The sequence below is a fragment of the Bos indicus genome, chromosome 10 (genome assembly GCF_029378745.1).
Source record: "Bos indicus isolate NIAB-ARS_2022 breed Sahiwal x Tharparkar chromosome 10, NIAB-ARS_B.indTharparkar_mat_pri_1.0, whole genome shotgun sequence".
NCBI classification, from domain to species: Eukaryota; Metazoa; Chordata; class Mammalia; order Artiodactyla; family Bovidae; genus Bos; species Bos indicus.
In genome coordinates this window covers 12,739,412-13,278,112 of record NC_091769.1, presented here as the reverse complement: position 1 = coordinate 13,278,112, position 538,701 = coordinate 12,739,412, and the positions used below count along the sequence as shown (strand labels likewise).

General features: G+C 46.9%; 4 protein-coding genes and 3 non-coding genes across 20 annotated transcripts; 4 read left to right on the top strand and 3 right to left on the bottom strand.

The window, feature by feature from the left end:
- The first annotated feature begins 19,357 nt into the window (after positions 1–19,357).
- TIPIN (TIMELESS interacting protein) lies at positions 19,358–36,295 on the top strand. Of its 3 annotated transcripts, XM_070796935.1 has the most exons (9): positions 19,403–19,443; positions 28,150–28,274; positions 28,625–28,765; positions 28,881–28,959; positions 29,169–29,244; positions 31,384–31,506; positions 31,735–31,798; positions 33,950–34,156; positions 35,468–36,295. In XM_070796935.1, exons 3-9 carry the CDS (start codon positions 28,633–28,635, stop codon positions 35,656–35,658), a joined length of 873 nt encoding a protein of 290 aa, XP_070653036.1. In that variant the 5' UTR covers positions 19,403–19,443; positions 28,150–28,274; positions 28,625–28,632; the 3' UTR covers positions 35,659–36,295. The 3 variants fall into 3 exon arrangements, with proteins under 3 accessions (XP_070653035.1, XP_070653037.1, XP_070653036.1); XM_070796934.1 differs by lacking the exon at positions 28,150–28,274 and having other exon boundaries at positions 19,358–19,443; XM_070796936.1 differs by lacking the exons at positions 28,150–28,274; positions 31,384–31,506 and having other exon boundaries at positions 19,358–19,443.
- LOC139185511 (small Cajal body-specific RNA 14) lies at positions 32,213–32,346 on the top strand. Its single transcript, XR_011569091.1, has one exon. It is a non-coding gene; the product is annotated as a small Cajal body-specific RNA 14 (non-coding RNA).
- A 1,156-nt stretch (positions 36,296–37,451) lies between the features above and the next one.
- On the bottom strand, positions 37,452–69,781 carry DIS3L (DIS3 like exosome 3'-5' exoribonuclease). Of its 3 annotated transcripts, XM_019968149.2 has the most exons (17): positions 69,542–69,781; positions 68,008–68,161; positions 59,144–59,272; positions 57,277–57,412; positions 54,789–54,965; positions 53,324–53,402; positions 52,036–52,215; positions 49,826–49,995; positions 48,620–48,781; positions 46,475–46,722; positions 45,285–45,377; positions 41,953–42,486; positions 41,044–41,198; positions 40,758–40,936; positions 39,028–39,173; positions 38,126–38,300; positions 37,452–38,038 (listed from the first exon to the last, which is right to left on the bottom strand). In XM_019968149.2, exons 1-17 carry the CDS (start codon positions 69,678–69,680, stop codon positions 37,733–37,735), a joined length of 3,162 nt encoding a protein of 1,053 aa, XP_019823708.2. In that variant the 5' UTR covers positions 69,681–69,781; the 3' UTR covers positions 37,452–37,732. The 3 variants fall into 3 exon arrangements, with proteins under 3 accessions (XP_019823708.2, XP_019823709.2, XP_019823711.2); XM_019968150.2 differs by lacking the exons at positions 59,144–59,272; positions 68,008–68,161; positions 69,542–69,781 and adding an exon at positions 56,337–56,425 and having other exon boundaries at positions 57,277–57,407; XM_019968152.2 differs by lacking the exons at positions 49,826–49,995; positions 53,324–53,402; positions 54,789–54,965; ... (2 more) ...; positions 68,008–68,161; positions 69,542–69,781 and having other exon boundaries at positions 52,036–52,089.
- A 38,240-nt stretch (positions 69,782–108,021) lies between these two features.
- Positions 108,022–500,778, top strand: MEGF11 (multiple EGF like domains 11). 10 transcript variants are annotated; one of them, XM_070796933.1, is made up of 26 exons: positions 108,022–108,213; positions 241,539–241,644; positions 245,899–246,000; positions 250,601–250,701; positions 294,284–294,376; positions 411,166–411,412; positions 412,595–412,715; positions 419,195–419,331; positions 423,137–423,349; positions 430,988–431,162; positions 464,351–464,471; positions 465,413–465,576; positions 466,648–466,750; positions 472,533–472,679; positions 473,030–473,164; positions 478,359–478,487; positions 479,488–479,616; positions 480,104–480,232; positions 481,125–481,253; positions 482,591–482,827; positions 484,337–484,455; positions 486,687–486,753; positions 487,408–487,509; positions 489,993–490,049; positions 497,538–497,744; positions 498,424–500,778. In XM_070796933.1, the coding sequence occupies exons 2-26, from the start codon at positions 241,547–241,549 to the stop codon at positions 498,582–498,584; spliced, it is 3,423 nt and encodes a 1,140-aa protein (XP_070653034.1). In that variant the 5' UTR covers positions 108,022–108,213; positions 241,539–241,546; the 3' UTR covers positions 498,585–500,778. The 10 variants fall into 10 exon arrangements, 9 of the variants coding, with proteins under 9 accessions (XP_070653034.1, XP_070653025.1, XP_070653028.1 ...); XR_011568729.1 differs by lacking the exons at positions 497,538–497,744; positions 498,424–500,778 and adding an exon at positions 490,261–490,288 and having other exon boundaries at positions 487,422–487,509; XM_070796924.1 differs by having other exon boundaries at positions 497,538–498,561.
- LOC139185481 (U6 spliceosomal RNA) lies at positions 449,942–450,048 on the bottom strand. The gene has a single exon (XR_011569066.1). It is a non-coding gene; the product is annotated as a U6 spliceosomal RNA (small nuclear RNA).
- A 6,603-nt stretch (positions 500,779–507,381) lies between the features above and the next one.
- On the bottom strand, positions 507,382–528,102 carry RAB11A (RAB11A, member RAS oncogene family). The gene is made up of 5 exons (XM_019968148.2): positions 527,923–528,102; positions 521,387–521,582; positions 520,733–520,926; positions 519,719–519,799; positions 507,382–509,134 (listed from the first exon to the last, which is right to left on the bottom strand). The coding sequence occupies exons 1-5, from the start codon at positions 527,960–527,962 to the stop codon at positions 508,995–508,997; spliced, it is 651 nt and encodes a 216-aa protein (XP_019823707.1). The 5' UTR covers positions 527,963–528,102; the 3' UTR covers positions 507,382–508,994.
- Positions 528,103–528,433: 331 nt separating this feature from the next.
- Positions 528,434–528,505, top strand: TRNAQ-CUG (transfer RNA glutamine (anticodon CUG)). The gene has a single exon. It is a non-coding gene; the product is annotated as a tRNA-Gln (tRNA).
- The last annotated feature ends 10,196 nt before the right edge of the window (positions 528,506–538,701 follow it).

Below are 538,701 nucleotides of genomic sequence, written 5' to 3'. Positions count from 1 at the left end.
GAGGCAGTACATCCACTTCCTCAGTTCTAGATGTCAGACATTCCAAATGCAATGAAACCACTGGGTTATTTTGGGAGCCACATTTAATGGTCACTTGCCCTTCGTTTAAAGGAAAAGGTGCCCCAGCAAGGTGAAGGCTGATGCAATTTCAATTGCTGTCTAAGGATGTGGCTTCAACCAGACAGGATGTCAGATCTGGCACCTTTTTTTGGAGGGGAGTGGGGGTAGGGACCTCACCCTGGTTTGGCATCCGTGAGAGATGTGCTACTTTGCTTTTCTCCCTTGGGGAGCACAATGAAAGAAGATATACTTGGGACATACTAGCTTCCTCAAGGGCAGCTGTGGGGAAGGAAGTCTTGACTTCCTTTGCAATCACAGTCCAGGGTCCCGGATATTCTTAATCTCTAATCTGGTCTGAGATGAAACAAATCTTTCCCAGAACATTTATTTGAATGCTTGTCATCACTGGTCAGTTTTTTTTTTTTTTTCCCCATTCTTGCTTCTACTCAATGGAAAACCCCAGCATCATCCTTTTCCTGTCAAGTGCTTTGCAAAGATTACAGGCAGGAAATTTAAAATGAGAGTGACCATTTAATCTACAGATTTGAGAGCTATGATAAAAGAATACAGGGCCTACACAGGTAGAGTCATTGTAACATCTATCAATCTTTTTATAATTCATACTCCTGCTCAGAGGCCAGGTCATCTTGTAGAGAGCTTAGAATTTGTCTAAAGAGAGTTTCGTCCCCACAAATGAGCAGTGCATGACACATAGTCTCGGGTTTATGTGTATTTTAAGATATTTTAAATTATATTGATTGGTACATCAATGTGTTTTAGCTCAGTTGGGAAAGAATCCACCTGCAATGCACGAGACCCCAGTTCGATTCCTGGATCGGGAAGATTGTCTGGAGAAGATGGATAGGCTACCCACTCCAGTTTTCTTGGGTTTCCCTTGTGGTTCAGCTGGTAGAGAATCTGCCTGTAATGTGGGAGACCTGGGTTCAATCCCTGGGCTGGGAGGATCCCCTGGAGAAGGGAAAGGCTACCCAGTCCAGTATTCTGGCCTAGAGAATTCTGTGGACGGTATAGTCCACCGGGTCGCAAAGAGTCAGACACAACTGAGTGACTTTCAGTTTCACTTTTCACTTCATACTCCCAGGGAGCAAGGAATCTCTTCTCTGTGATGTTCCAGATTGTTTTCATGGTACTGTCTCATAAAATATAAAATATTGTTATTGTCATTATACTGATAGCAATTTGGTGTCGTTATAATTACTACTGAGCCATACTGCTATTTATTCTTACTCCTGTGTGTGCTTTCTCTGAATAGATAGACCTTTATAACTAAATCCTTGTCTGGTACCTGATATGGGGTTTCTGTGTAAAGAGAGTGGGAGACAGTTCCTTTTAGAATTTTAGAACTTGAATTAAATAGTACAACTGAGCCTTGGAGGGTTTAGTGGTGCCCTTTGTGGTCACACAGCTAGTTAGGGGTAGAACAGGAACACATCTAATTCCCAGGTTAATGATCTTCTAGAACCTCTTGGTACCTTGCCAAGTAATAGATAGGTACAATTGGTTTTATTTGATAGTCATCAGGTAAGTTTGGCTGTGACATTTTCAAGTATCTCCAATTATAATGACACTAAAGATCTTGATCATGCCATAAATAATGATGATTGTTCCTTTATCTACCACCTCTTTCTGTAATTTTCATACTTACCTTCAATTTCAAGTGGCTTCAAACCACTCGAAATATGCCACATATTTGGCATAAGTTGAATGGTTTGAGTAGATCATAATCCACGCTTTTGAGTTCTAAGAATCTGGGGCCAAACTTAGAAACTGACAAAACTCAATGTCATTCATACTTAGTTTAAAAACTGTTGGGAAAAAAACAATTTCATATAATGTCCATAATGCATACAGTTCAAATTTATTTTAGGGAAATCATCAGAGATGTGCACAAAGATTTATATATAACAGAGATGTGTGTTTCAGCATTACTCATAATTACAAGCTGTAAACACAAATTAATTTTTCTTTTATACTAACTTTGTTTGCTCTCTTTCAATGAATTCAGTGTTTTTTTCCCCCATTCCCCATCTTAGAAGAAAAAAAATCAAGAATTAGTTAACAGTAATTACCTTTAGAAAGAAAGACTTACTGAGTGGGAAGAAAAGCTTTCATTTTTCATTTTGTACTTTTTTTTATTTTGTTAGATTTTTCTGTCCATATAAATGAACTGCTTTATTTTTAAAAAATTTTCTTTGAAAATGTCAACAGGTATTTCCTAGGCAGGAAGATAATGGCAATTTTTGTTTCCCTTCTTTGAATTTCTCTGTGCTAAAAAAGTAATAAATTATGTTATCTTAAGAAACTAATGGCCCAAAATAGAGGATTTTATGATCCATCTACATGATGAAACTTAGTGCATCAGTTTAAAAATCTCTCTTTAAAATAATAATATAACAGCAGGGGAAAATGCTGCAAAAGTAGTGACAGAAGCACTTATAAAAATTATATACATATGAGCGCCATTTTATTATCAAAATACAGTGTAAATATATATGATGGATAGAGAGAGGGAGAGATTGAGAGAGAGAGAAGAAAAAGGAAATATTTCAAGATGCTAACAGTGTTTATTTCTAGGGGGTAAAATTATAGAGAAGGAAATGGCAACCAACTCCAGTATTCTTGCCTGGAAAATTCCATGGACAGAGGAGCCTGGCAGGCTACAGGGGCTACAGTTCATGGGGTTGCAAAGAGTCAGGCATAACTGAGTGACTGAGTACACAAAAGTGTGGGTGAGATTATTTTATTTTTTATTTTGTGCTTTTCAGTGTTTTCCAGATTTTGTTGGTGAGTATTTGTTAGTTGATAGTGCCTCAGAGGGCTTCTCTGGTAGCTCAGATGGTAGAGATTCTGCCTGCAATGCAGGAGACCCCAGTTTGATTCCTGGGTCAGGAAGATCCCCTGGAGAAGGGATAGGCTACCCAGTCTAGTACTCACGGTCTTCCCTGGTGGCTCAGACAGTAAAGAATCTGCCTGCAATGCAGGAGACCTGGCATCAATCCCTGGATTGGGAAGATCCCCTGGAGAAGGGAAAGGATACCCACTCCAGTATTCTGGCCTGGAGAATCCCCATGGACAAAGGAGCCTGGTGGGCTACAGTCCAATGGGCCACAAAGAGTTGGACATGACTAAGCACAGGGACAGTGCCTCAGACTGTGTCCCTTTTTTGTCTATGTTCTCTGCTATGTGCTCCAACATCTTTATGCTGATGAGTTCCCAATTTTATTACTGCTGGTCTAGACCTCTCCTCCTGGGTTTCAGACGTGAATGCGTGCTAAGTCACTTTAATTGTGTCCGACTCTTTGTGAGCCCATGAACTGTAGCCCACAAGACTCCTCTGTCCGTGGGATTCTCCAGGCAAGAATACTGGAATGGGTCACCATGCCCTCCTCCAGGGGATCTTCTGGACCCAGGAATTGAACCCACATCTCTTATGCCTCCTGCACTGGCAAGCAGGTTCTTTACCACTAGTGACACCTGGGAAGCCCCCTGAGTTTCGGACATATACAGCCAACTGCCTCCGTGGAATTTCTAATACTTAAATGTCTCAGTGGGCATCACAAACTGAAAACATTTCAACTGGAGCACTTGATTCCACTCCCTCACCCCTCCCTAACCATCCTGTTTCCTCTCTTTGAAGCACCACCCACATCCAAACTGTCAAAAACACTGAGGAGTCCTTCCTGGCCTTGGGCTCCAGAGCCTCCACTATGGCCCCTATCTGACCATACTGCCCACCACACTGGGAGGAGTCCTCAGGACCAAAGGGTCATGCCTGCACAGAGTCTATGTCCCCTACTTCTAGACTATTCTCTGGTTCCCCAAGACTCCAGAATGTCCTGCCCAAACAGTGCAGGGCCTCTTTCCCTGGTCCACCCTCCTGAGAACAGAGTGACATACTGCACCCAGGTGTAGACTCCCCCAGGCCCAAGAGGGGCCAAGGAACTATTTGAGGAGGTGTGGACAGAGCTTGGCTCATGGTCTGGATGTCCACGCACCTGGGGTGAAGGCCCTTGCAGCGTATGATGGAGTTGGAGGGGAGAAGAGAAGGGGCAGCAGTGAGAAGAAAGCTAGGGGCCAGCTCTTCCCATGGTGCATTCTAGCACTCTAGGGAATCTGAGAAGTCTCAATTCCAACCTGGACTTCTATATTGTTGTGAAAGTATATTTCTCAAGATAGGAGGACAGAACATATTTCATTTGATGACCTGAAGCTTGGGTGTCCACGTGGCCTCTTGCCCTGGGTCCTGCAAACATCAGGGGTGAGGCTGCCTATAAGTTCTGTCTCCCAAACATAAGGATCCTAACTGGCCCTCTGCTTTTCCTCCAGCCTCCTGAAAGTCCATTCTCCATAGAGCAGCTCGCGGATCTTTACAAACACACATTAGTCTGTTCAAGGCCCACCGGTGGCTCCAGTTCAAAACCCTCAGCAGACTTTTCAGCTCTGCCTCCATCAGACCTCACCTCATTCTACTTTCCCACTTAGTCACCAAACTCTGGCCACCGTGACCTTCTTTCCTCCTTCTGAACACAGATGTTGTTCCTGTTTACCCCGTGTGGAGACCCTATGCTTGGCCGCCCACTTCTTGCTACATACGCTGTGCCCAAGTGTCACTTCCTCATCCTCACTACATTGTCCCTGTGGGCACTCTTTGTCACAATACCACTTTGTTTTCTCCTTTCATTATCTTCTTTGTTTATTTACTGGCTTATTTTTTGGTTCCCTGTTGGTTTACCTCATCTGTTGTATTGGCCATTTTGTCACTGGCTCTGAGAACCATACCTGGCATATAGACAGACAATCAGTAAATATTTGTTAAATGGATAAATTTGTCCCTTCTCTTTCTTAACAGATCCAGTAAACAATGTCTCAGTTCAGTTCAGTTCAGTTGCTCAGTCGTGTGCGACTCTTTTCGACCCCATGAATCGCAGCACACCAGGCCTCCCTGTCCATCACCAATTTCCAGAGTTCACCCAGACTCACGTCCATCGAGTCAGTGATGCCATCCAGCCATCTCATCCTCTGTCGTCCCCTTCTCCTCCTGCCCCCAATCCCTCCCAGCATCAGGGTCTTTTCCAATGAGTCAACTCTTCACATGAGGTGGCCAAAGTACTGGAGTTTCAGCTTTAGCATCAGTCCTTCCAAAGAACACCCAGGACTGATCTCCTTTAGAATGGACTGGTTGGATCTCCTCGCAGTCCAAGGGACTCTCAAGAGTCTTCTCTAACACCACAGTTCAAAAGCATCAATTATTCAGCGCTCAGATTTCTTCACAGTCCAACTATCACATCCATACATGACCTCTGGAAAAACCATAGCCTTGACTAGATGGACCTTTGTTGGCAAAGTAATGTCTGTGCTTTTTAATATGCTATCTAGGTTGGTCATAACCTTTCTTCCAAGGAGTAAGCGTCTTTTAATTTCATGGCTGCAATCACTATCTGCAGTGATTTTGGAGCCCAAAAAATAAAGTCTGACACTGTTTCCACTGTTTCCCCATCTATTTGCCATGAAGTGATGGGACCAGATATCATGATCTTAGTTTTCTGAATGTTGAGCTTTAAGCCAACTTTTTCACTGTCCTCTTTCACTTTCATCAAGAGGCTTTTTAGTTCCTCTTCACTTTCTGCCATAAGGGTGGTGTCATCTGCATATCTGAGGTTATTGATCTTTCTCCCGGCAATCTTGATTCCAGCTTGTGCTTCTTCCAGCCCAGCGTTTCTCATGATGTACTCTGCATAGAAGTTAAATAAGCAGGGTGACAATATACAGCCTTGATGTACTCCTTTTCCTATTTGGAACCAGTGTGTTGTTCCATGTCCAGTTCTAACTGTTGCTTCCTGACCTGTGAGGCAGGTCAGGTGATCTGGTATTCCCATCTCTTTCAGAATTTTCCACAGTTTATTGTGATCCACACACGCCGAATGGGGGTGTGTGGACATGGGGGAGGAGCTACCCCATGTCCAAGGAGTGGTGGCTGCACGGGTGCAGGAGGGCCAAGAGGAGCTACTCCACGTTCAAGGTCAGGAGGGGAGGCTGTGAGGAGATACCCCTCGTCCAAGGTAAGGAGCAGCAGCTGCGCTTTGCTGGAGCAGCCGTGAAGAGATACCCCACGTCCAAGGTAAGAGAAACCCAAGTAAGACGGTAGGTGTTGCCAAAGGGCATCAGAGGGCAGACACACTGAAACCATAATCACAGAAAACTAGTCAATCTAATCACACGGACCACAGCCTTGTCTAACTCAATAAAACTAAGCCATGCTGTGTGGGGCCACCCAAAACAGATGGGTCATGGTGGAGAGGTCTGACAGAATGTGGTCCACTGAAGAAGGGAATGGCAAGCCACTTCAGTATTCTTGCCTCGAGAACCCCATGAACAGTATGAACAGTATGAAAACAATGTCTAAGGGCATATAGATTAAGTACCACGATCCAGTGTGATCTCTGCTTTATAGAAAAGCTTGGGTTACAGTACAGATCAATGGTGAATATTACACCATAGCCAGGTCTAGTGTCTCACCTGCCCAGGCTCTTTCCATAGCAATGGGTTACCTGCCTGAGGGTTCACTGAAACCCAAGAATCTGTCCTCCTTATGTATTTTTCTATAGTCTTTGTAAAACTATCTACTGAATCGCCCTGTTATAGAGAAGGAAAAATCTTTATCAAGTTTCTGAAAAGCTCCATCTGTAATATACTACAATGCCCTCTTTTTTTACCCTTTTCTTTTTTGCTACACCTCATGGCATGCAGAACTTCCCCAACCAGGAATTGAACCCAGGCCCCCTGTGTTGGAAGCACAGAGTATTAATCACTGGACCACCAGGAAAGTCCCCAGGCAAAACCTTCTTAAAAAAAGAACCACTTATTGGCTTTCACTCAAAACTTCCTTTCATAACTTTTCTGTCCTCATAGGCAATAAAAAAATATGTACTTTTTTTCACATGAAATCATTTTGTTTTACTTCAAGCCTTTTAGCCATTTGCAATGTAAACATAAAAAGAAGCATTCTTATTTTGAAGGATTAAGACTACTGATTATAAAATGAAATAATCAGTTAATTCACATGGTCCTTCTTATTCCTCTTCTTCTAACAATTGTGGTACTTCCTTTTTTTGTTTGGTTTTATTTGTGTTAAAATACAAAAAAAAAAAAAAAATGAAGAAAAATACTGATTACCCCTTCACTCTCTGTAAGGTGCTGGGCTGTGCTTAGTTGCTCGTTGTGTCCGACTCTTCATGACTCCATGGACTGTAGCCCACCACGCTTCACTGTCCACGGGGATTCTTCAGGCAAGAATGTTGGAGTGGGTTGCCATGCCCTCCTCCAGGGGATCTTCCCTGCCCAGGGACTGAACCCAGGTCTCCCGCATTGCAAGACATTCTTTACCATCTGAGCCACCAGGGAAGCCCTTCTATAAGGTAACAGGTCCCAAATTCAGTGCTGTATACCCTTTAGAACTGGGAACTCAATAAATACATTCAAATTAGTTTAAATTCTATTGAGGGAATTTTCTTCTATATGTTTAAAACATTTTTTATACTTTAAGATTTTTTTTTTTACAGATCTATTGAGACATAATCATATGATAGGTGGCATACACAGAAAGGATAACATTTGAACGATTTTGACATATGTGGACAAACCATCACCACAATCAAGATAATAAACACACCCGCCACCTCCCAGCAGTTTCCTTGTGCCCCTTCAGAATCCTGCCCCTCTGCACCTGCCCATTGCCCTTACTATAATTTTCATTTTTTTTAATTTATTTATTTTCATTTTATCGAAGGGGCTTCCCTGGTGGCTCAGACAGTAAAGAATCTGCTTGCAGTGCAGGAGACCCAGGTTTGATCCCTGGATCAAGAAGATCCACTGGAGAAGGAAATGGCTACCCATTCTAGTAGTCTTGCCTGGAGAATCCCATGGACAGAGGAGCCCGGCAGGCTATGGTCCCTGGGGTCGCAAAGAGTCAGACACCACTGAGCAACTAACACTCTTCACTTTTGTAGTTGAATTACTAGGTTGTGTTTAATTTCTACTGTTCAACAGTGACTCAATTATGCATATTTTTTTCATTATGGTTTATCCCAGGATATTGAATATAATTCCCTGGGCTATACCTTTTTTTTATCTATCCTGTATATAACTAGAATTTTATATTAATGGGATTGTATGGTATGTACTCCTTGATATGCTTTTTATTGAGGAGGGATTGTCTGGCTTCTTTCACTGAGCATACTTGCTGAGGTTTACCCCTGTAGTTGTGTGTGTCAGTAGTTCATTGATTGCTAAGTAGTAAGTCATTTAATTGACACATCACAATTAATTCATTCACCTTTCGATGGATATTACAAATAAAGCTTCTATAAACATCTATGTACAAGTCGTTATGTGCATATGTTTTCATTTCTCTCTAGATACCCAAGAGTATAATGGCTGGGTCACATGGTGGGTGTATGTTGAACTTTTAAAGAAATTTCAAAACTATTTTCCAAAGTGTTTAAACTATTTTAGGGAATTCCCTAGTGGTCCAGTGGATGGAAATCTGTGCTTTCACTGCTGAGGGCCCTAGTTCAATTTCTGGTCAGGGAACTAAGATCCCACAAGCTGTATGGCACAGATTAAAAAATTTTTTTAATAAACAAAAATACAATACAGTGATTTTTTTTTAAAAAGCTATTTTACATCCCATCAGCAACATAGGGGAGTTCCAGGTATTCTACATCTTTGCCAGTATCTGGTATGATTAGTCTTTTAAAATATGTGTCATTCTAGTGAATGCATACTGGTACTTCATTGTGGTTTTAATTGACACGTTTCAACTGACTAATGTGGGCTTCCCAGATGGCTCAGTAGTAAAGAATCCACCTGCCAATGCAGTGAGATACAGGGGATGCGGGTTTGATTCCTAGGTTGGGAAGATCTCCTGGAGAAGGAAATGTCAACCCACTAGCAGAGTCGACTGAGCGACTGGGCATACACACACTGACTAATGATTTTGAGCATTTTTTATATGTTTATTTGATATCCATATATATCAAATGTTGTTGGTGATGTGAATATTTAAATCTTTTGCCCATTTTGAAATGGGTTGTTTGTCTTATTATTGAGGTTTGCTTTTTAAAAAGTTCTTTATGTACTTTAGATAAAAATCCTTTGTCAAATATGTGATTTGTAGCTTCCCTGGTGGCTCAGGTGGTAAAGAATCTGCCTTCAATGCAGGAGATGCAGGTATGATCCCTGAATAGGGAAGATCCCCTGGAGAAGAGAATGGCAACCCACTCCAGTATTCTTGCTTGGAGAATTCCATGGACAGAGGAGCCTAGTGGCCTACATTCCATGGGGTTGCAAAGAGTCGTACACGACCGAACAACTAACATTTTTACACTTTCACATTCTCCTTGCCTGAGGTTTGTCTTTTCATTTTTTTTTTTAAGAGTGAAAGTTTTTCATTTTGATGAAGTTGGGGTTTTTTTGGTATTCTATCTTGGAAACTTTTGCCATTCAAATGCCCTCAGGAAAATTTTCTTTCATATTTTGAATAACATCTCTTAAGCCTTGAGTCTTCAAAATATACTCCTGGGCCATGAAAACACTTAAGAAAGAGCTCCCCAGCTCCCTCACCTGGTGAAAATGCTTTTTAAAGCATTTGAACCTAAAACATTTTAAAATTATGAAAGTGTCAAAAGTAATCTAAAACATTTTTCTTTTTTTCAAATATTTTTCAGAAGTGTAAAATACCTTACTATTGAGAACACAGAAGAAATAATTTTAAAAATATGAGATGTGAAAGTCAAATATTGCTGGTCTCAGTCTGTAAGATGACTTGCTTCTAGCCCACCACACCTGGAGTACATTTTCTTATCACTCTTCTTTTCCATGAAATTCTGTTTGAATGGAGGTGACGAACATTTTACTACCTTAATCGATAGCACTAAAGTCCTCTTAGGGAAAGAAGCATTCTTGCTGGGAAGCATACTGTATTTTAATAAGTGCTTGAAGTTGATGAACACCCATAGACACTGCCTCCTATCCCTATCCTGAGGGTGTCGATTGGTGCCAAGCTTAAGAAAATTGCAAGCATGTTCTCCATAACAGAGGAGATGGGAAGGAGAGAGAAAAGTGGAGAGAGGGGCATGGAGATAAAAGCTTTGCCAGATACGATGTAACCCTTTTCTAAGAATCCCACAAAGTGGGGCACATCTATCGAATGAGTGACTTTTACTGTTATAACTGTAGAAAGGGCCTAAACTGAAACAATTCAGAACAGAAATAATATGTGAGATTCAGGAGTTCAGAGTCCCAGATGACCCTGGGGACCTTGTTCTCACTGGGATTTACAAAAATTTTGGGAAGGGCCTTAACTTCCACAGAAAGTGAAGTGATGGGTATTTGAGTTTGTTGAACTTGACCTTTGAGGAGTAAGGTGACCTCAATTGATATCCTGGACCTTTGCATGGTACAACCTCCAATATTACAAATTTAAAACACTCTATCCTTTGACCAAAATGGACTTGATCTGATCAGTGACATGAAGAGATCTTAAATCCCTGCCCAGGAATTGAATCTGGGTAGTCTGGATGAAAGCTGGGAATCCTAGCCATCAGATCAGCAAAGGAGAGAGACAAGGAGCTATTTTTTCCTGGGATCTTTGTCCCCAGTGAAACATGCATTTCTCAAGGAGGCAAAAACTGAAAATGCAGGTGCAAAGTTTATCGTTAGAGACATACCACAACAAGTGGGAAAGCACCCAAAGAAACAATTTATCTAGTTAAGACAGAAGCAAGGCAGACATGTACACCCAGAGAGAAAGGCTGTGGCATCCTCCCAAGTGAGGAGGAGTGCAGTAAAGAGGCAATTAAGTCATTTATATAAGGCAGTTCTTCTGGGTCTTTATCTTCCCTTTGGCCAATTGTCTGATTTCTTTTTCCACACCTGACCTGTCCTAGGACCCTCCCTGACATGTGTGGGCAACATTTTCTCAAGGTAGATTTCAGCCCAGAGGCCTATGGGATCGCATATTAGCATCAAATATTATGGGGCAGTGCCCTCCCCTTTTGACCCTCAGGGAGCCTTTCTGTACATGTGAAATGTCTCCCTTGCTCCCAGGATGGAAAATATATGACCTCCTGATCCTTTACTCAAACAAGGTTTAGCCTCTCTCTGTTACTACCATGACTGTTATCTTGAGTCCACAGGAGACAAAGCCTGGCTATTTACCCTGTTTCAGTTGTTAATTCCATTTCAGAGAGCAAACAGGAGGCTGGTTGTAAATATCTAATCTGGAACCCACCTATTACCCGTTTCAATAAATGCATACAGGAGGCCAGTTGTAAGTGTCCAGCCTGAAGGCCCTCTTTTACTTATCCCAAGAAATGTAAACAGAAACCCAGTTGTAGATGCCTAGCCTGGGGCCTCTCTGTCTGCTGTCTCAGGCTTACTTGCTCGAGTGCCCTCCTGGAAGCAAACCATAGGCCCCACCCAGAGCGCTACTTCATTCAAGTCCCCACCTCCACTCAGTCTCCTTCGGTCATTACTCCATCCAGTTCAGACCTTAAGGTTCATCACTTCCTGCAAATACTTCAAATCTCTTGTCCCCTTTTCCTTCCATTGCACTTACCTAGGAAAACTTCAGCCATGGAGTGACTTAATCATCTTCTCTGATCCATAACTTCCTATCAAAAACCTAATAACACACCTATATCAAAATGCTTCATCCTGCATATCAGAGTAGAGAGAAGTGTTGCCTCAAAGGCTATCTCCTTCTGAGACTCTCCTGGTGGTTCAGTGATTAAGAGTCCATGCTTCCAATGCAGGGGGCATGGGTTCAGTCCTGGTGGGGGAACTAAGATCCTGCATGCTGTGCAGTGGGGCAAAAAAAAAAAAATTAAAATCTCAAAGGCTAGCCCTTCCACATGTCTGCTCAAGGTCTTTGTTCATTTGATACATATAAAAATACATATGTAACAATACATATCTAAGAATGCATATATAAAATACATATATAAGAATCTAAATAGCACTGTTCTGTTCAGAGTTGCAAAAAACCTCACACCATTTCAAATGTTTACCAATAAGAGAATAGTTAAATAAATTGTTATACACTCAGTAAAGAATCATATAGAGCAGTAAAAATTTTCTAAACTACAGCTGTGTGAAACAACCCAGAAGAATCACTGGACAAAATACGAAATTAGGATAGTAAGCCCGAGCAGACTGCCTACAGTTTGATATAATTTTTTATAAAACTCAAAACAGGCAATATTGAACAACATATTGCTTATATTGTTCAGGCCTATAACTATATACAAAAACTATTTTTAAAAGGAATGATAGATGCAAAATTCAAGATAATGGTGATCTCAGGAGGAAGGAGGGTCAGAGAAGGGATAAAAAGATATAAGATGTTGATATGCATGGCAAATAGAAGGAGAAAAATGGAAGTAGTGACAGATTTCTTCTTCTTGGGCTCCAAAATCCCTGTGGACGGTGACTAACAGCCATGAACTCAGAAGATGACTGCTTCTTGGCAGGAAAGTGACGGCAAACCTAGACAGTGTGTTGAAAAGCAGAGACATTACTCTGGCAAAAAAGATCCGGATGGTCCAGGCTATGGTGGCCCCAGTGGTCTCGATGGTTGTGAGAGGTGGACAGTAAAGAAGGCAGACTGCCAAAGAATTGATGCCTTCGAACTGTGGTGCTGGAGAAGACTCCTGAAAGGCCCTTGGACAGCAAGATCAAACCAGTCAATCTTAGGGGAGATCAGCCCTGAATATTCACTGGAGGGACTGATGCTGAAACTTAAGCTCCAGTATTTTGGTCATCTGATGTGAAAAGATGACTCATTGGAAAAGTCCTTGATGCTGGGAAAGACGGAGGGGAGAAGGAGACGAGGGCATCAGAGGCTGAGGTGGCTGGACGGCATCACTAATGCAATGAATGTGAACTTGGGCAAACTCTGGGAGAAGGTGAGGGACAGGAAGGCCTCGTGTGCTGCAGTCCGTGGGGTCACAGAGAATCAGACATGACTAGATGACTGAATAACAACAACAATAAGATGTTGGCTAGTTCTTAGATTGGAAGGTATGGTCACAGATTTGTATATTCTATTATTGTACTTTGTAATATACATAAACATTATATATTATTCTGTCAAGTGTCAAGTGAAGTCACTCAGTTGTGTCTGACTCTTTGCTTACCCGTGGACTGTAGCCTGCCAGGCTCCTCTGTCCATGGGATTTTCCAGGCAAGAATACAAGAGTGGGTTGCCATTTCCTTCTCCAGGGGATCTTCCCAACCCAGGGATCGAACCTGGGTCTCCTGTATTGTAGTTATTCTGTAGGTATCAAATATTATGTAAAAATAATATTTAAAACCTTTTAGGAGCTATGAAAAAAAATTATGATGAGATCTCTCCATTAAATATAGCTATCCCGCCTTTATTTCCCCAACATTTTTTTTTTTTTTTTTTTTGCGGGAGTGGGGGCGAGGGCGGGGGCTTCCCTTATGGCTCAGATGGTAAAGAATCTGCCTGCAATGTGGAAGACCATGGGTTCAATCCCTGGGTCGGGAAGGTCCCCCGGAGAAGGGAATGGCAATCCACTCCAGTATTCTTGCCTGGAGAATTCCATGGACAGTGGAGCCTGGGGGGCTACAGTCCATGGTGTTACAAAGAGACAGACAACACTGAGTGACTAACACTTTCTTTTCAACATTTTTTATGCTTCTGTTATTTCTCTTATTTTAGGGCACCTTCCCATACATCTATCCAAATCCTACCTAATTCCAAGACTCTGGTCAAGTTCCAGATCTTTCCAGAAGTCTTCATCAACTTCTCCAGCTCTTGTTCATCTTTATTTAGCACTTAACTTTTGGATTAAGCAAATCAGCATTTAACCACATTTTGTCTTCTGTCATTTATAATCGGTCCATGTATATTAAGATTCTTCACTGCAAATAACAGAACCTGGTCTCAGTTCAGTTCAGTAGCTCAGTTGTGTCCGACTCTTTGCGACCCCATGGACTGCAGGACACCAGGCTTCCCTGTCCATCACCAATTCCTGGAGCTTACTTAAACTCATTTCCATCGAGTTGGTGATGCCATTCAACCATCTCATCCTCTGTTGTCCCCTTCTCCTCCCACCTCCAATCTTTCCCAGCATCAGGGTCTTTTCCAATGAGAGTTCTTCTCATCAGGTGGCCAAAGTATTGGAGTTTCAGCTTCAGTATAAGTCCTTCCAGTAAATATTCAGGACTGATTTCCTTTAGGATGGACTGATTTCCTTTAGGATGGACTGGTTGGATCTTATTGCTGTCCAAGAGACTCTCAAGAGTCTTCTCCAACACCACAGTTCAAAAGCATCAATTCTTTGGCACTCAGCTTTCTTTATGGTCCAACTCTCACATCCATACATGACTACTGGGAAAACCAAAGCTTTGACTAGATGGACTTTGTTGGCAAAGTAATGTCTCTGCTTTTGAATAAGCTGTCTATTAAGTTGGTCATAACTTTTCTTCCAAGGAGCAAGTGTCTTTTAATTTCATGGCTGCAGTCACCATCTGCAGTGATTTTGGAGCCCAGAAAAATAAAGTCTGACACTGTTTCCACTGTTTCCCCATCTATTTCCCATGAAGTGGTGGGACTGGATGCCATGATCTTAGTTTTCTGAATGTTGAGTTTTAAGCCAGCTTTTTCACTCTCCTCTTTCACTTTCATCAAGAAGCTCTTCAGTTCTTCTTCACTTTCTGTCATAAGGGTGGTATTATTTGCATATCTGAGGTTATTGATATTTCTCCTGGCAATCTTGATTCCAGCTTGTGCCTCATCCAGCCCAGCGTTTCACATGATGTACTCTGCATAGAAGTTAAATAAGCAGGGTGACAATACACAGCCATGACATACTCCTTTCCCAGATTTGGAACCAGTCCGTTGTTTCATGTCCAGTTCTAACTGTTGCTTCCTGACCTGCATACAGATTCCTAAGGAGGCAGGTCAGGTGGTTTGGTATTCCCATCTCTTGAAGAATTTTCCACAGTTTGTTGTGATCTATACAGTCAAAGGCTTTGGCATAGTCAACAAAGCAGAAGTAGATGTTTTTCTAGATGTTTTCTCTTGCTTTTTCGATGATCCAACAGATGTTGGCAACTTGATCTCTGGTTCTTCTGGCTTTTCTAAATCCAAGTTGAACATCTGGAAGTTTATGGTTTATATACTGTTGAAGTCTGACTCATTATTAGTAAACAGAAAAGAAATGTATTAAAGGATACGGATGGCTCCTAGCATCTGAGTGGTCAGGAAATGAGGTTTGGCAGCTGACAGGCTGATGTCAAAACTGTGCTGGTCTCCTGCTCTAGTGCAGACTCTACTGGTGCCACCACTGGGCAAAAGTGGACTTGCCCTCTCGCCCCTGACACTGGACATGTGACTACTGGCACCTCTAGCCTCGCTGCCCTTGGAAGCTGGTTTCTTTTTTTTTTCCAGAATGGACTGCAAGCAGTGCCTCCACCTTCACTTCACCCTATTCTGACCTGAAGCCTATTTAGTTGCAGAGCTGGGGTATACAAGATATATCTAATTGTGTGGGACCCTGAGAAGATGAGTTTTTTGCTGCCAAATATAGAAAGTATGTTTTGAAGGTTATCTTACCAATTTGGCTTATTACCTAAAACACATAAGACTCAATAAATACCTGTTGATTTATTACTCTTCAGTATCTTGCATTAAAACAATACCTTTGGAATCAGTTAATCTACACCTTTTGTCTTACAAAGGAGCAAACAAAGCAATGAAGTGATTTGACGGTGGTCAGACTTTTAGCTCTTGGTGGAGCTGATGTTATGCTTTGAGGATGATGTGAATGAATATGTTAGTCGTTCCTCTGTCCATGGAATTCTCCAGGCAAGAATACTGGAGTAGGTAGCCATTCCCTTCTCCAGGGAGTGTTCCCAACCCAGGGATAAAATACAAGTCTCCCACGTTGCAGGCAGATTCTTTGCCATCTGAGCTACCAGGGAAGCCATAAAGTCCAGGCAGGAAAAATTCCCAAAGGTCTAATACAGTGGTGTAATAGGTTTCTCGTGCTGAAATTGCTTACATGACTTATTGTGAAAGTACTAGCTATTTATATTCTTAATATTTTTGGGAACACTCTAATTTTCCAGATTTGAAAAATAAAAGCACTAGCTTATTTTTTTCTATTTTATTATTTGTGGCAGTCTACTAATTTCCCCCCAACATCTTTTCACCCCTTCTTCCACAGTAATGGAAACCCTGAGTTTTTACTGGGCCATGGTCACCAAGAATAAAGACTATATCCCCAGTTTCTTTTGCAGCTGTGTGTGGCCATGGGTTTACGTTCTGGATGTAACCACAGTTGTTGTATGCAACTTCTGGGAAATGTTCTTAGAAATGTTGAGTCATGCCCTTTTCTCTTTCCTCCTCCCCGCTGATTGGAATGCAGTGCAGCTGTAGAAGACATTTCAGAAGAGGAGGTGAACTTGAGAATGGAATTCTTTTGTGGTAAAGCAAGAAGATAGGATCTTACCAACAACGAACTTACTACCTCCCAACTTCTTGTACATGAGAGACAAACTTTCTACCTTGTTTATTGTTATTTTAGTTTATTTCATTTACGTTAGCTTTTTTCCCCTGTTATTTGTAGCTGGCCAAATCCTAATTAATAATCCCTGGGCTGGGGAAACAGTGGAAACAGTGGCTGACTTTATTTTTCTGGGCTCCAAAATCACTGCAGATGGTGACTGCAGCCATGAAATTAAAAGACGCTTGCTCCTTGGAAGGAAAGTTATGACCAACCTAGATAGCATATTCAAAAGCAGAGACATTACTTTGCCAACAAAGGTCCATCTGGTCAAGGCTATGGTTTTTCCAGTGGTCATGTATGGATGTGAGAGTTGGACTGTGAAGAAAGCTGAGCATCGAAGAATTGATGCTTTTGAACTGTGGTGTTGGAGAAGACTCTTGAGAGTCCCTTGGACTGCAAGGAGATCCAACCAGTCCATTCTAAAGGAGATCAGTCCTGGGTGTTCATTGGAAGGACTGATGCTGAGGCTGAAACTCCAATACTTTGGCCACCTGATGCGGAGAGCTGACTCATTTGAAAAGACCCTGATGCTGGGAAAGATTGAAGGTGGGAGGCGAAGCGGATGACAGAGGATGAGATGGTTGGATGGCATCACTGACTCAATGGACATGAGTTTGGGTGAACTCCGGGAGTTGGTGATGGACAGGGAGGTCTGGTGTGCTGCGGTTCATGGGGTTGCAGAGTCGGACACGACTGAGCGACTGAAATGGAACTGGGCTGGTCACCTTGATTATTCATGCTGATGCAGACCTGACTGGGTGATATGATCCCAACTTGGGCATGTTATGTACATGACAGGGGCAATTCGATGCCGCAGTCTTGAACTGGAGTCCTCAAGTACATAGCAGATCACTACTACCAACCACTCTAGTACATACCTAAGTGATAAGCCCAAATAACTCCAGCCAACTGATAAGACACAGAGACTTGGCTTTTTAAATGTGATTTAGAAATAGTTCATGGTCTTTGTTTTAAAATATTTTTGTCATTTCTCTTCTTTCAAACCTCACCTCTGGACTGGGTTCCCAGCTTTCCAGAAAAGCTTTTACGCCCTATACTCAATCTTTGTTCTTTAATAGTCTACTTTTTCTTTAACACTCCATTTTCCCCCTAGCTCTTTCAAAGCATTTTAATAACGTGGGAATGATTCAAAGTATGAAAAGAAGATTCAAACATCTTCCCTTTAAAGGGGAGCAAGGGTCATAGAAAGGCCTCAGGGCTCACAGATTGGAGAGTCTGGTTTCAGAAAGTCTCTTGAAGGCTAGCAGGCAGCTGAAGAGACATAAAATTTTAATAGATCCTCAGAGGATGGGACATGGTTGCTGGGTCCTGAGCACCTTGAAGCATTTCTTTTCTATGTATTTATTTGGCTGCACTGGGTCTTAGTTGCGGCATGTGGGATCTTTTGTTGTGGAGCAAAGACTCTCTAGTTGTGATGCTCGGCTTCATTAGTTGCGGCACTCAGGCTTACTTGCATGTGGGATCTTAGTTTCCCTACCAGGGATCAAATCCAAGTCCCCTGCATTGCAAGGCAGATTCTTAACACTGAACCACCAGTGAAGTCCAATGAATGTTTCTTTCCTTATCTGTTTTTTTTTTTTTTTTTTAAATATTTATTTATTTATTTGACTGCACCAAGTCTTAGTTGCAGCATGTGGGATCTAGTTCCGCAACCAGGGATCGAACCCCGGGCCCTCTGCCATGGGACCATGGAGTCCTAGACACTGGACCACCAGGGAAGTCCCGAAGGGTTCCTTGATCGTGATGTGGTGTCAAAGTATTTGTTTGGGGAGAACCGAGCAGGATGGGCTGAGCAGGTCTGTTGTTCCACAGGGTCAAGCTTCTTCAGCATGTAGACAAGGTCTCCCTGCTCATTGAGGTAATACTGGAGAAAACCGAGCACACTGAAGCCAGAGTTTCCAATTCCATGTGCAGCTGCCTCTAACTGATGGCCTCATGTGTTTTCAACACTATTCACTTTTAAAAACACCAAACAATTCTAAAAGTTTTAAATGACATGGCCTATGTGAAAGCTATATATTTTTTTACATGTCTGGTGCAATTGCTAAGGAAAATGTATTTCTAGTATTTCTCCCACGTGAAATAGGACAGTCAGACATTAATATGTCAGTGCCTTACAACTGTGGTAGTTACATTCACATGGTGCATGCTCAGTGGCTCAGTGGTGTTCTACTCTTTGCCACCATATAGACTGTAGTCAGCCAGGCTCCTGTGTCCATGGGATTTTCCAGGCAAGAATAGGGGAGTGGGTTGTCATTTCCTCCTCCAAGGGATCCCGTGGTAGGCGGCTTCCTTCCCACTGAGCCACCTGAGAATTCATGTTGAAGGATTTCTGTTAGTAAATCTGAAGAATCGGTAGTTTCTTAGAAAATTCTGTTTGCCTCTATCCTTAATATTCCATCCACAATCCAGTTTTCTAAAAAACCTGAGATCTATTTCCAAAGTCTAAAGTGCATAGAGCATAAGCAACACGAACATCACACGAGCAAGGGGGTAAACTTCTCGGAGGAATTCAGGAAGGCGGATGCGGTGCGGAGGGCAGTAGTGCGAAGGGCTGGACCTGGGAAAGGTTGGCTAGACATGGGTGGGCGGGACCTGGGGGAGGTGGGTCTGGTAGGCACCGCCCAGGGTGTCCGCAGATTTGGCGCCGAACGCCAAGGAATCTTCTCGCGAGAGTTCGAGAGAAACGTGGTTTTTCTGCCGCGCGGAACTCTGCGCTGTTGGCGGCAGCGTCCGGAGCGAGGTGAGAGCGGGCTGAGGGGCGAGTGAAATTACGGAGGGGAGAGATGGTCCAGGTAGTCAGGCGGGGGAGCGGGCATGCTGGGCAGTCGTAAGGAGGGAGAGAGGAAGCAGGCGGACATGACTTAGACGGACGTGGGCTGATTTAGGACTGCAGGGAAGGGAGGCCTGACCGGCCACGACCTGTGCAGAGAGGAGGTCGGTGGGGATCAGAGCTGCCGCTTTTACTTCGTTTACGTTCGGGTCTGCCACTCACTAAACCAAACCTTTTAGTGGAAGGGAACGTGTGTCAGATACATCTTTTACATCTCTGGCTTCTGTATCGCGATTTCTAAACTCAGGAGTCGCCCTGTGAATGTTGAATGAATACGGTTGAAAGAGAGGATAGACAAGGAAGCACGGAAGAGGGGAGATTGGAGAAGAGGGATAGGATGGGAAGTTTTGTGGTTTTAAGCCTGGGTAGCAAAGAAGATCATGGGGTCAGTTTGGTAGGATTTCTGGCAAGGTCTTCTGTTTTGATAACTTAAAAGTTGGACGTTGGACACCTAAGACTGTGGGAATGAATTTATATATTAAATTTCTTTGTTGCCTTCACTCCTCTGCGATTCTGAGGCCTAGAGGAGGAAGTCCTCTAGGTCGCTCTGTGCGACCCCAGAGACGGCAGCCCACCAGGCTCCCCCGTCCCTGGGATTCTCCAGTCAAGAACACCGGAGTGGGTTGTCATTTCCTTCTCCAATTATACTTAATATAGTTTGTGGCCTTGTTACCTCATTCATAGCTCCATTTTGGCTTCAAAGATGTGAACCACATTTCTTTCCAGGAGGCTTAAGCAGAATGGGGCTAAGTATACTTTTTGATGATATAAAACTAGATTATTTTAGGTTCGCCAAAAAGTTTTTTGTTGTTGTTGTTGTATAATGGCTCTAATAGCACTTAGTTGTCTTTAACTTCATTGAAAACAAATTTGTTAGATTGTATTGTGACAGCTGTCATATCAGCATGCATTTAAAAAAAAACTTATCAAAATTGGTGAATTTTTGTGTAGCCATTTTAATATTGAAGATGGAAGAAAAAAGCATTTTTGGCATATTATGCTTTATTAAGAAAGGTAAAAATGCAACTGAAACAAAAAAAGATTTGTACAGTGTATGGAGAAGGTGCTGTGGCTGAGCAAAAGTGTTAAAAGTGGTTTACACAGTTTCATGCTGGAGATTTCTCGCTGGATGATGCTCCATGGTCTGGTAGACCAGTGAATAAATTGAGACATTGAGAACAATCAACGTTATACTACATGGGAGATAGCTGACATACTCAAGATATCCAAATCAGGCATGGAAAGTCATTTGCACCAGCTTGGTTCTGTTCATCGCTTTGATATTTGGGTTCCACATAAGTGATAAAAACCTTCTTGACCTTAGTTTTGCATGCAGTTCCTAACTTAAATGTAACAAAAAACTTCCATTTTTAAAACAATTTGTTATGGGTGATTAAAAATGGATACACTACAATAATGTGGAATGGAAGAGATCCTGGGGCAAGGGAAGTGAACCATGAACCGCACCAAAGGCCTGTCTTCATCCCAAGAAGGTGATGTTGTATATATGGTGGGATTGGAAGGAAGTCGTCTCTTATAAGCTCTTTCTGGAAAACCAAAGGATTGATTCCAACAAATACTGGTCCCAATTTGTTGTTCACTCACTAAGTGTTATCCTACTCTTTGTGACATGATGGACTGCGGCACAACTGGCTTCCCTGTCCTTCAGTATCTCCCCGAGTTTGCTCAGACTTAAGTCTATTAAGTCAGTGACGCCATCCAACCATCTCATCCTTTGTTGCCCCTTCTCCTCTTGCCCTCAATCTTTCCCAGCATCAGGGTCTTTTCCAATGAGTTGGCTCTTTGCATCAGATGGCCAAATTATTAGTTTCAGCATCAGTCCATCCAATGAATATTCAGGGTACATTCCTTTAGGATTGACTGGTTTGACCTCCTTGCAGTCCAAGGGACTCTCAAGAATCTTCTCCAGCACCGCCGTTCAAAAGCATCAATTCTTCAGTGCTCAGCCTTCTTTAAGGTCCAACTCTCAGGTCCGTATCTGACGGCTGGAAAAACCATAGCTTTGACTATATGGACCTTTGTTGGCAAAGTGATGTCTCTGCTTTTTAATACTCTGTCTAGGTTTGTCATAGTTTTTCTACCAGGGAGCAAGCGTCTTTCAGTTTCATGCCTGCAGTCACCATCCACAGTGATTCTGGAGCTCAAGAAAATGAAATCTGCCAGTGTCCATATTAGACCAGCTGAAAGCACTTAACAGAAAGCATCTGGAATTAGTTAACAGAAAACAAATAGAATGCAAGACCATATGTTTCTTTTCTTTCTTTTAAAAATATTTATTTGTTTAAAATTCACTTATTTTTAATTGAAGGGTAATTGTTCACAATATTGTGTTGGCCTCTGCCATACATCAACATGATCAGCCATAGATATACGTAAGTCCCCTCCCTCTTGAGCCTCGCTCTCACCTCCCACCCCTTTAGGATGTTGCAGAGCCCCAGTTTGAGTTCTCTGAGTCATGAAACAAAGTCCTATTGGTTATCTATTTTACATATGGTAGTATATATGCCTCCATGTTTCTCTCTCAATTCATCCCACCCTCTCCTTCTTGCTCCCCTCCTTGTCCATAAGTTTTTTCTCTATGTCTGCATCTCCACTGCTGCCCTGCAGATAGGTACATTACTACCATCTTTCTAGATTCTATATATATATGCATTATATACTATATTTGTTTTCCTGTTTCTGACTTCATTATGTATAATAGGCTCTAGATTGGTCCACTTCATTAGAACTGACTCAGATGTGTCCCTTTTAATGGCTGAGTAATATTCCATCGTATATATGTATCACTGTTTCTTTTATCCATTCATTAGTCGATGGACATCTAAGTTGCTTCCGTGTCCCAATTCTTGGAAGTAGTGCTGCAGAGGACATTGGGGTACGTGTGCCTTTTTCAGTTTTGATTTCCTCAGAGTATATGCCAAGTAGTGGGGTTGCTGGGTCCTATGTCAGTTCTACTCCCAGTTTTTTGAGGAATCATATTTTCCGTAGTGGCTGTATCAGTTTACTTTCCCACCAGTAGAGCAAGAGGGTTCCCTTTTCTCCACACCCTCTCCAGCGTTTATCATTTGTGGATTTTTGATGATGGCCATTCTGACCGGTGTGAGGTGATACCTCATTGTAGTTTTGATTTTCATTTCTCTAATAATGAGCAATGTTGAGCATTTTTTCATGTTTTTATTAGCTATCTGTATGTCTTCTTTGGAGAAATGTCTGTTTAGGTCTTTGCCCACTTTTTGATTGGGTTGTTTTGTTTTTCTGGTATCATATATTTCTTTGATAATCAGGCAAAAACTGTTACAGCTTGGCTGGGAAGTTCTGATTCATCCACCAGACATTGCACCTTGGGATTTCCGTTTATTTTGGTCTGTACAAAATTCTCTTAATGGAAAAAACATCTCCATTCTCTGGAAGACTATAAAAGGCACCTAGAACTGTTCTTTTCTAAAAAAGATAAATAGTTTTGAGAAGATGGAATTACAAACTTGCCTTAAAAATGGCAGAAGGTAGTGGAGCAACAGTGAATACGTTCTTCAATAATGTTCTTGGTGAAAATGAAAAATATATCTTCTATTTTTACTTAAAAACCAAAGAAACTTCAGTATGACCTTTAACTGCTTTCCAGTTTTGAAGATCTGTGATTGATAACTTTGTTTTGTTTTTATGTACTTGTTGTCTTGGAAACTTAGAATTGGCGAGACTTCGGAAATCGTCTGGCTCTAGTAGTTGTATAGTTTTGGGGAAATTTTGAAATTCTTCATTCCTCCATTCAACAATTATTTTTTATTATTTTTGTTTTTTTTAGTGGTCCATTGCAGTTATTAATCCTGCTAGATGGAAATTACAATTGTCAAGTATCATTGCCATCAGAACTCTCCCTGTCCAAATTCAGGAACTGAACAGATTCAGATAACTTTTTGAGATATCTTTCTTTCATGAACTCTCATGTTTGTTATCCACAACTCAGGAATCTGATAGATTGGGATAAAGCATTATACCACCCATGACCTGAACTCACTAAAAGTGACTCTCGGTATCTGAATTCTGGAAACATGGATTTGGATAGTGAGGATTCTTGGGCTACTTGTTCTGGCAGTGAAATGAGAAAGATCAGTTTGGTCACTTCAGTTCTCCTCTCTGGGACCAGCACTTTGTTCTCTCCTCCAGGGTTCCAGCCTTGCCCTCCAAGAGTCCGTTTCCTGTCCATTTCCCTCTTGGCCATATTTGAAGTAGGCATTGGGAGGTGTGATCTCCTTTGGGGCTGTAGAGCTGCCCAGGTTTTCTGCTAGTTCAAGTTGGGAGGGCCAAGATCAGGAACTATTTCTCCAACACCAGCTTTGGGGATACAGTAGAGGAGAACAGAGACCCACCTTATCATTGCCCTTTTAGAGCTACAGTCTCCAAGGGGAGACAAACATTTATCAAATAATGACACAAATAGAACCTCATATTGGGGTCTGGGTAAGTGCTATGAAACTACTACTTGACATTTTGAATGCTTATAGAGGATTTAATTTAGGAAAATTGGGGGAGATTTTTCTGATTTGACAGTTGAGATCTGAAAGGGATGAGCAGTCAGAGAAGAGGCTTTGTAAAGGTCTAGTGGCCTGAGGGTTAGACAAAGCATAGAGAATGGTGTGAAGTCTGTAGAGAAGTAGGAAGGTGCTAAATCCTGCAGGGCCTTAGAGTCTTATCATTATGTTAAGAGCAGCAGAAAGTTATTGACGTGTTTAAGCCTGGTAGTGATGTGATTAGCTTGACATTTCCAAGGTACAGTTCAGTTCAGTTCAGTCGCTCAGTCGTGTCCAACTCTTTGTGACCCCATGAATCGCAGCATGCCAGGCCTCCCTGTCCATCACCAACTCCCAGAGTTCACTCAAACTCATGTCCATCGAGTCGGTGATGCCATCCAACCATCTCATCCTCTGTCGTCCCCTTCTCCTCCTGCCCCCAATCCTTCCCAGCATCAGAGTCTTTTCCAGTGAGTCAGCTCTTCTCATGAGGTGGCCAAAGTACTGGAGTTTCAGCTTCAGCATCAGTCCTTCCAAAGAACACCCAGGACTGATCTCCTTTAGAATGGACTGGTTGGATCTCCTTGCAGTCCAAGGACTCTCAAGAGTCTTCTCCAACACCACAGTTCAAGCATCAATTCTTCAGCGCTCAGCTTTCTTCACAGTCCAACTATCACATCCATACATGACCACTGGAAAAACCAAAGCCTTGACTAGATGGACCTTTGTTGGCAAAGTAATATCTCTGCTTTTTAATATGCTACCTAGGTTGGTCGTAACTTTCCTTCCAAGGAGTGTCTTTTAATTTCATGGCTGCAGTCACCATCTGTAGTGATTTTGGAGCCCCCCAAAATAAAGTCTGACACTGTTTCCACTGTTTCCCCATCTATTTCCCATGAAGTGATGGAACCAGATGCTATGATCTTAGTTTTCTGAATGTTGAGTTTTAAGCCAACTTTTTCACTCTCCTCTTTCACTTTCATCAAGAGGCTTTTTAGTTCCTCTTCACTTTCTGCCATAAGGGTGGTGTCATCTGCATATCTGAGGTTCTTGATATTTCTCCTGGCATTCTTGATTCCAGCTTGTGCTTCCTTCAGCATAGTGTTTCTCATGATGTACTCTGCATAGAAGTTAAATAAGCAGGGTGACAATATACAGCCTTGATGTACTTCTTTTCCTATTTGGAACCAGTCTGTTGTTCCATGTCCAGTTCTAACTGTTGCTTCCTGACCTGCATACAGATTTCTCAAGAGGCAGGTCAGGTGGTCTGGTATTCCCATCTCTTTCAGAATTTTCCAGTTTATTGTGATCCACACAGTCAAAGGTTGATTTGGTTGATTTGGCATAATCAGTAAAGCAGAAATAGATGTTTTTCTGGAACTCTCTTGCTCTTTCGATGATCCAGCGGATGTTGGCAATTTGATCTCTGCTTCCTCTGCCTTTTCTAAAACCAGCTTGAACATCTGGAAGTTCATGGTTCATGTATTGCTGAAGCCTGGCTTGGAGAATTTTGAGCATTACCTTACTAGCGTGTGAGATGAGTACAATTGTGCGGTAGTTTGAGCATTCTTTGGCATTGCCTTTCTTTGGGATTGGAATGAGAACTGACCTTTTCCAGTCCTGTGGCCACTGCTGGGTTTTCCAAATTTGCTGGCATATTGAGTGCAGCGCTTTCACAGCATCATCTTTCAGGATTTGGAATAGCCCAACTGGAATTCCATCACCTCCACTAGCTTTGTTCGTAGTGATGCTTTCTAAGGCCCACTTGACTTCACATTCCAGGATGTCTGGCTCTAGGTCAGTGATCACACCTTCGTGATTATCTTGGTCATGAAGATCTTTTTTGTACAGTTCTTCTGTGTATTCTTGCCACCTCTTTTTAATATCTTCTGCTTCTGTTAGGTCCATACCATTGCTATCCTTTATCGAACCCATCTTTGCATGAAATGTTCCCTTGGTATCTCTAATTTTCTCGAAGAGATCTCTAGTCTTTCCCATTATGTTGTTTTCCTCTATTTCTTTGCTTTGATCACTGAGGAAGGCTTTCTTATCTCTCCTTGCTATTCTTTGGAACTCTGCATTCAGATGCTTATATCTTTCCTTTTCTCCTTTGCTTTTCGCTTGTCTTCTTTTCACAGCTATTTGTAAGGCCTCCTCAGACAGCCATTTTGCTTTTTTGCATTTCTTTTCCATGGAGATGACTTTTCCAGGATCCCTGTCTCCTGTACAATGTCATGAACCTCCGTCCATAGTTCATCAGGCACTCTGTCTATCAGATCTACTCCCTTAGATCTATTTCTCACTTCCACTGTATAATCATAAGGGATTTGATTTAGGTCATACCTGAATGGTCTAGTGGTTTTCCCTACTTTCTTCAATTTAAGTCTGAACTTGGCAATAAGGAGTTCATGATCTGAGCCACAGTCAGCTCCCGGTCTTATTTTTGCTGACTGTATAGAGCTTCTCCATCTTTAGCTGCAAAGAATATAATCAGTCTGATTTCAGTGTTGACCATCTGGTGATGTCCATGTGTAGAGTCTTCTCTTGTGTTGGTGGAAGAGGGTGTTTGGTATGACCAGTACGTTCTCTTGGCAAAACTCTATTAGCCTTTGCCCTGTTTCATTCCGTACTCCAAGGCCAATTTGCCTGTTACTCCAGGTGTTTCTTGACTTCCTACTTTTGCATTCCAGTCCCCTATAATGAAAAGGACATCTTTTTGGGTGTTAGTCTAAAAGGTCTTGTGCATCTTCATAGAACCGTTCAACTTCAGCTTCTTCAGCATTACTGATTTGGGGCATAGGCTTGGATTACCGTGATATTGAATGGTTTGCCTTGGAAACGAACAGATCATTCTGTCGTTTTTGAGATTGCATCCAAGTACTGCATTTCGGACTCTTGTTGACCGTGATGGCTACTCCATTTCTTCTAAGGGATTCCCGCCCACAGTAGTAGATATAATGGTCATCTGAGTTAAATTCACCCATTCCAGTCCATTTTAGTTTGCTGATTCCTAGAATGTTGATGTTCACTCTTGCCATCTCCTGTTTGACCACTTCAATTTGCCTTGATTCATGGACCTAACATTCCAGGTTCCTATGCAATATTGCTCTTTACAGCATCGGACCTTGCTTCTATCACCAGTCACATGCACAACTGGCTATTGTTTTTGTTTTGGCTCCCTCCCTTCATTCTTTCTGGAGTTATTTCTCCACTGATCTCCAGTAGCATATTGGGCACCTACTGATCTGGGGAGTTCCTCTTTCAGTATCCTATCATTTTGCCTTTTCATACTGTTCGTGGGATTCTCAAGGCAAGAATATGGAAGTGGTTTGCCATTCCCTTCTCCAGTGGACCACATTCTGTCACATTCCAAAGGTTAGTTAAGCTGTAATACGAAGAATGGAGTGAAAGAGCAAAATGGATAGGAGTAATGGAATAATCCAATATATGTTAGGAAGTAGTTGTGGAAATAGAAATGGCAGACTCAAGGAATAATTTGGAAGTAAATGGACAGGGTAAGTAGGATAGGGGAATGAAGTATTAAGGGGACTTGCAGGTTTCTGAGTTGTATAGCTGGATTGGTGTCATTTACTGAATGGGGAAATTTTTGAAGATTGGTTTTATACATGGTAAGTTATAGATGCCTTTGAAAAATTTTAGAGCTGTAGAATGAGAAGTAGGGATTTAGAGCTCAGATTTGATGCTTGTGTAGAAATAAAAAATTAGCGAGTCATCTATAAATTAGAGTCATGTGCATAACTGAGTGAAGTGGGCCAAGGATGAAATCTTGTAAACTTATTAACCAGGTTAGAGGAACATGAATCTGCAGAAGTTTAGGAAGGGAGGAATGGAGGAAGGGAGGAAAACCAGATAAGTACTGTGTTTCAGAAGTCAACAAAACTACTTTTCCAGCAAAAGGAACTGATCAAAAGTGTCAGATGTTTCTGAGAGGTCAAGTGAGATGGTATGAAAAGCATTCTTTCAAGTTACCAATCAAGACATTATTTCCATTTCAAAGGAAACTTTACTAGAAAGCCAATATGTAAACAGTATTTTTATTTTTTCCTTTTCTGGCCCCACTGCACAGCTTATGGGATCTTAGTTCCCAGGGCAGGGATTGAACCCAGGCCTCGGGCAGAGCACAGAGCCCTAACCACTGGACCACCCGGGCATTCCCAGTAATAATTTTTAAAACCTCTGGTTGGAGTGGAGGTGAGATTCTTGTACCCTGCCTGTTTCACCCCATTTGGACCACAGTTTGAAACCCTCTGAAAAGTTGAAATCATTTTATAATGGGGAAACTCAACAGTTAAGGTAAAATGTTTTGCTCAAACCCATACTGTTATTTAGTGGTAGGCTGTCCATTAGAACTCAGTTCTTTGAGTTTCTAACTTAGGTTCTTTTTTCTGTAATTGTTATATTCTCCACTTTGTTTCACAATGTGTGAGTTTGAAATATGGTTTAACTGACTGAAAAACATGCATTTTGCTGCAAGTGGAACTTAACTGTGTCATAGAAAAACCGCTTGGATGAATAAACATTTTACTTTTTTTTTTCCCTAGAGGAAAAGATGCTAGAACCACAGGAGAATGGCTTGACTGACCTACCAGATTATGAGCATATAGAAGATGAAACTTTTCCTCCGTTCCCACCTCCAGCCTCTCCAGGGAGAGAAGATGGTGAAGGCGCTGAACCTGAAGAAGGTCCATGACACCAGAGTGGTGTCCATGTCCAGCTATCCCTCTGTCAGCTTTCAAAATGACACATTTAAAAATGAGGCTTAAATAAGTAATATTAAATCTTGGTATATTTCACCAGAGTCAGGGAGAGGAGCGCCTGTTCCTGTACCTCCGAAGAGAACAGTTAAAAGGAATATACCCAAGCTGAATGCTGAGAGGTACATTTACTATTTCCTTAAACATTTCTACTTTTCTTTCCATCATCTTTTCCCTCTTATGTTACAAGCTTTTGGTTGGGATGATTTTGGGATCAGATATTTCTAAAGGCATTTTTTTCAGTTTAACAGATAACATTTTTTTCTTATGGTCTTGTTTTGGCCTTGATGGCTTTAGAAAACTTAAAATTTAAAAATACTTCTATTCACAGATTAATTTCAGAGAGAGGGCTGCCAGCATTAAGGCACGTGTTTGAGAAGGCAAAATTCAAAGGTAAAGGTCATGAGGTAAGAAGTGTCTGATTTGTATTTTAGACCTTTGTTTCTTAAAGTATTGGTAAGACTGTGTGCCCATTCGCGTGCTCTCAGGAATCTTAGAATGTTTCACAGATGCTGTCATTCAGCATCATCTCTCTTTAGAAACTGTGATATGTGGAAAGGACATTGAAGACATTTAGGAACTATCAATCTCTGCATAAGTGAACATTTAAAAATTTCCTTTGCATCATGTAGAATGTAGATATAATTTTTTTGCAGATGATATCTTAGTAGAGCTTTGTAATAATTTATGAAGGATTTTCAAATATGTTCTTAAATTATCAACCTCTGGGGTAGGTGTTGGTCCCATTATATAGTAAAGGAAACTGAGTTTTAGTTTTAAGCTTCCACTGCCAGTGGTTAAGAGCAGACCCTTGACTTTTGTTTCATGGACCAGCTAGAGGAACATTAATACAACATGAGCATGATTTTGGTGTGGTGTTCAGGAGAGTTGGAAAGAGGGAAGGGAACTGAAGCAGACAGTAATTCAGAGGCTATTTCACTCCCAGGGGAACTAAGTGAAATAGCCTAGATAGGATATTAATAATAGCAAGGGGATGAACAACATATAATACTTGGAGGTGATTGGGAGGTACAAAAGTAAAAATTAATCCCCAAATTTTAAACCTAGGAAGCTGAAAAACCTGTATTACATTTTCTTGGTTTCAGTGGATAATAAGGAAGAATATAAGCCTGTGTTCTATTTTGCCACAAAACTAAACCTAAGTCAAGATATTTTAAAACCATGCCCAGCTCAGTTAATTCATTGCTCTTATCGAAATTTTCAGGTAGTAATGATAAACTGGTGCTTTGAATTTGGGACATCTTCATCATTTTCATAAGTTCTTTGTTAAGATAAATAAACTTATATGAAGAATAAATATTTTTGTATTCCTTCACTGAGTGCGGGTGGGCTCTGAGTTTGTCTAGTCTTCTATACTTTGCCTTTGAAAAGTCTTACTATTTTCTCACAGAGTTGCATCACTGATGCCTTTTTTCCAGGTGTGATTTGGGACTTTACACTATTTAGGTATGTCTCTTCTCTGTCCCTTGGGTCTAACATGACATTGTGAGGTGGCTGGTCAACAACTGGAAGATGGTCATAGGTGGTTGAGCCTTTAAAAGAACTTTTATCTTCATCAGAATGAGAACGATAAGACATTATGTTCTCAGTATTACATATTGAGTTATTGGTAGAGTTTATTGTTTTAACCATGAGCTTCTTATGGTTCAAATACCACCAAGATCAAATACCTCCATCACAATAATAGTGGACATTTGTGGGCTTGCTTTGTGTCAGGCACTTTACTTGTATTACTTAATCCTCCTAACAACCCTATGGGGTATGTATAATCTCATTTTATTCATGAAGAAAAATTACACAGGTAAAGTGATTTGTTCAAAGTCACACAGCTATTAAGTGGTAGAATTTAGATTTGAATCTATGCAGTCTGATCCAGAGCTTTTAACCACTCTTTTAAAATTCTGTAAGAAAAAAAATTTTTTTTAGTAAAATCAGGAATTTGGAACTTTTTTCATTTATTACTGTGGTTTATTAAATTTTGTTTTTCATTAAAATTTTTTTTAGTGTTAAATTGAAATTTCAAATGTAGAGGGGTACTGTGGTCTGAAAATGTTTGCACTTTTCTTGCTGGTCTTCAGTACTTTGCCCTTGGAATTTCTGAGTATATTTTCTCAGAGCTGATTCTCAGTGCTTTCTTCTCCGTATATGATTTTTAGGGGCCTGTCAGTGTGTATAGTTATTTCTAAAAGATAAGCTTGTCATATTTTATTAAATTTACTTTCAAGTATTACTTTATAGTCCTGAAAAGACACATGTGATTATCTTTTAACTTTTATTAAGTTTTCATACTAGGTTTCTTTTTTCCTCTGATTTTTAAAGCCTACTGCAGGTAGAGGATTGCACTGCAATCCTCTAAGCCCTTAATACATACTTTTCTTCTTAAAGTTTCTTCTAAAAGTTTATTAACCTTATAGTTATAGAAGGACACCAGTGACTTTGATACTACTGTTCAATTCTGAAATCTGCTGACAAGGTCACTTGTGAGAATGAATCTTCTATTTAGCATTTTTATTTTTATGTGCCAGGCTGAGGACTTGAAGACACTAATCAGACACATGGAGCACTGGGCACATAGGCTATTCCCTAAACTGCAATTTGAAGATTTTATTGATAGAGTTGAATGTCTGGGAAATAAAAAGGAAGTTCAGGTAGGTGTTGAGATTATTATGAATATCATTCACAATGCTAAATTGTATAAGGATATATTTAGTTGAGGCTAAGTAGCTCTTTGGGGTCTTCATTTTGCAGTCTTAGTAGAGAAGGGGAGAGTTAATAGTGGTTACTTGGGCACAACTTTTTTTGAAACTTAAGAATAAAATCAGTGACTACTTTCTTCCAAATCTAAGTGAAAATATAAAAATGTCTTTTATTTTCAGACCTGTTTAAAACGAATTCGACTTGATCTCCCTATTTTACATGAAGATTTTGTTAGCAATAATGGTAAGAATATAGGTTTATCTACTTGATAATAAGTTTGCTTTTACAAATGGATCTAGGGGTTGGCAGTGTTACAGGACTGAGTTCTTAGTTTATTTTGAATATATAATTACAGTATAGTAAATAGGAATGAATTAAGATGCCTTGGTACATCTAGAATACACCGTGGTATGCTATTAAGAGATGTAAAAATATCTTTACATGTTCACAAAGAGCATGAGTTTTTGTGAACTGTTGGTCATGACCCATTGGTCTTTTGTAGTGCTTCTTAATAAAAATACATGAAAAGATGCAGTGTTCATATACATGCCCATTATAAAAAAGTGGTTCTGGGAAATTAGAATAATTTGATGTTGAAATACTTCACATTTCACATAAGAGTACAGATCTTGTATCTATGACGTTAATTAGACCTGTGTGACTGTTCCTGGTATTGATTGCATTTGTTGGTCGTACAATGCAACCATAGGCAGTCACATACATCAAAACATGGTTCCTGCCGACAGGGTCTGTATAGTTATCAGATTTTCTGTGCGATGGCTCCATACATGTTTGCTTTTTGTTTTTAAAATTTTTAGTAGATGCAGTAGAAAATACAGGCTCCATATAGAATCCCCGAAAGTTATTTATAAGTTGCTTTTAAAGGTGTAAAAGATTGTGATTTAAATAATCCAAGGTTTAATTATTTGGTAAGGTATGGTATGAAGTGTTGGCATGGGATTTGATATGTGAAAGGAATTAGTTATTAGACTGAATCCCACAGCATATCCTACTGGGTCAGTTAGCTTATTCACTGAACTTTTTGAGCTTCGTACTATGTGCTAATGGGCTTCCTTGGTGGCTCAGTGGTAAAGAATCTGCCTGCCAATGCAGGAGACATGGGTTGGGAAGATCCCCTGGAGAAGGAAATGGCAACCCACACCACTATTCTTGCCTGGGAAATCCCATGGGCAGAGGAACCTGGTGAGCTGTGGTCCATGGGGTCACAAAAGAGTTGGACACAGTGACTAAATAACAACAACACTGTACTATGTATATGTGTGTGTATATATATATATATATATACACACACACACACACATACACACACACACCCCCATAGGAAAGGAGAGTAAATGTAAATTCATATTTCAAATGGTTGTCTTGGTGATATGAATTTTTTTCCCCCACTTGTCAGATCTGATGAATTATCTTTTTTTTTTTTTAAACTGCATAATGTGAATGATACAAAGAGAGGTTGAAGTGTCAGCTTTGCCATCTTCTTAGTTCTTGCTTATACTTCTGTTATCTTCTACCTCAAGATGTTCTGTTATTTTGCAAAAATCTTTTAAAGTTACCACTTGTGCATTTTGTTAGGGTTGTTTTGGTTAAAAAAGATAGTATGTCAGTTTGCTTAACTGGGTCATCAGAATATCAGCTATATGTCATAATATGCTGAATTTAAAAAAATGAGGACTCAACTCGACCCTGCCTTGAAGGTAGCTTAGGATAAGTGATAGGTTGTCACTGCCAGTTCTTCTAAATGTAAGTTAGAAGAGGAAATATAAATTTTCCTTAATTCTTAAATGAAGTATAAAGGGAAAATTTAGTATTTACTTTTCATACCCCTGTGAATCATTTTAGGAACATCCTACTTTGAGATAACTGGTGTACAGGGTTTTAAGAATTTATTAAGACTAATAATGTAGAGAGCACTGGATTAAAAAAAAAAATTAGCTTGGAAATATGTCCACAGATCTCTAAATTTCTTTTGCCTTTTTCACTTTGTGTCTGGGTTTTACCGTATATAAAAATAGCCTATATACAATAGTTACTGTGTATCATACAAACAACGTAGCAAGCTAGTAAAATGTTTTTAATGTAAAACAAGGATATGAGTTGGATTCTTTAAGTTCTTTTTTAGCAACTACGAACTTTTGCTCTCTGTTAATGCATATTTTTAAACTAGTATCCCGTTTGACTTAAAAATAACTCTTTAAATATTCCTTCTACTTGTTTGAGTCAAGCATGTCAAGCATCTGTTCTCATACCTCACAAATTGTTTCTTCACGTCTGGTACCTTGTTGCTTTAAACTGGTTTTCAGTCAATAGCTGCAGAAACTCTTTTTCTAACTAGTTTAACACTACAGACACACTTTTTCTTGTCTACTGCAGATGAAGTAGAGGAAAATAATGGCCATGATGTAACTGCTACCGAATTAGATCACTTTCTGACAAACTCATACGGAAGTGTAGAGTTTGCTTCTGAGTCAAGTAGAAGCCTAACAGAAGAAGAACAACAAAGAATTGAGAGAAATAAACAACTGGCCTTGGAAAGAAGACAGGCAAAGCTACTGAGTAACAGTCAGTCCCTAGGAAATGGTAAATTTTATGCTGCATTTTATGTGCTACCATTAATATATCAAGGGCACGTTAGAAATTTTAACTTCTTTACTATTCCTACAAATAAAATACCTCGAAGAATAGAAAAGTATGGTACAGTATATTAAATTTATGTATATTCAAGAGAGAGAGTGAGCGAGAGACCTAGTTGGAACCCACAAAGAATACAAGTTCAAGATCGTTTTCTGGGTAGCTGAGCATCTGTTAAAAAATTATTCTAATAATCATTTAAAATTGATTCTGGGTCTTTCAAAAACAGATTCTTCCCTGACTCCTTAAAGCATGTGACATATAATTTTATCTTAATGATCATAATTAAAACATTAATTGCTTTGTTATTTCCTAAACATATAAAATACTCTGCACCCATTGACTACTTTAGAGCCATTTGCTGTGACATGAATAGGTCCCAAATGCTTTTTAATTGCATTGTGTCACTTCTGTTGTGAGCTGTCATATTTGCTTTCTTGTTGATTCCCTTATCTCTTTTAAAACTGCCTTAAACTTTGCTGATTTAAAACAGACTGTGGGTTTGGGAACTGGATAATCAAATTTGGAAAGCTGTATTTAAAAAGTAATTGCAAATTGCTTTTGAATGAAGCACACATAATCACATTTATCTTTGTCAGTTTCCAATCCAGTTTTTCCTTTTGAAGTGGGAAAATAAGAATTATTTTCTTATTATAGTGAAGATACCATGTTATAAAACAAGTTTCATGCCAAATAATGAAATTCTCAAGTGAAAATTATTCTGTGGTATTGTCAGTTTTTTTCCAGTTAGAATGAATTTAATTTTTAACCTAACAAATGGATGGTTTATACTACTTTGTGAAAAATTACATGAAGATAGAACTGTTGTTGGTGGCAGTTCTTCCTTGCTGTCATTATCAAAGTTTACTTGGCGATAAGTATTTTAAGGCCCATCTTCTATTTATAATATATGACTTTAAAATTTTCTGAGTAGAAATGAGTATCTTATTTTTTTTTACTATAGATCACTTATATATCTCATAAGAACATCTGACTTTAAAAAACCTATCTAGTAATTGTGATTTTTGAATGGGAACAGTTGCATTTGGCTATGATTCAGAAGTTTGAGTTCAACTTGCATTTTTAATGGCTTTTATAATAATACATGTATTGACATGGTTTTATTTGGAAGAAAGGGATCATAATTAACATTAAAGTGATCATAGATTTCATTTTTATTGATCTAGACTTGTGAAGAAGTTTGTACTATGTAAGATCGGATCCGGTGCTTGTAATCAGTAATAACGGTTTCTCTTGCAGACTTGTCAGTGAACACACCCAGCACACAGACCTCTGAGGCGGGCAGTACAGGTGAGGAGCAAAAGGAGGAAGAATCAAATGGATTTAACAAAGACCTTCTAGACAGTCCACATAATGCTGGTGCTGCCAGTACTATAAACGAAGAGGAGCAGTTAAAAGTCGAGGAAACACAACTGGACCAATCCTTTTAAAATGTACAGTAGTAACTTAAGGCTTCATCTAGAAATGTTCCTCAAGTTGGATAGGCCTCAAGTGAGAACATCTATTAACTTGCTGTCTTCCAAATTTGAGATGACGGTGCAGTGCATTTTATTTGCTTTGAGTGAAAATCTTTATATAGTGAAACTTTTTGATTCCTGTTTAAAATCTGGCATTATTTTAATTATGTTATGTGCTCAATTGCTCAGTTGTGTCTGACTGTGACCCTCATGGATTGTAGCCCGCCAGGCTCTTCTGTCCATAGGATTTTCCAGGCAGGAATCACTGGAGTGGGTTTGCCATTTCCTCCTCCGGGGGATCTCGACCCAGGGATCAAGCCTGAGTCTCCAGTGTCTCCTGTATTGCAGGCGGATTCTTCAGTGCTGAGCCACTGGGGAGGCCTTATTTATAATTGTTTCTTATTAACTTTCATTGTATATTTTTCTCCTTAGTGTTTATTTGTATTTAAGTATGACATTGTAAAAACGATTGGTAGTTAATAAGTAGCTTTTGCTGCTTGTGTTCCATTGAATGCCCTGTTTTTATTAAATTGGGTGGTATTTTAAGATGTAAATACGTATAATAAATACTAATGTTTTTTTTTTTTAAATAAAAATCTCATGAACTATCCCTACAGGCTTTATAAAAGTTTCTTACTGCTCTTTAATGCTACACTATATACTTAGGGTAAAATGTTTACAGTTGTTATATATGTGTTTACATGTCTTTTGAGAAGTCACTTTAATACTTCCAAGGGTCAGTGAAAAGCTGATGTATTGCCTGGCCTGCATAGGTCCTAGGGAAATTCATATGCTCCTTGGTACCTTTTGTTGTTCAATCACTAAGTTGTATCCCACTCTTTGTGACCCCATGGACTGTGGCACACCAGGCTCTTCTGTCCATGGGGTTCTCCAGGCAATACTGGAGTGGCTTACCATTTCCTTCTCCAGAGATCTTCTCAGACCAGGGATCAAACCCATATCTTCTGTATTGGCAGGCAGATTCTTTATCACTGAACCATCAGGGAAGGTTGGTACCTTACTGGCTAGTTAGTTGGAGAGAAATTTGCAAAGTATCATGGACACCTCGGGAGGATTCACAGGAGAGCTTGCATTGGTGGAGATGCTAAGGATTGGGAAGAACATGTACAATAATATAGAAATGAAAATCTAGGAAAGAAGAGATTTGGGAATGGTGGATATGAGGCTGAAGTGTTAGAAGCACGTGGTGGGAAGACCTAATTGGAGTCTTTCCAGCCTCAGTTTATCAACTTGGTGGAGGGGTAATTATAGACAGTACTATGTTGAGAATCAAGTTTAAATGTTTGTCTGGTTCTTAGGAGATTCCTACGGGGGAGAGGGCAAGGCAAAGCTAATCTTTACGAACTAGGACATGGGAAAGTTGCTTTTTGGGAGAGGGTGTAGACTGGCAAAGTGATGGTGCTAAGTAATAAGTCTCCAGCAAGAGCAAGGCCTGGGCAGCTTATCTGAGGAGTACTCAGCTCAATGAGAGGATGGAAGGGAGGTGTGAGAGAACAGACCTTACCCTGTGCATCCCATCCCACTCCCTAGGCCCCAACCCCAACTGGTGCTGGGGACAGCAGGGGAGACTGAGTCAAATATCAAGTCAAGAGTTTTAAAGTGGACACATGTACAGGACTGAGTCTTACTATCTGAAGGAGACTGAAAAATTAATCTGGCAGATGTCAGAGGGACCTGTGACCCAAATGGCCCAGTGTAGAAATTACTGGAAAATTAATGCAAAAAAGAACTGATTTGAGACAAGCTGGCCAAAAGTCAGTTCTAGGTTTATTAACAAGACTGGCAACCTGTTTTGCAGAGCCAGGATTCAGTGATCCAGTATCTGAAAAACCACTTTCCATACTGACCTAATTGCACATAAATGCAACTTAGTGATAAAACATTTCACAAATATGTGAAATATCTACCCAATCTCCTCCCCCAATCAGGGATTGGTGGCACTCAATGGCACAGAAACTTTTATCTTGATGTTGAAGGTAAAACACTCACGGAAGACAAAGTTCTCTTTTAATGAAGTCAGAAGAGTTCATATGCCGTAACTGTTGGAAACGTCCAGGAGAGCTAGATCTCTTATTTCCTCTAGAAGTGTGTACAGGCTTCTTCCCTTCGTTTGGCAGTATTTTTGATAATCTTCAGTGATGTTTACTGCGACTTCTTGAGCAAGCTGAGCCTCCTCCACGGATCTAGTTACTTCTTTCACTAAATCACTCTTTAGCAAGAGGGAACTCTGCTGCAAAAGTTCTGTATCTGGTGTCATGTGTGGTTTATTGCTTATTATTTCAAGCCGTATTGTATCAGAATGGCAACGTGAGGTCTGTACAGATATTCTCACCTATCATAGAGGAGAAAATGCATATTACTAAGTCACATTCTTTGCTGGTTGCACTGAAAGCAATGCTTAATGTAAATACAGACTTACTGTTACATGGTCAAACAAATGGAATGTAACAGATTCCCCTCCTGTCGTGGTGGAGGTGATCTTGTTTTGAAAGCGTTGAAGGGATCCTGGTTTCCATTCAGAATGGCCATCTGGGCCACATGAGACCACTAAACCATCTTTATTTCTTAAATAAGCAGCACCTTTAATCCCAAACCTGAAGTATTGTTAGAATAAAAATTCAGAGATAGTATATTCTTAGTATGCAGATCTTGTATACTTATCGGGAATGCTAGTTTTTCTTACAGCTTAAAAACAACAACAAAAAACTTCCCAAAACAAGAAAAAGAACTTTACATCTGATTAACCTCCAAATATCTACTTCATTGAGCAGATGAAAACAAAATGTTTTGCTAAAGAAAAAAGTAAAACTATCCGATGACTTATACAGAAGTGAGTGAATGCGTTAGTCGCTCAGTTGTGTCCAACTTTTTGTGACCCCGGATGGACTAGTCCGCCAGGCTCCTCTGTTCATGGAATTTTCCAGGCAAGAATACTGGAGTGGGTTGCCCATTCCCTTCTCCAGGGGATCTTCCCGACTCAGAAATTGAACCCAGCCAGGTCTCCTGCATTGCAGGCAGATTCTTTACCATCTGAGCTACCAGGGATCTCTTTTTTTTATACTTATATAATGAATTATATATTACATTATGTACATATGGTAACTTCAAAACAGTTGCTAAAGTAAGTGCTTTAAAGAATGATATCTAATGTACTGACTATACAGTCCATGGAACTCTCCAGGCCAGAATACTGGAGTGGGTAGCCTTTCCCTTCGCCAGGGGATCTTCCCAACCCAGGGATCAAACCCACCATTTCTATACTGTGTCCATATTGAGGTTAACTATGACTTAGTAACAACTTTTGTGTTAGAAATAACATACCTTGGTATAAACACAAGCACACCATTTGTCCTAATTGAATAAATGACCCCATCAGATATGCAACGCTCCTCAGTTTCTGGGTCTTTGTCTTTAAAATACATGCATTGGAAGAGCTCAGTAGACTGCTTCTGAGAATGCTGTGCTGCCTGTAAGAAGAAGCACAACCCCCAAACATGATGATGGGCCTCTTGACACCCCAGAAGAAACATGTGATTCATATTCCCAAAGAAACAAATGTCTTTTAAAAAGGCTAGGTTCTAGAAAACCATTAATACAAATATTCTCTATTATTAATTAAATCAATTTTGTAGGACCCTTTATCAATCCCTCAAAAATGTCTTAGAAAATTAACTCTTTAAAGAGAACTGCTGCTAAGTCACTTCAGTCGTGTCCGACTCTGTGTGACCCCATAGACGGCAGCCCACCAGGCTCCCCCGTCCCTGGGATTCTCCAGGCAAGAACACTGGAGTGGGTTGCCATTTCCTTCTCCGATGCATGAAAGTGAAAAGTGAAAGTGAAGTCGCTCAGTCTTGTCCGACCCTCAGCGATTCCATGGATTGCAGCCTACCAGGCTCCTCCGTCCATGGGATTTTCCAGGCAGGAGTACTACTTGTTTGTTATTTAAAAGCTGTTTATAGTTCACTGAAGAAGATGAAAAGTACCCAGGTCTATGTCTTACCTGTATTTTTCAAGTCTGTCCTACCAAAATCCTGCTGATGGAAGTGCAAATTAGAACTATATTCTGGAGGGCAATTTAGTAATAGGTATGAAAGTTTTAATTATGCCTGATTTGTGTTAATGTATGGCAGATTTATTTATCTGATTTATTTCACTGTAAATTATAAAGCAATTATCTTCCAATTAAAAACAAAAGCTGAAAGTTTTGTGTACCCCTTTTGATTCAGTAATTCATTATTGCCAGGAATTTATCCAGGCAAAATGTGAGAAGTCTGTAAAAATGTATACACAAGGATGGTTGTAAACTAGATTGCCAGGAACACTGCTGCCTAACCAAACTTTGTGAAATGATGGCAACGTTCTGTAACTGTGTTGTCCCATAGGTAGCCACTAGCCACACGTGTCTATTAAGCATGTGAAATGTGGCTAGTGCAACTGAGGAGCTGAATTTTTAATTTAAACCAACATGAGTAGTGGCTACAAGATTGTTTAGTATCAAACTAGTGTTCTAACTGGATACAGATAATATTAAACATTTAGGCAGTTTACAATCTGATGTTTAACCAAATGGTCTAGTTCTATCTAAGTTGTATAACATGGTCAATAGCAACAATATGAAATAAAATACAAAGTAGTTTCTGAAATAATGATGTAACTATATTGATATGGTGTGCTATCAATAACATGTTAAGTGAAAAAAGGCCTACTTCAAACAGCAGGTATGACGATATTTTTATAAATAAAAAGCATTGTCTAGAATTGTTATTATCTTTGGGTAGTGAGATGATAGACATTCTTTCACATTTCTACATTTTGCAGGGAAAGAATCTGACTTGTTGAATCTCATAAATCCACATTAAGTATTTCAGAACATTTGTAAATGTATTGAGAGCTACTCAACAAACTTTATGATTTTTCATCTTTCTCATTGATTGGAATAATTCTAGAGTTTAACTTGCTGGAATATATGGTACTTCATTCCACTACACAATAGAGTTGATATTCTGTTAGCAAAAGAGATGATGGGTAAGAGAATTAAAAATCCCTCTTACTCGGTTTCTGTTGTTGATATGTCTGCATAACTCCTCAAGATCTTTGTTGCTGAATAAATTTTCCTGAATTTCCATTTTCTTATCTTTTGAAATGGCTGCCATTAGTAATCGATGTACTATAATATCTGAGTATCTTCTTATCGGAGAGGTAAAGTGAGTATATTTATCTAATGCAAGACCTTAAAAAATAAACCAAAAAATCAAAATAAACAACAACAACAAAAAACTTTTTTAAACAGTTGGCTCAAGGCTTCGGCCACAAGAGAAGAAAATTGTAATCATTCACCATAGTGATGGAACTCCTCCTCGGCACATGATCCGGTGGAAAAATACAGAGCGTTAGACATGGCCTGTGTAGCCATTGATCGAAGTAACTTGTTGACGATGGGATCGTTGGGGTCATTTGCATTATCCAGAGAATCAGCCAGTGCTTTATTGGACCTGACAAAAAATGGAAAAATTCTTATTTGGTCCCCAGCAATAATTTACAAGTCAACACTCGAGGGGAATGCTTTACTCGCCCATAGTTAAATTTATTTGGGACACATTTCAGAGAAGCAACTTTTTTTCAACTACAGAAATCTAACTTGCTTTTGAGATTTAAACACAGAAAATTTCAGAATTCAAATAACATTGTTTTCTGTTTTTGCCACACTGCACGGCTTACAGGATCTTAGTTCCCCAACCAGAAATGGAACCCGGGCCACCACAGTCAAAGCGCTAAGTCCTAACCACTGGCTCACCAGGGAATTCCCTCCACTACCTTTCTTAAGTAGTGAAGAATAATGTGCTGAACCTATGAGGTGAAGTTAACGCTCAGTACACAGTGGGTGGCCAGGTACCTTTCGAGTTAAATTCCTAACACCCTTAACCTTAAACATCCTGTATAGGTCAATAAATGAAATTTTTCTTTTTTTAAATCAAGAATTATTGAGCCAAGGACTCCCCTGGGTGGTCCAGTGGTTAAAACTACATCATGCTTCAATTCCTGGTTGGGGAACTAAAATCCCCCAAACCATGTGGGGCAGCCAAAAAGAAAAAAGGAAGCCTCTTTACCTACATTATAGTAAACGAAGAAAAGCTAAGTTTTCTCTTTTTGGTCAAAGATCTGGCTGTCACATTTTATAACCACTGTAAAATACATAAGTGTACAGTAACCCCTTCCATTTTCCTGCCCCTTCAAAAGAGAAATTACCGTGTATCTATGAAGAAGCCCTTTGCTTTAGCACACTCTCGGAGTTCGGAGAAAAACTCCTGATGTGGAGGAGGGTGTCGGCGCAGCAAGGCTTGATGAGGGAAGCTCTCCCAGATCTTCTTGGCTACCCAGTGGTTGGCCAGGATCATGCATTCAGCCACGGTCTCGTGGACTTCCAGGGGCTGCTTGGGGATGAGGTCGTGAATGTTCTTTTTCTCATCGAGCTGGATGCGAACCTCCACTCCTTCCAGCTCCAGGGCACCGCAGCTGTCTCGCTTGGCTCGGATGTGGCGGGCTATGTCAGTTAGCTTTCTGATCGCCCACACTAACTCCTCCAGCTTGGCTTGTCGGCTCTTCTCATCCAGGTCCTTGAATTCCGGAATATCCTTCACAACACTGAAGTTTCCATCCAGCAAGTCTTGGGCTGCTTCATAAAACAGTTTGTATGCCGATCGAATAATGGTTCTGCCATACCATACTTTCTTAATTTCATAGGAGGTCTTATCTAATTCCCACATCACGCTTACAGCATACCTGCAAAACCAGTCACATTCATCATTGTTAATTCTACCATTTTTTGAAATGAACAGAACTAGAGCCTAAATGTAACGAAAGAAATGACATTGCTATGGGTTTCCGGTCTGATGTTTCAATCCAACACTGCTGCTAAAGTGAAAGATATTTAAAATTAAAATGAGGTTAGACAAGGTTCTGTGGATCTCTGAGCAAATCTGAAATGAGTTCACATGAACTGTTGCAAGCCCAACTTGATGGTTCTCCATGTTCCTTAGAACAGCACAGCACTGATAGAGTTAAGTCTACTGGGCTCTCTAGCAAAGAGGAGTCAAGCCTTTTGAATGCTACTAGGTAACACTGAACTAGGATATCAGTCTTGATGGCAGGTTCATGAGCAAAAAGTTCACTTAGTAAAGAACGACTTTAGCACCATCACTCTAACATCTGCAACTGACATCAAAAACAGAGCTAATTTCTTAACATGTGAAGAGCTCTTACATACCAACTACTACTAGATCAAGAAAGCAAAAGAGAAAGGGGCAAAAACCATGAAAGAGTTCATAGAACAGGATACACAAACGGCTTAGGCATACAAACAATGACTGTACGCACAGAAGTAAAAATGCAAATCAAAAGCACTTTTAAGATACCATGCTCATTTATCAAATTGGCCAAGATAAAAAAACACAATCTATTGTGTTGACAAGGCTGTGGGGAAACTAGCACTCTCATACAGTGATGGAGAATGTAACTGGTATAACCTCTATGGAAGGCGCTTTGCTTTTTAAACACAAATGCATATACCCTTTGACACAGAAATTTCACTTCTAGGACTTTATCTTCCAGAGATGCTGTACTTTTAAAAATGTGAAATGAGCTATAGTCCAAGTAATTCAGTACAGTTTTGTTTATAATAGCAAAAGCTTGGAAGCAATCCAAATTTCCATAGATACAGAACTGTTATTAATATGGAATGATCTCCAAGATACATTGTTAAGTTAAAAAAGAAGCAAGGTCTGAAGAGTATATATATGGTTACCATTTGTATGACAAAGAAAGACCACATGTCCAAATATGTGCATCAGTGTGTGAAATAACAGAAAACTTATGTTGGTCTTTGTCCCTATCTCCTGACACAGGGCTCCTGACACCCTTGTAATTTCCTGGGAGATAGGCATGTCTGGTTCTAATGAGGTGGGCTCCTGGAGGAGGCTGGTCACTAGAAAGACCAAGCCATGATTAGAAGCTTTCAATTCTGCCCCTCATTCTCTCGAGGAGAAGGGCTGAAAATGGAGTTACTAATGGATCACGCCAATGTGATGAAGCTTCCATAAAATCCCCAGTGAGCGAGGTTTGGAGAGCCTCTGGGTTGGTGAACACACGGAGGTGCTGGGAGAGTGGCACCCCGGGCCTAGAAGCTCCGTGTTCCTTCCACATACCTTGCCCTACACAACTCTTTCATCTGGATGTTCACCTGTATCCCTTATCATATACTTTTATACAGTGAACATAAGTAAATTGTTTTGCTGAGTTCTGAGAGCTGCTCTAACAATTAATTGAACCTGAGGAGGAGGTCTGGGTATCTCTGATTTATAGCCAGTAGGTCAGAAGTACAGGTAACAATGTTGACTTTCAAGTGGCATCTGAAGTGCAAGGAAGGGGTAGTGGAAAGCTCTAATCCAGCGTCCCCAATCTTCTGGCACCGGGGACCAGTTTCATGGAAGACAGTTTTTCCACAGACCAGGGGTGGACTGCGATGGTTTCAGGATGAGTCAAGAGCAGCAGGGTCCGTGCTATGAGAATCTAATGCCAACACTGGTCCAACAGGAGGCGGCGCTCAGGCGGTAACGCGAGCCATGGGGAGTGGCTGTAAATACAGATGAAGTTTCACTCACTTGCCTGCCCACTGCTCACCTGATGTGTGACGGTCTGGTTCCTAACTGGTATCAGTCCATGACCTGGGGGCTGGGGACCCCTGCTCTAATCTACAGCGGGTCAGTCAGAAGCACGGTGACAATCTGGGCCTGTGACAGTGTCTGAAGTTGGGGAGAGGGGGACAGCTGTGTGAGACTGAGCCCTTACCCTGTGGAACCTGATGCCGTCTCTGCGGAAGACAGCATCAGAATTGATTAAATTGTAGGACACCCAGCTGCGGTTGCAGAGAATAGCTTGGTGTGGAGAAAGACATCTGGTGGCGAGCAGTGTCAGATGTAATGTGCCCTCTGTAAAGACAAAGGAGACTTATGGGAAAGAAAGACATAGCAGGGAAGAGCTGGGTGTTTCCCATACAGGAAGGTGGAAAACTGAGAATGCTTTTTCGTTACAGTATTGTATCTAAAAAATACTTAAGAAATTGGTAACTGATGCAAAGTGGCAGGTGGGAGCCTTTCACTAAACATCTTTTGGAAGGTGTGAATTTTCAGCTTCAAGGACAGATATAAACTTTAATTACAACAAATAACCACAAAACTCCCTAAGTTCATGATCCTTGTGAAAAACAGCCTCAACCAGGGAACATATATGTACAAAGGGACATACATTTGTTCTTAGACTTTGACTTTAAAAAGTCAACAAGAGGAAGAAGCAGCCTCCCAGCTAGGCAGAAGGAAAGGAGACAAAAAGAAAAGAGGAGTGGAAGGGAAGGGAAGGTGCGAGCAATAAAGCTGCCCCCAAACAGAGGACTGGGGGGGAAAGAAGGGGTGGGAAGGGCGGTGGGAAAGTAGCTTAGAAAAAGGAAGTGGCCACAAGCAAGAGCTACCAGGCATCACAGAAGGACCAGGACGAGTTCTGACGATAGAAATAATGAACCAACTCACCTATCAACACCTCCCAGGAGGGAGCACACGTCAGCGCTGAGGATGGCGGGCAGCATGTCATAGCGACGGTCCGCTAAGTAGTAAGTGGTGGCCCTGTGAACGACACATGTGCAGGTCCATGACCTTCAGCAGCAAAAGGCAGAACTGCTGACGGCACAGGCTGCGGTGAGGAAATGGCTGAGGGCTCAGCGCCAATTCCCCAAGGCTGCTGCTTTTCATAAAGTGCAGCAGGCTGGGCAACAAAGCTATGCCTGTGTTCCCACTTTTCTAAGTGATGCCGCTTTGGGCTCAATATTCTTCCACTGATATAAAAGAGAAAGACAGAGTGGCACAAATCTTAGTTGTGTAGGAAAAATTAAAGTGTAACGATCCAGTATTTATAGAAAATAGGATATTACTACATGAAAAATTTAACCCATTTCACTGTAGCATACAACATGTGAAAAGATTTTGTTAAAAAAGGAAAGGCAGGGGCTTCCCTGGTGTCCAGGGGTTAAGAATCACCTGCCAATGCGTGGGACTCAGGTTCAGTCCTTGATCTGGGAAGATCCCACATGCCATGGGGCAACTAAGCCCTTGCAACCTCCCTCAAGAGAAGCCACTGCAAAGAGAAGCCCGCACACTGCAACTAGGGAGTAGCCCCCACTCATCCCAACTGGAGAATGCAGCCAAAAAACAAAGGAAACGTAATTGATCAAGATACTACTTTTCTCAAGGAAAAGGGGAAGTGAAAGTGAAGTCGCTCAGTCACGCCCGATTCTTTGTGACCCCATGGACAGGAGCCTGCACCAAGCTCCTCCGTCCATGAGATTTTCTAGGCAAGAGTACTGGAGTGGGTTGCCGTTTCTGGAAGGATCTTCAGGACTGTTCCCAATTGTGAAATCTTTGTTTTAAAAATCTGAAACTAGCATGGGCTTCCCAGGTGGTACGAGTGGTAAAGAACCCACCTGCCAGTGCAGGAGACGTAAGAGACTTGGGTTCGATCCCTGGGTAGGGAAGATCCCCTGGAGGAGGAAATGGCAACCCTCTCCAGTATTCTTGCCTGGAGAATCCCATGGACAGAGGAGCCTGGTGGGCTATAGTCCATACGGTTGCAAAAAGTCAGACACGACTGAAGTGACTTAGCACAGTTGCAGAACACATTATAGTCACACCCACACAATCCCAGTGCTGATTTCTAAAAGCATTACCTTGTCCTAGCTTCAATGTCAATATAGGAGTGTGGTGCTACAAAGTGCGTCACATCTGCAATGTGGACTCCAAGCTCCAGGTTGCCATTATCCAAGGCTCGGACTGAAAGGGTGTCATCCACATCTTCACAGCCGCTGGGGTCGATGCTGAACACCAGGTGGGTTTTCCTCAGGTCTTCACGTTCTCGTTCCTCTTGCGAACTTACCTTCCAGGGATTTTCCGGTGTGTTGACTGGCATCTCACACATCTGTACAGGGAGAGGCCCAAGATTCAGCAATTCATGCACCAGAAGTTTCCATAAAAACTCTCTAACATTCTCCATGTGACCGCATAGAAACCCCATTCATTACTCATTGTGTGCGTGTGCTAACTCATTCAGTCATGTCCAACTCTTTGCGACCCTACGGACTGTAGCCCACCAGGCTCCTCTGCCCATGGGATTCTTCAGGCAAAAATACTGGAGTAGGTTGCCATTTCCTCCTCCAGGGGATCTTCCCGACCCAAGGATTGAACCCGAGTCTCTTACGTCGCCGGCATTGGCAGGCGGATTCTTCCCACTAGTGCCACCTGGGAAGCCCCTCATTACTCACTACCTTCTACCTATTTGTTTCTTTTGAGCAATAATTATTTATTAGGTGCCTAATATGTGTCAGGAGCCGTGTGAGGTTCTGGAAAGTCGGGACTCAATAGGAAAGACACAATCTGCATGCCCTTGAGGATTCTACAGTCTGACAGGAAATGTTCCAGAGCATTTACAGTTCCTTTAGTTGTGAGGGTGCGGGCAAGAATGAATGGGTGGCTTATAAAAAGTACAATATCTACCGCATTTTCAAATGATCCATTTGTTTAAATATATTTGAGCTTTTAATTCAAGTCAAGCCCTGAAAAAAATCAACATGTCCCAGATATTAAAAACATATTCCCTTTTTAAAGCAGGATCAATCTTGGGCATTTTTTTTCTGCATTATTACCTATTCAAGCCATCAATTTGCAGTTAAGTAGGCTAAAAAGGAAGAATTCTAGTCCTGTGAAGTCTAATTCATGTTTTATTTTGTTCCAACATTTTCACTAAGCTGTCAAAACAAGCCAACAAATGATTTCAAGATACTAATGTTAAACATAAAATTTTAATAATGTAAGATATTCTAAAGTATTTTTACTATTATAGTTACTATTCTGTCAAAAATTATAATGAAAATAAGAACACCCATATGCTCTTGATGACAATGCAAACTGGCCCAATTTTTCTGGAGGACAACCTGCCTATTCACAGCAAAAGCTATTTAAATTTTTTATGCCCTTTGACTTGGTAATCTCACTTTAAGTATTACATTCCAAAGAAAATGATCAAAAGATTAAAAAAAAGTGATGTTTATGAAACATTTGAAGTAGCACCTTTTATAATACTGAAACATTAAAAATCCCAAATGCTCAACAACTGAGGAAAGCTTAAGTAAACTAGAATACATCAATATAGAGTAATTTGCCATCATTATTAACAGTAAGTAGGCTATGTCAACACATAGAAATAATTTTAAGTGCAAGAAGCAAAAAATAGCCTGTGTGCACTATGAATATAGCTATGCAAGAATAATAAACACAATTTATGAGGATTTTTAACAGATCATAACGTGACAGAAATAGCTGATGCTTTATGTTCACACAATTTTTGTTTTCTGTAAAGGTTACAAAAATGGTTTCATAATGAGCATGATTTTTTTGATACATGGGTCAGAGATGTATACCCAAGAAGCTGCTTCCCACAGCTTTCTGCAGGCCTCTGGTTGAATGATCCAGACAGGGAGCAGAGCCCAGTGGGTCTGTAACAACCAGGTACCCATGTAGTTACGGGGAATGGATGCATACTGATGATAAGATGCTGACATACCATTTGTAAGCACAGTTGGAAACATGTAAAAATCTGAGAGCTATGAGGCTGTAAGAAACTGCACTTGAAGTTGACTCCAGTCTCGTTCAAACACAGAGTTAAAGAGGAATGAACTTCTCCCATTAGCTGTGGTTTAGATAGCAGTTTGTTACACAGTACAAAAATTTTTCTTTCTTACTGACAGAACAACAACGGCAGACGAACGAAAAAGCAGAGAATGTCTTTTATCAGACCACAGGACTGGGGCGAGTCTGACCTGAGCTTCGGAGAAGGGGACAACTGAGATGCTGTTCTCCACCAGGATGGTTGCAATTTCCCCTTCCAGATCTCCGATTCTTCCTAGGACACGCACGAAATGTCCATTTGGGTACATAGATGTCGACTCCCAGGAATCGATGCGCACGACCACCCTGAAGTCCTGCACAGAGAGGGGGAAACACGAACCCAGTATCAGGAGTAAGTGGGTCAATTAGCAACACCAAACAAGGGATAAACAGCATTGAGCTCCATAGACAGTGGCCAATTTATTAATACAAATAACCATCTTCTTCTCTTTTTTTCCTTTTATTGGGTTCTTCCTGTTTTACTAAATGGTCAGATGGCAGGTAAATGCTTAACCCAGTGCTTTGAAGGGAGGCATTACCTCTCTGCACCAAGATGAAAACCTGAGAAAGAGAGAACCAACTGCGACACGTTCTAGTTAACATATGCAGCCCAAGGGAAAAACCCAACTATGCACAGTCCAATTTGTGTGTGTGTTTGGAGTTACTTTCTAATTTCTTAAGACATCTTTTGGCGGGGAGAAGGTAATCAGCGTGAACTGAACCTCACTGCCCCATATTCCAGCAAGCCACAGATACGGAAAGCAGCTATTGCACCTGGCCTCTGAGAGCCTGAGTGAGGCTTCAGGATGGAAAGGTACAGGATGAACAGGTTACTGGCTGGGGACAGCCTGCTTCAGTGTCTCATTTACAAACTACAGAACATCGGGCAAATCAGACTGGGTGATGCCTGCACCCTTTGCCACAGTAAAGGTTAATTTCTAACTTTCTTGTTTATGTCTTCTCTCCGGGACTCTGTTCCTTTATGGATAATCGATTCTGTGAAGTACCACTATATCATCCCCACAGGGCAGAGCAATCGTATTTCTATATCACTTGCTGGAAGAAAGCTTGTTAGCGTTGGCAAAGTGTATCTATTGGAAGTTTCTGTGTTGGACAGCTGGATAATGAATGTTCTCTCCAGCTGTCCTGACAGCTCTTTCTAGGACGGTTTCTCTCTGGCCTTCATTTATTAACCAAGGACTACTTAATAGATGATTCTATATATTTAGAATTTTTAGAAAACAGGATCTCGGAATGCCACGTGCCATCAATAATTTACCCCTTCTTATGCAAAGAAGTTAACGTTTCCTGGTACTGCTCAAAAGCTGGCAGAGACAAGAGGCGAAGAGAGGGGGTACCTGGAGGGCTTCTGCTTGTTGAGTGCTGATTCGGATTTTGGGAATTCTGTAATCCCAAGGTGTAACTAGGATTTTCTGAGCATTTTTGCCCTGTGACTGGACCTCTTCTATGGATGGAAATGTCACCACATAGTCCCGCCAGTTCTTCTGAAGGATGCCTACCACTCTGCCTTTGGGAAAACAAAACAAAAGAAACCTTCGCTGGTAAGGTGTCACCTAACTGGACTCTGACCAGCTCAGCAGTGAGGAAGAAAACAGGAAATGCAACATCCAATTTTTTCAAGCACATCCACACAACTTGAGAGATGCAAACATTTGCCTTTCTTTTAAGAAGGATGGATCATTTTTTTTTTAAGATAGGTAATTTTTAAAATAAACACTGTTAGTATGCGCCCCCCTCCTTTTTTTTTTTTTTTTTTGTGGGGTGACTTTTAGAAGCCATTAGTCCCACTTTCTCTTCGGCCCTTACTTCACCAAACTCAGGTTTAGGTATGTTGGGAAAAGTCAATGATTTTCACCTTTTTTTTTTTGACCACAGGGATCTTAGTTTCCTGATCAGGGATTGAATCCATGCCCCCTGCAGGGGAAGCATGAGGTCTTAACCACTGGGCTGCCAGCGAAGTCCCTGATCTTCACTTTTTTAAACCTATGCCTTCTGTTGGGCGTTTTCACTGTCTTGCATTTTCCTACCAGCCAAAATCATTTGGTTCAACATTATTCACAGAAAAAGTATACAAATCATAAGTCTGATACGTAAAACTTTTAATCATCACAGACTGAAGTCAAGAAAAGGCAAAGTATAACATTTAAAAGTGCTATCTTTGCTTTTCCCAAGTATTTATGGAGGCCCTGTTCTAGGTTCTAGCAGGGAACACAGCTGTATCAGAACAAAGTCCCTGACTGCTTGGGGTCTACACTCCAGTCTGGGTGTCTGTGGGGGCGGGAGACAAATATGTGAGGCAGGGAGGACTGCTAGGAGATGCAGAGTAGCGTAAGGTGACCAGGAGCATGAAGGGTCAGAATAGCAGCTATTTCAAATGAAGTGACTTCTGAGCAGAGACCTGAAGTGAGGAGAGGAGGTGTGAGGTTTGGGGAAAGCTTGTTTCTCAGGTGGTAAAGGACAAGTTGGTAACCGTGGCAGAAGCAGAGACCTGACAGGACCTGAAGATTTTAAAAGGATCACTGTGGCTCCCTTGCCGAGAAGACTCTCTGGGAGCAAGGACAGGCACAGGGAGGCGAGCGAGGCGGCTGTCGGGAAAATCTCTCCCGGAGGTCTTCGTGCACTGACTTAGGAGCCAAGTGGCAGAGGGCAGGGGCGGCTGGACCCAGACCACGCCTTAAAGCTAGAGTGGACAGCACACGCCGATGTGTGAACGAAGGTGCGGATAGCTCCAAGGTCTTGGGTTGACCAACTGTAAGAACAGCCTTGCCATTTACTGAGATGGGGAACAGTTGGAGAGAAACAGGTTGGGGGGCAGAAATCAGGATTTTGTTATTAGGTGTGCTAAGTTTGAGGTGCCTGTTAAGACATCCAGGGGAGGAAGCCAAACAGATGACTGAGTAGACAAAACTGGCTGTGGAAGGGCTCTGGGCTGGAGGGACAGTCAGAGGACTGGAGGCAGCTCCTGGGGAGAGTGTGCGGAGAGGGAGAGATCCAGAGAGGAGGCCGGGTGCATCCGAGAGGACAGTAAGACAGGCAAGAACCAGCAAAGGAATAAGGAGGAATCCACCAGTGGAGGAGAAGAGCCCAGAAGCCGAAGACGAGGCGGTGGTCTGCCAGCCAAATGCTGCTGGCAGGTTATAGGTGCCAAGGACTGTGGGCGGTGAGGTCACTGGTGACTCTGACAAAGGACAAGAGGTAGGAGGGGGTGGGGCCTGGATGTTGCGGTTTTGGGAGAGACCAGGGAGAGAGGAACTGGAGAGGAGAGAGAGAATTCCCTTTTCAATGAGTTTCTCCAGAAACTGAAGCAGGGAAAACGGCGATAGCTGGAGAGGATGTGGGACCTAAGAGGGTTTTTATTTTGTTTTAAGGTGAGACATATTATAGCCTATTTGGGTGCTGATGAGAACTAAATAAACTTGCAGACGGGAAACTGATAATGTAGGAAAAGAGACGATATCATATATTAATAATTGCAGTACTTCTGGACTAAGGAGAGGAAAAATAAACAGTCTGCTTGGACGAGCAGGCAGCTTTCGGGCTGGCTCACCTGTGGGCATGGGCTCACTCGGGGACTCGCCCAGGGCCTTGTCATCACCGTCATTCTCACCCAGGGCGGTGGTTCTCCCCTTCCATTCACTTTTAGGGAGCAGTTCGACAACCACCACGTCTCCATGAATTGAGCGGTTTCGAGCCTTCATCCCGTGGATTAGGACGTCACTGACGAGATCTGCTTTGGGAGCAGCACAGAGAAACCCCATAAAGCCAAGGGGGAGACCTCACCAGTGAGGCCTTTCAAACATAATCCGTTCAAGATCTAATCAGCATTATTGTAAATAAAAGCTCCCTCCTTTCAAAGATGGAAGTCAAACTGAAGGCAAACTTTTGCCCCACAGGTTAGGAAGGAAGGAAGGCTGCTGCCAGGCCGTGCTGCAAAATGTGCTTTCATAAAGCCACCCCCAACCATCTTTTTTTTTGGCCCCACCGCTTGACATATGGGATCTTAAGTTTCCCAACCAGGGATCAAATCTGCATTCCCTGCCCTGGAAGTGTAGAGTCTTAACGGCTGCACTGCCAGGGAAGTCCCTCAACTGCCTTCTAAGGTAGCTTCCCTGCATGAGACAGTGTCAGCCCACACTGGGACTCTGTCTCATACCTTCGGGGGCCACGCGTCCAGGGAGCGGTCAGCAGACTGCTGAACTGCAGATACTGCAGAACTAGAAGCCTGACGAGCAGAAGCCCGGAGAAAGCCATTGCTTCTCACCCTCCTCCAGCCTCACCCTGTCATTGCAGATCTAACAGTACACTCTATTATGATACAATTTAGTCACACTTTTTTTTCATCTATGTTACTTTTTAAAAGACTCCAATGAGGCAATATATTAGCTCAGTGATGCAGCACAGGACTATGTCTTAAAACCTCACAGGTTCAGCCCCACTGCTTACCGCGTGCACCATCCTGGGACAGTTACTTTGCTTCTCTGTCGTTAAATTTCTTCATGTGTAGAAGGCAGTAAACAATAACAATACCTACTTTATTTATTTATTTATTTATTTTACAATACCTACTTTAAGTGCTTAGAATAGTATCTGATACATAATAAGCACCCAATAAAATGGTAGCTATTACCATTTTTTAGAGTTATTACCAAAAAATCAGAAATTATAGACAAAAAGGATAGGGAAGAAAAAAAAAAGCCCATGATTCCACACAACCAGTGTATGTGAGGATATCTGACACGGCACGTATGAAGTGACAATTTCAACTTTGCTTTCTTCAGTCTGTAATATCAGAATAAAAAAGCAGTATGGAAATTTATGTAAGGTTTATACTGAACCTGAATCTTTACTGCTGGCTCCTTGAAGTCGAACAAAAGCTTCTATTTGTGCTCTGTGTTTGTTGACATTCAGAGTTCCCTAAAATCAAAATCAATATGAAAAGCTTCTTTTCTGTCTGTTTTAACCTCCAAAAGGTATAGCTCAAAAATTTTATGAAAATATCCCCATTATATTCTTATAAGGTTTATGATCCCTTTCTTTAGGAATAATAATAATAATTCATCACCAATGTTTATTTTCTCTGGAGAATGTACCTTCATTTTGACCTACTCTTAGCTGTACCAAGCGTTGCAAGTGTGACGATTTATCTTACCTAAGTGATGAGCAGTCTTTAAAATATCTTCTTCCCCAAAATATCCTCAGGAATGCTGTAAACTTCATTACCAATTGGAAGCATTAGCCTCTCCAACAGATATAGTGTTTAAACCCCCACATTCAGGGACTTCCCTGATGGTCCAGTGACGAAGACTCCTTGCTCCCAGTGCAGGGGGGCCTGGGTTCAAATCCTGGTCAGGGAGCTAGATCCCACATACAACTGAGAGTTCACATGTCACAACTAACAATCTCACGTGTCACAACAAGGATCAAAGATCCCACAAATAAATAAATAATAAAAAAACCCCTACACTTTAGGGAGGGAGTTTAGTGTGCTGGTTCAACCTAAATCTATGTAAAAATCTATATGTAAAATCGACGGTAGAATAGTTCTGTATCTTGACTGTGGTGGTAAATACACAATTTACACATGTGATTAAACTGCATGTGTGCACACATGCACACACAGAGTAAAGCACACAGAGCTGTTGAAATCTGAATAATAATTTTGATTTCCTCTCAAGACCCTGATAGTATCTGGGTCCTGGGTCCTGAGATAACACACAGACACACTTGAAAGGGGCAGGAAAATGGGAAAGGCATGAGGAAGTCCAATTTCAACAACTTTACAATTCTGCCAAACCTCCACACCTTAATGCAAAAATACATTCTCTTTCCCAGTGACATGCGTGCTAAGTCGTGTCTGTTTCTGTGCACGCTATGACCTGTAGCCCACCAGGCTCCTCTGTCCATGGGATCCTCCAGGCAAGAATAGTGGAGTGGGTTGCCATGTCCTTCTCCAGGGATCTTCCCGATCCAGGGATCAAACCAGCATCTCTTACATCTCTTACATTTGCAGGTGGTTCCTTGACCTCTAGTGCCACCTGGGAAGCCCACGGGAGGCATTGAAAGGCTACCTGTGTGATGCTTAGTGTGTAACCTAACTAAGAACACTAGAGAGCGGCTCCAAACCCAAGGCTGATGCCTACGGAGGGGACTCCCACGTCACCTGGAACACTGGCAACTCTGACTTACTGAGACCATCTCGCTGACAGCCTTTGAAATCAGAGGCCTGGGACAGGAGCCAAATAAAGAAGAGCAGGAAACACACTGGTTGGTCCCGTGCCGATTCTCCATCACCACCCTCACCTGGATGTAGCGCCCAGACTTGATGCCAGCTTCTAGCACTTCCAGGGGTACGTGTTCTGGGTACTCCTTCCCATGGCTCTCCTGACTCTCATTCTCTCTTTCTCGTCGAGACTGAAGGATAGACTCACAGAGCTCATGGGCGGCCTTTAAATCAGGCCAAAAATTGTCCAGGTAGTTCTGCATTTAACCAAGAGAAACATGATCAGAAGATAAAGATTCTGTTATAGCAGCATTACGAAAACTCCCGAACAGGAACTGCTGGCATGCGGTTTTGAAGAGGGGTTAAATGGGCAGTACCCTCCCAAACCTCATGCTACCGGTTCATTTTCTACCATCTCATTAATCCTGGCAGCCTTGCCCAAGGAACCGCAGGGAGGCTGTTCCTACCATGGAATGCTTCTACCCCCGATCACTCTGCATTTTCAGATCTCCCTCACTCTCCACAAACAAGCAAGTATGTGCACACGTCCGGGCTGCCTGTCTTTACAGGGATCTCATTGCTGCAGGTAACAGCCCCCAGTGAATGGAGAGGAAAAGCTCCTACATGTGCACTGTTTAAAAAATCTTGAAATATTTGAGATTAATAAGAAATCTAAATAACCTGGCAAAAAATGGTGAGGAGTAGAGTATAATAAGGCAGAGTCTCCCCTCCTTCAACCTATAGGCAATCTCAGATGAGCAGAGAGGAGGGAAGGAAAGAGGTTTCTGTTCTTTGGTGTTAGGCTTTCCAGCCTCATAAGCTCCCTGAGGACCACATCTTCTTTTGTGACTATACAGATATAGTCACAATTTTCATGTGGAGACACTTGTGGGGACGCTCTATCAATGTGACGACCTGGTATGAAACATAATTCCCAAACAAGTGTCAGGGTCGCCTCCAAGTAGAATATTACTGAATATTATTGTATTTCTTGGTGTAACTTGCAGAGAGGCCCTAGAAAAGACACCAAGGTCACCACCCAGAGGAGACTGGTGTGGTGAGGTTGCCTGCGCTTCATCTACTTCCCGTGTCCAGGCTACATGCCTTCACTTCTTCAAGAGGAATTTATTGTCCTCACTCCTTCCAATCTACCTTCAAGTCTCCACAGAAAATTCTGGGCTTCCTGCTCATCTGAACTTCATAGTATCTCCTTTTCTCTGCTATCATACACTGCTGTAAAGCCCTCGGTCACACAGTTTGCTTAGGAAATGCTATACAAAATCAAACTGTACTATGCTACTGGGCTACAGAGAAAAGTAATTTTCACAAAAAGTAGAAAAACGTAATTTTAGTCAACTGTCCTCTGCAGGAACAAGACATGATGTATTGCAACAAAAAAAATAAGTGACACTGCCATTAATATCCAGCGCCCCTGGATTTTTCTGGCATGTTGGAACACTTTTTCTTTATAGCAGGGCCAAGAAAATTCTATTGGCAAATCTTTAGCAATACATGCACATGGGAACCTTTATAGGATCTACAATTCAAAATCCAACTAGACGTTCTGTAAACTGACACAGGTAATGGGGGGCCTCATTCTAGTTTCTGAATCAAAAAACAATATTCACCATTGAAACCTGATCGACCAACTGGGCAGGCAGAAGTGACCAGTAATCTCTTGAGAGATTAACAGGCATCCTATTCTCCAAAAAGGTACCTAAGAAATAGGAGAACTGTGTTGGTCAGAAAGCTCAAAAAACAGTCACTGATAATGCTGCTCCTGCCTGTTACATGGACACCAAGCTGGTCCAACAGCCTTCACAGAAGTAATATCACAGGTCACCCCTTCCTTTACTCTTACTGACCTGCGCCCAAGGTCACAAGTGAAGAAGTGTGAATAGTAGAAAAAGAAGATTGGCCTTTAAAACTATGTTTTGTGTATATTTAGCAAAACGGTTTTGGAGTCAACAGAGCTTAGTGATTAAGAGCTTTGGAGTCTGACTGCCTGGGTTCTCACCCCAGTTCTATCACTCTCTCTCTGTGACCTTGGGCAAGCTGCTTTAGCCTTTCTGTTTCCTCACCAATAAAATGGGGATACTAACACCTGTCTCAAAGGGTTGTTGTTAGAACTAAATGAAATAATACACTCAGAACAGTGCCTGCCATAGATAAATGCTGGCTATTAGTTTTAGGTAGAACCATGTAAAACTGCCTTTTTGTAAGTCAAAAACAACAGAATGTTGGCAGTTTTATAAGATTCAACCTATCGTCATTACTACTAGTATTACTGTTATGACTCTAAACATGTGTTCACTGTCAATAGGGATTTACTAGTCTGCAGTCTTAGAAACTGTAGGCCTTACAGTCACAGGGAGTTTGCCCAAATTTGCCAAAGATAAGATTAATTAGGTGGAGAGTGATAAAGACGCGGAACTTCTTAAAGTCTTCATTCTTTATTTTCCCTTTTCTGTACTGCCAAAGAGATCCAGAGCCTTAGGGGTACCACTGTGGAAGTGAACACACACACATACACACACACACACACACACACACCCCAGCTGGAAATACCTTGAAGGAAATCACAAACACTCCTCCCGTTTCACTTCCATACTGCTGAATTGCCTCTTCATCTTCTGTCACCATAACGATGGGCATCCTATCCTGGCAGTGGTGGTAGTACCAAGCGGCGGCATTGTAGATGCTCCTAGGAAGCAAGGGGCACGTGAGCCCTCCCAAGGCAGACACACTCAAGCTCCTGATCAGAACGTCATACGTGGCTTTCAGTCTGCTCCCCTTTGGTTTATACAGACAACCATTCATTCATTCACCACATACTTCCTGAGCACCCATTATAAACATATCCTGGATTGGGTACTCTGGGGGAGAAAAAGAAGAATCAGAAAGTGCTTGAGATCTCTTGTTCTCTAAGAAATCCAAGTACCACAGAAACCTCATCCATTTCTTGATATGGCCTAGAAGCCATGAGGCTCTGCCACCACTAACACCTTTTAATTGGACAGATGAACCATACAGCACCACAAACAAGACTTTGGCTAAGAGAAAAAGTAGGCTGGATGCAAGAAGCTGAAGATCATAACCCAGTAAAGACAGAATCCAACATGGTACCACGTGAAACGTCTGAAAATCCTCGTGAGGAGAATCTGAATTGAAAATGGAGTCTAGGTCTGGAGATGTATTCAAGAAAGGATCATGTTTCCGATGAAGTGGATGGACTTGAAAAGTCAGTTTCTGTAGGCATCTGTCTCCCTTTCTGCAAATGAAGATGCTATGCAAGGTTCCTTTAGTTCTAGAATTAAAAAATATTCACTAAGTACTGACTGCGTGCAAGGTTGTGTAGTTAGTAAGTGTGAGTCCTCACACGTGACCCAATCTAGGAAGAGATTTGCTTTTCCCTTTCTGCTGTGGAGCCCTGTGGGAACTCAGTCCATTAAAGACTCAGTATATATCAGTGCTTATTTTGCTTTAGAGAATTTAAATATTTAATGGCTACACAGACAAAGAATTATAAGGAAAAATGATGTAAATATTTTGTATGGCAAAGCTATTTTAAAACTACAGTCTCTTTTGCCTTCTACAGAAGAGTGTGGCAGAAGCTATGTGTGCCCAGCACCTGCGCCCTAAGGCTGCCTCTGGCTTCAGCTGAGGCGGGGGTGACGGTTCCATCCCTTCTCAAGGGCCCGCTGACTGGAGTTAACACCCTCAGGGGATGACCCTCAGCTAGAGTGGTACCTAAGTGCCTTCGCCTCCGCCCTTGGAGGTGACTTCTGGGGCATGCTCTGCATGCTTTTTTAAAGGTTCCCAGCAGACGGAGCCTCAGTTTCCCTCAGCAGCAACACATCCTTTACTGCTTTCCCTCCTTCTCTGCATCACTCTCCCCAGTTCCTCACTCCTGCTTCTGGGAATTGCTTCTCACACAAACAACTCATCTCCCAAATCCTTGCTTCAGGGCTCTGCATTTAGGTGGACTCAACTATGACCCCCCACTTCCTAAAACAGCTTGACTAGAATTAAACTATGAGTTTCAGTTTAGTAAGGCTGATGGGGATATTAAAGCAACTTAAACCAGAGAAAGTGAGATGATCTTAGCTTAAAAGTAGGACCTCTCCCTGCCACACACACACACGCACACACACACACTTGCATTAAAGCTGTGACTTCTGGATCCTATTAGCCTTTAGGGGCCTGGGGCAAACTTACTCTAGGCACCTGTATCTCCTTAATTACAATTTCTAAAATTGTATTCAAATGACATCTCTAGAATATAGACACATTAAGCATTTCAGTATTAATCACAGTTCCAGAATAACTGTTGGTTTGTTCTGGCGTTATATTTAGATCAACTCCCAAATAACCAATGATAGAGAAATGAAAGAAGCTGATAGGGTGGACACCTAGCTGTTATTCAGGGCCATACCTGCTCTGCCACTTCTCCATGGACTCCCCTCTCTCCCGAGGGAGATAGCAGGACTGCTGGAATTCATTAGCGAAGAGGACACAATCATGACGCGCATCCTTTAGGAGATTTCGCAATTTGTTATACTGTCTGTGACACAGAGAAGAAGAATAAATCTCACGTAGCATGTACTCATCTCCTGCCAGCTCTTGCTAAGGTTCAGAAAAGATGAGGTATTTTAGAGTGAAAGACTGATTATTTAAAACCCAAGACACACTTATTTATAGGCCTTAGTGTGTGCAGTGCGCTTGCGCTGGTTTCTCCAACCTGCCGGAATGGGCGTGGGCAGAGCCTCAGTAGTTAGTTCATGGATCAGTTAAGTTCCTCTACATCCCTTTCCCTTTCTGAGACCTCTGGCTGTTTATTATGTAATTATACGACCTTGCCTCATGTAGCCCCTTAGTCAAAGGCTCACAGAGGCAAGTAGAGTTTAGGGCTGTATTTTTATACTTCACTTTATTCCATAAGTGGCATTGGGTTTTAATACATTTTATTTTTTGCTGGCAGACCTGGAAAAGGCATGTAAGGTAAGTCTGGGGATTTATCTGTGAATTTTATTGATGCAGCCACACCATTTACATGAATGAAGGCTAGCTTCATCTGTCAGACAACTAACTGAAAGTTTTAAGGCTTTTCCCCATCAGGAGATCTTCCTGTTAATCTCAAATAAATGTAAAGCAAATAAAATGTAAAGTCTCAATTAAGTCAGTTTCTAAGAAGGTGCTTTTCAATTGTCTTGGTAATATGAAATACATAATATTCACAATTATTTTAAAGGAAATCAATTATTTATTTAAAAATGGATTAATATTAAATCAGATGTTAAATTAACATATAAATTATCCAAGGTAGATGACTGGCATGTAATATAATAAAATTTGTGTGCTTGCATTCCTAGCACCAGCCTGCCACCATGGATGTTTAAAAATGAGTCTTTTCAATAAAGCAAAGGCAGAACTTTAACTTTTTTCCTCTAAATAAATGCTATCAAATCTGTATCATCTCAACACTTCATTGGAAAACAAGAAACACATTTTACTTTCTTAGTAATTCTAATTTTGAGCCACTTTAAAAGGAATCAACAGCAAAAAGGATCATTAGGTAACTACAACTTATAAAACTGTCCTAATGAACAAAAGGATTCAGCTTCATTTATGTGAATGGTAGCTTTCCTTCATAGAATTCCACTTGTGTAAACAAAAGCTGCCCCTTTTCCCTGAAAATGCCTACAACATATAAAATTTATAACTTTCCCACTTTCACAAAGATACACTTAAAATCATTTTTCACAACCTCTGAGAATATGCACAGAAGAGTCTCCATCACTGTGCTAGCAAGACCCAGACCCTCCTTACCAGGTGGTTAGGCAAGGACTTTCACTTTCTGCTTCACACATTTCTGTCATGCATGAATTTTTTAAATGAGTACTTTTCTTGTTAAGCAATAAAAAATTCTAGAAGAGGTTTTATAAACATCTGAAATTTATTAATTCAGAGAAAATACTGAAAACTATTGCCTGTTTTTCCTGATCTCTTCCAGTTTTTTGCTCCCTTTGGCCACATCCCTAATAAAGCACCTGAGTTCAGTACAGGTACTGGCTGCACTGTACCAGACTAAACAGCTTGCAGTTGGCAAACTCCTTCTCTGTGCTCTGCTGAGGGCCCTCAGGGAACCATCTAGATGTCCCTGATGCTGCCCTTCACCTGCAAAATGGTCCTGCTCATGGTGAACGCAACATAACCATCCATTCCTCAAAAAAAAAAAAGAAAAAAAAAGTCAAAACTAGAACTACCACATGTCCCAGCAATTCACTTCTGGGTACAGACCTCGAAGAACTGAAAGCAGCGTCTCAAAGAGATATTTGCACACCCCTGTTCATAACAACATTATTCATATTAGCTAAAAGGTAGAACCAGCCCAAGTGTCTACAGAGGAATGGGTGGATGAACAAAACGTGGTATATACATACCACGGACTGTTACTCAGCCTTAGAAGGGAAGCTCTGACATATTCTTCAGCACAGATGACCCTTGAAGACACTATGCTGAGTGAAACAAGCCGGTCACAAAAGGACAAGTATTGGATGATTACACTTATATGTATTTCCCTGAGGAGCCAAATACACAGAGACAGAAAGTGGGACCGTGGTTGTGTGTTGTGTTGGGGGGTGCGGGTCTTGGGGGAGGGAGATGGGGAATTAACATTTAGTGGGTTTCAGTTTGGGGAGATGAAAAAGTTCTGAAGGCAGGTTGTTACAACAGTGTCAATGTATTCAATGCTACCAAACAGTATACTTAGATAGGGGTACATTTTATGTTATATATATTTTACTGTGATTAAAAAAAAATAGCTACACTAATTGTCAAAACAAAATAAAACCACAAAAAAAGATAGAACAACCCATTTTAGTGGGATCAGATCAGATCAGATCAGTCGCTCAGTCGTGTCCGACTCTTTGCGACCCCATGAATCGCAGCACGCCAGGCCTCCCTGTCCATCACCAACTCCCAGAGTTCACTCAGACTCACGTCCATCGAGTCAGTGATGCCATCCAGCCATCTCATCCTCTGTCGTCCCCTTCTCCTCCTGCCCCCAATCCTTCCCAGCATCAGAGTCTTTTCCAATGAGTCAACTCTTACGCATGAGGTGGCCAAAGTACTGGAGTTTCAGCTTTAGCATCATTCAGGCAATGTGCAGGGTGTGATGGGAACCCAGGAGGGAAGAGGAAGGCATCCAGGAGGGAGGGGACAGACCTGAAGGATGGGTGAGCAGTAAGTAGACAAAGGGCCCCAGGGAGGAAAGAGAGGGGACAGAAGGCTCGAGGGAGCAGACAGCACGCTTTCTCCTTATATCTCTAGCACTTAACCCACAGCAGGTGCTCAAAAAATGTCTGCAAATGAGTCAATGAACTCACAACCCGTTGCAACAGTGAACCAAATACAAGACACAAATGCCCTGGGACAAACTCTGACATTTCAGAACCCAGTTGCTCTTTCGCTAGGCTTCGCACACATCACTGCATTGGTCAGCACACCCGTACCCTAAACGTGGGGCTTCTCGAATCCAGTCCTCTCCAAACACCTGATGTTCCACAAGCCAGACCCAGGGGGGTTTACCACCAAATAAGCGTAATGACAATCCTTGCCAATGTTTAGCAAAACCTATCACTTAGAAAAAAGAATTTTCTCAATTTGAAGTTCTACTCCCAAATATTTCCCGTAGACTTTTCGAGTGTGCGTCAGCTACCTATCAGCCAGATAAAACAAATGAAAAAATGGCACGAGAATATTAATGGAGAAAGCAGGAGACAAACAGCGAATCACTCTGAGTGTGACAGTCCAGTGCTCTTGTAGGCATGTGGGCTTATGCTTATAATTTCATAGCATATCCATCGAATACAGTCGTATTTTTTGCTAGTCAGGGCTGGTGGCGCACATGATGGAATGAGATATATGAGCATCCTGCAGGGAGCCAGCAGAGATCATCATAGTGCCTTAAACAAATCTGGCCTGAATGACAGGACAAGAGTTTCATATAGTCAAGTACAAAAAAATTAAAAAACTTCCAGTCTTACAGAAAAACCCTAGTTTCCTGGTCTGGCTCAAGTGTTTTCTAAAAATCTCCATTATCTACAGACAGTTTCTCAGGGGACAGCAAAACTTACCTTTTCTAGATTGATTTTTTTTTCTATTTTTATTCAATAGTGATCTTATCTGCAGATGCAACATGCCTTCCCCTGCTGACTCCTCTCTCTGGGGATTAGAAGTGGGTGTCATACAATCAATGGGAGATGTACAAGGAAGTGGGCTCCGTACTCAAGGCTGCATTTCTTCAGTTTTTGCAGAACTGGGGTGAGGTCTCCTAGACTTGCTTTCAGAGGTCCCTAAGCTTTCTACAAGAATTTCAAAAATTTCTATTTCCATTTATATTAGGTTGTATTCTTTCTTTTTTATTTTATTTTTTTACTGTGGTAAAAGTCATATAATATAAAACATAGTATCTTAACCAGACTTAACTTATAGTTTAGTGACACAAAGTACATTCAACCTGTGCAACTCTCATCCATCATCCATCTCCCAAATTATTCACCTTCCTAAACTGAAACTCTGTCCCCATTATACACTAACTGCCCATTCTCCTCTCCCCGCCCCTGGTATCTATCAATGTACTTTCTGATTGTGAATTTGACTATACTAGGTACCTCGTATAAGTGGAATCAAGCAGTATTTGCCTGCATTAGGTGATATTCTTAAAACATTTTAAATGGAGCATAATTTGGACCAGGCTTCTAGCTGCAATGCCATTTGGTGTCAGGGCCTGCCCTGTTGGAAGCCTCAAAGACACCTCAAACTCAAGACCTCTACCTTCCCACACCTGACCTCCTCTAGTGTTCCCCCTCTGTATCGGGTTACATAAGCCAGAAACCTTAGTGTCATTCTTGACACTACCTTCTCCCTTATCTCACTTACATAAATCCATTACTAAACCCTATAGATCTTTTTTAAAAACAGTTGCTTTATTGAGATATGATGCATAAAATTCACCCTTTTAAGATGTACAATTCAATGGTTTTTAGTATAGTCCCAGAGTTATGTAACCATTACCATTATCTAATTCCATTTTTATCAGCCCCCAAAGAAACTTATACCCATCAAGCAGTCACTTCCCATTCCCTTTGACTCAGCCCCTGGCAACTACTAACCTACTTTTCATCTCTTGGATTTACCTATTCTAAGCATTTTATAGGCATTTTATTCTAGGCATTTTATATAAATGGAATCATACAATATAGGATTTCCATGTGTGTGGCTTGATTCTTTCACTTTGCATAATATTTTCAAGTCCGTGTTGTAGCATTTATCACTAATTCATTCCTTGTTATGGCTGAATAATATTTCATTGTATGGTTAAAACACCTTTCGTGGAATCATTATCACTAGCTGGACATTTGGGCTGTTCCCATAGTTTGGCTATTATGAATACAGCTCTTATGAACATCTGTCTCCAAGTTTTTGTGTGGACATGTTTTCAATCTGTTATATATTTACAAAGTTCTATGGATCTTAACTACTAAACAGCTCTTAGAAAAGTCTATTTCTCTCCCTGTCTCTAAGTTAGCCACATCTCTCATGTGAACTAAAGCAAGTGCCTCCTCTTCTTTTCGCCAAGCCTCTTTTCCACTGGCCCAGTAATCTTTTCAAAATTGGAATCCGATCATGTTATCCCCCTTGCTCAAAACCCTTCGCCACATCCCTGAGGCCCATGGGCCCTATCTTAGTCCAGCCCAGGGCCTCTCCTCCCTCCTTCTCCACGTACTCCGTCCCCCAGCCTTGCACGGCACAGTTTCCTTGCCCGGAAAGCTTTTCTCCTTTCTTTGCCTGGGACTCACACACCCCTCAGAGCTCAACACAGGCCTCTCACTCAGGAAAGCTTTTCCTCCGGCGCCTAGTCTGGGCTCTCCTGAGCCAAGTCCCATGCCTCAGCATGCCTGTCACAGCCGCATTCCCCCATCTGTTTCTGAGCATCCATTACTGCCTGTCTCCCCATCAAGAGCACGTCTGCTTTTGTTCTCCACCGTATCCTCAGTGCTAGCACAGCTCTGACACATAGAATCTCTCAAATGAACACCTTAACACATGAATAAATGTCAGCCTTACAGGGCTATCACATGAGCCCTCATTAAATAAACATTTGAGGATTGTTAGATGGCAGAGCGTGTGATTATTCCAATCAAAAACTTGACATTCCTCATACTGTTTTGTACAACATACTTATGAGAACAGGCATTTTCTGCATTGATATTATTGAAATCAAACTACAAAATCATATTAAATATAGAATCTATGTCTATAGACACAGAGGCAGTGTGTGATTGCTTAGTCGCTCAGTCATGTCTGACTCCTTGAAATCCCATGAACTGTAGCCTGCCAGGCTCCTCAGTCCATGGAATTTTCCAGGCAAGAATATTGGAGTGGGTTGCCATTGCCTATTCCAATAGAGGCCGTGTCTTTCCATTATTAAACCCAATTCGGGTGATTTCATTTCAGTAAAACAGTGTCATTGGTCCCCTTAAATTAATGTTCATTTGCAGTTTTCTGATTTTGTAGCTTTGTTTAATTTGAAGGTCTGATTTGGGTTTAGGGTTGCATTAAGTAGTTAGGTATGAGGATTTATACCTAAATTTATGTTGAAACATATTTAAGTAACTTAATTTAAATTAACACTGAGTATCCACGAGACTTTCTTTTCTTTTAGAAACAAAGTTGACTACATTACTCATGTTGAGTAACATTGATATAGGATGGGGAGTTTGATCCCCATCAAACTGTAACACTTTCCAACTGTAACACTTTGATCTCAGTCTTACATTATGTACTAAGAGACTGAGACTCATTTTATACAGATGGCATTTAGGAAGGAGTCAAAAAGAGAAAGCAAGGCATCCTTTTTCCAGACACTAGAGCAGACCAGGTATTTTCACTTGACAAAACTTTCCTAAGCAATAATGTTCCTAAAAGCATGCCAAATACAATGAATTGTTTACCAGCATCTCAAAAATCTCTAAGGAAGAACTGAAAAACAAAACTTTCCCCAACATTAAATGAAGCAAAGCACCAGAGAGCCTCTGCTAGGCCGCAAGCATGCCAAGTCACTTCAGTCGTGTCCCACTCTGTGTGACCCTATCAACTGTAGCCTGCCAGGCTCCTGGGTCCATGGGGATTCTCCAGGCAAGAGTACTGCAGTGGGTTGCCATGCCCTCCTCCTGGGGATCTTCCCAACCCAGGGATCAAACCTGCATCTCTTATGTCTCTTGCATTGGCAGGCGGGTTCTTTACCACTTCTGCTAGGCCACCTTTGGTTAAATACAAATACTCAAGTGATTTACACGTAACACTTACAAAGGCCAAATTAATCAAGCATATCTCCTGAATCTTACACATTCAATGGCTGTCATCAACTATAAAGCTAGCTTTTAATATATGACACTTTCCAGGGCTTAGGTCAGAGAAGGCAATGGCAACCCACTCCAGTACTCTTGCCTGGAAAATCCATGGACGGAGGAGCCTGGTAGGCTGCAGTCCATGGGGTCGTGAAGAGTCGGACACGACTGAAGCGACTTAGCAGCAGCAGCAGCAGGGCTTAGGTAACTTCCTTTAGCTGTTTCAACCTGAATACACCTGCTGGTCGCCTAACAGGTAAATAAAACACCAAGTCCCAAACCTGCTGATTCCTTTTGCTGCTTTTCATTCCTCGTCATCAGTCAGGTTCATTTCCCCGAATTGAGACCAGTCTCAAAACTATTTCCTTCAGAAGGCATTTTCAACTCCCACACCCCATGTTCACTTCTTCACTTTGCACAGTCCACATTAAATCATCCTACATGTGTCCATGTAAGGTATGCCACAATTACCTTCTTGCTTCTTGCATCTAACTCCAACAAGACAAGTTTGTTGAGAGAGGGACCAAGACTTCTTTTTGTACTTCAGAAGGCCTGGAACTAGGAGCTCAAAAATGGCAAAACCAGGGTGTTACCCTGTGAGTCTGTTCCATGACTCTTTAGCTTTTGTTTTCACATTTAGTACATTCAGAGACACAGTGAAGTAATGGAAAACCAGTAATTTTTCAAGTTAACTACTTTTGAAATGTTCAGGAAAAAAGACTATTTAAATTCCAATTCTTTGCTTTCAAATGTCCCAGGAATTGGTTTTTAAAACAATCCTTAATATTAAAAATATTTTAGAAAACAGAAGTTGAAAGGGCTCAGCAGTGTGTTAGCAACTCACACTATAACAGCAAATTGATTTTAGTAGCAGAAATTGAAATACGACACCTACAGCAGCATTTAAACCTGGATGCGTATAAACATTTATATCTTTGTGTCTGAACAAAATCAACTTCAAGCTCATATAAAAATATTCTATCTGAAAAACCTGCACACAATCTAGTAAATGCATATTTTTTGAATTGAGCATATAATAAGGACAACTTATCATTTTCATATACAAATAAACACACTTCATCTTTTACTACCAATGTCTGAAGAAACCACAACATTTAAAAAAGAATAAACATAATTTCTGCTTAACTTGGGGTGTTAAGAGGTTCGGTGTATAATTCTAATATGCTGTTTCCACACAGCCATCAAGTTCAAATCATAAATCTTTTCCCAACATAAAAGAAGCAAAACCATTTATAGTGTATTTGTTTAAAAGGTGAAAAACTGTTCTTCCTTTACGCACAAGGCAAGCATTTTAGACTGAGTTCAACCAGAAATTCTTTGTTTAGCAAATACAATTACTATGGTTCGTGGTTATACCAGTAGTCTAAAAATAAAACAAGTTAATTCTGGTTTCACTGAATAAATCACAAGTGATTAAATGAATTTATAAAGAAATTTGCCTCCCCAATAAAGGAGCCTCAAATTTTAAAACACTTCCTTTTTCCCAGGGGGAAAATAATGTACGTTTCTGAAACAATATATCTATAAATAAAAAGATTAAATAATATGCAGTTTTCACCCAGAAGTAAGCAATAGGTCTGCTACTATAAAACTGCAAACCAAAAGCCAAGAATCTTAAGTACCCACATCCTGGGGACACTGCAGTTTATTGATTTACAGTCAGATCTCTGGGCCAGGTGTTGAAGAAGAAATATAAAAGAATGTTACTGCATTCCTCACTGGCAAAGAAAATGCCAAATTAGTTCAAAAAGTCCTTTCTGATGAAAATAATGAATTCCTCCCCTCTCTCTCCAACAAGGGACCTTTTGTAAAGGGGAGAAAAAAACCCTGCACCATAAATAAATAAATAATGCAAAACAGATACCTTCGGCCTCTTTGATGCTGCACAGCTTGACAAGCCGTTTGCATGAAAACAATTCCCTTCAACTCAGGAAACTCAAGGATCTCAAGGTAATCTTGAACGACTTTCCAATCTGGAACCATGTAATGAGTCACGTCACTAGACAAGAGTTTCCCATCTGAAGCATAATTCAAAACGGAAGAGATCAGACAGCGTTTGCAAACCTGGCTTATTATGATTTCAATGTCAGGGTGTCCCCATGTGCGGAACAACTTCTAATCTTAACAACACTGTGAAGTTTTTAAAAGACAAATCCACTTTGGTAGAGTTAAATTCAGCACCTTCATTTTTCTGAAGTTATGATAAATAAAAGCTCAGTGTGGTCTATGGTGTTGCCAGTCGGACAGAAGATGACAGATTAAAATACAAAAAACAAAACAAGCAAATCCTAAGCATAATTTAACTTTTTTTGTGTTAACTCATTGACCTGCACTCACTTTCCAGTGGGGCACCACAAACATGTTAACCACTTGTTTATGCCCAGGCATTTCAAGTCGGTTCTGTTTCAAGCTTGCGAACGTGCTCAGAAGTCTCCTTGGGCCAGGAAGGCTGAATTGACTAGAAAAGATGCTCAGTGCAAGCAAGGGCAGAGGTGGGACTTCCACCCAGCCTGTGTCTCGGAGCTGGTTAGCCGAGCTGTAACTGAAATGTTCGCCTTAATAATAAGCTGAGGATCCCAGATATTCGCTGAAAAGGACTACCATGCTCCTCTCCCACCACGGGGAAGAACCTGCAACCTCCATCGTTAAATCGGCCACCCCAGCAGCCTAGAAATCAAGCGGAGGAAGGTGTAGTGGGCAGCCGACCCAAATCCAGTTTCCCCATGACCTTCCTAGACAACGACGCCCCAGATGATTCACAAATCCTACAGTCAAGTGCGCTCTCCACTGGGTAAATGTCTGAGGCCTCGGTGCTGGTAGGTCAGAAAAGTGGTGGGGAGCAGAGCAAAGTACAACGAGAAGCAGCAGCAACGTTTGCTCCCGCGCCCCGACTCGCACTGCGGGGCCCACGGCTCGGGACCTCCTCGTTTCACCACCGCGAGCCTGGGGGCCGGACGCTCCAGCGCCCACAGGCCCCTCGGAGAGCCCCCAAACCAGGCCTCTGCGCGGTGGGGGCGCCTGCCCCTCGGCCCTTCCTCTTCCCCGGGCAGAGCAATCGGGAGTCGGGGTTGAGAGACCGCGGAGCCATGGACCGGCCCAGCTCTCGGAGGTCTGGAAGCCGCCTGCCCCTTGCGTGCGAGCGGCAGCCGGGTCGGAGGTGATGCCTGGAGGCGGGCGGAGGCCCGGGGGCCTCGGACTCTGCGCCACTGCGGCCTCGCTCTCCGCCTCTGGGCCGCACCCTTCCACCTTAAGGCCGACGCTCTACCCCGACCCCGACCCCGCCGCCCCAGCTCCAGCTCCTGCCCGGCCTCGGCTCCCCGCGCTCCAGCCCCGGCCACCCAGCTCCCGCCGGACCTCGGCTCCCGGTGCCCCCAGCCCTCTGCACCCCGGGCCCTGACCGTTGTGGCAGGTGGCGGGCTGCGGGCAGAGCGGGCTGTTGCAGGGCACACTGGGCCGCAGGTAATGCTCCCGCACAATCCGCAGCGTCCGGCCGTGGAAGGTCCTCAGAAGCAGCACCTTCTCCCGTTTCTGCAGCATGCTGGTCGCGCCCGGACAGAGTTCCGGGCCCGGGGAGGCGCCCGCTCCGCGAGCGGCCGGGAAGCGGCAGCCGCAGCGCCGCGCGGGCGGAGGCGAGGCCGAGGCTTCGGGCCCGCCCCCTCGGCCTGGTCTCCGCGGAGCTCCAGGCGGGCAGGCCCTCCTAGGCGGCCTGAGCGCTCCGGGCTCCGCAAGGAAAACCGCCCTAACGGCCCGAACCCCGGTGTTGAGAGCAGCAAGAGGCCCGCGGTGTGGGTGTTCTAGCCAGACTCACAGTCTCCCCCCAACCCTGCCTCAGTTTCTCCCCTCTTTAACGGTTGCCTGGGGGTGGAATTGCCTGGGAGGGGTGGAAACCAAGCAAAAGACTTCAGGGGGCCGAAGATAATACAGATCGTCTTCCACAGACGATGGGGTCAGGTCCCGATAAACCCATCTAAATTGAAAATCCATTTAACACACCTAACCCACCCAACATCACAGCTTAACCCAGCCTATCTTAGACCTGGTCAGAAAACTTACTTTGGCCAAGAGTTGGGCGGGATCATCTAACACAAAGCCTGTTTATGACAGTGTTGAATATCTCATGTAATTTATTGAATGCTGTACTGTAAGTGAAAAGCAGAATGGTTGCCTGCGTTTCGGTTGTTTACTCTGCTGATCACCGTGTTGTCTCGGAGCTTAGACTTGTTCCCCTGCTCACAGGAGAGCATCACAGCATCACAGGAGAGTGTCTTGTGCCATTAGCTCAAAAAAGATAAAAATTCCAAGTGGGTATTACTTTCACACCATGGTAAAATCCAAAAATTATAAGTGGAATCATGGGAAGTGGAAACTGTCAGTACAAGGAAACGAAAGTCTTGCAAAGATTTGGTGCAACTGTGAAGGATTATTGTACTTTGTTTCTACCTTCAGGTCCATATAGGATTGGGACTCCCTTATTAATATGGATACTTATCTTTTTGTTGTTGCAACTAAATGTTGCTAAGTCCTGTCCGACTCATTGCAACTCCATAGACAGCAGGCTTCTCTCGGTTCCTCTGTCCATGGGATTTTCCAGGCAAGAATAACTAGAGTGGGTCGCCATTTCCTTCCCCAGGGGATCTTTCTGACCCTGCTTTCGCATCTCCTGCTTTGGTAGATGAATTCTCTACAGCTGAGCCACCAGGGAAGCCCAATTATTAGTGTTTTGTATTAATATAGATAAATATTAGTATGTTCTGTTTGTTGCTCTTGCTGTCCCTTGAAAGAGCTAAAAGATTCAGCAAATAAGCCAGCAACCCTGCTAACTCAACATTTTTTTCCCTTTAAAAAAACTGTATTTATTTTTAATGTCATGTATTTTTAATTCATATAAAAATTCAAACAATGCAGATAAAATGGAAACCAATCCTTTCCCTTGAGGTAAACATTATCTATTCAACCTCAGCATGATAGCATTTGCAGCCTCTGGCAAAGGAATTCTCCTTGAAATTTGATGGAGACTAAAACAGTTCAAAATGACTGCAGATGGTGACTGCAGCCATGAAATTAAAAGACACTTGCTTCTTGGAAGAAAAGCTATGACTAACCTAGATAGAATATTAAAAAGCAGAGGCATTACTTTGCCAGTAAAGGTCCATCTAGTCAAAGCTATGTTTTTTCTAGTAGTCATGTATGGATGTGAGAGTTGGAGTATAAAGAAAGTTGAGCACCAAAGAATCAAAGCTTTTGAACTGTGGTGTTGGAGACTTTTGAGAGTCCCTTGGACTACAAGGAGATCCAACCAGTCAATCGTAAAGGAAATAAATCAGTCCTGAATATTTATTGGAAGGACTGATGCTAAAGCTGAAACTTCAGTGCTTTGGCCACCTGATGCAAAGAACTGACTCATTGGAAAAGACCCTGATGCTGGGAAAGAATGAAGGTGGGAGGAGAAGGGGATGACAGAGGATGAGATGGTTGGATGGCATCACCAACTTGATGTACATGAGTTTGAGCAAGCTCCAGGAGTTGGTGATGGACAGGGAAGCTTGGTGTGCTGCAGTCCATGGGGTCACAAAGAGTCGGATACAACTGAGTGACTGAAATAAAATACAGTCTCTTCTGAGATCACACTCTCTTGGTTGTATGGAAGCCACTGTTTCTCCAAGCTCTCAACAAAGACCTTTGAGCTGCATCAGGAGCTTTACAAAGAAGTGTCACATTTAATTTCCACAACAAGTCAATGGAGTCAGGCATTATTATCCCCATTTTACAGATGATGAAACAAGATTAGAGAGGTTAAGCTTATCAAGGCCAAGATTATCCAGTTATTAAGTGATGGAATCAATATCCTAGCTGGAATCTGGCTGAATCCAAAGCAGGCTCCTCACTAATTACCGTGCTCTTCACAGATGAATAAAATACAACTCATATCTAAGGAGTTTATAGTCAACTTGTTCAGTGCTAGTTAAGGCACCTCAACCAGCTGGTGGAAGAGCATTGGCACTTCCTTTTACGCTAAAGTGAGCGGAACTAGAGTATCCAGTTTGATCACTTTCTCTAGGGCACTTGTCTGAACCTTCTTGGTACCAGGGACAGTTTTCTTGGAAGACAGTTTTCCACTGACTAGGGCTGGAGGTGTGGCTGGATGGGGTGGCTGGGTAGGGGAATGGTTTCAGGATGATTCAACCTCATTACCTTTCGGGTTTGCATCCTATGAGAATCTAGTCTCACTGCTGGTCTGACAGGAGGTGGAGCTCAGAGGGTAATAACAGCTTTGGGGAACAGCTGTAAGCACAGGTGAAGCTTTGTTCACTCTTCCACCCCTCACCTCCTGCTGTGTGGCCTGGGGCAGGGGCAGTGGTTTTGGGGCCCTCTGCTCTAGGAGAACATATGTTTTGTTGTTGTCATTTTTAATATTTTTTTATCTTTTGGCTGTGCTGCAAGGCATTCGGGATCTTAGTTCCCTGACTAGGGATGAGCCCTCATCCCCTGCATTGGAAATGCGGAGTCTTAACCCTGGGCCACCAGGGAAGTCCCTCTGGGGGAATATATTAAAAAGAGTCATGATCCCTCACTCATTGCATTTTTATGTAAAGTTATCTGCATGTGGGATGATGTGAGTGAGATCTGAGACAGAATAACACAAGTTAGGAGAACATCACAGTGCTGGTCCCCAGGTCAAAGCACTAGGCGGGCCCGTATGGCAACCAGCAGTGCAGGAGGACAGGCCTAGAGACCCCCGGTACGCAACAGGATTTGACCTTTACGTAAAAACGCTCCTGACAGCTGCTCATGATTCCCTCCAAAGTGCTCCCATTTTCTTTCTTTCTTTTTTTTTTTAACTTCTTATATGTCCTTAACATCTCTCTTTAGCATTTTGTAACTTTAAACTATTTAAAACAATAGTGAAGGACAGGGAAACCTAGCATACTGCAGTCCATGGGGTCGCAAAGAATTGGACACGACTGAGCGGCTGAACAACAACTTTAAACTTCCTCTAAATTGGGACTAGTGATTTTTTAAGGTAGAGAATATGTCTGGGGCTCTATTGAAAGTTGATAATCCAAGGCTTGCCAAACACTTCTTTGGCTTGCATGGCAATGATAAGGTACAAATTATGTTCTCAAAAGCATACTCCCTTAGTTCTTGGAACTGATGATCTAAAATGGACAAGAATGCCTTTTTGTTGATTTGTTTGTCTCACAGACCATCTGATGCTTCTTGGATGAAAATATGTTTCTCTCTCAGTCAGAATAAACTAGGTTATGCTGCGGTAATATACAACTTCAAAAATCCCAATGACTTAAAACAGCAAGATGTTGCATGGGTGCCTGTGAGATCCATTCTGTATTTTCTCCAGGGCCCAGGCTGGATGGAGTCTGTCCTCTCTGAAACACTATTTGCTGTTCATTTTTGTTGTTTAGTCGCTAAGTTGTATCCGACTCTTGCAACCCCATGGACTGTAACCCACCAGGCTCCTCTGTTCATCTGATTTTCCAGGCAAGAATACTGGAGTGGGTTGCCATTTCCTTCTCCAGAGGATCTTCCCAACCCAGGGATAGAACCCAAAACTCCTGCATTGGCAGGAGAATTTTTTACCACTGAGCTACGAGGGAAGCCCTCTTGCTCTTCACTGGCAGAGGGAAAAAAGGCCTCTAGACAGCCTTAGGTCAGAAATTAAAAGCTCAGTCTGGAAGTGACACATGTTTCTTCTGCCTAGTGGCCAGAACTAATCACATGACCACACATCCCAGGTCAGAAAATGGGTGGAGGTGGGATGTTTGGGTGGCAGTGCAGCTCCTCCCTCTTGGCTTGAAGGTGGTGCGCTGAAACCCCCTGGTGAGCAGTGTTGGTGACCGCTTGAGTGTCCTTAACTCAAACCCCTTACACGAAGTTGGCTCTACCATCATCTGAACTCTTGTACCTATGACTACTCCAGGTCTAGTTTCACCTCCTCTTACAGTGCTGGTCTACATGTGATTTCTTGTGGCAGAGACTGTCTGTCTGTTAACCAAATCCATATCCTTTTTTCCCTCTGGGCACACAGGTGACAGCCTTCCTTGCATATAGATAGGTGTGGCCACAAAAGTAATGGCATCATTTCTAGGCCTGACCCTTGAACACCTCACGTGGATATTCCTCTTTCCTGTTCCTGAACGGATGCCAGAGGCCAGGGGATCTTGAAAGTCAGCACTGAAGACAGCATACCCACCAACCCTTCGAATGAATGTGGGTCCCTGAAGAACTATGCAGAGCAGAGTTCTGTCTTCCCTCCCCAGGAGCATCCCCAGGAGTCTCTTGCAGGAGTGAAATAAACTTCTTATGGCAGCTGGTGTTATCCTAAGTAACATAGCCCCACTTTACAAAGGAGATTGAGGAACTTGCCGAAGCCTTGCCTATTTATTTCAGAACTCCTCACTAGATACTAAAAGTCCTGATGAAGCTGCTCCAGGATTCTCCAGCAGTTCTAAATGTCATTGCCACACTGGGAAGGATGCTTGATAGCGTGCTTCTCTTTGCAGTTTTTCCTTTCCTTGTCAGTCTGAGCGCAGATGGACAGCCTGGTGCCCAGATAGCAGAATGCTGTGACAGCTTGCAGTGCTCTGTGGCTGATAGAAATCTCTGACTGTGGTTGACTGCAGACTTCTTCAGGCTGAGCACCAGCATGCTTACGCTGCAAGAGTTCATAGCATTTGCCTGCCGTTTTTGCAGATGCGCCCCGGGAGTGCAGACATCAGCAACCACTGGATTATAATCAAAAGGTTTCATCCAAGGGTTAGCCTAGAGAGGACGGGGTGTCTTTACAAAGGGCTTAGAGGACAAGGAGGTTAGATGTATAAAAGGAATTCTGGATGATGAGATCCCGGGGCTAGAGGGGATTATTGAAGCAGGCTTTGAAATATTCTTTCTTTACTTATTTAAAATCACAACAGTACATGCTTGTTGCAACACATGTCAACAATACTGAAGGATGCCAAGTGAAAAGGTTGAAGTTCTGCTTGCATGCAAAGTCTACCTCTTCCATGTAACTTAGCATTGTCGATACCTGATACACATCCTAGAAGTCTTCCTTCTTTTCTTTCTTTCTTTCATTTTATTTTTTTGGCTGTGCCGTGTCCTTGTTGCTCTGCGTGGGCTTTCTCTAGTTGTGGTGAGCAGGGACTCATCGTGATGGCTTCTCTTTGTGGTGGAATGCAGGCTCTAGGGTGCAAGAGCTTCAGCAGTTGTGGCACATGGGCTTAGCTGCCCCGTGGCATCTTGCCAGATCAGGGATTGAACCCGTGTCTCCTGCTTTGGCAGTTGGATTCTTAACCACTGGACCACTGGGAAAGTCCTAGAAGTCTTTAGATATAACCCCAAATGTTGGCAGCTTTTTGAAGTGCTTCTCAACCTATGAAGCATCAGCTATTGTACTTACAGCTAACGTTTCCCAAACTTTTACTAGCTGCCAGGCCCCGTTCCTGTGTTTCTCATTTAATCCTCAAAATAATGCCTTGACTGTAATACTGTTACCAATTGCATTCTGCAAGTGAGGAAACCAAAGTACAGGAGGATTGACTAATTGCCCAGGGCCACAGACTTGAGCCAGCTTTGGAACCTGAGCAGTTTGGACACAGAGCCCTGGCAGCAATGACTCAGCCATGCCGCCTTTCACAGAATGGTGTACCTTCTCTACAGTGGACCATGGGATAAACCTAGTTATTTTAGGTTTAGAGAATTGGAAACATTGGGTTTCAAATGTGACCCCACTACTTTCCTAACTTCCCTGGGCCTTCATGATTTCAAATACAAAATGCAGCTAAGCAGGACAGATGTTGTTGGGTATTGGTATCAACGAGTCAATGACTCTAAAGGGTCATGTAAATGTCTAACATGATCCCATTTATCTGAAGAATCGGCTAACTTCCATTTGTGCTCCATCTTAGTGGAAGAGTCATTGGAGGACAAACTGCTGCTGACATTGCTTTGCCGTTTGTACTAGGGATGATTTAATTTCCTATATGTTAAAGGCCGTTAATCCTTGATTTTCACTTTTCCCAGAAGATACAATGGCTCCCTTTTGGCTCTCTAAACACCCCGTGAATCCCTATAATCCAGTTTGCAATGATTACTCTAAAATATTCTACTTAACTCTTTCTAATTTTTTTAAAGAGAAATCTATTTTGTGCTTGCCCATTGTATCTCAGCAAGGTTAGCGTATGGATACTTTTGCCCCTCTACCACAAAGGGGCGCTGTTTCATTGATTTTGTTGTGGGGGCGGGTGCTTCAGATAAAGTACCTTCTGTGCTGGTATCTGAGCGTTGAGCCTTGCCTTTCATACACTGCCATTAAAATGCAACCAATTATTTGAGACAAGAACCAAACCAGCAAATAACCTTAGCGTTAAACAATACCTTTATCCAAGGAGCTCAAAGATCCAGATGCTCCAAAATTAATTAGAAACTAAGCTTCATTGATAATACAGGAAAGAAAAAGAAAATCCTTTAAGTCTTGAAGCCAACTACAAGAAAATTCATTCAGTTATGTGGATAGCTATTTATCGGGCAAATATAGGAACATTGCTATTTGTCATTTTAATTCTTTTGTATTGAGGTTATTTGATTAAATTGCTTTCACCCGTCTTGTAGGATTATTATTACCAATGAAGTATCAGTCATGGTATACAGTTATTTCACTGGATTAAAGTTAAAATTAAGTTGTACTTTCAAGGCCTATGTCTGTTTGTATTGGGTTTCTATTGCTGTATAATGAATTCCCACCAAAATTTAGCAGCTTCACTCATTTATTTATTTATTTAATTTATTATTTTTTAAAGTTGCGGCTGTTTATTTGGCCGTGTTGGGTCCCAGTTTCGGCACGTGGGGACTTTGCTGTGGCGTGTGGTCTCATTAGTCACCTTGTGCAGCTTAGTTACCCTGAAGCACGTGGGATCTTAGTTCCCCCACCAGGGATTGAACCCATGTCTCCTACATTAAGGCAGACTCTTAACCACTGGACCACCAGGGAAGTCCCCAGACACTTGTTTATTACCTTCCAGTTTCTGGAGTCAGAAGCCTGGGCATGGCCTAATGAGGTTCTTGGCTCAGGATCTCACAAGACTGAACTCAAAATGTCAGCCGCGCTGATTCCTTTCGGGAGCTTGGGGTCTTCTTTCAAGCTCACATGGTTGTTGGCAGAATTCAGTTCCTTGCAGCTGTAGGACTGTAGCCCCTCTTCTCTTGCTGGGTGTTAGGACACTAAGCATAGGAGGATGTTAGGAGACCACCCATGTACCCTCTCCATAGGCCCCTTTACACTTCTTATCTCTCTCACCAGGAGAACCCAGTTCCTTTGAGGACCACTGAGAATAATCTTCTATTTTAAGGTCAACTGATTGGAGAATTTAATTGCATTTGCAGGATCCCTTCACAGTAGCACTTAGATTCGTGTTTGACTGAGTAGCCTGTGGAAGGTGTGTGTACGCTGGAGACAAGAATCCTGGGACCATCTTAGAATCCTGCCTATCTGTCTTAGTCTGTTCAGGCTGCTATAACAAAATACTACAGACTGGGTAGTCTGTAACAACAGAAGTTTATTTCTTATAGTTTTGGAGGCTGGAACTTGGAGATCAGGGTGGTAGCATTATTGGGTGGGGACCCTCTTCTGGATTTCAGACTTCTCTTTGAATCCTCATATGGCAGAAGGGGCTACAGATCTCTCCAGAGCCCCCTTTTTAAAAAAATGTATTTTTATTTTTAATTAATTAATTCTAATTGGAGGCTAATTACCTTACAATATTGTGGTGGTTTTTGCCATACATCGATGTGGATCAGCCACAGGTGCACATGTGTCCCCCATCCTGAAGCCCCCTCCCACCTCCCTCCCTACCGCATCCCTCTGGGTTGTCCCAGAGCACTGGCTTTGAGTGCCCTGCTTCATGCATCGAACTTGCACTGTTCATCTATTTTACATATGCTAATATACATGTTTCACTGCTATTCTCTCCAGTCATCCCACCCTCGCCTTCTCCCACATAGTTCAAAAGTCTGTTCTTTACATCCATGTCTCTTTTGCTGTTTTGCATATAGGGTCGTCGTTACCATCTTTCTAAATTCCATATATATGTGTCGATATACTGTATAGGTGTTTCTCTTTCTAACTTACTTCACTCTGTATAATAGGCTCCAGTTTCATCCACCTCATTAGAACTGACTCAAATGTGTTCTTTTTTATAGCTGAGTAATATTCCATTGTGAATATGTACCACAACTTCCTTATCCATTTGTTTGTGGCATCTAGGTTGCTTCTGTGTCCTGGCTATTGTAAACAGTGCTGCAATGAACATTGGGGTACACGTGTCTCTTTCAATTCTGGTTTCCTCGGTGTGAATGCCCAGCAGTGGGATTGCTGGGTTGTATGGCAGTTCTATTTCCAGTTTTTAAAGGAATCTCCACCCTGTTCTCCATGGTGGCTGTGCTAGTTTACATTCCCACCAGCAGTGTAAGAGGGTTCCTTTTTCTCCAAACCCTCTCTAACATAGACCTTCTTTTTTTTTCCAGAGCCTCTTTTTTAAGGCACTAATTCCAGTCATGAAGGTTCCACCTCATGACTTAAGCAACTCCCAAAGGTCCCACCTATTAATACCATCATCTGTGGGGGTTAGGATTGCAGCATATGAATTTGCCGGGGGGACACAAACATTCAGACCATAGCACTACCATAACATTCTATAACAAACATTTGAACTCAGTAAGTTATACTTAAAACCATAGTATTTATTAAGTTTCTGAGAGCAGCATAAATGACTTTCTTAAAAAAAGAAATGGGAGAACCAAGCTAGTAATCCAGAGGCTAAATGAAAGTAAGTGAATGATAAATAATGCTGCTTTGGTTAATTCAAGCTAAGGAGGATAAAACTCCACCAATACAAACCCACTTTCTATTAATCTTTTTTAAAAAAGTATTTATTTATTTGGCTGCACTGGGTCCTAGTGTGGCATGTGGGATCTTTAGCTGCATCATGTGGGATCTAGTTCCTGAACCAAGGCTCGAACCCAGGCCCCCTGCATTCACGCACAGAGTCCCAGCCACTGGACCACCTGGGATGTCCCTGTATTGATCTTAAGCAGCACTGATTTACACGGGACCCAGAACATACTAAGGAATCATTGCATAGCGCCCAGCCCCCTTTGCCAACACAGGATCGTCTTGGAGAGGGCATCTTGGAGGGCGATCTGGTGGGTAGAACCATCTCCTTTTGTTTGACCCCTTTTAGTTGCTACTAAACTATTCCTGACTTAGAGGAATGATGCGATATCCACCCCTCCCCTACCCCCGCTCCCAGATTAGAATCCTCTCTTAAAATCCCATTGTGACAGGTGATAGGAGGCCTTAGCGTTTTTGAATATTTGAATTTTAAATTTAAAACATCGTCATGATGACAGGCGTCTTTCATTGTGTGGCTGGCTACCGTCATCACAACCCAGGAGAGTGGGAGGCTACTGGTATGTGCTGCCCATCTTCCGTGTAGATTGTGAAGGCGGTCAGAGCCACGATTAAGGAAGCTTCTTTGATTGCAGTGTTTTGGTGGGGGAGAGCAGGAGGGTTTTCTTTTCATTTTTTTTTTCTATTAAATCTGACATTTTAAGAGAGATCATTAAAAAATATTCTTCTACCCAGGAGAGAAAAGGCTTGGATCTTGGATATCTTTCATTGAAACCATAAGGCTCTTGTTATGTTTATCGTTTTAGCCTTCAAGGCCTTGTCTTTTCTGACTTAGAGAACTAAAGGCATTTTGATCCCCTTCCAGTTCTACAAACAATGTTCTTTAATCAGCTGGAGGCATCACTGTTGATCAGAGAACAGCACTTCCTCCCTCCCTAATGCGAACAGCACCTGCCAATCCCCCATCCAGAAGCAAGAGAGAAGGGCTCTTCTTTGAGCCTACAGAGCACTGTTATCTCAAATGTACATTAAACCATAGAAAAGAGCCTGAAACCTCATTAATAGATGCAGAGCACAATGGTGCATAGAGACAGAAACCAAGCTCACAGACCCACATATACAAACAACATATTTGTTTATTTATGGCCATTGTCATATGCCTGATATTGACAGCATGGGGTTTTATTTCCACTAGCATTAAGCTCATCATCTTAGTGAAAATGTTAAAAGGGTAAGTAAGTAAACAAAGTACAGTGTATCGTTAATTGTATTGTTGATTAATACAGAGCAGGCTGTAATAAACCACACATTTTTCTTTCAAACCATTTGTTTTAAGCTTTCTCCAATTTTAGAAGGGTACGATACCTATATAAAAACATATAAATGTATATAGATATAAAAATATAAATGTATATATATCGATCACATCCATATTGTATATGTGAAATCAGTTATGATTAGCTGGGTTGTGCTGCAGTAATAAACAACCCTCAAATCTCAGTGATTTAAAACTGCAAAGCTTTATTTTTTGCTCACACTATTTGTCTGTCCACTCTGGGGTGTCAAAAGTTGTTTTTTGAAAGATGAGCACACCGGGTGGCTTGTGAGATCTTAGTTCCCTGACCAGGTATTGAGCCCATGCCCTCAGCAGTGCAAGCATGAAGCTGTAACCACTGGACTGCCAGGGGAGTCCCTGTCCCTGCACTCTATGTCATCCCTACCAAGAGCCCTGGACTAACGGGGCTCTTTTTAGCACTTCTGCAATTACTTTGCAGGGGAAAAAGAATGAGACAGCTGTGGACCTGCTGTTAAAGATTCCAGTTGGAAATGACAACAGTGGCTTCTGCTTTACATGCATGTGTGTGTGCTTAGCCGTGTCTGATTCCTTTGCAACCCCATGGACTGTAGTCTGCCAGGCTCCTCTGTCCATGGGATTATTCTGGCAAGCATACTGAAGTGGGTGACCATTTCCTTCTCCAAGGGATCTTCCTACCCAGGGACTGGACCTACGTCTACCCCAGTCTTCTACATTGCAGGCAGATTCCTCACCGCTGAGCCACTAGATCACTAGCTAAAGCAAGTTATTTGGTCACTCGCAATCCCAAGGGCAGAAGATATCCAGAAGTATTTGGTGAAGAGTACTAATTCTCTCTCTCTCACACACATATACATGCTATATATATTTAATATGTAGATTGAAAAGGGGGGAAGTAACTTCACTTGTAGCCAAATGAAGAGAGTCAACTTTGATTTATCATTGTAATATTGTTACTAAGTTTAGAATCGTTGAAAACAATGGCATAGGCTATGTTCATAGAATATACTGTAATCATTGAGAAGCATCAGGCAGATCTTTATGTACAGACATGCAAATATCCCTCAGAAATACTGAATTTTAAAAAGAACAAATAGCAGAATATCATACCTTTATTTATTAAAAAAACACAGACATATAAATATATTTATGTGCATATGTCTCTGTGTGTGTGTGTGTGTGTGTGTGTGGCATGCATAGGAAAAGACCTAGAAGGATTATTACCAACAGTTACTACTAACTGGGAGCACAGAGGGGTTTGTGTTGCAGGTAAGAGATCATCACTCTTTTTCACTTTACTTAATCCTGTATTGTTTGAATTAATTACATCCATTTGCTCATGTATTGTTGTGTTATTTTCCTAGGGCTGCCTCAACAAATTACCACGAAATTAGCAAAACAGAAATTTACTTTCAGAGTTCTTGAGGCCAGAAGTGCGAAGTCTGGCAGGACCATGCTCGCTCCCAAGGCTCCAGGGGAGCATCTGTCCATTTCCTCTTCCAGTGTTGGTGGCTGTTGGCTTTCCTTGACTTGTGGCCTCATCACTCTGCCTCCACAGTCACGCTGCTTCCTCCTCTTCTGTGTATCTTCTCTGTGTATCTCCTCTAAGGATACTTGTCACTGGATTTAGGAGCTACCTGGATAATCTATCATGGAGGGATGACTCTAGGTTTGGCGCTGGGAACTGGGACATCGGTGGTGCCACAGGCTAAATTCTCATCTCAAGAGCCTTAAGACTCCTTTTCCAAGTAAGGCCACATTTATAGGTTTCAGAGATTAGAACGTGCACATAACTTTTTTAGGGGAAAGCGGAGTGACAGGCACCACTGTTTAACCCACTACACCTATGTAATGTGAAGAAAATTAGACAGGAAGAGATTAAAAAGAAAAAGGAAATCATTATTAACAGTGATTACTTCTAGGAGGGAAAAATTTCCAAGTTTTCTATAGTGAACTCATATAGCATTTATAATCAGTAAAAGCAAACAAACAGACAAAATAAGAGAGCAGTAATAACCACCACCACCATAACATAAAGCAAAACACAGGCAGGTCCTAGCTCACACATATATACCCTGTTAACAAATGGCCCTGACACATTGGAAGGGAATGGAAAGGTCCTGTCCTCACACACAGTGAAGGGGCCAGGTGTGGGGCTTAGATTTAGGCCACCGGGCCCTATCGCAACCTTGGGTTCTAAGAACCCCAGAGACATTAGCCTTCAATTATGCAAGGTAGAGCCTTAACCTAGGACTATACCCAGGAAGAGCCACCCATGTTAGCGGAAGAGAGAAAATAGTTGCCTGTTGGCTTGTAGAAATTAAGATGAGTGTCTTTTTCTCAAAGAAGCAACATTATTATGATTTTTGGCTGTGCGGTGCAGCATGTGGGCTCTCAGTTTCCCCACCTGGGATTGAACTCACACCCTCTCCAGTGAAAGTGCAGTTTAACCACTGGACCACCAGGGAAGTCCAAGAAGCAACATTATTAAGTGGAGGTTGTAAGCAGGAGCCCAGTTTCAGCAGGACAATGTGTCTTATTTCATCTCTACTGTGTATAAATATTTTTCTAATTACTTGCCAACTATTTTCAGCTTAAGATTTTGGTTTCTCCTGATCTGCTGCACTGGGCCTGTGGGCAGCCACATGGCAGCCACTGCTGGAGCTGGGGAGGGGCTCCAGCATGCGCAGATGGGGAGCCCATTTAGATGGGGCATGAGCAGAGGTCTCCCTCATTCCCTGGTCTCCTGACCTGACTCTCCTCATTTAGATTGTCCACCCCCACCCCCCTGGCCACTGCAGGCATTTGAGTTTGCAAACCTCTGATGAATAGAATGAAAACCTTTGTGGTATTAAAGCACAGTACGTTATGGGTTAAATGTGCTTGGGCACACTCTTGCTTCCAAGGAAAAATGCCTTCTGAGTTTCAAATAGCCAACAAATGAACTTGAAGCAGGCAACCTGTTAATAAATTGGCGACTCCTCTACGGTGATGTTTTATAGTCTGCGTAAACAAGTAATGGAAAATGCATATCCATATATGCACTCAGATATCAGAAATTCAATTCCACGGGCTATTTGGGAACAAAGTTTTAAAATTCTGCTGAGGATGATTATGTATGTCTGAATCTGCATGCAGGCAAGCACGTGTGCACCCTCAGGGTCCCAGAAGTGCTATTGCTCAGCTCTGGCCAGAGCCTGTTCTCATAACCCCACCTGTGTGGCTTGTTGGGTCATGGGCCAAAATTAGTCTCATCGTGATTGGGTTAGATCTGGGGACCTTTACAGAATTTCCTCTCTTCTATCTGTGTTGCCTCCTGGTGGGTGTTTCCAGTAAAGCTCTTGAATTTTTAATCTGAGTTGAGCCGTGGAGGTGAGATGAAGTGGGTCATGTGGAGGGTTGCCTCAACGGGGGCTGAAGCTTTTTGGGAAGGCAGTCCTTTTCTGTAATTTTCCAGAGCAGACTGCTGACTTTCAAGACCTTTGTGAAGAAGAATTCTCTTAAGGTTTTCCTCTCCTAAGTTAAGTGTTTAATGAGCACTTACTCTGTTCATAGCAATTGATTAGGGCACACACGCAAATTAAGACATGGGCAGTGCTTGCAGACCAAGAAGCTTTCAAACTGATCAGGCAGTGGAGACACAAAGAGGCAAAACCGTGTCATGTGAAACAGATGAGATGCCACAGGTAATGAGCCATGAATTGCCAAATGGACATGTATTTGAAAGAGCACTGCTAAATGTACTTAGAGATTCTAAGTGTATCAACTCAGGCCAGGGGATGGCCAAGCAGCGGAGGCGGTGGCTGAACTGAGTGTAAGCAGAGAAGAAGGTAAAACATCACGCAGACGCATGACAATGAGAGAATGGAAGGTGGCTTTCGCTGAATGACTGGTTACCAGATCCTGGGCTTTGTTGTATAAGTAATGGAGACCCCTGGAAAGCTTTCAAGCAGAGAAATGGTACGATCCAAGTCACACATCGAGAGATCAATCTGGAGATGATGTCAGGATGGTTTATTAGAAGAAGGAGGAGGAGATGAGAGCAGGAAGGAGACTGGAGGGAAGCTCCTACAGAGGAGAAATGGTTTCAACTTGGGTAGATCAGAAAGTGAATTGGTAGAGAGGGGGTGGTAAAGAAGGGATAGATGAGGGAGGGTCTTGAAGGACTTGAGAGCAGACAGATTGCAATGAATGGGGAGGAGGAGGAACAGCAACGGCATCATGGAGGGATGGCTGTAGGTTTGGAGCTGGAATCTAGGACAACAGTAGTGCCGTGGGCTAAAAGATTAGCCAAGTGTGGCAGGAGGTCCCCGGAGAGATGACAAGAAGAGCAGACTGACTTGAGTCCTGCCCTGAGGCCCGCATGGGGCACCCAGATGGCAGTGACCCAGCTCTGATGCCATATTCTCAGCTACCCTATGGTGTTTGTCATCTGCACGTGCCCGTCTCTTTACTCACGCTCTCTGGGCTCAACGCCAGTAAGTGGATGGAACTTATTGTAGGTGCTGAAACTCACTTGGGAGATCTCCATGTGCCCATTGCTTCCTCCAGACAGTGGTCAGTAGTCTCAGACCCAGCGGACCAAACTCCACACATCACTGCCTGGTTGGGTAAGGATTTGTTCCTGAATGACGTGAGAGATGTGCGGTGCTTATTCTAGTCTGTATCTCCACCTTCAGGAAGACCCACTTCTCTGAAATTCAACAAGCTCTTTCATTATGCTTCCAGGGTGCAACATTCCTCACTGTCAGAAAGCCCTTCCTGATACTCACTTTACATTGTTCACACCAAGCTTTGACCTTTGCAAGGAAATTTCTTTCTTTCTTTTTTCATTTTGGCTTGCCTTGAGGCCTGAGTGATTCTAATTCCCCTACCAGGGATCAAACCCTTGAGTCCCAACCATTGGACTGCCAGGGAATCCCCCACAATGCATTCTCAATATGGGCCTCCTCCCCCTCCCCACTTTTCAACTAGGCCCCCTTGACATCTGTGAACTCACGGCGGGGTGGGGGGGAGTAACTCCAGAAGAAGAAATTCCAGCAAGGACATTATTATGTTCCTGTTGAATACTCATTACTGCAACACCATCATCCGAATGGGGAGAGCAAAGAAACCAACACCTTGACTGTTTGGGGTTGAGGCTAAATGCAGGGACAAAATCACCAACTGAAGCCTGTTCTTTGCTCAGATTGAGGATGCATTATTTAACGGGACTCTGAGTAAACCCATTCTCGTTCCTTTTTATCCTCCGCTTCCCTTTGTCCTCTTCAATTTCCTCCTGTTGGGCATCAAGTCATTCCTCTCTGCCCTTTGTGCTCCCACCACTTCGATCCTAGTCTCCCTTCTTTGCCCCTTTGATATTTATTCCAAAAAAATCACCCAGCCCATTCTGCAGTGGAAAGCCGAGCCCAGGGGCGGGTGCAACTGTTGGAATATATAACCATGACTCTTTTTCAGGTAGCATCTAAGATGCCAGTCTTAGCGGCCTCATTTAAAAAACTATTTATATTCACAAAAGTCTATAATAGCGTTTTTATTGTGTACGCCTGCGATTTGGGCGCATTTTTTTCCCCATGCCAGTTTCTTATTATCATTCAACACTGACTACAGCCTTAAATGATAATGAAAACAGAAACATTCTTTTTAAAAGGCGATGACTGCTTTCCATGTCCTTTAGTATACGGGTGCTCTGCTGCCTGAAGGGGCCGGTTTAGTGTTTAGAGCCATCCGCACCGACTCCCTCAGAACCCAAGTTCACATCCTTGCAGCATTGACTCAGCCTTTCATTCCTCTGCAGAGAATAAATTGCATACCAGGTTATTGAGTGTGCGGGTGTCTTTCAGATGAGCCCTGAAAACCCAAAGGCTCTCTTTGGCTGCTGGGAATGTTGGAATCCTTCCTGTCTCGCTGTCCTTGCCCTGGGTTCCAGAACCTGGCCTGGTCCCAGATGTCACACACTCGCCTTTGAAGAGAGACCTTTCTTTGGGCCTTTTTCCCCCCTCAGTTCCTGCTGTTTCTTTGCTTCTATATCACGACCTGCTGCTTTCACCCCTTCGTTTCCCCCTGCATTTAAAATTAAAAAAAAAAAAAAAATCAAATAACAAAAGAGTTTTCCCTCAGAGTGAAAGCACTACAAACACAAGCTTGTTATCTATATTCCATTCTTATGAATAACTCACCAACTTTTATGCCATGTGTATGATTGACTTGCAATTATGGGTTGTATTTTTTTACAGCGACTCTGAATGGTATTCTTCCTTAGCTGTTCCTTAAGCCAAGCCTGGAATTCCTGGGTCACAAGAGAAAGGGTGGATTATATAGACTCCACCCTGTCGTCGTTGTTTTTTTTACCCAAAGCCTAGATATTGGATCTGTAATTAGTAATTAGTGATGCAGTAATAATACCTTCCATTTGCCGTTTTGTGCCTTTTCAAAAGTTCTTTATGAGTTCTTGTGATTGATTCTCACAAAAATGCTTTTGGCACAGGCAGTGCTGATATTATGGCCTGATTTTATAAGGAAACATACAAAGCGAGGTTAAGTGACTTGTCCAAGTTCTTCAGTTCAGTTCACTCAGTTGTGTCTGACTCTGCGACCCCACAGACTGCAGCACACCAGGCTTCCCTGTTCATCACCAACTCCCAGAGCTTGCTCAAACTCACGTCCATCAAGTTGATGATACCATCCAACCATTTCATCCTCTGTCGTCCCCTTCTCCTCCTGCCTTCAATCTTTTCCAGCATCAGGGTCTTTTCCAATGAGTCAGTTCTTTGCATCAGGTAGCCAAAGTACTGGAGTTTCAGCTTCAGCATCGGTATTTCCAATGAATATTCAGGACTGATTTCCTGTAGGATTGACTGGTTTGATCTCCTTGCAGTCCAAGGGACTCTCAAGAGTCTTCTCCAACACCTCAGTTCAAAAGTATCAATTCTTCAGTGCTCAGCTTTCTTTTAATTTCATGGCTGCAGTCACCACCCGCAGTGATTTTGGAGCCCCCCAGAATAGTTTCTGACTGTTTCCATTGTTCTTATAGGAAGTTCTTACAGCAAGCCTAAGAGGGGCCCAGGATGGAACCAGATTTCATGATTTCAAGATGTGTGGCTTTCCTATGACCACTGTGTTTGTGATGAACTCAAGACAGTTGTTTTACATACAAGATTTCATTTGATCCTGGGATGAACTTAAGAGTGAGCACCTACTATAACGCTCATCTTCCGGAACAGGAAGTAGAAGCTCAGAGAGGCCGAGTTACCAAGGTGATATGGTGATAAACAATGGGCTGGATTTGCCCCCAAGGCTTCTTAACCATTTCAAAGTATGCAGTTCAGTAGTTGTACATCACATTGTTGGGCAACCCACCTCCAGAAATCTTCATGTTGCAAAACTGAACCTCTGTACCCATTAAACAACTCCTTAACCCCTTCCTTCCCCTTATCTAGTCCTTAGCAACCAATATTCTACTTTCTGTTTCTATGAATTTGACGCTTCTAGTACTTCATATAAGTGGGATCGTACAGTATTTGCCTTTTGGTGACCAGCTTGTTTTGCTTAGCATGACGTCCTCAAGGTTCATCCATGTTGCAACCTGGGTCAGAATGTCCTTCCTTTGGTGGTTTCTGCCTTTGGGCTATTGTGAATGATATTGCTGTGAACAAAGGTGTACAAGTAGCTCTTAAGGCCCTACTGCCAATTCTTTTGGGTATACACCCAGAAGTGAAATTGTGGAATCATGTGGTAATTCTATTTTAACTTTTTTGTGGCACCATCATACAAAGAAGATTTTAAAACATAAATTTTGTCACTCTCTTGCTCAGAACCCTCTATTGACTTCCCATTACTCTTAGAATAACATCCAAGACCCCTGCTCTGCCCTACAAGGCCTGATGTAACCACTTCATGGTCAGCTCATGGCCTCGCTTCTCCCTTTCTCTGCTCCAGGCATCCTCGGCATCTTGCTGCTCCTGGTGATCCCAGGCATAATCCTACCACGGGAATTTTCCCCCTGCCATTCTCTCTGCCTGTAATGCTCTTGTCTAGTTACCAGCATGGCTCTCACCCTTACCTTATTCAGGTCTCAGTTCAAATGTCTCTTCCTTCAGGGAGACCTTCTCTGACCACCCCCATCATCTCTGTGTCTTTTTTTTCAAACTTTTAAAATTTATTTTTATTTATCTATTAGGCTGTGCCAGGAATTTGTTGCAGCACCCCAGATCTTTTCATTGCCGTATGTGAACTCTTACTTGTGACGTGCATGCTAAGTCACTTCAGTCGTGTGCAATTCTTTGCAATCCCATTGACTGTAGCCTGCCAGGCTCCCCTATCCATGGGATTCTCTAGGCAAGAATACAGGAGTGGGTTGCCATGCTCTCCTCTGGGAAATCTTCCTGACCCAGGAACTGAATCCATGTCTCTTGTGTCTCCTGCAGTGGCAGGCTAGTTCTCTACCACTGTGTGGAATCTATCCCTGGCCCCTTGCATTGGGAATGCAGGGTCCTTAGCCACTGGACGACCAGGGAAGTCTCTCTACATCTTTATTTTTAATTCATCACTTTATCCCTAGCAGGTAAGTAGGGAATTTATACTAATGGCACACACATATAACACTAACCATGTGCCTAGCTCTGTTCTAGACACTTTACATAGATTAAATGTAAATATGCTAAATAATTTCCCTAAGGCTCTACACCTAGTAATTGACAGGTGGGATTGAACTAAGGCAGCAGTGATCCCGAATCCACTATATTATACTTCACTTCAGTTCAGTTCAGTTCAGTCGCTCAGTCGTGTCCAACTCTCTGCGACCCCATGAATCGCAGCACGCCAGGCCTCCCTGTCCATCAGCAACTCCTGGAGTTCACTCAGACTCATGTCCATCAAGTCGGTGATGCCATCCAACCATCTCATCCTCTGTCGTCCCCTTCTCCTCCTGCCCCCAATCCCTCCCAGCATCAGAGTCTTTTCCAATGAGTCAACTCTTCGCATGAGGTGGCCAAAGTACTGGAGTTTCAGCTTTAGCATCATTCCTTCCAAAGAAATTCCAGGGCTGATCTCTTTCAGAATGGACTGGTTGGATCTCTTTGCAGTCCAAGGGATCTCAAGAGTCTTCTCCAATACCACGGTTCAAAAGCATCAATTCTTCGGCGCTCAGCCTTCTTCACAGTCCAACTCTCACATCCATACATGACCACTGGAAAAACCATAGCCTTGACTAGACGGATCTTTGTTGGCAAAGTAATGTCTCTGCTTTTGAATATGCTATCTAGGTTGGTCATAACTTTTCTTCCAAGGAGTAAGCGTCTTTTAATTTCATGGCTGCAGTCACTTACCTCAATATAAATGTCTATGTGTAAAATCTGTTTATATCATGTATGTGCTTTTTATTGTCTGTCTCTCCCATTGGGTGTAAGCTCCAAGAGGACAGGGACTTTGCTTTGTTCACTGTCCCCAGGGCTTAGGACAGCATCTGGTATGTATCAGGTTTTCAATAAAAATGCACTGAATGAATGAGTGAATGAATGAGTGGGCTATTTGTGTATTATAAAAAGACTCTCCATAGTTTTTTCTGATAGTTTAAAAAAATATTTATTTGGCTGCACTGGGTCTTAGAGGCATGTGGGATGTAGTTCCCTGACCAGGGATTGAACCCAGGCCTCTGCATTGGGAGTGCTGAGTCTTAACTACAGAACTACCAGGGAAGTTTAAGCTCTCAGTAGTTTTTCCTCTTGAAGTTGAAGCAGTGCACCCCCAAAGCACTGCTGGCCAAGAGCAGTCACACAGAGTAGGTGTTCAATACTTACTTATTCAGTGAATGATTCGTGAGCTGCTTGAGGACACAGACCTGTGTCTGTTTTATCTCTGTCTCCCCCACAGCCCCAGTCCCACTGCTGGGCTGCCCAGCCTTTGTTGCTGTTGTGGGAGAGAAGAACTTATTGAGGGAATCTCATCTCCTGTGTTGTGGTAGTGAATGGGGGCAGTTGCTTTGGCAGAAGTAGCAACAAGGAAACTGAGGGTGTGAAATACAGGCCAAAGACTATGTGCAAGAAATACCATTTTTGGAATCTTTTATCCTTCTCAATCCTACACCCCTAAAACATCATTTTCCATTGGATTTAGAGTTAGCTTATTTTAGACACTAAAAAAAGTTTGTCAAGTGGTTTCCAAAAAGAGTGTTTCAGAAAATATCCATCATCTTCTTTGTCATTTTCCTCCTCTTAAAGAACTTCCATGATGCAAAACATATCTCCTCTTATTAGCTGTGGGAGAGCTGGAACTTCAGAGGTCTGCCTGGTGCCTTGCACAGAGAAACTGCTCTAGAATCGAATGCCAAAATAATTAATTTTTTAATAAATTGTTCTCTTTAGAAATTTCTGAGGGATTCTGCTTTTTTGTCAACAAAGGTCTGTCTAGTCAAGGCTATGGATTTTCCAGTGGTCATGTATGGATGTGAGAGTTGGACTATAAAGAAAGCTGAGCACAGAAGAATTGATGCTTTTGAACTGTGGTGTTGGAGAAGACTCTTGCGAGTTCCTTGGACTGCAAGGAGACCCAACCAGTCAATCCTAAAGGAGATCAGTCTTGGGTGTTCATTGGAAGGACTGATGTTGAAGCTGAAACTCCAGTACTTTGGCCACCTGATGCAAAAAGCTGACTCATTGGAAAAGACCCTGATGCTGGGAAAGATTGAGGGCAGGAGGAGAAGGGGAGGACAGAGGATGAGATGGTTGGATGGCATCACCGACTCGATGGACATGGGTTTGGGTGGACTCTGGGAGTTGGTGATGGACAGGGAGGCCTGGCGTGCTGCGGTTCATGGGGTCGCAAAGAGTCGGACACAACTGAGTGACTGAATTGAACTGAACTGATGAGGGATTCAGTTCCACAACTGGGTAGTTTTTAGTTGAGGATCCGGTTGTGGTTAAACATTTTTTTCTCTCTCTCTAATTTCTAATATACTTAGGAGAGTCCTTCCAGCTACATTTTTTTCACCAGATTGTCATCAAAATGGAGGTCAGAATTAAAGGAGACAGGTATCTATTGAAGAGTGGCATCAATGCATTAAAAGATACCCTGGTGGCCTTAAAGACTTAATGCAGCTTTTTAAAATAGCTAATTTATACACCAGGCTACTCTAGCTCACCCTGGCACACTAGATCACATTATACAGAAAAGTAGATAGAACACACATATAATAGGCAATGGCCAGGCTCCGTTATGACCTTATTTTCACTGATAAAGACAAATCTCATAATTCACTCGTAGCAATGTCAGTCTTTTATCTTTCCCTGGACTCATGAGGATACAAGTCACATCCACTGAGCCTGCTCTCTGTGTGACAAGGAAACTCAGGCAGCCAATCATCGCAAAGGTGATTCATTCATCTGCATTCAGAAATCCTGTTGGTTAAAAAGCAATAAAAGTGTTAGGGACTTTTTTTTTTCCCCCTTTCACTCTATAAAAAGTGGCTCACTGTTAAAATATATGTCTTCACTCATCTCTCAGAGCTGCTGTAAAAATAACATTTGGCAGTGGGAAGTGGAACTTTTGCTCAAAGAACTGACGTGTGTATATAGTATTTGTATATTTCTTAGATGTCCACGGACGCTTGTCAGTGCTTTCGTGTTCTAGAGACTTGCATGGATAAAATTTACTATGGCATGGGTTCTTGATTTTTAAAGTGTTTGTGCGGCTTTGTAGAGTGTGGGGTTGCAGAGTGAAGTGATAAGAGAAACAAGGGGACCGGAGCAGTAGGATGGGCGACATGAAGTGAAATATCTAATTTGACTCACACGAACCAGTTGGTTGTGAGAAAACTCTCTGCTCTCTTCCCCTGTGCCCCCTGCCTGCTCTTGCTCCATCTCAGAGCCCTGGTTGCCCACATCTGCTTCACCCTCTGTCCTGTTCTCTGAGCCCTGATTTGGCCACAGAGGCCAGTTGAGGGCCAAGCAACCCAGACATGGCCTCAGAACACACAGCAGATTCCAGAAGACCCCAAGTTGCTCAAGGGAAACAAGAAAGAGCATCAGAGGGGTGGAGGGTTGGGTGTTTCCCTGTTGCTGAAGGGGGGTTTCCACCCTGCTCCCCCCTGCTGGAGCATTAATCCAATAGGGGAGCCTAGATGTTTATTTTCAAAGCAGGAGTCGCATCTTCCTTTGTGCTCTGAACTGCGCTCGCTAAGTGCAGTGTTGGTGCTGGATAAATGTTAATAACAGCAGCCATAAGGATGATGAGAATCATAACGTGATAACCCCACTTCCTTCCTGCCAAGGGAGTTTAAGAGACTTAACCATGTATTGCGATTGATGCTAATATATCCAAGGGCAGTGTTCCTTGTCTGGCAAACTCCGACCCACTGGTATTTTCCTGTTCTCCCATCTGATTGGGGAAAGCAGGTAGGTGGCAGGAAAGAGACCCCAGAGCCCAGGGTTTCATGGGCATTCATCTTCAGAACTGTCACTCTGAAAATGAGCAAATGCCTCTCTTGTGTCTTGTCTGCCAGTCAGACCCCTCTGTCCGCTGAGACCCTTTAAAAAACAATAATGATACCTTCATTTTAATTATTCTCTCTTTAGTTCCACTTCAGGATTGTGCCTTTAAAATAAACTACACCAGAGCATCTTCTCTCTTATCTTGCTCCTAATTAAGGACAGTAGGGGGTTTTCTTTGTTTTTCTTTTTTTTTTAAGCAGTTTTAATTACACTGATCTTAGCTTAAAAGAGGACCCATTTAAGTGCTGAGAAGATATGTATTTTCTGGCTCAGTGAGGGTTTCCCCCTCCCATTCCTCTTAGAAGAGGACAGAGTTGAGGACCCTTCTCTGAACGCCAAACCTTAACTAAGCTTGCCTGGCCCTGGATGAAGGACAAGAAGCCTGGGTGGGGACCCGGGCTGCTGCAGGAGAGAGGCTTACAGCTTCAGGAGAACTGCCATTTTGCCAGAAAGAGCAGCCATCGTGTTGGGAAGCCAGAGTTGGGGTGTTAACTCTGGGAAACACTGAAGCTGCAGTGGTGGCCATCTCAAAAAATGAATGATTCTCTGGATGCCCTTCCCTGCACTCCATGGCACTTGCCAAGTCATGCATAGGAAGGTAGTCACCAAGCCACTTCCTTTCCTTCTCTTCTTTCTTCTGGATCCTGGTCTAGCATGGCCTTGGAATACTGCTGCCTTCTGCTTCCTAGAGTCCATATGATTCAGTGGTAAAAGACTATGAGCACTGAAGATAGACCAAGGTTTGAAGCCCAGCCTGGGCAACACTGGTGATGTAGTCTTCCGCAAATGATTTTCTCGTTGAGTTTTGGGATCCTTTTCCATAAAAGGGGATCATGATGCCTTCTTGGGAGGGTAGTCGGGAAGGATGCATACGGTAATAAACGCTAAGTGAAGAATGCCTCTTGGCACAAGGTTAGGGCTCCCTAAATGTTTGCAGCCCCTCTCCTTTGTCTGGTAGGTATAGGGAAGTAGAAGGGTAGGCAGGTATTTGAAGGCCTGAATAATAAAGACAGCAGTTCCCAAACACACACACAATGTCTATCGCTGCCTCTCTGCCTGTTCACATCCCATTCTTTTCTCAAGCCCTGTTTCACTGCCTCCTCCTTCATAAGATTTATTCTGATTATTTTGCCTACATGGATCCTGCTCAACTCTTATGTACTTATCGTCTCAACCACGCAACTTAACATTTCATTATAAAAAGTCATGGTTTATATATTAAGATCTCTTTCTAATAAGGTATGGAGAAGGAAATGGCAATCTACTCCAGTATTCTTGCCTGGAGAATCCCATGGACAGAGGAGCCTGGCCGGCCATGGTCCATGAGGTTGTAGAGAGTGAGATATGACTGAAGCGACTAAGAACTAATAAGGCAAGCTCCTTGGGAAGGGACTAAGCATGCTTCTTTTTCCTGTGTCTTTGCAGCATCCAGCCCAGTGCCAGGCATGCAGTAAACGTTTAATAATTGATAACTAAGTACAGTGCCATTCCTAGTTCTACCTGAGGGTAGAGGCTGTATTTTATAGATATTTCTTGCATCTCCACAGTGGTTTGCCCAGTGCTAAGCATCTAGGCACTCATAGGTACTCAGTAAACATTTGTCAGGCTGAAATTACCTTTTGCTGTTGAGGGAAGGTGGGTTTGAGGGGTAGTTAAGCCACTGATATGAAAAGCATAGTAAGAGACCCAGGCAGTAAAAACTGAATCTACAAAAGGTTGTGAAATGCCTGGGATCTGGGGAAGACATAGCTTCCTTTATAACAGTTTGTAAATCATGTCCTGGTAGGGCAGAAAAGTGAAGGGAGTTTGGAGCCTTGGAATTGGGTTTCAGCTGGGACATTTTATTGAATATTTGATATGCACACGGGGGCCAGGTCTGGAACCAGGTGGCCTTTGGCTTATAGTAAAAAATATGTTTTCTCCTGACTCGGGGGTCCCCTGGAAACTTGTCACCTCTTGGTGACCCTGGTGACAGCTCCCTGATTCTTCTGATAGCTTTGATCTTGGCCTGTAATCCTTAAATAGACAAAACTTCCAAAGAAGCCAGTTTGCAATGAACTGAAAGTCAATTGCGCCACCTCAAGAATGTGAAATTAGGCCTCTGGGGATGGAACGGTAGCTATTTTTCAATTATCCACAGGTCGGAGGCAGCAGTGGGGCTGTCCATCTGGAGTCACACTGAGAAGGTGACCTTCTGCCTCCCCTAAGTGTGAAGGGAAACTCAGCGGGACTGCTGGACTATCTGTCCCCCAGCCCATCATGAGGCTCATTGTCCTGAGTGTGTGCATAGCCTTGGCCCCATCCCCTTCCTGGACCCTGACTGAGGGTCCCCCTGGACTGGTGGCCAGTGTGTTCCCTGAACACGGGAGCTCTGTTCTGTAGGGCTTTGTGCCTCTAAGTGTCCACTTAACACAGCAGACACTGCAGGAACCTTGAAATGCAGTCTTGTAAGCTGCAAAACCCAGTAAAGGCACAGCCCACAGTTCTGCCCCAGTGCTGGCTTCATGCTGTTCCAGTGGCGACAGGCAGGGGTGGCCTTAAACGCACAGAACCAGGGGTCAGGGTAAGTTCCACATTACTGTTGGTGTTCCACACAGCCTGGTTTCTCTTTCCCCCAGCCCAGTTTCTTCCAGCCGTCCTTCCCACCATCCCCACAGTGAAGGGCAGCCAAGCTCGATGGAAATTCCAGGGCAGCCACGGAGCCATCCTCAAGTTCACAGCCTGCACGCTTCCATTAATTCACAAAGCGCTCTCCACCAGGGAGCCAGACAAGCTGCATTACTATCATCATCAATCATCCCGCGCTGAAGAAACTGAGGCAGCTGAGGACAGGAGGGCTGCCTGAGTTGGCTCATCCAACGGGAGGAGAAGGAGGAGAGAGAGAAAGTGCAGGCAGCCTGGGCTTCGCTCCCTCTGGGGAGCTTGGAGGTAGGTTAAGCGGTGGCCACTGGAGCCGCATTTCAGATCAGGCACCTACCAGGGCCATCTTCGTTTCGGGTCTCTACATTGAATACGTTTTGATTCAATTTGGATGTTCTGGATTAGTGGAAGGGAATGAGGTTTAAAAGAGGTCAGTTCCATTACTCAGCGTTATTAATGATGTTGTCGGCCGTTAAAATCTCAAAAAAAACTAGGAAACTAATAAATTTTACATATTGAAAAATCACAGATGGATCAGGCAAATGGATAAATTCTTAAAAGTATTTAATATCTGTTAAGAGGACAGAATGATAAATTCAATATTGAAAACCAATATCAGATTCACAATTACAGGCCATTTATCATAACCAACTTGCATGGACAGCATCTTACTGCAGGGAGCATGGTGTGATTCATAAGCAGAGACCCGGAACAAGTCCATATGAAACGAGAAATAAATCTGCTTTCCATATTGGAAACTTATTTCCACTTCCTATCTTTATTGCCAACAATAATGTTAGCTTTCAAGAACAAATTGTTACACATTAAATCCATGCATAATGAGCCCAATTGAGTCAGAAACTTCCCTAAAAAGAGCTTTAAATTATTCCAAATTGGGTTATTAGCTTTAATTCTAATTCCTCTGAGAGAGCCCACCAATCTTATAGTTAAGTTTCATCGTTTCAACAGTTTGTTTCCCAGGGTTGGGCCCCATTCTGGATTGTTTTTCCTCCTTGCCCCCCCACCCTCCCCTGAAGAATTAACACAGTCAGTCAAAAGAACAAAACATGATAACATTTAACAGAAGTGTTCAACAAGCTATAAGAACATCACAATTTATATTTTTGATTTTAAGATGAATGATTCTGCTTTCTTTGAATCTTTTTTTGTTTTAATTGTTATTTATTTGGTTGCTCTGGGTTGTTGCTGCTGCACGCAGGCCTTCCCTACTTGCAGTGAGTAGGGTCTACTCTTCAGATGCGGCGTGCAGGCTTCTCACCGCGACGGCTTCTCTTGTTGCCGAGCGCGGGCTCTAGGGCTCAGCAGTTGTGGTGCACTGGCTTAGCTGCCCGTTGGAATGTGGGAGCTTCCCAGACCAGGGATTGAACCTGTGTTGCCTGCATTGGCAGGTGGATTCTTAACCACTGGACCACCGGGGAAGTCCTCTTTGAATCTGTGAGTGACTGGAATGATTTGGATTCAGACCCTTGCATGTCACAGCCAAGATATCAGCTCCATCAATGTTTTGACATCTACATGCCCTGGCATCAAGTGGTGGGGAGGGGATTTGGCCATGAATTCTTGCATTTTACCTACTGCTCAGGCTGACCCAGCTGACAGGACTCCAGTCAAGATACAGGATGGGTTTATTTAATTTTTTCTTGATTTCAAGAATGAGGTGCTCAAATGTATTAATAGAAAATCTGGATGTGTAGGGGAAAAAAGTTCCTAACTTCCTTATAGAGGCCACTGCTTAATTACATTTTAGGGGGGCTGTGCTGGGTCTTCTTTGCTCGGGCTTTCTCTAGTTGTGGCGATCGGGGGATTCTCTTTGTTGCAGAGCACACACTTCTCGCTGTGGTGGCTTCTCCTGTTGCAGAGCACAGGCCCCAGAGCACTTGGGCTTCAGTAGCTGCAGGCACAGGCTTAGTTGCTCCTCAGCATCTGGATTCCTCCCAGACCGGGGATCAAACACGTGTCCCCTGCATTGGTAGGTATGCTTTTATCCACTGTACCAGCAGGGAAGTCTTCGATTACATTTGACATGTGTTTTCCATTGTGTTTGTGTGTCTGTATTTTTTTTTTCTGTGCATTTTTTCTTTACACAGTTCAGATTATATACACACAATTTTCTATCCTATGCCAGCATACTTTTTCTGGTTATATAATACTCCATTTTATTAAAACACCCTTTCCCTAATGCTGGTCACTTAGTTTGCTTCCAACTTTTCTCTATTATAAATAACATTGCAATAATCATCTTTGTGCATACATATGTGGGTGAATTTCTGATTTCTTTAAGATTTGTTCCCAGAAATCTCATTCCCGATTAAGGAGTGTGAACATTTTATGGTTTTTGATATATACTAAGGCTAAAAAGAGGATTTTATGTAAACTCCTCATTCCCCAATTTTTTAATTGTTTGTACAAGCTGAAGCCATAGCCTATAGGTTAAAATCATGGAGTTTGAAGTCAGATCCATTTGCATTGAAGTTCCAGGTCTGTTATGGATTAACTGGACGTCTTAACCACTCAGAGTCTTTATTGCCACACCTATAAAATGGGCATCATGATACCTAAGTCTCGGGGTTGTTGTGAAGAGAAAATGTGACAATGGTTTTCACCTGCTTAGCATAGCACCTCTTGACACACGGTAAATATTCATAAAAGGCAGATGGTATCGGGCTTTACTTTTTTGTGTGTGACAGAATATTATATGCATTTTTAAAACAATATTGTATAATAATTAAAAAGTTGACGTACAGTTGATTCACAATGTTGTGTTAGTTTTAGGTGTACAGCAAAGTGATTCAGTTTTAGGGACTTCCCTGGTGGTTAAGAATCTGCCTTCCAATATACAGGGGATGCGGGTTTGATTCCCTGGTTGGGGAACTAAGATCCTACATGCTGTGGGGCAACAAAGCCTTTGTGCCGCAGCTGGAGAGCCAGTGCACCGGAGCTAGACGAGAAGCCCATGTGCCGCAGCTGGAAAGCCGGTGCGCTGGAGCCAGAGGCGAAGCCCGTGTGCCTGAGCTAGAGAAGCCCGCGTGCCACAGCTGGAGAGCCGGTGCGCCTGAGCTAGAGGAGAAGCCCGTGTGCTGCAGTGGAGTCCATATGCTCCAACTAAGATCTGACACAGCCAAATACATAAATATTTCTAGAAGTGATTCGGCTATACATATATATGTATATGTAATACATGCATTTATACCATGTATAATATATACATAAAGGCGTCATATAATTTTAAAACATTTAAGCTTTAATAACAGTAATCTCCATTATCTCCAGATTAAAATTCTAGCTTCTTGTTCAACATCAGAGCCCAGCTCATCGCCTGCACCTTTTCCTCCCCTTTCCTCTTCAGTCACATTTGCTCCAGCTGCCTATGGCAAGCATCCTTCGTGGCTGCACCATCTGTCTCTGGTAGCTGTGCTCTGGCCACTTCTCTCTCTAGCCTGTCTTTCCATTTTCTTTGCTGTTTGTCAAACTCTACTCCTGGACTTCAGCTTGGCTTGGGCATCCCCACTTCCGTCATGCCTTCCCAGTGCCTCTCCAGACAAGAAGCAGATGTTCGTCCTCTGTCCTCCTGTAGCACCTTGTGCGCACCTGGAGTGCAGAATCTCTCCATCTCACATGTTATAGGAGGTAAGGTATGTTTCAGTCTTTCCCACTACACTGAGAGCTCTCTAAAGGTCAAGATCATGTCTTATTAATCTTGGTTTTCTTTAATGCCTTCTACAGTGCCTGACACAATAGAAGGACTCAATAAAAGTTTGTTAAATGTAACATAGGTAGTGGGTTTGATCAAAGAAAGCCATGAATGGCATTTAAAGGCAAATTGAATTGCAACTGAATTGAAAGTTGATTGGACCTTAATTTTTTATTTACCATGGGATTTTAAATACAAATGAATTTTGCACAATTGTGAAGTGTTTTCTAAGCCTTGAAATACTTAATGCTATTTGCAAAGCATTTCTATGCAAATTCTGGAGATTTTAAAATGTGCAAGGAATTTCAGAGGACCCCATATAAACATTTATCAAAATATCTCATGAGAGAATACAGAATGTGTTCAGTATGTGGGTGGGGACTCTGAAGCCCAGGGAGGAGAGACTGTGGAGTTATTAGGACCTGGATTTCCTGCCTTAACTTAAATAATATGGTTAAAGCTGAAGTATAAAACAGGCTTCATATTGACTCTGCTGCTGCTGCTGCTGCTAAGTCACTTCAGTCGTGTCCGACTCTGTGCAACCCCATAGACGGGAGCCCACCGGGCTCCCCCGTCCCTGGGATTCTCCAGGCAAGAACACTGGAGTGGGTTGCCATTTCCTTCTCCAATGCATGAAAGTAAAAAGTGAAACTGAAGTCCCTCAGTCGTGTCTGACTCTTAGCAACCCCATGGACTGCAGCCTACCAGGCTCCTCTACACACCACTTAACTAGCCTGGTGAAATATCTGGGTCGTGTCTAATTGACAAGCACTATCATTATCATTCTTTTTGTTTGCTTGACTCAGTGCTGGCTCTCCAATACCTAGATAGTGCTTGGCACATCATAGGCCCTCAATCAATACTTGCCAAGTGGCCAAATGAATCAGCAATCACATTTGGTATGACCCAATCTGCATTCACTTTAAGTTGTTTAGTTCAACCTGACAAATCTTTATAGAGTGCTCTCTACATTCTGGACACTTTGCCAAGGAGCAGAGGGTATGAAGATGAATAGCATATGATTCCTGTCTTCACAATCTCAAAGTCTAGTGTAGAAGCAGACACACAACAGATAAGTACAGTGTGCTGAGGTTGGTGATGAGAAAGGCCTATATAGATGGTGCCAGGTAACCCAGAGGAAGGGTGTTCTATCCAGCTCAGGGGCTTCAAGGAAAACATCCTAGGGAAGGCCATACCTGAGTTGCCTTGCTGGATGAGCAAGGGTTAGGCTAAAGAAGAGGGAAGGACATCCCAAACAGAGGAGACATCACTAATAGAGACAAAGGTATGGCATCTTGTCCATGAGTTCATCTCATCCCATTCATGTTGATGGAATGAATGGCCTACTGTGTTTCAGATATCATTCTAGGTGCTGGATATATGGTAGCAAACAGAACAAAGTCCCTTTCCTGGGGGACCTTGTGCTCTGCTGGATTCAGAGCCCACAGGCCTCTCAGTATTGCTGGAGGACCCACCAGAAAGCGGGGAGTGATGGTAGAGGAAACCAAGGAGGAGAAGGACGGCAGTTTGTTTTCTGTGGAAGAATTGAATTGATACCTTACCTACTTCCACAAAGAGTTTGAAGCACTTACAAAAAGCTAAGGATTTGCCAAATCCAACTATCACTGGGCAGGAATCCCAAAGCCCTTCCCAAGGAGGAGATTCTTCTGTCTCCCCCGAAGTCTCTTGATTGCTGCACGGAGATTGTCAATAGTGTTGGAGAAAAGAGGCTGCTCCTGGACCCTGTGCACTAACTAAGGGGTTAGGGTTGATTCAGTAATTGGATTGTGACCCAAGGCTGTGAGAGGAGAACCTAGAACATAGTGAGAAGTTCATAAATGTGTGTTGAATGAAAATATGAGGGTGAGGACTTTGTCTGTAAAGTAAAGGAGTGGTTAATTCCTTTGCGCTCTGACTTCAGCCTAAGACTGAATGGCATTATGAACTTCCTGGAAAGTCAGATGGTTCCTATACCAACACTCTGCTCAACTCAAGTCAAAGGATAAAAAAAAGTCAAAAGTAAAATGGATGTGCCTTTATTTCCAAGTTCAACCACCCATCCACCCATCCATGCATCCTTCCAACATGGCAAGGCACTGTGCAAGACAGGGGGGATACTGAAATGACTTCATGGAATTCACTATCCGATTCACCATCGTCAAACGACAGTGAGAAAAGGGCCAATTGAAGCAGGTGAACAGGTAGGGCGAGCAGGCCAAGGAAGGCCTTGCCCATGAGCAGACTTTTGAAGAATGAGACTGGAATTTGCCAAGCTTGAGAAAAGTTAGGAAAGGCATTCAGATTCTGAGAATAGAAAAAGTAAAATTAGGGGGCCCAGAACACTGTGTTGAATTCAGGACATGCAGGTAAACTGGTATGGATATCCAGTAAGATGTAAGGGTTGGTAGGTTATCGAAGATGGGGAGAAGGGGGAGTGTTTAGAGATATAGGGTTTTTTTTTTTCATTATTATCTATTGCAAAGAAAATTAAAATACTGTAGTATTGAAGAAATATGGCAACGTTGACTTGAGTCAGAGGTTTACTCTCTATCAAATGGTTTTATTGTTGCTATTATTCTTTTGGCAACATTTGTTTACATTTGCTTTGGACCCCAAATCAAAGCAAATCAGAATGTGACAAGGGTGTGTGGGTGAGATGAGTTATTGAGCAGTTTATATCCTGCTGACTGCAGACTGCTGTGGTACAGGGGCTATTTCCTTTGATTTAACTTTGGCCCCTAATAAACCACATTTTATAATGACTTTTTGTCTAGAGAGCATCAATGATATAACGGTAACTTACTTAAAATCTGTGGGCTTCCCAGGTGGCGCTAGTAGTAAAGAACCTGCCTGCCAATGCAGGAGACATGAGACAAGGGTTCAATCCTTGGTTCAGGAAAATCCCCTGGAGAAGGAAATGGCAACCCACTCCAGTATTCTTGCCTGGGAAATCCCCGTGGTCAGAGGAGCCTGGGAGGCTACAGTCCATAGGGTTACAAAGAGTCAGACACAACTGAAGCTATTCAGCACACACACAGAAATGTAAAGTCTGCACATATGGATATGCTAAATTCATTCATTGATTTTCAGAATCTCAAATCCTCCAAGGATTTTCCTGAATCTCCACGATACCTCAGAAAGCTTGTTTTGCATCCAATTCTCTTAGTTCAGTAAAAATGGTTCAGAAATTCACCTCGCTAGCCTCCAGTGTACAAAATTGAGCTCTTTCTCTTGGACAAATTGGTCTTGGGCAAAGTATGCCACATAAATTGCTTCCAGATCATCTTGAGCCTGTGGGATGACTAAGGGCTTAAGACAAGATGCATTTCACAGCATCATTTTGTACTCTTCCTAGTAAACATGGAGGAAAGAGAACAAGAGATACAATCTGAGTTTGCCTGGATGCAAGGAAATCTGGCATCTGAATGCCACACTTCTTGGGACTGTATAATACTCTATAATAGCGGAGCATCAAAACAAGTAATAGTGTAATACTTTCATGATGATAACCTATAATTTAAAGAAGCCCATAAAATGTAGAATTCTGAGATCTCCAGCACTAGCCTCTGAGAGTGAGTCACAAACTCAATTCTCAATTCAAAGCAATTGGCACTTCTGACGTTTATGTGTAAATAGATCTCAACCAATCTCATTAAATATTCAATCTGTATTCAAAGTTATTAAATATTGAACATGATTTAATAAATACAACCACGTTAATCAATTCTTCGATTGGTGGTTGTGGGTTCATAAAAAGCCTGTGGAAAGAGTCATTTCATGAGAATTTTTCCTGAGTCTCCACCTCTCTCCCCTGTTTTTTTTTAAGATGTATTTACTTATTATGGCTGCTCTGGGTTTTTGTACAGTGCACGGGCTTCTCACTGCAATGGCTTTGCACAGGCTCTAGGGCGCATGGGCTCAGTTGTTGCGGATTGCGGGCTGTAGAGCTCAGGCTCAGTAGTTTGGTGCATGGGCTTAGTGGGTCCAGGTTATGTGGGATCTTCCCAGACTAGGAATCGAACCTGTATCCCCTGCATTGGCAGGCAGAGTCTTAACCACTGGACCATGAAGGAAGTCCTCTCCCCTGTTTTTAAGTGAGTGCAGGAGTTGTACCATCTGCCCATATGGGCATTTTGTGTTGTGTTGGGATGCACGTGGGTATGTTGAGTTGTTAGCTCTTGGAAAGTTGTGTCCCGGGCAGGATCATTGTGTGTAGGTCTTTTTGAGGATGGGCTAGGTGGGCTGTTATCGTGTGTCACGTGAGCAGACGTAACCCTGGTGAGTTGCCTTACATCCTGCCTGCTCCACAGTTTCTTCTTTGCACCTTGTCAGTGGCTAGGATGCAGGGGCCCTACAGTCCCCTCTAATTCTTTGGAAGTATCCAAAGGTTGATTTTTCTCGGGTTGTGCCCTGTAGAGTTGGCCCTTTGCTTGCCTTACTCCAGCCCCAGCCCTGCAGTGAGAGACACTGTAGCATGGAGGATAGAGCTTTGAAAAGGCTGGAGTTCACTTTTGGGTTTTGTCACTTTCTAGCTACGTGAACTTGGGCAAGTTACCTCTTGTAAGGCCTTTATCGCATGCTTAGTTGCTCAGTTTTGTCTGACTCTTTGTGACCCATGGACTGTAGCCTGCCAGCCTCCTCTGTCCGTGGGATTTCCCAGGCAAGAAAACTGGCATAGGTTGCCACTTCCTTCTCCAGGGCATCTTTCTGACCCAGGAATTGAACGTGCATCTCCTGCATTGCAGTGGATTATTTACCCTTTGAGCTACCAGGGAAGTCCCAGTCTTTAGTTTCTACTTATTGTTTTTTACAAGGCAAGGCCTGATGTGAGGCTTTGTGATAGACATGTAATAGACATGAAAATACCTTAGAGTCTCCTGGGAAGATAAACATTTTTTTCAAGTGCTTTAATATGGCAGATGTCACTTGAGGGCTTAAAAGATCTTGAAAGTGAAAGTGAAGTCGCTCAGTTGTGTCTGACTCTTTGAGACCCCATAGACTGTAGCCTACTAGGCTCCTCTGTCCATGGGATTTTCCAGGCAATAGTACTGGAGTGGATTGCCATTTCCTTCTCCAGGGGATCTTCCCAACCCAGGGCTCGAACCTGGGTCTCCCGCATTGTAGACAGACGCTTTACCGTCTGAGCCACCAGGGAAGTCCTAAAAGATCTTAGACGTTCCAAAATTTTTCCACCATTCACAGATTCCAGCCATCCCTGGTGTGTGTTGGATGTTCTTCCCTGGGACTTAGAACTGGAACTCTCTAGGAAGATGGGGTGCGGGGAAAGGGATCCCTCAACAAGGAAAGGAGGGAGAAGGAAGGAAAATGAAGGGAATTTCCCACAAAGCTTGAGCAAAGGGAGGGTGTGGACCATTATGGTCTGAGCTTGAACATTCTGCCCAGCATCCTATCCTTCTACCTACTTCTGAGGAGGAGGAGAACCTATCTTGGTCATCAGAATTTTGACCTCCTTACCTCCCACCACTGTCCAGGCTAAAGGGTATAGAGGTGGAAATGGAACTGGGCTTCAGATGCCACCTCCCTGGGGAAGAGATACTCTAGAACCCTGTAGAAAGAAGGCTTAGAGAGGTTGGGGGAAGAAGGTGGAGGGTGGGAGCAAGGACTATGACATTAATTCTGCTTGAGCTCCATTTACTTTCCGTGTGACTCTCAGCTGGGGAATTCTTCTCTCTGAACCTTGGTTTCCTCTTCTGTGAGATGGGGGTGATAGCAGTGCTTACCTCATTATCATTCCCATTTTGCAGACGAGAACACTGAGGCATGGAGAGATTAAGTAACCAGCTCAAGATTACATAGCTGGCAAGTGAAGGGGCTAGGCTCTGAACTCAAGCAGATGCTTCCAGTGTTCCTGCTCTCAGTCATCTCAGTCAACTCTTCTGTCTTATGTCTTCTTGCCCCAGTTAGAGTGGAAGCTTTTAGAGAACAAGGCTTATAGCTTTGAATAGTGGACTTTTGTCTTCCATTATGCCTTCAGATGGATAGACTGGTCCTGGATGTTGCCATAACTTCCCAAATAAACATGTTGCAGTTAGATTGAAACTTATACAGCAAAAGGAGGTGCACAGCAGTCCTTCCCATAAGCAGGCTCTCAGGGATTGAGAAATGAATGATGCGATGGCGGGCTCCAACGTGACCCGGAGCCGACCCTCAGAGATGTTTGCTAAAAGTGTTCCTGGCTCTGTTGGGACATGTGTCCTTGGAAGCCTGCCAGCTGGGTGGAGAAGGTGCAGCTTTATAGATCCGTGTGGGTTTTTAGAGTATAGCAGAATACCAGGCAATCCTCTGCCCAGTGTGGAGGGCCCAGCAACCCTCAGCCAGGCAGTTCACACCAGGCAGTGTGGGAGTGTGTGTGAGAGAGACAGGGAAGTGGGTTGCTTCCCATGCATTTGTTCGTTGAGTGGGGTGTAGGAAGACCTGCCCATCTCCCCAAACCTGTTAGAATTGAAGTTTGAGAAGGTGGGAGTTGCAACTCATAATCCAAAAGGGAATATGAGGATGAAGAAAAAATATGTGAAAACCAACCTTACATAATATATTAGTTGCTAGTAGTCTTAGCAGTTATCATGTGCTGCTACATGTAGCATTTAGCTTATTCCTCACAGGGCTCGCAGGATTATCATCATTCCCATTTTACTGATAGGGAAACTGAGGTTGGGGGGGGGATAAGTGGCTGTCCAATGCCACAGTTAGTAAGTAGTGGAGCAGGAATAGAAACCCAGAAAGTTAGAACCCATTCTTTTAACCTTTGGCATTTCTGATACCCACAAGCTGCAGTCACTCAGAGCTGGAGAAACCCTTAGAGAACGTCTATTTCAGCCTCTTCAGAATCAGGTGGTGAAATGGAGGGCCAGAGAGGGGTGGTGATGGACCCAGGTGACACAGCTGGTTGGTGGCAGCCCTAGGATTTGACTGCAGGACCCAGAGACTGAATGCATCCTTGACTTTTGTGCCGTAGGTGTGTCTCACTGGCTTCAACATCATCCCAGCCTCGACCAGACGCTTCTTCTGGTTGTGTGATGTGAACAACAGAGGCCCCGGCAGGGGTTTATTTGATTTGATGTCCCAAGGCAGGGAACTCAAGGTGGTATTCATGTGGGGTTTTGCCTGGATGGAGGGTCTGCTTCTGGCTGGTACCATGGAAGGGACAGTACTGAAGGGGGACAAATTGTGGCCCCAGCATGTGGGGGTGAAATTAGGAGAAATGTGATCCTGTCTTGACAAACCCGAGCTGCCGAAGGGGTTCCATGGGAACCGAGATGCTGCATCTCCTCTCCGGACCTCACTGGGCTGAAATGAGGGTAAGTGCCTGGAAAAGCTTCTAGGGGTGGGACTTGCCCCACCAGACCCAGAATTAAGTCCATTATCAATAGTTGACCTAAGAGGGCTAGGTGCTCAGACACATGTATAGACATGCATTTCCCAAAGCCTCAGACAATATGTCTGCTTTATGCACACACACACACACACACACACACACACACTCTTATTCTCCTGGGGCTTCCTTGGTGGTCCAGTGGTTAAGACTCTCTGCCTCCACTTCATGGGGTGTGTGGGTTTGCTCTCTGGTCAGGGAAGCTCCACATGCCGCAAAATAAATAAATAAATAATAATAAAGCAATCTCCTGAGGGGTGTACAGCACCTTTCCCTCGTCTGGGCCTTCCTGGTCTGTTGTAGTTCAAGGACAGAAAGAGACAAACCGCACCAGGAAAGCACCTTGCGGCTACTCTCTCCCTGATAAGCAGGAGTGGTTGGTTAAGTTCCCCATTGCTTGAAGACGAGGTGGGTGGGAAGAAGGGGCTTTGTCACTTGCAAACCAGGACCTCCCCTTCTGCCTGGCTTAGACCCCCTAAGAATGCTGGGGGCAGTGAAGTGGCCAAAGGTGCTCTTGGAGGAAGAAGGCTTTGTCCTCGTGGCCCTGGGAGCTTGGACCAGGCAGAGAGGCTGGAAGGAGTGCATGGCCTCTGGCGGCCCGTCCCCTCCCCGCTCCCCCCTTTCTGGGGGTCAGTAGAGGAGACCTTCCCAGACCCCGGAGCAGTGACGATCTAGGCCTTGCCTCTGGAGTAGACCTCAGCAAGGCGAGTCCCTGCCCTCTTCTCTCTGGGTCTGTTTCCTTACCCAGCACTGCTCAGCGCGGCTAAGAGTCCTGACCGTCTTGAGTTCTTGGCCTTCTAGCCTTCCCCCCGGCCCAGCTGTTTCTTAAGCCCCCGACTCTGGCCCTGGCTCGTCCCTCTCTCTCCTTCCTCAGCTGGTTAACAGCACGACCCGCGGGGGCTTCCCCGCGGGGGCTTCCCCGCGGGGGCTTCCCCGCTCCAGGGGGTGGGGTTCCCCGACCTGAGCTCAAAGACTGAGGCGCCTGGCAGGCCACTCTGAGTAGGAATGAGAGAGGAGGCTAAAGATGGGAAAAGGTTAAAAGGAGGGAAAAAACAGTGAAAAGAGATAGAAAGGGGTTAGAGAGAAGAGGAAACGGAGAGAAAAGGTGAAAGAAGGGAAAGCTGTGTATGTAGGGGGGTTGTTGGCGGGAGTGAGAAGAGAGGTCAGGAAAGGTTGAGTCAGAGAAAAGGGAAACCAAAGGAAAGCTGGAGAGAGAGAGACGGAAAGAGGAAAAAGAACAAGCGAGCGAGATCGAGAGCGCAGGGTCGGAAAGGAACGAAGAGGGAGAAGGAAAAAAAAACGAGGCAGGAGGTGGGGGTGGGGGGAGGGAGGGAGCCGCGAACAGGGAGGAGGGAGCCTGGGAGGGAAGGAGGGAGGGAGGGGCCGAGGGACGGAGCGGGTGGGGGCTGGCTCGGTGGCGGCAGCAGCAGCCGCGGCTCCAGCCGCCCGCCGGTTCGCTCTCTCGCTCGCCGTTCCCGCCGCTCGCCCGCCGGCTCTGGACTGCCAGCAGCTCCGGCTCCTAGCCCGGCGCTCCGGCGCGGCTCGGGCTCCGGAGGACAGGACCGCAACTGGCCGGCTGAGCCCCGGGCTGGCCGCGAAGCAGGTAGATGGCTGGGCGGGGACGGCGAGGACGCGGAGCCGTGGAGCGCTGGGGGCACACGGGGCCGGGGGTTGGGGGGTCCTGATCCCGGGGAGGGGGCTTTGCATCCCCTCGACTAACTTTCCACTGGCCCCGTGGATCCCCGGTGCTCAGCCGGGGTCCGGGCTGCGGAAGCTGAGTTCGGTGCGGGAGAAGGTGAGTGTGGATAGAATGCCAGGGGTCCGGGCAGGACGTGGGGCGCCCCGGCGCGGGCAGGCGCGGGCTCTCTGTCCGCAGTCGGGACGCAGCACAGGCGGCCGGGGAAGACCCGAGCGCAGCGGCACGGCGCGGTAGTCCCGGGGAGGGCGCCTGCCCGTCTCTAAGTCTGGGGACTCCCACCTCCGAGCGGCCCCGGGCGCGCCGAGCTCCGCGCGCAGAGCCTGCGAGGCGCTGCCAGATCCCCCGCGGTGGCTAGCCTTGCGCCTAGCTACATGTAGCCGAGCCCAGGCTGGTGCCATGCGCACTTTTGCTTTTTGGAGGCGCGAAACCGAACGTCTATTTCCTTCCTTTCTCGTCCTGGAGTCCCGACTCTCTTCGGGGAGCTCGCGGACGCCCGACCCCGGAGGTCTCTACTGCCCGCGGCTGTGACCCCACATCCCGAAGTTGAGAAGCGAATCACTACCAGTGCGCGCCTGGAGCGCGGTGCGGAAGTTCCCAACTTGTCGTCTAGCCTTGGAGGGTGGTGTTGGAGATGGGGATGGTTGGTGGTTGTGGCCCCTTGGAGCAGCAGACGCAGACGCTTCCCCCCTGCACTTCGTTTATTTTCCTGATTTGCTTAAAAAAAAATACGACGAAAAATATGCAAAACCGTTCCTCTCTGGAGTCAAACATTCATGTGTGGGACGGAGCCGCCCCCTCGACTGGAACCTGGGAGCGCGGAGCCTTGGCTTGACCGTTCTTCGAGCCCCGGTTCTTTCTCCCGACCTGGACATCCGAGTTCCATCCTAGGGTAGCCGCTTCTCGGGATCCGTCCCCGCTAGCACGCGCTGCGAGGCTGGTCTGACTCCCTCTCATGTGGTCGTGTTCTTTAGAAAAATATTTAGAACTGTCTCCGCTTTAGGATCTCCCGCTCCATCCCCCCGGCACTGCAAAGAACGAGGCCTAGGGCAGGTTGGAGGAGGCCTTTGGGTGGTTTGGGCTCCGGGCCATCTCAGCTCGCTCTGGCCAGGGTACTCGTGCCCGAACATCAGCGCCCCTTCTGCGCTCTGCCGGGAAAGCAGGGGTTAATGCTCCGGCCAGGTGGCGGCGAGCACAGGCTTTCGCGAGTCGGCTTTCGGAGCTGCCCGGGGCGCGAGGCGTCTGGTTCCCGGAGTCCAGGAGGCTGGACTCAACCCAGTTCGGCTTCCGCGGAGCTAGCGGGACCCGGGCTTCGCAGCCCTCTTTGTTGGAGTGCTTGCTGTTGGAGAGGTTCTTTTGAAGGGTTTAGAGCCTGTTTAGTGGGACTGAGAGCTGGGGTTTTTTTGGCGAGGGTCCCTCGGCCCTTGTCCCCTGCCAGTTGGGCGGGGTCCCCGAGGGCGTCGAATCCACCGTCTAAGAGCACCCCATCCTCAGCTCCTTCGGCGGGTTTCCCCTAGTGCGCATACCGCTCTCTGCGTTGCTCACACGTTTTTTAAGCCTCTAGAAATTCAAGATCCACGCCTGCAGTCTCCACCTCTTCCTCCCAATTCACAGATCTGCAAACGAGGGCCCAGAGAAGTTGAAAATATTCGCTTATAGCTAGCTAAGGGTGTAAGGGCACGGTAAACCGGGTCTCTGGACTTCTCATTCAGGAATTCCCCGCCCCCATCACTCTGTGCTGTCCTTACCACTTTGTCAGCACGGGGCAAGTGTAAGCCCTTTGCAGGCTGCGGGACTGTGTGTGTGTGATGTTAGAGGCAGAGGGCTGGTCTCTTGTTAGGTGCTATGCTTCAATCATCCCTCAGGACAAATCACTTAGGTGACAGTTGGTCCAATATCTATCCTATGCCTGCACTGAAGTTTGGGGGGTAAAGGGAGCTCTTAAGACTCTGCCCAGTCCCCAAATGTGCAGTCTACAGGGAAAGAGTAGTCACTATCTCGTAGCCAAGGGAGGGAGTACAGGCTTCCCAGGTGAAGTCACTGTTTGGAGGGGGAGGGCTAGGGTGCTCCCTGGAGAAAGAAGGGTTTGGAATTGAGCCTTGGGTAGATTTCTAATTGAGGGAGTAGGATCACCCTGGCATGGGCACGAGGCTGGAGTCCTGAGAGGGTAAAAAAGCTCTTATTAAGCGTTTGGTCAAAAGACAGCAGAGTCAGGACCCGTGAGAACTGGCCTTTGAGTGAGAGACAGGAAGGCAGTTAGAAGACCCACTGCTTAGAACTCATGCCCAGAACCTGTGGTCAATGTCTTATCATCCTTCAGCTCCCGCCTCTCCCGCCGAAGGATTCTAATATGCAAAACAAAAGACATCCCCCTCTGCCCGGGGAAAAAACCCTGGCCCAGAGGTCTTCTAGTTCCAGATCCAAGGTGAGCAATTGGCTGAGTGCCCATAGAGCCAAGGGTTCTGGCTTCAGCTGGGAAATATTCAGGCCCTTGCTTCTCCTTTTCCCTTTTCTCCTTGTTCTCTGGGGTTTGATATAGTTTCTTTGCCCCTTTCCAAACATAAGTTTTGGGTACTTGAAGGTTTGGGGCTTATGATTGGACTTACTATGGGCAGGGCATTTACTGTGCTAGGAAAGTTTAGTCAATAAACAGTTCTTGAGCTCTTACTTTGTGCCAGGCACTGGGCAGACAGCCATGAACCAGCCAGGCAGAGTCCCATACCTCACGAGGCTGGCATTCTAGGTGTCATTCTCAGGCTTAAAGTCTAGATGTAGAGTGGGGGCAAATATAAGCGATGTCTGAAGAATTGCTGAAACGGGACAATAGAACAGAATAATCCTGAGCCTCCTCTCTGGTGGTTCAAGGCTCTGAGGTAAGAAGGCTTGAGGCTACTGGCTATGGCATTTCAAAATTCTGTGGGCGACCATGACTCTGGCTCCTGGTTGCCAAGGGTAACCCAGAGGCAGCTGCAGTGATGACCTTAGATGTGGCATTGGAGGACTGCTCTGCAGAGCTTCTGCCAGTCAGAGTATGGTGGGAGGGAGCTGTTGAGTATTGGCAACCATGATCTTGCTAGGTATCCATAGAGACTGGTGCCAGGTAACCACATACTTCTTAAATTCTAGCACCCACAGCTTCTTGGTGAACACTGTAGCCCCATTGTACAGATGGGTAAATGGAGCCCTACTCTGCAGTTTGAGACAGTTATTCAGAAAGGAGCCCAGGCTCTGAAAAGTCCAGGTATCCCTTATCCCTGATTCAATAATAATATATAATAATAATGCTCTTTCCTTCCTGTTTTGTAGACCAGTGCTTCTCAGACTTCAATGCAGCATGCTTGCTTGAACACAGATTGCTGTGCTCCACCCCCAGAATTTTTGATTCGGCAGGTCCAGAGTGGGCCCAGTAATTTGAATTTTTAACAAGTTCCCAGGTGATGTTGATGCTCTTGGCCCCAGGACCACAATGAAAGAACTACTGTGTGAGAACAAGGGAAAGTGAGTGATTTTCCTGAGATGATGCAGTGAGGGAGCCTGGAACAAAGACTGTGATTTAGCTCTAGGAACTCCATGAATTTGCCTAGGGATGATTCCCTCCCCCTTACCCACCAGGAGACCATAGAATTAAAAGAATATTTTCATCAGTTCATATACAGAGAGAATATATCCAATTTAATTAGGGAATAAATAGGTGTCCTGTGTTGGGATGTAGACTCGATGCCCTGTGGCTCTGTGGGGGTTTATTTTAGCACTGATATAATTGAAAAGATATCATCCACTCCAAGAGCCCTTCATGAAACTTTCATGGCCCCAGTGGTCATTGTCCAAAGAGGCATGTCTTCTTCATTTAAAAGAAAGTCAGGGAGATTGCTTCTCCTGCTAATGGGAGTATCTGTGTTTCATTTGACAGTATCTATGTAATGTGTTCATAGGGGACAAAGAAAAAGTTGAATAGTTGAACAGAGAGGCATTGGAGGAAGTCCACCTCACAGGTTTACAGATGTTTGTGGAACATTTCATAATGTTTTGAAACTGTCTGTTTCACCTGTGTCTCTGATGTGAAGCTGTATCTCAGCAGAGTTTGTTTCACCTTAGCTGGTTGGGCAAGTGTATCAACACATTTTATCCCCAATGTGTTAATTAGACCCAAAAGAAAAGAATCATAAAAGAGTTGTTCTCCTAAATGCTGGCATTTTTCATCTGGATTCTATTTATTGATTATTTTACAGTTGAGAAGGAGCAAAAAAAAAAAAAATCCATGTTTTTATAGCAAATAAAGCTGGCTGCAGTAATTATGCAGGCTCAACATGTCTGTTCTGGAGCAGAAAGTTGGAATTCAGCCTGACTCTCAAACATTTGGGTGAGATCTAATTGAGAAAGACATTTCAAAGAACAAATATTTAGGAACGCGGACTTTCGGTGATGGTCTCTGTGGGCGAAGCGTGAGTCCGTTGCTCTTGGCTTGATCCTTGGAGGTGGGGGGAGGTGATGGGGAAGGATCTGGTAGAAATGTTGAGACCACAGTGCAAATGGAAGCTGAAACTTAAAGACAATCAGTGAAGCTGAGTAAAGGGAAGAAAGATAACTGATGAGCAAAGGGAGAATCAATTAATCAAATATAGATTGAACACATATTGAAGGTGCAATCTTGGGACAGGCACAGTAAGGGCAAGGCACAGGATTTTACTTGTTATGTATCTCCAGTGATGCTTAGCTCAGGTAGTAGTGACTAAAGCCCTTGATTGGTGTGGGTATCAGTCAGGGGTGCACAGAGCAAAAAACCTGAATTCAACTGGCTGAAACAGTTCTGCCTTAGCATCTCCTACTACAACAGATGCGGGCTGTCCGCCCCAAGCTTAGTTCTTTCAGTGGTTCAATACATCATCAAAGATACAAATTCTTTTCATCATTTCTTGGTCTCAAGGTCACAAGTTGGCTGTAACAAATCCAGGTATTACACCCTTACGATTATGTGCAGAGGCAGAAAAGGCAGGAGGGGAACCTTTACCAGAAGGCTCAGTAGACTTTCCCTCAAGTCTCACTGGCTCAATTGTGAGTCACATGTCCATGCATAAGCCAACCACAGGCAAGGGAAGGAGACCACCATAACTGGTTTAGAATAATCTTGATTTGTTGAGTCTCCGAGATGAAAAAAATTAGAATGCTTTTGGAAAAAAGAAAGGAGCAACCAACAATGCCTGCTATAGCATTTAAGACTTGGGTTTTAATTTTCTGTACTCCTTCTTAGCCCTGTGACTCTGAGCAAAGTATTTTACTTCTTTGAGTCTCAGTTCATTCATCTGTGTAATGGGAATGTATTGGGAAACTAGATATGATTTAACTCAATAACTGCACTTGATTAGTATGTAAGAAGTAGAAAGTTATTTGAAGATTTGATCTCTGATGTCCAAGAATTATAATCTAGTGTGGCAGACTTGTAAGGTCTAGACCATGTAGACTATCAAATAATCAGAGAACAGAACAAGAGAGTAAATCAATAATTGGGACTTGCAGGCCAACCATGGTATGAGGAGTATAACATCAGTGGGAGCCACAGAAGTTAGAAAGACCTCCTAGAGGAGGTGGTTCATAGTGCACACTGGAACTCCAGCATCTTGGTATGGATGGGTCATGAGCTTCTGCCCAGCTTACTGTACTGCCTCTTGCTTTGCTTTTCTCGGTGGCGAAATGGGACCTTAAGCCAAGCTGGGTTCTGATCTCTTTTCTGTCTTTGACAATCCGAATATAGTCAGCAGCTCTGGGAGGCAGTCACAGTGAGTTCCTTGCCAGTCGACAGTTCCTGGTTTCCACTCCTTTGAACGGCCCATCAGTCTCCAACTCTTCATACATTCTAGTTGCTGATTAGATACTATTATTATTAGGATATCTGGCTGCTATCATAAAGGCTACATGCCTAAAGTGGAATCTAATGTCTTCCCATCTCTCAAGCCATCTGCCCTTCTGGATTCTTCATTCTTGTTGTTGGCAGCACCGTCTTCCCAGAGGCTTGGGCTTAAAACCTTAGCAACACTTCTGATGCCTGCCTCCCTCTATTTCAACTATTAAAGCATGGACTTTCTTTTCTCTTCATTATGTTTCTTGAATATAAGTCCTCCTTTCTGGCATGAGATGCTCCCTTTGTGCAGGTTCTTTCTATCTCATGCTGGGTGATGGCAGTAGCCTCCTGCTCTGATCTCCCAGCCCCAAGCCATAGTGCCTTGGGGTCATGGGGACAAATGACCAGAGAATAAAGCAACAACTGGGACTCGCAGGCCAACCATGGTAGGAGGAGCATCAAATCTCCTACAGGAGCATTCTATGGTGTTCGGCAAATAGAATGGTCACTAATTCGAGTACAGAGGTGGTGATGAGCCTAGAATCCGTGCTGCAGACACATATTGCTTGAGGTACTATTTTGCAGCTTCTCATATCTCCCTCTTTCAGGTCATCCCCAAATGTAATTTTTATCCACTCATTACCTTACATTTTTCCCCATAGTACTCGCTGGATGAAGCCCAAACTCCTCAACAGACCCCTGTAAATCTCCACAACTTGCCTGCGTCCTTTCTCCTGGTGGCGTGGCTCACTGTCACGTCCGACTCTGCTTCAAGTTCTGCCTTTCTCTGAGTTTAAGTCAAACCACCCTTTCCTTCAAGGCCAGGGTTAGAGCTGCATCCTCATTAGACCATCCCGGACCACCAGAGCCCATAGTGATCGCGAAGCATCCGTCTCTCCTTCCCCTGAATTTCTGTAGCAGTTATTGCTGACAGCACAAATTTGATACTTAACAATACACTCTGGGGTCATTGTTCAGCATTTTATTGCAATGTTCCTCATCTTCCCAATTGGATGTAAGGCCATCAAGGTCTGAGATGGGGTGAAAGCGAAACCTTCTTTGTATCCAGTTGTAATACATAGGGCACTTCAGTGAATATTTATTGAATTAATAAATCAGAAATAAGGGGAATAAGATTATTTACCTGAAAAGTCAGTTCATCCTCACCCTTTTTTCCTTAACCTCAGTTTGGAGAAGAGACTCACTTTGATGAATGCCTGCCTGCTGTATGCCAGGCACTAGTTTAGGTGATTTTTAGGAGCTGTTGGAACTCAGCCTTGTAAACACCCTTGAGGTTGGGATTATGGTCATCATTTTACAGATGAGGAAGTGGAGGCTGGGAGAGGTTAAGTGGCTTCCAGGCTCACTCAGCAGCGGGAGGCAAAGGGAGGGCGAAGTCAAGGTCTCTCTTCTACGCTCCATTTCATACATCTTCTGGATGTTCTCCTGACCTGTGGGTGCCCTGTTATCCCAGCCTCTTTTTCCCATTTGCTCTGTCTCCCTGCCTCCTTCCATCTCTCATCTCTGATGAGACTCAGGCCCTCTCTTGTGTGCTGGGGGACTTTTAAAACTGTGACATTTACCATGACTCTTTCCTGAAGACCTTCCACCCCCTGTTATGTTGTGTCTTGTTTCGATCTCTCACTTTTTTGAAAAGAGATATTTTATTTATTTATTTGGCTGCATAGAGTCTTAGTTTCAGCACACGGGCTCTCTAGTTGTGGCTTGCGGGCTTAGTTGCCGCATGGTGTATGGGATCTTAGTTCTGCAACCAGGGATCAAACCCATGTCCCCTGCATTGGAAGGTGGATCCTTAACCATTGGACCACCAAGGAAGGCCTGATCCCTCATCTTATTAATACCTTGACTATCTTTCCCGGCACCCTCAAGCCTGATCCTGAGATTCCTTTAAGAGCAAAAAAAAATGTTCTGCCAGTGGGATCAAGCTGGATCTGAGCCAGCTCTTCTGAACCCCTAAGCCCTCCCTTTACCCTCATCTGACTCTTTGTACCCATCCACCCTCACCTGGTACCACTCCTGTTCCGTGTCTCCTGCGTCTTACCTGTGGAAGGAAAACACTGCTGACTTACCAATAGGAAGGAGGTCTCTGCTACCTCCAGGAGCTCTGAGTGGCATTCTTCCACTCTTTATAGCATTCTTCTTTCCTTTCATTCATTCATTCTGAAGACACTGATCATTGATCACATACTCAATATAGCAGGGAACAAACCAAAGCCCTTGCCTTCATGAGTTTGTGCTGAAGTGGGGGAAACAGGTGGTAAAAAAGTGAACATACTTTATACTTTGTGCCGGTTGCAATGAAGAAAAATAGCAAGGTAAAGGGCATAGATGGTGATGGGATGCATTGTGGTCAGGGAAGACCTCTCTAATGGTGACATTTGAGCAGAGACTGAGAGGAAGGAAGCCATGTGGATATCTGGGGGTAAGGGGCACCTGTAATGCAGAGGGAATAGTAAGTGCAAAGGCCCTGAGGTGAGAACTCCCTTGGTAAGTCCAAGGATAAGCAGGACGGTGGCAGTGCAGAGAAGGAGAGGAACTTGGGAGGAGGTGAGGGCCGCCCATCTCTAGCCTCTTCAGTGCCTCAGAAACCCTGTCACCTTCTCACAGCTGTGACCACTGGCTGAAATGAGCACATCCCTCCACTCAGCCAGGTCCCACTCGATCTTCACATCTCAGCTGTGGCACCCCGCCTTCTAGGGACATCCATCTCTGCTCTCTCTCATCAATCTACCTCTTTCCTGAATTGCTGTAACTCCCACCTCTCTCCTGCACAACGTAGCTTTTAATTACCTGCTGCTTGGCCCACCTTCACCTGGGCTCTGTGTAGGTCTCACCTTTCTAACAAACTACCTCCTCAAAACTGGTTTAGTCCTTCTCCCAAGGAGCCACCCCCAAGCTGGCCTCGGTGTCTACCTATGGGAGATGCTGGTGTCAGCAGTGGGAAAGGGCAGGCTCTGCAGAGATCTGTGGGTGGAACCTTCTTCATACCACATTCATTGTCCCTTCACAATAGACAGGAAAACTTTTATTTTGAACCTCCTTGGGTCACTTTGAGCTTGGACCCTCTGCTTGGAGCTGGGATAGGAATCTACCTTTCTTCAGGACTTAGATAAAAGTTTGGCTCTGCTCGGGGGTGAGGGAAAGAGGAACCGGGATGCAGAGAAAGTCACTTATTAGCTTTCCTTGTTCAGTCAAAGTAGAATAATATGCTTCAGGAATGAAGGAGGAAGGAAATTACCTAAGATTCCTGAGACTTCCCTGACATCCAAGGTTGATGAGTGACCTTGGGCAAATCACTTAACCTTCACCTACTGCAGTTTCTTCTCAGCCAAACTCACCTCTTCCCATCCACTGTAGAAGAAAATGAACAATAACCCTGATTTTTAGGGACTCTATCTACTCCCCAGGTTGTTCTCTGCATTAATTTTTAGGCCAATGGTTTTAAAACTTGAGAAATGTACAGATGGTTCCATTTTAAAGGGAGAAAATGCTTCCCACAGACCTCTAATATTGTCTTAAATTATTAATATAATATTTAAAAATCTATATAAACAAAAAATTAGACATAAACAGCTTTGGCTTATAACTCATACATAATCTTAGTGCTCAAACAAGTTTATAAATTAAAATGCAAACTACAAAGCCATTAACAATCAGATTAACAATATTAATTTAACATGATAGATGCTGTTATAGTGCTAAGACTAAATCAGCCCTTGTGACATGATCATGGTTTTGATGGCTTGCTCCACCACATGCCCTGTGGTGACTCAGCTCTCCCAGTACTTTTCTTAGCTAGGATGTTTGTTCTTACAACATGCTGAGGGATCATCTGGCCAGACTTTGGCACAAAAGCATTTGTGTATTAGGTGGCCACTTTTTTTTTTTTTTTTTTCCTCATTGCTGCTGCTACTGCTAAGTCACTTCAGTCGTGTCCGACTCTGTGCGACCCCATAGACGGCAGCCTATCAGGCTCCCCCATCCCTGGGATTCTCCAGGCAAGAACACTGGAGTGGGTTGCCATTTCTTTCTCCAATGCATGAAAGTGAAAAATGAAAGTGAAGTCGCTCAGTCGTGTCCGACTCTTCGCGACCCCATGGACTGCAGCCTACCGGCCTCCTCTGTCCACGGGATTTTCCAGGCAAGAGTACTGGAGTGGGGTGCCATCGCCTTAGCCCATGACAATTAAAGGAACTTTAATTCTAGTGCAACAACAAACACTGATGCAAAGCTGGGTCTTCCGACTGAGTATGACTACTTGAGCACTGAAATGAAATCACAACACTAGAATGGTGCTTTGGTGCCTAAGGAACTCCGGCTTGAGAACAAATGTTGAGCGCTCCGAAACAGCGCCCCCAGTGGTTTGAAAGAGTTAATGCTAGAAGTGAGGCTGATGGCTCTGCAATCCTCTAATAGAAATGTTTGGTACTTTTGTTATGCAATACTGGCTCAAGGGGTAGGTAGAATAGTGTTAGCCCCATCGCACAGGTGAAACTTGAGCTCAGAGAGATTGAGCAGTTAAGGTCCCATTGGACATTGGGGTCATCTGGACTCCATGCAGGTCTGTGGACTCAGAGTCCCTGACTTGCTAACAGGCTTCACTGCCCCCTCCCTACAGACCCTCACCAGGTTTCAAGGTGCTTTGAGTGATCAGAATACAAGGACTCTGGAGTTACTTGAGAAACACTAGACTCTCCCAGTGGACTCACAGCTTTCTGGTGGAGTCGTCAGGGTGTTATTTGGTGCAGAAAAGAGGAGTGAAGCCAATAAAGACGGGATAATGGTTCTCAGATCCTCCAGTGGATGGCAGTAGCAGGAGATGGTGCCTTCCCTGAAGGCACTTGGGAGGAGTGGATACCAGTGACCTCAGGAGAGAAGATATCTTAGCAACTGCTACCTTGATTAGGGCTTCACACTTTAACAAGCACTTTTTGGGTGCATTTATTTTCAAGTTTGTCCTATTTTAAAATTTTTATTTTTATTGTGATAAAACACACATAACATAAAATTTGCTACCTTAACCATTTTGAAGTGTACATTTCACTGGTATTAAATACTACATAATGTTATGCGACCATCACCACCATTCATTTCTATTACTCTCTAGTGTGTATTTTACAACAACTTGGCAAACCAGGTCACCATCCTCAGAAACAGGGGCTCAAGTGACTTGTCCAAAGTCACACCTCAAACCTGTGCCTGCCTCTCAACTGTGACCTTAAGTGATAATGGTGGGGTTGGTTTCCCAAGGACCTGTGGGGGCCATGTGGGATGGCCAAGCTTTCTGAAGTAGGGGCTGAATGGGATGACCTTGAAAGAGCCGTCCTGGAATTGATTCTGCTCATTGGTCAGGGTCGGTATGATTCACTCCTGTGTATCTGGGATATGCCTTTCCTCGGATCAAAAATTCTTTAAAACCTACTCCTGCCCTTGGAAGCTGCCCTTCCCCTGCCTGAAATTGATTGGTTTATCATCCAAGCTTAAAATAACTACAATAAACAAAAACACCCCAAAACTTTTTTATCCTGCAGTGAATGAGCAACAATCTACATATGCAAATAAATGGCATGCCTGTCCCTATGAATATTAATTTGGGAAGAGAGCTCAAGGCCCTAAAATACACTCAAAACCATCAATGTGGCATTTTGCAACTGTTCTAGCTTGCTCTGAAATCACAGCCTTATTATATCTTAAGGTATTATAAAATATAATAAGCTACAAGCTGACATCCCCTTTGAACCTCTGAGGCTACCAAGGGGACATAGATATCTCAGGTAGGCAAGCCAGAGGCCGGGGTTGGTGGCTGAATCCTGACTCTGAGACTGTGGCTGACCTTGTCCTACCCTGGCAGGGCCCAGGCCTTAGCTCTTCTCATATCCCAGCATTAGCAGTGAGTCCCCAAGGTCAGGGGACAGTTCTGGGGAACACTGAGGAGGCAACTACTAGCCTCAGGGAGATGGAAGGTGGGAGAGGGAGGGTCCTTGAGGATTAGCTTGTCTTACCTCTCAAACGAGGCAAATGTGGGAATTGAGACCCTGGGACGGTGGGTGACTTGCCCAAAGTGACATGGTGACTTAATAGAGAGTGAGAAATCTTATTCATTTTTTGCTCTGAAAAGCACATTTCCTTTTCTGTGTGTGTGTGTGTGTGTGTGTGTGTGTGTGTGTGTGTGTGTGTGTAGGAAGTGGTGAGCAGAGTGGCATTTAAAGTTTGTATACTTTGGGGGAAAGCATCATTTTTCTAATGTGAACGTTCACCCTGAGACAGGCAGAGACTGAAAATCTAGTCTTGTATTCCATTTGGATGGAAAGAAATGATTGCCTTCCTCCCCTAGGAAACCTCCAAATTAGATTATACAAAGGCCAGAATTAATGTAAGCTTGCATGGTAGGGCACACCCCGGGCAGAGTGATGAAAGGGCCGAGTGGAGAAGGGCAGGAGTGCCTCAGAGGAAGCCAGAGGTTAACCATTGGCTAGGGAGGACCACAGGGTGGAGGAGGAAGAGCTGGTAGTGACGGCTGTGTTCTCGTCCAGGGGAGGCTCTGCTGGGGGAGGGGAACGGGTGGCTCCATGGTACCCTCCCTCGCCGGGTCTCTTGTGCTACTTAACTGTAAGCTCGAGCCTATAGGCTCACCTTTGGGCCTATACACGCCCACCACTCCGTAACTTTGCTTTGTGAAGATCAAATGAGGATTTCAGGTTCCTGCACCTTGCCTGGTACAAAGTAGGTATTCAGGTGTTCTTGTTGTTTAGTTGCTCAGCTGTGTCTGACTCTTTTGTGACCATGGACTGAAGCCCGCCAGGTCCTCTGTCCACGGGATTTCTCAGGCAAGAATACTGGGGTGGGTTGCTATTTCCTTCCCCAGGGGATCTTCCCAAGCCCGGGATCGAACCCACGTGTCCTGCTTGGTAGGCGGTTTATTTACCACCAAGCTACCAGGGGGCACCTGGGCATTCAGTGCCTCTAGATTTCTTCTCCTGGCAGATTTATAGACTGGCTGTGCTGGGTCAGCATGGAGATGTGTGCTCTGTGTTTGTGTCTGTGTTGGTATGTGTCTACTAGTGTGTGTCTGCTGTGTCTGCTTCCATCCACGTTTGTCTTCAAGGGCGTGGTGGCGTGCGTAGCTGTGTGAGTCTGCGTCTTCGTGAGTGACTGGTGTCTGTGTGTCAGAGTTTCATGGCAGCGTGTCTGTTTATGTGTGTTTCTGTGAGTGTTGTGAGTACTTTAATGGTGTGTTGGTGTGGTGACAACAGTGATGTGTGTGTGTGTGTGTGTGTGTGTGTGTGTATGTAGGTGCAACGGGAAGATTGAGTGGGGTTTGGAAGGTTCACTGTGCCATGGACCTGGGTCCCCTCTAAGATGCTCCCACCCAAAGCCCTCACCTGCTTCTGACTCCAGGTCCTAACTGCCCAGGTCCACTCACCCCTACCTCCCTCTAGAGGCCACTGGGTGCCTTTGCCCTGGCCTGGCCCTGGATTATTTGTATTTGAGTTTGCATATTACATGCATATCATTTGCATTGTCTAAATAGACTCTGCTTTCAGTTCTGCACTTTTCAAGGTAAAATGGAGTTGCTCCTCTTCAAGGTCATTATATTAACAATTGCTGCGTTTGCTTTTACTCTTTCTGGTCCAGGACTCCCTCTCAAAACTGGGTGACTAGGGGAGGATGAAAGCTCAGAAACCTCTGCTTGTCCCTCCTTTGAGCAGAGGGATTGGTTGGTGGGTAGAGGTGCTGGGACCCTGGGAGGAGCAGCTAGGGAGGACACTTTCTTATTCCATGGTAGTTGCTTCTGACCAGAGCCAACTGTGTCATATCAGACCTGGAGACAAATACACTCCGACTTGTGCCCTGTTGCCTGCTTCTCAAGCACCCCCCAACATCCCCCTGGGGGGTGTAAAGGAAGGGTCGCTTTGGGTGTTTCAGCCCCTTTGTATCCATATTTGGCTGGGGAGGACCTTATGGGAAACAAAGGAGCCAAAAATGTTTTTTCTATTCAAACACCTAATACATTATGTACACACACACACATTCACGTATTTCCTTCCAGTTTTATTGAGCTGTAATTGACATGTAGCACTGGGTAAGTGTTAGGTGTGCAGCATAATGATTTGACTTACATACATCATGAAGTGATTATCACAGTAAGTTTAGTGAACATCCATCATCTCATATAGATACAAAACTGAAGAAATAGAAAAAATATTTTTCTCTTGTGGTGAGAACTCAGGATTTATTCTCTTAACAGCTTTTGTATGTATCATAAAGCAATGTTAATTACATTTATCCGGTTGTACATTACATCCATACCTAGTACAGAATTAATAATATTTCTAACACCACAGGAAATACCAACCCGAAAAGCTTCCTTAGGAAGGCTATAGTCCCAGTGTATCTTCCTTATGGGCCATCACTGTGCTCTACATTAGCCATTTAGATATAAGCGTTGAGTCCTGGCTGCGTGGTTTCTGGCATGTTACCTAACGTGTCTGAGCACCTATTTTCTCCTCTGTGAAAGGGACAATAATAATAGTGCTTAATTCTTATAGCAGTACGTAGGGCTGTTGTGAAAATTAAATGAACAGTGGAGTAAGGGGCTTAGCTTAGTGCATGGGACATAATAAAGACTTAGTAAGTAGATGTTAGCGTCACCAGTTCTCACGGGCTCCATTTGAAAGCAGAGGTTCTGTAGTATGTCTTTTGTGCCCTAGTAGGAATTGTTTATCAGATGCTCCTCAGACTAGCAACAAGCCTGAGTCCCTTCAGTGTCTTTCAGGAAGTCAAGTTCCCTTGGCTGTGTTTACTTTTCCATGGGTGGAAGGATTTCCAGAAACAGCATAGGAAGCAGGAGATTCTTGGCCTGTGTCTCCAAGGATTTGGATCACTTCCCCCATCAAAGGGGTAGCTGTGTCTGGTTTCCTTTTCAAAGTCATGATTCATCTTCTCTTTGGATCTTTGAGTAAAGCCCTACTGGCACCAACGGCCGTCCACGATTGAGTAGATTTTGGCTTCCCAGAAAACAGAGATTAAGGCAAAACTTGGTGCTATTGCTTCCCCTGGGGTAGGGGTGCAGTTCCAGGGAAAGGAGAGGGAGAAGAAAAGGGAAGGTGTGCAACAAAGGAGGAAAAACAAATGCCAACCAGCCACAGCTTCACAAGAAAGTGAGGAAAGAAAGCCAGTTGCTTCCTCACAAGGGATGTTTGTGGTTAAGCCCAATGGAACCAGTGTGACTCAGAACAGTTTGCTCAGGGTGGAAGAGAGAGACTCTATCTGCCAGTATCTTCGTCTCTTGTTGCTCCAAGTTTTCCCCATGGGGAAACTCCCTTGCACTGCTAGGTCACATCACCTGGTCCCTCTGGGCAGCCACTGGGGAAGCCGAATCCCAGACCCTGTAGTATGGTGTCTCAGCGAGTCCAGAAGTGAGAAGCCAGCCCCTCCTCTTCCAGTGGACAGAGGATGGAACCTGGGCACTGCTAGGGGAGGCTGTGCCAGAGTCTCACCCCAGGGGAGAGGTGGTAGGATAGAGGTGGTGTTAGATGAGATGCTGGGGTGGCAGCCTGGTTCTCCTGTGAGAAAGTAGCTGATGGATATTATGGGAGGCAGCTGCAGCAGAGCAAATCTGGGGAGGCACCAAATGGGCTCTGATTCAGCCACCATTACTCAGTTAATTAATGCACATTTGGGACCAGGTGCTGGAGTCTGGACCTTCCCCTGCAGGCACTGGGGAGCCATCAGCTTTCCTGAGCAGGTGAGAGTCCCACTCAGTGCTCAGCGATGACAGAGTATGTGAGTCTGCTCAGACCACTGTAACACAGTACCATAGACTGGGTGGCTTAAACAACAGAAATCCATCTCCTCGCAGTGCTGGAGGCTGGAAGTCCAGGATCACGATTCTAGCCAATCTGAGTTCTGGTGAGAGCTCTCCTCCTGGCTTGCAGACAGCTGTCTTCTTGCTATGTGCTAGCATGGCTTTTCCTGGGTGTGTGCTCACTCACAGGAGGTAGCAGGGGGAGAGAGGTAGAGAGAGTGCTTTCTGGTGACCTTCTTAGAAAGATACTAATCCTATTGGGTCAGGGCCCTACCCTCATAACCCCGTACATACATGTGTGCTTGCTAAGTCGCTTCAGTTGTGTCTGACTCTGTGTGACCCTGTAGACTGTAGCCCACCAGGCTCCTTGTCCATTGGATTCTCCAGGCAAGAACACTGGAATTGGTTGCCATGCCCTCCTCCAGGGGATCTTCCTGACCTAGGGATTGAACCTGTATCTTTTATGTCTCCTGCATTGGCTGGTGTGTTCTTTACCACTAGCATCACCTGGGAAGCTCTCTTATGACCTCATTTGACCATAATTACTTCCTTACTCCAAATACAAGACTCTTGAGAGTCCCTTGGACTGCAAGGAGATCAAACCAGTCCATTCTGAAGGAAATCAGTCCTGAATATTCACTGAAAGGACTGATGCTGAAGCTGAAGCTTCAATACTTTGGCCACCTGATGCAAAGAACTGACTCATTAGAAAAGACCCTGATGCTGGGAAAGATTGAAGGTAGGAGGAGAAGGGGATGACAGAGGATGAGATGGTTGGATGGCATCACTGACTCAATGGACATGAGTTTGAGCAAGATGGTGATGGACAGGGAAGCCTGATGTGCTGCAGTCCATGGGGTCACAAAGAGTCGGACACGACTGAGTGACTGAACTGAACTGGACTGGACTGAACCGAACGGAACTAAACTGAACTCCGAATACAACTGCACTGGGGTTAGGGCTGCAACATAAGAATCTTGAACGAGGAGGAGCACAAACATTCAGTCCATCACACAAGGGTTATTTGGAGAAGGTCTGTTTTCAAGTCTGCTTATCTTTGCCCACAAAAAGTCAGATGAGGACTGCTGCCAGAAGCCCTGGTATTCCCATCTCAGATCAGAGTAACGGAGGCTGAGAGATCACGGTTGCCCATGGAGTTTCATTCAGCAGTGGGAGAAGGTCCTTTCTGGGTCAGAGACCAGAGTGCCTGGGTTTGAATGTCAGCTCTGGCATTTGAAAGCTGAGTGACTTTGGACAGGTAACTCAACTTCTAGTTATTCAACATAAGTTCACAGAACACTTAGGTGCTGAACCCTGTTCTAGCTGCTGGGGATACAGCAGTGAATGATACAAGATGAACAGATCGAAACCTGTGCCCTTGTGGGGCTTACATTCTAGTGGAGGCAGCCAGCCTATGAACAAAATAAGTTAGTCGATGATAGAGCATGTCTGAAGGTGACAAGGGAGTGATGGAGTGGCGATGGGAATACAGTTTTAAATAGTGGTTAGGGAAGGTCTTAATTAAAAGGTGACATTTAGGGCTTCCCTGGTGGCTCAGTGGTAAAAAAAAATTCTGCTTGCCAATACAGGAGACATGAGTTCAATCCCTGATCTGGGGTGATCCCACATGCCACAGAGCAACCAAACTCATGTGCCACAACTATTGAGCCTGTATTCTAGAGCCTGGGAGCTGCAGCTACCGAGCCCACGTGCCCTAGAGCCTCTGCTCCACAACGAGAGAAACCACTGCAGTGGGAGGCCCGTGCACCGCAGCTAGAGGGTAGCCCGCACTCACTGCAACCAGAGAAAAGCCCATGCAGTAACAGCGCGGCCAAAAGTAAATAACATTATGAAGAAGGTGACAGTTCAGTAAAAGCACCAAGGAGGTGAGAGAGGGGGCAGTGCTGATATCTCGGGGAGATCTTTCTGCGCCTCAGTTTCCTCACCTATACAATGGGGTTATGATAGCACCTGCTGCCTAATCCATGCAGGGCCTTAGCCCGGGCCTGGCATACCATAGACACTCATAATGTTGCCTGGTATTTTTGTCATTGCCCCTCATGTAGGATCCTGTCCCTGCCACTTCCGGGCAGCATGCTACAGGGGTTTCAGACTACAGGGGTTTCGGTGGCCTTCATCTCTCCAGGAGTCAGAGCAGCTGTCCTCCAACCCTCCCCATCTCCTCATTAAAAGGGGACACGCACCCTTGCAGCTTGAGAAGCAACACATGCATTTTCTTTTTACTCGAACGTCTAACTCCCAGAGGGAATTGCAGAAGAGCCTTTAGCAGTATCCAGGCTTAGGAAGCAGCTTCCAGCCTTTCTCTGGAGTATCTGCAGACTGAGTTGAGCAGGCGTTTATGGCCAGCTCAGGTCTGGGCTGCGGGGAGGAGTCACCCACCATGAAAATCAGACCCCCAGCAGGGGGGACGTGGGGCCCTGTCCTGTTTTCCCCACCCCAAGTGACTGAGGGGCTGCCCACTTCTCATCAGCAGGCACCGGGAGTTCCTTTGGCAATTGGGACGCCATTATTTACTGTCGCAGAGATTTTTGTGGCTGTAATTTACCATCACTGTGAAGCCGGGGACCTGAATCCCAGTGGCCCTCAGTACAGACATTGCATCTAATCAATCCTCTATTACTATGCAAATACATCCTATAGGTTACTGATGTCTTTTCCTTTCAAACACTTAATACATAATTAATGGTATTTCTAATGCCATGGAAGACACCAACCCAAAAAGCTTCCTGCTATAATTTATACCCACTCAGACAAAAAGATTGGTTTATTGGTTCACTTATCATGCAGGAGGGTACCTCTCCTTGCCCTCCAAGAAGGGCCCGAAGTGTGGATGGACCCAGGAAGCACTGGGAGGGCAGTGTACCCTCCAAATGGCAATGAGCGGAGCAGGAGGATGGCTACGTGCGGGAGGGTACCATGTGCCAGCTTCTTTATGGATCATCTCATTCAGTTCTCTCACACCGACCTCTGGGGGAGGTCTTCCTGTTATCCCACTCTGCAGATGAGGAAACTGAGGCCAGAGAGGTAATATGACCCAAGGTTAAACGTGGGCCTCTCTGCAGGCAGTGGAATGCACAGGAGAGCTTGGAGGTCCAGGCTCAGACTGTAACCTGTGTGACTTGGGCAAATGGCTTGACTTCTCTGAATCTTAGTTTCTTAACCTGTAAAATGGTGGCCAGAGTTGCTTCTCTACAGGATTACTGGAGAATTAGAGACAATGGCATGTGTTAGGAATCAAAAATATGCTTGCAGTTTTCCTTTTCTCCAAGTGAATAGTAGAACGTTCAAGTTTTTTTGGCCCTGCCATGCAGCATGTGGGATCTTAGTTCCCTGACCAGGGACTGAACCTGTGCCCCCTGCAGTGGAAGCGTGGAGTCCTAACCACTGGACCACCAGGGAAGCCCTGAGAACATCACTTCTGAGTGTATTATTTTGGCAGCATAGTGGTTGTTTTTGGCAGAGAAAGTGATTCGGACAGAGACAGGTGTTGGACAACCTGTCTTCAGGGAACACACCTTCTCTGGGCAGATTGGGCTCCATGAGAAAGAAACCCCATCACCAGTCCACATGGGGAGGCTCTTCCCCAGGCTCTGAGTGGCACCAGCCTTAAGAATGAAGGCAACGTGGCTCCCGTTGTTGAGGCAGTGCAGCTGGTGGAAATGAACAGGCTCAGTACCCAGTGTGATGAGGCGTAACGGGGGTCAGCTCACAGGCGTGGGCCCTGATGGTGGGGACAGCCGGGTGGGGGCGTCAGTGCACGGAAGAAGGGGGTGCCGAGTGGCGGGTGGGGTGTGGCCCAGGCCCAGCACGAGGAGGGGCCTGAGAATAAGGAAGGAGATGAATTTTGAATGTGAGATGGTAGGTACCGCAGTCCAGTCTTTCCCAGGCAGGGGGTTGGGGTGTTGCCCATCTTGGCTCTGTCTCTCTTCCCCTCTGCTCTCACAGGGAGGAAATGGACCTGGGTGGGCAGGGCCTCTTCCCCAACCTAGGGCAGGAAGAGAGATGGAGGCTGAGCAGAGGCAGGAGGGACTGGGGTGCTTGGGGATGATGAGGAAACTGCCTGTGAACTCTGGCCCGCTGGGTGCAGGGGCTTCCAGGGGACCCCTTGCAGCTCAAAGAACTGAGACTCAAGTTGCTTTCCTTCTCACCATGCCCTTCCTCTCCCCAGCCTCAGAGCCCCCAGGCTGCCCCCTACTCTTCCTTGTTCGACCAGACTAGACCCTAGCAGACGTGGCTTATGCCTCAGAACAAAGAGCTGCTCTTCATTCAGGGGCCCTCGACTTTGCCTTGACGCTTCCCCATCTTTTGCTGGGGGGGTCTCCCTCACTGCTTCCTGTCCCCCTAGTCCACACTCCTAATGGCAGGCAGAGGGATTGTTCTAAACTGCAGACTGGACCGTGTTCCTGTCTTGTCGGAAACTTTTTAATGGTTCCCTGTTGCCCTTGGGATAAAGTCAAAACTTATTAGCACAGCAGTCAAGGCCCGGTTGCCTCTCTCCATCCCCTCTCTATAATCTACCCTGTGCTTTATGCTTGGTGATAACGACCTGCTTCCACTTCCCCTCTCCCAGAGCATGCAGTGCTGCGTCACACCTCTGAGCCTCGCTCGGGCAGTTTGCTGACTTCAGTGCCCTTCCCTGTTGCCTTTGTCTGGCTGCCTCTTACTGTCTTTCAAAATTCAGCCCGGATACCGCCTCCTCCAGGAAGGCTTCCCTGAACTCCTCTCCCTCCACTGGGTTAAGTGGCCTATATTCCTGCTCCCTTGGCACTCTTCTTATGACAGCCTTGTAACTGCTAAACCACAGTGAGGGGCTTAGGAGCAGGGATCTGGTCAAAAAGGGACTCAGGATCTAGTGCCATCCTTGGCACCTAGGGCTAAAGATGTGCTGTTAGACTGAACTAGGACAGTCCTCATCCTTGATATGAGGCCCTGATGTCTCCTTGTGGCTCTCCCTGACTACTGGAGAAGAGGTGGGATTTGGCTGCTGGATTTTAGAGTCTGTCGGTGTTCTGAGCACCCAGAGGGTCTTGGGGATTGATGGGGTGGAATGATATTGAGGAACCCTCAGAGGCTGGTGAAATGAAGAGGATGATCCAGGCAGTTGAGACACCTGGGTGGGTGAAGTCATTTAATACACTGTTTCCATTTTCCCTCCTGTTCATGTCTTTGGATGTGTGATGTATCATATTTGGGATTTGAATTGTTTTAATCAGCTTCCTACTTTTGATCCCCAACTTGATCTCCCCTCCCCATCATGGACAGCAAAAGGGACATATGAAGAGGAAATCTTCAGAAAGTAGGAGCCCCTGCAGTGGTCTTCAGGGAGACAGCGGCACCCCTTTTCCCACTTTGGGCAGAGTAGGGGTCACGAGGTGGCTGCGGGGGAAGACAGGGCAGTGTGACATCACCGGCTTCTGAGCTCCAACGTGGGGAGGGCAGAGAGGGCCTGGTTCTAGGCCAGGAACTGCTCCGGGGCTCCCCGGCAGAGGCTCTGTGTCCTTCTGGGTATTTTCCACCTTTAATTTCTCAGCATTTTATGAACAGGGAGTAAATCAGGATCCCACACCGACTGCTTCATGTAAAGGATTAATAAACTGGAGATTTATGGGGCAGCGGCTGAGGAGGCAGTGAGAGGGAGAATGAAACGAGGAGGCTTGGTTCCCAGGGGGCAGGGCCCGGCTCCAGGAGCTCCCTCCACGGTGCGGGGCCTGCTGAGGGCCCCTGCCGGGAGCCTTGTCCTTCAGGGCTTGATGGCCAGGCTGCGCTTTGGCCTGTGTTTTCTACCTAGGTTTGACTCTGGCAAGCCCAGACTCGAAGGGATGGAACCGTCCGGGGTCTGTGGAGCTTGACAGACCAGCTTGGTATCTAATCTTGAGAGGGGCGTAGAGATATAAGGTCTGGTCCTGGACTCTATCTAGAGTTCACATTCTCTTTGTTACATTGCAAATAACAGAAAAGCAGGACCCCATCAAGGTAACACAGCAAGAACCTAGATCCTTTCCGTTTCTTTGGCTGCCCTCCTCAGCATGTTGGCTCATCCTCATGCTAGCGCCTCATGGTGATGAAACGGCTGATGTAGTTCTAGTCATCACCTTCATAAATGACAGTCTTCCTTGGAAGAAGGGGTTGCCCATCTCTTACTGGGCCTCTCCTTTTATAAGCAAGGAAACTCCCCCGAAGCCCTCCCGCAGGCCAGAATTAGTCATGTGCTCCTTCCTAGACCAGTCACCAGCGTAATGTAAGGAATTACTGTGATTGGCTTAAAGTAATGAAATTCCACTTGGGTTATGCTTCCCTGAGTCATGGTGGAGAGGAGGGGGCACCTGGACAAGAGTCAGGCACTCTGGGGATGAGGAAGTTGGCATGGCCACTGGGTAGGCACTTAGCGCAGTGACTTTGGGTAATTTGTTTTAGCTTGTTGAACCTTAGTAAAGTGATAATAATAGTATTTGTCTTATAGTGTTGTGAGGATTAAATGTGATAATGCATGCTGAGTGCAGACCCAGGTGCCTGGCATACAGTATGTTAAGTTAGGTGTTCATTATAGAAGCAGCCGAGTGAAGTCAAGCCCACTGATTTCCCTGTTTGTGTCGGCGCTGTGTCAAATGAAGCTGGTGGTATCTCTGGCAGGCTCACACTTACCTGGTTTATTATGGCCCTAACCCCATGGCATCCTTGATGGCAGCATGGACTAGGATCCTCCACTCACTTGTGGCTTTGGTGAAGTCAGTTCGCTTCTATGAGCCTCAGTTTCCTCCTCTGTAAAATGGGGACACTATCACCCCATAAGGTAGTTGGGCATGTTAAGGAAAGGAGGCGGGAAGTACGGTCCCTTGCAGGTGTCGGCCCTGCATGCTATGACCTCAGTGAAACTCCCTGGCCTTCCTCTCCTGCTCTCCTCTTCCTCTGAGTGCTCATTTCAGAGACTGGAGGTCTAAGGTCATGGTCCATTCCCTTGGGGGTGATAAGGTGAAGCAGGCTGTGTTAGTCAGTGTTCAGGTCCCTAAGGGATTGGGATGCCAGGCAGGAAACAAGGCCAAAGCCCAGAATTTTAGAGGGGCCTGCAGACCAGGGGCAAAGGGAAAGCCAGAGCTCAGATGCTGTGCAGCTGCCCGGAGCTCCCGGAGGACTTCACTTATTAATTGGCTTTGCTGGTCTGGGCTTTGCAGGTAGGATCCTTGGTTATTTTTTAGCTGTGACACGTGAACTCTTAGTTGCATCAAGTGGGATCTAGTTCCCTGACCAGGGATCGAACCTGGGCCTCCTGCTTTGGGCGCATGGAGTTTTAGCCCCTAGACCACCAGGGAGGTCCTTCTCTGGGGGTTAGATGATGAGCGTCTGATTGCACAGCTAATTCTAGCCCCTGCCATCTGCTTTGACTGAGGCTGGTCCAGCTGAAGGGAAAGGCCTTCCTCACTGCGGGTGACCAGGACTGGGTGGGGAAGGGGACAAAGAAGCCAATGGGCTGGGAAATTGCTGGGCTTGATGGAGTGGTCTCCACAGCCTGGGGTCTTGGTGCCCCGGGCCATCCTTGACCCCTAAGACCTGCACTTGGGGCGAGTTCAGCTCTGCAGGCTCCGGACCAGACGCCATCAGCTGGGGCATTTAGTGGACTGGCTCTGAACAAGGCCTCCACGTGCACCCTCTCCCCGGATTCAAAGCTCAGCTCTGTCACTCATCACCTGGTGATGTGGACAGAATCCCTTCACCTCTGTGTTCCTCAGTTTGCCCAACTGTAAAATGGGATGTAAAACAGAACCCACTCCAAGGGTTACTGTGGGGAGTGGATTTGGGTAGACAGCCAGCGTGGGGCCTGGCACACAGCACGTGCTCAACGAGGATTAGCTGTAGTTGTTTGAGGATGATAAGCAGATGCATTTGCAGCTTTCATAGAGCAAATCATGTTTTCTCTTCCATGGCCCATGGCTTTGCTACCGAGGAGAAGGGTGGAGAGGACGAATGGAAAAACCCTGCTTCATTAGTGATTGTCAATACAACTGTCCAAAGGGCCAGAAAAGCTGGTGTGAGCACAAAAGGGTCCAGAATTGGAGGATTAGCAAAGATGGGAGCGGGGGCAGCTTGAATCAGCAGCTCAACTCCTGGCTCAGGAGAGGTTTGGAGCATCGCTTCTGTAGAGAGCTCCGGGGCAGCCTGTGCAGGAAAAGCACCCCCAGCCCCCTCCTCCTAAAGGAAGCCTTGTGGGGCCCTGACGTTATTTGGGAGCCTGGAGAGCCAGCCCCTGTCTGGGCCCCACGTACCCTCTCAGCGTTGCTGACAATGCCTGTTCTGACTCAGCCATTAGCTAGAGACCGTCCCGCATCCTGTAGTAGTCCCTCACTTCCCTGGCAGATGATGTTTGTCCACGTTTTGTCACCCAGGGCTCTGCACACACCCAGCAGGGCTCAGCTGTGGTGCAGGTTTTCCTGTGGGTTTCGCTTGCTTTGGGTTCTGATGTCTGGAAAGGCCTGCTCTGGGGGCTGGCAGGGGTCTGGGTGCACTGCAGGGCTCTTCTGTGCCATGGGTCTGACGTAGCTCAACGTTTCCCACCTGTGTCCTGGGGAACACTAGCGCTACAGAGTGCTCTATAGAGGTTCTGACGGGTCCTGCAGGAAATGGACGGGATTGCTTTGTTTAGCCCCTTTGTTGAACTTGTTTAATCACACATCTTATTTTCTGGAGAACCCTTTTAACATTCTAAGGAAACGGTGTAGTGGGACCCACTTTAAGTAACAGTGGTGTAGAAAAGAGAACAATTGACAAAAAGCAGGGACGCCACCTCCTCGTTCTCGGTCACGGGGATGCACGCAGGCTGAGTGATGCGGCCAGCCGATCCCTGTCTTTGGGTTTCAGTATCTTCAGCTTTAAAATAAGACTGGTGATGACCATGCCTTTTACTTGGCTTACATAGTATGGTGGTGGTTTTTTTTTAAAAAACTCTTTCCAATGGAAAATTTCAAGTAGATCCCCAAGGAGAGAGAGCAGTGCAGTACACACTCCATCCACGTCACCCTACTTCAGTGGTAATTTACATTTTGCCTATCTTGTTTCATCTATGCCACCCCACAAACTTTTTATGAAGATGATTTTGAAGCTGATATAAAATTAAGTCCATGAAAGCACTTTGCCGTCTTCAAAGTGCTATACAAAGGTAAGACATCTATCATTACTCTTATTAGGTTTATTATTTCTTATTTCTAAAGTTCAAAGTGCTGCATAAATGTAAAGCATCTGTCATTGTCATTATTATTCTGCTTATAATTTCCACCCAGTCATATCACCAAAAATGCCCAATTGTGTGGATACTTATGGAACTCCATTTATAAGAAGGTAGGGTGAGCTTAGATGGGGTGTAAAGCCTAAATTCCAGCCCTGCGGCAGGTGGGCCTTACAATCTAGTGGAGGGATGAGACAGACTGAGGATCCAGAAGGCAGCCTGGCAATACCTGGTGGGGCCTGGGCAGTGCCAGACGAGGGATTCAACAATTCTGAAGCAATTCAGGAAAGGAAACGAGTAGAAGGCCCAGGGATGTCTAAGTGTTCAAGAGTTAGTCACTCGTGTGTCCAGCTGTTTCTGACCCCGTGGACTGTAGCCAGCTTCCTGTGTCTATGGAATCCTCCAAGCAGGAACACTGGAGTGGGTTGCCATTTCTTCCTCCAGGGGATCTTCCTCACCCAGGGATCAAATCCATGCTTCCTGCATTGCAGGCAGATTCTTTACCAACTGAGCCACCAGGGATGTCTAGTTGGAGCCTTTTCCTCCTTGGAGAGATTTTCCTCTCCCAGAGAGCCTAGAAGTTTGGCTGAGCCTGGAGGCAGCTGGAGGGATAAGATGCTGTTTCCGGAACACAGGCATCTAAGCACCCAGTGATTGGATGGTTCTGAAGCAGGATAGGCTACATCAGCCTTTGTGAATGATGCTAATTTGCCTGTGTCCCAGGAGATAAAGATGCTATCATCACCTTTCCCATCAGGATGGGGACTGTACCTCTGCAACTTTCAGATAGAACTTGATGCATTCTCAAAACAGAGGTTGGTACTAAATAAATGAATGAAAGAACAAACAAGCCCCAAGTAACCCAACCCTTTCTGAGGCTGATTCATGGTCCAGTGGGTCACCCCTTCTAATCACTGCAATCCAGTTCCTCATCTTGCCCGACTCCCTGTTCCTGACCTGGCTATTGGCATCACTGCTGATGCTGCCCATCTTTCCCTGTGGTCTGAGCTTTGCCAAGGGACCTTTGCCTCAAGGACCCTTGCTGGCCCTCTTCCTTCCCCAAGGCAGAGACTCAGAGATTCAGAGTTTGCAGCCTTGGCAGGGCCACTGAAGCTATCATTGCTCCGAATCGTCTGCACGGAAGATGGAATCTCAGTATCAGAGTGTAACTTGTCAGGGAACAAACAACTCTCTGTTGGCTGCAGATGCATTTGGCTTGAGTTTTGCTTTTAAAAGAGAGCCAAGAGAGGATTTCACATAAAAATATGTATTTCCAATTTCCTTTGAATAATTAGAAGATCTGCAACTCCAGGCCTGCATTCCTGCCTGGCCACAGTGGAGGGAGCTGAGTGGTGGCTTCCTATCCAGCGAGGGTACATGCTGTCTGGGTAACCATGATCCCTTGGGAGTCTTGGACTCACTGACATCTCTGGCTGGGTCCTAGTGGGCATTCAGAGTGAGGATCCCATCACAGAGAGCTCCATTATATGCAAAGCCATAATGCCAGGTAACCCCAGAGTTATTTCTGCCTGACTTCTTTCTGGTCATGATGACCTTGCCATGATTCGATCAAGAACATTCTCCCTGAGTGATATATTAGGATCCTGACAGGAAACGGGTGGCACACTTAACCTGGGTAATTTGATGAGAACTTAATAAAAGGGCTGTTTACAAAGGTTTGGGAAATTAGCAAAGGACAGTGCAGTATCCTGAGACCAACAATCGTAGGAGCAGTCAGCACCCCGACCCCTGGGCCCATGAGGACTTGGAGAGGATACTGCATACCGAGGGATGTCTGAGAAAAGCACGGCTCTCCAGAGGGCGTGCAGCCGCATCTTAGTGATCCTGCTCACTCTCCTCTGACTTCCTGCTGGCTGCCCCGTTGGCAGAACCCAATTGATCACGGGTGAACCCAGAGATCAAGGGAGCCCCTGATGCAACCCATACCTGTCAGCCTCCTGGAACCCAAAGCAGAGGGAGAAATATGCAGAGAAGATCCACAGGAATTCATGGAAAACATCCAACACAGTGTTACACTAAGTTGACAAATCCAAATCCATCCAGCTGTCATAGGAGATGGGTCAGTCTGTGTGGCCCTGTCTCGGGGAGCAGTCCCCTCTGTTGGTGGGGGGCTGTTATTCCTGGGGGCCGAGGAGCTCCTCCCCTGCAGGCCCTGGCCTGGTTTCCAGCCTGTCCTCTCCAGTGTGAGACTGTGTGCATGTACACATGGGCGCTCACCCCCTCCACCAGCCACACCCTTCTCTGGGACTCTGTGGGTGTCCGCAAGTGGCCCTAAAGCAGCAGTCCCCAACATTTTTGTCTCCAGAGACCTGTTTCATGGACCAAGGGTTGAGGGGGATGTTTGCAGCGTGATTCAAACATATTAAATTTATTGTGCACTTTATTTCTATTATTATTAATGTATCAGCTCCACCTCAGATCATCAGGCACTAGATCCCGGAGGGCGGGGATGCCTGCTGTAAAGGGCAGCCCAGAGGAGGAGGAGCAGGCCTGGCTGTACGTGAGGGCTCCATGGTTGGGGGCAAGGCTAGGGCAGGGCAGCATCTCTTATTGACTCTCTTACCTGAACACTCTCTGTGTGCAGCATTTTCTGAAGAGCCTTCCTGCTGTGTTGTGATTTAAAAAGCTCCCTCGTCCCAAATTACCTTACTCACGAGCCTGCCTTGGATTTTGAGATTCTGGTAGCTTCCCAGCCTCCGAGAGTGTTATAGTGTGATGACCTTCTTGTCCCCTCATTGGGCAGAGGGCAGATGGAGACCCAGAGAAGGGAGGTGACTGGTCCAAGGTCACAGGGTGGTGTTGGGCTAAAGCAAGAACAGGAACCTGGACTAGTTCTTAGGGTCTTGTGCCTCCACCCCTAGTTACTCTGGTGGGTGTTTGAGGGGGCCGGGGCAGTCGCAGAGGCTGGGTGGTTAAGCCCCGGCGGCCTTAGGAGGAGGAATCTGAAGCATAAATGGATCTGCTGCCTCGCTGGGCTAGGGCGATCCTTCCCTGGGAGGCTCAGGCAAGAAGGGGGATGAAGAAATGGAAGCTAAGGGCCATTTCAGAGCACGTCCCAGATAGCAGAGCATGGACCATGTCCATGGAATGAACTGGAAGGAAAGAGATCGTCTGCTTTTTCCCTTCTCCTCTACCCCTCTTCCTGTTCTTCAGGAAGATGTTGAGAGGCAGGGAGAAGCTCAAAACATGGGGCCAGGCAGGAGATGCAGCCCCCTGGGGGGCAGTGGGCATGGAGAAGAGGAAGGAGTTCCCTGAGGTAGGGGGCCCGGACCCAGTTCTCCCATTCAGCCATGTGATCTTGGGCACAAATCATCTGAAGTGCCAGGCTTTTGTTTTCACTTATACAGAATGAGGAAAATAATGCCTCATGGGATTGCTGTAGGATTTATTTTTATTAATAGCCAGTATCCATAATAATGTCAAGAATAAAAGCTATCATTTACTGAGGCTTACTATTGCGGCAGGCACTGGGTGCAGCAATTTCCAGGTATGGTCTTGTTTAAGCTTCATGCATCTCCATGGGGAAACTGAGGCTCGAGATGATTCTCGGGTTAGCAGTAGAGCAGGGGTTTGAGAGGTAATATCAGAAGACATTCTCCATAAATGGAACCTCTGGCATGTTTTCTATGGACCTAAGAAATCTATCCCATCCGTATCAGTATTAGCTCCCCGCGGGCTGTGGGCATCCTGAGTCTTCTTTCACCGTGGGCTTTGTTCAGAGGTCTTTATGGGCCTGTGTGTGTTTCCTGCTTCTTGCCACCTCCCTGGGAATCTTGTCCAGGTAACAATTTTCTGAAGGAGGAAAAGGGCCTGGCAAATGGGAAAACAATCCTCTGACTTAACCACTGGCCCCCTGCTGCCGGTGTGCTCAGCAGAGCCTGGGGCCTGAAGGGCTGAAGGGCTGCCGCTGGGTAAGTGTGTAAGTGTGTGAGAATATAGGTGTGATTGTGGACCTGCATGAGTATCCCCTTGCATGTTTATGTGAGTATGTAATATATGCATGTGTGTTTGTATGAGTCTGAGGCAAGCTGTAGGTATGAAAGTGTCAGGAAGTAGACGTGTGGTACGAGCACGTTTGCATGTATGAATGTGTGTGTGTATGTCTGACTGTATGTGTTTTCAGACTGTGTGTACTTCAGTGTATGTGCCCGTATGTGAGTCTGTGTCGCAGGGTGTACAGCTGGGGTCCCCAACCTCTGGGCTGAGGACTGGTACCTCCTGTCACATCAGTGGCAGCATTAGATTAGAAATAAAGTAGACAATAGATGTAATAAGCTTGAATCATTCTGAAACAAACTCCTCCCTGCGGGGTTCATAGAAAAATTGTAATTGTCTTCCAGGAAACCAGTCTCTGGTGCCAACAAGTTGGGGACTGCTGGTGTACAGGATAGCGTATTGTGTGAATGCATGTGCATGTATATGTGGTGTGTGTGTCTGTGATCATGTATGTGTGTGAACTATTCCCTGGTGGCTCAGACGGTAGAGCGTCTGCCTGCAATGCACGAGACCCGGGTTCGATCCCTGGGTTGGGAAGATCCCCTGGAGGAGGAAATGGAAACCCACTCCAGTACTCTTGCCTGGAAAATTTCCAAGGACTGAGGAGCCTGGTAGGCTACAGTCCATGGGGATTGCAAAGAGTCGGACACGACTGAGCGACTTCACTTCACTTTATGTGAGTGTGTGCTTGCAGATGTGTGTCTGTGTGTGAGTGGGTGTGACCCTGATGTGACTCTCCAAAGGGTAGTTATTAGGGAAGCGTTTTAATGACCCACACCTGGTGGATGAAGCTGGTGGGGTGTAGGGTGCTGAATGCTAGTCCCCTGCTGCCTCACTGGGGCTGCTAAAGCCACGTTGCCCTCTGCACAGTTCCTCAGACATCACCTTTCCGGGGCGAGTGCTGGGTTTCGATGCTGTTCTGAAGCCGTGCGGCGTGTGGACAGAGGGCAAGCACACCGCAGAGGCCTCTCTTTGGGGTGGGGCAGGGCGGGGCTGCTCGAGTTTCTCCCCAGGAGGAGAAATGGCTCCTAGACTGGGCCTTGGCGCTGCTCCCTAACAGGCGCTGGTGGAGGTGCTGGGCTGTGCCCTAGTGCGAATCCGTGCCAGGCCACTCACTTCCGCAGGGAGTGCAGATGGCAGGGCCAGGCTTCTCCGGCCAGCTGCTCCACTGGCCAGGGCCTCTCCCTGCCACACACTTGCCTCCTTGTCTCAGGGTCTCTGAGATGCCCAGGGTACGCTGCTGCATTTTTTCTTTCCTTTTAAAATTTTTTAAAACTTATTTATTTACTTTTGGCTGCACCGGGTCTTTGTTGCTACATGTGGGCTTTCTCGAGTTGCAGTGAGCAGGGGCTACTCTCTGGTGGCACTCCGGCTTCTCACTGCGGTGGCTTCTCTTGTTTCAGAGCACAGGCTCTGGTGTGCTTGGGCATTAGGAGTTGTGGCTTATGGGCTTAGTTGCCCGGCAGCATGTGAGATCTTCCCGGACCTGGGATCGAACCCATTTTCCCTGCATTGACAGGTGGACTCTTAACCACTGGATTACCAGGAAAGTCCTGCCACATTCTTTCTTGCACTCATATCCTCTATGACCAGGACCCTTCCCTGTGGGGGAACAACTAGGGGTCTAGTTCTCGGGCTAGGGGAAGAACTGTATACCTCCAGGAGAAATGGGTGCTTCGAAGTGAGATGAATATGAGTTTTTTTTTTTAAGACTTGCCCATCACTAAACCTGGAGAAGGCAATGGCACCCCACTCCAATACTCTTGCCTGGAAAATCCCATGGATGGAGGAGCCTGGTAGGCTGCAGTCCATGGGGTTGCTAAGAGTCGGATCTGACTGGTGACTTCACTTTCACTTCTCACTTTCACGCATTGGAGAAGGAAATGGCAACCCACTCCAGTGTTCTTGCCTGGAGAATCCCAGGGACGGGGGAGCCTGGTGGGCTGCCGTCTATGAGGTCACACAGAGTCGGACACGACTGAAGCGACTTAGCAGCCATCACTAAACCAAGCAGTGAGATTCACTTCTGTATCTTGGGAAATATTCTAGCTAATCCTTGTATAGCTGCTGCTGCTGCTGCTAAGTCGCTTCAGTCGTGTCCGACTCTGTGCGACCCCATAGATGGCAGCCCACCAGGCTCCCCCGTCCCTGGGATTCTCCAGGCAAGAACACTGGAGTGGGTTACCATTGCCTTCTCCAATGTAGGAAAGTGAAAAGTGAAAGTGAAGTCGCTGAGTCATGTCCGACTCTTAGTGACCCCATGGACTGCAGCCCACCAGGCTCCTCCATCCATGGGATTTTCCAGGCAAGAGTACTGGAGTGGGATGCCATTGCCTTCTCCACCTTGTATAGCTGGATAGTGTAAAGTAAAGTCTGATGCTATAAAAAGCAATATTGCATAGGAACCTGGAATGTTAGGTCCATGAATCAAGGCAAATTGGAAGTGGTCAAACAGGAGATGGTAAGAATGAACATCGACATTTTAGGAATCAGTGAACTAAAATGGACTGGAATGACTGAATTTTAATTCAGATGACATTATATCTACTACTGTGGGCAAGAATCCCTTAGAAGAAATGGAGTAGCCATCACAGTCAATGAATGAGTCCAAAATGCAGTACTTGGGTGCAATCTCAGAAACTACAGAATGATCTCTGTTCATTTCCAAGGCAAACCATTGAATATCACAGTAATCCAAGTCTATGCCCCAACCAGTAATGCTGAAGAAACTAAGTTGAACGGTTCTATGAAGACCTACAAACCTTCTAGAACTAACACCCCCAAAAGATGTCCTTTCCATCATAGGGGACTGGAATGCAAAAGTAGGAAGTCAAGAGTAGGAAGTCAAGAGATAACAGGCAAATTTGGCCTTGGAGTACAAAATGAATCAGGTCAATGGCTAACAAAGTTTTGCCAAGAGAATGCACTGGTCATAGCAAACACCCTCTTCCAACAACACAAGAGAAGACTCTACATATGGACATCACCAGATGGTCAATACTGAAATCAGATTGATTATATTCTTTGCCGCCAAAGATGGAGAAGCTCTATACAGTCAGGAAAAACAAGACCAGAAGATGACTGTGGCTCAGATCATGAACTCCTTATTGCCAAATTCAGACTTAAATTGAAGAAAGTAGGGAAAACCACTAGACCATTCAGGTATGACCTAAATCAAATCCCTTATGATTATACAGTGGAAGTGACAAATAGATTCAAGGAATTAGATCTGACAGAGTGCATGAAGAACTATGGATGTAGGTTTGTGACATTGTACAGGAGGCAGAGATCAAGACCATCCCCAAGAAAAAGAAACGCAAAAAGGCAAAATGGTTGTCTGAAGAGGCCTTACAAATAGCTGAGAAAAGAAGAGAAGCTAAAGGCAAAGGAGAAAAGGAAAGATACACCCATATGAAGGCAGAGTTCTAAAGAATAACAGAAATAAGAAAGCCTTCCTCAGTGATCAGTGCAAAGAAATAGAGGAAAACAATAGAATGGGAAAGACTAGAGATCTCTTCAAGAAAATTAGAGATACTAAGGGAACATTTCATGCAAAGATGGGCACAATAAAGAACAGAAATAGTATGGACCTAACAGAAGCAAAAGATACTAAGAAGTGGCAAGAAAACACATAAGAACTATACAAGAAAGATCTTCATGACCCAGATAATTGCAATGGCGTGATCACTCATCTAGAACCAGACATCCTGGAATGTGAAGTCAAGTGGGTCTCAGGAAGCGTCACTGTGAACAAGGCTAGTGGAGGTAATGGAATTCCAGTTGAGCTATTTCAAATCCTAAAAGATGATGCTGTGAAAGTGCTGCACTCAATATGCCAGCAAATTTGGAAAGCTCAGCAGTGGCCACAGGACTGGAAAAGGTGAGTTTTCATTCCAATCCCAAAGAAAGGCAATACCAAACTACCACACAGTTACACTCATCTCACATGCTAGCAAAGTAATGTTCAAAATTCTCCAAGCCAGGCTTCAACAGTTTGTGAACCATGAACCTTCAAATGTTCAAGGTGGATTGAGAAAAGGCAGAGGAACCAGAGATCAAATTGGCAACACCTATTGGATCATTGAAAAACCAGGAGCATTCCAGAAAACATCTTCTTCTGCTTTATTAACTGAGCCAAAGCCTTTGACTGTGTGGATCATAACAAACTGTGGAAAATTCTGAAAGAGATGGGAATACCAGACCACCTGACCTGCCTCCTGAGAAATCTGTATGCAGGTCAAGAAGGTACACTTAGAACTGGACAAGAAACAACAGACTGATTCCAAATCGGGAAAGGAGTACGACAAGGCTGTATATTGTCTCCCTGCTTATTTAACTTACATGCACAGTACATCATGCAAAATGCCAGGCTGGATGAAGCACAGGCTGGAATCAAGATTGCAGGGGGAAATATCAATAACCTCAGATATGAAGATGACACCACCCTTGTGGCAGAAAGTGAAGAAGAACTAAAGAGCCTCTTGATGAAAGTGATAGAGGAGAGTGAAAAAGTTGGCTTAAAGCTCAGCATTCAGAAAACTAAGATCATGGCATCTGGTCCCATCACTTCATGGCAAATAGATGAGGAAACAATGGAAACAGTGAGAGACTATTTTTTGGGGCTCAAAAATCACTCAGATGGTGACTGCAGCCATGAAATTAAAAGATGCTTGCTTCTTGGAAGAAAAGCTATGACCAATCTAGACAGCATATTAAAAAGCAGAGACATTAGTTTGCCAACAAGGGTCCATCTAGTCAAAGCTGTGGTTTTTCCAGTAATCATGTATGGATGTGAGAGGTGGGTTACAAAGAAAGCTGAGTGCTGAAGAAATGATGCTGTGGTGTGGGAGAAGACTCTTGAGAGTCCCTTGGCCTGCAAGGAGATCCAACCAGTCCATCATAAAGGAAATCAGTCTAAATATTCTTTGGAAGGACTGATGCTGAAGCTGAAGCTCCAATACTTTGGCCACCTCATGTGAAGAACTGAGTCACTGTAAAAGACCCTGATGCTGGGAAAGATTGAGGGCAGGAGGAGAAGGGGATGACAGAGGATGAGATGGTTGGATGGCTTCACCGACTCGATAGACATGAGTTTGAGCAAGCTATGGGAGTTGGTGATGGACAGGGATGCCTGGCATGCTGCAGTGCATGGGGTTGCAAAGAGTTGGACACGACTGAGCGACTGAGCTGAACAGAACTGAATCGTTATATAGCATTTATATTATGACCAGTCCTTTATGTGTATCAATTCACTTTATCTACACAATGGCCTTGCGAGGTGGATTATGTTATTGTCCTTTCATTTTATGGATGACAAAAACCAAGGCTCAGAGACACAAAGTAACTTGTGCAAGGTCACACAGCTGGTAACAGGCAGAGTTGGGATTTGACACTAAGTGATCTCATTTTAGAAACTTCTCTTCACTTCTATAGTATTTTATGTCTCAAAGTAGCAAGGGGTCCTGTTGTTGATTGAAAGACATCAGCCACTGTCTTGTTAGGCCAAACAGACATCTTGAGGGAGGTTATAATAGTGGACGAAAGAGGCTCCATACTTACCCACCCTGAATAGAGTTGTGTCCAGGGGCTCCAGCCATGAGGGCTTTGTCCTTGCATTGCCCCCTGCCCCCACGTAGTAAGTGCCCAACAAATGATTTTAAAAATTTGGCAATAGCTTTATTGAAAAATAATCCACATACCATACAACTCATCATTTAAAAGCATACAATTCAATGGTTTTAGTATATTATTTATATTTACACTTACTTATTTGGCTGCGCTGGGTCTTAATTTTGGTGTGCAGGACCTTTACTTGCAGCGTGTGGGCGCTTAGTTGAGGCATGTGGCGTCTAGTTTCCTGTCTAGGAATCAAACCCAAGCCGCCTGCACTGGGCTCATGGAAGATAATGCTGCAACGAAGTTTGTATACACCTCTTTGCACAGATGCGTTTTCATTTTTGTTGGGTATATATGTAGGAGTGAAATTGCTGGGTCATATGGTGACTTTGTGTTTAACATTTTAGGAAGAGCCAGACTGTTTTCCAAAGTGGCTGCCCCATTGTACATCCCCACCAGCAGTGTGAGGGTTCTGGTTTCTCCACATCCTCATTAACACCTGTTATTGTCTGTTCTTTTTTTTAAATTTTAAATTTACCTATTTTTTAATCTAAGGACAATTACTTTATAGAATTGTGTTGGTTTCTGCCAACCATCAATATGAATCAGCCATGGGCGTACATATGTCCCTTTCCTCTTGAATTCTGTTCTTTTGATAGTTGCTATCTTGCTGGGGGTGAGACAATATCTTGCTGAGGCTTTGATTTGCATTTTCCTAATAATTACTGATGTTGAGCATCTTTTGTGTGCACATTGGCCATTTGTATATCTTCTTTGGAGAAATGTCTGTTCAGATTCTTCGCCCATGTTTTGATTGGGTTCCAACAAGTTTGTTAAAGGAAAGAAAGGAGTGAGTGAGTGATGGAGGTCCTGGGATGTCAAGATGAGTTAGACTCAGTCCTTGCCCTCAAGGAGCTCACAGCCCAGAGCTAGAGACACACACACAACTGAGGAGTCACATGGGTGTGGTGAGTGCTTGAGCAGCAGTGGGTGTGAGAGGCTGGGTCAGGGAAGGAAGGCTTCCTGAGGAACTGCCTTCTCCAGGGAGATGGGGGTGAGTGGGAATGAGGAAAGGCTGTTGAGTTGGAAGAACTTGCTCTGGGAGCAGAAGGCATGGGTGTAGGTGGGGAGCAGCTGGGAAATAAAGAGCAGGGGGACGGTGAGGCAGGGGGGGCCAGGTATCTAGAAGGTTGTATTGAATCCAAGGAGAAACCAGGAGAGGTGCCAGCATGGTTGATGGTGTAGAGTGGCAGAAGCTTAACATAGCTTTAAATTTGCCATCCAAACCCTGCTTGTCTTCGAGCCCTCTTCACAGAATTGCTGAAGCTGCTGCTGTGGTACCGAGTGGGTCCTTTTATGCTTTAGTAATTATTCTGTCACCCACCAAAAATAATTTCGTCCTGGGAAGAAGGAAGGTTGGGTGGTATTGAAAACTGCTGCCGCATAAGTGCAAGTGGCCTAATTGGGATTCATAAATCCACTTTTTAACAAGCACAATTAGGAATACTTATTGCAGGCCAGCTTGAGGAAATCAGGAAAGTGCTGTTAGCAGGAGCAGCTTTTATGTGGCTTTATATAATGGGGTGGGAGACTTGGTTTGATCCTGGCATCCCAATTAGTCAAAAGGGGAGCAAGCCTCAATAGTGGAATTTTACCCCAAAGTTTAGTTCTGAGTAGGTTATTAGACAATGCTCTCCTGGGATGAGGTATGTTCTAGATTGTCCTTTGGGGGGATGGAATGGCAAATCCCATAAGTTTGGGGAAAGATAAGAGAGATCCCCCATCAGGGGTATAATATGGACAAGCAGTCTGTGTTCTATCCGCCCTGCCACACTTTGTTGATTTTCTGTTCACTCACGTAGGTCAAGTGCATTGGAGAGGGTGGTGGTCTGGCAGTGGAGGGAAGATTAAACTAAGGGTCATGATGATTGTGAAATCATATGAGACTTGGAGGTATCAGGGGAATGGAGGGCAGAAGCAGCAGTGATTGATGGAAGGAGAGACCCTTGTGGGCTAGAATAACCTGGAACACTTTCAGGGGAAAAGCAGGATTGAGCTGGAGCTGGGAGGACAGGCAGGATTTAGGAGTGTGGAAGGGAGTCCTGTAACCACTGTGAGCCCCTGACCCAGGCAGCCAGGAGAGATGCCAGGAGGGAGATAGGCAGATATGTTGGTGGTGATGGAGCGATGCTGTGTGGGGGCCCGTGTGGGGCTGGACACGAGCTAGGAGGTCTGAGGGCTAGTCCTGGTCCTGCCACATGTCACTGTAGAGCTGGAGGCAAGTGCCTTGCTCTCTGGATCTCACAGTCATCTTGAATGCTCTCTGAGGGTCCTTCCAGCCTTGACACTCAACACAGCCAAGCCTCTGGCTGTCTACAAAGTTGGAGAGCTGTAGGAGAAACCTGGAGGGTGAGACTGAGAAGCGATGGTGGGGTCATTGCCTAGGGAAGGCAAAGGAGGCTCCAGGGAGATCCCAGCATGGAAACACAACACAATAAGGATGGGTTGAGCCTTTGGGGAAATAGAGTGAAGAGGGGCAGCTGACGATCCTCACGTGTGTGCTGCCAGAGCACTCACGGGTCTGGCCGACTCAGGAAATCCCCACAGAGAGAACAGATTTCCAATTGCTTCTTGATAAAAGGGAGTGTAATGAATGGATGGATGAGAGCATGATGGACTTGGTGCCTGGCGTAAAGGAAAAATCCCTGCTTTGGAGTCAGGCAGGCTTGGGTCTGATCCCCCTCTGCCTTTATGGGCTGTGTGTTGTTGGACATGTTACTTAACCTTTTGGAACTGAGGTGTTTGATCTGCAAAATGGAGATTTAATAATACTTATGTCGTTGTTGTTTAGTCTCTAAGTGGTGTCTGACTCTTTGCGACCTAATGACCTGCAGCATGCCAGGCTCCTTTGTCCTCCATGAACTTAAGGAGTTTGCTCAAATCTAACCATCTCATCCTCTGCTGCCCCCTTCTCCTTTTGTCTTCAATCTTTCCTAGCATCACGGTCCTTTCTAATAAGCCGGCTCTTTGCATCAGGTGGCCAAAGAATTGGAGCTTCAGCATCAATCCTTCTGATGTATATTTAGGATTGACTGGTTTGATCTCCTTGCTGTCCAAGGGACTCTCAAGAGTGTTCTCCAACACCATAATTTGAAAGCATCAATTCTTCAGCACTCAGCCTTCCTGATGGTCCAACTCTAACATCCCTACATGACTACTGGAAAAACCATAGTTCTGACTATATGGACCTTTGTTGGCAAAGTGATATATCTCTGCTTTTTAATATGCTGTCTAGGTTTGTCATAGCTTTCCTTCCAAGAAGCAAGCATCTTTTAATTTCATGGCTGCAGTCACCATCCGCAGTAATTTTGGAGCCAAATAAAATCTGTCACTGTCATAATCTTGTAATAATCACGTGGAAGAAAATAAAGTGCCTGGAATCCAGTATGTGGTTAATTGTGCTGGTTCTCTCCTTCCTAGTCCTCACCCACCTCCCCGATGTGTACCTCTTTGATTTGGAAAAGTGGGATTCTTACATTTGCTCTGCCTCCAGCTAGGATCTTGCTGGGACCCTAAGAAGGCATAACACATGTGTAAGAAGTACTGTGTAAACTGTATTTTGCAACCATAAAGGAACAACTCTTGTTTTGGCAAGACCATTGGAGTGATAGCTAGGGTCAAGATGGAGGGGAAGAAAGGGAAGGGATGGTAGTTGGGGTCTCTGAGCAGGGAAGGTTATCAGCAGTACCCTATTAACACTGACGGTCAAATGGCAGGGAGCTTTGCAAAGCTTGGCCTGCGTTACCAGAAGGGGTGTTGTTTCTATGGAGGTCTGAGCTTCAGGTGCAGCCCTGCCCTTAGGTGGACCAGCTGAGGGATCTGGAAGACCTGGGCATTAGAGGGACCTGGCTTTTCGGGAGAAGCTTGTCTGATCTTGAAGAGTGGAATCAAATACCACAGTAGGACCAGAAGACAATTGGAGTTGCGTTGGTTGAGATAAAGATGGAGACTAAGTGACTCCGTTATGGTTGCAAAGTACAGATGCTTTTATATGCAGCATCTCATGGATAATATGTGTGCTGCATGTCATTATTCCTGTAGAGGGACTTACATGTGAAGAGCTAGAGGCTCAGAGAAGTGAAAGGACTTGCCCAAGACTACAGAGTTTGTAAGTGGTGAAGTTGAAATGCTAGCTTGGGTTTGTCTGCCTTCAGAGCTTTTTAGGAGTCAACTTTAAATAGTAACGACATCTTTTTCTTTATACTTGTAAAACATATTGAATCCTCCCAACACTCCTTTTAAAATATTTTTAATTTGAAATAATTTTAGGCTCATGTAGAATTTGCAAAAATAGTACAATTCTCAGGTACTCCTCATGGCTTCCCTCAATGGTAGCATTTTACATAATCACAGTATAAGTAAGAACACTAGGAATTGACATTGCCACCATTCGAGTAACTAAACTGTAGATCTTATTTGGATTTCAGCAGTATTTACAAGGACGTACTTTGTGCCTGTGTGTGTGTGTGTATCAGAATTTTGTCATATTCATAGATTTATGGAACCACTACCACAATCAGGATACAGAACTATTCAATCACCCCCAAAACTCCCTCGTGCTCCCCTTTTATAGTCCTGCCCTTCCTTACCTGCTCCCCTGGTGACCACTGATCTGGTTTCCATCACTCTAATTTTGTCATTTTGAGAATGTCATATAAATGGAGACACACAGTATGTAACCTTTTGAGATGGGCTTTTTTTCACTCTGGATAATTCTCTGGAGATTCATCCAGGTTGTTGTGTGGCTCAATTTGTTCCTTTTTATTGCTGAGTAACATCCCTTGGTGTGTTAGTTCCGAGGGCTGCTGTAAAAAAGTGCCACAGACAGGGTGGCTTAAAACAACGGAAATGTATTTTCTCACAGTTTTGGAGGCCAGAAGTCTGAAATCAAGGTGTCAGCAGGGCCATGCTCCCTCAGAAAGCCCTAGGGAAGAATCTTTCCTTGTTTCTTCCTAGATTCTGCTGTTAGCAACACTTGGTGTTCCTGGTTTGTAGGTACGCTCACTACTCCCTCATCACATGGTCTTCTCATGAGGACACTGGTCACTGGATTTCAGGATTCCCTTTATCCAGGATGACCTGATCTTTTTTAAACAAATGACTTATTTTGGGCTGCTCTGGGCCTTTGTTTCTGCACTTGGGTTTTTCCAGTTGTGACAAAGTGGGGCTGCTCTCTAGTTGCGGTGTGTGGGTTTCTCGTTGCCATGGCATCTCTTATTGTGGAGCACAGGCTCCAGGGTGCACGGGCTCAGTAGTTGTGGTACTCAGGCTTGGTTGCTCTGTGGCATGTGGGATCTTCCAGGACCAGGGATCGAACCAGTGTTTCCTGAATTGGCAGATTCTTTCCTGAATTGGAGATTCTTAACCACTGGACTACAAGCAGAGTCCCTGACCTCATCTTAACTAATCGTATTTGTTAAGACCATATTTTCAAATAAAGTCGTATTTTGAGGATCTGGGTGAACATGAATTTTGGGGTCCTCTCAGCCTGATCCATGTAGTATTGGTGCACTATGGGGAGCCCAGTGGGCTGCCATCTGTGGGGTCACACAGAGTCGGACACAACTGAAGTGACGCAGCAGCAGCAGCAGCAGCAGTGTGTTTAACCAGTCACACACTGAAGGACATCTGGGTTGTTTCCCAGTTTTGACTGTTACTCATAGAACTGCTATAAACTTTCTTGTGAGGGATTTTGTTTGAATGTAAGTTTTCATTCCTCTTGGATAGGTACCCCAAAGTGTAATTGCTGGGTAATATGATGGTTGCATGTTTAGCTTTTTAAGAAACTGCCAAGTTCTTTTCCAGAGTGGCTGTATTATTTTCAATGCTTCCAGCAATGCATGAGTGATTCAGTTTTTCTACATCCTTCCTAGCATTTGTTCTTATCACTAACTTTTATCTTAGCAATTCTGACATGAGATCCTGGGTGATATCTCACTGTGGTTTTAATTTTCATTCCCCTAATGACTGATGATGTCAAACATCTTTTTACGTGCTTATTTGCCATCTGTATATCCTCTTTGGTGAAGTAGTTCAAGTATTTTACCCATTTTTTCAGTTGGATTGTGGACTTCCTACTGTTGTGATGAGAGAGTTATTTATAGTTTCCAGATACCAGTCCTTTGTTTTGTGATGTGCAAATATTTTCTCCCACTCTGCCACGTCTTTTCATTTTCTTAATGCTGTCTTTTGCAGAGTGAAAGATTTGATTTTTAAAAAACTTATTTTGGCTGTGCTGGGTCTTCGTTGCTGTGCACAAGCTTTTTGCTGTGGCACATGGGCCTCTCTAGTGGTGGCTCATGGGCCCTGGACCATATGGGCTCAGTAGCTGTGGTACAAGGGCTTAGTTGTGGTATAAGGAATCTTAGTTCCCCAACCAGAGATTGAACCTGCATCCCCTGCACTGGAAGGCAGATTCTTGACCACTGGACCACCAGGGAAGTCTTGTTTTCACCAGCATCAGTTTATCTAAATAAGATTTAGGCCACGGTTCACGTTTTGCCCATGAATGTCGCATGGATCTGGGATCGTGTGTGGAAAAGGCTATCTATCCTTCCTGCCCCAGCACTTTTAAGCTTCAAGTTGGTGGGATAAGCAGGCCCTTTAGAATGATTATGCTGATCAGGAAGTTATGCTGCAAATTATGTGGGAGCTAACATCTAGGTTTCCATGGTCTAAGGACATCCCCATTTTAAAGATGAGAAAACTGAGGCCAGGTAGTGGCAAAACAGACCCTGAATTCCCACCAGGGACTATCTTTTGTAAAGCACACAATAAAAAATGAGAAGTTGGACACTTTGACGATAGAACCTATGACTCCCACCTTAGATTCCAGGATACCTATTGAGCCCCAGCCAGCAGGGTGGGGTGACAGGCTGTCAGCAGTGATCTGAGAAGTTGGTCCTAAATGGGAATGAGGTTCAGGTGCAGATTCCAGGGATTCCCTCCTCCTTGGCTTTGAGGAATCTTAACTCCTGCTGGAGAGCTGGTGTGCTGGCAGTGTTTGGGAACTATTGCCATGGCCCTGAGAGCAGGCTTTTAGCTTAATTGAACTGAGTGTCTTAAAATGGCAACTCACCAGCCAGCTTTCATTTTGTTCCTTTCGTTTAATTGTATTTTCCCCTAGAGATTAACCAAAGCAATGTGAATGCTTGGTGATTCTGTTTTTTTCTGCCATCTTCAAATTTTGGGGACACATAGACAGGTGATTGTCAACTGTAACTAACCCAGCTGAGAGCGAACAGAGTATCTCTTTCCTTAGTTGGTCATGGTGCATGCTTAATCACTCAGTTGTGTCTGATTCTTTGCGACCCTATGGACTGTAGCCCACCAGGCTCCTCTGTCCATGGGATTTCCCGGGCAAGGATATTGGAGTTGGTTGCCATTCCCTATTCCAGGGGATCTTCCCAACCCAGGGATCAAACCTGAGTCTCCTGCATCTTCTGCCTTGGCAGGCGGATTCTTTACCACTGAGCCACCTGGAAAGCCCTTTAGTTGAGAAAGGTACCTAATAAGTCTCATAATAAAATGGTGGCACCAATGTCTCGTTCTGAGAAGGATGCTGGTGAGATGTGCCAAGAGATACTGAGAGATATGGAGAGTGTTTTGGCTGTAAGGGCCCACAGGATGGTGGAGTGAAAGCTGGAGTGAGTAGGGACTGAAAAGTGAACTCTCTTAATTACTCTTCTGGGGCTGAGCCTCCTTCTGGGGAGGCCTTACCTTTGTGGGGGGTTCCTGGGGAAATGTGGAATCAGAAGGCCTGAGTTCCAGGGTAGCTCTGCCGTGGACTGGCTGTGTAGACAAAGGCAAATCTCTTCCCTTCTTTGGGTCCCCTTGGCTCTGATGTGAGGGACTAGACTGGACAGGGGACCTCATGTCACCTCAACTTCAGTGGCACCTGCCACATCAGGGCTTGTCTGCTTCATGCCCCCAATATTAGCATCTATGGAGGGCAAAGGCAGCAAAGTGGGGCAGAGGGAGATGTTGGGTTGTGATGCAGTCATAACAAAGGCTTCAGCCACCTGGGCTTCTCTGGTGGCTCAGCTGCAACCTGCAATGCAGGAGACCTGGATTTGATTCCTGGATAGGGAATGGCAACCGGCTCCAGTATTCTTGCCTGGGAAATCCCATGGACAGAGGAGCCTGGTGGGCTATAGTCCACGGGGTTGCAAAAAGCTGGACATAAGTTAATGACTATACCATCATCACCAGCCTGCGGGGCAACCTTGCAGCAGTGATGGCCTATAGGATCATCCCACCCTGTGGTTAGAGGCCCACACTTTTATGACCGTCCTCTATTTGGCCAACTAACCAGCTGCCTTCTGGTTTGGGATGTGACCTTGAGAGCTCTCTCTGGCTGGGAACAGTTCCCAGAGAGGAACTTGGGAATGAATATCTCACTCCTGGAGACGGCATCTGGATCAACAATCCCCTCTCTAGCGTCCCCTCTTTAGCTACCCTAGCCTGAGATGCATCAGTCTCTGGGGGTGGAAAACCTAGATTTCTGCACTCCTGACTGTCTGCTGCCTCTCACCTGGCCCAGGGCCTGAGCAGAACTGAGTTCTAGGGCTTGCCTGTCTGTGGCCTCTCCTCTGTGGCTTGCCTGGGACCTGAGCTGAGACATAGAAGAATAAGTTTGGTGTGAGTTTGTGCAGCAGGGCCCTGAGAAGACAGGCAACATCTTGTTGCTTAGGACCAGCTGGCTGCCAGGAACTGGGCATGATGTTACTATGGGAGGTAAAGGAGGTCCTGAGTGTGACCTGACTGCTCTGTGCCCCAGTGTCTCCTTGGAGTGATGGGGTATCTTTTACAACCAAAGCCTCAAATATGGATCCCTTACACTGGGGGGATTTTAAGTGTATAGATCTTAAGGGGGATCTGGTATCCTTCCCCAAAGACCCCACCAGACCGACTGCCACTGAGCGGCCACCCATCTCTGCCTTAGCATCGATGGAAATTCCAATTTACAGACTGTGGTTCTGGAAACACTTTGTGACATAAGCCATCAATCTCTGCATTCCAAATTTATTTTATTCTTCCAGCCTGGTTGCCTGTTCTGCTGTGAACTCTATCTGTCTAATCAGCTTGCAGGCAGTTGAAGGAGAGTGGGTGTCCCCTTGATCTAGGGGCTTTCTGTGCATAATTTCCTTTAATTCATCTCAGGCAGAGCTTGGAAAGCCAGGGTGGAGAGTGATTTTCAAAGTCTCTCGCTGGAGTTCAAAGATGCATCTCTCCAGCCGGACCAGTAAATTACAGGAGTAATTGGCCATGAATTTCCAGTGTGGAACGATTCCCAGGTCCTCCCAGGGGCCCTGACTCTCTTTTTCCCTCCCTCAGTGGAGGTGGTGGCTGTGGCTTTGTGCATCTGGAGAGCATTTCCTTCCGATGCTGACCAGACCCCAGGTACCACAACCTGTTGGCCTTTCTGGCCCCTGGTCCCCTAGACCCTCCTGCTCCCCATTCCATTTGGTGTTGAGCCTGTGCTGATGTCTCATTTGTGGGAGGACTCCAGGTCAGTTGTGCACTCCGGTGCCGACAGAACCTTTATCCTGAAGGCATGTCTTCCTACTTTATTTGTCTGTATGACAAATGCAATTTCTGCATCAAGACTATCAGTCATTTTCTGATGTGATCTGTGCAGCTTTGCTTGAATTGAATCAGTTCCTGTATTATTGTGACAGCTTATTTGGTAAGGAAATAAGATGTGTAAACTAAAGTGGAGGTGTGCATGGTGCCATGTGGAAGTTCCAGGGGCTCAGTCGCCCCTGCTGGGCCCTTCCATTTCCCCTCTTCCCTGCCCTGGCCTCCCCACCCTTCTGCCCTTGAAGCTCAGGAAAACGATCAATGCAAGGACACGAAGGTGTCCTTGTCAGGAGAGGTAAATATGCCGGGATGTGTCCAAAGACAGACAGATAGAAAGATGCATTGAGACTGGAACTCAGGTTTAGCATTTTGGTCTTAATGCAAAGGATGGGGGAGGCATTGTAGCTTTCAGTGTGAGTGAGAGTTTGTGTGTGCTCAGTCGTGTCCAACTCTGTGACCCCATGGACTGTAGCCTACCAGGTTCCTCTGTCCATGGAATTTTCCAGGCAAGAATACTGGAGTGGGTTCCCATTTCCTACTCCAGGGGATCTTCCCGATCCAGGAATCGAGCCCGCATCTCTGTGTCTCCCGCACTGGCAGGATTCTTTACCACTGCACCGCCTGGGAAGCCATTGCAGCTCCAACTGGAGGTTAGTGGTGGACAGACTTTCCCTGGATTCCCTGTGTGTCTGCTCTTCAGCCCTTGGAACCATGGTGACTGGGGGTAGCAATCCTGTTCTTATTCCTTCTCTCCTCCCCCCACTCCGCCACCATCCTTCCACACATATTCACTTTGCACCAGCTCTGAGCTGGGTCTTGGTCATGGTGTTATGTGGGAGGGAAGTGTCTGCTTTCCACGTGGGAAGGACGTCCACAGCTCCCTGAGCTCCTCTGGGGAGATGCAAGACTTGGGGGTTGAGCTGGTGAGTAAGCGGACACCACACAATGCGGTGAGAAGGAAGATGTGTGGGAGGCTGGAGGAGAGAGGAGGTCACTCTGCCCGAGGAGTCCTTGACATCACTGGATTCTACCTGGCCGGCTTTACACAAGAAATCTCAATTAACCATACCACCAATTTCCTTCTCCCTGAGGCCTGCCCCGTTTCCCTCTGCTACGTAGAACAGGCCTGGGCCAACCCAGGAGAACAAGGGATTGGTGTCCCCTCCCACCGCCCCTGCCTCCCCTGCCGCCCCTGCCTGCCCAAGACCCTCCCCTGGCCAGAACGCACGATGAGAATGCTTGCTCCCTGCAGTGAGAGGACCAGGGCTGGGAGAACCCCGGCCTCCTGGCTGGGAGGGAGAACCTGCAGGAAGCAGGGGCGAAGTTTCGCCTTCAGAAGTAGCTAGCTCATCCTCCGTCTCTTCTACTCCCTGGATGTATCCATTTGTTTTTGAGTCCCAGATAGAAGGGTGGGTCAAGAGTCGTTTTCTCCATCTTGGACAGTAGTAGGGGACTACCCTGGGCCTCTGAGAGTTCCGGGGGGCAGTTGCTGGCAACGTTTCCCCAATGGATGGGGAAGCTGGTCTGCTCAGCTACTGGCAAAATAGAAACAGAACTTACCAGGCTGAGTTCTCTAAAATGGCATGGTCCAAAATTATAGCTACTAGCTACATGCGGTTGTTAAATTAAAATTAATTAAAAATAAATAAAATTTAAAATTCAGCTCTTGGATGGAAAGAGATATACCATGTGAATGTTAATTAGCAGAAAGCAGGAATGGCTGTATTAATATCAAAGTCCACTTCAGAGCCAAGAAAATTACCATGGATGGAGAGGGATGTTACCTAATGATAAAAGGGTCAGTTCGCCATGAAAGTATAGCAGTCCTAAACATTATACACCAAACAGCAGAGCTGTAAAACATATGAAGCAAAAATCTCAATGTTCGGTCACAGTAATTAAATTTCAAGTGCTCAAAAGCCACATGTGGCTAGTGGCTACTGTACTGGACAGCGAGATGGGAACATTTCCATCACTCTAGAGCATTCTATTGGGCAGCATTGCTCTAGATTGTTAACCCCATGGGGAGAGAAATTTTACCATTTTGTTCACTGCTATATCCCCACTACCATCTCTAAAAGTCTCCAACATATACTGCTGTTGTTCAGTCACTAAATCATGTCTGACCCTTTATGGCCTCATGGACTGCAGCACTCCAGGCTTCCCTGTCCTTCTCTATCTCCTGGAGTTTGCTCAAACTCATGTCCAAAATCACTGCAGATGGTGACTGCAGCCATGAAATTAAAAGATGCTTGCTTCTTGGAAGAAAAGCTATGACCAACCTAGACAGCATATTCAAAAGCAGAGATATTACTTTGCCAACAAAAGTCCACCTAGTCAAAGCTGTGGTTTTTCCAGTGGTCATGTATGGATGTGGACCATAAAGAAAGCTGAGTGCTGAAGAATTGATGCTTTTGAACTGTGGTATTGGAAAGGCTCTTGAGAGTCCCTTGGAATGCAAGGAGATCAAATCAGTCAATTGTAAAGGAAATCAGTCCTGAATATTCTTTGGAAGGACTGATGCTGAAGCTGAAGCTCCAATACTTTGGCCACCTGATGCGAAGAACTGAGTCACAGTAAAAGACCCTGATTCTGGGAAAGATTGAAGGCAGGAGGAGAAGGGGACGACAGAGGATGAGATGGTTGGATGGCATCACCGACTCAATGGACATGAGTTTGAATAAGCTCTGGGAGTTGGTGATGGACAGGGAAGCCTGGCGTGCTGCAGTGCATGGGGTTGCAAAGAGTTGGACATGACTGAGCGACTGAAGTGAATTGAACATGTCCATTGATTTGACAGTGCCATCCAACCATCCTAGGTGCTCAGTATTTGGAGACTTGAGGACTTTTGGCTGTGGTGCTGCTACTGTCCTGCTTTTGTGACTTTGCTTTTAAGATTTATTATTTTTTTTTTTTTTTGATGTGGACTATTTTTAAAGACTTTATTGAATTTGTTACCATGTTCCTTCTCTTTTACATTTTGCTCCTGGTGACCGTGAGGCATGCTCCCTGTCCAGGAATTGGGCCCTCACCCCCTGCATTGGCAGTCCAACCACTGGACTGCTAGGGAAGTCCCTTGCTGTGTGACTATATATATTGCTCCTCCTCCCAGTTTCTCTTCGCCCATAAATTGGAGGATTGTTCTTATCGCTGAGATCTTGTTCAATTTTAATGAGCTATGATCTTAAGTAACTAGTTGGTTGATTTTCCTTATTCACTAGCAAGGGGTCAGAGAGAGCAGGAGAGGCTGAGGGCGTTTTTTGAGTTTTAATTTCAGGTCCGAATTAGCTATTGATGGAAGTGTTAGTCACTCAGTTGTGTCTGACTCTTTGCGACTCCATGGAGTGTCGCCTGTCAGGCTCCTCTGCCCATGGGGTTTTCCAGGCAAGAATACTGAAGTGGGTAGCCATCCCCTTCCGGGGATCTTCCTAACCCAGGGATTGAATCTGGGTCTCTTGCATTGCAGGCAGATTCTTTACCATCTGAGACACCAGGGGCCAGTTCTCCTCTAATGTAGGGTTTGCAAGCTTTGCTTCCCATCACTTTTCCTTCTTGCCCTTTTCCCTGATCGTGCAAAACAGCTTCTTGGCCCTCTCTAGCTTTGCCTTATGCCCCAAGATATGCATGGCTGGGAAGTGGGACTCACCCCGCTCACAGAGTCTGGCCTGCCCTCCCTTCAGCTGTCTGGAGAATGCAGCTCTTGTTCCCTCTGGACACCTCTTGCATCCTGTGGTTTGAGGTAACCTGCCTGAGCCTCTACTTGAGTCCTGATTCTTCCCCTGTGGGCTGAGGGGAGTCCCTGGCAGTGGGGACTCTGATCTGGTGGCTGCCTCAGTCCATCTGCTAGCAAGCCTCTGGGAACAGTCCCTGCCATGGGGACACTGTTTTTGTGGGTTGAGACCAGGCAGAGAGCTGGCAGTCAGGGGTGGGGGCGGGAAATGCTGTGTTGTTGGGGGGCAGTGTGCCAAGAGGAGGAAAAGGTCTGTAATTACCTTGATTACTGGGCTTCTGGCAGAGTGCAGGGCCAGCCCAACCTGGCTGCAGGGCTCTGTGGGCTGAGGATTTGACAGTGTTAGAAGATACCCTCCTTCACCGTCTCCCTTTCCTGGGGGCCTGGGACAGGGAGGGCATCCTATGGCTTCCCCTTTGCAGGCAGTTCCCCTGGACACACCAAAGCTGTGCCACTGAGGACAGGAGAATGTGGAAGACAGCTGTGAGCTGGTGAGCAGGGTGAATCTGGCAGTTGTACACCAAGCCTGTGGTTCTGGGTCTTGGTGTGGAAGTGCCATGTGTGATGAGTATCCTCTGACCCAGGGGTCCCCAACTCCGGGATCTAATGCCTGATGGTCTGAGGTGGAGCTGATGTAATAATAATTGAAATAAAGTGAATCATCATGAAACCACCCCCACCCCCTCGTTTGTGAAAAAATTTTCTTCCGTGAAGCCCGTCTGTGGTGCCAAAAGGGTTGGAGACTGCTGCTCTGCTCCGCTGGGTCTCTGTCTGCCTCTCTGCCTTCTGCATTGCCCCTTGTATCCCCCACACACATCTCTGCCCTTCTGTGCCCCACTCTGTGCGTGGAGTAGCTCCGTTTGGCCTGGGCCCTTGGATTTCTGCTTTCTGGTTGGGTTTGGCCAAAGCAGGCTCCTGTGGAAGATTGGGGAGTGGAAAGAGAGAGAGATGGGGGGTGGGTTCTTCCTGACTCCCTTCCTGCCCCGGGCTTCTGCCAGGGGCCGTGTCCCTTCACAACTGCAGTCCCTTCCTCTCTAGCTCCTATCACTCATTCTTCACTTTGTTCCTTCAAAGTGACCAGTTATCAGGGTGGTAATGTCTTCCTACCATGGCGAATCTCTGAGTGTTTTATCTAACATTCCATGTGGATTCCTATATCCTACCCTCACCTGTGTAAATAGTCCCTTTCAGTAACCTCTGCTCAGTTAAACACTTCTGGGTGGAACACAATGGTCTTTTTGAGTCGATGTATATTTGGGGAATATCTGTGTTTTTATTTAACCATGCTGCATGTGAAGATCTTTGTTCCCCAACCAGGGATCGAACCTGCCCCTATGCAGTAAATGCGAAAAGCCTTTACCACTAGACGGCCCGGGAAGTCCTGGGGATATGTGATTTTGTTTTGCTAGGCCTGTGCCCTGGGTCTGTAAAGTGATCAGGGTCCTTAGGGCAGTGAATCAGCATGTTTTTTCTCTAACTCTGCTGGCAGGAGGAGTTATATAAGGAAGGGAATATATCCTGGCATTTTGAGTATTCCCAGAGGAAGGGAGGAACTACTTCCATATGGCTCCCTTATGGACCATGTGGGTCAGGAGAGTGTCTTACCAGCATTGTGGTCAAAATATTTGACAGTTAGTACATCATAGCATCAACCAATCAGAATGAGGCATTGACCAATGGGAACAGGTTCCTGATCGAAAGTGAAAGTCGCTCAGTCGTGTCCGGATCTTTGCGACCCCAAGGGGTCCATGAAATTCTCTAGGCCAGAATACTGGAGTGGGTAGCCTTTCCCTTCTCCAGGGGATCTTCCCAACCCAGGGATTGAACCCAGGTCTCCCGCTCTGTGGGCGGATTCTTTACCAGCTGAGCCACAAGGGAAGCTGTTCTTGAGAGTCCAGTACAAATGTTGGCCTGAACACAGCTGCTTAGGCTAGTTTAGTCAAGGTACGGAACATTCCAAGGCCACAAGGATCCCTCATGCTGCTGTTTTATAGTTACACCTACTTCCTTCCTACCCCCAGCCCCTCACTGCATGCGCGCTAAGTCACTTCAGTTGTGTCTAACTCTTTGCAACGCTATGGACTATAGCCTGCCAGGCTCCTCCATCCATGGGATTTTCTAGGGAAGAATACTGGAGTGGGTTTCCATGCCCTGCTCCAGGGGATCTTCCTGACCCACGGATCGAACCAACATCTCTTAAGTCTCCTGCTTTGGCAGGATTCTTTACCACTGCGCCACCTGGGAAGCCCATTGTATGTACATAGTTTATCATTTTTCCAGTTTGAGTGAAATATAGACATCTTATTTCCCTTTCAGTTCAGTTCAGTTCAGTCGCTCAGTCATGTCCGACTCTTTGCGACCCCATGAATCGAAGCACGCCAGGCCTCCCTGTCCATCACCAACTCCCAGAGTTCACCCAGACTCACGTCCATCGAGTCAGTGATGCCATCCAGCCATCTCATCCTCTGTCAGCCCCTTCTCCTCCTGCCCCCAATCCCTCCCAGCATCAGAGTCTTTTCCAATGAGTCAACTGTAACTCCTCATTGATAATAATAAATATTTCCTCTACACATATTTAATGCCAACTTAACTTAAAGAGTATACAAAACCTTTGCTTCTATGTAGATCCATTCCCCTTCTCCTTTGGGCTGTTATTTGTTATATAAATTACATCTTTATACATTGTGTGCTCATCAACATGGGTTTATGATTATTGCTTTAAACAGTTGTCTTTTAAATCATAGGAGAAAAAAGTTGCAAACAAAAATAGATTTAAACTGTTTTTTTGATTTTATTTTTTAATTACATTCCCATTACTTATTTTGTAACTGGAAGTTTGTACTTCTCGACCCCTTTAAAACTGTCTTTTATCTTACCTATGTACTTACATTTAGTGATGTTCTTTATGTCTTTATGTGAACTCAAGCAACTGTATACTCTTCTTCCATTTCAGCTCAGAAGACTCCTTTTAGTATCTCTTATAGGGCAGATTTGCAAATGATGAGTTCTCTCTGTTGTTATCCGAGAATGTCTTAGTCTCTTCATTTTTCAAGGGAAGTTTTGTTAGGTATATAATTCTTTGTTGATAGTCTTTTTCCTTCAGCATTCTGAATATATTATCCCACTGCCTTCTGCCCTCTGTGGTTTCTTATGAGAAAATAGCTGTTCTTATTGAGGACCCCAAGTAATGAGTTGCTTTTCTCTTGCTGTTTTCAAGAGTGTCTCTAAACATTTTCTGATGTGTCTAAGTGTAAATTTCTTTGATGTCATCCTACTTAGAGTTTTTTGAGCTTCTCAGAAGTGTAATATTTTTCATTAAATTGGGGAAGTTTTCAGCCATTATTTCTCTCTATATTTTCCTGCCCTTTTCTCTCCTATCATTTTTGGAGTTCCATTATACATATATTGATATGTTTAACAGCGTACCACAGGTCTCTGGGTTCTTGACATTTTTCCCCATTTTTTTTTTCCCATGCAGACTGGATGGTCTCAATTGAATTATCTTCAAGTTCTCTTATTTTCTTCTGCCTTCTCAAATCTGATGTTTTTTCATTCCAGTTATTTCACTTTTTAACTCTTGAAGTTCTATTTGATTCATTTTTATGATTTCTGGCTGCTTTCAAAGTTGTTTTTTTTAAATTTTTAGTTTTCAGAAGCTGAATTATTATGCACCTTGAAGTGGATTTCTTTAGGTTTATCTTGTTTGGGGTTCGATCTTGAATGTATGGGTTTCCCAGGTGGCTCAGTGGTAAAGAATCCGCCTGCCAAGCAGGAGACATGGATTTGATCCTTGGGTCAGGAAGATCCTCTGGAGAAAAAAATGGCAACCCACTCCAGTATTCCTGCCTGGGAAATCCTATAGACAGAGGAGCCTGGAGGACTACCGTCCATGGAGTCACAAAGAGTCAGACATGACTTAGAGATTAAACAGCAGCAACAACAGTGTGAATTTATAGATTGTGTCACTTGGTGAATTTGGGATGTTTAGTCTATTTTCTATCTGTTGTTCATATTGGGTAATTTTTATTGTTCTATCTTCCAGTTTACTGATTTTTTTTTTCCTTTGCCTTGTCCATTCTGCTGTTAAGTCCATCTGCTGGGATTTTTATTTTACTTATTGTTTTTCAATTTTAAAATTTCCATTTCATTCTTTAAATAGCTTCTATTTTTTGAGGCTTTTTATATTTTCATTTGCCTCAAGTATGTTCATAATTCCTCAAGAAAACATTTTGATTTTCTTTGTTTTATTTTATAACAAAACATAATGATTGTTTTAAACTGTTTGTCATATAATTCTAATACCACTGTCATTTTGGAATTGGCATCTGTTGATTATTCTTTTTCATTGTTTGGGATCTTCCTGGTTCTTGCTATGGTGAGTGATTTTTTTTTTTTTTAATTGAAACCTGGTCATTTTCATGTTATGTCATGAGATCCTGGGCCTTATTTATACCTCTGTTTTAATTAGCTTTCTCTGACAACTCTCTGGCAGGGAAAGTAGGGATTCCTGCCTTGTAAATATCACGTAGGGCTAGAAGTCTAGATTTGGCCCCTATTGACACCTAAGGGTAGGGGTGGGTTTTTGTTCCTGCTGGGCAGCAGTGGGACTTCTGGCTCCCAACATGATGTTCACTTGTTCTACAAGGGGCAATTTGTTACCAGCTGGTAGGGATAAACATCCTGGCTGCCTACTTAGCCTTTTTGACATTATCCCTATGGTGGAGGTGGCACATTGGAGTGCTTTATTATAATCTTGCAAGGATGGAAGTTTAGGCTCCCCACTTAGCTTCTGCTGATGGGGCCCACCAGTTGGTGTTTGGCTGGCGTACAGTGGGTATGGTTTAAAAGTTTTCTGCTTGCTCGACTGCCTTCTTCCTGGTCCTTTGGCTGAGAGAGCAGGCTTTTGTTAGTGCTTGCTGTGTATGCACCCAGTGGCAATTCTGGGCTCCTGGTGTCTTCAGTTCCAAGTCTGGGACATATAAGGCCAAAAAAACCCCCAAGGAACTCATGATAGTGTGTGCTTGTGAACTCACTATCATGTGAGGTCTTGAAGTTTCTAGTTGTTCTGGCATTTTCTTTTTATTTTTCACAATCTTCTTTGTTTTGCATATAGTGTCTGGGGTTTTCAGTTGTACTTAGCAGGAGGAATAGGGGGAAATACACTTACTTTATCTTCCTGTAAGAGAAAAATTCTTAAATTTTGCATCTCATTGCCACACACTAGGCCAACCCTCTTAACCAAGCAGGGGAGATGCAAAGAAAGGACAAGAATGAATGTTTATTGAGGACCCACAGGGTGTTATGTGTTTCTACGTGTAGAAGTTGATTGAGTTCTCACAACTTAGTCTTGATGGTTTTATTATTCCTTCTTTATAGATAAGAACAATTTGAGGCTCAAAGAAAGTAAGTTTAGGGAGAGAGGAGGGGCTGAGCTGACCTTGAACTCAGTCTCTCCAACTTTGGTGCAGGTGCCCTTGCTACCAGAAGTCACTCAGCAGCTAACATCTGGGTTTGCCACTGGCAGCATGAGGCCCAGAAGCATCCTTTGGGACTTTTTATTCCTGCCTTTTAAATGGTACCGATGAACCTATTTGCAGGGCAGAAGAGTGGTGCAGATGCGGAGAATGGACTTGTGGACCTGGTGGGGGAAGGAGAGGGGGACAAATTGAGAGAGTGGCATTGATGTATGTGCACCACCACGCGTGAGACTAGACGGCTAGTGGAAAGCTGCCGCACAGCACAGGGAGCTCAGCTCGGCGCTCTGTGATGACCTAGAGGGGTGAGATGGGGTCGGCGGCAGGGAGGCTCCAGCGGGAGGGGGCATCTGCATATGCATAGCTGACTCATGATGCTGTACGGCAGAAACTAACACCACATTGTAAAGCAATTTTATGCCAAGAAAAATTAACAATAAAAATGAAATAATTACTAAATTCTACCCCTACCTTATAAACTTAAAAAAAGCATTTTTTAAAAACTTTTTATTATGAAAATCTGCAAAGGTACAGAAAATTGGAGATAGTAGTACAATAAAAATCCATGGACTACAATCAACATTCAACAATTGTTAACATTTTTCTATGTTTGCCTGATCTATTATCTTTTTCATGGAATCATTTTAAAGTAAATGACAAAATCATGATATTTACTTCTAATCATGTCAGCACAATTTCCAAAAAGGCCCCCATATTTTTTATATATTATAAGAATAATATCACAACTAACAAAATTAATAATATCTAATGTCTTCTAATGCCCAGTTCATATTAAAGTTTCTCTGTTGTCCCTCAAATGTCTCTTATAGTTGTCTTTTTTTCCCAAACTAAGCTCCAGTTAAGAATTGTGCGTATTTGTGGTGACCTTATTGGGAAAGAAATAAACAAGGAGAGGATATATGTACGTGTATAGCTGTACAGTTGAAACTGACACAACATTGCATAGCAACTATACTCCAATAAAAATTAATAAATTTCAAAAAAGAACTGTGCACAGTTGCAGTGCTTGTTTGCTCTCTTTCTCCTGTTTCATCTGGGCGACTGTTCCTAACCTTGAAGAGTCTTGTTTTGGTAAATTTGGATAGAGTGAGAGGAAAGAGCAGAGGTGATTGGGGTCAGAACCGGGACTGCTTGACTCGTTTCCCCCTGGAGTCAGAATTCTCCTTGGGATCATATCCTTCTTGTAAGCAGGTAAGTTGTGGCGCAGGAGAGGGTCCAAGAAGTAACCCTTCGTGTATTCACAGGACATTCAGGACAGCGTAGATCTTGTGCTCGAGTTCTTGCATTGGGACCCCAGGGTTTCCCTAGAGCCCCTAAGAGCCCCACCTCTTCCTTCATCACCAGTTTCAACTAGAAGACCATAAGCTGAATCCTGCTGCCTCTTGAGAAACCAGATGGAGTGGTGGATGCAATGCAAAGTGATTTTCCCCTCTTGCTGCAAAAGATTCATGCTCCACAAGCACTGCACAGAGGCCCGTGTGTAAGGCAGACCCTCAGAATCAGTGGATCCGTGTTCAGATCTCCACCAAGGTCTCGGTGGTGCTGCCCCACTGGGCATTGCAGGAGGTGCTTTGGGAGTGCTGGGGGTGGGCAGAGGGGCAGGGGGTCGAGATGCGTGGGAAAGGGGGCTGGTGTTTGCAAGTCAAGGCTCTCAGAGCCCCTCTCCCTGTGGCATGAACTGAGGGTGGGGGTTTTTTCCCAGTCATGAGTGGGTTTGGGCTGGGCTAGGGGTGGAGTCTGTCTTGCAGCTGTCTTGCATGGCCAGATGCTTCTGGTCAGTTCTTTCAGGCCCTTGAGGGTAGAAGGACCAGGTCATCAGGGCTGGAGGAGAACGGCGTCTTCCTCTGTCACTGTTCACGTGTGCCCTTCAGGCGTATGCTCCGGCTCTAGCTGTGCCAGGCAGCCTGCCTCTGGTGGGACACTCGCCTCCCCTTGGGGACCAGAGCTCCCGGGGAGAGAACACAGTCTGGCAGCCAGTCCTGAAGGAAAGCCGACCACAGTTACCAAGGGAAGCTTCCAGAAAGGGAAGGGCTCCTCAGAATCCTGTACTGGTTGAACCATTGGGGATGGGGCAGGGGGTGTTGCTGCCCAGACACTGAGGAGAGAGAGAGGGCAGTTGGGGAGGGCCAGAGGCAGACGCTGTGAGGCCAGGGATGCCCTGGGGAGGTTGGGAGGCTTTAGGGGGCTGTCTGCCAGGCAGCTGCAGTTTGCTCTCTTCCTTGAGGGGCAGGAGCACACCCTCCTTTTCACTCTGGCTGCGGGGCTGTTATGAGGAGAATAGGACTTGACCTTAGTGTGGAAGGACACAGCACCCACTCACCGCAGGCATGATTGCTCTCCATTGCCAGGAAATATTTTATTGTAAAAGTGCAGAGGTCCATTTGGGCTGCCAGGAAGCTGGCACTGGGCTTTGATTGCTGTAATGGCTGATGGCTGTGCTGAAGACATGTGTGTGTGTGCCTGTGGTGTGTGTGTGTGTGTGGCGTGTGTGCACATATTAGTGCACGTGCGTGTGGTGAGTGTGTGAGTGTGCATGCTTGTGTCGTGTGTGTCTGGTGTGTGTGTGCATGTGTGCACACTTGTGTGGTGTTGTCCATCATGTGTGTGGTGTGTGCCCATGTACACGAGAGCCTCAGCACTTACAGTGACTTTGGCCCCCATCTGCCATGACACTTTGCACCCCACTGGCATCAGTGTTAAGGTCTGGATGCAGGTTTTTAACCATAGGAAACATTACAGGGTGTTAAGGGCATCCTTCAGAAAAACAGTGTTCGGGCAGGGAGTGTTTGCCTTCACTGCAGAATAACATAAGTTCTTTTGTACAGGCTTCCCTGCTCCTTAAGCATCAATGGTTTGTTTTTTCTTTTTTAATTGGAGTTTGGTTGCTTTACAATGTTGTGTTAGTTTCTTGCTGAACAGCAAAGTGAAACACTTATATGAATACACATATCCGCTCTTTTTTAGATTTCCTTCCTCCCCATCAGTTCACAGATCCTTGAGTAGAGTTCTCTGTGCTCTACAGTAGGTTCTCATTAGTTATTCATTTTATACACAGTTGGCTTTACGTGTCAATCCCAACCTCCTAGTTCATCCCACCCTCCCTTCCCCACTTGGTAACCATAAATTTGTGCATCAGTGGTTTTCACAACCCTTCACAGCCCCCCATCATCCATAAACCCCCTCAGACAGCTCTGCTTGGCCTCAGCACCCCTGGGCTCTGTGGGATTGCTCTGATCTTTTTCTTTCTGGTGTCTCCTACCCTGAAGAGGTCTATCCTCCCCGCCCCGTTCTGAGGGCAGCTACAGGGTGGGGGCTCCTTCCTAAGTCTTGAAACAGCCTCTCCAGGCCCCACTTTTAGTCTGGAGGAAGAAAGGGAAGCAGGGAAAGATAAGAATGGGGGAAGGGGAGCTGTGTCCCTGAGGTTAAGGCCAGGAGGAGGAACGGGCGAAAGTGAAGAAGGACGGATGTGCTGGGGTCAAAGGCAGGTGAGTGAGGAAGCGTGGGTTTTATTGGGGCCCCAGGAGTTGCCAGTGTGGGTTACCCAAGGTGTGAGGGCTTCTGTTTGGGCTTGTAATGGGACACCAGGTGCTGCCCCTTCAGAGACTCTTTTTTAAAAATACTTATCTACGTATTTTTTTGGCTGTGTCAAGTCTTAGTTGCAGCCTGTAGGGTCTGTATCATGAGGGATCTTTTGTTGCCATGGGCAGGCTCCAGAGTGCATGGGCTCAGTAGTCATGGCGCACAGGCTTAGTTGCCCCGTGGTATGTGGGATCTTAGTTCCCCAACCAGGGATCAAACCCACAACCCCTGCATTGCAAGGCAGATTCTTTAACCACTGGACCATCAGGGAAGTCCCCAGAGACTCTTCTGACCCCAGGTGGCATGAAGGCCATTTGGTCTTGACCACAGCCCCCTCTCCGATGAGGTGTGCACCCAGGGCAGCCCAGCCCGCTGGTCTCGGGTTTGTGCCTAAATACTTCTTTGGCAGAGGGGAGGCTGAGGGATGTGTTGGCTCTCAGCGTAGGGATAAGACCCCAGCCAGGACTCTGTAGAGGCAAACTGGGACCTTAGGGCTGGAAGGAGGCTCCATGCAGGAGTCCAGACTTATCACTAGAACTTTGAACCTTTTGGCCACCTTCACCCATTTCACCCACCCTACTGCCCCCGCCTCTGGGCAACCATCAGTCTGTTCTCTGTACCTATGAGTTTGGTGATTTTTCTTTTTAAAGTCTCACATATAAGTGAGATTGTGAAGTATTTGTCTTTCTTTTTCTGACTTATTTCACTTAGAATAATGCCCCAAGGCCCATCCATGTTGTCACAAATGGCAGGATTTCCTTCTTTTTTTTTTTAATGACTGAATAATACTCCACTGAATATACATGTGGCATTTTCTTTATCTGCTCATTTAGTGATGGACACTTAGGTTGTTTTTCCATTTTTCAGCTATTGGGAATTATCTGCAGTGAACAGAAGCGTGTAGATGTCTTTTCAAGACAGTGCTTTCATTTCCTCTGGATAAATACCCTGAAGTCTACTTTTTGGATTGTGCGGTGGTTCTATTTTTAGTATTTTGAGGAACCTCCATTCTGTTTTCCATAATAGCTGTACCAGTACACACTTCCCACCAACAGTGCACAGGGTTCTCTTTTCTCCACTTCCTTGCCAACAATTGTTATTTCTTGTCTTTGTGATAATAGCCGTTCTAACAGGTGTTAGACCTCAGTGAGGTGTTATCTCATTGTAGCTTTGATTTGCATTTCCCTGATGGTTAGTTATGTTGAATATCTTGTCTTGTACCTGTTGGCCATTTGTGTGTCTTCTTTGGAGAAATAACACTTCACATAGATTTTGAGTCCTGCTTTTGTACTTGATCTTATAGCTTGAGGATTTCTTCAAGTTATTAGAAATTTCTGGGAAAATGGCTGCAAAACAGACTTATCTTGTACATATACTGTAATTTTTCCTCCCAAACTCTACTGATAGGTATTTATTTATTTATTTCCTGTTTATTTATTTTACTTTATAATATTGTATTGGTTTTGCCATACATTGACTTGAATCCACCATGGGTGTACATGCGTTCCCCATCCTGAACCCCTCTCCCACCTGCCTCCCCATCCCATCCGTCTGGGTCATCCCAGTGCACTAGCCCTGAGCACCCTGTATCATGCATTGAACCTGGACTGGCAATTAGTTTCACATATGATAATTTACATGTTTCAATGCCATTCTCCCATATCAGCCTGCCCTTGCCCTCTCCCACAGAGTCCAAAAGACTGTTCAATACATCTGTGTCTCTTTTGCTATCTCGCATACACGGTTATTGTTACCATACTGATAGGTATTTAGATCGTTTCTAGTTTGGACTACATTATACAACATTTTAAGGGACATTTTTATACTGTTGGTATGTTTTGACTATTCAATTACCCACTTAAGTACCAGTCTGGGGCTTTGAGCTGGGCTGTGGTCCCAGGGACAGGGACTGGGTGTGGGAGCTTCTAGGACTGGCCTGGGAAGAGAGGGCCCAGGCCCTGCTGATGGGCAGTGAGTATACAGGGGCTTCTGAAACACCATGTCTAGGAGACTGGGTAGGGAGCAAGTCAGAGGTCTGAAGGAGACAGGAATAGAGTGGAGATTTGAGACAGGTAGCAGCCAGAAAAACACCCAGGCAGTAGGGCTGGGGGTGGGAAGCAAGGAGGGATAGAAAAGAGGGTAAGGGATGGGAGGCTATTTCCAGCAATGGAATCCATGGTGTTTGAATCCCTCCAGGGGATCTTCCCAATGCAGGGATTGAAACTACATCTCTTGTGGATTCTTTACCACTAAACATTCTGAAGGAGATCAGCCCTGGGATTTCTTTGGAGGGAATGATGCTAAAGCTGAAACTCTAGTACTTTGGCCACCTCATTCGAAGAGTTGACTCATTGGAAAAGACTCTGATGCTGGGAGGGATTGGGGGCAGGAGGAGACGGGGACGACAGAGGATGAGATGGCTGGATGGCATCACTGACTCGATGGATGTGAGTCTGAGTGAACTCCGGAAGTTGGTGATGGACAGGGAGGCCTGGCGTGCTGCGATTCATGGGGTCGAGAAGAGTCGGACATGACTGAGCGTCTGAACTGAACTGAAACCCACCTGGGAATTCCCAGATGGTAAAGAATCTGCCTGCAGTGCAGGAGACCTGGGTTCAATCCCTGGGTTGGGAAGATCCCCTGGAAAAGGTAATGGCTACCCACTCCAGTATTCTTGCTGGAGAATTCCATGGACAGAGGAGCCAGGCAGAGCCGTACAGTCCATGGGATCTCAAAGCATCAGACATGACTGAGAAACTAGCACTTTCCTAAGAAAAGTGTTGAGCTCCACTCTGACATATATAAATTTATTAATAAAGTATATATATGTGCTGCTTGTCAATGTATATACTAAGTATTAAATAAAAATTATTTTTCACCTTTTAGGTAAATAATATAAATAGATTTAATTTTTTTTCCCTTGAAAACAATGGGTCACTCTGTTCACTCCTCTTTGGAGAACACCCACCATGGAGGGGCAGGAAGCTGGGCCAGGGCCATGCAGAGGGTTGCTGGGACTCAAAACCATGAGGAGGACATCTAGATGGAGAGGAAAGGGCCCTTGGGTGGGTTCAGAGTCACACTCAGTGGGTTACTCCTGAGATGGTTATTTAACATTTTTACATGGGATTTGAAAGTCAGTATTCATGGTGAGCTTCAGGCTTGCTGATGACATTAAGATCATGTGGGTGAGGGGCTCCCCTGGTGCTTCAGTGGTGGGGGGGTGGCTGGGTTTGATCCCTGGTCAGGGAACTAGATCCCACATGTCACAACTAAACATCCTGTGTGCCTCAACTAAGACCTGGCACAGCCAAATTAAAAAAATAATAATAAATATTTAAAAAATGATGTGGGTGGTAAAATACTAAGATGGGAGCAAATAAACTGTAGGGAAAATTGAAGAACTTTATGAGAGATCAGAGAAATGGTAGATGAGGAACAAAGTGAGCGAGAATAAAGGAATATATTTAGCAGTGGTTTCCAACCTGGGGTCTCTTTAAAAAGTATTTCCAAAATTTCAAAAAGAGCTCCCTCCTACCCTGCATTGAACATCCGTGCATGTTAAGAGACCATTTTCTCTGCTTTTATCTGAAACACTGTTAAGTTCACATGGCAGGTAGTTTCATGCTGATCAGAAGCTCTGGACTTATGAATGTCTTTGATTAATTTAAAGTTGGAAAAACTATTTTAATTATTTCTTGGCAAGATTTCTTGAAATCCAGAGGACTTGTTGAAGAGAGGGGCTCAGATGGAATTGATAAAAGGGGTTCTTATGGGAGGAAATGTTGAATTCTTGAAGGCTGATAAGATGTGAGACTCTGAGCTACCCATTGGGTCACAGTCAAGGACAAAGGCATTTTGAAGACTTGATAGGTGTAATTAGAACCTAAAAACACCAGCTCAATGAGAGACAATGGCCCAAAAGACAGAGAAAATTTACATTTAATGAATCTGGAGATGAGACTGCATATACTGTCCTACTGAGAAGACACAATGCATTGAGTTGTCAGACCAGACTCTCATGAAGCAGAGGTTTACCCAGTATCAAAATGTATGAATAATTTCAAGAATACAGGAGGCATGAGTGAAACAAGGAGAGCTGTGGGACCATTAAAGCAACCCACTAAGTCCTCTTTCATCACCTTGGGACATGATCTGCCCTGATTTATATATGAGGTCTCTAAGAGCTGTATGTCAGAGAAGGCCATGGCACCCCACTCCAGTACTCTTGCCTGGAGAATCCCAGGGACGGGGGAGCCTGGTGGGCTGCCGTCTGTGGGATCGCACAGAGTCGGACACGACTGAAGGACGTAGCAGCAGCAGCAGCAAGAGCTGTATGTAACTACTTTGCTCCCACAGAAGGCAACTATTTTGGCTTTGAAATATCTCCACTTTATCCTCAGTTACATAGCTTAGGTGACAAAAGGGATCCATGCTCCATAAGTTCATAGATTTCTGTATTTATTTACCATAAGCAGTACTACCTTGTGTGTGTGCTAAGTCGCTTCAGTTGAGTCCTACTCTTTTCGACCCTATGGACTATAACCCACCAGGCTCCTCTCCCCATGGACAGGAGAGTCCATGGGGATTCTCCAAGCAAGAATACTGGAGTGCCATGCCCTCCTCCAGGGGATCTTCCTCGCCCAGGGATTGAACCTGCGTCTTTATGTTTGGCTGGCTGGTTCTTCATCCCTAGTGCCACCTGGGAAGCCAAGCCGTACTAGACACCCAGGTAAACCAGGTACATATGTTAAAAAACATTCTGTAGGTAAGGACTCACTCCTAGTAAACACCATCAGTTTATTGCCAAAGATGTGTCATTAGCCTATCTCCTATGACCTTTGACCAGTTGTCTTCTTTCTTTCCCAGGAGGTACCGCCCCTTCTCCTGCCTACCGTTTCCTTCCCAGCAAACCATTTCAAACCACGGTACGTTTACAGTTGCCGCAGGCAATAGTTCAATTGTTTCTGGTTTTCGACCCCTTAGTTCCTGGTTGAAAGCAGTTGGGATGAAGGCTACACTTTAGGAAAGTCACAAAATAGCCATTCTTTCTATTCCAGACCCTATCTTCATCAAGAAGGTAAACATTTTATTTTTACTATGTATTTATTTATTTATTTTTGGCCATACTGTGTGGTTTGCAGGATAAACCTGGCCCTCAGCTTTGAGAGCTGGAGTCCTAACCACTGGACCCACCAGGAAATTCTCCTAGTAAACTTTTTAAACACGAATTTGTTACGGGTGTCTCCTTAATAGTAGAAGCAGTGTTAGCTGCCCAGTCATGTCTGACTCTTCGCAACCCATGGACTGTAGCTTGCCAGGCTCCTCTGTCTATGGAATTCTCCAGGCAAGAATTCTGGAGTGGGTTTCCATTCCCTTCTCCAGGAGATCTTCTTGACCCAGGGATCAAACTCAGGTCTCCTGCATTGCAAGTAGATTCGTTACCATCTGAGCCACCAGCAGAGCCCCTATGGGTCTCTCCTTACCACTGCTTAAAACCCTTCAATAGCTCCCATCCCTCTTTAGATCATATTCCAAATCCTTAAGATGGGCTTGTATTGTCTGGTATCTGCCTGCCTTTCCAGCTTCATCTCCCACCGCTGACACTTCCCCTGAGCTTCATCTATACTGACCTTATTTTAGTGTTCTGAATAGTGTTCCCTCTTGTCCCAGGCCTTTGTCCATACTATTTCCTCTGCTTGGAAAGCTCTTTCTGCTACCTACTCTTCTCTGGTTAATTCCTGCTCATCCTGCCTCTCACAGCTTGTACTGATGTCTCTTGGGACTCACTTCACATCGCACATCGTTTCAACCCCACATCTTACTCTAGCCCCAGTTATTCCAGACAGGCTTTAACCAGCTTTGCCCAGATGTGATCTGACAGGTCTCACCTTGGCCCATTCTGCATGCCTCTCACTTCCTGTCCCAGGACTTTCCTGACACTGAGGCGAGAGACTCCCAAAGCAACTTGTTCACTGCTGATTCTTGACCACTAGCGCCACCTGGGAAGCCAAGCAGTACTAGACACCCAGGTAAACCAGGTACCAGGTAAACTGAGGCATGTCAGGCTGGGAGCTCTTTCAGGGCAACATGGGGTCTCCCAGTCTGGCAGAGTGTTCCCTGAGGGCAGGAGGTTCTTCACACAGGGAGCTCCCTGTAACAGGGCCTGTGTCTCCCCCATCACACAGGGAGCTCCCTGTTGCAGGGACTGTGTCTCCTCTATCAGACTGGCATCTCTGCAGGCAGGTCCCTTGGCTCCCCTGTGACATGGACCCAGTTGGTGGTAGTGGCAACTGATTTGCACCACTGTCCCTTCACTGGGATGTGAGAAGCAGGGATGATCCTGACCCCAGGCTGCAGGGTCAGGGGTTGCGCACTGAGCCCAGGGGTTCTGAGAGCCTGGTGGGATGAGGGATGTCACAGTTCAGGCTTGCCCTTACCCCTTCCTGCTTAAGCTGAACTTGTTTCTCTCCTGTGATCTCAGGGCTCTGCTTTGTGCTTCAGAATCCTTTACACTCATCATCCTCTGAGGTCAGTGGACAGGAAGTATCCTTCATTTTGTTTATGAGAAACTGAGAATCAGGGAGATTAAATAACGTCTTGTGGTATATACAGCCAGGAAGGGGCAGAACAGGGATCAGAGCACTGAGGCTCATGCATTTCCTCCATCCTGTCATCCCCAAATACCAATAGCAAGGATGAAATCGTAGACTCAGTTGATGTTTGTAGTATCTGAAGAGGCAGGCAGGTACAGTGGAAAGGCCCCCATGCTGAGAATCAAAATGTTTTTACCTACGAGTCAGTGGTCTTAGGTGAGTCATTTAGGATCACTAAACTCAGCTTCCTTGTCTCAAAAATGATCGCCTTCCATGCTTTAAAGGACAGCTGAGGGGCTTGCCTGATATGATGTGGTGGTTAACAGCCCTAAGGCTGGAAGCAAATCCTAGCTCTTTTACCTTCTAGCCAAGTGACCTCGGGCAAATCATGTAGCCTTTTTAATGTCCGTTTTCTTTTCTGTGCGTGACGCATGCTCATTCGCTTCAGTCGTGTCTGACTCTGTGATTTCATGGACTGTAGCCCACCAGGATCCTCTGTCCATGGGATTCTCCAGACCAGAACACTGGAGTGGGTTGCCATTACCTTCTCCAGGGTATCTTCCCAACCCAGGGATTGAACCCACGTCTTTTATGTCTCCTGCATTGGCATGCAGGTTCTTTACCACTAGCGCCACCTGGGAAGCCCATTCTCTTCTGTAAACTGGGATAATGATAAAACCTATATTCTAGGATTGTTATGAAGATTTTAGTATAATGCCTTTTCCAGAGGAAGCCCTAAACATTTGTTCAACTGCTGTTCAGTAGATCTTTTTTTAAAAAAATTTTTATTAGAATATAGTTACTTTACAGTATTGTGTTGTTTTCTACTGTAGAGCAAGGTGAATCAGCCATATCAGTACATATATCCCCTCTTTGTTTGGATTTCCTTCCCATTTAGGTCACCACAGAGCACTGAGTAGAGTTCCCTGTGTTATATAGTCGATTCTCATTCATTATTTATTTTATACATAGTCATGTATATATGGAGAAGGCAATGGCACCCCACTCCAGTACTCTTGCCTGGAAAATCCCATGGATGGAGGAGCCTGGTGGGCTGCAGTCCATGGGGTCACTAAGAGTCGGATACGACTGAGCGCCTTCACTTTCACTTTTCACTTTCATGCATCGGAGAAGGCAATGGAAACCCACTCCAGTGTTCTTGCCTGGAGAATCTCAGGGATGGGGGAGCCTGGTGGGCTGCTGTCTATGGGGTCGCACAGAGTCGGACATGACTGATGCGACTTAGCAGCAGCAGCAGCAGCATGTATATATACGTCAGTCACAATCTCCCAATTCATCCCACCCTCCCAATAGATTTTATTAAGAGTGTAACCCAGGCACCAGCTGGAGTCTCCCAGGTCCTTGTGATCTAGATAAGAGATGCTCTAATGCTCCTCCCATGCTCTCCGCAAGATGTGTTGGAGATGACAATGGTATACAGGTCACCTGACCTGGGTGGATGACTCAGTCTGAACCCATTTAGAAGTGAGAGATTCTTACCCCTCATGACTCCTAGGCCTCATCTCATCTTGCCTTTCTTGTAAAGCAGGCAATAGTCCTCCTTTGGTGCCCTCTCCATGGCATCTTCTCATGGTGCCCCTCTGGGCTACCGCCTCTGTGGTTGCCTGGCTTCAGTGTCCTCGGACCCTTAGGGACCAGGTCTCACAAGCAGTATATCAAAGGCTTTTCTTCCCCTAGAGACAGTTCCCTCCCTAAGAGGGATTCTGGTGCCAGTTGTTAAGATAATGGATTTTTCCATTCAACTATGTGATGCAAAGCATCAATTCAAACCCTAGTGTAGGAGCTTAGAGTCAGGAGGGACCTTAAACATCAGCTGAATGCTTTGTGCTTAGGCCTTGACGGAGTGTCTATAATAAATTAAATGACCACTCCAAAGATCAGGACTTCCTCCAGCCTGGGCTTAGATAGGGCTGTGGTCCCGCTGCAGGACAGAACAGCACAATAGGATTTTATGTTTTGGGGGTACAGTTAAAACAGTGAAACTGCTCTGGTTCTCTATCCAAGGCAGCCCTCCATCTCACCCCTGGCCTGGTTTGGGGGGCAGAAACTACTTTTCCTGCATCCCTGGAAGCCCCACAGGCCAGTGGTAAAATCTCCCCTGTGAATGCTCAGTATGTTAGATTGGAATACAATTGCACCAGGAAAGACAATAAATAAGCCGATTTATTTTATCTCACCTGCTTGGAGTTGGGGGTCCTTCTCGCACTGAAACAAGCAAATTTATGCAAATGATATGCAAATAAGACCCTTCCTGGATTAACAGAAAGGAAATTGATGCTCTGGGTAGAGCCCAGGGCCTGGCACTGCATAGGGTGTAATGTGAATCGAAATGTGCCACGCAGGGTGGGTGAATGGAGTCCCCTGGGGATGGAGTGAATGTCCTCAGCTCCAGAATCGGGTGGGAGCTGACCAATCATCTGGAGTGGTGTCCCTCTAGGAGGCGGGTCCAGGAGGGGAAAGGGCCTCGCAGGGCTTTGCGGGAGCACCGGGCTCCAGGCCTGGGTTTTCTGCTCACCAGCTTTGTAAGCCCGCACCTAAACCCTGAGCCCGGTCCTTAGCCTCTCCCGTGTGTACAATACTGGGCCCTTGGGTGGGTGTGAGGATTAGACAAAAATGAGAAAGCGCTTTGTCAACCGTGAAATGTGACACCCACATTAATTATGTTTCCTGTGCTTCCCTTGCTCACTGTCATTTGTGCCCCTGCCCAGCGCTCCTCCACTGTTCTGCGCCCCCTCCAAGACCAGATGTTTTGCAACTTTGATTCTCTTGGCTTCTCTAGTGCCGGAGGATTCTGCTTAATCCTTCCCGCTTGACAGAACACAGGCGACCTATCTCCCTGGGAGAGTTGGGTGGTAATTAGGTTAAATAATTTAAAGTAACTTTTAATTTTTAAATAATTCTAATTTGCATTCGCGCAACTTACTTTTCCTCTCTCCCCATTCCTCTCCCCACCCCCACCGCCTTCCTTGTCTTACTTGGTCGTTTATTTATTTAAAAGTTTGGGGTATTTTGATTGGTTATCAATTTGCTCCTAATGGCAGCTGGCCAGTTTGACTTGAATAATCACAGATTGTAAAGCAAAGGCAGGAGGCAAAATCTGCTGACTTGGAAGCATCTGAAAGGCAGCTCTGCCCAGTCCAACAGTCCGTCTCGGGAAAGGGAAATAAAGGGGAAAAGTACAGGCGCTTAACTTGCAGCGTTCTGCCAGGGAGTTCTCCGTGGAGGCTGTGAGAAGCCGGGTGCGTGCCTGCGCAGCCCGCAGGGGAGCAGGGGTCCTGGAGTCCACGGACTGCGCTCAGGTCCCTGCAGGGCCTCGGGCAAGTCGGCCGCTCCCTCCTGGCCTTGGGCTCCGCATATGTCTAATGGGTGTACCCGCACCTTGCCCTCGGTGGGCCGGTGTGAGGCTTCAGCGGGCACCTGTGTTTGGAAGGTCTCGCAGGCTCTGATCACCCAGTGGATGTTGGCAGCTGTGGGAACAAAGTGATTTGGGATCTTTGGGACGGACTGGAGAGAGCTGAGAACTTGGCAAGGTCTTTTTCTTTCTTCCTTTCTTTTTAAAAATTGTAAGTGCTCATAGAACTTTATTTTTTTTAATTTTTATTTGGGAATTATTTCAGATTGATAGGAAAGTTACAAGGATCAAGGTTAACATTTTACCACTTCTGCTTTCTCCAACTCACACTGGCTCACACTCTCTCCCGCCCGCCTCCCTCCCAGCTCTGGTTCTAAACTGTAAGCGCTTTTACCCCCATTTGTTAATGCCTGGAGACAGTTTTGTTGTCACACATAGGCCGGAGATGGGTACCATTGGCATCTAGTTGGAAGAGGGCAGGGACGTGTCACACATCCCAGGATGCACAGGACAGGGGTCCCCTCACCCCTCTGCACAGAATAATCCAACCCAGAATGCCAATAGGGCCGAGGCTGAGAAGCCCTGTCCTGTGTGTGTGTATCGGAACTGTTTGATAGTTGCTGCTATACCCCTTAATATTTCTTGTTTTAAACAGTATTTTTTAAAAGTTTTTATGGGAGTATATTTGCTTTACAATGTTGCGTTAGCTTCTGCTGTATGTCAAAGTGAGTCAGTTATACATATACACATATCCTCTCTCTTTTAGATTTCCTTCCCATTTGGGTCACCACCCCTTAATATTTCAATGTATATTTCCCCAAAGCAAGGGCACTCTCTTAACATAACCATAGCTCAGTTATCAAAATGTCACAGAAGTGACATTGATATAGGGAGGCTTAGGTTTGACGCTGGCTGGAGTCTTCAGGGAGCTTGTGGGACTTGGTGTAAAGGGCAGAGAACATGGAAGTGAACAGAAGCTTGGGCTCTGGTCTGTTGAGATCAAGTCCCATGACCCTGGAAAACATTTTTTTGTGTGATTTTCCTTCCTGTAAACTTGGATTGACAGTGGTGCTGTCGCCCTGCCAGGGCTGTAAGTGAGGTGCAATGACCGGAGAGGAAGTGCTTTGTGTGTGAGTACACAGGACTACTTGGGACTTCCAAGAGGGTGCAGTGGTAAAGAGTCCACCTGCCAATGCAGGAGATTCGAGAGATGCGGTTTCCATCCCTGGGTCAGAAAGATCCCCTGGAGAAGGAAATGGCTACCCACTTCAGTATTCTTGCCTGGGAAATCCCATGGATGGAGGAGCCAGGCGGGCTAGAGTCTATGGGCCTACAAAAGAGTTGGACAGGATAGAGCGACTGAGTGTGAGCACACACGCACACGCACACGCACACACACACACACACACAAGACTACTGTAACATCACCAGCTCCACCCGGAGCCTTCTTGCCGGCATCATCAGAGGCTGGGTGTGAGGAGCAGCCTCCCTCGCCCTGGTCCCTGATCGTGAGACTCCAGTTGACAGACTTCCACCTTCAGGGGCAGAACAGTGGATGTGCCCCAGTGGCCAGTGGACCGGGCTTCCGTGTGTGTGGAGGAAGGGGACACACACCTGGGAGGGCCTGCTCTCTCTGCCCTGCCAGAGGAGAGGAAGGGAAAAGAAGGGGCTGTACCACCCAGGCTCTGAACATAGAGAAATGCTTGGCCAGACATGTTCCTAGATTCCACTGTCTCTCCAGAACATGCTTCCTTTTTCACTAAAAACGTCCTTTGTAACCTCTCTGCTGGAATTGTCCCAAAACAATATATTTTAGGATTTGGAATTGGAAAGAAGAAACAAACATTTATTAACTGCTTTCTATGGGCCATCAATTTCTTATATTACAGCTTATTTTTCATTCTCCCATGTACCTTGTGAGAAAGATAGTAATTAAAACATTTGTTTGGAGAGGAAAATGGGGCTCAGAGAGGTTAAGGAACTCATCCAAGGTCACACAGCTGGTAGGTGGCAGAACTGGGGTTAAAATGTTGGTGGGATTTACATCAAAGCTGGTGTTGCCTCCAGTTTAAGCCCTGGCTCAATCATCACTAGCTCTGTGACCTTGGACAAGTTTCTTAACCTCTCTGAGCCCCAGTTTCCTCTTTTGTAGAAAGGTGATAATTATGTCTGTCCTGGCTGCCAAGAGAGAAAGTGCTTTGTTCATAAGTTAGCATTTTGTTATTAGCTTGAGGGGAATTCACCTTTGGGTTTGTTTCATTCCCTAATACTTGGTGAGTGGGAGGAGGCTCAGCAGGTAATTGACTTAACAGAGTCAGCACCACTCGGTGATAGACAGCCTGGTCGCTCAGTGATGGAGCCAACAGCACATCCATAACCAGATACACGCAAGGGAGCCCATGCCTTTCCTTAAGATTGATCTCCCACTATGTGTAGAGACCTGGTCTGCTCCCTGACCTCCGGCCCTCTTTCTGGCAGCTACTTTCAGTGACCTGTAAACCTTCAGAAAATAATGCCAGCTACTTTATCACAGAGGCCAGTTCTGATGGCTTGTGGCAGAGAAGGGATGCCTCAGGATTGCCGTCCTCTGTGACTTTGGGCAGCTGCTCAGGGGAGAGAGGGCTGTTCGGCAAGCCAGGGGCAGACTGGATGGAACCATTGCTGACTGCCCAGGGGGGTCAGCTGCTGCTCCTCCAAAAACTCTGGGCTCCCGGCCCTCAGGGGCAGCTCACCATGGATCACTCTCCTTGCCTCCTAGAGGGTCTGTGCTGGGAAATTCCTTCCCTTCCCTCTGTGACATCTCAAGCGGTGGGGCAAGTCTGAGAACTATGGAGCCGTGTCAGGAGTGCCCTCTCAGGCTTGGGTCTGCGCGCATATGCATCTCATTCATGACCGAGTCTCCCTTGAGCCGGGCAGAGTGGAACCTTCTGAAGAAAGGTCAGAAGATTAGCCCCTCAGACGCCCCTCTCTCCCGCAGCTGCTGAAGTGGTCCTGACACCTGGAGAGGATTTGGGTAGGACCAGACCGGCAATGGCACCCCACTCCAGTACTCTTGCCTGGAAAATCCCATGGATGGAGGAGCCTGGTGGGCTGCAGTCCATGGGGTCACTAAGAGTTGGACATGACTGAACGACTTCACTTTCACTTTTCACTTTCATGCGTTGGAGAAGGAAATGGCAACCCACTCCAGTGTTCTTGCCTGGAGAATCCCAGGGACGGGGAAGCCTGGTGGGCTGCCATCTATGGGGTCGCACAGAGTCGGACACGACTCAAGCGACCTAGCAGCAGCAGCAGACTGTAGGTGCTAATGGGAGGGGGTCCCACGGTGGAGAGAAGCTCAGGGGTGGGAGTGGGGGCTGCTTGGGTTAGTCTCACCACTTGGGGTCTCACGATGCCTGGCTGTTTGACCAACCCTGGGAGCTCTGTGTGTGGCCCCCCACCTCTTTAATTCCTAGGGCTCTTCAAGAGTCTCTGCAACCTGGCTCTGCTTCCAATGAGCCAGTTTACCTGGTGCCTGGTTGCTGACCCACTGCCCCCTGCCCTTTGTTCCCTATGAGGTACCCATTTCTCTCCTCGTGTCTCTGCTCCTGTCCCCTCTCTGACCATCACCCCCTCTTTGGGGGGCCCCCTCTGATCCTCTGAGTCTTTGCTCTCGATGGGGAGCAAGTCCCAAGGCTTGGCTGCCTCATCTCCACGGCAGTGAGCCTGCCTGGCCCGAGGGGACATTTGTAGAAGTCCAGATCGTCCTCTGCAACTTATCTTCTTTCTCTCACTGACCCTGCCAGAGTTTGGGATACAAGCCCAGAAAGAAAATGATTATATCCAAACACAGTGATGTTGAAATTGTGAAAAGAAAAAAAGCCCCCCAAAGTGAATATGCTGTTTGCTTTATGCAAAGCATGCTTTGAAAGGAAGATTAAAGATTGGCTTGGACATGAGGGAGACCTTTCAGATCTCTCCGGTCTCCACTGGGCACATCATTGGATCACCTCCGCAGAACTTGAGATAGCAGGGGCCCACAAGGGGCCATGCCCCAATACTAGACATGTCTTTGCCCAGGGATGGCACAGGCCCTTTAGGAGCATTCACTAAACATTCAGCAACTGAGTATTTATGGTTCACCTCCTGTGTGTCAGATGCTGTGTTAGGTGCTGGGCAGAGAGGTGAGCAAAATAGACGTGGTGCCCCCTCCCTGGGCTCACAGTGCAGAGAAGGGACGGACCTCGGTCACGCTCTCACACTAGGGATGGTGTGGTGGCACACTGGACCGTGTGCTTGGAAGGAAAGGAACATGGTTCTAGGAAAGTGTAGAGCCGAGAAACTGGTCTGGATGGTGGCGGCAATGTAGGGGAGGCCAGGGGAGAGGCTGAGGAAGACACACCTGAACTGGGACTAGAGGATGTGTGGAAATTCACTGGGCAAGAGGGATCGGGGTGGGGCGAAGAGTGTTATGGACAGAGATCCACAGTGGGGGCAAAGATATGATATAGCTTATATATGGAATCTAAAAAGAAATGATACGAATGAACTTATTTACAAAACAGAAATAGACCCACAGATATAGAAAACAAACTTACGGTGAGGAAAGGTGTAGGGGAGGGATAAATTTAGGGATAAAATTAGCAGTTTTGGATTAACATATATGCACTGCTGCTGCTGCTGCCAAGTCACTTCAGTCGTGTCCGACTCTGTGGGACCCCATAGACGGCAGCCCACCAGGCTCCCCCGTCCCTGGGATTCCCCAGGCAAGAACACTGGAGTAGGTTGCCATTTCCTTCTCCAATGCATGAAAGTGAAAAGTGAAAGTGAAGTTGCTCAGTTGTGTTCGACTTCTAGCGACCCCATGGACTGCAGCCTACCAGGCTCCTCCATCCATGGGATTTTCCAGGCAAGAGTATTGGAGTGGGGTGCCATTGCCTTAACCAACAAGGACCACTGTATAGCACAGGGAACTCTACTTAATATTTTGTAACAACCTGTAATTATTTTTAGGGAAAAAAAGTGTGAAAATCTGAGACTTCCCTGGAAGTCCAGTGGTTAAGGCTCTACGCTTCCAATGCAGAGGGCATGGGCTTAATCCCTGATTGGGGAGCTAAGATCTCACATGCTATGTGGTATGGCCCAAATTCTTTTTTAATTAAAAAAATGTGAGAATCTGAGAAGTTTTATATATATATATAAATCCCAGATAGCGCTAGTGGTAAAGAGCCCACCTGCAAGAGATGTATGAGATACAAGTTTGAGGCCTGGGTTGGGGAGACCCCCTGGAGAAGGGCATGGCAAACCACTCCAGTACTCTTCCCTAGGGAATCCCATGGAGAGAGGAGCCCGGTGGGTTACAGTCCAGTTCAGTTCAATTCAGTCACTCAGTCATGTCCGAGTCTTTGTGACCCCATGGACTGCAGCAATGCCAGGCCTCCCTGTCCATTACCAATTCCCGGAGTTTACTCAAACTCATGTCCTTTGAGTCAGTGATGCCATCCAGTCCGTAGGGTTGCAGAGAGTTGGACATGACTGAGCAGGATGGAATCAGAGCATGATTCCTAAGCAGACTTGGGGGTAGATGTGGCCCTGGAGCTCAGGTGGGAGCCTGGGAGGAGACAAAGGGACGGGTTCCAGCCATGAGAGCCTTGGCTAGCTAAAAACTGTCCCACTCAGCTTGAAATGCAAACACAGCATTTTCAGTGTGGTGGGTGGAGAGGAGGGCACAGATCCTTTTTGTTTGCTTTCAGTTTTGCTGAAGTACAATTGATACAGAGTAAACTGCATATATTTGGAGTGTACAGTTTGATGTTTTGACATGTGTATACATCTGAAAAACCCATCGCCGCAATCAAGATAGTCAATATATTCATTATCCCAAAATGTTTCCTTTGTGACTCATCCATCCCCCAGGCCCATGTCCCAGCTCTGTGGTTACAGAGCTGCCTTTTTTCATTATAGATGAGTATGCATGTTCTAGAAGTTTATATAAATGGAAGCATACATTATGATAATGTACTCTTTTTTGCCTGTCTTCTTTCATGAGCATAATTACCTTGAAATGTATCCATATTGGGCATGTAGGTTCTTCCTTGGACTTTGCTGCTCATTTTTTATCTTAAGTGAATCTCCTAAGCCCTGGCAGCTCAAATTGGGGTCCAAGGACCTGCAACATATTCATCGGGAGCTTGTTAGCAATGCAGAACCCCAGGCCCCACCACAACCCTACTTGCTCAGAACCTGAATTTTAACAAGATCCTCAGGACTCTGGTGAAGAATCCACCTGCTAATTCAGGAGACATGGTTTCCATCCCTCGGTCACAAAGATCCCCTGGAGGAGGGCATGGCAACCCACTCCAGGATTCTTGCCTGGAAAATCCCGTGGACAGAGGAGCCTGGCGGGCTACAGTGCATGGGGTTGCAAGAGGTGGACCTGACTGAGCGGCTGAGCGTGCACGCACACAGGGCACTGGTCTGCATGTTAAAGTTTGAGAAGCGCTGTCTCATGCTCTCTGGCCCTCAGTTTCTTTCTTTTCTTTGTGGACTGCAGGTGTGAGAAGTTGAGTTGCGTTAATTGCACTCAGTTAATATAATAGCTCACTGTCAACATCCTGCTTTGTGTGGCCTTTGCGTATTCCGCCCCCCATCTCCCCTCTCATTCTCTCCTGTAGCCACCCACTCTACTGTGGTTGTAATATGTTATAAAATCTGCGTGTGTCCTTGTGAAATATGTAGCGTCATTCTGTGTGAGTATGTGACTTAAAATTACATACATTTATTGTGCTACAAGCCTCCTTCCATTCCCAGCGTTTCTCACTCAGCACCGTGTTTTGGGACCCACGGGGCAGCTCTAGGTGCGTTCAGTCCGTGGTTTCTTACTGATGCGGAGTTCTCTGTGTGTGTTTTACACCTGTTACTTATCCATTCTCCCAGTGGTGGATGAGGGGCCCATAAAATGTCTCCAGCTTCCCTCTACCACAAATAGCTTCCCTTTTGTAGCTTCAACCTGAGTCTCCATCTTTGAAAAAGGAGTGTCTTTGACTGAATGACCCCAGTTGCCTGCAGCTCTGATTCCAGTCGCTTGTTTTGCTGGTGGAAAGACAGCCAGTTGTGGGTCTCCAAACTGTCAGGCAGAAGATCTGAATAGTTGTTCTCCTTTGAGTTAAGTTTCTGGCTGACACCGATGATAGTCTGAAATCCTTTGATAGTCAGAGTCCCTAAGACCTTCTCTTTTCCCCTGAGCTCATGAAGTGCCTTAACTTCTGGGTTTTTTTTTTTTTTCCCTGTGAATAATACACCACCTACTCCAGGGAGCTGAGTGTTGTACCAGTTTGCAGCTCTGTTTAAAATCCCGATTCTGCAAACTCCTCAGAAGGGAGTGACAGTTCCTACTCCTGTGTAATCATTTATAGATCAGGTAATGATTTCCCTCTTGGCTTAATGACAGTTCTGTCCTCAGGGGAGCTGGTCAGCTTGTCAAATACTGCTGATGTTCCTTCTGGTGGGGCCTGGTGGATCAAGCACGGTGGCTCTGTCTGCCACTCATTCTTACCCTGGTGCCAACAATAGGCAGGAAAAGTCACTTCTTTCAAAGGAATTGCAGGGCCAGTGAGTCTGTGGAGTAAGCACGTGATGGAGGGAGGTGAGGGGAGAAGTCTATTTACCTTTGGCTCTGGGGTCATTGGAAGACTTTACTTCCCTCCCTCTTCTACATGCTGGTATCCTGAGAGAGACATCCTTGCAGAAGAGGAGGCTGGGAGCATCTGGGAGCAGGGTTCTTCTGTGGATAAGGGGACCACTCAGTGACTTTTCAATGACATTCAGTAACTGTTATGTAGGATTCTGTAACATGCCAGGCTGCCTGCCGGTTTTGTGAGGCTTAAGGTAGAAGGCCTGGCTGGTTACCCAAGAGAACTTTGGGGGAACTCTGCCTCATTTGTGGGCAAATAGGTCAGTGCTGGTGGCTAGGATAGTAAAGAGTTCACCCGTAATGCAGGAGACACGGGTTCAGTCTTGGATTGGGAAGATCCCCTGGAGAAGGGACTGGCAACTCACTCCAGTATTCTTGCCTGGAGAATTCCACAGACAGAGGAGCCTGGTGGGCTACAGTCCATGGGGTCGCAAGGAGTCAGGACACTGAGCGACTAACAATACACAGGTCAGTGCTGAAGGAACCTAAAGACCATGAGGTTTGTTCCTCTGGACTGCTATGAAAGTGAGCTCCGCTCTCAGTTACCTGGGCTGATGGGAAGCAAGCAGAGATCACACCTGTTTCCCAGCATCATCTCTAAACAAAAAATTACTTAAGAAAAATCAGTCTAAAAAAAGAAATAATGCCAATCTGGGAAAAAAAAAAAGAAAAATCAGTCTATGCTAGTGTTCCCAAGGGTGGCGTGTGGATATGTGCTGGGCTGTGACCAAGTTTTCACAGATAAGAGTAAGAAAATGAAAACAGTGTAGTGATTATCAACAGTGTAAGACTATCATCTTGCATCCCCAGTGTTCATGAAACCGGGATGATGGGAGAAGATAATAGAAACTACCGAAAAGTCCTTTAAGTCAGTGGTCCCCAAACTTTTTGGCACCAGGGACCAGTTTCGTGGAAGATATTTCATGGACTGAGGGAGGGGGATAATTTCAGGATGCTTCAAGTGCATCACATCTATTGTGCACTTTATTTCTATTATTATTATGTCAATCCCACCTCAGATCATAAGGCAGTAGATCCAGGAGTGTGGGGACCCCTGCTTTAAGTGACTAAACAAAGAATTGGTGAATGTCTGCCAGGCCCTCTAATGTACATGGGTTTCATTGTGTGTGTGTGTGTGTGAGTGTGCAAGCAGTTGTGTAGCCATTTCACTTGTCTGTGAACCTCCAGAGCCTGAGAACTGCAGGCAACTCTGGAATTAGACTTTGATTCCTTGCTTCCAGTTAGTGTGTAATATACATTACTTTGTTTCTAATGAAACAGTGTTTGTTAAGATCAAAATCTTACTTTGGAGAAAGGCATAAACGCCACAGATGAGACTGATTTAGCAAATGTTTATATTTTAATGAAGATATCCGGTTAAAAAATCGCCTAGGTTAAAATGTAAGTAAGCAATAGCCTGAATGTGCTGAGATGTGGTCGACTGAGGGTAATTGAGATTCTCCGGCTCTTCTGCTGCAGATGGGTGGGCGTGGGGCCACATTCAAGGGCCCCCAAACTGGGCTGGGACCTGGGCGCCTCCGTGGTGTCCTGGCCCTCTACTGTATTTAAGTGGTCAGTCAGAGCAAGATCGTAATTAAATTGTGGCCGTAGAGCTAGACAACTTAACTAGAGTCCCCTCATGCTACATGCTCCAGAATTTAATTTTCCAAATAAACTCAGTGTGGCTTTGATGCCCGGGGAGGATCAATAGAATGGAAATTGCTTGCAGTTTCCCCTAAAGTGTTACAATGGATTACTGCTCTCACATTTCCCCTCTGTGCTCCTTTTTTTTTTTTCCCCTGCCAGAGAGAGCCTGGGATTCATTCTAGGCACATACTGTTTGAAGAAACAGACAAAAATAAATAAATACAAAGGGAAACTACAAGTCAAGTTGAAGAGGAGGATGAGACCATGACCTCCTCCCTGTGGGGTGAGTGAGGGCTCCTGGGCCACCGTGAAGGAGAAAGGCACCCCTACCCCACTGCTTGGGCTTTATGGAGGGGGCTGTGTGTGGGGTTCCCCTCAGTCACCTCCCCAGGAAGGTGAGCCAAATCTCAGGGGTCAACCCAGGGTGCTTCCGGGCACTTCCCCACCTACTGATCTGCTCTGGAATCTTGGGGAATGTTCTAGGTCTTTCACTAGACGAGGTTTTATTTTTGTTTTTTGTTTGTTTGTTTGTTTGTTTTTGGCTGCGTGGCATGTGATATCTTAGTTCCTTGACCAAGGATCAAACCTGTGCCCCTTGCACTGGGAACATAGAGTCTTAGCCGCAGGACCACCAGATAAGTCCCCTATCTGAGGTTTTAATCTGGAGTTTTCAACTATGGAGCTAACTTTACAGGATCAGGTCTCATGTTCTTTTTTGCTCCTTTGGGGGAGATGTCAATGAGCTTGTACGATTGGCAGGAAGAAGGGACTGTCAAAAGCAAGGTTTCTAGGTCATAGGCCCCTCTAGTGAGGCCTCCGGGGGCTGTTCCCTGATTTGGTGATGGGAAACAGGCTGGGGCCCTGAGAGGAGGAGGCTGCAGGACAATCCTCCAGAATTTCACTGGGTGTGTTTGTGTGAAGACAGAGGCACTGGCAAGGGCAGCCCGGGAAGTGGGCAGAAACAGATTAGTCGAGAGCACATGGCCTGAGTGCCCATCAGGGTAACATGAATTCAGGTTGAATATAATCGAAACCAACTGCATGCAATCTCTTTATTTTGCTTTTGGGGACAATGAGGCAGGGAGGCTTGTGCTGTGGCATGCACTGTCCTACCTTCTTGCACACTGCTCCTCTTAGTGGAGCAGGTGCTGCAAGGATGTCACAGATGAGGGCAGAATGAGGGAGCCTGAGCTTGCTCTGGGCACCTCTGTGCCCCACCTCCTCATGTGGCACAGGTTCCAAAACCACCAGCTCCCCCTGAAGCAGGTGCTGGCAGTGCCTCCTGGGGCTGACAGATTAACCATGTTTTGTGGTATCTGGAGAGTGAAAGTTCTAGAAAATTAATTAGTGGCAGTAGACACTGGCTACCCAAAGGCTGAGAAATTGATGGGGTTTTTGTTTCTTTTTTGTCATGGAACAAGTTATCAGCGTGTGTGTTGATTGATTTCTTGCTAAATTCCTCTCTTTAAAAAAAACATTCTTGCAGTTTGGAGTCCCTTGAAGCATTTTAATGAACTCCCTTCCTGAGTCACTTGTTCTTCATGGTGTTGAATCTCCCCTACTTCCTGTCTCTCTCTCTCTCCTGATTCTGATTCTCAGATCTGTAAGGCTTCTGAAGAGCCAGGAGGCCAGGTGAGGCAATCACGGCACCTAGGGCTGAAAAATTTAAGGAGATCCTGGCTCTCACGGTTGGTGAGTGTAGGGTTGGCACCTGAGAGGCAGAGCCTCCTTAAATTTGTATGTTCTCAGTGCCTGGTTTCCTCACCCAGGTCTTGCTATCCTGGCTGCTGTCCACTCTTGTACATCTGAGGGGAAGCAGAGTCAACATCTGGGAATTCAGACAAAAGGGCTCATGGATATGAACAGAGTCAGAGTCCACAGTAAACTAAATAGACCGTGGTGGAACCCGCCCCACACAAGAGCCCACTTTCATGTGGCGGCCAGGTGTCCTCCACTGACTGGGATGGACCTTCACAGTTGCTCAACACTCCCTTTTGTGGTCTCTTAGGTTCCTGAGAGGAGAAGGCAATGGCACCCCACTCCAGTACTCTTGCCTGGAAAATCCCATGGACTGAGGAGCCTGGTAGGCTGCAGTCCATGGGGTCGCTAAGAGTCGGACACAACTGAGCGACTTCACTTTCACTTTTCACTTTCATGCATTGGAGAAGGAAATGGCAACCCACTCCAGTGTTCTTGCCTGGAGAATCCCAGGGATGGCGGAGCCTGGTGGGCTGCCATCTATGGGGTTGCACAGAGTCGGACACGACTGAAGCGACTTAGCAGCAGCAGCAGCAGGTTCCTGAGGCACATCTCGTGCTCAGAGAAGAGGCCTCAAAAAGGCTGCTGAGTTGGGGATCAAGACAAACTGAGCCCCCAACCGCCCATGTTGCTTTTTTGGAGCTCGAGCTATTTACAAGGCATTGGTCCAGGTGAAATTGAAAAAACAAAAACACAGCTGTTACCAATTTAAAAAGTGACATTCCTATCATCTCACCACCCCTGGAACCAAAGGAGAGGAATTATTGAATATGTGACATAGGAGGAGAAAGATGACTGTGCATATTAAGCAAGGGGAAGAGTGATTGCTGAATACATGATGTAAAGGAGATCGTCACCACAAAATTAAACACAAAAATATTCAGTCAAAAATAATTACTGTCTATACATTATAGGCTTGACATATGATATGTTTTCTACTTTTAAAAGGCTCTTGTAATTTCTGGATAACCCATTTAGCTCTCTGGATCCTGCTACCCAACCCTGAATCCTCCCAGACTTCTATGCTATCAGAGAAGGTATTTTCTCGGCTTTTAACCCCTTGTGGGGATTTTTCCAGCCATGTATATGAAAAGTTTCTGGGAAGAGGAGAACCCTAAAATGATCTCTGGGGTTTTCTTTTTTTTTTTTTGCTGTACCACATGGCATACAGGATCTTAGATCCCAGATCAGAGATTGAACCTGTGCCCCCTGGACTGGAAACATGGAGACAACACCAGGGACATTCTTTCTCTGGCGTTGTCTAAGCTTCTTTACTCACATCAGCAGAAATCTCTCAAATCATGGGACTCTGAAAATACTCTCTGGCTCCTTCTCCTCTGCCCCTTTTCAAGGTTTAGCATCTTTGAACAAGGGGAATTAGCAAGGGACATATCAAGTGGGGAAGAAGGAGGTGACTGGCTAAGGAATGCTCATGAATATTGAGTAACTTCTCTCAGGTACTGGATGATTGTTGAACTGACTGTCCTCCTCTCAAATGTTTCCGTGGGTGACCCAAGTATCTAGGGCTACCTCTCAGGCAGATAGGAACCACCACTCCTTGGTCACTTGTGGCCAAGGTCCATTCTAAAACCACCTAGGATCCTCCCCAGAGCAGAAGGCTAGAGAACATGGGCTGACTCTGAAGCAGGAAGAAATTAGGGAAGCCAGAGGAAGCCCTTTGTGAAAACAAAGGCTAATTTTTAGACTAGTGTTGTCCAAAAGAACTTTCCACAGTAATGGAAATGTTTTATATCTACACTTTCCAATATGGTAGCCGCTAGTCTGTGTAGCAGCTGAGCACGTGAAATGTGGCTTGTGTGACTGAGGATCTGAGTTTTACTCAGATTAATGAAAATTAGCTTAAATAGACACAGGTGGCTGCTCAGCTGACTAGTGCAGTTCTAGATATTCAGGCTTGAAGGAGGGTGGCCTGGGGAATGGAGGTGGGGCTAGGAAAGGAAGCGCCTGCCGGGAAGGGGGGCTCTGAGTCCTTTTGAGAGGAGTGGGGCAGCTCCTAGGAGCAGCATCTTCTAATAGCAGAGACAGGTCCAGGGGTGGGGCTGGGCTGGGTTTCAGGAAGGATATAACTCTGGTTTTCCAGATTATATAGTATCAGGGTTTAGGCCACTGGTCTTCCCTTTCTCTGGAAAATTGCACAGAATCATATCACTTACAGCACTAGGGTTCATCTGATCCAACCCGCCCTTCTACAGAAGAGGCCAGGTCCGGGAAGGCTTGGGCGAAGATCCAGCTCTCTTGATCCCTAGCCCAGAGGTTTTCCCAGGGACCATGCCTCAGTTCACCAGGGCCAGTTTTTTCTGCATCCATGCTTCATTCTCCTCTTGGAAGGGGTGGGATGGGGCTGTTCCCAGAGGTCTGTAATAGAACAACCCTAGTCCTCTCTCCCCCGCCCATTTCCAATCTTTGGCCTCACTTTGACTTTTGGGTGAGACTTTTTGGGTGACTGCCTATTCCACCTCCAGGTGGCAATGGACACAGGATCTGCTGATGACTTTTGGATTTGGCCCAGGTAAATGTGGACTTGGCAGTCTCCTTGGGTTCCCAATCCCTCTGGAATAGAATGAGTTGCCAAGAATAGAGCAAAAAGCCCTGAGCAGGCGACCCATCACCAAATGTCCTGAAGCCTGGAGGGAGGATCCTTTCTCGGGGAGACAGCACACGTGAGTGCATGTGTCTCAGGCAAAGGGATGGGGTGTGGCCAGCCCCTTTGAGGACAACAGCTTTGGAGGAGAGACCTCTGGTAATTGAAGGGAATATTGCCTTCATCTGCTGGGATGGGCTGCTGCTGCTGCTGCTGCTGCTAAGTCGCTTCAGTTGTGTCCGACTCTGTGTGACCCCATAGATGGCAGCCCACCAGGCTCTGCCATCCTTGGGATTCTCCAGGCAAGAACACTGGAGAGTGTTGCCATTTCCTTCTCCAATGCATAAAAGTGAAAAGTGAAAGTGAAGTCGCTCAGTCATGTCCGACTCTTATCGACCCCATGGACTGCAGCCTACCAGGCTCCTCCATCCATGGGATTTTCCAGGCAAGAGTACTGGAGTGGGCTGCCATTGCCTCCTCCGGGGTGGGCTGTTGACTTGTGGCAAATGGTCCAAGGGTGATCTCTGCAGGTAGGTGGGCAGGGGGCTTTCCTGTGGGTCTCGGTGAGAAGGAGGGTTGGACCCTTCCTGAACAGCTCACAAGGTTTGGTGTGGTCTCTCTGGACCCCACTGCCTCTTTCCTGGGGGGTTAAGCAGGGGAGAGAATCAGGCGTTGGTCCTCAGCTTAGTAGACCTTATTTTATTCCACTGTTAGTTACAGTTGGCTGTTGACATCCTTCACTAGTCTAACTCCAGGGCCTAGATTAGTCCCTGGCCCACTGGAGAAGCTGGAATAGAAATTTACTAACTAATCATTTTTTGTAAAGAAGGGCTTTTGTAAAAAGAGAGTCCTTTGGTGAAATTTTGGACCCCTAATCTATTTGGGGTTTGATTGTGGTAGACATGGCCAGAAGTTTGGCATTTTGGGGAGATGCACTGTTTCCTGAGTGGGTGAGCATAAAGACTGGAGGAAACAGTGTCCCAGGCCACAGAGCACCTCTGAGGGGGGCTGCCTCAGCATTTGGAAGGTGCTGAGAAGGGGGAACATTTGAGCTGATATTACCTTCTGTGACAGGAGCCCTGACAGCACCCTGAACTTGTTCCTCCCAAGCCCCCTGGCCACCTACCTACAGAGATCACCCTTGGACCGTTCCCACCCCTCCTCTCCCCAGATGTGTGCTGTGGTTAGGCGGCACACCTAACCTAGGGATCGAAAGGGAGTAGACAGAATGGGCAGGTGGGCAAATCTTGTTAGACATGGCCAGAAGACATGAGTTCTGCAGCCAGCCCTGCCATACATTCGTTGTGTGACTAACAGCAAGCCCGGATCCTCTCTGAGCCTCAGTCTCTTCGTTGGCAAAATGAGGTATATTGGTCAGGGTCCAGCAGGAAAGAGATCTTGCAAAGGTGGAGGCAGAGTATAGGGACCCTGCATGAGAGATGTGCAGTGTCCCCGCCCCCCAGAGAGTGAGGGTAGGGCCTGGAGCTGAAGGATACAGGAAGGCAGTACTAGGAGAGAGAAAAGGAGGGTCAAGTAATCACCGACCTCAATCTCTTCCTTCCCATTTGCTGCTGGGACTCCCCATCGGTGCAAGCGAGGGCAAGGTGGCTTGTGGACGCCATCCCAGCAAGTCCGCCTCTCAGACCACAGAGTAGCCTGGGGAGGGAATGGGCCACATCCAGCCCATGAGGGATTGTACAGTGCGGCCACTGGGAGAGGCTGTCCGAGGGAGGCAGGGTGAGGGGCAGGCGTCTGTTGATTTCTGCTGGCGTCCTGGGTCTCTGCTCCTGGGGACAGGGCCTCCCCTGCCCGGCTCCATAGAGGTACCAGTCATCCTCCCGCGGCAGAGCAAACTTCCACTGCAGCCCGGTCCTGGAAGGGGGCGGAGGGCCCTCTGCCTCCCCCGCCGTGCCCCGGCCATCCGTCACTCTGCCAGCCGCGTGAAGTAATGATAGATTAGTGCACATTAGGCCTCCCATCCCGCGGGCCTAAAAGCCGGGGCTTTACCAATCAGCGAGGGGCGAAGCGGCGCGGGGTGAGCGGGCTCCGCGCGGGGAGCTGGAGGCGCCGGGAATTAATAAGCACTTGGAGACGGCAGGGATATTGAACTCATTCCTTAAATCAATCCTTAACCAAGAAGGATGAGGGAATGAAATTTTGGACAATTAGTGGGTAATGATGACCTTGTGAAAGGAGCTATTGACGAGAGTGTGACGAGAATGGCCGGGGCGCAGGGAAAGGGTAGTGAGGAAAGGGTAGTGAACGCATAGGTCCCGACCCTCTCAGAGAGCAGGTGGGTTGGCTGGGGGTGCCCCCAGTCGGGTCTGGGGAGCCCAGTGGGTGGAGGAAGTCAGCGTGGGTTAGGAAAAGGGCCTCACTAGAGAGAATTTCATGACCGAGACTTGGTGACCCAGAACCCAACCCAGCGCCGCCCCTCCCCCTCCTTCCTCTCCATCCCCTTCTCCCGGGACCCCCACCCTGTGCGAAGTACTGGGCAGTGTAGGGTTGGGGTCTCTGTATCTTGGACAGACCCGCAATCGAATAATGGATTTCGAATAAGGGACCCACAGTCCTCTTCATCCCTTTGTCACCATCTTACATTAGCCCCAGCCTTATGGGAGCAGGACCAGGGTCCCAGAGGCAAGGCCATGCCCTCCACCTTGGTGGGAGCCCGGCCCCGGCTCCCAGCCCCGGCTTTTCTGCTCCTCTTCTCTTTTCTGGCCTTCTCTCTGGCATAGTGGGTCCGGCAGAAACGCCGGCTCCCCGGGGCCCCCTCCCCCCGTCCTTCACAGCGGACCCCTCAGCGCCCTGGTCACTGTGACTCCCACAGCAGCCACAGGCGCCCAAGAGGCCCTTTCTTTGAAGGAGGCATCTTCAGTGGCTTCCTCAGGAAGCAGAGGCTGTGGCAGGGATTCAGAACACTGGAAGGGGTGGGGAGGGACGGAGGGAGGGGAAGGGAAAGGAGACGAGTAAGGACATGGCCTCCAGTACAGAAGAAGGTTCTGGAACCTGAACCAGAACTCAGAGTGATCCCCTGGTCAGAGTGGGTCTTCTGTATCTGTCAGTTGCTGACTGTCAGCAGTCAGGAAAGTGAAAGTTTAGTCGGTCAGTTGTGTCCGACTCTTTGCCACCCCGTGGACTGTAGCCTACCAGGCTCCTCCATCCATGGGATTTTCCAGGCAAGAGTACTGGAGTGGGTTGCCATTGCCTTCTCCAGAGGATCTTCCCGACCAAGGGATCAAACCCAGGTCTCCCACATTGTAGGCGGCGCTTTACTGTCTGAGCCACCAGGGAAGTCCCAGGAAGGGGAGTTTCTAACCTCCTGGACAGGTGGCAGCAGTCAGCTGAGGGCCCTTCTTGTGGTGGGAGGTGGCGATGGTAGGAGGCCACCCATAGGGCAGATGGCAGGTCAGAGTATTAGCTGCAAAGGCTGTCAGAGCCTCCCTGGCCGCCCCCTTTCATTCCATCAGGGATGAGAATCAGAATCCCTTCCTTTGCCTAACGTTTCACAAACTTCAGGATTCAGTGGTGGCTCAGATGGTAAAGAATTCGCCTGCAGTGCTGGAGACCTGGGTTCAGTCACTGGGTGGGGAAGATCCCCTAGAGAAAGGAATGGCTACGCACTTCAGTTTTCTTGCCTGAAGAATTCCATGGACAGAGGAGCCTTGTGGGCTACAGTCCATGGGGTCACAAAGAATCGGACACAACTGAGCTACTAACACTGCCACAAGCTACAGAGCACTTAAAAGAAATTCTCATGTTATCCTCACAGCTCAGCTCACTTTGCAAGGTTTGATCTGCATTTTACAGTCAGGAGCCTGAAACCCTAAGAAGCCGAACAGTGTGCCCGAAGACCACCCTTCTAGAAAGGTGAACTCACTAGTTCAGTTGGACCTGAGCCACTGAAGCCACTGTGTTGATTCAGCTCAGACTGTCCACCATCTAGGCGTTCCCTTTGAGAGACCCTGCTCTCTTAAGGGGAAGCTGCTGCTGCTGCTAAGTCGCTTCAGTTGTGTCCAATTCTGTGTGGCCCCATGGACGGCAGCCCACCAGGCTCCCCTGTCCCTGGGATTCTCCAGGCAAGAACACTGGAGTGGGTTGCCATTTCCTTCTCCAATGCGTGAACGTGAAAAGTGAAAGTGAAGTCGCTCAGTTGTGTCCGACTCTTTGCAACCCCATGGACTGCAGCCTACCAGGCTCCTCCATCCATGGGGTTTTCCAGGCAAGAGTACTGGAGTAGGGTGCCATCACCTTCTCCACTTAAGGGGAAGAGTGACCCTAAATAGAGCCTGTTGTTAGTGTCTTGCTCATGCTTCTCCCCACCCCACCCCACCCACTGCCTGTTTAGCTCATCTCCTTTGCAGAATGCAGGAATCTGAGAGCTTTCCCTTTCTGGACCGAAATCCCCCGGAGACTGAGGGGCTTCAGGAAGGAGGCATTATCTCAGAGCCCTTCCCCTCTCAGTATTTACTCCATCTTCCCCTCCGCCATTGCCTACCCCAGGTCTTGACTCAAGCCTTACTGCAGCTGTTATTATTGTGTGGTTATAGGGACACTGCATCTTTAATACAGCTTTTTAGGTAGAAAGATGACCAAAAGGAGCCACATTTAAGTTAAAATGACAACGTAGGTTTCCTTCTGGATTTTTTTTTTTTTTTTTGGCAGACAGTCTCTTAGTAAATTACATCTGATGACCCAAAGTAAATCATGCCCAGGATTTATGCTTTCTGTGGACTTGCAGAGCCCAGTTCCCAGGACAGCAGGAAAAAAGGGAACCTGGAGAAGGACTGACTAATTGCAAAAATTATCTGTGTGTGACTTATCCTTATGGTCCAAGTGCTGTCAGCCTGGCTTCTGTTCCAGCACCTGCAGGTAGCAGGTATGGGACAGCACTGTCAGAATCTCCAATAACCTGATGTTGGGGTGGACTTATTCTGGTCTGGGATGCTTTCTTCTCAAGACTTAACTACAAAAATGAAAATGAAACAAAACAGGGCAGGGAAGCTGTAGATAAGGAACCAAGGACATGGCATCTTTGAAAGTTTTCCCAAAGGAGATGTCAGTGTTCACTGAGACCGCCAAAATTTACTTTAGCTATTATTATGGATGACTAATTATGGGCAAACCAGCAAGTAATGTGGGTTCACAGCAGGCTAATTGGGAATAATGGGTTTCATTCCAAACTATGAGAAATGATATTTCAGAGAGAGAGAAAGAGAAAGAAAGAAAAGAAGGGAGAGAGGCAGGGCTGGGATGGGGAGAGAAAGAGACTTTGCAGAACGCTCAGAGTGCCAGGGCGGACCTTTCCTTGCATGTTTGGCTCTGTTGGTCCTAACCAAGTGTCTAGGGTCCAGACATCTGGGCTGGGGTCTTTGTTGGCAGAGATGGGGGAAGATGAGGAGATGGGGGCTGAAGTCGGAGAAATCAGGTGGCTTATTCGCATCACTGCCTTTTCCTGAAATCAGGATGGGCAGCCTGGCATTCAATCACCCAGCACGTGGTTTTTGAGTGCCTCAGATGGACTAAGCCCTATACAATGCTTTGGAGGCCTGGCCACCTCCAAAAGTCTGCGTGGTGGTGAGCAGGAGAGACACAGAGTGATAGAGCCAGGCGTTGACCAGATCAGCACGGGTCAATAGATTCATGATGTAAGCCGCAAATGCCAGCCCCAGATCAGCACGGGTCAATAGATTCACGATGTAAGCTGCAAATGCCAGCTGCATGTGTGATTTAAAATTTTCTAGTAGCCTTATTAAAAATGGTAAACAAAAAAAGAGAGGGAATTCCCTGGTAGTCCAGTGGTTAGGACCCTGCATTTTCACTGCTGAGGGTGTGTGTGGGTTCAATCCCTGGTTGGGGAACTAAGATCTCACAAGCTGCATAGCCAGAAAAAAGGGTAACAAGAGCAAAGTGACATGAATTTTCATAATACATCTTATGTAATCCATTGTATGCAAAATATTATCCTTTTAAAGTATAATCAACATTAAAGATTATTAATGAGGTATTTTACACCTATTGCATTTCTCAATATACACTTGTCACATTTCAAATGCTCAATAGGATGTGTGGCTAGTGGCTACTCTATTGAATGGCACAGGATCAATCATAAATAATCTTACACAGCTGTGGAGAATGCTGCAAAGGAGAGGTTCATAAGTGTCTAACGGGCAGGCCTGATGGCTGGACAGGGGCTGCAGGGGTCAGAGAAATAACCATTTGAGCTGCAGTCTGCTCTTAGCTGTAAAAATGAGGTAGGGGAACGGTGTGTGAGTGCTAAGTCGCTTCAGCCACGTCTGGCTTTGTGCAACCCTATGGACTGTAGCCCACCTGGCTTCTCTGTCCATGATTTTCCAGGCAAGAATACTGGAGTGGGTAGCTATGCCCTCCTCCAGGAGTTTTCCCAACCCAGGGATCAAACCCAAATCTCTTACGTCTCCTGCATTGGCAGGTGGGTTCTTTACCATTAGCACCACCTGGAAAACCCATGTGGACCCTTATGGACCCTTTACTATCAAGAGGGTATGAAGCCTCATGATAGTAAAATCGAGTCCCCTTCTGGGTTGTCTTGGGACACAGCCTCCTTTGTTCTGGCTGCCCCTGGACTTGGAGGGTTTCCTTTGCTACCCCCAGCTGTGGGAGGGATGGTCCATCACCTTGGGGCTGTTGGCCCCTGTCGGGATGCTCAGGTCTGCTGTGGCTCTGCTCACTGCACCTGTGGAAGGCAGGGCTGAGGCTGTACATGGGGAGAGAGGATGCTCCTCAGACTTCTGCCTTGGCTGCAACCACAGGGACCATGGCCAAGTTCAGTGTGTCCAGGGCAGGGGGCACAGGATGGCAGGGAACTGGAACTCCACCTCCTCAGGAGCCATTTTGCCTGCTCCTGCTGTGTGCTCCTCCTCGAAGCTATATGTTTCGGTAACTTCCTTCACTTACACATTCATTCAGCAGATATTCATCCAGTACTGCTCTGTGCCAGGCGGGAGGCCAGGGGCTGGAGATGCTGGGGTGAGTGTGTACAGGGTCAGGAAAAGCATCTCAGGTGAGAATGACGAGAAGGAGGCAGGCATGGGGAGATCCAGGGAAAGAACTTTCCAGGCAGAAAGGACTGGAAAGGACCTGAGGTAGGAATGAGCCTGGCTTGCTGGAGGGAGAAAAGGAAGGTGTGGCAGTCTGGGGCAGGGAGAACAAGGTGGGCATGATATGAGGTGAAACCAGAAAGATGGACAGGGGCCAAATCATGAAGGCCTCCTAGGCTAGGAAGGAATTTGGATTTCATTCAGATTATAAATGGAAGACTCTGGCGGGTTTTAAACAGCCCGAGTGGTGTGAACTGATTTGTATTTTTAAAAACTTTTTCTGGCTGCTGGGTGGAGAAGAGACTGAATGAGGGACACAGGAATCTGTCGAGGAAGCTTCTGCAAGTGAGAGATGCTGGTGCGGGGATCCGGCTGGGAGCGGTAGTGGAATTGCACGTTCACTTTGGAGAGAGCCAACAGGATTGCTGATTGAGCGGAATCAGTATAACGCTAGCATCAGTGAGAATGGTGGTGTCCTCCCCATGGTGGCAAACCCTAGGGCAGGGGGAGCAGAGGCCAAGGGAGGACCAAGTTCCATTTTGTTCATGTTGAATTTGAGAAGCCTCTCTGCCATCCAGGGAAAGATATCAAGCAGGCAGTTGGCGATGTGGATCTGGAACTCAGAGGCAAGGGCCCTGCTGTTATAAATCGGGGTGTTGTCACTGTACTGATGGTGTTTAAAAAAGGCTGTGGTGTGCCAAATCACTCAGGAAGTGATACATGGAGAGCTAGAGGGACTTTGTGGCATCCTTGTCTTGCTGTGCCAGGCAGGGCCACCCCTGGCACCTGGAGCAACTTTGCTGAGAGCATCTTGTATCCCAGTCATGTCTTCTGCGGGGTGTAGGAGTCTATGGCTGTTCCCCATCAGAGCCCAGCCTGGGCCAGGGTCTCTGGCCCAGCAGGGCATGGAGGGTGGATGGAGGGAGACCACTGCTTTGGTCTTCTTAGAGCCTCCCTACACTTTCTCAGCGTCCTGACTCAGGACCTCACAGGGAGCCGGGAGCTTTTCTTCCTGTCCTTTCCCTGTTAAGTCCCTGTAAATCCCCCAGCTGCCCTGAGTCTGGGAGATGAGGACACAGGTGAGAGGGAAAAGGAGAGGAAATGGAGAAGAAGAAAGTGAGAGAAGGGCAGAGGGTGGCCCTGGGAGAGCTTCAGGGGTCAGGAGGACCAGAGGAGAACCAGAATGAGCTGGGGGAGGACAGAGAGTTTAAAAAGTGCTCCTTTTTCTCCGGTGCTGGCTTTGGGGACTAGTTCCCTTTACCTACCTGGGAAGTAACACTGCCTCTCATCTCATAAGGAAAGCAGTCTGAAGCTTTAGGACAAGGTCAGACACCCTCTGGACCCCCACCTTATACCAGGAACTTGACCTACTCTCTGCACTCCACACTGCCCTGCGAAGGGATCGCACCACCTAATGGCACTGGCCTCAGGCCTGAAGCTCAGGAGGTTTACAGCATCTGCCTGAGACTGCAGGGGATTGGGGTGGGTGGGGGTGGGATTCAAGTCTTCATCTATCAGATGCCAAGTCTAGGTGCCTGTGCCACCCACCCCCTTTTGGTTTATTTTTCTCAACAACTAAGCCTAAATTCTTAAAAAAAGATGACTTTGGGAGAGAATATTATTTCTAAAGTGCTTGGAGGGGAAGGGCAGTGGTGTTGCCGTAGTTTGAGAGGATATGCCTGCGCATGCTCAGAGAGGGTGACTGGCACGCCTCGTGTTGCCCAGCCATTTGGAGACAGACTTCTGCCAGGAAAGCCTGGATTCTGTTTCAACTCCTGTCCCCAACCCCCCTCACCTGCCCCCGGTGGGCACAGCTGTTGGCAGCTGCAGTCACCTGCCTGGGATCAGCAAACAGATGGCCCTGGGTTTCTGGGACAGTTCCAATTTCAAATGTTCTTTCTAGTTGTCAAACAAATGTACTGCTTTTTAGTTCAGAAATTATGGAGCACCTTATGCATAGCTATAAATCCTGTCAGCTCTTGCAGGTTCTGTCTCAGAAAGGTGCAGCCCTAGAAAGGAAGGATAGTAATTTTTAAAGGCTGCTTAGCAACTGGGATTAGGGTCTGAATGGATACTGGAAGGGTCATCTATAGAAGAAGTGGCTTTCTGTCCAGAACTCCACAAAGTCCAGAGGAGACATGCTAGACCTGGTGAGAAAGATCCAGTGGGATAGGAATTATTGTTCCCATTTTTTAGGTGAGGAGGATAAGGCTCGGAGAAGTGAGCCACCAGCTCAGGGCCTTCAGTAAGTCATAGATGAAGCTTGTACTTGAAGCCAGGCCCCCTAATTCTTGGTGTAGTGTTGTCTCCATTATCTCATTCTCAAGAAGAAAGACCTCTGATGTGGGTCCAGCAGGACTGCCAGGTACAGCTGTCCAGGCTGCGCACTGCACCATTTCATTCACATTGATGTTGAATATGATGGATGCCCACAGAGTTGTGAAATTCAACTCTGGGTCCAGGGAAGTCTGGCCCTTCTCTGTCCGTCTGCTATCCTCCCACCTCAGTCCTTGCTGGTACTACAACTGAAGACGTAGGAAGGGTGTTGACTCCCAGCCTCCGGTAGCAAGTGGAGTAAGTGATCGCTTCACCTTAGTGTTTTTCGCCTGGTTCAGGCTGCAATGGGCCCCCCACCCAGTCCAATGGCCCTGCTCCCAGGCGTACTGTGCTTTTCTGTCTGCTCACCCAGCACCATTTACTTAGGGATGGAACTGGAAGAAGGTGGGTTTGGAGCCTCTGGTGGGAGATGAGGCCAGCTGACGTCCTGACATTTAGGACGGCTTCCTCCTCCCTCTCACTATCCCCCAACCCACCCACCCACATACGTACCTGGAATTAAAACTGTGGCACAAGCTCTTCTTAAATATGACACATCTGCTCCTGTTGTGCAGGGAGGGAGAATTTATAGGTGAGAAATCAGTAGACTGATCTTCACTCTGCTCCAGTGGTCAGGCTGTCGCTGATTGATATCCCGCGCACAGCGCAGCCTGGACGGCTCCTTTTTATAGGCTCCGCCCGCCTTCCCATAACTCAGGAGGGAAACTGTAAATCCTCAGAGGCGGCAGAGCAATCCTCTATTAGGACAGCCACCTGGAGTTCCTGACAGGCTCCTCTCTCCAACTCCACATCTCACTGTCAAGGCAGCTGTGAGCTGAGGGGATGTGCCCTGCACAGGGAGCCAGGAGATCTGGCCAGCTCGGAAGCTGCAGGCTGGGAAGAGCTGGTAGTGACCAGGGTCACCTGATCTGACAAATGGTCAGCCTATGCATTCCTTCTGCCAACGGGGAGCTCACTACCTACCAACCCATCCATCTTTGGAGAACTCCCCTACTTCGGGTCACAGATTTCTTCTTCTCTCAAGCTGGAATCCTGCTTCCAAGTGTTTTCATCTTATTTCTTTTCTTTGGTGCTGAACCGAAGGAACCTAACGGTAGAGTAATTGCTGTGTTTAACTTCTCCGCTAGAACCCAGCTCATTTAATTCTCCCTATAAAAAACAAGTCAGTACTGTGTAACAAAACATGTTGTAGTGGCTTAATATTAAAGCAGAATGGAACAAGCCTGGATGGGTGGGCAGAGCGCTCTCAGTTTCTCCCTCCCTTCCCTGCTCCCCAACACGATACTGTAAAGATAGACCCGTGCCTCAGTGTTCCCTTTATTTTAGCCTTTGTCAAACCTAGTGTTTCTCAATCATTAGAGTGTCTCAGTGTTAGGTTACAGGGTTGTATGCACCCATATGAATACATCTTCAGAAGTGATTTAAGTGATTTGCACAGGCAATTTTGACTATAGGCGATGTTTCCCTCACATGATAACTTTTGAACTTAACCTCCACCCAAGAAGTGATTTGATCATGTCTTTCTCCCCCCCTCCACCTTTCCTTTTAAAAAGTGTTTCCCCTTTCTTTCCTTTTCTATTGAGGTGTCACATAAACCGTAAAATGTATACATCTGAAGTGCACAGCTCAATGAACTTTTACAAATGGATGCACCTGTGTGATTCCCACCCAGCTCAAGATATAGAGCATTTTGTCGCCTGCAAGGTTGCCCAGTCCCCTTCCTGGTCGTTGCCATCTCTCTTCCCAGGGGTGACTCTCCCTTGCTGTTGCTGTTGCTCTATCTTAGCTTTACTCGTTCTTGACCTCATCTAAATGCAGTCACACTGCAAGCCCGCTGTCTGGCACCTCACGCTCAGCATAATGCCTCGTGGCCCGCCACAGTGATTCCTTCTTCATTTCTGATCCTTTTTTAGAGTATAATTGTCTTCAATGTTCTGTTAGAGTCTGCTGCCCAGTGAGGTGAATCGGCTATATGTGTACATATATCCTTTCCCTCTTGCGTCTCCCTTTCACACCCCACACACACTTCACATTTCTAAAATGTGAGCGCTGTATTCCTAAAACCAGCAATGGATGGGCATATGTCCTTCCAAGTGTCTACACCTTCAGCCCTCCAGACCCTTCCTCAGAGAGGCCATCTCAGGGCTCCTCAGCCTGGCCTCCCACCCCAAGTGCATCCCAGCTTGTCTGGTCATTTTCCCTTGGATTTCAGCCTCTAATGGTTTGTGATTTGACCCATGTGAAGAGAGTGGGGTGGCATGCTCATTGAGAAGTAGGGAAAAAGTTGGCTTAAAACTCAACATTCAGAAAACTAAGATCATGGCATCTGGTCCCATCACTTCATGGCAAATAGTTAGGGAACCAATGGAAACAATGAGAATCTTCATTTGGGGGGGGGCTCCAAAATCACTGCAGATGGTGACGACAGCCATGAAATTAAAAGATGCTTGCTCCTTGGAAGAAAAGCTATGACAAACCTAGACAGCATACTAAAAAAAAGCCAGCAGAGACATTACTTCATCTACAAAGGTCTGTCTAGTCAAAGCTATGGTTTTTCCAGTAGTCATCTATGCATGGTAGAACTGGACTATAAAGAATTTTGAGCACTGAAGAATTGTTGCTTTTGAACTGTGGTGTTAGAGAAGACTCTTGAGAGTCCCTTGCACTGCAAGGAGATCCAACCAGTCCATCCTAAAGGAAATCAGTCCTGAATATTCATTGGAAGGACTGATGCTAAAGCTGAAGCTCCAATCCTTTGGCCACCTGATGTGAAGAACTGACTCATTTGAAAAGACCCTGATGCTGGGAAAGATTGAAGACAGGAGGAGAAGGTGATGACAGAGGATGAAATGGTTGGATGGCATTACTGACTCAATGGGCGTGAGTTTGAGTAAGCTCCAGGAGTTGGTGATGGACAGGGAAGCCTGGAGTGCTGCAGTCCATGGGATGGTAAAGAATTGGACACAACTAATTTACTGAACTGAACTAAGAAGTAGGTGGAGATTTGACAGAGGAATGGGTAAAGAAGATGTGGTACATATATACAATGGAATATTACTCAGTCATTAAAAAGAATGGGCTTCCCTGGGGCTCAGATGGTAAAGAATCCACCTGCAATGTGGGAGACCTGGGTTGGAGACCTGAGTTGGATCCCTAGGTTGGGAAGATCCCCTGGAGAAGGGAATGGCTACCCACTCCAGTATTCTTGCCTGGAGAATTCCAAGGACAGAGGGGCCTGGCGGGCTACAGTCCATGGGGTTGCAAAGAGTTGGACACAACTGAGTGACTTTCTTTTTCATTAAAAAGAATGAAATAATGCCATTTTCAGCAACATGAATGGACCTAGAGAGTGTCATACTGAGTGAAGGAAGTCACACAAAGAAGGAGAAATATCGTATGGCATCCCTTATATGTGAAATCTAAAAAGAAATGACACAAATTAACTTACAAAACAGAAAGAGAATCCCAGACTTAGAAAACGAACTTATGGTTGCCGAGGGGAAGGGATAGTTAAGGAGTTTGGGAAGGTCATGTACACACTGCTATATTCAAAATGGATAACCAACAAGGACCTATGTACTGTATAGCACATGGAACTCTGCTCAATGCTATGTGCCAGCCTGAATGGCAGGGGGTTCTGGGGAGAATGAATACTTGTATATGTACGGCTGAGTTCCTTCACTGTTCAGCTGAAACTGCCACCACGTTGTTAATCAGCAATTTGTTGTTCACTTGCTAAGTAGTGTCAGAGTCTTTGCGATCACATGGACTGCATGTCGGTAGGCTTCCCTATCCTTCACTATCTCCTGGAGTTGGCTCAAATTCATGTCCATTGAGTGGGTGATGCTATCTAACCATCTCATCCTCTGTCGTCCCCTTCTCCTCCTGCCTTCAACCTTTCCCAGCATCAGGGTCTTTTCCAATGAGTCAGTTCTTCGCATCAGGTGGCCAAAGGATTGGAGCTTCAGCTTCAGCATCAGTCCTTCCAATGAATATTCAGGGTTGATCTCCTTTAGGTTTGATCTCCTTGCTGTCCAAGGGACTCTCAAGTGTCTTCTCCAGCACCACCCCAATACAAAATAAAAATTTGAAAGTTTGAAAAAAAAAAAAAAGTAGATTGTGTTGTCAGCTTCCCTGATGTGGAACACTCCTGGGCTCTCTTTGCTCATGTGATTGCCATGTCTTTCCTCATCTAGGGCTGTGCTATTGATATTTTGCATCAAGAGCATACCCCTTGAATTCATCCCTGTTATGTTTCATATTCTCCCATTCAGTCTATTGCTTCAGCCTGTCAAGATCTTTTGAGAGCCTCATCCAATTCTGTCAGACTTCATATTATTCAAGGGTCCTGTGAGCCTGTACTCCAGATGTTTGTCCAAGTCATGTGAGCTGTGTGACCTGATGCCACAAGCTGACCTCGGGATGGCTGTGTCCTTTAATTGGTGCATCCAGGCAGCTCTTCCCTCTGCCTGGAGCACGCCTCCTTTAATACCTGCACAACTGGCCCCTCATTTCCTCAAGTCTGTGCTCAAATATCACTTTTTCAGTGAGGTCTTCCACACCACTCTATGTTAGGTTTCAACCCTTTCTTCCAATTCTGACATTTTATATCTCCTTCCCTTCTCTCTTTCTGCCATAGCACTTATACCCACATAACATGTATATTATTCACTTGTTTATTTTCTTATCACCTCTAGAATATAGGTGCCTCTAGGTATAGAAGTGTGTGTGTGTGTGTGTGTGTGTGTGTGTGTGTGTGTGTGTCCTTTTTGGGCCCAGGACAGCACCTGGTATGTGGTAGGCACTCAACAAATTATCTTACTCACAGTAATTAACACAGAGTTCAGATGGAGGTTAAGGGGAAACTCCCATCAATCACAGTATTTTAAACAAATAGAGGTATTTATTTCTTGCCTAGCAAGATTTCTGGAAATTGTGTGTCTGATGCTGTCATAATGGTTCCACCTTGTCATTGAAGACCTAGGTTTTTTAACTTCTCTGACTCTACCATCCTGTGCATATTGGCATGTTGCCTTATGGTTACAAAGTGGCTGCTGTACCTCCAGGTATCACAATCATGTTCCTGGCAGGAAGTGGGAAGAGAGGAAGATTTTTTCCTCAGGAGGCTTTATCTTTTTATTTAGGGAAGAAAGTTCTTCTTAGCTGACTTTTCAATACACTTTATACCAGAGCAGTGACATGTGCCCACCCTTATACTAATCACAAGCCAAGGGGGATGAGATCACCAGTCTTAACTCATCCTTTGGGGCTGGTGCTCCTCCTAAGGTGAAAAGGTCTCCATCTATCACATAAACAAATTGGAGTTCCATTACCAAAGAAAAGGTGGGGGGTGGAGGGAATGGCTGTATCATGAGAGACAGTGAACATCTTTCAGAAGATCTGTTATGCTGTTTTCTGTCCTTTGCTAATCTGGAAGAATGGCGCTTAGTCTGCCTTGCCTTGTCTGCAGGGAGGCTGCATCCAGTTCTGGGGACCATCAGGGCCTCTTCCAGGCTCTCACTGACCCTCTGGAATCCAGCCCAGCTGTGGGGTCTCAATAATCCTTCCCACCAAAGCTCTCCCTCCATCACTCTCCTCCCATCTCCTCGCACTCTACTTCCCCAAAAGGTCCCAGAAGGTACTAGGCACCAAGACCTGCATCCCAAGGTCTGTCCCACGGTCTGGCATGTGTCATTGTGGTCCCTCGGGCATCAGTGCTCAGGCCTGAATCTCCCCCTTCTGCCCTTCCATCTGCCGAGAAGCCGCTGAGTCTGGCTGTGGTGGTGGGGAATGGTGGTGGGGTTGTGCAGAAGGTGTGCCTAGAGTGTTCACAGTTGTAGACCAAGTCAGAAGGCTGAAAAACCTGAGAGGATCTCCCCTCCAAACTCCCAAACAATGGAACCAAAGCATCTTAAATGGCCCCAACCTTAGGACTGGGGATGGGTCATTCATTCCTGGGGTTTTTGCTTTGTCCTTGGGCTGTGGGACTCCTGGACACAGCTCTGGGGTGAAGGATGGGAAGAAAAACATTGCTGGATGGGCACAATAGGTGCTACCACAAACTGGCACCAGGTATCGCGTGGAGGATGGGCCCCATGGGCATGGTGTGTGTCATTAATTCACCGGCCCATTGCCACCCTCATCACTGCCCCCTCAGAGCTGGTGCTTTCCTGGGCTCCCTGCCTTCTACCCACCCCAGAGTGGGTGGGTTGGACCCACCCCAGGAAGTAACGAGTTACCCATCACTGGAGATGGTTAAGCAGAGACTTTGCAGCCCCTGGGCTGGAGTATTATAGAGCAATTTCCTGCATCTGGGGGAGGAGTGTTTCTTGCTGTGGAAAGAGCACTAGATCACTGGTCCCACAGCCTGAATTCTGCTCCCAGTTGTACCACTTGCTGCCTGAAGGTCTTGGAGCAAATCTCTTAAACTCTCTGACCCTTGCTTTTCTCACTTAGAAAGTCGAGGTGCTAACAATTGTGAGAGGATTGTTTGAAATCAGTAAGATGGTGGCCATGAAAACATTTCATAAACTTGACAGATTTAGCATCATTATTACTCAAGTTAAGTTTAGGCGCATGGCAAGTTGGCCAGAAGACCAACTCTCAAAGGAAAATTCCATCCTCATTTAAATTGAGGTGTAAACCGCAGCTTAAAATGTTTCCACTAGGAGTCAGGGCATTTTTTCCAGCCTGTATTGAGATCTAACTGACATATAATATTGTGGAAGTTTAAGGTGCCCAATGTGATAGCTTGACTCACGTATATATTGTGAAATGACTTCTGCAATAAGTTAATACTTCCATCACCTCACATAATTACCTTTCTCTGCATGTGTTGAAAACCTTTAAGGTCTACTCTCTTAGAAACATTTAAATATACAACACAGTATTTTTAACTATAGTCACCATGCTGTACATTAGAGCTCCAGGATTTCTTTAACTTATAACTGAAAGTTTGCATTTTTTGACATGTATTTCCTGCACTCCCTAGTTCTTGGCAACCACTCTTCTACTCTGTTCCTATGAGTATGGCTTTTTTGAATTCCACTTATGAACAAGATCATATAGCATTTGTCTTTCTCTGACATTTCACTTAGCATAATGCCCTCAAGGTTTATCCATATTGTTCCAGATAACAGGTTTTCTTCTTTTTCTAGCTGAATAACATTCCATTATATATCGATGTAGACGCACGTCATAGCGTATTTATCCATTTATCTGTCATCGGACACTTAGGGTATTTCCGTTGTCTTTGCTATTGTCAACAATGCTGCAATGAACATGGGGGTCAGATATCTCTTCCAGATAGAGACTTTGTCTCCTTTGGATATATACCAAGAAGGAGAATGCTGGGCCATATGGCAATTCTATTTTTAGTTTTCTGAGGGGCCTCCACGCTGTTTCCTATAGTGGCTGCACCGGTTTCAGTTCAGTTCAGTCGCTCAGTCGTGTCCGACTCTTTGCGACCCCATGAATCGCAGCACGCCAGGCCTCCCTGTCCATCACCAACTCCCGGAGTTCACCCAAACTCATGTCCATCGAATCGGTGATGCCATCCAGCCATCTCATCCTCTGTCATCCCCCTTCTCCTCCTGCCCCCAATCCCTCCTAGCATCAGTCTTTTACAATGAGTCAACTCTTCGCATCAGGTGGCCAAAGTATTGGAGTTTCAGCTTTAGCATCATTCCTTCCAAAGAACACCCAGGACTGATCTCCTTTAGAATGGATCGGTTGGATCTCTTTGTTGTCTAAGGGACTCTTAAGAGTCTTCTCCAACACCACAGTTCAAAAGCATCAATTCTTCAGCACTCAGCTGTCTTTACAGTCCAACTCTCACATCCATACATGACCACTGGAAAAACCATAGCCTTGACCAGACAGACCTTTATTGGCAAAGTAATGTCTCTGCTTTTGAATATGCTATCCATGTTGGTCATAACTTTCCTTCCAAGGAGTAAGCGTCTTTTAATTTCATGGCTGCAGTCACCATCTGCAGTGATTTTGGAGCCCCCCAAAATAAAGTCAGCCACTGTTTCCCCATCTATTTCCCATGAAGTGATGGGACCAGATGCCATGATCTTCGTTTTCTGAATGTTGAGCTTTAAGCCAACTTTTTCACTCTCCTCTTTCACTTTCATCAAGAGGCTTTTTAGTTCCTCTTCACTTTCTGCCATAAGGGTGGTGTCATCTGCATATCTGAGGTTATTGATATTTCTCCCAGCAATCTTGATTCCAGCTTATGCTTCTTCCAGCCCAGCGTTTCTCATGATGTACTCTGCATTTGTTAAATAAGCAGGGTGACAATATACAGCCTTGATGTACTCCTTTTTCTATTTGGAACCGTCTGTTGTTCCATGTCCAGTTCTAACTTGCTTCCTGACCTTCATATAGGTTTCTCAAGAGGCAGGTCAGGTGGTCTGGTATTCCTATCTCTTTCAGAATTTTCCACAGTTTATTGTGATCCACAGAGTCAAAGGCTTCGGCATAGTCAATAAAGCAGAAATAGATGTTTTTCTGGAACTCTCTTGCTTTTTCCATGATCCAGCAGATGTTGGCAATTTGATCTCTGGTTTCTCTGCCTTTTCTAAAACCAGCTTGAACATCTGGAATTTCACAGTTAATGTATTGCTGAAGCCTGGTTTGGGGAATTTTGGTCATTACTAGCATGTGAGATGAGTGTAATTGTGTGGTAGCTTGAGCATTCTTTGGCATTGCCAAGAGAATGCACTGGTCATAGCAAACACCCTCTTCCAACATAACAAGAGAAGACTCTACACACGGGCATCACCAGATGGTCAACACCGAAATCAGATTGATTATATTCTTTGCAGCCAAAGATGGAGCTCTATACAGTCAGCAAAAACAAGACCAGGAGCTGACTGTGGCTCAGATCATGAACTCCTTATTGCCAAATTCAGACTTAAATTGAAGAAAATGGGGGAAACCACTAGACTATTCAGGTATTACCTAAATCAAATCCCTTATGATTATACAGTGGAAGTGAGAAATATCTGGGTTGTGAAGCTCGTTTTTGTACAGTTCTTCTGTGTATTCTTGCCACGTCTTCTTAATATCTTCTGCTTCTGTTAGGTCCATACCATTTCTGTCCTTTATTGAGCCCATTTTTGCATGAAATGTTCCCTTGGTATCTCTAATTTTCTTGAAGAGATCTCTAGTCTTTCCCATTCTGTTGTTTTCTTCTATTTCTTTGCATTGATCACTGAAGAAGGCTTTGCCAAAGAGTCCGAAATACAGTACTTGGATGCAGTCTCAAAAACGACAGAATAATCTCTGTTCATTTCCAAGGCAAACCATTCAATATCACAGTAATCCAAGTCTATGCCCCAACCAGTAATGCTGAAGAAGCTGAAGTTGAATGGTTCTATGAAGACCTACAAGACCTTTTAGAACTAACACCCAAAAAAGATGTCCTTTTCATTATAGGGGACTGGAATGCAAAAGTAGGAAGTCAAGAAACACCTGGGGTAATGGGCAAATTTGGCCTTGGAGTACAGAATGAAGCAGGGCAAAGGATAATCGAATTTTGCCAAGAGAACACACATGGTCATAGCAAACACCCTCTTCCAACAACTCAAGAGAAGACTCTACACATGGACATCACCAGATGGTCAACACCGAAATGAGATTGATTATATTCTTTGCACCAGTTTACATTCCCACTAACAGTGTAGACGGATCTCCTTTGCTCCACATCCTCGCCAATACTTGGTATCTCTTAGTTTTTTTGAGTAGCCATTTGAACAGGTGTGAGGTGATTGCTCATTGTGGTTTTGACTTGTCTTTCCCTGATGATTAGTGATGTTGAACATCTTTGTATATCTGTTGGCCATTTGGATATTTTCTTTGGGAAAATGTCTATTCGGGTTCTTCATCTATTTCTAAACTGAAGTATTCGGTGGTGTTTTTTTTTTTTTTTTCTCTTGAGTTGTATGAGTTCCTTATATATTTTGAATATTAACCCCTTATCAGGTGTATGAGATCAGAAATATTTCTTCCATTCTGTTAAAGAGCATTTACAAAGAGATGCCATGTAGGCTTTTCAGAAAACACAGAGTTCAAAGGTCACAGGGTAGAGGACTTAGAAATCTTTAAGTAGAAGCTGGAGCTGATTGTCTGGCCTATTTTAAGATGTTGTTTAGTCTCTAAGTCATGTCCAATTCTTTTGCAACCCCATGGACTGTAGCCCACCAGGCTCCTCTGTCCAAGGATTTCCAGGCAGGAATAAGATATAGGTACATGCTTGAGTGGGAAGTGCCATAGAAATGGGCCTCTGTCTGAAGGGGGAGTTTGAGGTGAAGGGAACGTTTGGGCAGCAGAGGCGGTTCCGCTATTTACCTTCTCGGAGTTGACTGAGGAAGCCCACACTTCCCTGCTACTCTTTAGGATCTGGGAGAAACTTTCCAACATTCAGCTTCCTGGGTTCCATCTGTAGAGACTGTATTCAGTGGAGCTGGGTGAGGGCCCAGGAACTTGCATCTTCTAAAATCTCCTTTCTCCTGAGCCACCCTTGGGTGATTCTGCTGTGCCTCCAGGTTTGGGACTCGAACCAGAGTTGGGTGCAGAGGGCCGTCTGTGCCCAAGGCCAGCAGCTGTCCCTGGATCCTGGTACCCAGGTCTGTTCTCAGCCGGAGGGCAGAGTGGGCCGGCTTTGAGGAAGCTGCTCCGAGGCGGGGTCCAGATGGCTCCTCCTGATGGGAGGAGAGGACTGTGTTTATGCAAAGCCTGCCTTTGGAGAAAGAACTTTAAACGGTTGGCTGCAGTTAAACCGAATTTCATTAGCTTTTCTACACAAAGCCTCTGACTCTTGGCTCTGCCCAGGAGAAGAGGAACACCTGGGGTGGTACCAACTCGGGATGTTCCCAGCAGGCCTCTGGTTAGGGGATGAAAATGATGCAGGGCTTTAAAGTGACCTTTTAAATATTTAGACCTCTTTCTGGCCCCGTATTTATCAAAAATAATCTTTGGAATCTGCAGCCGCATTTATTTTCAGCCCATTTGCAAGTCGTTCACGCAGCAAGCATTTCATCAACCAAGTGGGAAACGCTGTGTCTCACCCGGAGAGCCAAACATTTCAGAGGGGCAGCGGCGGGAGGGGCATCTGGGGATTAATTTAAAATAAAATCCTATTCCCGTGTTCCCATTACCACCTTGGAGGTTGGTGTGTGTGTATACAACCTCACACCCTTCTTTCATCTAAAATTAAAAAAAAAAAGTTTGCAGCAGAACTTTAACCTTCCCTTTAGAAATCAGCCCGAAAGGTCAGAGCTGTGCTCCTGTAGATTTCCGGGGCTCAGCTGGGACCTGATTAAAGCTGCCAGCCGTGGCTTGTCAGCTTTGTCAGAGACAACTCTATAAATTCTTTGTTATTCACTTTGCTGTATGTTATAAATACATTTATCTTCCTCTGTCAGGCGTCTGCAGGACAGGTGCTAGTGGGCTGGCAGTCCTGTTTAAGCACTTCCAACAATGTCCTCTTTCAGTGACATTAGTACAGGGACAGAGATGGCAGGAGATTCCGGAACCAGCGCCGCGGTAGGGCGGTGGGTGGTGACGCTGGTGGGACCTCAGGGAACACCTGACACAAAGCCCTGTGTGCAGGAGGTGCCCCTCCTCCAGCCCGGGCTGATGTCCTGTGGCCAGACTGCTGGGGTCCAGTGGTGGGATCGTGTCACCTCCCTGACACACAGGGACGGTGTGAGGTGATATTGGCAGAACACGTGCACTTCTTCACTCACTCTGATTAAAGCAGAGTTTTTGTCCTTCTTGTTTTCTTTTCCAAGGATTAATACTATGCTGCCAGCTGTGATCAGGCAGGTGGAGAGTGGATGGGATGGGTCCCTGGGGGGTTGAGGAGGGAGGGGGGCAGTGGCTGGGCGTGGAGTCATCACGGGGTGTGACATACATCCCTCATCTGGGTGTGATGTGCCAGTGCTGCACATGTTCTGATTCAGGGGCTGTCAGCTGCTAGAGCATCTTCGATCCCCTTTATTCGCCTCTAAAACCAGTAAGTGAGGTGCAGGGAGGTGAAAGGCTTTCCCACAGTCTCAGAGTCTGGGCTTCCCCTTGAAGCCTGGCATGTGTGAAGGGGAGAGTCTTGAGGGGCAGGAGCTGGTAGCAGGCGGCTCCCAAGGCCTCATGTGAAGGGATGGAGCTGGAGCTCAGGGGGGTTTGGTCTTGGCTCCATGACCTTCCCAGGGCGTCTCTGCTCGCTGAGCTCTCTTCTCTGAGTCCAGAGATGATGTAGCAGGGACCAGGTTTGGAGCAGTGGCAGTTGGGAGAAGAAACCAGATTTGGGCTATTTTGAAGGTAGAGCCAAGAGAATTTGCTGAGAGGTGGGGTGAAGTCTGTGAGAGAAAGAGAAGAATCAAGGATGACTCAGGTTTGTTGGCTCAAGTCCCTTAAATGAGGAAGGTTATAGAAGGGGCAGGTTTTGAGGGGAGATCAGGTGTGGGGTGTGTTCAGTTTGAGATGTCTGTTAGATATCTGTGTAGGCAGATTGAGAAAGAAGGTAGAAACACAAGTTGTGAGTTCACGGGCAAAGCTACGCTGAAGTGAGAAATGTGAGAGTGATCTACTAGACCTAATAGATTCTAACAGCTGTTGCTTAGGCTGTGAGACTGGAAGAAATTAGTAAGGGTGTGAAGATCTGACTCCGACTCCTTAACCTCTGTTTGCCTCCTGTCCTGAATTTGAGGTATGCTTGCTTTGCAGACTCATAGAGGCTGGTGTCTTTGGGTCTGCCCAGCCTCTTTCCTGCCCCATGCTCCCTGCCATCCTCCCGAGGTGGAGAAATTCTTTGGCCAAGGGGCTCTCCCTCCACGGTCCTTCCTCTAAGCTTCACTGTGTGCGCCAGCCACCTGGTCACTGCAGGTGTGGTGACCTGTGACCCGGGGCTTGGCTCTGGTGACACAGGCAGCACAGTGAGCATAGAGTGGGCCAGGGTCCCAACAGGTCCTGCCTGTACATCGCAGAGTGACCTGGAGCAGCCTCCATTTCCACATCTGCCAACTCAAGATTTGGACACGATCCATCTCCTTGATCCCTGCCCGCTCTAACATCCTGATTGTGGTTCTAATCTGGCCCTTGGTTTTCCCTGAAGGGAATCTTGTTGGCTGTCAGAGAACTTGGTGGTTTCCTGGGGAGAGAGGGAGTTGCCACTGGAGTAACCAGGGAGGAAGGTGTGTGTGTGTGTGTGTGTGTGTGTGTGTGAGAGAGAGAGAGAGAGAGAGAGAGACAGAGAGAGATGGTTGTTAAAATACTGAACCACTTCCATGCTGATTGGTAAATAGCTGGGTTGCTTCTCTGTCACCCCAGGCTCTCACTTGGGACCCACGACCTTCACTGAGACCATACCGAGATCCATCAACTTAAAGGGGTACCTCCAGGCCCAGCGTAAGGATGATTGGTCATTTCTTCTCCCCCACCAGTTAGAAGATTTTAAGTATCATCCCCAGCGTGTGTGTCTTTCTCTGGTAGGTCCCAACAGACAGATGGCATCTTAGAGATGCCTCTGTCTCTCACATCCCTCCAAAGCTTTGCTTCTCATTCTAGGAAAATAAATATGATCCCAGTAAATAGCTGCATCTTCATGACAGGAAGTCACAGGCAGTCTAACGGTGGGATCCCTGTTAAATCTCTGGATTATTTATAACCCAGATGTTGACAGATGCCGGATAGATTATTTGAGCCTGTTTCCTTTCTCCTCTTCTCTGAAGACCCCGTGTGCCAATTAATTCTGCAGCCTCTTGGCTCTTGGGGGCAAAGACTGTTTGCCACCAATTCTAGAAGGGCTGGCTAGTTCCTAGTGAGGCTGACTTCAGTGAAGTGAGATGGAGAGAGTGAGCCTGGCGGGGTGGGGGAGGAGTGCAGCAACAATTCAGGTGTTAAACTACTGAGGTGGAAAATTGCTCTGACAGTTATGATGATGTTGTTTCAGGTAGCGAGGGTTACACTCTCATTTACTTCAGCCACGCCTGCTGGCGCTGCCGGGCTGCCTGTCTCGTGCAAAGCTGCTCATTGCCAAATGTCAGAGCAGGGGTTTTTGCCTGTCTCTGGGGAACTGATTGGCAGTCCTGCTCCAGAGGTGGCCACGTTCCAGGATCCGGGTTGATGGGACCCGGGGCATCACTGCCCCGAGCTGCTGATACCCATTGCTGGGCACTGGATGGGCCCCAGAGCCAGCAGTGGGGAGGCTGAGGGGCCTGGCACTTAGGGAGCATCCTCGTAGGTTAGGCCCTGTGCCAGGCACTGTACATAAGTTCCCATGACCCTATCTGCCACTCTGCAAGGGGAGGCCACTGAGGCTCGAAGAGAAGCCGCAGATTTCTCTGGGAGCCCAGCAGGAATCAGAACTTGAGCCTGGGGTCCTGATTCCAAAGCCCAACCCTTTATTTCTCCATGCTCCAGGTGCCTCCTAGAGGGTGGGATAAGAAGCGGCTCCTCCCTATTCATTCAGTGGCCAAAGGCAGCAGGAAGTGCTTCCGGATCACACCATGAGTTGGGGCTGGTTTCTTCCCGGGCATTTCATCAAGCCAAGAAGAACCTGCCTTACTCTTTCCAGCAGGCCATCCACTGAAGAGCTTTCATCCATCACCTATTCAGCTCTAAGTGAGACGGCAGTGCTGTGGGAGATGTGGAAACTGTGTAAACCAGGGCCCTTTCCCCTGAAGAGTTGAGAGCCTGGGTAGGAAGCAGCAAGAAATGAGTGTAGAAGGGCAGTCTGCTGTGCTGGAGGTTTTCTATAAGAGGAGTAAGGCAGGAGTAAAGGGGACTGAGGCTTGGAGAAGTTGTCCTGGACGGGGTGGGAAGGAAGAGGGGAACGTGGAGAGGGCTCTGGGGTGGGGGATGGTTGTGGGGAGGTGTGTATAGGCATGGAGAGGGTGTGCAGAGAGCAGCTTCCTGGGAGGCCTGGATCCCCCAGGAACCCATAGTCTGGTCCTGAAGGGTTCATTCCTGGGCTCTGGGTCCCTGCAGCCAGCTAAGCAGCCCGGCCCCTGGGCTGAACACAGTCCCCATTGCCATTTGGCGTGGGGACAGGCAGGCTGGGCTGTGACTGCCTGCTGCCCAGGGACCGTGTGCATCCTCAAGGCCACAATAGCGGGGGCAGTCCTCATAATGGGGATGTGCCCCCTTGGTCTATGTTCTCCTGTCAAGGGAGGGGAGATTTCCAGAAAGTTCTCTCCATGGAGACTTCAGGCATAGGCGTGCTGCAGAGAGAAGCGCAGTCAGGCGCCCCCAGGACTGAAGACCGAGGATTTGGGGAGGATGAGGCCTGCCCCAGCCAGGGCCCCTGTCAGATGTCAGGGGTCAGCCCAGTCCTCTGGGTAACCAGGCTGCCGAGTAATTTCTGTTGTGTCCACCATGGAAAGTGATGCTGGGAGGTGACGAACACAGCAAAGCAAAATTCTGCATCCGTTTGAAGTAGGATGGGAGGAAGGGGGAGGTATGGTTTCTAGTCCTGGCTCCTTCATTGGGCTACTCCTGCTTTTTGGGTCTTTACTTTGTCTCGAGAGCACTGAAGATCCTGTGAAGGGAGAGGTGTGACTTGAAACCATAGTGGGCTTTTATTGAACAAATGGGGATACCTAAGCTCAGGAAGGAGAAGGAAATGGCAATCCACTCCAGTGTTCTTGCCTGGAGAATCCCATGGACAGAGAAGCCTGGTAGGCTGCAGTCCATGGGGTCGCACAGAGTCGGACACGACTGAAGTGACTTGGCAGCGGCAGCAGCAAGCTCAGGAATGTGCTCGCCACTCACTGCCTCACCCTCCATGGTAAGAGGTCCATGTTTCTCAGGGGTCTGGTGGCGCCCAAGCTTGGCTGGGAGCTGGAGGAGGCGGTGGGTAAGTGGTGCTGCAGAGCTGGGCCTCCTGGAGGAAAAGTCCAGGAAGCAGGCAGGGGCTGCCAAGGCCGGGTGGGTGGGTAGGTGGGTGTGGGGGCGGTGAGGGGGATCCCCAGGCACATCTGCCTGCGCTGTCCTCACCCTGCCCCCTCAGCCTGGGTATTGTCCCATTCAATGCCTGTGATTGAGTTTGGGATACAAGCCAGGCCCTAAAGAGCATCTGGGCAGCAACGGGGCAGGGAGGTGGCTCCCCCCTCCCCCCTCCTCCCAGGGCCTGCTGTGAATAGAGCCGGAAACCCTGCTCCTGGCCAACCCCACCCCCCCCCCCCCCACTCCCACCCACAACATGGGGACGATGGGACTGGGGCTCTCTGGAGCTGGGAAGACTGACTGTCCCATAGTTGCTGGGAGCCCTTCTCTGGGGATCCGCCAGACCTAATGAGCCATTCTCTCTGGGAGAAGCATTTGCTGTAGGAAGTAAGGAAATTCAGAGAGAGTAGGTGAGGAAACCGAGGACCCCCCCAGAAGACCAGGAAGCTGAAATTTCTTCCATCCTTTCAGAATCCAGGGATATCAGCCAGGGAGTTAGTGATTATCTGGGTGGTGAGCTCTCTTGATGGGTTAAGAAACTCAGACCCAGAGAGGGGGTGGTCTGCCCGTGACTGGTGGTAGAGCAGGACCTGAAGCCAGCATCTGACCTCTGGGCCAGGGCTCTCTGCCCACGTTCCCATCTTCCCACTGGGAGCGGTCTGGCTGATTAGACCTTGGTTCTCTCAGGGGGTCTGCCAAGGCTGTGAGGGAGAAGGCAGTGATGGTTTGTGGCTGCCCAGGAGGAGGAACGTCCTGGCTCCTCCCTTTTCTGTTCTCCCTTGGAGGAGTCTGAGGGGCAGGAGACCTTTTTCTGGGGACTTTGATCAGCACTCTGCAGTTTCCCAGAATGGTGTGGGGTGGGTAGTGTGTCTCAGCTGATTGGGACAGTCCATCTCCACTCAGGGAATTCCAAATAAGTCAAAGATGTAAGGCTGGACAATTCTGCAGTATTCCAACACATTGGAAGGCTAATGGGCATCTCCTCAACCCCTAAAATGTTCCTTTTTTGTTCCTTGGATTTTTCCTAACTTCTACTGAGACTAAGGGTGATGATGGGGAGAAAGAGGATGGGGCTGATGGTCTACAGCTGAGTTTTCATCCAAATTTAGTCACTGACAAGAGGTGTGGTTTTGGAAAGTCCCTCCCTCTCTCTGAGCCTCAGTTTCCCCATTTGAAAAATGGGTGGCTAGATTATGATCCAGAGTGTCCTTGCCCTCACATCTTAAGATTCTGCTAGATTCTCAGGTGAACCTCTTCATCCGTCTGTCCATTCTTTCTTTCAGCTGACAAGCCTTTATTGTGCACCTACTCTATGTAAGTCACCCTCTTTTTAAGGGGTAGGTCTGTCCACCCATGGACAAGTAGAGTTGACTTCCTCAAGTTACTAAGTCACCACAGCTCGGGGGGGAAAGCCCCCCTCAAGGCTCTGAGACTCCTCAAAGAATATTAATTATTCTCCAAGGAAGTCTTCATTCTGAGTAGCTTTCTTTCTCTGGTAATTAACATTACATGTCATTAACAGTCAGGGAACATTGTATGATCAAAGACAGCATAATTTGTAGCAAGATTCTGAGGAATAGCACAATATTTGTTAATTATGTTATTGATTCTTATGGTCTGGAATGTCCTAATTATTCCTGATCCCAACTGGACCCCATGGTGCCCGCCAGGCTGGCTTTGAACTGCTGTCCTCCCCATGGGTGGCCTGGCCCCCTGCTCTGGGGCTGGTGGGACCACAGCTTTCAAAAGGATCAGAGAAGCTTTGTCTCCCCAGAGCCACATGAAAGCGGGAGCTGCTTGGAACGTGGGGGCTGCCTCTCTGAGGCTCCCGCAGCAGCTCTGACTGAGTCAACAAGAGAAATGTAACATCATGCTTTAATTAGCCAGATGCTGTTAATTGACTTCTTGGGGGCTCCAGCAGGCCCTGCTTCAAGGGGGCAGAGGGAGGGGTGTTCTTCTAGGCCCAAGGCCACTTGCTGCTTCTGATGATGCAATACTTGGTGGTGCCCTGCAGGCCTGGTGGGCACAGGAAAGCCCCCCGGGGGTGGGGGTTGGGCATCAGCGGAAGTGTCTGGGGTAAACCTTCCTGCCTGGCTCTAAAAGTGCTAAATGAGGTGGTGTATTTCAACCAGTGGCATCATTACAAAATGATGCTTGTTTCTTAATCGGCTGTATTTATGAGTGGGCTGAGCTCCCTCCCTCTTGCTGTTGAATCCTGCAATTAACCTTTGTAATGCATGACAACAGATTTCCCACTCAAAGAGTTTTGTCTGAACCCCAGTGGGCTGCGTTCTGAGTGATACTGACAGAGGGGTGTGGTCTGACCAGCTCAGGAAGGTGCCTGGGTTATAGGGGTGGGAAGATAGACTTACCCTGAAAAGATCCAGGACACCATCACCAATAGTAATTAAAAAGCAACTCCTCCCCAAGCTGTATGGGCTCCTCTTTTCTCACAAAGACCCATGAAGTAGGTCCTGCTAGTATCCCTACTTTACGGAGGGGGAAGCTAAGGATCAGAGAGATCAAGTGACTGTCAAGTTTACATAGCCAGGCAGAATTAGGAATCAAGGCTGTCTAGACCATCTGGCGTTACTATGCCATGCCACAGAGGGTTTTTCCTAAGTGGCTCTGGGGCGTTTCTGGAGAGTCTACTGATGCCGCTAATCGGTGTTTCCCATCAGTGGCGCTCCGGGGTGCTTGTGCCTGTGGTTGTGGCTATTTGGGAAAGGGAGGTGAGGAGGTCAGAAAGGATCTGTGGAGCCGAGGGCAGAGGGCAGAGGAGAAGGCTGGAGAGCTCCTCCCATCTGGCACAGACACTTGACTCCCTCCTCTCCTGGGCCTCTGCCTTTCCTTCTCATGCCTGGTCTTTCCAGCATCTTCTTGCAGCTTTGGACACTGAAACACTCACTGAGTGGCGAGCTGACTTCACCAAGAACCTGCTGCTTCTCAATGGTGAAACCACATCCAGGAACCAGTCGTCATATTTTGAGCATGTTGGCAGGGGAAATGAAGCAATGGGAGAGAAGGTTCCTGCTTCAGGCAGCCTCTGCTCTGACGGGATGTCAGGCCAGGGGGAGGGAAGGCAACCAGAGACCTGGCCCCAGACCTGCCCACCCCATTCTCCAGTCCCTCAGCAACAGCTGCAACAGGAACAGAAGTGGGGGGACTGTCCTGGCTGTTAAGGAGGGAGGTACTGGATGGGCAGGGATGAAGTGGAGGGGGACACAGTGACCGAAGGGCTGCCAGCCCCTGGCACAGGCATGGGGTCAGCTGGTGTGGCCCAGAGATTTGACTGCAGAGGGATATTGTGTCCCAGTCCTACTGTGTGCTTGTGCCGTATGATAAGTCGATCAGTCGTGTCAGACTCTTTGTGACCGTTTGGACTGTAGCCCGCCAGGCTCCTCTGTTCATGGGATTCTCCAGGCAAGAATATTGGAGTGGGTTGCCATGCCCTTCTCCAGGGGAGTCTTCCTGACCCAGGGATCAAGCTGGTGCCTCTTATGTCTCTTGCATTTGCAGGCAGGTTCTTTACCACTAACGCCACCTGTAGCAGCCCCCTTACCATTCTGCCTGCTCCAGCCCCACTCCATCTGATCGCCTCTCTTCATATCTCAGTCAGTGGGAGATTGCTTATTTTTCTTTTTCCTCCTTTCTTTTTATATTCTGGGGCTACTGCCAAGGGACCCTGGGAAGGGGCACTGGTCAGAGGAAGGGGCAGATAAACTGAGACCTGAAGGTCTCCACAAAAGTAATTTCACGTAAGAGCAATCATAACATACTTTAAAATTTTTCATTCTTTAATTTTTTTTCTTTAACTTGCCCTCCTCTCCCTTTCCCCTGCATCATGCTCTTAGTCTCTGCCCACTCAGGGAGTCCCTCCTGTCAACATCCCTCTCTGTATCCCTCCATATCCTCTAACTCCAACAATTTACAAACATGTATGTGGTGTGTGTGTGTGTGTGTGTGTGTGTGTGTGGACTGTTTGCTTTAGGAAAGCAGGATTATGCTATCTAGCCTCTGACTTTTTCCCTCCCCAGTACCTCCTGGCAATCCTTCCAATTAGACCAGTGTTGCTCTCATGCATTCCTTTTAATAGCTGCCAGATAGTCTACAATGTGGATATCCATCTATCATGTAAAAGAAATTATTTTCCTATTAATGAGAATTCACTTTCTTTTCACCTTTTTTTTTTTTTTTTAAATCAGAAGAGAACCTTTGGAAAATATAACCCTGGCCAAGTCGATCCCTGACTTAAAATCTTCCAGCAGCTGCCTATTTATCTGGGGGCAGAGTTGTGACTCAGAGGCACATTGTATTCCAGGGTGACCCCCTCTCTAGCTCAGCAGGCACCAATGCTGCTTCAAACTCTGTTCCAGCCAGAATGAGTCAGTTTTAATTCCTCAAATACACCCGTTCTTTCTCTCTCTGCCCAAAGCACTCCTGCCCTACCTGGCTAACTCTTCTGCTTCCTTCAGGTCTCAGCATATATGCCCCTTCTTCTGGCCATTCCCCTCCCCAGATCCCTTGACAGGGGCCTTGGGGTCTGGGTCTTCTGGAAGATACTGGTCACATTGTGTTCTTCCTCCCATCAGCATCTGACTTGATATATTATGTATCCAAGTGAAAGTGTTAGTTGCTCAGTCATCCAACTATTTGCTACCCTAGAGACTGTAACTGGCTCCTCTGTGGGATTCTCCAGGCAAGAATACTGGAGTACATTGCCATTCCCTTCTCTAGGGGATCTTCCTGACCCAGGGATTGAACCTGGGTCTTCTACATTGTAGACAGACTCTTTATTGTCTGAGCCATCAGGGAAGCTCTTATGTATCCAGGGACTTGCCTAATGCCTGCGCTTACGAGGTGCTTCTGGGTGGAGTGAATGATTGAGTGAAGGGTGACGGATCAGGCCCTGTGAGGAGGCTGGCGTGAGCCTTGGGCTGGGCCACCATGTAAGGTGTCTGTGCGAGAGGGAATTGAGGATCAGGGATCAGGACAGAAGCCAGATTGTTAAGGCCTCCATGGGGAATGGGGTTGGGGAGGACAAAGTCAGGTTGAGGCTTTGGAACAGATGAGATCCCTGGGGTTCACTGTTGGGTCTCACTGGCAGCCAAAGAGACTCAGGGGGCAATCTGGGGACCTAGCAACTCTAACTCAGCTACCATCCTCCCAATTCCAGGTCAGGAAGGGTGTCCACGTTATGCCTACCTCGGAAAGAATGGCGTCAAGAGTGGGACTTTTCAGTGTGTTTTCAGGTAGGAGCATTATGGGAACCCACAGGAAGCAGTGAGCATTATGGGAACCCACAGGAAGCAGTGAGCATTATGGGAACCCACAGGAAGCAGTGAGCATTATGGGAACCCACAGGAAGCAGTGAGCATTATGGGAACCCACAGGAAGCAGTGAGAGAAAGCAAAGGCAGAGGAGATGGGTGAAGAGTGGTATTGTGCCTTCCTTAGAAGGTGTCCGTCTTCATAAAGACTGCAGCACCTGGAGCTAAGAATCCCAGCTTGCTCCTCTGTGCCCACTGCCTTCCAGTGACTCAAAGTGCGCTCCAGGGACTGGTGCCAGCCGGCAAGCCGTTGAGTCTATAATGAGAGAAGTCCAGAAATTGAGTGAAGGCACTGGAGTTTGTGTGCATGCTCAGTTGATCAGTCGTGTCTATAGTTGGCCAGGTTCCTTTGTCCATGGGATTTTTTCAGGAGAAATACTGGAGTGGGTTGCCATTTCCTCCTCCAGGGCATTGAACCCATGTCTCCTGTGTCTCCTGCATTGGCAGGTGAATTCTTTACCACTGAGCCACATGGGAAGCCCTGAAAGCACTGGAGATTTGATAGCAACTTGACATTGGTACAGTCAGTGGAGTCCTCTTATTGGATGAGGTATAGAGCAGCGTGGGAGGCGGGAGAGGGGAGTTACATGGGACATGAGCCCCATGAGATCATGCAAGTAGGATCACGTATTAGTCTCTGTCTTACTGCAAATTAAAAGCAAACCGTTCTAGACTATGAGGAACTCCCACCCAAACAATGACCAATGACTTGTCTCTCCTTCTCCCAAGGGCAGAGCAAGAAGACAGCAGCCAGTGGGAAGGGACATTGGTTAGCCATCTGTAGGAATTAAAAGTTGTAACTTGCTGTCAATGTTGTCTGGAAGAAATGTAGGCTCTTTTCCTCTGAAGTCTTGAGAGAGACTGTCCTTTGCTCCCTGGGGAAGGGAGGTCAATCATGGCATCTAGAATAACCTTCCTGCTGGAGGTTGATGAGGATAATTCCCCACTCCTGTGCCACTTATTATACATTTCAAAGCTTTCACTTGCTTTATCTTTTTGACCTTTATGACCATCCTCCACATAGATCAGAGGAGGCCTTATCATCCTCACTTTGTAGAATGGACAGTTGAGAACCAGAGAGGTTAAATCAGTTTCCCAAAGTTGCCCAGCAAATTAAAAGCAAAAAAGAGTAGGAGACAACTCCAAGATTTTTTTTTTTTAATCAGTGGCCAGTACTTTTGCCTGGAAAATCCCATGGACGGAGGAGCCTGGTAGGCTGCAGTCCATGAGGTCGCTAAGAGTCGGACACAACTGAGCGACTTCACTTTGACTTTTCACTTTCATGCATTGGAGAAGGAAATGGCAACCCACTCCACTGTTCTTGCCTGGAGAATCCCAGGGATGGGGGAGCCTTGTGGGCTCCCGTCTATGGGGTCACACAGAGTTGGACAAGGCTGAAGCGACTTAGCAGCAGCAGCAGCAGGAAAGTGGGTACAGGGGAACTGAAGGAGCCCAACATATAAACAGTAACTACTATAGTGACAGCAGCTGTATTTGCTGAATTGTGACTGTGTATCAGATACTGGTGTAATTACCTTATTTAATTTTCACAATGGATACAATTACCATCTCCATTTGCAGATGAGGAAACAGAGCCTCTGCAAGATTAAGTCATTTGTCCACAGTCACCCAGCTACTAATTAACAGAACCGGTGTTTGATTTAGACTAGCTGACTCTAGAGAAATTCTCTGCACCGCCACACACTTAGCCAGGTGATAACCCCCCCGCTGCCCCGCCCCAGCCTGGAACATGAGTTGTTATGAGTCCCACAGACAGAAGCTGAGGCTTGGTCATGTCGGGGGCAAGTAGAATTCAAGACCCTGAGGCTGGGGTTCAAGGTAGGCCTTGCTGATTCCTGACCTCAGTCTCCTGGCATTTTCTGCAGTCTCTCACAGCCACAAGCTCTGCCCCGGGGAGGCAGGTGGGCAGGCAGTGTGGATGGGTCAGCCCACGCGTAGGATCTAGTTTGCACCTTCCCTCAGTCTCCTGACAGCGAGGACCGGAAAGTCGAATGCATTCACTTCAGCACCTGGCAACTGCTAATTATTAACGCCCAAGCCGCTGGCAGCTCCTCGTTATGTCACATCATACAGAAGATTTATGGCCACTTTGAAAGTGGCTTTGAAATGAGACAAAACTCAATATTGAATTTTTTCATCCCTTTCTCCCTTGGGGTTTCAGGGCATATGATATCAGCTTCCTCCTCATTAGCATATTTCTAACGAGCACTTATTAAGGTGAATTTCACTGCCGCTCTCTGGGTTTTCATTAGAGTAGGGAGTACGTGGGGTGGGGGGGGTGCGCAGCACGGCAGATGCAAGACCTCAGGGCTCTGGGACTGGGGCCTGTGCTTAGCTCCAACCTCGTGGTGAGCTCTGTTTTCCCATCCCTGAGGGAGGGATCCCCCTGTTTTCCGCAGGGGATAGGGCAAAAGGAACATGGATGGTTATAAAGCAGGGCTCACCATACAGGTGAGTGGGTTGCAAAGGCAGCAAACACTTGGGCTGACTGAGAGGTTGGAAGGTTCAAGGTACACAGAATCCAATGTGGCCCAGGGGGACCTCACCATCTCCTTGGCCCCGGAGTGCCTTGCCCTTCAAGGAGGCTCTGCTCAACGACCTCCTTTTTCTTGCCCAGTAGATGGTAGATTGGGAGGGGCACTGAATTTGGGATCCAAAGACCTGGATTTGAGGTCAGCTCTGTCTATTACCAGCTGTGTGACCTTGGGTGAGTCTTTTTGCTCTCAATCCCATGCAAAGACAGAGACCTGTTCATTGATTCATTGATTCATTGATCCAGTCATTGGCTAGTTATCAAACAGTTCCCGACACCTGGCACTGTGCCAGGTGCCAGGTGCCCATCCCCCCTGCTTTGGAGGGAAACCCCACCTCCCTGTTTGCTCTTGCTGCAGAGAATCACTGTAGAACTTTTTAGAGCTATCAGGGACCTTAGCTAATGGCTCTGAAAGTATAAGACTGTCAGTCAACATCCTTTTATAGATAGAGAATCTGAGGCCCAGACAAGCCAGTAAGAGCCTTCCCATGGCTGGTGGATGATGCTAGAAAGCTAAATTCAGGACTTTATTCTCATGCCCTCTGCTTTGGCTGGATCATCCACTTGAGAAGTGATTCTCACTCCTCCTTATCAGAAAACAGCTCAGAGAGGTTCAGTGACTCAGTCAGGGTCACACAGCCAACTGTTGGTAGACCTGGGGGTGAGAGATCTGGTTCTGGGTTTCCCTGTACCTGGCCATTTTTCTCCACTTTTGGCTGGGCGCTTGGCTCATGCCCTCCTTGGAGCCCACGGACAGCCTCATCAGCAGATCCTGTTCTCTCAGGGCCCTCCCCGCAGGCTGGAGGTTGCACTGCTTGCTTGCTCTTTCCACCTTTATCCACCAGGACACAGAGAGCCGCAGAGCTCTACCATTTGGCTTTAGTGATTGTTCCACAGTGGGTGAAATTGGTTTGAAATAAATGTCTCCTCTGCCTTCCTCCCTGGGGGTGATTTTATCCTCCTCTCCACTTTGTGGAGTGATCCAGAGTCTGGAAAGCGCCTGTTCTGCCTAGATATGTTCTTTTAGATGTAAAGGTGTTGCCACGGCTACTGCTGAGCCCGAGGTTTCTTGAGAGCTGGGCTGTGTTGGCTGCAGAATTCCACAGCGAGCTGCCCCTTCCCCGTTGCCTCGGACGCATCCGGCATCTGAGCGCTCCAAGAGCAGAGCTGAAAGTTAGTCTAGGCTGCTCTTGCTTGTTAAAGTATTCAAATATTTTCTGGATGAGGCCCAGAATGGGGCAGGGTGCTGCTCATTCCTGGGGCACAAGCCCCACTGCTCTGCTTTGCTGGAGAACTGGCCCTTTCTGTACTAAATTTCATGTCCTTGGAGGGCAGAGGAGATGCACAGGAATCATGTACTCAATTATTGATCCTATTCAGAGCTCTTGGCAGTTATTGCTCCCCCTACCCCCAATTAGGGCTTTTCTGATAGCTCAGTTGGTAAAGAATCCACCTGCAATGCAGGAGACCCCGGTTTGATTCCTGGGTCAGGAAGATCCTCTGGAGAAGAGAATAGGCTACCCAATCCAGTATTCTTGGGTTTCCCTTGTGGCTCAGCTGGCAAAGAATCTGCCTGCAATGAGGGAGACTTGAGTTCGATCCCTAGGGTGGGAAGATCCCCTGGAGAAGGGAAAGGCTACCCACTCCAGTATTCTGGCCTGGAGAATTCCATGGACTCTATAGTCCATGGGGTCACAAAGAGTCGGATATGACTGAGTGACTTTCACTTTCACCCCCAATTAGCTAGCTAGCTTGAGGGGCAGAGAGTGAGAAGGCAGGCTCATCCCCTTGAAGGCCTGTTCCTAATTTCTCCCTTGATTCCTCAAATTAGAGTAGAGGTGAGATGGATACATTTAAAGCAGATAGGCTAAGGGATGACACAGATACACAGAGGACACTGTAAGCTGAGATAATCTCGTCCCAGGGGTCTGGCATCCTCACCTGCAACCTCAGCTTTGCTCCGGGATCATCGCCCAGTCCTGAAGCGGAGGCTCACCACCTCCCCACCCATCTCCTGATGTCAGAGCCCTACAGACCTTAAAGATCATCTTTCTCAGCTAGGTTCAAGAGCCTTAACACCCCTTGCCATCCACTGTATGTAATGGATGGACTTTTCTCCTGTGCATCTAGAATGGTACAAGTTGTGAACCATCCTTGGGAAAGCTGATAAAACAGTCTCTGAAATCATTTTCTGGATTCTTTGGTTCAGATGAGGAACCAGTTAGTTAAGAAAGCCTCCCTCTCAGCTGTAGAGGACAATGAAGTACCATGGAGGCCAAAGACTGGCCCAAGCTCACACAGCTGGCCTACGCAGCTCTTCCCACAAAAGCACAGTGTCCTCTCTTCCTCTGCTCAAACTTAATGGGCGTGGAGGAAGTTCTGACCCAGAGATGACCCCCATCCCTCCCCACATGCCACATACAGCATGTGCACACACGCCACCAAGTCAGAAGGGCGAAGCCAGACCTGGAAGCATAGTACTAGAGAAGCAGGTAGTCCTGAGTTCAAGCCTGGTTCATGAACTTCTAAACCGTGAGTCTCTGTTTGTCACCTGCCGATGGAGATCGCAATACCTACTTCTTAGGGCCACCGTGAAGACGGGGATTGGCCAGGTACCCAACTCAGGGCCCAGCACAGGACAGTCTCTCGGGAACCATTCATTTCCTGCTTTCTTCTGGGGTTCCGTAAGATGCTCCATGGTTCGTAAGTGAATGGAATGTTCATTATCTGAGTCAGTCTTCTTGCAGATCCTCATCCAACAGGGGATATTAACAGAGCATCCTTAGTGAGAGCTGTTGTGTATTGAATACAGCATTGGTGCACAGTGCTCACTTGAGCTCAAACTTCAGCCCTGGTTTACTCATCAGCTGGGTACACCCAGCCCCCAGCCCCAGCTCCTCCCTGGCACCCTATCCTTTTCTTTCTGCTCCCCATCTTGGCAACACCAAACCTCCATGTGTCAGAGGTCTGAGCCATGGCTTCACAAACTTCTGGCCTGCCTCCTGTTCTTCCCATCTCACTGAGTCCCTGAATGTGTTATGACAAATTTAGACATTTGTGGGCACACCACAAATGAGAATTAAAACCCTGGGGAAGCATGGTTAGACTTGGCATAAGCTTCCTGTTTTCTACCTATTGGTGACTCAGCACTTTGGAGGTTGGCACCTTGCCGCTCAACCTGCCTGCAGAAAGCGGAAAGCAACTTGAATTGGAGCAGCTGGAGTCAAAGTGGAACCTGCCCCGACCTCCACCTTGCCTCGAGGAATGGGCGGTTCATGTTTCTGAGTTTTCTGTTGGGTTGGAAGTGAGACAGAGAAGACCTTTCTCGGGTTCCAGCGCTTGCTACCAAAATACTTGTTTGCAACTGTGCCTGTTTCCTTTCCTGTCTTGGTGAGTGGGTTATGGTGAATGGGACCAGATCTCTGGATTTATTCAGATTCGGCATGATTTTATTCCTTATTCCTCAAGGCCTGTCCTTGTCCAGGAATGGGTTTGAAGTAAAGGAAATAAAACTGAATAGATCATCAGTATGGAAGCTCGCCTTGGAAACTGCTTTTCAGGAGAGGGGGAAAAAAAAAGAACATCTCACTGGCTCTGGGGTGGAAATGCACCTGGTAGTGTGGGCAGCGGCTTGGCACCCCACACCCCGGTTAAGTGAAGATTCGCAGGCTCCAGTTAACTGAGGTTGGGCTTCTGTACCCTGGTGCTCAGGATGGCCTGTGCCGAGCTAAGCCTAACTCGGTGGCCTGGCTCAGATGTCACCTGCCTAATGCCTCAGTCGGCATTGTTCCATGGAAACCTCAGAAGGAACCGCTCTGACACATTAAGCTTTTTAATTTAGCACACACCACGCATATATGCCCCCAGACAAAACAGAATTGATTTATAATTCTCTTAATGGAAGCAAAGGCTTTAGTTGCTCCAGAAATAGATCGTTACCTCTGCCACCTTTTATAATTTTTTTCCCCTCCCATTTTTTTAAACACCACCGTGGTCTAAAAATAAGATGTTTCATTTCAGCCCTCTGTCGTCATCCACCAATGCCAGGCATTTCTCTTTAGACTTTTAATTTATAGCATGTTTGTTCTGTTACACTTCATTAATTAATGTTCTTCCCAGGCCCCCATGCCAGAGTCTTTGTGTAATACTCTCTTACAGTAAGCAGGTGCTTTTATCCTTAATGAACAATTTCCTGGAAAATACTGAAATAAACAACGAATAATCAGGCCAGGAGCACAATGAGTCTGGGAGTTGTGTCCCATTCTGCAAATTAAACCCGGGAAGATGAGGGTCGATTCTGATCCTTCAAGGTGCTGTTTTTGATGGCCCATTCCTTTGGGAAGGAATGCAAAGTGCTGATGAAGGTGAGTGAGCATCTTGCTCCTCTAGAAAACCGGAGTTCAGAGGAACCATTTTATCACGAATGCTCTCAGCCGTGGAGATGGTGGTCAGACATGGCCTAGGCCAGAAAGGCAGCCAAATTGGCTTCTGATCCAGACTGGAAATCATCTGTTGCTGAAACTGTGGGTCAGCAGGGCCTGACTGGGCCAAATTGCAAACTTCCTGAAATTCATCTTGAGCTCCTTTCTCTGGGTCCTGGCAGACTTGTCCCTCTCCCAGAAGGCGGTCCTTATCAGAGGATCCTAATCTCAGTCTCTCTCTCTGTACACACCCCCCAGGAGTATTTGTATTGCATCCCTTCTGCCCTCGGCAAGAGGATTGACCACATTTGACTCAGTGTTTTAGTGACTATAATCACTTCCCGTCATCCTCGTCTCTTTGACTCTGCAGGACCCTCTGAGTCAGGTTTTCTTACTATTCCCACTCCACAGAGGAGGAAACTGTGACTTCCAAAGGTCAAGTGACCTGCCCAAGGTCACACAATTGGTACGAGGCAGATCTGAGGTTAGGACTCAGGAATTGAGACCAGAGCCCCAGGTGCTTGTCAGCTATGGAGGACCAGAGCCTGTGGGGTGCAGGGGACGGAGCAGGTGCTGGAGTGAGGTGGCGTTCCCTGGGCTGCTCTGGCCAGGCTGTGAGCCAGGATTCATCAGTGTCATGGACAAAGTGCTGCAATAAATTTCTTTTAAAATTGGAATACTTGGTTCATTTATTATACCAGATAGAGCTGACAAAATCCTACATTATCCATCCATTTTTTGTGTCATCAGATCATTTTGGGTCTTTGAAATGGCATAATGTTTTTAATCACAGCTTGTGTATAATCACAGCATGGACACAGACCACTCAGTTATAATGGCAATCCCCACCCTTCCCCGACCCGCCCCGGCTTGATGGCTTCCAGGGCTGCGTGGAAAGCTCTGTAAAGTGGCCTATGTCCCCAAGAGTAGTGAGCTCAGGGCTCAAAAAAACCCTGCTCTTTGGGAATATGCACCCCAAGGAGCCTTGTGGGAGAGTCTGGGCATGGGGGAGGGTAAGCTATGGGGGCACTGACGAAAGGTCCTGACTTTTTGGCAAAATGAAGATGGCTTTGTTAAACTGAGAAGCTGAGACCAGCTCATCATAGAAAATGTTGACAGCAAAGTATAGAGAAGAAAGTAAGTTACCAAAAATATTATTACCCAGGTGCCTTTGCTAATATTTTAAACATCTTTCTGGACATCTCTCTTTTTTCTTGCTTGCTCTCAGAACACACATCACACACACACATACAATTCAGTTGTAATGTCCATGCTGTTTCGTAACCTGTTTTTCACATAACGATACATCAGGGTCCTCTTTCCATGGTAGTGAATGTACGTATATTATCTTTTATTTGTTTTTTCCTAACTTTTTTAAAAATTGTAAAATTTTTTAAATTAGAAAGTTTTTTTCCTATTTTTAAAAAAATTGAAATATAATTGGTTTATAATATTGTGTTAATATCATGCATACAGCAAAGTGATTCAGTAATATATATATATATATGTGTATTTTCAGATTCTTTTCCATTATAGGTTATTACAAAATATTGAATATGGTGCCCTGAGTTATACTATAGTACTTGTTTTTATCTTTTTTATATATAGTAATGTGTATCTGTTTGTCCCAAGCTCCTAATTTAACCCTGTTGCCCTTTTTTCTTTGGTAACCATAAATTTGTCTTCTATGTCTGTGAGTCTGTTTCTGTTTTATAAGTTTATTGGTACCTTTTTTTAAAGATTCCACATATAAGTGATATCATATGACTTTTGTTTTTCTCTGTCTGACTTAATTTACTTAATATGACGACCTCTAAGTCCATCCATGTTGCTGCAAATGGCAATATTTCATTCTTTTTTTAAGGCTGAGTAATAGTCTGTCATATATATATACCACATCTTCTTTATCCATTCATGTCGATGGACATGTAGGTTGCTTCCATATGTTCAGTTCAGTTCAGTTCAGTCACTCAGTCATGTCCGACTCTTTGCGACCCCATGAATCGCAGCACCCAGGCCTCCCTGTCCATCACCAACTCCCGGAGTTCACTCAGACTCACATCCATCGAGTCAGTGATGCCATCCAGCCATCTCATCCTCTGTCGTCCCCTTCTCCTCCTGCCCCCAATCCCTCCCAGCATCAGAGTCTTTTCCAATGAGTCAACTCTTCACATGAGGTGGCCAAAGTACTGGAGTTTCAGCTTTAGCATCATTCCTTCCAAAGCTATTGCAAATAATGCTGCAGTGAACATTGGGGTGCATGCATCTTTCCCAATTAGTTTTCATCTTTTCTGGTTATGTGCCCAGAAGTGGGATTGCCTTACATATATTTTCCTAAAGTATGTTTGCTTTTATGATTATGGTGATGATAATATTCATTATAAGAAACACTAAGAAGAACAGAAGTGATTGACTTAGAAAGTAGAAGTCCTGTGATGTTTCTCCCTTCCCCTCCTCTTACCAATGACCACTATTAATGCTCCAGTGTATAGCTTCCATATTTTCCCACACATCAATATTTTAAATGTTTACATAATATTTTGTTATGTATACATGGTGGGATTTCTTTAGCAAAGACCACCTCAGTGGCGCTAGTGGTGAAGAAATCACCTGTCAGTGCAGGTAGACGTAAGATATGTAGGTTCGATCCCTGGGTCAGGAAGATCCCCTGAAGAAGGTCATGGCGACCCACTCCAGTATTTTTGCCTGTAGAGTCCCATGGACAGAGGAGCCTGGTGGGCTACAATCCATAGGGTTGCTAAGAGTTAGGCATGACTGATGCAACTTATCACACATGCACCACTGACGTAAGCATTCAGGCTGTTTCAGTGTTGTAATGCATATCTCATTATTAAGAGATGATGCAACATTCTTAAACCTACCTTTGGCTTGGTCAGTTTTTAAAATTCAATTGCAGAAGTGGAATGCTGGGTTAAAGATGTACATGAAAACATGTTGTTGTGTATTGCTCATTGCTTTCTGTGACACACCAATGCCCATTTCCGTGACCAATTCACAGATGTGGGGGCCTTCAGGCTTTGAGACAGTTGATATCTGACTTCAGATTCTCCTGGCCTAGATACATACAGAAGGTTCCAGAAGGAAACCTGGAGAGGCTACCCTAGTCTGTAGACTAACAACCAAGCCCTCCTGTTTAGCTCCTTGCTGGGAAGAAGAGGTGTCCAAGGAGTGATGGGGCAGAGACTGCCCTGGTGTGGGCCCTGGGCTAGACTAGAGCATGAGACAAGAGTCCAGTCTTCAAAGGGGTGCTGAGGATTGGACAGAAAGGTGGCAGGAACTTAGGGTCCCCACCCTCACAAGGGCACTGACGCTTGCATTTCCAGTGTTGGGCTGTGGCTTGATATTCATGAGAACTTGTTCTCTTATCCTTCCTGTGTAGTCAAAGGAAAAGGAGGCTCAGAACAGTGAAATGAGTTCTCTGTGATCCAGGACTAGAATCTAATTCTCCTATCTTCACTGCTTTATCTCCTTGCTGCTGGGAGATGGGACCAACCCAACATAGGGGGTGAAGAGAGAGAAGAACGTGAAGAGGGGAAGGGCAGCAAAGAGAGACACACTGGAGGGGAACTTGTAGAGTTCAAAGAGTCCTAGAGATGGTATGAACATGGAATGAAGCTGAACAAACATGGAATGAAGCTCAGAGATGCAAAGCAACCTGTCCCTGGTCACACAGCAAGTTAGTGACTTAGCAGGTAGAGAGGAAGAATGGGGCTGCGGGAAGCTGAGTTGCTCCTGACCTGAGCTGGACCTCAGGAGGGAAAACCCGAGGAAGAGAGGAAGTGCAGCCACTCTGAGTCCTAACAGAGTGGAGTTGGGAGACTGACCAGGCTTGGGAATCCCCCACAGCCCTGGACAAGAGTGAACTCAGAGGCAAGTGGAATGGAGATGGGCCTGATCCAACGTGTGCAGGACCTGTGGGGATGGTATGCATCAGTTGCAGCAAATGTCTCTGATATTTGCCTGGGGCTTCCTGCCAGGCAAAGGCCTCGGAAGTTTGAGTTAAGCCACATCCTGGGTCCATTGCCCTTTCGTGGCCATTTCCATACACGCTCCGGCAGGTGTCTGGGGTCTAGGGACAGGGCCTGCTTGAATTATTGTGTCTGCAGTGACTGGCAAGTGTTCAGTAAATGTTTGCTGAATGAGTAGATGAGACCATTTAATAACTATACATTTCAGACTGACCCTGGGGTCACCAAATACATATAGTGAAGCCCAGATTTTCCAGCAGAAGATATTTCAGTCAGCATTTCCCTAGATCCTTAGAAATTAGAATTCTGTTTAAATGCAGAGTTCCAAAGAATAGTAAGGAGAGAAATAAAGCCTTCCTCAGAGATCAATGTAAAGAAATAGAGGAAAACAATCGAATGGGACAGACTAGAGATCTCTTTGAGAAAATTAGAGATACCAAGGGAACATTTCATATAAAGATACAGAAATGATATGAACCTAACAGAAGCAGAAGATATTAAGAAGAGGTGGCAAGAATACGTAGAAGAACTATACAAAAAAGATCTTCATGACCCAGATAACCACGACACTGTGATCACTCATCTAGAGCCAGACATCCTGGAATGTGAAGTCAAGTGGGCCTTAAGAAGCATCACTACACGTGTATACCTGTGGTGGATTCATTTTGATATTTGGCAAAATTAATACAATTATGTGAAGTTTAAAAATAAAATAAAGTTAAAAAAAAAAAGTACAGGAAAAAAAGTAAAAAAAAAGAGGGAAGATGAACATTAACAAAATTTAAAAACCTTTATTCTTCTAATAAAATCATAAAATAATAAAAACTAAAAAAAAAAAAGAAGCATCACTACAAACAAAGCTAGTGGAGGTGATAGAATTCCAGTTGAGCTATTTCAAATCCTGAAAGATGATGCTGTGAAAGTGCTGCACTCAATATGCCAGCAAATTTGGAAAACTCAGCAGTGGCCACAGGACTGGAAAAGGTCAGTTTTCATTCTAATCCCAAAGAAAGGCAATGCCAAAGAATGTTCAAACTACCGCACAATTGCACTCATCTCACACACTAGCAAAGTAATGCTCAAAATTCTCCAAGCCAGGCTTCAACAGTACATGAACCGTGAACTTCCAGATGTACAAGCTGGATTTAGAAAAGGCAAAGGAACCAGAGATCAAATTGCCAACATCTGTTGGATCACTGAAAAAGCAAGAGAGTTCCAGAAAAACATCTACTTCTGCATTATTGACTATGCCAAAGCCTTTGACTGTGTGGATCACAACAAACTGTGGAAAATTCTTTAAGAGATGGAAATACCAGACCACATTACCTGCCTCCTGAGAAATCTGTATGCAGGTCAAGAGGCAACAGTTAGAACTAGATATGGAACAACAGACTGGTTCCAAATTGGGAAAGAAGTACATCAAGGCTGTATATTGTCACCCTGCTTATTTAACTTATAAGAGTACATCATGAGAAATGCTTGGCTGGATGTGGCACAAGCTGGAATCAAGATTGCTGGGAGAAATATCAATAACCTCAGATATGCAGATGACTCCACCCTTATGGAAGAAAGCAAAGAAGAACTAAAAAGCCTCTTGATGCAAGTGAAAAAGGAGAGTGAAAAAGCTGGCTTAAAACTCAACATTCAGAAAACTAAGATCATGGCATTTGGTCCCATCAGTTCAGTTCAGTTCAGTCACTCAGTCGTGTCCGACTCTTTGTGACCCCATGAACAGCAGCAAGCCAGGCCTCCCTGTCCCTCACCAACTTCTGGAATCTACCCAAAGCCATGTCCATTGAGTCGGTGATGCCATCCAACCATCTCATCCTCTGTCATCCCCTTCTCCTCCTGCCCTCAATCTTTCCCAGCATCAGGGTCTTTTCAAAAGAATCAGCTCTTCGCATCAGGTAGCCAAAGTATTGGAGTTTCAGCTTCAACATCAATCCTTCCAATGAACACCGAGGACCAATCTCCTTTATAATGGACTGGTTGGCTCTCCTTGCAGTCCAAGGGACTCTCAAGAGTCTTCTCCAACACCATAGTTCAAAAGCATCAATTCTTCAGTGCTCAGCTTTCTTTATAGTCCAGCTCTCACATCCATACATGACTACTGGAAAAACCATAGCCTTGACTGGACGGTCCCATCTCTTCATGGCAAATAGATGGATAAACAATGGAAACAGTGAAAGAGGGGTTTTTTTTTGCCCTTCAAGTTCATTGCAGATGGTGACTGCAGCCATGAAATTAAAGGACACTTGCTCCTTGGGAGAAAAGCTATGGCCAACCTAGACAGCATATTAAAAAGCAGAGATATTACTTTGCCAACAAAGGTCTGTTTAGTTAAAGCTATGGTTTTTCCAGTAGTCATGTATGGATGTGAGAGTTGGATTATAAAGAAAGCTGAGCACCGAAGAATTGATGCTTTTGAACTGTGGTGTTGGAGAAGACTCTTGAGAGTCCCTTGGACTGCAAGGAGATCAAACCAGTCCATCCTAAAGGAAATCCTTTAGGAAAGGAAATATTCATTGGAAAGACTGATGCTGAAGCTGAAACTCCAATTCTTTGGCCACCTGATGTGAAGAAAAGACCCTGATGCTGGGAAGGATTGAAGGTGGGAGGAGAAGGGGATGACAGAGGGTGAGATGGTTGGATGGCACCACTGACTTGGTGGACATGAGTTTGAATAAACTCTGCAAGTTGGTGATGGACAGGGAAGCCTGGCATGCTGCAGTGCATGGGGTCGCAAAGAGTCAGACAAGACTGAGCAACTGAACTGAACTGAACTTAGGAATTCTAGAATTCAGAATTAGAGAGTTGGAAGGGTCTTGAGGTAGAAGGAGGGGATATGAGTTGGCAGGAAACTAATATTTTATTGAGTGCATTCTATGTGCTCGATTCTGGACCAAGCACTTTACCTGCTGACTCATTTGATATCCTCACAGCTCTCTGAAGTTGGTCCTTTCTCATGTGATTAATGTGAAACAGCCCCCGAGTAGTTAAATGACTTTATCCAGGCTGTGTAACCAGTAAGGTGGAGTCAGAATTTGAAGCCATGTCAGTCCAACTCTGCTATTCCCTTCCATGAGCGCTGGCATCAGTGTGCTATGTGACCTGAGGACTTTAAGTCACCTGGGAGTAGTTTGCCCTTCAGTGGGATGAGGTGTTGGCACGTGAGGCTCCCAGGTCTGTCCAGGTGCCATTCTGGTCCCACGTGGCTTGCTGTCCAGCCTTCACCTTCACAGATCAGTTTAGGGGGGAGACTTGACCAGGTGATGGATCATTCTACAGGCCCCCTTCCTCAGAGCTCTTTTCCCATCTGAGCATCTGTGTTTGCATCTCGTGTTTTAGAAATGTTCTTTGCAGAGCAGGAGGGAATGGGGACCAATCCCCGTGGGGCTGTATGGCCCTGAGTGACTGGCTTGTCTGTGAAGGTTTTGGGGATGTGGCCATAACTTAATGCCAGGGCGCAAAGGACTCCCCCAGTTCAGAGAACCCCACAGCCCACAGAACAAGTGGGAGAGGGGAGCAGAGCAGGCCTGTAGTGGGTTGGGTTGGAGGGGGCTCAGGCAGCCTCTGGGTTGGCCAGGCCAGATGAGTGTGCCCTGATTTGCAAAGAAATGGAAAGATGGAGAGAATTGCTCTGTGAGAAATGGAATGGCCTCCGAACACAGTAAGTTTTCTCCCTTCATCTTTAGAGGGGCTGGAGGCTGGGGGCACAGCTGTTGCCTGCCTGGGAATGGGAAGGCTGAGGCCTCAGAGTCCAGGGCTGTGTCTGTAGGAGAGGGAGGCGGATGCTTCATGAATTTGTTGGTTTCTACCCATCTGCCTTCCCGCTCCTCCCCTGCCCCGGGGATATGCTGCTATTTCTCTCCGAGCCTGACTAATGTCAAGACTACTTGGTCTCCGCGGGGCGTGAGGGCACAGGGGCAGGCCAGCCTTCTGACCCTGATTAATGGGTACTGCAGTTCTCCGTGGTGCCGTTTTCAGGATTTGCAGCCCGAGCTTTCCCGGGCGAGGAGAAAGCAGAATTTACCGGTTTGGTGGAGCCCTAGGACGAGGACGTTTACCATGTCTCAGGAGGTGACTCTAATCCCGACTGATCCCAGTGGGCAGACTCCTGGCAGGGCCTCCATGTTGACTCTGGGAATTTCTGCTGCTCTTCTGCGGTCAGGGAATCACTCTTTTGGAGATTAAGAGCTACGGATTTTTTTTTTTTTTTAACTTTTTTTAAGTGCAGGGAGATTAGAAAGCCTTCAACATAAGCCCGGCTCCTGGAGGGATTCCTGGAGGGTAGGAGGCTTCATCAAGGCGAAGGGTGAAGCTCTTAATTATGGGCTGATCGTGGCTCCTCTTTTCATCTGCACTAATCAGACCCCAGCGAGGCCAGTAAACAGAGCGGGGCTTGGGGACTGGGGACCAGCTGAGAGCAGTGGGGAGATGAAGGGGAAGATCGGCTAGATGGGATGATAACCTTGGCATTTACCCCAGTGAATGCAAACTTGGCTTTTTTGTTTTATTAAGGAAAAAAAAAAACAGAGAAGTGTGTATGTGTGTGTGTGTATTCTATAAATAGAAGATAGAAATCTCTCTCTATACCCACATGCTGGGAAGAATGTGAGGTGTTTGCTTTATCAGTCTCACTCTGGAGTTTGCTTCTGCTGCATCCCGAGCCTGAAAGCGCCTTTTCATGAGGCTCTCGGAACTCCGGTCAGGCCCCGCCCCCCCCCCCCCCCCCCCCCCCCCCGCCGGCTGCAGCTTGAGCTATTGAGTGGGCTTCAATGCCCGCCCTGTGCTGGTTCCGGGAACAGACATCCCCTGGCGCTGGTGGGGTGGCCCAGGCAGGAGTCTGTGAATCGCTCTCAGGATGTCGTGGTGCCCTCTGTGTCCGTCGCCAACAGATTGGTGTCTCTGCGGTGCGATGTCAGTGCAGGGTGGGACGCCTCGCATGCTGAGACCTGCTGGCAGTACAGGTTTTTGGTGGTCTCTGTCAGGACGGACACAGGCAGTGTGGCTGGTCCTGGGACTCGGGATGGCTGAGAGGTCCAGGGGAGGTGGTTAGCTGTAGAATCGACAGTTTGTGGAGTCGACAAAGATGGTTTGAGCCCCCTCTCTGTACAGCAGTGCTCTGGGTGCTGGGATGGCAGTGGACACAATAGACCAAAACCCCTGCCCTCAAGCAGTATGTTTGCGTTTTAATTGTGTGCTAGGAGACCTGGGCTTGATCCCTGGGTTGGGAAGGTCCCCTGGAGAAGGGAATGGCAACCCACTCCAGTGTTCTTGCCTGGAGAATCCCATGGACAGTCGATCCTGGGGTCACAAAAAGTCGGACACAGCTGAGCAACTAACACACACACACACAAAGGGAAGGAAAGTGATGGACAGGTTCCAAGGCTCCAAGAGAAGAGCTGAGGCCATATCCAGATGGTTCATATACGAGAGGAGCACTTTCCAAAGTTAAAACGACCGTTCAGCAATGTAGGGCAGGGACAGCAAGTGCGTGGCACCCATGTGTCCCTTTCCCATCCTGTGCCTGCAACAGACATCACTAATCAACCGCAGCATGTTCCCTTCAGCCCCATTCCTCAGGAGAGCATTGCAAGTAGCTACTACCAATCGATCCCCAGCATTGTGACTGGAAACCCCCCAGGGCCCAGAGCCTGACCACTGCCACCCCTGCTGCCCGTGCAAAGTTGCTGAGAAGGAAGGGCTCCCTGGAGGAGACTGGGATGGACAGAGAGCAGGTTCCAGGTACACAGACCAGGTTCCAGTGTCCAAGATTTTGGCACATTCAGGATGACAAGGCAGGTGGTGGAAGCGAAGCAGGTGGGGGAAGATTTTTGCACAGATGGACTGTGAGGTCATCACAACTGATCCTGGGGCAGAGGCCATCTGTCTGCCTGCCCTCTGTCCTGGTTTTACGCATCTTGCCTAATGTGAACAGCTGGTGTCTGGCCAGGTGTTTGTTGCCATCAGAGAGACAAGCTGGATTCTGCAGGTGCTGGTGCTGGCAGGGGCCCAGGAGAAGATGGGATCTCCAGAGGATGCTGCCAGCTCTAAGGTCTGCTCAGCCTGCAAGGCTGACCCAGGCCAGGACAGAAAGCCCAGGGTCAGCTATGATGTCTCTTTAATACCCAGTGGTAGAGTCCCTTTAACACCAGATGCCAGGCACAGAAGGCTCTCAAGTGTTAGCATAAACAGGAGGATACGAACTCTGAGGATGCAGATGGTCAGGACTGGGACTTCCTCCAGGCTTGATGGAGAGGAGCAGAATTGACCAAACTAGCATCCCAAAGAACTCTGTTGCTACAGAGGTCACTAGAAAGTTCTATGGGAAAGACTGGGTGAAACAACCAAACAGGTGTCTTTACTTTGGGTCTTCCCAGAGCCCAAGGTCTGCTCAGATACACTGAATATTTAAGATGAGGACACAGCATGCAGCATTTCCTGAACTTGGTCACTCATGGCAACCTTCGTCTGGGAGATTTTATCAGTAGCTCATGGGGCTAGTGCTTCATAGAACCCAATTTTGGAAAATGCCTGGCAAAGTTTCCCATGCTGCCCACTTCTGCTCCGCAGTGCAAACCCTCCTAGACTCTCCAGCGGCACCTGCACCTTCCTGCCTCCACGTGCTGCCTTCTGCAGTACTTGCCCCGAAGGCCCTTTATCTGTCCTCCCTTTCCGTATTCTGTCACTCAGCCATGTCTGACTCTCTGCAACCCGATGGACTGTATGTAGCCCACCAGGCTCCTCTGTCCATGGTCTGTCTTTAGTCCCATCTGCTCCACCAAGCTTTCTATAAGCCTCCAGGGGACTCAACTGCTTGCTGCTTTAGCCTCTGAAAATGGACTGTAGTTGACTTGGGTTATTTCTTTGCATCCTGGAAGCATAGCCCAGGGCTAGGCAAGTAGTACTCCAGGAGTTTGATTAGTTAAGGCCCTGCCAGGTGTGCAGAGTAGCTATACATGTGGGCAGGTGTCAGCCTCACCTCCAGTTGAGCAGGTGTAAAGCAGCCAATCGGGAAAGAAATTTCTCCACTTCTAGAACTTCACTCCCTTCCTCTGCGGCTTACTGTGTGGGGAGCATGGACCAGAGGGGAGGGAACCGGCTGAACTGTTTACAAGTTTTCTTCCTCTGAAGGGAAACCAGGGGCATTTTCTTATTTAATTATTAATGCCCCGAATCAGATAGTGCCCGCTGTGTTAACCTCTGTCACTCTGAATGGAGTCAGCCTAACAACCACCAAGGCAGGATTGATTTTCCCTCAGCATCTCATAAGCATATGTCTTTGGGATCTGTCCTCAGAGAGAGAGCCTGGGGAAGCCCCATTAAAGTTAATGGCGATGAGTTGCCCCATGTGGGGACAGCTCCTTTGTGGCTGCTCTTCACTCCACCTCAGTGAAGTGGCTGAGACAAGTAGAAACACATTTTCTCAAATCAGATCCCAAAAGGAGCTGACTGGCAACAGCCTACGACTCGACCTGAGTTTCAAAGCATTCATGGACACGTCGGAAAGATGAAGTCAACACGCTGGCAAAGACCTCACGGCAAGATGGGAGGCGATGAGCGCTGGACCGTGTGGCCAGGCTGTAAGCTAGATGAGTGTAGTGTGCCTGGCATGCTGTAGGTGCCAAGCCATGCAGAGGGGAGGGTGCCTGGGCGTGGATGGTGTTTGGAGGTGCAGAACTGAGGAAGAAGAGCATTGAGGGCAGGGGAGCTGTGTGAGGTGTGACCTGGGGAGGAGGGAAGGGTGGCAAGGTTGAATCTTTTAGACTGGCCATGTTCAAAGAAAAAGCCTGAGGGCTGAGGGGGTCCTAGAGGGGTCAACTCTTGTACCCGCAGGCTGGCATCTTTCCCTACAACCACACCACCACAGAGGCAGACTTGGCCTCAGACAGGGAACTTTGTGAATACTGGTGACGGGCTGTTCAAGGCTTGGGTGTCAGTCCTGGGGAGCACCCTCTGCTCTGTAGCCTTGACACACTCTGATAACTGAGGAGTGCAGCGTCAGACCCCGCTGGCTGGCCGTGTCCTGTGCTCCCGCATCCGCTTCTGCCTCCTGCCTGCTTCTCCAAACACCTGTTACCCTCTCTGTGCCCTGGTGTCCAGGTATCTCAGTGGGAATCAGGCAAACTGTCCTGCCCAGGTTTGACTCAGAGGGAAAGGTTTTCACAAAGATTTAAACAGATCTCCTCAATTATAGCCACGATCCAAGTTACCTCCATTTGCCAGCCCTCTCCCGCCAGCATGGATCAAAAGCAGCCAGAGAAGTCTCCACTAGTCCAGGTGGCCTCACCCTGTGATATTCTAAGCTTCATAAATTTGAAGATGCATCTGGGGGTGGGGGTAGGGCAGGGTCAGGTTGGGGGAGGTCCTCTCAGAAAAACGCTCAAGATTACAGCATGGGCCTGGCTCAGATGGTAAAGAATCTGCCTGCAATTCAGGAAACCGAGGTTCGAGGTTGGGAAGATCCCCTGGAGAAGGGAATGTCTACTCACTCCAGGATGCTTGCTTGGAGAATTCCATGGACAGAGGAGCCTGGCAGGCTACAGTCCAATGGGTTCCAAAAACACAACTGAGCAACTAACACACAGGATCAGCCAAAGTAATGAGACAGGGACTTCTCTGGTGGTCCAGTGGCTAAGATGCTGACCTCCCAATGCAGGGGGCCCAGGTTTGATCCCCGGTCAGGGAACTAGATCCCACATGCCTACAACAAAGATCGAAGGTCCCTCGTGCTGCAGCTAAGACCTGCTGCTGCTGCTGCTGCTAAGTCGCTTCAGTCGTGTCCGGCTCTGAGCCAAATAAATAAATAAATATTTTTTTAAAAAAGCCACAACAGAGTAAGGAGACAAGGCCGTGGAGAGAATCAAGGCCAGGCATCTCCGCCTGGCGGTCAGACTTTGTGAGCCTTTCTGTGTGTCCTTTGTTTCTGTATCTGATGCCTGATTAGCCCAATCAGCACCTGGAAGAAGATGCCCATCCCCCAAACTCAATGCCCGTCTGGGCCGGTTCCTTCTCTTCCCAAAGGGGAAGGTCTCACCTTCTCTGGGAGGAGAATGCGTCGAAATGCCCGGCAGCCCTAGCACTGTGGGGCTCAGGGAGTGCGGAGTCAGTCTCTCCAGGCACTGATGGAGTTGGCAGGGTGAGCTGGTGGGGGAGTGAGGAGTGGCTGCGGCTGGTGACTGCTGGACACTGCGAATTGTGCAGAATCGCTTTTCTCTTTAGGTTAGCCGATTTTCAGAATCCATTTACCCAGATTATCTGCAGATCTCAAACAGAGAGAAAAGCCTCATTAATCATCAATTGGACCCCCATGGTTACATAGAATTTGTGACAATTTGTTTATCTTTGAAGGAGCTGCTAAGAAAGAGTTTAACAGGGAAAGTGTTGAGGCAGGGGAGGAGAGAGTTTAACCTTTCACGAAGGCAGAAGCTCCATTTGGCTTCCCTCTGAGTACAGCCTGGGGGTGCGTGCAGCATCCCTGCTACTATTCACTGCCCCCAAGAAGGCTGAGCGCTTCCTTGTCGGTAAACTCTGGGCCAACAGACTAGAAATCCTCAAGCATTTCAAGCCTGGGGACCCCTTTTCAATGTCAAAATATTTTCTATACCCTCCCTGCCCCCAGTTATTAGAAGCTGCCTTGTTTTTTTTTTTTTCCTCAGTATGGCTGATTGAGAATAAAAGCTCCTCTGAATTTGGTAAAGCTTTTAAGCAAATCACAATCACATCTATGAACACATGAAATATAGCGCTGTCTCTCTGAGTTACAGTATTCTTTCAGTCTGTAGCTGACGTTGGAGCACGAATGGATTGCAGGTCCCCTGGAGGTAGCTCTGGGGCCCCCTGCATCCCAACTAGGATGAGAACACTCGGCCAGTTCTCTAAGGCTATAGAACCATGGAGTCCTGGACAGGAGGGAGCCTTGGAGGTCATTTCAGCTATTCCTACCCATTTTAATGGTTCTCTGCCTCTATGAGGAGCCCTCTGATAGGGAATCCTCAGTTCCAGGGACCCCAGGGGGTTGGCAGCTGTGTAGGCCCACTTAACACCTGTCTTAGGCTGTCACTTCAGGGGCTGGGATCAACTCTACAAGCCGCTTCCTCAAACCTCTTACCAGGCTGTCGAAGCCCTTCACCTGCCGGTGGGTATGATGTGCAGAGACATATCACCCTGGGTGTCAGTAGGTGATAGCCCATGGGAGCAAGAGAAGCAAGGGCCAGCCTTCTGGGCAACTTGTTTGACCAGAGCTGCCAAGAAGGATTTTCTCAGCTTCGCTGTCCCCAGGGCCACACCAGATATCTTTCTTCTCTGTCTTCACTGAAGGAAAGAGTTGAGAGAGGAAGTGAATGGGCAAAGCATAACAAAGATGAGGGACTTCCCTGGCAGTCCAGTGGATAGGATTCCCCACTCCCATTGCAGGGGGTATAGGTTCCATCCCCAGTCAGGGAACTAGGTTCTTGCATGCTGCACAGGGCGGCCAAAAAAAAAAAAAAGTTGAGGGAGAAGGGACAGCGAAGGGTGCTGCTTTTAAGGCAGTATATCAGAGTTTCTTGGTCCAAGGATGGACTCAGGGGCTTCAGGACACCCTGAAATCACAGCCAAATGGTGTGCATATGGGCATATTTCAGGGGAGAAGTTCTGTAACTTTCACTAGATTCTAAAAGCAGTCCATGAACCAAAAAACTTTGAGAAGCTCTGACCAGTAATTTAACGTTTCCCTGACTCAGGCTTCCCACTACCCAGTTACTCAGAACTGGTGAAGTGTTACCGTGTTAGTCGAAGCCTGCAAGTGTGAAATATCAGATGCTCGTTACATGATGATGATGCAGAACTTTGCAGCTTAGCGAACCTCTTCCGCCACTTCATGTAAGGCGTCTTGGTGCCAAACAGATGCCTGGGAAGATGATGTGATTAATGACACCACTCTCTTTGTTCTTCCTTGCAGGGCCCAGGATGGTGCTCTCAGCAGCAGGGCTCATTGTTGGCTCCCTCCTGCAAATCGTCCTCTCCCTGAACCCCGAGGACCCCAACGTGTGCAGCCACTGGGAGAGGTAAGATGTGGCTCTTGGACGGCCAGGCACTCCCTGGGGGCTTCACCCTGGTCTTGGCACTGCTGGCAAGCCATCCACCAAGGGCCTGCAGTCCAGCTGGGGACATAGCACGATCCTGAAAGGCAGGCCAAACCCATATAGATTCTGTCCGAGAGACTATGGGGGTGGGGATGAGGGTGGGGGCGCTGAGTGACAGGCAATGTAAATGAGGCAGCCTAGTAGCTGACACTTTCTTTCCTGAATTCGCACTTCCAGCCACTTTACAGATGAGGAAAAAGAGTTCCAGAGGGGTTCAGTGACCACCCCTATAAAGATGAGGAGAAGGGACTGTGGTCCAGAGGTTCTGTTCTCCAAGGCTGCGGTGCCTTCCTGGTCTCCCAGGACTGGCAGCACTGCAGCAGCTCACCATGTGGGGCGGCCAGCAGCCTGCTTCGAGGAGCCTGGGGGTGTGGGCTGACCAGGGAAGGGCAGCTACATTCTGGCTGTGGCACTAGGTCCGGGGGAACAGGCCAGGGCCCTGCAGAGGACCTGACTTTGAAGCACAAGGTGAAAGTATTGATTTTGGTGAGCAGAAAGACAGTGACCAGAGACCCAATCAGGAAAAACCGAATTAAACCCTGGAATTGATTGGCCACGCTGACCAGGATGACTCTGCCACTTAGATGTTAATAAATCAAATGAATAAAATTAAGATGGGGACCCGATGGGGGAAGCGGGTGGTAGAGGAGGGCTGGTGAGTGGGGGAGGGGATCATGCTCCATGCCTGTGAGGGTGAATGTCCCAGCCCCACGGCAGGGAGTGTCCCCTCACCCGGGGACCTGGAGAGACTGGCTGAGGAGGCGGAGGGATGCTGTTGCCTCCGTTGACCAGGTTGAGCCTGGAGTGGAAAGGCTGGAATGGAAGTGGGCTGCTGCTTTTTGGGAAAGTGGGAAGAACAGTGATGCGATCAGTGATGAGATCTTGGTTCACGCCCATCTGGAGTTTTCCATCTGTTAGCCCTGTGATTTTCAGATGTCTCTGAACCACTCCCAGACTACCTCTGTCTCTCTGAAATCGGGGGCAGAATTACTCCTGCCTCACAGGCTTGTTGGATGATCAGGGTACCAGTTTCCTGAAAGGGCTTTGAGGACCGTGAAGCTCAATTATTGTCTTTTCTTGTTGAGGACTCAGCTCTGCAGGGACAGTTAACATAGATCCTGCTGCACATCAGGCCCCCTGAAGAGCAGGTGAAAAGCAGAGTTTCGTGGGTCCTCTCTGCCCAGACTCTGATCCCCTAGGTCTGGGGTGGAGCCTATGCAGATACAGTTTTATAAGCTTTCCACGTGACTCTGAGGGGATTCCAGGCCCTTTACCCCTCCCAGTTTGGGGGAATGTAAACCTTTTTTTTCCCCAGTGGGTGAGGGAGAAAGCAGGTGACTTCCACATTAGTCTTTGGTTTGCAGACTTCAGTCTCAGCAGCCCTGTCTCATCCACCTTTCCCAGCTGGGGTACCATTGCTTCCTGCCGATGTCTGTGCTGTATCCTAGCTTCTGGGAGGCCTCCTTCCTATCTGCTCACCTCTGCCTTCCCAGTGCCTCTGACCGCCCCTCCAGGAAGCCTTCCCTGATGGCAGGGGCCACCCTGACTTTCCTCTTCTCTGAGCGCCACGTGTACCAGTGGGTCAGTTCAAACTTAAACCAAACTCTCTAATTTTCTAAATCTGCCCAACATGAACTCCTTTGGAATGTGAAAATATTCTGATCCAAACCTGCACGGAGCAGGCATTACGGGCTGTTTGGGCAATCAGCTGAATTACTGCTTTGACAGATGAATGAGGAGAGACTCCAGCAGCTAAAAGGAGGTCAAGGGGTTCTCCAGCCCCAAGGCGGGAGACTGTGCAGTGAGGCCCATGTCACCAGACACCCCTTCCTTCTTGGTTCTCCCAGTTGAGCTCCACTGCCAGCTGTGCACGGATGAGTCTAGTCTGTGTCATTCCAGAAACACACCCTGTTCCCCAGAGACCACTTAGGGAGAATTTCCCAGATGGATTAGTGCTTCTGGCAGGCTCCTCCTTAATTATGCCCCTCCACTATAAAACCCAGCTGAAAGACCTCCTCTGGCTAGTAAAGTCCAGCTCTACAAGATTAATCTGGCCCCTCATTAGCATGTTGGCAAATGAGCATGTTAAACCACCCAGCCATGAAACCAGGGGCACACACTTCACCCGGAAACTTGGAGTTGGTTCAAGGTCTGGTTGTCTGACTTTCTTGGTGTAGGGCCCCCCTGGCAGAGCCGGATCTGTCCCCCATGACACTCTCCCCACCGCTTCTGTTGAGCTGATGCCCTTTCTCGGAGCACCCACTGTTCTTATCTGTGCTGGGAGGGACACCTGATTCCCTGGGTGGGGAGTCTGGTCAGTGTGTGGGTCTTGCTCCCCATTCCCTACTGTGGTCAGGGAGGAACTATCCCTCAGTGCCCGGCAAGGAGGTGAGTCACTGCCAGTCGTATAATGATGATGGCCAGCATCTATTAGGCACTGATGGTATACCCATTAAGCTGTGTAATATCTTTTGTTGAGCATTTTACCTGTGTCATCTTGCTTTACCTTCCCACCACCCTGAGAGATGCTATCATTGCCTCCCATAATCCTCGTGGTAACTGTATGAAGTCCCTGGTAATATTTATCATCAGTTTACAGGTGTGGAAATGGAGGCTTATGCTAGTTAGGTATTATATCTAAGGATGTAGTGCTAACAAGTGACAGAGTTGAAACTTGACCCAGAGCCCCTGTGGCCTTATCCATTTGTTCTCCTGCCCCCAAGACTCAGTAGAGATGCAGGAGCCCAGGGTCATAGACTTTCAGAGCTGGAAGGGGCTTGGGGATGTCAAGAGCAGATGACGAGCTCAGTTTCTCCAAGCTGAATTACTGCTTTGATGGATGAATGAGGAGAGACTCCTCGTGGAGGGAAACAGGTCCGGGTCATTTCCGCATAGACGTGCTTCTGACGCATATCTCTAAGGTGCTGGTATAGCAGCTCGGCAGGGGCCTCCTAACATCCTCTGTGCGGCAGAGACAGAATTTCCCACCACCCCGAGTCCGTGTGCTCGCTGACAGCTCCTGGCTTCCTCTTCCTGAGCTAGAGACCTTTGACATTTCTGGTGGCAGCGAGCCTGCTGGGGATCCACTTGGGAGGGGGCTGGCCTGCCCCAGCCCTCCTCTCTCAAGTAAACTGACAGTTTCCTCAGGCAAAGCAGATGGGCTTTTATAGCCTGGACCTGGCCATCTGGCCCAAGTCAGTGAGCCTTCTGGGGGAAAGCGCTGAATAATACCAACTGACACAAAATTAATTCCTGAACTCTCAGCTGAGGTCCTCTCCCCTCCTGCACAGAAAGTGTGATCTTCACTTTCCACCCCCGTGTGACTGCTTTCTTATAGCATTCCTGCCAGTGCAGGCAGGTAGAAAGGCTTATTTTGGTAAAGCTGAGAGCTGCTTGCGAGTGGCTTCTACCCACTGGTCCAGTTTACAGCTAATAGGCAGGTAACAAGATGCCACTTTGATCAGGAGGTCTGGGGGCGTGGCCTCGATGCATGCCCAGCTATACTAGAGCTATAATAGAGCAAAGGGTACCTGCGTGACCTTGAGGAAGTCACTTAACCACTCTGATGCTCTGTTTCGTCGTTTGTAAAGTGAGGCTAACAACGCCACTACCTACCTTACAAGATGAGGATTAAGAGGGCTTAAAACACTTAACATAGGACATTCAAATATGAGCAGTTACTGGTACCAGCTATGTGACCTGGGCAAGCCACCTCTAAGCCTTTGTTTCTTCATCTATAAAATGTGACCACTTATTTCATAATGTTGCAGCAAAGATCAGCTTCCATACATGCACTTTGAAAACCATAAAGATATGAACAAGCAGAAAGTATTTTAAAACTTGCTGGCTTTGGGCCTTCCAGAACCAAGTAGAATAAATGCAAACTTTATTCATTCTCCATTAAATGAACAAATGAATTCGAACTTCAGAAGATGAGCTGAAAAGATGAGCTTCAAAAGACAGTAAGGGGTGTGTCCTGCATCTTACCTGGGGTCAAGAAGGTTTGAAACCCGAGAGTACCCAGGGCAGGAGGAGAATGGAGTCAGGCAGGGGAGTTTGGAGCCCTTGACACTTGGCTGTGGGTCCTGGCTCCCCTGGGAAGGGAGACCCCATCCTGAATATCAGCTCCATCTCCCAAGAACTGACCACAGCTTCCATCTCCTGTCTGGTTCTCAGCTATGCCGTGACCGTCCAAGAATCATACGCACACCCCTTTGATCAAATCTACTACACGCGCTGCACAGACATCCTCAACTGGTTCAAGTGTACCAGACACAGGTGAGTACCTCTCTCAGGTAGTAGGTAGAGGGTGGGTGAAGGAAGGGAGAGGCAACCCTCAGGCTCACCTTCCTACAAGTTAGTGAAAAGCCCTCCTAGCAGATGGAGTCAGTGCCCCCCTGATACCCCTTGGTACCCCCTCCTGCTATTCACCCAAGAGGCGCTGCTGGGGGCTTCTTTGTAGTCAGAGCAGCTCATGGGCAGGGCAGGTGGAAAGTGCTCGAGAATGATTACCCTAGGGGGGCATCCCTCACCCAATAACAGATGGGGAGTTAGTGGAAGAATATCTCAGCTTCCTTACCCCTAGGGCAGAGGGGCCAACTCTGAGGCCTGTTCTTAAAAGATTCATGGTCCTCAGGGGGATGGAACCCCAGGCGCCCACAGCAGTGAGCTGCTCAAAAGCACACCCTGAATGTCTGCCTTTACTTCCCTGTCTCATTTTCCCATGCCCCTCCCAGTGCTTCCTGGGATCACCTCCTAGATAAACTGCTTGCTTTTGAATCCTTGTCTCAGGGTCTGCTCCTGGGGGAAAGCTAACCTCAGAGGGCTCCTGTTGGAGCAGATGTTGTCCCATACAGGGGACTGGGCTTGGAGAACAGAGTGAAGGCTAGAGTCCAGAACCTCTTGGCGCCTTAGCCAGGCTGCCCATGGGAAGAGCTCCATCTGAATGATTGCACATGGGAATCCTGCTCTCTTGTCTGCAGCCCTCCTGGAAATTATGCTGTGCTCTCATGGCACTGGGGAGGGAAAAGAGGAAGGAAGAGAGAACGTGTTTTGATGGATGACCCCGGGCAAGTCATTCTATTTTGGGATTCCCTGTGTACTCATCAAATACGTAATGACCCTTGCCCTACATGGCTTCCCTGGTGACTCAGATGGTAAAGAATTCACTTGCAATGCAGGAGACCTGGATTCGATCCCTGAGTCAGGAAGATCCCCTGGAGAAGGAATTGGCTACCCACTCTAGTATTCTTGCCTAGAGAATCCCATGGATGGAGGAGCCTGAGGGGTCATTACATATTTGAAGAGTACACAGGGAATCCCCAAACAGAATGACTTGCCCAGGGTCATCCAACAAAACATGTTCTCTCTTCCTTCCTCTTTTCTCTCCCTAGTTGCCATGGGGTTGCAAAGAGTTGGACGAGACTGAGTGACTAACACTTTAATACTTGCCCTACATACCTGTAGGGTCCAGTGAGGTCAGGGATGTAAAAATACTTTGAACAAAGCAGGGGAAAGTGGAGAAAACTGAGGGGTTAGTTACAGGCAAGATAGCTTTGTTACTTAAGGGAGTGATAATTCAGCAGATGAAGGGTCAGTGAGAAAGAGGATGCCTGGTAGGCCCGTTTCCTAGTTGTTGGGCATCTGTGTTGCCTCCAGATTTCTTTTGCTCCCTCCTTGTGGGCCTGGTTGCTCTTTGATGTTCTGTAGGAATCATGTTGGGAAGAAACATGGATAGGGAAACTTGCTCCATGCTGAAAAGCCAAAGTCCTCATTTTCTTTGGGGGTTTTGCTAGTAACTTGCTGTGAAACATTGAACATAGATTTAATAGCTGCTTTAAAATCCTTGTCTGCTAATTTTAACATCTGGGCCATCTGAGAGTTGGTCTTCATTGATTGCCTTTTCTTTTATAAAGGTACAATTTTCTAGTTTCTTTATGTGTCTAGTAATTTTGAATTGTATTCTGGGCATTACGAACAAAAGAGACTGAACTCTCTAATGTTCTCTTATATTGTTTCTGGTTGGTTGTTTTAGCATCTAACTAACTTGGCTAAACTCAATTTCCAAACTCTGAGAGTTCAATATTTTCAGGCTTTTCTGGACCGTTTGTAACCTGCCCTCCACACATGCAATTCAGGGCTAGAATTTTGGGCAGAATTTTTTACAAAGAATATGGGACTTCCTCTTTGTGGTTCTCTCCTTTCTAGGGTTTTCTTTGTCACTTTCTAATTACTGGGTTCACCCTCACCTTGTCCTGTGATTCTTCAAACCAGTAAGGCAGTGTGTCTTCTGTCTGAATTTTAGCCACCTGGAATGTTGTTGCCTGGGACCTGCCCCTGGGCTCATCTTGTCCCGTGTCATTCCCTTCTTCCAAGTGTCTACTTCCCTCCAATATCTGCCTTTCTTCTCTCTCTAGTGCTGTTTAGGTAGGTTGTCCCCTCCACCCCCAGACTGCACAGTTGTTTGCAGGAAGGTGGGTCTCATAGGAGCTACTCAGCCATTACTGCATCCCCTTCACCTCCCCTAATTTGCTGAGGTAGCTGCCTGTCGCCCTGGTCAAAGGCAGAGGCAGAAAGAGAAGTCCTGCTCCCTCTCTGACTCTGTCAAGCCCTGTGCCAGAGCCAGGTTTGCTCTGAGGAGTGGCTTTGTTGGGTACTTGGAGGCTGGAGCTGCCGTCCATCACCAGTGGGGAAGGGTGAGTGAACGGCTGCTTATTAAAATAGGCTGCATTTCTGGAACATGAATTATTTTGCTAAATTATTGAGTTGCTTTGCCGCTTTCCTGATGCCCTGGAGTGTGCATGCTGACAGCTGCGCCATCAGTCTCCTTCAGTGTGGGATGGCTTGTTTGAACACAGCATCCATCTGATAGCAGCCTGGCCTCTGGCCCCTTCTGTCTCCTATTTGCCACCACAGCACCAGGAGTCAGCAAAGATGGGCAAGCAAGAAGCAGGGGGGAACCTCTCTCCTGGGAGGCTTTAATGATGCTGAGACCGCCTCTCCACTGGAAGGGCTTGGGGATAACCCTGTTTGGTGGGAGGCGTGGGCTGCATGACCTCTGAGTCAACCCTGAGTCATTCTTTATCTGGGAGGCTTATACAACTCCTGAGATTGCCGGGAGCTGCCTTCCTGTGCCGGGGAAGTAGCTTTGCTTGGAGTCTGGCTTACCTTCCATTATGGGCTTTTGACAAAGTAGAATGACCTTAGTTTACGACATTCCCAAATATCACGGACTTCCCTGGAGTCCCACACTGTCATTTGTCATAAAGTGAGCGCTGTAAGGACTGGGAGGGCCGGCCTAGCCCATACTGTCGGATTCCCTGCCCAAGTTAGCCTGACCCTCCATGTTACAGAATAGGGATATCTCCAGTGATGGGGCCCTGCTACTCTGCCCCCGAGCAGGGGTCCCCAGGGCTGGCTGTCCTGGGGTGCTGGTGGAGAAGTAAAAGAGCTCTGGCTTCAAGTCCCAAGGACTTGGGTTGACTCTAACTTTGACCTTGGGAAGTTATTTCCTCTCTCTGGTCTTTAATAACCACTTCATATCTCCTCCATTTTGACCTTGTGTGTGAGGAAGGGGCTTTGCCTGTCTACCCAAATTTGACTCCCTCTTTAAGGACTCCCTGGTGGCTCAGTTAGTAAAGAATTTGCCTGTAATGCAGGAGATCCGGGTTTGATCCCCAGGTCAGGAAGGTCCCCTGGAGAAGGAAATGGCTACCCACGCCAATATTCTTGCCTGGAGAATCCCATGGACAGAGGAGCCTGAGGGGCTACAGTCCATGGGGACACGACTGAGTGACTAACACTTTCACCTGTGGACTCAGTCCTCACACCATCCCTTCCCTTGTCTTACTGCTCCACAATGGCAATCCCATAAGCTTCGCAAGCCACCCAGTAGGAACTGGCTCAGGGCTCAGTTCCCACTGGGTTAAACCCAGTGGCTCTGAAATGAGAGTGACTTCTGTTTGAATCCTGGCTCTGAAACTTTTAGCTGTGTGACCTTCAGCAAGTCATTAACTTCTCACTTTTCTCAACCATAAAACAAAGGGGGAGTTTTCATAAAACAAAATAAGAAGAAAAACTCTAAGGAAGAAAAATAAATAAATAAAGGGGGGCATAATAATGCTACTGTCTCAGAGAGAGACTGGAATGAGATTTTGCCTGCGAGTATGTCTGGCACAGGGCGAAGTCTCAACAGCCATGCCAGCGTCAGAACTGGAATCCAGGCCTCTGACTCCCCGTCCACAGCTTCTGCTCTCTGGATCTTAGCTGCTTCTTCTGCAGAGCTGGTGTTGGTTCTGAGCCTTCCCAAGATGGCATGCAAAGCTCTTCCCCAGGCGGTGTTATTTTTGGTGTGAGGGAGATTGATCTGCTCTCTGGGACCTAGTCAGACTCAGGGGGTCCTTTGGCTGATTTGGCTTCCGTTCTCCAGTTGGATGGACCAATCCCCAAGGAGCCATCAGCAGTCATGGTTGGGATGGTGGCAGTTGGCATAGAAACTCTCAGGGCCCAGCTCCTGTCCAGGTCACCCCATGGGCTGCTCCAGCCCTGAGTCTGGATGTTTTCACCAGAAGCCTCCAGTTATCATCTACAATGTAACCCCCATAGTATCTTCTACAGCCCTTCTAAACATCACTCTGAAGGGACTGGGGAAAAATCAGCAGGTGTAGCAAACACTGCTGAGTCGGTAATACATTCTGCCTCACGATGGCCCGGATCTCACCATTGATTTTTCTTTATTGTGTTCCTTCATAGTCGAAGCTGCCATGCGTTTTAAAGTCATTATTGAATGGCATCCTTGATATAGCTTAACACAAATATCATTCTAACAGGAGTGATTGATTTTCAATACTTTCAAGTGGCTTTCTCTCCTGTGCCTTAGGATCAGTTATAAGACGGCATATCGGCGTGGGCTGCGAACGATGTACCGGCGAAGATCCCAGTGCTGTCCTGGCTACTATGAGAATGGAGACTTCTGCATACGTACGTGGGGGTGGAGGTGGGGAGGGGCGGGCAGGGGGGCCAAGGAGAGGGAGGTAGGGCTGTCTTCTAGGCCCTGGGCAGTGACCTGAGGGCTCCAGAAGTCCTTTTCTGCTGCCAGCTCTGGGGGAATAATGGGTCTGGTGCAAACACCTTAGCTCAAATTTGTCTATCAGATCAGCCTCCTAAGAGGGTGGATATAAGCACATCAGTTCTAGGCTTTGACAGGGTCAGGAGAGTAGTGAACTCTTCTGGAGTGGGTGCCTGAGGAACCATGGGGAAGAAGTGCTGAGGGCTGGCACAGAGCGGGGTGCTCAAGGAGGAAAGAAGAGGTGAGTGGATCAGTGGATGGAGGGGGAGAGAGATGCGAGGATGGATGGACGGCCGGATGGAAGAGAGGAAGCAGGGAAGGTGAAATCCTTGGATGGCAAGAATAAGATTGAAAGATGCTGGTTCCAGTAATTGGGGGGATTTCCAAAAAGGCCTGGGAAACACTGAAGTTCATGAAAGATACCTGTCAATTCTTCCCTTTTTGTCTACAGAAAACTGAAGCCTCGGTATCCCCAGGGAGATGAGGGCTGGGTTTCTGGCAGCTGCAGGCCCGTGGGTAGAGGGCACTGTCATGCAGTAGGGAACACCCAGGAGCCTGCAGATCTGGGTTCTGGGTTTGGTCTCAGCCTCACACCATGTGGCTTTGGGCAAGTCACTCAACCTCTCTGGAAGAATGATTGTAGGGCCCTGTGGTCAGGCTCTCGGGGTCTCTTTCCTACTCACCTCTGAAGGAGAGTGGTCAGAAAAGCTAGGAGCTCCCTGTTTAATGGCTGAGAGAAGAATCTAGCCCCAGAGCTTCTGCCTCTTAATTTGGAGAGTGAGTTTCCTTGTTAGTATTCTCCTTGCGTTTTGAGAGGGTAAACCAGGTTAGTACCAGACAGAGAATTTGGGCAGAGTGGGCGTATTGATGTCGGGAATGAAATGACAATTTTCCCCTACTGATGTTACATCTCCCCTAATGCTGAAGAAACTCGATCCTAATTGCATTACAGGAATGAATGAAAAATACTCTCACAAATAGGTTCAATAATTATGGTTTCCCAGCAAAAGTACAAAGATACTCACCCAAAGCAAACCCCAAAATGTTGCTTTCCAGGAGCAGGCCAGAGGACTGGGCTGGAACAAGGCCTAGGTCAACACTGCACTTGCAAGACGGCCATTGAGGGGACCCGGTGTGGAGTTGAGATCAGGACCAAGGCTTTACTGCTGCTGCTCTGTCTGCTCAAAGCAGAGCAAGAGTCAGGTGTGGAGTGGGACACCGGACTCATTAAGCCTGAGCAGGATGGATGTGAGTGGCCCGCTGGTGCTCAGGGCACAGTGACATTATAAAGGAATTTTGGTCATCATCAAGGGCTCCAGGAATGGATGAGCACATCGCCTTTCTAATTTCCATTAGTGGATGTCAGTAAAGCTCTTGGAAGATGAAGATGGGGCAGAAGCAGAGTGTCCTGATTGCACAGGCTCAGCCTTGCTGACCAGGAAGGGCAGCTTATAGCTTCCCACCTTCTCCTTATGTAACTGCCAGTGGTTACCTGCTGAGTCAGTGCTACAGGCCTGACACGTCCAGGAAGCCAAGCTAGAAAAGCCGCTTTCAGGTCTGGAGGCTTTTCCTAGGAGGGCACCACAGAGTTTCAGCAGTGAGGTGGGGTATTGTGCATGCTGGGTGATGGCTCCGAGGGGCAAAAGTCACACAGCCTGAGTGTGCATCTCAGCTCTGCCACTCCCAGCATCTTCTTCTTTATCCTCCTTATCACTGTCTTCAGGCTACACACCCATGTCAGGCACCATTCCGATCACTTTGCATACATTGAGGCATCAACTCCTCACAACAGCCCTCTGGGGTCGCTACCCTTAGTTCTCCCATTTTACAGATGGAGGAACTGAGTCACAGAGCCGTTAAGTAACATGGCCAAGATCACACAGCTAGAAAGTGATAGGATTTGAATCTAGGCTGTCTGGCTCGAGGCTTCTCTGAGCCACTCCGGACGTGCTGCTTCTCTTCAGGAATTAAGATGGCCCCTCTCAGAACCTCAGTTTCCACTCACACAAAATGGGAATAGTAATACGTTCACCACCAGGCGCAGCACAGGGTGGGGCTTAATATGTGTCACCTCCCCACTTCCTGGTTTTGGGTCTTAACATTTTTGTGAGTCTTGACCTTTAATTTCTCAGAAGTCCACTGATCCTCTCACTGGGCAAAAGCATATCATAGATAAAGCTATGTGCACAAACTCTTTGCCCACAGTTTCAGTGAGTTCAGGGATTCCCTTGAGACCTTTATGGGGTCCTCTGGACCACAGTGAAGAGTTTCTTCCATATGCTTGTGTTTATCCACTCCACTTATGTTTGTTGCTTCCTATTATGAAAACGCTGGGGAATGTAGACAGCAAGGAGTGATGGTTGTTGCCTTGGGGAGCCTGCAGCCTGGTGGGAGGAGGCGGTCTGGTTCAGGAATATGTGCAACAGATGCTTTGACAGGGTGTATAAAGGAGTTAAGAGGAGAGGCTGTCTTTTTAGCCACACCCACCTGTTGAGCATTAATGAGAAATCAGCTGTAGACGAGGAAGGCATCACAGAGTGTTTCAACATAGTATTTATTAAATGCCTACATTATCCTGCCTTGCAAACATGTTAATTAATGGGGCCTGATCAAGGGAAATGGGTTTGGACTAGTGTGAAAGAGAGAGAGTTGGGGGAATTTCCTTGGTGATCCAGTGGTTAAGACGCTGTGCTCCCCATGCAGGGGGCATGGGTTCAATCCCTGGTCAGGGAACTGGATTCCATAGGCCACAATTAAGAGTTCGCATGCCTTAACTAAAGATTCCGCATGCCGCAATGAAAATCAAAGATCCCGTGTGCTGCAACTAAGACCCAGTACAGTCAAATATATAAATATAAATAAAAGTAAATATTATATGAAAAAAAAAGTGTGGAGGGTCATGGGAGTGAGGGAAGAGGTTCATGAAGCAAGTGGACCCTGAGGTGAGGTTATAAGAGTAAGTTTCTAGGGAAGAGTACAAAAATGATTGCAAACAAATATTATCTAGACAGGAAATGGGAGAATTTCGCAGCCAGAAGGAAACTCTAAGATCATGGAAGTCAATCTTATCACAATACAGATGGGACAGTAAGATCCAGAGTGAGGAAGGGACTTCTCCCAGGTTCCCAAATCACAACCGGGGCAGGGCTAGGACTTGAACCTGGGTTCACAGACTCGATCTAGATCCTTTGATGCTGCCAACTCTACCTACTTCAAGTTTATCCCTATATCTTCCTGGGGGCCAGTTTGGTGCTGGGGCACTTGTAATTTATGTGCTGATTGACAATGGTGGGATTGAGTGCAGAGAGGAATGTCCATGGAGGTGACTTTAGGATGAATGGGAAACAAGGAATGAGGAGCAGGTTACAGGGCCAAGAGTTACAAAGCACCACATTCTGGGTGGCTTAAACAGCAAGAGTGTATTGTCTGTCCATTCTGGAGTTTGTGTGTGTGTGTGTGAGCTGTGTGTGTGCCCAGTCGTGTCTGACTCTCTGCGACCACACAGACCGTAGCCCTCCAGGCTCCTCTGTCCATGGGATTTCCCAGGCAAGAATACTGGAGTGGGTTTCCATGCCCTCCTCTAGGGGATCTTCCCAACCCAGTGATCGAATCTGTGTCTCTTGCATCTCCTGCATTGGCAGGCAGATTCTTTACCACTTTGCTACCTGGGAAGCCTGTTCTGGAGGTTAGAAGTCCAAAATCAGGCCATCAGGGTGTCCCTTCTGAGGGACCATCTGTGAGCAAAGGTCTGTTCCAGGCCTGTCTCCTAGCTTCTGGGTGTTCCTTGGCTTGTGGCTCCACAACTCTATTCTTCGCATGACTTTCTTCTCCTTGTGCATGTCTCTAAATTTCCCCACTTAAAGGACATTAGTCATATTGGATTAGAGCACAGCCTGATGACCTCATTTTAACCTGATTACTTCTGTGAGATCCTGTCTCCAAATAAGGTCCCATTCTGTGTTGCCAGGAGTTAGGACTTCAACAGATGGATTTTAGCAGGACACGATTCAACCCATGACAGGCAGGTGTTAGCCACTACCGGGACTCTGCTCCTGCTTATTGTGATGGGAGAAAAGGGAAAGGGAACCAGCCAGTCCCCTACGGGCTTTGTCACCTTTCCACAAAGAGTGGAGGCCCCAAGGTCTGGGAACTTGTGAAAGGAAGAAATAGTAGTGAGAGGGTGCAGGGTGGGCCAGGATGCAGGGTGCTAGAAGAGAAGCGTGTAAAGCTGGGAGCACTCAGGAGCTAGAGCCTTGTAGCCCCTGAAACTCTGCTCCTCCCTCTCCACCCCTTGGAGGCCAGAAAACCTCCAAGCTCACCAAAGCCTGGGGGGAACCCATCGATGCCAGAGTCTTTGGGACCCTGTACAAGAACATCGCCTGTGCTCTGGGAAGGGGCAGGGGGATATTGACTTCCCTCCAAAACCATCTTCCTGGAGCCTGTTTCTTGGCAGGTGCTAGGACAACACTTACTTGGGAGTGATGGCCTTAGGTGATTCTGCCACCAACTTGCTGTGCAATCTTGGGCAAGTCCCTTTGCCTGTCTGCACCTACTGTGGCATAGGATGGATCGTGCCTGTGTGTGGATGGAGGAAAGATGAAACAATAAACGAGTGTCCTAGAAAGCACAATGCTTGGTACAAATGCAGGTTGGCCTATTTTTCTCCTTTTTGTACCATTTCCTCTGGCCCAGAACTGCCATCGTCATCCCAGAGCCCTTGGCAGTCCTTCTAGAACTACCTGCACCAGAGCTACCCACCCCGTCCCATTATCTACAGAGACAGCTGAATCCTGGCCATTCTTGGTTGTCCAGGTATCAAATATTTCCTGAAGATCATTGAGTACGAGCACATTTCCTTCTTTCTCCTTTCTTGCAAGATAGGGCAGTGGGCATTTTAGGAAGCTCTGTTCTTTGAAAATATTGGCCCATATCAGACTTGATGAGCTGGGTTATGCTGCAGTAACAAACAGCACCCAAATCCCAGTGGCTTGAAACAACGAAGTTCTATGTCTTATTCACATTACATGTCCATTGAGGGCCAGTTGGGGCCTGCTCCTTGAAAACATCACCCCAGGACCCAGGCAGATGGAGCAGTCACTCTCTGTGATGTTGCTGGTTGATTTGACAGAGAGTAGAGGGCTTTGGCTGGAGAAGGCAATGGCAACCCACTCCAGTACTCTTGCCTGGAAAATCCCATGGATGGAAGAGCCTGGTGGGCTGCAGTCCATGAGGTCGTGAAGAGTCAGACATGACTGAGCGACTTCACTTTCACTTTTCACTTTCATGCATTGGAGAAGGAAATGGCAACCCACTCCAGTGTTCTTGCCTGGAGAATCCCAGGGACAGGGGAAGGCTGCCGTCTATGGTGTCGCACAGAGTCGGATACGACTGAAATGACTTAGCAGCAGCAGCAGCAGCAGAGGGCTTTAGCATGGGCTTCCCCAGTGGCTCAGCAATAACGAATCTGCCTGCCAATGCAGGTTCAAGCCCTGGATTGGGAAGATCCCCTGGAGAAGAAAATGGCGATCCATTCCAGTGTTCTTGCCTGGAGAATCCCATGGACAGAGGAGCCTGGCGGGCTACAGTCCATAGGGTTGCAAAGAATTGGACAGGACTTAGTGACTAAACAACAGCAAAAAGGGCTCAGGCAGACCTTGGAGTCAGAGGGCCAGAGGTATTTAGTGAGTAGACTCAATGCTTATCACAGGTGCCACATAGATGCCATGGTAGTCACAATGCTTTACCGATCGCTTGATATCCTAATCTCAGAATCACCTGGAAGGTTTATTACCATGCATACCCCTGGGTCCCAGCCTCAGAGGCTCAGATTCAGAAAACTTGGAGTGAGGCTGGGGAATTTGCATTTCTAACAAGTTCCCAGGTGATGCTCATGCTGCTATAATGTGACCCACTCTTTGAAAACCACTGGTGTTAGTTATGCTAAGGCATGGTTGCTGTGCTGACCTCATCTTTTGGTAAATTGCAAAGAGCCTAGCTGGTTCTCAACAGGTGGGTCCCCTTGATATTTAGGGCTTCTCCTGATGGGAGAAGAGCATGTCTCAGAGTAGCCAGTGAGGAGGGAGTTTCTCTACACAACCCCCATGTCTCTTATCTCCCCTTGGTCAGAGTCTCCCCCAGAGGGAAGTAACCACCCCCCCAACCTTCCAGACTGTGTAGTGAAGCCCTTTCAGTGGCCACTGGGAAAGCCAAAGCCTCTCCCTCGCTGTGTGGATTTCATCCAGATCCAGAAGTGGAGGGATCAGCCAGAAGTTCCGGGTATGTAGCTGATGGGCTGAGCTCATTGAGGGGTGTTCAGCATACTTGGGTAACCTGGTTGAACTGTCCCCAAAAGACGGACCACCCAGGCCCAATGGGGTCAGTCTGTGTGTGGGTGACTGAGGGGGAGAGACCCACAGCAGAAGATCCAGGAGGTTGGCTGCCAGGAGGGAACCCGAGGGGTGCATAAGACTTACTCCAGTAAACTCACGGCATTTTTTAAAGCTTTGAATATTTATTTGTTTGTTTTTGGCTGCATTGGGTCTTATTTGCAGCACGAGGGATCCTTCGTTGCAGCACACGGGCTCAGTAGCTGCGTGGGGAGGGCTTGGTTGCCCGTGGCACCAGCAAATCTTAGTTTCCCTGACCAAGGATTGAACCCGAGTCCCGTTGCTTTGGAAGGTGGATTCTTAACCACTGCACCACCAGGGAAGTCCCTCCTCATACCATTTTGGGATTTAGTTACCTCATATTTACTACTGCAGTTGTTTTGCACAGTCAGATGTCATTTACGTTGAAATTTAACTCCGGTTGACTTCTTTGCTGCCATCTCTTCTTGCCTCTCACTTCTTCCTTCTTGGTTCAGCTTCATTGTTCTTGAAGGGTCTTTTTTAGTGTTTGGTTTTTTTTTTTCCAGAAGGGTCTATGAAGTGATTGACTTTAATGTTTTAACTTGTCTGAAGATGCCATTATTTTTGCCGTCACTCTTGTTGGGTGGTTTACTGCGGATGAAGTTCCCGGTTCTCAGTCATTTCCTTCAGTAGCCTGAGGATGTTTTTCTGTTGTGCTCTGGACTTGGTCATTGCAGTGCTCTGCGGTTTCCCTAGATTGTGTCTGGGTGTGGAGTTACTTTTATTAATACTGTTGGCTCCTCAGAGGTATGCATCTTCCTCAAGATAAAGAGGCATGTCCTTTATCAGTTCTGGAAAGTTCCCAGGCATATCTCTTCAAATATCTCCTTTCCTTCATCTTTCCGGTTCTCTCCTTTTGCAGCTCCAAAGTGCTGGACTCTATCACTGCAGCCTTTGTCTCTCCTAAGCTCTAATTTTTCATCTCTTTATCTCTCCAGGCTGTATCTTGGACATTTTCCTCCGATCCATTTGTCAAATCCTTTCATTCTGCTAATTAACCTGTTTTTTGAGGTCTTAATTCCAATGACAACATGTTTCATTTCTAGTTCCTCTTTTTTTTTTAAGATCTGCCTGTTTCCTTCCTGTAGTGTCCTATTCTTTCATTATAAATTCTAATCCTTCTTTTATTGCTTTAATTATTTTAAACATACTCCTGTAGTCTCTTCAAATAGTTCTATCTTGAGCTATTAGTCCTATTAGATCAAGTTCTTAGAATGTCAGTTCCCCTGCTTGTGGAGATAGCTGATTCTCCCTGATCATGGGTTGTTTCCTCATATAGGTTGTAATTATTTCTTTTTTTTTTTCTGTGAACCTTTTTGCCTTTTTTCCCTTCCTCATGTCCTGGGTTGTACAAGAGCCCCATACACTAGTTTTGCATTCACTTATTAGGCACACTAATGGTTTTCACTGACTCAAGACCAGTCTTTGCACTGATAATTTGGTTTGAGATTCCAGTGTGTGGTGAAGGCTTAGAGTCTTTTCCCCTTTTAAAAAAAAATTGTGAAATTCACATAACATAATAAACTATTTTGAAGTATTCAATTTAATGGTATTTAGTGCTTTCACCGTGTCATATAACCATCACTTCTATCTAGTTTCATCACTCCTGAAGAGACCCTGTACCCATTAAGCAGTCACTCCCCAGTCCCCGCTCCTGTTTTTTGTTTCTTGTGGGAGACATTTCTCCTCATCCCGAATCCCTGTTTCTTTCCTAGGCTGGTTAGGCAGCATTTTCCAGTATCCCATCCTTGGAGCTGGCAGCTCCCAAGACCCAGTCTGCCTGTGTGGGCGTTACCCACCACGCTCCCAGCCTGGGCTGAGGACTAGTGGTACAGCTAGCCAGGGCTGACGTTCCCCGGGCTACCTTAGCTTCAGCACCTGACCTTCTGCAACTCATAAACTCCCCCTACCCTTTCCTCACACTTAAGGATTTACCTTTCTCTTATTAGAGTTCAGGTATATATTTAAAAAATACTTTCATTATGTTTGGGAGGCATTTTCGTAGCAGGGGTGCCTACCTTAGCACTTTTGCCTTGTCTCTGGAACTGCCCCTGGTTTATAGTGAGTGGCAGAATCAGGGGCTTTATAATCGGACCCTGTGACATCTAATTCAGTGCTCTCTTGGACCGATTGCTAACTTCCAACAATGTAATAAAACAATAGTATAACCTCTGGTGGTTTACCCCACATTTCCCATACAGAGTGTCACTTGGTGTTCACAGGCTGGAGAGGTGAGTCTTACTGTTACTGCCCTTCTTACAGTGGGGCTTCTCTGGTGGCTAGTGGTAAAGAACCCACCTGCCAATGCAGGAGACACAGGTTTGATCCCTAGGTTGGAAAGATCTCCTGGAGGAGGAAATGGCAACCCACTCCAGTATTATTGCCTGAGAAATCCATGGACAGAGGAGCCTGGCAGGCTACAGTCCATGGAGTTGCAAGGGTCGGACATGACTTACACACTGAACAAATGCCTGCCTGCCCTGTGCAGCAGAGGAAACCACGGCTGAGTGAGGCCACGCGATGCATCCACATGGACAAGTGCAGCCCCGGATTTGAGATCAACTTCCAATCCTGTACTTTCCCTTCCTGCAGTGGGTTTTCTCTTGGCAGGAGGGACCTATGGCCAGGAGAGGAAAGTGAGTTGAGATAAGAGGGCAGGCGGAGAGGTGTATAGGGAGAGGAAGGGACTGAGGGTAAACTGGTCTGATCTTAAAATTTTGCTAAATGGTCTGATAGGTGCCAGGATCAGGGTAGTGAGTGGGGGATGGTTGTGTGTGTGTGTGTGCATGCATGTGCGCACAGAGCTGTGGGTTCTGTCTGAAACGCACAATGCCAGGCGAAATAATTCTCTGCTGATCTCTGAGAGGCTCCCTGGGGAATCCTGCCTGCCGCCATCACCAGAAACAGTGCTGATGCTGCTCCCTGGGGTCACCAGCACCTGGTGCTGAGCTTTGCTGCCTAGAACAGTGTTCATCTTTCCATTTGTCCATCTATCTGTCAACACTTACTCGATACCTGTGTCTTGAGGGCACTCAGAGTCCTGGGAATAGAGAGATGAATAAGAAGCATGGGGTCTAGTGGGGAAAAATGATTGTGTGTGTGTGTGTGTGCACATTTAACTTTTCAAAAATTCCAGCACAGTATAATCACACTGTAAAGAAGCAGGCAAAGACACACAGGGTGTCATCAGGCTGGTGGAGGGGAAAGAATGGCTTCACACTGCCCCAGCAGGTCCTCGATGAGTGGCCAAAGCCAGTGCGGCCATGAGCATCTCCTGCCTCTGTGGGCTTAGAGCACTGATTTAGGATGCCTGGAGCGGCTGATTCGCACTGACCCAACTTATACAATACTGATGCCTAACCCTGGTGGAAAACAACTCAGGTGGAGGGAGAAACAAGTACCAAAGACTTGCTATCGTTCACCTGTGATTGCTTTTCAGGCCCTCAGTAAATAACTGTTGAATGAGTAAATTCATGGTCCAGGCACCCCAAGGCCCAGCAGATTCTCTGGACACCCATCTTGTTAGCACCTGCTTTGGGTTCCTCATTTTCTGACGCCTTGTTTTCTGACCTGGTAGTTTGGGATGTCTGGAAGCCACGTGGTAGTTGGTTCCATATGCTCATTACCCACAGCTTCTGGGTCCCCTCGGTCACTCTGTTGCACTGGGTGTGACGCTGCTGCCCCGTCCATCTCTCCCACTCAAAAGTGAGTTCCCCCAGCAGAAGAATCATGTCTTCTACTCCATGGGCTACATGCAGGACCTGGCACTTAGTACTGAATAATTATTGAATGAGTGACCAACAGAGAGAATGGATGAAACAGAACTCATTATATTTCTACCCCCAATACTGAGACACCTCTTAGGAAGAAGCAAACAATTCTCTCTGGGGAATCCAAGGCCAGAGGGGGCTCAAAGAAAATTCTTTGAAGGAGGTCAGTTTCAAGCTGAGCCTGAAAGATCAGGAACTTGGGAGGAGGACAAGAGATGGGCAATGGCTAAGAGCATGAGTTTTGAAGCCTTTCGTGCCGTGCTGAGACTATTTCACCACTCTGTCTTGGTTTTCTCATCTGTAAAATGAGATAGAGCTGTGTTAAGTGCCTACCCTTTGGGCTGTCGTGGGGATTAAATGAGTTACCACAAAGAGAGCATTTAGGCCAGAGCCTGGCACACAGTAAGAGCTCAGTAAATGTTAGCTACTGCTATTTGTATTATTTTTGTGAGCGAGAGCATTCTCTGGAGAGGGGACAGCCAGAGCAGAGATGAAAGAACAAGCAGGATCAGCACACTCCCAGCAGGAGCACAGGCCAAAAAGTGGTGGGAGAAGGGGCCAGGGTGAGGCAGGTCTGGACCCCCACCTCTGCATTGAGCGGACTGGACAATTCCAGGAGATCACTGAAGCAGCCGGTGACATGCTCACTGTGGTGTCCAGGGGCAGCAGTGTGGAGAACCCTGGGAAGGGAATAAAGCCAAGTGAGGAGGTGTGTGAGGGGCGGGTGAGGCGTGGCGGTGCCCCCGGCCTTGGTCCGCAGACACAGGAGATCTGGGGTCGGGCAGGCTGTGTTCCGCTGCCTTAGGCCTAAGCTTCCCTGCCAGGGCCCCCCGTCCCTCCCCCGCCCCTACCTGTACCAAGTGCCAGCAGGGTCTTTAGTGCTGATGCAGCCGTGGAAGAATGTAGGTGCTTCTTCTTAATTACCAGCTGCAGCTGTAATTAAACCTCTGCTGTCCGGACCGGGCAGCCTCCAAAGCAAAGCCTTTATTAGTGTCAGAGTAGTTGGGCATTTATTTAAGTCCCCTTCCTGGTGTCCTGGGCCATGTGAAGCCTGTGAAATGGCAAACCTGTCCCCAGCCTAACTCCCCACTTCTCTCTGGAAACTGCTTCAAGGTTCCCACTTTCCATCTTCTGAATTCCCTCAACATCTGCAGGATCCCACCTCTGACTTCCTTCCGGTCCTTGCTGGGAGTTGGCTGCTTCTCTGAGGTTCACACCATGCACTAAACCCTGGGGCCTGGCCTCAGCTAACTCTGACCCATTGCTGCCACGTGGCCTCCTTGCTCTTTGTCCTCGTGGCCTTGCTCAGCACACAGGAAGCCCCGTGTGCCGCTCCCTCTCCCCCGGATACCACACGGCTCACTCCCCATCTCACTCAGTGTTTTCTCGCATGCCGTGTTATCAGTCTTTCTGACCCCACGTCTGAAATAGCAGTTCCTTCCCTGACATCTTTCTGTAGGCCCTTATCCTGTTTTTTTTGTTGGTGGGTTTTTTTTTTTTTTTTTTTTAATATAGGTGACTTACAATGTTGTGTTAGTTTCAGGTATACAGCTAAGTGATAGTTATCCATACATACGTATTTATATCTTTTCAGATTCTTTTTCCTTATAGTTCATTACAAAATACTGAGTACAATAATTCCCTAGAATATATAGTAGGTCCTTATTGGTTGTCTATTTTATCTATGGGCTTCCCTGATAGCTCAGTTGGTAAAGAATCTGCCTGCAATGCAGGAGACCCTGGTTCGATTTCTGGGTCAGGAAAACCCTCTGGAGAAGGGATGGGCTACCCACTCCAGTGTTCTTGGGCTTCCCTTGTGGCTCAGCTGGTAAAGAATCCGCCTGCAATGCGGAAGACCTGGGCTCAATCCCTGGGTTGGGAAGATCCCCTGGAGAAGGGAAAGGCTACCCACTCCAGTATGCTGGCCTGGAGAATTCCATGGACTCAATAGTCTGTGGGGTCTCAAAGAGTCAGTATACGTATTTTATATCTAGCAGTGTATATCTCTTAATCCCAAACTCCTAGTTTGTGTCTCCTTGCCCCTTTTGCTTTTGGTAACCATAAGTTTGTTTTCTATGTCTGTGGGTCTGTTTCTGTTTTGTGTATAAATTCATTTGTATCATTCTTTTCAGATTCCTCAAATAAACAATATCATGATATTTGCCTTTCTCTGTCTGGGTACACTTAGTCTTACAATTTCTAGGTCCATCCATGTGGCTGCAAATGGTGTTCTTTCATTTTTTTTTAACAGCTGAATAATATTTAATTTACACAGATACCACATCTTTTCCATCTCTCTGTAGATGGACATTTAGGTTGCTTCCGCATCTTGGCTATTGAAAATAGTGCTGCTATGAGCACTGGGGTGCATGTATCTTTTCTCATTAGTTTTATCCTTTAATTAGCATTGTCACTACCTGACATAGAGACATAGGATCTATCAATATATTTTTTATTTTCTGTCTCTTTAAAGAGAATATGCAGCAACGTGGATGGACTGGCCCCCAGCTCTCCCGCTCCCTTAACAATGTTGCTGCTTTCTCCAAATGCTGTATCCTAGACTCCTTGTCATTCTGTATTTCACTTCCCCAGGGTCCTGTCGGGTCTGCTGATCCTCTACGCATCACCCTGGCACCTGAATTCTCCACGCACTCACTCTCAGGGACTGTGTACAGGCTGCCCCTGTTTCCTGGAACTGCTGGTCCTGTGTCCCCAGTTCCTTCCTGGAGGCTTTTGGAGACTGAGTGCAGAGCTGCTGATCCCTGGGAAGCCCCATGGATACCTCCCTCTTCCTTTTCCCTCTAGGTCCTGATCTTAGCCCCTTTCCCCCACAACTGCCCTTACAATTGGCAACTTATTTATCTTCTGCCTGAATGGTGAGCTTGTTGAGAGCGGAGGCTCAGGACCCCTCTGTATCCCTAGCACCCAGCCTAGGGCCTAGCAGGGAACATGTTTTGTGCAGCCTTCGATTATTAGAAGGAGGACACGTAGGCTGGCTTTTCCTGGGGGCCCTCCAAGGACTCCCAAAGGAGTGGTCTCTGGGCAGGGCCTGAGACCCCAGAGTGAAGGGTGGCCTGCCCCAGTGAGGGTCCTCATTTCCACTCACTCCATCCCCTTAGGACTCCAGAGCCTAGTGTTGTGTGTGTGTGAAGAGTCTGGGGACCCTGCTCTGGGGCTCTGTGGGGATTGAGTCTGTGGTTCCAGAGCCTGGGAGACCAACAACTCTGGGTTGGACTGACCTTCTGGTCATGGGGAGGCAGCAAGTTTCTTCCTGCAGTGCTTTCTGGTTTGGGTTTATAGAGTTCCTCCTCCCCTCCTGGCTCCTTGCCTTCAGAGCAGAGAGGTTTCAGAAAATGGCCATTCTGGGGTTTGTGGTGATGGACCTGCAGTCCCGCGTCTCCTTGAATGCTGACTCTGATTAAAGACAGCTGAGTGGCTTCATTGACAGTGGAAATCGTGACTTGGTGCCTCCCCGCCATGGCCACATCGGTACACTTGACTTTGAAGGGCTTTGATCAGCTCCCTGTCAAGTGGGTGGGGTGGGAGCGGGCTGAGGGAGATGGCCAGCCTCTGCTACCACGCGGGCCAGGCATCAGCCAACTCTCAAGCCAGGCCTGAGTGTCAGGTCCCCTCGCCTTGTTGTAGGCCCCTTGTCCCTACCTTGTCTAACCCTGGGGGTGAGCATGAAAATACTTAACGACAGATATGGCACTTCCACTAATAGGTTAGAATGGAGTAGTCTTGGAGGTCTGTTGTGGGGCCGTGGTTAATCCTGTAGGTGCTGGATCCTGGGTAGATGGGTGGGGGTAGGCTGGCAGCAGGGCAGTGGTGGCAACACCTACCAACCAGAGCAGAAGCATTTCACTGCTGTAATATTTGATCCCCTTCTCCCCCGAACCAGAGCATCTGGGTCTCACTTGACCTGGAGACGTGATCCATCTGGACCCGTGAGGAAGGGGCATCTCAGCTGGAGCCTCTGGCTGGGGGGGACGCTGCTCCCAGCCCACGCGAGGAGTGTCTGTGTGGCATGTAGTGCCTGACACTGTGAGGGTCATGAGCACAGACCCTGGACTGGACTGCTGCCTCCTGCCTGTGTGACCGTGGGCCAATCACTTAGCTTCTCCAGGCCTCTGATGACTCCATGGTGTAGCAAGACTGCCTTCCTCATGGGGTTGTTGGGAGGATTAAATAAGTGAATCTGTGCTGACCAAGCCCATGGCAGGTGCTGTGGAAGAGCTCGCCTTTATCCCATGTGCACATGCATATTCATGAGTATTAGGTTTCGCTGTGTGGGAAGAGTTCCCCTCTTGTGTGTTGTGTGCACATGCCTGTTCTTTGTGTATACACTTGCTGTCTCTGTGTGTGTGTGTCACCCGTGGATGGGGCCCCCATCCCCCGTGTCAAGTGCAGATCCGCCTGCTTGTGTGTGTTGAGAGTCTGCACGCACGTCTCCTCTGCTCTCCTGAGAGTCACCTTTCCCATCATCCTTTCCCACTTCGCCTTCTCCTTCTCCTTTGCAAGCAGCAGTGGTGGAGAATTGTCACCTGGGGAGCCAGATCCGCATATTTGCTCCTGATGGGGTGGGAAGAGCGAGCTGACTGACACTACCAGTCTCATTCCTCTGGATGGAGACAGACCTGGAACCAAGGGCAAAAGCCAGGGAGGCGTCCTCCCGTCCCTGGTCAGACAAAAAAATGGCCCTCTAGCTACCCTGGGCTGAGCCTGCCCAAAGAGAAGGAAAGAGGATGCTCCAAATCTGGAAGCTGGGGGGTGGTGTCTCAGGGGGCAACTGGAAGCCGGCCCCTCTCCCTCTGGTGTGGCCAGGCGGAGGGACCAAGGCCTTAGCCTGTGTTTATCCGCAAGTTTCCATCCACCAAACAAACTGCAGAGGCTTGATAGTAAATCAGCTGCAGGCCTGATTTAGAGGACTCTGTTTGCTCAGCTCAGCTCAGCTTTTGGCAAGGTAAATGCATGAACTGCAGAAAACCTCTTTGAAACAACCGCAGGGCTCCAATGCCCTTCAGTCCTCCATAAAGGATTCTCCAAATTATATGGACTAGATGAGTATCTCTATTACATAAAGCCATTGCAGAGCCTGCTCAGGGCTCGCAGAATGAAGTCACTGTACAGACCTTGTGTGACTCTGCCCCGCCAGCGCCTGGTAATTGAAGATCTCCCTTTAAAAGTGTGTCAGGTGGAAAGAGCGGGCTAATTTACTAAGTGGAGGGCCTTTGTTAGGGAGACTGATGCTTTGTTCTGCTTGTCCCTTTTAATCTTGTTTTTGTACAATAGTCTTACAGAGAGCACTGCCACCGATTTGATTCTGGGGAGGCGGATGGGGCAGGGCCGGGCCTGGCAGGAGGCCACGCAGGGTCTCCTGGGTGTCTCTCTTCCTCCTCATCTTGCAATCCCTTTTTCTCTTCGGGGCTCCTTCTTCCATCCCGAGGGGCAGGCTTGAGCCCAGGAGAAAATTCCGTGGCTGCCTTTGTGTTTTTCTAATCAGAGCACATCCTCCTCCTTTTTAATTGCCTCTCTGCATGGAAACCCCATTGGCAAGATTGAAGTTTGGGACTCCATTCTCTGCCGGTTGCCGCATTTGAATCTCGCTGAGGTCTTCAGCCCTAAAGTCAAATGCCATCTGGTGTCTGATGGGATGGTTTGAGTTGAAGGGCCTCCAACAGTCCAGGGTACTAAGCATTTGTTGTCAGAGAGTTCTCTTCCACACTGGCTTCTGGCTCCGAGCAGAGGGGGTCACTGATCCCCGGTTCAGAGGAGTGGGACTTTGTCTCAAACGGGGGGCCACCTCCTTGGGGTTTGAGGCCACCACGGTGCTGGTGATGTGAGCCCTGACCCAGCTTTCAGACGTGTTCTAGTCACCCACCAGCTGTGATCTTGCTGTGCAATCGCGTGCAGGCACCCACCTCTCTGGGCTTCACCTCATCCATCCGTCATGTCAGAGATCTATCTGCTCTGAACATCGGTGAAATGGGAGCACCAGTTATGGTGACTGTGAGGCAGAGGCTTTTCTTGTTTTGAAGTCAATGGGCAAAGTTAAGGCTGAGGGAGTATGGAAAACAGAAGCATTCACCTGCAGTTCTTAGTGAAATGAATTGTTATTGTTTGTTGTTTAGTCGCTAAATTGTGACCCCGTGGACTGCAGCACATCAGGCTCCTCTGTTCTCCACTATCTCCTGGAATTAGCTAAGATTTGTGTTCATTGAGTTGGTGATTCTATCTAAACCATCTCATCCTCTGCTGCCCCCTTCTCTTGTTTTCAATCTTTCCCAGAATCAGGGTCTTTTCCAGTGAATCAAGGAAATGGCACCCCACTCCAGTACTCTTGCCTGGAAAATTCCATGGACGGAGGAGCCTGGTGGGCTGCAGTCCATGGGGTCGTGAAGAGTCGGACATGACTGAGCGACTTCACTTTCACTTTTCACTTTCATGCATTGGAGAAGGAAATGGCAACCCACTCCAGTACTCTTGCCTGGAGAATCCCAGGGACGGGGGAGGGATGGGGTCGCACAGAGTCGGACCCGACTGAAGCGACTTAGCAGCAGCAGCAGCCAATGAATCAACTCTTTGCATCAGGTGGCTAAAGTATTGCAGCTTCAGCACCAGTCCTTCCAATGAATATTCAGGGTTGATTTCCTTTAGGATTGACTGGTTTGATCTCCTTGCAGTTCAAGGGACTCTCAAGAGTCTTCTCCAGCATCACAATTTGAAAACACCAATTCTTTGGCACTCAGCCTTCTTTATGGTCCAACTCTCACATCCATACGTGACTACTGGAAAAATCATAGCTTTGACTAGATGGGCCTTTGTTGGTAAAGTGATGTCTCTGCTTTTAATACACTGTCTAGGTTCGTCAGAGCTTTCCTTCCAAGGAGCAAGTGTATTGTAGGAAGAACCAAATAGAGGCAGCGTGACTGGCAAAGAATCACGGACCAGTCACAGCCCTTGGAAATGCCATTTGCTTTGTTACCAGGTGGGGGCATCCATATTCCCGGGACACTCTTGACAAGTTCTGTGTGGGTGAGAGGTTCATGAGTTTCCTGGGGCCAGGACCAAAGGGCCAGTGTAGTTTCTCCTAAAGACTTCATTATTTGGTGAGGTGGGGAGGCGGGCACCAAGCAAGCTGGAGAAACTTCCTTGGGGCTTTTTGGGACATGTCCTAGTAACTTCCTTTGGGGGACATTCACCCTCACAAGAGGGACTGATGGACGGAAGCACACTTTTGGCGTCCCTTGGTATGTATGACCTCATTTTCTCCTTGAGGTGACTTTCCAGGAACGATTCCTCTTTGTGTGTTATTTTTTGTTTTGTTTTCTGGCCACACCACTCAACATGTGGGACTTTAGTTCCTGGCCCAGGGATCAAACCCACATCCCCTGCATTGGAAGGGTTCAATCCTTGGGTTGGGAAGAGCCCCTGGAGGAGGAAATGGCAACTTACTCCAGTATTCTTGCCTGGAGAATTCCCTGGACAGAGGATCCTGGTGGGTTATAGTCCATGGGGTCACAAAGAGTTGGACACGACTGAATGACTAACACTGCGTTGGAAGTGTGGAGTCTTAGCCACTGGATCACCAGGGAAATCCCCAATTCCTCTGTTTTTCAGGTGTAAAACTGAAACTCAGAGGAGTTGAAGACTTTGCCCAAGGGTACAGCTAGGAAGAGGTGGAGCCAGGTTCCCAGTGCACTGATGTGGAGGAAGCCAGGCCTGGGAAGTCCCCAGGAATGTTACCTGTAAAAGGTTGCTCCCTGCCTGTTGCCAGAGGCTCCCTGTCTTAGTGTTCAGGCTCTGCTCAGGTCAGGGGCCTGCTTTGCAGCCCAGCTTTGCCCTTTGACTCATGAGTGACATCCTTCCCCTCAGAGGTTTGCTTTGTCTACAATGTAGGGCTTCTGCCCTGTCCTGTAAGACAGTGTGATGCGGCTGTGCAATCACCAGCCCTGGCTGACCCCAGTGTGGCCCACCGGGTGGTAGAAATAACACTCTTCCCTTTCTCCCCATGTTACCATCACAGCTAACTCATCTAGGACAGACTGCATGCTGCATCTCATTTCTTTTCATTATATACGTGTCCGGCTCCTTGCGACCCCATGGACTGTAGCCTAGTATGCTCCTCCGTCCATGGGATTTTCCAGGCAAGAGTACTGGAGTGGGGTGCCATTTCCTTCTCCAATTTATTATTTTTATTGGAGTGTAATTGTTTTACAATGCTGTGTTTCTGCTGTACAACAAAGTGAATCAGCTTTGTGTATGCATATAGCCCTTCCCTCTTAAGCCTCCGACACCCCATCCCACCTCTCTAGGTCATCACAGGGCAGCGAGCTGCACTCCCCAAGCCACACAGCAGCTTCCCTCAGCTACCTATTTTACACACGGTGGTGTACATATGGCAATGCCACTCTCCCAGCTCGTTCCCATATTGACTCACTTAATCCTCACGACAACCCTATGGAGTAGGTAGGGTTAACATTCTCATTTCGTAGATGAGAAAACGAAGGCACAGAATGCTTAGAGAACTTGTCCAAGGTCAATGCTTAGAGAACTTGTCCAAGGTCACACAGCAATGAAGTGATACAGCTGGAAGTCAATCCTGGCATCTGGTGTCAGTTTCATGCTCATAACCATTCTGTAACAACCAATGGCCTGCAGGCTTAGCTACAAGGCCGCATTTGGCCTTAGCTGACATCTTTGGAGCTTGAGGGTTGGTAGGATTTAATTGATATGCTGTTGGCTGCAGCCACCTGTGTGACCCTGGCAGGTCACCCACTCCCTAGCCAGACCACCTGTCCTGCTCAGTTGCTACTCTAGTTGTTACTGCCTGATGGGGTGAAGCCTGATCTGGGGAACCTATATATTTACTTTCAGAGCCTCAGTTTCCTCATCTGTGTAATGGGAATAATAATAGTACCTTCCATTTACGCTTGTGAGAATTAGGTGAGTAAACTCATATAAAATGCTTGGAATGGTACCTGGCACACAGTAATAACTTCAACTCTTGTTTGCCACTATGGCAGGATAATGCTTAGAGAACTTCTTTGTCAGGCCAAGGGCAAAGGAATCACAATGTTCAGATATGGGAAGAAGTCAAGGGTTGGGAGGTACACAAGCCCCCTTCCCTGGCTTCTTAAAGAAAATGTCTGAAACTGTCAGAAAGAATAGCAGATACATACTGTTGAGTACCCCAGTACATGCCACAAAATGGGTAGAGATATCAAGTGTACAGGAGATGAGCTTTGTAAGTGATGAGGTCCCAGTCATGGCTCTGCTGGCTCCATGGACTACAGTATTTCCACCTAGAAAGCAAAGATAGAACGTCTACATCTGCATAGTCATATACAATGGAATACTACTCAGTCATAAAAAATGAATGAAATCATGCATTTCCTGCAACTTGGACACAACTAGAGATTATCATACCAAGTGAAGTAAGTCAGAAAAAGACAAACACCATATGGTATGAGTTATATATATAGAATCTAAAGTATGACACAAATTAGCTTATCTGTGAAAGGTTCACAGATATAAAGAACAGATTGTGGTTGTTGAGGCAAATAGGGGAAGAGAGGAATGGAATTTGGGGTTAGCAGCTGTAAACTATTATACAGAGAATGGATTAAAAAAAACAATGTCCTACCAAATGGCACAGGATACTATATTCAATATCCTATGATAAACCATAATGGAGAAGCATATAAAAAAGAATGTGTATATAATATATGTATAACTGAATCATTTTGCTATACAGGAGGAATTAACACAACACTGTAACTCAACTATACCTCAATTTAAAAAAAGAAAAAATACTACATCTGCCTAGGAGTTCAGCCTACAGCTGTCCCAGAGAGGGGTCGGAGAATCTGGGCTGCCAGTGACAGGAAACTTCTCTGCCCACTGATGCTTTTAATCCTCCATTGAGAAGGTCCATGAATTCCTAAATCACAAGCTTGTCTTAAAAGTCTTTGCTAATACCTTCACAATTCAAATGGTGGAAGGTGGACGGTTGTCTGTTTCTGTTTTGAAAGGAGCCTGTATCAAAGGCAGACAGTATGAGCCCTGAAGGTCATTTCCAGCCTGCAATTCAGAGAGTATGAGCAGAGAAGAGGTGAGCTGACTCCTGGGCAGCCTCCCTCTGAGTCTATGGTGGTAGACTTTCCCTTTGAGTAGGAGGCAAAGCCACCATGCCTTGGCCCCTGTATTTGCCTTGATTGAGCTTTGAAATGCCAGTCTGACATGTGTACAAACGACGCGTGGAGCAGTGTAGATGCCTCGGCTGGAGGTCTTAATTGCCTGCTAAGAACGAGAGAGGATCTTGATCTGGGAAGCTGCCTGGGGAAAATGGTCCATTTCCCAGAGCAGGATGCAGAGCAAGGGGAGCCATATGGCCCAGCGGTGGAACAGCTGTCTCTGGAGAAGGAACAATTTGGGAGCTTCCACCATCTGGGTGAATGATGAGGCTTGCAATTTTCATGCATACGTTAAGGCGACCCACCAACAGAGCAGTCAAGGGGACGGATGATGGAGAGAGATGTGCCCTGTGCCCTGGCCCGCAGCATAGCCATCCATCTCCAGAAACCCTGACTCGGCAGCCACCTCCTGGCCGGGCTGCCCTGGCCGGGGCTTATGTCTAAGGTCACGTGGGCTGATGCCCTGCTAGTTCCCCTGAGTTCCCTACCATGTCAATCTCCCACTTCCTCCAGAAAATATACATATCATTCCTTTAACTGTGGCCGCCGCTTGCCTCTTTGGCAGGGCTGGGAAAATCTAGTTGAAGAGTGCTTAGTGGTTTGGGGCTGTTATATTTTCTCTGCTCTATGATCCGTGTTGGGTTAAAAGGGCCAGAGCTGCTTTTCTTGCCGACAGAAGATAACTCAACCTGGACAGGCTCCCTCTGGGAGAATTAAAGGTGATGAGGGACTTCTGGTTGGCTGGAACTGCTAATATCCTTCCAGGGACTTCTGGTTGGCTGGAACTGCTAATATCCTTCCCTCAAAGAGGCCCTCACCCACCCCAGCTTCCCAGCTGGTGGGAATGAGGAACATATTCCAGTGTGTCTTCCATTCTAGAGGTTAGCTCTTTTCCTTTAAACATGCTGCATACCCAGGGGGCAGAGGACAGGGGGTGGTGGGACCCGCAGCGTGCCAGCATCATGATGGGTGGTGATCTTCTGGCAGTGCTTGGCAGGGGGTTGTGTGTTTCCCAGATCACAGACGAGGAAGCAGAAGCATGGAGAGTTCACGTCACTAGCCAGAGGTCCTTCAACCAAGAACCAGAAGATAGAATTCAAGCTTAGGTAGAACTGCAAAGCCAGGGCTCTTTCTTAGAGACTGTGCCAGACCCAAATAGCAGTGGATCTATCAGCATGGTGTTAGCTGAGGGTGTCCTTCTTAGGGAAAAGGCATCACTCAATTTGCTATGTCTCAGGGCCTCTCGGTACCCCTCCCACGGACTAGCCAGGAATTTTCATGTTAGAGAGCTTCTCCTGGGTGATTGCTTGGTCTCCGGAAGATTCCTGCTAAAATGTAGCTGTTACCTGAGGTGGTAATGTGTTAATCTGCGTGCTTGCTGGGACGGAGAGAAGATGGTACAGGGGAGTGGGAAGGGGAGACCTAGTCAGAGGATACTGGTACCTTCTCTCCTTTAAAACTTGATCTGAAGCCGGCTGTGTCCCCTTATCCTCCTGTTAGGAGGAGTCTCCAACTTAAGTCTCCATAATCGAGGCATTCCCAACCCATGTAAGTGGGTTGGCTTTAGGTTAATCAATTGCCCAAGTCCATGGCCAAGGCATCCTATCAGGGGGGAATGTGGCCGGTGGTCCCCTCCACATCCCTCACTCCCTGGCTTGTGGGGATGAGACACAGCCTTTAGGCTCCTGTGTCCCCAGCCAGAGGAATATGCCCTCCCCAGAAATCCAGGGCAGGGTCTGGGTGACCTGCTGTTTAACCTTCTGCCTCTGTGTCACTTTATATCTTCCTGTTCTTCCCCTGTGTCCTCCTGGCAGAGGTTGCCCTGAAGGCCCACAAGGCAGGGCTTGGGGATGAACGTCTCCATGTCTCTGTGGGGCTAATAGGCAGCTTGTGCTAAGTCACTTCAGTCGTGTCCGACTCTGTGTGACCCCATAGACGGTAGTCCACCAGGCTTCCCTGTCCCTGGGATTCTCCAGGCAAGAACACTGGAGTGGGTTGCCATTTCCTTCTCCAATGCATGAAAGTGAAAAGTGAAAGTAAAGTCGCTCAGTCGTGTCCAACTCCTAGCGACCCCATGGACTGCAGCCTACTAGGCTCCGCGGTCCATGGGATTTTCCAGGCAAGAGTACTGGAGTGGGGTGCCATCGCCTTCTCCGATAGACAGCTTGTAGTGTTTGGCAATTTCAGTGTCTGCCAGGAGGGAACTTTGGGGTAAGTCAAAATAGCCCCTAATCCCCAGTAGCAGAAGGGATGATGTTGGCCTTTACAGTGTAACTTCTTGGGTCCATTCCTTCTCTTCACCCCAGAGACAGTGAAGCCTAGCCCTGGGATTTAGCCAGTGGATTCAAGCCCACTGGGTCTTTTGTGCTGGTGCAGGTGTAACTGTGGCCTCTGATCAGTAAAGCTGAGGCTGGAAATGAAAACATCTTTCTGCTTGGCTTCCCCCATCTGCCATCCCCTTCATGAATTTCCCTGTTGCTTGGTGGGCCATCCCCACTTCCTTCCCCTTCATGAATTTCCCTTTTGCTTGGTGGAGGCTATTTGAAAGTTCTTCTCTTGTAGTGCCCACTGAGAGGGAAGGGTCAGAGGTGACAGCTGCATCAGATGACCTTCAGAGGTGGCGGGAGCTGGCACTCAGCCCCACCATGGCTGCCTCCCTATTCTCTTCTGTCTCAGGTCCAGCTGGGTTTCCTTCCGGCTGCACCCTTTTCTCCCCGGCTCAGGGGCTGCCACGTGCTGGCAGAGGTGGTGGCACCCAGGAGTTGGCTCTCAGGGCAATAGCCATCCAGCACCCTGGCTAGATTTCTGGGGGTTGTGTGTGGCTGAGTCTGTGTACCCAGATGATGGAGGGAGAGGAAGAGGCACCAAGGGGATAGTGGGTACCAGGGAACTCACACTTAAGGGTGGAGGTTCAGTTTTCTAACCCCAGCATGGTTATATTGGAAGAGCAAGGGCCAAAAGTAAAATGAAGTAGCTGAAGCTCAGAGACGAGCTGTGAGATCCTCTGGACCTGAACCCCAGGCCTCATGTCCTTGGGGCTGAAGTCTTTGAATTAGGAGATCAGGGTGTGGATCCTGACCCTTCTCTATACCCAGACCGCAGAACCACAGACTCTCAGGGTTGGGTGGGACCCTGCAGTCCACAGACCCTGGACACAGCTCTCTGGATACAAATCTCTGTCTGGGCGTGTTGACCATCATTCACACATTCTTCACTTGTAAATGGAAGCCCAGGAAGCTGTGTAGCCTGGAGGCCTTGTGTTGTCACAGCCAGAGATGATTATTCAGACTCAATTTGATTACGTTGGTTGACAGGGAACTCACTCTCTTCTAAGGAAGCCCAAGTGGATTTGGACTACTCTTGGTGAGAGAGTGGTATATATTTTGGTCCCAGAACAAGTTTCTCTCTTCCGTATAATAGCTTTCTAGATGTTTATGAAAACTCTTTTCTCTCTCTGCCCTCCATTTTCTTTTCCATGCAAAATATTATTTGTTGATTTAGCAGCTGATTTTCAAGCATCTCTGTGTGCCAGGCTCTGGGCCAGGTGATGGAGAAAATGGACACGATCCTTCATTCAGGGAGCTCACTGTTCAGCAAGGCATCATTCCCAGACTTCTCTACCCTCCTTTGGCATTGTAGGAAGGGCTGCAGGTCTGGCTTGATCAGGGCAGCGCCATAGCCCTGCTTTGCTCTCCATACTTCCATGAATCTCTATGTGAAGCTGGGGAAATTGCTTATTCTCCTTGGGCACCATCTGACAGCAACATTTGCCTACCTACCTCACAAGATGAATATGTGGGATCTGACGTGAATTGGATTTTTACTCTGTTACATACAAATGCAAGGTGTTATTTATATCCAGTCCCGCAGAGGCATGGGGGAAGTCAGGAAAAGAAAAATGTTTATTTTGTTAGTGTCCTTATGACAGTAATTACTGCACCTTTTCAGAAATAGGGTCATCCATTTAACAAACAGTTATTGCGTGCCTACTCAAATGGCTGAACAATGTATTCATTTACTTCTTATTCAGACAGCATGTATTGAATGCCTATTGTGCACAGTGCTGATGCCATGGGTGGATGTTCAGGGATGAAAAAGAGATGGGGGTCTCTCCCCACCATGAAGCTGATACCTAATGAGAGACAGCCTTTCAACAACTGCCCCCTCCCCAAGTAAATCGAGAATGACACCTTCAATGGGTGCCGTGAAGGAAAAGAACATGGGGTGATGAGAGCCAAGACTGGGGAGAACTTCAGATGAGAAGGTTGAGAAGTCGGGGAAAAGAGTATGGGGCTGAGAGCTGAAGGGTGAATCATGAAACCTGGGGATGGTGAGGAGCTGCAGCCAGGGGAACTTCGTGAGTGAAGACCCTGAGGTGGGACTGAGCTTTATGTATCTAAGAAACTAGAAGGTGGAGGGGCTCCTATGGGAGTAGAACCCCTGGCCTTGGCATCGTCACTGAGGTGGGGCACGCAGACGGGAGTCTGGAGCAGAGCTTGGGGGGCATGGAGGCATCACTGCAGCTGTAGACAGGGGCGCCCTGCCCCGAGACTGCCAGACCATGTGGACCGGGGAGTGGCAGCTGCTGCCCTGTGAACTCTCGCAGGTCTCACCTCTTGCCTTTGTGGGAACAGGTGCCCAGAATGAGCAGGCTTTGGTGGATTGGATTCTGGCTGTGACTCTGCTGTTAACTTGCTGTGTGGCCTTGGCCAAGTCACCTGCCTCCTCTGAGCTGCTTGGGGTTCTCATCTATTTACACTGAACAAATAACCCTCACTATGAACCACACATGGGGAGGGGAGCAGAACAGCAACAACAGAGATCCTGGGAAAGAAGGGTTTTCCAAACTGTAAATTGCTGGGCAGATAGAAGGTTGCCCTGGTAACTGAGACCTGCCCTCACTTTCCCTTCCATCCCCTCCCCTTCTCCTCCCTTTGCCAAGGTCAGGGGCTGCCTTTACCTATAATGCAGGCATGTGGGAGACAAGGCAGCCAGCAGTAAAGTGAGTACCCTAATGAATGCCTAGCTGGGAAGTGGTGGAGTTGGAATTTGAACACAGGGACCCCAGCTCTGGAGGCCATGGTCTAACCACGAGGCTGTCCTACCACACCTTGTATTTCCCCCACAGCACTTGCGATTTTGTCTGTGTACCTTGTAACAAGGAAGTCATTGCCAGCCTCATTCTTCAGATAAGAAATTGGAACTCTAAGAAGCATCCACCCAAGGTCACACAGCCCAGTCTCCTGACTGAATGGTTTGATCTTGCCTTCCAGAAGGCCTTGTTCTAGGCCTGGAGGAGGCGGAGCCCAGGCCTGGGGGCTGTGTGTTTGCACATGGGTGTGTTGGGAGCCATGGAAGCATGTGGGTTGCAGTCCTCACTGTTGCCTTCCGAGGGCTTCTCGGACTCCATGGCAACCCACTCGGGGCCTGATCTTGTGTTTTGTTTTGTTAAAATGTTTTGTTCAGTGCCTGCCATTTGTGTCCCCTGTGGGCGCTCTGGGATAAGGAATGAAAGAAATGACGTTAGGGGCTCAAAGAGCTGAATCACCTGTCACTTTTCCTGTAGTTTTCTACCCAGGGGGAAATAAGTGTCTTGCCTTTTTGGGCTTTCTGATTTCTGGAAGCCTGTGTCCTTGGGCCCTGGGGAGCCAGCTCTGCTGTGGGCTCACTCCCTGCAGTGTGAGACTCGGGCTCCCATCCCAGCAAGCGTCCACCTGGCTGCTGTGCGCTGTGGGCTCTGGGCTGCATCTGTGTACTGGAAAGACCATCAGACGGGTCTCTGCTCTCCAGCAGCTGGTAGCCCAGCCTGTGAGATGAGCCCCCTACATTCAAGGCATAATTAATCATGAGCCAGTTGCTCAAGGAGGCAAGCTGGAGGAATAATACAGGTAGCCAGGGAGGCTGTACCAAGGGCCAGGGCTCAGGAGCTGGAAGACCCAGTTCTTGGCTAGCTCAGGTGTGGGTGACCTTGGGCAAGTGCCTTCAAGTCTTTGAGCCTCAGTGTTCCAGTCTGTAAAATGGGTATAGTAACAGCCCTGTCTTGCTGACTTTTTATGGGAGTTGGGAAAGCAAATGAATGACAAACATAAATGAGCTTTAGAAATTACAAAGTGCTGGATGAATAGTAATATGGTATGCTCTGAATCGGAGAAGGCAATGGCACCCCACTCCAGTACTCTTGCCTGGAAAATCCCATGGATGGAGGAGCCTGGTAGGCTGCAGTCCATGGGATCGTGAAGAGTCGGACACGACTGAGCGACTTCACTTTCACTTTTCACTTTCATGCATTGGAGAAGGAAATGGCAACCCACTCCAGTGTTCTTGCCTGGAGAATCCCAGGGATGGGGGAGCCTGGTGGCTGCCGTCTATGGGGTCACACAGAGTTGGACATGACTGAAGTGACTTAGCAGCAGTAGCAGCATGCTCTGAATATTCAGAGACACAAATGTTTTATCTTTCTTTAATCTCTCCTTCCCTATCTTCTTTCCTTCCTTCTTTCCATCCTACTGTCCATCTGCAGATACCCACCAAATTATTTCCTGTTGTAAATATTGTGCTAGGTAACAGGACAGGACTTGGTGGGAGGAGAGCAGGGTGCAGATAAAGAACATCTGGACCATCTTTTAAGGAGTTGGAGATGGGAGCCAGGAGTCACCAGAACTGAGATAGGAAGTAGCCCCCTCCTGGCCAGCTGGGGTTTCTGGCGGGATGCTCTGAGCAGCGAGGCATGGGCAGAACCTTGAAGGAAAGGTGGGAAGGTGGACAGGCAGCAAGAGAGAGGGTAAGGATCCTCTGACATTTTCCAGTAGGCTCCACTGTCGGATACAGAAAGGAAAGGGTACAGCAACCCAAAGAGGATGCTCACGTGTCAGCATGCTCTCAGCTGGAACACAGTGCCCTCTCAAGAGCCCATGCTGAGCGATCTGGGGGTCCCATCAGCATCCTTCCCTGGGGCTCTGACCGGAAATGACACAGCCAGCTCAATACATGCTGCAGTCTCTTCCTCTCTCTCCTCCTCCCTCCTTTTGCCCCAACCCATCTTCCCAAAGGGCCAGAGGGGCTGGATCTGGATGACCAGAAGACCATCACTAAAATGGAAGGAACAGGGAGCTTTGTCACTTCTGGTACTGGGGAGATGCTTAGAGCAGGGCTGTGAATTAGTTGTCTCAGAGGTAAAGAATCCACTTACCAAGTGGAAGACGCCAGGTCAATCCCTGGATGGGGAAGATCCCCTGGATAAAGACATGGAAACATCTCCAGTATTCTTGCCTAGGAAATCCCATGGACAGAGAAGTCGGGAGGGCTACAGTCCATGGGGTCGAAAAAGAGCTGGACGTGACTGAGCAGCAGCGGCAGCAGTGAATTGATTAGTGAAAAGAGAAGGGGGGAAAGGAAATGGGGCCAAACATAAGAGGAGTGGGAGAGAGGGAAAAACCCAAAAAAGGAGGAGGGAGGTGGACAGAAGGGGATGGAGCAAGGAAAGCATCTTACAGGATTAGGTTGGTGAAAGTTGGGACAAGGGAGAACAAGGGCCTTATTTGGAAACATCAACACTCCTCAGCGTCATACAAGAGTAAACATCATCTCAGGGAATTCGGGCAAGGATGTTTTATTGGGTCACATTGTGCTGAGGTCGGCAGCTGCTGGGAAGTTGGTACAGTGCATCCCTGCCAGCCTCTCCTCTCTGCCCGCTGCTGCAAAGCCCCCAGGGACCCTGCTGTCTTCCTGGGCTGGGCCAAGGTGACAAAGACTAGGCTATTGTAAGGGAGGCAACTTCTCAGGCCCTCACTCAGCAGGAGAACTGGCCTTCAGGCAGGGGCCAAGGTTTAGCCACCTGATGAGAACAAACATTCCTCTGAGCTTTTCAGCCTGGAGTCCTGTCCCCTCAGGGCCCCGCTGTGATGACAGTTACTCTCACTCAGGACTAATAAGGTTGACACTAATGTGTTCTCTCTCCCAGAGGAGTCTCGTGTATGTTAACAGAGGCTTTTGGAGACAGTGCCTTATTTTTACAGCTTTAATGGTATTTATTTTCTGCACAGATAATACATTCACCTGGTTGAATATTTAACAGTTTACAAAAGTGGGTGTGATAGGAAGCCTTTCTCCCAGTTCGCCCTTCCTGAAGGAGGCAGTATTAGTTTGGGGGCATCTTTTCAGAGGTAGTTTATCGACATATAAGGAAATTTGTATATGCATTCTTCCCCTGTGCTTTTTCATTTTTACACCAATGGCAGCATATTCCAAACCCAGTGCTCTGCATTTATGGTTTTCACTTCACCTCTAGCTTTGTGTATGTTATCAGTCCACGGAGAGCTTTCTGATTTCTTTTTATGACTGTGTAGTATTCCACAGAATAGCTTTACTACGAATGTTTACCCTTCCCCTTGTGGATGGACGTTTGGCTGTCATAGACAGTGCTGCAGTGAATGATCTGGGGCATTTGCCATTTTCTCAAGAGCGATTATATTGAAATGGTGCTTTTCCCCAAAGATATGGGGACAGGCCCTTGGATGAGATATTTAGGAGAGAACAGAATCCCTGCCCATTTTCACCTCAGTTGTTGCTGTTCGTGGCTTAGGGCTGCTCATCCTAAAGGAGATCAGTCCTGAGTGTTCATTGGAAGGACTGATGTTGAAGCTGAAACTTTGGCCATCTGATGTGAAGAGCTGACTCATTTGAAAAGACCCTGATGCTGGAAAAGATTGAGGGTGGGAGGAGAAGGGGACGACAGAGGATGAGATGGTTGGATGGCATCACCGACTCGATGGACATGAGTTTGGATAGACTCTGGGAGTTGATGATGGACAGGGAGGCCTGGCGTGCTGCAGTTCATGGGGTCGCAAAGAGTCTGACACGACTGAGTGACTGAACTGAACTGAGGGAGGGGTAGGAGGGAGCCAGGGCCATCCTGCAGAGCAAGGCAGGGACGGTCAGAGTGGGATGTCTGCTCCTCACCCCAAGTCACCAGGGCTGGGCTTGTTCTTTGCCCCAGACAGTGAGAGGCAAGTGACTCTACCCTGACCATTGGAATCAGAGGCGAGAACTGGTCAGGATTGTCTCTGAAACCTCTGTCTGTTCAAGAGAGGTGCTTCCTGCACTCTGCCCCTCCCAACGCACTGGGACCGCTCTCTGGGAAGCCTTCCCTGCTCACCGAGCCTGTGTGCCCACATAGCTCATTTACTGGCCACCCTGAAGATTTAGGTCCGCTCAACAGGCCATACTGGGGAGTGGGGAGGACCGTCAGCCTGGGGCTTGCAAAGCCCTGGGCTTGAATTTTGGCTTTGCCACTTAGAAACTATGAGACAGGCGGTGGTGGTTTTTGTTTTTGTTTTTTAACATGAAAAGGTTATTTAAGAACTAAAGTACTCAATGTTCAAATAGAGTTATTTGAAATGGAAGGAAACAGCCTTGACCCTGGGTCCAAGGATCGTTGGGTTTCATCAGGTTGGAAATGCACTTCTCTAAACTCTATTGAGGGAAGAACTGCAGATTCCCCAATCATAGAATGTCAGGCTGTAAAGGCTCCAAGAGTCTGTCTTGTCCCCTGCCCCATCCTGAGTTGTTCAGGTGGAGGGTGTGAGTGGTCCAGGTGACAAATCTTTGGACTGGGGATGTTAAAGTGTCTTTTCAAAGAGGAGAAGTGTTAAGTTCCCAAGAAGTTAGGATATTCCTAAATATAACTCAGCAGGAAACAAATACAGCCCAGGCTACAAAGGAATGTGATTTGATAAGGACTAATTCATAAAAGGGCTTCCCTGGTTGCTCAGTGGTAAAGAATCTGCCTGCAGTGCAGGAGCCAAGGGAGATGAGGGTTCAATCCCTGGTCAAGAAGATAGATCCTCTGGAGGATGGCATGGCTTTCCACTTCAGTATTCTTGCCTGGAGAATCCCATGGACAGAGGAGCATGGCGGACTACAGTCCATAGGTTCCCAAAGAGTTGGACACGACTGAAGTGACTGAGCAGGCACGCAGTTCATAAAAGCACCAGCTCCTGTGTGTGGGCTTCCAGGGAATTTAGGGGCCCTCGTCTGGGTAGGTGCCTCTGAGGAGGCACCTCACAAGGATGGTGGTGGTGAGAACGGAGGAGCAGGTGACAGTGACCTTCACAGCTGCCTTTCCTTTCCACTTTGCATTATTTTTATTAAAGCCCTAAATCAGTGATGCTAAGTAGCTCCTGATTTAGCTCCTCATTAGGAGTGAGATTTAAAACCAGCAGGACTACAGGCTGCTCAACTACTGGGGCAGTGATGGTGCTTGTAAACCCTGGCGTGGGTTTCCTCACACCAGCTGCTAGCAACAGCCTGGCCCCAGAATCCAGCACAAAACGTTAACTTCGGAGGCAGGAGGACGCTTCTCCACACATGCACACCTTTGGTCCTGGCCACACCCTCCTTAGAAGCTGTGGCTTCCTGTCACTGTATCTGATCAGCTTCAGTCTCAATAGAGAAAAGCTCCCTGAAGGCTTGTCGTGTGGAATCAGGATGAAACATGGGCTGGGGAGCAGGAAGGGGCAGACTCAGCAGCTACACAGGCAAGTTCTGAGGAGGCAGATTTCAGTTCAGTGAAGCAAAAAAGCTTTCTAGTAATTAGAGTGGTTCAAAGACAGAAGGGGCTTCATTGACTGATTCATTCATACATTTTAACAGATGCTTATGAAGCTTCCGCTCTGTGCCAGGTCTGTTCTGGGCCCTAAGGTTTCAAGAGAGAAAGGGAGTGAGCATCTTCCTTTCAGAGGCTCCTGGTCCAGAGTTGAAGACAGTGAAACAAGCAGAACAGTAACATTTGACCTGTACTTTGATGAGGAAGGGCAAGTGCTAGGAGAGCGTGTACCAGGAGCACCTAGCCTTTTGAAATGTCCAGGGACGGCTTCCTGAAGTTGGCCATGTTTGAGGTGGACAACAAAGAAGAGGGGAAGAGTGTCTCCGGGAGGAGGGGACAGCATGTGCAAAGGCCCAGAGGTAGGAGAGAGCCTTTCTCTCTTGAGGATGTGGATGTCATTGAGTGACATTGGAGCAGAGTGACTGCATTTCCTGCTTCTAGGAGTCTCTCAGTAGGGGTTTGGCATGGGTTACAGGAGAGGGGCTCCAAGCACTGGCTGAGGTGGTGGAAGTGGGGGCTCTGATTACTTGGCCCCTTCTGCTCTGAACTGCTGTGCTTCTGAGTGCCTGCTGACTTCTCTGAGTGTATGAGAGTCATGTGTAGGCTGCCTCCCACTCTGCCAACCACCTTCCAGGCATTGTTTTATTTAGCCCCTCCTCCTGCTGCTGCTGCTGCTAAGTCACTTCAGTCATGTCCGACTCTGTGCGACCCTAGATGGCAGCCCACCAGGCTCTGCCATCCCTGGGGTTCTCCAGGCAAGAACACTGGAGTGGATTTCCATTTCCTTCTCCAGTGCATGAAAGTGAAAATTGAAAATGAAGTTGCTCAGTCGTGTCCGACTCTTAGTGACCCCATGGACTGCAGCCCATCAGGCTCCTCCATCCATGGGATTTTCCAGGCAAGAGTACTGGAGTGGGGTGCCATTGCCTTCTCCTTAGCCCCTCATAACAACCCTTTATTTAGGAGATGCTATTGCAGCAGTCTTACAGTTGGAGAACCCAAGGTGGTGTTAGGGTATTCTAGTTTGCTCAAGGCCACACGGCTAGCCAAGTGGAAGAACCAGAACGTGAACCCGGGTCTGTCCAACCTGAAGCCCACATGCTTAACCATGTCCCTCTGCCCGGGGCCTCTCTAATGAACATGTTCTCACCCCCCAGCACCTCCTGTGGGACTCTGTCACATGTGGCTGGGAGAAGCAGCTAGCTCCTTCAGGGAGGGCAAGCCACAAGGCAGAATCAGGGGACCAGTTTTTAAATCAGAGCATTAAAAACGTGCTCAACAAGCCTCATGTTTTGCTTTCCTTGTAGGCATTGAGGATCAATTTCCCAAAGAAAAAAAAATAAATCAGTTGGAATGTGTCTTTCTGGAGAAAGCCTGGCATCTGTCAAACGGTGGGGGGAAAAAAAAATAACAGAAAAAGATCTTCCTGGGTCGTGTGCTGGGGGTTGCTGACTCAAGCCGTATGTTCCAACATCATTAACAAGTTGAAAAGCTGTTCCTCCTCGAAGGAATGCCGGATTGGTGGTTTGAACAGCTCAGCTGGGAAAATCCCTTACCAAGTGAGGAAGGCTGAAGGTCCCAGGAGTGTCCACGTGCAGACCTGGGGCCTGCAGGGCTGGTCGTGGGAACTGACTGCAACGCTGGTGTTTCTGTCAGGCCCAGTGGCCACATGTGTTGCTTTACCTGCAAACCTGCTAGGAACGTTCTGACAAGTTGGCAGTTTAGTGTTAGTTGCTCAGTCGTGTCCGACTCTTTGTAATCCCATGGACTGTAGCCCACCAAGCTCCTCTGTCTATGGGGATTCTCCAGGCAAGAATACAGGAGTGGGTTGCCATGCCCTCCTCCAGGGGATCTTTTCAGCCCAGGGATCAAACCGGGGTCTCCTGCATTGCAGGCAGATTCTTTACCATCTGAGCCACCCAGCAATTTTAATTGATAAACAATTATTAACGGTTAAGCTATGTTGAGACAAGCCCTAAGAGGCAGGCTAATATCTTGGGGTGACTAGTGTAGATAAAAGACAGGACCCCAGGGGAGTTTGTGATCTGATCCTGGTGTTTGATGATAAGTGGCCCCCAGGGCTCCTGGCTGGAATGTGAGGGCCCAAACCTGACTGAAATCCTTGTTGAACTTTGCTGGAACAATCCTTGACTCTAAGCTGGAGAGTCCCTGGAGTTGTCCTAAAGGGCGTTTCATTGTCCCACCATGGGAAGACCTGGGACCTGGCGTTGTGCTGGCCTCTTAGCTGAGTTACATCTTCAACCCTAACCAGCCTGGCCCACATTAGAGACGGCAGAGCGCTGGGAGAGGGGAGAGATGTTTTACAGATTCAGATTCTCAGTCATTTCCGTGTATATTTATGGGATACTTGCTGGGTACCGGGCTGCGTGCTGGCACATAGGATGAACTGCAGAGGCCCACCCCGAACCGCTGTGGTTCCAGGGACATCTTAGTGCCCTTGCTCACTCACTCACTCACTGTCTCCCTCTCCCACTGTCACACTGAGAAAACAGGGACTGCAGCTGCTTGCTTCTGGTATTTCTAGCACGTAGCAGAGTGTCTGGCATGTAGTAGGTGCTTAATAAATGCTTTCTGGTTGAGTGAGTGCTCAGAGGCAGGGGAATGTAATAGATGATCTCGAAAGAAACAATAGCGTGGTTCTTATGTGACAGGCACCGTTCTAAGCAGTTTATATATACTGATGATTTAACTTTGCAACCAACTTCTATGGGAGAGGATCATTGTCCCAATTTTATTTTTTATTTTAAATTTTTTGAGAGTGTTTTTCCCCTTTTTTAATGTTCCTAACAACCATGGGGCAGTGATTGAGCAGGTTTTATTTATTTATTCATTTATTTATTGGCCTTGCAGCATGTGGGATCTTAGTTTCCTGACCAGGAATTGAAACTGTGCCCCCTGAAGTTGAAGCACAGAATCTTAACCACTGGATCACCCAGGAAGTTCCCATTGTTCCCATTTTGAAGATGAGAAAACTGAGGCCCAAAGAAGTGAAGGAATTGCTTAGGGGTCACACAACTAGGAAGTAGCAGACAGCCTAGCTCCTGAGTCCATTCTCCCATTGCCTCATGCTCCTGGCCTGTGGGAATCGGAGCTGAGCCCTTGTTCCCCTGTGTACAGCTCTCTGAGGGGGTGCTCCAGCCTTTTAGGGGCCAGAGGACTCTTTGTGGGGAGGGATCAAGAGCAATCTGGAGGAGTGTTGACTGCCTGGGAGTCCCAAGGGCAGGGAAGACCTGGTCAGTTCCTCATTTTGGACTCCTCTGCATAAGCCCTGCCCGGGGAGCCCAGGATACAGCAGGGGAAGGCAGGTGAGGGTGGGTACTTGCATGAATAAGCAAAGGGTGCTGCGAAGCAGGTAGGATCCCCAGGCTGCAGGTGCCGCCCCCAAGTTCACATTTCCCCCCAAAAGTACAACCACTAGTCTGCCTTGAGAGAAAGAGCCTGGCAGCCTGGGGCCTCCTTATGTTCCATGATCCTCTTTTCTGAGAAATGCAAGAGGAAAGGGGTGTGGATGGTGCTCCCCTGGATAAATTATAATTCACCAGTGAGTTGAACCTGGACTGTGTCTCCTCCCTTCCTACCCTCTGTCTCTGCAGTATTCCCAGTGCTCAGCTGCTCCCCTCCCTGCCTGGGTAAGTGAGAAACCAGGCCACTCTATCGTCTTTTGAGCCATAAATGAGCCTCAGGATACTCTGGGGCCACGCATCGCAGCTGCCCTGGCCAGACCTGGGAAGAGGAATCTTAACAATAGCATTAAAAACAAAAACAACCAACAGCAATTATAACCAACCTCCAGTTCTAGGCACTTTGCATGAATTACCTCTGAGTTCACAACCATTTTATAGATGAAGAAACTGAGGACAAGATAAGTGGCTCAAGGGCACACAGCTAATACATGACAGGACAGGAACCTGGGCTTTTAGATGATGCTAGATGCCAAAGGTGGAGAAGGCAATGGCACCCCACTCCAGTACTCTTGCCTGGAAAATCCCATGGATGGAGGAGCCTGGTAGGCTGCAGTCCATGGAGTCGCTAAGAGTTGGACACGACTGAGCGACTTCCCTTTCACTTTCCTACATTGGAGAAGGAAATGGCAACCCACTCCAGTGTTCTTGCCTGGAGAATCCCAGGGACGGGGGAGCGTGGTGGGCTGCCATCTATGGGGTTGCACAGAGTCGGACACAACTGATGCGGCTTAGCAGCAGCAGATGCCAAAGGATAAAACTCAGCTAGGGCACCACTGAATTAAAATGAGTGGCTCTGGGCCAATGTGTCTGGTTGAGTGGGGGTGACAAGCCCCTGGTTACCCACCCCAGGGTCCTGTGTAAGCCTCCCTAGGACCAACCCCCATCCCCTACCGCCGTCATTGGGAAGAAAGGGGACCTGGAGGCCGCAGACAGGAGAGCGTTTGGCCCTTCATGTCCTTCCATCCTATCAGTTCTGCAGCTGAAATGCTTCTTTTTTAAAAAGATTGAGTATTCACGTCTCAGAGCCACATGTGACCGCAGCAATTAAAAGCCAACTCTAGATGTGTTGACCAGCTGTTTTGGCTCTTTCTGGCCATGGACAGGGTGCCAGGCTGGTAATTGGAGAGGAATGAATGATACACATCTGGTGAATTGTTTTAGAACTTCTTTGGTGATTCCCTGACACAGACGCACAAGTACCCACCCCCAGCACCTTCACATGCTCTATGACCTTGGCCATGGCGGGATCACGCATGCTAAGTGTGTCGCTTTGGAACTGGCACCTAGGCCTGTTTGGATGTAGGTCATTTTACCTCCAAGCCGAATCAAATGACAGCCTGATCTGAGGCTCCAGCCAAGAATGCTGATGGAGGGCTGATCAATGTGCCTTGAAACACTGGGGAAAACGGGGTTAGTGGAAAACCCTGGAAGCTGTGTGCTATAGAATTCTGGGAGGCTACCACCTCCTTTCCTCGGCTCCCAAGCCTTCTTTTGTCCTAGCTGGGTATCAGGCTAGCTGGCCAGGGAGCATGAAAGTTTTCTTTATTTATCTTGACCTTTTCATGTAAGTAATTTTTATAGTTCCATTAACTAGAAGACCCTTTGCAAACCACCAGGCAAAATATATTACTATGAACACCTCAGGGACTTGCATGGAATGCTAATAGGATTGGGGGATTGATTCAGAGGGCTCATCACGAGTGAGAGACAGCCTTGGCCAGGGAAGGGCTAGTGTTGACTCAGGGGTTCATTTGCAGAGGAGACCCCAAGTCTGACCTAGATCCTTTGGCTCAATGCCAAGATCCCCGTGCTGGCTGCTTTATATCAACCTGGCCCAGGACTGATGCTCTGGCCTTGCCTGTGTATTTCGGAGCACACTTGTTCCCATGCCGAGCTCTGCATCTACATTTGTGGAATGGATTCTTCTCAAGCTTGGCTTGAATCAGTGAGCCAAAAATTCAAACCCTAGACTCCCAGAGCTGGAAGGAACATTCAAATCATGTCATTCAGCTCCTTCATTTCATAGATGAGGAACTGAGATCTAGAAGGAGGGAGGGGACTTGCTAAGTTGGTGACAGATTTGGCGCTGGTACTAACTTATCTCAGCCTGTGATCCAGGTGGCGGTGGAGCATGAGGTTAAGGGCAGACCTTTTAGCATCACATGGATGTGAGTTTAAACCTTGTCTTGGCAAGTGGATCAGCTAGGTCCTGGTGAGAAACAGACGGTATGTTAACGGAGGAGGATTTAATAAAACTATAAAGGCTTGAGAAGGGATAATGGAAACTGTTGGGTTGGCCAACAAGTTCATTTGGGTCCCAAACTTTTTGGCCAACCCAATACCTGCCTCAAGGATGAAGTGGAACAACAGGTAGTCAGTGTCCAGCAAAGAAGGAGGACTTACATTTGGCCTCTTTCACTTACCGCAGCCACTAGTATCCACCTAAGCAATTGCAGCATGCGTGGTTGTTATGTTGTCCGCATTCCTTGTCCCTCTAGGAGGAAAAGAGAGGACAGAAATAAAGGGTCAAGTGAGCCTTTGTGGCCCTGAAGGTTATGCTTCCCAGCCTCTTGCACCTTCAGGTGGACCCAGAGGACCACTTGAGAAAGGAGACTGGGCATCACTGGGTGTTTTCCTAAGCACACTTTGGGCTTTGTTTTACCATCTGGTTACACTAGGGAATGAGTGAATGATAGAAGCATAGAAGGGGGAAAGGGACCTTAAAAGTCCCAACATCCAATTTCCTACCAAATTGGGAAATCTAAGGAATCAGATAGCAAATAGTTTAGGCTTTGCTCACCATCGGTCTCTGTGGCGAGGACTCCGCTCTGTCCCTCTAGTTCAAAAGCAGCCTTGGTCAATATGTCAGTGAATGGGCACAGCTGTGCTCCAACAGAACATCACTTATAGAAATAGATGGCAGCAGCATGTGGCCTGAAAATCCGACCCCTGCCCTCCAGCTTCTGTAGGTCCTCTATACTCTACTGAAATGTTCCCAGGGATGGGCTGCTACCTACCTATAGACAGAGGCCTCTGAACTGCTGAACCATCCAAGTAATAGAAAATCTTGCCTTGAGTTTGGCTGAAATCTGCCCCTTTGTCACGTGTGCCCCTGAGTTCCTGTTTTGTCTGGGACCGAGTGACTCCCACTTCTCTTTGACAGCCTGTCAGCTGACTTCGACCTGCCTCCCACTCATTACTTGCTTCTGCAGGCTACACTTGCCCACCATCAACAAGCCCCAACCTTCACATGATCCTCACAGGTCATGGTTCCATACACTGCATCCTGGTCCTTCTCCCCAGTCTTATAAATTTCCCTTGCAAAGCACAGGGTCACAGCCACTCATGGAGTAACTGTGAGACATGGTAAGTTCCAGGGATGTTTATGAGTTTGGATTTAACCTCAAAGAGCTCACACACTTTTGGGGAGGCCAGATCAACCCAAGCTAATTGGGGAAGTGGCAGGGCCAGGCAGGAGGAACCTTGTGTGGGTAGGGAGGTTCTGGTGGGAAAATATTTCACCTTCCATAGCTGTGCAGACTGGGCTGGCTGTAGCCCTCTCAGCTTCTTGGTGGAGCTGAGTGATGGAGGCTGTGCCTGGCCTTGCTGACCCAGGTGACTGGGACTGGGGAGCCGAGGGGAAGCCTTTCAAGCTTTCAGGTCCTGTGACATGGTGATGTCACAGCATCCAGGGAGTGTCAGCAGTCAAAGGAGCCTTTAAGGGTGATGTGCTTTAATGCTCTTATTTTATAGATGAGAGAAGGGGAAGCCACCTGCCTAGGCTCATGCTGGACTCATATTTGGGTCTCCTGGCTCTTCATCCAGTGCCTTTTTCAAAGGAATGGAGGACAGATACCAGGGGTCCCCGTGAGATCAAAAGTAGAGGTTTACTAGACCGTAAGAAGGGCTTCCCTGGTGGCTCAGTGGTAAAGAACCTGCCTGCTGATGCAGGAGACTCGGGTTCGATCCCTGGGTCAGAAAGATCCACTGGAGAAAGAAATAGCAACCCACTCCAGCATCCTTGCCTGGGAAATCCCATGGACAGAGGAACTTTCTGGGCTATAGTCCATGAGGCCACTAAAGAGTCGGGCATAATCATCTTGATGATTAAAACATCAAGACCATAGGGAGAGGATGGGGCTTGGGGATCAGGGAGTGGGACTAGAGCACTGGCAGTAGTCCAGGCCTTTTCTGGAGGACATGGGCAGATGACGACTTCTGGCGACTCTCAGCTGAATGGGACTTCAGACCTCCTCTGGTCTAATCTGAATTTCAGGGGAAGTTACAGCCCTGGGGAGGAAAGTGAGTTGCTTGATATCACTGAGATGGATGCTGGTAGACACAAACCCGGGTCTCCTCACATCTACAGCTGGGCTTGTTCTACAGCCCCCACCATCCCTAAGACCACCCAGCACCCTGTTCCCACAGGTCCAGAAGTAGCCTGAGCCAAGAGGCAGGGTCTAGAGATGTGGCGACTTCCCTGTGATTGACCTCTGAAACCAAAGACAACCATGCCCTCTCCATGCTTGCTTTGGTGCTCTCTCCTTGGGACCCACAAACACTGAGCACCTACTGTGTACCAGGCATCATGAGAGCTTTAAAAAGCCCAACTGAAAGCGGCCTCTGTCCCCCAGGGGCTGGAGATCTGCAAAGGAGAGACAGGTACTGACAGAGCTAACTCTCTCAAGGTCTGTGTGGATGGCCTGTGATAGATGTTGAGGTAGCATGTGGGGAAGCCTGGCACATAGAGGGTGCTCAGAAACCGGTAGCACACAGGAATTGGCACTAAGTGGTGAGCACCATCAGCTATCTTAGACATGGGATCCAGACCCCACGGTATGTGTGAGAGACAGAGAATTAGTAACAGCAGGTCCTGTTTATTGGGTACTCACTGGGGGCCAGGCTGGGTCTAAACACTCATTATGTATTACTGCATTAAATCTTTGTAATAGCCCATGACATTGATACTATAATTGTCCCCATTTTACAGATGAAGAAACTGAGACACGGAAGGTTAAGCTATTTGCTTATCGTTCTGTAATTGTAACTGTAAATAGCAGATAGGGAGTTTAAATATGGGTCGTCACTTTCTCTTCCATCCTGGCCTCTCCACAAGGAGGTGGGGAAGGGGCCACCCTCCAATACTCCACCCCTATGTCCCATAGAGCTCACCCCCCGTGTTTATGACCTCAGTGAAGGATGAGAACAAGATAGACAGTCTGGGGGTGGAGGATTAAGGAAGCTCAAACATGGCCAAGACCCTGCCGTGGGGCTGAGGACACCCTACTAGTAACAATACAGGACTCACTCAGCACTGACTGGACCCCAGGGGTCTGCTCTGGGTACTTTGTCAGCTCACTGAATCCTTGCATACAGCCTGAAGCCCAGCCTGTCACTCTCCCCCACTGAACAGATGGGGACTGACACAGAGGGGGCGGTAACCCGCCTGAAGTCCGGAGCTGATGAGTGGCGCCGCCGGGCCCAGCCCCGGCTCCCTGGGTGCCATCTGTGCTCTTAGCCACTGTGCCATGCTGCTCATCACTAAATGCACCTCTAACACCTGGGAGGGTAGAGGCAGGACTGAGGCGGGATGATGGGGTGGCGGTCAGGGTGGGGGGAAGCTGAGAGGGCAGAGGTTCAGATGTCCCCGCAGAGCCCTCGGCAGAGCCAGCCTCAGGATGCCCATGACAGCACCCGGGTGTGCAGCAGAGAGAAGGGGGGTTTGACAGAATGCCCCCATTTCAAGTTACAAGAGCCTGAGAAGGAGGAGGTGGGGGTGATGGAACCATGACTCAGCCTCTCCTGGGGGGTCAGCTGGCGTGAAGGACTCGGGTCAGAGAGAACTCAGGGGACCTGTATACTCTTGGGGTGGCTGCTGTGTAAACCCCGGCCCTGTGTAGAGGGACAGCCTGCCTGGGGTTCCCGTAGAATTGGGTAGGAGCTGGCTGCCCCTGCTCCAGGTGGCAACACGGGTCTTGCCTCTGCTCCCCCTCAGGAGACTCGCCTTGCGGCACCGCTGTCCTGTCCCCTCCCCACCAGATAACGAACACGTAGTGGTCTAGTTGCCAGATATGGCTATCTGAACCTCAGAAATCTGCTCTCGATATTTCATGCTTCAGACAACACTGTCTAAACAATGCCAACGAACTATGAATGAACTGAGGTTTTTGACAAGCAGATAGCCAAGACGGAATACCAGGGTGATGAGGAGGAGAGGGGGACAGTGAGGTCCGGATGGACTGCGGGGACAGCAACCACATCCCTGGACTCAGGCCCAGGGACTCTGCTTGTAGAGTCACCGGGAGCCTGGGTGCTGGATCTAGGGCTGAGCTGGGGGAGGTCCTCAGCACACGGTCCTAGGGATCCCTGGGAGAGGCCACGGGAAGGGAGAATGGGAAGAGCTTGCTCAGAGCCCCCGGAGGTGCCTCCCTTGCAGGTAGGAGGTGGGGCAGGACAAAGGCCAGGGCTTAGGTCTCTAGGGTCAGAGGACCAGAGAGATGAGGGTTGGCGGGGCACTGGCTAGTCTCTGCCCTTTCTCCCTTGAGCTGCTCCAAGCCCCTGCTCAGCCTGCAGGGGACTTGGCACAGTGACACAGCTTCTCTGGCTTGAACATTCTGGGTGGGAGAGGTTGTCCAGCCTGGATGTGGCATGAAGGCCACATGATCGTGGTCGCCTCTTGCCTCCCTCAGCCTTCAGAGGCCTCTGTCTCTGGGAGCCTCCTCCTCCAGCTCCTTCCTTCCTGACCAGAGATCACACAGTTCATGGCATCCCAGACCCCCAGGCCTCAGTTCTTCTATGGATAAAATGAAGCAGATGGATGGATTTTCTGTGAGGTGCCTTTCAGACCTAACATGGGACAGGTTCCCTGGTCCGCTGCCTGCCCTCGCCTTCTGCAGCAGAACCCCTGAGCAGGGATCAAGGCGCTGCTGTCTGCAGGCAGAAGGTGCCTGGAGGTATCTGGGCTCACCTGACAAGCTGACGGGAGGGTCTGCTGGAAGGTGAGGGGCCCAGGAATGGAAAAAAGTGGGGCCTCAGCCTAAGGGGGTGGGATGGAGGGAAGAGGGAGCTGCTGAGGACAGGGCTGGGATGGGGAACCAGGGGACTATGCCTTGAGTCTGGTGTATGCTGGGGACATCGAATCTGAGTTTGTTTAGCAAGTGCGGTGGGAGCGGGGGAAGCCAGGCAGCAGGGATGACTGACTGGGGTCTTGTTAGCTACTGAGTGAGCAGCTCACTGTGGCTTTAAGTGGAATTGGTCACTGGGGTCAGGGTTCAGCTAAGAAGTGGGTTAGCTGGTAGGTCCCAGCCACTGCCCAGGATCTGTGAAGTGAGGGGCTCTTGAAGTCTTGAGCACAACCAGAACTCGGCCTGAAAGCCATCTGTACCAATGAGAAGGACTCAAGGGCCAGGGCTCCCCACAGTCACCACTTCCCAGACTGGCAAAGGATGGGCTGTCAGTTAACTACGAGCCAATGGGGCATCTGAAATGGTTCTTTGGGGTCTTCCTTGCCAGTAGGCCTAGGTAAAGCTAAGGCAACAGCTTCAGAGCCAAGGTTTGTATTCGGGAGGGGCCAGAGGACCCAACGGGCTTCCCCAGTGGCCCAGTAGGTAAAGAATCCACTGTCAATGCATCAGGCACAGGAGATGTGGCTTTGATCCCTGGGTTGGGAAGATCCCCTGGAGAAGGGCATGGCAACCCACTCCAGTATTCTTGCCTGGAGAATCCCCATGGACAGAGGAGCCTGGCAGGTTACAGTCCATGGGGTCACAGAGTCAGACACAACTGAGCATGCACACATGCAGAGGACCCCCCACCCACCATAAAATGAACTTTGTTGTCTAACATGACAGCAACCTCTCGCTCGCATTCGGCCAAGCAGTGGGCGTGGAAGCAGGGTGGGTGTTTGGAAGTCAGTGGCAGCTTCTCTAAGCTCACCACTGGGGGCCACCTGCTTCCCTGGCCCAGGCCAGTTCCAAGCAGCGAGAAGATGGCTAGTCGCTTGTCAGAAAAAAAGCTTCATCTAGATCCCTTCTGAAAAACAGTGTTGATGGTAGCTGCTGATTTCCCAGGCTCACAAAATTGGGGGGATGGGGTGGCCAAGGAGGTTTCTGTAATCCCTCACTGATGGATTAGATGGTGGGGCAGATCTCTCAGGAGCAATGGATGACCTTGAGAAAATGTGGATGTCAAAGGGAGAGAGAAATAATCTCCCTTCCTCAAACTGCTGCCAATAAGCCTTCTCAGCACTGGGGTAGTTGATGGAAACTATTCTGCTATTGCCTCCCAACTCAGGAGGCTGTAGCATTTGACTGAGTGATAAGAAATTGCCAGGCACTTTCTAATTACAATTATCATCATCGTGGCTGTCTCTCTTAATTACTTTCTTATAATTAGCTGTTGCTTTTTCCTCAGCATTTGTGTACTTTGCAGATTTGCTGACATTTGAGAGCCCCAAAATAGGGCCATTTGGGGAGGAGGGCAGAAAGGTGGGGAAAACGTGAGGGGAACAGATTCTTTTCAGGCAACCTGATAAATGTGGGGGCCTTTGCAATAAGGAAATTGGGGAAACCAAAAGATGGGTCATTTTCTCACCTGATGGGGAAAGAGAACAGGGGTGGGGATGTAGGGATTGGGCTTTGTGGAGGGTCTCCTAGTGTTAAACCTTGCAGGAAATACTCTTTTTTTAAAACTCATTCTGTTGCCCTCCCCATCAGCTGTTTTTTTGTTTGTTTTTAAAGCCATCTTCTAGTTTGATAGCCAAAAATTAGTGTTTCCTTTTTTGGGGAGGAAATAACTCTTGAAAAGTCACCAAGCTGCCATTTCTGAGGCTTGGGTTTCATTTTAGGAAGCAAAATTAACCCTGTTGAATCCTTTTCAGAGTTAATTAAATAACTCAGGTCAGGAGTAGCTTGTTTTCCCTGCAGCCAGAGATGTGTTCTGAGCATCTTTACAAAGTGGGTTGTGCTCCTTGACCAGATGGCTTGGTTTTCACACTGGTCCTATTCTTCCTCCCTCTCTTCTGACCTCCCGCAGCCTTGTGTACAGAGGAGTGTGTGCACGGCCGCTGCGTTTCCCCGGACACCTGCCACTGTGAGCCCGGCTGGGGAGGGCCTGACTGCTCCAGCGGTGAGTCTCGGGTCTTTGGGGTTTGGGCAGGGCCACAGCTCTGGCTGGGGAGGGGCTGTGCCGTGGTTGGATGCTGAATTCTTTGTTCTGGGCTTGGGGTGCCTAGGCAAATGTGGGCATCGGGGAGGAAGCATGCCTACATGATGGTACTTGGGGTGGAGGGCTCTAGGGGCATGGTGGAGGTCTGGAGGGGCATTGCATGTTGTGTGTGGGGGGAACTGTGTGGTCATCTATGGATCATCTTTGGCTGATCCAAAGGCTCAGTGGGTACTCACAGAGACTCTGACTTTTGATGGATGAAACACCTCTGAGTAAGGTCTTTGAGGCTTAAAGTGAAATTGAGAAGCCACCCGTGGGTGTTGACCCAGGATGTCACAGTAGTCGAGGTTTGGTCCTCAGTGTGGCTGATCCAAAGTCTCAGTGGGTGCTCACAGCAACTCCAGGGACTGATTTATGAGACTGGTGGGCCCTGGGGTGCGTCTGTGTTCCCCAAAGGTAGAAGAATGGCATGCTTGTAGGGGGCGGTTACTGTGTTCTTACATCTCTCTGGGCGGCTGTTCACACTTCCTGGGGGAGGCTCTCTAGTGAGCACGAGTGAGGCGGATGTGCTTGGACTGACCGAGTGACCCACAGCAGCACAGGCACATCTCTACTGTGGGACTGGCGGCTGAGGGCTCAGGGAATTCTCTGCTGAGAGTCCAGCTGAAGGCGAATGCTTCCCCTTTGGCTCATTTCCCCTATATCCTCACAGATAGCCTTCTTTCCAGTGGCACTGTTTGGGATCAATGGTTGGCTAATGTCATGGTCTTACTTGATTCCAAAGAGCCCTTGATTAGTGTGGAAGCCCAGTTTCCTTCCTGCTTTGAGCTGGGATAGGGTGTCTTTCTGTGTGTGACTCGGGGAGGTAACATAGCTAAGCTGGTCCAGGCGGGGTCTAACCCGTACCAGTGACCCGTCTTGGGGAGCCACCTCCCTGTTCTGCAACGATCATGACAACTTCAAGAAGGAATGTTGGGTCCACACTGGCCCAGGGTGGTACCCTGCTGTTTTCCACTCTGCTGGGGTGACATCTTGTTATGGTCCTTTTTTCCAAAGGCCTTAACTGGAGTCTCCCTGTCCGTCCAGTCTATGGGAACTTACCAGGCGAAGCAAACTATTGGATGTGGTTTTGTTTGGGCTTTGTTTGGGTGGTTCTCTAGGCTTAGGGAGCCCAGGGTCAGTTTGGGGTGCTCCAGAGACTCTCTCTAATGTGCTGGGACCTCCATTGACTGTAGTATCTTCTTCCTTCCACCCTTTTCCCTGCTTTGAGGTAAGTTGTGCTGAGAAACAGGGCAGGGACTCCCCCAGGCAATGAAAGGTACACCTGGGGGACACGGAAGATAAAGAAATGTGTTCAAGCAGCCTTTGTGTGAGCACCAGAAACATGTCGGCTGAAACGTTTGAGAGCTTTTTTCCCCTCTTAGCTTTGTTCTGCTTTGTGTAACTTTGCCTACAATGAATCTTTGATGAGGAACTATCTAACTCAGGTTCGGTTAACCCTTCTGGGACAGGTTTGCTTGCTGTTGCCAAATTATAACGTCAAGAGCGGTCTGCTGGAGGTTGAAATACAGCCTGAGTCTCCGGGTCCTGAGTGCGCACAAATCACCATCCAGCACGAGTCTGTTTGACGCTCGCTGTTTCTGGACTGTGGTGGCTGTGGGACCTGGAGGTGTTTTCAGTCAGTCACTTCGGGTTTCCTTCCAGTGCAGTGAAAGAAATGGAAGGGCAGCGGCCTTTGATCAACGGGACTAGGCAGTTTAGAGTAAATCTTGTGCCTGGAGTGTGTTTACCAAGCATGTAGCCCTGTTACTTCACAGTGTGAACCCAAGCTGCCCAATTGCCACTCCCAATTCAGTCATCAGACTTGGTGCTGAGCAACTCGCAACCTGTTTCCTCAGTAAATCCACCCTCGTGGGTTCAAGAGCCACCACCTTTGCATCTACTCAAGGCATGTACTCCTAAACTCACAGAAAGTCTTAAAAGATGAATCCAACCCTCCTTTGAGAGATGGGAGGATTGAATGAAGAGAATTCATAGATTCCCATTCTCAAAATCATTCAGAGCACTGACCATTTAGATGCCCTGCCAAGAGATTTCCAACCACTGCTTGAATCCCTCTCTTAACAAGGAGCTCACTGCTTTCCTATAGAAGCACATTCTGACTATTGAAAAGTTTTCCCCTCTTTTAAGTTGAAATCTGTCTCTAGCTTCTACGAGTTGGTTCTCACCCATGATAAAGGCCAGGGCTGGGTGCTGGATCTCCATGACCATCCTTGCCTTATCTGTACTTTCTCCCAAGGAGCTCAGTGGACAGCAAATTGTGTGTGGGCAGATAGTCATCTTAGAGCAATTGATGGTAGTCATTGAAACCGTACAGATGATATCAGAGTCTCCTTCCACAGGTGAGGCCTTCAGGTATTAGAAGACAGTGATCACCTCCTTTCCCCCAGTTTTTATTTTCAAAGCTTCTTTGTTTCTTATATGACATTGTCTAAACTTCCTTCTCTATTTAGTTTCTCTCCATTGGCTGTGGCCTTTATTCCTCTTGGCTGTTGTTCCTAGATCTGACTACAGATGCAAGCTCGTATGGAAAAATAATAATAGATATAGGTGCCCTTTATTGAATTTTACTATGCACTAGGTACTTTATTCATCTTCTCATTTACTCTTTGCAACAACCCTATGATATGAAAATTATTATTAGCCCCATTTTACAGACGAGAAAGTTGAAACACAGAGAGGTTAAAGAACTTTCAAAGGGCACACAGCCAGTAAATGATGAAACTGGGACTACTGATCAAGTAAAAACCTAAGCCTGGACATGTAATTATGCTTTCTTTCCTTCTGGATGCTCAGCCTCTGTTAATACAGCCTGAGGTTGAAACAGGTCTTTGATGAGAAAACCTAGTTGCTCACAGGGGAAGGAAGGATCTGCTTGAAAGATGTGGCCCTGAGATATTGTTGTGGAAGTAGATGAATCAGCCGTGGGACACAGATTGTGAATTTGTTTACTCCGAGCAAGCTGACCCTCCTTGCTATTGTGCCTTTGGACACCTGTCTGCCAGTGTGTGCTCTGAGGCACTTTAGGGACTTCATGGGGCCCGTGTCAATGGGGATGGGTGTCTCTGTCAACGCAGTATCTGGAGATTTCTGAATGGAGTCTCTCATTTGCATGTCTATACATGTGACATACTTGCAGGGAAGCTTGGATTTTTTATTTAGTCAAAGGCATCATTCTTGGTGTTTTTTTCTGATTCTAAAAACACCCCTGCATGCTGTGTGCTGAGTTCGCTTCAGTTGTGTCTGGCTCTTTGCAACCCTATGGACTGTAGCCCACTAGGCTCCTCTATCTATGGGATTCTCCAGGCAAGAATACTGGAATGGGTTGCCATACCCTCCTCCAGGGGGGTCTTCCCAACCTAGGGATCAAGCCTACATCTCTTATGTCTTTGCATTGGCAGGTGGGTTCTTTACCACTAGCGCTACCTGATACCTGTTCATGTTTAAAAGGAAATTCAAATGTCACTGGAAGTACAGACAAAAAGTTAAACCCATACACCCAGCGATAACCTCTTCTGGCCTCTGAGTGGTTGCCTTCCCTGTTCTTTGTCTGCATATTTGCTCTTAGAGCTAGATGAGGACACAATGTTATTAGATCAAATGTGCTATTCTGTAACTCACTTTTTAAATTCAACTTATATCATATACTCATTTCCTTATCAATAAACATGAAACTACCTTAAAATTTTTTAATGGCTTTATAGAATTTCATCCGATGGATTACTGAAAGTAACCAGTCTCTTGGTGATGGACATTTAGGCTGTTTATGATTTTTCAGTATGTTAGGCTCATTATCTTTTATCCAAGATCTTTGTTCCCTGTTGCTTTCAAAATTTAGATTTTTTTCAGAGTTCAGGAAAGTTTATGGTGACTAGATCATATATGGCATATGCCTCCAGTGGAGTTTGGGCAACACCTTGGGATGAAACATAGTAACATTTCTGAAGTGACATATAACCGATGACTTCTAGTGACATACAGATGATGTATAACCACAAATGGCTTCCACAAAGATTCTGCCTCTAAATGAATTTTGGAAAATTAAAAAAAAATTCCTTTGGATTCTTTACAGATTTGGGGGTTGTGGACCTATGGATAAGGGGCTGTGGTCCTGTGTAAAAATGCTGCAAGGATTCTTCCTGCACGTGTATCTTTGTCCACATGTTCCAATTTCTTTTTAGGATAAGTTCCTGGAAGTGGCAGGGAGGATTATAAAGATCCATCATCTGCCTGCTCCTGCCCTCTGTGGTTGCCAAGGGATTTATGACTTTGATAGACATGAAAGAGACGAATCCAGTAGTAGGATGGGGGGTACTTTTCATTCTTTTACAGACTTATAACCTCATAGCCTAATTTCTTGAAAGCCTGGATGAATTTCTTTCTGCTCCATAAAGGAAATAAGGTGATGCTGATTTTTCTGGTAGGTAGACACGTCGGCTATCATGGATAATTCCAAGATGTTAGATGAACCAATATGGGCAAATGGAGTGGCTGTATGCTTGGTCATAAACTTCCATCCTATATAATAATGAAGAGTAAAAGGATGAAATGTCAGTTTACACTGAATAAAGACGACAGAGTGACTCTTATTAAATTGCACTAATCTCACAAGTGGAGATAAAAAGAAAAAAAGTTTTGCCATATTGAATATCTAGCTTTTTAAAGTAATTAGGAATATTAAAGCACTGACAATGATTGAGATAGAAACATTATTCATAACTTTTATTTCCGCACTGGGCAATGGTCCAGTATATTTCATTTATGAGGTTTCAGCTGTAAGGAGAAGGACGTGAGCCAATTCCTAAATTAAATATGCCCTGTTAACTTTTATAAATGATACCCAAGAATCAACTTGGAAATTTCAGCCTTCATTGTATTATTTAATTATTGTATTTCTTGGGTCCTGCTTCTCTGGCTCCCTTCCCAAGGTGCTTTGCAGTTTGGATTCTGGGTTATAGAGTGGCATTTTGGTTTTGGTTTCAGGCCACCCCAGAAGGGAGGATAGCGGGGGTAGACATGGAGAGAAGCCCCACCTGCCCCCCGCTTTCTCCGTAGTTTCCCATATTTTTAGATTCTACTGAACTGGTTTTATCTATGTGCATAGAGTGCAGGAGAGTAAAAACTCATTGCACAGTCTCTCACTATTTGTGGAAACTGACTCCCCCCACCCCGCCCACCCTCCAGGCCTGATGCTCAGCATGAGACAGGACTGCAGAGCAGGCCTGAGTAATGAAGGCAGCGGGAACCACTCTGGGCCACCACCAAGAGCAGCCTCTGCCAAGTCAAATGTGTTCTTATCTTGAATGGTGTGGGGGACCCCTGGCTGACTTGGCTTTCAACTATCCTTGCAGATGAAAATATAACATTTACCAACTCAGAAATACACTCATACTCCTCAACTAGCCAGGGACTCTCTAGGTCAGTCCTTTTCAAACCACGATATCTGTGTGCTAGGGATTTGTGTGTATGAAAATATACTTAACATAAAGTTTACCATTTTAACCATTTTAAATTGTGCAGTTCTGTAGCATTAAGGACATTCACGTTACTGTGCAACCATCATTATCATCCATCTCCAGTGCTTTTTCATCTTCCCCAACTGAAAATTTCTACCCATTGAACACTAACTTCCTATTCCCCACACCCCCTAGCTACAATCAATCACCATTCTATTTTCTCTCAAAATTTGCTGACTCTAGGTACCACGTATAAAAAGGATTATATAACATCTGTCCTTTTGTGACTGGCTTATTTCACTTCGCATAACGTCTAAAAGTTGCGCCCATATTGTGACATGCATTAGAGCTTCCTTGCTTTTTAAGGCTGAATAATATTCCATTGTATGTATATACTATCTTTTGTTTGCCCCTTCACCCATCAGCGGACACTTGGGTTGCTTGTACCTTTTGGCTATTGTGAACCACGCCGCTATGGGTGTACAAATATCTCTTCACATTCCTGCTTTCACTTCTTTTGCATAGGTAGCCAGAAGCGGTTTGCTGGAGCATGTAGTAATTCTATGTTTAATTTTTTGAGGAACCACCATACTATTTTCCACAGGGTCTATACCATTTTACATTCCCATCAGCCAAGTACAAGGTTCTAATTTCTATATAGCCTTGTCAATATTTATTAGTTTCTATTTTTATTTTTTATTGGTTTGGCCAGAAAGTTCATGTAGGTTTTTCTATAGCATCTTATGGAAAAATCCAAATGAACTTTTTAGCCAACCCAATATAATGGTCATCCTAATGGGTGTAAAGGAGTATCTCATTGTGGTTTTGGTTTGCTTTTCCTTAATCATTAGTGATGTTGAGTCTCCTTTCATATACTTTAGTGCCCATTTATATATCTTTTCTGGAGAAATGTTCATTTTTTTCCAACTGGGTTGCCTTGTTGGTACTAAATTATAGGTGTTCTTTATATATCCTGGATGTTAATGCATTATATGTGATTTTAAAATATTTTCTCCCATACCATGGCTTGCCTTTTTATTGTTGTACACTTTGATGCACAAAACTTTTAAATTTTGATGAACTCCAATTTATATTTTTTGTTGCCAGTACTTTTGATGTCATATCCAAGAAAGTATTGTCAAATCCAGTGTCATGAAGCTTTCCTCCTATGTTTTTGTCTAAAAATCTTATAATAGTTTTAGCTCATGCAAGTAGGTCTTTGATCCATTTTGAGTTAATTTTTGCTTATAGTATAAAGTAGTCCAACTTCAGTTTTTCTGCATGTAGATATCACGTTTTCCCAGCATCATTTATTGGAATGACTTTGGTGGTGCTAGTAATAAAGAACCTGCCTGCCCATGCAGGAAACATAAGAGACTCGGGTTTGATCCCTGGGTCAGGAAGATCCCCTGGAGAGGGGCATGGCAACCTACTCCAGTATCCTTGCCTGGAGAATCCTATGGACAGGGGAGCCTGGCAGGCTACAGTCCATAGTATTGCAGAGTCGGACACGACGGAAGCACCTTAGCATGCACGCTTGAAGCTACAGAGTTAAAATTTTCACCATGTAATGGCATATTAGTTACCTGAGTAGTGATTACTCTGAGCCTATTTTCCCATCTATAAAATGGGAAGGTCAGCATGTATATTTCAGGTCTAAAAATCCTAGGATGCCATGTTTCTGGAAAGTGAAAATCCAGCATCATCTCGCCTGATCAAGGGCCCTTATGCCCTTCCAGCTGCTGACCTCTAGAAATTGTCTGCTCTTCCCAACACCCCTCTCCGCCATGCATAGCCCTCCTGGGATTCCAGGACCTGGAAAGGACTGAGGGTGGGGGTGGTGGGCAGCCCTGAATGGGGACAGTGACTCATAGCCTTGCCTCCCCCAGGTGGGGGCACCTGGGGAGCCTTGGCTGCCTCCTCAGGGAGGGGTGCAGAGGGGCATCCTGCCAACCCGGAGGCTGCCGCTCACTCAGTGTTTTTCTCCCTACACGAAGCCTGCTGTCAAGGTTAAAGCAACTTCAGATGAATCACCAAAAAAGCAATTACACTCGCTGTTCCCGTGCGCTGCTCTGCCCAGCCTGCGGCCCCTGGCAGAACCGCCTGGGCCGCCTTCTGCTGGCATCTGGTGCGCCCGTGGGCCTCCCCGGGCCGGTGGGCTCCGTGTCAGCGCACGCTGGGGCGCAGTCACCGTGACGGGGACAGAAGGGAGCTGCGGACGTGGCAGCAAATGCTTTTTCAAGGTCTGTGCATGAGAGGGGCTGCTCTTCACCACAGAATTCTAATTTTAAACAAAAAGGTATTCAGTAGCCGGACTAGTGCTCCGCTGGCTCTGTGTTCTCTGTCCCTTGAGTTCCATTTAATACGCATGTATTGAGTACTACTCAGAGGCCCACACCACGGGGGTCTGGGGCTGGAGTGGGTATTAGGAATGAGGAGGGCATGGCCCCCATCCTCAAGGAGCTGTGAACAGAAGCCAGACCCATCCGTACTGAGAGGAGGGAGGAGGAAGAGTTGGGAGAGAGAAAGTTCTGGCTTCCATGGGAGATGAGGGGACCGAAGGGTTCAGGAAAGCCATATTGGGAGGAAGGAACCAGGTATATGCTGTGTCCCATTTTGAAGGAAGAAACTGAGGCACAGAGAGGTTAAATGATACCCCAAGGCCCCACAGCTGGTGAGCATCCGATATGGGTCTGTCAGATTTTCCCCAGGCCACTGGGGGTGGGCGTTGGGGCTGAGAAGGTGAGGAAGAAAGTGAAAGTGAAGTCGCTCAGTCGTGTCCGACTCTTTGCGATCCCACGGTCTGTAGTCTACCAGGCTTCTCTGTCCATGGGATTTTCCAGGCAGGAGTACTGGAGTGGGTTGCCATTTCCTTCTCCAGGGGAATCTTCCTGACCCTGGGATCGACCCCAGGTCTCCTGCATTGCAGGCAGACGCTTTACCCTCTGAGCCACCAGGGAATACCACAAGGTGAGGAAAGTGAATAACTCAGTTGTGAGGAGTCTGTGATAGAGGTGAAAGAGACTTGAGCAGGGTTAAGAGGGACTTTCCTGGCAGTTCAGTGGCTAAGATGAGCTCCCACGACAGGGGGCCTGGATTCTATCCCTGGTCAGGGAACTGGATCCCACAAGGTGCAATAATGAGTTTGCATGGCTCAACTAAGGATCCTGTGTACCTCAACTAAGACCCAGTGCAGATAGATAAGCAAATACATTTAAGAGAGATCAACCCAGTCCCACCCCGAGTCCTGGGGGTGCCATGGGCTGCAGGGGAGGGCAGCAGGAAGACAGACCTGCTGGCCTCTCCATCTCTCGGTCCTCAAATGTCACCTCCCCTCCCCCTGCCTCCCTCTTTTTGAGACACCCTGGCCGTGGCTGTGCTCTGGAAGCCAGTGAAGAGGATGATTTCCTCCCCTCCAGAGCTCGTTTCTTCCAAAAGTGCCTGCCAGGAAGAATGGGAAATGATGGGGAGTAGATGCTGGGGGTGCTCTGCTCTCACGGGGGTCCAGACAAGTTTGGGGTGAGGATGAGGCTGGGAAGGGGCAGCCTGTGGAGACCCTCAACCCCAGGACTGAGGACAGCTGGTCCCCCCACCCTCCTTCCACCCTTGGACTGGGTTGCTCTCTTGTGACAATGCCCACAAGGAAAGGAGGGGAGACCTGCTGAGACAGCCCCCTTCCCGGGTCCAAGGGAGGCAGGTCATGGGGCAGAGGAGGCGTGGGACCACTGCTCTCCTGCTCGTTGGGAGAAGGCGGCATCTCAGGGCTTTGGCCCTTCTCCCTCTGACTGTCAGACCAGGGGACGTGCAGGACCAGTCAGTGCCCTCTGAGCAGGGCCAGGGGTCAGCAAAGGCTCGGCACATGTGGCCTATAGGAATGTCAGGTTTTGGTCCTGAAGCAGCTGGAAACCGGGTGGCCTAGGGTCTGTGTGTGAGCTGCCTGTTCAAGGGGCTGTCACAGCCAGGGGGAGGGAGGCACATTCTGCCCACCCCAGCTCTGGCCATCTGGCTCCCTGAGAACGAAATAAATAAGTGACATGCAGTGAGTCTCAAGGACTAGGAGAAGAAGGAGGGTGGGAAAACCCATCCTGAATGTGACAAAAGCAGAACAGAGGGACCACAGCCAAGCTGGCATCGTTGATTGGGACTGGCAGGCAGTGCCACAGCCCCTCCAGAACACAGCTCAGGCATGGAGAGGATGCTGTGCGCCCCCTACATACACACACACACATACACACACACACACACATACACACACGCACATGGTCTGTGCTTCCAGGATGGGTGCGGGGGCTGGGTCTCCATGGGAAACACAGTTCCTGGGGAAAGGGAATCATGAACTGCTCCCACCCGTGCCCACCAGCCCAGAGGACTGGCCTGGAAGCCTGACAGGGAAGACAGGAGTGCATTCCCTCTGGAGTCAGGGGCCAGCTGATGCAGCTCCCACTCTCTGAGACCTGCCCCCGCCCCCAAGGACTTTGAGTTTCGGCCCAGTCGCCCAGGCCTGCTGTGCACCAAGCACCATGCCGGACGTGGACATGATGACCTCATTTTATCTCCTCCTGCCCCGTGAGCTGGGGATTATGACTCCTGTGTTGCAATGGAGGAAGCAGAGGTCCAGAGAGGTTTAGCCATGCTCTAAGGTCACTCAGGACTTCCCTGTTGGCTCACTGGTAAAGAATCCGCCTGCCAATGCAGAAGACTGGGGTTTGATCCCTGGGTCAGGAAGATCCCCTGGAGAAGGAAATGGCAACCCACTCCAGTATTCTTGCCTGGGAAATCCCATGGACAGAGGAGCCTGGCGAGCTACAGTCCATGGGGTCGAAAACAGCTGGACATGACTGAGCGACTGAGCAACAACAGCAAGGTCAGCCAGCTGCTCCTGAGTGTGTGCGGAACTGCGGAGTAGGTGGCCTTTGAGACTGACTGGAAGAGAGATCTGGGCTGGCCTCATACTTAGATTCTCGCCTAACTCCTATCCAGCACTGACTAAACATACTGTCCTATTCATTATCGTTTGTTATTACTATTTCTATCTTTCAGCTGAGGGAATTGAGATTCGTAGAGGTTAAGTAGCTGGACCCAGGGCACACAGAGAGTCAGTCGCAGAGCCAAGGTTCAAACCCAGGCCATCAGTCTCTGGCAACCACATTCGCAGCTCTGGTTAACCCTTCTTTCCAGGGTCCTCTGCCTTCCCTCTCCAACCCCTCCCATGCTAGGAGGTGGTGAGATAGCTACAATGCAAACCTGGGTCCAGTCACTTCCCTGCTCCCTTCTGCCTGCCTGGAAGTGCCCAATTCCTTGCCCAGGCCTTCAAGGCCCCTTTGAGTCTGATGCCTGCCAGGCTTTCAGCCTTAATTCCTTCCCATGACCCCCACCACCACCCCCTCCTCTCTTCTAGCTTCCCTTTATCCACTGACCCACCGAGCTTCTGCCTTCGAAGCCCAGTTCAGGCCGTGACCGGCACAGACCTTGACTGTGTGTACATAACCAGTGCGGCCCGCGCCACCCCGAACACTCGTTGTTTGATTATGTGCTTGCTCTCCTTCCAGCCCCCAGGCCTGGAGACCTTCCCATGGCAGGGCCCAGCTCTTCCTTGTCACTGTGACCCCAGGGCCTGCATGCTGCAGGCACCGTGCACACTCAGCCCGGGGCTGATTGGGGTCCAGAGGATTTGCTGTCCCTTTTTATCATGTTTTCATTCTTCCAGATGATGCTCTAGTGGTGGTATTTGGACAAGGGAGGAGTGTGCGGTTCTGGGATGGATGTTCAGGAGTATTCAGTTCCACGTCCCTTGATCTTCCAAAGCTTCTCACGTATCCACGTTGTCCAAGGATTGAGATGGGAGGCCAGGAGTCAGACTGGTCCATTAAAGGAAGAGAGGTCACAGCCAGCTGAAAAGTGGGAAAGATGCCAAGAAGGCAGTGGAACCAGAGCTCAAAGAAGGATGAGATTTGAAGTTTTGATAGTCTGGTATGGAAAGAGAGGCCATTCCAGGCACAGACCCACAGACGCAAGAGTACCAAATGGCGAGCAGGTCCGTGTGGCTAAAGCAGAGAGTGCCTGGTGTGGAGAGTGGGAGCACCCAGAGGCTGAGCCAGGTGCTGTGGTGCTCTCACACGGCAGTCCAGGGAGCTTGGGCCTGAGTGCATGGACATGGGCTCCTTGGCTCCCTTTGCATCAGCTGAGTCTGCACTGTGGACTGGGAGCAACTTTTAAACTCCTTCTTCTCCTAACTAACCTGGACTCAAGGTCTGGTAAGGGAACAGAGCCCGTATGACCTGCCCCTCCAGTCCTGGCTAGTCCCTCCAGGCCAGCTGGGCCACACTCTCCTTCCCCTGTCCCTGACTTCTGGCAACTGAAGCAAGCTATCTAGGCATGGTATGGGAAGCAGATTGGAGGGCTTGGGGGAGGAGAGACTGCCGTGATTCAGAGTTAGAGACTGGATCTGGGCAGGAGCTGACCCACAGAGGCCAGGTTGGATGTGTTGATACCCGTCTGCCTCTCCGGCCAGAGCAGGGGAGGCAGATGTGATGGCCAGGAGAAACATCTAGAAGAGCCTAACTGGCTCCCAGGACCTCTGACTTCCAGCCGACCTCTCAGGGACAGCTTGGCTCCCCACCTCCAGGCCTCAGACACCAGTGGGGCCCCAAGGCAGGTGGCAATCACCCAAAAGAGCTGCAGCAGCAAAGGCCGTGGCAGAGCTGAGGAATCTGTCACCATCTAATAAGGAAAGTCCATTCTGGCAGCCTGGGTAATAGGCCTCAAATTGAATAATTAATAAAGTTATAAAAATATGTCTACTATACGGCCAGAATAATTCAGCCCAATTAGAAGCAATTATTTCTTGCAGTTAATGCCACTCGTTTTTCCTTGTGAACAGCTCTCTCAGCAACAGGATAGGATTCGTAGCTTTGGCTGCCTACTTGATGGGTTCTGTTGAGACCGAATCCTCCGCTTGGGCTTCTTTCAGATGAGAAGCCCGAGAATGTTCATCTTTCCATCCATCCATTTATGCATCTCTCTGTGAAAGTGTTAGTCGCTCAGTCATGTCTGACTCTCTGCGACCCCATGAACTGTAGAGGCTCCTCTGCCCATGGAATTCTCTGGGTAAGAATACTGGAGTGGATTGCCATTTCCTTCTCAAGGGGATCTTCCCGACTCAGGGATTGAACCTTGGTCTCTTGCATTGCAGGTGGATTCTTTACCCTCTGAACCACCAGGGACGCCCAGCCACCTCTGTGACTCTCTGAAGCCCAAGCATCTCTCTGACCATGTTTCAGTTTGTCCATTCGTCTATCCATTGTACCATCTATTTGTCTATTCATCCCTTCACTCATTCCTCCATCCATCTGTCTATCTACACATGCATCCATTTATTCATTCATCCATCTACCCATTCATTTAGCAGATACTTCTTGAGCCCCTTCCATGTGCCAGACACTGTTCTAGGCCCTGGGCATGTAGGGATGAGTAAGACCTTGCCTCTGCCTCAAGGAACTCCCAGCCTAGGCAGGTGAACCTTTGAATGATGTAAGTTGTTTCTCTTCAGGGGTCCTGCTAAATGATTTTTGTCCTTCATCTCTTATGTATTTCAGGAATATATATATATTCCTGAGATACATACATTCTCTCTCTCTCTCTCTCTCTCTCTCTCTCTCTCTCTATATATATATATATATATTTCATTTAAAAACACATTTAAAACACATTATATAACATTTCATTTCAAAACACATTTCTTTCTATATATAGAGATTTGGAGTTACAAGTGGCTTGAGTTAGTTAATAGGTTCTTTCCCAAGATGGTTCAGCTTATTCCCCTATGTTTGAGAGTGTAAGGATCTTGTGGCTTCAAATTATGAATACCCACTGCTCTGGGTCCCAACCTTTTATCAGGTGGAGGTCAGGGGGTACAGGCTCCAGCTCTGCCCTGGCCCCTGCATTCACTGACCTGGTTGTGACATTTACTTTTTATGGGTCCATCTGTAAAATATGAAGAATCACTGTGCTATTGTGAGCTCACAGGGATGACAGGAGTCAAGATGCTTAGGGGCACCCATTGGAGACCCGGGTTTGCTTCCTGGAACATTGGCCATAAGTTGAATTCTGAGATAAATCAACTTATACTATATAGCCATCTTGCTGGAAATCTTTCCACAAAGCCAGTGCTCTTTCTGCAGTGAAGATGCCTTCTTCCTGATTCTCTGGTGAGACACTGAGAATTTTCTCTCTTTTGTTGGCTGCACTGGATCTGTGTTACAGCGTGCAGGTTCTCAGTTGTGGCACGTGGTCTTCCCTTATTGTGGAGCATGGGTTCTAGAGCATATGGGTTCGGTATTTGTGGCACACAGGCCTCTCTAGTTGCAGTGTACAGGCTTAGTTGCCCCGTGACGTGTGGGATCTTAGTTCCCCAACCAGGGATCAAACCCACATCCTCTGCACTGGAAGGCAGATTCTCAACCATTGGACCACCAGGGAAGTCCCAAGAGACTTTTCTTATCCTGCACCATGACTCAATTCTTTAAGTCTCCATAGAGCCCTTGTTGTAAGCCCATCATTGTGCAAGACGAATCTGATAGAAGTATCTACTCAGTTATAATCATCAAACATTTATTAGGTGCCTTCTTTATTCAGGGCTCTGGAGATGCAGAAAGGCCCAAGCTTCCACCCTGTCCTAGCGCTGGCCTCTCTGATTTGGGTTCCCTTTTACCTTGCTGTGAATCAGGATATCAGAACTGACAAAGTGAGAAGGCATTCACAATATATGTAATCCACAAAGGATTAGTATCCAGAATATTTTTTGAGTTCTACAAATCAGTCAGATCAACCATTCAAACACTGGCAAAGAAACATGCACTTCATAGGAAAAAGATATTTTGATGGGCAGTAAGCGTATAGAAAGATGTTCACCTCACTGATAATCAAGGAAATACAAATTGAAACTAAGAGATGCTGCCTTGTCACACCCAACTAATTGGGGAAAATCTATTTCTGATAATACCAAGTGTTAGTAAGGATACAGGCAAATATAGACACTTATATGCTGCTAGTGTGTGTGTGAACTGGCAGTACCATTTCAGAGAGAAATTTGATAATTTTAAACAAAACTGAAAATTATACAGGGACTTCCCAGGTGGCTCAGTGGTAAAGAATGTGCCTGCAGTGCAGGAGATGCAGCTTCAATCCCTGGGTCAGGAAGATCCCCTGGAGAAGGAAATGGGAACCCACTCCAGTATTCTTGCTGGGAAATACAACAGAGAAGCCTGCGGGGCTACAGTCCCTGGGGTCACAGAGTCAGACACAACTTAGTGACTAAACAATGACAATGAAAGTAATGCTAACCCCATCAGAACATGTTTCTCAAATATTTTTTCTATCACAACCTATATTAGGAAACACATTTCATATTGTGCCCTAGAACATAGACACCCACACACTGATATTTTAAAATCTCTTCTATTTAATTTATTTAAATGGTAGTCATAACCCTTTATATTGATTTCATGACTGTCTTCTGGGTTACTCCCTGAAGTCTGAAAAACTGCTCCAGAGAACCTCTCCAACATGTGGACCCCCACATCATTTTTTGTAAAGGTAAAAAGCCACAAATAACCTCCAGGTCCCTCAGGGAGGAAATGAATACATTCTAATATATTCATACAATGGGATCTCCACAGCAGTTAAAAGGAATGAAATAGCCCTATACCTGTCTACTCAGATGAATCTCAAATATATAATATTGAGTGAGAAAGGCAAGTTGCAGAGGGCTACATGCATACCATATGATATCATTTATATAAAGTTTTAAAACATGCAAAATAATGACTATGTTATTTATGGGTACATTCAGATGTAGTAAAAGCATTGAAACAGACATGGTGATGATAAACACCAAAGTCAGACTATACTCAGGGAGGGAGGAGGAAGGGATTCGGGAGTGATACACGAGGCATTTCAGCTGTGTAATGTTTTATTCTGAAATAAAAATATCTGTAGAAAAATAGGGGAAATTAAGATTTGTTTGATGAATACACTGGTTTAATTTTCTCTGCATTTTGAAATATGCTTGAAATATTCCCCATGCAAAACAAAAAAGACTTCTCCACCTGTCCAGTACCCAAGCTCATATGAAGAAAAAAATGTGTTTGTGTTAAACTGACTTGCTCATTTCTTTCAATTTGGCTTACCAGATGTTTATGGAACACCTTCTATGGGTCTGACAATGCCAGGTGTGAGGTGTGTGGAATAAGCAGGAAAGTGGGGAAGATATTACAAGCAACAGTTTGGAGCTCAGCAAGGATACAGACTGCTCTCCCATTCTGGCCATAAAGAACAAATTAAGGGACTTCCCTAGTGGTCCGATTGTTAAGACTCTGTGCTTCCAGTGCAAGGAGCACAGGTTGGATCCCTGGTGAGGAACTAAGATCACCATATGCTATTGGCCAGAAAAAAAGAAAGAAAATGAAATCATCTTTAGGGAAAAAAAGAGCAAGTTAACACACATGTCACAAAATAGGGCCCAAGGATTATAGCCTGTGTCCTCCTGGGGAATCATGGAGGTCTTCCTGGAGGAGATAAAGACTGAAATGGGCCTTGAAGGATAGAGAGGGATTGACTGACAAGACACTCAGGAAAGGAACCTCGAGTTCCAGGAAGCTCTGGGTCTGCGTGGGAAAGGGCCGGTGACAGAGCAGCTCCAGCCTCTGAACCGGGGTGCTACAACTTGTGCGGGGACGTGCACTCCTGACGGCAGGAAATAGACACGTGGAGCGGGGAGGTGAATCTAATTTATCACAAATGCCGAGGACGGCTAGAGTCCTGGAGGCTGCAGGAGATGAGAGACAGCTTGCCTGCTGCAGAGAGGCGCTGCCTCTCAGGGCCAGCCCACTGCATCTCCCATCCTCCCATGAGGGCCCCTGCAGGGAAGAGGGGGGTTGAAACTCTGCTGAAATTCCAGACCCTTAAATTTATTTGACCAGCTCTCAATAAATTGCTCATGCCAGAGGCCTCACCATCCATCTCTGGGTGGACTACACAGGATGTATGTCTTTGATGGCTCGGGGACATGTCCACATGTCTTGCCAGGAAGCAAGCCCCTAAATCCTCCTCTGACTTGCTCCCCTCCTCCGACCTTGAGGCTGGTGCCAACTTTGTGTCATCTATCAGCCCTGGCTGGTTTCCTATTAAGGTTCTGCTGTTCCCTTGGAAGAGTCGCCACCTTAAATCAAAGAGTGCATAGGACAAGGGTGGGACAGGGGACCTGGAGCCAGTGGGGAGAGGGCAGGTCAGGAAGATGAGGTCCTGGTCCTACTGCTGGGGCAAGCGGGAAACTTTTCCCGGACCCTGGCTCTGCAGCATGCCTCGGACATGTTGTCTAGGCCATGCTGTCTAAGGACAAGTTGCCTAAGCCCTGCATGACTTGAAAAGACTTCCCCGGGAGCCGCTCAGAGGTGAAACAGCTTCCTACAGTTCTCATGAGAGCCAGCAGGGAGATAGCTTAGGGAAAGCAGACCTACAGCACTGTGGGCATTCACCCTTCATTCACTCACTCACTCATACATTTCACTGTCATAATACATTTGTACTGGATGCCTGATACGAGGCGCTGGGGAGACGGCAGTAATCACAGAGCTTACTTTCTAGAGAGGGAGATAATGAATAAGTACAGCAGTAAATGTGGTAATTCAAGATGTTGGTATGAAGGAAATACAACAGAGCAACGAGTTAGAGTGAGGGAGGCAGAGTGGTCAGGGAGGCCTCCCTGAGGAGGGGACCTTTGAGCCAAAGTCCTGAACAATAAGAAAAAGCAAAGCCCAGAAAGTTTACACGTGGGTAAGCCTTGACACATGGCCTCTTTCTGACTCAGAAGAGCAGAATTTGCTTTATGGGAGGAGAAAGAAAGAGTTAGTCGTGTCTGACTCTTTGTAACCCCGTGGACTGTAGCCTGCTGGGCTCCTACGTTCATGGGATTTCCCAGGCAAGAATACTGGAGTGGGTTGCTGTTTCTTTCTCCCAGGGATCTTCCAAAACCAGGAATTGTACCCGGGTCTCCTGCACTGCAGACAGATGCTTTACCATCTGAGCCACCAGGGAAATCCTTATGGGTGGAGGACAGTTGCTAAGCCAGGCTCTGTTGATTTACAGATGGATAGCAAGTCCCTGCCCATACAGATGCCTTCACCTGTATTCTAGTAGGCATGATGGCCCAAGCACCCAAGGAACTCCAGGGCAGGGTGCTTGGGACCACAGCACTGGGCTGAAATCTCGGAGAAGGTGCAGGTCCCTTCCAGCTGGGAAGAGCAGGGAAGGGCTTCCAGAGGCCAGAGCGAATGCAAGGCATCGTCTGGCAGGACTCAGGTGTGAGAATGGTGCTAGGCCTTGATGTGCTCATTGATTCCCTTGGGTGCTGGTTCCTGGGTGGGTGCATGTGTCCTCCTAATTACCCAATAAACCAAGTTGATTCTTGGAGCGTCAGGCATGCAGATGACACATATTACCTCATCAGCAAAAGAATTACGGGCAGGGAGGAATTTGGAGTTGGAACCAGCTTTCTGTGAATAACTGGCAGCAGGATGAGCAGCGTGGATTGTTTTTTGCCTTGCTGTTGCTGCGCCAAGGAAATCACCGAGGTTTCCCCTCGTTTCTGCCATGCGTATCTCTCAGCTCCAGGTCACAGCCCTGACTGGGAAGCAGGAACCCTGGATGGTCCAGATCGCAGGAGATGACGGGTCTCTGATGTAGCTTTGGGGCTTCTCTAAGGAGAGCATAACCCACCGAGGCCGGTCTGCTGTTGAAATGAGCAACTCTCTTTTATGAGTCAATATCATTTGCTTAGCAAATAAAGATTAGCAGGACAGACTTCTCTGTTTTTGCTTTCAGCTCTAAATGTCTCATGTACACCCGTGGCGGATTCATGTCAATGTATGGCAAAACCAGTACAGTATTGTAAAGTAATTAGCCTCCAAAAAAATAAATAAAAATAAATAAATGTCTCCCAATGTGGTCACAGTCAGAGGGTCAGGAGGACAACCAAGAAATGCAGTGACTTGCCATGCAGCTTGGAAGCTGATGGGCTGATACTTCAAAGGCCAGAATTGTATCTTGCTGTGGGAACTCATGGAGTGCAGACTCTAGGCTAGACCCTGGGGAGACCAGGTGGAAAGAGGAAGCCCTTGTCCTTAAGGAATATAGAGTCTAGGAGACAAGCAGGTGAATCAGCGTGTAACAGTGTTATGGGTGCTTTCTTATGCTGGCGTGCAGGGCACGGGGTGGGTAATGAGGTGGGGGGCAACTCCATAAGGTGGACCTTGGGTGCAGTTCCCCGCCTCCCACCCAGGGCAAGTGTGGGCAGCTGAGGTTTGCTTGCAGATGAGTTGCAGTGTAGCCGGTAACATCTACAGCAAATGTGCCTTGGAAGTTTTTGGAGCCCAGCTCTCCGACTGCTCACCACAAGCTCTGATTGAAGGGATAGCCAGGCCTGACTGAGTTCCTGCAGCTCCCACGCTTGTTTCTAAACCCAAGTCTCTAAGTTCCTTAGCCAAAGCTGGGCTTCCCAGGCCCTGACCGTCTGTGGGGGTAGCCTTGGGGTTGATCCTCTGGTGTGCTGTCCACTGCCCCAGAGATCAGATGAAGGACTTTTACCCCGGTCTTTCCCTGAATGTCGTCCCCAGATCACCAGGGACATTTCCCCAGGGCTTGAGAAAAAAGAGGGGTCTAGTACTCTTCCTTGGAGAAGGCAATGGCACCCCACTCCAGTACTCTTGCCTGGAAAATCCCATGGATGGAGGAGCCTGGTGGGCTGCAGTCCATGGGGTCGCACAGAGTCGGACACGACTGAAGCGACTTAGCAGCAGCAGCAGCAGTACTCTTCCTAATTAGGTGCATCACCCACGATGGAATAGCGATTAGGCTGACAACTGACTCCTCGACAGCAATGAAAGAAGCCAGAGGTGGTAGAATGTCTTCAACAGGCCAAGATAAAACAATTGGCAGTCTACTACCTTTAAGAAAATAATTTTCAGACAAATAAAAACTGGGAGAGTTTACCACCAAAGAGCTCACTAAAGGAATATTAAAGGAAGGACCCTCTTGAAAAAGAAATGGTAGACGAAGACATTGGTAATATGTGGGCAAAATACAGCAACATTGACTGTTAAAATTTTTTTTTTCTTTTTAAATAGGAAGTTACAGCCCACAGGCCAAGTCTGTTCCATGGCCTGCTCTTATAAATAAATTTTAATTAGAACACAGCCACGCCCATCTGCTTCTCGGTATGTGTGACTGCTTTCTCATTATAATAGCAGAGTTGAGTAGCTGTAACAGGGATTGTCTTGCCCACAAGGCAAAAAATATTTACAATCTGACCCTTTATAGAAAATCTTTGCTGACTCTTACGTTAGAACATTAGAATTTTTGGCCCCAGTGTTTTTGCCCCAAAGTAATAAATGCCTTAAAGACAGGCTGATCAAACCTTTTCACCACCTCGGAGACTATGGTAATAACAATAATAATAGTAGCAACAGTAAGGCTGGGCTAAATGCTGACCCTGTTGAATTTAAGAGCACAGGTTCTGGAAGCAGGTTGGCTCATATACTAAATTCACCATTGTCCCACTTGTGGGACCTTGTGGGACCTATATGATGCTTCTGTGCCTTGTTTTTCTCTTTTGTAAAATGATGGCTACTCTGGGGAGTTGTTGTGTGAGGTGACTAAGGTATTATATGTAAATAAGTTGTTACACGTGCCTCAACAAAGTGAAAGTGAAAGTCGCTCAGTCGTGTTCGACTCTCTTCGACCCCATACAGTCCATGGAATTCTCCAGGCCAGAAGACTGGAGTGGGTAGCCGTTCCCTTCTCCAGGGGATCTTCCCAACCCAGGGATTGAACCCAGGTCTCCCGCATTGCAGGCGGATTCTTTTCCAGCTGAGCCTCAACAAATCACTCAGTCGTGTCTTACTCTTTGCAACCCCATGAACCACAGCATGCCAGGCCTCCCTGTCCATCACCAACTCCCAGAGTTTACTCAGACTCATGTCCATTGAGTCAGTGATGCCATCCAATCATCTCATCCTCTGTCATCCCCTTCCCCTCCTGCCTTCAATCTTTCCCAGCATCAGGGTCTTTTCCAGTGAGTCAGCTCTTTGCATCAGATGACCAAAGTATTGGAGTTTCAGCTTCAGCATCAGTCCTTCCAATGAATATTCAGGACTGATTTCCTTTATGATTGTCTGCTTTGATCTCCTTGCTGTCCAAGGGACTCTCAAGAGTCTTCTCCAACACCACAGTTCAAAAGCATCAATTCTTCGGCACTCAGCTTTCTTTATAGTCCAACTCTCACATCCATACATGACTACTGGAAAAACCATAGCTTTGACTAGCCGGGCCTTTGTTGGCAAAGTGATTGTTCCGTAAATGCTGGTCGTTTAAATGCTCATGTCACCCTCATGGCAAACCTCCTATTGTTGCCAGGTACAGTACCCTGCTATCCAAACCTGCCTATGCAAACTCAGAAGCAAAAAAGAGTCATATAAATTTCTGAATTAAATACTCAGTCTGGGGACTTCCCTGGTCCAGTGATTAAGACTTCATCTTCCAAAGCAGAGAGTATGGGTTCAATCCCTGGTCAGGAGTTAAGATCCTACATGCCTTGCAGCCAAAAAGTCAAAACATAAAAATATTGTAACAAATTCGATAAAGACTTTAAAAATGGTCTACATTAAAAAAATCTTTAATAACAAAACATAAATAAACACTCGGGCTGGCAGCTTCCTCTCTGAACTCAATTAGACTTGGATAGTGAAGGACACTTGTACTTGGGATCTTTAACTTGGGGTTATTATCATTCCCGTTTTACAGATGCAGAAACTGATGTCAAGACAGGGTAAGGGGGCATGAAAAGCAGGACTGGATCCAGGCTGTCTGACCCTGGAGTACCCAGTAAGCACCTGCCACTCCCTGGTGACTCCTGGCCAACTGAGTCCCTGGCTCATTGCAGATGCCCGTGCTTGGTGGATGAATTCCTCTACTCCAGGGAGTGTCACCAGGGCAGGGGGCTTGGTACAACTGATTACCCAGTCCCACTCCTGACCAGCATCCCCTTACAGAAGGACTGAAGAACAGCCCAGCAGCATCTGGTCTCCTCTGATTTGGAGCCCATGACCACTGCCTGATGCGAGGGGCTCTGACAGTGAGACTTTGAACACAAAGGGGGAGTGGAAGGAGCACTGGGCTTAGGATAATGATGCCTTGATTTGAATCCCAGCCCTGCCACTTCCTGTGACTTCTGGAAGTCATTTTCCCTCTCTGGGCATCAGCGTCCTCATTTATCAGATGAAGACTTTATAATTTGATCAGTGGTTCTTAACAGGGAAGGTAAGTTGCCTCTTGGGACATTTTACGTCTGGAGACATTTCTGGCTGGAACACTTGGTGGGGAGGGTGCTACTGATATCTGGTGGATAGAAGCCAGGATGCTGCTTAGACTCCCTGCAGTGTACAGGGCAGCCCCCACCAACAACATTAACATGGCCCCAGTGGTGATAGCTTTACTCTCGAGAAATCCTGCCATCTACAAAGGTCCATTCAGCTCTAAAATTCCATCCTTCATTTGTTCATCAAAAATGTGTTTATCAGATAGGTGCCTTTTGTGTATGAAGCAGTAAACAGTTCAGAGTCCCTGCTCTCTGGGGGCTCACAATTTATAAGGAAATTGGTAATAAGAGTTCATATTGGTTAAGTGCTAAGTACATACCAAGTTCTTTACATAAATTGACATCTTTGAGCCACAAAAACTATTATTATGCCCATTTTACAGATGGAGAAACTGAGGCTCAACAAAGTAAAGCAGCTTGCCTAAGGTCACACAGCTCATAAGCAGTGATATCAGCAGTTTTTATTCCGGAGTGCATGCTCCTAACCGCACAGACCTTCAACTGCCCCAGAACAGTGAAAAGGAGGACAGGTCCCCATCTGCCACTGGAAGAAAGGCAGCTTGAATGCTGAGGCCCTGTGGTCTCTTTATCATGCAAACCATTTAGCAAACTGGAAAAGGGCCTCATGACTATAAACAAGCCAGTAATGACCTGACAGGCAGAGGGGCTGGAGTAGTGTTAGGACCACAGAGACATTAATCTGCTTCCAGCCACTGCTGCTAGAAAGACATTTGTTAGAGCGGTTATGGGAACCATAAAAGGCTATTTGACAGCAGCCTTCCCTACAGTGGGAACCTCAGTCATTGGGAAAAGGGCCTCTTGGGGCTCAGGTGTTACAGGCCCTGTTGGCCAGAGGCAAATCCTTCCATCTGCCACAGACAGGACGCTGTGGAGATGACAGGAAAAACTGTGAGGTTACCCCAGGAGAGCTGGATTCTGGTCCTTTTAATGACTCTCAAACAGCTGCAAGGCCTGTAAGTCCTGTAGTTGCTCTGGGCCTCAGTTTCTCCATCTATAAAATGGAAACATTGATGTTTATCTCACAGGGCTGTTCTGAGGCTCTACGGACGCAACAGATGTGGCACCGGATGTGAATGTACTTTACAGAGGTGTTAAGTATCACTGTCGCTGGTGGTGTTTGTAGGAGTAACAGCAGCTGTGGGAACGCTACACAGGGATGTGTCTCTGAGATTTAATCAAACCTTAGACCTGGGTGAAGCTTTATAGATCCATCTGGTTCAGCTTCCCCACTGAGGAAGTAATAGCTTTCATTCTTCACACACTTAGTTTGTGGCAAACACTGCTCTAAGCACTTTGTATTAACCCATTTAATCCTTACATCGAACCTGCGAGTCAGCAGTGAAAAGTGAGGGGGGAGTCTTGGTGTTTGCCAAGTGGAAAAGATGGGAAAATCAATAGAGGGAAAAAATGGGGATACTCTTCCCATTTTACAGATGAAGATGCTGAATCACAGACAGGTACCAAGGTTGCTTAGCCAGTGGTGAGCAGGCTGGCTCCACCTGGGAGCCCTGCTCCACTCTCATCCATGGGTGAGAACTGGAGCCAACTGCAGGGTAGCAGATGGATACATACATCTCATCTCCTTCCTGGGAACCTCCACTGTCTCCTGATTGCTGGGTCATGGGGCATCTCATGACTTCAGCTCCCCTGCAGGGAAATGGCGGCAAGATGGCTTGGATTAATGGGGTTTTACTTTTCTTAGGAACTGGGATGACTCTGAGCCTCAACTTAAAGTGGGATGGGCTGACTGGGAGTGATGCCTTCAGGAGACATCCCTACCTCATCAGGAGCCTGGCAGGGAGATGGAAGGACCTCACCTCCTGGGAGCCTAGAGGTCTGAGCAGTTTCTATAATTGGAGTTTGGTGTGAGGACAGTACAAAAGGCTTGTCTCAGACTGGGACCCATGGGGGATGGGGGTCTCCACTTGGGAGTAGGCTGGAAGCATGGTGGAGTGGGGCCCCTCCCCAAAGAAATGCAGGGCTGAGGCCAGGGAGGGCATTGCAATGCTCAGTTACAATGCAGTCAGCTGGGTTTTGCACAACAATCCAGGTTTTGCTGATGTTTGTTTTTTTTAAATTATTATTGAAGTAGACGCATAAAATTTTAAATTGCTGTAGATTCCTTCTGGGCCTCCAACAATACTATGCAAACATTATGTTGGATGAGTCCCAGTATCTATGTGGGAAAGATTGAAGGCAGGAGGAGAAGGGGACGGCAGAGGACGAGATGGTTGGATGGCATCGCCGACTCAATGGACATGAGTTTGAGCAAGCTCCAGGAGATGGTGAAGGACAGGGAGGCCTGGCGTGCTGCAGTCCATGGGGTCGCAAAGAGTCGGACACGACTGAGCAGCTGAACAACAACAACTATCTATGTGTGTGATGAGGAAGCCTGGAGAGGGGAAGGAGGGTCAGTGTCTAGGGAGATGGTTCTGCGGGCTCTGGTGTCAGTGCGGGGACCCTAAGAACCATGTTCTCCTGACCCTGAGTCCCCTGCTCTCAAGGAACTGTCTTCGATACACCTTTCATGACCTTGTAACTGAGCTGTCAGAAACCCTACTTTGCAGCCTTCCTTTGTTAGACAGTCTCTTCCTAGGATTTGGGAAGCTCTCAGGCAGAGGTCAATGGCAACCCACTCCAGTACTCTTGCCTGGAAAATCCCCATGGACGGAGGGGCCTGGTGGCTGCAGTCCTTGGGGTCGCTAGGAGTTGGACACGACTGAGCGACTTCACTTTATTTTTTCACTTTCATGCATTGGAGAAGGAAATGGCAACCCACTCCAGTGTTCTTGCCTGGAGAATCCCAGGGACGCGGGAGCTTGGTGGGCTGCCCTCTATGGGGTCGCACAGAGTCAGACACGACTGAAGCGACTTAGCAGCAGCAGCAGGCAGAGGTCAAATCTCATAGAGCCCTTCTCTTCAAATTTTCTGGCCTCTTGAATCCCTGTTCAGAACTGTCTGAAATGAGAGATGGGCAAAGTGGCTTTTTCCAGTCCCAAATCCAATTAGCTTGGGGTGTCTCTTCATAAAATGCAGGGGCCAACTGGTCACCCCAGCTCCAAGGTATGTTCCTGAGCCCTGGGCCCCAGCCCCTCTGCAGCAGGACATCTGGGTGGAAGTTTCCCTTGTCCCTTAGAAGATGAGGGGAAGCCCAAGAGCCCCCCACTTCATTGTGCCCTCCTCAAGTACCCCCAGCAGTGAAAAGTCAGGGGGAAATCTTGGTGTTTGCCAAGTGGAAAAGATGGGAAAATCGATAGAGGGGAAAAAAAAAATCTCATTTTCAAGCTTCTAAGCAGGGATTGCAATCAATAATGCAAAGAGCAGCAGGAGGCCATTAAGCCATACTTGGCAGTGTCCTCCCGCCAGGGTGATGTTTGCTGAGAAGCAAACTTCAAGGGCGCCTCAGCACCCACCCCAACCCGCCCCAGCTCACTGCCTCTTGGGGAGCTGGTGTGAGGGGGTGGAGGGGGGATGCCACTTAGAAGTAAGCTAATCAATCCTTTGACCCCTCTGTAGACCCCAGTAACAGGCCATCATATCCAGATGTGCAGAGTCAAGGGCAACCAAAATGCCCCGGCTGGGGTGGCAGGGGCATCCAGGTTGACTAGGGGTGAAAGATTGAGTCAAGAGAGGGCACATGCCATTCTCTCCTTTGCTTTTCGTTTCAATCTCGGAGATAAACTCGACTCTTTTTTTTAACCATCTCAGAACAGAATAGACTGGTAGTTTACAGTCTGTAATTTCCTAGCTTATTTGGCATACAGCAAATTTTCCATTTCTTTTATTGGAGTATAATTGCTTTACAATGTTGCACTGGTTTTTGCTGTACAAGGAAGTGAATCAGCTATATGTGCATATATATTTCCTCCCTCGTTGACCTCCTTCCAGTCTTCCCCTATCACGCCCCTCTAGGTAATCACAGAGCACTCAGTTCCTTGTGCTATGGAGCGGCTTCCCACTAGCTATTTCACACAAGGTGGTATACATATGTCAATCCTAAATGCCAGTGTTTACTGCAGCACTATTTACAATAGCCAGGACATGGAAGCAACCCAAATGTCCATCAAAGCTTCATTTTTATATTCTATTTCTGACTACTGCTCCAAAGTACTAGGTGCCATGGCGGGGTGTCAGGGCGTGCTCTGATGGTGGACACATCACGGCCACATTCCCTTTGTTTGCCTCTGTCTGCTGTGTTGGCGCTTTCAAAACCCGTGGGATCATTATGGACATGCAGCCCAGCCAATGAGGCCTTGTGGACGAGCATGGTAGGAGGGGCTGGAGTGTGTGGGGGTGGGGCAGGAAGGGGTCTTAGAAGGAGAAGTGCCTAGTCGTTTGGTAGTGTCTTTGCGACCCCATGGACTGTAGCCTGCCAGGCCTCTTCAAAATCTTCCAGGTTGGTGTGGGAGGCTCAGACTGAATCACAAAGCCCCCCCAGTCTGATGGGGGAGACAATGAAACAATAGCACTTAAAATAATTATTCAATATGTCATTTTACAAACCCATACCCTCCTGAGACATTGTCCCAATTCAGCCATTGTCCTGGAATGCTGTTACACTGTGTATTGCTTGGGGAAAGTGGGTTATTGGTGGGGTGTGGCGTTGTTTTTTATACAGTGTTCTATTTTCTTGCAATAGTATTCCATCAAAGCACTAGGTGCCTGGTATGCTGGTAGGTTTGAACAGGGCCTTTGGAATCAGATGGACTGGGTTCAGATCCCAAATGTGGAGTTGCTTCTGTGCAACCTTGGGTCTGTTACTTGACTTTTCTGAGCTTGTTTCCGCATTAGGAAAAAAAAAATGAAGACAGTCACACCAATCACATGCTTCATTTAAGAAATAAATGCTCCCAGCACAGTGTCTAAGTAGTAGGTTCATAAGACATATTTGTTTTATTCTCTTTATGTCTTTCCTCTGTGGACTTTAATCTGACTAATGCAAATTTAATGGGGAACTTTCAAGTGTGGAGAGCTTTCAGGATAAGGAATACTGTAAATTTGGGGGCCAATCAAGACAGGCTCCCCAAACAAAGCTCAGCATCTCCCCAAGTCCATTCTGGGATCTTCCTAACCCAAGCAGAAATATCAGAATGAGGAACTGTGGCCCAGGGCACAGGCCTTGCACACAGTAGGTGCTTATGCAATACATGGGGTTGCAGCCTGGCTTGGGGCTGGGGCTGTGACCTGTAGCTTCTGCCTAAGGACAGGACCAGGCTTTGTCATTTTCCCAGCCTTTGCAGACATCCCATGGGCCCACCATCCAGGGCCTGTTGGTGGGAAAAGACCACCATGTCCCCCATGACAAGTGCAGCCACCCCCACCTGGGCCCCGTGTCCATTCACTTTCCCCCTACAGCCTCTTTTCCACCAGCAGCCAGCATGCACGCTAAAACATGGATGAGACAAGGTCCCACTTCTGCTCAAAACCTCTAGGAGGACTCCCATTAGCTAAGATTCTGTGCTCCCAATGCAGTGGGCCCAGCTTCAGTCCCTGATCAGGGAACTTGATCTCACATGCCACAGCTGAGAGTTCACACACAGCAACTAAGATCCAGCACAGCCAAATAAATACTAAAAAAAAAAAAAAACCAAAACTCTAGGAGCCACTTGGAAATTATATTTAAATCTCCAAACATTTAAAACTCCAGGAGTCTTAGAGTGTTTCCAAATATAAGTATCAATTTATCTAGGTACAAAACCATTAGTTTGAAATTATATAACTTGTTAGTATTTGAATAAACGTGAAATTTTGACAGTAGTAAATATATACCTTTTTACCAACCTAGCTATGGTTCAGGGGACATTTAATTTCTCTGAATACATATCTGTCCTAGTTGTTTTTATAGATTGTAATTTTAAAATTCACCTCTGAAATATGCTTTTTCATTATTCAAAGAGGTATTTTGACAAAAATGTCTATCACACCAAAAACACAAAGCCTCCGTGTCACTCTGTCATGTCAATCTCGTCTTCTACAGTTGTTCCCTTGTACAGCTGCCATTCTGACTTCTGTGCGATTGCTGTCCTGCCTCAGGGCCTTTGTGCTATCTATGCCTTCAGCCTGGAACTTCCTCCCCCAATATCCGCATAGCTCACACTCAGCCTATTTTGTTTCCTATTGCTTTGTAACTAGTTACCACAAATTTAATGGCATAAATATAATTTCTTTAGGTCAGGAATTCAAACATGGCTTCGATGGGTCCTCTACTCAAGGTCTCATGAGGCTACAACCAAAGTTGCGATGGGCTGCAGTTTCATCAGAGGCTCAACTGGGGAAGACCTGCTTCCCAGCTCCCTCCAGCTCTTACAGAATCCAGCTCTTTTAGTCATCAGACTGAGGCCCATTCACCTGCTGTCAGTTAGGAGCTGCTAATGTCTAGATGCGAAGAGTTGACTCATTGGAAAAGACTCTGATGCTGGGAGGGATTGGGGGCAGGAGGAGAAGGGGCCGACAGAGGAGGAGATGGCTGGATGGCATCACTGACTCGATGGACGTGAGTCTGAGTGAACTCTGGGAGTTGGTGATGGACAGGGAGGCCTGGCATGCCGTGATTCATGGGGTCGCAAAGAGTTGGACACGACTGAGCAACTGAACTGAATGTCTAGAGGCCGCCCACAGTTCCTTGCCATGTGTCCTTCTGGTTTTAAATATTTTTGCTGTAAGAATCTTTGCTGCAAGCAGTTTCAGCATACAACTAATTGGATGTAAGACAATTTTGCCACAAAAAATAAGATAACAAAAAATAGAATAGAAGACATTAAGAAGGACTTAATGAAACATGAAAATTAATTGAAAATTTTAAAGATTTTATTGTGAAAAATTAAAACACAATATTTAAATACATTTAATGTGAGTAGATTCATGGTTATAGTTGTATTCGGGTATATCTCAGAGAAAGTGACAATACTTTCTCAAAGTTAGTCATTTAAGGACTCAGGATCTAATGTGGGATGTAAGTACTTTATGATGTAAAAATACCTGCTGTAAGTCAAACCACACTGTCAGCCAGTTATTTTACCCTTTATGGCAAAACTGCCTTAGAGCCAATTAGTTGTGCAATGAAACTGCTTGTGTCAGAGACGCTCATGGTGACACTACTGCACGTACCTTGCCATGGGCCTTCTCTGTAGGCCTTCTCACAGCATGGCAACTGACTTCTGCCAGCAAGGGAGGAAAATCTTCCTAGTACATCTAGCAAAAGGGAGCCTTCTCCATAACGTGACACATTACACATGTCGTAACGGAGTGCCAGCTAGTCACCTGTGTCCTGTTCTATTAGCTAGAAGCAAGTCACAGGTCCAGCCTACTCTCAAGATTGGAGGGGCTTTTCCAGGGCAAGAACGGGGGGCCTTCACACTCACCTCCTTCAAGTCTTTTCTCAAATGTCACATTCTCCGAGAGGTCGTCTGGATAATTGTGGTTGTGAAATTACAACCCTCCTGTCCCCAGCATTGCTGATCCCCTCTCTCCTGCTCTAATTTTCAAAGAGCACTTACCATCTTTTACCATGATGTGTAATCTACCCACGTGTTATATTCATTTTCTGTCTCCTCCTGCTAGAAAGGAAGCTTCATGGGGGCAGGGACTTGTCTCTGTCTGGCTCACGACGAGTCCTTGGTGCTTACAGCTACAGCAGTGCCTGGCATGTAGTGGGTGCTCAGTTACTATCACTGGGTAAATGAGTTAGATCTTGTTTCACCAGCTAACAGCCCTCCAGTGTCTCCCCATGGTCCTTAGAAAAAAATCCAAACTCTTGGCCTTCCTGACAAGACCTGGCACACCCCGGGCCTGGCCCGCCTCTCGCCCCCTCCACCCGTCCCAGCCTCATCCCTGCAGGCTGTGAATCTGTCATGCGGGCCTCTGGCTGTCCCAGCCTCACCCCTGCGGGCTGTGTATCTGTCATGCGGGCCTCTGGCTGTCCCACAAGCCTGGCAGGACTTTTTCTGCTGTGGGGCCTTTGCACTTGCTGAGTTCTCTGCCTGGAAGGAGCTTTCTCCAATCTGCAGAGTTGGCTCCTCTTGATCCTCGTGGATCAGATGGCCTCTTCCCAGAGAGGCCTCTCTGACCACCTGACCAAAAGGAGGCTCCAGAATCCCTGCTCCCTGCACCGGGGCCCCACTCCCCACCTTGACCAGGTTACATGGAGGCTGGCTGTCTGTCCTGCGGCCTGTAAGCCCACTGAGGGCCCTTCACCAGTGTATCCATTCCAGTGTCTGGATCAGTACCCTATACTCAAGAAATATAGAAATGAATCAGTGAATGAGTCTGAGGCTGAAATGTGGGTGAAAGCCTTCCCAGTCTGGGGTGGGAGGGGGTGGGGATGCTAAGGGAAGGGAACAGTGTGGCGGGAAATCAGCCTTGGCCTGCATGCCTGGGGATGGCCTGGGTGACTGCCTTCTCCCTCCACCACCTCAGTCTTCTCTGCGGCCAGAATAGAGCATTCTGGGCTCCCCATCTTCTGCTACTCTGGCCTTGGAAGGGTGGTGTCTCTGCTTCCTCCAGTCCCTAATCCAGGCCCTGCCTCCCGCCGGGGTCTGCCAGTACCTTTGGCCGTGGGCACCAGTGGTGCTGTGCTGTGCTTAGTTACTCAGTCATGTCCAACTCTTTCTGACCCCATGGACTGTAGCCCACTAGGCTCCTCTGTCCATGGTGTTTCTCCAGGCAAGAATACCAGAGTGGGTTGCCATGCTCTCCTTCAGGGAATCTTCCCAACCCAGGGATAGAACCCATGTCTCCCACATCGCAGGCAGATTCTTTACCATCTGAGCCACCAGGGAAGCCCAAGAATACTGGAGTGGGTAGCCTATCCCTTCTCCAGGGGATCTTCCTGACCCAGGAATTGATCCAGGATCTCCTGCATTGCAGGCAGATTCTTTACCAGCTGAGCTACCAGGGAAGCCTGGGCACCAGTGGTAGTTTTGTCCAAGCCAGAGGCAAGCCAGCTGCCAGATATCAAAGGTGCTGGCCCCAGGGGTTCTCTCTCCATCCCCCTGGGCTGTTTCTCTGTGTATTTGTCATAATTCCTAGGTGTTGGTCCACGTTCAACTCAATGCTATAAAGCTTCACTGCTCGTTCACTGCACCAGGCACCTGGGACCCTAAGGCACCCAAGTGTGGGCTCACAGTCCGGAGGTAAGGACAGACACGCTCATGCAGGAGGGGACACTTGGGAGCAGCAGGTGCTTGGGGCATGGAGATGAGTCTGCGAGGGAAGAGACTGTGGTCGACTTGGGGGCCTTGAGGGCCATGAAAACAGGTTTGGGGCAAGAGTGTTATCTCTTTCCTTGACTTCCTGCTCTCCTTCCATCTCTGTTTCATGGGCGGCCTTTGCCCTGTGTTTGTCTCTCTGTCCTCTTTCTCCCTAACTTCTGTCCCATCCCCGTCCCCTTACTCTGTCCTCATCCCAATCCCTCTGGTCTCTTGTCCTTCAGTCCCTTCCCTTATCTCGCTGACATCATCTCTTTTATCTCTAAGCATTTTAATTTATTTATTTGGCTTCGCTGAATCTTAGTTTTGGCCCATGGAATCTTTTTTAGTCGCAGCACTCAAGATCTTTAGTTGCAGCATGAGAACTCTTAGTCACAATATGTGGGATCTAGTTCCCTGAGCGGAGATCAAACCCAGCACTCCTGCATTGAGAGCTCGAAGTCTTAGCCACTGGACCTCCAGGGAAATCCTCTGTTATCATCTCTTGTCTCACCACCCCCAGTCCCTAGTTCCCTGTTCCTCTCTCCCCTGCCCCTTCTCATTTCCCTTGCCTCTCATCTTTTCACCCCCATCCTCCATCTCTCTGCCTTCCAAGCTATTTGTCCATCTCTTGTCCCCCCTGCCCCATCTCTCTGCCCCCTGCCTCTGTGCCAGTTTCCAGAATTCAAATACTTGCCAACACCCCATCTGCCTCTTCCGGGTTCCCGCTCAGATCCTTGCCTGCCGTTCCCTGCTGCCAAGCATCCCAGGAACCCGGGCAGAGAGGCGTGGCTGCTTTTTGAACAAGAGTACAAATCTGCCTTAGTCTCCAGCTTGTTTGTTTTACTATAATTAGGTAAATAAATCAGCACATTAGCTTCATGCTTGAGAGCCCAACTTCTAGAAGGAGCGGCTCTATCTTACACACAGAGTGAGCACAGAAGTCCCTGGGGGTCTGGGACATGTCCCCAGCATCTCTCAAAGGCTAGCAGTCCAGTCGATCTCCTGATCCTGACAAACGGGGGTCCTTGGATCTCTGTTTCTCCCCATCCTCTACTCCTGAGCCTGCACAGCCCATGTTTCTCTGCCTTTAAAAGCCTGGGGCTGGGGCAAGTGGTTTGCCAGTCCTGTGGGGCACTCTGGGACTGGGCAGGCAGGAGAACCAGGGGCTCCACTGAGTCAGAAGCAAGTGGGTCATGAGGGTGGCTGCTGCTGCTGCTAAGTCACTTCAGTCATGTCCGACTCTGTGCGACCCCATAGATGGCAGCCCACCAGGCTCCGCCGTCCCTGGGATTCTCCAGGCAAGAGTGGGTTGCCATTTCCTTCTCCAATGCATGAAAGTGAAAAGTCAAAGTGAAGTTGCTCAGTCGGGTCCGACCCTTAGCGACCCCATGGACTGCAGCCTACCAGGCCCCTCCGTCCATGGGATTTTCCATGAGGGTGGCAGGTATCCTTTATTAAGCCGCACTCCTGCTTTTCCAGTCTCCCCATCTGGACTGGAGCCCAACATGGCAGTCGATGAGCCCAGGACCATTAAAACCCAATTAGCAGAAAGAGGACCTGCTGAGCAGTGGGCTCTCCTCCTCTGCAGGAATGCCAGAGGCTGAGAGGGGACAGCGGGGTTCTAATGAGGCTGGCAGGATGAGCCAGAGAAAGTGGTGCCCGGGAGCAGCAAGACTCAGGATAGAGTCGGGGAGGACTTCCACGTGGTGAGGATGGCAGGGATGGGTACAACACTAGCCTGGGCTACCCTGGAGGTGCCAGCAGGCTTCTGAGTGAGCTAAGGGGCTTAAACAGATGGTTTCTAAGTGGGGCAGGTCCAGAGAAGGCTCCCTGGAGGCAATGAGTGGTGATATTGGAAGTGTGTGTGCAGGGGTACTGACCTACCCACCCCCAGGCCCCAGGCTTTAATTGCTGAGTGGATGGGCGTCCTACAGGCGGAGGTCCAGTGAAGGGGCTGGGACGGCTGGGGCAGCCAGGAGACCGACTTGAGGGCTCACGTAAATGGCTCTTTACTGACCAGTATGGAAACATTTCAGGATGTTAGTAACTGAAGCAGGGATACCAATGTGTCTCAGCTGAGTTAAGACCATTGCTTGACCATTGTGCTCAGTTATGTCTGACTCTTTGCGACCCCATGGACGGCAGCCCTAGGCTCCTCTGTCCATGGGATTTTCCAGGTGAGTGTACTGGAGTGGGTTGCCATTTCCTTCTCCAGGGAATCATCTGGACCCAGGGATCAATGTGGCATCTCTGGTATCTCCTGCATTGGCAGGTGATTCTTTACCACTAGCGCCACTTGGGAAGCCCCAGTAGAGCATTGCATGGAACTGATAAGGGTGGGGGTCGCACTGGAATGGAGCCACCCCTGGAAGGAGGAGACAGGATGCAATGACTGTTGATGTCTGCCTTCTGCAGAGAGGGGATATGGCTGGGGGCATGCAGAGGCAATTTTCATCCCTTCCTTGGGAACTCTGGAGCTGTGGAAGGGCTTGGGGATTTGGAGGGACTTGTCCCAGCCCTGCGAACTGTACTTCAAATCTGTGCCTGCCTCACCGCACTGGGGGGCCTCCAGAGCCCAGTGCAAGGCAGCCCCTCTTCCCCTCGAGGGATGTTTCCAACGGATCTCAAAACTGCTTCCTCAGCTCCTGGCTTGTCTTACCTAAATAGGCCTTTTGGATTTATTAGCTCTGGGGGTGGAAAGAAAACAGCTTCTTGAAGAAGTGTCTTTAGTGCCACATTTCAAACTTCCAGGATTGATTGAAACGGTAGTTAAAACAGTTTAAGGCTCTTAGGTAAAGTTGCACTTACCTCCCGGCCTCTGTTCTGATATTAGCCATTTATGGCGGCGGCCCTGCTATGCTGCTGAGAGGCCGTGTTTTCTGGAGAGCTGTCAGCCTCCAAGGATGTGGCCCCTGCTTCCATCTGAGACATCTGTGAGCCCGACTCATCGAAGCCACCAAGAGGAAAAGTCACGGAATAGTAGTGCATTTTAATTAAGCCTCATTGTGTACCCTCTTGTGGAAATGCTCATGTTAAAGAATTCTTTTTACTTTGCAGGAAGCTGGAATATTTGTTCCCCATGTCATTTTTATATTCCTTTTGCGTGGCAATTAATATTTAACTCCTGGGAAATAAAGCTGCCACCTGATACCGTCTTTATGGCCTGGTATTAAAATAACTGTTCCTGATAAACTATTGTAATAAAGCATGGAGAAGACCCTCTGGCTGGAAAGGGGTTTAGTTCACGTATTAATTCTACTCAAGGAGCTGGGTCCTAACAAGTCTTTTTCTCCTAGTTCATTCCATTTTTCATGATGACACGTCAATGAGCCTAAACATAATTATAATAACTGAGGAGAGAGAATATGGTGTATTTAAGAGATGGGGGACTCAGTCTGCCTCTCTTCCCTCCCATAAAGGTATTTCCAATTAGCGTGATCACTCTGTAATTATGGTGCCCATAACTTGGCCTCCATCAGCTTTCATCACCCCCAGCCAGAGCATGTCCTTGATGTAATAGAGAAGGTGAAAGCGGCCCATTTGTAGTCACTGGTGGAAGCCCAGCTGTACCTGATATCAATGGTATTTAACTGGGAGACCTAATTTGAGTTTACAAGTGATTACAAGCTGTCCTATGGGACTCTGCTTACCAACGAATTCTCAAATAAGTTGCAAAACAGTGACGAATTAACTTGTTATACTGTCAAAATCAATTACTGCGGAAGACAGCTTAACTTCCCGGCCTGTTCTCAGGGCCCTTGAGCCAACACCACTCCCCTCGGCCCTGCCAGAGTGTGTCAGGACAGTGTGGCCCACCCCAGCCTCTGTCACCACTGACTTCTCCTCCCCTCCTCCCCACCCTCACTTGGCTTCACTCAGAGTCTCCAGTTTGAATTTGGGGAGCTGAATTCCCAAGAGCAGGGAGCGGGGGGAGGGAGAGGAATATCTCCTGACATACCATCTCCGCCTTGAAATGATATTCTCTGCAGTGAAGGCTGGGGGAGATTGATTCTAGCTGGGGCTTTAAGGAAGATAAACATCTGAAGGCCCCAAGATCTTTACTCCGCAGCATTGAATGGAAGGTGCAATTTATAAATGTTCCCTTAATATTTCTGAACCAGATTGGCCAGTAATTTATAGACTGAAATATTGAGGACTGAATTAATTTTTCCAGTGCGAAAAGTCTGCATGCAGCTTTTGGCGAGAGTTGTTCCCTGCATCTCCGGGCACAATCAGAGAATGACAGGGTGAGAAGGGACTTTGGTGAGGATGAATTCTACCCTCTCCCTGGCACAAGTAGGGAAACGGAGGCCCAGGGTCACATTGAGAGTCCCTAGCAGAATCAGATCTAGAGCCCTGGTCTCCAGACGTGTTCTTCATTTCGTGCCCTGAATAAGTGAGTGATGCTCTGTATCATTGGTAACTAGAGCCTCATAACCCTGAGGGGTCCTGCTTGCTTCTCCGGCTTTTATTTCTTTTCTTCTCAGCAGATAGCAGTTTCTTTGTCTGAATTAGGAGCTATAGGCCTAAGGCTCAAGATTGGAGCAGGCTAAGATGGCAGACCACCAGAGTATGTGAGGTTCCAATAGGCAGGGAACTTGTATTTATTGAGTTGAGCACCTAGTATGTGTCAGGGCCAGGGTTGGGCACCAGATCTACATTATCTTCTTCATAATCCTCACAACAACCCTGAGTAGGGTGGGTATTTTGACATCCCATTTTACAGATGGGGAAAATGAGGCTCAGAAGGTTAAGTCCTATTCCCTCTTGCCACCCCTCCCAACTTCACCCCCTTCTCAGCTCTTTCTGCTTCTCCCCAGGCCTCAGTTCAGTTGCTCAGTCGTATCTGATTCTTTGCGACCCCATGAATAGCAGCACACCAGGCCTCCCTGTTCATCACCAACTCCTGGAGTTCATTCAAACTCTTGTCCATCGAGTCGGTGATGCCATCCAGCCATCTCATCCTCTGTCGTCCCCTTCTCCTCCTGCCCCCAATCCCTCCCAGCATCAGGGTCTTTTCCAATGAGTCAACTTTTCGTGTGAGGTGGCCAAAGTATTGGAGTTTCAGCTTCAGCATGAGTCTTTCCAATGAACACCCAGGACTGATCTCCATTAGGATGGACTGGTTGGACCTCCTTGCAGTCCAAGAGACTCTCAAGAGTCTACTCCAACACCACAGTTGAAAAGCATCAATCCTTCGGTGCTCAGCTTTCTTCACAGTCCAACTCTCACATCCATACATGACCACTGGAAAAACCATAGCCTTAACTAGACGGACCTTTGTTGGCAAAGTAATGTCTCTGCTTTTTAATATGCTATCTAGGTTGGTCATAACTTTCCGTCCAAGGAGTAAGCATCTTTTAATTTCATGGCTGTCACCATCTGCAGTGATTTTGGAGCCCCCAAAAATAAAGTCTGATGCTGTTTCCACTGTTTTCCCATCTATTTCCCATAGAACAGCAAAAAATGAAATGGGTCAGAGACTTCCCAGCAATTGAGAGAGTTCAGTGGGGCACAAACTAGACCAGAGCTGCTCACATGAACCATCTGGGGATCTTAATAAACACAGGTTCTGATTCAATAGCTGGGAAGGGGGCAGGGAATGTGGGCCCGAAACCCTGCATTTCTAGCAAACTCATATGTGATGCCAATGCTGCTGGTCTGGGACCACATACTGGGTAGGAAGGGCCTGGATCACCATGCTTTCCAGAAGTCTCTGACCCAGTGTCATGAAATCACACACTCTTGCAGCTGATACAGCCTTCTGGTCATAAAGTCCATCTGCCTCTGGAAATTTGGGGATTCCTTCTTTTCTTAGAAAAAATGTTACACATATGTAGAGGGGGTTGTGTTTTTGTTTGTTTTGGCTGCACCAGGTCTTGGTGGCGGCACGCGGGATCTTTAATTGCAGAATGTGAACTCTTAGTTGTGGCATGTGGGATCCAGTTCCCTGACTAGGGATCAAACCTGGGCTCCCTACATAGGGATTATAGTCTTAGCCACTGGACCACCACAGAAGTCCCTAGGGATTCCTTTAGAAACCCCTTCTCAGAGACCCCCAAATCAGATGGAGGCTGTTCTGTATTTAAAACCTAGGCAGTAAGACCACGTAAGGCTCCTCACCACTGTAATTTAATAACTAGCAATTGAACAGCAAATTGGTCCCCTCCAATTACCTGATCTTTGAATCACAGAGCTTGCTTTGGGGGCAAGATATTTACTATGAAAACTGAGTTGAGACAGGAATGTTACCAAACATTATAAATAGCACTGGGTTTATTTTCCACATGCTCCATACTCTGAAACGAGAAGGATATTCACAGAGCATCAGAATCTAAGAGGCTGCCTCTTTCCTCTCTGCTCACTGCAGCACAGATACACACTGCCGAATAAGACATCCTTATGCGCAATTAGGTTGTGGATCACGTCTGAATATCTCCTTGTACATGACATTTACGGAGAAAAACACTTGCAAATTAAATGTTTGATTAACATTACATCTTTTTCTGTTGAAAATGGGTAAGCATAATTGAAAGCTGCATTAGTCAAAGAATATGAACTTTATAGGGGCTTTATTCTGGGTCTGAGACTCTCAATATTTTTATTTTATCCTTAGAGCCAATGGCCCAGAGTATTTATATACCATGTTTCATGAAATAATCTGAAGGTTCAGAAGTTGGCACCCCATCAGAGGACAATTAGCAGAGTTTGAGCGTGATCTTGTCCAGGAGCCTTGGGTAATATATGTTGGAGTTTATGGTGTGTTTTATCAAGAGTGAGTGGGTGAAATGTACTTTCTGGAGTGGGAGGGATGGTTTTCCAGTTCCCAGATTCTATGTTTATATCCACTACTTATCCAGATTCTATGTCTACACCAGCAACATCTTTCATTGTCTGCCTCTTTTATAGTCACTAGATTTAGACATATTGTCTGAACTAGTCCTACTTCCCTTTTATATTAATAGCTCATTCTCTGCTCTTTGTACTTTTCCTTCCTTTCTTCTGCCTTCCCCTCAGTTCAGTTCAGTTCAGTTGCTCAGTTGTGTCCGACTCTTTGCGACCCCATGAATTGCAGCGCATCAGGCCTCCCTGTCCGTCACCAACTCCCAGAGTTCACCCACACTCATGTGCATTGAGTCGGTGATGCCATCCAGCCATCTCATTCTCTGTCATCCCCTTTTCTTGCCCCCAATCCCTCCCAGCATCAGGGTCTTTTCCAATGAGTCAACTCTTTGCATGAGGTGGCCAAAGTACTGGAGTTTCAGCCTCAGCATCAGTCCTTCCAAAGAACACCCAGGACTGGTCTCCTTTAGGATGGACTGGTTGGACCTCCTTGCAGTCCAAGAGACTCTCAGGAGTCTACTCCAACACCACAGTTCAACAGCATCAATTCTTCGGTGCTCAGCTTTCTTCACAGTCCAACTCTCACATCCATACATGACCACTGGAAAAACCATAGCCTTGACTAGATGGACCTTCGTTGGCAAAGTACTATCTCTGCTTTTTAATATGCTATCTAGGTTGGCCATAACTTTCCTTCCAAGGAGTAAGCGTCTTTTAATTTCCTGGCTGTGATCACCATCTGCAGTGATTTTTGAGCCCCCCAAAATAAAGTCTGACACTGTTTCCACTATTTCCCCATCTGTTTCCCATGGAGTGATGGGACCAGATGCCATGATCTTCGTTTTCTGAATGTTGAGCTTAAAAGCCAACTTTTTCGCTCTCCTCTTTCACTTTCATCAAGAGGCTTTTTAGTTCCTCTTCCCTTTCTGCCATAGGGGTGGTGTCATCTGCATATCTGAGATTACTGATATTTCTCCCGGCAATCTTGATTCCAGCTTGTGCTTCTTCCAGCCCAGTGTTTCTCATGATGTACTCTGCATGTAAGTTAAATAAGCAGGGTGACAATATACAGCCTTGACGCACTCCTTTTCCTATTTGGAACCAGTCTGTAGTTCCATGTCCAGTTCTAAGTGTTGCTTCCTGCATATAGGTTTCTCAAGAGGCCTGTCAGGTGGTCTGGTATTCCCATCTCTTTCAGAATTTTCCACAGTTTATTATGATCCACACAGTCAAAGGCTTTGGCATAGTCAATAAAGCAGAAATAGATGTTTTTCTGGAACTCTCTTGCTTTTTTGATGATCCAGTGGATGTTGGCAATTTGATCTCTGGTTCCTCTGCCTTTTCTAAATTCAGCTTGAACATCTGGAAGTTCACGGTTCACGTATTGCTGAAGCCTGGCTTGGAGAATTTTGAGCATTACTTTACTAGAGTGTGAGATGAGTGCAATTATGCAGTAGTTTGAGCATTCTTTGGCATTGCCTTTCTTTGTGACTGGAATGAAAACTGACATTTTCCAGTCCTGTGGCCACTGCTGAGTTTTCCAAATTTGCTGGCATATTGAAGGTAGCACTTCCATAACATCATCTTTCAGGATTTGAAATAGCTCAACTGGAATTCCATCACCTCCACTAGCTTTGTTCATAGTGATGCTTTCTAAGGCCCACTTGACTTCACATTCCAGGATGTCTGGCTCTAGGTGAGTGATCATACCATCATTATTATCTTGGTCATGAAGATCTTTTTTGTACAGTTCTTCTGTGTATTCTTACTACCTCTTCTTAATATCTTCTGCTTCTGTTAGGTCCATACCATTTCTGTCCTTTATTGAGCCCATCTTTGCATGAAATGTTCCCTTGGTGTCGCTAATTTTCTTGAAAAGATCTCTAGTCTTTCCCATTCTGTTGTTTTCCTCTATTTCTTTGCATTGATCGCTGAGGAAGGCTTTCTTGCTATTCTTTGGAACTCTGCATTCAAATGGGAATATCTTTCCTTTTCTCCTTTGCTTTTCGCTTCTCTTCTTTTCACAGCTATTTGTAAGGCCTCCTCAGACAGCCATTTTGCTTTTTTGCATTTATTTTCCATGGGGATGGTCTTGATCCCTGTCTCCTATACAATGTCATGAACCTCCATCTATAGTTCATCAGGCACTCTGTCTATCAGATCTAGTCCCTTAAATCTATTTCTCACTTCCACTGTATAATCATAAGGGATTTGCTTTAGGTCATACCTGAATGGTCTAGTGGTTTTCCCTACTTTCTTCAATTTAAGTCTGAATTTGGCAATAAGGGGTTCATGATCTGAGCCACAGTCAGCTTCCAGTCTTGTTTTTGCTGACTGGTATAGAGCTTCTCCATCTTTGGCGGCAAAGAATATAATCAATCTGATTTCAGTGTTGACCATCTGGTGATGTCCATGTGTAGAGTCTTCTCTTGTATTGTTGCAAGAGGGTGTTTGCTATGACCAGTGTGTTCTCTTGGCAAAACTCTATTAGCCTTTGCCCTGCTTCATTCTGTATTCCAAGGCCAAATTTGCCTGTTACTCCAGGTGTTTCTTGACTTCCTACTTTTGCATTCCAGTCCCCTATAATGAAAAGGACATCTTTTTTGGGTGTTAATTCTAAAAGGTCTTGTAGGTCTTCGTAGAATCGTTCAACTTCAGCTTCTTCAGCGTTACTGGTTGGGGCATAGACTTGGATTACTGTGATATTGAATGGTTTGCCTTGGAAATGAACAGAGATCATTCTGTCGTTTTTGAGATTGCATCCAAGTACTGCATTTCAGACTCTTTTGTTGACCATGATGGCTACTCCATTTCTTCTAAGGGATTCCTGCCCACAGCAGTAGATATAATGGTCATCTGAGTTAAATTCACCCATTCCAGTCCATTTTAGTTCTCTGATGCCTAGAATGTCGATGTTCACTCTTGCCATCTCCTGTTTGACCACATCCAATTGCCTTGACTCATGGACCTAACATTCCAGGTTCCTATGTAATATTGCTCTTTGCATCATCAGACCTTGCTTCTATCACCAGTCACATCCACAACTGGGTATTGCTTTTGCTTTGGCTCCATCCCTTCATTCTTTTTGGAGTTATTTCTCCACTGATCTCCAGTAGCATATTGGGCACCTACCTACCTGGGGAGTTCCTGTTTCAGCATCCTATCATTTTGCCTTTTCATACTGTTCATGGGGTTCTCAAGGCAAGAATACTGAAGTGGTTTGCCACTCCCTTCTCCAGTGGACCACATTCTGTCAGGCCTCTCCACCATGACCCGTCTGTCTTGGGTGGCCCCACACGGCATGGCTTAGTTTCACTGAGTTAGACAAGGCTGTGGTCCTAGTGTGATTAGATTGGCTAGTTTTCTGTGACTGTGGTTTCAGTGTGTCTGCTCTCTGATGCCCTCTTGCAACACCTACCGTCTCACTTGGGTTTCTCTTACCTTGGACGTGGGGTATCTCTTCACGGCTGCTCCAGCAAAGTGCAGCCTCTGCTCCTTACCTTGGCTGAGGTCACCCCTCCTGAGCTTGAACTTGGAGTAGCTCCTCTCAGCCCTCCTGCTCCCGTGCAGCCACCGCTCCTTGGACGTGGGGTTGCTCCTCTCGTCCGCCACCCCTGACCCCTGTCTTCCCCTACCACCTCCCATAAAGCTATCCAGGCCTTAAATTTGAGGCCTGCATCAAATCTCTTTAGGCAATTCCCTATCGGCATACCCTTCAATGACTGTGCTTAAAGCAGGGAGAATCCCTGATTACATTATTTGGACTTTCTTACATTGAGGCTTTTAAAAGAACACACCTGTGTGTTCATTTGTTCACATGCTCACCATTCCCTAGGTCACTTGTTGTACTCAGGCCAGTGGAGAGCATCTCCCTCCAGAGGGCCCTAAGGTGACTCCCAGAGACGGAGCTGAAGTTTGTCAGGTGAAGAGTCTGGGGTGGGGGAGGGGAGGAAATTCTGGGCGGTGGGAGCAGTGCATGCAGTGGTCTGGAGTTGGAGGAGGGCGCAGCACAGCCGGGAAATGTTCAAAAGTCTGTGCAGAATGGGCAGAGGTGGGGTGGAGGTAAGGAGCTGGAGACGGAGGGGGCCTGTTCGGATCAGGTGGTGAGGGCCCTCACAAAGAAGCCCACAGAGAATTTTAAGCCAGAAGAAGTCCTGATCAGCTTTGCATGTTCAGGATCCATTGGTGGCTGGAGTGCAGGATGGACCATGGTCCATGAGCTACTGCATTAGTCCATCAGGCAGGCACATTAGAGACAGGGCCAGGCCAGGGGGCACTGCCAGGAAGCTTGCCAAGCACTAAGAGTGGGGAGCTGAGCACCCGAGGGGAACAGGGACATTGGTGAGCAGGGGAAAGGTGAAGGCTTCATGCGGAAGGGCCAAGATGCCAGGGCGGCTGAGTCCTGGCCTCCTTTCCTGAGTCAGTGTCAGGCTTCCAGGGCTCCCAGAAGCTCTGCGCTCATACACCTATCAGTAGAAACCTGCACCCTGAGGGTGGTGGATAAAATGCCACCAAAGGCAGGATGGCTGCTGACTACCAGCGGTGTGCAAAGGAGGTTAGAAACACACTGCCGAGCTGAGGAACTGAATAACAGGGCCCATGATGGCAATAACACTGTTCTCTGTGTACACTATGCTTTTACACCCATCTCACTCACTCAACTTTGTTGGTGGGGGGAGAGTTGGGGTGGTTGTTCTAAGACCATGAGAAACCTAAGGCAGGTTGACTTGACTAAAGTCACAATGAATGAAGGATACAGTATTTAACCCCCCAGCTTTCCCCTGAGCTTCCCAGGTGGCACAGTGGAAAAGAATCTCCCTGCCAATGCAGGAGACACAGGAGGTGTGGCTTTGATTCCTGGATCGGGAAGATCCCTTGGAGTAGGCAGTGGTGACCCACTCCAGTTTTCTTACCTGAAAAATTCCATGGACAGAGGAGCCTGGCGGGCTACTGTCCATGGGGTCGCAAAGAGTTGCACATGACTGAGCACAGCTTCACACACAGTACATGTCTTACCCTAGTCCAGTGTTTTTAACATGCAAAGATATTAGGACTCCTTTAAGCATTTGTTCTATCTGGCTCTATGCTGAGAGCATTGTGGGAAAACATAACGGATATGAAAAATCCTTACCCTAAGGAAACTCAGTCTTAATGAAAAGACAAGGTCAACTCAAGGAAGGTAGCAAACAATTGCAAGAGACAGTATGCATTTATCACCCATTCAATTCATCTATCCACCCATCATCCTTCTACTCATCTACCCCTCCATGCACCGTTCATGTCCCCATCATTCCACCCACTCACCCACCTTCCCATCCATTTATCCATCTATGCAGTTGCCCACATGTCCACCCATCAACCCACTTATCTACCTTCTACCTATGCATCCGTCCATTCATTTAGCATTCATTATACTAGTTATAAATTGGATTTATCCATTTTATCCCAAGGGGGTTCTTCCAACTCTTGCTGGATATTGGAATCATGTTGCTGTGGTTCAGTCGCTCAGTCGTGTCCAACTCTGTGACCCCATGGACTGTAGCATGCCAGGCTTCCCTGTTCTTCACTATCTCCTGGAGTTTGCTCAAGCTCATGTCCATTGAATCAGTGATGCCATGCAGACATTAAAAATTACCAATGCCCAAGCCCCACTCCAGAGATTCTGATTTATTCAGTCCAGATGAAGCTGAACTTTGGTTGTTTTTTTTTTTAAAGCTCCCTGGGGATTCCAAATATAGCTAAGATGAAGATGTTCTAAAGTGTTTTAGCAGTTCAAAGGTGGATGGGCCAGTGAGGCCTGGGACACACAGTGAACTTCAGAGCTGGAAAGGTCCTAGAAGCCCTCTGCTACAGCCACCCACTTTAAAGATAAAGAAACTGAGTCCCATTGGAGAGACACCTGGTTCACGTGAAGTAGGACTTGGCCCCTCACTAGTTCATAGTACCTTCTCCTACCCCTGTGCTATCAGAGAGGGAAAGTGTCAAGAAGGAGCATACTTTTAAAAAAATTTGTATTTACTTACTTATTTTGCTGCCCTGGGTCTTGGTTGCTGTGTATGGACTTTCTCTAGTTGCTGCGAGTGGGAGCTACTCTCTAGTTATGGTACTCAGGCTTTTCATTGTGATGGCTTCTCTTGTTGCAGAACATAGGCTCCAGGCACACGGGCTGTGGTAATTGCAGCATGCGGGCTCAGTAACTGCGGCTCATGGGCACTACAGGGTGGGCTCAGTAACTGGCACACGAGCTTAGCTGCTCTACAGCACGTCTGATCTTCCTACACCAGGAGTTGAACCAACGTCCCCTACATTGGCAGGTAGATTCTTAACCACTGGACCACCAGGGAAGTCCCAAGGAAGCATGATTTAAGCTGGGCTTTGAAGAATGGGGAGGCTTGAGACAGAGGGAGGAAAAAGATTTCAAGTAGGAGTAACAGGTCCATGTAGAAGGATGTGGACCAGGAATGAGGGTGCTGTGTTTGCAGCTTTGTGTGCTTTTGAGGACTCTTTCAATGTACAAAACAAACCCAAACACCCAAGCATCCCTTCTGAGGGGCACCCCAACTTGGGCCCCACACTTTCCCCATGCACCACGCATGCTCAGTCATGTCTGACTCTTTGCCACCCCATGTACTGTAACCCACCAGGCTCCTCTGTCCATGGAATTTTCCAGGTAAGAATACTGGAGTAGGTTGCTACTTCCTGCTCCAGAGGATCTTCCCAACCCAGGGACCGAACCTGCGTCTCCTGCATGGGCAGCATCCCTTCTGAGGAGCACCCTGACTTGGGCCACACACTTTTCCCTTTGTGAAAGTACCCAGGGCCACTAGGCTGCACACCATCTGGCTACCATCTGGTCCACCATGAAGTCTGCTGTTCTCGAGCAGGCCTGTGCCCCAAACCCCTGGGCAGTGCAGCCCCACCTGAGAGCACGGGGGAGCCGAGCCTGTTATAGGCAGGACGTTTAAACAATTACTTTGCTCTGATTAAGAAGGGTAATAATGGCTCTCTTTGAGGAGCGGCATTAATGCGAAAGTGGGGATGATGGATGCTCACCTCCCCACCCCCACCCGCATAAATCTCACCTGGGTGCCTTTGTTGCTTCCTTATGATGCATGTATGAGATAAATTCTCCAAATCTATTTTTGTGCCAGCACCAGCAGCCTGCTGATGGAGTAAATAAGAATTATGGCTACCATAATGGCATCACTTATGAGGGGCGAGAAAAAAAAGCAAACATGTCCACACAGTTCTTATAAATCTATTATAAATGTGGGCTCAAGTTTCCGAGGAAGTTCCAGCAGACTGCACAGCACCCTCACTGTCCCTGGAGTCCCAGTGAGTGACTCAGCAGGCAGGTGCCTGCAATGACAAATGATCCCATCCCTGTAGCTTCCTCCCTCTGCCTGAGTTCTAAGCCCTGCCCACGAGAGCAGAGCCACAGAGCCATGGCCCAGGAGCTCCAGTCCCTAGAGGCAGAGTGACTGCCCTGATAACCTTCATTCAACATCTCTGGGACCCAGCAACCCTGCGGAGGGCAGGCCAGACTCTCACTTGCTGGGCCAGGCATGAAGAACCCTTGGAGAAAGAGCTGGCTATGGAGAAGCCAACCCATGTTATAACTCTGCCATTTTCCTCCTGGATAGAGTTAAACCCAGGCTCCTCTGTGGGATAAGGGGTCATGGACCTCCCGAAAGTCTGGGGTTCCATGGCCAGAAGGAGACCTGCCTGTCTTTTTGATTTCCACCCCAGCCCCTTTAGGTAGAAGGGGCTTCTTCAGGATGGGGAAGACAATGAGACTCAGGACCCTCCAGGGTCTGGCCCACTCCCCACCCTAGCCTCATCTCCCAGCCTCTCCTCCTGGTCCTCACTTTCTGCTGAGAAACTCAGAATCCTCTAGCTGAGACCTTTGAAGACCTATCTTCATCTGCAAAGGGTGAACAATAATAATGAAACAATAATAATCATCTGCAGGGTGATCATGAGATGTGCATGAGATGGTGCAGCTGAAGGCTCTCCGTGAGTGCAGGGAAGCATAGGTTTGCCATAGATATTGTCCCTTAGGGCTCATGCCTGTCTGGGAAAGATGCCTGAGCTCTGCTCCTTGGAACTGGAGGCCCTCAGTGATTCCTCTGGGGAGAGTGCCCAGCAAATGCTCTGGGTGGGGCCAAGTATCTCTTAAGCCAGGTATCTTCTTGCCCAAAGATAAGCTTTAAGACCCAGGGCACCAGCCTCATTTGTTTTCATTCAGTTGCTAAGTCACATCCAACTCTTCGTGACCCCATGGAAGTCAGCATACCAGGCCTCCCTGTCCCTCACTATCTCCCAGAGTTTGCCCAAGTTCATGTGCATTGAGTTGGCGATGTTATCGAACCATCTCATCCTCTGCTGCCCACTTCTCCTTTTGCTGTCAATCTCTCCCAGCATCAGGGTCTTTTCCAATGAATCAGCTGTTCTCATCAGGTGGCCACAGGATTGGAGCTTCAGCTTCAGTATCAGTCCTTCCAATTAGTATTCAGGCTTAATTTCCTTTGGGATTGATTGGCTGGATCTCCTTGCTGTCCAAGGGACTCTCAAGAGTCTTCTCCAGCACCACAATTTGAAAGCATCAATTTTTGGGCACTCAGCCTTCTTTCTGGTCCAGCTCCCACATCCACACATGTCTACTGGAAATCCCAGCTGAGCGCACAGTGGAGAACGTCTGGATGACCGTGAGTTGAGGGAGTCTGTGGGCTCACTTTCTCTGAGGAGACATAAGGACCTCTCACCTGGATTGCTGCCACAGCCTCCTAGCAGTGCTCCACCCTGTCTCTCTGACCCCCTAAAATCTACTCTCCATCTGCTGCCAGAGTGGACCTTTTAAAGCACCAGTCGGCTCATGCCATCCTCCTGGCATGAATGGCTCCCCAAGGAACTCAGAGGAAGAGCCAAAGCCCTGCTGGAGGTCTCTGTGGCCCTTCATGGTCCCTGCCTGCCTCTCCCCTCCTTGCCTGCTCATCACCGGCCTGACCCCCCTGCACATTGCAGGTCTCTCTTGGGAACCTCAGGACCTTTGCACTGGCTGTTCTTATTAGGTGGCTCCCCCCTCATTACTTCAAGTCTTTGCTGAAATATCTCTGGGAGGCTTTTCCTGACCACTGTGTTAAAAGTAAGCTCCCCACCACAATACTCCTCTCCTCCTTCCCTGCTGTGTTGTTTTGCAAAGCACATCTCACAATTGATATTCCACATGTTGCACTTATTTGTTTGACCTCTCCTTTGTCTCCTCCACTAGCGTGTAGGCTCTCTGAGGATGGGGGGACCTGTCTATTTTCTGCTGCATACTCATTGCCTAGAACAGTGGCCGGCACATAATAAGCCCCTGGTAAATGTTAGTGGCTTGAATGAGCACATGGTTGCATGGGTGGATGAATTAAAGACCCAGAGAGGTCCCTGGCTAGGCTAGAGAAAGCCAATCACCATCTAGGGGCAGGAGGCTGAACACAGTAATCACTGGAAAGCACAGTCTACCCTGGGAAGAGGGTGGGTTCTTAGCCAGAGGCAGGCAGGAAAAATGACCTTGATCTTTCAGTTCCTTGGATGGTGAGAGACTGAAGCCTCTGGCCCACCCAAGCCGGTGCCATCCTTTCTGCCTACTCCGCAAGAGCAGAGGGAAGGTGTAAGGATGCAAAACCAACTGCATCTGGGAACCACACGGGTGACAATCCCCACAGTCACGGCTGCACTCACTTTCCCAGGAAGCCAGCAAACCTGTTAAAATGCAGCTCGACCTCCACCCCGTAAAGTATGCACATAGCACAGGGCCAGAGAGCACATCCATGGGCCCTGAGTCCCCATTAAAAAACATCACCTCCCGCACCACGGCACTTGGCTTGCAGATTCTAAATGTCAATTGTTCCCCCAGTGCAGGCTGGCAGAAGGTTGAAAGGTTAGTCATCATAGGAAGCTAATTGCCATTGGTAAATTGCAACTATGAACACACCATCCCTTTTTCTTTGTCGCCTCTCGCCCCACCCTGACCCTTTCCCTGGCTTAGGGGTCCCAGGAACAACACAGTTTAAAACCCAGAGTTTGAACCTCAAATACTCTTTCTGTGATGAGGAAGATAAAGGGGAATAAATTCTCATCTTCCTCAAAACAAATGGATCCCAGCTCGGTTTGCCACCAGTCCAGAGAATAACAGCCAGTCCAGAAGTCAACACTCACCAGTTCCGAAGGCAGGGATGACTCTAGCTTAGGCCTCTGGTTTGGTGCGGCTGAGACCCACAGAAGGCGGGGCATCCTCTGTGGGTACCATGGCTGCCTCCCCCAGAAATGCCCACCCTGGGCCCTCAGCTCTCTTCTGCAACCCTCTCTCCTGTTACAAGAAAAGCCCTTGGAGTCTTTTCTGAGAGGAGAGAGAGCCTCGGTTTGCCTGTCTGTGAAATGGGGATGATGAGAACCTGCTCCTCTCAGGGCTATTTTGAACAGGGTAAGGCCTATAGGGTGCTTGGCACAGGCACTAGGAATTTTCCTATAAGTGCCCTATGTGATTGCAATTAGGATCTTGTCGGGTAGTCCTGCTGCCGCCTAAGACTTACAAAATCTCTTGTGGGGCAAGTTAGCCTCCTGTGGTCTTGCTTGCCCACCTGGGACCCTAGGATGGCCAGGTGGTCCCCTCCCTGTTTGCTGCCCACCGGGTGACAGGCTGGACAGAAGGTTCAGTCCATCAGCCAGCAGAGGCCAGGCTGGGTGTCAGTGGTCCAGTGGCAGACGGCCTCCAGGCTTCACTTCCTTTGCTCATCACAGTGAACTCTGATGCGGGTGCTATGGGATGAGAAGAGACACTGAGGCTTAGAAGCAGACTTGCCTGCCCCCCCAGTCACATGGCTGCCATGCCCAGCAGAGCCCTGGGCTGCAGACAGAATCTATCTCAGACTTGTCAAAATCCACACAGATCCACACAGTCGCTCCTTTTCTTTGAATCTCTCAGAGAAGGGCACCTTCCAGGTGTCCCCTTGGTGATGCTGTGCAAAATCTGGGATTTCAGAGCCATGAAGCTCCCCCTTGAGTCCTCTAATCCCCATTCCCCTAAGGCTGCTCCAAAGGCAGGTGGGAAAACAGACACTCCTGTGGGGATTTCTGAATGGCCCTCAAGTTCTAACCCCCCTCCTGGGACCAGCATGGCATCGTCTACTTCAGGCCATGCTGCTGCCCCTCTGGAGAGCACGTTGACTGAGGAGCCACATCAGCTTGCAGTCCTGGAGGATGCCCTGCAGGCGGGCAGCCTGGCTGGCACAGCGTGGAAGCTGTGCTGCCCGGATTCTTCCAGGCTCACTGGGTCTCCTCCTTCTTGTCAGCTCCTTTTGTTCTCACCTCTTCAAACAGCTTCACTGGCAGTTTGGGTGGAGCTTGTGGGCCAGGGGTAAAGGAATCTGAAACAGAGAGGATGTGAAAGGAACCATAGAAAGTGTCTGTTCTAGATACCAGATGGTATTCTCTGCGGAGTGAGGCAGGCCATTAGTAGGTCAGCCTAGAGACGCGAGAGCCAGCACCAATTATGCCCTAATGCTGGGTGTGGGCTCAGATCTAGTTCAAGCCTAAAAACCAACCTGTGAGGCGGCTAAAATCAGTTGCATTTTGCACATGAGGAAACCAAGGCTCAGAAAAGATAAATAACTTGCTTGGCTAGTTCTGGAAGGAACAGAGGTTCCAAGAGGTTTAGTGACTGACTCAAGGTCACACAGCTAGTAAAGTGCAAAGCTGGGATTCAAACCCAGTTTTGTCTGTTGGGAAAAAGACTCTTTTCATTATGCCGTGAGAGGTCCTAACTGAATCCTTCCTCTGTGGGTAGGGTGTTTGCCTCCCAGGTCTCTCCTTTGAAGGGCACAGGGTCAGCACCACACCCTGTGTGGCTCCCTTTGGACCCAGCATCTTGGAATCTACTGAGCTGAGTCAAATGAGCTTGGAGATGCATTGAAATCCACAGTTTTGGTTTAGCGCAGTCACTGGTGATAGGACCTCACCTGCAGCATAGCCCCTGCTCGCCACAACTAGAGGAAACCCAGGCAAAGCAATGAAGACCCAGCACAGCCCAATGAGGATATGATCACCTTATTGCACAGGACCGTGACAGGCTCGATGAGATCATGGTGGGGAAAGTGCTTTGCGAACTGTAAAGCACCGTGCCCCCACGGAGCATCGTTTGGGTTAGAGGGCAAGGGAGCCAGAATGTGTGCCAGAATCACACTACTCTTCCCTGCTTCGGTCAGCAGTGACACATGGCACTCCCCTCACAGCCCCCTAGCCAGGACTAGTCCCACAGCCCCTCCTGGCTATGAGGGGCTGGTAAATGTGGCAGCGCATGGGACTATCTGGTGGGCATGATTATCTCTGCTACAGATGGTAAAGCTGAGATGCCGTGCCAAGGGACCCTGAGTCAGAAGCAGCTTATGCAGTAGAAGGTTCAAGTCATGATCAAGTAAGGTGACCCCTGGGCAAGCACCTTGAGTGGACAAGCAAGAGGGTCCCCATCCCATCACACTCTCCTGCCAGGCCTGAGCCCTCCGGTGCAAGACCCTTTTGCAACAGCCCTGCTTCATTCTACATCCAGACGCAGACAGGAGAGGAAGGAGGTGTGGCGTGGGTGCTCTCCTCTCTGTGTAAAGGCTTTTGTGTAAAGGAAGCTTTGTGTTGAGATGGTGGAGCCTCCTGGATTGCTGTCTCACTGCATGAAGGCCAGCTGCCCTGGAAGGCTGCCTGGACCCACAGCAGAATTTGTATGAGCAAAACATGAATCTTTGTTGTGTTAATCCACTTAGATATGAGGGTTGTTTGTTATAGTAGCATGACCTATCCCAACAAATTCATTTTTGTACTATTTGGGGTTTATAATTCAGATTGCCTCCTCTGTAGGACCCTGCTGTTAAGACTTTACTCTAGTTCCACGTTCTGTGGACACATGCCTCTCAGTTAATACACCCCCCGCCCAGTCTTCTCATCCTCCAAGTTAATCCCTAAGAACAATGCAGATGCAAGAGAAATTTCCATCAGCCATTTACTCTTGTGAAGAGAATCACGGAGCACTTTCTGGGGCATAGGCCCTGTGTGTGGCATCACAGCTATGAATGTGTCCACTATCTCTGCTTTGAAGTTGATCGTGGTGTAGACTGGAGCACAGAGAGAATACAGTGTGATGATGGATGGAGGGATGACTGGATGGATGGATGATCGCTGGAAAGATGATAGGATGGGTGAAGGGGTGGCTAGAAAGATGATAGAGGGATGTGTGCATAGATGATAACTGGATGGATAGATTATAGCTGGATGGATAGATGGTAGCTGGATGGATAGATGGCTGGATGGTAGGTGAGTGGATAGATGTTGAGGAGATGAATGGTAGAGGGATGGATGGGTGATAGATGAACGGGTGGATAGATGGATGATAGCTGGATGGATGGGTGATATCTGGATGTGTGGATGGATGGTGGGTGGATGACTGGGTGATGGGTGGAAGGATGATGGATGGATGGGTAGATGGATGATGGGTGGAAGGATGCATGCATCAGTGGGTGGAGAGATGGATAAAATAATCATTGATTCAGTACCTATTGTGGGTAAGGCTCCTTCTCATCCATTACCTTCTGTAATGCTGATAACTGTTCTATAAGATAGGTACTATTTTCCCAAATGTATGGGTGGGATTTGACAGAGGTCTGTCTGATTCTGGAAACCATCTTCTTTCTATAGCAGCAATGTCTGTACACTTTGTGTAAGCTCCCCAAGGGTGGAAAATCCCTCTCCTTTCTCAGATTAGACCCGGATGACTGCCTCCTCTGGGAAGCGCTCATCATACTCTTCCTCCCCGCTACCCACTGCCTACACACCTTTTCTTTGTACCAAGTGCCCCTTGCATCTTTTCCATTTTTATTTCTCAAAACTTATGGACTCTTTCAAATATATACCAAAATAGAAGGGCAATATAATTAATCCTATGTCACCATCACCCAGCTTCAAGAAGTATCAACCTGCTGACCACTCTTATTTCACCTACCTCCCCACGACTTTCCCAGGCATCCTATCAGATAATCTGTAAATATTTCAGCGTATGATTACCTACTTCTGCAGAGCTTTCCTCCTCAGGGGCTGGTATCACGGTCTTTTTCATCCTTAAATCCCCAGTGTTTAGTTGACTATAGGCTGTTCAGGGTGTGTTTGTTGAGAGGATAAGTAACTGAGTCATCTGTGGGGCCATTAGTAGTTGCCTGGTATATGTTACTGCCCCCAAATCAGCTTCTAAAGAATCCTGCTTCTCAGCAGGGCCAGATCTGCAGCCAGCACTTTTGGATGGAATGCTTGTTTGCTTGTGTGTCTGTGAGAACATTTCCGCTGCAGTGACCTGGGAATTTTAAGTTGGCTGGTGCTGCTGCTGCTGCTGCTGCTAAGTCGCTTCAGTCGTGTCTGACTCTCTGCGACCCCATATACGGCAGCCCACCAGGCTCCCCCGTCCCTGGGATTCTCCAGGCAAGAACACTGGAGTGGGGTGCCATTTCCTTCTCCAGTGCATGAAAGTGAAAAGTGAAAATGAAGTTGCTCAGTCGTGTCCGACTCTTCGAGACCCCATGGACTACAGCCTACCAGGCTCCTCCACCCATGGGATTTCCCAGACAAGAGTACTAGAGTGGGGTGCCATTGCTTTCTCCAAAGTTGGCTGGTGGGACCTTCTCAAATATGGTTCCTTTAGTGTCAATATCCCAGGGGCGTAATTACATTGACTGTGCAAATACAGGTGAAGGGCAACTGGGCCACATGTTGTTTGGCATTAGTGTGGTCTCTGCCCAGACGTCCCTCAGACACCCTGCTAGGACCACAGATGGAGCTGGTTCGGGGCTCTCCTACATCCTGGCATCCCAGCTGGCCTGGCAATTCCCAGTTCATTTGTTTCTGGTTTCAGCCCAAGAGGTGTCCAGAGCCACTTAGCCCTGTGGCCTGGCTACTTTTCCAACAGAGGCATCGAGGGGCAGTTGACATGATCACTGGGTTGGCACCTACTACAGAACACCTACTATGTGAGACAGAGGGAGTAAGACCCAGCCTAGGCCTCAAGGAGCTCGCAATCTGTAGAGACAAGGAAAATTCTAGACGGAGACATTTTCAATGGAAATATCCATGAACTCACCTCACCTTAGTTGCCTGAAGGCCTCTGCTCTCTCTTTTTCTGTCTCTGGCTGACTTCCTGACTCAGAGGAGGGTTGGAACAGCCCCCCACCCCACCCACCATCAAGAGTTTTGAGACATTCTTTGTTATGAGCCTAATTGCGTCCCCTCAGAAAAGATGAAGCCCCAACCTTCAGAGCCTCTGAATGTGACCTTACTTGGGAATAGGGTCATTGCAGATATAATTACTTAAATTAGGATGAAGTCCTCCTGCAGTAGATTGAACCCCTGATCCAACATGATTCTGTGTCCTTATGAGAAGCTGGCTGTGTGAAGACAGACACACAGGGAAAGTGGCTCGGGACCTTGGAGGCAGAGATTAAAGTGTTGCAGCTGCAGCCAAGGGACGTGACGGACTGCCGGCCACCACAGAGGCCAGGAAAAGGCCAGAGAGGATTCACCTCTGGGTTTCCAAGGGAGTGTGCCCCTGCCAACACCTTGGTTCAGACTTCTGGCCCCCGGAACTGAGAGAGAATGTGTTTCTGGTTGGTTTTTTTTTTTAATTAATTAATTAATTTTATTTTTGGTCCAGTCTCAGTTGCAGCATGTGGGGTCTTTTGTTGAGGTGTCCAGGCTTCTCTTTAGTTGAGGCCTGGGTGCCTCTCGGCATATGGAATCCTAGTTCCTTGACCAGGGACTGAGCCTGAGCCCCCTGCATTCTTAACCACTGCACCATCTATTTCTGTTGTTTTAAGCCACCCTGTTTGTGGCTTCCAGCAGCCCTAGGAAGCTGGTATGTTCCCCCACAGTTCTGTCCCCAGGAAAGAGGTCTATTTCCTGGAAGTTTGCCCGAACCTGTCCTGGCTTCATTCCAGTCCTGACCAGCTCCCCTAAGAAGTGATACCTGTGTATGAGCAAGGACCTCCTTCTGTTTGGCTTTAGGTCATTGTTCCGAGATCCTTCTTGTCCTTGGGGTCTAGGGCTTTGTAAATTGCCTTAGGAGCAAGAGAGCAAGATGATTTTGTGTTTTAGAGTATGACTCGGGTCCCTGCCCACCCTGGTGTGAATCCCATCTCTGCCCCTTCTCTGTTGTGTGACCCTGTGCGAGCTACTTAACTGCTCTGGGTCTTAGTTTTCTCCTCTGTAAAATGGAGGTGATAATATTAGTACTTAACTCACAGGGTAATTAGAAGGCTTAAAGGCATTAACAGAGGGCTTGGCAAACTTCTTCTGTCAGGAGTCAAGTAGTAAATATTTTAGTCTTCGTAAGCCATATAAAAGGTTTCTGACCCAATTACTGTGCCATTGTAGAGCGAAAGCAGCCACAGACAGCATACAAATGAACGGCCTGGCTGTGGTTCAATAAAACTTTATTGACAAAAACAGGTGGTGGGTGACATTTGGCCAACTTTTGAATAATGTATCAGAAGCATCTAGTCCAACGTGTAGTACTTCAGCAGTTACAAAACCCTTTCTCATACATAATTTCATTTGCTCTCATAAAAACCCTGTGAGATCAGGATTGTGTGTATCCCCTCTTCACAGACAAGAAAACTGAGGTCCAAAGAAGTTATCCACCTTACTCTGTAGACACCTGAGTAGAGAGCTTGTGTCTCCTCAATAGCATATGTTTGTTCGCCCTTCCAGCTCATGGTGTGCCCTACGACACAGTTTCTTTCCCAGTGGATCAGTTTAGCAATGCCCTGTTGTGTGCTTGGAACTGTGTTTAGCCTGCTGCTGCTGCTGCTGCTAAGTCGCTTCAGTCGTGTCCGACTCTGTGCGACCCCATAGACGGCAGCCCACCAGGCTCCCCCATCCCTGGGATTCTCCAGGCAAGAACACTGGAGTGGGTTGCCATTTCCTTCTCCAATGTGTGAAAGTGAAGTTGCTCAGTCGTGTCCAACTCTTAGCGACCCCATGGACTGCAGCCTACCAGGCTCCTCCGCCCATGGGATTTTCCAGGCAAGAGTACTGGAGTGGGGTGCCATTGCCTTCTCCGTGTTTAGCTTAGACAAAGAGAATTGGGGAAGTAGGGAAATACTCAAGAAAAGTATAAGCCACACTGTCTCCTCCAGTTTTCTGAAAGCTGGCTTTTAATTTGTGAAATGGAATGACAAACCCACCCATCTCAGAGTTGCTTTCTTCCATGCAGTCATGCCTGGATTCTTGCTTTTATGTTCATGCATTTCCTGATGCAGCAAATATGTACTAAGGACATACTCTGTGCTCAGTGCTGTGCCAGGAACAGGAATTCAGCCAGAAACAAACAGGCACAGCCTCAGGCAGGGACACTACCTCCTAAATGGACCCCTTGTGGAAATTGCCGAAAGGTGGCCCATCCTCTGAGTGGACACAGCTCCAGTGGCAAGTTGAGGGCAGGCTGTATTTTAGCCCATCTGCCCTCTGGCCAGGCATTTTGAACAGTGCACAACTCATACAACTGTACATGGTGTTCCTGCTCCCTGGAGCTTCAGTCTAGCACTAGAGGTTTGAGGCATGGAAGTGGGTGATTATAGCAGTGATATGAGTGCTCCAAAAGAGACGTGAGTAAGATGCTCTAGGAGGCCTTCAACTTCCCTCCCCATCTGCCAACTTCAGCCTCCCCGTTTGGAGCTGCACTCTCTGTGCCCGCAAATTCAGACCTCAGCTAGACCTCTACTGCCACCCTCACGGGAGAGTGCCTGCCTCACCTTGCTGGGGAGGGGGTGGGTAGGGTCCTAGCTGGAGGACTGGGAGCACATTTGCTGTGAAATATACTTCCCAATGTACCTAATTTGCATTAATGTGTGCCATTAAAAGGTAATTATTGTATGAGAAAGAAGCCAGGGAAACATCAGTGAAACATCTGGAATTGTTTTAGAGGCTTGATGGAGAGGCCGGCTGAGGGGCCAGACTTTCTGCAGCCACCATGGACCCCCCTGCTGCCCCCGAGAAAGCCCCCTCAAATTGCTCCAGGTCACACTCACCTCTCCCTCCCCCTCCAAATTGTTAAGCCATCCATGTTGGTATTTAACCACACACTGGCTGGCATTAGGAACTGTTTGCAGCTGGGTTACATTATCTCTCCCAGTTGGACTGTCAGCCCTTCTAATGCCACATTTGGCTTTCTCATCCAGTAAGCCTCTGTGAACATTAAAACCCAGCAGCTCTAGCGCCTTAACTGAAACATGGGAGGGTTTGCCGACAGGTAGAGACTGGAGAGAGCTGGCTCTCACTCGCGTCCACCTGTCGCAGCTCAGAACCCTCAGCCGACGGCTCAGCCCTGCCCCCTCGGGAGGTACCAGGCTTTGGGACAGTGGCGGCTTCCTAGACATTGTGGCCTAGTGGAGAGAGCGGGGCCGGGGGCCGGTGGGGGTTGGGGTTGAAATCATCGCGACGCGGGTTTACACTGAAACCCCGGGGTGGAGGCACTTGGGCCATGTATGCAAGCTCAGTAGGGACCCCTTTCCCAGTCTGTAAAATAGAGATCGTGCCACCTGCATCCTGTTCAAGAGGGTGAACTGAAATGCTGAAAGTGAAATATCCAGCTCAGGCGGGGCTTGGCACATTCGAAAGCCACCACACACGTGCATCTCTCCCCTCCTCCCTGAGTCGGGAGACTGGGTTTGCAGATTAGAGTTACATACAGAAAATGGTGAAGTCCCCTCTCTAGCCATCATTCCCTGCTCTGAGGAAAGTATCCCCACCACCTCTCAGAGCACAGGGTCTCTGGGATCTTACTCCTGGGGTGTTTCTCCTGCTGGTCTCATCACCATGGAATGAAAGCCTCTCCTGTTCTCTCACACCTGCTCCAAGGAGACGTTTTTCAGTGGAGTAATGAATCCTGGCATTCCTAAAATTGTATCAGATAGCCACCTCATTACCTTGTATAAAATGGACCCATTTATCATTCATTTCTGATTTAATAGATCTGAGGTGGAGGCCAAAATTCTGCATTTCTAATGAGCTTGTGGGGGGATCCCCAAGCTGGTGCTGCTGTCTGAGGACCACACTTTGAGAACCAGCAGGAGGGTGTGCTGGGAGTAAGCTGTTAAACCTTGCTGGTGGTGAAGGGTTAAACCAAGCCTTCCTTGCTCCTTCCGTTTCTTTTTTTTCCTTCCTGCTTTGGCTTTAGGTGCTGTGCAGTACAGTGCCAGGGAGACCCAGGTGATGGGTTTAGCAAGTTGGCTCAGTCCCCCATCATCTGCTCTGGGAAACTGCGTCATATGGTGGAAAGAACACAGGCTTGGAGGCGGAGCCTGCATTCAGCCTGGTGTCTGTTCCATAATAGCCATGACCTTGAGCTGCTGGTAGTTTGTAATTGAAGCCGTGGTGACCTAGCTCATCTGGGCATCAGTGTTTCTCATCTGTGTAATGGAGAGAATAATGTTCTCCTGGCATATCTCCCACATTGTTATAGAATGTGCTTAAAATGGGTTGTTCAAAATGCCAAACAAAACTATAATCTTGTTGGCTTTAGTTTGGAAGAAGAAGATGGAGTGAATTTTAACAACACAAAGATACAAGGCCATAGCCACAGAAGGTCTTGTGGGGGTAGGGGAGTCAGTCCCTTAAACATCTCCCCATTTTACAGAGGAGAAAACTGAGGCTCAGACGCGAGAAAGTGACACCCCCATGGCCAAACAGCAAAACCAGAAGAGACCAGCTTTCCCCTGAATCTGGTTCTCTCCTCCATCCCAGAGTATTAACTTTCTACCTCTTCCTTTTACCCCGTCTTTGAAGAAAAACCAGGTGCATGCCTCAATCTATCATCCTTGTCCCTATTAGGAAGATGCCAGTTTTAATTGTGGTGTTTACTCCAGTCTTTTCTTTCCCTGGTTCTGGGCTTGTCTCCTTTTCTGCCTCTCTAAGCCAAGACTGAGACAATAAAAAAGTTTTATTACATATAAAATTGCTCTGGTAAGTGCTGCCATTAACTGATAATAAAAAGAAAATTTTGAGTGGTGCAACCAGTTGTTTTTACCTTTCCTGCAAATTGCTCAAAACTCCAGGTTTGGTGTGGTCACGAGGATGTCAGGTTGAGGACATCCCCCCAGGCCTCTGATGCCCACCCCTTCCAGGAAGGCCTGAACCCGGGGAGGGGCCCCTCAGTCACACACTGAAGGCAGCAGTCAGGCTGGTGAGGACTTTGTTTCTACCCTGGGGACCTTGATCAGCTAAGTGAGATAAGTTTGCTTCTTCTCCACCTTTGAGAAAATCTAGTCTCATAAGGGAATTAGGGCCCTGTCTTCAGAGAGCTCCCAGGATGGTGGGAGAGACCCGGAGGGAACTGGGGCATTTACCCACTGTTCTGGTGGGGGAGCTCTTTCCTGAGTTTGAGACCCTCCCCTCCCCCTCCCCAGTCAGTCACAGGGTGGAGAAGTTTCAGGCTATCATAGCTATCCTTCAAGGAGCGCTATATGCCAGGCACTGTTTGTGGTCCTTACACGTGAGAACTTACTTTGACTTCGCAACAACTCTATGAGATCTGGACCGTTCTTATCCTTGAGGAAAAGGAGGCATGGAGAGGTTACACCACCTGCCCCAAGGCGGCCACAAAGAAAGCAGCAAAGCCCAGATGTGAAAACTGACAGATGGCGCTTCATTCATCCCCTGACTATAGTAGATGCTTAATAAAGGCTTACTGAGCCACTGACACAGCAGGCATGAGATAGTAACACTAAACGCTATAGGATTTGGTGCCTGGCAGAGTCAAGGAAGCCTTCCTAGGGCATGTGGGTTTTGATCGGAGGGCTTGACGCCCCTGGGACTATCGCTCCGTCACCTGCCTAGTGTGACCTAGGCCTGAGGAGTAGCAAGAACTTGGAACTGCTGTTTGCAGGCTTTCTGCACACAGGTGAACAGGCAGCGTGTTGTTTTAACACCAGCTTCCATTATTGCTGGAGGTGCTCAGGGAGGGGGTCCAGGTAGCCTTGGCTTCTGTACTTCTGCAGGAAGTCCCCTTGACTCCTGGGGAGGCAAGAAAGAGGGAGAAGGATGAAATGCAGGAAGGAATTAGAGAGGAAGATGAAGGGGAAATTGATGAAAGCTTGTTAACCCATTCAATGTGCCTGGCACATGTGGATGAATGAGTGATGATTTGAAACTAGATGGTGGTAACCAAGCTGGATCCAGTTGGTACTGAAGTCCGCCCACTCCACCTTGAGTGAATCCGTTTCCCTCCCACCATTCCCTCCTCTGCCTTTTAGGGCTTTCCTTTAGGTAGGGAGACGTGGACTTCTAAGAGTTCAATGGGAATGGGAAGCGCAATGGGATCTGGGGTCAGAGAGCCTGATGGAAAGCACCAGGGTGGTCAGGAAACGGCGGGAAGGATGGCTGCAGTGCTGTTGGTCATAACGAGACACCAGAGGCCACGTAAGCATCCATCACCCGGAGAGGGGTATGTATTCAGACCTGCTCATTCCATAGAGTACTCTGTGGCAGTGAAGATGGATGAAATAGAGCCATATGTCACAACATGAGTGTTTCCCCAAAGCCGTGTTGAGAGCAGAAGCCGTACTGCCTTAGCTTGGCTTTCCCAGAGTGAAGCCTGTGTGCTGGGATTTACTTTGGGAGCTCTCCCAGGAGGAGCAGGAGGAGGGGATAGGGGAGGGGAAAACCAGCCCAGAGGGATTATGAGCAGGTCACTGCGGGGCAGCTGCAGACCCTCTGGGGAAGCCCGGAAGCACGCACGGGGGAGCCGGTCTCTGATGGAACTGGGCAGGTAGCCCCAGGGATGCTAGCTCCTGGCACCTCCTGCTGTGCCTGCACACTCTGAGCTGCCTTCTGGGACTCGGGAGAAAGCCCCAAGCAGAGATGCCACGGGCTGAAGTGGGAGGCTGGCGGAGCGCCGGGAGCGGTCCCACAGCAGTGCTGAGAGCAGATGGGCTGAGGGCGATGGCATCGAGTACACAGCGCCTGCTACAGCTTCCGTACATATATCTCAACCTTCAAAACACGCAGCGCTACAGCTAACACCGATTAGGGGTCTAGGTGTGGTAAAAACTCAAGACCCTCTTGGCAGTGATAAACATCATATGCAGGAGGCCAGTTACCTCTGGGAAGAACAAGAGAAGTGCAATCAGGGAGTAAACCAGGAGACTTCTGTTGTTTCTATGATTTTTTTTTTTTTTTCCTTTTGAGCTAAGTGGTGGGTACATGAGTGTTTGTCTCCTTACTTTTTGTATGTTTACAATATTTCATAATAATAATAAACACCACAGAAATGCATGTGGAGGGGCCCTGATGTGAGTGATTGGAGCAGGTGGTTCATGGTGAAAGTTGGATGAGAGCATTGGCTTTGAAGGAGGAATAAGGCTTGACCAGACAAAGTGGGGAGAAGGGCTTGCAGGCAGGGCGTGAGCAACAGCCCAAAGGTAGGAGACCAGTCTACTTCCTGCGAGGGAGAGAGTCATGCTGGGGAAGGTAATATGCAAGGTCATACCGTATCGCAGAGGATGTTCAGAGCCATGCTGAGGAGCTGAAACTCCAAAACAGAAAGACCAGAGTGGCAGAGTAGCAGCAGCAGCAGTAGAAATAATAATAACAGACTACTAATAAAAACAACTCGGTACTATTACTGATTAAGCTCTTGCTCTGCGTCAGACACCTTGCTACATACTCTATGCACATCAGCTCATTTAAACTGCGCAACTGGGGACTTCTCTGATGGTCCAGTGGTTAAGACTTGGCCTTCCAGTGCAGGGGGCGCAGGTTCAATCCCTGGTCTGAGAACTAAGATCCCACGTGTCTTGTGGCCAAAAAACCAAAACATAAAATGGAAGCAATATTGTAACATTCAGTAAAGACTGGTCCACATTACAGACGTCCCCCATGGTCCAGTGGCTACGAATCCGCCTGCCAGTGCAGGGGATATGGGTTCAATCCCTGGTCCAGGAAGATTCCACATGCTGCAGGGCCCAACTACTAATGCCCACACACACTGGAACCTGTGCTCTGCAGTCAGAGAAGCCCCCTTGGGATGAGAAGCTCGCACACTGCAACTAGAGCAAGATGGTGAGCAGCAACGAAGACCAAGCACAGCAAAGAATTTAAAATGGTCCACATTAAAACATAAAAATAAGCTGCACAACAAGCCCAGGAGGGATGTACTATTAGTACCCTATTTTACACACATTTGGAAGCTGAGGCCCAGAGAAGATAAGTAGCTGCCCAGGATCACGAGCTTAGTGGGTGGCAGCATGCGGATTGGAGTCCAGGCTGACTTCATGCCAAAGCTCAGTTTCTTGACCCTGCTTCCTTATTGCCTTTCCATGGTGGTTGTATCTGGATGGTCTCTCCTCCCACCCCCACCCCAATAAATTCCTGGATGCAGTGCCTCTCTTGGAATAGCCCATAGTTTTCATTCTGCCCACCACCTCTGGTCTGCTGATGGAATGGTGGGCAGAACCCCAGCTGGTGATCGGATTGCAGCATTTACCAGAAGGGTCTCATGTTTGCTAACCCAGTGCCCAGGCCCCTCCCTACAAGGCAGTAGCCGTGCGTGTTCTATGCTATGTCCCACGGAGGAAAACCAGCCTGGGCATCAGGGCTCTTTTCTGTCCCAAATCGAAGGGACCTTTACTTGGATGGAGCACAGGATGCATCGGAAGATGTTCGTAAAACATCCTAACTTTGAAAATGTGGTCCTGATGCTTCAGAAAGGTGGTCAGAAGGGAGACTCAGCTGCCCCACCACTTGGATGCCGTCCACTGTTCTCACACCAGGCTCATCAGCCCAGTGATTTGGATTTGGGAACAGGATGGGCAAATGCAAGAGGGCCCTAAATCCCACTAACCCAGCACAGAAGCCCTCTTAACTCTCCATTTATTTTTCCCTGAATGGAAATCAGGCCCCAGGTCAGATCCTCAAACCAAGCCTGGGAATTAATTAGGCATGTAATGCTCGTTAGCAGTAATGAACACTCCTTGCTGAAGCCCTTGTGCGTCTTGGTGGGGGACGTGGCCTCTGCGGCAAGAATGAAGCATCTTTCCCTGAGCAGGATCCTGACCAAAGAGAAACCCCAAAGCCTTCCTGAGGGATGTACATGCATGCGTGCATGTGTGTGTGACGTGTGAGTGGTGTGTGTAATGCATGTGTGGTCTGAGGCTTGCATGCAGTATGTGTGGGACGTGTATCATGTGTATTGATGGCATAGTATGAGTCCATAAGGGGTGAGCGTTCCAGGCTGTTTTGGATTATATATGTGCTGTGTGTGTGATGTGGCAAGGTTACATCTTTTGGACATGTCATATGCGTGCTGCATACTAAGTCACTTCAGTCGTGTCCAACTCTTTGAGACACTGTGGACTGTAGCCTGCCAGGCTCCTCTGTCGATGGGAATCACCAGGCAAGAATACTGGAGTGGATCGCCATGCCCTCCTCCAGGGCATGTAAATGGCTGCAATTTTGCGTATGGCGCTATGTAACACGTGTATCACAGGTGTGTAGTGTGGGGACATAAAAAACCCCGCCTAAATCTGTGAGCATGTGCTCAGGTATCTGAGCCTGAAAGACTCTGTCGCTGTCAGAAGCAATAGATTGCCGAGAATTCCCATGACACGGGGCAGAATTATGATCCCGCTTAGCACTGAGATAACATTGGTTGGAGAAAGGACAGATGAAAAATGTCCCCAGGAACAGAGAAAGAAATTCAACTGGCTCAGCAGAGGATGAACTGGGGCCGTGGAGTCAGGGAAGAATATCCAATTAAAACTGAAAATCTCTGTTAGCGGGAGGGAGAGGTCCAGAGAAGGGAAAGGGACAGCTCATCCTAGAAGAATTCAGGACAAAAGAGACACACAGTTACTGGAAGTACCAGGAGGGCATCAGTGTTGGTGGAGAGATGCAGAAAGAGGATGTGAGAGGGGAGGATGAAGGCATGGGTGCCCCCCATGAAGTGGAGGAGGCGGGACCACCTAAAACATTTGCTGACATCTCTGGTTCTGGACTCCCCAGAAGAAAGACACCCTTCCTGCCCCATTCATCAGTCATGGAAACAGCTTTTCCTCTCCTTTCCTTCTTGCTGTTTGTGCTTTGGGTAATGTGACCATGTCCCAGCTGGGACACTTTGGAGATAAAAAGAGCTATTAATAATTATGCCAGGACAGCAGATGAAAACTGGGACTGTCTCGAGCACATGAGGTGTGGTTTCTCAAAGCCTAGAGGAGAGAAGGGGTGGGTGTGGAGAGAAAGGTTTCTCATTCATTATCAGGCTCAGTCTGTCTCCTAAGCAGGAAGACCTCATGCACCATCAGCCCCTTGAACTTGAACATCCTCTAAACATTTCTCTGGCCCGTTCCCCATAGGTACACTGCATGGTAGCAAGGACTTCTGGACGACTCTGAGAAAAATCTAACCATCCACAAATATACCCCGAATCATTTCAGTTCAGTTCTGTTGCTCAGTCGTGTCTGACTCTTTGCGACCCCATGAATTGCAGCACGCCAGGCCTCCCTGTCCATCACCAATTCCCGGAGTTCACTCAGATTCACGTCCGTTGAGTCGGTGATGTCATCCAGCTATCTCATCCTCTGTCGTCCCCTCTCCTCCTGCCCCCAATCCCTCCCAGCATCAGAGTCTTTTCCAATGAGTCAACTCTTCACATGAGGTGGCCAAAGTACTGGAGTTTCAGCTTTAGCATCATTCCTTCCAAAGAACACCCAGGGCTGATCTCCTTCAGAATGGACTGGTTGGATCATTTAGGAATTTAGAAGTACCCAAAAGGCAGGCCACACTTCTCTAAAGCTTAGCCTCATCCAGGATGCCACTGTTCATTTGGACCACAGGAAATCTTGCCCAAGATACAGGGATAATGCTGGATCCAGAGACCACCCCCACTCCCACCCCAAAAGGTCACCACACCCCTCCATCTCTCTCCCCTCACATTCATTTGACCAACATTTACCATTTGTCTATTTAAACTTTTGTATTGTGAAATTGACATTGTAACAATCTTACAGGAAATATTTAAAATTAAACATAAATCACCTCTAGTCTTCTCACATTAACACAATAATTAATTTCATTTTGCCTGGTCCCTTCTGATCCTTGTCAGCATGCCTACATTTTTATTATTATGTAGTTATAATGCGCATAGAATTTTACATTCTGAGTTTTTACTTCACATCTTATCATAAGCACTTCTCCATTTACATAGTTTTCATAAATATTTTAAATGGCTGCATAATCGTTTGTTCAGTTTATATACCATAATTTACTTAACAATTCCTCTATTGTTGAACATTCAGGTTGTCTTCCATTTGGGACTATTATAGATAATGTTGCAATGAATATCTTCATGCATATATAACACTTGTTATTCTTTTGAGTAATTTCCTTTGGATACTGTATTAGGACTGGAATTACTGGGTCAAAGTGAATAAGCATTTTTATAACCCTTGATCTGTATTGCCATATTGCTTTCCAAAATGATCGTTCCAATTTTCAACATTATCAGTAATGTGTGTACCACTTTTAACATAACATTGTCATTGGTGCATGTTAGCATTTTTTTTCCTCTAAATTGCTAATTTAGGAAGCATAAAATAGGACCTCTGTGTTGCATGAATTTGCATTTATTGGCTTTCTAGCCAGGGTGCACATTTTCTGTGTTACAAGAGACTTTTATTGGATCCTTACTATGTGTCAGGATCCCTGCTAAGTACTGCAAGGGCTACCAAGATGCTAAGACAAGACCACTGTCCTCAGAGAGCTCATGGTCCGATAGAGGTTTACATGGTTCCAAGAAGAGGCTACACTTCCTGAGGAAGGTGCTATTCAGGAGGGCCTGCAAGGGCTGGCTGAGCTTTGAGCCTGAGAAGGGAGGAAGAGCAGCCTATGCAGACCTTACGGCTTGAGCTAAGTCATGAAAGTGAGAAAGCATAAGGTGTATACCTGGAACTGGAATGGTGGCTGGAGAAGGAGGCTGCAAAAGGGAGGCATAGTCAGCGAGAGGAGACTGCACTCTCAGGCCAGGAACCTTTGGAGGAATGGTGGGTGGATACTGGCTGGCTTGGCCTGGGTTGATGCTGAGCCAGGCACTCCAGGAGAATGCTGGTAGATGCGCTTGTACCACTGTTCTCAGAGCTCCCTGATGGGTGTGTTGCAGCCATCTTACCAGAGTGTTTCTATACTCTTGATCTCTTCTGACCCTGAATATTCCTCCAAGACAATTGGCTTCCTTATCCCCATTTTGCAGATGTGGAAACTGAGGCCCAGCTCTGTTAAGTGACTCATAACAGGTCAGAGTTTAGGGTGGAGAGCCAGAACTTGAGCTTCTGATTCTAAACCCAGTGCTCTCGAATGGGGAGTAGAGAGTATGAGGCATAGTGGTTTTCAGTCCTGACTGTGTTTCAGCACCATGGGGAACTTAGAAAGAAAAAGATAAGACTCTTGTCACCCATACCTGGTCTGAACCATGGCTCTGAGGCACTGCTGAGGCTGTGGCCCACTGAGATAAGGTATGACAGGATGGGATGGGGTAAAGTGTGAAGCCAGGGCTTTGGCATTGTGAGCAGAAAAGAATGAGTCACACCGTTGCTCAGTACATGGTTATGGTTCACTGAAATGAGAGGACTTGCAGACAGCCTTGCCTTACCACGGGTGCTGCCTGCCCTGCCTTCCTACCTGTCTGCAGGCAGGCCAGCTCGAAGAGATGCACTCATGGGCAGGCACCGCAGCCCAGAGCTGCCTCACAAGATAGTGACTTGGAGGTTGATTGCTTACCAGGACTGCGGGAGCCCAGATGTGGCCTGGCATGGGGCAAAGGCAGGATTTGAACCCAGGTTCTCTGAGTCTTTATGGGGGTCTCTAAAAGGAAGCACGCTTGTTTCTGTGAGCGTCCTGGCCTGACCAGGGCTCTGGCACTGCATGGAGAGCCCCGAGAGTATCTGCATGGTTAGCGAGTCCAGTCCATACTCAACTTCAGAGCTGCCAGAAGGCTGGGGTGAGAGGGTTGCCAAAGATAATCCACCAGATTAGAGACACCAAGAGGTCACTGAGGTTGGAATATGTGCCCTGTGTGCCCTTTGGTGGCAGGTAAAGGAGTAAAAAAGAACATTAATACTAATTTATGTTTTAAAAAACATCTATTTATTTTTAATTGGAGGAAATTAATTTACAATGGTATGCTGATTTCTGCTGAACAATATGTGAATCAGCTATAAGTATATGTAGATCCCCTCTCTTGTGAGCTTCCCACCCACCCCCCATTTAATTAATTAATTTGGCTGCATGGGGTCTCAGTTGTGGCACACTGGCTTCAGTAGTTTGCAGCTCTCGGGCTTAGTTGCCCCTCGGAATGTGCAATCTCCAGGGATCGAACCCATGTCCCCTGCGTTGGAAGGCAGATTCTTAACCACTGGACCGCCAGGAAAGTCACCAGTTTGCATTCCACAGGCATGATGCCATTTTATTTTCCCACCCATGCTACAAGGCTCTTGGGGCAGTGTAGATGCAGACACTGAGGCCCAGTCAACAAGTGCCTTGCCCTAAGCCACAGAGCTGGAACAGTAAAACTAGGAGTCAAATACAGCCCAGCAGGCTCCAGATCCATCGCTGTCTTAATTATGTGCTTAGTCATTCGGTTGTGTCTGGCTCTTTGCAACCCTTGCATTGTAGCCCACCAGGCTCCTCTGTCCATGGGATTCTCCAGGCAAGAATACTGGAGTGGATTGCCATGCTCTCCTCCAGGGGCATCTTCCCAGCCCAGGGATAGAACCCAGGTCTCCTGCATTGCAGGCAGACACTTTACCATCTGAGCCATCAGGAAAGCCCAATAAATCCCACAGGCATTTACTGAAAGCGTATGCTGGGCAGAAGAAGCCTGTTAGTGCTGACAAGGAAGAAAGACAATAAAGCCAAGGTTCCTTCACCAGGGCTGTGCCACCCAGAGTGTGTTCCCCGGAGCTGCAGCATCTGGGTCACCAGAGCTCGTTAGAGATCCAGAATCTCAGGAATCTAAATCTGAGTCTTCACAAGCCCTCCCAGGTGATTCTTGAGCACATTAAAATTCAAAAAGCCTCATCTCTAGACAGAGGTTCTGCACACTTGGCTGCACATTAGAATCCCCCGTCCTAGCCCCACCCTAGAGATCTGAATCGAGATCTGGAGCTAGAACTTGGCATTGACTTTTATGTGTTCCCCCAGGTGATTCTAAGGTGTAAGCAAGGGGAAGAAACTGATCTTGGATGTTCTAACCAATTCTGGTCAGGTCTCTCCCTCCCCACTCCCCTGCTGTTTTCTGCTTCTAAATATTCAGGGCTGTGTGCTGTGTGGGTGGGAGGCATTATTGTTAATTATCATCTCAGGGAATAGGTGGGCCAGGAATTCTCCCTTGTTGTGGGGTGTGGAAAGAATGATCATCAGATGCCTAGGAAGATGGTGCTGGAGGCTTGAGTTAGAAGTTAGAAAAAGTTTAGGCCTGCGAGCCCAGTCTGGGTCTCAGGGACAGTAGGGGAGTTCCGGGAGGCCTTCAGGTTCATCACTTAATGATTCACACAGCATGGATCTGGCAGGCAGGTTTCATTATTATTCCCACTTTGAAAATTAAGAAACTGCGGCTTGATGGGGCTTCCCTGGCGGTCCAGTGTTGAAGACTCTGTACTTCCAAGACAGAAGGCACAAGTTTGATTCCTGGTTGGGGTAATAAGATCCCACATATCTTATGGTGCAGCCAAAAAATTTAAAAAAAAAGAAATTGAGGCTTGGATATTTTTAAGTTTTTAGCTCACTTAAGCATACAAGGTCACTTAAGCATATAAGAGTTAGACTTGAACCCAGGTCTAACATTACAGTGCTACCCTGGTTCTGGGGGTAAAAATGGGAGACCTAATGGATCCCCTTGCAGCAAGCCCCTCCCAGTGGTGCTTTGTCCGTCTCAGCCCTGCTCCTCTCCCCACAGCTTCTGTGCTGACTGAGGGGGGTGGCTGCCAGCGGCCAGGGATTGAGGGGGAGCGGGGAGATGAATGTGTGCACATGTGCGGGCGTGTGTGTTCCCCCTTTCTTGGGCACCAGCCCAAGTTTTGCATCTACATGCTGGAAGAGAGAGATCAATTTGGCCCTGATACAAACTCTACAGTCACTGAACTGCCATCTTCATTTAGTTAACGTTCTTTCTGGGCAGACCTGGCTGGGATTCATCTTCATTATTCAGTGAGGGGGCTTACTCTGGGCCAGGCTTTGATCTCGGAGCTGCAGAAAATCACCTCTTACAGATGATTTCCCCTGCAGACCATTAGCATGGGGTGGGGGCTGAATTACAGGGAGGGGCCTGCCACCGTCCCTACCACAACCGCCCCCCGCAACGGCCCCACTCCACCAAGATAGGCACCCAGTTAACCTCTGGCTCACTTAGCTAAGCCGAGCGGGAGGGAAATCCTGGTTATTTCCTCTCTCTGCTCCCCAGAGGACCCCCTATCGAGTCCCAGTGCTGATAACTGACCCCACAAAGCACTTTACAAAGCCTTCTTCACGTTCGATGTTCGCAAGCTCCAAAGCCAGACCCACCCAGGGTTCAAATCCCGGCTTGGTCACTTACACACTGTGTGGACCTGAGCAAGTTACTTCACCTCTCTGAACTGCGGTTTCCATGTCTGCAACATGAAGTAATATGCTGTACCATTGTTGAAATGATTCCATGGCATAATTTGCATTAAGCACAGGGCTCGGCATGGAGTAAATGCCATGTTCGCAATCACTTCTGTGAGGCAGATGTTGCCTGTTTCACAAACAAGGAAACTGGGGTTCCTGCAGGCCCCTCTGATTAGCTTTGTGACTCTTTGTGAAAAGACACTTCTTTCCACCTATGGGCTTGCTGTGAGAGGCAGGTGAGAGAGAGTGTGTGTGTGTGTGTGTGTGTGTGTGTGTGTGTGTGTGTGTGAAGGCTAAGGAGCCCCAAGGGCTGCCTGCAGGTTCAAAATTCTCCCCAAAGTATCTAAACACTAAATGGAAGCCTGAGGCTTCTAGAGACTTCTTCGTGAAGTTGCTCAGTCGTGTCCGACTCTTTGCGACCCCATGGACTGTAGCCTACCAGGGTCCTCTGTCCGTGGGATTTTCCAGGCAATAGTACTGGAGTGGATTGCCATTTCCTTCTTCAAGGGATCTTCCCAACCCAGGGATCGAACCTGGGTCTCCCGCATCGTAGACAGACGCTTTACCGTCTAGAGACTTGTGGCTCTTAAAAATCCTTCCAGCATTTGGCTTGTGCTCCAGAAGGGCAGACAATGCTGGGTCAGCAAGATTCAGAGTCTAGTTCCCAAGTCTGCTTGCAGCCCCCCAGGAATAATCTAGCCCCACCCTGAGCCCACTCATCCTTTCTGCCGGCCCTCTGCTTGCTTTTGCTGATGACCTCCATCCCCTTGGTCCCAACCCTTTCTTGCTCTAGTCTCAGCCCCTGCCTCCTCCACCCTCAGTGGGCCAAGGGCAGCCAGGTACCCCTCCCCCAAGGCCTCCAGACTGGGCACTGCCCCCACCATCCTCAGCTCCATTCTTGACTGCTAGCCCAGTTTCAGGCCTTTCTCCCAGGGGCTGCACTCCAGGCTGGTTTTAATCCCCTGTGATTGGCACTTTCTGACAGTGCAGGGTCAGGTCACTTGGTCTGAGAAACTGGCGCTTGGCCGCTATTATCCGCCCACTGCGGCAGGGTCTGTAATCCAGCCCATTGATTCTGCCATTGTTTGTTCCTTACACACTCTCCAGCACTCCGACCTCACTTGGATTTCTGCAAACTCTGCCGCCAGCAAAGACAGAGGAGGCTTTTTGCCACTGGGGCTGCGAGTCTTTGGGAGGCTTCTGCATTCAGGAAGGCCAGCTAGGAAAGATTCATACAGTGCCTTACAGATCCAAACAGATGCCTTGTGTTCCCCAGCGTGCCGCCTTGGCTGGCTTCCTCGCACCTGACCACCCATTAGTCTGCCTTTTAACTGTGTCTGCATGTGGCCTGGGCACTTGGTTACTTTCTCCAGTCCCAGCTGGGCCTCAGACAAACTGGGTCACCCTGCAGGGCCACGTCTAATGGCTCTCATGGATACAGCCCTGCTTTTTCCAGGCAGGCTTCAGCCCCAGGCCCCGAGCTGATGGGCAGTTTACTGCAACTTGAAACACAGGGCAAGAAGCAGCTGCCCCTGGAGTCTGTCCAGAGGATGATGAAAAAATAGGATCTCCATCTGGGCTTTTCTTTGAGCCCAGGGGCCCTAGAAATTCAAACAGAAATTCTTTTCTTTCTTTCTCCGGCTGTGCCATGTGGCATGCAGGATCTTAGTTCCCTGCCCAGGGATTAAACCCATGCCCCTGCAATGGAAGCTCGGAGTCTTAGGACCACCAGGGAAGTTTCCAAATAGAAATTCTTAACCTGGAGTCTGTGATCCCCAATAAGACCATGAACTCCTTGAAAAGATATGCAAAATTGTATATCGGTGTGCATTCAGATAGGGACAGTCCACAGTTTTCATCAGATTCTTCTTTTTTATTGGAGGATAATTGCTTTACAATGTTGTGATGGTCTCTGCCGTACATCAACGTGGATCAGTCATAATTATTTATTTATATGTATGTGTATATGTAAGTATATCTCCTCCCTTATCAGATTCTTAAAAGTGTCTGCACTGACCTAACCCTGTGGTCAAAGGGCAGCTGCCTTAGGCCATTATCATGACCATCAGCATTAAGGTGAGAACTTAGGGGTCACCCAGACGGGATTCTCCCTTTACCAGGAAACCAAGTGGGCTGGAGGCCAAGTTCAGAGAACACCAGGAGGTTAGAGGCAATGACTAGTTGTCAAATTGGGGAGCCTGAACAAAAGCAAGGGGCTGCGCAAAGGGGGACATTTGGGGGAAGTAGGGTCGACAGAATTTGGTGACCCATTAGTTCCAGAGAATAGGGATGAGGAAGGTGTCTAGACTGGTCCCCAGGTTGTACCTGATTTGGGAGTCAGGGGCTCCCTTGGTGGCTCTGAGTTGGAAGAGAAAAAGGAGGGGACGAAGGAGGAGATTTTGTGAACTGGATTGTCCTTTCCTTTAAAAAAAAAATCTTGTCCCCACCACAAGCAAGCACACCTCAGAATGGTCAGTCCTGAATTTCAGTCCCAGCCCCCAGCCAAACAGAAATTCAGCTCTATGCCCTTCTCTTCGCTTAGGTAACTTTCCGCATTCCACTGGGTCTGGGCTGGGATGTATTTGCTGGGATGGTAAGAGGTTGGGGGACTAGCTCATAGTTTGCTTCTGGGAGAACAGGGTCCTCAGTTTGGACAGATAGGGAGAGGGGGCCAGAAATGTGTGCTCAGGAGAGAGAGTACTGTCGAGCCCAGCCTCCAGAAGGAAGGAGGATTTGCCCCCGGTCACGGTCTGCTCATCTCGGCCCCAGCACCCCTGTCTGTCCTCAGGATTGTCTGTTGCTCATAACTTGAGAGGGAACACAGGGTCCCGCCCCTTGGGGCACCTCTCCCTCTGGAAGAACCTAACCTTGTGCCGGGGCACACAAGCAGGCGAGTGACGTACAGGTTGGGTCCAGCCCACTCGACCCTCCACCGGGCACTCTTGCAGTAAACACCCTGCATTACCTTACTTGATGGTCCAAGAAAGCTCATGTGATGGCATAGTCAGCAGACCTGAGGTCCCCGCACCTGCCACCACATCCAGAAGCGGCCCTGAGCTCAGCTAAGTGTGACCCGGGGCTGGGCGGCCCCCTGTTTGTGTGCGTGCTAAGTTGCTTCAGTCGTGTTTGACTCTTTGAGACCCTATGGGCTGTAGCCCACCAGACTCCTCTGTCTAAGGGATTCTCCAAGCAAGAAGAGGGTTGCCTTGCCCTCCTCCAGGGGATCTTCCTGACCCAGGGATTGAACCTGGGTCTCCTGCGTCTTCTGCATTGGCAGGCGGGTTCTTCACCACTAGCGCCACCTGGGAAGCAGGGATCTTTATATCCCTGATCTAGAACCTTGAAGCAGCCGCCAGACCTGCCCGCCCACCTGCCTGGCTAGCCCTAGCCTCCTGATCTGCCCCACACCCTCCACCCCCAGCTGACCCCCTCCCATGCTTGACCCTCTCCGTGCCTTCCCGTGACTTCCCCTGGCCCCACTCCAGCTTCCAGGCACCCTTGAATCTGGAGAGGCATTTTTTCTCTCTGGGCAGAAACTACTTTGAAATTTGCAAACTCTTGCAAATGGCAGAAATAGCAAGCAGACAGGCGCTCCCACAAGTGCCTGTGCTCCCTCCCTCACTTCTCCCAATCTTCCTCCTGAGTTTTCACACCCACTTGCCTGGGTCTTGGTTCCACACTTTGCCAAGCCAACTTGAGAAGCTGGGGCATCTGGGAAACTCCTCTGATGCCCAGAATCTCCTGGAGAAAACCCATCAGGCCTGCGAAACCAGGCACTGGTTGCTATCCCACTCTTCTTGAGACACAGCCTCTTTCCTTCTCACAGATTCTCAGGCCACAGAAGAGCCTGCAGACCACCCTGGCCAGCTCTCCTCTACTTCAGATTTGCCTTGAGAACAGCATTACTGATTTTTTTTTTTTTTCTTTATTTTAATGTGTGTCCTCTACTCGCAAAGAGATTGTGTGGTTAAAGACAGAGACCTTCTTTACTTTTATTTCCCCAAGTCTAAATATAATAAAGACTCATAAATATAAATGATATTAGAGCTGGATTGGAGTTCATCTTGTTCAACCCTTCTCATCTCCCTGACAGTGAGACTGAGGCTCAGAGAGGCATCTGACCTGCCGAAGGCTTCCTGGTCCTGCGCCCATCCTTCCACGACACCTTTGTTGTTGACTGACTAATTGATTGATTGATGACACCATTGAGGAACACCAGTAGCAGACTAGAAAGGGGGGAGGTAACCCCGAGTTGTCCCTACAGGGCCCTACACCAGTTTCCTGAGGAATGATGGGAATTTCTCAGAGGAGCCAGTACCACTGCCTCTGACTGCACCTTAATTCTTAAAGATATCTCCAGGGGTAAGGGGACTGGGGCCAGCCAGCCTTTCAGCACCACCATTTCTTCTGATCTGATGTCCCACTTTCCCCAGACATTTTCCTGGGGATGTAGAAGGCTTTAATTAGTGAAATGAAAAGACACACTTCAGATCCCAGGCATCAATCAATACTTTTTCACTGTAAGTGACAGAAACCCGGCCTAAGATGGCTTAGGCAGAAAAGAGGATTTATTGCTTCTTGGAACCAGAAAGAACAGGGGTAGATGTTGCTCTAGGCACAACTGCATCATGATAGCCATAATCTGTCTCCACCTTGGCTGTTTTCCTTTGTGTTGACTTCATTCTCAAGTGTTCTCTTCCCAAAGGAATGACAGAGATGGCAACCAACAGTTCCAGGTCTGCAGTCTCCCAGCATAACATCTCCAATGGGGAGAAAGCATCCCTTTACTCAATCACTCCAGCTAAGTCCCAGAATGGAGTTGCATTGGCCTGATAGGGTCACATGCCTATCCCAGGAGCAATCACTGTGACCAGAGAATGGAGTATTCTGATTGGCCAGGCTTGGGTCATGTGCCCTCCTGCTGGGACCAGGGTGGTATCAGCCCCACTCATTCCATGTTTCCTGAGCCTGGGGAGGAAGGTACCTTTGAACTGTGAAAACAGTCGCCCACTATCCTTTTTCCAGTTTCATTCCTCCCAACCCCGCTGGATTTGCTTAGTGAAAATGTCCTGGCTTAGTTTAGGATGGGTGGATAAGGATTTAGAGGAGAGGGACAATGTGGAAGTGGCTTAAAAGCATGAATCCAGAAGGGAGTAAGTTGTTGGGGAGATAAAAGCTTCTAGATAACTCATCTCTTGGCCCTCAATCCCCAGAAAGGATAATAACTGATGAATATAAACTTATTCATATCAATTATATGTTTATTGATCCTCATTAAAATGTCATAAGATAGGGAGAAGAAACTGAGGCTCAGAGAATGAAGTAACTTGACCAAGGTCACCACCCAGCAATTCAGTGTTAATGCGAGTGTTTAAACCCGACTCTGTCTCAAGGGCTTCCCTGGTGGCTCAGATGGTAAAGAATCCACCTGCAATGCCGGAGACCTGGGTTTGCTCCCTGGGTTGGGAAGATCCCCTGGAGGAGGGCACGGCAACCCACTCCAGTATTCTTGCCTGGAGAATCCCATGGACAGAGGAGCCTGGCGGGCTACAGTCCATGGGGTCACAAAGAATCGGACACGACTGGGCAACTAAGCACTTGATCTCAATCTCTAGGCATTGCCCTGTTCTTAATACCAGGCCAGCTCCCCTGAGGAGCTGCTCTGGTGATGGCTGAAAGGCAGAGGTGGACAACTGTTTCAGCTACTCCGAGTGCTGCCCAGGGTGCTGGATTAGGGGCGTGTACTGCCCCAGGGGCGGAAGGGCAAACTTGGCTGGAGACCAGTGTAGACTGCAGGAGGGGGACAGCCTCTTGCAAATGAAATATTCATGGTGGTTATTAAATCAAGTTTTATTGGAATAAAAACACACTTGCTGAATACATTTATTTCCCCTGGTTCCTTTCAACCCCCTTCTTTCCCTGAGTGATTTGATTTGGGGGCCAGGAAAGATTTTTTTCCCCAAGTAAATTAGACTTAGGTCAGCAGAATAAGATGCCACATCAGGATTGGCGCTTGGCAAGAGAGGAACCCACTGGGGGGCCTCCTGGATGACTGAAAGGTGGGGGATGCAGGTAGAGAGAGGAAGGAGGGAGGGGATGCTCCTGGTTCACGTGCAAAACCCTCCACACGCTCACAAACACAGGGACATCCCCTTTCTCTCTCCCTGTGCTCTTCCCCAGCTAATGATGAGTGGCTGAGGCCAGTATTTGGAACCAGAGAGAGCTCCGCAGGGGCTGTGGCAACAGCTCTCTTTGTCTGGCTGACCCTCCAATTTTTCTTTGTTTGTTGTTTTTAGTTGCAAAGTTGTGTCCTACTCTCTTACCACCCCATGGACTGTAGCCTACCAGGCTCCTCTTCCATGGGATTTTCCAGGCAAGAATACTGAAGTGAATTGCCATTTCCTTCTCCAGGGGATCTTCCCAATCCAGAGATTGAATCCAAGTCTCCTACTCTGGCAGGCAGATTCTTTACCACTGAGCCACCAGGGGAACCTCCAATGCTTCTTAGGGAGATCCCAGTCTAGGGGGACATGCAGGAGTCACTGACCCAGTCCTCTCTGCTGGTTATCCTTTCAACGCTTCTCTTCTGCACCTTAACTCTCCTGTGTCTCTTCTTCCATCTCCACTGATCTCCATTCCTCTTTATTGGAGTTCTCAGCCCCTCTCCAGAGACTGTCTCTGCAAATCCTTCTCTTGATGTCAGTATCTTTTGGGCTCTGTGTGTCTGCCAAGTCGACTGTCTGTTTGCCTCCCTATCACCTCATATTTAGAACTGTTCCACGGTCACACACACAGAGTCTCACACACACCTTAACACACTCTGACACAATCACACCCTCAGTTTCACAAACACACATGCACACACAGAGGCACTGATTCTCTCGTGCCTTATCACTCACACTCACAGTGTCACTGTCGCACACATGTTCGGGCTGCTGGCTGACTCAACAGACAGAGCCAGGGTCCTCTGTCTCCACTCCATGGCCTGGGGCAGGCATCAGGGGATTCTCTGCTACTCTGCACCCACTCCACCCACACCATAGGGTGGCTCTGGGGCTGGCCCAGCCACCCGAAACCACCCTGTCCCTCTACAGGGAGGGGTCAGAGGTGAGAGTTGAGAGAACAGAGCTCAAGCAGGTATCACCTGTCCTACAGGGACACCATGGGATGAAGTGGAAGGCCCCTCCCGACTGGGCCGTGCCACCTGCATGGTCAACACCCTGCCCAGTCACTGGGATGAGATGCGGGCTTCATGTGACCCTGAGATAGACTGTTGAGCACCCAAGGGAGACAGATGTTCCTGAGAGCAGAGTCTGGCTTTGCTCACTGTCCGTCGCTGACCATCGCCTGTGAGCCCCCAGATTTGTCCTGCAGGCACCCGTGCTCCTGAGGCCTGGGGGACCTACTCGGATCTGAAAGGCCCTGCTGGGCGGGCCCCGTGTGTGGGTCTGGATCCTTGGGATGCCTTTTTCTTATCCCTGGTCTCGTCCAGGCCACATACTTCCCGGTGCACCTCGTGCCCTTCTGCTCACATTCTGGCCTCAACTGTTTCCTATTTAATCCCTCTCCTGAGATATTTGAAAGCCAGGATCTTTCCTTTTTTTCTTCTTCTTTTTTCAAAATATTTATTTATTTGGCTGCAGCGGGTTGTGGCACATGGGATCGTTCATTGCGGTGCATTCTCTGTTTGCAGCGCTCAGGCTTCGTTACCCTGTGGCATGTGAGACCTTGGTTCCCCCACCAGGGGGTGAATCTGCATTCCCTGCCTTGGAAGGCAGATTCTTAACCGCTGGACCACCAAGGAAGTCCCAGCCTCTTTTCCTGCCAGGAACTCCTCTTGGATCTTGTCTCTGAGGGCCTGTCTCACCTCTCTTTCTCCTGGGCTTTAAGTCTGGTCACACCCTGAGTCAGGCTCTGTCTTAAACTCTGCTCTGTAGACTGGCCGACAAGTTAGCTTCTTGCCCCTCTCCCCCTTTCCAAGCACATTTGCCCAACACTCTCTTTGGGACACCTTTCTGCACCAACCTGGGCCTTAGAGGGTAGTGAATCCAGCCCAGAGTCATTTCTGTGCCGGGACAAAGACTAACAAAAATGCCCTCTGGGCTACAGCTCCCTGACCCCTCCAACAGGTGGAGCTGGTGGGTACCCAGGAGAAGGGTGTGATCCTCGGGCAGCAAAGAGGAAGCCAGCACCTGGGGGTCAGGGGAGAGCAGAAGAGGCCCTCTGGGAAGAAAACATGGGTCCACCCAGCAGAGAAGCATGTTCTCTGGGCAGGATGTAGGTCTCAGTCCACCATTGTTTTATTGTTTGGGGACATGACTCACGTTTCTATTGCATGGTTTTGTTGCTGAGCAAGCTTTCTTGGTTTCCTGATTAAGCAAATCTGCTTTCTTGGGTGATAATTAACTTACAGGATCTCCCATTTTTTCTTTACTTACAAGCCCCTACAGGATTAACTATTTAATCACCTACATTGTCCCTTTACTCTGTTCTATCAAGTGGTGAGATAAGAAGAACCAGCTTTATCTGAGAGAGAAACTGGTGCCTAGACAAACCTGTCCCTATCCCAGCTTCTTCACTCTACTAGCTGTGTGACCTTGAGGAAGTCACCTAGCGTTTCTGAGTGTCAGTTTCCTCTTCTGGAAAATGGACACAGTAATACCCATTTAGGGGTTAAATGTGTTTGGCCCAGAGGAGCTCAGCTCATGGCAGGTGCTGCTGTAGCCATCATGAGCAGCAGAATCCTGAGGACCTGTGAGCACCGACAATTCCCTGAGGTGGCACCAAGGCCTCCTGCCAGGTCTACCTGGCATCCAGGTCTATCCTACCATCTCTGCCAGGCCTGAAATGCGGCTGTCTGTTGGCAGATGACAGCTCCATTGTGGTAGTGATGGGTCTGGCTTATGAGTCCTCCCCTCCTCATGCCCCTGCTGCTTATGATAATTTAATTGATCAAGCTGCACCGGCTGTGCCTCTCCAGAAGCTCTTCTTGGCTTAACTCTGAAAAGATTAAAAAAAAAAAAAAATCAACCCTGCCCAACATCTCTGTAATTAGGAGTCTGGACTCAGCCCTGAGTCCGGTGACTGTGAGTGACCCAGAGGGAGCTGCAGAGCTTCCCCTGTTGGGAGGTGTCAGAGGAGGAAAGAAACCAGCTCCAGCCCCAGCCAGGCCACCTTTGGGACAACTTCCTGTCTCCATAGGCATCCCTTTCCCCATTCACAGGAAGCGGCTAATTAAACCAGAGTAATGAAGACTCATTCATTGCTAATTCCTGCAGTGATGAAATGAATTCACTTTCCTATGCAAAGGAAAAAAAGAATTTAAAATGTGAAAATAAATAAAACCTCAAATAGTTGTATAGTGCTTACTATGTGTCAGACACTCTTTTAAGCCTTTTACAAATAATAACTCATTTAAACTTGTCATTTTGAAGGTGATATTCAGCTGTCAGCTTGGATTTGTAGCTGGAAGCTTTGTAAAGGCAGGCAGTTTGGATCAGAGACAGTTTGTCAATGTTGCAGGCTGTCAAGGGCGTTGCTAAGAGGACGCACTGTATTTAAATTTTGTTTAACTCCTTGCTTCCAGAAAAAAAGTTGGATATGGGAAAGGAGATTTTTTTTAAATTAAAGAATAGAGTGACAAATTTTTTGTTTTTATTAGAAAAGCCAGGGTTGTGATTATGATTTCAGATAAAATTAACCATGTAAATAAGACAGCCTGCTACTCTCTGGTGGCAGCATGTAAGTATTGCAGGAAAAGTGCTCAGGAGGTTACTGTGCAAGCCTGCGTGATGGGAGGTGGGGTGGGTAGCAGCAAAAACTCAACTGATCTTAATTGATCATTGAAATAAAAAGCATGGAGGGTGAGGGTGGAGAGATGATAAGTGAAACAAGATTGGCCATATTCTAATGATTACTGAAACTAAGAAAAAGGTGTGTTTTTTCAAGTAGTTTTAAATAGAAGGAAAATGTTTTATAAATACTAAATTCTTTACCCTATCCCATTCTATAATGAGGCCCAGAAATATTGAAGGGTCTGTCTCCTGTTCTCAATACAGTGATCTGCCCAGTTATCCCAAGTGGGTAGGTTCTGATGAATCTGCCAGTGGCTTTGCCTGCATCTCCACCTACCTCCACAGCAGCACAGGGAAGAAGATGACCCCTGGATGAGCAGAGATTCAGGGCCAGGGGAAAGGCGTGGCCTTCCCATCCTCCTCCTAGGCTGTAGCCCCCATGGCCGTCCTGTGGTCCCCAGGGCTTCTAGCCCGGTGCTTCGTTAGGCTAGGCAGGTGCCACCTCTTTGATGACTTCTTGCCCCATATTTGCTTTCCTGAGTTTAATAAACATTTGCTAAGCCCCTACTCTATTCCAAGTACCGTGTTGGAAACTTTATGTGTGTGTTCTCATTCCCTTTTCTGGGGTAAACCCCTTACCCCCATAGATGAGGAAATGGCTCCCTATCCCAAATTATTATCATTTTTACGACTCTCTTCTCCACCAGATTGTGAGTTTCTTGACCCAGGGGCTGTGCTGTTTTTCATCTTTATTTCTCCATCTGGTAACAGTAAAGAGTCAATAATTATTGAATGAATGATTAATTATTCAAAGAAGATTATATGATTTACCCAGGTAATCATACAGTGATAGAATCTGGGTTCAGATCTAGCCCAGAGCACCTTTTGCAGCACCACAGCTTCTCAAATGACACTCAGACGCCTCAGTTAATAAGACATTTGTAACTTCTAAACTTGTATCACATGACCACTGCAAAGTGACTAATCCAAAACGCTGCTGGCTGGTGGGAGAGGGGACAACATGTGTAGACCCCTTCCCTTGGCTTCCTGGTCCACAAATGACTGTGTGTAGTGGTGTTCTGGAGTTGGCTCACATTGGCTCACCAGAGCTGATTGTGCTGATCTCTTCCCAACTCTGTCTTCTATTACTTCATATAGGTAGCCATGGTAGGAGTACTTACTCCATGGTAATTGGCAAATACTGCATATCAAGGTTTTGGTGGGGTTTTTTTCCTCTGCAGACCTGATTGTTAAGCCTTTACAAGCACCCCCACTGACTAGGTTATAGCTAGTAAGAAGCTCTGGAGTGAGGTGTGCATCTCCATGTGCTTATTTCCTGTGGTTGGGAGGCAGGGGACTAGTACACCTCATGGTTCACAGCTGCACATGTGCAGATTGCTACACATCTGTGATGCTGTCAGGAAGTCCATGAAGTTGAAAGAAGAGAACTCTCATCTGCTTTAATTCACCTGTCTCTCACAGAATTGAGTAACACCATGATGAGGAATTGCAGGGCTCGGGGAGGAGGGGGCTCCCCAGAGCACTTGATGAGTGACAGGCAGTGCCAATTCTTGTTCTTGAGGTGCTCAGGGAATCTCAAGACAGTTTTTGGTGACTATCACTCTCCTTCCTGGATGTGTCCTTCTAGAGTCTTTTTAAAAGCTATTTATTTATGTATTTATTTTTTTTTATTTGGCTGCACCAGGTTTTAGCTGCAGCACACAGGATCTCTGATCTTTGTTAAGCATGTGGGATCTTTAGTTGCAGCATGTGTGATCTAGTACCCTGATCAGGGATTGAACCCAGGTGCCCTGCATTGGCAGTGTAGAGTCTTAGCCATTGGACCACAAGGGGAGTCCCCTCCAAGTCTTTCTAAGACTTCCTGGCTGGGGATTCTATGCCTGAAAGAAGAATAATGAAAATCAGGTAGTTGTATCACATAATTGTATCTCATTTAGCTCTAGAAAAGAGCCACACTATGAGAGAGATATTATCCCCCCATGTACTGAATTGAATCATTTCTCCCAATGGCCATGTCCACTTGGAGCCAATGAATGTCACCTTATTTGGAAATAAGATCTTTACAAATATCAAGTTAGGATGAGCTCATACTGACATACGTCCCCAAAACACAGAGTCTCGGAGTCCCATGTTCAATTAGCTGCAGGTGCCATCAACCCTACTCATCTTTGTGCCTTCCCCATCCCCACCACCACTGCCTTAATTCCGGGTCTCCTTAGCTTGTGTTTGGACAACTGTGGTGACTTTCTAATGGTCTCTGCTTCATCTGGTCTCTTCTCACTCAGATCCATCTAATCAGATCAGGGTCCCTGGACCATCATCCTGACCATGGCCCTCCTCTGTTCAAAGTCTGCAGTCACTTTCACTAGTCCCGAGGAAGTCTAGATTCTCCTTCTGGAACTTAGAAGTCCTTCATGATCTGGCCGCAACCTATTTCTCCAGCTCTGACCCCTCTTTGCCCCTTCATTGTCCCTTTGAATATCCAAATATCCAAATTGAACTGTTCTTGTTCACCATACTTTCCTGTCTTTGTGGGGTTCAACATGTCACTCTTCTATTTATTGACTGGCTTTCTCTCTGGACCCTCTCACAGCATCATTATAGGACCATGTACATCCTACACAATGTTCATTACTTTTGCTCACCCTCTGATTTCTTTCCTTTTTCTCTCCTGCAAAGGCATCCTGGTGAAGCAATGAAGTCCCAGATTCAATTCTTTGCCCCTTATTCACTGTGGGAATGTGGCAAGTTACTTGATCTCTCTGAGTGCTGGTTCTTCATACATCTGTTCTTCAGCGTGTTGTGGAGATTAAATTAGATCGTGTGTGTAAGGTTCACAGCACAGAGAAGACACTTAGGACATGAGGGCTCATCTGGATCCCCTAGGACTCAGGATTACTGGGACATGACAAGTCAAGGGCAGGGGCTCTTGATGCAGCAGACCTGGGTATGGCATAAGCCTTCTTGGAGGAGGTTGCCATTTACCCCGCCATAGAGCCACCAGAACTTAAACAGGACTAGGGAAACAGACTCTTGGAGGGCACAAACAAAAACTTGTGTGCACCAGGACTCAGGAGAAAGGAGCACTGACCCACAAGAGACTGATCCAGACTTGCCCATGAGTGTCCAGGAGTCTCTGGCAGAAGCGTGGGTCAGCAGTGGCTGCTGTGGGGTCGGGGGCACTGAGTGCAGCAATGCGTGCACGGGACCTTTCGAAGGAGGTCACCACTACCTTCGTTACCTCCACCGTAGTGTGGCCAGCCAGCAGGGAGGGAATGCAGCCCTGCCCATCAACAGAAAGTTGGATTAAAGATTTACTGAGCATGGCCTCCCCCATCAGAACAAGACCCAGTTTCGCCCTCAGTCAGTCCCTCCCATAAGGAAGCTTCCATAAGCCTCTTATCCTTATCCATCAGAGAGCAACAGAATGAAAACCACAATCACAGAAAACTAATCAAATTGATCATATGGACCACAGCCTTGTCTAACTCAATGAAACTATGAGCCATGCTGTGTAGGACCACCCAAGATAGACGGGTCATGGTGAAGAGTTCTGACAAGACGTGGTCCACCGGAGAAGGAAATGGCAAACCAGTATTCTTGGCTTGAGAACCCCATGAACAGTATGAAAAGGCAAAAATTAAAAAATGAACTCCCCAGGTGGGTAGGTGCCCAATTGCTTCTAGAGAACAGTGGAGAAATAACTCCAGAAAGAATGAAGAGACAGAGCCAAAGCAAAAACAACACCCAGTTGTGGATGTGACTGGTGATGGAAGTAAAGTCTGATGTTGTAAATAACAATATTGTATAGAAACCTGGAATGTTAGGTCCATAAATCAAGGTAAATTGGAAGTGGTCAAACAGGAGATGACAAGAGTGAACATTGACATTTTAGGAATCAGTGAACTAAAATGGACTGGAATGGGTGAATTTAACTCAGATGACCATTATATCTATTACTGTCGGCAAGAATCCCTTAGAGGAAATGGGGTAGCCCTCATAGTCAACATAAGAGCCCAAAATGCAATACTTGGATACAATCTCAAAAACAACAGAATGATCTTTCATTTCCAAGTAATCCAAGTCTATGCCCCAACCAGTAATACTGAAGAAGCTGAAGTTGAGTGGTTCTATGAAGATGTACAAGACCTTCTAGAACTAACACCCCAAAAAGGTGTTCTTTTCATTATAGGGGACTGGAATGCAAAAGTAGGAAGTCAAGAAATACCTGGAGTAACAGGCAAATTTGGCCTTGGGGTACAAAATGAAGTAGGGAAAAGGCTAACAGAGTTTTGCCAAGAGAACACACTGATCATAGCAAACACCCTCTTCCAACAACACAAGAGAAGATTCTACACATGGACATCACCAGATGGTCATTACCAAAATCAGATTGATTATATTCTTTGTAGCCAAAGATGGAGAAGCTCTATACAGTCAGCAAAAACAAGACCAGCAGCTGACTATGGCTCAGATCATGAACTCCTTATTGCCAAATTCAGACTTAAATTGAAGAAAGTAGGGAAAACCACTAGACCATTCAGGTATGACCTAAATCAAATTAGACAGTGGAAGTGACAAATAGATTCAAGGGATTAGATCTGATAGACAGAATGCCTGAAGATCTATGGACAGAGTTTCATGGCATTGTGCCAGAGGCAGGAGTGATTAAGACCATCCCCAAGAAAAATAAATGTAAAAAGGCAGAATAGTTGTCTGAGGAGGCCTTACAAACAGCTGAGAAAAGAAGAAAAGTGAAAGGCAAAGGAGAAAGATATACCCATTTGAATGCAGAGTTCCAAAGAATAGCAAGGAGAGATTAAAAAAAAACAGCCTTCCTCAGTGATCAATGCAGAGAAATAGAGGAAAACAATAGAATGGGAAAGACTAGTGATTTCTTCAAGAAAATTAGAGATACCAAGGGAACATCTCATGCAAAAATGGGCACAATAAAGGACAGAAATGGTACGGACCTAACAGAACCAGAAGATATTAAGAAGAGGTGGCAAGAATACACAGAACTATACAAAAAAGATATTAATGACTCAGATAATCACGATGGTGTGATCACTCACCTACAGCCAGACATCCTGGAATGCAAAGTCAAGTAGGCCTTCAGAAGCATCACTACAAACAAAGGTAGTGGAGGTGATGGAATTCCAGCTGAGCTATTTCAGATCCTAAAAGGTGATGCTGTGAAAGTGCTGCACTCAATATGCCAGCAAATTTGGAAAACTCAGCAGTGGCCACAGGACTGGAAAAGGTCAGTTTTCATTCTAATCCCAAAGAAAGGCAATGCCAAAGAATGCTCAAACTACCACACAATTGCACTCATCTCACACGCTAGTAAAGTCATGCTCAAAATTCTGCAAGCCAGGCTTCAGCAGTACATGAATCGTGAACTTCCAGATGTTCAAGCTGAATTTAGAAAAGGCAGAGGAACCAGATCAAATTGCCAACATCCGCTGGATCACTGAAAAAGCAAGAGAGTTCCAGAAAGACCTCTACTTCTGCTTTATTGACTATGCCAAAGCCTTTGACTGTGTGGATCACAATAAACTGTGGAAAATTCTTCAAGAGATGGGAATACCAGACCACCTTACCTGCCTCCTGAGAAATCGGTATGCAGGTCAAAGCAACAGTTAGAACAGGACGTGGAACAACAGACTGGTTCCAAATCAGGAAAGGAATACATCAAGGCTGTATATCATCACCCTGCTTATTTAACTTATATTCAGAGTACATCATGAGAAACACTGGGCTGGAAGAAGCACAGCTGGAATCAAGATTGCTGGAAGAAATATCAATAACCTCAGATATGCAAATGACACCACCCTTATGGCAGAAAGTAAAGAAGAACTGAAGAGCTTCTTGATGAAAGTGAAAGAGGAGAGTGAAAAAGTTGGCTTAAAACTCAACATTCAGAAAACGAAGATCATGGCATCTGGTCCCATCACTTCATGACAATAGATGGGGAAACAATGGAAACAGTGTCAGACTTTATTTTTTGGGCCTCCAAAATCACTGCAGATTGTGACTGCAGCCATGAAATTAAAAGACGCTAGCTCTTTGGAAGAAAAGCCATGACCAACCTAGGCAGCATACTAAAAAGCAGAGACATTACTTGGCCAGCAAAGGTCTGTCTAGTCAAAGCTATGGTTTTTCCAGTGGTCATGTATGGATGTGAGTCCAACACTCATGTTGGACTACAAAGAAAGCTGAATGCTGAAAAATTGATGCTTTTCAACTGTGGTGTTGGAGAAGACTCTTGAGAATCCCTTGGACTGCAAGGAGATCCAACCAGCCCATCCTAAAGGAAATCAGTTCTGGGTGTTCATTGGAAGGACTGATGCTGAAGCTGAAACTCCAATACTTTGGCCACCTGATGCGGAGAACTGACTTATTTGAAAAGACCCTGATGCTGGGAAAGATTGAAGGTAGGAGGAGAAAGGGACAACAGAGGATGAGGTGGTTGGATGGCATCGCTGACTCAATGGACATGAGTTTGAGCAAGCTCTGGGAGTTGGTGATGGACAGGGAAGCCTGGTGTGCTGCAGTCCATGGGTTCACAAAGAGTTGGACATGACTGAGCAACTGAACTGAATTGAACAAGTCACTGTGTTGATATCAACAGCAAGTGTGTAATCTAGAGACCTGGGGTATGGATGGGAGGCCTGATTTCTTAAGGCCCAGGAAGATGACAGGAGCCAAGACAGAACCAAGATGAAAGGGTGAGATCAAGAGCAGACAGGCCTGATTCCTCTGGGCTACACTGGATATCAGACTTCACTGCCTGAAGATATGGGCCCCATGATAGAGGACAGAGACATGAGACAAAAGCTGTCCCTGCCCTCCAGTCTCAGCTGGGCACACTTTCCACTCCACGTGAGTGGGAATGGACATGAAGACAAAGGACTTGATTTCCAGCCCCAGCTGTGCAGTGACTCAGTGGGCCATCTTGGGCAAGACCCTGCCTCTCCATGGGGCTCGGTTTCTTCATTTACAAATTGACAGGGCAGGAGAGGAGGATTTGCAAGGTTCTTTCTACAAAAGGGACAGTGAGATGGACATTAATATCTACCTACTGATACAGCAGCAGAATTCTACATGGATTCTAAAGAAAGCCCAGACCTGCTGGCTGGCAGATGCCACGTTGACTCTTTCTTACAGATCCCTCTGTGCCAGGGCAGCCCATAATCAGTCACCTTCCTTGAGGAAGCTAACAATAGTTAGGATGCCACACCCCCGGCCCAGAACCCCTCTGGAGCAGGAACTAGGATGCCACCCTGCCCAGAACTCCTCGGGGAAGCTCTGTTGCCTGGTGGCCGTGGCAGCTGAGCCTTGCAGGGGGGAGGGAGGAAAGATAATTGAGCAGCAGGTGCTTCTGGGCCTGGTTTAGGGCACAACAGAGATGACAGCGCATCTGCCCTACGTGTGTTTTCTTATTTGCTCCCAGCAGGAAATCAATGATGTCAGAAACCGAGGGATAACTCTGCAGCCCCAATCAATAGACCCTGATTAATTCAGTCATGGCCGTTGGGTAAATTTGCTGCATCATAATTAGAATTATTAATTAAAAATAGGAAATCAATTGACACAAATTAAGCAAAGTAAGAATCAGCTTGGCTTCTTTGACATTGTTTGGGCAGGAGTTGAGGACACTGCACGCTCAGCTCTAATTTGGGGGCCCACATCCTATGTGACCCCCGCCAGACAAATCCAGCCTCCAGGCCCCACAGCTCACAAGGAAGCAGAGTGAGCCTCCAAACTCCAGAGCTGGAGGTACCCCAGAAGCATCTTATTCAATAATCTCATTATTAACATTGAAAAAAAAAGAATTTGGGGAGAAAAAAGTATTTCTGCTCATTACTTTTCTTTCTCCATTCATATGCATATATCATTTTATCATAAAAATGTATTCATATGGTATGTGGTCACATGCTCTTTTTCCTCTCAACAGCATGGCACAATCACTTACTCATTTGCCACATAATTATCATTTGAATGGCTGCATAATATTCCATAGATGTACCATAATTTGCCTAACCAGTTCTCTATTGTTGGCCATTGAGTTGTTTAATAATAATAGCAGCTACATTCATGCGGCGGGGGTCGGGGGGGTCGTGGGGTGGGGGGGCGTGGTCCTTCCTTATAAGTTGTACTGCAGGGCTTCCTAGGTGGCACTAATGGTAAAGAGTTCGCTTGCCAATGCAGGAGATGTAAGAGACACAGATTCAATCCCTGGGTCTGGAAGACCCCCCCAGAGGTGAGCATGGTACCCACTCCAATATTCTTGCCTGGAGAATCCCACAGACAGAGGAGCCTGGAGGACTGCAGTCCATAGGGTCACACAGAGTCAGACATGACTCAACTGACTTAACATGCAAATGTGGGCTTTACAGGCATTGTTTTGTCTAATCCTCACAACAATCCTGTGAAGCAGGTACTATTTTTATTCCCATCTTATAAAGGGGAAGCCAAGACTCAGAAGAAGGAATCTGATCCAAGTCCTACAGCTGGGCAATGGCATACCCAGGAAGGGAGCCAGGCCCCCTGCTCCTTCCTTGGTCAGGACTCCAGCTACCCCCTCTTGGGCCCCCTTCCTCCTCTGTCCCCCCCACTCTTCATTGTTCCCTCATGATCCTCTGAAATCTCAAGGTGGCCACATCTGTTCAGAGCAGTTCCTGGGAGCATCTGTCCTCAGCTAACTACAGAGGTTGGAGTTGCTGGAGGGATGGACAGGGCAGGTCCGGCTGTACCTGGCATGTTTTCCATACCAGCTATGGGAGAGCCACCGCCTGTGACTGCTCCTGCCTGCCCTGTGAAGCACATGCCCATCCACATCAGGCCACATAGTGAGTTGCTGGGACCCCAGAGCTTTAGCTGAGGAATTCCCTCCCTCTACCTTCTGCCCCACTCCCATGGCCACACCTAAGGCTCCCCATCTGACCGCGTCCATGGGAGCAGTTTTCTAATCCTTATTCCACGGAGACACAGTGGCATACACTGTTCATATGGGCTGGGTCCAAGAGAAGTTGCCCATGGGTTACAGGCCATTTCAGTGGCTCCTGGTGATGGTGCCCCACATTCCCCCGCCTCTCCTCCCGCCCCCCGCACCATCATTTAAGAAAACATCTAGGAATGCAAGTCACACAGATGGGAGTTATCAGGCACTTACAATCTTGACACACTGTTATTTAGTATGAAAAATAAATTATTCACCAGCTTTGTACTACATTAGTAGCAAATCACTGTGACAAACCTCATAGTCTATGGTGTTAGGTTGGTTTGTCATGCACGATACCTAGTCTAAAATACACAGATTGTTCGGCACTGAACAAAATTACTTTATAAAATGTCTGCCACTTTGTGCAAAGTCTTTCAAGCCTCCTTTTTTTTTTCCTCTCCCCTTTGTTTATAAGGCCAAATATGACTCAGAATTTTCACTCACTAGATTCTGCTCAGTGGCTCAGGCCTCTGCTTCTGAAGTGCCTGCACTCTGCCCACTTCCTTCCACTCTGACACCCCTCCTCTCAGGCCAGAGTCCCTTGGTCTTGGGGAAAATAGTCTTGAGTTACAGATAAGAATCTGCCTGACAGCCTCCCAGTCCAGCACATATCTACACTCCCTTCTCTGCCCCTTTCTTCTACCCCCACAATCTGTAGTCCACCAGCCCCTTGGAAGGAGAGAGGTGCACGGTCCCTCGTGACTCCCAAGAAGCACCGTTAAGGGACCAGTCTTCCCTGTCCTGATAATTTACAGTACTTGTGTGCCATAAAAAGTTAGTTTGAAGTGTTCTCTAGCCAACTTAATTACCACAAGCCTCCTTCTGAAGATCGTTCCAGCTAGTTGAATATTAATCTGCAATTCAAAGAGTCCCCAGGCACAGATCGCAAGATCTCGTACACACAAGTAATTAAGACCACAAGTAGACGGACTCCAAAAACCTGGGAATTTTCTCCCAGAACGCAAGAGTGAAAAGCGAACTTCTGTCCTCGCCAGTGCCCCCAGCTCACCTGGCAGGCAAGGCTGGGACAGGAACTCGGGTTTTGCTATCTCATAGGCTCTAGAACATGGGATTTTGTTACATAGTGGCAGGATGATGTAGTAGAAACAGCACTGGGAGTCCATGGACCTAGTTTATAGGCCCTAGGACTCTTTTATCTTGGGCAGGTCACCGTCCCCCCCAGAGCAACAGCATCCTCATCTATAAAAGAATGGAGTTAGACCAGTATGTGTGTGCATGCCCGTGCCTTTATTTGCCTAAGGTTCTTCCAAGTATGGCCTTGGCTATTGAGGCTAAACATCACATAAGCCTCATGCTGATAATGATGAACTCTGCCATCAGCAGAAGAATGTAGTCGGAGCTGGCAGGAGTACCTGGTGACTCACCTGTGCTGACTCAAGAGCCTTTCTGAAGTTCAGTGCTGGAACCATGAACTCCTCAGCCCCAGGCAGGTCGGTGGTATATAGCCGCTGAGTCAGAACCTGAGTTAGCTTGCTTATAGCCACTGAATCAAGAGAGAAAGAATTCAAACCAGGATAGTAGAAAGCATGTGGTGAAATGCAGTCCCTGGGAAGGGTGAGGGGTTTGTGTTTGCTTGCAAGGCTGGATCACCAAGCTCAACTTCCTCCACTTCCCAGGGAAGCATGAAGGTCCCTGTCCCATTGTATGTCCATCTGGGCAGGATCCCTTTGTGTGGAGACCAGATGGGTACCCGCGAGAGCTGTTCTTGGCTCTCTCTCATCCCTGGAACCCATCTCTCTGGCTCTTAGAAAGGGCTTCTATATACAGGTTACTTAATGTCATTCAGATATCTTATTCCTGGTATATAGACTGGAACAAAAAGCAGAATGACAACAGCAATTAATTTTCCTGTCAAGGACGCCAGCAGCTTGGAGAGAGCCAGACTGGAGCCAGGGAGCTCTGCAGAATACTGAGATTTTGAATTCATAGCTCAGAGTCTCTGGGGCCCACCCTGTATAAATCACGTCCACTCTGGGGCTCAGCCACACGTGAAGGAGAGAGTCAAAGGGAACTCCGTTTACTCTCTGGACCTTGATACTTGGCCTTTCCAATCAGAGATGAAATGGAAATGAGAGTTGTTGACTTGGTCCCTTCTCACCTCCCTCCGAGAGCTCTAGCCAGTGATTCTTTAGCCCTGTGTACTTAGAGAACTCAGTAAGGGAGAAACCCAGGGCTTAGGTAAGTAGGACATTTTAGCTGGCAGGAACCAAGTCCTATCCATCATTTGAAAGATGTAGAAGTTCAGGTCTAGTTACCTGAGGTTACGAAGAGGTGGTAAGAGTACACAGAAGAACTATACAAAAAAGATCCTAATACCCCAGAAAACCACAATCACTCATTTAGATCACTTATCTAGAGCCAGACATCCTGGAATGCGAAGTCAAGTGGGCCTTAGGAAGCAACACTACAAACAAAGGTAGCGGAGGTGATGGAATTCCAGCTGAGCTATTTCAGATCCTAAAAGATGATGCTGTGAAAGTGCTGCACTCAATATGCCAGCAAATTTGGAAAACTCAGCAGTGGCCACAGGACTGGAAAAGGTCAATTTTCATTGCAATCCCCAAATAAGGCAATGCTAAAGAATGTTCAAAATACTGCATAATTGCATTCATCTCACACACTAGCAGGAGAAGGAAATGGGAACCCACTCCAGTATTCTTGCCTGGAAAACCCCATGGAGAGAAAAGCCTGGCAGGCTATAGTCCATAAGGTCACAAAGAGTCGGACATGACTGAAGTGACTTAGCACTGCACACACTAGCAAAGTAATGCTCAAAATTCTCCAAGCCAGGCTTCAAAAGTATGTGAACCGTGAACTTCCAGATGTTCAAGCTGAATTTAGAAAAGACAGAAGAACCAGAGATCAAATTGCCAACATGCGTTGGATCATCGAAAAAGCAAGAGTTCCAGAAAGACCTCTACTTCTGCTTTATTGACTATGCCAGAGCCTTTGACTGTGTGGGTCACACCAAACTGTGGAAAATTCTTCAAGAGATGGGAATACCAGACCACCTTACCTGCCTCCTGAGAAATCTGTATGCAGGTCAAGAAGCAACAGTTAGAACCAGACATGGAACAACAGACCGGTTCCAAATCAGGAAAGGAGTACGTCAAAGCTGTATATTGTCACCCTGCTTATTTAACTTATATGCAGACTACATCATGTGAAATGCCAGGATGGATGAAGCACAAGCTGGAATCAAGATTGCCGGGAGAAATATCAATAACCTCAGATATGCAGATGACACCACCCTTATGGCAGAAAGTGAAGAGGAACTGAAGAGGCTCTTGAGGAAAGTAAAAGAGGAGAGTGAAAAAGTTGGCTTGAAACTCAACATTCAGAAAACGAAGATCATGGCATCCAGTCCCATCACTTCATGACAATAGATGGGCAAACAATGAAAACAGTGAAAGACTTTATTTTGAGGGCTCCAGAATCACTGCAGATGGTGACTGCAGCCATGAAATTAAAAGATGCTTGCTCCTTGGAAGAAAAGATATGACAAACCTAGACAGCATATTAAAAAGCAGAGACATTACTTTGCTAACAAAGGTTCATCTAGTCAAAGTTATAGTTTTTCCAGTAGTCACATATGGATGTGAGAGTTGGACTACAAAGAAAGCTGAGCACTGATTAATTGATGCCTTTGAACTGTGGTGTTGGAGAAGACTCTTGAGAGTCCCCTGGACTGCAAGGAGATCCAACCAGTCCATCCTAAAGGAAATCAGTCCTGAATATTCATTGGAAGGACTTATGCTGAAGCTGTAATACTTTGGCCACCTGATATGAAGAACTGATTCATTGGAAAAGACCTTGATGTTAGGAAAGATTGAAGGTGGGAGGAGAAGGGGATGACAGAGGATGAGATGGTTGGATGGCATCACCGACTCAATGGACATGAGTTTGAGCAAGCTCTGGGAGTTGCTGATGGACAGGGAGGCCTGGCGTGCTGCAGTCTATGGGGTCGCAAAGAGTCGGACACGACTGAATGACTGAACTGAACTGAACTACCTGAGGTCATGCAGTTGAACATAACAGAGACTGAAACCCCAGTCTCTTGACTTCCAGCTCAGCATCTCTCCTGTGCCCCATCCCGCCTCCCTCATGATGATAACAAAATGTGTGTGTGTGTGTGTGTGTGTGTGTGTGTGTGTGTGTGTGTGTGTGAGAGAGAGATTCTTCCCCTCATCCTTATCCCACTTATACAGTCAAGCCTTATTGCCTCCATTTTGCAGATGATGAATACTGAGGCTTGTACAGTGCTCCAGCTTACCTAGCAAGCCCTCTGTCATCCAAGAACTCATTTTACTCTTATAACCATCCTGGTGGATAGGTTTCAGTATACTCCTTTTCACCAGAGAAAACTGAGGATTGGAGAAGTGAAGTGACTTTCCCAAGGTCACACAGCTAGTCAGTGGGTATGCAGAACTTGAGCCCAGCCACTTTCCACTATGTGAGGAGGTTAGTGACAGAGCCAAGGATAGAATGAGTGCCCTGACACTCAGCCCTCAAACCTGTTATAATGTCCCAGGAGAACCCATTTTCCTACCTGGTGAGACTGTGCCTCAGTTCAGTGGGTACCGAGTGACACCACACCATTTTTTTCCACTTAGATATGCTTCACTACTCACCTCCACACTCAAGTTCTGTGATGCTTGCAAATGTCACCAGGTGCCATCTGAAAAGGTTTTCATTTACCCACAGGGAAGCCAACTGGACAGTTTTTGTCAAAACATTCTCAAGAGTCCTCTGAGCTTAACTCACCTCTCTCACCCTACTGCCTACCACACTCACTGCCTTCTTGGCTTCCTACCCTGAGAGATTGTTCCACTTCACACATACTGGAGCAGGAATCACAATAGTATTACCAGTTAATAATTATATTGCACTTAAGTGTTTTTGCAAGCATGTTTTCAAGCATTCTGTCACCTGATGCAATTATCTCCACTTGACAGATGAAGAATCAGAGGCTCACTGTAGGGAAGGAATTTGCAATGGGTTGCACAGTCTGTAGTGGCTGAGCTAGAACTCAATCCCAAGCTTTCTGGCTCCCAGTTCTGTGCTTCTAGCATAAGGTTGGGAAAGAACAAGCAAATACTACCAGAAGCTGGAGAGTAGGAGAGAATTTTCAGGAGAGAAAATGCGAGAAACCCCTCTAAGAAGGACTTCTTCCTGTCATTTTGATCACCAAAATGTCCTGGAAATTGAAGCACTAATTTGTATCTTAGAGTGACAAGAATAGAAGGAATTATTCTGCTTTCCATGCTCTGTGTTTATAAGTTTCTTGGTGTGGAATTCAGTACCAAGGACAGTGCTTCTGGCCACCACGGCCCTGGCATTGTAAGACCTAAGAAATAGAAGAGTCCGGCCTCCATCCTCTGTACAAATCATTTCCATAATACTTAGAGCCCATCTGACCTTTGCTTGAATATCTCCTGCAATGGAGGAGTCTTAGCATTTTCAGTCCTTTGAACATGCCTATTACAAGTGGAGGAAGGCAAGGAAATGGTTACACTGAGAAGAAGATCACCAAATTCTTTTTAAAACTATTAAATACTTGTGACATATAGAAAAATAAAGAAAATACTAGGAAAAATACCCTCCAGTCACATTGAAAAAAATATAAAAAATCACTGCTTTTCCCTCAGATCCTTTTTAAAGAAAGAAAATGTTACAAAAGTACTTAATGCCCCCTTTGCTCCTTCCCCTGTTCAAATTCTCCTCCCCCTGTATCCCCAGGGGTCATCTGTATGGTTGTTAAGATCCTTCAATTCAAAAAAGTTATGTCAGAGCCAAAAGAGTTCCTGGAGACCTCCTTTTCCAACCCACTCATACAGCAAATGAGTAAGGCAAGACCTGAAGAAGGGATTTGACTTAAGATCTCAGTGGTGGTCCTAAGCCTTTTCATGGCCATTATCTTCTCTTTAATTTCATCCCAGTCTTTGATGTGGGGTGAGCCATGGATTAGTACATCCATTTTATAAGTCTTTGGGTTGTTTGCCTTTTTAGCTCTCTACCTCATCTCAAAGATATCAAGTCACCCTCTTTTGCATGTGAAAAGATCAGGAAAGTTATAGAATCTCCTGTTTCTTCATATGAAAAACGAGTTATGGCAGAGATAACTAAATAATAAGGGAAATCAAATTGACTTGCCATATGGAGTTGAGAATGGGATTGAATGGAGTGGAACTCAGGGTGATGGAGCAGGGGGAACAGTTTCAGCAAAGCATGAGGCACATGAAGGCAGAGTCTGCTGGAAACAGGGGGTGAAGGGTGTCAGAGGGATCTGGGCAGTGGGATGGCTGGGCCTGAGTGTAGAGGGCTTTAAATACCACGTCTGTGGAGGACTTTAAATACCAGATCACATGCATCTGAACTTGAGTCTTGAGTCACGGGAGACCATGGAAGAGCTTTACACAAGGCAGTGACCTCATCAGATTGGTCATTTGGAAACATCACTCTGGAAGTTAGGCACAATTCGGGTAGAGGAAGATACTATAAGTCGGGCACTGGTTTGGGGCACTTGTCAAAACAATCTATAACCACCCATAGCTGCTTGTTCTGCTGGTGCCGTTAGGTTCTTTGGCAGATAACAGAAAACTCTCAGGCCCTGATGGCTTACCCCAGGCCAGCTTCTCCTCCCCACCCTCCATTCAGCCACTCTCAGAGCCTGAAAGTTTGTCTTCATGAGACATGAAAAGAACATGGCAAGAGAAACTGCCATAACCCACTCTCACATGGCAGGAAAAATGCAAGCAAAGAGGAGACAGCAAGCAAATGCTGTCTGTTTCTGGCTTGTGACTGTGGTTCAGCTCTGATGATGCAGTAGAAGCAGCTTTGGCCCTCTGGAGACCTGTTCTAGACTCAGCACTGCCTCAGTTCATCGTGTCACCTTGAAAAATCACTTTCCTTTTCTAGACCTCCCATTCTTCACCTGCAAAGGGAGAGGATGGGACTAGCTGTTTGCTAAGGTGGCTGTCGTTCTAATACTTTGTAATTGCATCCTCTTCTTCACTACCTATGAATCATCTATGGGACTCAACTCTGAGGCCTGCAAAGAGTCTCTACTCAACCTTGGTCCTTCATAATCATAACTGCTACAAGCCACTGTCCATTTACCATGTACTTGCCACTGTGCTAAGCCCTGTGTAATTGCATTTCATCACTACAACTACCCTAGTAGGTAGGTGATATTATTATTTTCATTTTACAGATTTGGGAAACTGATGCACAGATTTAGTAACTTGCCCAGGGTCACCCTTAAGAATTCAGGTCTGTTAGCCTCCACAGCCATGCCCTCAATGCCTGTACCTTAATGCCCAGCGCCAAGCTCAGATCCATGCCTGGATCCCTTGTTGCTGTTAAATCACTTCAGTCAGGTCTGACCCTTTGTAACCCTATGGACCATAGCCCGCCAGGCTCTTCTGTCCATAGGATTCTCCAGGCAAGAATACTGGAGTGGGTTGTCATGCCCTCCTCCAGAGGATCTTCTCAACCAAGGGTTCAAACTTGCATCTCTTACATGTCTTGCATTGGCAGGCAGGTTCTTTATCACTAGCACCACCTGGGAATCCCCCTGATGCCCATAGTAGCACCTTCTAAGTTCTCTGTGGTCTGTATCAAACCGCGAGGGAAAAATTTGTCTGGGACTCTTCTCAGCTTTGTGAGTGTCCAGACCCCACCCCCACCCAGAGAGCTCTGCTGAGGATCTTGCCTTCTGTTTGCTCATTTTAATAAGATCGTTCCCTCTCTTAATCTTGAGTGATGACAGGTAGCCAACTAGAACTAACTACAATGTTAACTTTGCCTTGAAAGCCTCCACCTGCTCCCCAACTGGAGACAGCTTGAGCCATGAGCTCATTAAGCAACAGAAGCCTGTCTCCCCACCGCCTGGATACCAGCAAGAAAACCCATAATAGACCTGCTTTTACATTGAGTTGAAAGAGCATCACTCACCCAGTCCTGAACAACTTGCTTTCAGCCCCCTCCCCATCTCTTCAATTAGCTGCCAATTAGGCATCAAGGGTTCCCTAGCCTCCTGCCAGCCCCTGACCTGAAACAGGAGAGGACCTCAGAGCTCTCAGCCCAGGTTCAAAGGCATTTTGATTGTGTGCCTGAGTTTACCCCCACTCTCTTCACTTGGGCCTGGCTTCCTTTCAAAGTGAAATGCTTTAAAGGGAAAAGAAAAGAAAACCACACAAACTGGGGAGGCCCACTGGGACCCCTCTGGTTCAAACATCCAGTTCAGAGGGCCTCCCGATCACCCTCCCACACAGCTCCCAGCACATCCTGGGATTCAGCTCACCTACGCCTCCCACTCCAACCCCTTTGGCTCCCAGTCACTGGGGGAGGGGGATGGAAGGGAAAGATGGGTAGAGCAGAGGAAAGGGAGTGGGGAGGGAGGCGGTAGAGATGGCAATGGAGACAGATAGAAATGGGGGAACATCAGAGGAAGCACCTGCTAAGTCCCCCGTCCTCTCTGGGGAGGCTGAGCTACAGATGAGGGTCACCTTTGTGGTCCTTCAGCTGCCAGGGAATCTGATGCTTGGTGACGAAGAACAGCATCCTGTACTGGATTCTGGGGTAGAGTCGCAATCATTCCAGCCTGGGGAAGTGTCCCCTCTCCTTCAGTTTCTAAGCCCTTCTCCTCCCTTATACCAGCCAGGCAGGGCTGTTAGGTACAGGTGTTCAGGCTGTGCACTGCATAAAGCTGACATAGAGGGACTTTTATGGAGGGGGGAGTGCATGGATGAATGTGGGGAATCCAGCCCTCCCAGCAGCCCTGGACGAGCCTCTCGTATGCATAGTCAGAGGTACACACTGCCTGGAGGCTGCTCCAACCCTGATTCTTCCAAGCCACGCCCAAGATCCCTTCCCTAGTGAGCTGTGCTGTGCTTAGTCGCTCAGTCGTGTCCGACTCTGCAACCCCATGGACTGTAGCCTGCCAGGCTCCTCTGTCCATGGGATTCTCCAAGCAAGAATACTGGAGTGGGTTGCCATGCCCTCCTCAGGGGATCTTCCCAACCTAGGGATTGAACCCAGGTCTCTGGCATTGCAGGTGGATTCTTTACCAGCTGAGCTACAGGGAAGCCCCTCCTAGTGAGCTGCTGCTGCTGCTGTTAAGTCGCTTCACTCGTGTCCGACTCTGTGCAACCCCATAGATGGCAGCCCACGAGGCTCCCCCATCCCTGAGATTCTCCAGGCAAGAACACTGGAGTGGGTTGCCACTGCTTTCTCCAATGCAGGAAAGTGAAAAGTGAAAGCGAAGTTGCTCAGTCATGTCCAACTCTTAGCAACCCCATGGACTGCGGCCCACCAGGCTCCTCCATCCATGGGATTTTCCAGGCAAGAGTACTGGAGTGGGGTGCCATTGCCTTCTCCGCCTAGTGAGCTATCTGAGACCAAACTTCTGTCCCCACTGCCCAACTCTAAAGAAGGTAGAGATGCTCCAAAGAGACCCTCCTACCAATTGTCTCCCTACAGCCCATGATGACATTCCTGCCTCCAGGCCTTTGCTCATGCTGCTGTCTCCAGCCTCCTCCACCACTCTCCCTTATGCCTAAGTCCATTCTTCTTTGAGGCCTACGGAGTCCCATCTCCTCCCTGAAGTCTTCCCCGCCCTGGGGGCCACACCTTCTGTGTGTACCTGAAGTTCACAGAGTGCCACCACTTCTCCCTGGCCATTAGCTCCTTGACCTATAGAGAGACTTCTCTTTTGTCTTTTTTATGTGTCATTGTGACTACCGCCCCCTCCCATCCCAACCCCCGGTCATGAGGACTGAGGGCAGGAGCCATGTCATCTTTTTATCCCCAGGTCCTGAACCATTTCTTACATCGATTTGTTGGTTTGCTCACTGAATCAAATACAGTAATATGGGGCTTCCAACACGCAGCAGACAGCGGGCCAGTCATTGCATGTACAGTGGGGAACAAAGTGGACTTGGGGCCTAACAGAGATGCCCTCACTTCCCCAGGCCACGCATGGCAACACAGCAAAGACTACGGTGACAAACAGCTGCAGCTCTGCCACAGGCACGATCCATGGAGCCAGTGGGACGTGGGGCAGAGAGAATACCCACCCTGCCGTCCTCCACCAGGGCAAAGAGCAAGGGGTTAATGGAGAAATGCCCTGGCTGTCTCGCCCCTCGGTTGGGATAACTCCACTCCATGTGCTTGGTTATCTCCCAGAAGTCCAGGTGGATTAACACCTGCTGCGCTGCGTCTTCCTTCTTTTCCCCTCGCCACAGAGTCACCTTAGGGTCTGCATCCGCGGAAGCACAGACTAAATCCCTCCCTGAAGGTGGAGTTGAGGACAAGCCAGGTGACGATGATAATGACCTATTATCAATCCAACTCAGCTCCCTGTGAGTTTACCCTTGCATGATACCTGGATCAGTGACTTTGTTTATTCATTCATTCATCTCCACACTTTCCGGGAGGGTTTGTCACATAGTACTGAGCACCTTCTACTTGCAAGTCGTTAAGTGAGGTACTTTTACACCGTACACTGACCCCAACTCTCTCCGGCCTGTAAGACCTATTGTACAGGTGAGGTAAGGAAGCTAAGTCTCAAAGGACAATTCAGCTTGCCCAGGGTCACACAGGTGGTAAGAAGCAGAACTGGGATTTGCACCCAGGTCTGTGTGATTCCAAAGCTCTGAGGCCTGATGGGTAAGCACCCACTTCAAACAAGGCAAACAGCGGTAGGCACAATGACTTTAGAGTGAATGGGGAGAAGGAGGGTTCCTAAAAGCTTCCCTAAGGGAGAGGCATTTAAATCTGAGTCTTAATGGATGGGAGGGTTTCGAGAGATGGAGAAGTTTCCTGGGCAGGGTCTGCAGGGCTTTAAGAGTGAATCCCACGTGAAGGACAAGGAGAGGTTCTCCAGAGTAGGCTGAGCTGCCCTCCACCGGATAGAATGAGGGATACTGAGGCCCAGGCCACTTTTGCTAAGTTCAGCTCATTAGATTCCCTCTAAAATCCCAGGCCCCTGTGGGCTCAAAGGATGTCCCAGAAGCTTCAAGTGTAAATATCCCACTTAATGAAGCCACCTGCCACTGCCCACTGCAGGCCACACCCGTGGTCATCAGAAATTCAAGGGTCATTAACTGCGTTCCGTTTGCTTGTGAGCTGCTGTTTCTCACCAGTCGACTGACTTGGAAATCAGCTCCCAGAGAGGCCCTGGCCTTCCCTGCAGCCCCGAGACTCCTCCTCATGGCTCTCAGCTGCACGGGGGTACCCACCACCTTGTAACAGGACTCTCACCTCTCCGACTTCTGGCAAATGCAGCACTCACATTTAGGGATGGGTGAGACAGTCTTCAGGAGTCATTGCTTGATGCCCAGAGACATAAATAACAATAAGGGGACTATATTTAGTCCCCTGGAGGTGGGCACATAATCTGTGAGATCTCAGCCTGTGTGCACTGTTAGCACATTTTCTGAGTCACCCAGATGCTCAAGCATGGAGCTGCCCCAACTGGTGCTTCTCCCCATTCATGCCCATCTATCTCCTGCCTGGTGGGATGATGAGGGGAGCCTCTCAGAGGCACCAGGCAGAAGGGGGCTCGTGTTCACCCCATCCACCCACGTCCTCCTAAACCAGAAGGTCCTGGCTGACGCAGGGTTGGGCTGCATAGAGGGACCATGTCCCTCCTGGCTCAGGGTTGGAAGTCCTGCCCACAGGGAGTCCTGCTTGCCTGCTTCCACAGAGTCCTGCTGAACCCTCCAAGAGCTTCCCATTGCTCTTGAGAGAAAACCCCAGCTCCCGTCACAGGCATATCTGGCCCGTCTGCCTCACGGAGTCCCTCCCTCACTTCTCTCAGAACTTACCAGCCAGGCCACCCCCTTCAAGGTCTGCCAACCTTTCCCCACCTCAGGACATTTGCCCAGCTATTACTTCTACCCCGAAGGCTCTTACTGTCACCACGACTGCCTTCTTCTCATCCTTCAGCTCTCATCATACACGTCACCTCCCCTGAGGGGCCTTCCTTGACCTCTCAATTGAACCCCTATATTCATTTACCATCAAGCTGCTATTTGCACCTCCATACCCTTGTTGCAGCTTGTGATCCTTGTTAATGGAGTCACTTGTTGAGCAAGTGTTTATTGAGCATCTGTTGTGTGCCGGATGCTGTCCTAGGTGCTGGGGACACAGTAGTGAAGGAAATAACTCCTCGGGGAGCTGACATTCTAGCGGAGTCCCTGACAAAAAACAAAAAGGTGAAAATAAGTGTATGGTACAGTTATAATATAACATCAGATAGAATAAGTTCATGAAAGGAAAAATAAAGCCAGGGGGATGGAAGAGAGAACTTGGAAAGGATGGTCCATGAAGGCCCTCAGGAGGTGCTGTTTGAATAAAGGCCAAAATAGAGGCCTTTACTTTTTTTTTTTTTTTAATATTGGCTATAGAAGGCAATGGCACCTCACTCCAGTACTCTTGCCTGGAAAATCCCATGGATGGAGAAGTCTGGTGGGCTACAGTCCATGGGGTCGCTAAGAGTTGGACACGATTGAGAGACTTCCCTTTCACTTTTCACTTTCATGCATTGGAGAAGGCAATGGCAACCCACTCCAGTGTTCTTGCCTGGAGAGTCCCAGGGATGGGGGAGCCTGGTGGGCTACTGTCTATGGGGTCGCACAGAGTCGGACACGACTGAAGCGACTTAGCAGCAGCAGCAGCAGCATATTCACTATTGGAGAAGGCAATGGCACCCCACTCCAGTACTCTTGCCTGGAAAATCCCATGGACAGAGGAGCCTGGTAGGCTGCAGTCCTTGGGGTCCCTAAGAGTCGGACACGACTGAGCGACTTCACTTTCACTTCTCACTTTCATGCATTGGAGAAGGAAATGGCAACTCACTCCAGTGTTCTTGCCTGGAGAATCCCAGGGATGGCGGAGCCTGGTGGGCCGCCGTCTATGGGGTCGCACAGAGTCAGACACAACTGATGCGACTTAGCAGCAGCAGCAGCATATTCACTATGTTACACAATGTATTCTTTTTTAATTTTTATTTATTTACTTACTTTTGGCTGTGCTAGGTCTTCGTTGCTGACATGGCTTTCTCTCGTTGTGGCAAGCAGGGGCTACTTTAGCTGTGGTGCATGGGCCTCTCTTTGCAGCGGCTCCTCTTGCTGTGGCTCACAGGCTGTAGCACGCAGGGTCAGTAGTTGCGTGGCGCGCAGGCTCCGTAGCCGCATGGCGCGCAAGCTCCGTTGCTCTGCAACATGTGGAATGTTTCCAGGCCAGGAGTGGAACCCGCGTCCCCTGCACTGGCAGGTGGATTCCTAACCACTGGGCACCAGGGAAGTCCCTTTACTGTTTCTTGTCTGTCTCCTCTCCTGGACTATAAGCTCCTTGAAGGGACCCTGGATGTTTTATTCCCCGCTTGATCCACAGTGCCTGGCACTCAGTAGGCACTCAATAAAGCCTTATGAAGTGAGTGAACAAATGGACAGCTGACCAGACCTCCTACCACTGCAGCAGAAGCATCTTTCCTTCACTTCATCAGCAGATCCCAGGAGCAGCTGGTCCCTGTCCTTTGATAATAACTCTCAATAGACAGGAAGGCCATTTGTCACTCAGCCCTCAGGTCTCCTCTCTCCAGGGAAACTGGAGGTCCTCACCCAGCTGATGAATAGAGTGTCCTCTGACTGGCAGGCCCAGCTGGGAGCTGCTCTCAGAGTCCCTCCCTATGCAGGGACAAATGGACCATGACATGTGTGACACACGTGTGACACAAATAGCAAGGTGGAATTGAGTGGGAAACCTCAAATACCAAGGAGACATGGCTTCCTGCTGATAGGTGGGTCCTGTGTTGAGTGACCTCACTGGGGATGTGGCACCATGGAGAATGGTGGATGGGATCAGGGCCTAAAGATGTGGAATCTCAACTCTCTTAAGTAGGCCGGGGCCTTGGGCAAGCGGCTTTGTTTCTCTGGCCCTGCCCATCTGAGTAATGGGAGTACCAATGTTTGCTTTGATGACCTGGAAAGCATAGAGATGCTTTGGAAAGTCAAGGGTGTACAGATAAGCAGAGTTATTCCAAATAACAAGTAATTTGTGCAAAGCCTTTAAAGAATAGTTGCATAAAGCAAGGCAAACCTGCATGTGTTGTCTTTATTGTCAAAATTCTATTTATGCCTATAATTCAGTGGGTGCCTGTGAGCAGAAATTCAGAGCACACACATGTGCCCCAAGATTCAATGCTTTGTTTCCTCTGGGTTTGCTATTCTCTCCATCACCGAGTCTTTGTCTCTGATAGTTTCTCCAGGTGATTCAGAGATCTCAGCATGTCTGAAATGCCGGGAAGTTTAGGGCTCCTCTAGTGCTGCCCCTTCATTTTATGATGAGGAAATAGAAGGCCAAAGAAGATAGGTGATTTGCCTAAGGCCACACAGAAAGTCTGGTGTCCATAACCCCAAGATAGGACCAGAGGCCAGGAAAGGAAGGAGGGTGGAGGCTCTCCTTAGGCATGATATCACTTCGTGTTTCCTCAACTATCAATGGAGATTATGGTGTGGTTGTCATTGGTTGTTCAGTTGCTGACTTTTTGCAACCCCATGAACTTCAGCAGGCCAAGCTTCCTTGTCATTCACTATCTCCTGGAGTTTGCTCAAACTCATGTCTATTGAGTTCGTGATTCCATTTAACCATCTCATCCTCTGTCATCCCTTTCTCTTGCTCTTAATCTTTCGTGGCATCAGGGTCTTTTCCAATCAAAACGTGGTCTGCTGGAGAAGGGAATGCCAAACCACATCTGTATTCTTACCTCAAGAATCCAATGAACAGTATGAAAAGGCAAAAAGATAGGGGGTTGTTGGGAGGATTAAATGAGATACTACTTATAAAGAACTCAGACAGAGGTTCATCGATAACAGGGCTTACTCTGTGTTAGCTGCTACTGTCCTGACCATACCAGCAAGCGCCAACACCACCACACAGCCATTCTGATCAGTGGGTGCCCTGCCCTACCAGTTATTGAGTATTCTTAATGGTTACAGTCATCATTCCCAAACCCCTAGCCTTTTAAGCAGCACAGTAGTTCATAGGACTTCCCAGAAAAGACAGAGAGGACAGAAACCTTGCCCAGCCTGGTCTCCAGTAAAACCACCTATAAACCTGTCTTGGTTTGCTCACAGCCCTCCTCTGAGCTGTGTTCTAGCCTCGTGCCATTCAGGGTGCTTTTCTGTGGACCCAAAGTCCAGGACTTGTCACTGGCCAGTGATAAGTAAAAACATCGATTGTAAACGTTTAGAAACTTGCAGCCGTTTCGACAGCATTGTGAGAGCCAAGCCTACGGTTGGTGGACTCCTCTGCTGAGCAGGACATAGCTATGTGAATGTGTCAGAGGTTCATGGAGAGACCCACGTGGTGTGACCCGTGGAGTCATGCCCAGGTAGGACCATGAGTCTCAGATGGGTTGGAAAACAAAACTGTTCCTTTCCCAAGGATAGTTTGAGAAGCCATGATCTAGCCTTCCTTCAGTGAAGCAGACTCCTCAGCCTGTTCACCAGACCTTCTGCAGTCGGGCTGCGTGTACCCACCTCCCCCACTGAGGGCCGCTCTCCACTCTGAATTCTCCCTCCCTGCCTTCGCAGCCCACCACTCAGACTGTCTTCCGCTTACTTTCCCACCTATTGAAATCTTATCCCTCTTTCTAGATCCGAAGCCAAATCCTCTCTCTTCGCTAAGGCCCTCCAAGGTCCCCCATCACCCCCTCAATCTCCCTGTGCCCTTTCACCTCCAGCTAGCACTGCTCCCAGTCTGTCTCACTCGGTCCACAGCTGCTGCCCATGTGCCTGAGCTGGGTCACTCTGTGGCCCCTGAGGCCCAGCTGGGCCTCCCATCCTTTTGAAGCCCCACCGAGTCTAGACCTTACATCTAAACAGTTTTCAGCAAATGTCAGCCCAGCTGATCCAGAGCACCAAGTGTACCAGTTGGCTCCAGGTGCTACCTTTGCCAAAAGGAAAAATGGCTCGGATGTGAACCCATTACGTGGGAACAATCATGGTGTAAGCCCTGCAGGACCACCACTATGTCTGCGGGTGAGAGCAGCCTTCCGTCAGGCCTCGGGGTGTGACATCAGCTCTCAGGATGAGTGGCTGGGCAGAGGGTTCCAGGTCCACCCTGCCCCTGGCCCACAGCTGACTCTCCACATGACTCTCCAGGCTGCCCTGGCCCAACTCATCACCTCAACTTGCTCAACTGGCTCCTTGTGCTTGTAACCCCAGGAACAGCTCTACACAACCCCGCCACCCTCCTCCTTCTGCCCACCTGATGAGAAATACCCGCCTCCATCATGAACAGAGAACAAGCGAGCCTGGCTTTAGTTCAGAAACGCTCTTTGGCCTCACTAGGGAAGCCAGCCTCCACTTTCACTGCTTCTTTCTCTGCTTTCCACATATTCCCTGTGGGGACAGTGCCCGAAAGTTCCATCAGAACAGAGACCCCACGTGCCACTTTGACTGCCTCTCCTCAGTGTCCATGGCAGAGCTGGCCGGAAGTGGCTACTCACTGGGTGAGGTGAAGGAGAAGGCACTACTTTAAATTGCAGCAAGAAATTCCTCAGCTAGACCAGTGGAAGAACTTTCTGACTGTGAGAGGAATTAAACAGACATTTAAAGGCAGAAAAGATCTTAGAAGATGGGTTCCCACCCCGCCTCCATTCAGCTGCTTAACTCTTTGTCCTGTGTGAGAACCCAGAGGAAAACTCAGCAGCTCTGGAGCTGTGGAGGTGGGAGGTCCAGAGCCCCTGTCATGGCCCCAGCCCCAGGTATAGGACCCTGTGGACTCTGTGGATTGCAGCTTCACACCCACTCATCTAGGCTAATCCTATCTCTCTGCCATGGGAGACACCGAGGCCTGGGTGGGTGGTACCTTCCAAGGCGCATGACAGCCTGAGAGGGGCTCTCCCACCAGACAGACCTCACTGTGTGAAGCAAGTCAGAGTGAAAGGCACGCTGGGAAATGGCGGATGAGGCTGTGGGATGAGTTCACACCTCATGGGAGACAGGCTTGTACCCCATGACCTTCCAATGTCCTTTCCCGCTCGGCCTGTAAGTTCACCTTCCTCAGACCCCACATCTGGGGGTCCCACTCCCACCCCACAGAGCTTCACCAAATTCCCTTTGATCCCCAACCTCTCCCCCAGCTCCTCAGCCCGGGGTTTGCTCTGGAGCTTTGAAAGGGGGGTGAAGGCAGGCCCCGCTGGGGAGGGTGCCAGCCTGGGCAGCAGGACCCCTGGCTGGTCTGTGTGTCTTTGCCGCCTTTGAAAGGCCCTTCCAAAAAGGTAATTCCTTTGTGCGCAGACATGATTTATGAGACTTTCTGGGCAAATTGCAGAGATAAATGGTCTTTGGGGCTGGGAAGCTTCAAAGGCAGTGATGCAGGCAGATCAGAGGGAGCCAGGCAGCTGGGAGCTGGGGCCTCATTAAAAGCCTCTGGTACGGGGAAGGGGGCAGGAGGCTCTGAGCAGAGCCGAGGAACCTCAGGCCGGCCCCTGGCCCATTTGGGGCAGCCCCAGCTTACCGCCCTGTACCTCACTGACTCCACTGCTGAAGTGCAGGAGGCGCGAGTGCTGGGACCACCGAGGTGCATTTATCCAGAGGTGGGTGCTGCCCAGGGCAGAGGCTTTGAGGACAGAGGAGAGTGGCGCATGAATTCTAGAGTGGGTTCTGGGAGAGAAGGGGGAGATAGGGCAGGGAGTCTCAGCTCCAGGGACCTCACCAGCCTGGGGTCTCACCCCCCAGCCCATCACTGATGACCTGGACATCCCCCTTCCACTCTGGTCTCAATATCCTCTGTGTATAAGGACAGCGCAGGTGTAAATGAGTTCTGCTGTGCTTCCCTTGTGTCCAATGCTCTCTTGTTCAAGACCCTGTTTTCAAATGTCCCCATCTGAGAAACAGGCCAGAGACCACACTGGCCGCGAGGTGATGGGCAAGTCGCCTAACCACACTTGACCTTGATTCCTTCCTCTAGAGGATGTGGATAATCATAGCTATGCTGAAGAGTCATGGTTTAAACTGAACAAGTACCCACTGTGAAGTGCCTCACACCTAGTTTTGCTCCACATTACCTGACCACACGATATCGCAGTAGTCTTTGTCTGAAACAATCCCTGTGAAGTTGATAAACTTGATTTCCACACCTTCCCATCTCCTCTCCCCAAAAGCAGGTTAACACACATGCACATATGTCCTTCCTAATCTGGAGCCTGGGTCTACTCATTGCTGCTTGAATGTTCACAGATAACTGGGGTATGAATGGCTGGCAGTGCCCCATGATGTCACCCACACCCTCCCCACACAGCCTTATACAAACATGGGATGATGTGCAGTTTAACAGGGGATTGCCTCAGACGCTGAGGAATGGAGTCCTACCAGGGCAAGGCCAGGCAGCCTCGGCAGTATCTTGAAGCAGGAGTTCAGGGCTGATTTCCAGAAGCATCTATCCACAGAAAGATGCAGGGTGCTGTCTCCCCACACCTGCCTGATATTCTGAGGGTGTGATTTCTGGTTAAAATGGAGTTGGTTGCCTGGAGCTGTGGTGGAAGCTGTGGCGATGAAGATGGGGAAGGTAATGGGCCAAAGCCACTGACTTTGCTCAGGGTGTTTTGATGTACCTACTGGCTTCGTTCCCTCCTCCTGCCCTGTTACCCAAGACCCAGCCAGCACCCAAGCCCTCTGACCTGACAACGGGCAGTCTTTCTAGTTGTAGCTGCCCCAGCAACGGCCTTCCCAGCACCCCTCCATCATCCCCAGTCCTAACGGGCCAGTGTTTCTGTTTGCTTGTCTAGTTCTCAGATCAGCTATTAGAACATAGTGAGTGCTCAAATGTTGTTTGACAAGCAAATAAATGAGCCTAACTCATCGCCCTGAAGCTGGTTTGGGGGGATGGAAAGAGTTTTAGATCAACCTGGCCAGGTAGTTTCAAATCTAGTTCTCCATTGTGACCACAGGTAAATCACTTGGCCCCTCTGATCAGTTTCCTGACTTGGAAATTGTAGAGGGTGCACTAGATGCCCGCTGAAACCGGGGGCTAAGAAAACCAGTCTTGGACTCTGAACTCTGCCTTTTGGAGTTTGGGGTACCTTTCCCAAGGAGACATTTGTCAATATCTGGAGACATTCTTGGTTGTGGAAGGCGGTGGAGGGGGGGGGGGGGGGGGCGGGTTGCTACCAGCATCCAGTGGGTGAAGGCCAAGGATGCTATTAAACATCCTATAATGCACAGGACACTCCCATGACAAAGAATTTTCTGGCCCCAAATGTCAATCATGCTGAGATTGAGAAACTCTGATTTACTTATTTCATGTCTTTGAGCCTCAATTTTCTTAGTTGAAAATGGGATAATAATCCACCTCACATCAGTTCAGTCACTCAGTCGTGTCCGACTCTTTGCAACCCCATGAACTGCAGCACACCAGGCCTCCCTGTCCATCACCAACTGCCAGAGTCCACCCAAACCCATGTCCATTGAGTCAGTGATGCCATCCAACCATCTCATCCTCTGTCATCCCCTTCTCCTCCTGCCCTCAATCTTTCCCAGCATCAGGGTCTTTTCAAATGAGTCAGCTCTTCACATCAGGTGGCCAAAGTACTGGAGTTTCAGCTTCAGCATCAGTCCTTGCAGTGAACACCCAGGACTGATCTCCTTTAGGATGGACTGGTCGGATCTCCTTGCAGTCCAAGGGACTCTCAAGAGTCTTCTCCAACACCATAGTTCAAAAGCATGGTTTGTCTCAAATCCTCTTTGAAACAAGGCAAGGTATGAACTAATGGCACAGGTTTAGTAAAAGGATTAGGTGAAACAACCCCTATGAGAATATAGATGGTCCAACAGGAGGCTCACGGGGTTAGGGTTTTGCTCTGTGTGTGTTTAGTCCTTCCCCGCGGTGGCCTTTGGGGACCCATGGAAATGCAGAAGCAGCCTGCATTCCATGCAGCCATGGTGGATTCTGCCTTCCCTTAACAGGAGATGTAGACAGCATGGTTAAATAACACAGAGTAACAGATGTAATAAACAGATCACTAAGAGCTAATGGTACATCATTATAATCCTGTGCTGTAGGCATCTGCTAGGCTTAGAGACTGTGTCAGGAGATTTGGGTTTTAATCTACAGCACCTTAGTCTATTAATATTTAATTCCAGCCATTTAAGTGGTGGAGAGATAGGGAGCAGAGCCATGGCTTGGCTTGGAGCCTGGGTAACCACCTCGAATTTTCCTTTCCACACAAGGGCAAACATACCGTCTTACCCTGTCCCCTCTGGCCTGTTCTCAAATGGGGACAGTGAGCAACAGAGCATAGAATCACCCTAGAAGGGGAAGAGACCCCAGCATATACCTACTGGTGTTTTTTTTTTTTTCTTTTCCACTCTGGTTTCTCACAGGATATTGAATATAGTTCCCTGTGCTATATAATAGGACCTTGATGTTTATCTGTTCTATAGGCAATAGTTTGATTTGCTAACCCCAAACCCCAATCCAACCCTCCCCCACCCCATACTGATGTTTCTTATGCTGCAGCTAAAGTTCCAATATTTTGGCTACCTGATGCAAAAAGCTAACTCACTGGAAAAGACTTTGATGCTGGGGAAGCCTGAGGGCAGGAGGAGAAGGGGGCGACAGAGTATGAGATGGTTGGATGGCATCATTGACTCAGTAGACATCAGTTTGAGCAAACCTCAGGAGTTGGTGATAGACAGGGAACCTGGCATGCTGCAGTCCATGGGATCACAAAGAGTTGGACACGACTGAGCGACTGAAGAACAACAACAACAAATACAGAGGGCGTAGTTCTTCATTATGCAGTGATCTGATCACTTGTGACAGCCTAATCCCTCCCTCCCCCATCTCCAGGTGCCCTCTTGGGGAGGGTGACCCACTCTGAACAAGAACCACTGGTCCAAATCTGTCATTTTACGCATAGGAACCCAGAGGCCCAGAGAGGAGCAGGGTCTGCCTGAGATTGTCCAGCGCTGGCTCCAACCCACACTTAAACGCTCCCTCAAAACTGCATCTTGGGTCTGGAAAAACAGACGGGCTTGGCCTTTAAGAATTTGCCGGGGCTTTTATTGGGGCTAGTCAGTAGACAAATGGCCTTGCTCACTGGGAAGTGACTTTATTTAGCAGCTGAAATGGTTTCCAATGGCTGCTGCTCTGTTTCTGTCTTCGTGCCTGCCGCTTTGTAAACTCAGGAGTAATCCCATGAGCTGGCAGCTCGCCCATTTCTTCTCGGGGTGGGTGGAGGCATGGGGACTAAGAGGAGCAGACTCGGGCCGTGGGCCATTCCTGGGATATGCTCTGACTTTCACTGCTAAGGAGGAGGGTGCATGGGGACTTTGGTCCAGACTCTGGTACAGGCCAGGGCAGCTCAGAGCCATTGGGTTCCAAGTTCCTTTCTACCTCTTGACCTTTGCATCAGCAGCCAGTCCTCCTCCTTGCTAAGTCTCAGGATTGCCATCTCTGGAATGGGAGGAACCATCCATCTCTCCTATCCCCCACCCCTCAGACTCAGCATCCTCCTGCGCATCTCCCTGAAAGGACCCGTGAGAACGCAGATCACCCTAAAGACAGTAGTCCTCACCTGCTGAGCTTTTTAAAATGCCCTGTCCTTGGGCCCTGCCACTCCAGAATAATTATATCAGAATGTCCAGGGCTGAAACCTAGGCCGGAGATGTTTTCAAAACCTCCAGGGTAATGCTGGCAAGCAGCCAGGCAGAGGAGCACTGTCTGAGGACATGAGTGACTGGGAGGAGGCTCTAGGGTCACTGGAGCAGGGCTGGCCAAGCACCCTTGTTGGCACAACCAGATGGCCTGTGCCCAGCTCTGGGGCAGATGATGGGTGAGACTGTGTGTGCATGTGGGGGACAGGGGAGCTGCAAACAAGAACTCACCCCAGCTCCCCCGGCTGTAACCCACAGGGACCCCAAGGCTATTAGAGACACCTAAATCTGCTTATATAGAAGTGATAAAAAAGTGATGGTCAACCAAGTTATTGTTCCTAATAGAGAAAGACAATAAAGGCATAGTTCAGTTCAGTTCAGTCGCTCAGTCATGTCCGACTCTTTGTGACCCCATGAATCGCAGCATGCCAGACCTCCCTGTCCATCACTATCCCGGAGTTCACTCAGACTCATGTCCATCGAGTCAGTGATGCCATCCAGCCATCTCATCCTCTGTCGTCCCCTTCTCCTCCTGCCCCCAAACCCTCCCAGCATCAGAGTCTTTTCCAATGAGTAAACTCTTCGCGTGAGGTGGCCAAAGTACTGGAGTTTCAGCTTCAGCATCATTCCCTCCAAAGAAATCCCAGGGCTGATCTCCTTCAGAATGGACTGGTTGGATCTCCTTGCAGTCCAAGGGACTCTCAAGAGTCTTCTCCAACACCACAGTTCAAAAGCATCAATTCTTCGGCACTCAGCCTTCTTCACAGTCCAACTCTCACGTCCATACATGACCACAGGAAAAACCATAGCCTTGACTAGATGGACCTTTGTTGGCAAAGCAACGTCTCTGCTTTTGAATATGCTATCTAGGTTGGTCATAACTTTCCTTCCAAGGAGTAAGCGTCTTTTAATTCCATGGCTGCAGTCACCATCTGCAGTGATTTTGGAGCCCCCAAAAATAAATTCTGACACTGTTTCCACTGTTTCCCTATCTATTTCCCATGAAGTGATGGGACCGGGTGCCATGATCTTTGTTTTCTGAATGTTGAGCTTTATGCCAACTTTTTCACTCTCCTCTTTCACTTTCATCAAGAGGCTCTTTAGTTCCTCTTCACTTTCTGCCATAAGGGTGGTGTCATCTGCATATCTGAGGTTATTGATAGTTCTCCCGGCAATCTTGATTCCAGCTTGTGCTTCTTCCAGTCCAGCGTTTCTCATGATGTACTCTGCATATAAGTTAATAAAGTTAATAAAGGCATAAAAACATAGCAAACTGTGCCTTTAATAAGTGATCTTTCAGTTCAGTTCAGTTCAGTCGCTCAGTTGTAGGGACTTATTATCTAAGAAGGTCCTTGAGACACCCATGTTCATAGCGTCATTATTGACAATAGCCAAACAGTGAAAAGAACCCACGTGTCCCTCAATAGATGCATGGATAAACAAAACGTGGCAGATAGTAGAATAGTAGAGTACTATTCAGTCATAAAAAGGAATGAAATACAGGTGCAGGCTACACTGTGGAACAACCTTGAAAACGGTATGCTCAATGATAGACACCAGACACAAAGGACTAATTTTGTATGATTCCATTTATGTGAAATATCTAGTTGAAGCAAATTCATAGAGGCAGAAGGTAGATTAGAAGTTGCCAGATGGGAGGAGGGGATGTGGAGTTATTGCTTCATGGTTCCAGAGTTCCAGTTGAGGGTGATGGCAAAGTTTTGGAAATAGCGGTGATAGCTGCTTAACACCATGAGTGTCATTAATGCCACTGAATTGACTGTACATTTAAAAATGATTCAAATGGCTAAATGTATGTTATACATGTTATATGACAATAGAAACAGTGCAGAAGAAATAAATCATCTGAAGAGGATAAAATTACAGGAAATAGGGCCAGTCATGAGAAACCTGGGCCTTATGACCACCACTCCCACCTGAACCAGTTCCTGGATAAGACCCTTGTGGAAAATAAGCCTCTGTTCTCACATCTTCCTGTGAGTCATCCATGGTGGTCATCTAAGCCCAGGCTGGCCACCGACATCCCACGTCCCCTCTTCCATCAACACCAGGCCATGCCCAGCAGGACAGCAGGGGTTAGAGCTCAGACACCTAGTCACTCCCCAGCTTTGTGACCTTGAACAAGATTGTTCACCTTCCTGGCCTCTGTTTCCTAATCTGCAAAATGGGGCTATGAATAGCACCAGCTATAAAGGGATTGTGAGAATATTTTGAATGTTATTTTACTGATTTGTAGGCTCCTGTTCTTCTTCTATGTTTATTTATTCATTTGACTGTGTTGGGTCTTAGGTTCGACATGCGGGATCTTCACTGCAGTGCAGACTCTCTAGTTGTGGCACATGGGTTCCAGAGCGTGTGGGCTCAGTAGTTGGGGCTTAGCTGCTCCTCAGCAATGTAGGATCTTAGTTCTCCAATCAGGGATCAAACCTGCGTCCCCAGCTTTGCAAGAAAGTCTTAACCACTGGACCATCAGGGAAGTCTCCTGTTTTGAGAACTGAGAAATTTTACTTTATGCGTTTATCTTATGGCCTGGCATGTATTCGCTGCTCCTTCAAGTGTTGTTAGAAATTTGAAAGTATGTCTGTGCTGAAGGTCAGAGGTTGAGAGAGAGATGTAGCCCCTCCCCTTGTGGGGGCGGGGGAGCACCTAGACCTGGGCCCCACAGCACAGAGGGGTCAGCTGGGGAGGTGCAGGCTAAGAAGGGCAAGAGTTGGCCAGACTAAAGGAACAGAACAAGCCAGGCCACAGACTTTCGGGCGCCCCTCAGCCCTCACTCACTGTCCAGAGAAGATACACCCACTTGAAAAATTCACCCAAAGCCAAATATAATTAGGAAGGAGCATCTGTGACCGAAACAGAAAAACAGTCGGTGAGGGGGTGACATTCCAAGGCCAAATTGGAAAGAGTTTGCGATTGTCTGTGAAAGAATGCGAAGTCCTGTTGTAATTTTAATGATGATAGTTTTTATTCACCTTCAACAGGGTAGATAATTGACTTACTGCCTCATTTCTCTGTCATTGTAGGGAATGAGGTGTTTTTAAGTAGATTTTCTAAGATAACTGAAGCTTATCCCTGTGAACCTTAACTTTTTTTTTTCCACTTAATCACTCTGGAGGGAATGTCTATGGAATGGATTACACACTTCCCTGCCTCCTTAATCAGAATATTCTAAATTGAATGGAACTACTTCCTGTCAATTTGGACGTGAGGGGTTATTCGCTCTTATGTAGTGACTCCGAGTTACTTTGCTTTGTCAGTCTACAGATATTTTCTGTTTATTTCATGGGCTTCTACTGTCAATAGAGCTCTTGCTTCTTTTTTTTTTATTCTTTGGAGCCACATAAAACATACATACACACATATAAATACAGCATATATGCATGCACACACACACTCACACACCCCAATCTGTGATCTGAGAACCCAGATCAGGCTTAATGGAATTGCGTTTCCATGTTCTTCTCTAATGCCCTGAACTGCCCTTATCATGACACTTTCAATAAATGCTGCTCCCGAGACTGTGTCCCCACTCGATTGTAACTCCAAGAGGGTGGGACACTTTCTGACCCTAGTAGGTGTTTGGTGAATATTGGTTGAATGAACAAGTAAAAGAATGAAAGCACTCAAGTGCTAGTTCATGGTCTTCATGACGATACCCAGATCCCTCATCAGAGGCACAGTTTTACTTCTTACTGGGTTTTGGTTGTGACACAGTGAGTGGAGGTCTCCTCTGATAAGTGACATGTCTGATAAGTCTGCCCTGGGATGCACCAAGGACTCGCTGGCTCTGGACTCCAGCAGTCCAATACAGAGCCAAGGTATGAGGGCAGTGACCTGGCCTACCCTTGACTATAACCTCGGGCAATCACATAATTTCCCTGACCCTTTATTTCCTCATCTGTAAGATGGAGAAATAATAAAATCTAATTCACACCGTTTTAAGTGTCACAAGTGAGCATTTAAAATGTGGTTATTATTACTACAATGGAATCACATCATGTGTATGTTAAACTCATGCAAATTTAGCTATATGTGCTTGGCAACAAAAAGAGATAGAGAAATGATACACTAGGTAATTCTGCTAGTCTTTCCATTCACTGAGTAGATGTTCCAGAGAGAAGGTGACGCGGGAGACACACGACTGCTGCGTGCTCCCCAACTCTCTGTCCTGTGCGCCTCTTACAGTGTGAGTGCAGCTCGTAATGATAACTGTACTCGGTTTTTTATTGAGATATAACTGACATATACCTTTATATTAGTTTCAGGTCACAGCAGAATGATTCGACGTTTGAATATATTGTGAAATAATCACCACTGTAGGCGTAGTTAACATCGCATGTAGTTATAAATTTTTTTCTTTTGATAGGAACTTTCAAGATCTTCTCTTTTAGCAACTCTCAAATATACAATGCAAAATTATTAACTATAGTCACCATGCTGTATGCTACATCCCATGAACTTACTTATCTTACAACTGGAAGTTGGTACCTTTTGACTACCTTGCCCCTTTCACCTGCTACTTACCTTTGACAACCACCAAACTGTTCTCTGTATCTATGAGCTCTATTTTTGTTCATTGCTTTTTAGACTCCACAGATAAGTGAGAGTGTATGGTATTTGTCTTTCTCTGTCTGACTTATTTCACTTAGCATAATGCCCTCAACGTCTACACACATTGTCACAAATAGCAAGATTTCCTTCTTTTTTGTGGCTGAATAATATTGTTCCGTATGTGTGTGGGTGTACACATATGTGTGTGTGTATGTGTGTGTGTGTGTGTATACACATTTTCTTTATCCATTCATCCATTGATGAACATCTAGGTTGCTTCTGTATCTTGGCTTGTGTGAAGAACGCTGCAATGATCATGGGGGTGCAGACATCTTTTCAAGTTAGTGTTTTCATTTCTTTCAGATACATACCCAGGAGTAGAATTGCTGGATTGTATGGTAGTTCTATTTTTGAGTTTTTGGGCAACCTCCATACCGTCTTCTATAGTGGCTGTACCAGCTTACATTCCACCAGCAATGCGCAAAAGTTTCTTTTTCTCCACATCTTTGCAAACACTTGCTATTTCTTATCTTTTGGATAGTAGCTAACCTACCAGGTGTGAAGTAATATCTTAGTGTAGTTTTGATTTGCATTTCCCTGATAATTACGAGCACCTATTCAAGTACCTGTTGGTCATCTGCATGTTTTCTTTGTAAAAATGTTTATTCAGATCCTCTCTCCATTTTTTTAATCAGATTGCTTGGGGTTGAGTTTTATTTATTTTGCCACTTAGTTGTAAAAGTTCTTTATATATTTCAGATGTTAACCCCTTATCAGATATGTAATTTGCAAATGTTTTCTCCCATTGGTAGTTTGCCTTTTCACTGTGTTGGTTTCCTTTGCTGCATAGAAGCTTTATAGTTTAATGTAGTTCCACTTGTTGATTTTGCTCCAGTTGCCTTTGCTTTTAGTGTCAACTCCAAAAAATCATTGCTGAGACCAATACCAAGGAGATTATTACCTATGCTGTCTTTAGGAGTTCTCTGGTTCTGGTCCTACATTCAAGTCTCTAATCCATTTTGAGTTGATTTGTACATATGGTGTAAGATAGAGGTCCAGTTTCATTCTTTTGGGTGTGGCTGTCCAGTTTTTTCAACACCATGTATTGAGGAGACTGCCCTTTCCCCACTGTATATTCTTGGCCCCTTTGTTGTGAGTTAACTGACTATGTCTGCATGGGTTTCTTCTGGGCTCTTTTTCTGTCTTTACACCAGTGTCATACTATCTGTGTTACTATAGCTTTGCTTGAAATTAGAAAGTGTTATGCTTTCTTCTTTCTCAAGACTGCTTTGGCTATTGGACTTGGTTTTTGCCTCACTCACTGTAGTACCAAGTGGAAAATGCAGAGTGAGGCCTACTCAGAATTTGGCAGCTCAGCTTGTATGTGTATTGGGGGCAAAATGAAAAAGGGATGAGGCAAGATAGGGTGACTGGGATTCCAGGCCGAGGTGGTTCCATCTACTAAAGTGATGGACAGTTTCCATGACTCTGACCACTTGACTTTGGTTAGCAAGTGGGAGGTAATGCAGGAGGATTGGTGGGGCTGCTAAAGTGATTCTCCATCACCCTTGTGGTTCCCAAAGAGCCCGTGTACTCATTGGCTTCACTGGAACCTTGTGCTTTTGTCTGTATCCAACACTTGGGTACCACTGTCTGTTTGCTCATACTGAGCCTGCCCCTGGGACACCTTCCCCAATCCCATTTGCCTGCCCCCTTTTCTTTCTGAGTGTCTAAACCCTAGAATCACTGGAGCACAAAGGTCCATTAACCATCTCCTTATCTTTAGGCAGTAGGGACTCTAGCCATTCCAGTTTGCCCGGCACTGAGAGATTTCTCAGAATGAGGGATTTTCCATGGTAACACAGGACATTTTGGTCACTCTGATAGACAAGTGAGACATCTTTTATGGTTCACTTCAGGTGCCGTCTCTTCTAGGAAGTTGCCTGATTCCTTAGCTGGGAGCAGTGTTTTTCTCCACTGAACATCTCCTAGTACATTATTTATGCCTGTCCTTGCCTCAACTCCACATGCACCCCTACTCCAGGATTTGAGAGAATGAGGTTAGAGTTGAGGACATCTTGTTGTGTGTCTTGTATGCGTCAGGTGAGGGTCAGGCTAGGAAGTGGTAGCAGGCTTGGCAGCCTACCTGAAGACTGCCATTCAGCCCCTCTCCACAGCCACAGAGTATGAATTTCTGCAAAGCTGGCTCAGCTATCACTCTGTGAAACGTTTAATTACACATAAAGATCTTCAAGGCTGTCTGTCACCTCCCAGGGAAACATTTCTTGTTCCTGCCCCTTCTGAAGTTAGCTGCTTAGAAAATAATGAGATTGAACTGAAGATGAAGGAAACAGGGGGTGTCAGCATTACTGGTAGGGAGACGCAGTGTGCAAGGGAGATGGGAAGGGTGACGGGGAGTGGAGCCCAGGGAGGGGCAGGGAGTGTGGAGACCTGTTCACAGAAAGTGAGATGCAAGCCGTGAGACAAAGTAATGTTTCAGGAAGAGATGGAAAGAGAGAGATGGGAGCTGGGCTGGGACAGCACCAAGAAGGGGAGTAGAGTCACAGAGAAGAGCGGAGGCAGACTGGAAGAGAAAAGGCCTGGCTGAGAGGAGGAGAGAGCCAACCAAGTAGAGTTTGGCAAAGGTTAAATAGCTTATGGTTTCAGAGTTCCAGTACAGAAGAAGGGTTTGGGAGACTGGATTGACCAGTCTTGGCTGGATTGGAATGACCCTGACTAAGAGATGCATTGAGAAAAGAAGCTTCTGAGCTTGTTTGATTCTTTAGGGGATGGGGGTAGAGGTTGATGACCAGCTGATGGAGGTTATTGGTGAACGCTCCCACCAGAACCCCCTTGCTGCCTCTTGTCCAGGGAAGATTGATGCAGAGATGGGAAGGCTGGTCCCAGCCCCTATCCAGGAGAATCCACGGGGATCCTTCTGCCCTGACCCACTCCTCTCTTACAGGCTGTGATAGCGACCACTGGGGCCCCCATTGCAGCAACCGGTGCCAGTGCCAGAATGGGGCCCTGTGCAACCCCATCACAGGCGCCTGCGTGTGTGCTGCTGGCTTCCGAGGCTGGCGCTGTGAGGAGCTCTGCGCGCCAGGCACCCATGGCAAGGGCTGCCAGCTGCTGTGCCAGTGCCGCCACGGCGCCAGCTGCGACCCCCAAACGGGCGAGTGCCTCTGCGCACCCGGCTACACCGGTGTCTAGTGAGTAAAGCCCAGGCGGGACACATGCAAAGGGGTGGCTGGGAGGGTAAGACGGGGAAACACATGAAGGATCAAGAAAGCTCTGGCTGTAAAATCTGCACTCTGGCCCCAAGTCCTGCAGAGGCTGAACTCCCAGGCCTCACCCACACAGGTCTCAGATCCCTGCTGTCCAGGGCCCAGGGTGCCTGGAACTGGCTTGGAGGACTCGTGGATGGATGCTCTCATGGTGGGAACAGCTGGCTAAACCTTCTTCTAGGAGACCCTTCCTGATCTGGGCTCCAGATTTTGGCTTGGAATTCTCTTCTGATCATAATCCAAGTGCCATTACTGAACCTTCTAGGCCATTTGAGACAGAGTGGGTGAGGGCCCTGGGCAGATATCATGCTTAGATTTGGGGAGATTACTGTGCCTGGTCCTCTTCCCCTGCCTTTTCCCCTCATCCAGTTTTCAGGAGAGGGAGTCTGCATGGACAGGATAGTTGTGACCCCTCAGAGGCAAGATTGACGTTCTCCTCACCACCCTATCAAAGGCTCAGTGGCCACCTCAACAGCCTTAGATCCTGTGGGAGCACCCAAGCAATCTGGCCACAGATACATCTCTGATGGAGGGTGCCTCCTGCCCGCATGTCTGACCAGCTCCAGGGCCAAGGCATTGAGCTAAGGCCCAAGACCAAGACCACAGGCAGACCCTCCCCTGCATCTCGGCAGTGCCCAGTCCTTCTAGAGAAGCTTATGGGGGTGCTGAGAGCCTTCCAGAGCCTGGAAGGGAGTGGAAGCCTGCCCACATTCTCTCTTTCAGAATCTAGGCAGATTCTCATGGCTACATCTCATGGCCTTTGCTTGTGCTGTTCCTTCTGCCTGGCTTGGCCTTCCTCCCCTTCTCCCAGTGAAACTAACTTTACCTTTAAGACTCAAGTAAAATGCCTCCCTCTTAAGGAAGATTTCCTCTGCTTTCCCACCCCAGAAGAGCCCTCTTCTTTATACCGAAAGCCCTTAAGTCATCCCCCATACTGACCCAAGCACACAGCCTCCAAGGACACTGTCTGAGTCCCTCTTTCCCCTCCTGGCCTTGTGCCTTGTATAGTTCATCCTGACCAGGAACTCACTAACTTCTAGAGAGCCCAGGAGTCTTGGGACTGGCTTTGCATGCTGCTGCCTCTCACACCTCTGCTTCTCTATGCAGCTGCGAGGAGCTTTGCCCGCCTGGGAGCCATGGGGCTCACTGTGAGCTGCGCTGCCCCTGCCAGAACGGGGGTACCTGCCACCACATCACTGGCGAGTGTGCCTGCCCTCCAGGCTGGACGGTAGGTGGACCTGCAGAATCGGGGTGGGGCTCTGTAAGAGGTCTGAGCATCCCTCGTTCACATGCACCCTGGAGAGCTAAATTCCTCTCCCATCCTGAATAGCCTCCATCCTCTTTATGGTCATGGGGATCATTAGACACTGCCGGGGGGCCATGGACACAGCTTTGACTGCCGGGGCTCATATCTAAATGCTGTGTGATCTGAAGCAAGTTCCCTAACCTTTCTAAACCTGTGGTCCCTTGTGTGCGAAGGAGTTGAATTCTTCTGATAAGTTGTCTCTGTCTTTTAGCATGCTCATTTGAGCTGCCATGGCTCTGAGATGTGGTGAAAAGGCCCTGGTGTAAGGATGGAGGTGGTGCAGGGGAAGGGAGAGAGCAGGCATGGCCCCCCTGCCTTTATAGAACTTCAGATTCCCAGCCTCCAACCCCTATACTCACAGATGCACACAGATATTCTGATTCTGTGGGCCCCGGGATCTGTATCTTAACGTGGGCTCCAGGTGATTCTGAGGTAGCCTCCACCAGTCTAGGTCTCTTGTCTGGGGAAAGAGGGATGGGATTTATCAAATCACAGGCCTGAATCCAGACTTCACATAGTGTTAGCCCTGAAAAAAAAAGCCCTCGATCATTCTAGTCTCTGCTTCCCTAAATCAGGGATAAAATCAGGGGCTTCCCTGGTGGACCAGTGGTTAAAACTCCACACTTCCACTTCAGGGAGGGAGGGTCTGATCCCTGGTCGGGAAACTAAGATCCCATACACCATGTGGCGGGGCCAAAACGAAAACCAACTGGCATAAAAATGGTCAGCCCCGCGCTTCAGAGCGGCATGTTGGCAGAAGGCTCAGATGAGGGCAGTGCAGGCCCCAGGTGCCCTGCAAACACTGAAATGCTCTCCTGCTCATTGTCTATGTCCCTGGATGCCACAGGCAAGCACAGCCTCCCTTATGCCAGCCTGTTCCCCCTGTCAGTGTCCCCACCCTCCACAATCCCAAGCCCCTCAGAAGCAGCAAGTCACCGAGGCTGACCTTCCCGTTTCAGGGAAGCTCAGGGACACAGTCGGCTGCCTCCCCTGGGGCCGGGGCTTTGTGCAGCCAGGAAGGGACGGGGCTGTGGAGCAGGAGCAGGATATTTCGGGAGGCTGTGAACGCAAGGTCGCGGCGGGGGAGCAGCAGGAGGAACGGCCACAGGGCCTGTGACGCAGGCAGATTGGCCAGAGTTCTTTAGAGCAGGGGAAAACCTGGGGGATCATATGGTCCAGCCTTGTCCCAACCTGGCTGCGCACCAGAGTTGCAGTGGATGGGGGTGGGGTGGGGTTAATAGAGATTCCCAGACTCCACTGTAGACCGTCCTGGGCCTGGGATCTCTCTCTCTCTCTTTTTTTAATAAGCTCCCCTGATGATTCTGAAGCAGCCGACCCTGTCTTCAGGTCTGCATTTGGAAAAAATCAATCCAGACTATAGGATTTTCTTCTGTGTTTCACAGAACCCGAGAGTTTCTTGGAGGTAAAGGTGGGCGCAAGTAGCCTAATAACTGGGGCTCTGGGACCCACACACCCCCACATCTCCATTTTAATCTACTAAGAGGTCCTAGGTAAGATTTCACATAAAAACAGGACCTCCCAGCTTTAAGAGGCTTGAATACCACTGGTCTGTTAATACCTTCCTTTCTCAGATGAGGCAGCTGAGGCCCAGAGTGGCTAAGTGACCTGGCCAAGGCCACACAGCTGGAGAAGAGGGAGGTGGAGCCGCAATGCAGGTGTCTTGACTCCTGAATCCAAACTCTTGGTGCCCGTGTGTCTCTATCTCTTCTGAGGAGAACGAAGTGGCTCCGGACTCTCCCACACCTGCCCGTTTCTCCCACCCTGAACCACTCTCTGTAAAGGCCCTCTCATCTCCAGCCAACTTCCAGAATCCCATCACTCACAGGCTGGGTCCCCAGAGACCCAGCAGCAGGCAGTGAGGTCAGATCAGGATGCGGTAGGGGGAGAACAGGCCACAGGCAGACCTGTACCTGTAAAGTCCTCTCTAGAGAGACTGGAGACTGATGGAGGCTGCTGATTGAAGAGGGCGGCGGGGAGGAAACCAACACAGATAATTTTTTTCCCCTCCCAACACAGTGAGAGGTTTGTTCCTTCAGACAGAAAACTCTGTCAATAGCAGCCTTTGGATTTAGGAACTTGGTGTTTTTAATTTTATTGTAGACAATTGCATTTCTATTTTTGACAGAGCATTTAACTTGCAGATTTGTATGAATCATTAACACCCCTCATGCACACAGTCACAGTGTAAAGAAGCTGCTCCTGGGGCCTGAGGCCCCTCCTAGGGGAGGGGAGAGGGCTGGGGCCAAGGGGACGGTGCAGGGCAGAGCGGTCCTCCCTTTATTATCCTCCATTGCCTCATTTGCCTGCCAGCCCCACATGGCTTTAGCCACACTCAGAGATCTAAAGAGTACGATTGCTCACACACAGAGCAGGTCCCCAAAGAACCAAGGCTTCATGCAGACCTGGAGAGGAGCTGCCTGGAACCCTGGCCCCCGGGGCCCCTTCCTCAGGACCCCTAGCCAGTAGGGGTATGCCCACAGGTGTATGGGCAACCCGGTGTATGCCCACAGGACACGACTCTTGCCCAGTTGTGGTAAGCCCGTTCCCAGAGGGCCTCTGCAAAGAGCCTAGGGGGCTATTTCCTCTCGATTTCTGGGCTTTGAGACCTTTCAGAGGAGGAGTCCCAGGTGTGAGGAGTTCACTGTGAGTGAGAAGCGCAGATGGATCGGAGGTAGGAGATATGATCACCTGCCTTAGGCATTCCCAGTCTGATGGTGAAGGCTGGATACATGCATGTGCATGCACACACATATACACTCAGGAAACAACAGGCCCCAAGAGCTGGGAAAGAGAACCAGTCCTCATGGAGGAGCAAACAGAGGTATTTGTAAAATCCTAGAAGCTCAGGTTTGGGAAGTTTTATTCATGGAGCCCCAAGCCTGACCTGTATAGCCTGGATCATTTCCATAGCACCCAAGCCAACCACTGTTCACTTTCCCCTGAGGGCATCCATGCCACCCGGGACAGCAGTGATCATTAGATGCTGGAGAGGCTGCGTTGTGTTATTGGCTTAACCTCAAGTCCTTCACCGTCTTGGCCCCCTCCTTTCTTCTGCTCCTTTTGTCCATGGTCTTCTTTATGTGCAGCTGGTTTCCAGATTAGGACAGGACCATTTGGCCCATCCAGTCCTGAGGAATAGGACTCTTGCCTCACTGCATCTCCCCCACCTTCTAAATGCCACACAGCCCGAGGTCCCGCGGCTCTAGGAGACATACACGCAGCTGACTATAGGGCCGGTGTGTTAGGGCTGCCATGACAAAGTAGCACACACTGGGGGGCTTCGACAACAAATGTATTTTCTCACAGCTCAGGAGGCCAGAAGTCTGAGACCAAGGTGTTGACAGCATTGGTTCCTGCTAAGGCTTCAGCCCCTGGCTTGTAGCTTGTGGTCTTCTCCCTGTGTCTCCACGTGGCCTTCCCTCTGCCCTGTCTGTGTACTAATCTCTTCTCCCAATGAAGACATCAGTCATATTGGACTAGGAGCCACCCTGATGACCTCACTTTAACTTTATTGCCTCTCCAATGGCCCTGTCTCCAGCCACAGTCATATTCTAAGGTGCTGGGAGTTAGGATACGTGAACCTGGGGGACATGATTCAGTTCATAATAGCAGGAAAGAAACCGTAAGATCACAGCCCTCTTTTAGACTGATACTCTCCTGTCTGCTCTCTCCCCCATCTCTCCCCAAAAAGCTATTCTTCTAACCAGCAGTGACCGATCGATTATGTGGTTCTCCCCCACTCTTCCCTGTCCCAGGTGATATGGGCTCCTACCGCCTCCACCTCATCAGGGGTCTGCTTGGGTTGAATATTAATGAAGGGCCCACTCATCTCTAATTTAATGAAGGTTCCTTCCTATCTCTGATCCCACTGAATCTTTACAACCACGTGGAACACTGGGGGTTACCACTCTCATTTTAGAGATGAGGAAACTGCAGCTCGGAGCTATCACATGACTTGTCCTCGCTCGGCCGTCTGGAAGGAGATAGACCTGGGGTTTGAGCCCAAGTCCTGACTTTGAGCCCAGTGTTCTTCCCACCCTATCAGGCAGCAGCCCTTCCAAGGTAGCAGATTCTTCCAGCCCCAGGAGCTCGAGCCTGAGGAGGACCAAGCGGTGGGTGGGGAATACTGAGCAGGGGCTGACAGAGGTGCTCGCCGTCCCATCCAGAAAAGGCTCAAGGATGCTCGATTTCCCCAGGAATTCTTGAAAGGAAGCAACCGTTCCTATTGGTCTCTTCAGGAAACCCTGATCATGTCTCAGAAACTCTGAAGAGAAAGGGAGTCTGTGGTCTACAGGATGGATGGATGGATGGATGGGTGTGTGTGTGTGTGTGTGTGTGTGTAAATATAGGAGGGCTCCACTGTGCTCCATGATGAGGATGTAGGAGATATAAACACAGCCCCCTTAATGGTCAAAGTGTCCTCATCCAGCCCAGGATTGCAGAGAACTGGCCATAAAGACTCCTCCCTTCCCTCAAGAATCCCTAGAACTTGTGGGGCACAGTGAGAAAAGCAGGCCCAAAGTACCACCCCCACCACCTCCAGGAAGAAGAGGGACCCCTCATCTGAGTAGCTTTTCCCTGCCCCTCTCCTCACATACACACTCATCTCACCATCCTCGGCTACTGCCTCTACCACTCAGTCATCCATCTCTGCCCCTCCCAGCCCCCCTTCTCAGCCCCACACTATCTGACTTATATGTAGGGGAGAAATCTGAGTTAAAAGGCCTACTGCTTAATTCATTACAAGTAAATTGGATGATATTGATAGATGACTCTGGTCAGCAGGATTTTCCTGACTAAACTAGCTTCCTCGGGGTTGGCAATTATCGGTGCATAATAATTGTGTGTTGAACTAATTGATTAATTAATTATGGGAGAATCCTTGATCTCCATAAGAGAAATGACCATCTCTGGTGTGGGAGAGGCTAGAAGGGCAGCAGGAGACAAAAGTAAGTTTAGATTCCTGTTTGATAAAGACCAAAGAGTCATATGTATAATTTTAAAATTATATACAGTATCTCATACCACAAGGCTACTACTGGAAGGAAGGGAAAATAGTCCTCTTTCCCACCCCCTGACAGGTCCTACTCCTGAAAGATACCAGATTCAAATCTTTTAGGTGTTTCTTCTGGCGTTTCAATCCATATTTCTCCAAAACATGCTTTACCACCATCTCACAATTCATTAGAGCCTCATTTCAAGTATCTGCTGATTCCTGGTCTCCTGTTCATGTTTTACCGTAATCCCTGGAAAAAGTTGGCGGGAAGCCTGAGGGGCAGGAGAGGTGCCAGGCTTGTTGACTGATAGGAGCCTTAAATATCAGTATCTGTAGGTCTTTCCGTTTGACCTCTCAGTGTTCCCAGGAAGAAATCCTCCAGAACCCTGCAAGAGGGTGTAGAGCCTGGTCACTAGAATCCTAGGGGCCGAGCAGGGGGAGAGAGCAGAGGGTCTGACTGTTATGCAGGCAGATCCCACAAGATCCCCATTTCTGATGGTCCCCACCCCTTAGCTGTGCTTGGTGTCCTTGTGTCTGAAGCCTTCATGGGTCAGCCTCCCTAAAAGTAAACTGCTGGTCTTGGGAAGGCTGTTTGAAATGGGGGTAAAAATCTGGAATCTAATTCCCTCTTTTATAAACTTCTAAACACTCCTCCTGTTTCAGTACACCAGCACCTTGACCCTCAGAGGCCCCTGGTATCTCTGATTCCTGAGCTTTACTGAACTTTGTCTTCCGACGCTCCCTTTGCAGGCACTTGTCATTGCTGAGAAAGCAGAAACTCCAGCAGATCCTATTCCTCTATCTGCTAGTCCATCTTCCACCGCGTGACATATCTTGTCCTCTATGGCCCCCTCTCCCCTTCATTTTCTCCTTGTAGGTTTATATGTTCCTCCTGCTCCCCTTTACTCTTATGGTAGCTGGGTTTGGGAAAGAAGTAGAGATAAATGTATGTCTCCACACCACTGTGTTTAATCACATCTCTGCTTTCTTTTTTGCTCAGCACTTTCTCATGTACCAGTGTGAGGGCACCTAGTTATGTTTTCTTGTCTCTCTCTCCCCAGTAGGTTGGAAGGACAGGAATCGAATCTTACCTGTATTTTTATATCCCTAGAGTCTAGTGCAGGGTCTGGTATACAACAGGCACTCATTAGATATGTGCTGAATGATTGGATAAGCAAACTGGTCTCAGTCTGCCCCTCTCTAAAGTGTGGCTTTGGAGTCATGGTGTCCAACTTTCTGTGCTTCTGTGATTGGGGAGAAGGTCCCACTAAGGGATAGGGGTGGTCCCTTGGGCTGTAGCAACCGTGCTACTTCTAGAAGAAGGTGGCCTCAGGATTGCATCTCAGAAGAACCACCTCCGCAGGTCTTCCCTCCTGTGTTTCAGGGAGCAGTGTGTGCCCAGCCCTGCCCACCGGGGACGTTCGGCCAGAACTGCAGCCAGGACTGTCCTTGCCACCATGGAGGGCAGTGTGACCACGTGACTGGGCAGTGCCACTGCACAGCTGGCTACATGGGAGACAGGTAAGGATGCTGTTGGCTATCATCCTTACTGGTCATGCTACTCATTTTCACAGCAGCCTTGCAGACAACAGGTCAGGTTTACCAACCTTCTGCCAGCTTTCCTGTTTCTTTCTCAGAAAGCATTCTGAGTCCTCCTGCCAATCCATCCTTCCTGGCCCTCAGCCTGCTGAGGGCACCCACCTTCCCCCAGCCCAGTGACCCAAGCCTGGAATTTGCATTGACTCACCTGGGGAAAGAGGTGGGCACCTACTACCACCCTCTACTTGCTACCCTCCTGGAGGGAGGCAGCAGCACCGATAATCAAAGAAGTTGAGTGTGCACTCTCAGTTCACACATTTTGCACTATTCTTTTTAGAAGTAGATTTTTATTCCTGATATGAGTTCTGTCAAAAGGATACTGACATCAGTTTGCATCCTCTGAAGGCCTGTGGCCTAAGAGCAGACTGAACAAGGGCGCCAATGTTCTGGAATCAAACTAACCTTGCCAAGTGGATAACCCGTAAAATACATAATGGGAGGGTTACCGGAGTTGTGTGTTTCCCATGGCAAGAGGGATTTCATGATGATAGGGAAGGTGCTCTGGGAGAAGGAGAAATGACAGCCAGGGTGTCTGATGGTGAGTGAATTCAGATTTGGTGGAGGACATTTGTCCACAGAATCCAGGTGAATCTCCTCCCTCTCAGTCTGAACTATATCTGTCTCTTTGAGCAGAGAGATGGGCAGTAGAAAGGAAACTCTCACACCCCTTGTCTGCTTCTGTGGGATCCATGTTTCACCTGGATTTTGTTACTCTGCCTCCCCTGCCCAGGTAACATCAGGAAGCAGGAGTCAGGGCTGAATTAACCAATGAGTCCTTCTGGCTCTGACCAACATAGTGGGGTTCCTCCAACTCTCATTGGAGTCAGCCCCAAATCCTAGTGATACCCAGAAAAGAGATTTTCCATTTTCATCCTGAAGCTTGTTTACCCTAGCCTGGAGCCTTTTAAGCCAGATCTGAGCTCTTGGTGAGCTAGTGTTCATCTCGTGAGCATCCCTGGCGTAGAATGTGGGGTGTGGCATCAGGGGACTCATCCCTCTCTGACCTCTGCTGGAGTCTTCGTCTCTGAGGGAAGAAAGGGAGGCAGGACTGATGTGCTGCATCCACCTCCCTATCCCCTCTGTCTCTCCCAGTGAGAAAATGTGCAGGTTGAGCCACAGGGGCAGGAACTGGAAGACCCTGGAACCAAAACAGGACCCCTTGCCACTTGCACATGATGGCCAACAAAACCCATTCACCATTGGAGACAAGCAGGTTGATAGCTCCAGCTGGCTAGATTCCACACCAGGAGACCCAACCTCATCGGCGCTCTCCATTTCCACCGCCAAGATGTACCAAATGGAGAAATAACCCTAATCCCTCTGGTTGGGACCCGGCCTATGAACCTGAGACAGAGCAAAGCCCCTCAGACCTTAATGTCCTCTGGCAAGCTTTTGCCCATCAACTCCCGAAGAATTAAAAAAGAGGGCCCAGTAGCATTTGGGTTTCCCACCTAAACGGGCTGCCTGGTGTTTAATATTTTGTAAAATTGCCTCCATTTATTTTGTAAGTGACAGCTGCATGAACCCACCCCACATCGTTGCAAGCACATTAAAGTTGAGTGGGTATAATAACGCAGGCCTCCCCGGATAGGCAGAATCCAGTGCAAATTAAACATGAAACGTAACGAGGGTTTTGCAGCTCATTTTGTAATTTAATTGAGCAATGTATCTGGTTGTTAATGGTAATATCGGACACATTAGATTGATATGTTGCAAAGGAAGGATGTTTAAGTAGAAAACTAATTCCTGATGTGATTACCCTTCTGTTCCACAGGCCCCGTTATTAGTGTGCTTTGTGTAAAATTCATTAGCAGTTGTTGCTTGATCTCTAAATAAATAAGTTGTTTAAATTGTGGGTAGGAAAAAAAAGGCTGATTATGTAAATGGATTAGGTTGTCAATATTTCATTTCCAGATTCTTTTTCTGGGGCTACGGAGTGTCACTTTGTAAATATGACATGGGGTGGAGACATGCCCTTCAGAGAAGGGAGCTCACACTCCAGGACTCTCTCTGCTCAATCCTGCCAGAGGGGAGGGAGCAGGAGTGTTCCAGTGGAAGGGGAGAGCCTGGAGGTGTCTCCAGGCTGGGGTCTCTTCCCTGATGGCCTGAGACATCCAGGAGAGGCAACCTGAGTGACTCCCGGGGAAACCCACTATGAGGCAGCACGGGCTGGCAGTGTCCAATTCTTACCTGCACTGTTTCCTCTGCGCCTGCCTTGGTTTCCATCCTCACCCCTTCCACCGTATTCCCCTCTTCCTTCCTCTCTTCTACCTCCCACGTCTTCTCCACGCATCCCCTTCTCTCTTCCCTCTTCCGCTGTTCTTTCCCTCCCTGAGGCTTCAGATGGGCTAAAATGCAGCAAGACTTGCAGGAAGACAATCTGGGTGCTGTGATGAAGAACACTGCTTCCAACTCAGGACTCACCAAGATTTAATAAAGAGGCTAAGGCTGTATTTTTTTTCCCCAACATCTTTTATGGCTCCCCTCTGCCCTGATTATTGTAGAAGATAAATAGAAAACCTGAAAATGGAAAAACATACTCATTAAAGCATTTGTAATTCCGTAAGTCCACTCCATTGTTAACATTTTGGAAGTCTTCCCTTTGAGGCTTTTCATGCCAAAAGGGCTCTGTTAGGAGAACTACAGAAAACAGTATTAACAAGAGTAATAATAAGAACTAACACTGCTTATTGAGCGCTTACCATTCATGGGGCACCTTTCTAAATGTTTATACGCGTTATCTCATTTAATCCTCAAACACATGGTGAGGTTTAATTATTACCATCCCGTTCTGTGATGAGGAAGCAGATGTCAGGGCAGTAAGGCCAGTTCCCCATTCTCCACACCTTTGAAGCAGCATGGGGACACAGACAATCCAAAGTCCATAGGCCATTTCTGTTCGTTTGTCTCTAGGATGCAGGGGTGGCCCATCTCTTTTTCCTCAAATGCCCCCAGGTTTACCGCTTAATTTGTTGCTGTGACAATGAATCTATGTCCGTGCATGCTCATTACTAAGTCATGTCTGACTCTGCGATCCCGTGGACTGTAGCCTGCCAGGCTCCTCTGGCCATGGGACTTTATGTAGTTTGTTATTTAATGGGTACAGAAGTTTCAGTTTGGGAAGATGAAACGGTTCTAGAGATAGATGGTGGTGATGGTTGCACAGCAATGTGTGTTCTATGTACATGCTCGCTCAGTCGTGTCCAGCTCTTTGTGAGCACATGGACGTAGCCCCCCGGGCTCCTCTGTCATGGGATTTCCAGGGCAAGAATACTGGAGTGGGTTGCCATTTCCTCCTCCAAGGGATCTTCCCCACCCAGGGATAGAACCTGCGTCTCTTACATCTTCTACTTTGGCAGGCATATTCTTTATCACTGAGCCACCTGGGAAACCCACACAATATACATGTACTTAATACCACTGTATACTTAAAAATAATTAAAATGGCAAATTTATGTTATCCTTATTTACTGCAGTCAAAAAAAAAAATACACAAAGCCTACAATCAGTGAGATATGATAGTATGAACTCACTCCTGGGGACTGAGGGGAACTGGCCTGGAGAGGGGAACGGCCTAGGATGGTGAAAGCACAGAACACTTCCTGCAGGAGGCAAGGGAGGAGGGGAGGAGGCCATGAGGAAGGGCAGCCAGCCAGGCCCAGGCCCAGAGGATCTGGAAAGGCAGGTAAGGGGGCATGGACTCACCACATACTCTGTTGTCCTGCAGGTGCCAGGAGGAATGCCCCTTGGGGACCTTCGGCTTCCAATGCTCCCAGCGCTGTGACTGCCACAATGGAGGTCAGTGTTCACCCACGTCAGGCGCCTGCGAGTGTGAACCTGGCTACAAAGGCCCGCGCTGCCAGGAGCGGCTGTGCCCTGAGGGCCTGCACGGCCCAGGCTGCAGCTTGCCCTGCCCCTGCGATGCTGACAACACCATTAGGTATGACGTGAGCGGGGACAGGTGAGCCTGGGGACAGGGACTGGGGAGGGCCCTGGTGGAGAGGGGGCTCTCAGAGCACGAGCCACCACCTCCTCCTGGGTTATCTGGGCAGGCAGTGACAGAGCTGGGACCTCAGCAATCACCTTCACTGGCCAGTCTGATCAAAGAAGGGAAAGCCACGGTCACTCAGGCAGTCAAGATGAGGCCTGAGGTCACCTGCTCTGTCCACCACCCCCAGTTGCCAACACTAAACCTGGCTGCTGGCATTGAAAATGGGCCGCACACAGGAGCAAGAGGGTGCCTGGTGACCCCCAGGGAAGCAGGGTGGGAATGGGTGCAGCCATGCAATCCTGGGGGCGCTGAGGCTGACCTTGGGGTACCACAGGCCTCAGGGGCATTTTCCTGGAAAACATTTCCTCTCCACACAGTCCGCATCTAACCAAGTCGTCTCCCAACCCCAAGGGGCCCAGAGACCAAACTACCACGGCAGGAGCACAGGGCTTTAGCCATAGAGGGTCAGTGTTAGCAGAGACCTTAAAAACCAGGATGGCTCACCTGAGGCCTGCAGGGAGTGTCCCCTCTGGCCCTGGCTAGGGTAGAAGAGCAGGAGGGACAGAGGCCAGGCCCGCATCAGGGTCTTGGCTTGGGGCCAGCCTTGCCTTGCTCTCTGCCCTTCAGGGCTCGGGGACACCTGAACTGATGTTGGCCCCACCCCTGCTTCCTGGAAGTGGAGAAGCCAGAGCTGCCCTGGGCCACCTCCCCCAGCTCCCCTCACTTCCCGCTTCCTGCACCAGTTGGCACCGCCCTCTGGTAATAGATGAGGCTGTCAGGCCCCAGATTAAAGCTTCAGATGAGGCTGTTGGGCCCAGATAAATGCTTCCACAGCCTTTTATGTGGTCGACTCTTATTAGAATGATGCAGGGTGAGGGGACTCTCCTTCTCCCCTCGGGCCTGCAGGACAGCTCAGGGGAGGACTAGCTGCCCTGGGCCATGGGTGTTGCTGATGTTTTCAGGCCAGACAGACAGGCCTCTGCCTTATAGCCTTGTCTCTGGGACAGCTAGGACTTAGCCTCAGCTCCTCCTCACTTCCAGCTTTTGCTTCTCCACACATCGCCCAGGAGCCTCTGGTCACTGTAAGCAGAGTCATCTTCCCAAGTGTTACAGCTTAGACAGAATCTGTCCTCAGTCCTTAGTTCCTAGAGCTGAGTGGCTCAGGCAGTGCTGTCTGCAATGGCAGAAAGTTGGAAAGGAAACCATTAACAGGGGGCCTTGGAGCCAATGGAGCTGACCTATATATGACTTAAGCATTGAGTCACTTATTCATTCAACAAACACTGAGAGCCTGCAGGGCCGACCATGAGAAAAGAAGTACCCCTTAACACCTGTCCAGCCCTCAGGAACTTGAGTCTGGAACACATACCCCTCCTCCCCACCCCCACCTCCACCCCCACCCCCCCACCCCCCCCACCTCCACCCCCACCCCCCCCACCACCCCCCCCACCCCCCCCCCCCCCCCCCCCCGCCGCCACACACACGCGCGCACACACATTAAGCATCTTCTACCGTATTTCTTCAAATACAAGACACCACCAGTAGTGAGGCTCTGCTTTATCGTATGTACTGCTACAACTGAACTATGACATACCATTGACTGCATAGCACACACATCAGAGCTATGAAAATGAGGGGCAAAGAGCATCTTAGAAGCAACGAAATATATCTGGCTGGCCCTGTTGTGTCTTGTGCTCGAGTAACTGTGACCAGGGGCTCTGTACAGAAAGCATACTGGTCAGGAAAGTCTTCCTGGAGGAGGTGGCCTCTGGGCTAGGTCTGGAGGGCACAGTGAGAGCTCCCAGGCTCTAAACACAGAGTTTCCACATGGCTGGTTGGGGGCACGGGACAGCTGCCTCAGACTATTCCATGGGTGGATGGGCAGCACCAGGAACCCCAGCCGCCCCCCCCCTCACCCCCCAGCAAGCCTGCTCTGCAGGGAAGCCAAGGGAGGTCTGTGTCAGGGACAGGAAGCAAGACAGTCGCTGAGATCCAGTGCAGGAATAGTCCCTGCCTTGGAGATCCAACCAACCCCCAAATGAAAGAGCTATTGTTTTCTTCCCGTGCCTGAGCAAGCGTGCCCAGCATAATTTACCCCTCCTCTGAAGGAGTCCTCAATGCATTATTAATTTGGAAGGACTCCCTCTTCTCCGTCGCTAATCTCAGCCCATTCAATATTGATGATTATTTGCTTTACTCTCTTTAACACGTGTCACATTTCAGGGGTTGGGAGCAGTAGCACTTCTTAGGCATGGGGGCTCCGAGGGCACCTGGCAGCCAAGCCCCCAGGCCAGGTTCCTCCGGGTCTACTTGACCACCTCCTTTCGGGAGCAGTGTCAGCATGGGCTTGTCCACCTCTGCAGCCTCAGCACTGCACGATGCCTGGCACAGAGCGGACCTTCAGGAAAAAGAATCACTGAATTCATCTTCAACAGCCCATTCCTCTAGGGTGGTTCTGCCCAAGCTCTAATGTTTCACCACTTTTTCCTGGCTCACTGCCCCAGTGACTGAGCCCCCAGCACCCACCAAGTTTTTATTTGGTCTAACTCGAAATTTCTCAGCCTTGCCACTGTGGATGTTTGGGGCTGGATAATTCTTTGCCATGGACGGCTGTCCCGTGCATTGCAGGATGTTTAGCAGCATCCCTGGTCTCTGTCCACTAGATGCCAGAAGCACGCCCCCGGCCCCGAGTTCTGACAACCTGGATGGGTAGGGAGAGGTAGGATTGCCCAAGGTGGAGAACCTCCGATCTCACTCAACCTCTCTCTCGCTGCACTTGGCTTGTTCTCAGGGACACAGAGAACAGCTGTCTTCCTCTGTGTGCACACAGATCACTCCTCTCTTCTCATGAGCCTTTGTCCCATTCTAGAGCCTTCTCTTGGGAGCTAAGAAAAGCAGAGCAATGACTCTAGGACTCCTACTCCTAAGGCAGTTGAGCTGCAGGTTTTGGTGGGTCTGGGACCCCTGGATCCTGGCCTTAGAACTACCTGTGCCTGAGCCAGTGTCCTGATAAGTATAATTTCCCCCTCTCTGTCTCAGTTTCCCAGTCTGTCTATCACCTTCATCAGCCCAGTAATGGTAAAAGTTTTCTTGTGGTCTTTGCAAGCGAAGCTTCCACTCAGCTCCCCAAAAGATGCAGTGTGGGGTCCTCAGCAGCCTTGCCTTGTTGCCCCCCTGGCTTGTGCAAGAGCCCCACCAAGACAGCTTGCAAGGAAAGCCCTGAGCATCTTTCTTAGAGAAACAAAGACCTCCCAACCCTTGACCAAAGAAAACTCTCCTCAGCTTGCCCCAGCCTCTTTCTGCTCTGTGCCCCTCTGGAGAGGACGCTTCAAAGAGGTCGAGCCCCAGTGCCCTGGGAAAGAAAAAGTGGCCAGAGAAATTCCCCAATGCTTCATTCCCTTTATAAGCGCTTTGTAGCACACACAAAGCAGCCTCCCTCCTTCATCAAGGAATAACCTTGAGAAAGCGAGCGCCCGTGTGTCAGCCCTTGTCCATGTCCCCTCCACAATTGGATTGTCATAGACGAATTCCAGCGGCCATGATCGTGGATTACCTGTGAAAGATTTGATTTAGCCAACAGATGCAGCGTTGATAGAAATCTCAGAGCAGCCAGGAGAGGAAAAGGCAGAAAATTCCACCCTGAAAAGATTTCTGTATTGTTCAGCTTTCGACTCCTATTAACTTGTGATTAATCTATGGGAGAAATGGAGAAAGGGGGGTGCGGGGTACTGTGCAAGTGAACCAGCATCAGTGTTTGTGACTTTGCCTGAGCCGAACCAGCGTCGTTTGCCCACCATGTGACCCAAGGGAATGGCTCTGCCACCAGGCAGGGGTGGTGGGGGTGGCGGGGTGGGCAGGGCAGGGGACACCAGGGAGGGGGAGTTGTGACGAAGGTGCTGAGAGCATAGTGATGGCAGTTTTCTGAGTCAATGACTGAGTCAGCGGTCATTCCCCACTGTCTCTTTAAAAGGATTTTTGGAGTTTCTATAACAAGCAACAAGTAATCAAATTAAGAAAATAGAAATTATATTTTTAAAAATAGATATTTAGAGACATGAAGGGAGACAGAAAAAAAATGATTTCAGGTTTGGTTTTGAGCTTTCTGGTTTCTCAGAGTAAAAGGTAAAATTGGTATTGAGATCCAAAACGCCGGTGGGCTGAGACGGAAAGTAGAAATGCAGGAGGGCTCAGAGGCCAATGCTCGCCAGCTCACTGTTCATCTAGTACGCTTTTCAGAGAGTACTCTTTACCCCAGAGCAAGGACCTGTAACAAGGTAGTCTACTGAAGAGAAGGGCAAGAGGGCGCCTGAGGCCCTTCAGAATCTTCAGGGTGGTACAGAGCAGATCGTGGCAGTCAATGCTGCCCAGTCACATGCTTGAATACTTCCAAGCCTGTCAGTCTCCGTGACTGTGGATTGAGCCAGGCCCTCTGACCCTAAATCAAAACTTCAGAGGAGGCCCCTGAAAAGTTGGAACTGAGAGAGGCCATGCCTAAGAGCTTTGCTGGAAGCGTTGATGACGGAGAGGAGTGCTCTGCAACTGTCTATCTGAGAGTCAGGCCCACCGAGGTGGGGCTCCCTGCCCCACGGCACCTGTGCAGGCCACTATCTCCCCTTACAGTGTGGGGGCCAGGGAACCATGAAGGTTGGGAAGTCTTCAGACATCCATCCTTTGCACACATTCTTTTCTATATATTTGTAATGTCATTGCTTTTTACCTGTTTATGAATAGAATAGATGCTCAGTTTGAGAAAGGGAATACATAGAAATTTAAAGAAAATACTCAGAGTCCTTCATAATTTCTCAACCCAGAGGTGAGCACAGAAACCATTTTGTTGTAATTGCTTCATTCTTCATCCATGTCTGTTTCACACTTTTTTCATACTTTAGCTCACGACTTTGTATTGATGAACAGTTTGCTTATTTCATTTACCCTTATGTCATATCATTAAATAGGCTGGAAAACATTTGAGTACTTCTCTACCATGCCTTCATATGAATTGTCATAATTCATTTAACCAGTATCCTGGTGTCAGAGGCAGCATGAGAAGGTGAACAGAACATGGCCAGACAGACCTGGGTTTGAATTCCAGCTGCCACTGAGTTATCTTTGTGACCTTGGGCTGGTCACATAACCTCCAAGTGGCATCTGAAAAATAGAGGCTCTACTGCCTAACTCCCAGGCTTACTTGAAGATTAGAAATATAGGTGTAAAGTGCCTGGTGTTTTAATAGCCTAGTCACATTTTATTTATTATTATTTAAATTACTTCAATTTTCCACTGTTATAAATAATGCTTCGGGGAACATCTCCGTGCATAAATCTTTCTCCACAACTGTGATCATTTCCTGAGGATAGATTCTTAGAAATGGAATTACAAGACCAAAGGGTCTGAATATCTTTAGGACTCCTGATACATAACCCCAAATTGTTTTCTAGAAACCTTTACCAGCATTGAGTACTGTCCATTTAAAATAATAATAATGAAGAAAGTAACTTTACCTTTTCAATAGAGAAAACATGATATCCAGTTGTTGTTTTGACTTGAACAATTAATGAAACTAAACATTTTCCAAAATGATTTTTATCTACTTGTACTTACCATTCAGGAACTGTCTGCTCCTGTCCATCCCTCATTTTCCATGAGAAAATCAGAGCTCCCAGAGGAGAATTGGCTTGGCTGGGCTTCACGCAATTAGTTTGTTCATTAATTCATTTGCCAAATACGTATTAAGTATCTTCCCCGTGCCAGGGACACTGCTGGCCACGGGGGTACGATACAGATGTGAAAGCAACAGACACCCGCACCCCCACCACCATGGAGCTGCCACCTGGTGGGGAGACAGATGATAAACAAGTCAACAGAGAGAAAAGAATTACTTGTAGTAAAAGTGCTATTCATTCCCAAATTCTTAATAGGGCAGTGAATATGAGCCTGGCACTGGGGATCCACCAATGACCTAGGGAGACGAGGCCCATATCCTGTGTGGAACTTTGCAGAACCAAGATTTGTATGTAGGCTCCTCCTGCCAGCCCAGAGTGTGCCTTTCAACCACAGCCCTTGAACTGATCTCCATAGCAGGCAAGCAGATGACACAGGAAATCCAAAAGGCTTGTCTCTACCACCCAGCATCTTCTCCACAGTGTCGGTTTGGGTTCTCCCCGACAGAAGCAGATGCCAAATGCAAGAGGTCTTACTAGGAACACAGCTGTGAGGGAAAAGGGGGAAGGGGCTGGGGAGGCTAGAAAAGCATCAGCTGCAAGGCAGATCTGACCTGTGTGAAGGAAACAGAGGAGGAAGGAAGACTAGATGCAAAGTCTTAAAGTGAAGCACAGTTCGAAGAAAGTTTCACAAGATGGGGAGTCTTTCAGCCGAATTGCCCATCAGAGGAGTCCCAGACTTCCCAGGAATGCGTCGACCTTAATATATTCCTGCTGTGCTCTAGCTGAGAGGAGCCCAGGGGAAGTGTGACCACGGAGAAAACAAAGCCTCCTGCTTTGGTCTCTGTGGATTTGTATCGTAAAGAGCACTTGTTTGAGAGTCAGGAGACCTGTGTCCAATCCTGATTTTGCAATTCCTTGCAATGTGACTTTAGGTAGATTATCTGGATTTCAGACACAGTAGGTGAGGCCATCAGTCAATTGCACTCCCCACAGAAGCTCTAAGAAGAAGGTGGTCACCACACTCAGCATCTCCTCTAACATGAATGCATATTGGCTATTGGATCAGACTCTGCCAGCCACAGGTTGCCCACCTCTCTAGAGGTCATGCCAGGCAGCCCTTGCCTCCAGCCAAGGGTTCTAGCCAGACCAGGGATGGAGATGACCTTACTCAGTCTTAAAGAGCCCTAGCAATGCATGAATGGAGGGTGTCCTCTCCAATATAGACTTTGCCAGAGAGGGGAGGCTACATCTGCCCAGAGGTTCCACTTTAACTCAGCAAACGCTCATTAAGTACCTACGGTATACAGAGCCACTGCATCTCAGTGCAGCCCTCTGGTACCTGCCCACACACTGGGCATCTCCTTTGGGTGCAGAGTGGGTGAAGCTCCAAACCTCATAGTACACAAGGGAAGGACCTGGAAAGGCTGCCTCCTGCTTTGGTCTCTGTATTTGTATTATAAAGAGCACTTGTTTGGGAGTCAGGAGACCTACATCTAATCCTGATTTTGCATTTCCTTGCAATGTAACTTTAGGCAAATTTTCTAACAATTATGAGCCTCAGTTTCTTGGGCTCATAAGACCATGTAACCTTGCCATGTTCTGACAAATAAACAAAACATTAAGCTAAAAAACTTTTTTTAAAGAAAAAGGGACTTCCCTGGTGGTTAAGTGGCTAAGACACCACACTCCCAACGCAGGGGGCCCGGGTTTGATCCTTGGTCAGGGATCTAGATCCCACATTACTGCAACTAAGACAAAGTGAGCCAAATAAATGATAAAAAATAAAATGAAAACATTAAGCAGTTTATCATCAGAGGCTCTTCGATCCTGCACCATGGGCAGACCAAGCCTGGGGTGGGCAGAGGGTGGGACATGGCCGCATTCCTGACCAGACTGTCCTCTCATCCTTCTCTCATCTATTCAGCTGCCACCCCGTGACTGGAGCTTGCACCTGCCAGCCAGGGTGGTCTGGCTACCACTGCAATGAGTCCTGCCCTGTTGGCTACTATGGTGATGGGTGCCAGCTGCCTTGCACCTGTCAGAACGGTGCCGACTGCCACAGCATCACTGGGAGCTGCACTTGTGCCCCAGGCTTCATGGTAAGATGGGAGGGGGCTCCCATGGCCTCTCTGCCCACCCCCGCCCCCACAGAGGAGGAGAGGGGCCAGAATCAGGGAGTGCGGCCCTGTGCCCAGGGATGAAGAATGAGTGTCTGCGTGGGCCACTTGGAGTCTATGACCAGAGAGCTGCCAAGGCTGTTCTCCAAGGCCAGTCCTGCTGAGGTTTGTAACTACAAAATGTAATGGAAGGAAGGTGTCTTTCCATTGTCTCCTCACCCTGGAACACCAGTTGTCTTCTTTGTACCCAGCTCCTGTCTGTCCATATACTGTGTACGTAGTATTGTTCCATCCTAATAACCACAGAGCACGTAATAACCACCAGACTTTGTATTTTGCTTTATTTCACCCACGTTTGCTGCTGGAGCTTCTTGATTATCCATTTTTAGTGGTTGCATAACACAGCAGGAGTTGATGGACCCCCATGATCCTCAGCTATTCCTTTAGTGCTGAATACTGAGTTGTTTCCAAAGTTCACAACACATGTGCAGTGAGCATCTTCCTACAAAGGCTTTTCCCCTCCTGTTGAATTAGTTCCTTAGGGTGACTTCCCAGGGTCAGTGGGCATAATATATTTACGGCTCTTGATGGATGTTGCCATATTATTCTCTCAAGGGTTATATAAATCTACAGTGCTACCAGTCGTGTATGCATGTACCTATCAAAACAGCTCTGCTGACGTTCTTTTCTTGTTTTAATTTTTGCTAATTATATAGCTAGAAAATGGCTCCTCAATATTGCTCTAATTTGCATTTCTCTGATTACTAGGGAGAGTAAAACCTTTTCCCTGCTTGTTTGTTTACTATTTGTATTTCCTCATGAATTATGCTGCTCTTTTTGAAGTTTGATTCCAGGGAGCTTGACATTGCAAGCAGAATCCTGTTCAAAGGTGGTGCATGCCCAGTGAATGTGAGAACCCATACATTCAGGGGACCCCCGTGGTCATAATTTTATGCTATAGAAAGTGGTTTGTGTAGTCCAAAGTCAGGCCTTTGGAAAGAGCCCAGGGTCCCATCTTGGCTGTCCTACTCACCAAATGTGTGACCCAGGGCCAGCGAGTTAACCTCTCTCAGGATCGGTTTCCTGACCTGTGGAATGGGACACCTGCCTTGCAATGTTGCTGTTAGATGTAGAAATGGGCTATATGGAGTACCTTCCCTCGGTGCTTCTTAGACTTTAGTGAACTCAGAAACCAGCCGTGGACCTTGTTAAGTGTAGGTTCTGATGCAGTAGACCTGAGGCCTATGGTTCTGCATTTCTAACATGCTCCCAGGAGATGACAGTGCTGCTTTGAGTAGGAAGGGGATGGCGCTCAACTGGGGCTGCCCATTGTAATCACCTGGAGAACTTTACAAATACTAATGCCTGGCCACCCTCCTGGAGATGCTGATACACTTGGTCTGGGTGTGGTCTGGTTGGCAGTGTGCTGCCAAGGTGATCCAAAGACCTGCAAGGAAGCCCTTGTCATGATGTGAGAGTGCAGGTTTGCCTGGTGGCGATGTCTTTTGTGGGCAGGTTTCCCCTGGTCTATAGAACAAAACTCTGTTCAGCTCCCCCCTTCTTCTCCCCAAGGCAGGTAAGACTAGATGGAAATGATTCCAGTGACAGCTTCAGAAGAGAAAGGGATCTGTCCTCCTGCAGGTTTCCTCCCTTGTTTACCTTTATTGCTGTGAGCTTGGTTCACAGTTCAGTTCAGTTCATTCTCTCAGTCATGTCTGAATTCTTCGTGACCCTATGGACTGCAGCACACCAGGCTTCCCTGTCTATCACCAACTCCCCGAGTTTACTCAGACTTATGTCCACTGAGTCAATGATGCCATCCAACCATCTCATCCTCTGTCATCCTCTTCTCCTGCCTTCAATCTTTCCCAGCATCAGGGTCTTTTCAAATGAGTCAGCTCTTCACATCAGGTGGCCAAAGTATTGGAGTTTCAGCTTGGACATCAGTCCTTCCAATGAATATTCAGGACTGATTTCCTTTAGGATGGACTGGTTGGATTTCCTTGCAGTCCAAGGGACTCTCAAGAGTCTTCAACACCATAGTTCAAAAGCATCAATTCTTCGGTGCTCAGCTTTCTTTATAGTCCAACACTTACGTCCAAACATGACTACTGGAAAAACCATAGCCTTGACTAAACAGACCTTTGTTGGCAAAGTAACGTCTTTGCTTTTTAATATGCTGTCAATGTTGGTCATAACTTTCCTCCCAAGGAGTAAGCATCTTTTAATATCATGGCTGCTGTCACCAGCTGCAGTGATTTTGGAACCCAAAAAAGTAAAGTCTGCCACTGTTTCCACTGTTTCTCCACCTATTTGTTCACAACTTCCATAGAAAAATGGAGTGCTCAAGGTTTGGGGTTTGGGTAGGAGAGAATGGCTGTTTGGGATTAAAAGTCTCAGCTGGGTGAGTGATCAGGTGACTGAAGCTGAAGTGAAGTGACTGCAGCGGACTTCAGAGGACCTGCAGACCCAGTCCCAGCTCAACTACTGGGCAGTTCTAGACTTTGGACAAGTGGCTGCCCCTCCCAGGGTCTAGTTCATCATCTGTAAACAGTGAGTATGCAGGGCTGGGGGATGAATGCCCCCAGGTCAGGGCCCAGCAGTTTGGAGGCCAGGCTACTGTCTCTATTGCTTCCATCTTGGATTAAAATAACTTCCTGTCCTTGAACTTTGGGAGACTTGACACTTGTAGGAATCATCTCCACATGGAGTCCTACCTGCTTGGGGCTCAGGGCTGAGACAGACTGTAAGCCAAGCAGTCCTGCTGAGACCCCATGGATTTCCATCCATCTCCTCCTGTCCAGCCTCACTGTACCTGCAAAGGCTCTTCCAGGGCCCGGTCAGGGGATGAGCAGGAACTGCTTGAGGTGATTATAAGATAGTCAGTTGCTCTCACCCAGCATGACTCATTCCTGCACACACCAGGTTCCCAGGGTGGGGAAACCAAACTGTTGCCCTCACCTCAGCTTTGGAATGAATCCAGTTTCCTGCAATTAGTCAGCTGTGGTCAGGGTCGGGCATCGGGCAATTAGTTCAGCAGACTTGGCTGAGACCCTCCCTGAAACATCCCACAGTCAATGATAATTAGCAATGCCTTTATTTGATGTTTGGTTTGTGAATTTATGCACCTGCCTTTTTTCTTGAAAGAGTTTTCAGTTCAGTTCAGTTCAGTCGCTCAGTCGTGTCTGATTCTTTGTGACCCCATGAATCACAGCACGCCAGGCCTCCCTGTCTATCACCAACTCCCGGGGTTCACTCAAACTCATGTCCATCGAGTTGGTGATACCATCCAGCCATCTCATCCTCTGTCGTCCCCTTCTCCTCCTGCCCCCAATCCCTCCCAGCATCAGGGTCTTTTCCAATGAGTCAACTCTTCACATGAGGTGGCCAAAGTACTGGAGCTTCAGTTTTAGCATCAGTCCTTCCAATGAACACCCAGGACTGATCTCCTTTAGGATGGACTTGTTGGATCTCCTTGCAGTCCAAGGGACTCTCAAGAGTCTTCTCCAACATCACAGTTCAAAACCATCAATTATTCGGCAGTCAGCTTTCTTCACAGTCCAACTCTCACGTCCATGCATGACTACTGGAAAAACCATAACCTTGACTAGATGGACCTTTGTTGGCAAAGTAATACCTCTGCTTTTCAATATGCTATCTAGGTTGGTCATAACTTTCCTTCCAAGGAGTAAGTGTCTTTTAATTTCCTGGCTGCAATGACCATCTGCAGTGATTTTGGAGCCCCCCAAAATAAAGTCTGACACTGTTTCCACTGTTTCCCCATCTATTTCCCATGAAGTGATGGGGCCAGATGCCATGATCTTCATTTTCTGAATGTTGAGCTTTAAGCCACCTTTTTTACTCTCCTCTTTCAATGTCATGAAGGGCTTTTTAGTTCCTCTTCACTTTCTGCCATAAGGGTGATGTCATCTGCATATTTGAGGTTATTGATATTTCTCCCAGCAATCTTGATTCCAGCTTGTGCTTCTTCCAGCCCAGCGTTTCTCATTATGTACTCTGCATATACGTTAAATAAGCAGGGTGACAATATACAGCCTTGACATACTCCTTTTCCTATTTGGAACCAGTCTGTTGTTCCATGTCCAGTTCTAACTGTTGCTTCCTGATCTGCATACAAATTTCTCAAGAGGCAGGTCAGGTGGTCTGGCATTCCCATCTGTTTCAGAATTTTCCACAGCTTATTGTGATCCACATAGTCAAAGGCTTTGGTGTAGTCAATAAAGCAGAAACAGATGTTTTTCTGGAACTCTCTTGCTCTTTCAATGATCCAGCAGATGTTGGCAATTTGATCCCTGGTTCCTCTTCCTTTTCTAAAACCAGCTTGAACATCTGGAAGTTCACGGTTCACGTATTGCTGAAGCCTGGCTTGAAGAATTTTGAACATTACTTTACTAGCGTATGAGATGAGTGCAATTGTGTGGTAGTTTGAGCATTCTTTGGCATTGCCTTTCTTTGGGATTGGAATGAAAACTGACCTTTTCCAGTCCTGTGGCCACTGCTGAGTTTTCCAAATTTGCTAGCATATTGAGTATAACACTTTCACAGCATCATCTTTCAGGATTTGAAATAGCTCCACTGGAATTCCATCACCTCCACTAGCTTTGCTTGTAGTGATGCTTCCTAAGGCCCACTTGACTTCACATTCCAGGATGTCTGGGTCTAGGTGAGTGATCACACCATCGTGATTATCTGGGTTGTGAAGCTCTTGTTTGTACAGTTCTTCTGTGTATTCTTGCCACCTCTTCTTAATATATCTTCTGCTTCTGTTAGGTCCATACCATTCCTGTCCTTTATTGAGCCCATCTTTGCATGAAATGTTCCCTTGGTGTCTCTAATGTCTAATGTGAACGCTGACATTCTAGGAATCAGCGAACTAAAATGGACTGGAATGGGTGAATTTAACTCAGATGACCATTATATCTACTACTGTGGGCAGGAATCCCTTAGAAGAAATGGAGTAGCCATCATGGTCAACAAAAGAGTCTGAAATGCAGTACTTGGAGGCAATCTCAAAAATGACAGAATTTTTTCTGACATTTTTCTGTCCGTTTCCAAGGCAAACCATTCAATATCACGGTAATCCAAGCCTATGCCTCAACCAGTAACACTGAAGAAGCTGAAGTTGAACAGTTCTATGAAGACCGATAAGACCTTTTAGAACTAACACCCCAAAAAGATGTCCTTTTCACTATAGGGGACTGGAATGCAAAAGTAGGAAGTCAAGAAACACCTGGAGTAACATGCAAATTTGGCCTTGGAGTACAGAATGAAGCAGGGCAAAGGCTAATAGAGTTTTGCCAAGAGAACACACTGGTCATAACAAACACTCTCTTCCAACAACACACGAGAAGACTCTACACATGGACATCACCAGATGGTCATTACCAAAATCAGATTGATTATATTCTTTGCAGCCAAAGATGGAGAAGCTCTATACAGTCAGCAAAAATAAGACCAGGAGCTAACTGTGGCTCAGATCATGAACTCCTTATTGCTAAATTCAGACTTAAATTGAAGAAAGTGGGGGAAACCACTAGACCATTCAGGTATGACCTAAATCAAATCCCTTATGATTATACAGTATAAGTGAGAAATAGATTTAAGGGACTAGATCTGATAGGCAGAGTGCCTGATGAACTATGGACAGAGGTTCATGACATTGTACAGGATACAGGGATCAAGACCATCCCCACGGAAAAGAAATGCAAAAAAGCAAATGGCTCTTTGAGGAGGCCTTACAAATAGCTGTGAAAAGAAGAGAAGCAAAAAGCAAAGGAGAAAGGGAAAGATATAAGCATCTGAATGCAGAGTTCCAAAGAATAGCAAGGAGAGATAAGAAAGCCTTCCTCAGCGATCAGTGCAAAGAAATAGAGGAAAACAACAGAATGGGAGACTAGAGATGTCTTCAAGAAAATTAGAGATACCAAGGGAAAGAGTTTTAGGATGGGCAATTAATTTGAGACTCATTCAGTTCAGTTCAGTCACTCAGCCGTATCTGACTCTTTGCAACCCCATGGGCTGCAGCACACCAGGCTTCCCTGTCCATCACCAACTCCTGGAGCTTGCTCAAACTCATGTCCTTCTAGTCAGTGATGCCATCCAACCATCTCATCCTCTGTCAACCCCTTCTCCTTCCACTTACCAATCTTTCCCAGCATCAAGGTCTTTTCCAATGAGTCAGTTCTTTGCATCAGGTGGCCAAAGTTTTGGAGTTTCAGCCTCAGCATCAGTCCTTCCAATGAATATTCAGGACTGATTTCCTTTAGGATGGACTGGTTGGATCTCCTTGCAGTCCAAAGGACTCTCAAGAGTCTTCTCCAACACCACAGTTCAAAACCATCAATTCTTCAGCACTCAGCTTTCTTTATAGTTCAACTCTCACATCTATATGTGACTACCAGAAAAACTATAGCTTTGACTAAATGGATCGTTGTTGGCAAAGTAATATCTCTTCTTTTTGATCTGCTGTCTAGGTTGGTCATAGCTTTTCTTCCAGGGATCAAATGTCTTTTAATTTCATGGCTGCAGTCACCATCTGCAGTGATTTTGGAGCCCAAAAATATAAAGTCTGTCCCTTTTTCCATTGTTTCCTCATCTGTTTGCCATGAAGTGACAGGACCAGATGCCTTGATCTTAGTTTTCTGAATGTTGAGTTTTAAGCCAACTTTTTCACTCTCCTCTTTCACTTTCATCAAGAGGCTCTTTAGTTCTTCTTCACTTTCTGCTGTAAGGGTGGTGTCATCTGCATATTTGAGTTTATTGATATTCCTCCCAGCAATATTGATTCCAGCTTGTGCTTCATCCAGCCTGGAATTTTGTATGATGAGACTCATTAAAAAAAAAAAAAAGCCCTTTTCTGAGAGTTGGGAGACATTGAGCCTTGGCTCAGTAACCTTGGACATGTTGCTTTACCTTGCTGGGCCTCAGTTTCCTCATCTGCAAGGTGAGAGTTGCATTAGTCCTGTCTATTGGGTGTGAGTAGCCAGTGTGGCAATGGGTGTGAGGCCATATCCTCAGCTGTCCTCTCCCACCAGAGCTCTTCTTGCCAAGGGAGAATGTTGGAATATGTTTGTGAAGACAGAGTCTCTGAGGGCTGAGAATGGCCCCAGGCTTATCATAAACATGAGGGGTAAGGAGTACTGAACCACCTCTGAGAGCCCAATAACATGACTGATCCAGCCAGGTGGTCCCCACCCCTTGAGGCCATAAGAATATGGGGCAGAAACAAGCCCATCTGGCACTTGGGGTGTTCTGGTCCTCACACTCTTTCTCCTTCCTTCCCATAACACTGGATATTTTCTCTGCCGAGAACTTGAGGAGTTGGTGGGGTTATGGATGCCCATCCAGCCTTCCCAGAGCTTGTGCCCAATGATAGTTATATTCGCATTCGCAGCAAACACTTACTGAGTACCCGCCACATGCTTCACCTCTGTTCCTCACAAGCACCCTACAGAAGTGGACTTTCACCTTCTTCAGCTTTAGAATGAGCTGAAGCTCAAACAGGATGTGTGACTTGTGCAGGATCACAAACCCCGCAGTGGTGGGAGCCACCACAACTCTCCTCTATTAGATGATGGACTTTGATTGATGGGTCACCATGGAACTATGCAAATTTGGGTTCAAATCTTGGCGCTCCAATCCCTACTATGCCTATTAGTAGGTCACTTATCTTGCCTACATCTGAATTTCCTCAACTATTCAGGGGAGACTTAACCATGAGAGTGAGAATCTTCAAATGGGAAGTTCATGGCTTAGTGCCTAAAACGCAGTAGAGGCCCAGTAATTACTGGTGAACTATGAGAGTGTCGGGAAACATTGCTTCCCTCAAGCCCAGCACTCCCTTCGAAGGAGAATGTCAGGATGAGTTATGCCCAGGGATTCTCAATGCAACAGAACCATACATATGCACAGCTGCTGTCCCAAGCAGGTCCATTCAAGCACCTGTGGGTTACCCTGAATGGTCAGTCTCAGGATGCACTGCTGCATGGACATACATTTCAATGCTTAGGGAAATGAACATAGGGATAGAAGTGGGAAGAGAGTCTGGGTGTTTTACATGTTAGCTTGGCAGCAGCAATGGACTCACTTGGGCTATGAATTGCTGTACTACATTGGGGCTGCAGAGTGAAAGGAAAGAGCCCTGGGCTGAAAGACAAGAAACAAAGTTTCTAGCTCTGGTTCATATCACTTTGGAAGCTTCCATTTCTCATCTGTAAAATGGAAATGAAGTTCTCCACTGGACAAAAACAATGGTGTAGGAGCTAATCATTAAAATGCCAGTGTTTAAAATTGGGTGTGGCCTTGGTTCAGCACCTTGGACAGTTCCTGTGAGTTCTTGCCTGTTTAGAACCTGGGGTCTTTACCCAGCCAGAGCACGGGGCGGGGGGGGGTCAACGGGGGCAGGGAATGTAGAGTGAGGGTCACATGTCAGGAGCCTCAAGGTGGCAGAGTCCTGGGACTGTCCAAGTGAGGGATGATTCACAAAGTCAGGGGAGAGTCTTGGAATTGTCGTTGAGCCACTTGGAAGTTGGGGGTCCCATCACCCCTCTCCATGGCTTCTCATTACCCACCAAATAAAGGTCAAACTCCAGTCCTTGTAACTTGCCCTTAAAACTAGTTAGTTCACCCTAACCTCATCTGCTACCTGCCACAAGTCTGCACTGTGGCCACACGCATTCACTTTCCCCAAACACAATGTCTGCTTCAGGACTCCGCCTATGCCATTTTTTCAAGCTTTTCCATCTTCCTGGAACACCCTCTCCACTGTCCTTATCTCAGTCTATGAAAATCCTTCTCAGCCTCTCAGGCTAAAGTCAAAGACTGCCTTTTCCACAAGGTGTTCCCTGAATATTCCTCACTTTAGAATTAACCCTTCCATCTCCTCTGTTCCCACAGCACATGGCTCAGAGTCTGAATCCCTCTAGCCTCCTACTGTCTTCCCCCGTGCATGCCTACCGCATGAATATCTTGCTCAGTACACTTTGAAATGAAAAAAAATCTTGGAAAGAGTGATGAAATGCCCGTAGCAGAAGCTCCAGAACTGACCTTTATAGGAAGGAAATGCATGGCATTTCCAAAGGGGCTTGCCCGCAGGGTGGGAGCTTAAGTCTACCCTTGGGCTTCTCTGCACATCAGATAAACAGGTAGCTGCAGGGGGGACTGGAGCAGCTAGCCCCCAACATCAATTCCAGGTTCACTGGGCAAATGATGCAAGTTCCTACCTTAGCAATACAGTAGAGTGATGTTACTCAGAGATGCTGGAGGGAGATTCTCTGCCTTTAAATACCAGCTTTGCTGAGTATTAGTTGTGTGACCTTGGGCAACATACAACCTTTCCATGCCTCTGTTTTCTCATATGTGAAAGGGTAATAATAATAAAGTCCAGTGAGTTACTGGGCTGGTTAAATTAATTCATACATATAAAATAACTAGAATACCTGGCATATTAGTCATCCTTCAACAATATTAGCTATTTTCACCACCACTGTTGTGGATGCTGCCAATGTTATTTTTGTTGTTATTTATCCAAAGGGGTCCCCCACCTGAAGAGGTTGACTGGTCCTGGCCAGAGTCCCCTGTTGGGGGTACAGGTGGAAATGGAAGTGAGAGGAAGAGCAGAGCTGAAACTTCCTCCTGGCTGGGAGCGGCAGGGTTCCCAAGGGCTCCAGGGTTCCCAGGGACAACCGCAGAACCAAGAATAGACTTTCTCATCACAGCAGGGAGAAGACCGGCTCCTCAGCCCCTCCATGCTCCTCCGTTGACCAGCTTTCCTTAATTAAGGCCTCACCTAGGTGGCCAGCCTGATGAAGCCTTCTCTGCTGCTCTAAAACTAATTGCTGCCATGTTAGTGCCTGGAGTGAACAGCCTGTGAGGTCACTGACAGAGCTACAAAGACTTGATTTCCCAGACCTTCTCCCCCCCATCGAACCCGTGTGGCTGGGAGATAAGGGACCTTCTGGTCATTCCTCACACAGATGCTCTGTTTCAGCTCAGGCTATAATGGGGACGGGGAGTGTGGGAGGTAGGGGAGGGGGGCCTGGTGTCCCCTCCCCTGGGACTCAAGGCCTATATTTCTCCCCTGGATGACAGAATTTCTATTACCTTAAAGGGCTCATCTATTTATGCTGCAATTTTTTGAAGCCCTGTCTGCTGTTATTGAACCTTGCATGCTGGCAAGGGGAACGGGTACTCCATCACCCAAATGAACAAACTCGTTTCCCCATTTTTCTCCCCTTTCTCTGTGCTGTCGGTAGGTCATATGCAAACCTCAGCCGCTCAGGCCAGTGAAGGCAGGAGGGGGATGAGAATTACGGAAATCCAGATCAGTGGAGCATTGATTGAATTTTCCTCTGAGGTTTCCTATGTCCTTTAAAGACGTCACCATCCCCCTGTGCACACACAGCCCCCACCAGCTGGGTAAAGTGTGTGTCTGCCTCTTGTATGGCTCCTGAGCTGAAACTAGGGACCAAGGGCAGCTACAGAGCCAGAAAAGAAGGTTGACTGAAAATTAGAGCCAGGTGACATGTGTATAATGTATGTGCATTTCCTGTTGTAATTGTTTTGTTCTTCATCAAACGGAGGTCTGCAGACGATTAGCCCTATGCCTAGGAAACTAGCTTCTCATCCCCTGCCCCCCACCGTTGACTAGCTTCCTAATTATTACACTAAAAGGTTTTCCTGGATGCTGAGCTGGGGATGAAGAATTTACCCTCTAGCTGCCATGTGTCTGTGAGCAGAGGAGCACAGGGAAATAGCAGAATGATCCAAAAATATAAATATACACACACACACACATTGTCCAGTACTCAAACCCTAGCTCTGTAGTCATCTGCTGAGTGGCCTTGGCCCTGTTATTTATGCTTCTCAAGCCTTAGTTTTTTCATCTATAAAGCAAGGGAAATAATGGTATTATGTTCTAGAATTATTTTTAGGATTGGATTAGATAAAATGGGCATGATGCTTAGGAAAAAGCCTGGCGGGTACTGAATGTTCAACAAGTAGTTGCTGAGGTTCCTTCTGTTTACTGGAGGCAAAGGGCATGGACTATGGGGTCAGACAGGTCTGGATTGGAATCTTAAGTCTGCTGCTCAGTAGCTGTGTGACCTTAGGCAACGTATTCAGCCTCTCTGAGCCCCAGCTTCCTGTCTCTTAAATGGGTTAAACACACCTGCCCTTCCTGTCCGTGTGAGCACAAAACAGGAATTAGCCTTCACAGTGGCAGAGTTGAAAGAATGATCAGTGCTTCCCTAGCGCACCCTCTTATTTTATAAACCGAGGTCCAGACAGGGCAAGTGACTTATCTTAGGTCACACAGCAAATCACTGGCGGACCTGGGATGTGATGCAAGTGACATATCTCCCAATCTGATGCTTTTTCCACCTTCGCCTCTGTCTCATGAGTTTGCTGTCCCCACAGCAGACACCTACTGATGTTTCCCAGGGCAGGGAGGGATGGGGGAATCTCCAGCATGTTAAATCATGTTGGCAATTAATCCACAGAGCAAAATAGAGAAAACTGGTTTTATGTCACAAAGGCTGAGTCCAACCTTCCCCCTCTGGGACTCTATGGTTTGTGGCCTTATTAGGGAAAGCTGCTGACTCTTCTGTTCTAAAAAAAATAAACAATCCCCATGTCATACTACCTTCTCCCTGCCGTGCTCCTCATGTTTCCATCACTGCCCTCAGGACCAGGGTCTGGACCTGAGACTTGGGTCTCAGGCCTAGTGCCTGCAACTCTCTCAGTGCAGCAGAAGCTATTGGGGCAGGTCTGCTGCTGCTGCTGCTAAGTCGCTTCAGTCATGTCCGACTCTGTGCGACCCCAGAGACGGCAGCCCACCAGGCTCCCCCGTCCCTGGGACTCTCCAGGCAAGAACACTGGAGTGGGTTGCCATTTCCTTCTCCAATGCATGAAAGTGAAAGTGAAGTCGCTCAGTCGTGTCCAACCCTCAGCGACCCCATGGTCTGCAGCCTTCAAGGCTCCTCCGTCCATGGGATTTTCCAGGCAAGAGTACCGGAGTGGGGTGCCGGTATCCCTAAACAGGCCTTAAACACTCCCAGTTTTCCTTTTGTCCAAGTCTCTGGAGAAGGGAATGGCTACCCACTTCTTGCCTGGAGAATTCCATGGACAGAGGACCCCGGCAGGCTACAGTCCATAGGCTTGCAAAGAGTCAGACATGACTAAGCAACTAACACTTTCACTTCTGAAGTGATGCGGTTTCTTCCCCTGCCAGCTCCCACTCCTGGCCACCCACAGACTCCGGAGGGTGGGTGTGGCTGGGCCATGAGTCAGAGGAGCTTCCCCGAAAGGTGTGGAGGAAGTGGATGGTGGGGTGGGGTGGTAGTGGCCCACATTTGGAGCACCGAGGCAGTGTGGCAGGCCCTAGGCCAGGCTCTCTTGTTTTCTCATACATCATTTTATTTAATATTTACAGCAACCCTAAAGGTAGGGGATGTTAGGATCCCCATTTTGGAGATGGAAAAACTGAGGCTCAGAGAGCTGAAGCAACTTTTGTAGTTGGTTAGTGGCCTCCAGGAGTTGAGTCTATAGCTGTTTGAACTCAGAACCTGCACTTTGAATGGCAACCGAAAGTTATCTGGAGAGGAGAGGGCTGTGGATCTGTGGTAAAGAGTTAGCTCTGATGCTCCCTCAGGCCTTTCCCAGGATGCAGGACAACCCCAGCCGCTTTATTTCACAGTTGGAGCCTAGTGACTTCCTGCCCATTGTCGTCAAGGGCAAATGGCTGACACCTTCATACCCCTCCCTTCCTGTGGGGCGGTACTTTACCCAGCTAGCTGTCCCCCCTAAGCTTGTTAATCCTCACGGCTCTCCCGTGAGGAAAGCCAGGCCAGTATGGGGGTCTGTGTCTCACGGATGAGGAAACCCAAGTTCAGAGCAGTTATGAGACCTGACCTATGAGAACCTCAAGCTGGGCCTAGAACCCAGGCTTAGGGCTCTGAGGCCAAGCTCGCCTCAGGACAGCCGTGCAGGAAGCGGGAAGTCGGTGCTGAGCGGAGACAGACTGGGACTGAGAACTGGTCCCCCTGGCTCCACCTCCCTGCTGTTTGACTCTTCCCAAGTCCCTTAACCTCTCTGTGTCTTAACTTCGTCTTCCGCAAATTGGGGCACAAACTCTGCTCCTAGTATCTTTGGTCTGGGGTGAAGTTGAGATGAGACACATCGTCGAGAAGGCTGGAAGCAACGCCAGGGGTGTCACCCAGAGGTGTGAGGGATAGCAGTGGGCCCGGGGCCCACACCGACACCCTCACCAAGGCTTCGGGTCTGGAACAAAGGAGGAGCCACTCCCCTCCTGCTATGCGGCTCTGACGCTCCAAAGCCCCACCCAGCCTGGCTGCTCCCCAGCCATCTCCTCGCTAAGTCATTAGCACCAATAATCCATCTGCAGGAGTAATTATGGACCCCAGGAGGGGAAGGGATTCCTGCCAGAGATGTGATTATGTCTGGAAAATGAAAGATGTTGCAGAAAAAGGTCTTGAATAAATTAAGGTAGGGCTAACAGGAAGACTAACATTGGGAGTAAATGAAAACAAAACAAAACTCAAAAGTTCTCTCCAAAAACACTACTAAATAATTGTTCTCCCCTCTCCTAAAAGTTCTGAGTATGATTTCCCTGAGACAAGCCCAGGGAGTGAGGCCCAAGTGGCTCTGCCTTTGACAAAGATGGCCCAAGGGAGCAGAGGTTAGGGAGTGCAAAGGAAAGAGTGGGAGCTGAGAAGGCTGGGCCCTGCCAGGTGAGCACGGGCAGGCAAGAGGGAGTCGCAGCAGTCCTGAGCAGGGCTGTGACAGCAAGGCGCAGCGCCTGACCTTCACCCCCTGTGTGGGGAGATGGCGACATCACGGTCTAGGGACCCAGCACGCAGTAGGTGTCCGGTAGATGCTGGTTCCCATCACTCCCTATGGTCCTTCAGTGGAGGCTGCCGGCTGAGTAGAGAGAGCATGGGCTGTGAGTCAGGGAACCTGAGTCTGAATCTCAGCCTTGATGCTCGCCAACTGGGTCACCAGCTCACCAGCAGGATCACCTCTTGAGCCTCCCTCTGCTCACCTCATGCATGGAGTACCTTCTAGGCTGGTATGAGGATGAAACAGGACAATCAATACCAAAGTGGCACAGAGCAGGTAAATCTTAAATTTCTTTTTTTTAATTAACTTATTTTTAGCTGTGCTGGGTCTTGGCTGCTACACGCAGATTTTCTCTGCTTGTGGTGAGGGCTTCTCATTGTAGCGGCTTCTCTTGTTGTGGAGCAGTCTCTAGGCATGCAAGCTCAGTAGTTGTGGTACTTGAGCTTGGTGGCTCCTCGGCATGTGGGATCTTCCTGGACCAGGGATTGAACCCGTGTCCCCTGCACTGGCAGGCAAAGTCTCAACCACTGGACCATCAGGGAAGCCCAGTCTTAAGTTTCTTTCCTCCCATCTACAGCGGGCTTAGGTTCATATTCAGCTGCAAGTAACAGTCAAAATGCCTAAAGCTTTTATAGCAGTTCCTCTGGGTCAGACACTATCCTAAGAACACTATGTGTGTTAATTTACTTAATCATCACCCCTACCCTCAGAAGAAAGTACTATTATAATCCCATTTTTGCAGATAGGGAAACTGAGACACAGGCTGGTGAATGACTTGCAAAAAGTTTGTTCATTTTGCCCCCAATAATGCTGAAAAGAAGAAGTTGCCCAAGGTCCCGTAAGTGTCAGAGCCAGGACCTGAATTTAGTAGTCAAGTTCCAGAGCCCACTGGCTTGATCAGCCTTCTGCCGCTGACCTGCATCTCCTGTGGGCAAACCCAGAGTCACCTTTGCTGCCCCTCACTGGGAGGAGACCTGAACCGCGGCCTCAGGGCGCTCCAGCCACGCAAGCCGAGTTAGGAAGTGGTGTCGCACTCTAGGGCAGGGCTTCCCTGGTGGCTCCATGGTAAAGAATCCTCCTGCCAGTCCAGAAGACATGGATTTGATCCTGAAGAACCCACATGCCTCAAGGCAACTAAACCCACGAGCCACGACTATTGAGCCTGTGCTCTGGAGCCCATGCACAACTACTGAAGCCCAGGTGCCCTACCGCCTGTGCTCCGCAACAAGAAAAGTCACAATGAGGAGCCCGTGCGCGCGGCTAGAAAGTAGCGCCTGCTCACTGCAGCTAGAGAAAACATGTGTGCAGCAACAAAGACCCAGAATAGCCAAAAATAAGCAAATCGATAAACCTATTTTGAAAAAACCTCTATAGGGCAACCGGGCACCTGACAGGGAGCTGAGGGGAAGTGTTAATTTCCCAGGCAGTGGTATGGATGGAGCACCCAGTCATCACCATGACACTCATCTGTTTTAGTGCTTCCACTACAACACGCTCCCACATCCATCACCACAGGTGTTCCCACAGCCCTCTGAGATTAAATGCTACTGTTGCCGTTTTACACACGAGGACACAGTCATGGCAAGGTTACATAACTCTGAGCATCTCAGCTCTCAAACCCAAGACCCAGCCACTCCCCAGACAAATGCTGCCAGGATGAACCTCTCCTGGCCTGTCTCCCTCTGAGGCCTCACTGCCCTCTTTTCCCTCTGGCTTTTAACCCCAGACAGCCTCTGCCCAAAGCTGGAAGCCACCTTATCCCTGCCTGCAAAGAGGTCTAAACTGAGCTCCCGTCAAACCTGCCTCCGTGCGGCCTCAAGTTCTTACAGGAGGAGCACACCCAGGCCCATATTATGTGTAGTGATGATGAATTCTATGAGAACTTGTCTGAGACACCTCTGGGGCCCAGAAAAATCTGGAGGAAAGCAGCATCATAAAGACTTGAACAATTTATAGAGTTGGGGATGGAAAGGATGGACAGCTTCGACACTGCGTGTGTGTGTGCTAAGTCGCTTCAGTCCTGTCCAACTCTTTGCGACACTGTGGACTGTAGCCTGCCAGGCTCCTCTCGCCATGGGATTCTCCAGGCAAGAATACTGGAGTGGGGTTGCCGTGCCCTCCTCCAGGGGATCTTCCCAACCCAGCGAATGAGCAGTACAGGCACCCTTTCCCACCTCCATTTCTTTTTGTTCACCAGTAGAAGCCTCTCAGGCTTCAGCTTTACTTTCTCTGCATTCATTCTGTAACTTTAAAAAAAATGCTTCCACAATCAATAAGCCATGGGATTTGCCTGAGTCTGGACTCTCAACCTCTCTTAAACAGAAGGGAGTAGACCAGACTCCTGCCTTCAGGGGAGGGGTATTCCAAAAATAGGTTGGGACACTCAGGCACTTGCCTGCTCTTGGGGACCTGCCTTTGTCTATTTTTTAAATTTTTAAAAAGCCTTTATTGAAGTATAGTTGAGTTATAATGTTGTGTTAATTTCTGCTGTATAGCAAAGTGACTCAGTTGTATACATATATAGGTGTATTTTTTTTCATATTATTTTCCATTATGGTTTATACAGGATATTGAATGTAGGTTCCTGTGCTAGAGAGTAGGACCTTGCTGTTTATCCATCCTACGTATAATAGTTTGCTGTTCCCAAACTCCCAGTCCTTCCTTCCCTTACCCCTCCCCCTTGGCAAGCACCAAGAGGTTCTCTCTGTTGTCTCTCTCTGCCAGTGAGTCTGTTTCTGCTTCATAGAAATGTTCATTTGTGTCATATTTAGATTCCAAATATAAATGATATTATATGGTATTTGTCTTTCTCTTTCTGACTTGCTTCACTTAGTACGATGATGTCTAGGCCCATCCATGTTGCTGCAAATGGCATTATTTCATTCTTTTTAATAGCTGGGTTCCATTATATGTATACACAATCACATCTTATCCATTCATCTGTAGATGGACATTTATGTTATTTCCATGTCTTGGCTATTGTAAATAGTGCTGCTGTGAACATAGGGGTGCATATAACTTTTGAACTGCAGTTTTGTCTGGGTATATGCCCAGGAGTAGAAATGCTGGCTCATATGGCAACTCTATTTTTAGTTTTCTGTGAAACCTCCATGCTATTTTCCATGGCAACCGCACCAACTTACATTCCCACCAACAGTATAAAGTGGTTCCCTTTCTCCATACTCTCTCCAGTATTTATTATTTGTAGACTTTTTAATGATGGCTATTCTGACAAGTGTGAAGCAGTACCTCATTATACTTTTGATTCGCACGTCTGTAATAATTAGCAATGATGAACATCTTTTCATGTGCTCATTGGCCATTTGTATGTCTTCTTTGGAAAAATGTCTATTAGCTCTTCTGCCCATTTTTCTATTGAGTTGGATTTTGTTGTTATTGTTATCAAATTATATGAGTTGTTTGTATATTTTGGAAAGTAAACCCTTATTGGTCATATCATTGCAAATATTTTACCCCAGTTCATGACTTGTCTTTTCATTTTGTTTATGGTTTCCATTGCTGTGCAAAAGCTTATAAATTTGCTTAGGTCCCATTTGTTTGTTTTTGCTTTTATTTCTATTACCTTGAGAAACTGATCTAAGAAAACACTGGTATGACTTATGTCAGAGAATGTTTTGCCTATGCTTTTAGGAGCTTTATGGTGCTTTTTCTTATTTAAGTCTTTAAGCCTTTTAGAGTTTACTTTTGTGTATGGTGTAAAGGTGTGTTCTAACTTCATTGATTTACATGTGGTGGTTCAACTTTTCCAACTGCGCTTGAAGAGACTATCTCTCCCTTATTGTGTATTCTTGCCTCCTTTGTCAAAAATTAATTGTCCATAGGTGTGTGGTTTTATTTCTGTGCTCTCTATTCTGTTCCATTGTTCTATATGTCTGTTTTTGTGCCAAGACCACACTGTTTTGATTATTGTAGCTTTGTAGTATTGTCTGAAGTCTGGGAGAGTTATGCTTCTTGCTTTGTTCTTTTTCCTCAGGATTGCTTTGCAATTCTGCATCTTTTATGGTTCCATATAAATTTTAGGACTATTTGTTCTAGTTCTGTTTTTAAAAAAAAGTCACAAAAATTTGATGGGGATCGCATCAAATCTGCAGATTGCCTTGGGTAGTGTGGCCATTTAAACAATATTAATTCTTCCAGTCCAAGAGTGTGGGCTATCTTTCCATTTCTTTGAATCATCTTCAGTTTCTTTTATTAATGTTTTGTAGTTCTCAGCATACAAGCCTTTCACCTTGGTAAGGTTTATTTCTTGTCTTAGTTATCAAAGATTATAAGTGTATAATATGGAGAAGTATAGAACAAAATACAGTTATTAGAGGGCAGTTGCTCCACAGTATTGTGTTGGCCTCTGGCACCCATCAACACGAATCAAGCACAGATGTACATGTGTCCCCTCCCTCCTGAATCCCCCTCCCATCTCCCTGTCTGTCCCACCCCTCTAGGTTGTCACAGAACACTGGGTCAAGCTCCCCTGTTTTATACAGAAAATTCTCCCATGCTGTCTGTTTTACATATGGTAACGCATATGTCTCCATGCCATTCACTCAAGTTGCCGCACTCTCTCCTTCCCCCACCGTGACCACAAGTCTGTTGTCAATATCAGCATCTCCATTGCTGCCCAGCAATTAACGCATGCATGCGGAATCTAGAAAGATGGTACTGATGACTCTGTTTGCGGGTTTATTTCTAAGTATTTTTGATGCAGTTTTAAGAGGGATTGTTTACATTTCCTTTCCAATACTTTATTGTGAGTGTGAAGAAATGCAATTGATTTCTACATGTTAATCTTGTATCCTGCTACCTTGCTGTGTTCATTTACTGGTTCCAGTAGTTTTTGTGTGTTGTCTTTGGGTTTTCTATGTATAGAAAAATACGACCACTTCCCAGATCTGTGTGTCATCTTTGTGTGGGGGCCATGCTAATCCTCTGTGTATCATTCCAATTCCAATGCATGCGCTGCTGAAGCTAGCTCCTGCCTTTGTCTTGAGGGTAAAGTTTGAAGCCTTCCTAGCTGGGACAGTCTAACCTTCAGGCTCCTGTGCTGCTGCTACCCTTCAGGCTTGGAGCTCCGGGAAATCCAAATGGATTGCCTTACCCTAGAGCCCCGCCCACCCTCCCACGTACCGTGTCTCCTCTATGCCTCTTTTCAGCCTGGCCTTTCCCTGGAACGCCCTTGCTCTCTATCCTTCTGGCTGAATTCTGCCTGTGTCCAGCTCAGTTGCCATCCCCTCATAAAGCCTGCTTGCTTTCTTCCTGTGGGACACTACCTTCCCACAGGACACCGGCACACCCACTCTCGGGGCATACTGTGGATGAGTCTGTCCTCTCTACTAGACAGCTGCTGGGGCAGGTCTGCTGATTCCTTCCTTTCCCCATCCTGCCAGCCTCCTAACCCAGATTCACTCCCAGGCCTGCACAGAGAATGGTCAGTAAATCTCTTTGAATGATATCCCAGGTCCTTTAGAAGCACCCCATGAGTCATGAATGTGCCACATTCTGCTTGGACCCTAGTAAACACCTCCATCAGTCCCTGTAGGACCCTCTGTCCCCATAATCTGGTTCCCACTTGGGACATTATCACTGTCAATATAGTCAGCCTGTGGCTCTGTAGGCCACTGCCCCGGGCCCACACCTCCCAGCCACCACCTCAGAGGAGCTGGGTTCTGCAGTACGCATGCACACACACCCCATATACTCAAGCCTACAGTGTGAGCCCAGCGTGTCCATGCTGTGCACACCATTCTCCAGGCCACTGTGATCAAATCCCCCTTGAGGCTTTACGACCAGGATCAGCCCAAATGTCCTGCATCAGGTGCTAAGCTTACCTCACAGCTGTCATGCCGCTGACACAGGACACACTCCACCGGAGTCACACACTGCATAGACCATGCAATTGTGGAGTGGGGAGTCTATAAGCTGCCATTCAAACCAAGACGCTGGTACAATAAGCCAAATATCCCATCCGTAACCTGCTCTTCCACACAGGCAAAACATCTGTACAATTGACATGCATAGGGCCCACGAGTATTATTTACACCACATATATCAGGAGTTTATGTGTTTGCATAAACTCACTATGTGCACACACATATGCACCACTCTTATGGCAGAAAGTGAAGAGGAATTAAAGAGCCTTTTGATGAAGGTGAAAGAAGAGAGTGAAAAAGCGGGCTTAAAACTCAAAATTCAAGAAATGAAGATCATGGCATCCGGTCCCATTACTTCATGGCAAATAGATGGGGAAACAATGGAAACAGTGAGAGACTTTATTTTCTTGGGCAACAAAATCACTGTGGATGGTGACCGCAGCCTTGAAATTAAAAGACGCCTGCTCCTTGGAAGAAAAGGAATGGCAAACCTAGGTAGCATATTAAAAAGCAGAGACATCACTTTGCCTACAAAGGTCCATCTAGTCAAGGCTATGGTTTTTCCAGTGGTCATGTATGGATGTGAGAGCTGGACAGTAAAAAAGGTGGAGCACTGAAGAACTGATGCCTTTGAACTGTGGTGTTGGAAAGACTCCTAAGAGTCCCTTGGATAGAAAGGAGATCAAACCAGTCATTCCTAAAGGAAATCAACCCTGAATATTCATTGGAAGGATTGATGAAGCTGAAGCTCCAGCACTTTGGCCACCTGATGCAAAGAGCTGACTCATTGGAAAGATCCTGATGCTGGAAAAGATTGAAGGCAGGAGGAGAAGGGGATGACAGAGGATGAGATGGCTGGTTGGCATCACTGACTCAATGGACATGAGTCTGAGCAAACTCTAGGAGGTGGTGAAGAACAGGGAAGCCTGGCGTGCTGCAGTCCACGGGGTCACAATGAGTCGGACACGACTGAGCAGCTGAACAACAACAGGGCACACGTACACGCAGGCTTACCGAGAACAGCCTACAGAACACCTGAGTGTTACAGGGAGGCAGCCCGCCACACCCCTCCCCTGCCACAGTCGCATCCTGTGTCTCTGCCCCCTCCACGTTGTGTTCACACACTCTACATGCTCATGAAGACCCCTCTCCCCACCAGCATGGGATTTCCCAGCAGTTTAGAGGCAATGGTTTTTGGCACTTTTTTAAAACCACTAAGGAAATCATGAAACCTAACGCAGAGCAACTGGGGCCATATGCTGTCAGTGTTTGTCCAGGAGGTCCCGAAGATTCCGGCCGACTTTGCGGGGACTTTGCCTGGCTCCGTCCACGGAGGAAGTCAGGCCCAGAAGGCCAGTAAGAGATGACCTGATCCTGTGTGGCCAGAATCACCCCCACCCCCAGGCCCTTAGGAAGTGCCAGAGTGCTTGACAAGGCTCAGTCCTCGGAGAGCAGGAACAGGAAAGGGAGGCTGTCGTAGGAAGCTCCTTTCTCTTAACTAAGAGCTGAGGCCTGTGTGTGATGTTGTGAGCATCCCCAGGCATCAGCAGCAGCAGCATCCCTGTAACCAGCTTTCTCTCTTTCAAACAGTGTATACTATGATGGGTCTTGGCACAGTCCCCAGTCTGACTCTCACTCCCACTACCTGTTATTCCACCTTAGCTTGGTTCCATCAAGCCTTGAAGGCTTCTGATTTATTTTTTTAATATTTATTTATTAGGCTGCACTGGTCTTAGTTGTGACATGTGAACAATTAGTTGCAGAGTGTGGGATCTAGTTCCCTGACCAGGGATTGATCCCCAGAACCCCTGCTTTGGGATCATGGGCCACCAGGCAGTTCCAAGCGTTGAAAGCTTTTGGACTTCAGGAGCCTCCTAACATAAGATACAAATGCCCCCTAAGAGTTCCCACCATAAGCCCCTAGTAGCCATTCTTGCCTCTGCCATCAGCATACATTTAACAACAAATTTGTAGAGAAGCACCCAGGACAGGGCCTGGCATATGGTAGGCCCTCAGGACACTGGAGTCCCTGTCACACTGCTGCCCTGTTTGCAGGCAAGGTGGCCAGGTCTAGAGGAAAGAGACTGGGCTGTGGAGTCAGTTGGCTCCTTTCCCACAGCATGACTAAGAGCAAGTGACCTCTCTAGCCCAATTTTCCCTTTCTCTAGGATGGTTCTCTCGCTAGGAAGGTCATTCCTTCCATGCGAGCCTGTTAGTGCCTGGCACAGGCTGGCACCAAGGGGTTGGTTAAAAATCTGAGTCTCCCTCCTCCTGTCTCCGGCACTGGGGATCGGTCAGTCTGTCCTAAGCCGGTGGCTCAGTCCTGTCTGTAGGCGTGAAGGGGTGTGGACAGGGGTAAGGACCAGAGGCCCTGCTCCCCCTTCTTCAGGTCTTCCCACTATGCATATACCTTTGTGCAAGAGCTTTCCCAGGAATTTTAGATTTGAGAGCCCCCTGATAAGATACAAATACCTCTGAAGAGTGTTCAATAAGCTCTTATCAGTCTGTGATGCCTTCTTGGAGCTCACGAGAGGGAACAGTTGGAGAAGAGGAAGGGGCTGTAGATAGGACAAAGGCATCAACAGAGAGAAGAGAAACTTGGTTTTGCCAGTTGAGTCTCCAGGAGGACCCCAGATTCTGCAGCCAGCAAGTGAACATAGGCTGAACTTGACTCTAAATATCCTCTTTTGGTCACATTCACTGTGTCTCAAGTCTTCCTGAAGTGTCTTGGTATCTGTTTGGTAACTGTTAGGAGGTGTCTGTGCTCCTCTAGGGAGACCTGAGGGGTCAGTTATGTAGCATATTTATGCAAATTAGAAAATGAAACACCCCTTTATCAAGACAGTCTATTGGCATCTGCCAAAAAACTGATGTAATAAATACACAAGCTGTAGTGACTGCCATTTGAGTGGCTCCTGAGGGTTGTGCAGTGCACAGCCTGAACAACTGTACAGAGCAGCCTCCGATCACTGGTAGCCTACTCATGTTGGACAGATACAGGGTTTCCAGGCCTAACCTTCAGCCTCTCTCCAACTATCCCCTGGGGGGCCAGATAGAATAACTCAGCCATACAGGCCCTCTGCATCATCCGCTTGGCACAGGGAAACAGGAATGGGTGTGACAAGAGACCTCCATCCCCCTCCCCCTCTCATTTCTCTGACTCTCCGCTCCGCATGCCTTATGCAGAGCTTCTCTTCCCCAGCGTGCACTGGCTGTCAGTGCTGCTTTATCAGTTACACACTAATTAGGTCCAGTGAGGTTTGCTCTGCACTGGAGGGGCCTCTGTGGCTGGTGTTCAGTCCAAGCTGTTCTCTCTGCCTTTGGACCTCGTGTCACTCTTTCTCCCTGGAAAATCACGCATGAGTCTCCGCACCTGGGAGTCCCACCGCCTGAGCCTTCGAGCTGATCGAGTAAAGCTTTAGCGGCTGCTCCCCATTGCTTACATTACTGCCTGAACCATCCCCCTACCCCATCCTGCTATCCATGGAAAAATTGTCTTCCACTAAACGGGTCTCTGGTGCCAAACTTTGGGGCCAATACTGTAAACAGTGAAGTGCTTCTGGTATTGGTGTGACATTGGGCACCAAATCAGCCTGGTGGGTGACCCTGAAGCTCTAGAAAGAGCATGGGAGACAGGGAAACAGGAGAAACCAGAGGATTGGGGAGGCCACTGCAGAACTTCTGGAAGTAGGGAGGGACCTAGCCTGCAACTTCTCCTGCCACAGCCTCATCATCTGCCTCACCCTGCTCCCCCACTAAAGGATAAACTCCATGAGAGTAGTATATGCATGCATGCCAAGTCACTTCAGTCGTGTCCGACTCTTTGCGACACTATGGACCATAGCCCACCAGGCTCCTCTGTCCAAGGGATTCTCCAGGCAAGAATACTGGAGGGGGTTGCCATGCCCTCCTTCAGGGTATCTTCCTGACCCAGGGATCGAACCCACATCTCTTATATCTCCTGCATTGGCAGGTGGGTTCTTTACCACTAGCGCCACCCGGGAAGCCCCATGAGAGTAGGGACACGCTCTGCTCTGCTCTGCTCACCCAGTGTCCTCTGGCCTAGCACAGTGTCAGGCATGTTCTAGTGCTTCCAAAACATTTCCTGAATGAGTGAATGAATTTGATCCCTATGCAATGAGCGCTGGCTGTGGTCAAGGTTCCAGGCCAGGACTGGGGCCACGGGGCTGAGAAACAGACCAAGTCTTTACACTCATGGGACTTATGTGAGGATGAGAATTCTAGGAGAATGAGAGCTGATTTTAATTCATCACAACTGTGATAAGTGCCACCAAGGAGCCGGTAACAGAAGCCTACTCTTGAAGTGGGAAGACGGGAAGGTAAAGAACATGGGAGCTGAAGGCCCCCTTGCGCTGCGTGCTTAGTCACCCAGTCGTGTCCATCTCCTCATGGACTGTAGCCCCCCAGGTTTCTCTGGCCATGGGATTCTCCAGGTAAGAATCCTGGAGTTGGTAGCCATACCCTCCTCCAGGAAGGGCCCCCCCTTAGGTCGAATCTAATTTAGTGTGATGGTTAGAGAGTTCATGGCCTGTCACCACACCAGATCTATGGTAGATGCTCAACAAGTGTTTAAGAGGACTTACCTGCAAGTCCAGTGGTTAGGACTCTAGGCTTCCACTGCAGGGCGCATGGGTTCAATCCCTGGTCAGGGAACTAGATCCAGCATGCCACATGGCATGGCCACAAAGGTGGTTGAGTACTGAATGGGTAAATAAATGAGGCTGGGTCACCGTGAGCCAGTGTCTTTGCCTCACGGAAACCCACATACTCTGATGCCAGGTCCAGGGCCCTTTCTTGCCTAAACCATCCCTACTCCTTTAGCAAGAAGACCTGGGGGCCAAGCTGACTTCCCTGCCTTCCTGTCCCAGAGTCCTCTCTGCTGAGCTCCATGGACCTGTAGAGCATGCCCACCCCCTCGGCCTGGACCTAGGGAACCCAGTTCACTCCATTTACACTGCCTCCTACCAACAGAACATGTTGAAGGGACCCTGAGGTGAACTTGCACAACTGCCTACCCCTTTTGTGTGAGGGAGGGTCAACCACTTTCCATCCTTCTCCTCCTTTCATTCCAAGAAGTATTCATTAACCTCCTGCCCATTGCAAGGAGAAGAGATGATCAACACAAGGCGCCCAGCTGTTGACGAATTTTCCCAAATAGGGCGGAACTACAAAGCAGCATACTGCAGGGAAGAAAATTCAGTAAACAGTATTTGAAACAAATGTAATAGAACATATAACTCATTACCCACTGGGGTCCAGACCCCTGCTGCCACATTGCACAAGGAAGCGGGTGGAAGGCGGGGAGGAGATCTGCAACTCTGCAGTGGGACCAGCTCCGGAGCTTCCGTTCAGCCAGCCACTCTTTCAAATCAAGTTCAAGGTGTTAATAGCCTAGGCTGCATCTATAATGAACAGGCCTTTGGATTGGAGGAAGAATTCTCATCCATCCTCCATTTGCGGAGTGAAGACACTGAGCAGGACAGGCAGGCTTCCCCCTACAGGAGCTGGAACCCTGGGAGCCTGCCTCTGGGAGGTGGAGGGCTGCCCTTTCCTGGACGGGGGGAAGGGGTGTTGGGAGTGGGCTCTGCAAGTGTAATGGGGATAAGTAACAATATCAACTTCCAGGTGTTGAGAAAGAGCAAGTGTCTCAGCTTGGCAGGTGGCCTTCCCTCAAGGTCAGGGCCATGTCCTCTGGATGCTCTGTGCTTAAGTGGTGAGCGTGCCGTCAATCGGAGTGAGCAAGGGCAGCATAGGCTACCCCAGAGTTTTACCACATCTAGGCTCTTCGCATACTGTGCTGACATAAGAGCCAGGAGATTCAAGTTCCAAAGCCATCCCTCCCAGCGTTGGCTGTGTGACCTTGGGCAAGTTGCTTTCCCTCCCTTGGCCTCAGTTTCCTCACCTGTCAAAGAAGGCAGCCAAACCAAGTGATTTGCAACATCTTTTCCAGTTCTGGTACAAGGAGCTATCACCCCACTGAGAATCTAGAAGTGAATATAATGAGATCCTGGCTCCCTGAGCTTACAGCCCAGGGCAGAGGCAGGATATGTGACCAATCCCAGCCCGTGCATTAGCAGCATTGGTGGCCACCCAGCTGGTGTGATTCTCAGATTCCAGGAGGGCTCCCTACTCTGGGCCTGCATTCCCATCATTCCTCACTTCTTCGGGTTAAGACCCCCTCCTGCAGGCAAGAAGATGCTCAGAGAGGCAGAGCTACAGGGTCCTTAGAGATGATCCAGCCACTGGTTCCCAACTAGACACGTACAGAAGCTGCAGCAGGTTGCCAGGAGCGATTCTGAACATTTTACAAAGCCTACAGGCAATTTTCCATTACCTAGGATGAAGCTCACTAAAACACCAAGGTTTTTCTTCTGCTGTTAATTAGAATTAAATTAACTCTGTGATCTTCCAGGTGAGCGTAGGTTAATCAGAAGCCCTGATTGGTTGTAGGTGACATCATAGGAATTTCTAGGTCATGGTTGGTGGACAGGATGCTGCCACCAGCATCAGCCGGCATGTGGTCACTGGCCAAATTGCACCTGTTCAGTACGTGACTGGCCTTGGACACCAGCGCGTGGGGACAGCAGTGTCTCTCAAATTGAGAGAGCTTTGCAGACAGGGGACACCAACAAGACTTCTTGATGGTGAAAAGTTGGGGAGACTGATTTCAACAGCTGCCTGTAATTAATAAAGAAACCAAGACCTGTGTGTTACCTAGTGTGAACATGAGTCAATCAGAACAGAAGATTGTTTTCCAGCAGTAAATGTGCTTAGTTGCTCAGTTGTGTCCGACTCTCTGCGACTCCATGGGCTGTAGCCCACCAGGCTCCTCTGTTAATGGGATTCTCCAGGCAAGAATACTGGAGTGGGTAGCCATTCCTTTCTCCAGGGGATCTTCCTGACCAAGAGATCGAACCTGGGTCTCCTGCATTGCAGGTGGATTCTTTACCGTCCGAACCACCAGGGAAGCCCCTCCGGCAGTAAGGTGTATAGAAATTCTGGATGGAGATTTTGGTGAACAACTTGAATAAAGGCCTTAAGGTACTCCTGGCTGGGAGTGAGCAAAAGTGCTAGGCTATGTGAAGCGTGTGAGATGCCAAATGCAACCCCCCCTACTTTCTTGGGTTCTTGTCCTGTCCTTTTTTCCAGAAGGTGAAAAGATCAACAGATGTGGATTCAAGGCTGGTCTGGGCCAGGCACTGGGCTGGGGAAGATGTGGTAGATAAATCCCAGCTCTGCCTCATGGGCCGATTCTGACTTTCAGTCTCTTTCTCATGATGGCGATGAATCTGATCATCTCTAAGATCCTATTCAGCTCGGAGGGTCTAGTCTTCCTGAGTGGGTGCACTCGAGGCCAGCAGGGTAACTTTCTGACTGTATGTCTGACCCTCAGCCTGGCCGGGGAGGGTTTGGGCAGGAGGTGGCAGAGTGGGACATGAAACCACAGACCGGGATCTGGCCCGGCTTTCCATTTGCACAAGAGCCCCCAGGGAGGCCCAGAGTTGGTGTGGCAGCACGGGACTTTTCCTTAGACCAGGCAACAGTCTGCTTCCTGTGTGTGATGGGAGCCACAGAACCAGGGCCCCTCACTCATCTGTCCAACAGTATTTATAGAATACTTCCACTCCATGCCAGGGACTGAGCTCGGAATCCTGGGGCAGCCAAGGCAGATAAGATCCCTCTTATCACAAAGCTTCTTAGTCTAACTGGAGGAGCCAGTAAATAAGTGGGCAAATAAATGCATCCAGATGCAAGCATGAGTGTGCCTGTGTGGACACTGCCTGGGAGCTGCCCAAGGGCAGAGACCAGGTCACAGGCTCCTGTGTGTCCCTGGAGCCCACTCCCAGGGCTGGCTCAGAATCAGCCCCCACTCAGCAAACATTTGTTGAATTGCTTGGCATGAGAAAGAAAGCATATGGAGATTGCTCAGTCCTTCTGGTTCTGTCCAGCGTAGAAGCCAGCATGTACACACAGACATCTCATTTCAATTAAACAACAGTTATCAAGGGCCCATTACATACCAGAAGGACCCCAAGCTCTGAGAATCTAGATGCGAGTACAGTGAGGTCCTGCTCCCTGAGCTCACAACCCAGGGCAGACGCAGGCATTAAGAGCTAACCAGGAGCCACCCCAGTGTGCTAGGATGGTGGTGGCTGTGTGTTCACCCAGTTCCTACCAGGGCAGCACAGGTGGGCTGGGGAGGGAACACACAGGAGGGAAGTATGAGGAAGGACTCACAGTTTTATACCCAAATCCACACAGATGGATAAATAGACACCGCCAGAGACAAACACACACAGAAACTCACAGGTGTGTGCACTGACTGCCTAAGCATGCATGCATACTAAGTCGCTTCAGTCGTGTCCGACTCTGTGCAACCCCATGGACTGTAGCCTGTCAGGCTCCTCTGTCCATGGGATTTTCCAGGCAAGAATCCTGGAGTGGGTTGCAATTTACTTCTCCAGGGGATTTCCCAACCCAGGGATTGAACCTGTATCTCTTACATCTAACCTGCATTGGCAGGCGGGTTCTTTATCACTAGCGCCACCTGGGAAACCTGGGAAATGCCTAAGCATGTATAGACATAAATAATGACCCCTGCAGGCTCGGGTGCCACACAGGCCATCATGATTAAGGCCTGTTAGCGTGCCCCAAAATGGGGAGATGAATGTGTAAGAGAATGGCCTATTGGAGGCGGGGTGTGGCAGTGGGCACCCTGAGACTCGCCAGACCTTGGCCAGGGGATACTTTGAGGTAGGTGGGGCTATTAGTCTAAACCTGAGAAGTTAGGTTGATTATTGGCTTGCTGTGCATGTCCATCACCAGAGACAGCCAATCAATTATATGCCAGGCCTGACCCAGTAGATCAGAGGACAGAAAGTAGGGAATGTGGTAAAAAGTTTCCCTGTTAGTATTTGTGCTTATTGAGGAGTTTGAGCCTGGTTGGATCAGGGCCAAGAGGTGGAGGAGGGGGAGCTGTACCAGGCTCACATTCCTTCAGGGCAGAACCGTGTACTTTAGAAACTGCCCGCTTCCCCATTTGGGTTGTTTTGCCATTCGGAGCTAACAAATGGGAAGTTTTGGGCACTAACAGCGTGGGGCACATGGTAGCCCCTCAGTGAGTGGTCATTTCATCCCCCAGAACTGTGGTAAAAGTTCAGGCCTGTTCAACTGTGGTAAGGGGAACCAGGAAGACAGCCTGGAGGAGGTGGCAGGAAGCTGAAACTGGGGGTGTGAGGTCAAGTGCCCGCTGTGAACAGCTCTCCTCTCCTGCACAGGGCCGGCATTTGTTCGAGTGAGAGATGGAGCCCTCTACCAGAGCTGCCTTCTGCTGAAACCTTAGAGGGTTTCGTGTATTCGTTTCATAAGAGATACTATTTCTTTGTAGTAATGATAGCATTTAGTGTGCTTTCTGCCTGCCAGGCCCTCTTCGATCTGCTTCACGTGCTGTTGTTCAGTCAATAATGCCCAACTCTGCGGCCTCATGGACTGCAGCACGCCAGGCTTCCCTGTCCTTCCCCATCTCCCAGAGCTTGCTCAAACTCATGTCCATTGAGTCAGTGATGCCATCCAACCATCTCACCTTCTGTTGCCCCTTTCTCCTGTCCTCAGTCTCTCCCAGCATCAGGGTCTTTCCCAGTGAGATAGCTCTTTGCTTCAGGTAGCCAACTATTGGAGCTTCAGCTTCAGTCCTTCCAATGAACATTCAGGGTTGATATCCTTTAGGATGAACTGGTTTGATCTCCTTGAAGTCCAAGGGACTCTCAAAGAGTCTTCTCCAGCACTACAGTTCGAAAGCATCAGTACTTTGGTGCTCAGCCTTCTTTATGGTCCAACTCTCACATCTGTACATGTGGAAACTACTGGAAAAACTATAGCTTCATATGTAATAACTACTTTAATCCTCTTAACAATACTATGAAGTAGGGACATTATTATTCCAATTTGACAGATGGAAGAACTGAGTCCCCAAGAGGTTCAGTAGATTGCTCAAGGTCAGGCAGTGAGTCAGTGGTAGCAGCAGGATGGCACTAGAGTCCATTCTGTAACCCCCAGGCTCTGCCACCTTTGGGGGAAGATCTGGTTCTTCCTCCTTCACCCCTCACTGATACACCATGGGGCCCCAGATAAGCCCCTGCCCTGCTCTGTCTCCCTTTCCTTCTCTGGGAAGCAGAAAGTCTTCTTGCCTGGTGACTTCCCAGAGCCGTTGTAAAGCCAGGCTGACTGTCCATAGCCCTGTACAGGCTGCTCTGGGAGAAAATGGGACCTGGTGCAGCCTTCTGGGGACAGATATTCTGAGCTGGGTGCTCTGCATCTTGCCCCCTGGAGCAGGGCAGGGTGGGCAGTCCTCTCAGCCCCGCCAACAGATCCACAATTGGACTCACAAGCCCCTTGAAATCTCCTCAGAGAGCAGGGATTGGAGACACTAATGACGATTCCAGGAGAGAAACCCCTTCCTCTTAAAGTAAACTCATGCAGAGAAAATCATAAACTAAGCATGCAGTTTACACCCTGGCCAAGGCCCTCAGAGCTTAAACATATTCTTATGGGCTATTTATGCTGCTGCTGCTAAGTCACTCAGTCGTGTCCTACTCTGTGCGACCCCGTAGACGGCAGCCCACCAGGCTCCCTCATCCCTGGGATTCTCCAGGCAAGAACACTGGAGTGGGTTGCCATTTCCTTCTCCAATGCATGAAAGTAAAGTCGCTCAGTCGTGCCCGACTCTTAGCGACCCCATGGACTGCAGCCCACCAGGCTCCTCTGACCATGGGATTCTCCAGGCAAGAGTACTGGAGTGGGTTGCCATTGCCTTCTATTTATAGTCCTGGAGAAATTAGAATTTTTCTGGGTAATGGGAGCACTAGTAGATTACAGCTGGTCAGGATCGGCCAAAGACTGGCCTGGGAGTGGGAACCATGGAACCTTCTGGTGCCAGTCTCTCCTCCCTGACCCAGCCTGGGCAGGTGGGAGCAGAGAGAAGGGCTAGAGAGGAGCCTCTTCACCAAGGGCCAAATAAGATCTCTCTATGACCTGAATGGGGATGAGGCCAACTGCCTGGGACCCTGATAGTTGAGAAGTGAGTTCCCCTACTTCAAGGCTATCATTTCACAAATGCTGGAAGTGAGGCTCAGAGAGGGGCAGTAACTTATCGAATGTCACACAGCTAGTGGGGCCCAGGTGAGCTCTGGTGTCCTGGCCCATGCATCAGCATTCCCACAGTAAACCTCAGCACAAGACCTGAGAAGTTAGCTGGAGACACTCCTTGGGGGGAGACGGTGGGAATTCAGCATCCCAGTCTGTGCACCAGAGCAGATATCCCCAACGAGGGTTCCTGAGTAGTGAAGACATGTCCTGGGGACTCCGAGAGCCCAGATTCCCTTCCCTCACATTCAAGGCTGCCAATGTCCCACCTTTAAAAATATATTTATTTGACTGCATCGGATCTTAGTTGTGGCATGTGGGATCTAGTTCCCTGACCAGAGATCGAACCTGGGCCCCCTGCATTGGGAGCACAGAGTCTTAACTGCTGGACCACCAGGGAAGTCCCCCAACACCCTTTTGAAATATCTCCCTTACCCCTCCTTACAACAGACTCCCTCCTCCTGCTACCCCTAGAACATTCCCAGCTCCCATACTCCTCTGCACTCTTGTTCACACCCTTCCCACCTAGACTGCCGTTAACCCCACTTCCTCTGATTAACTGAATTCTTCCACCCCTCAAAGCCTCTAAAGTCCCCATTATTGGTAGCCCTGTGACTTGCCCTCACTCTTAATGCCTTACTAGAGCTAACAGCCCACCCAAGGAGGTCTGGTGCAGTGGATCCTGTAGAGTGTCACCCAGATACACCATTCAGGATAAAGGCGTGCAGTTTCCTCCCAACTTCAGGAAACTTAGTAGCTCCCAGATGAGTCTCTCTGCAGAAATTGCCTTCCATCAAAGAGCACAGATTCCCCTGAAGTCATGCCCCCTTCCCCGGGGCAGTGGGTACCAATGATTGGTCAGGGGTATGGAGCCTCTCTCTCTCTTTCCCCTGGCAGGACAATTCTAAGGGCCAACCAGCTCCAGAGCTTCCTAGCAGAACAGCTGAGGCTATTGTTGCAACTGTACCGGAGTTCAATTTCTGTCTGTCCTTCCTCCTTCCCTTTCCCCTCGTAGGGATTGTTCTCAAGAGCCCACTAGTCTCCATTTCAGAGAATGTTTTCCAAGGAAACTGGTTGCCAATGCTAAAAACAGAATGGTTAAGCAGCCAGCTTGGCTTCAAATAGAAATCAACCATAGTTAGCTCCGTGACCTGCAATGATGCTGAGGCTCTAGTTCCTATCTCTTGAGGATATTGTGAAGATTAAATGAACTGATGGTACCTGATATTGAGAAAGTGCTTAATACATATTAGCTGTTATTATTTACATTTAACTTCTTTGAGGTTTGGCTAAATGAAAATAGGCTATTGTTATCTGCTTCAGGGGGTTCCTGGTAAGAATCAAATAAGATTGAGAAGCAAAGGGTTAAATTTTGTGCTGGTGTGACCTAATAGAGGTTCAGGGGTCAAATTCCTTGAGGGCTTTGCCCACTCTAGAGCAGTGGTCTGGAGGCCTGACCCCTCCCCCAACTGGTGAGAATCATTGTATTGCTTTCCTATCACTGCGGTAGCAAATTAGCACAGTAGTGGCTTCAAACAAAACAAAAGTGCTACCTTAACATTTCTGTAGGTTGGAAGTCTGGTATGGGTCTCACAGGACTAAAGTCAAGGTGTCATCTGGCTGTATTCCGTTCTGGTGCCTCTAGGGGAGAATCCATTTTCTGCTCATTTGGATTTTTGGCAAACTTCAGTTCCTAGGATTGTGGGACTGAGATTCCCATTTTCTTGCTAGTTGTAAAATGAAGCCTCTGGCTTCCTGTGTGTGTGTGTGTGTGTGCGCGCGCGCGCGCGCGTGCGTGTGTGCAAGCGCTCAGTTGCTCAGTCACGTCTGACTCTTTGTGACCCTATAGACGATAGCTTGCCGGGTTCCTCTGTCCATGGAATTTTCCAGGCAAGAAGACTGGCTTCTAGAAACCCCTGCATTCCTTGGCTTGTGGCCCCATTCCTCTGTCTTCAAAGTCAATGCAGGCAGGTGGAGGACTTCTCAAGGCTATCTTTTTAGTTATCTTCTACCCTTAAGGACTTACATGATCAATTTGGGCCACCCTAGCTAATCAAAGACACGCTCCATCTCAAAGTCCTTAATCATGACTGCAAAGTCCCTTTTGCCATGTACGGTAACATATTCACAGGTTTCAGGAATTAGAACATGGAGAGGGGGGCAGGGGGGAGGCATTATTCTGCCTACCATAGCCACTCATCATGGGGCACCTTCTGACCCAAAATCCCCCTCCTCCCTTTCCAGGGGGAGGTCTGTGCAGCTCCCTGTGCGGCGGGGACCTATGGCTCCAACTGCTCGTCTGTCTGTAGCTGTAACAACGGTGGCACCTGCTCCCCAGTTGATGGCTCCTGCACCTGCAAGGAGGGTAATGTGCCTGCTTTCCCATCCCATCCCCTCAGATGTGCACACAGAAGTTGCCCAGGTGGGCTGCCAGCTGCCCACCCACCCACATGCAGAGTCAGGGAGCCTGTATGTCAGGTTCCAGCCAAGGAGACTCATGCCCGGGACTTCAACAGCAGGAATGTAATAAAAGCGAATTGTTACCAGGGTGTTAGAAGAGCTGCAGAGACATGCAAGGGAATGTGAGCAACCCGGAAATTCCTAGCTTCTCTCACAGTTGCTACCACTTCTAGGGTGAGAGGGACGAAGGGAGAAAGTGGAGTTCCCAGAGCCTGTGAGTGAGGGCCACCTGGTAGGGACTGAGACAGGGGCAGAGCAGCTGCAAGATGGTGCTGGAGTACTGAGACAGCCGCCCCCAGAGGCCCTGCTCACAGCAGAGAAAGAAGAGAAGATGCCTGTGCCTCTCCTGCCCCCGCCCTCCCGCCACTGGCCAGGTCTCCCGCTGGCAAGCCCACCTGAGAGCAGCCGCTGGGGTCAGCCCCCTGAGACACAGAACAGGTGAAGAGGGGAAATGGATCTGAGGGGACACAGGCCAGTAAGCAGCCTCAGAATGGGAAACCAGCCTGTTCCCAAGCACAGGGCCCTGTGATAAGCTTCCTGAGTCTGCCCTGGGCACAGAGAGGACCCCCACCTCTTGATGCCCTATTGATGCCCTGTTCAGGTGGGACTATCCACCTATAGCAAGAACAGAGAGAACCAGCAGGCAGGAGAGTCAGCTTCTAGCCCCTGTGCTCTCAACAGCCATGCTGTGGTTCCGAGTGGACTCAGCAGGTGGGATGCGTGCTCTACCCAGCTACCAGAGAAGGGGTGGTTTGGGTACATTGTCTTGTACAGAGCCGGGGGAAGTGGGCAGAAAACTGTGCTGACATGTGACAGAGAGGTGACAGCCTTGTTCCTTCCCCTCAGGGTGGCAGGGCCTCGACTGCACCCTGCCGTGTCCCAGTGGGACGTGGGGCCTGAACTGCAATGAGAGCTGCGCCTGTGCCAATGGGGCGGCCTGTAGCCCCACAGATGGCTCCTGCTCCTGCACCCCTGGCTGGCTGGGGGACACCTGTGAACTGCCCTGCCCGGTGAGCGTGGGGCGGGAAAGGATGGGGGTGACCCAGCAGCCCCTCAGACCTTTTCCCTGTGGTTTTTTTGTCCACAGAAGTACAGAGAAGAGCACTGGACCAGGTGATGGAACACCCAGATTTAGATCTCAGCCCCAGTTCTAACCTCTCGGTCCTATTTTCAGCCTCAGCCCTCTCATCTGTAAAATGGTAGATACTGGGGATATGCTGATGTGGAGTCACTTTCCCCAGGGTGCTCTTGGTAACCATTATCGACTCTGGCACAGTTAACCTGAGCCCAGATGCAACTCCAGAATCCTTCATGACACAGCTCTACAGGACAGCCCTTCCTAATCCATGAGAGTTGCCAGAGTTGATAATGGCTAAGTTTCTTTCTAACTCCAACAGCCTGTAATTTTATGATCAAGGTGTGGGAGGATTAAACCAAGCATTATCCAGCAATAACCACCTTCACTTACTCCCTGGATCTTAGTCTATGATACAAATAAATTAAACAAACTGATGGTCTATTGAATGAGTCCTACAGTCCTGGGTTCCAATCCTGGCTTTGCTTCATCCTAGCTATGTTGCCTGGAGCATGTTACTTCACCTCATCTTTAAATTTTGAATATAATGAAACCATCTCATAGACTTGTTGTGAAGATTAAGAGAGATGAGTTAAATAAGACTCTTGATAGCTAATAACGTTTGAGCACACAACAAACATCGATTGCCACCTTCTTACCCAGTAACAAAGAATAAATTATAATCCTTCTTTATATGTGATCAATGTTCTAAAACTGGCAAAGTGCATTTTCATCTCCAATGTTAGTTAATGATCATTATAGCTCTCTGAGAAGTAGGAAAGGACTATCACTTCCCTCCTTCCAAACTGCGTACTTTGCATAATGCAGCCAAGAAAATTTTGGGAATGACTTCATTGAATCCCCAATTATAAAAACGTGCCTTCACTTTGCCCCAGCCCCAGTTTCTCTGCATCCTTGCTGGGTAGCGGCTCAGTTTTGTCATCAAAATCCCACAGAAGTGTGAGAACCTCTGGGGGTCTAGATCTCACCACTTCTGTCTCCACAGGATGGCACATTTGGGCTGAACTGCAGTGAACGCTGTGACTGCAGCCACGCCAATGGCTGCGACCCCGTGACAGGCCACTGCTGCTGCCTGGCCGGATGGACAGGTAACCCCCTCAACCACACCACCTTCCAGCTCCTGGGAAACTGAGCTTCTGGTGTTCTGCTGCCTTTTCTTGACTTTTCCTTCTTTTCTCCTTCACTTTCTCTTTTTATTTCCTAGGAATGTATCTTTCCTTTATCTCCTCTGGGCTTCAGTTCTCCATTCCATTCAAATTAACAAACGTTAATTGAACACCTGTTTCGTACAGACTCTTTTTGAAGGGCTGGGGACAGACCAGTTTTTAACAAGTCAGACAAAAGTGTGGGTGCTCAGTCTGTGCTTACAGAGGATATGGTGGAGACAGACAAGAAACTCTCGCCTTTGCCCAGGCTTAGACTCCTGGTCCCTACATGTGTCCTGGCAGTCCACCCCCTAAATATACTGCAAATCCATCCGTTTTTCACCAGCCACTGTCACTCTCCTTGTACACTGAGCACCATCCCTCACCCGGCACTGCCTTGGCCTCCTTCTTGCCTCTGGGCCTCCCCTTTTGTCCAGCTGCCCCTACTCTGAACATGGTGACCAGATGCGTTCACATCACACTGAGCCTCAGAATGCCTCAATGGCATCCCATGGCATTTATCCAGGCGCCTTCCAGTGACCTGGGGTCCACGTGGTCTGGCCCTCCCTAACTCCTCCACCTCTCTTATGCCCCTCCCATCGCTCACTTTACTTCAGCCATGTGGGCCAACTGTCTCCCTGCCTCCAGGCATCGAATGTGCATTCCCTCTGCCTGGATCACTCTTTCTCCTTCTCTTTACCTGATAATATCATCTCATCCATCATATTTCAACTTAAAGATGACTTCCTCTGGGAAGGCTCTATGCTCGGATACCACCACCTCTGCAACCTGGCCAAGATTATGAAAGAACTCCTTTAATTAATCCTCAGAATACCCTACAGTATTTTAATTCTCAGAATACCCTAACAGCAGTACTTACTTCAATTGTCACTGAACTCTGATTGAGTAACTATTTGTTTATTATCTGCCTCCCACATTGACCATCAGTTCTGTGCAGGCAGGGACCGATCCGCCTTGTTCACCACAGTATCCAGTGACTGTCACACACAGAGAAATGGTTAAGGACACAGAGCTGGAGCCAGGCCACCTTGGACAAGTCCTTTAACCTCTCAGGGCCTGAATCTTCCATCCATAAGATGCAGATAATAATAATCCTTATAACTACAGGGTCCTTTGGAAGTTTAGATGAGTTAATACCTGTAAGTGCTAACAGCACCTGGCACAATAGTAGGTGTTCAGTAAGTGTAAGCCACAGATACAATGTTAATAACATGTTGCATGAATGAACCCACTGGCCATTCCCAAGGTGGTGGACAGCAAGGAGTGAAAACTACAGGCGTTTTCACAGGTAAGAATTCACACCAGGCTGCTCAACAACCTCTGTTCTCCACAGCCAGAAAGTCAAGGACTAGGGGCATTGCTTCCTCTGTAGCATCTTCAATCTGACCCCCTTGTCCTGCCCCTTAGTGCAAAGCTAGACTCCACCCTGGTTACCAACACCCTACACTCTTGGCTGGAGTCAAATGGAAATCCACTTTAATTTTTTATTGCCTTAATTTTGAGTGAACTGATAAGATTTTAATGACATCTGGTGCTTAAAAATTCTGTCTTTGATGGATAACCTTTCAGCAAGGTCTCTGCTGTTCTAAAACTAATTTCCCCAAACATGGTCCTGAAGTCATTTCAAAGGAGCAATTGATGTCCTGAAATTTGTTCAAGTAGAAGAAAACCAAGGAAAGATAGGGAGGGCTTGGGGTACAGGCCCAGCCTCCTACTCAGCGAGCCCTCCCCACCTACCCCTGACCACCTAGCCCCTGGCATACTGCTCGTCCCTTGAGTCAACACTTTTTAGAAATTATCATCATTTTGGCTGCACTGGGTCTTCATTGCTGTGTGTGGACTCTTCTTTGCAGCGTGTGAACTCTCTGTTGCAGCACAGGCTTTCTCTAGTTGAGACGCGTGGGCTTAGTTGCCCTGCAGCATGCAGGATCTTAGTTCCTGAACCAGGGGCCAAACCTCCCACGTCCCCTGCATTGCAAGCTGGGTTCCTAACCACTGGCCCACTGGGAAGTCCCTCAACACTTGTTTTTCTTTGCTTTAAGCAAGTGCGTGTCTTCTCCCCTCACCCCCAGTTAGCCACAGGCTTCTTGACTGCCATGACGTCTAATTCACCTTGCCTTGTACATAGTAGCTGCTAATTCAATGTTTATTGAAATAAGTTGAAAGAAACTGGCCTGTAACCATATATGGATTTTCGCCTTGAAGTGAGGAGACCTTAGTAATGATCTGCTCCTATCTCCTCCTGCTACACAGGAGGAAAAGGAGCTGTCCAAGTTCTCAGGACATTACTGCTAACAGGAGGCACAGGATTGCACTGTAAAGGGGAACCATTTCTTCATTCAACTAGCATTTATTGACCCAAACCATCACCAAGTCTTTATTTGGCAGCTATCATGTGGCTGGCCCTGAACTAGGCCCAGGAGTAAATGGCAGAATAATAGACCCTGGGCACCTATTGTGTGCCAGACACTGTCCTGGGTGCTAGAGATGCAGAAATGATGATGATGGTTTCCTGCCTATTGGGAGGACCTGGATAAAGAGTCAGAAGTGTCAATAAACCATGATCCCTGTCTCCCCAGGGCACATACATGAACTATTCAAATGATAGGTAGGGACAAAGCTGTATGCCACTATCAAATATATGCTTGAATCCCTGGGCAGACATCCAGGAAGGCTTCCTGGATGAGGAGGACCTAAAATATACATGAAGAATGTGGGCTGCTGAGTTGCTACTGGCCTTGTGATGTGAACTAGAGGTCACAATACATGGATTCTTAGTCTAGCTGCCCCCATCAATACAGATGTGTAGACAGCCCTGAAAAACAAAACCTTAGATTCTCTAAGGTAAAAAGGAGAGGGCCCCCAAGGGAGATTATTACCCCCAGACAGGGCCTAGAGAAGGCAGCTAACTGAAGACACCACGCCTCTTCAGAAGCTGTAGTTCTGAGAGCGCGCCTCCCTTTAGGCCAAGGCCAGCTGCTCTGACCACACCAGTGCAACTGACCTTTAGATTCTTCTTTCCACTTAGGTGCCAATGTCTGACGTTCCAAGGAGGTCTTAGGACATAAAAGAACCTCAAACAAGAGCCTCACCCACGGCACCAGACCTACACTAGAATAATTGGCAGACCCAGAACCCAGTGGGCCCTTGCAGCCATCTGCAATCTGAGCATAATCACCTTACACCTATGATTCTTAATCTCCAAAAAAAAGGGGACACATTTTTGACATGAAAACATTTTGAGGATCCCAGACAGGAGACTAGCTGTATTTCTAATGTCTACTGATTTGGGGAAAACATGAGAGTGACCGGCTGCCGTGAGTACAGGGGTACTTTTGCATGCATTGTTTTATTAATCACAGTAATATCAGCTCATAGTGCTAGGAAAGAGCTGTATCTGCGTGTGATGCACGTGCCTTGGGCAGCCTAACAAAGAGCGCTTGATGCACAGGTGGGATCGGAGGCCCCTGTCCGACAGTGGAACTCCGCCTTAATCCAGTGTGCCTCCGGAGAGCATCAGGGCCCCTCAGCCTGCAGTCCGAATCTCACATTTTCAACATCCACAGGCACAAGAATTCCTTGAGGCACATCATGGCTTTTGATTTTGGGTTTTTTCTCTTCTAATATTTATTTATTTTTAATTGATTGATGATTGCTTTACAATATTGGTTTGATTTCTGTCATACATCAACATGAATTAACCATAGGTGTACATATGTGCCCTCCCTCTTGAATCTCCCTCCCACCTCCCACCCTTTCCCACCCTCTAGGTTACTACAGAGCCCCAGTTTGAGTTCCCTGAGTCATATGGCAAATTCCCATTGGCTATCTGTTTACATATGTTCATGTATATGCATCCATGCTACTCTCTCCATTTATCTCAAACAGCTTTGTGTTTTTTCCTGCCCCAGGTTGCCCTTCAGTCCATTCATGCTATTTGCCACCTCTTGTGAACCTGAAACTCCACTGGGAGAGACCTCCATTGCGGAGTGAAATGTGACCACCGGATTCTCACTGGCATTTCCTGGGAGAATCTCCGCCCACCCCCTTCCCTCCATTGTTCAGTCGCTCAGTTGTGTCCAACTCTCTGCGACCCCACGCCAGGCTTCCCTATCCTTCACTATCTCCCGGAGTTTACACAAACTCATGTTCATTGAGTTGGTGATGCCATCCAACCATTTCATCCTCTGTTGCCCCCTTCTCCTCCTGCCCACAATCTTTCCCAGCATCAGGGTCCCTCCATACAGAGGCCAGTTTTCTGCAGAGTGGCATCAGAAGCCCCCACCCTGCTGTAGAATTGAGCTGTCACAGGAGGAAAGCCCAGGGAGGGATAGGGAGCTGGGCTGGACGGAAGCGCTGGAGGGGAATAAAGCCAGTTGATCCCCTCTCCCCCACTCTCTGCCTCTATTCTGCCCCCTCCCCTTTCCTGCCAGCCCAGGTGGGCTTGTACATTCCAGCCTGCCTCTAAATTGGTCCCACCGCTCTCCTGCTGCTGCTAGGGCCGACTCTGTTCACTGAGCCTGAATGTCTTCCTCTCACTTTCTTTCCCTTTCTCATGATCCCTGTCCTTATATCAAGCCAGACATGCTTTTTAAACTAATTCTGCTCCTCTCTGAGCCTCTGATATTCACCTTCCATGGCCAAGTTGGTCTCCGGGGCCCCATGGTCCATTCACCTTGTGCATGTCGGACTAGCAGCCTTTCTGCCTGGGAGGAAGCCCCTCCACAGAGCTGGGTATCCAGCCTCAGGCCTTTTAAAATTCCTTCTCAGCCTGCAGGCTGTAATCACCCCCAACATATATTTCCTTTCTCTCAACTCAAAAAGATTGTGTAGGCCTTGTTCTTCTTTCTGACAGATTCCATCCATCCCCCCTTAGGTCACTGTTTGTCAAACTGAAGGTCATTAAATCAGTTTGTTGGGTCACAACTAGCTTTTTTTTTTTTTTTTTTTTCCTTAATGAAATAGAATACATCATAGTGCAGAGAAAATATCAGATTGCATCATAGTCAGTGACAGTAAATGTCATTTGCAGAGCACTGGTTTCTATTATTCATATGTATGCACATTTGATATAAAATACATATTACACTGAGGACTATGGTCAAAAGAATCTGAAAAGAGCCTCCCACTCGGGGCCACTGCCCAGGGGCTGGTTGTCTGGGGCCCTGCAAGGACCAATGGCCCCTGGACTAACATGGGTGAGCATGTAACTCACTCCTAGCTCGTGTAGCACCCCCATCATGGCACTTGCTTGCTCCGCTAACCTTTGTTCAGTCACTCAGTTGTGTCTGACTCTTTATGACCCCATGGACTGCAGCACATCACTAACCTTGGATTTCAGCTAAGATGTCAAAGGCAAAGGAGGCCTTTCATGATCTGACCCCTTCTGATTCCCACAACCTCATCTCTTGCTGTATCCCATCGAGTACTTTATGCTCCAACACACTACGCTATATTATCCTTCAAGGCATGATTCTCTCTCTTGCCTCCTGCTCTTTGCACATAGGATTTCCTTTACCTGGTCAATTCTTATTTGGTCTTCAGGACTTATACTTCAGTCATTCACCTCTTCCTAGAAGCCCTCCTTGCCCATCCAGGCCTCTGTTTGTTCCTCCACATTTCCAGATGTGCTCGCCTCCCCAGCCCACCCCACACCCCTTTCTTAGTGCACCCTCACCACTGACTGAGTCTGTCCGGCCCACAGGCATCCACTGTGACAGCACGTGTCCCCCCGGACGCTGGGGCCCCAACTGCTCTGTGTCCTGCAGCTGTGAGAATGGCGGTTCCTGCTCCCCAGAGGACGGGAGCTGCGAGTGTGCCCCGGGCTTCCGAGGACCCCTGTGCCAGAGAGGTAAGGCTGGCCCCCTCCCCACAGACCTTGGACAGCTCTTCCTCCCTACTCCTTCCCAGCTGCAGAGAGGCTGGGCTTACAGAGTTGGCCCCCATCAAATCCCTCCCTCTAATCCCCTTTCTCCCAACCTTTTCTGTCCCCAAGTTCAGGGCCCAGCCTGACTCCCCTGTAGAAATAGGACCACCCCCACTCCTCTCTGTAGAAAGGAACAGGCCCTCCGAAGTGTGGGTGGATGCGACTCTCCTGGTACTGTTGAGAAGCCTCGCTTCTACACTGTGGGGGACTGGACAGGTGGCCAGGCTGGCTGGTGCCCCTTGAGCTGCTGACCACCATCTCTCCTTCACCCCCAGTCTGTGCCCCCGGGTTCTATGGCCATGGCTGCACCCAGCCGTGTCCCCTCTGCGTGCACAGCAGCGGGCCCTGCCACCACGTCAGTGGCATCTGTGAGTGCCTCCCTGGATTCTCTGGAGCCCTTTGCAATCAAGGTACTCTCTCCAGGGGTGGGGAGAGGGGTGTTCGGGGAGTGGGGGGCAGGGAGACGAGGAGTCCTGGGAGGGGAGTAGAAGGCAAGAAAGGTTCAGGATTCTCATCAGGCTCTGTGGAGGCAGTTCCTCGGCTCTTCAGGGTTTGTTGTTGTTCAGTCGCTAAGTCATGTCCGACTCTTTGTGACCCTATGGACTGCAGCACACCAGGCTTCCCTGTCCTTCACTGTCTCCTGGAGTTTGCTCAAATTCATGTCTGTTGGGTTGGTGATGCCATCCAACCATCTCATTCTCTGCCATCCTCTTCTCCTTTTGCCTGCAATCTTTCCCAGCATCAGGATATTTTTCAGTGAGTCAGCTTTGGGGGGCTTAGAGCTACCTTAATAAGAATTGGATATCACAGGCCATGAGAAAAAGCCATTATGCAATTGAAGGAACAGGCTCAGAGAAGGTAAAAGACTTCTCCATGGTCTCACAGCTAGCAAGTAGCAGAAGTGAAGTGAAGTCACTCAGTCGTGTCCGACTCTTTGTGACCCTGTGGACTATAGCCTACCAGGCTCTTCCGTCCATGGTATTTTCCAAGCAAGAGTACTGGAGTGGGTTGCCATTTCCTTCTCCAGGGGATCTTCCCAACCCAGGGATCAAACCCAGGTCTCCCCCCACTGTAGGCAGACGCTTTACCGTCTGAGCCACTAGGGAAGTCCAGCAAGTAGCAGAGGTGAGAATCAAATTCTGACTCCAAAGCCCAGTCTAAACAGATGAAAAATGAAACAAGCATAGCTGAGGTCCACATACGAAGTGGCCGCAAATGGCTAGTGCTGCATGTCAAGTGGGAAAGGCAGAGAAGGCTGTGGGAGCTCAGAGGAGATGGTTCTGGCTTCACTGGAGATGGCAACTTCCCAGCCCTTTTCTCCTCGCACTCAGGCCAACATCACTAATCCCCCACTACACGCTTTCATGTCTCAGCTGCAGAATTCACAGCACCCACTCCAGCCAACCTCTTCCACTCATTGGGAGTTGAAAGGGGAGTTAAGCTTATTGCACTGATCTGCGGTTAAAAAAAGCCCTAATTTGTGTCATATGCAAATTTCCATGATGTGGATATTCCCACCATGGCTGATTTGAAGGTACTAGTGGTTTAACCAGTTGTGAAATTCCTGAGTATTTAACAACCAAGCTGAAGGCAGAAGCTGGCTGCAGTGCCCATCATGACTTATTGCTGTCCCTGGCTTAGTTAGGCCAAGGCAGGGTGGATATGGGGGACAGCTCCATCTCGTGCTGGATTTCAACTGGGACTTAGCCTAAAAGACAGATGGAAGAAAAGCATTGTGGGTGGAGGAACCAACCTGGGCAAAGCACAGAGGGGTGGATCTGCGACTGTCCAGCTGTAGGAAGTGACAGGAGGATTCAGGGGCTGTGGGTGGCAAAGGGGACTGGGAAGGTCGTCTGGGGACTCCTGAAACGTTCTGAAGACAAGGATGCAGAATTTGTACTTTAACCTGTAAGGAGCGAAGAGATCTTTGTCTAAGGTCACCTTAGAACTAAAAGCAACTTCAAGGTCATCTATGAAAGAGTTTCATCTGGCTTCTGCTTAAATACTTCCTTTGAGAGCTCACTGCTTCCCAGGGGACCGAATCGTTTTGATGAATAATGACCACTGAGCTCGGCTATTTTTGTAAGCGTGTGGGCCGTTAATATGTATGAGTGGGAAGTTTACTCCATGATGCTTTGAGGTCATGAGAAGTTTGGAACCCCCCAGGAAATGTATGTGACAGTTTCATTTGCTTGCATCCCTCCTAGGACAGTTTAATCATAACCTGACACGTCGAGGTTTACTTATTAAACATCAGAGACCGAGCCGTCAATACAGATAGACTGGGTCTAAATTAGGACCTAAGCAGCTCGAGGAGTAACTCTCAGATCCTGCAATGTCTGATTTATCTCCCGCTGGCCTAATGAGTATTTTCCACATATAGATCTAATAGAGTTTGCTATTAATGGCAACTGCCCTGGTTAAGTCTCAAACCTTGTAAAAAATTGAACTGACAGTTTCTAATGACCGGCTTTTCAGCGAGTTACAAATTACAGACATTGCTTATGCAGAATCATTAAACATAGATTAAATATAACCAGATGTTTTCTTTTCACCAGCCCCCCCACCTGCTCCCCCCACCCCCTTCTCTCCACCTTTCCTCTCTTTGCCTCACTCTTGATTCAGCTAAGAAGTCAACCAATTAATGCATTAGACTGATCACATTAGCAGCTCTGTGGGTGAATTTGTCAGCCTTGTGTATGTGAGAAAGACTTCAAAGATAAGACTGTCTTGTTAGCGAGGATGAGTTAGTTTTAAGAACGGGGTCAGTGGAGCATCTCTGGCACCCCATTCCCCACAGAGGGCCAGGACTAGGGGATGGATTCCCCAAATCAGGTACCTCCGAGAGGCTGACCTGTTTTTCAGGAAACAAGCGAGAGGCTGAGCTGCAAACAGGTGATGTGCATGCCATCCTCCTGGCAGTGGACCTGCCCTGGAAGGAGCTAACGGTTTTGCTAGGGAAGAGCACAGGGGCCCAGAGCAACCAGGGTTCCCACAACCATTAACTACAGCCCAAGGCCCGTGGGCGAGGGTTATCAGCCCCATTTCAAAGATGAGGAAACAGACTTGCTCAAAGGTCCTGAGACAGTGAGTGGCAGAACTTCCTAGCTGTGGGCAAGTTACTTAGCCTCTCGATGCCTCAGTTTCCTCATCTGTAGACTTAATAGGGAGTAATAATGAACATGTATAATAATGAGAGTATTACAAGGTTAATTAATATTTGTGAAGCACTCTGAACAGTGGTACATGCAAGAGACACAGAAGTGCTTATTGAATACATAAATAAAACCAGCAGCCAAAGCTTTGGCTGGCGAGCCTGGTACACCATGCTGCCTTTATTGTTTGTCCCAATTGCTAACAATGTCCTGGAGAGACACAGAGTGGACACAGATCCTAGGCAGCTGCTGTCCACCATCTAGTCGGGGGAGGGCTGGCAACATGAGGCAGTGTGGCATAGGGAGTGGTGAGGGCTGCGGGCCCAGGGAAGTCGCTTTTCTTCAAAAATCACCACCTTCCCGTGATTCTCTGTGTGGCCCAGCCAAATGAGGGCCTTGGGGATGCAAGGAGTTCCTCCCCCATAACAGGGATGCAAGGAGGCCATCCTGGAGGGTATAGGGCTGGCTGGAGCCTGGCTTCGAGGGGAGCATGTCGAGTTGAGAGGAGCTCTAAGGGACAGGGGCCACTGATTCCAGTTTCAGAACCCACTGGAAGGTCACTGCTCCTGAGGCCGAGTTTGGCCACTTGGGGAATAGTTCTTGAGTGTTTGTTGTATGCCGTGCACTGTGCTGGGCACTCAGACACAACGAAGAAACAGAGAGGCAAGTTCCCTGCCCTCACAAAGCCTGCGGTCCAGAGGCGAAAATTCTGAACTCAGCCTTTTCGCAGAACTTGGTGGGAGGCAGCGGAGGAGAGCAGGGGCAGCAGTTTATTTCCGCATATTCAGCCTTGAGCACCTGTTGTTCTTCTAAGTGTGGTGGGGATACAGACATGGGTGGAACCCAGGCCTGGCCGGAAATGGTTCACAAGCCACAGTAACAGAAGGCCAGGGAAGAAACTAACAGACTAGGGTCCTAGAAGCTCAAACAGGGATGTAGCCTCCCAGAACAGAGAAGGGGGTGAATATACCAGGATTCAGTTCGGCTATAATATAAAAAACCAAAATAACTGAATTGAAAATGACAAGCTGTATTTTCCTCATGCATTAAAATAAATAAAGAGATCCAGAAGCAGGTTACTAGGAAACGGTGGGGTAGCTTTCAAAGGTGTCAGGGACCCAAGCTGCTGTCTTGCTCTGCCAGCCTCGGCATACGGCTCACCTCTAGTCTAAGGTAGCTGCTTGAGCTCCAGCCATCTTACCTATAATCTTCCTCCATAATCCACATTCTTCTTCAATAAGAGGGAGGAATGGGCAAATAAAGACATGCATTTCCACTTACCATTGGTTAGAAGGTAGTCACACCTACCCAGCTGCACAGGTGGCCAGAAGCCCAGTAAATTCTACTTCTAAGGAAGACGAGAACTGGTATTAAAGGACTTGTTGTCTACTATAGAGGGATCACCAGGTAGGTGGCACTTAAGATGAGTCTTGTAGGCAGGGTAGGATTTCCACAACTGGGCACAAGAGTCAGGGAAACTCTGGAAGGAACAGTTAAAGGCACAGACAAGGAAAGGCATGGGGTATTATTTGGAAGATGGTGTGTGGTCCAGTTTCTGGGTGAGGTATGTTTAAGGGTTGATCTCTAGGATCTAGGTTTTATTCTGGGGCAGCAGGGAGCCACTGAAGATGTTTGAGCTGGGCACAGGAGTGCAATGAAGAAGGCTGTGGCTTTAGAGAGCTCAGGCTCTAGGAAGCAGGTGGAGGATGGATTTCAAAAGAAATGAGAGGTAGGTGCTTAGTGAACTCATACCTAGTATTTAAAGGAGCTTGCAGCTTGGTTGAGGAAATCAGCCCCTCTTCCAGCAACCAAAGAGTGATTCCTCCAGGAGGGGCTGGGCCCAAAATCCTGCAAGTGACTCAAAGTGGAAATACGACCGGAGCTCCATGTTGGAGAGCCCCTTATGGACTCAGGAAGGTTCTCCTGAGGAGGCTGAGTGGAAGCTCAAGGAACAGTTGTATGTGGAGGGACAGGGGACAGGGACAGACATTTGAGGCTGGCCCCCTCTCCAGCTAACTGCAGACAGACCGGCCACCCCGCATGTCCCTCTCCTCCCGGCTATAAACGTCCTCTGCCCTGCGGCTGTGGGATCAGTGATGCTGACGAAAAGTGTGATCATGGACAGCCGAGGGCTGCGGGCAGGAAGCAGTAGGGTGCAGAGGTGGAATTCCCAGACTCACCACTTCTGTCTGTGGGACCTCAGCCAAGTTATTCTACCCCTGTGGGCCTCAGCCCATTCCTGTCAGAGGCGGTCAGGAAGAAGGCAGCTGTGGGCACAAGAGGAGGAACTCACTGCTGTGGAAATGGGGGTGCTGAGGCAGGCAGTTCCCACCTGATCCATGACCCCATGGGGGCCACGACTGTGGCCTGGGAAAAGGGGTGTGGCTGTGGGTGGTGGTCTGAGGAGTGCAAGTGGGACAGCAGGTGCCAGGCTATCCTGTGCCCACAGTGTGTGCTGGAGGGCACTTTGGGCAGGACTGTGCCCAGCTCTGCTCCTGTGCCAACAACGGCACCTGCAGCCCCATTGATGGCTCCTGCCAATGCTTCCCCGGATGGATCGGCAAAGACTGCTCACAGGGTAAGCTGTTGCCCCCCTGGGAATGCCCCCCAGAAAAGCCCCCAACCAAGGTCAGGCCCAGAACCTCTCTGCCCCTGGTGCTTCCACCTCCCAGGGCTGAAATCTCCTTCTGCAGATAGGAGTGTTCACCTGAGTCCCATAGAGTCTCTACAGCTAACATAATGAATTCCTAGGAGTGATCACTAGCATTATTAACTGCTAGTTTTAAAGGTATGAACATTATTGGTAATATCATTAATACTGTAAATGCTGCACATTAATAGTCCTAGAATCTGAGCAAGGAGTAGCCGCTAAGTCTGGATGGGGAGGAAGAGGGAGCAGGGAAGTAAGGTGAGGCCAGGGCAGTCACCTGAGGGGTCAGGGCATTCTCTGGGTAGCTCATGTGAATGATGTCCTGGGCATCACAGGCCCAGACAGGGCACTGTAGGTGCTGTAAGGTGAACCCAGTCTGATACAGAGATAACAGGCAGAGTTTAAAGGCAGAGACCCAGTCTCTGCCCTGTGGAGTCCTTGGCTGATGGGTGAGACCCAGCCAGTACTCCTAGCAAGGTCCCAGTTAGACAGCCTGGCCTGAAGGCATTTCCGTGCTGAAGGCGGTGTCATCCTCAGGGAGCTCACCAGCCAAGAGACTCTTTACCCTGGGAAAATCCCCATCCTCGTGGGGAAGTTAGCACACAGTGTTCACACCGTAAACCACGTGTTTACCATTTACCACAGATACCCACACGCTCCAAATCACAATCAGTCCCCAGAGAGGGAAGAGTCAGAAACCCTCAGAGCTGGGAGAGTGGACAGAGAATCACCAGGAATCCGAGGTGCCTGGGTCAAGAGGTGACTGGAGGGTTGTGGCCACAGTGGTTAAGCCCCCTGCAAGTCAGGAAATGCCAGCCGGGTGCATTGTGGCACCTGAGCTCTGACATGCACTCCCCCTTCCTCTCCCTCCCTCTCCGTCTGCCCCTCTCTGCCTTGCCCTCACCCTCTGCATCCCACCCACCCCCAGCTTGCCCACCTGGGTTCTGGGGCCCCGCCTGCTTCCACACATGCAGCTGCCACAACGGGGCGAGCTGCAGCGCTGAGGATGGGGCCTGCCACTGCACCCCTGGTTGGACCGGACTCTTCTGCACGCAGCGTAAGCCCCGCCCTCCAGCCTCCCAGCTATTTGGAATCCCATGCTGCAGCCTGCTGGCTGCCGTGGGCATCGTCCAGGCCTGCAGTGGAGGGAGGGAGGAGATAGGTGCCTGGCTGTGAGCTAACCACTTCACCCTCCACCCCTGGGATTGGCTGGAGAGGGTGGCTGGCTTCAGGGGATTGATGGGGCCCAATCCTGGAAGGTCAGGGCCATTAGGTACCCCAGCAATCACCAAGACCAGCTGCTCCCTGGACAGGGGGCCCTGAGTGGGGAAGAGCAGCCTGTGGCTGTGCAGCAGAGAGACACCAGCCTGGCCTCTGGTTCCAGGGCACCTTTGTCCAAAGGACTCCCCACCCGCTTCAGCGTGAGGGTTGAGCATGGAGTGGCTCGGTGCAGGGTCTCACTGGTCTTCACCCCGTGCTCAGAGAGAGAAGGGAGATGAGACGAGTTTGGTCCCAATGCAGATCCCCACCCTGTTTCTCTCCAGGCTGCCCAGCAGCGTTTTATGGGAAGGACTGCGGGCGTGTGTGCCAGTGTCAGAACGGCGCCAGCTGTGACCACATCAGCGGCAAGTGCACCTGCCGCACAGGCTTTACCGGGGAACATTGTGAGCAGAGTAAGTTGTCCTGAGCCCTGAGCCCAGGTGTTGATGCGGGGCCGCGGCCTCCTGCTGGGGAAGCCTGCCCCTTCACGGTCCACCCCTCAGGGCCCTGCACCCTCTGTTCTCTTGACTTTGGGAGCAGCTCCCAAGGAGAAAACCTGAAGGGTGGGCCTACATTGGTGTTTGAAGTTTTTTCCTCCAATTGGGGTGGGGATGGGCAAGTTGAGGCAGAGCAGAGGCTTTACTACCCACTCCAGTGTTCTTGCCTGGAGAATCCCATGGAGGGGGAGCCTGGTGGGCTACCGTCTATGGGATCGCAGAGTCGGACACGACTGAAGCGACTTAGCAGCAGCAGAGGCTTTACTGGGGGAAGAAGGAGCTTAATGAGAGAAAGCAAAGCAGACCTTGTTTGATTCCTCTTTGAAACCCCTGTGGCACCCAGCTTGGGGCCTGACACTGGAGGGTGCTGTGTAAATATGGACCAGGTGAGGAGGTAGGGGTGGGCATCCCCCCCACAGGGTTATAGGTGTCGTCTTGCCCCAAGTAGCAAACCAGAACACATCAGGCACTACAAAGAGGCTTTACTCCATGGAAGTGAAAATGTTAACAGCTCAGTTGTGTCTGACTCTTTGCAACTCCATGGACTTTAGCCCACCAGGCTCCTCTGTCCATGGAATTCTGCAGGCAAGAATACTGGAGTGGGTAGCCATTCCCTTCTCCAGAGGATCTTCCCAACCGAAGGATCAAACCCAGGTCTCCTGCCTTGCAGGCAGGTTCTTTACTGTCTGAGCCACTTACCTGGCTTACTCTGTGAGGCAGAATCATCACCGCTGCCCACATGTGGGATGGGCAGGGTGGAGAGTAAGCACATCGCAGGTCTCTGCCACCTCCACTTCGTGCTTCACAGGATGCGCCCCAGGAACCTTTGGCTATGGGTGTCAGCAGCTATGCGAATGCATGAACAATGCCACCTGTGACCACGTCACTGGCACCTGTTATTGCAGCTCTGGATTCAAAGGGATCCGGTGTGACCAAGGTAAGGCACAGACGGCAGAGTTCCCAGGGACTAGGAAAGGGTTCCATGGAGGGAGGCTCTGGGGAGATTCCAGCAGGAATGACTGAATTGCATAAGAACCCTTTGTGACTCCCTTTCATTCACATCTGGGAAGAGCCTGGGAGTAGAATGGGGTGGGCTGGGGAGGGGTACTCAGGCGCCGGAGAGGCTGATGGAGCAGGCAGCCTCTCGGGCGCTGCTTTCCTCTGCTCATCCTTGACAAGTCGTGCAAGCCAAGGAAGGGTAACCGCAGCTAGTGCTGTGGAAAGGTGAGATGAACGAGCCGGAAGCGCTGCCAGATTCTGGTCCTGCCATGACCCACCAGGAGTGCCTGGGCAGGTCACTTCCTTTTGCTGGGGGGTCTGTTATCCCCACGCAAAGTGGAAAGACACAGGGTTATGCTGAGACCCAAGGAGCCCAAAAGGGCTCATCCTCGGCTCCAGGTCTATGGTCAGATAAGACCGCAGAGTGTAGTTCTAACGACCAAGTTGAGATTATGTGAGTAAAGGACTCAGTATGGTGCCTAGCTTGTGAGTGAGCACTGGATGAATGGTTTCTGCTGTTGGTTCGAGGACACAGGGACGAGAAGTGGCACACAAGCATCCACAGTGCAGGAAAGGGGCAAAAGACATTTCCGCTGCACTCTGATGGGGGATGGGGGATGGGGGCCAGCCCGCACACGTATCTCTGAGAGGGGTGATACTTTAGGAGCAGCAATCCTGAGCACACTGGTTCAGCACTCACAGCTTTCATTGCCAGTCTGTGATCAGTGCTCACAGTGGGATTACTGTCCCCGTGTTACAAATGGGCAGACCGAGGACTCAGAGTCACACAGCTGGTAAACAGGGAGAGGGGCTGAATCCAGCTTTTCCTGACTCCTGAGAAACCCAACTCTACCAGTTACTGGCTGTGTGATCTCGAGTAAGTTACCTAACCTTTCAGTGACTCAGTTTCCTCATTTGTGAAAGGGGAATAGTCTTTATTTCTTATAGGACTTATAAACATCCCTTTGAGGGATACTAGGAAGAGCAAATGGGTTATTATCTGTAACTCAGTTTTAGAACAAAGTAAAATACTCACTAAACACCTGTGATTTGTTTCCCATCTATAATCACATTTGCTCCTTGTCATGACCCTGGGTGGGACTCCACTTGGGTAGACAGCTGAACACAACGCCAAACTCATGATGCTGAAGGGATTGAGGAATAGGGCCAAGACCTGAACCAGGGTCTCCCGACATTCGAGAAGCCTAGCCCCAGGCTGAGGTGGCCTGAGAGGAAGCAGGCCTGCCTCCGGCTCAGCTCCGCCTCTGTCCGCAGCTGCCCTCATGATGGAGGAGCTGAACCCCTACACCAAGATCAGCCCAGCGCTGGGTGCAGAGCGGCACTCAGTGGGTGCCGTCACGGGGATCGTCCTCCTGTTGTTCCTCATCGTGGTGCTGCTGGGACTGTTTGCCTGGCGCCGGCGGCGGCAAAAAGAGAAGGGCCGGGACCTGGCTCCCCGCGTCTCCTACACGCCCGCCATGAGGATGACCAGCACTGACTACTCCCTCTCAGGTCAGACTATGCCCCCAGCACCTCCTGCTGCCACCCCCCCACAACATACACACAACCTAGCAGGAACCACGCGATATTCTTGGGGACCCCGGGTTTATTGCTGCAGGTGGGTGGTGGTGCCTGCAGGGCTGGCTGCTCAGACTCCCCTAGAAAGAGAGTGTGGCGGCGAGCAGCAGGAGCTAACTTAGGTAGACAGGGCTCCCAGGGAGTGCCACTTCCTTGGAGCCCACTCTCAACATCTATGGTTAGCAGCCTTCTTTCATTTCTCCAGAGCTTCCCCTTCTCACTGGGCTTCAGTCGCAGAACACCCACACAAAGCAGTAACTTTCCTAAATGCTGCAGGGGACCCTCTCCCCAGCCTGATGTCTGCATCACCTCAGGAAACCAGCCTTGGGGCCCACCGTCCAAGCCCTGTCTCATTTTTGCTTCCTTGGAGAAGAAGGCCTCAGAGCACCCCTCCCTCCCAGTTCCCAGAGTTAGGAGGGCCTGATCTGTGCAGTGAGACGGGACAGTGCTGAAAGCGTGGGCAATGTCCCTCGAGCCAGGTCTGCGGGAACCCAGCCTGTTCACAAATCCGGTACCAATGCCAGCAGGCATTCGATCTGGGAGTCCAAGAGGTGGGGATGGGGCTCTTGGGCCAACCCTTCCTCTCCCCTAACCCTAGACTGCTGCCTTAGAAATAGAAACAGCTTTTTGCTTCATATTTCATTAAACTGAAGAGGTAAAAATGCCCTAACTTTGCCCCCAGCCCTGAGCCACAGGAGGGTAGGCCTGTCGGAGGTGGGCACAGGATGCCAGCTCTCCACAGCTGGCTCCACGGCTCATGGCTGCCTTAGAAAGCCCAGAGATCACGTCAGCCTGCTGACACGCCATTCCTGCTAAGTGCGGCCTACCATTTGCCCAGCTCTGTGCTACGCACGGCACATCCCAGGCCCGGGCACAGACCCTGCCTGAGAGAGCTGCTGGCCTGAGTGCCGCCCTGGGTTTCAGCCAAAGCTGAGATCCTCTGGTGAAGTCCCAAAGCTTATGTATTTGGGGATTTTCTTCTCTGACCATAATAAGCAAGATTGGCTGGGTTTTCCCAGACCATCCCACTGGAATTCCCCAGCCCAGTGTGGAGGTCCTGGAATCTGCAGGAGGGCAAGGCCAGGAGTGGGGTTCTCTTTACAGCCTCACTCCTGGGATCTGACCCCAGAGGAGGCAGGGGAGGGTCAGCTCAGCCCTACACAGTGACTCAAGGATACTGAGGCTGTCAAACTAACACTTCTCATGCTGGTACCACCGCCCACACTGGCATGTTGCAAGCAGGGCCAACACAAGCAAAGGGGCAAGTCAGGCTCTACAGGCTGCCAAGGGGAACAGTAGATGCCAGGAAGCTCGGGGGATGGGGGACTTGGCTGCCTGACTTTGCAGAGCGCTCTCAAGGTGGCCACACCAAGCATTAGCTTAGGGGTGTCTCGTGCCAGGGGCAGGGGTATGATGGTATGTGGCACCTTGTTCTCTTCCCAGATTTGTCTCAAAGTAGCAGCCACGCCCAGTGCTTTTCCAATTCGAGCTACCACGCACTGGCGTGCGGGGGGCCTGCCACCAGCCAGGCCAGCACTCTGGACAGGAACAGCCCCACCAAGGTACCGGGCCCCTGACTCTCCCCAGTCCCCATCCACTGTCTTCCCACTGAGCCCTCCCCTCTGCCCGGGGAAGAAACTGCACCACCACTACCCTACCTAGGGTCTGCACGGAACCAACTGCCAATACAATAAATGGAGCCCTGTGAGCCCACGTGTACACTCTATGTAAAGCGTGTAGGAGGAAGCCAGCAGGCTCTATGGAGCCAACACGGGCCATGCAAGCAGCACACATCACATGTAACCAACCACAGCACCACTCAGTGAAGCACACACCCCACACCCTGTGTGCCAAGGCATGTGATCATCATGTAATCACACACAGCCTTGTCACACACAACCACGTGACTACTTTTGCCTCATGTTAACACATATAATGAAAACACCCCACCACTCATCACTGCAGTATGTTACCAACACCACGTGTGCCACAAGCGCACAGAGTACTACCAGTACTCAGGTGCCACCTGATATCCTTGTATCTGGACACACTACTTGTTATCAGTCCACACCCACAACATACGTTGCTATCAGAACCACCACACGGGACATGGAAACATCAGCCACAGCCAGCGTGCCCGCTGACGGAGTCAGGCAGGACTTCAGGGTCAGGTGTGTACCACCCTGGACAGGGCCCTCCCTCACCGCTTCCAACACAGCGCTGGCTGATGGCAAGACGTCCTTTTACGTAAGTCACAGGCCCTCGGGCAGGGACGTCTCAGCACACACATGTGCTAACCCCTGCTCCCAGTATGCCAGGACCTATAATGGGCAGAGAGGTTCAGAAATGAGAAACAGCCCCCAGAGACCACAAGGTCACGCTGCACGCATGCAGACATACACAGCATGGATCACGGGGAGGTTGGGGGCGGGGGGATTGGTACAGCCCCAGGATTCCTGGCGTCTCGTACCTCTGTACCCACCTCTGGGTCAGAAACATGTACAGGAGCACAGTTTTCATCCTCCAGGTCTTAGAGCTGTAGGGATCATTTCTCCCCCTCTGCCCCACAGAAAACATCCACAGACCACAGATCTGGCAGGAATGCATCCTGAACCCCCGCAGCAACAACAGCACAGACCCCGTACAGCCCCAAGAGCTATTACTGTCAAGCCAGCACCCAAAGGTCACTCTTCAGGGCTCTCAACTTCAGTTCTCCTATGGAATGGGAGTGCTGCATGCAAGGGACCTTGAGGTCCACGTGCAAAGCCTGTGACCATCAGCTCCAACCCAGCTTCACAGCTTTAGGCCTATCTGAGGAGCCAAGGGAAAGGAATCCAGAAGTTTCCCAGTAGGAGGCCCTTGATTAACAAGAGCCACATTATCAAGGCTACAGTAGACGCAAGGCAAAGGATGCCAGGGATGAGAGGCCAAGTCCCTGTGTCCCTGTCATTCCTGGTCTCATTCTAACAGCGAAGTACCAGTCACCCTCTTTCACTAAGTCAGGGGGTAGAGTTACTACAGTGCAGCCCACTTGGTGATCCTCTGGCTCACTTCACCCTAGGGCCCCAAAGTGGTTCTGTGTAGTCAAGAACCCTCAGCCTAGCAGATGTGTAGCAGGGGCAAGCAGCTGTGGTGACGTGGAAAGGACATGGGTCCAGGAGCTGAGACCTGAGGTGTAGACCCAGCTCTTCTGTGTGTGACCATGCACAGGGCCCACGAGCAGGACTCAGGTCCCCATCTGTGAAATGAGAACAACGATCCTTGCCTCCTATGAAGGGCAGGTGTGAGTGCAGGAAGAGGAGTACCATAGGGACACCCTATCCCGACGCCTTCCCCTGCTCACATGAAAGGGAGACGCTCTCAGCCTGGATCAGGCGGCAGAGGGGACGCTGATGCTGGAGGCAGCCTCAGCGCCGCCCCCTCTGCTAGAGGGCCATGCTGCAGCCGAGACACTGCCAACACTGCCTCCCACAGCTCAGCCCCACCCAGCTGACCTGCCTCCCCCGCCAGGGCCAGCTTGGCTCAGGTCAGTTCTCGGCTCCCCTTTGTCCCGGGGCCTGGAAGCCCTACAGCTTCAGCCAGACAGCTTAGATATGCTCGGCTCCCACTGGGCCCAGCCACACCACGGTGGCCTGTCATGGAACACCTACCTCGTCCATCCCCCCAACGACCTAGCACCTAGGTGGGTCAGGGTCATCACAGGGGTGGCACACGAGGGTGGGCAAAAGCAAAGGCTGGGCAGGGGCATCTCAACGGCACTAGATATTAACTCGTTCTCCTGCTTTCCAAACAGCTCAGTAACAAGTCCCTTGACAGAGACACGGCAGGCTGGACCCCCTACAGCTATGTGAACGTGTTAGGTCAGTAGTGGTTTGAGTCTGGTCCCTGGCCTTCAGGCCCCGCCGTCTTCTCCTTCTCCCACATTGACAGGGGCCCTGTCCCAGCTCCAAGGGAGAGTTAATAGATAAATCTTAAGCATGATTTCCCCCAGGAAAAAGGGGTGTGGGGAGGAAACCCAAGCCCCTACTTCAGTTCTCATAAGCAGATGAGGCCCAGGGCCCCTTTCATTCCTACTAGGGGGTAGGTGAGGGTGGCTGTGACCCAGGACCACAAGGGAGAAAGCTCGGGTCCAGGTGTGGGGATTCAGGTTGGAGGCAAAAGATGCTCTTACCATCTGGGAAAGGGACCCCCTGCCTGAGCCAGGCCCTGCTACCAAGGTGCCCCATTCAAGGACTTCTTCCCTCTGCCCCACTGCCCTGGTGACACCAATTTCTGTGGGGGGTGGGGTGAGGGATGGGGGTGAGAGGCAGCAAGGCCATTTGGCCTCAGCTCTAGCAAACCCCCCTGGCCCCACTGGCTCTAGGCTCCCTCGGATGCTTCACAGAAGCCTTAATTCCCTTCAACCTGCTGCACCCTGCCTCTTGTCCCCCCTCCCACCCCTGTGTTACGCACCCCTCCCCTGCCATACCAGGGCCCTGGGAATAATGGCTGCTCCCTGTCATTCCTCTCACTAGACTCCCATTTCCAGATCAGTGCCCTGGAGGCCAGGTACCCGCCCGAAGACTTCTACATTGAACTTAGACACCTCAGCCGCCCCGCTGAGCTACACTCGCCAGGTTAGACTCCCAGCCCTATACCCTCTACCCCCTGGACCCCTGAGGCCATCCTATAAGACCAGACCCGCACCCACCCCAAATCCCCTTCCTATCCTTTCACCCACCCCATGGACCCAGAACTCTCCCCGTTGAGCCCCTTCCCTCCGACAAGCCTAGTTCCCCATGGGTAGAAGGAAACCCGTCTGCATTCCTCAGTCATTCCTGCTATCATGCTCAGTGGATAAGTACAAACTGCAACTGGTTTTACGTGGAGGGAACAAAGCATAACCACACTCCTTGCAGACCACGGAATACAACCCAAAACCACTGAGAAATGACTTGGGGATGGCTACATCTTTGGGCCCATGGGTGTGGATGACAGAGAGTAGACTGGCCAAAAAGCCCAAAGTCCCCCAGAGGGAGAGCCCAGACCAAGCACTCCTAGGTCAAAGGGCAGGTGGTCCAGTAGGGATCTAGATCTAGAGAGGTTGAGGCCGGACATGTCAACCAACATCCTCTGGGCCCATATATTTAGGCTCAAACCTGATAGCTTGGGAAAGATGCAAAAAGGAGACTGAAAGTCAGTCCCTACTGTGGGAGGAGGTGGGGTAGGAGTTACAGAAGTAGGTCCAATGAACAAATAGAGAATGTGGGCCCCCAACAAAGTGCCCCTGCCCCTGAGGGGACCCTGAACACCCGTGGGGCCTAAATTCAGGCTCTAGCTGGTTTCTAGAGCTCAACTGAAATGCAGCTCTAGCAACCCCTGCAGGTCTCTGGGTCCAGGGACAGTAAAAAGAGCAAAGGTCTGAACTCATCTACCCAGTAAGTAGTTATGGGCTTCAGAAACCCTGGGCTTATACCCAGGAGGCTGTGCTCCCGGCTGTCAGCCCCTGGAGCAGTGCTCAGGACATTCAATAATCCCACAGAATACAATCCCCACCCCCAGCCCCTGCAACATACACACACACAATCACCACCCTGCACCCCTTTCCACTTGGAAGCATCCTCTGGGCTCAGCCCATCTCTCTCTCTCAATCACTACAGCCAAAGCCACCACACGCCATTTTCTGGCTTATACTGAGGTAGGCTGGTAAACAACGGGAGGGTGTACTTCAGGACATCTGGGTTCTACGTGGAGCTCAACTTCTCACTTGGTGTGGTCTCAGCCAAGTCACTGCCTTTCTTTGAGTCTGTATTCTGTTCTATAAAAAGGGGGTTAACTTTTTAATAGCCTAGCCTCCATCCCTCAGGGAGGGCAAAGGAAGCCCTGGTCCCAGGATAAAGATGCCAGGGGTTCAGATTGTCGCAGTCCTATTTCTGAAGGGCACAGGTACCTATAGGTCCTTTAGAAGAATAGCGAACTTGAGAAAACTTGGACCTGGCTCTGCTCTCAGTACCGTGTGGAAGGCAGGGAGATAGGAGTAGGCTTCTGCAAATTCCACCAGGGAACTCTATATGGAGGCGGCATGAGGAGGTATCGGAACAGCCATGTGTTGGTCTTTGGTGTCAGACACTGGAGAGAGTTGAGTGGAGTCTAACTGTATTTTAGTAAGCACTTGCTCCCTTGTCTAATACTGCAGCCTCAGTTAAAAGCTGGCGGGGAAAAATGGCTTTGACTGTGAGCTCAAGTCATTACTGTCCAAATTCAAAGTATCATATAGTTTCTTTTCTGGGATCACCAGCAGCGAAGAACCTGAGCTTGGTCCCTGAAGTTTCACGTCCTTCCTACCTCTGGCTGGTGCTGAGGACCATGCATTGTGGGAGCCTAGGATAAACTGTAGTAGCCAAAAGGGAAAAAAGAAATGCTTGGGATTGAAAAACACTGGAAATGTTGTTCAAAGACAACTCTCAATTATGTGCAAATAGTCCACCCAAAAAAGTGGGGACAGGCGACTAAAAGAGCTGACTGGCTGGGAGTGACTGTATAACCTGTAGAGAGGACTAACCAACCTCAGCTCCCTGTCCACCTCCCTCTGGCTCCCCTCAATCGAGCATCAGACCCACAAGGGGAGCGACAGGCAAGACTAGAGCTATGAGGTGAGAAAGTCTTCACCCAGAGCTATGAGGTGAGAAAGTCTTCACCCTCATTCCAAAATCCAACAGAACTGGGATTTGGAATGTCATACACCCTTCCCCCAAGCTGAGAACTGGTCCTGACTCATTCCCTATCCTACACTCTTGGAACCTGGAACTTCACTTGGTGACTGTAGGTGGCATCAGAACTGCCTGTGATCGCCTCCAGAAGACATTCCCCTCAAAGAGATTACAGAGCAGTAGTGCTAAATATGCAGGGGGTGACAGAGCTCACCACTTACACATAGGAGCTTTTTAAAGAACTCTCGTATGGTCAAGATGATTTAGAGGAGATTAAACCCCGAGTAATTTTCTAGCACTAAAGAACTATTTTCTGGGTAGGAGAGAACAGGAAAAAAAAAGAATACATGTAGTCTAAGTAAACCTCATTCACCTCTCTATTTTTCTTTCCTTTTTCTATTTTTATGCAGGTGCTTGTGGAATGGACAGACGTCAGAACACATACGTTATGGACAAAGGCTTCAAAGGTAGAGTATCTAATCATGATGTACCATTAGGAAGGCTAAGAAAGATAAAGAATGCAAATCTGAAATCGCCAGGGTTTCTACCAGAGACAAAACTATGCATTTCTTCCCCCCATTCCCCAAAAAAAGTTAAAGACCACAAACCTGGGACGGCTGGGTAGCTCTGCCCAGGAGGAGCAATCATAATAATAATGATTTCATCTTTTGATTTCAGTTGAACCTGCTTAGGAAATGCTTGTGGGATTTTTTATAGATGCCAACTAAATGTCTTCGGAAATGCAGAACGTCATTATCCTACCAATTAGTATGAGTTCAATTGATTATGAAATCTGAAATAAAGTCTATCTACTTGCCCCAGAGGCCTCCTGTCATTGCGCTGGCGAGGAATGCCACCCTGCACCTGCTGGCTTTCTGGGGTGCAAGGAATGAAAATGACACCTAGTGTTACTACTGTACGATGCCCCACCTTTACAAGGTCTCTGTCCCATAGAGCAGGGAAGCTAGGACTAATCCCCAGCATGCAAGAACTGCAAGTCAGACCATCCCTCTAAGAAGTATACAGGTGAAGCCACAGATGAAAGGTCAGGTCCTTTCCCAGGCTTGGGGCCTAGGTTTAAAATGAAAGAATGTATGAAATAGGTGGCTTTGAAATTATGTCACTTACTAACTATGACAAACCTCTCCAAGGCCCAGTTTCCTCAATTACAACGTTGAGATAAGTATGCTTGTCCTACGGTCTAACAAGGTTACCCTGATTATGCAATAAAAATCACAAATTGGAAGAGTTTTTGCATATTGTACAGGATTATACTGATGTAACAGAGTTGTCCCTTTGTCTCTGAAATCTATTCAAGAATCTCAGCCAGGGACTTCCCTGGTGATCCAGTGCCTAAGACTATGCTCCCAATGCAGGGGGCCTGGGTTCTATCCCTGGTAGGGGAAGCAGACCCCACTTGCCACAACTAAGACCTTGCATAGCCAAATTGAATTTAAAAAAAAGCAACTCAGCCAAACTGAAGGTGATAAGACTTACAGCAATGATCCCAGTGGATATCCTAAATCTACCTGTGTACCAGAATCACCTGGAAAGCTTGTTAAAAATATAGATGCCCACACGCTGCGTCCCCAAGATTCTGATGCAATAGATCAAGAGTCTGAGTGCCTCAGGGTATCCTTACGTAGCAGATCACCGAACACTTAGAAACCACTGGTCTAGACTGACTCAGATTTCTCATCAGATTTAGCCTAAGACATACCTGAGACACAACTATTTCCTAACCAAGGAGAGCTGGTCATATACAGCCCTTTGTGGGGTGGTTACTAGAAGTAGGGTGTGCTAGGGGCGGGTGGCGGTGAGCACTGTGTTCTGAACAACAGAGCAGGAAGAACAAGGCTCCACCAGAACATGTATGTGCCCTGCCCAAGAGAACTATCTGAGGACAGGAGGCCACCCATAGGCTCCTGGTCAGCCAAAGAACCCTACCCCCTTGGGAGCATCATTCTGGCTTTTTTTTTTTTTTTTTTGACTTAAACCACCCGAATGAAAGCGAGCACCATCACAGTAGATGAAGCTAAACAAAAGAAAAGACAATTATACTGTTTCATCACCGTGATCTTGGACCTCAGTTTCTTCAAGAGGCATGGGGACTGGACAAACCTCTCTACGGGCCCTTGACAGCTCTGAGAATACCCATGACTCAAGCCTGAACGAACGCAGACAGGCCCAGACAGCGCAGCACATGAGCACACACTTCCCAACGCACTGTGTGTCCTGCACACTGTGGTAAGGGCTGTCCCTCGCAGCCACGAACGCGAAATGCAGTTAAGGACAGCAGTGTCCCAGCCTTGGCGCCATGCACTCCTGTTTTGTGGGATCATCCGAGTCTGAGTGCAGGGGAGGCCGAGCAGGCTAGCGGCCAGGTTTTGTTTCACCACCCTATAAATCTGATCCTCTAAATTGGAGAGAAAAGAGGACTATATAGGCAAATGTACCAACAGGTATTAGGGATCCACACACCAGAAACCACAAGAAAACAAAATCACAGGTCAGAGCTTTACGCGTATCAAGGACATGGAATAAACCCCACCAACTGGATGTCCCCCAAAAAACATTCAATAAACAAGTTATGTACCAGGAGTGCAACTGTTACCTAAAACTACTGGGCCAGACCAAATCAGTGGTTATCAGGGTTAAGAGTATTAGTGTTCTCTGAACTCAGTGGGAAAGAGACCTGATCTGGGAGTTAAAAGATTTGGGTTCTGTGGGGGAATTCCCTGACAGTCCAGTGGTTAGGACTTGGCGCTTTCACTGCCAGAGGCCACGCTCAATCCCTAGTTGAGGAATGAAGATTCTGCAAGCCCCAGAACTCAGACAAAAAATTAAAAGAAAAAGAAAAGAAAGAATTCTACTCTTGGTTCTTGCTGTGTAGCACCGATTAGATCACGGTGCTGTTTTCTGGGTCTTGGTTTCTTCCTCTATTAGGACAGGGTCTCTAAAGCCCTTTCCAGCTCTGACATGCTAAATCTTAACGTAATTCAGTCAATGCTCCCTCTCTCCCGCTACTTCCTGAAGACCTCCCCTCACTGTCACCCAGGAGGTTGCATGAGACCACTCATACTGCTAACCCCATTTTCTCTCTAAACACCTTTCCATCTCTCCTTCCTCTTCCTGACCCTCAGCACAATTATTCCCCAACAAACTGCTTCATGACAACACTTTTCTGTCATGCATTTCAAAGTGCTACAGAAGAAATCCTCCCCACCGGTCTCCATCACCCTTCTCCTGAAATCCTGGGTCCTGCTGCTGCTGCCGCTTTCCCCACCTGTATGCCCTTGCTAATGCAACCTCCAGGTGTCTCCTTGCAGTAACCGTGGCTTCCAAGCTAGTCAGGAGCCCACTGACATCCTGAAAATTGTTTTCAGCCAGTTTTTTCCCCTCCCTCTAGTTCTCCTTCTGGCCCTGAGATCTCCCCAACTCCTCTCCCCAGTCCTTCTCTCTCAATCAAGAGAAAGGTGAAAAGTCAGGGCCCAGGAAGAGAAAAGGCAGTGCAGCCTCCTAATATGAGTAGGCTGAGAAGAAGAGAGATGGGTATTTGGTGCCTGGGTTTTCAGCAACAGTGAAATATTGGCCTTAACTAGATGATAATGTGAACCTAAAGGCTGGGGTTGGGTTTCCCTGTTGAATCAATGTTAAAGAATCTGCTCGCCAAACCAGGAGACCAGGTTGGATCCCTGGATCAAGAAATCCCCTGGAGAAAGAAATGGCAACCCACTCCCGTGTTTTTGCCTGGGAAATTCCATGTGGGCTATAGTCCATGGCGTTGCAAAGAGTCGGACACAACTTAGTGACTGAACAACAAAGGCTAGTGTTAAGTTCAAATCCTACTCACAAGGTGGCCTTGGAAAGTCATTTCCCCTCTCTCGATTTGCTGCTTCCATTATAAGATGAAGATGTTTCAACCAGCTCATTTCAGAGACCCCTTCTGCCTCTGATATGTGGCTGTACGTGATTTGGGAGAGGTAGGAACTATGTGAGTAGCAGTGCCAGGGCATTACAGGGCTACATCTGCAGGCTTGATGCTAATTACAGGCCTTGAAGAGCTTGGGTAGCCTTGCTTGAAGCTTCCCTTTTCTTTGCAACACGCCCAAAGTGCAGACACTGGCACAGAAGTGGGGCTATAAAAAGATGAGGAAGTGTCCTATAGCAGCTGGTTATTCTTCCCCTTGCCCCGTCCTCCCTCAGGGCAGGCAGGTAGATGACTCATCTGGAGAGAGGAAGAGCTTCCTGAAGTATAGTTTTCCAGCTGGCCTTGCCCTTCCCCTCCTTCCAGTCCTCAGAAGTAGAATCCAGATTATTCTATATTTCAACACCCTCCCAACACCACCTCAAAACACACACGCGCATGCGCACACACTCTTCTCCATCATTCTGTCTTTACCTCTGGCCCCTTTATGGATGATACAGCTGCTCCCTGAAGCTAGCCCCTATTCCCACAAAACCCAGCTTCTCTTTTATCCAGTTAGGTGCATCCCCTGCTACAGAGCAAACTCTTTATTTCCCCAAACTTGAAAGCAGCCAACTTTTCTAGTGGATACAAGAGAAGCACTACTGGTTGGCTGAATCTCTGTTAGGCAAGGAGCTAGAGTGTCAAGGCTTTCCCAATGCTATAAGAATTGGTCATGGGATGTCCACAAAAAGCCTACAGCTTGGGTTTCTCAGCAGAACTGGGCCCCATAGATAAAACACCTTCCTTGTTGAGGGTGAACTGTATCTTTAGATACAGTTTGCAGTTAGGATATAAGAGAGGAGGTGGTTGTAGCTAAGTCAGGTCCAACTCTTCTGTGACCCCCTGGACTGCAGCCCACCAGGCTCCTCTGTCCTTGGAATTCTCAGAGCAAGAATACTGGAGTGAGCAGGCATTCCCTTCTCCAGGGGATCCTCTTGACCCAGGAAGTGAGCCCCAGTCTCCCAAATTGTAGGAAGATTCTTTACCATCTGAGCCACCAGAGAAGCCCATAGACAGGGTAACAAAATGTGAGGGGAAAACATCTTGATTGGGTATCAGAGAAGGTAGGGGTTGTCCTAACTTACTAACATTAGGCAAACTTCATGAGCTTTAGTTTCCTCATTTCTAAAGTAGTAATACTAGTCCTTACTGCCTGGGCCCCCTGCACAGATGTAACAAGAATCAAATGATCTAACTGGAGTGAGCGGAGCCCAGCAATGTGTGCTATAAAGCGAGCTATCATTAATCATCCAATTTTAGAAAATATGTAACTGAGTCAGGTGCCAATCAAAGCAAAAGGATGTTCCTGCATGGGGAGGAGGGGCGAGATGTAGGACTTCCCACTCAGGTAGCAGCCCTTCTTGAAGCAACACTGGAAGGCCTCAGCTTCCATGTGAGCAGCTGAGTCATAAAGCCTTACTACTTGGCTGGGAACCTCAAGTGGGAACAGCTCGCCAGCTGGGGTTCTTGGACTAAATTAACCCCAATCCACTTATACTAAGGAACAAAGTATTCACTAGAAGCAATTTAATGTGGCTCAGGTAGGTCATGACCAAGGACCCACAGCCACCTTCCCCCCATGAGCACCTCACCAGCAGTTAGGCCAATCCAGGCTCCCTTCAGTCTCTGCTAGGGCTGGCTGGGACTGCTATCTAGCGAGGACGTTTTCTCGGGACTTCCCTAGTGGTCCAGGGGTTAAGAATCAGCCTGCTAATGCAGGGGCATGAATTGGACCCCTGGTCCAGAAAGATCCCACCTGCCGGGAGCAACTAAGCCTGGGTACCACAACTACTGAGTCTTTGCACTAGAGCCCGGGCGTCACAACTGCTGAAGCCAGCTCGCCTAGAGCCCATGCTCCACAACAAGAAAAGCCACCACAGTGAGCAGCTGGCGCACCACAACCAAGAGCTGCCTCCACTTGCCACACTAGAGAAAAAGCCTGGGGGTAGCAACGAAGACCAAGGGCAGCCAAAAATAACTTTAAAAAAATATTTTCTCGTCTCTAGGGTTCTAGGCTACAGAGGACACAAGGCTCACATCTCTCTCTCTCTGCTTGTGGGCTAAGTTGTGACACAACGTGCTCCAAGCCTGGTTCTGGAGCTTACTTTAATACCGACGAGCAGTGTGGGACCCTGGGGAAGTCACTTCCCTATTCAAACCTCAATTTCCTCATAAGCAGTAAAGCGGAAGGGGAAATAATAATTACTGCTGTGCCTACGCTAGAAGGAACTAATAGGTGAATGCAGTTTTGTACAAGATTGAGGAAACGTTAATTGTTAAAACAAACATAAATAACCCTTCACTAACAAAGAAGTGTTAGTCGCATTTGACTCTGTGAACCGATGGACTATAGCCCACCAGGCTCCTCTGTCCATGGGACTCTCCAGGGAAGAATACTGGAGTGGATAGCCATTCTCCTCTCCAGGGGATCTTCCTGACCCAGGGGTCAAACCTAAGTCCCCTGCATTGCAGGCAGATTCTTTACCAGCTAAGCCACCAGGGAATCCCAACAAAAAAAACAAATCCCCTCCAACCAGTTCCCTGTTGTGGGAGCAGACTCCTGCGGCGGCACACATGTCGGCCACTGCAGCCACATGGAGTGCCCTGCTCTCCCTGGAGGGACCTCCAGTCACCTCCTGAATTACATGACCACTTCCACTTCTTTACATTTTTATTAATTTCACAAGTTGGAGGCAGAAGGCACAGATAAAGAGCCGCCCAAAATGTAATCTATGGTGGTTCTAGGGAAAGAGCATCTGAAAATTTTACCATCTGCTACCACTTATAGAAATTTAGAGCTGAGAAAGAGAGAAATTTCACCATCTGCTACCACTTAAAAGAAATTTAGACTTCTAAGATCACTCTTGACTAAAGTCCCTGCAACTCAGTGCTTATTTCTAGAGCCCCCTGGCTGGCAGAGCCTAGGAGGAGGGCCAGAGCTGCCGGATTAGAGTCTTCTGCTTTTTCTGGGCAAATTCTGCCACATTTGAAACAATCAACAGGAGGCAGTAATTTTCCCCCAAAAGGGAAAACGGCAGAGAGACTGAAGGAAGGGTTCCCCTTTCCTTGTGACTCCCAGTGACAAAGAAAACCTTCTTCCTCCAGGGAGCTGCAGTTACCTTGCTTCATATTTGGAAATTAGTTTGCAACCTTTCATACCCTAATATACTCGGAAGTCTTAGGGATGACACACCTGAGAGACGCTAGGAGAAGCAACGTGAGTTCTCCCGGGATCAGAAAAAGATTCTGCAAAATTAGACTTCAGTGAGCATTCACAAGAACAGGAGTAAGTGACCCCACAAGATATACTGCAGGCTTGCTAGAAAACAGGAACTTTCCAAAGCCTCACTTGAAACCAAGGTACTTTTTAAACCTGTTACACTTCAACCTGCCCTGCCTCTCATCATGAGCTTCGCAAGAGCACGGGTACTACCCGTGGGCTGGCTAAAGGTTGCCAAACTGCTGACACCTGTGCCGAATCACACACCTACTGCCGAACCTAAGCTTGGTCGTCAAAAAGAATTCAGAAAAATGATGTCACAGAAAACACACAAGCCGAGGAGTCCCGAGGCCTGGATTCAAGTACTGGCACTGCCATGCATGTGCCATGTGACCTCAGCCAAGTCACTTCAGCTGCCTGGGCCACCATCCTCTAAAAGGCAAACAGTCAACTATCCTAGCAGGATTTTGTAAAAATTAAACAACAGATGTGAAAGCACATTATGAACATCTTGAATTAATCCCTTTCTGATGCTCTGCCTGACTACTAAAACAAAAAAGTTCTTATCCCCCCCAAAACATGTTTCTTTAAAAAAAAGAACTCTGCTTACCTCAGAAAGCATTTCTCAACGTAGTTAGTAAATGAATCTTAGACTGTCATAGGCATTTACAACTTCACAAGTCTGACAGCACATAAACTGTACTCTGCTTTTGGTATTTAAGCGTATGTCCTTGTTTGTCCTAAGAAATTTCTCTTGCCTTGCAGATTACATGAAAGAATCCGTGTGCAGTTCTAGCACTTGTTCCTTGAATAGCAGTGAAAACCCTTATGCCACAATTAAGGACCCACCCATCCTCACCTGCAAGCTTCCAGAAAGCAGCTATGAAGAAATGAAGTCGCCTGTGCACAGGGGGTCTCCGTACACAGATGTGCCATCCTTGTCGACATCTAATAAAAATATATATGAAGTTGGTAGGTGTCTCAAATAAGTAACTTAGTGACAGCAGGGCACTAGTGCAGCATCCGAAGTAAAATCAGCCCTCTCCAGTCCCCGTTTTGAAAACATCCCCTTCTTTTGTTGTTTTTTTAAGGAATTCAAAGTGAGCTGTCTTTCACAGGACCTCTATCCACTCTCATACAAGAAATCAAATTCTTGTGCCAACTCTGCTTTTTAAAAAACACTAAGTATGAAGCAGAAATACTGACTGGGGGTGGGGAGCTGGAGAGCCGATATACATACATACACACACACACACACACACACACACACACACACACACACACACACTCCTCAACTGACTGTTGACACAAATTCCTGTTTAAAACAGAAAACAATCAGAACAGACAGTTTGCAAGTTTTGAAATTATCTTGTTCTACTTTCTCCCAGTTGAACCCATGTCCCTGGGTTCACTGATAAGACTCCTACCGCTAGGATATTCTAAGGTCCCTTGGTTTTGACCAGAGCTTGGGATTCTGACAACACACTCAGATTTTCAATGTCTTTAACAAGCCTCAGTCCTAACCCTCATACACTTATCCTGAGTCCTTGGTTTCTCTCCCCACCAAGTTAAATAGAATTCTTTTCCCCCGCCCAACGAGGCAACTAAAGCTAATCTGTTCTCTGAACTCATTTTTCACTATATTCCTTAGAGCCCACAGTCAGTGTGGTCCAAGAAGGCCGCGGTTGTAACTCCAGCTATATCCAGAATCCATACGACCTACCTAGGAACAGCCATATTCCTGGTCATTATGACCTCCTCCCAGTAAGACAGAGCCCTGCCAGTGGGCCATCCCAGGACAAGCAGTCTTAAGAGGGATAAGCCTCTCTCTTGCAATGTGCTCTGCTGAATATTCTCTGACTCTCTGAAAGAAGACAATCCCTTGACTTGAAATAATGGTACAGACTGACTCCAGCTGCGTATTAGTTATAACACCTGGAACTAAAGAAGAGCTTCCAAGGGACTGGATTAATTGTTCAAAAAGTCTGTTCTCAAAACCAAAATTTCCCACCCACTCACCCCCAACCCCAAATGCTCTGGATGACATGATCTTTTAAAACATTTAAGATACAGCTACTCATCAACATCAGCTAAATATATATATATATATATATATATTTATCTATCTATCTATATATATATATATAATCTGAAACATGATGCTTAGAAAGCATGTAGAATAGGTTTTACCAACTTTCCTAAGAGGAAAGGGAACTGGGGAGGTGAGGGGATTACTTGGAGGCACCTGAAATGTATATGTATCTTTAGTTCCTGTTACCCTCAATTATCTGCTTTATTGCCGAAGATAATTAATACATAGACACAAACTGTGTTAACATCAATCCTAAAGCACCTGTACATGTATGTCAGGTCAAACAAATTATAACAGCCAAGCTTACAGAGTTTAATATATAGTCTAATGCTGACAACTTCAATTTTTTTTTTTTAATAAAACTTTAAGAAATACAAATTAACTCTCCCTCTTCTGCCCCTGGTAGGAGTAGAAGAAAAAAGTTTCCAGAGCACAGCAGCCTCTTTCAGTCAAACAATGATTTCTAAGCCAGCTTTACCAAATCTTGCCAATTCAAAGTTCAAGAACATTGCAGGCCGATCCCGGCCTTGTTGTATCTCCTTAGCCATCCAATTCCTGAGTCATTTCATATGAAATAAAACTCTGAGATGATGCCTTTCAGCAAGCAGTCATAGACTGGTAAGAATTAAATATCCCTACAAATGGTTATTTGGCCTCCCGAATTTATTTTGGTTGGCATTCCTTGACTCAGAAAAGTACATGCTTTCAAGCATTTCTTCATAAATCTTGAGCTTGATGTAGTATGGAACCTAAAACTGTAGAAGAGATTAGACTCCCACTTTCAGGAAGTAGAAATCCACTTCCTAAAAGTGGATATGGGAAGTTTAAGTTGTTAAAGTGCATTATGCTTTTTGATGGAACTAAATGAAATGATTAAAGAATGGACTGTAACAAATTGCTGACATGATGTAAAAACTTAAGTATATGAACTACTTCCACCTTCCAAGCACCATCTACTGAGATGGCCAAAAATGTATTACAAGAGCTTAATGCCCCCGATTCCAGTATTTGGTGTATCTATATGTTCTACTTTAATGAATATAAACTAGAGCTCAGATGGGTCAAAAAGCCACCACTCCCAAACCCTAAGGAGAACCTCCTCACAAGAATTGAACACCCAAAGGGCAAACTGAGAAAACCAACGGACACCCCGATACCACTCCATTCCCTGATTAACAGTCCAGGCCATAAAAAATACTTCCAAACAGGTATACAGAAGAGGAACCAAGTGACTGTAAATGACTGCAAAGCTGGAACAGCTGCCACAGGAAATGTGGGAGTTCTGCAGCCCTTGACACACACTGGAAGTCTGCCATGGAACCCATTAGTTTGGGCAATAACCAGCAAAAGCAAGAAAATAAATGAGTAAATCCTCCCTCCACTTCACTCAAGGCGTAAACAAATTTTACTGTTAGGGGAAATATAACACTTACATGAATGCTGCATGTGTGCATGGGAGCAAGTGATCAGCAACAGCAGATTTACTTTCCAAAAAGCCTTATTAAAATATAAATACTAGAAAATTACTTTGTAGGCCCAAGGAAATGTTTCTCATACATATGTAGAAATATAGATAAGAGACTTACCTCAGTATTTCAGGGCAACAAGTGCTCAAGTATCTTGTCAAGTAAGGATCTACAAGCATGGTGAAGTCAGATCAACAAAGAGGAACTTGGTCTCAATCCCAGTTTTACCTTCTTCCCTCACCCTGCGTGTACAGTAACTACTGCCTGGCAAACAGCAAACAAGCAGCATCACTCAAGTTTCAAGTTTCACCTCTTTTTTGCTGAGTATCTTCTGGGCAAAATTCAGCAAGAGGTGACATGGTAAATTGCAAAAGCACTGGGTCAAGATTAGTGTAACTTGCCCTCTCTGGGTTCCTTTTTTCCCCATGTATTTAAAAAAAAAAAAAGGGAGAAGCAGAGAAAGGTAAGGGAGCTCTAACAACCCTAGCTCTAGCATTCTATGATTTTCAAAGAAATGTAATACAACTCAAATCAGGCAATACAATGGAGAAGGGAAAGGCAGAGGGTGTGACTAATCTATTGTGACAATAGCAACCTTCACATAACTAAGAGTTATGGATAAAAGGCATTTCAATCTGAGAGAGCAACTACTAGGAACTTCTGTCTAGCACTGTCACAAATAGGTTCATGGTCAACCTAAACACGTGCCCTGTACATTAGATTGGCAACTTGGAAAAATCTGTGCAATTACTTTATAGAAATTAAGTTTTGACTCAGTGATGTGCATACAATTCAAATGAATAAGAACAACACAATTATTGTACAATAGCATAATGCAACTATGAAATGGCAATACTTTTTTAAACAATCCAGATTTGTAATATATTTGTTCACTGTGCAAAGGGATCATACCTTGTACAAAATAAAGTGGATTTCTCAAACTAATTTAACAAGAATGCCTACTGTTGTGCTGCACACTGAAAATGTGTCTATAATCTACACCTTAGGTTTAAAGGTACAACTAACCTACATTTTGTGTGGTCACTCTAGAGAGCCAGAAAAGTGAAAATCATCCTGATAAGGGTTTGAAAATAAAAGTGAAACGGTTCTATCAAAGTTATAAGAAGACAGTCTCTCCCTTTAAAGTAATGAATGGGAACAACACATTCATGCCCCAAAACTGTTGAAGAACTGCACACACATGAGTATACTCAAATACAGAACTTCTCTGCTTTCACAAATATGTGGACTCAAAGACAAGTATTACAACTTGTGCTCAGCTCCAGAGGCACAAAGGTACTTCTATGGAAAGGAATAAAGGGAAGTGTAATGGCCACATAATTTGTATAAGTGTAATGAATAGCTGTCTGCCAATAGAAGTTATCACCCACTATAGTACGCTGGGTGCATCTGTTTTAGGATCTTTTAAAACATATGCTTGTGACCTAACTGGTAAAGAAGAAGCAGAATTAATTTTGTAATAAAATACAGATGCTAAAAATAGCTTACTGAATGCATTCAATGGTGTATGTTTAAAATTTCTCCCTTATATTTTCATTTCAAAGTTTTATATGTACTCCTCATACTTAAGTCAAACTAAAGCCTTTCAACTTGTCAGTTCACAAGGCTTAATGTGGTAGTCAAGTCAACTTAATAAAATGCCTATCCAATCCCAAAGAAAGGCAATGCCAAAGAATGCTCAAACTACCACACAACTGCACTCATCTCACACGCTAGTAAAGTAATGCTCAAAGTTATCCAAGCCAGGCTTCAGCAATACTTGAACCATGAAGTTCCAGATGTTCAAGCTTTAGAAAAGGCAGAGCAACCAGAGATCAAATTGCCAACATCCGCTGGATCATCGAAAAAGCAAGAGAGTTCCAGAAAAACATCTACTTCTGCTTTTTTGACTATGCCAAAGCCTTTGACTGTGTGGATCACAATAAACTGTGGAAAATTCTTCAAGAGATAGGAATACCAGACCACCTGACCTGCCTCTTGAGAAATTTGTATGCAGGTCAGGAAGCAACAGTTAGAACTGGACATGGAACAACAGACTGGTTCCAAACAGGAAAAGGAGTACGTCAAGGCTGTATATTGTCACCCTGCTTATTTAACGTATATGCAGAGTACATCATGAGAAATGCTGGTCTGGAAGAAGCAGAAGCTGGAATCAAGATTGCTGGGAGAAATATCAATAACTTCAGATATGCAGATGACACCACTCTTATGGCAGAAAGTGAAGAGGAACTAAAAAGCCTCTTGATGAAGGTGAAAGTGGACAGTGAAAAAGTTGGCTTAAAGCTCAACATTCAGAAAACGAAGATCATGGCATCTGGTCCCATCACTTCATGGGAAATAGATGGGGAAACAGTGGAAACAGTGTCAGACTTTATTTTTGGGGGCTCCAAAATCACTGCAGATGGTGACTGCAGCCATGAAATTAAAAGACACTTACTCTTTGGAAGAAAAGTTATGACCAACCTAGATAGCATATTCAAAAGCAGAGATATTACTTTGCCAACAAAGATTTGTCTAGTCAAGGCTATGGTTTTTCCTGTGGTCATGTATGGATGTGAGAGTTGGACTGTGAAGAAGGCTGAGCGCCGAAGAATTGATGCTTTTGAACTGTGGTGTTGGAGAAGACTCTTGAGAGTCCCTGGGACTGCAAGGAGATCCAACCAGTCCATTCCGAAGGAGATCAGCCCTGGGATTTCTTTGGAAGGACTGATGCTAAAGCTGAAACTCCAGTTCTTTGGCCACCTCATGCGAAGAGTTGACTCATTGGAAAAGACTGTGATGCTGGGAGGGATTGGGGGCAGGAGGAGAAGGGGACGACAGAGGATGAGATGGCTGGATGGCATCACCGACTCGACGGACATGTTTGAGTGAACTCCGGGAGTTGGTGATGGACAGGGAGGCCTGGCGTGCTGTGATTTATAGAGGGGTGGCAAAGAGTCAGATACGACTGAGTGACTGAACTGAACCAAAAATAACGTATTTTTGCAATTTAGAGATTAAGACTCATTCAGAAAAGATATAACAGACAATCCTCAGAACAGGGATGCTGGGGCTTTGGCATCTAAGTGAAAGATAATACATAATCAATAGTTGTAAGGCTAAAAAAGGTATTTACTAAGAATAATAGTGTTTTAAGTCTATGACTTTAAGACTCAGAATACCACCGAATACCATAAATGATAGCAATAAATGATAAAGGCAGCAGGTTGTGTACTTAATCACTACAAGCTGTGCATTCAATACAGAAGATTCTAGAATGATGCTACTAGCCATTCATGAAGCCAGAGGAGAGACAGAAGAGGCCCAATTCATCTGTATATGGCAACAGAAGATGGAAAATCTCAGAACGGGTGGATGATAGATACATAAAGGATTCATCATACTATTATTTATACTTGCATATAATAATTATTAGGGCTTCCCAGGTGGCTCAGTGGTATAGAATCCTCCCGCCAATACAGGGAATGCGGGTACAATCCCTGGATTGGGAAGATCCCCTGGTGAAGGAAATGGCAACCCACTTCAGTGTTCTTGCCTGGGAAATCCCTTGGACAGAGGAGCCTGGTGGGCTACCATCCATGGGAGCACAAAGAATCAGACTGAGCACAATGTAACAATTACTATATATTATTTATGTGGTAATTTTATATAAAATTTTTTAAAGATGCTTAATCTAAATGGTAATTCTCAGACTACAGCTCCCAAGCTAAACTAGAATGAACCCTAGGATTTGGCCCTTCACTCTTTCCCATGCTCCTTCTTTATTGTTTCAACACAGGGTTGTAGGAGAGATAAACATTAGGAGTATCAGTATGAACAAAGCACCTTCCCTACTTTTGTGGATCTTACAATATAGCAGGGATAAATAGAGGGCCCTGATGATTCAGTAGGGTGGTGACTATGTATTTCCTTCCTTCTAGCTTTCCTCCAAGGGCGCTGTTTAGCCTAGTAGATAGCCCTGCAGAGCCTTGGGAATGAGTGCTGAAAGCAGTAATCTTGCTCATTTGGATGGGGATAACATGGTCTGAGATTTTGTGGTCTGAGGCAAAGTTAAGTTACATTGACTCAAACACAGGAAAGGAATCCTGTTGGGTATTTTCACCACCATCACTGGTACTAATAATAGAGTAGTTAACAGCCAATACACATGACATCTGTGCCAGGACCTATCAATTCTATGCTCAATTATGTTAAATAATTCAATTCCAATGTGGAGACTACTAATAATTACATTACTTTACTAATAGCCAAATAATGCCATTTATATCATGTGTGTGAATACACAAACCTATACACTTGGATTTAATCATTGCTTCTATTGGATTCAGTCCAGGAACTCATCTACCTTACTAGATTCTTCTTAGAGATAATAATAATTAAAAAAATTAAACACAAAAGTTTTTAAAGGTTCTCTCTCCCAAACACAAATATATTTCAAAGTATATATTAAAAGCCAGCGGAATTTTAACAGTAAAAGCCCAAAAAACAAGCAATTCTCAGTTCACAGTTGACAAAGCAGCCCCTCAAGTGTTTCTCTCCCCATAATACATATGGTACTTTGATGCATATTGTTGAAACAGTCATTCTGCAAATGTTCTGAAAGCTTTCATCTTATTTAATGGCATTAACATGGAAATAAAGATAGGATTTTAATCAAGTTTTTGTAAGACCAGAAACATCTTGCAAAGTGTACACCTGACTTTAACTTAGCTATTAAATTTTAGTTAGAATGTACAGTAATTTGGCTCTAGTACCTGAAAAACGGGTACATTCATAGGATTACTGAATTAAAGCTAGGATACACCTCCAAAAGGATCTAATCCAGTCCCCTGGAGAAAGTGAGGCTCAGAGACACATGACTAGAAGACCTGTGGCTAATATCCAAGCTTTGTCACCCACTCTATTATACCTACCATGTTCAACCTTTTACCTCAGATTTAACATACTTTCTAATTTTATGCCTAGTATCAACTTCCTTTCAAATATTCTTTCTCTATCCAATTCGGTTTTTAGGAAAATGGATACTTCAATAAAAATTCTCTCTCAGTCTAATCCTGATGGTCTCCTTTACTTAAATGGTAGTCAAGACTGTGGTTTTTCCAGTAGTCATGTATGGATGTGAGAGTTGGACTATTAAGAAAGCTGAGTGCCGAAGAATTGATGCTTTTGAACTGTGGTGTTGGGGAAGACTCTTGAGAGTCCCTTGGACTGCAAGGAGATCCAACCAGTCCATCCTAAAGGAGATCAGTCCTAGGTGTTCACTGGAAGGACTGATGCTGAGGCTGAGACTCCAATACTTTGGCCACCTCATGTGAAGAGCTGACTCATTTGAAAAGACACTGATGCTGGGAAAGATTGAGGGCAGGAGGGGAAGGGAACGAGAGAGGATGAGATGGTTAGGTGGCATCACCGACTCAATGGACATAGGTTTGGGTGGATTCCAGGAGGTGGTGATGGACAGGGAGGCCTGGTGTGCTGTGGCTCATGGGTTCACAAAGAGTTGGACACGACTGTGTGACTGAACTGAACTGAACTGAATGACATTAGCATTTTGTATTAGTTCATTGTTACCATCAGCCTCCTACAATTTAAGACATCAGAATGACAACTCCAGTTAATTTGGCATATTGTACAGATGAGAGGAAAAGCTGACCTGCCAAATCCCAGGAAGGAAGGCAGCTCCCGCACTGACCCAAACAGGAGAAGAGAAAGCAGGTTTGGGGCACTAGTTGGACTATGCTAACCCACTAAATATAACGGTGAAAGAGGGTCCTTGCACAGGTTTTGTTCATCTTTTTTTCCACACAGGGAATAGATATCCTTATGCACAGTCCTCATGCAAAATTCGTATTTTGAATTTTTTTCTCAGGCTTATGATGTTTGTGAGACATCAAATATACAGTCTTCATTTTTTTCCTTAAAAAAAAAACCAAAACTCCAGAAATTGAAATTTAACAGGTTGAAATTAAGTTCTAAATTATCCACCTAACCTTTGAATCCTTCTGCTCCGATGTTGGCCAAAACTATCTGAATAGTAGAGCTTTTCTTTTTCTAGATAGAAGAGATGATCACAATAGCTCAAACCACTGAGAGCATTTGCATTCTGTTAAGTACAAATCACTGACAAATATTAGGATGTCTATTTCCCCAATGACGAAATAAACATGACTAGCTTTAATGGGCAATCCCAACTCTTTAAGATTCTTGTCTACCTGCAGAACCCTTTGGCCTAAGTCACCAACTGGCAGCCCTTCTGAGAATTAGAATTTAGTCTTCTCAATGTAACGGCTAAAGAAATTCACCCATACTGAATAATTACTACTACTGGACAGAAATCATAAGTAGCATTTTCAGAATGACGACATACAAGTTTAAATAAAGTCAAGATGGCTAAGTGACTTTTCAGGACAATAAAACAGGTTTTTAGAAATTCAAAGTTAAGTAAATGAAAAGCTAGGTCCAAAAGCAAAATACTTCTCAACTGCCTTGAGCCCTAAATTGTCATAATATTTAAAAACTTAATGTTTCTTGAGACAGTCCGTCTCCTGAGATACTGTTTAGAATGAAGATACTTGTTGAAATGCCATCAAATTCATTTTCTAATACTGCTTAAGGTTTCCTGGAATTCTCCCAAGATCCAATCATGCCCAAGGCAACATTAACTCTACACTTGGTAAAAATTCAAAGTTACTTTATTCATTTTCAATTCACTATCTAGTCTCTCCTCTTAAAGAATTTTGTAAAAACTTAACTATCGATTTTGAGTAAAATAGCGATGGAGCCTCTTCTTGGGACTGGTGACGCTGTTACGTACCAAAGTACAGAGATTACTTTCCTGATGCTTTTGGTAATACTTTTTCCAAGAATAATTGAACTCTATGTCTAAAATCAAAGCTGAATTCACATAATGATGCCTCCAATTCAGTAGTTTACTCTGTTATCCAAGGACCTATGCTCTTATCATCAGAAGCAAATATTTCATGGCTACATCCAAAGCACTCAAAGGAAAAATATAATCTGACAACATAAAGAATAGTCCCCCTATAACTGTTTATTAGAATGTGAATATATTCCAAATCAGTAACTTAAAAAAAAAAAAAAAATCAAGTTACAGAGCATGCATAAAATACAAAGTAGCGATTTACAAGGAGATAGTAGTATCTTCATAACTAATACACCAAAATAATAAAAGGGCTACAGAGGAAAACTAAGTAGACTGACCACAGCAATGCCTTCCGTGTGCCCCACACGTCATGAGCACCGCAAAAGACAGATTAACTATGAAACATAGTAATCTAGGCAAGCCCACACACATGTATATTTTGGGGATATTCCACCATCCTGAATCGTATCACTTTAGTTGACACAACTTTCAGAACACTTCAGAGTTAAGTGCTTAATATTATTCACAAAAAAATAAAACTAAATATTAGTGTGCACATTTCAGAATGAAAAATGAGTTGCTCCATTGATTTCAATAATGTAGTGGAAGAAAACTTTCAGGTTTGTACAATGCCTAATGCATTCTATTTAAACTCAAGGTACTATTTCATCTATATACTAAAAGAATACATGCCTTTTAAGTGGTACCACTTGAGCAGAAATTAACCTCTCTTGTATTCTTTAACATACTGAAACCAGATATTTAACTGGACTATATTCCATAATATACTACAAAACTCAAAAATCAGCATTGTTAAAATAATTATCCATGCCTGCTGGTGGCTATGGTGATAAAACTAGGTTGCATTTACTGGAAGGTTTTAAGACAAAATTAACACTTTGCCATCAGAGACTAAGCGCATTAAACCAGTTATTGCCTGAGCAATAAAATGCCACATAATATACTGCTGGGAAATTAGAGAAGTTAAATGACTTGGGCTGCCTGATCACTGTAACAAAGGCACCTCAGATGGAATTCCACCAGTCTCTCCGGTTCCCAGCCTGCCAGGCAGCACTGTGTGACTTATGGCCCCATAACCATGCTACTACTGAAATCATCACAGTCTTTTGTGTTTATTAAGATAATTCTTGTCGAGAAAAAAGTGTTCCCCCCTCTCTAATCAACTTTGATGTTTACAAAAATTAAAAAACAAAATTTACTAAACTACATAATCCTATTAAGGCATTTTAGAAATTGACTTCCAGAATAATGGAAAATTTATAAGCTCTCAAAATTCTACTATGTTTATAGGGCAATTCTTAGATTTATGGAAATATACTCTGCACTGAGAGAAGAGTGTGTTAATTATAAGCTGCTCTGTGGCAAAATGATAGCTTATTTCTACAGTCTTCTTAATTTGATTTAATCAAGACCAACAGGTCTGAGCTTCAAGGGATCAAGTTCTATTATGTCCTACAGTGACAGCTTCCATGATGAAAAGTAAACAATAATTGAGGAATCCAAACATTCAGTTTATTAAACTAAGGCTAGTGAAGCCATAGCATGAAAAAAAGCTGCAGTCATTCGGGACAAATGGATGATTTTATAAAGCTAAAATCAAAAGACTTGAGACATGGAAAAATTCATAAGTATGAGGAAGTAATAAAACACAAAAATGACCACAAGAATTACAAATATATTTAAATCTCAGACCTGGGAATTGGACTATACACAGCCTTCTAGGGGAGAAGAGAAACGCCTTATATGTTCTGACAGCACTGCACCTTTGGCTTGTTTTCAGTGGTTGGTGGAACATGAATAGGAACCACGTTGTTGCTTGGAGACATGTCATTTTCACGTCTGTCTGACATTTGCTTCTGAGAAACAATGCGGTATATCTCTGAGGGGAACAAAAAAGAAACAGCAACACTCACTGTGAACAGACCCATAAATCAGTGATTAAAAATTAAAGATACACAGAGGTAGAAGTTATATTCACAAGAGAAAAAAATGCAAATAAACTGAACAGAGCTCATATACTCAAAGCTCTTTTTTCAACCAGCCACTGATCAGTCAACCCATTATTTCACAATTTCCCTTAAGGTAAGAACAGAAACAAAGGCTTTCCATTCCAGAGGGAAAGGTTTACCAACCAGTTAGATAAATCTTGGTCTAAAGAGATTATAGGGCTTAGATCTAAATTTCTAACCTTATCAAAAAAAAACCTACATATATTGACACTGTACCACAGAAAAATATTTAAATCTGCATTATCAGACTCAGTAGGTATTTCTGTATGTAGTGAAGAATACAACTTCATAGACAAGTCAAAATCCCAAAGAACTCTTGGAAAAGAAGAATGGAAAGATAATGTGTATCAATGCCTTCTGAACTAAAGTTAAATTGCAATGAGATAATCATTCAAAACAGGCAACTTAAGATTTTCTAGGACACTTAGCAAAACTGTTTAGCATCCACCTCTTCCACTAAATGTCCCCTGCCATATCAGTAAGCAGAAGATGCTGGGCCATCAGCCACCACAACCACCCGCTCTCCCCAAAGAAGCACCCTGAGGGAATTGAGGATGGAGAAAAGGAATATACTGGCACTAACTAGTTAAGTAAGTGAAGTCACTCAGACCCTTTGCGACCCCATGGACTGTATAGCCTACCAGGCTCCTCTGTCCATGGGACTTTCCAGGCAATATAATACTGGAGTGGATTGCCGTTTCCTTCTCCAGCAGATCTTCCCGACCCAGGGATCGAACCAAGGTCTCGAGCATTGTAGACAGACGCTTTGTCGTCTGAGCCACCAGGGAAGACTTCTTTTGATATGCACCTTAACTAGCAAGGTGCATATCAAAAGAATGATTTCAGACTTCCCATACACAGGACAGCCCTAAACTCATTAACTTGAGATGTCTGGTTTTCTTCAGTTTTGAATCCAGACTACCCGATTTTTGTTCCAAAACTTCCTATATATCCTGGTTCCTCTCCTAACTCTTCTAAACAGTTCCTCAGAGCTATCTGAGAGGCTGCCTCCTGGACTTAGGGCAAGTCCACCAAATAAAAAATGTAATTCTCAACTTTCAGATTGTGCCTTTTTTTCAATCAACAAACTATAAGGACCAAAACTGTACTACCTTTTTCATGCTGTATCCCCAGCATATTAGGTTGGTGCAAAAGTAACTGTAGTTTTGCACTGTTGAACTTTGTCATTTGATACTGAAACACACTCTTAAATAAATGTGGTTATCAGTTCAGTCACTCAGTCATGTCCAACTCTTTGTGACCCCATGGACTGCAGCATGCCAGGCTTCCCTGTCCATCACCAACTCCCAAAGCTTGCTCAAACCCATGTCCATCGAGTTGGTGATGCCATCCAACTATCTCATCCTCTGTCATCCCTTTCTCTTCCTACCTGCAATCTTTCCCAGCATCAGGGTCTTTTCCAATGAGTCAGTTCTTCATATTAGTGGCCAAAGTACTGGAGCTTCATCTTCAGCATCAGTCCTTCCAATAACTATTCAGGACTGATTTCCTTTAGGATGGACTGGTTTGATCTCCTTGCTCAAAAGTTATGTTATACATCATTTTAATGGGCACTTCTTGCATTTCTTTTTTTTTGGCTAATGGCTTATTACTTGCTATTTATATTTATTTTAGACTTGGCAAATATTAGACAAAAAGCAAATTTGAGTGATTTTCTTATTCAAGTTCAAAATGGGTCGTAAAGCAGTGGAGACAGCTTGCAACATCAACAATGTGTTTGGCCTAGGAACTGCTAACGAATGTACAGTGTAGTGGTGGTTCAAGGAGTTTTGCAAAGGAGACAAGAGCCTTGAAGACGAGAACCACAGTGGCTGACCTTTAGAAGTTGACAATGACCAACTGAGAGGATCACCAAAGTTGATCCTCTTACAACTACACGAGAACTTGCTGAAGAACTCAACATCGACCATTCTACGGTCATTCAACATTTGAAGCAAATTGGAAAGGTGAATAAGCAAAGTAAGTGGGTGCCTCATGAGTGGACTGAAAAATTTTAAAAATCATCATTTTATAGCATCTTCTCCTGTCCTAAGCAACAACAACAAACCATTTCTCCATCAAAAATTGTGACGTGATGAAAAGTGGATTTTAGATGTCAACCAATGACAACCAGCTCAGTGACTGGACCGAGAAGCTCCAAAGCACTTCCCAAAGCCAAACTTACACCAAAAAATGGTCATGGCCACTGTTTCAGTGGTCTGCTGCCAGTCTGATCCAGTACAGCTTCCTGAATCCCAGCAAAACCATAATATGTGAGAAGCATGCTCAGCAATTAGATGAGATGCACGGAAAACTGCAATGCCTGAAGCCAGCATCAGTCAACAGGATGGGCCCAATTCTTCTCCATGACAAAGCACAACCGCATATCGCACAACCAAACGCTGCAGAAGTTGAACAAATTGGGCCACGGAACTTTAGCCTCATCCGCCATATTCGCCTGACCTCTCGACAACTGATTACTACTTAAAGCATCCTGAAAATTTTTTTCCAGGAAAGTGCTTCCACAACCAGCAGGATGGAGAAAATGTCTTCCAAGAGTCTGCTGAATCCCAAAGCACAAATTTTGCACTACAGGAATAAAAAAAACACTTATTTCTCATTGACAAAAATGTGCTGATTATAATGGTTCCTATTTTGATTAATAAAGATGTGTTTGAGCCTAGTTATAATGACTTAAAATTCACAGTCCAAAACTGCAATTATGTTTACACCAACCTAATAGTAGGGGATCAATAACTAAGTACATGATAAATTATTATTAAATTCCTCTACAGCAAGTTATTGTTGTTCATTTGCTAAGTCATACCCAGCTCTTTGCGACCCCATAGGCTGCAGCATGCCAGGCTTCCCTGTCCTTCACTATCTCCTGGAGTTTGCTCAAAATCATGTCCTACAGCAAGTGTCCTTATTTAATAAATAATTGTATTTTTAATAAATTGGTCTTACAGTGCACTGCCTAAAAGTAGCTCCTGCTGACTATATAAACTCCTTACAAAGAATAGATCTTATTTTGTTTTCACAGTGCTTCCTCAGGAAAAAACACCCTCTAAAAGTAAGGGAATTCTAAAAATGGGACAAATTGACACGATATGCCTCCTATTATGTGGTACTGTGAAGTATAACATATTCCTATGAATGACACCTATATATTCCTACCAAAAAATGTTTAAAATGAAGTTATCATGAGGAAATAATGAGATAAATCCAGACTGAGGGACATTCTGTAGGACAACTGGCCAAGACTCTTTTTCGGCTGTGCCAGGCCTTGGTTGAAGCATATTCTGCAGTTGCAGCATGTGTGATCTAGTTCCCGGAACCAGGGATCAAAGCTGGCCCCACTGCACTGGGAGCACAGAGCCTGAGCCACCGGACAAGGGAAGTCCCTTGGCCAAGACTTCAACAAACGTTACGCACAAAATACATTAAAAATCGAAAATAAATGCTTTAGATGTGGGCTATGGCCCATCTATTTATATTAAATATGCATTAACTGCCTATTTAAGTAAATAAAATTTAAAATCCAATTCCTCAGTCCAATAGCCATACTTCAAGTGCGTAACAACCACCTATAGTCAGTGACTACCCTATTCAGTACCCAAAAATGTAACAATTCCATTAATCCAATGTGTTTTCCTTGACCAGATCCCAGGTTTAAACTGTAAAAACCAAATCTATAAAACACAAATCTGAATACAACTTGCACATTAGATAATACTACATGAACATAAAGTTCTTGGATATATGACATTGTGATTATTTTAATATAAAGTTATGGGGTAAAAAACAAAAGCAGAATCATATTTTCAAAATGTCCAAGAATACAGCAATCAAATGCAATGTACAAACATCATTTGGATTTTAGTTTGAACTATTAAAATTTGAGACAGGAAATTGTAATATTGTTTGAGTAACAGAGGACAATAAGGAATTACTGCCAATTTTTAAGTGGTTTTATTGTTATGGGGTTTAAATTCTATCTTTTAGATATACATCATGAAATGTTTACAAATGAAATGACATAATACCTCGAATTCGTTTCAAAACAATGGGGGTGGCAGTAGGTGGAAGAAAGACAGGCTCTGGACTGATGGTTATCAATGACTACATGGGAGCTCATGACAGTACCCTACTTTTGGCATGCTGAGAACTTTCCATAACAAAAAGTTAAAGGAAAGAAAATACATTAATTAATTTTTTTTTCCAAATTAAAAAAACTAATGTTCCAAAAGCTGAACAAGAGCAAACTATAATCAACTGTGTATGTAAACTAACAAGGACACTGACAGCTAGTGTACCTTTTCTTATGCTTTTCTGGGGGAGCAGGTGGCTAAAATTCATGCTTTAAAAGGTTGACAGTGGTTCAAAGAACCAAGAGAAAAAAATGAGATTACAATAAACACTACTGACTAGAGTTGTTTAAAAAAAATAAATAAATAAAAATAAAAAGGATATGAAGGCAGAGCCTTCATTTACATTCTTTCCATTAAAAGGGGATGGGACTAGAGTATATCAAGGGTAAAAAGGAAAAATCATTCAATCAGGCGAGTGACTAAGGACAAAAGATAACCATCAACTTACTATGAAACTAGACTCTTCAGTCTTTATTATGTTTTCTCTCTAATCCCAAATTGGATGGCTCTTCTTCAAGTACAAATGATTAAATGAGACCCTCTATAAATTTAACTTCTTTACAAGTGGTTTTCAATGTTGTTAGGGGAACCAAAACAAAAAATATTTTACAGGTTCTTACATGAAAAGCAAATAATGGACAAGAGGAAAAAGCAGAGTTCTCAGAGAACACAGAAAGGTAAATAATTAGAGATCTCATTATAAGGAAAACAAATTTGAGCAGCGTTATAAAACTGCCTGCAAGTACTACATTCTGTTTGGCAGAAATCGATTACTCCTACATTGCTCCAATCACCAAAAAGATGCCGACCAAGGCAGTGAAGAAAAAGAAGCTTGATCAGAAAATGAGGAGAAAATTTTCTTTCAGGTAGAATGGGCACTAAGAAGCTACACAATTACTTAACATCTCTTGTGGCTGGATGTGTCACTCAGAAAAAAACTTTGATAAGAAAACAGGAAGCAGGTACCTTCAGATGGTAAAGTGTCTGCCTACAACACGGGAGACCTGAGTTCAACCCCTGGGTCGGGAAGATCTCCTGGAGAAGGAAATGGCAACCCACTCCAGTATTCTTGCCTGGAAAATCCCATGGACGGAGGAACCTGGTTCGGCTACAGTCCATGGGGTCGCAAAGAGTCAGACACGACTGAGCAACTTCACTCACTCACCTTCCAGCTGGGATCCGATTAAGGAAGGTTATTTAAGTGGAGGAAGGGGTACAGGACTAAACCAGCTAAACCAGATGCAAATATTTTCCTCTACAAAGGGCATGTTCTCCTTTAGAACAAAGTGTATGTGATATACCAACTCCTGCGCAGACCCTTTTCAAGAAATTCAAAGGACAGGTTAGGTTAAAAAGAAGGAACTCTGCTTTATCGTTCATACATTAGGATCTCTTGTAGGAGATCTAAATATAAAGTAAAATATTAATATAAAATAGCTTTAAATATAACCAAATAAAGTTAAATAAAAGACATATGCCTATTTCTACTCTAATGAAGTATTTATCAAGATGCAAAGTAAATTCTAAGTTAAATGTAATAGTTTCAACCTGGTGAATAAAAAAAGCTAAAATTCTTCAGTCCTTCCAAAACTTGTGAAAATAAGAGGCCTGAATTATCCTATTAATACTACAGCTCACGTTAGAATTTATTAAAACTTCTTCAAACCCACTGCTCATGATTTAAGTTTCCTGAAGGTCAAAAATGCTCCAATTTGAGTTATTTAAAAGGCTGCCACATGCAAAGAACCAAAGCTACTATGCCTGATTAAAAGATCCTTACTACTCCAATAAGATTAGTGTCTGAAAACTCTAGTCCCACTTTTAAGAGACAATATGCTAAATGAACGAAAATTCTTTCAACTGGGAATTCCCTGGCAGTCCAGTGGTTAGGACTCTGCACTTCCACTGCAGGGGCACAGGTTCAATTTCAGCTTAGGGAACTAAGATCCTGTTAGCCACGCCACAGGACCAAAAAAAAAAAATCTTTACCACAGAATTTAGAATTTAGTCTCCATACTACAAAGATGGCTTGGACTTATTGATTACATGGAGAAACCTGGCAGACACCATAACCAACATCACCAGTTTCTAATCAGACAAACCAATATTGTGAGCATCCTGATGTGATGCGCTGAGAACACTCTGTGGTATTCCTATTGAAAGCAAATAACCAGAACTGAATCAAACAGAAACATCAGACAAACCCAAACTGAGGGACATGACAAAATAACCGACCCATACGCTTCAAGAAATGTCAATAAACCAAAAGACAGACTGAGGAACTATTCCACATTAGAGGAGACTGAAGAGTTATGATAAGTGAACGCAATGTACGATCTGATCAGATTGTCTTTTGCTAATAAAAACACAACTGGAACAGCTGGCAAAATCTGAATAAGCTCTGTAGCTTAACCATGATGAGGCACTATTATCTCTCTTTTGACCACTATACTATGGCTATGACATACTAAATATCCTTGTTTTTAGGAAAATACACACTGAAAAAAAGCTCCTAGGGATAACGAGCAGCATGCCTGTCACTCTCAAATGGTAAAGCAAAACAAAACAGTATTGTTTATATATTTAGAGAAAGGAAGAAAAAGAATAGAGTAAGTGTGGTAAAATTCCTCAGTATCTGAGGAATATGGGTTAAGGGTATTTGCAAATACTTTGTACCACTATTGCAACCTTAAGTCTGAAATAGTCAAAATTCAAATCAAAAAGAAAAAAAGTAATACAGTATGGAAGTATGGATTAATAACATCGCTTAATGAACTTGAAGATGAAAGAAAACAAAGCTGCACTGAAATCTAGAGGCTATGCAATGTATCAGACTCACTCACGCACTAACCAACTACCTCCTAAAAATACCATCAGCAAAATTATGTCAGGAAGTTACTGTCAAATTCACACATATCAAGAATGCCAGGGGTCTATTCTAAAATAAGCAACACAAATTATCTTTGAAGTAACAATGGAGATACATTTTCTAATATTTAATTTTGCATCTTAAAAAGTAAAAAGCTAGTTTTTCTTCCAGTAACATCAAAATACAATACAAATACTCCCTTAATACTGTTAATCTGTTAAGTCAGAATTAAACCTAAATGAGAATACAGTTCTATTTCCTGTCTTTTCTGTGCATTAATACTCCCATTAGTATACAGAAAAGTTTAGATCCTAACACCTGCAAAACACAAATTTCCAGTCATATGCAGTCATCTCTGATCCTACAGATCAACACTGAGATTTATTGCAGGAAGTTGAGGAAGTAGTGACTAGAGAGAGGAAAAGTGGTAATAAGTTAATCTTTTGTTTGCTTTCAAGCAATATTAATTAAGCAGTAACAAAAGCTTAATCGAGAGTGAATTTTAAGAGAAACAGCCAGCACATTCATCATTCAGCACAAAACAGTTCCATTTTAAGTACAATATATATCACTGCTTATTGATTAGTTCATGTTTGAATGGATCACAAGTTCTATGCTACAAAACGACACATAAAATTGTTAACCACAGATGAAACAAAACACTTGGCCTCATTTTCACTAAATAAATGGGCTAGAAATTGAGATCGGAATGGGCTAGAATTATAACAGAGATTTGATGGGACGTAAAAAATGACCCAACAAGGACTGATTAAAGTTTTTTCAAACGAGCTTTCTCAGAGGGCTTAAGAAGATGAAGATGACTCACATCTTAGAACACTGAATCTTAGGACTAGGGAGGTTCACTGACTTTAATTACAGAGCGAATGAGAACAAAGTGGTAAAAGGTAAAACCTACAACTCCTGGGTCTCAATTTAGTATTATCACATTGACTCAAGAGAAACCACACAAGTGCTTAAAATGAAAAAAACAAGATTTGAAGACATATGGCATATTCAATAAAATCTTGCCTGCTTTAAACAATCTGCAGTGAAAGTTGACCCAAAGATTTTTTTTTTTTTTAAAAAGTGACTGTGTTCCAAAGACTGTTTATCCAACCCTAGCATCAACCTTTATTTACTATTTTTCTGATAAGAGAAAAGAATTACAATAAAATAGATATGTAAAACATCAATATAGTTTATTTTTAATGAGTTTTTTTCATACTTTAATTGCTACTTAGCTAATATCCAATGTTTACAATGTACCAGGCGCAGTTAAATATTTTACATGTATGGAACTCACTCATTTTTGGAGTCTAGATTTCCAATAACAGTCAATTCTTTTCTATGGATTAGCTCACAGAAACAAAACCTTTTCACTCACACCATTAACAGTCAAGTCAAATTACACCACAAGGTATTTATAAATACAAGCCTCTCTTAAAAAGAAAGTAACAGAACTCCCAAAACATATTTCAACTTTACATATGAAGAAATTAAGGCCTAGAAAGGTTAAGTAACTTGCCTAACATAGCTCATTAGTAAGTGAAGGAGCCAGGATTAGAACACAAGTCAGGCTTCCAAGCCCATGCTCCTAAACCCTAAGTTTTATTCGCTACATTTTTACAGTAAAGTAAGACAACATTTAAAAGCTAAAGGGCTTCCCTGGTGACTCAAATGGTGAAGAATCTACTTGCAATGTGGAAGACCTGGGTTCAATCCCTGGGTCAGGAAGATCCCCTGGAGAAGGGAATGGCAACCCACTCCAATATTCTTGTCCGGAGAATTCCATGGACAGAGGAGCCTGGCAGGCTACAGCCCACAGTGTCATTAAGAGTCAGACTCGACTGAGTGACTAACACTTTACAAGTTAAAATCTGTTGGCCTCTAATACAACTGCTGCATACCAAGAATAAAATCTTGTTACACTATAATTAGAATCTCATTTACTTAACCATTTCTGCATATATACTTTTTAGAACATCACATAAGAGCACTATATATTAAGACTACACTCTAAATTATGAATTCTTAAAAGTAATATACATTTTTAAAGTACTTTGTATTTATTAGACTTCCCTGTAGCTCAAGGAGAAGGCAATGGCACAGCACTCCAGTACTTTTGCCTGGAAAATCCCATGAATGGAGGAGCCTGGTAGGCTGCAGTCCATGGGGTCGCTAAGAGTCGGACACGACTGAGTGACTTCACTTTCACTTTTCACTTTCATGCATTGGAGAAGGAAATGGCAACCCACTCCAGTGTTTCTGCCTTGAGAATCCCAGGGATGGAGGAGCCTGGTGGGCTGCCATCTATGGGGTCGCACAGAGTCGGACAGGACTGAAGCAACTTAGCAGCAGCAGTAGCTCAAATGGTAAACAATCTGCCTACGATGCAGGAGACCAGGGTTTGATTTCTGGGTCGGGAAGATCCTCTGGAGAAGGGAATGGCAATTCACTCCAGTATTCTTGCCTGGAGAACCCCAGGGACATAGATGCCTGGCGGGCAACAGTCCATGGGGTTGCAAAGAGTCAGACACGACTGAGTGACTAACACACACACATTTATTAGAGGATTAAGATAAAACTTTCAGATAAATTGTTCATTCTATTAAAGTGAGGATAAATATGCTCAGTTGCTCAGTCGTGTCTGACTTTGCAACCCCATGGATTGCAGCCCACCATGCTCCTCTGTCCCTAAGATTTCTTAGGCAAGAATACTGGAGTGGGTTGCCATTTCCTCCTCGAAGGGATCTTCCCAACCCAGGGATCTCAGTCCCATCTCTTGGGTCTCCTGCATTGAAAGGTGGATTCTTTACCACTGAGCCACCTGAAAATCTCCAAATTTGAGTCACTATAAATAAAATATTCTCTCACCCCTGAGGTTGACATGGTCTACACATCCACATTCCAAAAGACCATGAATTTTATTTCTTTTCCACTACTTTTTAAAACTTTTCAGTATGTTATCACTGGCTGCTTTTCTCCACATTGCTTCTTATACAATAATAAATCGTGGGAGAATTTTACCTTTTGTTTCCTAAGTTTTTAAGAATATGTATTTTCCTAGGTGCTTCTATAACACATCAGAACCAAGAACACCTTTTCTTTACTGAATTTCAAAAGGGCATTCATCTTTCCATAAATGGGATTTCAATATTTACCTTATAAAAAAGTACCATTAAGCATTGTTTTGTGTTTATGACCAGGAAGCATGGTATGCACAGACTAAAGTAATAACAGAAGTGAATGCATTACTTTCAAAGTATTTTTCCCACTATAAACCAGATGAGTTAGGATGAATGTAACTACAACAGCTCTCAAATGATAGTCATTCTTAGTGTGATTTTATAGTTTAGTTTTCTGATTAATTTGTTTAAATTATCTTTCTACTACTTCTAATTCCCACTGGTCTAATCTAAAAATGCAAGTCTTACCTGTCAAGATTGTCTGAAAAGCAGCTTCCACATTTGTAGAGTCTAGAGCAGATGTCTCAATGAATGACAAACCATTTTTTTCTGTAGGGAGACACAAAACTTCAGTCTTGTCAAATTTAAAAATACAAGGGACGTAATACACTCAGACCTTCAAAGGGAAAATAACAACTTTTTAAACCCCAGGTTCTCCCCCACTTCTTAAGCAATAAGAACACCATGCTACTTCCACTTTAGTAGATTAAAAATGAGAATTTTCATTGGCTTCTTAATTAAAACAAATACTTGCTACATCTAAACACTACCATTGGCAATGAATAACACTGGGCATAATGCAGTAAACTTACCAAATGCCCAGCCAATTTCACCCTTACTGAGCTTCCCCCTAACATACAGCCATGGTATGAACAAGGCGGGGGTATATGTGATTCACTTAGAATTCTGTTACTATTGTCTGAAACAAAGCTTCTTGACTAGAAAACAGAAAATTTTAGTCACAGCATAATCAACAGTGAAAGCTCACATCGTGCACTAGTCAAGAATGTACAATGTTGCCCTCTGGTAGGCTGCCCCTACCACCAATACAGAGTCAAGATAGGCAGATTCTCTATTAAGCCAAAAAAGTTATAACTCCAAAGCAGCTACATCCCTGTTGGTCCTTTACACTCCCTGGGCCACTACTTTTCAGACCCGCATAGAATAAGTCTTGGTAAAACAAAGACATGATGGAAAAAAGCAGGAAGCACAGAACAAACATAGATTTTATCTACCACTTCCAGGGAGAGAAAAGATAGTATTTATATTCAATTTTTGGCAGCAAAAACTCAATACTACAAGTCTAATAACTCAAAGTTAAGCAAGAGAGTCATACAGTCATCATGCATTTTCAAAACAAGTTCTGTTAAGCATTCACGTTTACCTTTCCAGAACTGTTGCAACCCATTACCCTCATTGGAAGGGTCATGAAAACTAAGAAATACAGAAGCACTGTAATATCACAGAATTCGTACCACTAACCTGCAAAAGCTCTTGCTTCATCTGTAGGAACTGCCCTGAGATGGCGCAAATCACTCTTATTGCCCACAAGCATGATAACAATGTTACTATCAGCGTGATCTCTTAGTTCTTTCAGCCATCGCTCTACATTTTCATATGTGAGATGTTTAGCAATGTCATAAACCAATAAGGCACCTACAGCTCCACGATAGTATCTGAAAACAGAAAAATGTATTTAACTATTAGAAAACAACCATAAGATGGGAGAGAACACCAGACAAGACTAAGTATATGAACTATGTATGTATATACACACACACACTCTCACACTTTTTTTTTTTTAAACACACGAATTTTAGAATACTAATACAGGAATTCTTTAAAGGAAACAAAACAGTACTTTTTTCCAATACCAAAAGTCAGCTAATCCACTTTGGTAGCTATTTCACAGAACTTAAAAATGCTGAGAGACTTCCCTGGTGGTCTAATGGTTAAGAATCCGCCTACCAATACAAGGGACACCGGTTTGATCCCTGGTCTGGGGAGATTCCACGTGCTGTGGAGCAAACTAAGCCCATGAGCCACGTGCTGCAACCAGAGTGCCACGCATGTAGCAATGTAGACCCAGCCCAGCCAAAAATAAATAAAATTTGTTTTAAAAATGCTGAGACTTACGCTGATGTTATAGCGCGGTATCGTTCTTGCCCTGCCGTGTCCCATATCTGTGCCTTTATTGTTTTCCCATCAACCTGGATGCTTCTTGTTGCAAACTCTACTCCAATGGTGCTCTTGCTTTCAAGATTAAACTCATTTCGAGTAAATCGAGACAGGAGATTACTCTTTCCAACACCAGAATCTCCAATAAGAACAACTAAAAAGACAAAGTACTTAATGTCAGATGGATGAGGCACACATATTCAGAAGACCATCATGTTTTAAAGCAAAAAAGATAGGGCATCAGATTTTTAAAAAAGGAATGAGGGTAGGGAGGAAGAGTTGAATGCTCATGTTACCAATCGATAAAATCAATTTATTCTTTTTAATGTGTTTCTACCTGCATAGTGACTTCCACCCATCATCTACTTAGTATCCTGTCTTACAAATGCAAATATTAATCATAGGTCTACTAGGCACTGATGACAGGCTAATGCATTAATTTAACAATCAACACTATATCAAACTTATTACCTTACAAGGTTATACTTGAGAGGTAAATCCTAAATCAAATGAACAATCTGTGATATGAAAATGTATTAGACATGAAAGCAACAAAGGATGTTAGTGCCCTAAGTATGTTCTACTTAGTTTCATCAAAGCCTGGGTGTGACCTCAGGACTCATATCTAGGCAAAATGAACACATTTAACACAGTAGGCAGCAAGTTTATAAACTTTGCCACCCAGATCACAGAAGCTACAATGACCCTCCCATAATTACATTTATCAGACTAGCAAGAAAACTCGAGACCCCTCCAAAATCAAGGAGCCCTAGAAAGCTGACTAATAATTTTGACTTACTCTGAGTCAAAGGCAAAGGAAGTCATAACTTTCACTGATGACTTAAAAAAGAAGAAGAAACAGGTTTGTTTGACTGATTAGATGAATTTATATCCTCTGATTACTATAGGAAGTAGTTTATTTTCAAGCTAACTACAGTGGATTCTTTCTCACCTAAGGTGATATATCACACTTCAAAAACAATGGGGAAATAGGCAGTTGTTTTAAAGTGTTTCTATCTGAACTTAAAGAACAAAAGCTCACAGGTTTTCAGAATCTGAGCTTGATAACATTTTTTCCTTGGTAGAAGTTTTTTTATCAATGTTTCAGAAAATATTATGCTTACTCCTACTATTGACTGCTAACGCATCTTCTCAGTTCTTTACTAGCTAACTGATTTATTAGATACCAGGAATAAATAATCAAACACTCAAGAGTAACAGCAAGGTGTAAGACCATGCCTTACTAACGAGACTGGTATTTCAGCGGAAGGGGGACATGGCAAGGGAAGGAAACGCTGTGAGAGCTCCCTGCACTCGGGCCAGAGGGCAGACCGTCCATTATGCGCGAGAACGGATGTAAGCCGGCCTCTGGACAGTCTTGGAGAGAGTACACTGTCAAATGCATATCTTTCTGGCTTCCTCTATCAGCTGATTCAGCAAAAAAAATCACCCAGGCAGCAGTGACTCCATGCAGCAAAAGGCACAGTTATTTCCAGTTAGTCAATTAGAGGGTGTCAAAAGTACTACAGCAAACACAGACAATACAGTAAATGCTTCTACCAGGGAAGAAGACGGTAAGGTCATGAAAGTAACATATAAAAACATTTCCAATTTTATAGTGTACTACAGCTGGTTCCTAAGTTAGTTTTCAAGGTCCTCCATTCTAAATGTGAGGTAAAATTCCAGTTTCAGTAATAAAAGTCTACCCTATTAGCAGAGTATACTCACTTAGTAGGGAACTAAGGTTGCCTCAGTTCAAAAGGGTGGATGTTCTGCTGACGACACCTCTTTTGAATCTTTCCTGGCCCCACACTAGCACTGAGGTATAAAAGCTTCACTTGAAGTAGGAATAGGAAACGGAAAAACCCAAAAGTTGAACATTTCTACTTCCAAGGCACTCAGATTTACCAGTCAGATGAATCAGTTTAGAAACCAATCACTTAGTTCAAAGCCAAAGAGCAAGACATCTAGAATGACACTGCCGGGACTTCCCTGGTGGTCCAATGGTGAGACTCCACGCCCTTCCACGGAAGGGGGCACGGGTTTGACCCCTAGTGGGGAACTAAGATCCCAAATGCCACATGGTGCAGCCAAAAAAGCTAAATAAAAACAAACAGAATGACAATGCCTTTGGAAAACATATAACTCAATAACTCCATCCCACAAAAACTCTTAATACTTTCAAGTTTTGGTTTCTTGCCTTTTAACTTCCACTTTATCGATTATATTCTGTCTCCCCATTCTCAAATCTTTGCACTGTCATAAAGACATTTAGTAAGAACATTTTTTCCCTTGATATAACCAATTAATTTTAACATAAAAATTATTACTAGCACCCTTATCTGAAAATAATTCAAGATACATGAATACTTCATACAGTAGAAAAGTTATCTCAACTAGACACAGGCAAGGTTGACAAGAATTATGACTAGCGACTTGTTAAAGGATTATATCTTAAATGACAACAGAAGATATTGCTTCTTTAAGAACAGCACTGCCAAGATGCTGCTGAGAAATGACACAATATGGAAAACTTCTTCTATGCAGTTACCAAATGAGAAACTGCACCAAGAAAGGTTATATTTAGGCTCACTAAATAATAAACAAACTAGAATGGATTAAGTTACCTGAACAACTGAAAAGAATTCACTGTGATTTTAAAAACAAATCAAAAGTAAACAGACTCAAACTTAGTTTCCGACCAAAAACAGTTTCATTAAGATGATAATATTTAATTGCTTTTTTAAAATATGATCCACTATATGATTACATCCTATAGTTCAAGAAAGAAATTTGCAGTGACTTTCCTTACTTTTTATCACTAGTATCTTAAAGTTCTTCCACTTTAAACATTTTATAACTGTAGCCATCTACGTAAAATATATGTGTGTGTGTAAGTATAAATTAAATAATAGAATCTGTATATGAAACGTCACATTTCTTAAACAAATCTGATAATATTCATTATCACTTGGTTAACCTCATCTAATACTAAATTTGGTTCATTATATATCAAATACTAGGCTGCTAAAAGCTATAAAAAGAATATACGCATTAACTGACCATTATTTAATAAGAATTTCCAACTCTTCAACCACATTTAGTTTTATACAGTCTGTTACAAACTAATGTACTAGACAAAAATTTCATTCAACAAATCAATCATAATATCTCAGACCTAACAGTTATAACCTGAAGTAACTGATAATTTTCACACTGGTTTATAAATAAACTTGGAGATCTTTCTACTTTCAACTATATTCATAGTCCAAACTCACCAAGAGTCTTTTTTAAAATTAAATAAGGCTGAAGTCTAGACAAGTTTTTCTAGATTCAGCAGAACCCAAATTGCTCAACCATAAGTTGTGAAAGAAAAACTATCAAGATGCAAGACAGCAAAGTTCCTCTGATCAGCCCCACTAACAATCAGCTGATGGTTAATTACTACTGACCTTCAATTAGACTGAAAAGAAAATGGTGTAGACTACGTACACAGATATTTTCAGAATATGTGACTCTGATTGAGTTAATGTCTACCACAATATTTGTCAACAGGAACTATGATTGATTTATACTTCACTTACGTGTCTGTCCCACAGGGCCTTAATCACAGTGTGTAAATGTAGAATTAACATTTTTAAAACAGTCAAGTTTTAAAATTAAAATTCACCACCACCAGCAGTCTCACTGTTGAGCTAAAGATTAATGTTCAAGAACAAATACATAATTTAAAATAATTTTCCTACTCTCCCCACATTACACTTCCACTTGAAGCACTCCATCCTACACCAATCAGGATATCCCTTCATTTTCAACTGATTAGAGCTACAAACTAATTTATAATTCCCTCAACTATTAAGTTTGCTAGGATAAGTTTTCTTCCAAGTAGACAGCTGCAGCTCATCTCAGGGAATATCTACAAAGAATAAAACCATTTTAAAATGAAATTATTGTTGCTTCTCTTTAAATTAAAATTGTATAAATAAGAAATTGGCTATATAATCACAGAAGTTAAAAAGTGACTCATATACTATTAAGAGCTTTTTTAAAAAGTGGAAATCTTTCTCAGCAGAATTTTTAAAAACATTCTATTAAACAGCAAAGTGTACAACAAATGAAACCAAAACCTGTGGAACTTTAAAATACTTTAGAAGGCTCTAGTTTTAAGTTTCTTTACTAATACTTAAATGCTCTTCCAGTTATAGATTTACGGTTTTAAGAAAACAAAAACAAAAACAAAAAAACTGTAAGAACCACAGTAACTTCTTTAACATTATCTGAGTTCTCAGAGAAGCTAAAACTTTACAGTCTCACTTAATTCTCACAACAGTCCTGAGAGATACTATTTTCTTTTTACAGATGAGGGAACTGAGGCTCAAAAGAGTCAGCTTTCCCAAGGTCACAAAGCAAATATACGACCTGAGGCAGTAATTTGAAACCAGGCCTGTGCGATTCCAAAGCCCTGTGCTTTCTCAATCATTGTTAGCAAAGTGGTCTAAACCCCAAAGCTAAATTAAAATCCATTAAGCCAATCCAGGGTACTAAATATTTTGGGGGAGGAAATAACTAGGTTCTATAACCAACATTCAAGTTGTAAACCAAACAAGAGAAATACTCTGATAGTCTATCTTGTCCTAAATTAATTACTTCAAAAGCAGCCCTTATGTAAAAAAACAAATCTCCCTTTAATGACTACACCCCAGTCTCCAGGGTCTCACTGAAGTAATCTCACCAGATTTCAGAAGCCTTCAGCCAAAAGAATGTAAACTAATCCATGTTTCTTTTTTGTATTTGTAAAATGATTAAGTACCCTCTTCTCTGTGAACAACTTCCCACTGTCAGGCGGTGGGAGTGGATACTGAAGGTACTCACTCTACAGAAAAATTTCTGGCCCAGAAGAGTAAGTGGCGGTAGGCCCATCAACTAGTAGGCCAAGGTTTGCAGGGTACTGGTGAAGCAATGTTTCCTGCTTTGTTTAGTCAACCATACTTAGCACCCAGTGGCAAAGTCAGAAAGAGTCACTAAGCTTAACATTCTTTTCAAACTCCACCCTTCACTGTAAAGCTTTAATAGTAATGGCTTCTTACTCGCTGGTAATGATCTTTGTTCAGCATACTACTGATGGCTGCCCTCCTAACTCCGGACCAGAGAAACAGCATCAGAGAGAGAGCATTCATCCAACAACAAAAGCATTTACTGTACTTTCCTCTCAAGGAAAGCTGTACCCATTATCTTTGTCGATTACAAAAAAAAAAAAAAAACTATTTGGATTCTTTCCGGACTAACCAATAAGCAATTCTTTTTTTCACTCCCCATCCTCCACTATGTTTTGTCCAAGGGCACTACATGGTTCCCCCTATCTTATGAAAAATATTTAATTTGACCAAAGAGCACACAACTTCCCCATGCTCCCCCACCTTTGGGGAAAGGTATGTGGCCAACCAGGACGCTTCCCTTCCTGTTCTAAAAACACCGAAAGGTTGGATCCTCCCAATGTTGCAGCAGGAAGCAACCAGTCCGTAGCGATAAAGCAAGCTATTTGTGCAGCGTACAACCTTTCCTGCTCAGGAACTGGGCCTTCAGGTCTGGCAAGGATAACAGCCACCACCCATCCGCAACCCCTAGTCTCGGACACAGTCAAGAGTTATCCCAGGCTGGTTGCCTCTGGGTAGGGAAGGCAGGAGAAAAGAAGGCTGGGTGGGAAGTCACATCGGTCTGCCCGGTCACTGCGACAAGTGCGCGCGTGGGTGCTGGGACAATCCCTCCTGCCCTACCCCCCACCGCCGGGGTCGCACGAGCGACGTGGGAGAGCTCGTAAACTACTCGCGGAGGGAAGGCAGAAAAAGAGCTACCAATGCCGGGGGCCATGCGAGGTTTCAGACCACGAGAAGTGTGGGGTGGGTGGGGGTGGGGCCGCCGACCCGCTCGGATTTTTAACCAGGGCCTGGCCCCGGGGATAGAAGAGGGCGAGGAGAGGCGGCTTGTCCGAGGGCAGGGAAAGGGTTCGCCCGAGGGAAAAGGGAGGCAGATAAGAAAAAGATCTGTATGGGAGAGTGCGCCGAAAGAAAGGTGAAGAACGAGGGTAAGGGCCTGTCTGAGGGGCTCAGGAAGGGTGTATACCGAAGGGGAGGGGGCGCTGAACCCGAAAAGATGGATGGTGGGGGGGGCGCCCCATTAAGGGGGCCCCGAACCCGGGGAGGAAAGAAGGCGATTTGAGAGACGGCAGCCGGCCACGAGAGGGGCGCAGGGTAGGGACTGTGAGGCTTCCTAAGGCCTCTGGGGAGGTCGCTATGAGACCGCTGTGTGGTGAGGACCCCCATCCGTGAGTGGAAGGAAAGGGGCTGAGCTGGGGGACCTCAGGATAAGCCGCACAGAGAGGAAGAGCTGAGGAAGGCCGATCTCAGAACAGGGGCAACCCGCGGGCGGGTCCCCCGGGAGTGTCCCGGGCCCCCAAACCGGGACTCGAGGGAGAGTTCCAGAGCCCACGGCCTCACCTTTGAAGAGGTAGTCGTACTCGTCGTCGCGGGTGCCCATTGCGCGGCCGAGAAACGAAGGGGCGGGAGCAGCAGTGGTACCGGTGGGACCAGGGGGCGTCGCTGCAGGGGTAACCCGAACGCCGAGCTTCAGCTGCCGGACCCGGTAAAGAACCCCTCCCTGCCGCTACGCCACTTCCGGCAGGCCCCCACCCATAGGGGGAAGTACTTCCGGGGGCGGTGCCCCGCCCCTCAGCCCAATAAAGGGGGTGTACACAAGTTTGGCGTCTGTCGTCCAAGCTTCCCGGACTCGCAGGTGTTTCGAGTGGCTTAATGAGCGCGGTACTCCCGGCTTACCTCACTTACAGAGGCTGCTCTCCATACATAATAGTCTCTCCCTCACTCCACTCGCCGTTATTCGGGGAAGCAGGGCACTGGAGAGCGCTTCAGCACTGCCTCTGGTGGTCGGTTTGTGGATGGGGGCGGGGTTCTCTAAGGATTAGAGAGCCGAAGGCAGAACCGTGAGCGTGGCGGTTCCATGGTGTAATGGTTAGCACTCTGGACTCTGAATCCAGCGATCCGAGTTCAAATCTCGGTGGAACCTGTACTCCTTCCACTTTTTGGTTTGGGTTTTGTTTTTTCCCTGGCCACGATTTTTAAGTCATGTACTTATTCACAAAGTGACTCTTGTACACCTGCGGGGTATATGTGTCTTTGAACTAAGGAGGGAGGGAATGCCACAAAACTCAGTTGCCTAGGAAGACCACATGCATTTCCTTCAGTTCTGTACTGTTACCTAGGTGTCTCCTAAGTATCCTCTACACTTAGCCCTTTTTTTTTTTAACCTCGGCCCTCTTCGAAAGCTTCCATGAAAAGGTGATTCTTTTTGCTAGAATTTTCAACCTCCAACTTCATACGAGGGCAGGCACTTTCCACTCCTTCTCTCCAGAAATCTCCCAAACTGTCTCCAGATGTATTCACAGAACCTCGCCCACCCTCCTCATCAAAATTCATCAAGAACTTCTTGAACCCTTTTTGTCATCCTTTAAGCTTAACCTGGTTATATAATTATTTTCTTTAACATGCAGAGCGAAGGATGACAATTTCCATTTTTTCAGAAATGTGGATGGGGAGGTTCAAGTGATTTCCAAAGATCACACAGCAGGGCCTCCCTTTATGTGAAGAGACTTATGGCTCAGTGGTAAAGAATCTGCCTGCTGATGCAGGAGACTGGTTTGATCCCATCCCCTGAAGGAGGAAGTGGCAACCCACTCCTGAAAAATCCCATGGACAGAGGAGCTTGGTGGGCTATCCAGTCCATGGGGTCCCAAAGAGTGGGATACAACTGAGTACATAAGCACTATATTTATGCCAAAAAGTTTTTCCCGTTTATTGTCAAACCTCACTACACCTGTGTGCAATTTAGAGTTTTCATCAAGGGTGCCTGTAGTAAGTAGAATAAAGGCTCTCCCAAAATGTCCACGTCCCAATCCTTGGAACCTGTGAATATACTAGATTATGTGGCAAAGGGGAATTAAGGTTGCAGGTGGACTTAAGGTTGCAAATCAACTGACTTTAAAACAGGATAATTATCCTTGGAGTCTCCATGTGGGCCTAACGTCCTCTCAAGTGTCCTTAAAAGTGGAAAAGGGAGGTCAGAGGGTTGTGGTGTGAGAAGGCCTCAACCGGCCCTTTTGGCTTTGAACATGAAGAAAGGGGGCCAGGAGCCTAGGAATGCAGAGGCTTATAGAAGATGGAAAAGGCAAAATATAAATGAGAGGAGATGGAAAAGGCAAGGAAACTGAGTCTTCCCTAAGGCCACCAGAAAGAACACAGCCCTGCTGGTACCTTGATTTTAGCCCAGGGATACCCATGTCACACTTCAGACCTATAGTACTGTAAAGTAATACATTTCTGTAGTTTCAAGTCACCAACATTGTGGTAATTTGTTACAGCAGCAATAGAAAACTAATACAATGCCATTTTCAGTGCTTTCCAAAGCAATATATAGCAACAGAAGGTTTACCAAAGGGTCAATAACAGTTCTGAAGGAGTAACTCATGAGCAGATTGAGCAATTCTGGCAACAGATGCCACAGTTCAGAGGGACTGAGATAATTAGGAAGAACTCCCTGGGGACTTCCCTGGCAGTACAGTGGCTGAGATTCTAAGCTCCCAGTCCGGGGACCTGGGTTGGATCCCTGATCAGAGAACTAGATCCGAATGCCATAAGGTAGACTGAAAATCCCATGTGCTACAACCAAGACCTGGTGCCCTGGTGCAGTCAAATAAATAGGAAAAACAAAGAACTACCTGGAAGGGGAGGAGCTAGCATTGACTCCTGAAGGAAGAAGCAAGTAAGGAAGCTCATCTGGGGAAGTGGAGAAGATTAGACGATAAGAGCATGTTAAGTAAGGCCATTAATGCCAGAGAAATAATCATGAACTTTTCCCCTTAAGTCATTATTTCTCAATGTGCATCCTGAGAAGGTCAATAGTATTCCTCAAAGGAAGGGTTTCATGCTCAAATAGGTTGAAACGCACTGTACACTGTCTCTCCTGCCTTAGAAGTTCCCCTAATACTCTGGTGTTTTAAAGTCTAAATATCCCACTCTGAAGGGAAAAAATTTTAACTGTGTGAAACAGAGCATTTCTCAGGTTCACCTGTGAACAAAAAAAAGAACAGAGTATCATTCATCATTCATTTGCACAAGGATTAAATCACAACCCATTGCGGTCACCCACAGTGCAAGAGTGCATCCTGAGAAGAATTTAAGATGAAAAAACCTGGATAAGGCATTCTGTGCTTTGGATAAACAGCCCCGAGCTAGTTAAGATGCTTAAGATGGTTAAGCATAGTTAAGTTTTTTCCCATACAGAAGTTTTAACTTTTTATTTACTCAAATCTCTCACAGTCCTTTGGTTTCTGAATGTTGCATATCACATTAGAAGGCTTCCTCTCCACGCAAGATTTTTTCAAAAAACTTATTTCTTCAAAGATTTTTAAAACTTTTTTCTCCATCTGAATTTTATGTAAATTGAGAGTAAAGTAGGGATCTAAATTAGTTATTTCCAAATGGATAGCCAATTGTTTCAACATCATTATTTGAAAAATCTTTTCCCCACTGTTACAAATATCTAATTTATTATAAATAAATTTCATACATATAAATAAGTCTATTCTTTAATCTTCATAATATACCTCTGACAGCCAGAGAGGAACACTACTCAGATGTCCCTTCAAAAAAGAGGCTGTTGGGGACTTCCCTGTGGTCCAGTGGCTAAGACTCCGTGCTCACAATGCAGGGGGCTTAGGTTCAATCCCTGGTCAGAGAACTAGATCCCACGTGCCGCAACTAAGAGTACGCATACCACAGCTAATGATCCTGCTTGCCACAACTGAGACACAGTGCAACCAAAGAAATAAAAGTAAATATTAAGAAAGAGTCTGTTGTGAGAAGTATAGTTTGCTGATGGTCTCCAGTTGCCACACCTCCAAGGCCCACACTCCCTCTGGACTGTTCCCAGACAAGGACTGAGCACCATAGGGATACTAGAACTGGACCAGTTCTGTCCAAAATGGGACTCTTCTAATGGGTACTCTTTCTCTAGATCTCTCCATTGCACTAAGATTTTCTCAGAATTGCATTATAGTCCGAGGTTCTTCCTATCCAATCCTTCTTCTTTCCCACTCTCCTTGCATAGGTATTGATCCTAAATTGTGATCTGAATGCCCCACTTCTCCCTTTTGTCTTCCCCCCCACCCCCAAATGAATTCTTATGCTTCTAATTCACCGGGTCATCTTCCAGAGGACCTGACCCCGATACAGTCCAATTGGTCAACTTTTCTCTTCCTATGCCGATATCACATTGCTGTATCACGACTTTGCAGTCTATTTTGATATTTCAATGTGGATTTTTGGTTTTGTTTTTTGGCTGCACTGGGTCTTCATTGCTGTGCAGGCTTTTCTCTAGCTGTGGTGAGCAGGGGCGACTCTTCATTGCAGTGCTCAGGCTTCTCATTGCCATGGCTTCTCTTGTTGCAGAGCATAGGCTCTAGGCGCGGGAAGGGTTTCACTACTGATCATTAAAAATACCTTTTTCAGAAATGAAAGAATTTGCACAGGATATCCAAAGATATGAGATTCTGCCTATAATGATGCAAAAGAGGGAGATCTAAGGCTTAATAACTATTTGGAAGAATGATCAATAGAAAGGGGGAAAGGATAAAAAAAAGAAAGCAAAACTGTTGCCATTAATTTCAGGCATGTCTAATTTCAACAGCTAGTAAGAAAACCAAAAGGAAGTACCCAGTAAAAAGCCTGGAAATATAGATTCAGAAATGTCTTGGCCCTAGAATATATGGAAGAAGCAAATTCTGGAATATATCTCATCTTCCACAGCCTGGGAGCAGCTCTAAAAGATTATTGAAAACAAACTGGGAACTGACAGGCCTGTGTTTAAACTCCAGCTCTGCCATTTACTGTTGTACTGCTTTTAATAATTTACCTAATCCCACTGAAGCTTGGTTCCTTGTCTGCAAAATGGGACAAATGTGATTGAAATAGTATATAGCTTGCACCGTACCTGGCACATAGCAAATGTTCATTAATGCTCTGGGTCTCAATTGGGGTCAGTTTTGACCCCAGGAAATTTGAATATCTGGAGACCATTTTGGTGTATACTTGGGAGGCACCACTGGCATCCTGTGGGTAGAAACATTCTATAATAGACAGGACGTCTCCCCCACAACAAAGAATTATCTGGCCCAAAATATCAACAGTGCCAAGGTTGAGAATCCTGAGTTCATTATAAGGATTATCCAGAGGCCAGGCCAAGACCTATGATGGGAAAGGGCAGGATGCAGTGAGCATCACCTCTCCATCCTGCCTCATCTTCCAAAAGTTGAGCATATCCCTCAAACATCAGGAAGGATGTCCAAGACAGACATACCTCTCTTCATAAAGCAGAGCCCATGGACCCACCAACCTGATACAAAACACTTCCATATGAGGATCCTGTTTGTTAAGTAAACAAAGCTCAGTTTTCTATTTCTTGACCCAAAAGGATTTTTACAGTGACATTCAGTTTGTAACTATTTGTTAAACCCTACGTATCAGTTTTATGCACATTTTTGTAATGACACTAGGTTTGCTTCACCATAAAAAGAATTTTTTGAGAGAGAAAAGTAAACAGACGTAATAAAGTGATAAGATTTGTTTTCTGTGCTTTTTGCCTTTTCTACTGAGTATATTATAAGGTAACAAATCGTATACAAAACCAGGAAATTCTCAACTTTGATTCTGATTATAGTCACTAGAGCACCGAGTCTTAAAGAAAGAAAGAATTTTAAAATATTTATTTATAAACATGTATTCTATATAAATATTTATAAACATGTATTCTATATAAAAATATATAGAGAGAATACATGTATATTACAAATGGCTTATTATTTATAAACAAATGCTATGTAGCTCAGCATAGATTTTTTTTCCATATCATGAAATCTGAATTAGAATAACTTCTAACTTTTATTTTAATAGTTTACTCTTCACATATTCTTAGCCTTTTAGGTTTGGTACTCATAGATTATAAATCATATGGCACAATCATTTTTCAAAAACCAAAAGGAAGGACACCAAGAGAGTGAAAAGATCACCTGTAAATTCTTACAAATACTTACAAATCAAATATATGGTAAATGATTAATATCCAGAATACATAAAGAACTCTGACAACTCAACAATAACAAAAAAACATGAAAATGGGCAAAGGACTTCAATAAACATTTTTCCAAAGAAGATTTATGAACCACCAATAAGTGCGTGAGAAGATGTTGAACATCATTAGTCATTAGGGAAATGCAAATCAAAACCACATGAGATACCACTTCACACTCATAAGGATGGCTTTTATTTAAAAACAAAACAAAATGAAACAGAAAAAAGAAGTGTTGGAGAGGATGTGAAGCAATTCGAAACCTATACATGGCCGATGAGAATGTACAATAGTACAGACTGTGTCAAACAGTTTAGTGGTTCTTTTAACAATTACACTTACAATTACTATATGATACAGCAATTCTACTTCAAAGAAGTGAAAGCAGAGACTGAAACAGATACATGTACACCAACGTTCCCAGCATGGCCAAAAGGTGGAAACAACACAAGTGGCATCACAGAGGAATGGATAAGCAGAATGTGTCATATACTAACAATGGAATATTATTCAGCCTTACTAAGGAAGGAAATTCTGATACATGCTACAACATGAATGAATCTTGCAAACAGTATGCTAAGTGAAATAAGCCAGGAGTGAAAGGACAAATACTGTCTGATTCCACTTATATGAGATACCTAGATTGAGTAAATCCCTAGACGTGGCGGTAGTGGTCAAGAACCCGCATTTCAGTGCAGGAGATGTAAGAGACATGGGTTCAATCCCTGGGTCAGGAAGATCCACTGGAGGAGGGCATTGCAACCCACTTCAGTATTCTTACCTGGAGAATCCCATGGACAGAAGAGCCTGGTGGGCCACAGTCCATAGGGTCAGACATGACTGAAGCAACTTTAGCACAGCACAGCACAGAAAGGGAATAGGGAGTTTTTGTCTACTAGGTACAGTTTCCGTTTGGGATGATGAAAAAGTCCTGGAAATGAACAGTGATGATAGTTATAAAATTATCATAAATGTACTTAATGCCACTGAACCATTTAAAATGGTTAAAGTGGTAAATTTTATGTTATGTGTATTATTTATTTATTTGGCTGCAATGGGTCTTGCTTGCGACATGAGGGATCTTCTTTGCGTCATGTGATATCTTAGTTCCCAGATCACAGATCGAACCTGCATACCCTGCAATGCAAGGCAGATTCTTAACCACCAGACCACCAGGGAAATCCCTGTTACATGTGTTTTAACACACACATAAAACTAAAAGGAGTTGGATCTCAGTTTTTTAAAAATGGACAGAAACAGGAAACAGAAGGTCAAAATAAAAGGAAAGATAGTTCTAGAAAAGGGATGTCAGAGGATGGGGAATGCTACTATGAATTCCTCAGTCTTCCCAGGAACTCTGTCGTCCTGGGGCCGTGTGCCTTTTTCTGACAGCCTCCCAGAATTCCTGTGGGCTAGCTGCTTTCTAGCAGCTAGAAAGTTAGCTTGTTCATCCTCATCCCACCCAACCTGGAACTTCCACCATGGCAGAGAAACTTCTCTGAATAAATACCAATTACCAGCCCCCTTTCATCCTCCCTCTCCTACCCTATCCCTATTGTGTGTTTTACTACTGCACCTCAGAAGAGGGAATTTGCTTTGGCATCGTGGGACTCCATCAAGTCTATGTAATCTCCTATGTGAATAAGAGCCATGCTCGCTCAAAAGAAAAGAAAAACCTAGCTGACCACCAGAGTCTCATTTTTGTTTCTCCATCATTTACTTGGAAAAAAGCTGGGACTTTTAGTAATTTAAAAATTTAAAAACTGCAATACTAAATTGGTCAGGGTTACCAAAAAAGAAGATAAAAGTGACCCTTTTAGAACAGAGGAATAATTACTACACGACCTAGTCAATCCACTCTTAGGTATTTATCTAAAAGTTGTGAAAGCATATATATGTATTAAAAGTTGTATGTGAATGTTTGCAGCAGAGTTATTTGTAATAGCAAAAACTGGAAAGAGCCCAAATGTCCATCAACAAGTGGATAGATGGTAAATTTTGGTACAGTATATCCACACAGTGGAATACTATTTGGCAATAAAAAAGGAACAAACTGCTGATACATAACAACAAGCTGGATGAATCTCAAAATTATGCTGAGTGAAAGAAGCAAAAAGAAGAGTACATAATGTATGATTCCATTTATACAAAATTCTATAAAATGCAAACTAACCAAAGAGTAGAGAAGGGAGAGAGGGATTAAAAGATAAGAGGACATTTGAGGGGATAACAAGTACATCTGTTATCTCCATAGTGGTGATGGTCTCACAGGAGTACACAAACATCATAATTCATCAGATTTCACACTTCCTACGTGGTTTATTGTTTTGTAAAAAGAGACAACAGGAAAGCACAGTTCAGTTCAGTTCAGTCGCTCAGTCGTGTCCAACTCTTTTCAACCCCATGAATCGCAGCACGCCAGGCCTCCCTGTCCATCACCAACTCCCGGAGTTCACTGAGACTCACGTCCATCAAGTCAGTAATGCCATCCAGCCATCTCATCCTCTGTTGTCCCCTTCTCCTCCTGCCCCCAATCCCTCCCAGCATCACAGTCTTTTCCAATGAGTCAACTCTTTGCATGAGGTAGCCAAAGTACTGGAGTTTCAGCTTTAGCATCAGTCCTTCCAAAGAAATCCCAGGGCTGATCTCCTTCAGAATGGACTGGTTGGATCTCCTTGTAGTCCAAGGGACTCTCAAGGGTCTTCTCCAACATCACAGTTCAAAAGCATCAATTCTTCAGCGCTCAGCCTCTTCACAGTCCAACTGTCACATTCCATACATGACCACTGGAAAAACCATAGCCTTGACTAGACGGACCTTTGTTGGCAAAGTAATGTCTCTGCTTTTGAATATGCTATCTAGGTTGGTCATAACTTTTCTTCCAAGGAGTAAGCGTCTTTTAATTTCATGGCTGCAATCACCATCTGCAGTGATTTTGGAGCCCAGAAAAACAAAGTCTGACACTGTTTCCACTGTTTCCCCATCTATGTCCCATGAAGTGGTGGGACCGGATGCCATGATCTTCGTTTTCTGAATGTTGAGCTTTAAGCCAACTTTTTCACTCTCCACTTTCACTTTCATCAAGAGACTTTTGAGTTCCTCTTCACTTTCTGCCATAAGAGTGGTGTTATCTGCATATCTGAGGTTATTGATATTTCTCCCGGCAATCTTGATTCCAGCTTGTGCTTCTTCCAGTCCAGCGTTTCTTCCAGTCCAGCGTTTCTCATGATGTACTCTGCATATAAGTTAAATAAGCAGGGTGACAATATACAGCCTTGATGTACTCCTTTTCCTATTTGGAACCAGTCTGTTGTTCCGTGTCCAGTTCTAACTGTTGCTTCCTGACCTGCATACAAATTTCTCAAGAGGCAGATCAGGTGGTCTGGTATTCCCATCTCTTTCAGAATTTTCCACAGTTTATTGTGATCCACACAGTCAAAGGCTTTGGCATAATCAATAAAGCACAAAAGAAGACAAAAGTTTCTCCCTGATCGCTAATATTCTTTTTTTAATTTTGAATAGTCTATTTTTTAGTACAAATAGATTCTTTTTTCCCCACCAAACTTTAAACTTTTTATTTTGTACTGGGGTATAGCCGATTAACAATGTTGTGGTAAATTCAGGTGAACAGCAAAGGGACTCAGCCATACATATATAAGTATTCAATATTCTTGAAAGCAAGGTTGGAATACCCAGATGCCACACACACACACACACACAAATCCTTGCTGCTCTCACACTCACTAATCACCGCTGCTGCTAAGTCACTTCAGTCGTGTCCCACTCTGTGCGACCCCATAGACGGTCAACAGCCTATTTCCTTTACAGTATCTGAGATGTATCTGTTCCCATTCTTAGCCACTGGCCCACTCTAAGCCCTCCACCCCCATTGTTAAGTTACAGCCTAGTCTTACCCTCCATCCAACATGCAGGTGGCTGCCAGAATAATCTTGACAGAGGACATCTCCAACTCCTGTTATTCAAAGTCATCATAGAAAAGTTATCGATGTACATCCATGCCTGAAAACAAAAGAGTATTTAAAAAAAAGTTAGTAGTTCTTATCTATGGAGAGAAGGTGATTTTTATTTTCTCTCTTTTTCTATATTTTACAGTAGTTTTTTTTTTTAAGTAAAAATATCCTTATTGGTTTTGCTTGTTACAAAAAGAATGAATACTTGCTGTAAAATATTCAAATAATATGAACAATATGAAAATATAGTAAAATTAGAAAATGAAATTTGTTTCCTCCTTGTGATCAACATTGTGGTTTCGTCTCCAACATCCACTCTACGCCTTCCATTCAGGAAGCAGCCAGGCAGTTTGGGTGAGATTATCTCCACTCACAGCTTCAGAAATAGCTTCTGGAATGGTCTAAACCAGCAAGTCTTAACCCTAACATCCAAACCCTTATATTGTAACAAGCATTTCATAACACTGCCTTACCATCCTGACTTGTAAAATCAATAGATCATGTATTTTGATATACCTTCTATTATGACAAAATGCTATAATATAAAGGAGAAATAACAGGAAAACAATACCTTATGAAATATTATGTATTTCAATATGGAAATGCTTGGGCACGACTATAATAGAAGATATAATGAAGTAGTTAGATGTTTGTACCTAATGGCAGAATCACCATTTGTTGGACAGTTTTTGAGAACTATGTGTCAGGGCAAACAGACAGAAATCCCGTTTCATGGAGCTTACATTCTAACAGGGTAGTGGGATTACAAACACCAAACAATTGGCATAATACAACAGAACACGTAAGTAAATTATATATTACATTGTAAGGTGATAAGTATTACGGGGGTAAAAAGTAGAACAGGGTAAGGAAAAACCAGCATTCAGAACAGTAGGGAAGTGGGTAATAAGTTGCAATTTAAACTAGTGGTCAAGACTGCTACCAAGACCATAACATTCAGTTTGAAGGAGGTGAGGGAATGAATCATGAATGATACTTCTAGGGGGAAGTATCCAAGCAGAGGGAATAGCCATGCAAATAATCGAAGGAGGAAGCCTCTGTAGGGAGTATTCTGGGCTGTAAGTAGCCAGTGAGGTGGCCTGAAGTGAG

Excerpts from the sequence above, each read along its gene's own strand:
- TIPIN (XM_070796934.1), top strand. The coding sequence starts at position 28,633 with ATGCTAGAACCACAGGAGAATGGCTTGACTGACCTACCAGATTATGAG. Across the intron at positions 28,766-28,880 it reads AGGCGCTGAACCTGAAGAAG|AGTCAGGGAGAGGAGCGCCT; the intron begins GTCCATGACACC and ends ATATTTCACCAG. Across the intron at positions 29,245-31,383 it reads TCAAAGGTAAAGGTCATGAG|GCTGAGGACTTGAAGACACT; the intron begins GTAAGAAGTGTC and ends TTTATGTGCCAG.
- DIS3L (XM_019968149.2), bottom strand. The coding sequence starts at position 69,680 with ATGCTGCAGAAACGGGAGAAGGTGCTGCTTCTGAGGACCTTCCACGGC. Across the intron at positions 57,413-59,143 it reads ATGGAGAAGTGGCAGAGCAG|GAGCATCTACAATGCCGCCG; the intron begins GTATGGCCCTGA and ends CTTGCTTCCTAG. Across the intron at positions 49,996-52,035 it reads GAGTGAGCCCATGCCCACAG|GCAGAGTGGTAGGCATCCTT; the intron begins GTGAGCCAGCCC and ends GTTTTCCCAAAG.
- MEGF11 (XM_070796933.1), top strand. The coding sequence starts at position 241,547 with ATGGTGCTCTCAGCAGCAGGGCTCATTGTTGGCTCCCTCCTGCAAATC. Across the intron at positions 464,472-465,412 it reads CTCCTGCACCTGCAAGGAGG|GGTGGCAGGGCCTCGACTGC; the intron begins GTAATGTGCCTG and ends CCTTCCCCTCAG. Across the intron at positions 481,254-482,590 it reads AGGGATCCGGTGTGACCAAG|CTGCCCTCATGATGGAGGAG; the intron begins GTAAGGCACAGA and ends CTCTGTCCGCAG.
- RAB11A (XM_019968148.2), bottom strand. The coding sequence starts at position 527,962 with ATGGGCACCCGCGACGACGAGTACGACTACCTCTTCAAAG. Across the intron at positions 521,583-527,922 it reads GTACGACTACCTCTTCAAAG|TTGTTCTTATTGGAGATTCT; the intron begins GTGAGGCCGTGG and ends TTGTCTTTTTAG. Across the intron at positions 519,800-520,732 it reads TGAAGCAAGAGCTTTTGCAG|AAAAAAATGGTTTGTCATTC; the intron begins GTTAGTGGTACG and ends GTCTCCCTACAG.